The sequence below is a fragment of the Bos indicus genome, chromosome 7, assembly GCF_029378745.1.
Source record: "Bos indicus isolate NIAB-ARS_2022 breed Sahiwal x Tharparkar chromosome 7, NIAB-ARS_B.indTharparkar_mat_pri_1.0, whole genome shotgun sequence".
Classification (NCBI taxonomy): domain Eukaryota; kingdom Metazoa; phylum Chordata; class Mammalia; order Artiodactyla; family Bovidae; genus Bos; species Bos indicus.
Window position 1 is genome coordinate 81,207,214 of NC_091766.1, and position 454,381 is coordinate 81,661,594.

Sequence of the window (454,381 nt, forward strand, 5' to 3'; positions counted from 1 at the left end):
TGACTAATTCAAGCAAATAGTTACTACGTCTGGGCTTTATCGTGTTACAGAGAAAATGTGTTGCTAAAAATATGATGACCCCTGGCACTTTATTGCTACGGTTTAAGCAACTGCGACTAATTACTGATTTTCTGTATCATCTAAGCCAAATCAGGAATTCCACCTAGAGCAGTTACTGCAGAAATATACTGTGTTAGGCCCCAGCTAAGCTTCTGTTGATTTGAAGTTTTTTTCCTACATAAAAAGTACAAAAATACTCACTGAAGGTTACTGAGAAACTGTTTGATTTGACATAAAGATGAAGACACACTTCTTTTCTTAGTACACGTTGTCATTCACAGGATAACTTGCATCACACGCGATTTAATGAAAGCTCTCAAATAAGCGATTTTATTCCTATCCATGATTGCAGACATTTACAAAACCATAACATCTGAGTTCACCTTAAAAAATAACTTATATAAAGCAGTGATATACACAGCACAAAATAGTTCAGGGAGGGGCAGGAGCAACTTTTAATAATTAAAATGTAAACGTGAAAAAAAGGATGGAATAAAAGTCCCTACTCATTCTACTTAAGATGTCATGTGATAGTATTTTACAATGTCCTGTGGGTCAATGCATGTATGTGCATGTGTCCATATAACATACGCACATACAATACATTCTCTTTCCCACACATATACATACACAGATAATCATTTGCAGTTCAGTTGAGGGCAATTCTAATGTGCCGCTCCGTACAGTTGTTCGAATCACGTTTGGACCCGCTTTCTTCACAAAATAGGGGAGAGAGCAGGAAATAAAAAGGTTGGTTTGGTGTGACTGAGATTCCTCGGTTTAACTGTACACTGTGATGAATAATTTTCTTCCGTAGTAGTTCTGTGGAGGGCTGACTCATTGTGGTTTCCATGAGGAGACTTGGTGATGGATCACACACTCATTGTCATGCTAGGGGAGTACTAGGAGAGAAGAATCCATATTTTAACAACACTTCTACAGGCCACTGACATCCCTCTTGGTAAACAATAGTAACTGTGAATTTTAATGCTTTTTATGAACAAGCTTTTAATACACCATAAAAATTTAGCAAGCAGGAAAAGAGTAAATTATATAGAATTGACTGTCCTGAAATGATAACTATTTCCTCTGGAAAGCAACCAGTCCTGTCCTCTCTCTGAGCGTAAGGGGTTGATAATTACCCGGTCCCTTAGCTTTTTTTCTTCTAGCCAGATTCAGGTTTTATGGGCCCTCGGAACAACTAGGGCAAAAATCTAGCCCAAGGTCGAACCACATGAAATAAGTATGAGGGGCAGGCTAGTCTTCGTTTTCTGCTAGCTTGGTTAAGATGGGAGGCTACTCGCCTCTCGGTGCTTGTTTCCTCACCTGTTAATTCTGCTTAATGACAGTATTAGTCTTAAAGGGGTTTTGGGAGGTTTGAATATAAACCCCTTAAAACCATGTATTTATTAGAAACACAGAAATGTGCTCAGTAAATGCTGGATTAATAATTGAACTTCTAGCTGGCCATAAGAAATCCTCACTAGAGCACTGAAAAAATATCAATACTTAAAGAGTCTGATTTATACTTCAGCATATAAACTTCCCTGAAACTCTGACTCCAGTCTCAATCCACAAGCACTTCTGGGCGGAAGTAGGGGCTCTGCTGCCACGTGCTACTTGTCAGTTTGAGGCTGACCACTAGTAGAGGTGAGGCTTTCAGAAATTTGGAAACATAGTCTTATAAATGATAAATAGAGCAGTTATTCTGATAATGATGCCAATACACCCTCATAAAAAGCTTTTTTAAAGCTTTTTATTTTGTACTGGGGTATAGCTGATTAAGTGTTGTGATAGTTTCAGGGGGAGAGTGAGGGGACTCAGCCACACATACACATGTATCCATTCTCCCCCAAACTCCCCTCCTCTCCAGGCTGCCACATAAGTGAGTAGAGTTTCATGTGCTATACTGTAGGTCCCTGTTGGTTATCTACTTTAAGGCCCAGGTATTATTTTTTCTCCAAAACTCCAGATGTGTCTCTAACGAGCAGCCATGTTTAAAAACACCTGGACTCTATGATGATCTTTTACTTTTCTCTAGTTTGTTTCACTTTTTCTATTTCATATGCAGTGCTCCCATTTCATTTAGTTTGTTTTCCAATTTCTCCATCACTTTTTTGTTTGATGTTCTTTCTCAAGCCTTTATCAAGCATAGTAGAAAAGCTTTTGTATATATATATGTAAATAGTATGTATAATATATATTTTAGAAAACATGAATTTTTACCTAACTAAAAAATTTGACATTTGGATTCCATTTGTTTGACTTAGTATGAACAGATGCTAGATTTCTAATTAAAAAAAAAAAGATATGCAACAAGCAACAAAGGTTTACTGTATAGCACAGGGAAAGTAGTCACTATTTTGTAATAACTTATAAGGCAAAATAACCTGAAAAATACATGTGCATGTATACTTGAATCACCTTGCTGGGCACCTGAAACACTATGTCAACTATACTTCAATACAACACATAGATTAAGAAAAAATTAAATACAGCAGTGTGTACATGTCCATCCTAAACTCCCCAACTATCCCTTCCTCCATCTTTCACCCTTGGCTACCGTAAGTTTGTTCTCTAAGTCTGCGAGTCTCTTCCTGTTTTGTAAGTACGTTCATTTGTATCATTTCTTTTTCGATTCCACGTGTAAGGGATGTCATATGGTATTTCTCCTTCTCTGTCTGATTTCATTCAGCATGAAAATCTCTGGGTCCATCTGTGTTGCTGCAAATGGCATTATTTCATTCTTTTTGATGGCCGAGTAATATTCCATTGTCTATAGGTACCACATCTGCTTTTATCCATTCCTCTGGCGATGAACATTTAGGTTGCTAAATGTCTGGGCTACTGTAAACAGTGCTGCAATGTGCCCTCATACTGTTGAGGAATAGACTGTGATGGAAGAGTTCCAGAGTAGCACTGCCCAACAGAACTTACTTCAGTGGTAGCCATGTTCCACAATCTGTGGTGTCCAGCACGAAAGCCACTAGCCACATGTGGCAACTTGAGCACAGGAAATGTGGCTAGGAACTAAAATTTTAACATGATTTAACTCCAACTTAGTTAAATGCAGCTGGTGGCCTGTGTCTTGGACAACACATTCTAGATCATCTGCCATGGGAGAAGCATCTGCTACAAATGGAATGGTCTCTGGATGAAGGGGGTTTCCAGATTAGATGTAAATATGAGCTCTTAAATACTTTATATGTTTTATAAAAAACTGAGGACCAGGGCCTTTTCATACTGTTCATGGGGTTCTCAAGGCAAAAAATACTGAAGTGATTTGCCACTCCCTTCTCCAGTACATCAATCGATGCTTTTGAACTATGGTGTTGGAGAAGACTCTTGAGAGTCCCTTGGACTGCAAGGAGATCCAACCAGTCCATCCTAAAGGAGATCAGTCCTGGGTGTTCATTGGAAGGACTGATGCTGAAGCTGAAACTCCAATACTTTGGCCACCTGATGCGAAGAACTGACTCATCTGAAAAGACCCTGATGCTGGGCAAGATTGAAGGCGGGAGGAGAAGGGGATGACAAAGGATAAGATGGTTGGATGGCATCACCAACTCGATGGACATGAGTTTGGGTAAACTCCCGGAGTTAGTGATGGATAGGGAGGTCTGGCGTGCTGTAGTTCACAAGTCACAAAAAGTCAGACATGACTGAGCGACTGAACTGAACTGAGGACCAAGGTAAAAGGGAATTCCTTTTAATGTGGTACTAATGATTGTGCCTCATGGAAAGAGGCAGATAAAGTGAGAGGGTTTGGTCCATTCTGCAAGGGCTTAACCAGGAACAATGATGATCCTGAGAAGAAGGGCATGAACCTTCTGAAAAGGGAGCAGAGAGAACAGATGATGTGAACTCCAGATGAACTAAGGCAGTGTAGGAATCAGAAATGAGGTATAAGGTATGGACTAGATATGGATGGATTTGTTAATATGGAGAAAGCAGGATTTCCCAGGGAAGAGTGCAGGGCGACAGTGGTTCAGCTGGCAGAAGTCTGGACTGAAAGGCATCAGAGTTTATCTATGGCTTAAACCCAAAACCCCACATTGATCTTGAGTAAAAGTAGACAACTAGGCCTGAAAATGGGTCACCAGAGCCTAAGAGGAGGATTGTTAATTCTTTAAACACAGGTCCAATCAAGAAAAAATCTACTTGTTAATCATTTAATAGCCTCAAATTTCCATTCAGTCTAGAAAAGCTAAATTAGACATGTTACTGACTTTCCATGGTGGAGTACAGTGAGTAGGTTGATAAAAGGGGAGACTGCTAGAAAAGACAAAGGGGATTCAATCTGATAGAAAATGTTTTCCCCTTTAAGCTTGACAGTGGCAGCAAAAAGCAAAGTTAAATAAAGCCCCAAACCCCAAACAATCATAGACAAGGATCTGTGAAGTGGAGCCCACCCTGACCCTGTGCTGGGAGGGGATCTACCCCCAACTCATCAGGAGAAACCATGCAAATCTCCACGACAAGGAATGACAGGTGCTGCCACAAGCTATCCACAGACTTCGACAAGCAATTATATTTTGGTATTTGACATTTAGGAGCAAAACTAAACAAGATAAATGGGTATCAATGTCTTATCAAAAGTATAAAACATTAGAATATGGCAAAACGGGCACAGGAAATTTGTTGTTGTTCAGTCACTAAGTTGTGTCTGACTCTTCATGACCCCCATGGACTATAGCCCACCAGGGTCCTCTGTCCATGGATTTCCCATGCAAGAATATTGGAGTGGGTGCCATTTCCTTTTCCAGGGGATCTTCCCAGATCAGGGATGCTTTCTATGGCTACTGTTATTTACAGTAAGAATCAGTGAATCAGTCATATTGCACACAGAACCTTCTGTGATGATGGATATGTTCTGTTCTGTGCTGTCCAGCACAGCAGCCATTAGCCACACATGGCTACTAAGCCCTTAAGATGTAGCTAGTCTAATTTAGGACCTGAAAATTTAACTGGATTTAATTTTAAACAACACAGCAAGATCATCGATCATTATTTTAAAGACAAAGACTTTAATGGGTATATTGTGCCAATCTAAAAACAGTAAAAGCCTTTAAAGCTTTTCTGAAAGGACTTCAAAGGGTATGTTGGAAAAATTTTCTGGGTAAGTCATAATTAATTCTACAGACCATCTCATTTAATGCACATCCTGAATAATCGGATTTTAAAAATCCCTGAATCCTTTTTTCATAAGGATTATTCCAGTTCATTCATATGTCAAGTGACATTAAGTAATATTGTTAAGAATACATTACAGTATTCATTCTAATTATACACTGTTAAAAGTATGCATATATGCAAACAAATATATGAGCACATTCCCTGCTACCAAGCATGTTTATTGGTTGTTCCTATTTCTTAACACTGGCAATTGTTAAGATTTTAAACCTGTAGTATTTCAAATGTCTCAAGCAAATCTTACAGTAAAATGAGAATCTGTTACAGATTCATTGGGAAGTTAGAGAGAGTTAGGTTTATTCAGGGAGGAAACTGAGTGGAAAAATAGGGTACACCGAGAAAGTCAGGGCCAGATTTAGAAAGGATGGAAGCATCATCTCTAAGCAACACAACTCAGAAAAATTAGCAAGCATCTAATAAAATTTAAAATTTGAAAGTACAAGTAACTGTAAGATGAGGCTCTGAGTATATTTGGAACAGTAAAATAGACTGTGTGTAACTGTCTGTATAAATGATGGGCTATTTGCACTGCTAAGGCTGTAAACCACTTATCTGCTGTTGCCTTTATTGAAACTGCTTCAACTAAGTGAGATTGAGGGAAATCACACAATTTCTAGGAAAATGCACAGAATGTGCAAGCAAAAAGGAATTTTGCTATTATTGCTATTCAAGCAGAAGAGAAACAGCTGACATTTTTTTCCAGAAGTAAAGAAAGAGTAGGTGTTAAATGGGATATCGTACTTGCTGCTGCTGCTGCTGGCACTTAGAGACGTGAAATATTCACGGCGCGCTGTCCTGAGGCCACACGGCAATGCTTCTGTTGTGCCACTGCATCAGTGCGCCATGGCATATTCTAGTGTTTATGCGGGAGGCTGTGACATCAGGTTCTCTTCCGTCAGATGAGAACAGTTTTGGCCTTACAAAGCTGTTGACTGCATCAGTGTTTGGTTTAGCATGTAAAGCGTGAACTAGAGAATGTATTGTACCCACTTCACGTACCATGGACTTCATCGGAAGCACCCATTAACTCTTCAACCAATGCGTGTGCGTTTCTGTTCATACACTTTAAGAACACTTCAGATCTTATGTTTATTTCTAAGCATCTAGATATTTTCTTATTAAATAAGAGATAATGAGATGAACTAAAGTGAAATAAATCTAGTGTGTATGTGGCTATGTAAACAAAAAAATACATGGGGGCATATGTGATTTCTTTGCAATAGCAGAAAATGACCAAAGGCAGTAAGGGTAATAAGAAATGATCTACTGCTTGGTTGATAATTCCTATTTGGCAACATTATTTTAACAGCATGTTTGCTCAGCTGATTATAGTTCAATGCTATGGCAAAGTATTATGCTAAATTAATTCAAGAAATAAGACTGCTTTCTCCTGAGAGGCATGAAGCACTATTTTGAATTGAACCTTTTTGTATTGTTTTCAAAACCAAACATTTTCTAGAGTTTGAACACTAGGGGGCATCTTTGTTTTTTGAAACAAAGACTTGTTTATGATTTCCTCCCCCGCCCCAAAGAGTTTGAATAGTGGCTCTATTTTTTTGGTTCACATTTTTCTACATAAAGTGCGTTGGCACTTCAAGGTTTCTGCCTTTGGGGGGACATTTCCGTCTGTATATGGATTGTATTAAGCAGCATGTGTGAAATAACTGGGACAGTGTCTGTAACAATCAGTTAATAGACGTTTGCTTCTTTCCCAGGCTTCTTCTGTGGTTAAACTTCAAAATAAAGACTGACAAGCCCTCAAAAGGCAGACTGCTCAAAAATTTTGGCTTTACAGACTTTATGTGCATTAAACACTAGAATCTGATTTGCATGTTTAGTCATGGGAAATGTTTTCTTTTTGAATTCATTAAGTAGTTCTGCTTTTCCTTGATGATAGTAAAGCTAACTTAGCAGAGATACCTAGTCTATGTACGGCTTTAAGGCCTTACTCCATTTGTCTACATATGTCTACATACTACTACAATTTGCAATGAATTTCTTTTGTCTTCCTCCTCTCTGCTCTGTTTCTTGATCTTTTAAAGTGCAAACAAAAATGTAATAGAAGAACCCATAACAAGGGCGTCATTCATAGTGGAGACCCCTCACAGCAGGGAGAGGGGGACGGCCGGTGGCCAGTGTGGACCTGCTTCCAGGGCTGCGCTACCTGCTTCCAGGGCTGCACTACACTCTAGGCAGAGGCAGGTTCTCCACCCCATCCAAGTAGTTCTCTTTGGGGGACTTTTCTAGTGGGGACAGGAGAGAGGGGAGGGGAGACAGGCTGGAGCTTTTGGCTTTTGTTTTTTTTTTTTTTGTAACTTTGCATAGCAGCTTGGCATTTTACCTGCTTCCTGGCTTCAAGGGTAGCAAGGCCGGGCCAGGGGAGGGGGAAGCCCCACTCAGCTGCTCTCTGTGCTGTGCACACAGTCCCAAAGGGGTGTGCTGGTTGGTGTGTGCATAGTCCACTTGAGGCCAGAGGGCGAGGCTGGTGTTTACACAAAGTAGATTTTAAACTTCCTTTCTATCTGGTTTTCTGATCACCACGAAAAGCACTCTGATGCCCACTATGAAGCTGGCCCCTCCCTGACGAACAAGCTGTCACCAACAAGGTCTGGGAAGGAAGAGTGGGGAGAGTTCCTCTCGTCTCGGCCCCTAAAGTTAAAGTCACACGGGATCTCTTTAAAGAAGTTTTCTTATCCAATACAAAGCTGATAAATTTCCTCAGTGCTCTTTAAACACATGGTTTCTATCTATTACAGTACTTGTGAATCTGACACGTGGTTTAATTAGTTGTGTGAACACATTTTCCCCATCAGATTGCATTCTTTGAGGTTAGGGATGTGTTATGTTTATTTCAGAATACTTTGTCCTTAACCTAGTGCTCTGCATACTACAGGCTCATCGCATGTCTAATTGAACTGAATTAATTATCATATACCTCACTGAATTATAAAATTTTGTTACTGGGAGAATTAACATAAAATGAAATTAATGTCTCTAATTAGATAAAGAGAATAGTAACTAATTAAAATTAATTTGTCCATAGTCTTGAAGCAAACTACTGAAAGAACCAGGATCTAAAAAAACAAAATCCTATAACCCTAAGCGTTATGACAAACTACATAATTTCTCACATTTTTCTGTTTCCTCATCACTGATGGGCTAATCTTTTGATTTTTTTTAATGCAAAATTTTATGTATACCTTTCTTGTCCCCACTAATCATATATAGCATGCAAATAAAAGCCAAACTAAAAATCAGTGTAATCTTATGTCTAGTTTTAACAGAAGTCAAGTCTAAAATTACAGGAAGTCTTGTCCCAGGTAGAGGTGCTAGGTCAATACCAAGAAGTAAAAGAATCCACAGAACACTCAATCTTGGGTTCCATTTTGGGAAGCAGCTATTCTGGGTAAAAGTTAGGCATGCTACAAGCTACTGCTTCAAATTCTGATCTCTGGTAAAGGTTGAATTAGGGCAAAATGAAGGTGAGATCAGAAGGGTTTCTCTTCTGAGTCTGTTTATGGTTTGGCAGATCCTCCATGATTTTAATAATGGCAGCACGTGTCCTGGAGGCACTGATGCTGTGAACATGAAACCAGCTTGGGTTCTGAAGTTCTTCATTCCAGTTCAGGCATCCTTAGCAGAGAATGTGGATCAGCATCGCTGAGGAAGCTTTTTCACCTGGAAGTATGCTGGGCCCTACTCCTGGAAATCCTGAGTCCCTGGGTCTAGGGAGGCTTCTGGGAAATTGTATTTTTAAAAATTCTATAGGTATTTCTAGTGTGAAAAAAACACAGTTAATTAACTACTGTATAGTGTAATCATTCCTTGAGAAAGATGCCACGTTGCCCTTTTGGTCTCTCCAGTGCCTAGCATATTGCTTTGGCGAGTGCTCAGTAACTGTTACATGAAGGAATGAATTTTATTGCTGCTCTGCTGCTGTCTGGAGAAGGCAATGGCACCCCACTCCAGTGCTCTTGCCTGGAAAATCCCATGGAGGAGTCTGGTGGGCCGCAGTCCATGGGGCTGCTAAGAGTCGGACACGCCTGAGCTACTTCACTTTCACTTTTCATTTTCATGCACTGGAGAAGGAAATGGCAACCCACTCCAGTGTTCTTGCCTGGAGAATCCCAGGGACGGGGGAGCCTGGTGGGCTGCCATCTATGGGGTCGCACAGAGTCGGACAGAAGCTGCTGCTATTTTTATGTAGACATGAAACGCTGCCTTTGTTTAAAACTATAGTCACACAAAAAATGATGTGAGTATCTAGTTCAGGTTAAATGTAAACAACACATTAACACATCGGGCAGGAAAGTCTAGAGTGTGAAGTACAGGCATCTTAGAGATAAGTTTCAGAGCCTCAAAGGGCAGCACTGAGAACAGACTTGGTTTTGCGGTGACCCAGGATGCTTCAGTCACGTGAAGACTGAGGAAAATGATCACACGTGCAACCTGTTTCTAGTAGATTCCTTCATAATGTATGTTTTCTGTAGAAAAACTATTAGAATTTTCATTTTTGTAACCATGTACGTATAATCAGAGTTGAAAGTGCATTTTTTAATGTTTTCAAAGAAATTTCACATTTTCTAACTCTTAAAAGATCAACCTATTGAACTCTAAATAATCATAATAATGGCTTTATGCATTTATTCTAAAGAAGAGCTTCAGAAATAAAATCTGGATATAATAATGTAGTCAAGGGAATACTTACACTCTCACTCTGAAAAGGATTTAAGAAATTTCCCCCCATTTCGCCATCATCCCTTGGAGTGCCCGGCTGATTACTCAGGCTCATATTATTGGGAGAATTCTGTAAACAAGATTTAGAAAACACAGCATTTTTAAGATTTTAATTTCCCTTTTACATTGTACTGTTTCAAACATGGGATCTATAGCATCATCTCTAAGAACAAAGTAGATATAATTCCTACCTCAAACTTCTACCATGTATTCCATTTCATTCTTGGTACCTTGACAGGACCTATATACTTTCCCAAATGAAAATTAAAAGACAGAAACCCCAAATAACTCACCATAACTCTTCATGTTAATCTCAGAATCAATATTTATTCAAAATCCCACCTTCAGTTTATGGAGTTCCTAGGACTCTGGAGATTTTAAGAAACATTTCCAGGAGGCCCATGATGAACACCGTGGGCTACCCACTGATTAGAAAGGATGGGACAATGCCTTCCCCAGGTGATTTTACTAAGCAGACTCAAAGGTCTCTATTTTCATAAACATTTCCCTTTAATTCTACATGCATTTTACATCAGTAACACGATTTTAGCCATTATTTTTATATGAACCATAAGGAAAAAAAGAAAATAGTTAACGATAGTTAAGAAGAGGAATAAATACCCTAGAACTTGAGAATTCAGTATGTACTTGTAGAGGGAAAGGCTCATGTGTGGAGTGATCTAGAATCCTTTCCAACCATTTGAGTAGATGTATTCAAAACTCTTAAGATAAAATGGTTGATAGGAGCTATCCAGTCAAACACTAAATTAGCAGTATGTTGCTTTGTGCTCTATTTAAATTTTCCTGTGTGATTCTAGCCACGTGAGGTCATCTGACACTCCACCTCGATGGGGAATGCAGAGCGGCAGCAGTGCACGGAGCATGCGCACATAGGCCTGCAGCTGTGACAGAGGGACTCTTGCAAAAATAAACTGCGAGGGTGAAAACTCGCACTTGTTATTTCAACTGGAAGCCAGGCTTTGGAGTCTTTTCCTGAGTCACTGCCATTTATATTCTGTTTCTGAATAAGTTTTTAGATTTTTTTTTTTTTTCAAAGAAAATTTCTGAGGATTCTGACTTACGTCATACAAATGAAAATTTCATGAATGAGTTATTCCCAGAAGAATATAGGCTTTTAAAAAATACGGTTATAGTGTAAAGCAGAAACAGGTAGATGAGCTGGTGGAAATACAGCTCGTGTCTTGTCGTGCTCTGCACCTCAGAGGGAGGATCTGAGAACATGGATTCTCTGAAGTCCATAGGAGCTCTGTTAGCCAGTGAACCCCAAGGGCCCAGGAACCACTGCATGGCATAAAGAGGGTTCTATTTTTTTGACAATTGTTTTTCCTATGAAAATGTGAGTTTCCTAAGTATAAAATAACTGAACTTTGAAATGTACAGGGATAACTTGATTTCCTGGAAAAAAAAATTAAGTAAAATTGAGGTGCAATTACTTAAGCTACAATTCACTAAAATAAATTATTAATCAACTGTTTTAAAATTAGGAACGATAATATTGACTTAGTTCAAAAAAGGGAAAATTTATTTTTAAAAATATTGTAGGATTTACCCCAAGTCTAGCAGTCTTTTTGATCCAGACAGACTTGTCATTTCATGGACAAACTGTAATCTTGGGAGTAAAAAATAATCTAATGTACCTCTATAAGGGTATCTGAGCTGTATACTTTGACGTATTCAAAAAAAATAGATGAAATAAGCCCTCTCCATCCTCGTGTAATATTCGGACCCCCAGTCAGAAGCGTGCAAGATACCCTGAGAGGAACAGCATCTCTGACTAAGCTGGGCTGCTCCCAGACTCTGTTGCACTTCTGCCATCTATCAGTCCTTTAAAAATTTTTTCATTTTATATTTAAACATTTTTTTAAATTGTTTATAGTTGATTTACAATGTTGTGTTTCAAGTGTATACCAAAGTGAGTAAGTTATACAAATGCATACACCCATGCTTTTTTTTCCCTAAGATTCTCTTCTCATACAGGCCGTTACACAGTACTGAGTGGAGTGCCCTGTGCTACACGGTAGGTCCATATTAGTTCTTTATTTTATATAGAGTGCTGTGTATATGTCAATCCCAATCTCTCAATTTATCCCTGCCCCCGCTTACCCCCTGGTAGCCATAAGCTTCTTTTCTACATCTGTCACTCTATTTCTGCTTTGTCGATAAGTTCATTTGTACCTTTTTTTAGATTCTACATATAAGTGATAACATTTCTTGATTTAAAACTCTCAAAGTCTGGCTACATTCATATTGATTCCTGATTCGAAGTGTTAATTTAAAAAAATATTTGAAGTTTAAAAGTAACAGTACATTAATATTTAAATACTTATAAAACACTTCACGGTGTTGTTTTCCCTGCAGTCTTTTCACAGCGTGGTGACCCAGCATTAAGCTGTTTTATGAGCAGGGAGTGGTGTACGTAAGAACACTGAGACGGAAGTTAGAAGGACACAGCCTTGTACATAACTGAACTACATATCAGATCTCTGAAACTTGTTCCTATCTAGGTCATTGGGTATATCTGAAAATTGTGAAATGATATAGGACATTAAAAAAAAAATCTGAGGTAAATGCTGTGAAATGTTGTGAAAACAACAGAAGTTGCTAACTGGGGAGTCTTAAGGAAACCATCAACAATGCTGTTGATGGTCCCTGGATGACATGAGGAGGATACAGGGAGAGACATACTCAGTACTGGCATTGTAGGTTAGGGTGGGGGAGCAGGTTACGGTTCCAGACACCAGCCCAGAGCAGGTTATGACGGTCGGTGGCAATGAGCATACGTTGCATGTAACTGCAGCTCTGTTTTTGTGTGCTGCTGCTAAGTCGCTTCAGTCGTGTCCGACTCTGTGCGACCCCATAGACGGCAGCCCACCAGGCTCCCCTGTCCCTGGGATTCTCCAGGCAAGAACACTGGGGTGGGTTGCCATTTCCTTCTCCAATGCATGAAAGTGAAAAGTGAAAGTGAAGTCGCTCAGTCGTGTCCAACTCTTCGCAACCCCATGGACTGCAGCCTACCAGGCTCCTCCATCCATGGGATTTTCCAGGCAAGAACACTGGAGTGGGGTGCCATTGCCTTCTCCGTTTTGTGTACTATCTCAGTAGATTTCATCCACAAGACAAGACTATAGTGCACAAAAATGGTTATGTTGGTCAAACAACTTTTTAAAATAGGAAAATTTAAAAATGTAACACTGATGCTTGACAACCTAGAGGGATGGGATTGGGAGGAAGGTAGGAGAGAGGTTTAAGAGGGAGGGGACATGTGTATGCCTGTGGCTGATTCATGTGAGGTACGGCAGAAATCATTATTGTAAAGTAATTATCCTCTAATTAAAAAGAAAAAGAAAAAAAGAAAAATACAGGTTTAATTGGAGAATTAGGAAGATGCAACTGGAGGCTCAAGAGGATTGTGAACAAAAATAAGCAGTAGTGTTTATTAAAAAATAAGATCGTCTTCCGATTCACAAAGAATGACTAGAAAAAGAATAGGATGAAAAGGAAAGAGCCCAGGAAATAAGAGAAAAGAGAGGAGAGCTTTTTGAGATAGCTGGACATGTGTTGGAAAGGAGAAAGATAGGGAAAATGAAGTTAGTGACACCTTGTATAGCTCAGTGTGAAAGACTGAAAAATTAAGCAGTGGGTGGAAAGAAGTAGGGAAGAAAAAATTGGGAGTGTACGGTACGTTTGATGCTGCTGATTAGAGATAAAGTGACCATTAGTGTAGTGGAGATGGGACAGACAATCGTGGTGCCATCACCCTGACAGCCTGGTTAGAGCCCGCAACCTGGCATGAGCAGTGGGGCAGTCCAGAAATGAGATGCTTGGGAGTCCATTTGAAGATGGATGCAATTAGTCATTTCTAGTACACTGTTGAGTGGCAAGTTTATTACTTGGGCATAATTCTTAGGTCAACTGAAATGTATTTGAACTTCCCTTTGTAAAAGTTTTTCCTTATTGTATTTGTTTGGTCTCCTTAGTTATACTAAGCTTTTTGGGGGCAGAGACTGTATCTTGTTTAACTTTGGATTTTTATAGTCCAGATTAATGCCTTGGCACATTCATGTTTACTGAATGAAGGAATTCCTGCCTAAGTACATGAACCACTTGAGGGCGAAGATTATGTTTGTATTTAAAGAAGTCTTTTGTATTTTCCCACAGTGTACAAGGCAGTATTCAGTACACAAAAGTACACAATGGGCGGTCAGTTAATGCTGCAAGAATAAACAGTACATCATTAGGCAAGAGAATGTTACTAGCAGTAGACACAGTGTGATGGAAAAACTTGTTTCTGGGAATAGGAATGGAAAAGTAAGCATAGACGGCATGGCAACAGATCTGATAGGAAGGTAGATTAGAAGATGGTATTTCATTTGTCACTATGGCCCTTAACAATTTTTAAAGTGCTTTATAATTACAAAGTACTTCCCCATGCAAAATTTTGTTTACATCTATGTAGTATACAAGGTTATGTTAGTGGAAGCTTTAGGAAGATGGCCTTAAGCAAACTGGATATGCCCACCTTTGTGTAAAATAAATTATCTTTAGATATTAGAATATGCTTCTCAAATTTAACTTCAGACATTTTACTGTGACCACAAAGCACAATTCAGCCAACATCAATTGTCAGATACCTAAGATAGCCAATATAATCATGGTCATCTGGTTTGTAAAGGTGCTTCCGAGAAAGAAGTCTCTAATGGAATTATACAATGAATCTTATTTTGAAAACAGTATTTTTGAAGGCTTACCTAATATAATTTCCCAGAGGAAAGATAGTGCCCATTGTATATATTTACCTATTTTTAGAAAAGAAAAAGAGCTTCCCAGTGGTTCCTAAACACAGACATCCAAACTGCATATCAAACTTCTCAGGCCAAGCACCCAAGCGATGCAGATATAATGTCAGGATGCCAGTTAAACTTCTCTCTCTCTTTCTCAATTTGAAGTCTTAATTTGGAAATATCCATAGCTCAACTTCATTTTACTTTTCTTGGCATCAGGAATTTTACTTTATTATACATGAATATAAATTCAAAGTGGAATTAAAAATGAAGGCATCCTTTAATGAATTTCTGTATTTATTGGTATAAAGCAGACTTCTGAGAGAGTCACTCTAGTGGTAGTTAATAATTAGTTCTTATCAGCCATTCTAAATATATATTTGCCCCACAGAGAACTATTTTAAAATTCATCATGACCTAAAAACTATTTAGGTATTCTTCAAAAAATATAAGGCATCTCAGCAAAGGATTAATTTTAGATACTCAGATGATTGACAGGGGAAAAACATGGACATGTGCTATTAGAAGGGGAACTTTCCTACTTCTGTTAAGATAACTTCCCTCTAATTACTTTCTTACTGTATTTTATGCAACTATAATAATGATTAAGAACATCAGCAATGCATGATAAGGGTTTGAATGACAAATGAGATGTAAAAATGTAATACTTAATGCATATAATAATCACTTTTTCAAATTTACCTCTTTTCATGTTGCTCTAGACTCCTTTACATTTTCAAGATTATCTAAACGATGTCAGTTTGCTTTACAAATGTGCAACATCATAATGCGATTAAACTGATTGTTATTCACTGGGTATCAGTTAATCATGTATATCACATCCTGTAAATGAATCTTAGCATGCTTTGAAACCTTAAAAGACTCATTTTACCCTTTCCCACAGATTATGTACATTAATATTTTAAACTTTTACTTAATTGTATCTCGCCTTCTACTTTCAAGCTCTTATTCAAGAACAAAATTCATAATGTTACTCTCATAATCTTAATAAGAGTTCTGTGTGGAATAAAATACAGATTAAAATCACAGAATATACAATACTCACCTTGGAAATACTGTCCATATCTCCTGAGCCTAGAACAAAATAGAGAAAAAAAGCCTTTATTAGGTAAATATTCTATTTATAAATTAAATATTCCTTTAATATAAACAAATGCAATAATCAGGTATACTGTATGTATTTTCCAATGTATGTCTCCTGGATTTTTGAATCTCAAAAAATTACTTTTTTCTATACTATGTGGTGAATAAGTATCATCTGATGGCAAATTCAAAGAAAAATTGTAACTACTTCCCAATCATCTTTTTTTGTATAAAAAAATAACTATTGCTACCATAAATTCCTGAAAGCGAAAGAGCAGACATACATATCCTACTCAATTCAAAATTTTAACATGTGTATACTAATATACATATGTGTATATGTTTATAGATATGTAACTAGATAGCAAGAGAGAGATCTCTTTTCTGAAATGATGGTTCTATAAATCTGATAAAATGTAGAATGGGTACTTGCAACATGACCTGACAATATTCTGAACCACATTTCACTATAATAACCCAAATTGAAGCATTTTTACTATTAAAATTTTGGCAGCAATCAGTAAGTGTGGCAATCCATCAAAAGTGAAAATGTCTTCAAAATATAATGTTGTAGTTTTATTTTAATTCTTAGGAAAAATGGACCATCAATACTAATTTATTTTTGTACCTAAGAAATGGAATCACAACTTAGGTAACAAAAATAATCAAATCCTTGCCACAGTTTTAGCTTTATTTTCAACTATTTACATAATTATCCTGGTATAAAAATATTATATTTTAATAGCACAGCATTCAATAGACAGTCATAAAATGAGAGCCTATTAACATGATTAAGTTATAAACAAGCATAATAAGCTGTTAAATACTAAATGTATATGTAATTATGTAAAATATATAGTAATATTCATGATAGATAACAAGTAAATGTGAAACTATTCTGAAAATTCTATTCCAGTGAGTAATATAACTGAGAATCTTCTATGACCAAATGCTATCTTTTTAGGAATGATATTACAGTGAAAAGACTGGAAGGTTAATTATTTTGCAATCAATTAGAAGGTAAAATTCTAGAATGGTGCTGTCCAGTAGAGTTTTGTGTGATGCTGGAACGTTTCTTTGTGCTGTCTGTCATGACAGCCATCAGCAAATGTGACTACATGCACTTGATATGTAGCAGTGCGACGGAGGAACTGAATTTTGCGTTTAATTTAAAATCAGTCACACATGACTAGTAAACACCGTGATGGGACTGTACAAATTAATATTTCAAAACCTAGAAAAATAAGTATATATCCTTAAAAGTAAAAAAAAAAGTCTATCAAAGTGTAATTTCTTGATTACTGGAGTTACATAGTTTTTCAGAATATAAGAGGATGGTATTTCCTGGCCTAGGGTGAAAGTTAAAGGTGTTCAGTCATGTCCGACTCTTTGCAACCCCATGGACTATACAGTCCATGGGATTCTCCAGGGTAGAATACTGGAGTAGGTAGCTTTTCCCTTCTCCAGGGCATCTTCCCAACCCAGGGATCAAACCCAGGTCTCCCATACTGCACGTGGATTCTTTACCAGCTGAGCCATAAGGGGACCTAGGGTGGGGTTGTGAAATCTGTGTAAACCTGAGTTACTCATGGGCATGGTTTCTCCAACTTAGGTAAAAGATGGTTCTTTTTCAGAGGAAAAAAATTAGCACAAACTCCAACCCCACTGTCAACTTTTAAAATAGTTTATGATATATGATGATGATAAACATACAGATATAAAATAAACATTTTTCCTTTATTTTTGTGTTTGGTCTGCCTACATATACAGTGTGCTGTGTGACCACATCAATTTTTTACCACTTGTTTCTAACTGTTGTGAACTTTTTGCTCACCTTGCAGGTAGCTGGCTTCATTTGGTAAGAAAACATCATTTATGAAGTATGTTTTCAACCATTATTTGCACTACTTGAAATCAGCTTTATTATGAATACAGACAGTATGGGCAGTGTTTTTTCTTAAGAGAATCAGTTTATCCACAATATGATAACCAGTTTTACTTTTTAAAAAGAGACAAACATTAAAAAGGAGAAACAAAATCAAGAAATTCTTGCAGAGCACTGAAGTTCTCTGAGACTATGTCTGTAGACCTTGGGAGATACCAAAGGCCCATTGGGAGGACTTCACAGTCCTCCAGGTGCCCAAAGCTGCAGCGTCTCTTTTTATTATAAGCACTCAGATTTTCATAGGTTAAAGGAAATACCTGTGAATATGAGCTTGGATAGAACAATTCTCACACATCTGAGTTTTCAAATGTTCTCCAGTAATCATAGCAAATATCCTATGGATTGAACTATCAGGTGTAGGTAAAAGCTGAAGCATTTCAAAACGAGCTCCTATACACAGAAGAACTTTGTAAATCATGGTATGTCAAATTAAGGTTTTGTTTTGAATTCATTTCTGAACATCAGATTTAATATCCTTACCTAAAGAGCCATTCATGTGATGTGACTCCATTCCTCCTAATCCACCCATAGGGCCATCTGACCCAGGGCCCATTGGAAACTATTTAAAAAATGGAAAAAATGACTGTGATCATATTGAAAACAGTTGTTTATCTCAATGTCACAATATCTATCTTCAACACTGTAATATACTCCTACAACTTATTTTCATTTACAAGTTATAGAGATTATTTTCCTAGATTTTCCCCCAGCTTTCTAGAATCTCTATCTGCACTGCTATTTCCCTTATTTCATCTTCTCTATGTTCTGGATCTTCAAGCTAATCCTTATCCATATCCAACTTTTCCTTAAGATATCCTTAACCAGAAAGCACATATATTTCAGTGCAAGTGAGAAGAGAAGTACTCTCTCCTATGCTGTTGACAAATTTTGCTATTATAAACCAGAGGTAATTCTTAAGAAGCTGTTAAAAGTATTGGCTTATTAATAAGAACAACTGAACATTATACATTTTTCATAGCAGACAATCTCTCATTGTTCAAATGGACATAATAAATAATGTCATCTTGCAGGTTAAGTACATTTAGTGCCTTGGGGATAGCTGAATACACCTAAGTCGTCTTGGCAATCTCAACCACGTCAGTCTAATGACAATTAGACATTCAAAAGCAGTTATATTTCACATTTTTTTTTACAGTAGTGTTACTTTATTTCCAAGTGAAACCTTACATCTGGAGTCTAGTACAACACAAGATGTGCTGTGGTAGACTAGGTGGTGGAAAAGTCCATGACCCGCTGCTCAGTCTTTGCCTCAACTCCCTGGAATACTTGGGAGGAAGCTCAGACTCCACTTTGAAGATAGGCTATCTATAGTCACTTTATATTTACAGTTAAGATACTGAAAACACTTGTTCTTAAAATTTCTCATGCCCAAATAATTTCTTCCATGTTGTATGGTGGAGAATGTTGAATGCATGTATGTGTGTGGTGTATGTATGTCTATAGATGTGTGCCTATAGATGGGGTGGTGATGGTTACTCATCAAGGAGGCTTTAGGGGAAAAAACTGCCTCAGCAGACATGCTGTGTATCACCGACTCTGTGTGGAAATAACATGGCTTTCCATCACCGAGCTCACCCGTATCATATGCTTATACATCTTCCCAGGGTGATGCCAATTCTGTTGCCTAAAAGTATGGATTGTTATTTTCCAGTAACAACTTGGAATATGTATGCCTCTACTGAGAGGTCAGAGAAATTAACTTTGAACTTCTGTTTTTCAACCTTTTTTTCCCCGCCCCCCAAAGCATAGTTTAGATCTGGGCTGAGAAACTGGTGGCAGTGAAGCTAACAGCCTGTGCTCCTCCTTGGTTTGGTCCCTTTATCTGGCCATCACTGTGCTTTAAGCAACTCTGACTGTAGGTATGGTAATTCAAGCACAGAACACTGCAGTCCGAGCCCTCAACAGGCACTGGCTTTTACTACCCATGGCTCAAATAAATGATATTTGAAAGAATGACATGCTCATCGTCTACTTCTTTTGAATCTCTTATCTTTGAACCACGTGAGAGAACCAGAATGGAACACACTTGGGTGATATCAGTTCAGCTGCCTGCAGAAATGTCTTCAGTACCATATGCTCTTGGTTTCCTCCCTTATTCCTTCCCTTTCAAATATCAAGTTTTAAGATATGAAATTGCGGTATGAAGTGCTTTTCTATATTTGTGCTGCATTTCTAAAATGAACATTGTTCATGATTGTATTCAATGTTTTTAAAATCTCTGTGAAAACACCTTTTAGACATTATTGACAGGAAACTTTTTTTTTTCCCTGAAAAAGAATCTATTTGATTATATAAAGGGAATACTGGTAACTGAAGGCAGTGCTGCTTAATAGAAATAAAATATGTAAAGTTCAAGTGTGAACTACGTAAGTAAATTTGGATTTAGTAGCAGCCATCTTTAAAAAGTAAAAAGAAACAGGTAAAGTTAATTTTAATAGTTTTATTTAGTTATGTAATCAAAATTACCATTTCAAAATAGTCAATACAAAATTTTAATGAGATATTTTTTTTGTATAAGTCCTCAGAATCCAGGGTGTGTTTCATACTTGCAGAACACCTCAGTTTGGACTAGCCACATACCCCACCAGTGGCTTCAAGATTCCCTTTGTTGGCCTCACTGATAGGAAGCTCAGTTATAATATTTCATCCCCAGTTTTTGGTATACTTTGGGGAATTCTTGATACATGTTTTTACTTTTCTTTAATTTGAGCTACCTTTTATTCATATATATATATTAACTGTATTGTTATAAATATATTTTGTTAACATGTAGGTTTCATAGAGCAGTACCATTTTTCTGTAAGCATTTGTAGAAAAATCACAACCATATGCCTTATTAAAAATGCCCAAATTCTTTCTGTATAACTGCTTCAGTTCTATATTTAAACTCCAGATTTCAAAAATTTAAAGAAAAACAAGCATATTCAACTTCCTATTTTAGTTTTGAGTTTATCAGGAAAAAAGCACAACCACCTGAATAAATTAATGATGTGCAAAATGAGGTGATCATAAACGCTTACACACTACCTGTCACCTTCAAATAGTCAATATAAATTATTAGATATTTGAGATAAGGCCACATACCAACATTTTATAATTAAGTTCCACTTTACATTTACATTATACTAATATTAAATCTATTGTTATGTATGTTATATATAATGTTTTTTTCCAACCCAGAACATATATTTTGATATCCAGTAAGGTCCTGGATAATAAAATACAAAGCCAGTATCAAGGAAAAGAAATGTACTTAGAGACTTGAGTCTTCAAATACATTCCAAAAATTTTTAAAAAAGGCATAGTTACATTAGGCCTGTTAGGTCCTGGAGGTACTGCATTCATTAAAGTATACATGTTGTCTCCAGAGTTGGTTGAATCTGAAACAAAATATTATTGAATTAATATCTTTCATTATAATTTATGCCCAAGTCATCACAAAATAATAATCAAAGATGATCTGGACACCTATGTATATTAATAGCTGTACCACTTGAAATAGTCATTATTGATGTTCAGAAACAAGTATCTGTAAGTCATTTTCTGACCCAGAAATTATTCTGAGGTCATAAATTAGGAATATTTACTTAATATATTAGGAATAATCACTTGAATAGTCCAGGTCAAAAGGAATATCACTTTAAAAGTCTAAAAAATTATAGTAAACTTTTCCTTCTTTAAAAACAACATGAAAACCTTTTGACTTCTCTAAGCAATTTACATGAATACCTATAACAAAAATCTCTTAAAATTCAGATTTAGTAAATTTTTAGTTATTATTTATTAAGGTTTCTTAATATACCAATTTAAAAAATTTATTTAGCTAATAATAAAAGCTGGTGGAATATCCTGGCTTACTTCCCAAAGAAAGAGATTAGAACAAGATGATACAATGGGAATTAAAATTCTCTTGCTTGATGTAAAAGCCAGCTTTCATTAGTACAACTTCCAATAAAATTTTTTTCAGTCATTTTATTTTTGATTAATTATAATAAAAATAACTGTAGTGTATATCCATATAAATACATGTAACATATTACATTTCATGTCTATTACTAGTCCTAATTAATTATCTGAGTATAGGTGTTTCTAATGTATAGCCTAAAGTGAAAGGCTTAATATTTTATATTTAGAAACTATTAGTTATAAAATGTTTTTCTATTTTCCCACAATTATATAATTCTCTTAAATAAAACATTGTAGGCCTCTACTTTGAAAAAGTTGTTTTACACTGATTTAAGGCAGAAGATAAAAATCATTTGCTTTCTTATGGCAATAATTGTAGAGTGAGAAATGGGCAATTACTTTTCCTCTTATTTTGTGATTATTACACATTAATTTATTATTTTAGAGTAAGATGCCATTTATCCTTTGTTTATAAACAGTGATCCATAATCCTAAGTATTATTTTTAACATCTAGATTAACAAATCATATTATTAAGAAAGTTGAAATGCCTACCTCTGGCTGACCTCTGTTTATACTAAGTAAGCTTCTAATCTACTTTTGTGGCCTGAAGTATTTTTACATTTTTATGTATACTACACGCTTGTCAACTCAGGCTACTTTTTCCTTCCTGCATATGTGCATCCTTTTCCATCACCTTATTTTTGTTCTTTTTCCTTCAAGTGTCTTCGCTACCCAGTCTCCACTTACTGAGATGACACTCTCTGTCTTCAAGGCCTACTGCCGATGAGACCTCTTCCAAGAAGTTTTTTTTTTTTTTTTTTTTTTCTTCCAAGAAGTTTTAACTTCCCCTGATACTTAAAAGTGTGTGAGTGCATGCTTTGCATTATAGTTAATATTTTGTCTTATTCTTCCCTCCAGCTTCAAACTAGGTTATAAGTTCTCTGAGAGGAGGAAAGGGGCCATGTCTTACTCATATTGTATACTACAGACAATAAATACCTGCTAACTTAGATTCAACTCATGACATAAATGCTATCCCATAAAAACTTATCTTTCAGAAAAGCTGGGTTTGTTTTTTAAACATAGGAAAACTTAATGGCTTTTCACCTTTATTAGTCTTACTAATTCTAGTAATTAACTTGAAAGGAAAATGGGCTGTATATTTTAAAATATGCAGAAAGAAAATTCATTGCTTTTAAGACTAATCAAAAGAATTTCATCTGAAAATGAAAAAACATTGAGGGAATAAGTTTGGTATTTTTTAGAAAATGTCTGATTTATATACCAAAAAACTATAGATACTCTGGCACCTATTTTTTGGAGGCTGAGGCATACTGCCTTCATATTAGAGGACTGACTGATAAAGAATGAGTACATAAAAGAGCATGCAGAAAAGCCAGCAATACTGGTGGCAATTTTTGGCTTGAAAGGAAGAATTGATCAGATTATTTATCGCCTGCAGAGTTTAGTGTCACTCCAAAAATTTTCTTTAAGTACTGCAAGTGAAATATTTGTTAATCATATGCTACCTTCATAAATTAAACCCTAACTTCACCAAAAGGAATGCAAATGTGGGCAAGATGTTCAATTCATATAATTCTATCTTCAATGAATTCTGTTTCACTTCACTGAAGATGTTCTGAGGACAGAGATCTATGAAATATTTGTGATTCATTCCAAAGAGTTAGTGAACCAAAGTAAAATTCTGAACCAATCAAATTTCTGCTTTTTCTAAATTAAGGTTTCAAAACTTAAAAATACTTATTGGTATGATTAATGATACTTAATTTCAAACTTCTATATATCTTAGATTTCAACAAATTCATAAGATATGAATTTGAGTGCAACATAATAAAAATTATTTTCTAATTATAAAATTTTCCCACATATTTCATTACCCAGAAGTTGTGTAATATATTTAAAAATAATATTGTGATCACATTGCATTAAATCATGAACATTTCTCTGTGTCATTAAAAGTTTTTTGACAGTAATCTTAATGGCTAAAGTTTTAGTCCATAAAACATAAAAATTTAAAAATATCACTAAAATTGGATTAGGCATGAAAGTTGTTTCTAGTCTACTGCTGGCTATATCAGGTGAGCATCACTGTACATGATTCTTGGGCTATACCTCAAATGATTTATAGTAGTAGGATTATGGAGTCAAATGGTGTGAACTTGTTCATGGCTCTTGCTACATGCTGCCAGGCACTTCTAAGAGGGGTGTACTATTAATATCACTAGAGGCCTCAAGACACAATACATTCACTAGTTTGTATTTAAGTCTCAAAGGAGAGAGGCATTTAAAATAATCATATTACATGATTCCAGGAATACTGCAGTATTTTAGTTTAAAAGATTAAAAAACTTCCCCCATTACATAGCGGATTAGCTAACTAATAAATACCTATAGACGTGCAGGATAAATGATGCTGATAGCACATCCACATCTATTTTAGACGCTAGAGACAATGAGTCAGATTTGCTGTATTAAACATAGTGGGTCCGTGTATGTCATGTGTTACTTGGGCAGAAATTTTCTCAGGCTGTGAGATTTGGATCTTTTCCACAGTTTCAAGCAAATTTCTAGTCAGATAAAATTATTGGGCAATTCATAGAGATCAACAGTTTTCATTCTGGTTAAATCCGTTACCTACACAACAGAAGTGTTCTAAATGCTTAAAGTAATCGGAAAATAGTTACTGAAGAGCACTATTTCCTTCTGCTTGCTACCTCTACTCAACTTATGAAACCGCCAATAAGATAAAGGATACTACTAACTTTCCCTCATAACAGTTTCTGTACTCTATTATTTTACTCTGAGAAATACCCATGTGGCTCATTCAATTACAGTACCTGCTGGACTAGGCATGATAGGTGTTCCTGGTGGCCCTCCACCTCCAGGAGGACCCTAAATAAGTACACAAAATGTCAGTGAAAATAAGGCATTGCATTTAATAAGATAAGGAAAAACAGAAGTTAGACTTTATCACAATCCAATTTGAAAACAGCAGAGGCAATATATTTTCTCCATAATTTACTTTCTTTGAATGCACAATCATTTCACTGTTATGCAAAATATAATTTAGCTTAAATATACTGAGATTGTTTTGACAAGTTTCTCAAAACAGGGAGCCTATAACACTGATTTATAATTCATGACTTAATCACATCAGGTATAATGAGGTTAAGGAGAAACGATTTAAGAGGGCCTTTACAAATCCATAAAATAGAAATAATTCATGTGTATTTGTATTTATGATTTAGTTTTCTGTAATTTTCTTGTATTTTGTATCATTGGTTTTTATAGGCATTTGAAAACCAAAAGATATTCATATGCTTTAAAAATATATTGATGCTATTTCTTCTTTCAGTCTCAACCACAACATCTCTAATGCACTGCACCTTCAGCCATCGCATCAATTAGAAGAGGTGATGCTGACTAATGTGAGGGCTCCTAAGGCTGTAGGTACAATCAGTTTGAAAGGGATGTTAGGTGACTCTAAAGTTAATTCAGTTATTTCACACAACCAAAATGGATAATTCAGGCAATGAGTTTGAGAATTTTCAGAGGGACATAGTCAAATTAACTTTTAAACAGCGAGGTTTTTGTTTCATTCTGAGTACACAGACATAGTCCACTAATTATTCCAAATAATACATGTATTGCTATTTACTAAACAGCTTAAATTTACTTTTAAATATGTCAAATTTACAATTTCATAAGACTATATATGAAGCGTATTTTTAATTGACTTTAAGAAAAAATAGGTTGTACCCAAACTTTTTAACTTTCATTTTGGTTTCATGGAGAACATGAAAAAAGTTACTTTCTTAGTTTGTACAGCTTAAGGGAATTCTGAGCACTAAGTCCGCAGGTCCAAAACCATCTGTGTTTTCCGCTGTGCTCATAGAACACTGTCTCCATGGAAAGTAAAACTGATCAATTGATACTGATCTTCCAAAGGACTCTCTTTTCCTACTCTGGTTAACCACCGCCTATGAATATCTCCTTGGGAAAGATTTTCGGTTTTACCATTTATTCCTGCTTCTCTGCTAAACAGTATAACAAACTATGTTCTGTGATGGCCTTTAGACACAGCATGGATTCTAATGTGATGATGGTTAAAAGGTCATTTGTAAGTTCAAGAGATCATGTAAAACCCGCTGAATCGACAAATATAAATCATTGGACATTATTAACATGTACAAAATGATAAGTGCTCTCGATTTCTAACAGTGAAAATTAACACCCCTCTCCCAAATTATCAGTCATCATTCTGCTATCGGATTCTCTTTGTGATTGGGAGAAAGTTTACTGTCTTCTTAGACTCTGTGTATGGCAATGGGGTGGTGCGGGGGTGTAGATTATGAAGAACTACAAATTCAAGCATATCACTGTGTAACTGGGGGTGCTTCTTCATGATTGGACAGGGTATTGTACTGGCTTACAGAAACATATGCTGAAGTAAAACACAGTACTCAGGGCAATTTTGGCCAGATTGATAACTGTTTCACTAATGAACATCAACATATGTACTGCGGTTGGCAGACGAAACAACTCAATACAAATCAGATGTTCACTTCTTGGCCAATACACAGGGGCTCTTTTAACATCTGGACAACTATTTCATTGCCCAAATAAAACGTAACATCAATTCTTATGAGCAAACAAACCCAAATGTACTTACTACATAATTCCCAGGAGACGCTGAGGAGTATGGTATCTGGAACATGAACAGGACGAAAAATAGACATATTCTGATTCATGTGGAAGTAAGGAGACTGACCTAAAATGAATCTATTTTCTAACTTTTATCAAGTTTTAAAATTTATCACAAAGGATAATAAAGGATAAAGGCATTTATATATGTCTGAGTGCTAGAAAACTGAATAAAATGCAGACCTATCTTGAATTTATTAAAAAAGGGAAAGGATATTAGTCAAGAAGAATTTAGACAGAATTACAGTTTCAAGTTATATTGCTTTCAGGGCAGTTATACTCACTGCTTGATACTAGTGACATGTATTCTATTATTAGAAAGATATATATTTGTGCAGGTAAAAACCAGAAACCAGAATTTTTCAAATTAGTAGATTTTACAGATGCCATTTCTAATTTATGTGCATCTGGGATACATTATTTTTTTAGAGACAGGTTTCAGGCTACTATATTCATGCAGTATGGGTCAATACTTGACATATAAACCTGTTTCCCCTTTTCCTTTCTAACTAGCTTCTAGAAAACAATATAATGAATGCAAAATATTTTGCTAATTTAAGTCTCCGAGGACTACTAATTTGTGGGGATCAAATATGGGTAACATATTCCCTCATTCCCTTCAAATCAAGCTCTTAACCAAGCTCTTTTCTAGAGATTACAAGGTATTAATATGACATTGCTATGAAAATTTAAGAAATGAAAACTGGAAAACATATATTTAAAAATAACTCCTTAAGTGTGGATATTAATAGAGAAGTTGATCCAAATATTCTTTTTTTCACACAAGCTCACTAGCTTACATCTTTCATCTTCACATCTAGAAGAGATATTTTTGCCTTATTCTGAAAAAAGCCAGTAAATTACTATCGTCTTGGAGTAAGACAGCCAGGGCTAAAATAGGACCTTAAGAATGGTGAAAAGATTATAGTGTCTGTACCTAAATGCTCCCTCTACATCAATACCTTCCTTCTAATTAAACATAAAAATAATATGAAATCATAAAGCAGAAAGACAACAAAGCTATACTTTTTCTAATGATTTTAACATTCAGTTATTTGAAAACTCTCCTCATTGTTTGATGCCCTTGTTTGGCTTTAAGCCCAGACCACAGGCGTCTGAGCCTCTGCTTGGGCCACTTTCTGTGTAACTCAGCACCGCACACGGCCGTTACTGAGTGCTCAGTATTGTTAGTGGTGGTGATTGTGTCTGTGAGTATCAGGATCGCTATGGCACTGTACATTTACTTGACTGGGTGAATGAATACAGCTTTGCTCTCTTGGGTCTTTTGCAGTTCATGATCAATCATCCATCCTCTGCTATTTATTTTAAATACGTGTCCCTGCTGTCTCCAAATCACCAACTTATCTGCCGGCTCCAGTTTTCATCTCCTTATAACTTAAACACCAGGCTCATGTTCTTTCTGTCTCTATTGCCTACTATCATCCTTAAGCAACTTCAAGATATGATCTAACAATTCCAATACTCTTGCCTTGAGAATTCCATTTGTCCATGGGAGACTGGTGGGCTACAGTCCATGGAGTCACAAAAGAGTCAGACATGACTTAGCGATCAAAAAAACCACTCTTTAGATGTTAGGAACACACTCACTGCCTTTACTTTACAGAAATACCCTCCCCGTGCCCCTCCCCCAAGCCCAGTTTTTTTCCATATATGAGCATGACTACATCCTAAAAGTTTTGCACAGAGATCTAAGATCTAAACAACTTTCCTGACTGACATCTTTCTTGTTCTTCATGACACTCACAAACAACACTCTATATTCCAACCAGAATCTTATCCCATCACAATTCCAGCATTTTCTTTCTCTCTCTCATATCTTAAATTCATTATCCTGAAGTCTACTTTGTTAATTCCCAACTCTTTTTTGATCATCCTCTAGCCAACTTTTCTGTTTTATAGTAGAGAGTGCCTGGCAAGGAAAACAAAACAAGGTTGACAAGATCCAACACGTGATCATGTTCTCCAGCTTTAACCTAGTTTTCACGAACAGCTGGAAGCATTTTGGCTCAGCTGTTATGGAAGCTCCGAAGTATTCTAGAGGTGTGCTGTAAACTTGGGGGAAAAACTCCAAATCTGTAGTATGTGCCAATTTATGCTGTGTAAATATTCCTATAAGGCAGATTTCAAGCTACCAATGATTTTAACAATCAGCTGACAAAGTTCCTGAATTTTTAACAATTGACTTTTGTGAACTGGCCCTTTACTGGTGGTTCGACTATCCTGAGTTAGTACTTTGTCCTTTGGTCATACATCAAAGCCATGAAATTATTGCTATGCCTTCATCTTCAACTAAACACTTCATTATTTATAGATTTAAAATTTCGTCCATTCATCTCAGGTAGGGGGAAAAGAAGTCTTTATTTCCAAAGTTAGCCCCTCTTGAACATCTCATTCTCACAAGTACCAACTTCTCCCTCTTCATGGTTTCTTCAAACACCATTAAATATAATAAACATTTAAAACTACTTTAAAAAGTTTGTTACCCCCTCCAGTTCAGTTTATTTCCATTTTTGCCCTGTGAAGCTCTTGTATTCACTGTTTTCTACCTCGTAGTCCTTGCCCTCATTCAGAGAAGAGGAGCATTTGGGCTCTCATCCCTAGCACTTTACGGAATCTGAACTCTCATAAATAACAGCAGTGTCTGTCAGCCTAGTCTGAGAAACCAAATACAGCAATGACAGAAGCAGTACTCTGTGGGTACAGAAGATGTATCTGAGCTGGGAAACTGGGAATAGGAGAGAGAGTGGGGGTCCATTACAAGGACAAAGAGAAGGATCGGCATTTAATAAACAAATGTGAAAGTACTCACAGTTCATTAGGGAAACGGTATGTAGTTTTACAGTTGTTGCAGTGTGGGACTTACAGGCGATTGTGGTAAGTGATGAGGCTACATGGTCAGGCTAAATCTATGCTGTTGGAAACAGCAGGTTTTGAGAGACATGTTCAAATTTACGTATTTTAGTAAGATAACTCTACAGGCATCGTGGAGCATGAATACAAGTTAGGAGAATATTGCAAAAAGTCTAGGCAAGAGATGATAAAAAGAGTTCTAGGCAATGCTGATTAAGATAAATAGGGATAAGAGAATTTGACAGACTTTGCAAATGTACTCTGCAGGGCTTGGGGACAAACTGGGTGAGAAGTTAAGGAAATTCCAAGGTTTCCAACATGCTGACTGGGTGGATGATGGTGCTACTAATTCATATATAGGGAGTTTAGAAAGCAGGGGACAGGTTTGGGGAATGTCTGATATTGTATTCAAAAGCTCTAGTAGACACTGAGTTAAAACCAATCAACAGATATTTAGAAGTAGTGGTTAAGAATTCATTGGAGATCAGGACAAGAGATAAAGTTTCAATTAATTAAATCCCCATTGTGTGCCATGCACAATACTTACTATAGGATTTGATTACGTTTAGTTATCGAAACTAAACGATAGTTTAGTTTCGTTAGTTGAAAACGTTAAACTGAAAAAAAGCCCAAGATTGGAATTAAAGAACATTACCAATTAAAAAAGGGTAGATAATGGTATACTAATGCATATACATGGAATCTAGAAAGATGGTACCAAAGAATGTATTTGCAGGGTAGCAATGGAAAAAGAAACACAGAGAACAGACTTACGGACATGGGGAGAGGGGAGGACAGGGTGAGATGTATGGAGAGAGTAACATGGAAACTTACATTACCATATGTAAAATAGATAGCCAATGGGAATTTGCTGTATGGCTCAGGAAACCCAAACGGGGGCTCTGTATCAACCTAGAGGGTAGGGAGATGGGAGGGAGGTTCAAGAGGGAGGGGATATATGTATACCTATGGCTGATTCATATTGAGGTTTGACAGAAAACAAAACAAAATTCTGTAAAGTATCTTTCAATTAAAAAATAAATTAACTTAAAAAAAAAGGGTAGATAATGTGACTGGAGGAAAACCTGGAGAAAATATTCTATAAAATGTCAAGGCAGACTTTTAAGAAGCAAGAAGTGGGAGCAGGCTGGCTAGGAAATGCCTAAACTGGGCTTACTTTTGAGCCTTACTGGGCTTGTCTTTCAACTTCTCTGTGACACGCCCAAGAATAAATAATATAAAGGAATATGCTAGTGCAAATATGGAAGAAAACATTACTTAAATGAAGAAAAGAAATCAACAGACATTTAAAACAAAACCAAGGTGTAGAATATTTCAAAGTTCAGGTATGATGACAGAAAATAAGTCCTTAGTTTTGCTAAGTGGAAGATCACTAGGAACTGAAACGGTTGAGTTTAACCGATCTTCGTCCATCACCTGCTGTATTTCTGGCATTGCACGGCTGCACAGGAATGAAGAGGAGGAGTATCAAGGAATCCACTGCCCAGGAGAATGGTGGTGACAGAGTCAGTGTGGGAGATGCGGGACTGTGGTTTGACACTGATGAAGGGTTGAGAGAAGTCTTCTCTCGGTTATCCCTTCCAACTCTAGAAGAGAGAAAGACTGAGGGTCTTAAGGTTGTCCCGGGATTTGTTAATTGGCACACTGTTAGGCAAAGTTCCAACCAATGGAAAGGGATAGATGAAGACTCCTTTAAAAAATGAAAGAGCAAGATATGCAGAAACATGAAGAGGTGGGATAAAGAGACCAGACCAAATGGCTAGCATTGAGAAGAACACTACTAAGATGAGAGGAAAGAAATATGATTAAAGGTCTGATAATACTGAAGTGTAGAATTTGAAGAATGTGAGTCTGATGTTTACTTTTTTTTCCCCACCGTAAAGTAAGAGACAAGTTTAGCTGATAGAAAAGGGGCCAAGGATAAGGAATGTAGGAAGGGCATGTGACTAGGGAAAAATAAAAAACTGCTGGTCACACATCAGCGGGTACTCAGCAGAGGTTGAACGTTACAGGTTTGTTATAATGCATTAAGCACAATTACAGAAACACACATTAGGCATTGTAGAAGAATCAAAGGTGTTGCTTTACAAATTCTTGAAATTTAACATTCCAATAACAAAGCTCACAGCCTACGCTCTAAGCCTGCGTTTCCCCCATGTCCTCATTTCACTCTGTGTTACTCCCATCCTCCTCGATGATGATGATGTTGGGTTGCTACATCATGTCCAGCTCTTTGTGAACCCATGGACTGCAGCATGCCAGGTTCCTCTGTCCTCCACTATCTTCCAGAGTCTGCTCAAATTCCTGTCCATTGAGTTGGTGATGCTCTCTAACCATCTCATCCTCTGCTACCCCCTTCTCCTTTTGCCTTCAATCTTTCCCAGGAGCAGGGGCTTTTCTAGTGAGTCAGCTCTTTGCCTCAGGTGACCAGAATACTGAAGCTTCAGCTTCAGCACCAGTCCTTCCAATGAATACTCAGGGTTGATTTCCTTTAGGATTGACTGGTTTGGTCTCCTTGCAGTCCAAAGGACTCTCAAAAGTCTTCTCCAATACCACAATTCAAAAGCATTAATTCTTTAATGCTCAGCCTGTTATATGGTCCAACTCTCACATCTGTACAAGACTATTGGAAAAACTTTTATAGCTTTGATTATATGGACTTTTGTTGGCAAAGTGATGTCTCTGCTTTTAAACATAGTGTCTAGGTTTGTCATAGCTTTTCTTCCAAGGAGCAAGAGTCTTTTAATTTCATGGCTGCAGTCACTGTCTGCAGTGATTTTGGAGCCCAAGAAAATAAAATCTGTCACTGTTTCCACTTTCCCACCTTCTATTTACCATAAAATGATGGGACTGGATGCCATGATCTTAGTTTTTGAAAGTTGAGTTTTAAGCCAGCTTTTTCACTCTCTTCTTTCACCCTCATCAAGAGACTCTTTAGTTCCTCTATGCTTCCTGCAATTAGTGGTATTATCTGCATATCTGGGGTTGTTGGTATTTCTCCTGGCAATCTTGATTCCAGCTTGTGAGTCATACAGCCTGGCAGGATGTACCCTGCATATAAGTTAAATAAGCAGGTGACAATATACAGCTTAGTTGTACTCTTTTCCCAATTTTTAATCAGTCCATAGTTCCATGTACAGTTCTAACTGTTGCTTCTTGATCTGCATACAAGGTTTCTCAGGACACAGGTGTAAGGTGGTCTGGTATTCCCATTTCTCTAAGAATTTTCCACAGTTTGTTGTGATCCACACAGTCAAGGACTTCAGAATAGTCAATGAAGCAGAACTAATGTTTTTCTGGAATTCCCTTGCTCTCTCCATGATCCATTGAATGTTGGCAACTTGATTTCTGGTTCTCTGCCTTTTCTAATGCCAGCGTGCACATATGGAATTTCTTGGTTTATGTACTGTTGAAGCCTAGCTTGAAGGATTTTGAGCATTAACATTAATAGCATGTGAAATGACTGCAATTGTATGGTAGCTTCAATATTCTTTGGCATTGCCCTTCTTCGGGAATGGGATGAAAACTGACCTTTTCCAGTCCTGTGGCCACTGCTGAGTTTTCTAAATTTGCTGACATACTAAGTGCAGCACTTTAACAGCATCATCTTTTAGGATGTGAAATAGCTCAGCTGGAATTCTGTCATCTCCAATAACTTTATTTGCAGTCATGCTTCCTAAGGCCCACTTCACACTACAGGATATCTGGCTCTAGGTGAGTGACCAAACCATCATAATTATCTGGGTCATTAAGACATTTTTTGTATAGTTCTGTACATTCTTGCCACCTCTTCTTAATTTTCTTTTGCTTCTGTCCTTTATCATGCCCATCCTTGTTTGAAATGTTCTCTTGACATCTCCAATTTTTTCCGATCTCTTTCCAAAAGAGCTCTAATCTTTCCCGTTCTATTGTTTCCGTCTATTTCTTTGCACTTGTTCATTGAAGAAGGTCTTCTTATCTATCTTTGCTATTCTTTGGAATCTGCATTCAACTGGGTATATCTTTCCCTGAAAACTAGTCTCAAAGACCTGAAATCACCTTCAACTTCATTTCTTTATCTCTAAATCCAACAATCACCAGTTGTTTTTGATGACATGTGTCACATTTTTATCTCCTCCATCCTTTCTCCACTGCTCTACCTCAGACTCTGGCAGCATTTTGTAAGGCCCGTTACTCTACTCTTTCAATATTGTTTCGCTATGTATCCATTTTATATACTATCATCCTAAAACAAAATTCTGTTCCACACAGATGATAATTCCAGATTTTTCAGCATTCAAAGTCCTGAACACATCATGGTCCATCTTTCTTTTTCCAGCTTTGCTGCCTTCTCTGCCTTCCAAAGCTATGTTCCAGCCACTAAGAATCTAATATTTTTTCCTCACACATTTCCTACAATCCCTCTTCTCTTTACTTTTGTCCAGGCTTTTCTCTACCTCCAGTCACCAGAATTTCCCCAGCACAATTAATCTTTTCCCTCCACCCCTCCCCCATATACTATACAAAATGTCCATTAAGATGAAAATGCAGATGTAGAAGATAAGACCAGAGAGCTAGAAGATCAGAATCATAGAACTACACAAATCTCTTATTTGACAGATAATAAAAATTAAGGCCACATGTTTGTCTGGTTAAGCTAGACAGAAAATTCAAGAGATGTGACGACAATCCAAAAATCCTGAAATATTCTGACTCCTAGTATTTATGATTGGTGCCATGGTAGATGAATAGCAGAATACCTAGAGGTTCTCTTTGGCTTTATTAAAAAATGATTAGCTAAGTAGCTTAACATTTTATTTTAGCTAAGGAGTTTTCATCAACTGTGAAATTCAAAACTACTTTATATGCACTGAAATTCAGTTCACTAGAAACCAGGGAGGGGAACATTCTCTGTGTCACTGTAAAGCTGAAAATGTTCTTTTATTTTTTAGTGCTCTTTTAAAAAAATGAGCATCTATTTTTAATAGGGCAAAGCTCCTACCTGGAGTAAAATATTTGTATTTCTCTTGGGCTTAATCACTCTAGTAGATCCTCATTTTTCCTTACAGGAGTTTTCTCTCTTTCCTGTCAAGTTAGTGAGTTGAGGAATACAGTGCTGTACTGATCATCTGTTGTTTCTGCTCAGCCCCTCTTCTGCCAATTGTTCCCTGCATTTTCTTTGAACCATATCGCCCTTATTTTTCCATGTGGTTCAGGCGGGGATCGGGGTTGAGTGAGTGAGCAGGGCCTGGTGGATAGAGCACTGTACCCCCGGGTCATAGCTGGTTCATGAATAAGCCTATGTATCCAAGCTGAGCAAATCTACTTCAGTTAGTTACTTCCAGTACCTGTGCTTAACTGATGAGAGTTGTGCTCTTTTGTGCTTAACAGGGAGCTGAGGATACAAATCTGGAGCCTCACACAGCCTTCTTGCCAGACTCGTGGAACAAGGGTAAGCGGTGAATAGGGACAGGGTCCTGATGGTGTTATGTGAACCCTGGAGCCAAATGTGTCCCCCAGCAAATTTATATCTGGACTTTTCAGATACATGATCCAGTAGTATTTTCCTTCAGTATGAGCCTAGTTAGGTTGGTACATATAATCAAAAGTATCTCCTGACAAAGCTAATTCAGGTATTTTTGATAAAAGTGCTTGCTACTTTATGATTAGAACCTGTTCTACAGTTCAGCTCAAATGTACAGTTCTTTGTGAAAAACATAAAAAATAAAAAGGTTGGCAGACTTGTAAGTTTCCAAGTAAGAATCGGAGGCCAATACTGTTATACTCAGCATAAGGGAAGTTAAAAGTAAAAATCATATTATCTGAATTAAAAATATAAATTTAAAAAATAATTTTATTTAGTTTTGGCTGCACTGAGTCTTTGCTGCTTAGTGCAAGCTTTCTCTAGTTTTGGTGAGCGGGGCTACTCTTCGTTGCAGAGTAGACTCTGTGTGTGGGGTTTATGGCTGTAGTACATGGGCTCAGTAGTTGTGGCTCACAGGTTCTAGAGTTTCAGGATCAGCAGTTGGTGCAGGGGTTTGGTTGCTCCTCAGTATGTGGAATCTTCCTGGACCAGGGACTGAAGCCATGTCCCCTGAGTTGGCTGGCAGATTCTTATCCACTGTGCCACCGGGTAAGTCCCATAAATTTGTTTTAAAAAATGTTTCTCCTGCTGCCATGTAAAGGGGTGCCAAAAGATTTTTGTTCAAAACATATATGACAAAACTATGTGAAGATACAGATTACACAGATAAATAAATTTATTGTGGATAATGGTAGGCAGACTTCTTACTTTCAGAGAAGTGAATAAACAACATGGAAAGCAGGAAGTCTAGAATGAACTCTGTCGTACTGAATTACAGTTGAAGCACCAGTGTGCACTCATGGTTTTCTGCTTTTAAATTTTATTGGACTTTAGCTGATTTACAGTAGTGTTAGTTTCAAGTGTACCGCAAAGTGACTCAGTTATACACACACACATGTTCATTCTTTTACAGATTCTTTTCTCATATAAGTTATCACAGAATGCTGAGTAGAGTTTTCTTGGTATATGGTAGGTCCTTGTTGATTATCTATCTTGTATACAGTAGCATGTGTATGTTATTCTCAAGCTCTTGATTTATCCATCCCTTCCACATTCTCCCACTTTGGGAATCATAAGTTTGTTTTCAATATCTGGCAATCTGTTTCTATTTTGAAAATAAGTTGATTTGTATCATTTAAAAAATCAGATTCCACATATGGGTGATATCATATGATATTTTTATTTGTCTGATTTAGCATGTTAATCTCTAGATCCATTCATGTTGCCACAAATGTCATTATTTCACTCATTCTTTTTTTTTTTTTTAATGGCTGAGTAATATACCGTTGGAGAAGGCAATGGCACCCCACTCCAGTACTCTTGCCTGGAAAATGCCATGGACGGAGGAGACTGGAAGGCTGCAGTCCATGGGGTCACTGAGGGTCAGACACGACTGAGCGACTTCACTTTCACTTTTCACTTTCATGCATTGGAGAAGGAAACGGCAACCCACTCCACTGTTCTTGCCTGGAGAATCCCAGGGACTGGGGAGCCTGGTAGGCTGCCGTCTGTGGGGTTGCACAGAGTTGGACACGACTGAAGTGACTTAGCAGCAGCAGCAGCAATATACCATTGTGAAAAACTGAAGGCAGGAGAAGGAGGGAACCACAGAGGATGAGAGGGCTGGATGGCATCACCAACTCAATGGACATGAGTTTGGGTAAACTCTGGGAGTTGGTGATGGACAGGGAGGCCTGGCGTGCTGTAGTCCATGGAGTCATAAAAAAGTCAGACATGACTGAGCGACCGAACTGAACATACCATTTATACACAGCACATCGTCTTTATCCATTCATCTTTTGATGGACACTTAGGTTGCTTCCATGTCTTGGCTAATTGTAAACAGAGCTGCAGCGTGTACTCCTGGTTTTAATATGGATAGATAAAGATACAGATGTGTGTGGCTATAGGTATGTGTGTATGTATATATATGTATCTGTATCTGTTGGTTGAGATGGCTAGAAGTTAGGTCACAGCAATGGGTTCTAAATACCACTCTCCACTAAAAGGAACCAAGGACCCGTATATAAATGGCTGTTATCAGGGTTAAGGCTGGGAAAATATGAGCTTCAAAATGCTCAAAGCATAACAGGGATATGTCAAAAGGACAAATGACCCAACTTGAAGGGGTTCTAACTGGACAAATCTGACATGATTTTATTTAAAAAACAAAACCTTTGGACAAAGTAGAATCCACAAGTACATCAGATATATACGAATGATTGGAGAAGAAAGAAAAACTCACCTAGTAAAGAATCAAGTAATAAGTAGAGAAGGAAAGATAGAATTAGAAAATAGCCATTTGGCAACCAACATAGTGAAAAGATAATTCAGGAGAGAATTATCAATGGATACAAAAAGCAGAGGATTAAAGTATGATCTTTATGGCAGTGTTGAAGTATGTCTCACAAGCAGATAATTACAAAGGGAAAAACAATAATTTAACAGTGGAGAAACGTAACAAGCACCACCTTAACTAAGTGACTGAAGTTAATGTAAGTAACACAAATAATAGACAATTACCACCACACACCTCCTGAAATGATGCACTGAGAAAAACCCAAAGTTACTTCTGGGGGTTCCTGACAAATATATATAACCTGAATCTAATTGTGAGGAAACATCCACCAAGACCAAATTATGGGACACTGTACAAAATAACTGGCTTGTGGTCAACAAAACTCCAAGGTTAAAAAAGACAAAGGAACTGTTCCAGGTTAAAGGAGACAAAGGACTTGACAAATGAATGCAACGAGTGAATGGGGATTTTCTTTTGTTACAAAAGACACTGTAGGGACAACTGGTGGAATCAAAATAAGGTATGCAGATCAGAAAACAGATTACATCAATATTAATTTTAAAATGTTGATCCTTATACTGTGAAAGATAGTCTCTTCGTTTTTAGGAAACAAAGTCCTTAAAAGAAAAAAAAGTATATAAAACATATTTGGAAACAGCAAAAGCAAAGCAGCCAACCTTTAGCACGCTACCCTGAGGAGCCCTGGGCATACTGTACTGACACAAAATGAAAACTATTTGTAATTTTAAATACAGACAAAAAGCCCAAAGAACTTGGAATTCAAAATAATAAAGGTAAATTGTCACTACAGTATAATCTATGGTAAGCAGGGGGAAAAAAAATCCCTCTTGAATACTTTTGCTTTGTTTCATGTAAGCCTTATGTTTTTGCTAGAAAGTCATCACTTGCCTATGGTTTTTTCTTCTCATAAACAACCGTATTTCGGAGGAATGCTTTTCCTTTCAGTGCTCAGGATGATGACTCCTTTCTCTTTGTGAAGAGAAAACGATAGGTGTTCTCACAACTTTTCCCTATCCCATCAAATTCTTTGAGGGTAGGAAAACACATATGTGGTATACATTAATCACATTAGCAGGAATTGCTTTCAACTTGATTACGTGCCTACATGTGTGCTAGCCAAACGCCCACTTTGGAGTGGTTGTTGGACAGTGGTTTGATATGCACAGCTCCTTCTCTTAACTCCTAGTGTTTCTCGGGATCTAAAATAACGCAGAGCTGCTGACCTGATATGGTGAGTTCTTCTATCCACACTGCTTGGCTCTGTGAAATCCTGAAGAGTGTCTTTGGTATAGAAAGTCCCCTAAATATGAATGAGTTCTGTTCTGTGAGTACGTGTGTGAGTCCAATTTGTTTTAAGTCCAATAAAGTTAGCCTAGGTACCCAAACTGACATAATTGGCTATATAGTATTGTACTGTAATAGGTTTATAATACTTTTCACACAAATAATACATAAAAAAACAAACACAAAATAAACATTTTTGATCTCACACTGTAGTACCTTGAAAAGTACAGTAGTATGGTACAACAGCTGGCACTTCTTAGCAGTACCACCTACATCACCGCTGCTTTTATGCCAGCTTCTGGACATCCTGGACTTGAAATCAAGATACCGTATGACTGTACTCTACACAGTACTGTAAAGTACACAAGAGCACAGCCGCTTGTGGGGGACGCAAGCAGGTGACAATATACACCAGACACATGAACTAACTTACATGACTGGACACATGAACACATGTTTGTATCTTTGAAAGTTTGCAACTCGAAGGTTCATATGTCAGGGACTCACTGTACTTTAAAAAATCGTAAGAAAGTACAGCTCTTTCCTCATCTCTGCCTCTATCTAATACTCTTTACTCGGACACTTGCTAGGTACAATGTACCGCCTTCAGTATCAGTCCTTCCTTGGTGGCCTTTAGAGGATAGGGTCTCTGGTTAAGAGTACAGGAGGCGCTGGGGAAGGTGGGCAGTGGTGGGTGTGAGCTCACTCCTGCCCTGCAGTGTAGGGATGGCTGGCTAAGTGGGCACTGAGGAAGGAGAGAGGTCTTTTTGCTTTTAGGTAGGAAAGCTTACTAGTGGAGGTGGGTCATCGATTGTGCTTTTTAATCCTGTTTCACCAGATGTGCAGATAATAGAAATATGCTCCAGATTCTGACAACAGGAAGACTGGCAGAGTTTCTACCGTTATTAAAAAATTGTTTTCCTGTACCTTTGGGTATTTTAATGGGAAGTTCAAAGAAAGCATCTGAGCTGCCAGTTAGATGCCATTTTAAAGGGAAGTCTTAAAGTTTGAAAGGCACATAGAGCAAAAAGGAAATAGAAATGTGAAGTATTCAAAAGCATACACACAAATGAAAAGAAAACTGGAGTAAAGATAGTCATATATAACATAACCAGGTAAAAGAGTATAAGATCTGCTGAAATAGTGCACTGAAGACCCAAGCAGAAGCAACATCATCATTCTCTCCACCCCAAGCAATTTTATTTAATTATCAAATGTCATAGCTATTGAATCTAAGAGATAGGCAAGTAATACAGATTAAACATTTTCTCTAAAAATATGACAGTTACTTAATATGAGAAGTAAGTGATTTCTACTTTAGAACAGAAATAGATTCAGGATGATTCTGTCTATACCATCCACCAGGGAAGCCCAAGGATACTGGGGTGGGTAGCCTATCCCTTCTCCAGCAGATCTTGCACACCCAGGAATTGAACTGGAGTCTCCTGCCTTGCAGGTGGATTCTTTACCAGCTGAGCTACATGGGAAGTCCATACCATCCACACTTCACAAATTTACATTTTCTTAAAATTTAAATTAATGTTAAACATTGGATCAGTTTCATGTTTATTCAGAATTAAGGCCACTGCTAGTCAATGTAGGTACCTGCATATAAGCAAAAGGCATCCCTTCTGGGTAAATACTCCACAGACTTCACGACTGGAAACCAGCTATCTTCCGGTCTCCTGCTGACTCTGACTCAGGCATCTTTGTGCAGTGCACATACTACACAGATGTACGGAGGAGAACTCTCTCACATATGAACCCAAGGTTTCAAAAGTCAAGAAAGCTATTTCCTGGGTCAGTAGATTTAAAGTATTATTTTAAAGACTGAAAGCTTAAATTTTAACCTATGCCTACATTTGTGACATTATTAAGAAACAAATATATTTATGCAGTCAAATCACAGCCACAAAATGATAAGGAAAACTCCCATGATGCCAGATACATAGATACCATGGATACAAGCCTAAGGACGGCAGTTTAGTCCATAGGCACAAGGCAAAGCTACACTTGTTTCCTGGAGCAGCGAGACAGCAAGCCTAGTACAACTAGAACAGCAAACAGAATCATAATACCTGGTCATAATTGGGTTTATTTGGCAATTTAGTAATTACTATAGTTATTTTATAGGTGAATTCATTATATGATAGATTTTATGATAAATGTAGGCTACTGCAGTATTCTTTTTGCAATAAATCACACTATTCCTCTATTTTTGAATGTCCGTTAATCTACATAGAATGCATCTTTACCTTACATCTTGAAGTGAAACAAATCACATAACTTCAAGGATTATACATATTTTTCTAAGAACATATAAAAATACTTTTGAATTATTACTTAAAAAAGGTTAATATGACCAATTGTGGGGCTCTCAAAAGGAACAGATTTTTGTTGTTAACTGTTACAAAGCACAAAGAAAGTGAAAAAAAATATATATGTACTCACTGAATTGGCATTTGTCGGGTTTGGCCAAGGTCTACCACCACCTGGGCCCCTACAAGACAATATGATAAATGAAATTTTAATTCATGCTCTGAATGTTTCACAATAAGCAACAACATCATAAAATACTAACATTTATAATTCAGTTACCATGCTGTTCTAGTTCAGCACTGCAATTACTCTTTATATTCTCACAGCTTTTTTAATTACTAAAATCCAAAAGCCTTATCATTCCCCAAACAGCTTTCTTTCCAAATCAAACTACTAGGTTCAGTTATTATAATAACCACTAAAAGTGGTAATCACCTATAGCAGTAAATATATATATACATATATTGAATCATTATAAGAATCTGCTTTTGGAGTAAAAATAACTATGAGATAAATACAAACTATAAATGTGACATCAATATAAGTCCTTTCTGTATCATTCAAAATGAAATTGTAAAATAGTATTATATATAAAATTATTGCTTGTATTAAGCTACAAATAAATGTATATAAAAGTTCCCTCCTCTTCAAAAAATTTGCATAGAATATCACATTACTTTATACATCTATATGTCAATCTATCTTTCAGTGCTGACAATTTAGTTACTATTAAACAAGGGGATCACATTTCTTGTTTTCATAATTGTAGTTCAAGACGGTGGTCAGAGTAAATCTTGGGGGGAAAAAACAGGAGGTAAGCTATGCCAACATATGTCAATACATTGCTTCATGTTAGGGTGGAGAAGCATGCTCCCTATTCTATAGCTTAAAGACATAATGATTTTAAAACAAAATTAATGCCTAGTTAAGTTAAAAAGTTCTCCTGTCCATATGCTTTTAGTATTAACTGCACCTGAATAAATACTGCCTGATGAGAAGGAGACTACTGTTAGCATGTCCTTTGTAATTAGGGTCACTCAAAACTCCTTTCCCTCTAATATCAATGAAAACACTGAGCTTTTTAATTAAAAAAAAAAAAAAAAGTCCCCTGATTCTTACTCTATGGACCTTAAACCTAAAATTCTAAATGTTAGATAGAAATTGTCCAAGTTAGCTGTATTACCCATGTTTGGTTGGAATATTTAGAACTGTTTTGAGTATTATTTTGGGATTCCAAGGAATGCAAACAGCAGGGAAGGGCATGAGAAATTGTGTCCTTAGGCTCCAGCAGGATGCCCAAGTACAATTTTACCCAATTCTGTTGGAGGAATAGAGGGGGAAATAAGATGTTGGAGTCAAAATACTGGTCAAAATATTATGCACAGCCAGAAGGTGAGGGACACATGTATTGTTTCTGGAAATAATTCCTCTCTAAGATGATGATGATGACTTTACAATTAGTTACTGGAGCACTTTAGAAAGGTGATTTTACATAGAGGATTCAATGTCTTAATGGGCAGAAACTGAGGTTAAGCACAGGATATATGTTGATCAAGTGAAATATTTGACTTGCTTGATGTTAAATAAAATACAGTGGAGAAATTAGGAAATACTTATCTTACAACAAGATAACAATATATATATATCCAAATCATGGCCAAAAATTGTTTGCAATGATATGCAGATAATTTCATAATTCTGAAGTATTATGTTTAAACAAGGACTGTGTGAATAAGATATATTAAATATAATTTTTACTTAAAATTTGCTTAATGTTAATATGTTAAACTAAATATTAATTAAACAAATAAATAAAAATTAAATTACGCTAAATTTATTCTAAGAACCATAAAATACCTTTTATGCATTTCAACTGTTTGACAAATACTAATGTCTCAGCTCACCATGTATTTCATAATAAATTGCATTTTACTGTAATGGGTTAAGTATTCATTTGGATAAGCTAAATTTCCCCTATCATTACCACTGTGTTAGAAAACACTTTAAGTTTTGCAAATACTATCAAATAAAGTGAGGGTTATAGTAGTGAGTAGTTCTATTAGAACAACTTCTTAAGTGCAGTAAGTTTTCTCTACTTTTGAGGGCCATCAGTATTATCAAGAGAATAATCTACAAACTATAGGTATTATTTTGAATGTAAATTTCTACATAAGTATAGTTTGAAGTAGAATCAGTTAATCTCATTTAAAAATAAAGAGAAAAATGAAGTTTAAAAGAATGTTGTTTACTTAGGGAGTTTTCAAGGCTGGTCTTCCTTTGTTTTTTGTTTTAACTGATTCTAACTGAACTCTCCTCTCTTTACATTTCCTACTCATAAATACTACCTAGACCTCAAACCTAACGGACTCAGTTGTAGCTTGCTGCAATCTGCTTGTCCCAAATTACAATTCCTCTGCTATTCCCAAATAAACTCATCTTTTTAAGCTTGCAAAAAAAAAAAAGTCTTTAATTTTTGGTAGGGTGTATGGATATGATGAAATGAAGGCAACCATGACTACCAAAGAGAAAAAATATCTTTTCTTCCATAATTCAGTCATTTCATTTCAAGATAATAACTATGTAAACCTTCTAATTCTATAGGGTATGATCTAGAACCTAAAGGGTCTAGATCCTTTGAAATTATTTGTCCTTTTAGTTCCTATAAAATACCAAGGGACACAAAGTTGAATTAGAAATGTTTTAAAATGCTGAATCTTACATTCTTTTTAAATTTGTAAAAATGTACTTTATTTAAAAATACAGTTTTCTTTTAAAAATCTATGATGCATTTGAAAACATTTACATTGTGGTTACAGTTTGTAAATTCTACTTTAAGTTACTGAAATTGATATTGAATTTTAATTCTAAATATATAGTACTAGCTATAGAAACACTAAAAATAGGCTCTTATTTTAATTTTAGATGACACTGCATATGATTTACCCTGAGTTTAGAGCATGGAAATATAAAAATCATACCAAAATAACCATTTTCTTTGGAGATGACCAGTATGTTTTTTAACAACAAAATAATCAAAATTTTGTTCCAAATGGTTTGGTTTCAGTAAGAGAGAAAGCTGCAGTTAGAATATGGTATTTATTTACTTTCATGACCAGGGCTGGGTATTTTTTACTATCATTACATTTTGCTATCAAATAATGAAAAGTGACAAACTAAAGAAACCTCATCCAGCTATGATCCTCTGGTAGATCCCTCCTGATCCCAACACAAATGTCTAGACTATTAAAGACGTAGCCCAACGTGGTGCCTGTCGTTCAGTCGCTAAGGCATGCCCAGCTCTTTTGCCGCCCGCCAGACTGCTCTGTCCTTGGGATTTCCCAGGGAAGAATACTGGAGTGGGTTGTTATTTCCTTCTCCAGGGGATCTTCTTGACCCAGGGACTGAACCCGTGTCTTCTGCACTGGCAGGAGGCTTTTTTACCACTGAGCCACCAGGGAAGCCCTAGCCTAAGTAACACTAACTCTAATGCCCTTTCCTTTAATTTTTAATTTATCCAACATGTAAAATAATGACATGAAGAAAGTCATAATTTCAGTTAGAAATACTTACTTGCCATTACATAGTAAGATTTAATTTGTTTTAATGATAATTATGGAGTGAATTTCAATAAAATTTATTGAGTACAGTGGAGACAATAATACGGTTTATTTATGTCTCTTTAAATTCACTTTTGCTTTATTGGGGCCAAAATCAATAAAACAATGAGTCTCTCTGTTTAGATCGTCCATATTTCAGAACTTTCTCTGTTAGAGGGAAATATTCATCATAAATATTTCCTTAAAGGAATCCTAATTTATAGAAAACTTAAAATTATATAAGACCCCAAATAACAGTCAATAGTAATTAATGGAATGTCAATCTTTAAAGCTTAAGATTTCTTTAAAAGCCGGAAATTATACATATAGTAAAATAATATATAATAAAAATATTTTAAAATATCTGGATATATTAAAATGAGAAACCCAAACACCAACAGAAATAATCATTTGAAATTTTCAGCCATACTTTTAGTCTTCATAGTCTATGGAATTAAATACACCCATAAGTATGTTTAAATGTATGTGAGAAAGAAATGAGACAATTTTAAGCAGCTATCTGATTTCCAGTGGTCACATGAGAATGACTTTTCTTATACTAGCAAAACCAAGTTGATCTAAAGTCGACCACATCACTAATTATCATGATGAGTAATATACCAAATGATATTAGATACATTCTTAATATTTAATGAGAATTCTGGGTTGATCACAGCATTCAAAATGTATACTCCTTAACATCTATACATAGAATTCAAATTATCCTTTAGAAGCTATTTCACTTTAAAGTCAGAATCTTAGGTAAATTTTATATATATCTAAATCCTATTATTGAGAGTTTCAGCTTTTGATATAAGCACAAAATATCACTCCTTTTTGTAGCAATCATTAATAAGGTTAAACCTTTGAGGAATTTAAGAAAAGACTTCATGTCTATCCATTTTTACTTTAAAAGTAAAAAGATGGGATAGGAAAATCTGACCTCCTTTTTCCCCCTTGTTCTGTCAGTTTTAAGCCTGGTTGGTATCCACCTATTAACCTATTTTCTATTTTAGGCAAAACTGCTTTCCATGAAAATGGTTCCAGAAACTTAAACAAATCCCTATGGACATCAAACGAAGCTTACCTCAGTATATTTTCAATGCCATTAAATGATGGCAGAGTCGTGTAGTTTGATAGATAAGTAACCAAAACATGGACTAATGGGGAATATGGAAATAGATGAGACTACCCAAGCCATAAACAGAACTCTTTCATTATTTCTGATAAATTTTCTTTAGGCCACATCATGGAATTGATCTTCTAATGAATTAATGAAGGCCATTAACAAGTTCTGGGTGTATATGGAACTTTGAGGGCAAGTAAGACAATGGAAAAGAAATTAAAACTCCTTAACAAATTGCATTCTATTGATTGATAGAAGTAACTGCTCTCTTTGGTTTTGAAAGGCCTTTACAGTAAAAAACAAAAACAAAAAAAGTCTATTAGTTTACTCCCTAAGTATATCTTGAATTTTCAAAAGAAATTATACTATGGAAAGTTCTTTAATAAAGAAGAAACTACTAGAAACTTCTTCCTGAGTTAACAGTGGTCCCAACAAAGCAAATATACATCTATCTTTAGGAAGGACATCTATAGGTATACATATTTCTAAAAGTTTAAAACTCATAGGAATCATACTGTATCTGTTACAATGAACAATATTCACTTGTCTACTTCTGGAGGGTTAAGTCATGGTCTTGGTGTCATCTCTTCATATTTTTGTATGGACTGCATGAGTACTATGTGCTTATTTACAAGAGATTCATTTTTATGATACATAGAACATGAAAATCAGGCTAAAAGTTGGCATTTGAAATGGAAAAAAAAGGTTGCAAAGGAAGGCAGAAAAACAGAGACTATGTTGTGAAAACGAAGCAAACACCACAGTTCACATTTAGTTCATTTATACTGTCGTTTCATTTTACATTACAAAGAAATTTAGCTTAAATTGTGTTACAAATTGGTGTGACTTTAGAAGACAGAAAACAGAACAGTTTACAGGACAATATAGCATTTTGCTTACATGTTCATTCCAGGCATTCCGGGGCCACCTAAAGCATTCAGTGGGGGTCTCATTGCACCTCCATAGTTCTGTAATGATAACCAAGGGTCAGACTACCACAAAACAAAAAAACAAAACCAAAGAGGAGGGGGGAAAGAAAGAGAGCAGGTTAATGATTTCCCTACATAACTCCTGGTTGGATAAGGCCTGTGCAATTCATTCTCTGAAGGGTCCACTCGTGTACTTTTGCTTCTATTTAGCAGTTACATTGGTTTGTGTCTTTTTAAAACTACGTGAATATGTATGATCATTGGAGCATGTTAAATGATTAAGGTATGTTTACAATTGTAATATTCAATTATCTTAATTTCTTGATATCTGTACAACAGTGAACTTTTTCAAGCAAGACATTTCATAAATCCCAAACTCTGTTTTTAAAGAAAAGACTAAGTCAATATGTTTGAAACTGTCAGAATCAGAACAATTATGTAGTCTGAAAACAAACAGGTGAATCTAATATAAGCAAGTTGAATGTGAACTTCTGTCTGCAAAATAATATATTCCAGAAAAAAATGTACTAGTATACAAATCCACAAAAATATACGAACACTTAAGTATACTTAAAATATGCACGTGTGAATTATGATTCGACAGACTTCTGTCAATATTTGAATGTTATGTGCATTCAAAAAATAAAAACATGTAATGTACATATCAGGTTAGTTTCCATAAGGGCCAAAAGATTAATTTTAATATGATCATATTAATATATTTTAAACTATCAACTAGTATACTTCATGCTTGGCTTTCTGACATTACTATTCCTCCAACTTCTCTGACCATTCTTCAGTTTCCTTTGCTGATTCCTTTTATTTTGCCAACTCTTTAAATATTGCTTTTCTCCGAGTTCTAGCCACAGCATCCTTCTAAATAAATATGCATTTATGGGTAAACTTATCTGCTACCATTAGTTCAACAATTATTTATATGTTAGGAATCTCAAATCCATTTTGTCATGATGTCTCCCCTAAGCCCTTAGACAACTCACATGTTGAACTTCATATTGGTTGTTTCTATCTGGATACCATTTCACACTCAACATACCTAAAAGTCACCTCCATTTTCTCTTCTCACAGCTGCGTTCTTTATACTGCCTTCCTCAGTCAGTTCTGTGGCATCACCTTCTATACAGTAGTCTAGGCTAAGAACCTCTGGGAGCTCCTTGATGTTTCTTCCTTTTATTTCAATTTCCGTATCCAGTCAGTTACCAAGGTCTATTGATTCTACCTGTGAAATAGCTCTTGAAATACTGCTCCCTTCATATCACTCATCTCTGCCATTTACTGACACGACTGTACTCTCTTAGTTGGTCTCTCTGACTAAGCCTCTCCCCCTCCCAATCTATTCTCCATACTGACTCCAGAACTGTGCTTCTTAAACTCAGTCCTCTTTATGTTGCTTAAAAGCCATGATGACCCACACTGTCTATCAAATGAAGTCTTTCCTTCAGCATGGCCCTATGATGTTATTCACAGACCAGCCTTAGCTGCCCTCATTTCCTATCATATTTACTTTCTTCCCTTACCCCCACCTCCACCCTCCAGATGACTGAATTTCCTGTGGTTTAGAAACACGCAGTGGCCTTTTACACTCATGATAACTCATCTGCTATGGCCTTCTGTGTAGTAGGTGCTAAGATGACAAGGAAATATTCAATGAGAGGAGGTCTGTTAACTCCAGGGAGTAAGCCAGTTTGTAAATAAACCTACCTAGTTACATGTTGTTCTCATTATTAAGACATCATATTTAAATGTCTCAAATGAGGTGCTATGGAACAGGAGAATGGTATCTATCCATAGCTGAGAGAGCTATTTCTCTTAACCTCTGGGTCATACATGGGGATGGCAGCAGCAGTATTAGCAAGGAGTCTCTGAGAAGAAAATCCGTCACTGGGAACAAAATCCACATGACAGACTATAACAGAAATTCTTCATAAAATAAACTCCCCTCATTTTTGACCCTAGAAGGTCTATGTTTTGTTTTATTGACGGATACATTTGTTTTGCTCATAGCTCTGGACATAGATAGTGGTTTGAAAATCTGTTTCCCCTGCCCCATTTCCTCTGCTCCCCTTTCTATACGTGTGTTTACTGGTCAGATTCTCCCAATGATCCATTCAACCTTAACTTTCCTATCTACAAAGTGATAACATCAACTCTCTTATAAGCTTATTGGAGGAAAAATGAAATCGTACACAACACCTATTATAGTGCTTGATGTATTAAAGGCAAGATACCTGGTGCTCAAAAACTGCAGTTGCTAACTGCTTACACTGTTAATAAGGGACCAACTTAAATGAGTCTTCTCATTTTCCCTTGGGCCCTCAATCCTAACAAAATTACATGCTTTTGACGTAATGACTCCCTGCCAGAGAATGTATATTTCTTTTTTTGACTTTTTTCCTACTGTTTAATAGTTTTTCTTTATGTATCTGCATCTCATGCTAAACAATAAGTACCTGAAGGTAGAATCTGTTCTACTTATCTGTGTAGATCCAATGCTCATGTATCACAGTTCATAAGTGTTACAGGATGTCCGTAAGAAATTACCCAATACATATTTTGAGAAACTTATAATATTTTAATTTTGCAAATAATCTGAAGCAAACAGAAAACAGGAAGATAAGAAAGAATAACAACAGTCTTTCTAATGGGTAACAAAGGCAGAATGGGAAGAGCTAATTTGGAATCACTGAATTTTAAAGCTGATGGCAGCTATACAATTCCATCTGGTTTAATCTCTCTCCCAATGCAATGGTCCTGACAAAGGACTGTTCAGACTCTGCCTGGAAAATTTACAAAGAGTGTTTCCGTGATTGGGCAGTTAAATTTCTAGAAAGTTATTATACTGAACTAAATTCCACTTCCCATCTTAGATGTGAAAATACAGAATTAGTGTACTTCCTCTTAAAATCTTAGCATTTCTTCACCCTAAGTATTTGACTTGGAAGCCATGATATGTTCCTGTTTGCATATAACTCACTTTTCCTCCAGATTTCTAAAAGAACTAGAACTAGTTGGAGAGTCTTGAAGTTTTCTGTTAATCACATGTATCTGCTGAGCCTAAGAACGCAGACAAGCTAACAATATATTATTACAAGAGCCACACAGAAAAATGACTTCAAATATGATATTAGGGAAGACATTTTTCTAGATTGAATAAGTAATTCTGCTTTTCCATTGAAAGGATACTGATATCAGTCTAAAAATCATGTATTACCACTGAACTTTGATTTAAAATAAATTAAGGGGTGGTAGAAATATACCAGGATTTGGAGCAAAGTTTTATTTCTTCCTCCATGCAGTAGGTTTTAATCATATATTTACTATATTCTAGTGTGCATTTTGCCTTCAGCAGCAGAATATATATATATTTCTTTTAGGAATTCAATTATTTTAATAGATAACTACTGTCCCTCTTCACCACATTGGTATTAAGCTGAAAAACCTGGAAATAATATCTGTGATACAAAGGAGATATGTATTTTGTTTGTGCATAAAACTAGAAACAATATTCCAGAGATGCTTCTATAATTCAGCTATAAAAAAGCAGAAGCATTCTGTTCTTGGGTAGTATCTGTATTATTAAATATCTGTCATGAGAGTCTTTTTTTTCTCTTTTAAGAAACACAGCTAACTTTGTATTACAGATCTCACAGTTTATAATCCATATGTTACATATACCAGGTGTTATAAGTAAATATAAGAATCTCTCAATTCAAATGATTTTTCTTCATGTTTAACCTACTGTATCATTCATATGAATATGATTCCTGTTTTCATTTAAGTACATGATATGTATAAACAATTTCATTTAATCTTTTATAGTTAAATACAGTGTTACATAAGTTGTTGCAGGCATTTCTGGTTTCTGAGGTAAATTCATACCAGAACACTTTACTTCCCCCAAATTATAAAGAAATAGATAGCAAAGATATTAATCTAAATGGAAGAAATAAACTACTCTCTTTAGGTTTGAAAATGCAAAGAAAGAATTCATGCTTTATGATAAACTGAGTAAAACTCTTCAGTAAGAGAAATAGATGGGGAAACAGTGGAAACAGTGTCAGACTTTATTTTTCTGGGCTCCAAAATCACTGCATATGGTGACTGCAGGCATGAAATTAAAAGACGCTTATTCCTTGGAAGAAAAGTTATGACCAACCTAGATAGCATATTGAAAAGCAGAGACATTACTTTGCCAACAAAGGTTCATCTAGTCAAGGCTATGGTTTTTCCAGTGGTCATGTATGGATGTGAGAGTTGGACTGTGAAGAAAGCTGAGTGCTGAAGAATTGATGCTTTTGAACTGTAGTGTTGGAGAAGACTCTTGAGAGTCCCTTGGACTGCAAGGAGATCCAACCAGTCCATTCTGAAGGAGATCAGCCCTGGGATTTCTTTGGAAGGAATGATGCTAAAGCTGAAACTCCAGTACTTTACTTTGGCCACCTCATGCGAAGAGTTGACTCATTGGAAAAGACTCTGATGCTGGGACAGATTGGGGGCAAGAGGAGAAGGGGACGACAGAGGATGAGATGGCTGGATGGCATCACTGACTCGATGGACGTGAGTCTGGGTGAACTCCAGGAGTTGGTGATGGACAGGGAGGCCTGGCATGCTGCGATTCATGGGGTCACAAAGAGTCGGACATGACTGAGCGACTGATCTGATCTGATCTGATCTGAAGACACTACTCACCAGAAGTGTTTTCTTACTTTCTGTTGTAATTTACTTAAAACACAAAACACATAAATTTTTGGCTCGACATTTTAAAATATAAAGACCAGTATGCTTTTTTACTTTTGCATTTTCAAATGAGATCTAAGTATTCATATGTTCAATAGCTTAGGTAAGCATCAGTATATCTTTCAAATACTGAAAAACTTACTCAAATCAGACTCTAATTTTTAAAAGTGTTGAAAATATTGGTCTGGAATGACAAAAACTCAAAGAGCAGCTAGCCAAAAAAAAGTGACCTGAATGAAGAATAACTAAATTATAGACATCAACTTTTGACATATATTCAAAATGTATCTATTATGAAAATCTTTTGAGAAAAAAAATTCTTCAAGTTGTATATAGCTCTAAAACTAGTTGGCATCGTTTATTAAAGACTAAAACGAAGATCATGGCATCTGGTCCCATCACTTCATGGGAAATAGATGGGGACACAGTGGAAACAGTGGCTGACTTTATTTTTCTGGGCTCCAAAATCACTGTAGATGGTGACTGCAGCCATGAAATTAAAAGACAGTTATTCCTTGGAAGAAAAGTTATGCCCAACCTAGACAGCATATTAAAAAGCAGAGACATCACTTTGCCAACAAAGGTCCATCTAGTCAAGGCTATGGTTTTTCCAGTGGTCATGTATGGATGTGAGAGTTGGACTGTGAAGAAGGCTGAGCACTGAAACATTGATGCTTTTGAACTGGGTGTTGGAGAAGACTCTTGGGAGTCCCTTGGACGGCAAGGAGATCCAACCAGTCCATTCTAAAGGAGGTCAGTCCTGGGTGTTCATTGGAAGGACTGAAGTTGAAGCTGAAACTCCAAAGGTTTGGCCACCTGATGTGAAGAGCTGACTCATTTGAAAAGACCCTGATGCTGGGAAAGATTGAGGGCAGGAGGAGAAGGGGATAACAGAGGATGAGATGGCTGGATGGCGTCACTGACTCAATGGACATGAGTTTGGGTAGGCTTTGGGAGTTGGTGATGGACAGGGAGGCCTGGCGTGCTGCGGTTCATGGGGTCGCAAAGAGTCAGACACGACTTATGCAACTGAACTGAAAAGTACAGTCAGTCAGTGAACTATTCTACAGATCTTATAAATTCTAATTGCCATTAACAGATTAATGATGGTTGGTCCCATAAATCACCATCCCTAATATGAGCAGAAATAGCAAAAAAATAATTTAAATATCTAGATTAGAGTTTTATAAGATCTTAAGAAAATATATAGGAAATAAATTATCCTAAATAATTTTTTTTATTTTGACAATCTCATGAATATTTACATAATAGGTACCTCTGAAAAATTTGTGCTTCATGTTCCAATACAATTTATATAGTTGATCCTTGAACAACATGGGGTTGAACTGTGCTAGTCCATTTATAAGTGGACTTTTTTCAGTAAATATATTATTGGAACATTTTTGTGGATTTGCAACAATTTGTAAAAACTTGCAGATGAAACACATAGTCTAGAAAGAGCAAGAAAATTAAGAAAAAGGTATGTCATGAATGCATAAACTATATGTAGACATAAGTCTAGACTCAGGCATAAGCAGAGTGATATTTAATATAAAATGAATGTCTTAGTTTTCTTACTGTTTTATAATTTTGCTTTCAAACACCTACATTACTCCATAGTATATGCTTCTCTCTCTCTCCCCCTTAATTAGAGAAACCATGTTATCAGCCTACCATCACATGTAAGCAGTTTAAAAAATTTTGACAATATTTAAATACTGTATTCTGAATATGCCTGTAATACTATATGCCATGAAAATGTTATAATGATTCATTCATTAGTGTATAGGCTAGGCTATGATGAAGCAAGTGTTGATTATTACACTAGGTTACCATAAAGCTATCATAGTGCTGCTTCTTCATTATCAATGCATGAAGTGTTATACCTGTAAATAAATAGGAATATATTCGCCTTTTCTTTTAATTTTTGACATCTAGTGTTTTAAATATATGTAATATATACAGTGTTTCATATCATTTAAGACAATATATATATTTTTAATCTTAGACAAATCTTGTTAGCAGGTATATACATATTTTAAGACAATATTGACATAGATACTGACAGATAATTCATCTTATAAACTAGATGATGTAAACTTATGGTATTGATAAATATAGTACTGTACTGTAATTGTATTTTCTTATAATTTTCTTAATAACATTTCCTTTTCTCTATATTACTTTATCGTAAGGATACAGTATATAATACATATAATACATTTATAAAATATGTGTTAATTGTTTATGTTATCAGTAAGGTCTCTGGTTAACAGTAGGCTGTTAAGTTTTAGGGAATCAAAAGTTATACATGGGTTTTCAATTGTGCAGTGGTTTGGTGCCCCTAACTCCCACATTTTCAAGGGTCAACTGTGTATTACATGTTGATTAGGAACTCTTAGATATAAGTCACATTTACCTGGGTAAATGTGGTTAGAGTCTTAAAAATCTGTTTTGGGCACACAACAAAATACTTAACATTTTTAAAGTATATACATGAAATAAGCTCCTAAAACCATCATTTATATAGACTGTTCTTGGAGAGAATAAGAAAAGTAAATGATCCTTTTAACCAGTGGTATGATACACTGACCTCTGACCTATGAGGGAGAAATGTACAACTCTGAATTCTGGATTCGCTTCTTTGAAATGTAACATTACAAAATTAAATTCTACCTCAGGCAGTTTTCCCAAGAGAGACAAAGAGAGGTTTTAGCTAAAATAAGTGACAGCCTGGAGCAGCATACTAAAAAAATGTCATCAACAGCTGAATAGGTTCAATCTTGGTGTATCCTCCCGGGAAACTGATAGAGAAGTAGGCTAATAACATCTAGTGTATACTGTTGTATTACACTTTTTCAGCGAGACCCATTTTAATGTTTGTTTCTAAATGGTTTTCTATTGTTTTCATACTCGAAATATGGTACTATATCATGGTCAGTGGCATTAAAGACTTAAAATATATTTTATGCCACTTATTCTGTTTAATTCAATTAGATTTTAAATTATCTTAGTTCTCCTTTATAATAATTACTATAATTATTCATATTTCCTCAATATAAAAACAGTTATCTTTTTTAGTAATAATTACTATAATGGATTTCTACCCAATGTATTTTCTAGAATGTACCAAGGGCAAATGTGGCTTGATGTTACATCTATTTGGACATGTCATAGACAACATATCCTCAAGAGCTTAAAAACTATGTCATATTAAGTCTTTTATATATATATATATATATATATATATATATAATAGAAACCAGCAGATAATACAGTTTATTTGTGTAAGATGAAGGCAGAAACTCAGCCTCTGGCTTCCTGCACTTTTTACCTGTGGTCCTAAGGGCACCATTCCTCTTGGAGGAGTCATTCTCTGCATTGGCCCACCCATATTTGGATGACCTAAAAAGAGAAAAAAGTGTGACAATATTAGCAATGTAATGAGCATGAGTGCTAAATCAGAAGCTACAGCCTCCTTTCTGCCTGGTGCTACACCTTATTTACTAAAGGACTAAATTATTGACATCACCTCTACTTGGCTTCCACAGCCATTCTTCTACCTCTTACCACAGGGCTGTCCCTGCCCCCACTCTCCATTAATGTCTTGAAAGTGAAATCTTCCTCTTCTGTGTTGAATTATAATACATCTGTCATAACATTTGCTCCCCTTCTTTTAGAACAGTGAACAGAGCCATCCATGTTTGTGGTACCTAAACAGGTCAGTGGACGGACCCAATTATTGGGTTTGTTAAACTATCAAGTAAGTCACTTGCTGCTTAGCATCATCTTTCCTCCTGCTTATCTTTTTGGTGGACAGACCCCTCTGTCTGAAAAAGGCAGAGAAAATTACAAGTGACATAGTCACTTTGATTCTCACTTGCTAGAAGTTATATAAAAAGTTTTAGAAGTTAAGCATTAAAACACAGATTTTGGATATTTAATTATTCTGTTCCTTGTGTTATCACTGCACTATCACAAATAATTAAGTTAGCAAAAAATATAATTACTTGGCCACGTTACCAAGTAAAATGCAACTGATATAATTATGAAAGATCTATACAAATAATACCTTCCCTAATAAATACAGGGTTTCCTTTGAGATTCTGCACATCAATTTAACTTTTACTTTAAAGCAGTCACCTTGTTGTCGAGTTGGGTCCATTCCACTGGGAAGTAATGGCTGACTTCCTGGGACACCTCCAAGTGCCTAGCATATTTAGTAAAAATAAAAAGCAGTAAGTATTGTAACTATTTATAAAATAAGAACTTTTACCAATTATAGAATGCATTTGAGTATTTCACAAGATTTTTTTCAAGCTGTATTTTTTTATATTGGATTATATTTTATTTACAATAATGTGTTAGTTTTGGGTGTACAGTATAGTGATTCAGTTATATTGAATATATGTATCTTCCTTTTCAAATTCTTTTCTATTATAGGTTATTACAGAGTATTGAGTACAGTTCCCTGTGCTAGACAGTAGGTCCTTGTTGATTATCTATCTTGTGTATACTGGTCTGTATATATTTATCTCAACCTCCTGATTTATCTCCCCCCAACACCTTTCCCTTTTGGTAACCATACATTTGAAGTCTGGGAATCTGTTTCTCTTTGTAAATAAGTTCATTTGTATCACTGTTTTTAGATTTCACATAAGTGATATAATATGATACTTGTCTTTCTCTTACTTCACTTAGTATGATAATCTCTAGGTCTATCCCTGTTGCTGCAAATGGCATTATTTTTATGGCTGAGTAATATTCCATTGTATATATGTACCACATCTTCTTTATCCATTCCTCTCTCAATGGACATTTAGGTTGCTTCCATGTCTTAGCTACTCTTAAGTAGTACTGCAGTGAACACAGGGGTGCATGATCTTTTCAAATTACAGTTTTCTCCAGTTACATGTCCTTGAGCGGGATTGCAATATTATATGGTAGCTCTATTTTAGACATTTAAGGAACCTGCATACTATTCTCCATAGTGACTGTATGAATTTATATTCCCATCAACAGTGTAGGCGGGTTCCCTTCTCTCCACACCCATTCCAGCATTTATTGTTTGTAGACTTTGATGATGGCCATTCTGACAGATGTGAGGTGATATCTATTTTTGATTTGCATTTCTCTAATAATTGGTAATGTGGAGCATATTTTCATGTGCTTTGTGGCCATCTGTATGTTTTCTTTGGAGAAACATCTATTTAGATCTAATTTTTATTGTTTCTTTATCTTAAGCTGCATGAGCTGTTTGTAGACATTTGGAGATTAATCCCCTATTGGCTGCATCATTTGCAAATATTTTTCCCCATTCTGTAAGTTGTCTTTTTGTTTTGTCTATGGTTTCCTTTGCTGTGCAAATACTTTTAGGTTTAACTAGATCCCATTTATTTTTGTTTTTATTTTCATTACTCTAGGGGGTGGAGCCAAAGAGATATTGTTGTGATTTATGTAAAAGAGTGTTCTGACTTTGTTTTCCTCTAAGAGTTTTATATAGTATCTGGTTTTACATTTAGGTCTTTAATCCTTTTTGAGTTTATTTTTGTGCATGGTGTTAGAGAATGCTCTAATTTCATTCTATGTAGCTGTTCAATTTTCCCAGACCCTCTTATTGAAGACGCTCTTCTCTATCCATTGATCTATTTGTTGTTGTTCAGTTGCTAAGTTGTGTCTGACTCTTTGTGATCCAAAGGACTGCAACACTCCAGGCTTCCCTGTCCTCCACTGGCTCCAGAGTTTGCTCAAATTCATGTCCATTGAGTTGATGATGCCATCTAACCATTTCATTCTCTGCTGCCCCCTTCTCCTTTTGTCTTCAATCCTTCTGAGCACCAGAGTCTTCTCCAATGAGTTGGCTCTTTGTATCAAATGGCCAAAATATTGGAGCTTCAGCTTTAGCATCAGTCCTTCCAGTGAATATTTAGGGTTGGTTTCCATTAATATTGACTGGTTTTACCTCCTTGCAGTCCAAGGGACTCTTAGGAGTCTTCTTCAGCACCACAATTTGAAAGCACCAATTCTTGATAGCTCAGCTAGTAAATAACCTGCCTGTAATGCAGGAGATTCCCAGTTTGAGTCCTGGGTCATGAAGATCTGTTGGAGAAAGGATAGGCTACCCCACTCCAGTATTCCTGGGCTTCCCTGGTGGCTCAGCTGGTAAAGAATCTGCCTGCAGTATGGGAGACCTGGGCTTGATCCATGGGTTGGGAAGATCCCCTGGAGAAGGGAATGGGTACCCACTCCAGTATTCTGGCCTGGAGAATTCCATGGACTGTATAGTCCCATGGGGTCACAAAGAGTCAGACACAATTCAGTGACTTTCACTTCACTTTCTTTACGGTCCAACTCTCACATCCATACATGACTACTGGAAAACCATAGCTTTGACTATTTGGACATTTGTTGGTGAAGTGTTGTGTCTGCTTTTTAATACGCTATCTAGGTTTGTCATAGCTTTCTTTCTAAGGAGCAAGCGTCTTTTAATTTCATGGTTGCAGTCACCATCACCAGTGATTTTGGAGCCCCAAAAAATACAATCTGTTACTGCTTCCATTTCCCCCCTCTTCTATTTGCCATGAAGTTGAGACCAGATGGTATGATCTTAGTTTTTTAACACTGAGTTTTAAGCCAGCTTTTTCACTATCCTCTTTCACCCTCATCAAGAGACTCTTTAGATCCTTGTCACTTTCTACCATTAGAGAGTTATTATCTGCATATCTGAGGTTGTTGATATTTCTCCTGGTAATCTTGATTCCAGCTTGTGAGTCATCCAGCCAACATTTCACGTGATGTACTCTGTATATAAGTAAAATAAGCAGGGTGACAATATACAGGTTGGTCGTACTCTTTTTCCCAATTTGGAACCAGTCAGTTCCATGTTTGGTCCTAACTGTTGTTTCTTGACCTGCACACAGGTTTCTCCGGAGACAGATGGTCTGGTATTTCCATCTTTAAGAATTTTCCATAGTTTGTTGTGACCCACACAGTCAATGGCTTTAGCATAGTCAATGGCTTTAGTATAGTCAATTGAGCAGAAGTAGATGTTTTTTTGGAACTCCTTTGCTTTCTCCATGATCCAAATATATTTCTTTATGTCACTCCTATACTGTTTTGAATACTGTACCTTTATAGTACAGTCTGAAGTCAAGGAGCTGATTCCTTCCTTCAGCTCCATTTTCTTTTTGAAAATTGCTTTGGCTATTTAGGGTCTTTCATTTTTCCATATTTCCAGTCAAAATTTAAGATTTTTTGTTCTAGATCTACAAAAACTGCCATTGATAATTTGATAGGGACTACATTGAATCTGAAGACTTCCTTGGGCAGTATAGTCATTTTGACAGTATTCTTTCAATCCAAAACCATGGTATATTTTTCCATCTGTTTGTGTCATCTTCCATTTGTTTCATTAGCGTCTTAAGTTTTCAGAATACAGTTTGCTTCCTTAGGTAGGCTTATTTCTAGGTGTTTTATTCTTTTTGATGTGATGTAAATGGCATTGCTTCCTAAACTTCTTTTTCTGATCTTTTGTTCTTAGTGTATAGAAATGCAACATTTCTGTGTATTAATTCTGTAGTCTGCACCTTTACCAAATTCGTTGAGCTCTAGTAGTTTTCTGGTAGTATGGCCAGGGTTTTCTATGTACAGTATCACGACCTCTACAGTGGCAGTTTTACTTCTTCTTTTCCAACTTGGATTCTTTTTATTTTCTTCTCTGACTGCAATGGCTAGGACTTCCAAACCTATGTTGAATAAAAGTAGTGACAGTGGACATCCTTGTATTGTTCCTGATCTTAAGACGAAATGCTTTCAGCTTTTCACTGTTGAGTATGATGCTCTGTGTGTGTCTTTCATATATGGCTTTACCCTGTTTAGGTATGTTCCCTCTATGCTGAATTTCAGAAGAGTTTTTTTTTTTTTTTTTTAATTATAAACTGATAATAGATTTTTGTCAGATGCTTTTTCTGCATCTACTGAGATTATCATATGGCTTTAATTCAATTTGTTAATGTGGTTATCACACTGATTGATTTGCAGATATTGGAACAATCCTTGTATCCCCAGGATAAATCCCACTCGATTTTGGTGTATGATCCTTTAATGTATTGTTGGATTTGGTGTGCTAGCCTTTTGTTTAGGATTTTGTGTCTATCAGTGACATTGGCGTGTTACTTTGTTTGTAGTATCCTTGTATTGTTTTGGTACCATGTTTGAGGCTGGCTTCAAAGAATGAGTTTGGGAGTGTTCCGATCTCTGTAATTTTTTGAAACAGTTTCAAAAGGATAGGTGTTAACTCGTCTCTAAATGTTTGATAGGATTCACCTGTGAAGCCATCCAGTCTGGGGTTCTTTGTTGGCTTGGGGTTCTTAAACCAAAGTTTCGATATCAGTGCTCGTGATTGTTCTAGTCATATTTTCTATTTCTTCCTAATTTGGTTTTGCAAGATTGTACCTAAGAATTTGTCCGCTTCTTCTAGGTTGTCCAGTTTATTGGCATAATGTTGTTTGTCTCTTACGATCCTTCATATTTCTGTATTCACTGTAACTTTTTCATTTCTGCTTTTATTGATATGAGCCCTCTCCCTTTTTTTCTTGATGAGTTTGGCTAAAGCTTTACCAATTTTGTTTATCTTCTCACAGAAGCAGCTTTTAGTTTCATTGATATTTTGTACTGTTTCTTGGTCTCTATCTCATTCTTTTCTGCTCTGAGTTTATGATTTCTTTTCTCTGCTAACTTTGGGTTTTGTTTGTCCTTTTTCTAGTTGCTTTAGGTATACAGGTTAGGTCATTTATTTGAAATTTTTCTTGTTTCTTGTAGTAAGATTGTATTGCTATAATTTTCTCTTAGAGCTGCTTTTGCTATATCCCGTAGGTTTTGGACTGTTGTATTTTCATTTTCATTTGTCTCTAGGGAATTTTTTTATTTCCTCTTTGATTTCTTCAGTGATCTACTGATTGTTTAGTAGCACACTGTTCAGCTTCCACGTGTTTTTTTTTATTACAATTTTTGTTTGTAGATTTGTACTCTTATTGCATTGTGGTCAGGAAAGATGATTGATATAATTTTAGTTTTCTTAAACTTATCAAGGCTTGCTTTATGGTCCAGTATGTGATCTATCCTGGAGAATATTCTACACACATTTGAGAAGACTGTGTATTCTGCTGCCTTTGGATGGCATGCTCTATAAATATCAATTAAGTTCATCTGGTCTAATATGTTGTTTAAGACCTGTGCTTCCTTAATGATTTTCTGTTTGGATGATCTGTCTATTGATGTAAGTTGGAGGTTAAAGTCCCCCACTTTTACTGTGTTACTGTCGGTTTCTCTTTTTATGACTGTATTTGCCTTATATATATTGAAGTGCTCCTATGTTGGGTGCATATATGTTTACAATTGTTATTATCTTCTTGGATTGATCCCTTAATCATATGCAGTATCCTTCTTATAACATTTTTTATTTTAAAGTCTATTTTGTCTGATATGAGCATTACTATTCCAGCTTTTTAAAAAAAATTTCCATTTGCATGAGAAATCTTTTTCCACCTCCTCACTTTCAGTCTTTATGTGTCCCTAGACCTAAAGTGGGTCTCTTGTAGACAGCATATGCATGGGTCTTATTTTTGTAGCCATTTAGCCAGTCTGTGTCTTTTGGGTGGAGCATTTAATCCATTTACGGTTAAAGTAATACTGATATATAGGTTCTTATGGTCATTTTGCTAATTGTTTTGGGATTGTTTTTATAGGTCTTTTTTCCTTCTCTTTGTCTTTTGTTCTCTTCTCTGGTAGTTGCATGATTGTCTTTAGTGTTGTGTTTAGATTCCTTTTTCTTTTTTGTGTGTATATTGTAGATTTTTGATTTGTGGTTACCATGAGGATTTGATATAGCAGTTCATGTATACACAGACTGTTTTAAGTTGCTAGTCTCTTAATTTCAAATGCATTTCCAATATCCTGCACTATTACTTTCTTCTTATGATTGCTGGATTTGATATCTTATTTGTGTGGATGATTTCCCACCTTTACTGTATGTCTGCTTTTACCAGTGAACTTTCCCATTTGTAATTTTCTTGTATCTAGTTGTGGCCTTTTCTACCTAGAGAAGGTTCTTTTAGCATTTGTTATAAAGCTGGTTTGGTAGTGCTCTTAACTTTTGGTTGTCTGTAAAGGTTTTGCTTTTTCCATCTAATCTAAGTGAGAGTCTTGCTGGATAGAGTAGTCTTGGTTGATTTCTCCCTTTCATTACTCTAAATATATCATGCCATTCCCTTATGGCCTGCAGAGTTTCTACTGAAAAATCAGCAGATAACCTTAATGGGAGTTCCCCTGTATGTTATGGGTTGCTTTTCCCTTGTTACTTTTCATGTTTTTTCTTTAATTTTTCTCAATTTGTGTTTCAGTGTGTTTCTCCTTGGATTTACCCTGTATGGGATTCTCTACACATCCTGGACTTTGGTGACTGTTTCCCTTTTCATGTTAGGGAAGTTCTCAGCTACTATATCTTCAAATATTTTCTCAGACCCTTTCTCTCTCTATTCTCCTCTGAGACCCCTAAAATATGAATGTGTTGGTGTATTTTTCTGTTGTTGTCCCAGAGGTCTCTTAGACTGTCCTCATTTCCTTTCATTCTTTGTTCTGCAGCAGTTATTTCCAACCTTCTGTCTTCTAGCTCATGTGTATGTTCTTCAACCTCATTTATACTGTTACTGATTCCTTCTAGTGTATTTTTCATTTCACTTTTTCTACTGTTTATCTCTGTTCTTCAAATGTTCTTAGTTCTTTGCTAAAAATTTCTTATATCTTCTCGATTTGTGCCCCATTCTTTTTCTGAGATCCTGGATCGCCTTTCCCATCATTTCTCTGAATTCTCTTTTGGGTTGAGAGCCTATCTTCACTTCCCTTAGTTGTTCTTCTGGGGTTTTACCTTGTTCCTTTATCTGGAACATATCTCTTTGCCACCTCATTTGGTCTAACTTTCTGTGTTTGTGGTCCCACTGGCTGCAGGATTATAGTTCCTCTTGCTTTTGGTTGCCTGCCCTATAGGGCTGGTTTAAAAGGCTTATGCAGGCTTCCTGGAAGGAGGGACTATTGCCTGCCCAGTGGTGGGTGGAACTGGGTCCTATTCCACTGGCGGGCAGAGCTGTGTCAAGGGCTATGTGTAGAGGTCATTAGAGGTGGCTGTTGGCTCAGGATGACTTTAGGCAACCTGTCTGCTGATGGGTGGGACTGTGTTCCCATTCTGTTGGCTGTTTGGCTTGAGGCATTCCAGCTCTGGAGCCTTCTGGCTGTCAGTTGGGGCCAGGTCTTGGCATTAAAAATGGCAACCTTGAGCACAGTTCACACCAATGAGTACCTAGTACCTCCATCAGAGGTGTCCTCATAAGACTTCTATTTTACATTTTGTGAACTTTACAGGTCTGTACACTTGGTATAATTTCTTAGTTTTAAAATGATTCCACTTTGCCCAATTTTGTGGCAAACAAAAGAGCTACTGGAAACAAAATCTAGGCAAAAATTGTCCTATTTATCCCTGAGAAGTTTAATGCCCTTCCCCAAAATCAATTTATTAAGGATACAAAAATAACTAATTTTTCTTCTTAAATGTAAATTATTTCTACAGATTATTTTACTCACTGGGGATTATAATAGAAGCAGAACTAAAATGTCAAGGGGCCAATTGATATTATTTTGAATAATCGTATTTTCCCTAAGAAACTATTTAGAAAAATAACACTCCAATTAAGTTCAAACAATTTGCTGAGTGGAAAGAGAACTAGAACTGAAGAAAGGTGGAGATTAACAAATATGGTTTATTTTACTCAGAGGTGTAATACTGGTTACATGCCGAATTGTAAGTTTCAAATAGTCATCTGAGCAGCACTTAGACCTGGACCAAGCTATAAATGATTTAAATATACTGACCCTATGAAAAATGTATATATACATATATACACATAATCCTGACAAGGATTAAACCTGACATAATCCTGGCAAGAATTTCTATGAATGTTCACTAATTTAACTTAAAAACAAAAATATTTTAATTTGTTTAAAATTTTTAATATTTCAAAGAAAATGTGCTATTAAAGAATTTCTATATCCAGATCAGAACTATTTCCTTAACTGTTATATTGGGATGCAGTAATTTTATAATCCTTTGATTTTGGTTTGTTTACAAGCACACTCAATGTCTACTTATTGATTTCTGATTAAATGATCTATTTCCTGCTTACCTTTCCAGGCTAATTTCTTGCCACTGACACACTGACATTCTAACTTCGTTATTCCAAACCTCTTTCAGTTTTCTTTTTTTTTTTTCAATTCATATACTCAGTACTGAGGATTATATTTAGCCTTCTTCCTCCTTTTATTTGTACCAGTCAACAGTTTCTCCAACACTGAGATGCCTGGCTTTCATTATCTTAATTATCTTTAATATCATTATCTGCCACTTCCATACGACTCCTCCCTGCCTCCCTGAATATCTTAGCGTGCAGGGAAGTGAGGGCTTCTTATGTACTTTTATAGGTCCTTATACCTCACTCTTATATGCTCATGGTTTGTCATCCATCTGCTCTGTATCCCCAATAAATGGTAAGTTCAGAGACTGGAAGCTATCTGTGCCTGTTCAGAGTAATAAATACTTATCAAAGGAAGAAAAGAAATTTTTCACTGGACAATTTTAGGAATCATCAGTGCCAAAGTCATAAGAATGGACTAGATTTCAAGAATTGAGAAGAAAAAAGGTCAAAAACAAAGATAATTTTCTTAAAATATCAATGAGATAAGAAAGGAAAAAACTGAATAGCTAAAAAATTAGCAAGCGGACTGGGACCATTTATTTCAGAGTGCATGAGGGGAGTTTCAAGAAGTGGTCAATACTATCAAAAGTTATAAAGAAGTAAATTAGGAGGGGTGAAAATGTATGATTAAACAACATTATTTTCAATTGTGAGCTTGAAGTTCTTCCTTTTTTAAGTCTTGAAGTGATTCTAGTTTAATACTCTGATTCTAAATTTCTTTCATGTTTATACAATTATTTATTTTGCGTATTATTATACTTGTTAAGAGATTTATTTCTGTTTTGCTAAATTTCTAAATTTCATTGGTAATACCATGTTTTATCACTGGAAATAATTTTCTTCAAAAGTTTATTTTTTTCTTGTTTGTTTTGAAGTATTAGAACAATTGACAAGTCTATCTGCTATTATCACTAATCCTATAGAAATCTTGATCAAGGTCAAGTTGTCTTTCAAAATGACTCTTAACCCACATTTAACTCTTTAGTCACCAGTGTTTGTCTTTTGGTAAGTCAAATCTTTACTTTTTAAAAACATTTTGATCAGTCCCAGGATGACCAGATGATGGTTTTATTCATCAAAAGGGTATGATCACTGGATTCTTTAAACCCATAATATCAGGAAAAATAAATTTATACATTTTGTGGGTTAATATTATATTCTCATATTTGTCAACATGTCAAATGTATTCCATTGAGACTTAACTAGTCACAAATTTTGGGACACATTCTTTGCTTTATAAAAGATCTTCACTTTGACAGAAAATAACACTAATGATGAGGATGCTTAATAACAACAAATAGAAAGTCAACAATAATATACACTTGTGAGCCAATATACCTGTTAACAGAGTTTCAGGAATGGTGAGAAATTCTAATTCTATAGTGTCAATAAATCAGTAACTTATTCTTGGTGCCACTCACTAACAGTCTCTGTACTTCTGGCTGTCTTGGTTTCCTTAGCAGTGTTGAATGAACACTGAATTTTTCAGATTAAACATTTTATCTATGAGAAGGATAAAGACCTCCAGGTTATGGATGCTTAAACACCACCAACCTATTCTGACAGCTGAAACAATTCCAGTGTAATTTCTGTTTTCCCATAGGTATTTATTCTTTGCAACCTTGCAGATTTTTGTAATTTTACTTTTCCTTTCATCATTTTAGACACTATTACCCCTTCCTGCATTTTTGGACATAGTGATATTATACCATGTTCCAAATACTCAGTCCTGTAAATATACAAACAGGATAAGCCATTGTGTATTTAGTCCAGAATCATGAAAACTGCCTCGGAAATAATTAATTGTAACTTCTGGAGAAGCTCTTTATTAAAGGCAAGTCTTCTGCATATTCAAGTGACTAGTCAACACCACTGAAGAAGTTAAGTTTACTTTTTATTTTCTTAGATACAATCTACCAATAAAATAAAGTTTTGATCATTTCAAATAGACTAAATTTAAAAGTTTAACATGTTTTATAGACATCATCCCAATTAATCACCAAAAATAGCATTGCCAATTCTACTGTAATGACTACATAATGAAATTGAAGAACTGTTTTTTGTTGTTTGAAAATGTTGTGCTATTAGTTAACAGCGTAAATGTTGTTTTAGGAAAAGTTTAACAGTTTGCTCAAAGTTCTTTAAAAACAATAGTATAAATGTAAATTATTATAAATTTGAAAGATGTTTGGATTAATAAAGCTTAACTATACATGGGGAGGAGGACAAAAAAGGGCCACTCAAAAGAATACAATTGTTTTAAAATATACTTAGGTAAAGACTGTTCAAAATTATTGACAAAAAAGAACCCATATTGTAACTCTTTATTACCTTTTTTAATTGCCTCTTTTAAAAATCCAAAAGCATTATATATTAGATCTTCAAAAATATTTCAAACAAACAGCCTAGATTTAGAATTCCACATTTCTACCGCCAAAACACTCCTCCTTCCAAAAGTCTTTCATTTTGTCAGTTTCTTTGGATGTGGAACTTAGCCTAGTATCTCCTATGTAGCAGGCATTTCAACAGTGTCAAATGGATGCAATTACAGTAATTCCAAGGTATTTTCATAATTCATATGGAATAATGGAGTCAGAAAATTCTCACATACATAGGGAAATTCACATTTCCCTAATGTAGATTCTTGCTATTTAGTGGCTAAGCCATGTCTGACTTTGCGACCCCATGAACTACACAGCACGCCAGGCTTACACACCTCATAGATCTATGGATATATCTATGGGTGGTATGTCTGAAACATCATGAAAACTGCAGTGAAAGATACATACTTTTTGTCCTTAAAAAGGAAATTTAAAAGGCTCAGGCACCTATAAGCAGATCTGACTGTCAATATACACAGGTTCACCCACAGAGAAAATAAAACTCCCCATATGTTGAAACGCTTGGCATCTGTGTACTTCTTTTTCCTATTTCCTGCCATATTCCCCTGGTCCTATGTACTGACTGCAGATTCGGCCTGAAGGAGAAAACTCCTCCAGCTGCTAACGTGAGGACTTCAGCTCTGTAGCAGTGGGATGATGCAGCATTGCTGCCTGCTTAAAGGCCTCCCCTGGGGATGACTGTGGGTGCTGGCACGCCCTGTTGTATGTTAGGACACTTCAAGGACACTAATTTCAGTAAGAGGAGAGGGAAAGCAGAGCTCCGTTTTATCAAATGTGCTATCAAAGAAAACACAATTTTCTTGTTTCATTTTTTGGTCAGGAAGCAAGCAGAAATTTTTTAAAAAAGAAAAAATTTATTGTGATAACAGGCTTTACTTCAGATCTGGGTAAATGATAAAAACAATTGAAAGTGACAAAACAATTATCTTAACATAAATATTCCAAACAGTTAAGCATTTAATTTACTCTTGTTTTACACACACACACACACACACACACACACTGTCTCTAGTCTAAACTTAAAACTATAACATACCTGCAAGTAAAAACTGTGCTTTATTCTCTTTAGCAAATAAATATTTATGCTATTGATAAACTATTTGAGGACAAAAATTTATGAAATCTCAGAACTCTTATAGGTAAAAATAGTTGGATAATCTACTGTTAACTACTGACCTAACCCTCCTAGAAGAAGCTAGTTATATGCCAGATACGTGACTATAATTGGGCTAAATTGATATGTTACAGCCATATTATTGTAACTGTATAATATAAAAATAAACTTAAGTATGTTCATAGAAAATTTCACTGCCATCCTTTACAGTGTAATCTGCATTTACCAAAATCATACATATTTTGAAGGTTTGGATCAAAGTATATGGTAGACTCCAAGGGTCAGCAAACTTTTTCCTGTAAATATCTAGATAATAAATATTTTAGGGTTGCAGGCCACCTACCATCTCCATGGTGACTCAAATCTCCTATTGCAGTGTCAAAGAAGCCACAGACAATGCATGAATGAATGAATGTGGCAGCATTCCAGTACAATTTTATTCACAAAAAGTCAACCAAACTATGGGCCAACCGCTGATGTAGATTATACATTATTTTGAAGTACCATAAAATGAAATGAAGGATAATTTAGCATTTTTATAAGAAAGAAATATATGTGACATTGTCAAGATCTTTATTGACTCTTTAGAAAAAACAAAAATACCAAAACATCAAACTTCAGTAGCACACATAAAATCTTACCTGGTTAGGTATCCTCAACGGGGGCCTTGGACCTCCAGGGTATCGAGGTGACATAAAAGGCTATTGAAGTAAAACAAATAAATAAACAAAACAAAAAAATGTAAAATACAGATCTGAAAATAAACTGCTTTGAAGAATTTTAGAATTATACAAAACATAAATTTACTTCTGTGGCTAATTTCAGTAGAATAAATGCTTTGGAGAAAAATTACTGTCCTATTTTTTTTAGTTTGTAAAATATCTGGAAAAAACTGCCAAATTTTTTTAAAATGTGAATTATTATTAAGATAATGCTATATAATTGGCAAAAGGTAAGATTAAGAAATTTAGGCAACTGAATTTTAGTAACGACTTCAGGAAGAGGATTACTGGCTACATCATTATACAAGTTGGATTCTGAGTATATTCTTTGGACCAAATTACCCAATTTGGTTTTTGTTTTCCTCTAATAATTTTAAAGTTGCCAAATTTCTTCATCTTTTCTTTTGTTGTTCTGTTTAAAATGGTAAAGGCATTTCTTTCCCAAGGGACATTTGTAGTTAGAAAACCTCCAGCTTTCTTTCATTAAGAGTTTGTTGTAATTCTAAATTGATTATAAATTTTAAAGTTGAAATTTCTTTGCATAAATTTTGAGCCTAGCAGACTATGAGGTGTGTACATTTTTAATAGACAGTTTTTATCAAAGTATAGTTAATTTATAATGTGTTAGTTTCAGATGTAAAGTGATTCAATGATACACATACACATATATGCAAACATATATATATACTTATTTAGATTATTTCTCATTATAGGCTATTATAAGATATTGAATATAGTCCCTGTGCTATACAGCAAGTCCTTGTTGTTTATTTTATGAATAGTAGTGTGTATATGTTATGAGGTGTGTACTTTTATTAACAGAAAAATGTTAAAATACAAGTTGATTAGTTAGATGACTCAGAGGCTGCTAGGATGTGCTGACTCTGACAGTCTCAAAACTATCTGAAAAATATGCTAAAAGTATCATTTTGATGATTGTTCAATGTTGAGTGGAAGAATATTTTTGACAGATTTGAGCACAAATTTTAAAAATTATTCAAAATTCCATTTTTATAAATATTGTTTGATTATATATATTTATATATATATAATTGATTACATGTAATGTAAGCAAATTATCAACTCTGAGGGGCTGAATATTAATTAAAATATTAAGAATGAATTCACTGAAGACTTGTACAACCCAATTCTATAGTAATTCACATAATTCTAAATTCCATTTTAATAATACTTTCTACAAATATTTTTAGAAATTAGACCTGCAGTTCATGGCTACACATATTTTCTAGGGTTATTTTACAAGCAGCATCTGAAAAATAAAATTATAACAAATTTATGTGGTATAGACTTTCTCTTTTGGAGACTCGGACACATCAATGAGAACTTCAGAATTCAGGAATTTGGCTTTTTGCTCACTGTGTTCTCATGTTAACGTAGTCTTAGGAGATCATTTTAAATAGACAGAAACAGTGGGTTATTCAGGTAATAGTGTCAACTTCAGCTGGCAAAACTTAAATGGATTTTCCAGTTTAAACATTTAAAAAACGTTTAGTTTTTACACATTTGATCAAAGTTGACTACCAATTCTGAAGTGCTGCTCTAAGTTGGATTAATTAGTTAACTATACTGTCAACTAGAAGCTCATCTCAATAGTCACACTTCCTCTGCTACTTTCCTGATCACCTAATTTCATTTATGAAACTGTCCTGGATTCATTTAAACAATTTAATAAGTGTGGTGTCACTGATTTTGGAATGGTTGGCTTTCTTTTACAAATGTTTTATGACATAGTCACTAAGCCAAAATACAATATCAATTTAGTGTTTGAGACATGAAGAAATAAAAATAGGTTACTAATAATTCCTGTCTATAATAAAATCACTTCCAAGTGGAATACAAGGTAGAAATTGTTAATGCTGCTAAATCCTGGTAGACATCGAAATGCACCTTGTTTGGGGCAGAGAATTTGAGATTGTATGTTCCTCTGAATGTAAAATAATGTTACAGTATTAATATAAATGGACTATTTAAAAAGAGAAATTTTTCTCTAATCAGTGGCATTGTGAATAAGTGTGTTTTAACAGGACCGTTGTACTCTTCTGTCTGAACATGAGGCCCCATCGAGACACTACTGAGACAGAGGGGCCGTGCATGCGGTTGTGGACCTGAAGGCCCCTCTGGAATAAGATTGGGAGAGAGAGTCTCTTTTAAATTTACTTCCCCTTGAATGCCCTCCTCCAAGAAGTTCACTTTTTTCTTTGGCGGGGGGCGGGGGAGGGGGTAAAAAACAAAATTGAAACCCACTTATAATTTTCAATCTATTGCTATACAGTTAAAGCAGAAAATAACAAAAAGCTAGTTAATTTAGATAACAATCTACTACTTTTCCTTCAAATATAAATGTAAAAAATGGGTAAAGGATTTTTCTTTGGGTAAAGCATTTTAATACTAAATTAGCACTGTAGTCCTTAATATTCAGATTGAGTCTTAAGTTATTCAGTTAAGCACTGAGAACCAATAGTTTAGTATTAGAAACAGAACATTCTACTACATTTGTATTTCACTATTCAGAAGTCAATTTGTTTTCAAATATAATTGAAGGTATTAAAACAAGTTTAAATTAATTTATGGTAAAATGCTAATATAAGAGATTACCTACCGATAGTATGTGCGTATGTGCTAAGTTGCTTCAGTCATGTCTGACTCTTTGCAACCCTATGGACTATAGCCCGCCAGGCTCCATGGGATTCTCCAGGCAAGAATACTGGAGCAGGTAGCCATGCCCTCTACCAAGGGATCTTCCTGACCCAGGGACTGAACTCGCATCTCTTACATCTCCTGCGTTGGCAGGCAGGTTCTTTAACACTAGCACCACCTGGGAAGCTCTACATCTGTTGACAGACCTGTCAGTACTCTCTCTGTTGATAACCTGGAAAGAACAGACTCCTCAAAGGAGCCCTTAGCTATGAGAGTGTGCTTACTTTTTATATTTGGGGAATTCTTTTTCATAGTTGGGACATCAAAACATTTGCCTGAAGATGTCAGGAGGGTGAATCAATATTTTAAATGGAAAAAGCCTTCCCCTGAAAAAACGGGCTAAACAGTTATAATGTGTGCAGAAAAAACATCTGACTGGGAGTCCAACGGGGCCTGGATTCTAGTTTTTGTATGTCCACTAATTAGCAGAGGGACCCTAAATTAAAAACCTTTCAGGGCTTCAGCTTTCTCAATCTAAAATGAGAGTTAGACTAGATGATCTCAAAAGTCTCTTGGGAAATAATAATTTAAAAAGTCCCATGATTCTGTGTTAATTATTTCCAACATTACCCCTAAGTGTAAAGATTAGTGTACTACAGCTATAAATATTTGAAGCGTGTGGATGGGACTGGGGTGGGATATCAGTGTATGTGCCTAAGGCACAAACTATCTTTCTCAAGGAGCTAGAGAAGTTTATTCCCATGCTTTCCAGAGGAAAAGAAAAACCTAGTTGAAGAAAAAGATATACTTCAACAATGATGCTCTTTGTTCAGATCAAAGGTCAATAGAGAGAATAAAAAAGCTATGCTTATTAATTAAAAGGTATGCTAGAGATTTGTTCATTCACCAAATGTTTACTTAACACCCACAAAGCCACTGTTGTCAGTGGCTGGACATATCAGTGAACAAACCAGATAAAGATCATTGCCTTTTGCTTAGGATTTTTCAAAGTTCACAGTCCTAAAATTAACAGGAGAAACAATTTTCTGGAAAAATTATTTTCTACAGTCCAGTAATCTGGAAGAAATAGAAGGTTCTCTTCACCAAATGGCAAATATCAATGAAAACCAAAAAAAAAAACATTATTTCAATCTGGTGCCTTCCCTCAGAAGTCATATTACATCATCCCTACTTGATAGAACATGTAGTGCTATGAATGACTGAAACTCAAGGCTATGCTTTTAAAAAAGCTTTCCAAATTAGGGTTTCCTAAGGTTCTTTATAAGATAAACTGAGTAGCACAGTTAGTACCCTGACATATAGAAAACATTTACAGGCATAAATTCTCATTTCTACATGTTTCAGCGATTTACTTAGAATGAATGGGATAAGCCAAAGTGGAAGCAATAAAAATATATACAAAGCCAGAAAAATCAATAAATCATTTGATGACTAAATGAAAGGAGAAAAAAACTAATAGAAATATAAACCAAGTGTCCAGCTCATTTCCTCCAAGTAGTCTTTTAGAGAAAAGATCACACCATTAGAATCATAGTTTATTTCAGAATGAATGTCATCCCATCTTAAAGAATTATTATTTTCCATTATATCAAGAATTATTCATGAAATATTAAACTTCTGCTTTCCTAAAAGAGATTTTCCTTTATGCTTTTCCATTTCTGCTAGTAGAAAGTCGTAGTCTCCCTCTTATTTGATCTTCATAAGCCATTAGTGCTTTATCTCAATTCTCTAAGATTTAGAAGGAACTGGCTCTTTCTCATCTTTCCTTCTCTGAAAATCCTGGAACCCACTCCACCCTTATGGAATTATTTTACAAATAATTTACCCACCTGAAATTATAGGTGGTGAGAACCATTTTCAGCCCTAACTTCTTTCCATATATATATATATATATATATATATATATATATATGATCAAACTGTACCTCTTAAATGACACACTGCTCAAATGTTAACCTTACTAATATCTTCTAACATTTTAATAGTTTCTAGAAAGCATAAATATGGTTAATAATCAACAGCAGAATATTTCTTGAGATAACTCTGTTCTCTCCTTTCTCTGCCAAGTAAATTTCTACTAACCCTCCAGAGGCTGGTTTAAGTTTCACCCGCTCATTAAGGAGGGTCCATAGGCTCCTTTCCCTCCGTTTTCTGAGCACGCTGTTCACACTGTTCTCATAGAGGACTGAGCACACTGCAGGGGAATATGTGCCTTGATATGACGGGAACCCACTTCAGAAAAAGAGCACAAAACCACATCAGAGCAAGTACCTTAATGTCAAGGTAATCAATCCATGAAATAAAACCAGTATTTCTAAGAATCCTTAAAATTGATGTAGCAGTGTACAAATCACCTAATTTTAAATATTTCAACATGGCTTTTGAAACTCTTGATCTTTAACAAATTGATAATAAAGAAATTTTAAAAATCACTGAAAAAACCAAAAGCTTCTTTAAAATACCATCTTAAGCATTTTCTACATACTACATTTTATTTTAGGACAATTTAGAACAAATCAATGATGAAGAGAATACTACCAAGTTCTTTAGTAAAAACAAATCTAACATTTAGGACACTTCACAACTCTGAAAATTTGTAAGTGAGAGATATGTTATACAATTTAAAATACTGAACTTTTTTGAGGATAAAACTGCGAAATTTGCTTCTATTTTTGAAAATATAGTATTTTTAAATGACAAAGAAATACACAACTACAAAGTTTAAGAAAATATGAACTTAGGAAATCTAAAAAATACATACTTAAAAAATGACTTCACAAAACTAAAGTGAAGTTTTATAAGTTCTGTAATTGTATGATTATAATAACATTTGATTTAAAGAATTTTATTTCAATACACCTTTTTGACACATTTTATAGCAAAAAGTTTTTAGACTTAACTAGGTCAACCTCCTCATTTTATGTAAAAGCAAACCAAAGGTCAAATTTCTTAACTGCCACTTTAGCTTTCTTAGAGCTATATAACATCCCACTACAGTAATACCTTTGTATTGCAGAATAAAGGCAGGTATACATACTGCATTCTCATGACCAACTGACCATAAACAAACTGCCTGACAAGGCACTTCCTCCTAGGCCCTCAGCAACCTTGCAACCATTCATTTAATGTGGAATTCTTTATCTTTGCTCCCATTCAACTTTGAAAAGCTGAAAGGACAATGGCATTTCAAGTAATCAAGTTAATTTGCACATAAAGTAGTAATTAGCATGTGTTCTTGATTCACAGATGAAATTCAACAACAGAAATATAAAATAAATCTGGTAAGCTCTATCTCTCCTTGAACATTTTTGGTAGAGTTTTGATAATATAGGGCTTCCCTGAAAGCTCAGTTGGTAAAGAATCTGCCTGCAATTCAGGAGACCTCGGTTCGATTCCTGGGTCAGGAAGATCCCCTGGAGAAGGGATAGGTTACCCACTCCAGTGTTCTGCCCTGGAGAATTCCACTGGTCACAAAGAGTTCGACAGGACTGAGTGACTTTCACTTTCTTTGATAATATATGTTGTCTTCAGTTCATTTATTTATTTTTAAGTCAAACACAGGAAAAGAAGAGAAGACGGGTTAGGAATGGTGGTACATGGAGATGGTATTAGTAGAAGAGTACTATCATTATAATGAAACTGTTCATTATAATGTGATAACTCATAATGAAGTTTAGGAAGAAGGGAAGGAAGCAGCACATTATAAGAGAGAATTTGCAGACTCACATTCAATAAATACTTGGTTGTTTCCATAGCTGGCTCACTGACTGAGTGAACAACATTGATGAGAGACTGTAAAAACCAGCGAAGGTGCAATAAAGTTTGGTTCTCTTGTATAAAATCTCATCTGGCCAATTTATGTGTCTTGTTAAAAACAAGTAGCATCAATTGATATTGCAAAGGAACAGTATTGGCACAGTATATTTGGTTGTCTAGTGAGAAAATGCTTATATGTATAGAGGGGAAAATTCAGCTTGTTTATGTAGGATAAATCATATCTTTTAGAGGACCTAATAAAAGGTAAGGAACAAAGCGCTGGAGACCTCAAGACCATATCTACAATGACAATATCCACATTAACAACATATAAGATAATTTCTGATTAAGATGACTTCCCTGGTGGCTCAGACAGTAAAAGAGTCTGCCTACAATGCAGGAGACTTGGGTTCAATCCCTGGTTGGGGAGATCCTCTGGAGAAGGAAATGACAAACCACTCCAGTACTCTTGGCTGGAAAATCCCATGGACAGAGGAGCCTGGTAGGCTACAGTCCATGGGGTCGCAAAGAGTCAGACATGACTGAGCGACTTCACTTTCTAAGATGACTAAGAAGGTCTTATTCTCTCTCCTACTGCTTTCAGGCTTCTGTTTCTGGGGTTTCAGGGTTGAAAATAGTGATTCTTAAGCAGTTTTACAGAGTGCCAGTATTTAGTAACCACTTTTTGGTATAGAAGGATGTCAGGCTAATCTATGATTTAGAGGAAAAAAAGGTATGATAACTTACCAATTTTTTTCTCTGAAGCAGAGGCCAGCTATGAGAAATGCCACCAATTTCATATAGTGGGGCATTTCAGTGGGGGTGTTTTGTCTATTAGAGTGCTGCATGTACACATGAGACTCTATTCTTTTTATACTTAAATATATTCAAAGAGCTATAAGCCTCAGGTCTTAGAAATAATGTTTTAGCTTACATATTTTCTTTGCATTAAGAAGAGGCTGGGCACTGTGTAAAAGTATTAAACATTCTCCTTTCTTAACATCATATTGTCTTTAGCACATAACCATTTTTAGTGCAAAAATGTGTAAGAAGAATGGCTATTTGCTAAAAAGTAATTTGCTTTCAGCAATATTTAGGCAAAAACACAAGGTACAAAGTGATAAATAGGAAACTATGGGTTATCTTCAGTAACTATATTAATTACATAAAGATCAAATATCTACCTTACTTGGTCCTGTGCAGATATGACTTGAAACAGATTAATCTTCTGATATTTTTTATGTACTGTTTTAGGCAGACACACACAAATAATATAAAAGTCTGTGACATAAAAATTATTCTAGAATCTTTCAACAGAAAAACTTTTCTTGAAAACAATTTTTTTAAATTGATAAATATGGAAGGTTATAATTATAGTCCTGTAAAGGTAATAAAAATATGTTCACTATGAGATTTTTATCCCAAGCATAAACATTGTCTTAAAAATTAAACATTGCCTTTTTTATTCATTTTGTGTCCATTTTTTTAGTTTAGTTCAATTCTCTTTATATGATTCTCCTATATAGATTTCTATTCTCTATTTTGCTATTTGACATTTCACTGAGAAGTAAATCTTTTTCCTTAATTGTGATGAGTTGAAAGCCTATGCTATCAATAATAAACAATATTGAGAATATTATTTTGAAAAAAAGCATCAGTGTTGTGACTTGTACATTTGTTTCTGCCATCGCACATATAGTAAAACTGTTCACATTTTTATTTTTATAATTCCATGAGATGCTTCATGAGTTTTCTGTGGAGAAGTAATGAAGCATAAATTATACATCAACTGAATTTCTTCAAAGTTACTTTACAATTCATATATCTTAATTTGTTCAGTTCCTTTTCTGTTTTTCATGAAAATCTCCATCAGACATTACTGACACCCCAGTGGATAAGACACTCTTGATAACACATCTTAATTCCAACTAGTATTAAACTAATTTAGCTCACAAAATGACATGCTTGTGCTGGCATATTCTGCTAATAAGCATAAATATGTAGTTTATTTTCCATACATCTTAGATATTCTATCATCAACAACACAACGCACATAAAATAACTGTAAAGTAAGATGTTTTTTGGGCAAGGCTAATCCAGTTCAGCACAGAGTTATAAGCAGGTTGATTCTTTGGCTACAGATTTAGTCTAAGCATCCAAATTGCTCACTTCTATTATGGGCCTTTTCAAAAAGATGAGACAATTTCTCAAGCTTTTATTACCATATATTAGATACTGGTTTTTGGCAATGGACTTGTCGATTGTGAATGACCAAGCTTCCTCCAAGCTGCCTTCTGTTCTAATCAACTAACAGAAGTTTGAATACAATCTATAAAAACGTTAATAAACTGTTTTAGATCAATTTATATTCATAAATACACAAAGACACTTTTTTTTGGTGTCTGTGGGACAAGTAGCTGGAGTCCTATGTAAGCTGAATTTGGCTCTGTGCTGCCTACTATCACTGACTCAAGTCACAAGGACAGATTAACCCGCATTATATAGTTTTAAAAAATCACCATGGGTATGAAAATAAATATGTAAGATTTATAATTCAGGGTAAAGTATTAGGCTGACTCAAAAAAGAAGCCAAAACAATAAGTTTTTAAAATTACTCTTAATTTTTCATTGAAGGATGCAAAAGTATTTCCCTCTTCCCCAGCATTTTCCCTATTTTATATTCATGCTTCCATCTAAACTTGTTCCAGATGACAGTGTTGGAGATAGACACTTTAATTTACCTAAACATACCATTAGGTTAAAAAAAAAAAAAAGTTACATTGTTCTTATCCTTCTGATGCCTTGATATGCTAGGGAAGTTTCTACTGATTAAGCAGCAGTCTTTTCAAATTCACAAGCAGTGATAACATTTGTTATAGAAACCTGCCTATGGGCTTGGTCTCTGATACAAGTGGCAGATTATTACATATATATATATATATTTACTTTCTTTAGAAATGAAATGTCATGCTTCATATTTGCTTGGTTACTTACCTGCAAACATGAAGTCTATTTAAAATTACTTATGTCCAAACTATATAGAATACTCTTTTCTACTGAACAGATTTTTACAGAAATTATTAATGCTCAAAAATGTCTGTTTTGAAACTAGAGCTTACTAATTTGACTAATGCCAAACAGTATGAAAATAAGCAAGATGGGAGAATTCAAATTGAACCAACGGAAGTGACTTCTTCATCTTCAATTTAACAGATGCATTTTGAACCATGTGTCTTAAACAAATACAGAATAAATGTACAGAATAAAACAGAAGACAAATTTGAGCAGAGAAAATATTACTGATGTCAAAGTTATTTGTACTGTCAAATTATTTATAGAATATTAGAAATGACAGAGAACCGGCAGTAGTCACGGTTGAAGGTATCTTTAGTAAGTAATTCTGTTTTACTTTTTTGATAAGCATCCTACTGTGTACAAAGAATATCCGATTACTCTATTCCCTAGCACTGTGTCTTTAAACTCAAGATTATACCTGATAGTTGGGTATAATAGATAGTACCTGGCAACAGCCAATACTCTCTGCTCACAGGTGCCAGCAGAGTTGTTTTCTTTGTCCCTCGGCAGGGATGGACAGTTCATCATAGCCAACACTCATTTGCAGCAGCATTTCTTTGACCTCCCCCTATTCCCCATCCAGTTACCACTTCATCTCTTACTTTCCCTTTAGAGCAGAACTCTTTGAAAGAGTTTGACACCCTCGTTGCCTCCAATTTCTCTCTTCCTGCTACATACTGAATCCACTTTTATGCGACTGTCACCCCCATCACTACATTGAAACTGGCCTTATCATGGTCTCCAGTGACCACCTCATTAGGTCCAACCGTCAGGTGTGAGCCCTCAACTAATTTGAACCATCGGAAGCATTTGACACAGCTGATCATTCCTTATTTCCCTGAAACATTTTTCTTCTTGGCTTCCAGGCTCCCACAGCGCCTGATTTTCTTCCTAACTCATGTGCGCCTCCTTCCCATTTTTCTTCCTGGTTACTCCTCATCTTCTTGCCTTCTTCATATCAGAGCCTTGGGATGCTGCTTGTCTCTCTCTACTCGTTACCCTGGTGATGTCATCCAGGCTCACAGCTTTCAATATTATCCATATGCTAATAACTCCCAAATGTCTCAAGCCCAAGCCTCAGGCATAAAACTCCAGATCTGATACCTTTTGCTCTCTACTTGACATCTCTTGAATATCTAATAGTCACCTTAATCTTAACAAGTTCAAACTTAAGCTTCTGATATTCCTTTCATACCTCCTCTTGCAGTTTTACTTACATGAATAAATAAATGTCAGCTCTGTTCTTCCAGCTGAACAGGTCAAGAACCTTGCAGTCACCCTTCATTTGTCTTTTCCTCTCACAACACATATCTAGACCGTCGCCAAGATCTGTTAGCTCTAACTCCAAAATATATCTAACTTCTCACCATGGTTACCACCTTTGAGCCATAATAACCTCTTGTTAAAATTTTGTAGTGATATTCAAACTGGCCTCTCTGCTTCCACCATTCCCTACAATAGACAAATCTCAGCATAGCAGCCAAGAAGACCCTGCTAAAACCCTCCACTCAGCCAAACCCCAAATGACCTACAAAGTTCTACTTGATGTGGCTTTCTACTGCCTACAATTTTGTGTATCTGTCTTCCCCACTGACAGTCCACTATAGTTACTCAGGCATTTTAGTTGTCCCTGGATAAGGCCAGTCATATGCTGAACTCAGGGACTTTACACTGGCTGCTCCCTCAGTCTACAACACTTCCTTCAGACACCAGCTTCTTGTTCCCTGACTTCCTTCAGGTCTTCACTCAAATAGCATCGTCTTGTTGAGACCTTCTGTGGTCAATCCATCCAGAACTTCCTCTACATTGTCAGTTCTTTTCTGATTCATTTTTCTCTCTAGTCTTTATCACAATCTAACATGTCTTATATTTTTAAACATTTATCTTGTTTGCTGACTGCCTCCCATAGTGGACTCTAAGTTGAGTGTGAGCAAGGGCTTCTATTTAGCTTATTACTGCAGTAACTCTAGCATGGGTAAGGGGGGTGGGGCAGTCAGTATTTGATGCTGAATGTCATCAGCTATCTTAGCCACTTGTTCTCAAATCTTAGCTTGTAAGACTCACTTGTTTAAAAAAGAAAACAACAACAACAACAAAAACCAAAGGATTTCCAGCACCATGGCCCCACCACCAAGAATTCTGATATACTAGGAGGCAGGTGACCCCCAGGACTCTTTGCCAATGTTACACAGAACATGCTTAGAGAAACACTGTTCTTAGTCCTAACCCTTTAGATTTCTTACAGGCTGTCATGATGATCATATTCATGACCACTACTTGTTTTTGTAAGTAAGGTTTGATTGCAACGGTTGTTGTTCAGTCACTAAGTCACGGACGACTCTTTGCTACCCATGGACGGCAGCACACCAGGCTTCCTGTCCTTCACTATAGCCACACTCTTCAGTCTACACAGTGTCTATGACTGCCTTTACACTACAACAGAGTTGAGTAGTGTCACTTGAGAGCCTTCAAATCCTTAAATATTTACTATTTGGCATTTTATAGAAAATGTTTGTTGACTTCTGATATAGACAGAAGACAAATTATTTCAGAACAATATCACCTAGTGATAAGTTGTTTTAGCTTTTTTAGGGTGATTTTTTTTTTTTTTGCCACACAGTTCAGCATGTTAGTTCCCTATCTGGAATGGAATCCGTGCCCCCTACAGTGGAAGCATGGAGTCTTAACCACTGGACTGCCAGGGAAGTCCGATATGCTATTTTTTCAAAAAGCTGAAGGTATTCTAATGTATACTTAGGCCAAATCTATCCCACCTATATAGGGAACTTGCAATATATTTAATATTTGATTTATATTTGATGGGCTTCCCTTGTGGCTCAGCTGGTAAAGACCAACCTGCAATGTGGGAAACCTAGGTTCAATCCCTGGGTTGGGATGATCCCCTGAGAAGGGAAAGGCTACCCACTCTAGTATTCTGGCCTAGAGAATTCCATGGGGTTGCAAAGAGTTGGACATGACTGAGAGACTTTCACTTTATATTTAATAATTCATTTCTTTATCTTTAATTCCCCAAAGAATGCTAACCATTTTTGTTTTTGTTTCTATAACAAACATTAAACAAAACACTAAGATTCTGTTATAAACTGTCTTTAGATATTTGCTATACATTTTTTGTTTCCCAGGGACCTATAATAAAAATGGACATATTCTGGGAATAATTTTCAGTAGTAAGACATTGGTCTAGGATAGCCAGGTTAACTTTTTCATAAATAACTCATTTTGGTAAATAAACAAAAAAGTAAGGTTTCTAACAAGAAAGTATTTCATTCTGTTCTAACTGAAAAACCCAAGTAAAGACTCTGAGCCCCTGGTACTCCCCTCTTTGCCTGTTGTCCATCTAGTCAAAATGTAGGGTCTTTAGTTTGAGACTAAAATTTTTTTTAAACTTAAGTTACTCATGCTGAGAAGTTTTAATTTGTTCTAAGAGTTGAGGCCGGAAAAACTCCTACAACTGTAGGAAAGCATTATCAAAGCCAGCAGCTGTCAGGCACCTTTATTTTTTTAGGCTGCTTTTATCTTCATACTAGAGAAAGATTTGTTCTGTTCTTGGTATTTAGAATCCTTGTTCTTTAAAGATTCAAAATTACATTTCCAAGAAAATGAAACTTCAGCTTTATGTCTTGAACTCTGGTAAATAAATAACCTTCCCCACCTCTACTCTCCATATCCTAGTGTATTTAATTCCGAGAAATACTATACTTAATGACTGAATTTTAGACTATCTATTAAATATACTGATAATGTTAAAAGTTATAGTTCAGTAAGTCAATTCAACTTGTGATATTTAGCAATCATTCAAATTAAGAAATGATACACTTCCTAATCTTTCAGTTTGTTACCTGAGGTCAAAGATGATATCTACAACTTCTGGAGAGAAGGAAAAAAGTTTCTCTTGGTTTAGAGTATTTCCTAAGACTAACTTCTGAAATAGACATAATCAGGAGGGATAAGAGGAAAGGCAAACCATTGGGAGAGAAGACAATCGAAAGATTAATAATAGAAGGGAACTACTTAAGTATATGTGTAAGTAAGGCATAGACACTAACTATATGTTAAATAATAGGGTAAAACAAGTCCTCTGATAATAAAACAGTTGTATTGTGAAAGTCTGAATATGAGGAGCAGGGTAGAGGAGTATACTTAGTTATGAAGGTTCCCTGACAGCTCAGTTGGTAAAGAATCCACCTGCAATGCAGGAGACCCTGGTTTGATTCCTGGGTCGGGAAGATCCTCTGGAGAAGGGATAGACTACCCACTCCAGCATTCTTGGGCTTCCCTTGTGGCTCAGCTGGTAAAGAATCCACCTGCAATGCAGGAGACCTGGGTTTGATCCCTGGGCTGGGAAGAGCCCCTGGAGAAGGAAAAGGTTACCTACTCACTCCAGTATTCTGGCCTGGAGAATTCCAGGGACTGTATAGTCCATGAGGTTGCAAAAAGTTAGACACAACTGAGCAACTTTAACTTTCTATGTCCAGAAATAAGTCAAATAAATATATACCTTCAGAACCATTTAATGTTGTAAAAACATTTCTTCCTGTTTGTTCTTTTAAGTTGCAGTGTTAGATTAAATAACTATTTTCCTCCTTTTTGACTCTTTTTCCTTTAAAATATTAAGAATATCATTATTACCCTGAGTTTTGTATTACCCTGAGTTTTGTTTTTGTCTTTGGTGCTTTATAAATGTCATTTATATCGAGCTTTTTCTAGCCAATAAGAGTACCATCAAGAAAAAGGGAGATTTATTTCTATTTTTTTGTACTTCTTATTATGCTATTACTATGTCAAAGCATTAGGTCAGCTTGCGACTGTGCAGTCTTGATAAAAATAGAACCTTTGGAAAATATACCCAAACAAGTAGAGACACTGGCAAACCACCACTAGATGGCAAAGCCGCTCTGCCTGTAAACAGACTGTGATTTACAAACGTGCTGCAGCACAGGTTCCACCATATCAGAGTTTTGATCAATTTGGATTTTAAAATATGGATGGCCACCACAGTCTGAAACTAAATTACTTGGTATACTTTATCTTAAACAAGTATATATAATCTTATTCATGTCAAACAAAACCTTACATTTACAATCCATCATCAATATATTATTAGTTTTCAACAGTTTTCAGTAAAGACTACAGATCCAGTGACTAAGAAGATAGCAAATGGATCAAGATAAAAATCAAAACACAATATGGTACACGGTAAAAATGAACAAAAGGCGACACAGAATTCAGAATTAGATATTTACAAGTATATCCCACATTAGTTGTACACTCAAAGATACCTACATTAAACCTATTAAAAGGTTACATTGTATTTTCATATAAAAGTTATAGATATACTTAAAGTGATACAAACAAGATGTGGTTTTCTTAAAAGTTTTCTTGTGATAAGGGCAGAAAGGAGGAAAAATAAAGCATTTTTCACTCCCCCAGATTTTCTTTTTTGGTTGAAATCAGAAATGCTTTAGTTAGTATAAGTTATAATAAATATGTTTAAATAACTACAAAAAGTTATAATAATAAGTTTATAAATAAATGAATTTTAATAAGTACAAATAAGTTAAATAAGTTATAATAAATTCACAAGAGAAGATTTCTTATTGCTCAAATCTAGAAAATTATAATACTTCTTAAGGTGACAGAGTTAACAGTCTATTTAAAAAAAACATGAATGAGAACTTGTTTATAAATGCATTTAACTAAACTATTTTATTATACACAAATGTGAAGAAAATCTAATTGGTTCAAGGATTAATGCTGCCTATTTGGTAAAATTTTGCCTGATTTTTAGTATGAATGCTATGAGAATGAATATATAGCAGACTGAAGCTTTTAATCCATGATTCAAATTTCTCAGCATACAATGAAACTTGTGAATAATACTCTAGCACTGGGACAGGAGAGCCATAGCACAGATTTAGTTCAAAGGGCCTGTTACGCGTATTCATGCCATGCCGCAATACTGTATTTTCTTCCACCAAAACTACCAAATGGCCACTTTTACTATCTTCCCTCTGACCCTAGTAACAAGATTCCTCAACTTAAAGTTATTCTGAAGTTATTCACCAGTTCTGTGGTAGGTCACTCTGAGAATTTATAGCATTTCTTATACAAATTACTCCTTTGATAAAAGACTCCAAGTAAATGAACGGGCCTTACTTCAAATGGCTTCATTTTACTAAACTAACACCTTTGTTGGTATGTTCAGCTATACCCCTTGATTTTACTTGAGCTCATACTCAATACAAGCACTTCCATTCCAATAAAAAATGGCGGTTTAAGGGTTTATGAGGGTTTAAGTCTGAACCATGTTGATACCTGTCACTAACAGATGCTAATCTAGAGACTGTCTTCCAGGATGGACTTATTAAATGTATAGGGAATTAACCGTATTTATTTTGGAGTCTAAGTTAACTGTATTCTTGGGCTCCAAAATCACTGTAGATGGTGACTGTAGTCATGAAATTAAAAGATGCTTGCTCCTTGGAAGAAAAGCTATGAACAGCCTAGATAGCATATTAAAAAGCAGAGATATTACAGTGCTGACAAAGGTCCATCTAGTCAAGACTATGGTTTTTCCAGTGGTCATGTATGGATCTGAGAGTTGGACTATAAGGAAAGCTGAGTGCCAAAGAATTGATGCTTTTGAACTGTGGTGTTGGAGAAGACTCTTGAGAGTCCCTTGGACTGCAAAGAGATCTAACCAGTCAATCCTAAAGGCAATCAGTCCTGAATATTCATTGGAAGTACTGATGCTGAAGCTGAAACTCCAATACTTTGGCCACCTGATGCAAAGAACTGACTTATTGGAAAAGACCCTGATGCTGGGAAAGACTGAAGGTGAGAGGAGAAGGGGAAAACAGAGGATGAGATGGTCGGATGGCATCACCAACTCAATAGACATGAGTTTTGAGTAAGCTCCAGGAGTTGGTGATGGACAGGGAAGTCTGGTGTGCTGCAGTCCATGGGGTTGCAAAGAGTCCGACACTACTGAGCAAATGAAGTGAACTGATTCTTCATGCAGTTGTTATGAATTCACAGATTTAGAGTTTGTAATAATTTCATTTGGTAATGTATTTGTCTATAGTTATAATGGAAAAGGGGAACTTCTCAGGTGGCTCAGTGGTAAAGAATTTGCCTGCCAAGCAGAAGACGTGGGTTGGATCCCTCAGTCGGGAAGACCCCTTAGAGAAGGAAATGGCAATCCACTCCAGTATTCTTGCCTGGGAAATCCCATGGACAGAGGAATCTGGTGGACTACAGTCCATGAGGTCACTAAAGTACATCTTATGATATGATCACATATTGAGTGAAGCTCAGAATTGTTGAAGATGGTGAAGCTTTATGCATTAATTCAATGCTTTCCTGGTCTAGCACCATTCCAACTGTCCCCAAATAAGCTTTGCACTTCCTCACTAAGAATGGGAATTCAAAACTGATTTCATTCTCTGCGTAATTCTTGGACGTCACTATCTCTATGGAACTGGATTAAAAACTGATATGTGGACTTGAATTATCATTGTCTTGATGATATGTCTACTTACAGAAGGCAGCTACTCTCCATTAACAGGCATTGTGGCCAGAATCATGCTGAAGGACAGGAAAGTGATATTGATATTTAGGAAAAAGACCCCGAGCCCATTATGATATGTACCAAAGACAACATAGTGCTGCTTTTTAAAAAAGGTTTGATGACTTGAGTTTTCCAGTATTTCAGAGAGGCATTTCTAGGGAGACTGAACATACTTAAGCCTACTGAATAAGGAAAATGAGTATTTAAAGGATTAGCTGGAATGGTCTCCCTGGATAAAAAGGGATGACGTTTATCATGCTTAAGCATCTTTAAAACTTTTTGTACCACCTATCTTTCCTGACTAAAGACATGAAAGTTTTCCAAGGGTCTAAAGTAGGAACCTCAGAATCATCTTTGATTTCTCCAAGTCCAACTTGTTTAATCAACTAACACCTAGTGAGCATAACGATGCGTTGCTTCTTCCTCCCAGTCCTGCTGCCGTTGCTCTTAAATATTAAGAGGTCCATAGAGCCTCTTTCTTGAGCTACTGTCACAGCCATACAGCTGACCCCCTGCGATAGCCTCTCTCACAGGTTCTGTTGCCTTCGCTCTTCTTTTGAGTGTTAGTGTTTTGGGAGCTCAAGTACACATCCCTTTACTCTCTCATTCTGTACTTTCTCCCTGAACAGTCAGCCTACACCTGTGGGTTCAGGTCCTTGATATGATGACAATCCTGCAACTTTTATCTGTAGTCTAGATCACTGTCTTGGCCTTCAAACCTTTATGCTTATTGGTCTATAGGATATCTTTAATTGGAGGTCCCACCTCAAATTTTGTGGTCCCTATCATCAAATCTCATGTGGATTACTGTAACAGCTCCCCTAAATAGTCTCCCTACTTTCAAAACTGTCCCTCTGCAATCCTCACTACATCCTATAACTGGAGTGATTTTTCAAAAAAATGCAAATAGGAATAGGCCTCCGTCCAGCTTAAAACCCTTCAATAGCTTATTACTGCCTTTAAGATCAAGCTCAAACTCTTTAACCTACAAGGCCCCTCAGGGTACCTTTGGAGTCTCATTGCTAGTCATTCTCTCTTTAGCTAATAATTAAGCTCCAGTTTTTGGGAATTATTTGGTCTCTGCTTTCTTGTCTGGGTCTTCATAATTTTTTTTCCCCTCTTCCTGGAATGTTCTTTTCATCTCTCCCTGCTTCCTTTGCCTAATCATCTTTAGATGCCAACTTGGATTTATTTACTGTTTTGGCAATATTTTTCTGACAATGGCTCTCCCAAGACTGAGTTTGGTGGCCTTCTGATTTGCTCTAAAAACACACACTACTCATTTAATATAGCCATTTCTTTCTAAATTTGAATTGCCTTTTCTCTTTCTCATTCACCACAGTGTACATTTTTGAGGGCAGGGATTTTGTATACAATTATATCACAGGTGCTTAACAAAGCGTAAATCTACCCTAGAGTTTGAACTCTGGTCACTGCCCTTCTTAGAGATGTCCAACAGCTCCTACAAGCCTAGTGAATAAAGACGCAAGTTCTTTACACGGCACACGAGGAGGCCCTTCTCAAGATGCTAGAGTTTATCTTCCAATTTCACTTCCAGGAATTCCTGCCTGCCTCCCTCCTCTACTGTCCGTTCATATTTCGCTGAACACCTCTGCATAGGTAATTCTGATGCTTCCATGCTTTTGCTTATATTTTCCCCACTTTCTAGAGTATTGTTCCTCTGATTGTTTTCTTGGAAAACTTTTTCAAAACCACCTTTAGCTCTAGTTCAGGCAGACTTAATAGTTCTCTTCTCTAGGTCAACACAGAACTTCCCACTGTTTCAGCATGTATCTTGCTATATTACAGTTATTTATTGTCAATAATGTCTCACTGGTTAGACAGTGAGCTTTAGGAAGCTACATATAAACACATTCATGTTTAGATGTTGCCACAGTGCCTGACCTCTACTGGGAGCCAAATGTTTATCTAATTGGATTAAAACAAAAATTAATTCTGTTTCAACTACTCTTACCAAGACTTAGGCAGAAGGCAGGTAAGGGAAGACTGGCTCATTCTACAAAATGTGAAAATGAATATGTATAGGTTTATACATCTTTGCTTGACCCTAGGAAGAATTTGGCTTCTTTCCGAACTCATTCTCTTTTTTTTTTTTTAAAGTGCCACTTAGAGAGCTTCTACTAGCTCTTGTAAGTAGGTGAACTCTTCTGATTTGCTCCCTAACTTCAATCTATCCTTAGCATGAGGAAAACACATAAAATGAGCTAGAAATATTTTATGAATAATGATCAACTATGAACATTGGCTCGGAAGGTAAAGAATCTGCCTGCAATGCAGGAGACCCAAGTTTGATCCCTGGCTTGGGAAGATACCCTGGAGAAGGGAATGGCAACCCACTCCAGTATTCTTGCCTGGGAAATCCCATGGACAGATAGGCTATGGTCCACAGGGTTCCAGAGTCAGACACGACTGAGCAACTAACACATACACACACGTGAACTTTAAATGGTAAAGTCAAGGGCAGAAGTTCAGAAAGCCTTGCTTTGAATCCCAGTCCTGTGACTTTCTGACTTTGTACAAACTGCTTATTGTGCCTTGGTTTTTTTATTTGTGCAATAAGAATGATAAGACTTACTTTACACTTAGGTTATTGTGAAGATTAAGAGTTTATACATGTGAAACATTTAGAACAAAAACATGGCATACAGTAAGCAGTTACTAAGTGTTAGGTTTTATTATGTTAAATAGTGATTAATTATATGTTCCTATATTTTAAGGTGCTTCACCACAGAATGTGAGCTCTAAGACTTTGAATATCAATATAAAGTAGCCAGACAAATAAGCATATCCTAAAGGACTTTACATTTCAGAGTTAGTACTTGGTTCTAATTATGACTTTTTTATTCAATTGCTGTACTGTGGAAAGTTACTTATTTTTCTATTTTCACATTTATAAGTACATTGATCTACTCTGTAATGATGGTAAGTATCAACAAATGATTTTCAAGAATCTTGAAAATACAAAACACAAAAGTGACAAAATAGTTTATAAGTACCCAATGTAATTCATTAACAATATTGCCTATTACATTAATTTCCATACTGCCTTCCAATCGTAGCTCTAACTCCTTACTTCTTCCTAATTTTCTCAAAGGGTGTTATAAAATTAACTATGTAGTTAAACTTCAGAATCTATGTTGGTTTGGGTTAGAAAACTGTCAGATTTAAATGTGGATGCCATAAAAGTAATGTAATTTAAAAAATCATTATTATCTTTTGCTAAAATAAATGTGCTTGTTGCAAATTTAAAATACTAACATATGCATTTTAAAATCTGATTTTATGTTATGTAATGATATTGATAAAAATCTGTTTAAAAGCCACAAAAATGATTCTATAACAAAACTACTTTGTTATAGCCTATAATTTTGATAAATGAATAAGTTATGATTTAGCCATAGTGTGAAAGTACAGCCAAATCTTGATTATCTTTGGTCTGTGGAGATATGGATGGCTTACATAGTTAAAATCCATGTATTATTCTAAAACCTCATCCATTAGCCTTTTCTTCCACCAAATCTTCACCACATTAGCTTAATGGGCTAATTTGCACTTAAGCTACCTTTCTTACTTGAACAGTGAAATGGCAAAATAAATACACGAATAAAAATTGGACAACAAATAAAACACTGGAGGGAAGGCTAATCTACACACTAAAACAGATCTCTGAATAATCAAGAGTTGGCTGCACAGTATTATGTTCACTTTAAGGATTACAACAGCCTCGTTCTCCTTTGAACCTTTCAATAAAATTGAACAGGAGTTCCTATGCCTTAACAGTCCTAGTCAGAGTTGCTCTGAGTACCTGAAAGAACCCTGGTGGTACAGGGCCTACTGGCATGCCATCTCCTGGGGGAATGTTTCCTAGCACTGGACTGGGAGCTGCTGCAGCACTCTGCAAAGAATAAAGGAGAAACAAACCTATATCATTACAGAGAAGGCACAAAACCAAAAACTGATGATAACAGACTGCAGGAAGGGAAGCTTTTCATTCCTGGGAACAAATATTGGTAATTTTCCCCACTCCAGAGGTAAAGTAAGATATAGTAGTTACTTTGGTATACGACTAAGTTATTTGGTTTAAACAGATCTCTTTAAAACTTTTTAAAGTTACAAACTATAATAAGATGCTATATTTGAGTGATATATAAAAGGCAATTAATATGATAAAATGATAGAAATTTAAATAAATGCTTTAAGGCAAAGACTTATGAAATGGCAACATCAACCAATAGGTAAATAAGTAACAAGTTTGAAAATGATGGTTGTACCAGATGGAAAAAGGAACTCTGTTTATATTAATTCTCTGTCTATAGGTGGCAACACTCACTTTATTTACTTTCTAATATAAATACTATAATTGGTAGCCAAAATAGATAGCAAAAGTAGTGTGGTGAGGATGAAAAAGTAATTAGGAGACTGAATAAGAGAAAGGAATTAGATTTGCACAGATTAGTCTCATATAAACAGATTATAAAAAAATCAGATTGAAAAATTCAAAGTCTACTTTACTTGCAAATGATTTCATGGAATCCTACACCTTCAAGAAATAGGAATATGAAAAACTTTGGGATAGGCTCTTCATAATTGAGTCAAGGTTTTAGATTTAATTCTTACACAGAGCAGTAATACATACAACTATTTTACAACCATGGATTTCATCCCTCAATCTGTTTAGATACATTACAAATCCTAAGAACAGTCAAGAAGGGATCAGAAATATATTAAAGACAGATCAGTATGAATCCAACAGTTCTGTTATGAAAGTAACTCAAACCCAAGGTCTATATATTTGTTATACTTTTCTCCCATCAGTTTATTCATTCATGCATTAATATTTCATGAGAAGATGTAATATCTCAGTATATTTGCAGCATATATTTCCCAGTATATAAACTGATAAGATACTAAAGTATGTTTATTCTATAGTACTGGAAGTTATTATCAATCAAGGCCAATGCTTTTGGTCTTTCCTGAGGAAACCTAGATTTAAACTTGGTTATCTAACGTGTTGTTTACCTATGAACGCCAAAATTCTAAACTTCTGATAAAACACTTAAGTATTAAAGAAGAAATAGTATTTCTTAGATATTAAGATTAAACACCAATCTATTATCCCATTTTAAACAAAAACATGCAATTTCATTCAAGTGTACATTAATTGAATACATACCATTTGTCACATACTGTTGTAATTTGCATTTTATATCAACACTCATGTTTTTTAAAAAAATTAAAGGCAAATTGCTTTCTCATTTTAACTAGTATAAAATTTTCATATACAATTTTAGAGTAAGAGAAAACCTTACCAAACATTTATCTCCTTTTAGTTAAATATATATGGTTACAGGCAGATCTAGGAAGAAAGATTTGATCTACATCTTTTGACAGTCAATTACTATAATGGGGAAGTTGCTCTTAGTACTAAAAGTTAGACATAGGGTGTCACTATTGTTCTAATTAATTGTAGAACAGAAACCTTTTCTGTAAGAAAAAACTTACTTAAAAGAGACAAGTTTGTAAACCACACTCACCTTTGCTTTTATAGAAATGTACAACACTGAGCCAGTTTACAAGAAAAAAATAGAATTTAGTGAACTGCTGCAACTGCTTAGTGCTGTACAAATATGCTATTTCTCTTGTAATTCTTGTTGCCTAGCAAGTATACTGGGGCTTACGTGGCCCCGTGGTATAAAGAATCTGCGTGCCAATGCAGGAGCTGCAGGAGACACAGGTTCGATCCCTGGGTTGGGAAGATACCCTGAAGGAGGAAATGGCAACCCACTCCAGTATTCTTGCCTGGGAAATCCCATGAACAGAGTAATCTGGTGGGCTACAGTCTACAGTGTTGCAAAGAACTGGACATGACTGAGCACAGCACAGGACATTAAGTATATTAAAAAAGGTTTTGCCTATCAAAAGGGAAAAATATTGGTTTGTATCAAAACTAAAACTTAACAAGTAAAGATGTTAGGTTGTCATTGGCTCCTTTATTTTTTCTCTTTTCTTGGAGGTGAGGGAGAATTACATTGTTAAAAGGTATAAAATATACTAGTTTTTTCTTCAAAGTTCTTCATTGTATTATGTTTTATTAGGGCTTTTCTCAGCTAGTATTTAAAAATGAAACAAATGATATAGAAGATTTAAGCAAGTTAAATCTGAAATACTTTTTGAATTTTAATTTTATGACTTCAAAATTATTTAATAAATTCAATCAAAATATATCTTGCCAGGACTCTCTTATCAAGCTCTACAACATAATAGCTGACACAACAGAAAAAAAAAAATCCTTGTCTTTTTGGAATTAACATTCTAGTGAGGGGGGAAAAACACAATTAGTGCTATGGAGAAAAAGCAAGCAAGAAATAAGAGAGTTCCCAGTTAAGAGAGTAGGAATTACAATTTTAAATAGAATAGTCAGAAATGAATGAATCAGCCAAACAAATGGATCAAATTATGGTGACTGATTTAAATATGCTTCTTACTCTGTCATTGGGATCACCTTCCTACATTTTAAAGATGTCTTACATATTTATATTTTGCACCTATTCCTTTAGTGTCATAAGAACTATTAGAAAATTTTTCTTTCATAATAATCATACTGTGGCCATAACAATAGAGATGTCTTGAAAATAGTTTTGTAGCCACAGTCTAGTATAGAGCATGATGCTTTGGTTTTCTGGTGTAATAGCAACTTCTAGACTTGGCCTAAGGACATAAATTGAAGTGAATGGAATACTAGTAATTATCAAGTTTATTTACCCAGTACAAAGCACTAGTGTAGAGCATTTCAGTCCAAACTTCACTCTGTGGATCACAGTTTTGAGCTGAATTATCCATCCATTCTTCTGGGATTTACTGACAAGGGATAATTGCTCCCTTTGTTGTACTGTGTGGACTCAAGCTTAGAGGACCATTTGGTACACCACGGTAATCAATAACAAATACTAATCTGATAATAAACACTAAAAGGACACATTAAATGTTACTCTAAGCATTGGAAAACAGTGTATTTTTCAAACTACCTAAATTGCTCAATTATATACAGTAGCAATACAAATAATATTAAAACATGCTTTGAAACTGTAAGCCACGGAAGAATCAGGTTTTAGGGATTAAAGCTTTATGTAGAAGGGCGAAATACCGCATTTCTTGGGTTTCATGGCTGGAATTTCTAAGACTTGTTTCAAATTTACTTCCAACTCACGAGACAAATTTATCTCATGACTTGAGGATCCACAAAAATTTTGTTGGTTCTAACTCGTAAAGTATGTATTATTCTGGGGGTGGGGGTTGTGACTGAATTACAAAAGGACAGCAAATAATTTAATTATACTAAGAGCTACTACAAAGCATTAGCTTCACTGGATTTGTGTGAATTCCCATTAGAATACCATGGAAAATCCTTTATATATAATATATCCACAATTATTTAGGGTTGACTTTTTATGTTCTCTCTCCTGTGAAAAAGAAAGACATATAAATAACATGGTTTAAAAATATTTCTTCTAATTAAGTGAATATTTTTGGAGCAAATGTAAAAATATTAATTACCATTAAAACATTTTTCTTTTTGCTGGTTTAATTTATATGATTTTAATATATACTTTCAGGTTTGTATTTTCTAACTGCTCTTAACTTACTTTGCCACATGACTTGAATTTCAATGCTTTTTTGAAAGTGAAAATTTTACTTTTTATTTTAAATATGTTTTCCTAAATCACTATCTTTACTTACTTTTTATAAATACAATATATTAAATTTGATATTTTCAAATGAAATAAATTATGGAACAATTATTTGCTTTCCCAAGGAAAATATTACAATGAACTTTAAAGAGTCACCGCAAAATGAGTCTTCATGTTGCTATATATTTAAGTCTCCTTTCTTGGACTTTGTGTTTTCATATCTTTCTACCTTGCAACAAGGCACAAGCCAACCTATGCTCCTTCCTCATGTTATTTACTTTTCCCTTGTATATGTGTCTAGCACCACTTCCCATTTTCTCTTCAATGCTATTTTAATACTATTTTCATTCTCTAATTCCTGATTTCTGAATGTAAAGAACAGTGAGGTATGCTGTTATTTTATATTTTCCTTTTTTTACAATCTAAAATAAAAGCTAGAAGAGTTCTTATTTTAACCTTAATTATTATCACTAGTAGCCTATGGTAGGAAAAAAAAATGTTGTATATACTCTTGTAAGAAAGTTTCAAAACAACAGGCATAAAATAAAATTTTGCTTAAAATTAAAACTAGGATGCAGTTGATTATAAAATACATGTTAAATAACTAACAGTTTTAGTTACTCAGGATGGTACAGAACCAGCTGCCTAGGAATAAACTGGGAATCAAGACATAAAATCTACATTTGGTAGAAAAGGAAAACGATCTTTAAAGTATACGTAAAATTGTGAAGGTAATAATAGAAACTAAAATAGTGGTGTACTTATTGGAAATTGGAAGAAATGAGTAGGACGAGACCTGGCAGAGGATTATTGGTATTTACTCTTAAGACATTTGTGCTATTTTTAAGGCAGATACAAGTATTGTTTTGAGAAATATTTAAACTGTTGATGCAGTAGATCCCTTATCTATGGGGCATAGATTCCAAGACCACTGGATGCCTGAAACTGCAGATAGTACTGAACCCTGTATATGTTTTTTCCTATACACATATAATTACGCTAAAGTTTAATTTATAAATTAGGCACAGTAAGAGATGAACAACAATAACTAAAAATAATATGATTATAACAATATACTGTGATAAGTTCTATGAATGTGGTCTCTCTCCTTTCCTTCCTCATTTCTGGCAGGGGTTTCTTCATCAACAGATGCAGCTCTTTTGTAATTTTTATATTATTTGATCTAAACCTATTCCTGCATCTGTGTAACCATCCCTTACTGGCAGAAAATGGCTTGTTATCACCTGGTTCAGAGGATCTCTTGCTGAAGTCTTGTTCATGTCTTCCAGCCACAAATGTTATTATGTCTTTTCTACGTTAACTAAGTACTCATCATGCACTGTGGCAGTCTGAGGTGTGAAAACCAGCACAGGTGTCTTTTTTCCTTTGTCACAATTTCATAGAAGACTTGTTCTTACCAAAGATCTTAGCAACCTCAGCATACGATTGCTTTTCTTTCCTTATTAAGTCTAGAACTTTCAACTTTTCACGTAAAGGAAGCCTTTTCCAACTTCTTCTGGTGTATCTGAATTGCCCACATCACTACTGTTGTGCTTTGGACTATTAATAAGCAAAGTAAGGGTCACATGAACACAAGCACTGTGATACCATGAGAGTGGATTTGATAACCCAGACAGCTGCTGACTGAACAATGGGTGGGTTAAGCTGGACAAAAGAATGATTCATGTCCTAGGCAGGACGACGCAGGACAGGGTGAGACTTCATCACGCTACTCAGAATAGTGTGCATTTTAAAGTTATAAATTGCCTATTTCTGAATCTTTAATTTTTTTCAGATCCTGGTTGTCTGTGAATAACAAAAACTGAAGAAATCAAAACCGTGGTTAAGCATGGCTCTGCAGTAGTTTTTCTGTCTTCATAATTTTAATGCAGAGCACAGTTAAATACTTTGGCTATTGGTTGAAGACATGTTCTTTACCATACTAAGAAATATTTCTATGCCCAGTGTTTTTTAAACAATTTTCAAAGGTCAGGAATAATAAGAGACACATTGCCTTTTCATATTTGATTGGTGTTATTTAGTTTTTCTTTTGGGAAGCATGATATAAGTACTATACATTGACAGTTTTCTTAAACCATCATTGTATTTGAGATAAGTCATGCTTGATCATTATGGATGATCCTTTTAATAGGCTAATAATTTTATTAGCTATAATGTTTTATTTAGGATCTTCATATCTATTTTCTAAATGAGACAGGTTTAGAAAATTCCTTGCTAGATTATATTTTCAAATTTAAGCATTAGGATTATTCTGCTTCCTCAAAATGGACTGGATGGCAAACTCTTGCAATGCTCTGAAGAAATTTACATAATATGGTGTTTATCTACTTTGTGAAGTTAAAAAATATGCAGTGATAAAACTGCCTGAATACAAAGGCAATTTTGGAAGTAATTATGGTCCTTATTATTTTTTATATATTTTTTATCTTATTTTCTTCAATTCTGTTCATTTATCTTTTCCCAGAAAACTTCATTTCTTTGGGACTTTTTGTTTTATTCATATACACACTACTTCCACATGTTTTAAAAAGGTCCTCTGTAGCAGCTGTGAGAGCCTGCAAGTAGACCACCACCATCTGTCCTTCATCTTTTCCCATGGTAAGAGAAAAGTAGCCAGGGGCCACAACCCAGCTACGTGATGCTGCTCGGTCTCCGTTGCTCTCACCAAGAATTAAGCTCTTACTAATGTGAGCAAAAGGGGTACACATCATTTTCTGGATGCCTCCTGCTGCTGCTGCTGCTGCTGCTAAGTCGCTTCAGTCATGTCTGATTGTGCGACCCCACAGACGGCAACCCACCAGGCTCCACTGTCCCTGGGATTCTCCAGGCAAGAGTACTGGAGTGGGTTGCCATTGCCTTCTCCTACTTACTTTTAATTGCAGATCCAATTTCTGACATGCCTATAAGACCAATGCCCTGAACAATGGCGGAGGCCCCGCTAGCCTTAGTCTCTGGATGACTCTGGAGCACAGCCTGCCTACCTGGCCTGGCCTGACTTCCTGATCTGCTGGTCCTTAACAGAGGCTGACTTGCTTTCTCCTAAACTGAATGAGTGTTGTCATCATTGTCATCATTATCTTTGTCAGGAATTGTTCTATTAACTCACCTTTTTTTCCTATTTAATATATTTTACTCTTAAAATTTTTTTTCTACTTTCCTTTGCTTAAAAAAGGTTTTATTTTCAAACTTTTTAATAAATTAGTAAATACTTTCTCTTTTTTAAAAAGATAAATAATATGAAACTGTAAATTTGGCTCTGAATTTATCCTTGATTGCATCTGCAAGGTCTGATGGTGGTATTCATGGCTTTTTCCCTAGATCATCCAATAAATACAATTTTAATTTTCCAAAGAGTTACTGGATATAACTGGAAACCAAAATGATACTGATTAGATGATTTAGAAAAAAATGAGAACACTAATATCAAACTTTGTACATGTAACCAAAGATATACTTTAATTTATAAATGGATGGAGGTTTTATTTTCATTTTTAGTTTCTAGTTTCCCAAGTGTGCCAAGGTAAGACATACCATGGGCTTCCCAGTGGTAAAGAACCTGCCTGCTAATGCAAGAGATGCAGGTTCCATCCCTGAGTCAGGAAGATCCCTGGAGGAGGGCATGGCAACCCTCTCCAGTATTCTTGCCTGGAGAATCCCCATGGACAGAGGAGCCTGGTGAGCTGTAGTCCATAGGGTCACACAGAGTCAGACATGACTGAATTGACTTAGCATGCATGCAAGATACACAACTTTTGTATTTAGGAACTTTTGAATAATTTTTATATGGCCTAATCAATGGTTGATTTTCATAATATTCCAGGAATACTTAATAAAATATCCATGTTCTTGGTCTACATTTTTATCCATTTGCCAAATACCTTTATATTGTCCCTAATTTTTGTCCTCTTGCTCTTTCAAATATATATATAATACCCTACAACTACTGCTTGTCCATTTAATTTTTCTTTTTCATGTTTAATAATCACTGCCTTGAATCTATTTGTCCTAAAATTAATATTTCAAGCTCAGCTTTTTGTGTGCTCATATATCAAATCATCTCCCATCCATTTATTTTATTTTTTTTAATTTTATTTTTAAACTTTACATAATTGTATTAGTTTTGCCAAATATCAAAATGAATCCGCCACAGATATACACGTGCTCCCCATCCTGAACGCTCCTCCCTCCGCACACCATCCCTCTGGGTCGTCCCAGTGCACCAGCCCCAAGCATCCAGTATCGTGCATCGAACCTGGACTGGCATCTCGTTTCATACATGATATTTTACATGTTTTAAAACTTTATGCTATATTTTGTTTAACTGTTCCACTTCTCAGCAGAAAAGGCCTCTAATATGCATCTAATGAGATGTCCTTTAAAGCTAGAAAGAAGAAACTTTTCTCCATCTTAAGCTTTAAAGGTACTAATGTTAATGCAAACAATACTGTTTACCTTTCTTTATGAAAAATGAAGGTGGCTTTCTCTTATTCTACATCACCCTCTTCTATTTCTTAACCCTCATTATAAACACCTAGAGTTTTAGGTATAAATTTTTGTCTTAATCACCTCTTCTTTCAGTAATAATTTTTACCTCTACATTCAGTTTTATAATCAGCTTTATACTTTCAACATAAAAAATAACTCCAATTTTGTCTAGTTTTTTCCCTTTCAGCTTAAAATAACATAACTGTGCTCCTCATATGAGTTGCAATTTGCATACATTTCTTAGTTGGCTAGAGGATGTATGAATACCATTTCCCAAATCCTCATATGTGCAAATACCTTTTTAAACTCACATCAAAACTACAGATACCCCTGTACCCCTGTTGTCTGGTATTAATGTTGCTGAGAAGTCTGATGCCATCTGATTTTTGTTCCTTGGGATGTAAACTGTTTTTCTGTTCTAAAGATATGATGGATGTTTTCCTGATATTTATAACTCCCAGTGTTTCAATTCCATAGGTATTGATCTCTAAATTTCTTGTCTAGTGAGATGTGAACCTTTTCAGTGATTGTATCTGGGTTATTTTTTTCTAATTACAAAAGTTGAGGGGAAATTTTTTGCAGTTAATAGATGTAAAGGAAAGATCTGGCAAATCTTGCAAATGTTTTTAGCATCTAAGTATATAGTTATGATATTTTTGATAACTTTGGAAATATGTTTAGAAATCATGCTAGGACAGGATTTTAGCAAGTTAACAGTGGCATGGAAAGGCTTCCCTGATGGCTCAGTGATAAAGAATCTGCCTGCTAATGCAGGAGATGTGGGTTCGATCCCTGGGTCAGGAAGATCCCCTGGAGGAGGAAATGACAATCTACTCCAGTATTCTTGCCTGGGAAATCCCATGGACAGAAAAGCCTGACGGGCAACAGTTCATGGGGTCACAAAAGATTTGGACATGACTTAGCAACTGAACAATAGTGGCATGGAAAGCTGGTCAGTACACTTGTAGAAAGCACTTCACATGCAAACACCATGTGCTGTAAAAAGGAATACGTTTTGATTAAGTGATCTTTCTTTTCAGATACTATCCAGTATAAATTGTGAACTATGAGAAAAACAGTGTGCATTAAACATGTTCACTGTCATACATTTATCGTAAAAAATAGTCAAATTTAATAATAATATAATACTTCTATAAATTGCAGCACAAATAAGTGACAGAACGTTTCAACCATCAAAAATCACAGTTGCAAATGGAATTATTTGGGAAACAGGAGTTTATTTATGATATGAAAAAGGAAGCGTTAATCACTCAGTCATGTCCGATTCTTTGCAACCCATGGACTGTAGCCCACCAGGCTCCTCTGTCCATGGAATTCTCCAGGCAAGAGTACTGGAGTGGGTTGCCTTTTCCTTCTCCAGGGGATCTTCGAGACCCAGAGATCAAACCTGGGTCTCCTGATTCTTTACCATTTGAGCCATCAGGGAAGGTCTTATTTATGATATACTGCTATTAAAAACATTCCAAATACAGAAATGGGTATATGATTATAATTATGAAAATGGTAAACAATTATCTATCAAAGATGGTAGATAAATTAAGTGTTAGAATGTTATAACTGATAAACTGTTCACACACTTTCTGAAATTTCATGTTTCTGTTTGTAATATAAATAAAAATTACAATAGGTTAAAAATACACACTGCCGGTTTTGTCAATAGCTATAAAAACAAGACCAAATGCTATTAATAACTTAAGACAAACCTAATCCCTAATTTTAAGTTTAAATGCAGACATTTCTAATTTAAAAAAGACCTTTTATTTCAATAATATATGAAACACTGTAATTTTCAGACCATGATGAACCAGTTTTTCTGCTTTGGAAAGTTAGATCCTAGAAACAATCTAAAAATCACTTTCATTATTGCCGGGCGTTAGTTTGTCCTGTCTTCACAAATTCATTTTTAGTGTCACACACTTTCTACTCTAGTCCACTCCACTCTCTGAAGAGTCCAGAGAACCAGCATCATTGACTACTGTTTTAGGCTTGTTTTAAAAATATTTTATAGATAGTTTTCACAAAACTTAATTATCCAGGGTATAATACTCAAACCCTTTAGGCTTCCAAAAGAGGGCGAGACTCAGAAATAACATTAAAAACAAAATCAAAAGTAGTTCCTGAGTACTCAGAAACACAGAATGTAAAAGAATTGATGTAAACATTACAGCTAATGTTTGCCATGCAGAAGAAAAAAGGTGCTTTGATTTGGCTGGTAATTTCTACACAATGCTACCTTTTCACACAAAAGGCAAGAAGCATGGGAAATATGACAGGCAATAGAAGGGAAGCAGCTAGTGATGCTAAAATATATTTTAAGTGCAAGAGAAATGCAAAAGGACTCTGATAAACACAGTGATGATTTCATTCCTAAAGAATACTTTAGCAGGCAGACTTTAATTTAGTTAATTTTCAAAACAGCAGAAACCATCATATTTTATAGTTCAGAAATCAGCTTCCTTAAATTCTCTATTCAACTTTAATCAGAAAAGGTAGATTATAAGAAAAATGGCTGAAAAATTGGGAAATTTAGTCGGGTGAGGGGTATTGAGTATTCACTGTATTATTTCTAAACTCTCCCTTGAAATTTTCAAAATAACATGTAGAAAAAATATGAAAACCTGAAATAAGCTAATGAAGTTAGGCTGCAGTAATGTAAAATAATTCAGCTTATACATGTAAGACTGTACTTCCCAAGATGAACTGAGGGAACACTTCTCTACTTGAACTACACCACTACATGAACTATTCTCTACTTCCATATTTTCAATAACTTTATAAGGGGAAAAAAAGAAAAAGAGTGGACATAAAGAATCTGCTTTGAGACAATTTAGTTCCAGGTGATATCTTCGCATCCGTACATGCAACCCAAATATTAGGTACCTACTATGTGCCTGGGGCTGAGCTAAGTTGCACAGATTCATTTTGATCACAAAGAATTTTGAACCTAGTATGATGATACTCCTTGAAATTATGAGTTGTGATGAAAACTCAAATAGCATATAAAATTTTCTGTTTAAAAATGAAACAAAATGGGGACATTTTAGTCAAACGCTTACTAAAATAACCTTAAGCGGTATTTCAAAATACCATAGTTTAAAGGAAAAGCAAGGAAAAAGTGTTAGGTTTTTAACCGTTATTGATTCTGGTCGTTGCCCTACTTTTTCCTTTTTAACTTCAAAGCTGGAAGCCTTTGTCTTTTTTCTACACTATTGATTCAGTAAAAAAAAATCCCTAGGTTTCTACCAGTTTGGGGGTCTAGGTATTTTAACTATTCTTATGGTAAGAGAAACTGGACAATCAAAGTCATCCCTTGGCAAAAAATTGCTTTCCTGGCAACGGCAACCCACTCCAGTACTCTCGCCTGGAAAACCCCATGGACAAAGGAGCCTGGTAGGCTGCAGTTCATGGGGTCGCTAAGAGTCAGACATGACTGAGCGACTTCACTTTCACTTTTCACTTTCATGCATTGCAGAAGGAAGTGGCAACCCACTCCAGTGTTCTTACCTTGAGAATCCAGGGACGGGGGAGCCTGGTGGGCTGCCGTCTATGGGGTCACACAGAGTCGGACACGACTGAAGCGACTTAGCAGCATGGTAGACTAGCCCCCCATAAATACCCATGGGTAATCCTTGGAGCCTGTGAACATTGTGGTTTCTAGAACCTGAAAGCAGTCTCTGGCTGATTCCTACAACCACAAGGAACTAAATTTTACCAACAACCAACAACCTACATAAGTGTGAAAGCTGATTCTTCTCAGAGCCTCCTAATAAGAACCCAGCAGGCCCAGACCTTGATTTCAGCCTTGTGAGACATAAACAGCCCAGTCAACCCTGACTTCTGACCTAGAGAACTGTGAGATAATAAACTTGAAAGGTAATAAATTTGTGGCAATTTGTTAAGTCATAAATAGAAAACTAATAACACCCTTCCTCCAAAATTACTATTTCATTTTGAAAAACATTTTCCATGAGGCACCTAGAATTGAGGGAACTCTCTGGGTTCTTAGAGGTTATTGGATTTGCTCTGTTGCATAGTGCTTATTTGCAAATACTATAATTTTGATTAAATGAATTGTCTTTCCGATCTCCCAAATGAACAAAGTTTAGTTTTGTGGTATTCTTGGTCTCACAATCTTTTAGTGGCTTTGAATCATGTCTCAGGCTTTTCTCTTCCACAGTTAAGAGTCAGGAAGCACAGTGAGAAGAACGGCACAGGAAGCGTCTTTTCTCCGGTTATAATCACCTGCCAGGTCTCTTAACTCCACTTCCTTAGCCACAGAGACACAGCTCCTTGACTATTAACTGAAGGATCCCCTGTCTCATCTAGACTCCAGCCAAGCTAGCTCCACTGACAGGAAAATACAAAGACAACTGAAACCATCATTTAGGATTCACCATCATATCAACTTTGCTAATGGTCCCTGACCCTGTCCACTGATTCAAAGAAACTAGGAACCAGCTTCCATCCTTATACCAGGAAAAAGCCCATTCCTTACTTTGATTTGCTGAGCTTTCAGTGCCAGGTCCCATCTAACTAGCATCTCAATGCCTTAGAGACAATAAGAAAACATTATATTGAGTTTGTTCCTCATATTCGTTCTGAGCATGTTCTGCCACTGGACTTCTATTGCCACGGTTGAGTCATCAGTCTTTGCAGTTGGATTCCCTTGACACCAAGAGTCAGCTTGTTTAGACATGCACTCCTTGCTTCTTCCATCACCCTCCCCCTCTCCATGCACAGCTTTTTCCACCTGCTGAACATTCCCATACTCATTCTCTAGCATCCCAAGGATGACCATTTGCACATACCTCTGTTCCCTGCTATCAGTCTCTAAGATCTCCATGGCAGATCTACTCACCCGTCTTGACTCCCTCTCAATGATCTGCTACATACCCTCTCTCAATTGCTTCCTCTCTCATCTTACAGTAGCTTGTCTTAGAATCCAAGGCACGCTTATTCTGATTCCATGACTGCAGAATATCTATTTAAGAAGTTCTTTTTTTAAAACTTTGTTACAGAACAAATTACAGTCATGGAAGTATAGCTCTGTATCAATAGCAAGAATCACTGTCATCTCTGTGTATTTAATTTTTCCAGGAGGAAAATAACCATTCTATACTCATCTTTTAAGAAGTCATATCCCATAAGAGTCAGTTAAAAAGTTTATGTAAAAGGCACAGCTTCTGAGAAATATCTTTTTCTCTTCTGTAATTTATAGCTTTTGTAGGAAGAAATTTAAAGTCAGTATTTTTGAGTTTTTTCCTTTAACAGCATTATTAGCATGGACCTGAAACCATGTATATCTAATACAACAAATTTTTTAAAGTTCTTAAAATTTATACAGACAAATAGTTCAAATATACTTAAGCAGAAATTTTAATAGGTGTGAAAAAATTTATATTATTTCACTACATCACAATATTTTGGGATGATTTCTATGCAAAGGTTAATTTCTAAGCTTCAACATTTATCTCGTCTCCAAAAGTTATTATGAATAAAAAGAGAACTTGAAAGTAACTTGAACAGAAATATTATTGTTTACTTTTAAAAGATGGTAATTACTGTTTTGTTAAAAGTAGTATAACAGATGGATTATAAAAGTCACAAAATAAAAATAATGATAATAAATGAAAATATTTGTTTCTATGACCTCCAAACTACAAACAGGGGCTAAGTCACTGAACCAGTTTTCTAAATCTTTGTTTACTAACATAAAGTCTAACTTGGCTTAAACTAATTCTGCCACTAGGTCTGGAGGTATTTAATTGCTGCCACAGACAAAACAAAATGTTATCGTGTGTTAATACATATAAATATACAAATTAAGGGATACCTGCAAAGGGAGCTTTTATATCTGTGTAATGTTTTGGTGGAGAGATAATATAAAAAATGCCTTATCAAAGATCTTAAAAATAGCACCTATAAAAATAGACTAAAAATGAGAAATTCAGTAAATAACTGGAACTCTCTATTAGATCAGAGAAAGGTAAAGAAAATCATGCTAAAGATCTGCTTTAAATTAAAGAAAGTAAATCTCATGAGGCAGAGATTAAGATAACATTTTGGCCAAACTTGACCTACCATTCTTTTTCTCTAACCTTCAACTGCAACATAATAGTATTAATAGTAATCACTGATGGTCACTGATATACAATATGTACAGCATTGAGTTATTTAAAATATTTAGAGAAGGATAGTTAAGTATGTGTTCAACACAAAGAACTAGTGTGACTTTTTAACAATAACAAAAAAACAAATGCACAAAATCTTACATTACAAAGTGGTAGTGGGCTCTGGAGTATGCCAACACCCCTTAAACCATCTGTAATTCTTTCTAGGGAACTATCTGCCTTCAGACACATTCTTTTGGATATTCTCAAGATAAGAAATATTTATCCATAAACAGTTAATTTGCTTTTTGGAAGGAGGCAAAATTCATTTGATCCAGTGTTTTGTAAATAATGGTTAATAAGAGTAAAATTTTGATTAAAAAATTTTAATATGACAGTATTTCCACACATAAAGGCTTTGAATTCAATTGCAAAAATTTGAAGTTTTTAAAGTGATGACATGACTGAGATGCTTCAGGTTTACTTATATTTTTAAATCAATTTTTTGTCCTTGTAATTTTCACTTATTAGTGCATCTTCTATCAACAAATATTTTTGCCCACTACATGTTTGATACTACATCACATAGACCTTGGGCTTCCCTTATAGTTCAGTTGGTAAAGAATCTGCCTGCAATGTAGTAGACCTGGGTTCAATTCCTGGGTTGGGAAGATCCCCTGGAGAAGCAAATGGCCACCCACTCCTGCATACTTGCCTGGAGAAACCCATGGATAGAGGAGCCTGGCAGGCTACAGTCCACAGGGTTGCGAGAGTTGGACATGACTTAGCGACTAAACCACGACCACAAGTAGACTTTATTCCTGTTCTCAGGAGCTTATGATTTAGAGGGGTAAACAGTTATATATTTATTTACCAAAGTGATAAATGCTAGAAAAAAAAGGAGATGTACTTTAGAGGATTACAGACTGTCCCCTAGAAGTAAAATTTAAGCAGATAACTGAAGAAAGTGTTGGTGATAAAGGAGCAAAATGAGGCAACAGAGTTAAATTATTACAAACTAAAAGAATTGAAAAGTAAAGGCCCTAGGATGGGCAAGAGAGTGGCAGAGTATAAGAAATGGTAAGGAAGGTCAGTGTGGCTCTCATACCAAAGTGTGGTATGAGAGATGAATTTAACTTTATCATAAGGCAATAAGAAGTTGACAAAAGGTTTTGAGATAGATGCATATGATCATCAGATTGATTGTTTTACATAGGTAACTCTGATAGCTCCCTTGAGAAAATGAAGCAGAGGGAGCAAGAGAAGATTCCTTCTGAAGTAGCACTGTGGTGGGCTGAGGTCTTTGGGCAGCAGTGGAGAAGAAATGTGAATAGATTCAATATATGTTTCAAAATTTAAAAATTGCCAAGACTGATGAAGGCCAACAAAATGGGAGTAAGGAAGAAGGACGTGTCATGGATGACCAGATATCTGGCATAAGCAATGTGAGGATGCAACGAGATGGGTAGCACCTGATGTGCATCAGGTTTGGAGGGCAAAGTGTGACAAGCGGAGGGAGAAGCATCAGCTCAGTTTAGAACATGTAAGACATTCAGTGAGAACGTTTATTTACTAATAACTGGGCTCTTACAGAATATTTCCAGAGAAGAAATTCCATACACCCTACCTACTTTAACAATCTTATTGATACTGAATTTTAAACACACTTCTTTTCATTTAAGTCCTTCTTTTCCATTTTCTTATAGAGAAAACAATTGATCGCTGCCTTAAGTATATACTTATGGCAATATATACCTTCTTTAACAAATGATGAATAAGAGAATTTATGGTTTCTGTAACTCTTGCATAAATTCTCTTGTAGTACCAACCATGTTGCATTGAGATTTTCTCTTTTCAGTTTGAAAATACTTAGCCCTAAAAGATCAAAGGTGTTTTCCTCTTTTTGTTTACACAGCGTTTAGTCATGCCTGGTGTGTGGTCAGTAAAAAACAGCTGAACAGAATCCATGCTATTATGATGGCATGTTTTGTTCTGGCTAAAATAAGTGTTATGTCACTTATAGGATTAATATCTTAAATCTAAACTAGCCCATGTTATTTTATGTCAAGCAAGCATATCAAGTTCCTGGAAGACAAGTTGACAGAAGTCAATGTGGCTGGTACATGCTTTGCTATTTTCTAAATAGGCTTGGACAGTTTTAAAGGACACTAAAGTGAAATAAATTATACAATCTTCATGTTAGCATTCACTGCAGGTGATGAACATGAATCAGTGGTGCCATTACATGGAAATGTCAACTTATTTTTAGTATCATTTCATCTGAATAGTAATTTGACTACTGTAAGATGACCACATAATTCATTTTCAAGATCAAGTTCTAATATATGGTTGCCAATCACATATAACCATTAAGTTAACTCCACTTTAAACACCATTTTGAAAATGGATCCATAAAATAGCCATTTATTTCTTTGTGAAATCACTATTGGTGATTACTTAACTAGATAAAACTAGATATTTTGTCTAAAAATAAAATTTAAGGCAAAAAGCATCAGTAGATAAAGAGGGTCTTAAGAATAAAAGGAATGATTTACAAGCAAATTATATAGATTCTAATGCATCTAGCAGTACATCTTTAAAATATACATAGCAAAAAAATCGGGTAACAAAATTACAAATCCATCATCACAGTGAGAGACTGAGTCTTCTCAGGAACTAATATATTCAAACAAATTAAAATTTAGATTTGACCACCATTAACAAGCTTGATTTAATGGATACTTCTAAGACCCTGAATCCACAAACAGAAAATGTACACTCTTTTCCAAACACTCTTAGAATATTCATAAAAAATGGATCACAAACTAGGCCAACAAAGAGGCACAGAACAGCCAAGAATATATATAATATGGATTATATTCTTTGAACACAAAGCAATAAAATTAATTTAAAAAATTATCCAGAATTATATACTTTTAGAAACTGAAAATACATATTTATAAATACGTAAAACCACAGTGGAAAACTATTTAGATCGGAACTACAAAAGTCCTGCATTTTAAAACTTGGATAGCTACAACAGTAGAGAAAGTTCACAGATTAAATGTACACATTAGCTGATGAGAACGGCTATAGAAACATTAGCTGTTATAGATTTATCATGGTACAGTAATATAGGGAGCCTCCATTTGAAATTTACAAACATATTATGTTTCTATTTTAGACTTGACACTTGCCAGATGTAGTTGAGTGAAGCAGGATGTAAGATTCTATTCTTAAGCTTACTGTGGAAAAGAAAGAACGATTATTTGTTTGTGTAAGGTACTGCATATAATCAAGTATGATACATAAGGGTAAAAACACAACTATGGGGTGAGACCAACTATCCTGTGTGCGTTCTAGCCCCCAAAACTGCACTCAAGTGGAAAGTTAAAAAAAAGATCTCAGAAGGAAACAAACACCATTCAGACTGGGGGAAAAGTTATTATAAACTATAGTGTATTTCACTGCCTTGTTAAAAATATTACACGTTCTTAGTATGAAACCCTGGGTATGAAACCATCTCACGTTCTTTGTGAGAAACCATGGGTATTCATGCCCAAGTTGAGGCATGGCAACCCATCCCACGCACATTAACCCCCCGATGCAGCTCTGATAAGGTGATCCCAGAGAAGTCCCAGTCCTTTCTGCAATACCCAGGAGACCAGTGTCACCAAAGTGAAAGTCACTCAGTCATGTCTGACTCTTTGCAACCCCATGGTCCATGGAATTCTCCAGACCAGAATACTGGAGTGGGTAGCCTTTCCCTTCTCCAGGGGATCTTCCCAACCCAGGGATCACCTCACCAAAGGCACTGGTAATTCAGAAAATAGCTTATTATTAAGTGCTACAGGAACCTACAGTAAGACAAAAACAACCAAACACTGGGATTAACTTCACAGAAGATTATCATGGTTAAGCAGAATCTTGAAGAAGAGTATTCCTTATAGAAAGGAATAAAAATAAATAAAAATCCAGACCAGAATAAAAACAAAAAACTAAGAAAGCAATGAAATACAAAGGAACTATAGAAGACAGGAAATGTCCTTGCTTGGTCATCAGGGGAAGAAACAGTTGTGGATACATGAGATAGAACCAGTTGCTGGGAATTCTGGAAAATACATCAAGAATGCTGGGAACTATACCACGGTGTATTTGATTGAGTTGATGGATATTATATGTCTCGAAGATATGAAGCAACTCAGTAACATGATAATAGTGACATTTTTCTGGCAGTAAAAAGAGGAAAGAAAAATGAATAAAAACTGAAAGCAGACACCAGCATTTTAAAAGATCCAGGTTTTCAGTTTGAAAAAATGGATGGCAGACATGGTGATACAAAGGAATGAACACAGACGAGAAGGCACGAGCGAAACAATGCAGGTTTCAGATAGTACGCTGCTGCTGCTAAGTCACTTCAGTCGTGTCCGACTGTTTGCCACCCCTGCCGGGCTCCTCTGTCCATGGGATTCTCCAGGCAAGAATACTGGAGTGGATTGCCATGCCCTCCTCCAGGGTCCAGACAGTATAGTACTGTGGTTAAAAATAAACAAACAAAAAACCAGAAGAACACGGACCTTGTGTGATACTGGTCAGCTGCTCAAACTCTCAGTGCAATGGTTCCTCCTTCAGAAAGTGTGCATAATAAAAGTACCTATCATGTAAAGTTGTTGGAGAAATAATGAGTGAATTCAAATAAAGCAGTTAGAATAACTGACACAAAGTAAAGGATCATTCAGTTCAGTCGCTCAATCGTGTCCGACTCTTTGCGACCCCATGGACTGCAGCACGCCAGGCCTCCCTGTCCATCACCAACTCCTGGTGTCCGCCCAAACCCACGTCCATCGAGTCGGTGATGCCATCCAGTCATCTCATCCTCTGTCGTCCCCTTCTCCTCCTGCCCCCAATCTTTCCCAGCAACAGGGTCTTTTCCAATGAGTCAGCTCTTCGCATCAGGTAGCCAAAGTACTGGAGTTTCAGCTTCAGCATCAGTCCTTCCAATGAACACCCAGGACTGATCTCCTTTAGGATGGACTTGTTGGCTCTCCTTGCAGTCCAAGGGACTCTCAAGAGTCTTCTCCAACACCACAGTTCAAAAGCATCAATTCTTTGGTGCTCTGCTTTCTTTATAGTCCAACTCTCACATCCATACATGACCACTGGAAAAACCATAGCTTTGACTAGACAGACCTTTGTTAGCAAAGTAATGTCTCTGCCTTTGAATATTCTGTCTAGGTTGGTCATAACTTTCCTTCCAAGGAGTAAGCATCTTTTAATTTCATGGCTGCAATCACCATCTGCAGTGATTTTGGAGCCCAGAAAATAAAGTCAGCCACTGTTTCCACTGTTTCCCCATCTATTTGCCATGAACTGATGGGACCAGATGCTGTGATCTTAGTTTTCTGAATGTTGAGCTTTAAGCCAACTTTTTCACTCTCCACTTTCACTTTCATCAAGAAGCTATTTAGTTCCTCTTCACTTTCTGCCATAAGGGTGGTGTCATCTGCATATCTGAGGTTATTGATATTTCTCCCAGCAATCTTGATTCCAGTTTGTGTTTCTTCCAGTCCCAGCATTTCTCATGATGTACTCTGCATATAAGTTAAATAAACAGGGTGACAATACACAGCCTTGACATACTCCTTTTCCTGTTTGGAACCAGTCTGTTGTTCCATGTCCAGTTCTAACTGTTGCTTCCTGCATACAGTTTTCTCAAGAGGCAGGTCAGGTGGTCTGGTATTCTGATCTCTTTCAGAATTTTCCACAGTTTACTGTGATCCACACAGTCAAAGGCTTTGGCATAGTCAATAAAGCAGAAATAGATGTTTTTCTGGAACTCTCTTGCTTTTTCGATGATCCAGCGGATGTTGGCAATTTCTCTCTGGTTCCTCTGCCTTTTCTAAAACCAGCTTAAACATCTGGAAGTTCACGGTTCACATATTGCTGAAGCCTGGCTTAGAGGATTTTAAGCATTACTTTACTAGCGTGTGAGATGAGTGCAATTGTGTGGTAGTTTGAGCATTCTTTGGCATTGCCTTTCTTTGGGATTGGAATGAAAACTGACCTTTTCCAGTCCTGTGGCCACTGCTGAGTTTTCCAAATTTGCTGGCATATAAGGATCATTAAATATTAGCTATTGTTTCTATTGTTATTTATTTCTAGTTTGAGTTGATATACATGTAGAGGTATTTGAGAGTTCAATGGGAAAACACACAATTGAAACATGGATGAAAGACGAAAGTTAGACAAATATCTTGGATGTTTTCCCATCCTTGTCCCACGGCCACTGTCAAAATCAAGTCCTCCCTTGTGTTTTATGAAAGATTGTTACAACAGCCCCTGTTTTTTTCCTGTTTCTCTCAGGCCCACATTTAAGGCTGCCAATAATTACCTTTTTATAAGCACAGATGCGCTCATATCAAATCTTCATATGAAAACTTTAAAATGAATGAATGAAGGTACCTCATGTCATAGGGGAGAAAGTCTATTACCTGGCATAGTGTAACGTATAACTTACGATCATTTGAATGTTCTTCTCTCATTTGAGTCAGTGAAGTTTTCAGGAGAGGAAGGCTGCCTTATTTAAATCACTAAATCTCCTGTGCCCAAGAGCACAGAAAATGTTAAAAGACATGCTCACTGAAAGCTATGTAAATACATATAGTGGTAATTTTATGGTGTCAGGCAAACATTGGCAAATACAGGCTCTCAAAAAAAGAATTTGGAGGGAATAAACAAGAAAGGTTTAGAAGGCAAAAGAGGTGACCCTTTGGAATATTAAAAATGCTGAATGACACACTGATCAAAAAGTTTTAGGGAAGGAAAAGATGCTGACTTTCAGGTCAATTAAGAAAACTAATTATGAGCTTATATATTAACCACTGCAAATACAAATAAGATATGATCACAGCTCTAAAGGAACAAATGTACTATAAAGTGGGAACTAGACACACTAAAAAGAAAGAGAAATTCATGAAGAGTTCATCTGGGGAGTTTAAAGAACGCTTCTTGTAAATTATTATTCTGGAGCTTACTGTTGAAGTAAATAAGAATTAACAAGGCAAAGAAATATAATTACAGTGAGGTTTAGTGTGAAAGCTATAGCATAAGATGTGAAAACGAAGTTGCTAGGAAATACAGGTAGTAGCTATGGATTTTAAAATCTTAGCTGAGAAAGACACTACAGAAATCATAAGGTAGTTAAAAGGAATAAGACAGTCAAGTGGAGGTTTTACTTAGACAAGGAAAGCATATAAGAAAATGATAAATTGAAAGCAGGACTTCTAAGAGACAAAGAAATGAAATTAAGAGCATAGTTCAGAAAGGGAAGAAGGACCTTTCTCCTGAAACAGAAAGCAAGGACGAGAATATAATCATCTATTGGTAAAGAAAATGGATATTAATCGAAGCGAAAGCAGTATATCATGAAGCTCATTCCAGACGGTCTCGGTCGTCTGTCCAAGAGGACATGAAGTTATCAGCTGTTACTGAGAGAAGCTGAAACTGAGAACGTTTGGAAAGGAGATATTTGAAACAACTGCTATAAAAAGTAAGCTGTGAACTAAAGAGCAAAGAGTGGTACTGCCAGGAATATACATGGCCAAGGTTATGTTGAAAATGCACACCTGAAAAGACAAAGTCTGTTTGATAAGAAGAATGGTTCACTGAGTTTTTCTTAAAACTGCCATTTTGAAATTCTTTATCGGGTGAACTGCAAATCTCCATGTCTGGATTTGCTTATTAGAAGATTACTGGGATCTTCTGGTGATGTCATGATTTTGATTTTTCATGTTCCTTGAAGTTTTCCATTGTTGTTTGCACTTAAAATAGCAGTCACCTTCTCCAATTTTTATTAACTCTCTTTAGAGTAAAAATACCTTGTATCAGTCCTGATACAGATTCCGAGGTATTCTTTGACCTATGGACACAAATGCTCCACGCTTCTTGCTCCCTCCGGTGGTTGAATTCTTAAACTGGTCTTCAGATTCAGTGAACCAGGCCAGATGCTAATAGCCCTCTGTTTTTCTGAAGGTGGCACCTCAGCTCAAGTTTATTATTTCTCCATTGCCCATAGAGCCTGGTCTGCTGTCTGAGTGAGCTCCTTGCTTACCAGAGCTTGCTCTCACAGCAGCCCTGTAAGCCACCCAGAGAGCTAGTGACAGAATGGGGAGAGGTGTGGGTTTGGCAAGCATACACTGGGGATGTCCATTGGTCAATTGAGGGGATCCAAGGGTGAAGTTTTCCCTTTGGCTGGTGGGTGAACGTTCTCATGGAGTCCAGAGCACAGTCAGCAGGTTTATTCTGCTAATGCCCTTTGGGAGCATTATGCTGCTCTCCTATCCTGCTTCCTCCCCTAGCCAGGAAGCTCCCTCTTTAATGCTCTGGATGTTATGAGAGAGGAATGTGTCTCTCTGGCAGTATTCCACACAGCTACCAGCTGTGTAGCATAGCCCTAAACTGCTCCTCCTTGGAGGAGGAATGATGCTGGCAGAGAGGAACTATTCCTCTTACCCACTTCAATGCAGCCAGACTCTTTTTTCTCTCCCATCTCTAATAGGGTTTTAGAAACCTGGACTTTCACAAAGGTTCTCTCATCTCTGTTCTGCAGGTGCTCCAAGACCGCAGCCAAGAGTGTCCAGAATTGGTTCACAGTCTCCTGTAGGTTCCACAGCTGGTACCCAAATTGATTACCTATTACCCCATGTGCTGGTTGGCGAGGTTGCTGGATTCCACAACTCCCACAGAGGTATTTCTGTTAATGTTTAGTCGCTAAGTCGTATCCAACTTTGTGTGACCCCATGGACGTGACAGGCTTCCCTGTCCTTTACCATCTCCCAGAGTTTGCTCAAACTCATGTCCATCAAGTTGATGATGCCACTGAGTTAATGGATGGATGTCAGACTTTTGTTATTGAAGTTGGGGGGACAAAAATGAGGGTTGCTTTATGGTACCATGATGCTAATGTCACTCTGCCTGGGCATCCTTTATCTGGCAATCCTACCCACTTAAGCAAGAAACAAATTTTTACTATAATGCACTGAAATTTACAATCATTCTGTAACCACTTGACTAAAGTATAAAAATATTTCAAGGAGTAGTAATAGAAATAATTAGTAGTAGTAATAATAATAATGATAGTCATAGAAAGAATTAGGTTTGTGAATGAAGTCTGAAAACATAACCACATAGTTTATTCTGATTAGTTGATAAAGAAACAAGTAGCTCTCTCAGGCATAGTATATGAAATAACTGAGGTTCAGGGGATTCATTTATGATACTTGTTGAGTGTGTATTAGTTGTGATGTACTCGGGGAAATATAACAATGAATAAAACACATTTTGTGTTTTCAGGGGCACAGCAGGGCAGCTGGTACAAATGTTAGAATAATTCTTGTATAATGCAAAAAAGCAACATACACCAAGCTAGGAGGGAAAATGGTGTTAATGCAAAATCTTTAATGTGATACCACAAAAAGTGTTTCAGAAGAGACAGGAAGGGAAAAACTGATCTGTAAGAAAACAGAGTATTTTATTTTTTATTTCTTTGTCATGCTATGACATGCTATGGCAAAGAACCTATGCTCCTAGAATCTAAAGTCCATTCCATTCTTGGTAGACAAATGAAATTCACTTACTTTCCTTTTGCCTTTAATAGTTTTTAAAGAGAATGCTTAAGTATAAACCCAGCTAATCTTATCAAAAACGAGCACGATGGCTACCATTTATTGAGCACATACTGGTTGTTAGGCCTTGCATGTACCAAGTGCTTTATATGATCTCATTTAATCACATGATCTCACTTATGCTAGCCATGAATAGCATTATGTTTCCCACTTTACAGATAAGAAGCTATGGCACAAATATGCTATTCAGTTTGGTACAAACTATGTACCAAAATCACTTTAAATTCAGTTCTGATTTCAAAGCTTGTATTCATCATCACTAACCTATCCTGTATAATGATATATTTTTAAATTTATTTATTTTAATTGGAGGCTAATTACTTTACAATATTGTATTGGTTTTGCTATACACTGACATGAATCCGCCACGGGTGTACAGGTGTTCCCCATCCTGAACCCCCTCCCACCTCCCTCCCCATCCCAGCCCTCTGGGTCATCCCAGTGCACCAGCCCTGAGCACCCTGTATCATGCATCAAACCTGGACTGGCAATTCGGTTCACATATGATAATATACACGATTCAATGCCATTCTGCCAAACCATCCCACACTCACCCTCTCCCACAGAGTGCAAAAGACTGTTCTATACATCTGTGTCTCTTTTGCTATCTCGCATACAGAGTTATCATTACCATCTTTCTAAATTCCATATATATGCGTTAGTATACTGTATTGGTGTTTTTCTTTCTGGCTTACTTCACTCTGTATAGTAGGCTCCAGTTTCATCCACCCCATTAGAACTGATTCAAATGCATTCTTTTTAATGGCTGAGTAATATTCCATTGTGTATATGTAACCACAGCTTTCTTATCCATTAGTCTGCTGATGGACATCTAGGTTGCTTCCTGCGATGAACATTGGGGTACACGTGTCTCTTTCAATTCTGGTTTCCTCAGTGTGTATGCCCAGCAGTGGGGTTGCTGGGTCATATGGAAGTTCTATTTCTAGTTTTTTAAGGAATCTCCACACTGTTCTCCATAGTGGCTGTACTAGTTTGCATTCCCACCAACAGTGTAAGGGGTTCCCTTTCCTGAACACCCTCTCTCCAGCATTTATTGCTTGTAGACTTTTGGATAGCAGCCATTCTGGCTGGCATGAAATGGTGCACCATTGTGGTTTTGTTTTGCATTTCTCTTATAATGAGTGATGCTGAGCATCTTTTCATGTGTTTGTTAGCCATCTGTATGTCTTCTTTGGAGAATGTCTGTTTAGTTCTTTGGCCCATTTTGTGATTGGGTCGTTTATTTTTCTGGAATTGAGCTGCAGGAGTTGCTTATATATTTTTGAGATTAATTGTCAGTTGCTTCGTTTGCTATTATTTTCTCCCATTCTGAAGGCTGTCTTTTCCCCTTGCTTATAGTTTCCTTTGTTGTGCAGAAGCTTTTAATTTTAATTAGGTCCCATTTGTTTATTTTTGCTTTTATTTCCAATATTCTGGGAGATGGGTCATAAAGGATCCTGCTGTGATTTATGTCAGAGAGTGTTTTGCCTATGTTTTCCTCTAGGAGTTTTATAGTTCCTGGTCTTAGATCTTAGATCTTTAATCCATTTTGAGTTTATTTTTGTGTATGGTGTTAGAAAGTGTTCTAGTTTCATTCTTTCACAAGTGGTTGACCAGTTTTCCCAGCACCACTTGTTAAAGAGATTATCTTTTCTCCATTGTATATTCTTGCCTCCTTTATCAAAGATAAGGTGTCGAGAGGTGCATGGATTTATCTCTGGGCTATTTTGTTCCCTTGATCTGTATTTCTGTCTTTGTGCCAGTACCATACTGTCTTGATGACTGTGGCTTTGTAGTAGAGCCTGAAGTCAGGCAGGTTGATTCCTCCAGTTCCATTCTTCTTTCTCAAGATTGCTTTGGCTATTGGAGGTTTTTTGTATTTCCATACAAATTGTGAAATTATTTGTTCTAGTTCTGTGAAAAACACCAGTGGTAGCTTGATAGGGATTGCATTGAATCTATAGATTGCTTTGGGTAGTATACTCATTTTCACTATATTGATTCTTCCGATCCATGAGATTATTATATACTTCAACCAATCAAGTCTTTAAGCCAAACTGCTATACAGTTTGAGTTATTATATTGATATAGAAGTCAATTTTTAGGTGAAATTTGAAAATGTCTACTACCACAAGATGTGTGAACACTTTCTCAGCATTTTAAACCTTAACTTTCAAGAGCTTTAGTACTTTTTAGGCTTGTTACATTTATAGTAACAGGTCTTTGAAGTCTAAGGGATAAAACTTTTTATTAGCAGAATTCTTCATATATGTTCCAAGATAAAACTGCTGGTCTTTGTTACAAAGACCTTAATTTTCTTAGAACAAGTGTCATTTACATTTATCCTCTTCACTAAATTTAGTAAAATATTATGACTCCATGGTAACTATTGAACAGGCTACTGAAGAACAGAAAAACCAGCAGATGTATAATTCAATTATTTTTATAAAAAGTGACTTTACAAAAGAAATTTGCCTCCTAACACCATGCCAATGGCAACCCACTCCAGTACTCTTGCCTAGAAACTCCCATAGATGGAGAAGCCTGGTACACTGCAGTCCATGGGGTCACAAAGAGTTGGATACGACTGAGCGACTTCACTTTCACTTTTTACTTTCATGCATTAGAGAAGGAAATGGCAACCCACTCCAGTATTCTTGCCTGGAGGAGCCTGGTGGGCTGCTGTCTATGGGGTCGTACAGCATCGGACACGACTGAAGCGACTTAGCAGCAGCAGCAGCAACACCATGCCAATCTTATAAACATAAAATTTTAAATGTCACAATACATTCTGAAGAGTCTGAATATATACATTTTCTCAAAAATCACTCACAAAGAATTCAATTATTCTTTGAGTAATCAATTATTCAAATTGTGAAATTATTTGTTCTAGTTCTGTGAAAAACACTGGTGGTAGCTTGATAGGGATTGCAATAATCAATTATGATTGATGGGCATTCTCAGCTAGACTAATCATCACTCATATACTTTGGGCTTTTAGTAAGGGGTAAATCTTGACCAAAGAAATAAATAAGGCCTATCAAGAAATATATGTTCAGATAGTACTATACCAGGCTTACAGTTCTTAGAAAATGTTTTAACTATGGATCTAATGTACATTACTTCTGCCCAAATAGTGTTCTTCAATGACATCTGTATGAATTAAAGGGAAATGAGTAAAAACTGTCCTTCCTTTCTCTTCCTCATGTAAGCTCTGAAATGTTTTAAAATGCTTAATGTTAGGAGGTAGTTTTATAAGCTGAGATTTAATACATACTTAAGTAGCATTATATTCATTTTCATCTGAGAAAGACTAACCTAGATGCTTGATAAGCAAGGCATACCATATATTTTTAAAGTTATCAAAATAAACTTCTAACTGCTGAGTCACTATTTGCCTTCAAGGCTTAAAGATCTTAAATTTCCAAATTTTTCAAAATCATCTTTGTCCTTTTAACCTACAACTTTGTTTGTCCTATAACCCATAACTTTTTCATCTTAACTGAACCATTGAAATAAAATAGCATTTGATCTATCTTTCTTTCTCTCTCTCCACTGATCCATCTCTCATTTCCTCTGATACTGTCAGATCATGCTGTCAAACATCTCTGCTCTAAACATATCACTGATATACCCAAATGTTTTCCATGAATCTATTTCTATTTATCTAAATTAATTCTATGTTTTTTAAGCTATAATATGACCCTCCCTGCTCTGAACTGGGTTTCCAGGCCTATTTTCATCCTATTTCCAGGCCTACATACATCCTATATCCCGTTCTTGTTTTGTACATGCATCTGCTCCACCAAGCTAGAGCTGTAGACCCTTTGGAAAGAAGAACAATGCCTACGTCATTATCCTATATACAAATGGGCTTTGACAGTATCTATTGAAAGATCTACTAAAAGAACACATAATTAGAGATTATGATAGTGATTTTACAGAACACTTACTATCAGTATGGCATTTTGATTTTGTAAAGTACCATAAGAAGTCATAATCTTAAGGTCAATAGGATTTGGTATATTCATCCTCTTTTTCTGTGCCTACTTTTCTGAGACAGTGGTCTTCTTGAGAGGACACCAAGTCCCCTTCTTTTTTACATTATACTTCCCCATATCCTTCCTTCCAATCTCTACATGTGCAGATTCACAGCTCAAAGATATGAAAGAATATCTCTGATATATTAACTCCTGCTTGTTGATGTACTAATTGAGCTTCAATGCAAATTAATTTTTAGTCTTTGTTGCTATACTTGAATATTAATTAGTAGTTACCTATGTTTTATACTTCAAATCTACTTTCTAGAATTTGAAAAGCATAACTATACTTTTGATGATATTTTAATCTTTGAAGTCTAACAATTTTTTTTTTAACTTTTTATGTTTGGTCTTGACTCTATATTGCAAATTCCATGGAGACCACAATAATGTCTTACACTTTCATTATCTAATGAAATCTGATTCAGCACCTTAGACTTAATAGCTAGGTGTTAAATAAATAGTGTTATAAAAACAACATATTAAATTATCCCAATTTGTTTTACCAAAGAAGTTTTATTAATGAGAAAATGAAAAGCAACAGTTTAAAGATTTTAAAAGAAGGATAAAAATATCACATTGATCCATTACTTAACCTTTATTCTGAATTTGTACAAATGATTTAAATCTTCAAACTAACCCTTAGTTCTTAGCTGAATGGGACAATTTGATTCTTTATATATATCTCACATGATCAACAAACTCTACTTGACTTAAACATGTATATATAATTTCAGGATATGGCTTTTTATTTATATTTCATGATCATGGATAAGGACTTATTCTGAGTTTCCAAAATACAGGCATCATATTTTACTGTAAGAATAGTAATCATACAAAAAAGAAAGCTCATGTTTTTATAATTAACTAGAAATCAATTTATTTTTACTATAAAAACAGCTAATTAACTAGCCTCTAAGATTTTTCTGTTCTGTATTATCTCATTACATCTTCAAATACATTTGGTTTCAGCAATTAGATAAACAAGACCTTATTTTTCTTAAGTATATGTATATGTTTCATAATAATAAATTTGATGATTCTATATTCAGAAGATATTTAACACATATATAAGCACCAGGTTTTCTAATTAATAGTATTTCAAGTGAAGCATCTTCTGTATCCACTTTTGCAGTTTTATTATACTCATAATTTTAAAACTTTCAGAAATGCAGATGCTTGTTTTATTCTGAGTTAACCTATAAAATTCTGGAATTCTAGAATCAGTCTCTTGAAATGGGAAAGCTTGAACAACAAATGAGACTCTAAGACAATTATGTACTTGTACTCTACTACTTAGTAAAAGTATCCTTTTCCATAAAGGAATATAACAGAATTTCTTCCAGTACAGCACTCAAATCTTACTGGAATTTTTTTGATGGTCACTTGTTAATTACAGGATTCAGTAATTATATTTCAGTACTGAAAACCATATAAAAAATTAAGTTGTCTAGAATTTAAAAATGTATACTCTATTAAATTTAGAATAATAAGAATTTGTATTTATTTTTATGTCATTTTCCTTTTTATATCATGTGTACTCTTAAAAAATGGCTATAAGACTGTTAAAATGTTGATAACTATTAAATATTTCTAAAGTGATTATGCTTTATATGGTAGTTATTAAGTTTCAGGGAACTTCAAAGAACTTGGAGCAGGACATTTTACTGGAGTGGGTTGCCATTTCATTCTCCAGGGGATCTTCTCAACCCAGAGATCAAACCCGTGTCTCCTGCGTTGGCAGGTGGACTTTTTACCACTGAGCCACCTGGATAGCCATATTAAGAAAACAACTAATTAAATATGAGAAGGTATAAGTATATCAACTCACATTTGACTAACCATCTACCACAGATACGTATTTTTAAACAAATATAAACTATAAATATTTGTGATTGCTTTCATCCATTTTCCATTTGCATTCATTTGGGATTAGAAAAAATTGTTTACAGATTTATCTTGTTTCATCTTATTATTTAGTCGCCAAGTTGTGTTCAACTCTTTTGTAACGCCATGGACCAAAGCCCACCAGAATCCTCAGTCCATGGGATTTTCCGGGTAAGAATACTGGAGTGAGTTGCCATTTCCTTCTCCAGGGGATATTCCCGACTCGGGGATTGAGCCAGCATCTCCTGCTTGGCTAGCATGAAACTAATAACTTTAGCTGGGTAAGTCTGTGAATGTGTGAATATCTGTGTTAATTCTTGTATTGAGTGATACATAAGCAAACAACAGTCTATATAAAGTATGTTTAGCCCTCGTCACATGGCTGAATTGGTTTCACAAAGTATATATTTAAAATAAATATCCATATTTAAGAAACGGAATAAACCATAGATTTAATTATAGTCAGAAACTATATGAAGAAACCAGAGATTTTACACACTCAAGACAAGTAAAACAAAATTACAGAAAATAACATAAAGGTGCGCTTGTAGGGAGGAGATGGTAGAATAAGCACTGTTTGGAAGAGTTTAATTTCTTAGTTAATTTATGACTTGAATGCTGATAGACATTTAGTAATTATAAAAAGCTTGCACGTGCAAAGTAGACTCACAATTCATAAATTTTTCATCTCTTTTGCACACCAATATATGTAACATAGCATGCAATACTATCTCTTCCCTTGAAAAGGCAACACTAAAAGTAGGTCACAGCTTCTGACGGAGATACAAACTGCCAGGATGCGGACTTGGAGCACAGCAGGAGTTCATGGAAGACTGGTAATGATGAGACCGCATTACTGCTGATTCTCCGCTCTGCTGAGAAAGTTGGAATTCTCACTCCAGGCCAGTGGTCATCCAGCCCTATCACAATTTCTGTGTGGTCTTGGCTGAGTCACTTAAACTCTCTCATTTGATTAACAGCAATCCTGAATTGACTTTGCTCACAAATGTATTATAAGGTACAATAGAGCCATGACAGAATGTGCACATAATACATATTCCCACACTCACTACCCTTATCTTCCTAAATACCTTTTATATTTTATTTTCTCTAAGACAACTTTTCCTTGGAAGAAAAGTTATGACCAACCTAGACAGCATATTAGAAAGCAGAGACATTACTTTGCCAACAAAGGTCCATTTAGTCAAGGCTATGATTTTTCCAGTACTCATGTATGGATGTGAGAGTTGGACTATAAAGAAAGCTGAGCACCGAAGAATTGATGCTTTTGAACTGTGGTGTTGGAGAAGACTCTTGAGAGTCCCTTGGACTGCAAGGAGATCCAACCAGTCCATCCTAAAGGAGATCAGTCCTGGGTGTTCACTGGAAGGACTGATGTTGTAGCTGAAACTCCAATACTTTGGCCACCTGATGCGAAGGGCTGACTCATTTGAAAAGACTCTGATGCTGGGAAAGTTTGAGGGCAGGAGGAGAAGGGGACGACAGAGGATGAGATGGTTGGATGGCATCACCAACTCAATGGACATGAGTTTGAGTAGGCTCTGAGGTTGGTGATGGACAGGGAGGCCTGGTGTGCTGCAGTCCATGGGGTCACAAAGAGTCAGACACGACTGAGTGACTGAACTGAAGACAACTTTCAGATTTTCATATATCACAAAAGCTGAAAGATTAATTCTAAAAATATGAGAATCTTTCAGAAAGAGGATTTATTTTAGAAATCCTGGTTTTATTTTTTCCTCACTTCATGTAGAAGAAAACTTGAAAGCAATGTCATGAAAATGAACTAGACACTTGATCTTTGACAAATGAAGAGTGGCATGCAACCTAATACTTGTAGCCTTATACTAGTTTGGAAAGACTACTCAACTAGATACCATTCAAAACTCCAAGAATGATTTTGAAACCGTCACTTTAATACCTCAGAGCAGAGTTCTCCAGCCTTTAAAATCCATCACTCTAACAGACCTTTTCACTCCACCTTTTGTCAGCTAAAACTGTTAAGATTTTACCTTTTCTAGCTTTTAATATAAAAATAGTTATATCAAATATGTAGTTTCAATTGCCTAAACCCTCTTTTCACAATAAGATTTTGATACACTGCCACTGAACTTTTCCATTTACTACCCTACTAGCCATATCCTAGATTTGTACAGGATATTCTTCTTATTCATAACATTAATACACAGCATTACCGAAGTTAACTTAGAAAGCTCTGAGATAGCTATTTTCCAGTAGTCGTATAAAAAAGTTTTACAAGTATAACCAGAACAACTTTCCTTTATGTTTCAATTACTCAGAAATTCAGTAACTACATCACCAAAAATATACATAGTGTTTCATTTATTTATATATGAATAAAATATCATCATGGCAGCAGGGAGTAGAAATGAGACAATGACAGGATCTTGTTCTGGCAGAACAATTTAATTTTTATACAAATGAACTAGATGTATAGCTAACTCTTATTTTCCTTTTTTCCTCTTTTCTTGCTATCCCTTCCTCCCTCCATCCTTTCCTCTCTCCCATTCTTCCTTCCTTATTCCTATCCAACACTGGTTTTTGGCTGAGACCACAATTTTGATAAGAAATAAAAATTGCATTACTCAGGAAGGAAGCTAATAAGTTTACCCTCCTCAAATGCCATTAGAGACTTCCTGAAAAAATGAGAAGCACGTTAATTAAAAAAAAAAAAGGGTGCTTACATAAGCAACAAAAACAGATTCTGGTCTACATTATGTTTAAAACCAACCTGAATAATAAATGTCAGATACGGATAAGATCTATTAGAACACCTTGCACATCTATGACCAGTGTAGTCTGCTTCCAACAATTGTGTGGATTTCTTCAGTGCTGTGTTAAATAACAAACAGCAGGACTTCTACCACTTCTCTTTAAGGTAATCCCATAACATACTGCATTTTAGTAACAGCAAATTTCTTTTAAATATCATCCTTACTAAAACCTTCATTCAAAATCATTGCTTTATTCATCGTCATAATAGTAGAATAGATGGGATATAATTTACACACAAATACACAGACATATATGTCTGTGCATGTGTTTAATTATAAATATACTACTGAATATATTTAATTTTATATAATTAGTTTCATATTTGATACACGGGCTTAAATTTTACACTTTATGTAAAAATCCATCTGTAGCCACATATATTCTGGTTCTAAAGCTCATTCACTATTTTTTTTTCGTAACAAGGTTACATAAAAATTCCTCTTACAAGTTACATTTTAATTATAGTTAACCATCAGCCTATTGACTCATTTTAAATGACAAAGAGAACAAACATTGGGGGTTATTTTTTGCTTGGTTTTATGTTTGTTTTACATGACAATTTATCTGCAAGTCAGCAGTTTATAGTCTAAGCTTCAGTCTTGAGATTGCCCTAAACAAGTGATTTGGTCATTACAGAGAGAATAAATACCATTCAGAGTGATACATTAAATAAAAAATATGTGATTTACTTAAGAGATGAGATTTGGTAAAAATTGGTTTCTATTTCAATGACTCCTAGCATAGTGCAGCCCCTGAAGTCAATTTAATGTTTTTCAAAATCCACTGAACTTTATAGTGAGCATCTGGGTAGTGCTACAGTGCAGATGTTGAATGGAATATCACAATAAAATTACTTAACATCTCATCTGGTTAATAACAGTACTTCATTGAAAAAATTACTTTCTGTAATTTCTGACTTAGTTTTGCCCAAATAAAAGCTGTTCACCTTTTTTTTAAAGCACAATTGTGACTGCCTACAAAACAAGCCCTCAAATATATTATAGGTTTTATTCACAGCTAAATAATTTTTCAAATTAAATATAAACCACTAATATAGAGCATTATCTACAGGTCACAAAAATTAAAAACATCTCCATAAACCAAACTTAAAATTCTGAATCTCTGGAAATGAGTGACAAAGTGTAAATGTAATTTATAACTTAGAAACCTCTATTTTCTCTCTTTTTTGTGGGTAGTGCTCATATCAGAGGCTGGTCAAATATAAGGAACTCAGGGACCTGAAAGTGTTTATTAGAGACGTCATCTAAAAATTTCTCCAACTGTTCGGTAACCAAGAAGCATTTTCTTTACCCATCTTCCAGGAGTCTCATCTTTGTCTAACCCTGACACACTCTCTATTCTTCCTAATTAATTCATTTTGGCTTCTATGTCTCATCCTATTCTACCACTAGATGATTTTATTAGTGATACAGTTAACACATGTTCACTGTAGAAAAATCAGAAAACACATGAGAGCCAGTAAGAAAATAAAAATCAACTGTAATCTCACCATTCAGAAACTATAATATTTTTATATAAATTTTTAAAATAAAAATGAGATTAAGGGATAATCTATATAGGTTTGTAAAGTGATATTTCCATTTAGCAATATATCCTAAATAGCTTCCACTTTTCTAATTCCTTTCACATTTTTATTATCTTAATTTCTCTTTTTCTCAAAATTTTTTCCAAGTCCTTACTGCCTTATTATTGTAGACAAAAGGTCAGCAAACTTGTCCTGAAAAGAGCTCAACAGTGAGGCTTTGTAGGTTATATAGTCTCTACTACAACCACTTAACCCTGGTGTGGTAGTGCAAAAGCTGCCACAGACATATACCAAGAATGGATGTGGTTATGTCTCAGCAATGCTCCCAGCAAAATTTTATTTTAAAAACAGGCAGAGGGCTGTAGTTTGCTGACCCCGTATTCTAGACAACTGCTTAAAAAGCAATATTGCATATCACAATCTCTATCACCCATAGCTGAATATTTTAGATTATCTTTACACTCAACCTTTTCTATAAATGCAGATTTATCCCAGCACATACCACCAAGGGGTATGTTCATTTCCTTTAGTAACTGTAAGTGTGAATTCTTCAAAAGTGGTTGAAAATCATCCATGCCAGAACAGTACCAGAAAGACTTCCCAGCTCATTCTGTGTCTTAGAAACCTGTATTTCAGTAGCAAAGTGGAAGGATGCTCTTCCTTCTCCCCTCTAGCCAACCTAAGTCCAAGTTAGTAACTTGGTGACACAGAGAATTTTCATCCCTGTTTCAAATTTATGAAGGAGAGAGAAATTGAGATCAAAGGAGTTGGAACAGCAGGAAAGTTTATATGCATCCACATCCATGCTTTCCTCCTTCCCCAATGTGACAATAAAAGAGGTCTCTCTCCTCCTAAGCTCCCTCAATTCATTTAAATTTGCTATGACCCTTATTCCCTATTGCTTTGTCCAAAAACTCTATTCTCTGTTTCCCTCTTTCTCTTCCTTCCTCCTGTTTTCTCTCCAATCCTCCCTTCTTTACATGTTTCCTCTCATCCGCATTTAATCTAAGATTTGCTTATCTTAGAAGGTCTGGCCTTTCCTAAATCTCAAAACAGTACTTGCCTATGGCCCTACTCCCCCTTTTCACACCCCAGTGTCATGAAAGAATTGTCTACACTTCCCTTTTCTCATTTTTCTCATTTATTCCTCAATCCACTGCAATAGGTTTTTGCTCCCATTTGATTCACAAAAACTGACTAAAGTTGTCAGTGAAACCCTTATTTTTAAATCCATCTGTCATTTTCATTACTTATCTTGCTGGTCAAAAGCATAAACTGCATAGTCAAGTTATCTGAGCTCAAATCTTGATTCTATTAGCCAAGAGTTTTCTTGGGCAAGTTACTTAGCTTCTCTGTACCTCACTTACCTCATCTGGAAAACTGGGATATGTTAATACCTAGTTCAAAGAATTGTGATAAAAGTTAATAAAGCATTGCAAAATTGTTTCCAAGAGAGCTTAGTCCACACTATCCTATATATATATGAAAAGTGAAAGTCACTCAGTCGTGTCCAGCTCTGCAACTCCATGGACTATACAGTCCATGGAATTCTCCAGGCCAGAATACTGGAGTAGCTAGCCTTTCCCTTCTCCAGGGGATCTTCCCAACCCAGGGATTGAAACTCAGGTCTCCCACATTGCAGGCATATTTTTTACCAGCTGAGCTGCTGAGAGGTCTAATAACTAACAACCTCTACATAAATGTTAGTTATTACAGACCTCTCAGCAGCGTTTGACACTATGAACCTCTCTCTCCTTTCTGAAAATGTCTCTTTGCATAACACACTTTATATGCTTTTCTTACCTCTTTGATCCATCCTTCCTAATTTCACTTTCATATTTCTCTCTTTATAAGTTGGTTGCTCTTCCTAAGCTCACCTTTCTACTGACATCTTCTCCCTAGGCAATCTCCTTCATTCCCATGAAATTCAATTACCATTCTGTGTCTTCTAGCCTATTATAAGCCATTAAGACTTTTCTCTCAATCCAGACACTGGTATAAACTGGCTCTAGTACATCACCACTTGGCTATCTCAATCAAGCTACACATGTTTAAAACTCATTCCATCTTTCCAACCCCTACCCCATCTTCCGCATTCAGTAAAGATCCTGTCACTTCCAACTCTTAATAGGTACTAATATCAAATCTGTTCACATCTCTCCTTCCCTCCTGCAAATCTGTTCACATCTCTCCTTCCCTCCTGCAGTCGAAGAAACTATCAACTTTATCTATATTATTTCTATAGACTTTACCTGAGTCTCTACCTTGAGTATTAAGGCCCTCTTCAATACAGTTAAACAATGCAATCAAAATATACTAATCGCAAGTCTCATCAATGCTGAAAAAAGTTTAGTGGTTATGCACTGCCCTTCTGAAACTCTGGCACTCCATAATGTAAACAGATTTTAAAAGTATTTATGGCCTATTTACCTCTTCAGCTTTGTGTCATACAACCCACTCACCATCTACTGCAGTTTTCTACATAGCTGATCACATCATCTGCAAAAAAAGACAATTTTACCTGTTCCTTTCTGTTTTCCCTTTTTTTTTTTTTTTCTTTTTTCTTGCCCAAGTCCACTGGCTAGAACCTTCAGTATGGTGTTGAACTTAAGTAGTAAAAGTAGACAGATACCCTTGCTTTATTGTTGATGGTAGAGGGTAACATTGAGTATTTTACCATGAAATTAAGGAAGTTACTTTTTATTCCCAATTTGCTGTGGGTTATAAAAAAATGAATGTTGGATTTTGTCAAATGCTTTTTCTGTATTTATTAGATGACACATTGCCTTGACTGATTTTCAAGTGTTAGACCAACCTTATATTCCTACAACAAACTCCACTTGCTTACAGTATACATCCTCTTTATATATTGTTGGACTCTGTTTACTTAACTTTTGTCAAGAATCTTTTGCATCTATATTCACATGGGATATCATTCTTTAGTCTTCTGATTTGGAATGCCTTTGTCTCATTTTGGTGGCAGGATAATGCTGGCCTCACTGAATGAGTTAGGAAGTGTTCTCTCTCTCTTTTTCTAGAAGAGTTCATGTACAGTTGGCATGATTTCTTCCTGAAAATGTTTGATAGACGTCTGAATAAATCTGTTAGAATATGGATTTTGTTTTGTGGAAATGTATTCACATTTTAAACTGTGGTGTTGGAGAAGACTCTTGAGAGTCCCTTGAACTGCAAGGAGATCCAACCAGTCCATTCTGAAGGAGATCAGCTCTGGGATTTCTTTGGAAGGAATGATGCTGAAGCTGAAACTCCAGTACTTTGGCCACCTCATGTGAAGAGTTGACTCATTGGAAAAGCCTCTGATGCTGGGAGGGATTGGGGGCAGGAGGAGAAGGGGACGACAGAGGATGAGATGGCTGGATGGCATCACTGACTCGATGGACGTGAGTCTCAGTGAACTCCGGGAGTTGGTGAGGGACAGGGAAGCCTGCTGTGCTGCGATTCATGGGGTCGCAAAGAGTCGGACACGACTGAGCGGACTGATCTGATCTGATCTGATTCACATATAAATTCAGTTTCTTTAATAGCTATTCAGATTATCAATTTCTTCTTGAGTTGGCTTTGGTAACTTGTGTCTTTCAAGGAATTTGTCCATTTTATCTAAGTTTCAGAATTTATTGGTACATGGTTGTTATATTCTTAATACATATAGAATCGGTAACGATGCCATTTCTCTCAGTCTTGATACTGATTTCTGTGTCTTATTTTCTGACAAGTTAGCTACAGATTTATTCATTTCATTCATTTTCTCAAGGAATCAACTTTTGGTTTTACTGGTTTTCTCTATTTTTATTTTGTTAATTTCCACTCTGATGGTTATTATTTGTTTTCTTTCTGTCTTTGGTTTTATTTTCTCTTTTTTTCCCCTCCGTGCTTGAGGTTGAAACCAATGTCACTAATTCAAGGCCTTTCTTCTTTTCTAAATAAACAGATGATTTTTCTGTAAGTACTGGTTTAGTGGAAATCCACAATTCTTTTAGTCGCTTTTCATTTTCATATAGTTAAAAACTTCCAAGCATTTGGGAATTTTCCAAATACTTTCCTGTTTAGTTCAGTTCAGTCACTCAGTCGTGTCCAACTCTTTGCGACCCCATGAATCGCAGCACGCCAGGCCTCCCTGTCCATCACCAACTCCCGGAGTCTACTCAAACTCATGTCCATGGAGTCGGTGATGCCATCCAGCCATCTCATCCTCTGTCGTCCCCTTCTCCTCCTGCCTCCAATCCCTCCCAGCATCAGTCTTTTCCAATAAGTCAACTCTTCACATCAGGTGGCCAAAGTATTGGAGTTTCAGCTTTAGCATCAGTCCTTCCATTGAACACCCAGGGCTGATCTCCCTTAGAATGGACTGGTTGGATCTCCTTGCAGTCCAAGGGACTCTCAAGAGTCTTCTCCAACACCACAGTTCAAAGGCATCAATTCTTCGGCGCTCAGCTTTCTTCACAGTCCAACTCTCACATCCATACATGACTACTGGAAAAACCATAGCCTCGACTAGATGGACCTTTGTTGGCAAAGTAATGTCTCTGCTTTTGAATATGTTATCTAGGTTGGTCATAACTTTCCTTCCAAGGAGTGTCTTTTAATTTCATGGCTGCAGTCACTATCTGCAGTGATTTTGGAGCCCCCAAAAATAAAGTCTGACACTGTTTCCACTGTTTCCCCATCTACTTCCCATGAAGTGATGGGACCAGATAACATGATCTTCGTTTTCTGAATGTTGAGCTTTAAGCCAACTTTTTCACTCTCCTCTTTCACTTTCATCAAGAGGTTCTTTAGCTCCTCTTCACTTTCTGCCATAAGGGTGGTGTCATCTGCATATCTGAGGTTATTGATATTTCTTCTGGCAATCTTGATTCCAGCTTGTGCTTCTTCCAGCCCAGCATTTCTCATGATGTACTCTGCATAGAAGTTAAATAAACAGGGTGACAATATACAGCCTTGATGTACTCCTTTTCCTATTTGGAACCAGTCTGTTGTTCCATGTCCAGTTCTAACTGTTGCTTCCTGACCTGCATACAGGTTTCTCAAGAGGCAGGTCAGGTGGTCTGGTATTCCCATCTCTTTCAGAATTTTCCACAGTTTATTGTGATCCACACAGTCCAAGGCTTTGGCATAGTCACTGAAGCAGAAATAGATGTTTTTCTGGAACTCTCTTGCTTTTTCGATGATCCAGTGGATGTTGGCAATTTGATCTCTGGTTCCTCTGCCTTTTCTAAAACCAGCTTGAACATCTGGAAGTTCATGGTTTCTGTTACTGGTTTCCAAATTAATTTCACTTGGTTAGAAAGCATAGTTTGTATGACTGCTGCTGCTGCTGCTAAGTCACTTCAGTCGTGTCCGACTCTGTGCGACCCCATAGACGGCAGCCCACCAGGCTCCCCCGTCCCTGGGATTCTCCAGGCAAGAACACTGGAGTGGGTTGCCATTTCTTTCTTCAATGCATGAAAGTGAAAAGTGAAAGTGAAGTCGCTCAGTAGTTGTGTCCGACTTTTAGCGATCCCATGGACTGCAGCCTACCAGGCTCCTCTGTCCATGGGATTTTCCAAGGAAGAGTACTGGATTGGGGTGCCATTGCCTTCTCCGAGTTTGTATGACTATAATCCTTTTAAATTTATGAGATTTAAGTTTTAAAAGGATTCTAGCTAAGAATACTGCTTAACTTGGTAACTATTTAACATGCTTTTGAAAAGAATATATTCTGCCGTTGTGGGTAAAGTGTTTAGTAAAGGTCCATTAGGCCAAGTTAGTGTTGTTTCCGTATTTTATATTCTTACTAATTTTCTATCCAATTTTTTTCTATCTATTGATAGAAGGGCATCTCTAATAACAACTTACGGATTTCTTTCTTTTTTAATTTAACTTTTAATTTTTATCTTACATTGCAGTATAGTTGATTTACAAGGTTGTGCTAGTTTCAGCTGTACAGCAAAGTGACTTAGTTTTACCCATACACACGTCTGTTCTTTTTCAGATTTTTCTCCCACATATGTTATTAGGGTACTGAGTAGAGTTTTCCATGCATACGTAGGTCTTTGTTGATTATTTTAAAAACGGTAGAGTGTATATTTTAATCCCCAATTCCTCATTTATCCCACCCGTCTTCACTTGCCCATTAGGTAAACATAAATTTGTTTTCTAAGTCTGTGAGTCTGTTTCTATTCTGTAAATAAGTTCATTTGTATCATTTTTTAGAATCCACATATAAGTGATATCATACGATATTTGTCCTTCTTTGTCTGATTTACTTCATTTACTATGATAATCTCCAGCTCCACCCATAACGCTACAAATGGCATTTCATTCTTTTTTATGGCTAATATTCCGTTGTATGTACATACCACATCTTCTTTATCTGTTCATCTCTTGATGGACATTAAGGTTGCTTCTGTGTCTTGGCTCTTGTAACAGTGCTGCTATGAACACAAGAGTGCATGTATTTTTCAAAGTATGGTTTTCTCCAGATATATGCCCAGGGGTGGGATTGTAGAATCATATGGTAGTTCTATTTTTAGTTTTTAAGGAACTGTCATACTGTTTTCCATAATGGCTGCACCAATTTACATTCCCACCAACACTGTAGGAGTGTTCTCTTTTATCCACACCCTCTCCAACATTTATTGTTTGTAGACTTTGAGGATGGCTGTTTTGAATGGTGTGAAGGTTCCTCTATTTTCTTTTTATAGTTCTATTAGTTCTTACTTCCAGTATCTTGAAGCTTTGTTAATAGGTCCATAAATGTTTAAGATTAAATATCCTTCGGATGAATTAACCCCTTAACTATTTAAAAATGTTTTAAAATAAGAATTGCATACATTTAAGGTATACAACATGGTGATTTGATATACATGATGAAACACATAATGACTACAATCAAGCTAATTAACATAGTTACCTTTCTGTGCATGTATGATGAGAGCATCTATAAAACTGCAAATTTGTACCCTCTGGTCACCATCTTCCCAGCCCTATTAACCACTGTTCTACTTTTTTATTTCATGTATATGACTTTGTTAGATTTTACAAACAAGTGACATCATGCAGTTTTTTCTTTTGCATTATGTGCCTGGCTTCACTTAGCATAATGTCCTCCAAGTTCATCCATGTTGTTGCAAATGGCAGATCTCCTTTTCAAAGGGTAGATAATAATCCATTGTGTGTGTGTGTATCACAAAATTTATTTGACCCCTTTAACAGATGAAATGATGTCTATATCCTTGGTTATATTTCTTTGCTTTGAAATCTTTTTCTAACATTAATATAGCCACTCCAACTTTGTTTAGTGTTCTCCATTCTTTTCATTTTTAATGTATTTGTTTCTTTATACTTAATGTTGGTTTCTTTTAGGCAGCATAGTTGGGTCTGGTTTTTTTCATCCAATCTGGAAATCCCTGCTTTTAAAATGGGATGTTTAGTTTCTATTTAATGTGACTGTTGACATGGTTAAGTTTAAATCTATCATCTTGCTGTCTTCTATTTTTCACATCTACTCTTTACTCCCCTTTCCCTCTGCTTTACCCTCTTTTGGATTAAATGAATGTTTTTTAATGATTTCTTTTTTATCTCATTTGATGAGTTATTACCTATAACTCTGTTTATTTTAGTGACTGCTCTAGGGTTTATAATATTCATATTTATATAGTATGTAGTAGTGTAGAGTGTTAGTTGCTTGGTCATGTCTGACTCTTTGCAGCCCCATGGATTGTAGCCCAACAGGCTCCTCTGTCCATGGAATTTCCCAGGCAAGAATACTGGAGTGGGTTGCCATTATATCCTCCAGCAGGTCTTCCCGACCCAGGGACAGAACCCAGGTCTCCCGCCTTGCAGGTACTCTATACTTATGATACCACTTCATGTGCACGCTGGCACTTTATGTAGAGCATAAGGAACCCTATAAGCAGTGCGCTGCATTTCTCTCCTTCCACCCTTTGCATCACTGTTGTGCACTGTACATGTGCATAGGTTATAAACCACATGCTACATTTTTTCTGAAGTCATTTATCTTCAAGTGAGATATGAATTAAAACATTTTGTGTATTCACATACTTACAATTTCTGATTTTGTTCATTCAGTTGTGTAGATCCGTCTTTCAATTATTTTTTAAATTTTTATTATTATTTTTATTTTACAATATTCTATTGGTTTTGCCATACATCAACATGCATCCACCACGGGTGTACATGTGTTCCCCATCCTGAACCCCCCTCCCACCTCCCTCCCCATACCATCCCTCTGGGTCATCCCAGTGCACCAGCCCCAAGCTTCCTGTATCCTGCATCAAACCTGGACTGGCGATTCATTTCTTATATGATATTATACATGTTTTAAAGCCATTCTCCCAAATCATCCCCCCCTCCCTCTCCCACAGAGTCCAAAAGACTGTTCTATACATCTGTGTCTCTTCTGCTGTCTCGCATACAGAATTGAAAGAGACACGTGTACCCCAATGTTCATCGCAGCACTGTTTATAATAGCCAGGACATGGAAGCAACCTAGATGTCCATCAGCAGAGGAATGGATAAGAAAGCTGTGGTACATATACACAATGGAGTATTACTCAGCCATTAAAAAGAATACAGTTGAATCAGTTCTAATGGGGTGGATGAAACTGGAGCCTATTCTACAGAGTGAAGTAAGCCAGAAAGAAAAACACCAAATACAGTATACTAACACATATATATGGAATTTAGAAAGATGGTAACGACAACCCTGTATGTGAGACAGCAATTATTAATATTTTGTGGTTTTAACATATATAAGTCCCACAATCAGTGACTGAAAAAAAGACTGCTTTTCCTATAAACTTTAACAAAATATATTGAGTAACAGAATTCAGTAGTGTATCAAGTGAGTCTTTTACTATGTGCCATGATTAATTGTATAATACTTCCTATTTAGTTAGAAATGGGAGTCATTTCTGCTGCTACTAGATTCTTACGTTATTTCCAATTTTTTTTAATGTTGTGTTTAAGAGTGTGAATAATTATATTTGGATTTAAACATTATCCCTAGATAAGAGTCAGAGAACCTTTATAGTTCACTGTCCTGCTGTTTAGATCAGAACATAGATGTGAGTGTACACTCTACTGTTAAAGAGTTGCAGAAAAATGTAAAAGACAGCCAGAACTTCGACTTGTAGGGAAAGCAGGCACTATGGCTTAACAGCAGATAATTCTAGCTAGATATGAATAGAAAACTACCAGAGTACATATTTTCCCACCCCTGGTCTTTGATACCCCTTACTCTCTTCACACTCCATCAGACAAGAACAGCATACTTAGATTTTATAGAGATACATTATAACAGACTTGACAATAAAGCTATGTTTTATAAATAAGTTCTGTTCTCATTAGGTATTACAATAGGTAACACTCTTGAAATTAGAAGAATGTGTTTAAGAAATTACAGAACTTTTAAGAACCATTACAAATTGATATACGATTTTTTGTTAAAGACCACTGTCTCACTTCCCAGACTTCAGCACTGTCTTCTGATCAAAAGAATTTCTCCAATTCCCAGAAATCTTTTTCTACAATTAATGTTTTCAGAAATTAGTTTTCTCACATACTTTAATAAAATGAGTGTCTAAAAGTGCTAGAGTAAAACATCACACCAAGTAATATCCCCTGATAAACCTTCCTCAAGAATGTTTCTTTTCTGATTTACATTAGAAACCTCCTATGACACTGGAAAATGAAGACACTGAGAATAGAAAAAGGAAGTAAAATATTGTCAACAGTCTCTTAAAACCTAGAAAAACAATGATGAGTATTATCTATAACAGGTGGCTTTAGGTATCTTTAAAAACCTTGCTTCTTATTCATGGCAGTAAAGGATGGCAATGCAGTATGTGAAAAAACAATAGTCTGTGCTTTTTTACCTGTTAACCCTAAAAAAATAATTCTAGTTAATAACTTCTAGTCCAGGCTTCCCTGGTGACTCAGTGGTAAAGAATCCACCTGCCAATGCAGGAGATGCAGGTTCAATCCGTGGGTCGGGATGATCCCCTGGAGGAGGAAACTGCAACCCACTCCAGTATTCTTGCCTGGGAAATATCATGGACAGAGGAGCCTGGCAGACTACAGTCCACGGGGTCACAAAAGACTGGACACAACTTAGTGACTAAACAACAAACTTCTAGTCCAAAACAGCAGCCTTAGGAAATACATCCACAAACAAATATTGTCAAAAACAGGCAAACTAAATTAGATAAAATTCTATTAATATTAAATATAAGAAAATTTTTAGATTGAGGGGAAAGAACTGCATTTTGTTTCCAATGCCCCTATGTTACTGAGAAGAAATCCTGAGTTGCGGCAGTGCAGAAAGAAAGAAATCAATAAAGCACTACAGAGCAGAATTGCATCTAGACAGCAACTGTGCACTGTAAATGCCTCTCATTCATCATCATCTGCTCAAATTACAGATTCATTTTTAAGGTCTTGAGAATTCACTCAAGCAATGTCACAACTCCTTTTTTTTTTTTAAATCACATGAAATATGAAGGCAGTCTTGAACATGATTAAAATGCTTAGACCTTTTTTACTTATATAACAATGATGACTAAGCAGCGCAAAAAAGTACAATTCTAGCAAGAATGTATTTTCTGTTTTTATTATTTATCTTAGTGGTCCATAGCAAGTGAGATACACAGTCTTTCAAACTGCATTAACAGAGAGGACTCTGAGAAAAATTCACTTTCCTATATGTCATTTTCCATGTAAATGAATATCTTAAGTATATAAGGATATGGCATCTTATGAGAGAGAATTGATTAAATTGGTCTATACACCAAATAAGTGACATTAAAACAACCAAGGAGAAAAGGGAAAAAACAAGTCATTAGAATCATCTAATCATATGATATTATATGTAAGAACACATCATGTCCTAAGGACCTCATGAATTAAAACAAAACATACTTTTTTGGAAAATCTGAGATATCACTGTTTATACATAAACTCCAAAAAGAAACATAAAATAGGTACTAAAACTTAAATTTAGTAGTTTAACAAGGTAGAAAATCAATATATAGGATATGAATGATTATATATATTAAGATTCTAAAAGCAGCACTTATTATACCATAAAAATTATAAAACTATTTTGCTATAAATCAAAACTGTGTGTGCTGAAAAGCTATAATTCACTAATAAAAGAAATTTAAGAAGACTTAGATGGAGGAATGTGCAGCACTCAAGAATGGGAAGGCTCAACATTGTTACTATTTCCCTTCTCCTCAATCTATAAACTCAACAGATTATAGATAGTTCCAATCAATATCCCAAAAGAACTGCTTTGTAGAAATCAAAAGCTGACTTCAAAATTTATATAAAAATGAAAAAAGAACCAGGATAACCAAAAAAGTTTGAAAATGAACAAAACTGGAAGTTTCACACTATCTTACTTCAAGACTTATATAAAGAATAGCAAACAAGATAACAAGGCCATGGAGAAAGAACAGTGGATCCACACATGCTGGTGATTTTGAAAGTGAAGTCACTCAGTCGTGTCTGACTCATTACGACCCCATGGACTGTAGCCTGCCAGGTTCCTCCATCCATGGGATTTTCCAGGCAAGAATACTGGAGTGGGTTGCCATTTCCTTCTCCAGGAGATCTTCCCAACCCAGGGGTTGAACCTGGGTCTCCCGCATTGTAGGCAGATGCTTTACTGTCTGAGCCACCAGGGAAGTCCAAGATGCAAATACAATTCAATGGAGAAAGAAGAGTCTTTTCAACAAATGGGGCAGGAATAATTGGATACTGATACACCAAAAACCAAGAGTCCAATCCAAACTGTGGACCATACATAAAAATAAAAATGGGTCACAATGGGCCACAAAGAAAGTAAAACCCGAAACTAAAACTTCTTAGAGAAAGCATAGGGGAAAAAAAAAATCTGTGGAATCTTGATCTAGACAAGGATTTCTTAATATATCACCAAAGTAAAAATCGATAAATTGGACTTCATTAAAAGTAAGAACTTCTCTGTTCTTTGAAGAACACTATTAAGAAAATTAAAAGACAAGCCACAGCAGGGAGAAAATATATTCAAAGGACATTTCTGATAAAATTTTTGTATCCTGAATATATAAAGAACTCTCAAAACTTAACAACCCAGTTTTAAAAATGAGTAAAAGATTTTGACACCTCACCAAGCACACGAAAAGGTAATCAGTCTCATTATTCAACAGTCACATGCCAAAAAACCCACAGTTCGAAGCCAGTACATACCAATTAGAATGACTAAAAACAGGAACAAAAACCCCCACAAAACCTGAGGATAACAAGTGCTAGAGAAAACACAAAGCAACTAGAACTCTCATGCACTGGTGGGGGGAAAGGAAAACACAGACACTTTGGAAAACAGTTTGGTATTTTCTCATAAAGTCAAACACAGCACCATACAACACAGCAATCCCATTCCTAGGTATGTATCCAAATGAAGAAAGAAAAAAAAAAAACATAATCCTCTGTTTATATTGGCTTAATTCATAGCTGCTTCAAGCTGGAACAACTCAAATGCCTCTCAATTGAAGAATGAATAAACAAGCTGAGGTATATTCATACAATGGAATACTACTCATCAATATGAAGGGTAAATTACTAATCTGTTGTTGTTGCTTAGTTACTCAGTCATGTCTAACTCTTTGCAACCCCACTGACTGTAGCCTACCAGGCACCTCTGTCTGTGAGATTTTCAGGCAAGAATACTGGAGTGGGTTACCATTTCCTACTCCAGGGGATCGAACCTGCATTTCCTGCACTGGCAGGCAGGTTCTTTATTTGCAACAGGGAAGCCCAAACTACTACTAATAACATGCAACATTATGGAATAATCTCAAATGTATTACCTAAGTGACTGAAGCCAGACTCAAAAGGCTACATACTGTGAGTCCATCTTTATGACATTCTAGAAAGACAAAACTATAGGGACAGAAAACAGATCAGTGGTCACCAGTGGCTGGGAATGGGTTAACTACAATGGCTAAGGGGTAATTTCTTAGGTGATGGAATTGCTCTGTATCTCCACTGTAGTGGTGGTGGCATAAATATACATTAATATAAAGAGTGGGCAGGAAGAACACCATAATCAGACAATGAGAAATACTCAGTACTAAGTTTTTTGATCATGACTGTAGGTTGAAAAACATGATCTTCCAAAATTTCAAATAGTCCTGGATACTGTTCAAGATTTTACCACTATAAGGCAATATTCTACCATTTAGTAGGTAAAAATAACATTTAAAATAATAGAAACTTGAGAAACTACCGCATATAACATGCAAAAATAGGGCATGCATGTTCTCTGTTTTCAAGACCATCTCATTTCATGTATTGAACACATACCTACGGAAAGCAAGAACACATAGGAAAAAATATCATCAACGGACAAAAGACGACACACTATGTCATCTTAGGGAAAAACTCATGGGCTTTCAGGACAGACAAACAGGCCTAACTTCAAATTTCTTTTATGCAACTTACTTAAATTAGGAATGTCAATTAAATTACCTTAGTCGATTACACAAGAAGTAACAGAAAAACACCAAGCTCTTTGCTGGCTTCTATATATTCAATGAGTCCCTCCCTTCTTTTCTTTCTTCTTTCTCTTCTTTTCTCAAAACCCAAGTTTTCCCAAAAGTTCTAGATTTGAGAATGTAACTTCTTTTTAAATAAGAACAGTGTTCTTACTAAGAAAACCCACATGAATTAGTCCCAGCTTCCCTCTTATTTATATTGCCACAACCCCAATTGGTGATGCACCGTTGATCTATTATTATCAATGAGTAGTTAGCATCTCAGGGGCAGCCAAATTCTGGCTAATCAGTGATCTGTGAGTCATGCAGGTTTGAAGAGCTCTGCTTATAAAAAGTGATGGTAATTTGTTTAGCTAGTCAGACTGAATAGTATTTTCAGACCTAAGAGAAAACTGGCTCATCAGCAGCAACAGGAAAAGCCAATACACAAAGACAAGTAGTGTGTGAATGATTGTATGCATGCGAAAGAAGGGGTGTGTGTGTGTGTGTGTTTGTGTGTGTGTGTGTAGAGAACATATTTGTCGGTGTGGGGGTGTGTGTGTAAAGAACACATTTGCCAGGAGAGGGCCTGCGTAAAATGGCTGGGTAATGAGAGAGAGAAAGAAGCTAGAACCTAGAGCTGCCTTGGTACCCAACAGCTTTCTAGATTTGGTTCTTTATCCTCTTTATGAGTCCTTATAATAAGACTCCTTTTTCTTAAAATGGTATATTAAACATGTTTCATTGCCTATTCTACCCTAACCACTTTCAGAATTTTTTTTCCTGAGGTTGTCATCCCTAAGGATTATGCACAGCTTATTGGTCCAAAGGAAGTATCTGAGCCAAAGCAGCTTACTCCATCCAGATTCTCTCAAGACCAAGTTACTCATATAGACAGTGACTGATTCTCCAGCAAAAGACAGACAGACTTGTAATCAGCATCTTAGAATATCAAAGTTTCATGTAAAATAAGGCTATGAGAAATCAAGAGAAAACTGGACTAAAGAATGAGCCATTTATAAGCTTTGGTATTCAAAAGCTCCTCCTGTTTCCTGCTCCTTCTAGCGTCAAACATCACCTTACAAGATTCTTACAAGGACAACTATGATGACTGCTGTTTGGTCAACAAGGGGTGTGCAACTATCAACTGTAAACTGTATCCCAATTATAGGAACATTACAATGTAAAAAAAAAAAGTGCATCTTATAAGTGATGAAATAATATTTCAAGTTGGTTGAAATAATATTTCTACTTGGTTCATTGACTGTATTCAAAGGGATGCTCTGGTGCTTGAAAATAGTTCTGCTCTCTTAAGAGTTCCTCCCTCACTCTCTGTCCACACACATATCCCTATCATGAAAATCAATGCTAGAGACATCTTTCCAATTGCTGCCAAAGAAATATACGTAAACTTTTGTGTTCTCTGTCTAGTTAAAATTTCAAAAGCACCTGAAAAGAACCAATTCCTATGATTCTCACAACCTACTTCCAATCAAAGTCGACTGTGCAAAATGATACAATATTATGTACAGTTTTCTTGTGCATCTGCTCCTCTCAATATCCCTTTTGATTCGCAATGCTTGATGATTCTTTACCATATAATAAGAGATGCTTATTACTGTCTTTAGTTTCTTTTAGTTATATACTTCAAAATTAAAAAGTTGAGACTTTTTTTTCCAAACAGTCCAGTAATATGGCACGGTATCTGAAATTAACCAATCTTTAAAAAATCTAGGCAAAGTCATGTTACCAGAAGTAATGTCTGTTAGTTATCATCCTGTGATAGCAATTATTACAAAAATTTCTTACATACATAGAACATCAGTTCAGTTCAGTCGCTCAGTCGTGTCCGACTCTTTGCGACCCCATGAATCGCAGCACGCCAGGCCTCCCTGTCCATCACCAACTCCCGGAGTCTACTCAAACTCATGTCCATCGAGTCGGTGATGCCATCCAGCAATCTCATCCTCTGTCGTCCCCTTCTCCTCCTGCCCCCAATCCCTCCCAGCATCAGAGTCTTTTCCAATGACTCAACTCTTCGCATAAGGTGGCCAAAGTACTGGAGTTTCAGCTTCAGCATCAGTGAAAGCAGTTTAACAAAGGTAGATGGGGGAATGGGAGGATAACTACTTTTAGTTAAAATCTTAAAAAATATTTGCACAGGAGATACATTTACATCCTAGAAGTAATCCTCCATTACTCTACAATGTTACAAAACAAAATAAAATACACAATTAGACTGATGACTTTCTCTCAACATCTGATTGCTCTCCAGTGATGAGAACTTCCACTGCTGGTACAGTCACGCCAAATCTACTTTGTTCCACAGAATTAAATCAGTAGTATCCTAACAAAATATCCACAACTAAAGTCAACCTCTACATATATAAGCAGCAACTAATACAGTAATAATTTAAAAGGCATATCAGACAGCTTTTTGCTGCCAGGGTTTTTTTAAATCCTCTCACAGGTAGAGCAACAGCTGTTACTGAATAGTTCTGGCCACTAGAGAATTTCTTTTAGCACAGTTTGACATCATGGCCTAAATTCAAAGTGACACCAAATTAAAGCTTGTTATGGTAATAATCATGGCAGTGTAAAGCGGTTTAGAAAAACCTGAAGTCTGAAACTTCAGATATAATTTCAATTTTATCACTGTTGAGTCTAAGCTAATTTCAAATATTACTTTAAAATAACACTATAATGACTTAAAAATGTTCAAAACCTTGATAAAAAAAAGGACATCCTATAAACGGGCAATATATTAACAACAAAGTCTTCCATTTAAATGCTACATTACTTGTCCAGCAGAGGAACAAGATAGGGTAAATATCTTTTCAGAGGCTAGATACCTAACTTCAGAGCTTTCATAAGCTTCCAACATTTAAAACATAATACATAGAGTGATGTCAGCAGGGAGGGGGAACAGGAAGGGCCAGTCCTCATCCCCACACAGCAACACTGATTTAACAACCCCACGCAGACCAGAAAACCTTGAGAACCCCAGAAGCCAGCAAAGAAGATGTAGCACCCTAAAAGAGTACAAAATCAAGAACTAACTACAGTGACATGGTAAAGAAGGGCAATCTCACTGTACTTGTGTCTCCTGACTCCCAACTCAGCAGACACAAAAAAATCCCTTTAGTGTGTGATTTCTATTCACACAGGAGACAGCGAGGGGGAATCCTATGTCCCGAGACCCTCAGGGTGCTGCCCCAGAGAAACGCTCCTGTTTCACCTCACCCAGAGCACTAACGTTCCACCACAGTCTGAATGCCTCGGGAAAGCTGAGAACAAGGAGGGATGGTAGGTGGCACTCAGCAGTGGCCGGTGCGGACTGCAGCTGCCGGTGTGGAGGGCAGCGGTGGGTATGGGCCCCAGCAACAGATGTGGACTGCAGCAGCCAGCCAGGATCTCAGTGGCCTGGGGGAGGTCCCCAGCAGCTGGGGTGGCTACTTGGCTCTGTGGGACTGGAAGGAGGCACACAATCCTGAGACTTCCTCTGTGGGAAGGAGGGAAAGGGGAGAGTAGTGGAATATGCACCTAACATCCCAGCGGCATCTCAGGGCACTACCCTGGGGAAAACGTGGCTACCAATAGCTCAGTGGGATCTGGAGAAGGTTTACTGAGAATTCTCCCCCAGGAGGGAGGGAAGGGAATAGAATATGCACATCCATGAAATGATCTGAGACATTCTCAGATCTCTCAGATCTCAGATTCGCAGACATTCTCTGACGGGTGAAAGCCTTTTCTTGGCCAGTGCTAATCCATAAGGACTGGAAGAAGTTTCTCAAAATATATAGACACCAAATGCAAACTTTGCAAGACATGTTCATACAAAAAATCAGGGAAACACGCACTGCCAAAGGAACAGAATCAACACAGTCCAAAGTAATGGAGATCCATGAATGGCCTGACCAAAAAAAACAAAAAATATTTTTTTGGGGCTGTGCCACGTGACACAAAGGGTTTCCTGATCAGGGATCAAACCCATGCCCCCTGCAATGGAAGTGTGGTGTGTCTTAACCACTGGACCACCAGGGAAGTCCCCCAAACAGTCACTCTAAAGAAGTTCAGTGAGATACAAGAAAACACAGATAACTAGATGAAATCAGAAAAATGAAACATGAACAGAATGAGAATATAAACAGAGAGACTGTTTTAAAAACCACAGAAATTCTGAAGCTGAAGTATAGAATAAGTGAACTGAAAAATCCATAAGGCAGAAACTTCCATAGAGACACAAAAAATACACAGAATAGCCACTGGACCAACAGGGAACTTCCTAATCAGCCTTAAAGAGAAGCAGAACCACCTATGTGTGACAAAACAGACGGAGCTGAAGGACGTTACACTAAGTGCAGTCAGTCACAGAAGGCCAAATGCTGCATAATTCCAACTATATGAGAAATCTAAAATAGCCAAGCTTACAGAAGTAGAAAATAGAGTAACAGGTGCCGGGTGATAAAGGGAGAGAAGACAGGAAGTTGTTCTATGAAGTTACTGGCATACAAGATGAGTAAGTTCTAGAGATTGGCTATACACAGAGCCTACAATTATTGATATAGTATTATGCTTTAATTTGTTGAGAGTAAGCAGATATCAAGTCAAGTGTTCTTACCACAAAGGGACACAAACTTTTGAAGGCGATAGATACGTTTAACACCTTGATTTTGGTGAATGGTATTACAGATGTATGCACATGCCAAACTCTTCAAGTTGTATAAAATAAATATGAGTTTTGTATCAATTTTACTCAATGAAGCTGTAGATCTCAAAAAAAAATATGTATATATATATTCATATACCCATAACTCCCCAAATATATATAGAAGAAAGGTTCAGTTCAGTTCAGTTCAGTCGCTCAGTCGTGTCTGACTCTTTGGGACCCATGAATCGCAGCACGCCAGGCCTCCCTGTCCATCACCAACTCCCGGAGGTCACTCAGACTCACATCCATCGAGTCAGTGATGACATCCAGCCATCTCATCCTCTAGGTTCCCTCTAATATTAATACTATAATGGTGTTACAAATATTGTAATCAAACATGGCGGATCAATTAATATTTTATGGCTGACTAGTATCTGAATAGTATCAGAGCTCTTGAAAATTAAATCTTCCAGTTATCTGAAATGAAGCAAATTACAGAATTTTTGATAACTAACTTCACTGAGAGGAAAACAAGTCTTTGAGCAACAGTACTTAGTATGTTTATTTTTTTAATTACCCCAACCTCTAACAAGCAATTAGAGAAATATAAAAAGATCACAGTTACACTGAAATGAATCTACAGAGAAATGCCCTCAGAACACCAACCGCCAAATCAGAGACACTGCATATGGTGGTTCCGGGTTGGCATATTGCTCACTGTTCAGAGGCATCTGGCTGAGAAAGCAGAGAAGCCTGGAACTGAACACTCTTCACAAGTTATGCTACGTCCCTGAAGGGTACCCACAGAAAATATAAGGGTAAATTATTACAGAATAGTTTTGAAAAAATATTACCTTGTCAATCATTAAAGCAGCTCAATGTTAACATTTCCCGAGGAAGATCTCAGACAGAATCTTAAAGTCAGAATTAATCTGAGGTTATTGCCTCTCCACTTCCTCCAAATGAAATCCATCGTATCCCATTGTAACTGATACTGAGTACTTCCATGGACAGATGTGACCATTAGGTACTTCTTTGTGATAAGCCAAACTGTATCTCTTTGAAACTTCTGCCCTTTGTAATTACTGCTATTTTACATGATAGCCCTAAAGGATTTTTGAAGACCTCTAACAACTGTTCTTTTCCCCTCTTCTTCACTACAAATAACTGGAGTCCCTTTAATTCATTATTTTATGACATTATCCTACACAGTGGCCACTCCAAAGTTCCTAGGGCAGAATAGAGAACTCGTCTTGAAGTTTCTTCTGTGGGGGAAAACAGAGTTTCTATATAGCTTTTATATGATACCACTTTTGTCTCCCTAATAGCTGTCCAATTATGCCAAAGATAGTAGTGATAGCACTTACTTCGTTTTTGCCACAAGTCAAACTTTCACCTACTGACTTGTAGGTTTTAACAGATTTGTTTTTAGTTTCTTTGTTGATTTGTTTCTTCCTTTAATGTTTTTAGGGGGATAGCCTTAGCGAGACTTTGGGGGTGGGAGTGCAGGAGGCAAAAACACATATTGCAGAACTCAGCAGTGGCCACAGGGCTGGAAAAGGTCAGTTTTCATTCCAATCCCAAAGAAAGGCAATGCCAAAGAATGCTCAAACTACCGCACAATTGCACTCATCTCACACGCTGGTAAAGTAATGCTCAAAATTCTCCAAGCCAAGCTTCAGCAATACGTGAACTGTGAACTTCCAGATGTTCAAGCTGGTTTTAGAAAAGGCAGAGGAACCAGAGATCAAATTGCCAACATCCACTGGATCATCGAAAAAGCAAGAGAGTTCCAGAAAAAACATCTATTTCTGCTTTATTGACTATGCCAAAGCCTCTGACTGTGTGGATCACAATAAACTGTAGAAAATTCTGAAAGAGATGGGAATACCAGACCACCTGACCTGCCTCTTGAGAAATCTGTATGCAGGTCAGGAAGCAACAGTTAGAACTGGACATGGAACAACAGACTGGTTCCAAATAGGAAAAGGAGTACGTCAAGGCTGTATATTGTCACCCTGCTTATTTAACTTATATGCAGAGTACATCATGAGAAACTCTGGGCTGGAAGAAGCACAAGCTAGAATCAAGATTGCTGGGAGAAATTATCAATAACCTCAGATATGCAGATGACACCACCCTTATGGCAGAAAGTGAAGAGGAACTCAAAAGCCTCTTGACGAAAGTGAAAGAGGAGAGTGAAAATGTTGGCTTAAAGCTCAACATTCAGAAAACGAAGATCATGGCATCTGGTCCTATCACTTCATGGCAAATAGATGGGGAAACAGTGGAAACAGTGTCAGACTTTATCTTTTTAGGCTCCAAAATCACTACAAATGGTGACTACAGCCATGACATTAAAAGACGCTTACTCCTTGGAAGAAAAGTTATGACCAACCTAGAGCATATTGAAAAGCAGAGACATTACTTTGCCAACAAAGGTCCGTCTTGTCAAGGCTATGTATTTTCCAATGGTCGTGTATGGATGTGAGAGTTGGACTGTGAAGAAAGCTGAGCGCCGAAGAATTGATGCTTTTGAACTGTGGTGTTGGAGAAGACTCTTGAGAGTCCCTTAGACTGCAAGGAGATCTAACCAGTCCATTCTAAAGGAGATCAGCCCTGGGTGTTCTTTGGAAGGATTGATGCTAAAGCTGAAACTCCAGTACTTTGGCCACCTCATGCAAAGAGCTGACTCATTGGAAAAGACTCTGATGCTGGGAGGGATTGGGGGCAGGAGGAGAAGGGGACGACAGAGGATGAGATGGCTGGATGGCATCACCGACTCGATGGACGTGAGTTTGAGTGAACTCCGGGAGTTGGTGATGGACAGGGAGGCCTGGAGTGCTGCGATTCATGGAGTTGCAAAGAGTTGGACACGACTGAGCAACTGAACTGAACTGAATAGCATCTAGGCTAGTCACATTCTTCTCAAAAGGTTGTGTGCAGGAAGAAGTAAAAACAAAAACAAACAAATGTGGAACAATTCCTTCTTATACTACTGGAGTATAATATTTAACTTATCAAAACTCTTCACATACATTTTCCCTATTGAGCTGCTTTCTAGTCATAACTCTAAATTAATACTTTATTTTTTTAACTTAAATATAAACTTCGTTATATTTATGGAATTAGCTAGTGTTGGATTATATATTTTGTAAAAATTCAACTATATAAGTTCAATTATGTATATGAAAGACTTAGTTTCTTTTTTAGTTATTAGAATAAAGTTTCTAAGAGGAAATAAAATAAACTAAAATATTTAATATTATTTATCAGGAAGTCCTATAGGCAGGATATTTCCTAATTCTTCCAGCGGTCTTTTCCTATTAGATTTCTAACAATCCAAAAGAGACCTAAATTCTGTTGATACTACAAATGAAAAATGCCTTAGGAAAGAAATGTGAGCTCAGTTTTTAGTTTCAAAGTAGTCATGGCAATCCATCTAATTAAAAATTTTATACTTTTCTTCCCTTTCTAACTCTTCTACTTCAGTGAAATTAATCAGTTAACATTAAATTTTAAAAATTAGTAAATATTTTTAATTTAAAAGATTGAAAGAAAAAGCAAATCATCCATTTAGAAAAATCATCTAGACGTCTCTACACATAGTATCACACCAGATATTTAATGAAAAGGGCATTCTACTCACACCAACTTGATGGCCCAGTACATATGTACTTTACAAAGAATATGAATTCATGGGATTCCAGCAAAATACCGAATAACCAATTAATCTGAAAATAAATCTGGGTAGCTCTAGGAATGTTCTGAGTTTATAGTAACATTTTTAGAGTCTCGGGGACAAGTGTTGGGGAATAAATTTGTTTTAGTTTCTCATGCCAGTGAATTCCTTTGTGGCAACTTTTAAACCACAGGAATTATCCCATTTGGAGGCTATAATTCTCTTATAAGATGTGCTTCCCAATTAAAGACCATATCCAGGAAAACATGTCAGTAAACATTATGGCTCCATGGAGAAATCTTGAGGGGTGATTTAAGTTGTCATTAAGAAGGTAGCTTATTTACATTAGATTTACAAATTTTCAAATAAATTCTGGCAGAAAAGGAAGGGCTTCCTGGTGAAAAGACTATAGCTTTAGGTAAACAATGCTGCTGCTGCTAAGTCGCTTCAGTCGTGTCCAACTCTGTGTGACCCCATAGATGGCAGCCCACCAGGCTCCCCCATCCCTGGGATTCTCCAGGCAAGAACCCTGGAGTGGGTTGCCATTTCCTTCTCCAGTGCATGAAAGTGAAAAGTGAAAGTGAAGTCGCTCAGTTGTGTCTGACTCTTTGCGACCCCAAGGATTGCAGCCTACCAGGCTCCTTTGTCCATGGGATTTTTCAATAAAATCAATGTATTCTGGCACTGAAGAGGACTTTCAGGGATCACATAAGAAAGCCTTCATCTCACATAGAGTGGCTTATCCAAAGTACCGCCGTAACTGGAAATTTGACTTTGGCACTTCTCCTTTTTTAACTTGCCTGATCTCGAGCAAGTCAGAACACCATACTAACAAGACAATACCATCCCCATAGACTATGTCACACAATTGGTTTTCAGGATATGATTTCAACATGTACATTGCTACCATCCCTGTCACATCAACAATTTGGTAGCCCACACTTAGGTCCCCAGGGACAGGAAATGAGGAAAATGGCTGCAGTGACAGTCTCTTTCCCCTACATCCCAACATATCCATGGTACCACAAAAGGTCAATCATCTAATTATTAAAGTTTTGGGGAAAGTACATTGTTGTGTTTCATACACTTCTAAATGATGTACATGCAACTGGTTGTCTGAGTAGTCAAAGAGACTCCTTGGCTCATCATCCCCAGACAGATGGGAACAAATGTACTGGAGGCTGTTATTTAGGTTACCAAAAGATTCTCTTCAAAAGTATTTGAAATGTCCTGATACCACCTTTATGGCAGAAAGTGAAGAGGAACCAAAAAACCTCTTGATGAAAGTGAAAGAGGAGAGTGAAAAAGTTGTCTTAAAGCTCAACATTCAGAAAACGAAGATCATGGCATCCAGCCCCATCACCTCATGGCAAATAGATGGGTAAACAGTGGAAACAGTGGCTGACTTTATTTCTGGGGGCTCCAAAATCACTGCAGTTGGTGACTGCAGCCATGAAATTAAAAGACGTTTACTCCTTGGAAGGAAAGTTATGGCCAACCTAGATAGCATATTCAAAAGCAGAGACATTACTTTGCCAACAAAGGTTCGTCTAGTCAAGGCTATGGTTTTTCCAGTGGTCATGTATGGATGTGAGAGTTGGACTGTGACAAAAGCTGAGCATCGAAGAATTGATGCTTTTGAACTGTGGTGTTGGAGAAGACTCTTGAGAGTCCCTTGGACTGCAAGGAGATCCAACCAGTCCATTCTAAAGGAGATCAGCCCTGGGTGTTCTTTGGAAGGAATGATGCTAAAGCTGAAACTCCAATACTTTGGCCACCTGATGCGAAGAGTTGGCTCATTGGAAAAGACCCTGATGCTGGGAGGGATTGGGGGCAGGAGGAGAAGGGGACGACAGAGGATGAGATGGTTGGATGGCATCACTGGCTCGATGGACATGTGTTTGGGTAAACTCCAGGCGTTGGTGATGGACAGGGAGGCATGGTGTGCTGCGATTCATGGGGTTGCAAAGAGTCAGACACAACTGAGCAACTGAACTGAACATATCATCACTTTTACAAAATCCTATTTAGAATCAAACACCTGTCATGCTTGGATTCTCATCTGGAATGTGAAGGCACACCCCTGAGAGACCAGAGGACCTGGGAGCTAAGGGGCTCTTTCAAACTTGCAACCTCTGAAGATAAAAACATGCTAATGCCACAATCCACAAACATGCACCATGGGATATCTTCAATATTTAAGGGAAACACAGGAGTATTCACAAACGTTGAGTATTGTGTGAACTACTAGCTCACACTAGTGCAGTTTTGATATTAGATGATGTGAAAATTAATGTGAAAAGGAAAATGAATCATGTGGTGTCTGATCTGATTTCAAGATTTGAGAGGTTGTGCAGTGCCCAACAGGTGCTCAGACCCTGAAAGTAACTGTGATTATTTTAAAATGAAAATATCTTTTTTCTATAAATTTATATATATTTTTAAATGGCTATTAAACTCTTAGATCACAGATACTTATTTAGTTAATAAACAGCACTGTTAAGGTTGTTTGTCTGTATTAAGGGGTCCCAGGAAGAATACTAAGGTACTAAGGACTCTATGAACTGAGACAGTTTGAGAATTCTATGCTAATGTAGAAGTGAGATACGCTGAATGACTTAAAGGTTATATAAAACTTAAAATAAAAAGACTAGAATCCCTAGTCATAAACACAGATACACCCAAAATTATAAATCGTAGACTCAGTATTATCATGTATTTATCAGTTGTCAACTTTACTTTATTATATACAGCACTGACTGGATAAGACAGGTTTCTAGAGTTCAACAGCCTCAGGTTCAAAAATTATCATTAACTGTGCATCTTGAATATTTAAAACCTGTTTCCTAATCTGTGGTAAAAGGTACAATATAGTACTTACTTTATAGTATGTACTGTAAAGATTAAATGAAATAAAGCATGAAAACTACAGAGTAGGCCTGCACCCAGGGTGCCTCTTTAAGTACCTGACGTGCCTATCCACAGACTAGGACCCCAGCCAGGGGGGCCCCTCTATGTGCCTCAACTGACAGAGCTACAGGGAAAGACCAGCCAAAGAGGCCTTCCGATTGCCAGCTACAAAAAGCTTGAAAAAAGACTCTGGTAGGGCTATGACTCCTGCCACGGAGGCAGTCCAGTGTCCCTGCACACATGGCACTGCCAGGGTCCCCGCAAGCCAAGCAGCTGCACCACCTTTATGCTCAGCCCTGAGCTGCCACAGGCAAGAAAAAAAAAAAAAAAGCCTTATGTCTGTGCATGTAGGGTCACTTCGGTTCTGTCCTATTCTTTGTTGACCCTGTGGACTGTGGCCTGCCAGGCTTCTCCATCAGGGGGGTTTCTCCAGGCACTGGAGCGTATTGGCCAATACTGGTTGCTACTGGTTGCCATACCCTTTTAGAGCACTTTATTTCCTGCTTCCCTAGCTGCCAACTCCCCTGAGTAGCTGGTGCTGCCAGAACCCCTGAGACCCAAGCAGCTGTACCACCTCCACACCTGGCTGTCACAGGGGCAAACCCAAGTCCTCCAGGGAAGCCTCAGGACCAAACACCAGTGGAGAGCCCATACGCATGGAAATAAAACCACAATTGGAACCCAGGGGCAGTGTGGCTAAGGAAGAAGACCCAAAACCTTCCCATCAGCTGTACAAGATGCAGATTAAATCCACACAATCAACTAGGCAGGCAGACTGCGTGTCTATGGAATATATAAAAGGTCATTGAGAGCTCCCACAAAACAAAAAGTACTAGTTCTGATAGCTGCGGACACTGGAGGCAAGAACACACAGGAGTAGGACCAGATTAGAATCGGAGCTGCCCCCACAGCAGGTCCAGAGAAAGCACCACGTTGCAGGGCATCCTAGGGAGGTGAGGTGGACTGTGACTCCCAGGGAGGGAAAGGACTCTAACAGCAGTGACTCAAAAAAAGCATTTACTTTTCTTATGTTTTGACTTGTTCTATAGATCCTTTTGGATTTTTTTCTTTCTTTTCCTTTTATCCCCACCTCGATTTTATTGCCAGTAGGAAATCTAATTAAGTTTTTGAGCCTTTTTTTTTTTTTTTTTTTGCTTTTTTTCTCAGTTACATTTTTTATTGTTGTTATAAACCTCTGCCTCTACATTGGGCTTTTGCAGTTCTGGGAGTTTTTTTTTTTTTTTTCTTTTCTCCTTTTTTAATTTTATTTTTTTAACCTATTATTATTTTTTCTACATGTATTCGTTTGTTTGCTTTTCCTACTGTCCTTTCCCCCTTGCAGTTAATCTTTAAATATAAATCTTCTTCATCTACCTCTATTTAACTGTGTATATCTGTTCTTTCTTTCTTGTCTTTCTTTCCTTTCCTCTCAACATATTTGTTAGTTTTGTTTTCACTGCTTTATTCCCCACTTGGCACCTTGCTTTAGTTTTGTTTTCTAGTTTGTGCTTAGTTTTGTTCTTAACTGGTAAATAAAATTTTGATTTCCTTTGTTCACTGGGTTAATCTACAGTACTTTGTTTTTGTTGGACTCTTTTGACTTTGGTCATGGGTGTATATGTATATGTGTATATTCCATTATTTTAATTATTATTTGCCTGATTTTGTAACTGCCATTTGTCTTGGGTTCATCTTTGGTTTCTTGTTTTTGGGTATTTGTTTTAATCTCACTTAATGCCATAACTAACCATGTGTGGGATCTTCATTCCTCACCAGAGATCAAGCCCCGAGCATTTGGAGTGGGACCACTGACTCCAAGACCCTAGACTATGAGAGAACTAACCCCAGGGAGTATCAAATAGTGAGAACTCACACAAAGGAAACCACTTGAAAACAAGAGCCGGCATCACCCAACCACCAGTAGCACCCTGTGCAGGATGCCTCATCTAAACAACAAACAAAACAAAAATACAAACCCAATCATCAGCAGACAGGACTACCACCTCACTCAGCCTTGCCCATCAGAGGAAAAACAAACAAAAACTCAGCACAAATCTCACCCCATATGAAGCTTACACAAACCACTGGACCAACCTTAGAAGGGAAGAAACCAAAAGGTAGAAAGAATTCATCCTTGAAGCCTGGGAAAAGGAGACTTCAAACACAGTAAGTTTAAAAAAAAATAATGAAAAGGCAGAGAAATACTACACAAATGAAGAAACATAGAAGTCCAAATAAATGAAGAGGAAATAGGCAAACTACCTGACCGAAAAAGAATTCAGAATAATAATAGTTAAGATGATCAAAACCCTTGAAAACAAAATGGAGAAAATGTAAGAATCAATTAACAAAGACCTAAAAGAATAAAAGAATAAACATGCAGAGATAAACAACACAATTACTAAAATTTAAAAATTTCTAGAAGGAATCAATAGCAGAATATTTGAAGCAGAAGAATGAATCAGTGAGCTGGAAGATAAAATGGTGGAAATACATTCTGAAGAGCAGCATAAAGCAAAAAGAATGAAAGCAAATGAGGACAGTCTCAGAGACGATGGGGACAATATCAAATTCACCAACATTCCAATTATAGGAGTCCCAGAAGAAGAAGAGAAAAAGAAAGGGTATGAAAAAATTTTTGAAGAGATTATAGTTGAAAATTTCCCCAATGTGAAAAAGGAAATAGTCAAGTCCAAGAGGTGCAAAGAGTCCCATACAGGATAAATAGAAAATTAATAAGTAAACACAAGTCTTATATGATACATTAGATGAGATGGATCTCATTGATATCTTCAGGACATTCCATCCAAATTCAGAAGAACACATCTCAAGTGTACATGGAACATTCTCCAGGACAGACCACATCTTGGGTCACAAATCAAACCTCAGTAAACTTAAGAAAATTGAAATCCTATCAAACATCTTCTCCAACCACAATGCTATGAGACTAAATATCAATCACAAGAAAAAAACTGTAAGAAATACAAACACATGGAGATTAAATGACACATTTCTAAATAACCAACAGGTTACTGAAGAAATCAAAAGGTAAATCAAAAAAGTATGAGAAACAAATGACAATGAAAACACGACAACTCAAAACCTACAGGATGCAGCAAAAGCAGTTCTAACAGGGAAATTTATAGCCATACAATCCTATTTCAAGAAACAAGAAAAACATCGATTATACAACCTAACTTTACAGCTATAACAACTGGAAAAAGAAGACCCCAAAATTAATAAAAGGAAAGCAATCATAAAGATCTGAGTAGAAATAAATGAAAACAAAGTGAAAGAAACAATAGTAAAGATTAATAAAACTAAAAGCTGGTTCTTTGAGAAGGTAAACAAAATTGACAAACCTTTGATGAGTCTGCATCAAGAAAAAAAGAAGAATCAAATCAACAAAATTAGAAATGAAAAAGGAGAGGTTACAACAGACAATGCAGAAATACAAAGGATTTTAAGAGACTATTATGAACAACTATATGGCAATAAAATGAATAACCTGGAAGAAATGGACAGATTCTTAGAAAGGTTCAATCTTCCAAACTGAACCAGGAAGAAATAGAAAATATGAACAATCCAATTACAAATACTAAAATTGAAGCTGTGATAAAAAATCTCCCAAAAAACAAAACCCCAGGACCAGACGGCTTCAAAGGAGAATTCTATCAAACATTGAGAGAAGAGCTAACGCCTATCCTTCTAAAATTCTTTCAAAAAATTTCAGAAGAACATTATCAAACTCATTCTACGAGGGAACCATCACCCTGATACCAAAACCAGACAAGTTCAGTTCAGTTCAGTTGCGCAGTAGTGTCTGACTCTCTGTGACCCCATGGATTGCAGCACACCAGGCCTCCCTGTCCATCACCAACCCCTAGAGCCTACTCAAACTCATGTCCATTGCATTGGTGATGCCATCCAACCATTTCATCCTCTTGTCATCCCCCTCTCCTCCAATCTTAAATCTTTCCCAGCATCAGGGTCTTTTCCAATGAGTTGGTTCTTCACATCAGGTGGCCAAAGTATTGGAGCTTCAGCTTCAGCATCAGTCTTTCCAATGAATATTCAGGACTAAAAGAAAGCTACAGGCCAGTATCACTGATGAACATAGATGCAAAAATCCTCAACAAAATTTTAGCAAACAGAATTCAGCAAATATAAAAAAGCTCATACATCATGATCAAGTTGAGCTTATTCCAGGAATGCAAGGGTTCTTCAATATACACAAATCAATCAATGTGATACACCATACTAACAAACTGAAAGATAAAAATCATATGATAATCTCAATAGATGCAGAAAAATCCTTTGACAAAATTCAGCACCCATTTATGATTAAAACTCTTCAAAAGATGAGCACAGAAGAAATCTAACTCAACATAGTAAAGGCCATATATGATAAGCTTACAGCAAACATTATTCTCAATGGTGAAAAACTGAAAGCATTCCCCCTAAGATCAGGAACAAGATAAGGGTGTCCATTTTCACCACTATTCAACATAGTTGTGGAAGTCCTAGCTACAGCAACCAGAGAAGAAAAAGACATAAAAGGAATCCAGATCAGAAAAGAAGTAAAGCTCTCACTGTTTGCAGATGACATGATACTGTACATAGAAAACCCTAAAGATCGTATCAGAAAATTCCTAGAACTAATCAGTGAATTTAGCAAAGTTGCAGGATACAAAATTAATACCCAGAAATCACTTGCATTTCTATATACTAACAATGAAAAATCAGAAAGAGAAATTAAGGAATCAATCCTATTCACCATTGCAACAAAAAGAATTAAATATCTAGGAATAAACTTACCTAAGGAGACAAAAGAACTGTACACAGGAAATTATAAGACACTGATGAAAGAAATCAAAGATGACATAAACAGATGGAGAGATATTTCATATTCCTGGGTAGGAAGAACCAATATTGTGAAAATGACTATACCAAAGGCAATCTACAGATTCAATGTGATCCCTATCAAATTACCAATGTCATTTTTCACAGAACTAGAACAAAAAAGTTAACAATTCATATGGAAACACAAAAGACCCCGAATAGCCAAAGCAGTCTTGAGAAAGAAGAATGGAGCTGGAAGAATCAACCTTCCTGACTTCAGATTATACTACAAAGCTACAGTCATCAAGACAGTATGGTACTGGCACAAAATCAGAAATAGAGACCAATAGAACAAGACAGAAAGCCCAGAAATAGACCCATGCACCTACAGGTACCTTATTTTTGACAAAGGAGGCAAGAATATACAATGGGGCAAAGACAGCCTCTTGAATAAATGGTGCTCGGAAAACTGGACAGCTACATGTAAAAGAATGAAATTAGAACACTTCCTAACACCATTGTTTGTTTGTTTGTGAAGTCACTCAGTCGTGGCCAACTCTTTGTGACGCCGTGGACTGTAGCCTATCAGGCTTCTCCGTCCATGGGATTCTTCAGGCAAGAATACTGGAGTGGGTTACCATTTCCTTCTCCAGGGGATCTTCCTCACCCAGGGATCGAACCTAGGTTTCCCACATTGGAGGCAGATGCTTTAACTTCTGAGCCACTAGGGAAGCCTTTCCTAACACCATACACAAAGATAAACTCAAAATGGATTAAACACCTAAATGTAAGACCAGAAACTATAAAACTCTTAGAGGAAAACATAGGCAGAACACTGGATGACATAAATCAAAGCAAGATCCCCTATGACTCACCTCCTAGAGTAACAGAAATTAAGACAAAAGTAAACAAGTGGGACTTGATTAAACTTAAAAGCTTTTGCACAGCAAAGGAAACTATAAGCAAGCTGAAAAGACAAACCTCAGAAAAGGAAAAAATAACAGCAAATGAAACAACTGACAAAGGATTAATCTCCAAAATATACAAGCAGCTCATACAACTCAATGCCAGAAAAACAAACAACACAATCAAAACTGAGGAAAAGTCCTAAACAGACATTTCTCCAAAGACAACATACAGATGGCCAACAAACACATGAAAAGATGCTCAATACTGCTCATTATTAGAGAAATTCAAATCAAAACTACAATGAGATATCACCTCACATTGGTCAGAATGATCCTCATCAGAAAGTCTACAAACAATGAATGCTGGAGAGGGTGTGGAGAAAAAGGAACACTCTTGCACTGTTGGTGGGAATGTAAATTAATACAGCCGCTATGGAAGACAATATGGAGATTCCTTAAAAAACTAGGGATAAGACCACCATATGACCCAGCAATCCCACTCCTAGGCATATACCCTGAGGAAACCAAAATTGAAATAGACACACGTATTCCATTGTTCATTGCAGCACTATTTACAATAACTAGAACATGGAAGCAACCTAGATGTCCATCGACAGATGAATGGATAAAGAAGTTGTGGTATATAAATGCAGTGGAATATTACACAGCCATAAAAAGGAACACATTTGAATCAGTTCTAATGAGGTGGATGAACCTAGAGCCTATTATACAGAGTGAAGTTAGGCAGAAAGAGAAAGACAAATACCATATTCTAATGCACATATACAGAATCTAGCAAATGGTTGGAGAAGGCGATGGCACCCCACTCCAGTACTCTTGCCTGGAAAATCCCATGGATGGAGGAGCCTGGTAGGCTGCAGTCTATGGGGTCGCTAGAGTCAGACACAACTGAGCGACTTCACTTTCACTTTTCACTTTCACGCACTGGAGAAGGAAATGGCAACCCACTCCAGTGCTCTTGCCTGGAGAATCCCAGGGACAGGGGAGCCTGGTGGGCTGCCGTCTATGGGTTTGCACAGAGTCGGATATGACTGAAGCGACTTAGCAGCAGCAGCAAAATGGTACTGAAGAATTTATTTAAAGGGCAGCAGTGGAGAAACAGACATAGAGAATAGACTAATGGACATAGGGAGAGGGGAGGAGAGGGTGAGATGTATAGAAAGAGTAACATGGAAACTTACATTACCTTATGTAAAATAGATAGCCAATGGGAATTTGCTGAATGGCTCAGGAAACTCAAACGGGCTCTGTATCAACCTGGAAGGGTAGGATGGGGAGGGAGATGGGAGGGAGGTTCATAAGGGAGGGGATATATGTATACCTATGGTTGATTCATGTTGATTTCTGTTGACAGAAAACAACAAAATTCTGTAAAGCAATTATCCTTCAATTAAAAAATTGAAAAAAAAAATCAGACCAAAATGAAACTAAAAAAAGTAACAAAACAGAGAATAAAAATTTTTAAATGATAGATTAAAACTCCCATGTGTCATAAGTATACTAAATGTACACAGAATAAATGTTGTGATTAAAAACAAAAGATTGTCAGATTGGATTTTTTTTTAAATCCAACTACATGTCAATAACAGGTCACAAGCCTTAAATATAAGGATGCAGAAACTTTGAAAGTAAAAAGACAGAAAAAAGATATAGTGGCAGCTATCAGCCAAAAGAAAGCTGATGTAATAGCAGACAAAGTACACTTTGAAGCAAAATATAATCGCTGATTAACATATATACACTCACTACTATATATGAAATAGACAATAAGGACCTAGTGTACAACACAGGCAACTATACTCAATATTTTTTAATCACCTATAAGAGAAAATAATCTAAAATATATATATAACTATACCTCATATGCATATGTATACCTGAATCACTGTGCTGTATACCTGAAACTAACACAACACTGTGTATCAACTATAATTTAAAAAATACAGGAGTCATTATCACAAAAGCTGCTTAACAAAATTAAAAAATAAATAATTGCTGGAGTCTGTGACAGCATTCTAAAGTGATTAGACAGCAATTAGTAACAGGGAAATTTGTTCAAGAATTCTATTTCTTACATTCTTGTCAATTCAATGCATATACTACATAGCCTAACCTCAGATGTGAGATGGTTAAAATGTTCTAGTTGAATTCCCTATATGTAAAACAAGAAGAAACTGACATTTATTTTTAAATCTCTCCAAAGAAATTACAGTACCCATTTTAAGATCACATAGACAATTTGTGGAGAATTTAGTTTGTATTATCATTGAGAGTCTCCAATGCCAAGTCGCATGGACTTTGTCTCCTTAAAGCTTAAAAATTCAAATGCATTATTTACTCTGGACTAATTTTATACTCAAGTGAAATATCTGAGCTTAACTTGCTAAAATATTAACCAGTATATAACACATACGGCACTAACTGTATGTCAGGCACTATTCTAAAGTATCTTATGCCTTTTAACTTGTTCAATCCTCATAACCAGAATTAGAGATAAGTACCATAATTATCACTTTTTTATTAACAGAGAAAGTGAAACACAGAGAGTTCAAGTATCAAGATCACAAAGATAATAAAGAGAGAAGATTGGAACCTAGGCTCCAGAGTCTGTGCTCTTTATCAACCAAGAGAAGCCTCTGGGCTTATGGTTGCCTCTACCACAAGCTAGATGTCTAACCTTGGCAAGACATTTCATATTTCTACATGTTTTTCTTAACACAGAGAAATGGAGAATTTTACCAAATATTACCTAAAATCTATTTTAATTTTTAAAAACCTGATTCTCCACAGCAATTTATATCCTTAACCAGATATAAGTAAGCAAAGCTTTATTATGTATTTATATCCTTCTATCGTGTAAGCATAGAAAACTTGCATGAACACTAGGCCTTTCCAGATAGTTTAATTATAAGTTTCTAATTTCTGAACAACATAACTAATATTACCATAAGAATAAAGAAAGAAAAACTATTAATAAATGCCAGCATATTTTTCTGTAATTTTTTTTTGTACAGTCATTATAAAGGCAATTGTATTTTCCATTAAAAAGGTAATTCTTGTTTCTTGGATTTTTAGTCTCCTCCCCACCCCACCCTGCCCCTGCCAAAAAAATCTTTTTTCTTACAAAACTATAGAAAATTTTCAATTGGCTACATATTCATGTAGCTAAAGATAATATTTGCCAGCCTTTTGAAGCTTCATATGGCATACAAGTAAGTTCTGATCAACATGACTTGAGCATAAGTGACATGCACAACTTTGAGGTCATTCTTTTCAAAGTGAGGGGTGTGCTCTCTTCTTTCCCTTCTTTCCTCTTTTTAGCTGACTGGGTTTGAGTAGAACTGGACCACTCAATGGAAACTGCGTGTTGAAGGTGGCATAGCAACAAGAAAAGAGAAGCCTAATTCTCTGATATTTATGGGCCCGTCATTACAGCCAAGATATTTATGAGTGAAAAATATACTTCTATATTACTGGGGAGCTCTTAACTTCAGTCACTGATCATGAATCCTAACTACTTTAGAACTAGGAAATCAATCACAAACTGATTTGTATATTCACACAGAAAGCTATAATTAGGGAATATGTTCTTATCCCTAGTCTTTAAGATAAATGTTGTCAATAACACAGTAAGAGGAAAAAATAAAACCAATATCATTAAACTCCCTTACAATATAAAGCTATGACATGTTACTATAAAAGACATGTAAATATGCTATGTACATTGATTACAGAAGGCTTATATGACTTCTGCATGTAAATATAAAATATATATTAATACAAATCACAATTATATATGGTACTGCATAAATGTGACCTAGAATTAACAAGTCAGCTATAATCTGACTAAACATTTAATTACTAACTTTGCTTGCTCCCTTGGAACTTAATTCAAGGAAATTTTACTTATTTCTGTATTTTTGTAATGATAGCTTCTCTTGTTTTCTTACAAACAAGCCCAGGGCAGCTTAAACTATATACTACACTCAAATAGTTTCCTAAATGCAATAATTTTATTGATCAGAGAGCTATATCTTGTAAAAATATGCTGAAAGTCTTCACTACTCTTCAGTTTAGTTGGCATTTGATGACAAATTTGATGTGCTATGGGTAATTAATGCAGGATATTAACCAGAGTTCTAACTTAAACTGTAGTATGTCTGAGAATCTGGGTCCACATCGATTCATGTGTTTCTAATCAACACCAGAAGATGGTTTTTTAAATAAGGTTTAATTTTCTCAGAATTAACTGCGAGGAATTAAAGACAACTCTGTGGGTGATGTGTGTACAGAATTACTTGTCACTGACCACCAATCACAAAACTTTAGTCACTAGATTGGAAAAAGAAAATCCGTAAGGCACAGAGCAAAGTCCTAGACCCGGTCTTGTGTAATTCCCTTCTTCAGCCAGGCACTAGGGGTTGACTGGAGGCTAGATGTCTAGATGCACAATGACCTTAGGAACTCCTCACCTCAAACTTTTCCATTTATATGAAGCTGTTTTTTCATATATTACTTCTTTCTGCTTTTGCTTTAGGTTTGGAGGTTCTCTCATCTTTTGTCTGTCTCTGACTCTTGGCATTTGTACAGGAGAAACACTTGTCTCTGCTGAGTAAGGAGAAACATCCGTCTTCTATAGGTGCTATATTAATTAGCAGGGCGTTCAGCTTCCCAGTGTTCGACTATCATGCTGAACTAATTTGAGCTCCTTTCTTGTGTTGCTTAAGGCTGAATATTTTCATTGACTCGCTGGCTTTAAGAAAACTTTTTATTTTTTAAGTTTTTTTATTTTTATATGTTTATGATATCAATTATGATATATTTATATTCCTCCAAGTGAAAAATTTCACAACATTTGAAGATTACTTAAGAAGTTATTAAAAAATAAGAAGTTATAAATTATTTGTGGAGGAAATACAATATAATTTCTTCAAAAGAAGAATAATCTTGTGTTAATATAAACACTATGATACTCACTTTAAGGCTGCTTTGAAATCATACTTAAACAGTGGCCACCATGGACTAGCTTACAGCTAATAAGGACGGAAGAAAATAAACTTAAAACATCCTATATAGTACAAAGAGAATTAGAAAAGCATAAGAACAAAATTACAAGGAAAGCAAAATCATGTCTTTAATGAAACCAACCTAGATAGCATATTCAAAAGCAGAGACATTACTTTGCCAACAAAGGTTCATCTAGTCAAGGCTACGGTTTTTCCTGTGGTCATGTATGGATGTGAAAGTTGGACTGTGAAGAAGGCTGAGCACTAAAGAATTGATGCTTTTGAACTGTGGTGTTGGAGAAGACTCTTGAGAGTCCCTTGGACTGCAAGGAGATCCAACCAGTCCATTCTGAAGGAGATCAGCCCTGGGTGTTCTCTGGAAGGAATGATGCTAAAGCTGAAACTCCAATACTTTGGCCACCTCATGCAAAGAGTTAACTCATTGGAAAAGACTCTGATGCTGGGAGGGATTGGGAGCAGGAGGAGAAGGGGACGACAGAGGATGAGATGGCTGGATGGCATCACTGACTTGATGGACATGAGTTTGATTAAACTCCGGGAGTTGGTGATGGACAGGGAGGCCTGGTGTGCTGCGATTCATGGGTTCGCAAAGAGTCGGACACAGCTGAGCAACTGATCTGATCTGATCTGATCTGATTTATATTTTTCCCACATAAAATTTCCAATTTCCACATAACTTAAGCCAAAAAATTTAATAGTAACCCTATATAAATCATTACATCCTTTTTTCCACCTCTTTTGTTTCATGTTGAGATTAACTTTTTTCAAGATGCAATCTAAATATTTACTTAAAAAATGGTAGAAGAAGTATGTTACAGCAAAAGCAGGGAGTAGCAGCTATCATTATTAGGTGCTTACTATATACCACTGTAAAATGTTAAATGAATTACCTTATTTAATCCTTCTTATGAGTCTTCCCTGGTGGCTCAGATGGTAAAGCGTCTGCCTGCAATGCAGGAGATGTGGGTTCGATCCCTGGGTTGGGAAGATCTGCTGGGGAAGGAAAATGGCAACCCACTCCAGTATTCCTGTCTGGAGAACCCCATGAATGGAGGAACCTGGTAGGCTACAGTCCATGGGGTTGCAAAGAGTAAGACACAGTTGAGCGACTTCACTTTCACTTTCAATCCTTCTTACACCTCTATTCGGAGAAGGCAATGGCACCCTACTCCAGTACTCTTGCCTGGAAAATTCCATGGATGGAGGAGCCTGGTAGGCTGCAGTCCATGGGGTCGCTAAGAGTCGGACACGACTGAGCGACTTCACTTTCACTTTTCACTTTCCTGCATTGGAAAAGGAAATGGCAACCCACTCCAGTGTTCTTGACTGGAGAATCCCAGGGATGGGGGAGCCTGGTGGGCTGCCGTCTATGGGGTCGCACAGAGTTGGACATGACTGAAGTGACTTCAGTTCAGTTCAGTCGCTCAGTCGTGTGCTACTCTTTGTGACCCCATGAATCGCAGCACGCCAGGCCTCCCTGTCCATCACCAACTCCCAGAGTTCACTCAGACTTATGTCCATAGAGTCAGTGATGCCATCCAGCCATCTCATCTTCTGTCGTCCCCTTCTCCTCCTGACCCCAATCCCTCCCAGCATCAGAGTCTTTTCCAATGAGTTAACTCTTCGCATGAGGTGGCCAAAGTACTGGAGTTTCAGCTTTAGCATCATTCCTTCCAAAGAAATCCCAGGGCTGATGTCCTTCAGAATGGACTGGTTGGATCTCCTTGCAGTCCAAGGGACTCTCAAGTGTCTTCTCTAACACCATAGTTCAACAGCATCAATTCTTTGGCGCTCAGCCTTCTTCACAGTCCAACTCTCACATCCATACATGACCACTGGAAAAACCATAGCCTTGACTAGACGAACCTTTGTTGGCAAAGTAATGTCTCTGCTTTTGAATATGCTATCTAGGTTGGCCATAACTTTCCTTCCAAGGAGTAAGCAACTGAAGTGACTTAGCACACCCCTATTAGATACATTTTAGCCCCATTTAACTGGAGAAAAAAATATATAGAGAGAGGAATTAAGTAAACTTGCCCAAGATGAAAGTTTATAAATGGATCAAACAGGACTTAAACCCAGGTTGGTGCACCAGCAGCACACTTCCAAACTTTTCAAAAACATATTAAAAGCATTCATAATTCTGTAATTACTCCCTTAGAGTCAAGTTTTCCTTTAATTAGCAATTACACACATACAGACTAAATAACAGGTCGAAGATACCACATTGGAACTACTTCCAAACAAGAATCGGAGGATGTTTGAGTTACAGAGCCTCAGGAGTTGCATGCGGACATAATTCTACTCGAAGTACTCTCTTCTCATTGTTTTCTATTGGCTACTCCAAATCCCAAAGAATTTTTGAACTTGGAAAGAATCAGAGTAGCATTACAAAGACTACACTGACCTATTACCTTAATTAGAAGATAAATTTTACTTCAAGAGATGTTATACGATTGAATTTAAATTATTTGTAGATTTAAAAAAAATGAATACTATGTAATGAAAACAAAGAAAAGGGACAAAAATAAAGTGTTGAAAGACTGGAAAGCAACGAGAGGGAAAGAAAGATGAGTAGGAAGGAATATAAAAAGGGCAAAGAGAAGAAAACGAATAAAGAGAAGAAAATTTAATAATGAGAAATATTATAAAAAGTAAATTACTAAAATAACAGAAATTTACAAAAGTAAGTTACACAAATAAAACAAATGATAAAAAATAGACTGAGGAATTCCCTTGTGGTCCAGTGGTTAGGACTCTGCTCTCACTGCCAAAAGCCCAGGTTCAATCACTGGTGGGGAAAACTAAGATCCCATAAACCACACAGTGCAGCCAAAAAAGAAAAAACTATTAGCAAAAATGAAAAATGAGAAGTGAGAAAAACCTGTGCCTATGACCATTCTTACCTTGCAAACATCTACTAAGTACAGATCTCTTCGTTACTCTCTTTTCTAGACTACAATTCTTAGGCAGTAGCTCTTCAGATCCAGTGCGCATGCTATTCCATAGGTCAGGAAAATACTAACACACCCTAATCCCTTACTCACAGTCTCTTTCTCTTTTAACATTTTTTTCTTTTTGAGGTGCACAAACTAAAATTCAAGAATCTAAATGTCCTCAGTCACTCAGTCGTGTCCAACTCTGTGACCCCATGGTCTGTAGTCCGCCAGGCTCCTCTGTCCATGGGATTTCTCATGCAAGAACATAGAAGTGTTGATGCATGAGAGAGGGTGCTCGGGGCTGGTACACTGGGATGACCCAGAGGGGTGGGATGGGGAGGGAGGTGGGAGGGGGGTTCAGGATGGGGAACACATGTACACCCGTGGCTGATTCATGTCAATGTATGGCAAAACCACTACAATGTTGTAAAGTAATTAGCCTCCAATTAAAAAAAAAAAGAATATAGGAGTGGGTTGCCATTTCCTCCTCCAGAGAATCTTCCTGACTCAGGGTTTAGAATCCATGTCTCCTGTATTGGCAGGCAGATTCCTAATCACTGAGCCACCTGGGAAGCCCAAGAATCTAAATGGTTATATGAAATACTAAAAAGCATTTTACAATAAACATATTTTATTAATATACTATTAATCAGTTTATACTGCTTTCCTGCAATATGACATTAGAAAGCATACTTCCTTTCAAGGGTTAATATATTACTTATAATAGGCAATGTTAGAAGCTCTTGCCAACCTGCCAATAATATATTTGTCATAATGAAATCAAAATCAAAAGGAATGATGCTTTCCTGTCTGGTCCTTTTCCAGGCTAACACTCATTTACATAAGTAACTCCATTTATCTTAAATCTGGAATTTATTACTTATGAACAAACTTAAGAACAATGCTTTAACCAAAAGTATATATAACTTACACCCAAATTCCACCAGAAGGAAATGTTATTTCACAGAATTAAAAGAATATGAGATGACATTACATTACTCCTAATTCACTTAGAAACATCACTGGTGTTTCTTCTAATGCAGATGAAATTTTGATTATAAATAAAATCTGCCTTTATAAGAATATTCACAAATCCACTGATTCACAACTGGGTAAGTATATTTATAAATTAACTTCTGAGTGGTTTAAAAATCTGTTCATGGACCCTAACTGGAAAGAAACAGACATAAAATGCAACTCCCTTTGGAAAAAACTTCCAATTTATACATGTTCATGAATAGCCATTCGAGAGTGACTATCTTCTAAAGTCATCTATGATTGTGATAATACAAAATCAACATGATAATGACTTACTGTCATTGCAACTTGGTCTGGGTAACACTTCAGCTTTGAAAAATTGAGGGGAAATTTTAATATAACAAAAGATATACTTCATAATGAAAATATAATCTATTTAAAAATTAGCTATGAAACTTGTCAATATCCTGTATTAACAAACAAAATAAAATGAACCCTAGTGATTAAAGGCACTGATACTTGAGAACATTCCAGGAAATACTCTAAAATGTGTCAGAAAAATAATTATTTAAAACTACTTATTACCATAATATCTTAAAAAACAGCTAACTTATACCTTTTCCACGCATGATCTACTCACCCAGTCTGGGCAGGAAGAAAACAATACAAAGGGGCAGTCAAGGAATAACACATGGATTTGGAATGAACTTCTTGCCACCACTTTTTGGCAAGGCATAAGAGCCTAAAGCAGTGACAACAACCTTCTCTGATATTGTCTCTGCCATGTCAGACTCCTCTATGCATGTATCTTAATGAAAAATGGGGTCAGTCAATCAACTTTGGTACAATAAATTTGTTCCCAGTCCTAAAATGTAAAAATAATCTTCTAAAAGACAATGTATCAGAAATGAACTTATTTACAAAACAGACTCAGGGACTTGAAAAATGAACTCATGGTTGCTGGGAGGAAGGTTGAGGGGAAGGGACAGTAAGGGAGTTTGGGATGGACATGTACACACTGCTATATTTGAAATGAATAACAAGCAAGGACCTCCTATATGGCACATGGAACTCTGCTCAATGTTATGTGGCAGCCTGGATGGGATGGGAGTTTGGGGGAGAGTGGATACGTCTCTATATATGGCTGAGTCCCTCGGCTGTCCACCTGAAACTATCACAACACTGTTAATTGGCTATACACCAATACAAAACAAAATTTAAAAAAAAACAATGTATCAGTACAAAGTAAATAAGAGACAGTCTGAACGAAATTAAAAAATACATGTTTATACACATATATGTATATGTTTGCAAAGAAAGCTGAGCGCCAAAGAATTGATGCTTTTGAACTGTGGTGTTGGAAAAGACTCTTGAGAGTCCCTTGGACCGAAAGGAGAACCAACCAGTCCATTCTGAAGGAGATCAGCCCTGGGTGTTCTTTGGAAGGACTGATGCTAAAGCTGAAACTCCAGTACTTTGGCCACCTCATGCGAAGAGTTGACTCATTGGAAAAGACTCTGATGCTGGGAGGGATTGGGGGCAGGAGGAGAAGGGGACGACAGAAGATGAGACGGCTGGATGGCATCACCAACTCGATGGACATGAGTCTGAGGGAACTCCAGGAGTTGGTGATGGACAGGGAGGCCTGGTGCGCTGCGGTTCATTTGGTTGCGAAGAGTTGGACACGACTGAGTGACAGAACTGAACTGATGTATATGTTTTATACTTGAATTAAAGTTTACTTTTCATAAGGATCAGGAAATGAGCCTGGCAGAGGTTCATTAACATACTGCTTATGGTCCATGATCACATGGCATTTAAATAGCAGAACGTGAATAAAAATCTAGATCTATCCATCTGACTCCAAAGACACTGCTTGCTCTCTGTGATTATACTACACTGTCTTCCACTCAAAGTAAGTACAGCAAAATGATTAATCATTCCATATTTATTCAATGTTTGTATAAAATGTTCTGGGCATTGGCTGGGGCACTGAAAGTTTACATCAATATATAGTGCTACCAAATTACACCAATAATTAAAATTTGTTTTTGTTAATAGCCATTGCTATATATGAGGAAATAAAGGGTAAAAAGTACAGATACTGAACGGACCAAGAAAGGATTTATGAAGAAAATCGTATCTAGAGTAGGATCGCAAAGGATGAATTACATTTAACAGGTGAATAAAGAGTTCAACCATTAGAAAACCTCAGGGAGATAGTTCCAAAGTCTCGTGACTGAGAAAGGGCTGCACTGGTTTAAATAGTAATGGATTTGAATGCAGCTTATTCACAGGGGAGTAAAATAGGCATATTGAAAAGCAGAGATATTATTTTGCCAACAAAGGTCCATCTAGTCAAGGCTATGGTTTTTCCAGTGGTCATGTATGGATGTGAGAGTTGGACTGTGAAGAAAGCTGAGTGCTGAAGAATTGATGCTTTTGAACTGTGGTGTTGGAGAAGACTCTTCAGAGTCCCTTGGACTGCAAGAAGATCCAACCAGTCCATCCTAAAGGAGATCAGTCTTGGGTATTTATTGGAAGGACTGATGCTGAAGCTGAAACTCCAGTACTTTGGCCACCTCATGTGAAGAGTTGAGTCATTGGAAAAGACTCTGACGCTGGGAGGGATTGGGGGCAGGAGGAGAAGGGGATGACAGAGGATGAGATGGCTGGATGGCATCACCGACTCGATGGACATGAGTTTGAGTGAACTCTGGGAGTTGGTGATGGATAGGGAGGCCTGGCATGCTGTGATTCATCGGGCTGCAAAGACTCAGACACGACTGAACAACTGAACTGAACTGAACTGAAAATAGGCAGACTTGGCTGAAGCAGAAAATTAATAATGAACATAGAGAATAGAACCACATCATCATGAAACTAAATGCCAGATAAAGACATCTGGATTTCTTCTTGAAAGTACTCAGAAATTATTAAACTTTTTGAGTAGAGGAATACTTGAGAAAATCAGTATTTAGTAACTATGTATTAGTCTGGTAGAAAGAAAGGTAGCCAGAAGCAAAAGGTAATTTACAGGATGTTGGTAAAGAAAGAGAGGGAAGGGTCAAACAAAGTTTCAAATCATGGAAAAACAGAAGAAAAATGGTATCAGAAACAGAAATATGGAAGTTAGAAGGGGATAATAAGTCTCTACTTGCTTTTTCAAAAAGTTTCCTGTTTTTCAGGTTTAGCTGGGGTCAATGGATTTAAGTATTTTAAAAACACTTTATATAAAGTGGGATAACAATGTATAAGTATAAATGTCCAATGGACCAACTGGTGAAGTAAGACTAAAGCTTGAGCGGGATTGGGGAAGTCATGTTAATAAGGATGACGAAAGGAAATATGAGGAAAAAAGAGAAAAACTGACAAAACAGCAGTTCTGAGTTTAAGGTACAAGAAGGGGATTGACAGAGGAAAAAAGAGATTAGAGTATATAGACCTTGTTAAGGACAGTTTAAAGAATGGTTACTTCATTATATTTTTAATTTTTGCTGCCCTGTCATCATCCATTGGAGAAATCGGAGTAGAAAAATACTGGTTTTAAAGGATACAGTTTCTACCATATAGTTTCAAGTAGCTGATAGTAAAAACGGCACCTGGCCTCTCAGTACATGTGCACAAACACACACACCCATTATGTAATTAGATAAAGCCTTTCACAACAGGAAAGGAAGCTGTCAAACAGCCCCCAGATACTACCTGGTGAATAGTTTTGCCAGTTCCCGTCCTAACCAACTGCCAGCAATGGTTTTCAAATTAATTAAAACATATGGTCATTAAATTCACAGAAATGCATTACAAAAAGACATTTTTTTGCACAATAGATGTATTCATAAGAAGTTACCAGTAAATATCATTTCTAAATTTAAGAGATGCTGAATCTTAATTTCTGATCTTAATTTGGCAGTGACTAAATTCAATTTTCAGTTTATTTGTCCTCTAGCCCCTCAGTTAAGAAGCTAATGTTCTATAAATAACATTTAATGAATTAAGAAAGCTTCTTATTTCATAGACCATACAAAAAAGTTTTGTAAAACAAAAAATTAGTACCTCTTGATATGCACTTTGAAAATTTGAAGTGTAGGGAGAGGGTGAGTGGTATAAGGTTGGGCAAAGAGGTTTTTCTATAGAATAAAAACTGTTGTTCTATTAAATTACGGTCTCTACAATACAAGATACTAAAGCAAAACTATAGCAGTGATTTACTACTGTTAATTTTTTTTCATAGAAATCTGCCTAATTGTACAGCAATTAGACAGAATTTACTTCTTTGAGGGACAAAAGAGGTTGCACTAGTAGGCTAAGAAATAGAGTCAGTGATAAATCCTAATTGTGAAGAACCTATGTTAGGTCACACTCTTGGCACTGCTCAGGTGGGCAGTGAAGGCCATCAGCCGTGTTAATTCCAAATCCTACTCAAGCTCCTGAATATTTACTTAGTATCTACTGACTAAGGCTTGCAGGGAAGACAGATGACGACAACTCAACCAAAAGACAGCCAATGCAGAATCAAAATCCATACTGGTTTTCAGTGTTAGTTTCAATTTCAGATTATAAATCTTAATTTTTTGGTTGGGAAAAGAACATCACTGTGTCTAATCTCCCAATTCTATGTTCATATCTCCACATTTTATTGTTGTTTCTGTGTTGTATGTATTAGAATTATTGTGTATCCCCTGGTAGATTGGTCCCGGATGGAAGAGACTGATATTTTACTACAGATATTAAACAATAATATAGGGATCTTAATATCATCTCAGGTCTAATACAATACATAAAGTATACATCTGCTCAATGTCAAGGTATTTATGAGGCAAAACATGTTAACTGAAATAAAACTTATGTGCAGGTGAGTAAAAAAAAATCTCACATGTAGCTGAGAAAAAAAAAACAAACTTCCTGAATAGAAGACAAGGACATCCAATGACACCATATGTTAACACCAAATGCTGATTATACTGTACTCAGCTTCTGATTCCTCCATTATTTTAAGGCATACATGGTTAAAGATAATGAATATAGTTATGCTCATAATGAAGGTCTTAAGACATTTAACATCTCAGATCTAAAAAATGAAAGAAAAAACTATAGATCAGGTAAACAAAATAGTCTGCTTTCTATCCAGAGTAGCAAGCAACCCAGGAGAAAGTTAAGTAAAAGTACAGATTTTATAGGTCAAATATATAGCCCATCAACCTGGTTTAGCAGAAATGTTAATGATCTGGTACCTGATAAGCACCCACTGATTGCAATTCAAATATAACATTTATTGCCTAGGCTGTAAGAAACAGAGAGAAAAGAATTAGTGGTGAGGTATGCTGCAAGTGAGATCAAGAGTACCCACAGGTCAGAAATTTGAAGCTGGAAATAACCATGAGCATATAATCCCTGAAGATATGTAGCAGTACTAAAGAGGCCAGTGGATGGATAGGAGGCTTGAGCTGACACTGGGTTTAAACGTAAAATGAAAGTGTATGACTAGATGAGCCGAAAATTCACTTTTAGCTCTAAAAATCTGTTACTTTATACCATATAATCTTTGCAGAGGCAGTACCATGTTAACAGAAAACTTCAGAGCCAAGAAAAGATATCCAGTAAAAATAAGAGCAACTCTACTAAGTTGAAAAATTCAATTTCAGCCTTTTAAAAACAGTAGAGAGAAAAATGATGACTTCTCCCCATAGAAGATAAAGGAAAATGTTTCTACTGGGAGAGTCTATCACTTATAGCTACTTATTGCCTACAATTGAACATAGTACAATGATTTTTTGAAGCATATAAGTGCAGGAGATAAACTGTAGTTTATATTTTATAAAAATGCTAAGAATAGTCTTGTTCTCATAATGAAGTCTACGTGCCCTGTCTCCTCAATGTTTTCTGTTTGATTGACTCCTTTTAAGAAGGATACATGCAAAATACGCAGGCCAAAATCAGGAGTGCTGTGCTGTGCTGAGTCGTGTTTCACTCTTTGAGATCCCATGGACTGTAGCCTTCCAGGCTCCTCTGTCCATGGGATTTCCAGGCAAGAATACTGGAGTGGGTTACCATTTCCTGCTCCAGGGGATCTTCCTGATCCAGGGATCAGCTTGGAGTGTCTTGCATCTCCTACGCTGACAGGCAGATTTTTTACCACTGAACCATCTGGGAAGCCCAGTACAAAATAGTAATAGGTCATATAATTGTTCCAGAAACAAAATAACTTCATTCAACTTTGTACTAGCTATAAATTCTAAAGAAAACTTAATTCAGAAATTTAGAGCTTACTAGGTTAAAAATATAGAAATGTCTTTATCAGCAGCAATCAAGTTCTTTCTCAGCTAAGGCCTTTGATTTTCCTCAGTTTTTCAAAGGGCTTCTTAAACTGAGTCTCAAAGTAAATAGCTTATCCCTTGGAATTTAAGTTCAGTTAAGTTTTATTTTAATGAAATTGAAAAATTTATGATACCACAGATGAGACTTTTTAATCCATTTTAATTATCAAAAACCTATCTAGTTCAATATGTAATTTCATAAATTCACAAAAAGAAAACATTCTTCTGAAACATCTTATATTTAACCTAGTATATAATGTACTCAATTTTTGTATTAAACTTTTATTATACCGTATGAGTTCCTTTATAATATGCATTTCTCATTCACAGAAGACATATGAAGAATCTACATGAAAAAAATTTTATAATGATTATTGAAATTTGATAGTAAACACATATGATCAGATAGACTACTATCCTCTTCAAACATATATTCTGAAATATAAGTAAGCAACAGAGGAACTATTCAGAAAAGTACATCAAACAAATAACTGGTACTATCACACGTATGTTTCTCTTGCATTTTATAAAGGAGATATTTTTATACATTTCCAATCAGAAATGTGGTTTCCTGTGGGGCTTCTTCTAGCTCAGTCAGTAAAGAATCCACCTGCAATGCAGGAGAACCCAGGTTCAATTCATGGGTCCGGAAGATTCCCCTGGAGAAGGAAATGCAACCCACTCCAGTATTCTTACCTGGAAAATCCCATGGTCAGAGGAGCTTGATGGGCTACAGTCCATGGGGTCGCAAGAGTCACACATGACTTAGCAACTAAGCCACCATCACTGTCCAACTACTTTTAGAATATATTAGATTACTGATGACAGATACAAAAACTACTAATAAAGTACAGCTTCTTGGCTTTCAAAAAGAACATGGAATTTTTTCCCATATTTGCCTAACATAAATTCCTAAGTCATTCTAAAATTCCACCAAAAGTTGTTTTCTAGCTCTTATTGCAAATCCAGCTTCACCAAATGCAGTTCTCCACTGAATTAGTGTTAACACACCAGATGCTAAACATATTTGCTATTCTTCAATTTTTTAATATAATAACTATATCATGGTAGTCTCCATGCTCAAAAACTAGTTTGAAACAGGAGAATTATAGTCAATATAACACTGGTATGTGCTATTTAATAAACAGTACAAATGTTACTATACACATCATAAATCTGGAGAAAAGAGACTAAATCAGCCAATTACTGAGCTATTCATTAATAGCTAGGTGGTACTTTTAGTGATACATGACATATTCAAATATTTGGTTTAAAATTTTTAACGTCCCATCTAGAGGTTTGCCAAGAGTTTTGTTGTATTAGTAGACAATGATTAGTTAGCTGAATTTCTAATAGTTCTTACAGTGTATCTTATATTTGAAAGAATTAACTTTTCACATTAAGACAAATATTTATACATAATTATAACACGCAAGGCAGCTTCAGGTTAGGCAATAGGCTCTCATGAAACATTTTCTACTTCTTATTAGTACAAAGAAAGAACTTTTTATGATATAGCTGTACTACCCTGGACTAGACAACCCTTTAAAATTCTATTTTAACCTTAAAAAATACTGCAAGGGAACAAAGCACAGAAGATTCATTCTTATAAAAGCTGCCTTCCAAATAATTGAGTACTATGCCAGAGGAAAAACACAGGAAACGAAGGCCAAGTAGGGAACCTACTATGATAAGAAGAATCAGAAAAACCCAAACCAGTACATATATGAATGCTAAGAGCCTACACTATAAAGCAGGAGAACTATAACATTTGGCAGCAAGAGAACCTTCTGGTATAAATATTCAGTGAGGCAGCAGGAGACCAGGTAAGAGCAAACTGAGGAAGATACGTAACTTTGCTGTGCAGGAATTCCAGGAAATAAAAATTAGTGTTCTTGCCTGGAGAATCCCAGGGATGGGGGAGCCTGGTGGGCTGCCGTCTATGGGGTCGCACAGAGTCGGAAACAACTGAAGTGACTTAACATAGTATACCTAATGAGACAGTTATAATTTTTAAATGATTGCTATAAATATTTTCACCCAACTTTTTCACATATATCATCATATTTAATCTTCAAAACAACCCTATGAGTTAAGTAGTTTCCAATTAGGAAACAACAAGAGACAAATATATAATACTTGTATCTCATATAAACTACTAAATAAAAGTAAGTCTTCCTAGAAAGTTTTAGAGTCCTCAAAAGCAGAAAATATACGGTCAACAGCACTGATACAAAAAGTGTCTGAGTTTACATTTGCTTCAGAGCAAAAATACACAACTTTCTTTCCCCTTCTCGCCTACCCTATCTTCAGCTTTCCCTTAGTCATGCTACTCTATTTCCCTAGCATATGTTTTGTCTTTTTTTTCCTCCTCTATTTACACTCCTTATCTTCAGTTCAATACCAGTTTCCTCTTAAAAGCCTTCCCCAAGGAATCCATTCTCTATTTCTCTCTTCTCTGCATACCACATGAAAGAAAATCCTAAATCTAGATCTTCTAAATTTCATTTGCAAACCAGTTGTTTGAAAGTTGCAACGAAGTTTTATGTAAGAAAACTTGCTATAAAATTTCTGGGTGTTTCATAAAAGCCTTTTAAATTCACAGCACAAATGCTATTTGTGGAGAAAAGCCAACGGAAAATTGTTTTCATGACATTAAACAGCCTATAACAAAAGCTAGCATTTGCTCAATTAGCAAAATTAAGGTCTGTATTGACCTTGATGGAGCTTTCTGGATGCTTTTTGGAAGGACCTTCAAAGTCTAAAAGCAGTATGCCAAAAAAAAAAAAAGACAACATTGCAGGCTTGAGTTGCTACCCTCAGAGAGGTCTGCATGCAAGGCTGGTCTCTAGATGTCTTCTGGAAACTTTGATTGGGGCGGCTTCTTACCACTCACAAAATGGAAGCTCACTATGCCTAAACTCTTTGTACAAGCAACATGGTCTATACTGAACACTTGTTTTCCTTCTAAGAGAGTGTGCCTGCATGACCAGCCCCCAGTAAAAACCTCAGGCACTGAGTCTCACACAAGCTTTCCTGGTGGAGGTTTTACATTTTTTTTCTTCCAGTTTTATAGAGACATAATTGACATAGAACACTGTCTAAGTTTAAGGTGTACAGCATAATGATTTAACTTATATACATCATGAAATCATCACATAGTAAATATCCAGCATCTCATACAGAAACACAATTAAAGAAATAGAACAGTTTTTCCTGGAATGAGTACTCTTAGGACTTCATTTATAACATAGAGCTGTAGTAATTATATTTATCATGGTGTACATTACATCCCCAGTACTTATTTATCTTTTTAACTGGAAGTTTGTACCTTTTGACCACACTTACATCCAATTCCTCCTTCCCTACCCCTTACCTCTAGTAACCACAAATCTGATCTCTTTTTCTATGAAGTTTTTAACTACAACAATATATTAGTTTCTCTTACACAACATAGTAATTTCATATTTCTATACATTTCAAAATGATCATCTGTCTCATCTCTTTCTTACTTCCCCACCCTTTTCCCCCTCTAGTAACCACCTGTTTATTCTCTGTATCTGTAATTCTATTTTGTTTGTTCATTTGTTTTGGTTTTTAGACTCTACATATAAGTGAAATCATCCAGTATTTGTCTTTCTCTGTCTTACTTATTTCACTTAGCACGATACCCTCTAGTTCCACTGATGTCTCAAATGGCAAGATTTAATTCTTTTTTGTGGCTGAGTACTAGTACACTGTATACATATACCACATCTTTATCCATTCACCTGTGGAGGGACACTTAGATTGCTTCCGTATCTTGGCTATTGTAAATAATGCTGCAATGAATAAGGCAGGGGAGGTGGTGCTAGTGATAAAGAACCTGCCTGCCAATGCAGGAGACTTAAGAGATGTGGGTTCAATCCCTAGGTTGAGAAGATCCCCTGGAGGAGGGCACGACAACCCACTCCAGTATTCTTGCCTGGAGAATCCCATAGACAGAGGAGGCTGGCGGGCTATGGGCCACTGGGTTGCAAAGAGCTGGCCACACTGAAGTGCCTTTGCACATGTGCTGGTGTCTGTTGCTACCTGTGGGTTTTTCTCTAGTTGTGCTGCACCAGGTTCTCCTTGTGGTGGCTTCTCTGTTGCAGAGAAGAGGTTCTAGGGCGCACAAGCTTCAGTAGTTGTGGTGTAAGGGCTCAGTAGCTGCGGCTTGCGGGTTCCAGAGCACAGGCTCAACAACTGTGGGGCAAAGGCTTCGTTGCTCCATGCCAGGCGAGATCTTCCTGCAACAGGGATCAAACCCATATCTCCTGCACTGGCAGGTGGCTTCTTCACCACTGAACCACCAGGGAAGCCTCTATATCCTTTGGAATTGCTCACAGCAGTGAATATGCCTATACACTGGGCTCTGTGAATCCTTCTAGAAAATCACTGAATTTTTAAGTGGTCTTAGTACAGTAACCCAGTACAGGCTGTTACTATGTTTTCATCTCATTTCCACTAAAGGTATGAATATTTCATCCTTAATACAAATAAACTAGTAACAGTATTCTGAGTCTTCTCATTTCTGATTAGGGTTGTTTGAGGTTCTCTATATATAAAGGAATGAGCAAAAGAGGAAGATTAATAATAATGAAATCATGTTTAGAAGAGGAGAAAAGTTCAATAAGATGTCAACATACACATAAGAGGGGAAAAAATACTGCATGAAACAGAATAAACTGAGATGTGACTTGGGAAACGGGTCCAGAGTAAAGTGGGGAAAGGGAGGAAACCTGGAATATAACATTTCTATAAAGAAGGAAGAGGTGGCAGATGGAGATGATGAGTCCAGTCATTATGTCCTTGCTGCCATGTTGGTACAGAATGTCTCCATTGCTAAATGCAGTGAAGACCAACAACTGACATCTGAAGCACATGTGGACGAGTACTTAGTAAAAACTTGTTTATCAAGATCAACTTTCTCATAAAACAGTATGGAGTCACCAAATTTTCAAAAAACAATGGATACATGAGATAGCCTTTTCAGAGAAAATCTTTTCTTTCTTTTTTTTTTTTAAATACTTATTGACAAGATGCCTAAAAACTTTACAACAACATGTTAGGAACAAATACGAAATGGAAGGTCACATATCAAAAAACCAGAACTTTAAAAATATCAAATAGGAGCAAACAAACTGTTACATGAGCAACTAATAAAGCAAAGCAAAACAAAACAAAAAGATCTTTAAAGGTAAAGGGGCATATTTTGAGATAAGAAAATTCTGACCACAAAAGAAAAACAGGGAAGTCCATGAAGCAGAGTACGAGAAGTGAGATAAATCAAAAAACAATTCAAGCCCTTACCAAGAATCTTTAAACCAATAATAAAAAGTTCTTTAAATAAATCAAAAACAGGAAGTCAGATAGATTATAGCTGGTCCACTTAATCTTGGTAAAAATAAATGTACTCATGGGTGAAGAGTATATAGGGAAAGGTAATAATAAAATCACAATTTGTATAGAGTTTTACATTTTTCAGAGATCATTTATACACAACATTTCAGTTGAGTCTTACAACAACTCTGTAAGAGGAACAAAGGTGTTAAAATCCTCTTTTAAAAATGAAAAAAGGATACTCAGCTAAATGACTGATTGATTCTAGATGAATTGACTCTAAAAGAAGACCTGACATGGGACCCATATTTTTCTAATGCTTAAAACTGAGATTTCCTTCCTGTACCAATATATTTCAAAATGTGTCTCTCAGAAGTTGCCTTAGAGGTGTATTGAAACAGTTGAAAAGAACTATCAGGCTCTAGCCAGAAATTTTAAAAGAATTTATCAGAGAGAAAATCAAAGTAGGAACTGCATCCCTTTCAGCCCAAATGTGTAACCCAGGAGCATAAGCAACATAGATGAACAATGTGATTATATATTGAGGGACCTGCTCATGTTTTCCACATAAGATGTAGAAAGCTGGAAACAGCATCATTTCCAACCTTACAATAAAAAAGGCAGTTAATCTACAAAACTATGGATCTCCTTGAACCAATCAGAGAGCTCATCTAAACACAGACAGATACCTCTGAGGAGAAACAATACGGACACCAGATAACCTGCGGCGGAGACCAGAGGGAATGCAAATTGGAAAGGACCTGGCTAGAATCTCTAAATTGCTAAAGGCTGGGTGTGAACTAGCATGAGAATGCAGAGTCCCTGAGATCCAGAAAGTCACAGGAAAGCTCATCCAGTCACAGACTCTTCTCCACATACCTCACAAGGTGCTCACAAGAAAAACTAAGAGAAAGCAGGAGACTAGAGAGACTCCCTCCTGTAGCAGACCTGGAGGAGAGGAAAAGCAGCTATTGTGGGGCTGGGGGAAGGGGGTGAAGCGCAAAGCTCCATTTAGTCCCCTCTGCCCTAAGAAAGGTAACTTCCCTGATGGCTCAGACGGTAAGGCATCTGCCTACAATGCAAGGAGACCTGGGTTCCATCCCTGGGTTGGGAATATCCCCTGGAGGAGGAGATGACAACCCACTCCAGCATTCTTGCCTTGAAAATCCCGCGGACGGAGGAGCCTAGTAGGCTACAGTCCATGGGGTCCCACAGAGTTGGACATGACTGAGCGACTTCACTTTCACTTTTCCCCTAAGAAACAACAAAAACCTATGCCCCTCAGGGCACAGGCAAAAACCCATTAAAGATGAAGGAAAAGAACAGGGGAAAAAACTCTTCACTGTGGAGAAGGGGTAGAAAAAAATTCTGAACCAAGACTACTAGCGATCCTCTACCACTGGGACAGGACAGGACTGCTCACAATGTGACACTCTTGAGACCCAGGGAAATAACCCCTGCCTAACAGGCTGAATCGAGCAACAGAGACTGCCATCCTCTGTCCAACACTACCAGGCTGGTAAGCATCTAGTAACAAGCAACGCGGCCAACTTCTAGAGGAGGTGCCAGATAGTAAAACCCTCTTCAAAGCTCAGAAATAAACAGGGGACTTAAGAGCTAAAGGCAGACTAGATACTGAATAAAACTCCTGAGCAAACCAGCCTCCATCCTGAACACAAAGTAATGCTAGAGAAATGTGAAGTCTGTGGTACACTGACACCAAAGCAAAATCCAAATCCAAATCCAGCTCAGTCCCTGACTAGATTAACCTAACTGCTCTCCCCATACTTGAAAGGACTACAAAAAGAAGAGACCTCTCATTTTGCAACATGAATAAAATTTACCTTAGCCTCTACTGTCCTATGCAAGATGTTTAGCTTTCAACCAAAAAAAAAAAAGATATACAAAAAAAAAGAATAAAAAAGATACACCTTCCATCAACAAAGAGCTAGAAATAAATATTGATATAATGTTATTATCAGGCAGCAAATTTTAAACATTTAAAATTAATGTGTCAGAGGTTCTAGTGGCAAAGACGGGCCACAAGCATGAATGAATGGAAAATTTCAATGGAAAAAAGACAGAAATTAGGTACGACAATCAAATTAAAATGCTAGAAATAAAAACCCTAGTAACAGAGATGAGCGTTGCCTTTGACAAATCCATCAGTAAACTCAACACAGTGAAGAAAGCAGCAGTGAATATGAAGGTAAGTCAATAAAAAGTACTCAAACTGAAACACAAAGAAAAAAGAAATAAAAAAGGGAACAGATGATTTAGGAGCTATGGGACAATATCCATTTAACTTATCTACAAGAAGAGAAAGGGCAAGGACGGAAAAAAATACTTGAAAATACAGTAAATGAGAATTTTTCAAAACTGATAAAAGACAACAAAACATAGATCCAACCTGCCCAGAAAATATCAAGAGGATAAAAATCCTACATAGACACATCACATTTAAATCCCAAGATAACGAGAAAATCTTGAAGGCATCCAGAAAGAAAAAGACATATTACATACAGAGGAACAACGATTGGAATTACAATAAACATCTCATCATAACTTAGCATATACAAGACAATGGGGCAGTAATTTTGACAGAAGCATCAAATGTTATGGAGCACAGACAAGTTATGCCTACTATACGCCCTTTCTAAATTCTTCAACCAAGGACCTGTAACTTTGCTTTACACCATTATTTGGGGGGATGATTTAGTTACACAGACACAGGAAGTAGAATAGAGAGCTACATACATTTCCCTACCTTGACCTTTGTTTCCTCCATATTGATACCTGAGTGGACTTTTTTAAAAAACACAAATCTGATCAATGTTCTTCCCTCTGTAAAGTAAAAATTCCCATCAGCTGCAATGTGCCCTCAGAGAAAATCATAACTTAAGTCTTCAAAATTCTCTCTGATCTGGTCCCTTTCTACCAATCCAGTCTCATTCCTCAGCATTCCCCCTCATACCTTTTGTTCCAGCCATATCAAGCTACAAGAAATCTCTTAAGATTGCATACTTAGTTTTACTTCTGTATTGGTTTATGATTTATCAAAATTTGAGAGGCTCCCTTCTGGGCCAAACCCTACCTTGATTCTTAATAACTAAAATCATTACCCCTGTCCCACCAAAAATGTAAAGAAATCGGGCTCTGCCTTTATTCTTCAGACATATGTGATACTAAGCAGTAACATGCTCTTCTGAGGAAAGTAACAGTCTTAAAAAAAGTTCAGAACCTTACAGCAGGGTTGGCATTTGGGAATGTATAATAAAGAGACTACCTGAAACCTGATACCTGAAATTTAGCCTCTGCCAGTAGGACAATTCTCTGGAGGGAGGGGAAAAATGAAGAACGCCACATCTCTTTCTTTCCCAGGCCTGAAGTTGTAGGCTAATGATGCTAGGCAACCACAGGTCCCCTACATCATTAGGTAAAAGTTCAGTGGTGAGTCCAATCACATCATTTTTACTTTCTTTAGGACTGAAAAGGACAAGCTTCTATTTTTTACCTTATTCTTAAAAAAAAAAAAAAAAAAAAAAAAACTCTAACAAAAACAAGCACATTTTTCTAAACCAAAAGGCCTGCACAGGGACTTTGAAGCTATTACATATTTTGTTATCTAACTTCTGGGAGAAGCCAGAGAGACCCTCACAGCTGTGTGCTTAGAAACAACAGGCAGTGGTCACAGTCTACTGATTCCATAGGGGGAGAGAGGAAGAGAAAGGAGGGGCGGATGGGGGCGGGCAGCGAGGTAGGGAGGAGGGAGAGGGAGAGGGGCAGAGGAGAAGCGGGCAGGGACATGGGGGAAATGAAGTCCGAGAACGCCTGCCTCAGGAGAGGAGTTTTACCAAGGACAAAAGTCTGTGCACATGCTGCTCCCTCTGTCTAGAACAACCTTCCTTCAGTTGAACAACTGAAGAGGGAACAACTCTTCCCTCAACTCATTCCAAAGCTGCCTGTCAAAATGCAGTTCGAAAGCTCTGCTTTTCAACAGTCATCAAACACCTACTGAGGGCCCATTCTACTCTGGCAATCAGAAGAGAGGTCATGGGGATACAGACAGGGTTAGGACCTCAATTTTCCTGCACTCACAGAGAAGCCTAACGAATTCCAACCTCCTCCTCCTCCTCCTGGAAGCCTTCTCTCACTTGTGAAGGCTAAGTTTAAAGCCCACGACCTGAATGTTTCCATAGTGCGTGCATGGCTGCTAAGCCACTTCAGTCGTGTCTGACTCTTTGTGACCCCATGGACCATAGCCCACCAGACTTCTCTGTTCATGGGATTCTCAAGTTAAGAATTCTGGGTTTATTTTTCTGTCAGAGCTCATTTTATTATAATCCTCTGTCAACCAGTCTCTTCTATTAGAAACTCCTTAAGGGCTGGGACTCTTGTTTCATTTCTATCCTTTGAAGACCTAGACTTTTGTCTGGCAGGGTCAATAAATAAAATTTTAATTAAAGAAGGAGTAAAATAAAAGAGTGGTTTGAGATGGTCTAACTGCCTTTTTAAAACTAAAAGATGTAGATTAGATGCTAAAAATAAGATAAATCATCGGTTCAGTTCAGTCGTTGTCGTGTCCGACTCTTTTCGACCCCGTGAATTGCAGCATGCCAGGCCTCCCTGTCCATCACCAACTCCCGGAGTTCACTCAGACTCACGTCCATCGAGTCAGTGATGCCATCCAGCCATCTCATCCTCTGTCGTCCCCTTCTCCTCCTGCCCCCAATCCCTCCCAGCATCAGAGTCTTTTCCAATGAGTCGTCTCTTCACATGAAGTGGCCAAAGTACTGGAGTTTCAGCTTTAGCATCATTCCTTCCAAAGAATCCCAGGGCTGATCTCCTTTAGAATGGACTGGTTGGATCTCCTTGCAGTCCAAGGGACTCTCAAGAGTCTTCTCCAACACCACAGTTCAAAAGCATCAATTCTTCAGTGCTCAGCTTTCTTCACAGTCCAACTCTCACATCCATACATGACGACTGGAAAAACCATAGCCTTGACTAGATGGACCTTTGCTGGCAAAGTAATGACTCTGCTTTTGAATATGCTATCTAGGTTGGTCATAACTTTCCTTCCAAGGAGTAAGCGTCTTTTAATTTCATGGCTGCAGTCACCATCTGCAGTGATTTTGGAGCCCCAAAAAATAAAGTCTGACACTGTTTCCACTGTTTTTCCATCTATTTCCCATGAAGTGGTGGGACTAGATGCCATGATCTTCGTTTTCTGAATGTTGAGTTTTAAGCCAACTTTTTCACTCTCCTCTTTCACCTTCATCAAGAGGCTTTTTAGTTCCTCTTCAAATTATAAATAATAGTAATTTTAGAAATTTCTATCTGTGGGTCACAAATAATGCATATCATACACTAAAGCTCTACAAAGTTAAAGATCCTGCAGATATCTTAATTAAAAAATAAAATTCACACCAATGTTTCATAATACTTGTGGCATTGTTATAAATAATCATAGAAAAAACTGTAAGGAAGAGGTGAGTACATGAGACAGGAAAAAAAGGAGGGAAAAAACAAATAATTTGATAATCAAAAAAATTTAAAGGACAACACTAAATTGCTTACAACTTACTCTGCCTGTATTTCTTACCATAGCAACAAAACGGTACAGTAGAATAGATATTAATGTAGCACAGAAAGGCAATTCTTTCCTTTAGGAATGCTTTCTTTATAACTCTTCATACTCGGTTACCTTTGACTGAATACACTGAACAATAGAGAATAAAAATATCACTATGTAGGGTATACATTTTTTTAAATAAAAAAGCAAAGTCCTTACACTGTTGTCCAATCTATCTATACAACCGACCACATGCAAATGAAGCACTTATATCACTGTTTTAAGCCATCTCTGGATAGTAGTGAAAAACAGTAAGTGCAATTAAAGTAGTCTTTACTGATATAATAGTTATTTCATTAACAGATAAATTCTGAACTTGGAAAAATCAACCTTATATATTTCTAAACTGAGGCCTCTGTTGATAATTTTCATAGATCCAATTTAATAAGATGATCCTATATGTAATATATATTCATTTTTCAAAGGCTATCTGCATTTATAACATGAGCTAATGCTGTAACAAATCCATCTGGCAGGATCAGAAACAGACTGGGGAGGGAGGTGTGGCTAGACAAGAGCAACAGGAGGAATTCTTCCGGTTGGGTTCCTTGACTACTTCCGGTTGGGTTCCTTGACTACGGTGGTGGATACAGGAACCTACAAATGATAAAACTCACACAAAACTAGATACACACACGCTGAGGCAGCTGCTGCTGCTGCTAAGTCATGTCCGACTCTTCAAGACCCCATACACACACACACACACACACAACAAATACAAGTACAAGTAAAACTTGGGAAATCTGAATTAGATTGGTGGATTCTGGTTACAGGTATTCTGCTGAATATCAAACCTAATTATTGTACTAGCATTTTGCAAGATGTTATCATCTGGAGAAACTAAGGGTACATGGAATGTACAATAATACAAATGTATTTGTGTTTCTTAAAAGTGCATGTGAATCTATAATTACCTTAAAAGTTTTAAAAGCTCAATCTGGCACAACCCACCCAATTTTCACAATTCACATTCCAACACAAGACACACTCACTCCCTTCCCCACAATCCTCAGATATCTCTTCATAATTATAGCAATAGTTCAAAATTCAGGAGCTAATCATCTAAATCAGGTCAAGATTCAAATGGTGTTCTTGGGTACTGCATCTTGAGTACAATTCTTCTCAATACAAAGACCAGTGGACTGAAGAGACTAGTTCTTTACCTCCCACACATCCCAAATACCCAGTTTTCCAGGCCAGGATAATCACAACAGACTTCCATTCAAAAAGGTAGGAGAGGAAGTAGAGTCTAGTAGGCGTGTAAATGTCACTGGTCTATAATAATTCGAATATCCAGCAGGGTCCATGTAACCAGTACCTTCATGAGACCCGGGTCCCATTCAGTGGGAGTATTTCTCTGTCTTCTGGGTTCTGCTCTCTTGATTCCACTATGTGAGTCACATTTCCTCTTTCATACAAAAGAAGCCTGTGTTTGTAAAACTTCTCTCAGCTTTCTTCCTGCCTACAGGGACCTAAAAGTCTCTTCATTTTGTGTTGCTTCATTCCAAGTCTGAAAGTGAAAGTGAAGTCGCTCAGTCGAGTCTCTTTGTGACCCCATGGACTGTAGCCTACCAGGCTCCTCCGTCCATGGGATTTTCCAGGCAATAGTACTGGAGTGGATTGCCATTTCCTTCTTCAGGGGATCTTCCTGACCCAGGGATCGAACCCAGGTCTCCCACATTGTAGACAGACACTTTACAGTCTGAGTCACCATTCCAAGTCCAGGCTCATATAAATTTTTAAAAATTTTATAGGCTTCTTTTAAATCAATTTATGAATCCATTCATTCAGGCAAAAGCTGTGACATAGATCGCTTTGAAGTAAGTCTTTCTCAACCTTGGGCTCTCTGTGAGGCTGCTGTAGGACAAAGCCCATGGATTCTTAGAAGCCCTTTTGTTTAACAGACAGGAATTAGGAGGCAAGCCCTCAAAGATACTTGGAGGGGGGGCTTTTTGTGTGTCTGAAAGAGCCCATGAGGACTACCTCAAATCTTTCTGAAATTGTAAAGATATTATAGTTGCACCTTAGTTTCATTTTTGCCTTGAGACTACATTTTCCTAACTTTATTCTGGATGTGATCTTTGTTTTGAGGCCCCTTCTTACTTTGAGAACCTTTTGCAGGCTGGAAAACTGTCCTGAATCCTTTATATTTCCTCCAAATTGTTGAAAACAAGAATTCCTTTTTTAAGCTCATTTTCCTCCATCCATATCTCATGAGATATAGCTAAAAGAAACAGTTGACAATACTTGAGACATTCTGCCTGGAAATCTCCTTTGCCAGATCTATCAGTTCACTAAGTACACTTCCTATTTTCCATGATACCCTGGGTGACAGTTTTGCTTAACTTTCTGCCACTAGATAATAAAGGTCTTATTTCCAGCTTCAAACACCATTGTCATCACTGTCTTTCAAGTCCTCACCAGCCATCACCATGAATCCCTTCCAGGTTTCACCCACTGGCTGCTCCCATGTACTTTTTAGCTTTGTTACAGCAGCATTCTGTATCAGAACATATCAAATTACATTCTGATCATCTACTGCTTTTCCATCCCTGGGTTGAGAAGATCCCCTGGAGAAGGGAATGGCAACCTACTCTAGTATTCTTGCCTGGGAAATCCCATGGACAGAGGAGCCTGTCAAGCTACAGTCCACGGGGTCACAAAGAGATGGACATGACTGAGCGACTAACACTTTCACTTCATTTATCTACTGCTGTATAACAAACCAAACTCAGTAGCCAATAAATAAATAAATAAATAAATAACACTTTTTATTTATTATTAATGCTTGTGTGTTCTGCAATTCAGGACCTTGGGCTGTGAGTAGCAGAAACGGCTGTGTGTTCAGACTCTAAGATACCTGGGCCTCAGCTGTAAAGATCCAAACAACTAAAATTAAACTCTAAATTCTACCGGAAAAAAAACATGGTAAATCAGCTTGCGAAATCTTGCTTATATCTTTAGTAAGCAGGCTAAGCTCAATGAGGTCAAAACATGCTTTCAACCCCAGCTAAAATGGCAACAAAGGCCTTTAAAATTAAATGCTTTGATTATAAGACAAAACTAAATAAACCTTAACTGATTTAAAATTTAAATATTTCATACAGATAGGCACTGATGATCAGATTTTTTAATGACATCATTGACCATGTAAAGTGTTATAAGATACATGTTATTTTCCATGGAAAATGAAAATATTATTTGAGAAATCTCATGGCAATTCCTTCAAGATTTCAATATGATATAAATTTACTTTTAATATTTTGGAAAAGTTTGATTAAAGAGAATTTTTTCCTCCACTTAAAATGAAGTAAGGAGATATCAAGAACTCATGAGACAATAATTTAAATTATTTTTTAATATATCTGAACAATGTTTAACTACATATTTAAATGGAAGAGTTTTTGTTGGCATTAGATCACTTGTCCAATATATAAATTAATCTCTGATTTTCAGAACTTTCCTAAATATTAAGGTCTTATTTCTCATTCTTCCTTTCTGGTTCATTATATAGAGCTGAATCATGGAAAATTTTATTAAGTAGAATTTTATATTTCTTACACTTTATTTTAAAAGTCGATCCTCAGCATGATTCATTGAAAAAAAAAAAAACAACTTTCTTTTTAAATAAAATTTACAGAAATAAACAGTCTAAACTGAATTACTGTTTACCATCCTGAATTTAACTCTGATTCAATTCATTGACTCTCTCCAAAAGAGAGATGGGGAGAGCAGCACCACACAGCAAATTAAGTAACTACCTACTTATATTTACTCAAGGGAAAAAAACACACACACTTTTTTCTCTACAAATATTTATGGACAAGATCTATTATTCACTTTTTTTATTTCTAATTAACTCCCATTATTAGTAAAAATAAGTTTTATAGAAATCACAGTTGAACCAAAAAAATCCCTAGAGTTTTGTTTAATCTAAATTAATCAACCCTAGTTCTCTAAGCATCTCCCTTTATTGCTTGTCTAGACTATGCCAAAGCCTTGAACTGTGTGGATCACAACCAACTGTGGAAAATTCTTCAAGAGATGGGAATACCAGACCACCTGACCTGCCTCCTGAGAAATCTGTATGCAGGTCAGGAAGCAACAGTTAGCACTGGACATGGAACAACAGACTGGTTCCAAATCAGGAAAGGAGTACGTCAAGGCTGCATATTTAACTTATATGCCAAATACATCATGCAAAATGCTGGGCTGGGATGAAGCACAAGCTAGACTGCCGGGAGAAATATCAATAACCTCAGATACACAGATGACACCACCCTTATGGCAGAAAGGGAAGAACTAAAGAGCCTTTTGATGAAAGTGAAAGAGGAGAGTGAAAAAGATGGCTTAAAACTCAACATTCAGAAAATTAAGATAATGGCATCTGGTTCCATCACTTTATGGCAAATAGACAGGAAAACAATGGAAACAGTGACAGACTTTATTTTGGGGGGCTCCAAAAATCTCTGCAGATGGTAATTGCACCCATGAAATGAAAATACCCTTGCGCCTTGGAAGAAAAGCTACGACCAACCTAGACAGCATATTAAAAAGCAGAGACATTACTTTGCTGACAAAGGTCCATCTAGTCAAAGCCATGGTTTTTCCTATATGGAAAGCTATGGATATGAGAGTTGGACCATAAAGAAAGCTGAGCATTGAAGAATTGATGTTTCTGAACTGTGGTGTTGGAGAAGACTCTTGAGAGTCCCTTGGACTGCAAGGAGACAAAACTAGTCAATCCTAAAGGAAATTGGTCCTGAATATTCATTGGAAGGACTGATGCTGAAGCTGAAGCTCCAATACTTTGGCCACCTCACATGAAGAACTGACTCACTGAAAAAGACCCTGCTGCTGGGAAAGACTGAGGACAGGAGGAGAAGGGGACAACAGAGGATGAGATAGATGGATGGCATCACCAACTCGATGGACATGAGTTTGAGCAAGTTCCAGGAGTTGGTGATGGGACAGGGAAGCCTGGTGTGCTGCAGTCCAAGGGGTCGCAAAGAGCCGGACACGACTAAGCGACTGAACTGAACTGAATTGAGTTTTCTGATATGAATAAGGAAAACATGGGGTGCTGTTTGTTCCTGACAGATACTAATACCCAATGAAAATTACATATACATTTAAATTACAGAAAACTGTATATAATTATCATTTCTTAAACTTGCTAAACTAAGGGGAAACAGTCCTTCTGGGTTTTGTACTATTAAAAAAAAACTACTGAGATAATTTTTTTGTTTCCATTCAATCTTGCTATTACTTTAACTCCATGAAAATTGTTTTAAAAAAGAAGAAAGGCAAAATATTTTAGTCACACTGTCTAAGTGAAAAACAAATTGGTTAGAGCACTGATATACAATCTTATATTTTATCTTTTAATGTAGTTGATATACAATATTATGAAAGTTACGGTATACAAGTCAGCCATAAAAAAGAATGAGATTGTGTCATTTGCAACAACACAGATGGACCTGGAGGGTATTACGTTAAGTGAAATAAGTCAGAGAAAGACAAATACTATATGATATCACTTATATGTGGAATTTAAAAAATAAGACAACCTCATATTTTAAATTGATAAAGTGGACAATTTACTAAGGTCACAGTAATTAGGAAAAGTCCTCACTAAAGAGGCAGAATGTGACTTTTATCCTGAATGACAGGAGCACTTGCAAAGGCAGAAGCAAGGATATTATAAGATGAAAGCCTACCTTTTCCCTCTGATGGAAACTGTTAAAGTTGACCACTGTTCAACAGAATTTAAATTTGAGAAAGGAGGCTGAGAGTTTATTCAGATAGTATCTGAAAAACTGATGATCTGAGCAAGTGGGTCCCTGAGCAAGGGAACCAATCATTTTTGTTCTAGAAATGAACATTTCTCAGATAAGACAGAAGAACTCTGTAGATGATCCAACTGGATGCACAACTTGGACATGGGAAAACACAGAAATGGGATACAAGTGACTGACAGGAGCTACAGTAACAAAAAGCAGAAAGCTTCCCTCACAGTAATGCCTGATGTTAAATCTCACTGGCAAGCCTAAACATGCATTAAGAACACAAAAGCTTAGTTACTCTCAAAGGTAGTATTAGCCTGAAAATCCCAGCAAGTAGACAAGATGATGGAAAATTTAGCATTAAAAGGCAGCAGAAGACCCAGGAGGAGAAGCTTTGAGGGTCAGCTAGGAAAGTAGCATCCTTATTTATTCTGCCCTTTCAGAGAGACCTCTTGGAAAGCAAGAGGTGTCCAAGGATACCACGAGTTCTAAAGAACCAGGCAATGGTGCCAGCTCAATCCTTGCTCTGAACTTGAAGGAGGAGCTCTCATTCAGTCAAGAGAGGAGAATGATTCCCAAATAAGAGATTTAAAATACCCCTACCCACTCCACTTTTCCAACAACTCCTTAAATAAAGAAATAAATAATCAGGAATGTGGTCTTGGAGGTAAAACCAGGTAAGTTCCATTTATATTTCAAACAAAATCTTGCTAAGATTCCAAAGTCTCTGCAAACTCCCCGGTGTCTGTTTTGTTACTTCCTGTATGTCTCTGTAGTGAATAAAATCAAAATTCTAGACATAAAAAAAGAGAGCAGGCACTGTGGGAGAAAAAAATTGACAAAGGAAAATGGGAAGAAAAAGTCAAATGTTATACTCAAGGTCTGGAAAAGACAGAGAGTATGCAGGCAGGTGGCCTGTGATGGAACAGGTCTCCAGATTTAACTTACAAGTTTCCAATGTTTCTTCATGGGGATATTGCAGGTTAGAGCAAAGAGGAAGTTAGTCGGGTTATGTGGTTACATGTTGATGAAAAATTCATATGGAAGTTATGCCCATAATTTCTAATACACATTAAATTAAGATATACTATTGTAAGCAATAAAGGAGTTCTTTCTTGATATCTAAAGACATTTCCCCATTCCCTTTATATATTTGAGCTTTTGTCCATAATAAAAAATTATAATTTCAGCTCTGAAATATTTTTCTTCATTTTCTCTTTTCATCTCTCTCTTACGGCTGACAAAGAAACGATGATAATCAGGAAGAGGGATAAGGTGACAAACAGGGTAATTATCAGAGGAAAGAAAGAAGAAATATCAAACGGATCATGTATGAGTAGCGATACAAAGTTTCCATGGAAGTTGGGACACATAGTTTAGAAACAGATGCTAGGAGTTCCCTAGTGGTGCAGTGCATAAGGAGTCCTCCTGCTAATGCAAGAGCCATGGGTTTGATCCCTGATCCTGGATCTCTGATCCAGGATTCCACATGCTGCAGAGCAACTAAGCCCATGGGCCACAACCGCTGAGCCTGTGCCCCCAGAGCCTGTGTGCCGCAACTACTGAAGCCCACACAGCTAGAGAACCTGCTCCCCAACAAGAGAAGCCACCGCAGTGAGAAGTCCACACACGGCAACAAGAGTAGCCTCCACTTGGCACAACTAGAGAAAGCCTGTGCAAAGCAACGAAGATCCAGCACAGCCAAAAAAAAGAGAAGTACTAAAAAAGAAATAGCATGCCTGGAGAAAGCATATTCTTTCATCAGAAACTGAGTGCTAATTAAGTACAAGCCACTAGACCACCAAATTGAATGTAATGGACTTCTACAGTCTTCATGTATGCCTACCTCCCTAAGGTATGAGAATTTTTACTGATCTTTATTTAACAGGCAAGTCAACACAGGTTTACTAAAGCAAAGCTGCAAACAAAGAAGGCAGGCTAATATATTGGGGTTTCCCTACCTATTAGATAATCTAAGTTTAAAAACCTTCTGGAAGAAGCCATAGAGCATTTAAGTCCACCTAGTTCTTCTCCAAACTTGAATCTACTTTCTCCCCTTCACAATACATGACTTCTTTCTAAAATGAAACTGTAGCCTATAAAAATCATCCAGGCATTTGACATAGTAGGAGTCTCGAGTCTTGCTTCAAAAACCATAAACAACTTTTGAATATCTTGGGAACTCAAGATAGTACCTTAATACCAACACATTGTATTAGCTGCTCTAGGATAGAGTTCACATTGGACACATCCAGCAACAGGGAACAGATCTGGTGAATTTACTGGGTTTAAAGTACACACCACTCAAGCCATCTAAGCCTGACTGGCTAGTGTGATAAGTGTTCACCTCTCATCATATCGTATTTTTCCTCTGTCTTAATGCTAGCCTTTCTGTCACCCCCTAAAAGTATTTCTTTCCAAAGTTCTATCACCAGGACTCTATTTTTATTTTACCCTTATTCCCTCGTTAATTTAACTCACATTTATAACTGAACCTTCTTTCTTCCTTCCAAATTTCAGATTTCTGATAACAGTATCACAAGTCTCAGTAAATCAGTCATGTTATTTTTAAATAATTTTACAAATTATTTTTAAAATTTCTTTCTTCCTCAATGCTTACAACTAGACAATCTCAACTTTTTAATTCTTCATTTTCATTCTCAATTTTCCATTTCATTTGCTACCACCCTCATTCAAGGGCTTTTCAGCTGACATCAAGACTATTAGGATAGCCTCCTCACAGTCTTTGCCATTAGCCCTTTCCCCTTTTCTGCTCTTCTTACACATGCCCTCAGATTAACTGTCCTAAAATAGAATTTACTGTTTTCTGAATATGCTTTTAAAAAAATGACTCTTGAGTAGACAGAACAAAACTTTCATCCAGAAAGGTTGAAAGAGTACTCAATTAAAATTTGGAAAACCTGAGTTTTCCCAGCGAAACCTCACTCCATTTTTAAACAATGGTATACCATATCCTTTATGTCTCTAAAGACCCTGATGCTGGAAAAGATTGAAGGCAGAAGAAGGGGATGACAGAGTATGAGATGGTTGGATGGCATCACTAACTTGATGGACATGAGTTTGAGCAAGCTCCAGGAGATGGTGATTGACAGGGAAGCCTGATGTGCTGCAGTCCATGGGGTCACAAAGATTCAGACGTAACTGAAAGATGTCGTCTCTGGGTACGTACCAAGTTTTTTATGTATCGTAAACAGATAAACAGTAAAATAACTAGGTCAGGCCAAATAAGCAGTTTTCAACCTTTTATAAAGTTTTTTATTTAAAAAGGTGATTAAAAGAAGATTCATTTAAAGGTGAAAAGATAAGCTTCAGAATGGGAGAAAACATTTGCAAACAAAGCAACTGACAACAGATTAATCTCCAAAATATACAAACAGCCCATAAAGCTCAATATTAAAACAGCAAACAACCCAATCAAAAAGTAGGCAGAATACCTAAACAGACATTTATACAAAGAAGACATACAGATGGCCAACAAACACACAAAAAGATGTTCAACATTGCAAATTATCATGGGGTTAGTCGCTAAATCATGTCCGACTCTTGAGATCCCCATGGACTGTAGCCCACCAGCCTCCTGTGTCCATAGGATTTTCCAGGCAAGAATACTGGAGTGGGTTTCCATTTCCTTCTCCAAATTATTATAGAAATGCAAATCAAAACTACAATGAAGTATCACCTCATACTAGTCAGAATGGCCATCAACCAAAAATCTCTACAAACCATAAATTCTAGAGAGGGTGTGGAGAAAAGGGAATCCTCTTATATGCTGGTGGGAAAGTAAATTGATATAGCCACTGTGGAGAACAGTATGCAGGTTCCTTAAAAACCTGAAAAAGATCTACCGTATGACCCAGCAATCCCACTACTGGGCACATACCAAGAAGAAACCATAATTCAAAAGGACATATGTACCTCAACGTTCACTGTGGTACTACTGACGATAGCCAGGAAGACATACATGCTCAGTCAGGTTCAACTCTGCAACCCTACTGACTGTAGCCTGCTAGGCTCCTCCATCCATGGGATTCTCCAGACAAGAATACTGGAGTGGGTTGCCATGTTCTCCTCCAGGGAATCTTCCCAACCCAGGGATCAAAACCGTGTCTCCTGCATTACAGGCGGTTTCTTTACCACTGAGCCACTGGGGAAGCCCAAGACATGGAAGCAACCTAAATGCCCATCAACAGAGGAATGGATAAAGAACAAATGGTACATATATTCAATGGAACATTACTTGGCCATAAAAAAAGGAGCAAAACATTTGCAGAGATGTGGATGGACCTAGAGACTGTCATACAGAGTAAGTCAGAAAGAGAAAAACAAATATTGCACATTAACATATATTTAGAATCTAGAAAAATGGTATAGATCTTATTTGCAAAGTAGAAATAGAGACAAAAACATAGAGAACAAACATGTACACGAAGAGGGGAAAGGAGATAGATGGAGTAGGAAGAATCAGGAGACTGGGACTGACACATATACACTATTGATACCACGCAGAAAATAGAAAAGTGATGAGAAAACACCGAACAGAACAGGAAACTCTACTCAGTGCTCTGTAGTGACCTGAATGGGAAGGATATTAAAAAAAAAAGTGATACATGTATACACAGAGCTGATTCACTTTGCTATACAGCAGGAACACAACATTGTAAATCAACTATATACCAATAAAAATAAAAGAAGATTCATTTATAGCATAAGTAACTAGTTAAACCGGAGTTCCGTTTAGTAAGAAAGAGAAAATATAAGAAACTAGGAATAGGTGAAAACTGAGCTCCTCTGGTTAACACAGAGGAAGCCAAGGACCTTCTGGCAGGATTCTCTCACTCTTGCTCCTAGGCACCTGCAATGGTCCTTCCACTGCACCCCGAAGGCCAGGGAACTCAGCATGAAACCACTGCAAAAGATGACTGAGAGTTTTAAAATGCTACCATCTGTTAGCGAAGCATTGATCTTGAGTTTGATTTTTCTACTCTGGTCAAACAGGTCTTCTTACCATTCCTTAAACATCCCTAGCATTATTTCAACATCAGCCAGTTTTTCAAAAATCTCCAAAATAAATTTATGAGTTTCAAATCTCTAATAGAAAGTTTGATATGCATGCTACTTTTGAAAGAGTATCATATTTCTGTCATTTATGTTATGATGCTATTGGCAACATAATCACAGGCAGTGCAACATCTGCCTCAAAAACAGTTAATTAAGGCCTTTCCATCTTCATTTTTCCATATTCACCAGAAATTAGACTTTAATAAAATCAGTGGGAGGAAAAGGGCCTAAGATGAATCCATGAAACAACATACTTTGATGAAACAATACATTATTTTTCACAGTGAAACAAACTACGAAGTCAGATCTGCTCTGCTGTTTTACCTCTTTTCCATATTAACTTCTTCACTTATCTTTTTTTGAAATTTATGTCTATATGGTGGTTTAGTCGCTAAGTCATCTCTGACTCTTGTGACCCTATGAACTATAGCCTGCCAGGCTCCTCTGTCCATAGGATGTCCCAGGCAAGAATACTGGAGTGAGCTGTCATTTCCTTCTCTATAGGATCTCCCCGACCCAGGAATCAAACCTGGGTCTCTTGCATTGCAGGCAGATTCTTTACCAACTGAGCCACCAGCACCCTGTATCTCTCTATATAACGCAGTAAATAATTCTAAGAGATTAGGTAAAGTAGAATTCTTCCCCAATGCGTTTATAGTTTCCCTGATTGTCTTCTGTTATGCATATTTACCACTGAATGACTGAAGTAACATATTGCCCTACAGGAAATCTCAGGATCAAAAGTAACAGGGAGAATATCTGATAGCTCTTAGCAGTACTTAGATACCCCCCAGAAGCCATCCTATGCCCAAGGACGAGTTGAGAACACATACACACCTCACAGGTAAAGTGGTGAATATGATTCTTCAAATCAACACAGCTTGCACAAAAACAGAACAAAATAATCAACTTATGTTGTGCTATAAAGAATATAAGCTGGTTTATACCACTTGTATTTGGCAAGAGATATTAAACTTAATCCTACAGGAAATGAAAACAAGAGCAGAAACAGTATGGCCAATAAGAATAAGGCAAAAATTTGCAGCAACATGGATGGACCTAGAGAGTGTGATACTGAGTGAATTAAGTCAGACACAGAAGGAAAAATATCATATGACACCCTTTACATATGGGATCTAAAAAGAAATGATACAAATGAACTTACAAAACAGAAAGAGGCTCACAGACTTAAGAGAACGGACTTATGGTTGCCAGGGGGAGGATGCGGGGGGTGTAGGAACAGTTATGGAGTTTGGGATGGATATGCACACACGGCTATATTTAAAATGGATAGCCAACAATGACCTACTATATAGCACGTAGAACTCTGTTCAATGTTATGTGGCAACCTGGATGGGAGGGGAGTTTGGAGAAAATGGATACATCTATATGTATGGATGTGTCCCTTCACTGTTCACCGGAAACCATTACAACATTGTTTGTTAATCAACTATACTCCAACACAATATAAACAGTTTTAAATGTTTAAAAAGAATACAGCAAATAATGAATCTCATTACAGTGGTCCTTTGGTATCTGTGGGGAAGTGGTTCCAAGATCCCGACAGATACCAAATCAGCCCATGATCAAGTCCCTGACATAAAACAAATAAATTAAAAAAAAAAAAAAAAAAGGCACAGTACAGTTAGCCTTCCGTCTCTGCTGATGTGGAAGCTGTGTGTCCCTACCCGTTGAGCTGAACAGCTACTAGTATTGACTGACAAGTATATTTTGGCTTGATCTTTGTTTTAGGACAATTAAGGAATCATCTATTCATACTAGAGAACTACAAATATAATCCCTGTTTTGACAGTTTTTATCATCTTAATGGATTTAAAATATAACTTTATTTGTTCCTAGTCTATCAAGAACTCTAGTTTACATGTACTGTCTAGGAGAATTATGGTCCAAAGTGAGACTATTCATCCATCTGAGCATTTACTAATTATTTCTACTATATGCCAAAATTGAATATATATCAAAAGTTATGTGTATTTATTCTCCATATTCTATTTCTCTCCATATTCTTACATATCTATAAATTTTGATGAGTCTAGCAATATAATGCTATCTCTACATATATTTTAAAATGTGGTACTTCAAACTTCTTGAGAGAAGGTCTCTTTTGCCATGAGTGTGGGAACTATATGTGTTTTGTTCACCACTACATTCCCTAGAGCCATGCCTCCCAAGATTATAAAGCCTCTGCTACCTGCTCTGATTCACTTATTTCTTTACAACCTGCCATTTTATCTCAATTTGTTTCAAAATATAAAGTGGCTCTTCCTGTCTGTGTCTGGGCGGCGCGTGCGATAGAGACGCCTCGGCCGTGTCTTCAGGATGACGGAGTAAAAAAAAAAAAAAAAAAAATAAAGTGAGTAAAAGTAGCACTAAATGACCTCCTTGCAACTACGTATTCAGTTATATTAAAATAAGAAGTGATAAATACTTATTAGATAATATTTTAGTCATTCATTTATATAAACATAAAACATGATTTGAACATCTCCTGTCAGGCACCCTGCTGGACAGAAAGAATGAAAAAGATAAATAAGACAAAGTCTATTCCCTGAGGAAGTTTACAAATTATTAGAGTAAACATCCTATTACGAAAATCTAATATATAGGGACATTCAGGAGATGCACAGAGGATATTATAGGATCATGGCAAAGAATGCATCTAACTCTCTACAGTAGTTTCTACACAAGTATTTTCCTAAATAATATGTAATTATCTGTAAAAAAAAAAAAAAAGAAAACTTTCTAACATACAAAATATTCTTCTCCTATTATTTTATGTACATAGTAGGTGTTTTTATACCATTAAAAAAAACTACCCCATCTCTACAAACCTGTAACATAATTTTTTTCAGATGTTACAAACACTCTCTTAGGTAAGAATACAAAAACCAGCCACATTTTATCAACAATTATAACTCAAGCCTATCACTTTACCTAAACAGTTGAATGATTTGAAATATTTCCAGTTTACCAATTAACAGACTACTTCAATCTGTGGATATTTATTGAACATCTATTATTTGACAGACCCAGGGAAAGAATGGGTCTAATTTTCTGTGCTCTCAGAGTTCATTGTAATAATGCAATGTCATTACCATCACATTACTAAAGCAATAATATATTTTGGCTCTATCTTTGCTTTAGGACAATTAAGGAATTTTCTATCCATACCAAAGAACTAAAATTATAATCACTGTGTATGTTTTTAGTTAAAAGTTTAGTGGCATACATTGACATTTTTGCTAAATATTTTGGAAATAAATGAAAGCAGAAATAAATTATTAAACAAAACAATTCTATGTTAGGCTGTATCAGGAATAAAAATTCAGTAAACATTAATTAGCTCCACATGAAAGCATTGCCTGAAATTTCAGAGTGAAATAAAAACATACTAATGGGGAGAAAAGGAAATCTAGTCCAATAAACTTTATAAGAGAGCAGGTACTACTTATAATCATTGAAATGATGGTTTCCTTTTCAATGATAATATTGTATGTGCATAATAATAATTTTATATTTAGATAAACCTGGTTTTCACTTAGGTTAAAAACAACAGGCTAACAGGCCAAGCAAGATATCTCCAAAATAATCATCCTAAAATCTCTCTTTTCTTACAAAATAAGTTCTTAATTACTAAATTTTCCTCCAACATTTCTGATCTTATTCTGTACTCCCCTCTAGAAAAATCAACAGGTGACACACTTCATAGAATCTGTCACAGAAGAGAAAAAACAAACACAGGTTTATGTGGAAACCATCCCTACATTTTCTCCATCAGTTCTCAAGGATGAACTATAGCAATGCCTGGAAACACATTAGAAATGACGGTGCTCATTCTTTTTCTAAAGTTAATTATTATAACTGATCTAAAATCTTGTTACTTTAAAATAAAAAGTATAAGAAGCCATACAAAATAAATTTGTGGCACTATGTAATTTTATAAAGCAAACATATGGTTATTATAAAGTAACCACCGCCATCTCAGAAGCCCAGGCCACAAGCCCCATTTCTATCAGAACCCCTGTCTACCTCTCATTGTCCTGACAAATACAGTAATCATTTTCTTGTGTTTTTTACAGCTTTGTCATCCAAAAGTACATTCCTACACACTATTAACTGCTGATTTCTAAAGGTATACTTATTTTACAGTTGGTACTCCATACAGATTGTAAATAATGTTATCTTAAAATATAAATGCAAGAAGATAAAAATTTTACTCATTTAAATGCTTCCTCTCTTTTTTTTATTTTTCTCACAGTAAGTATGAACAGGGTGAATTTTTTAAAATAAAGAGATATTAATTAACACTGCATCTATAATTATTTTGCAAATAAAATGATACAACGACAAAAATCCATATTCTTAAACAGGCAATGGTTAGAAGACAAATCAAAAAAAGTTAAAAACCAAAAGTCAAAAAAATTTTCTGGGATAATTATTATCAAAAAAGTTATTAGAATTATAGAATGGCTCAAAATAACATCTATTCACTTTACCTATCTCTCTTTTAGTATGTGTATTTACCAAAAAAAAAAAGTTCTTAATGGGAAGTACTACATATGCTTATGACTATAACATGGTGACATGAAAACATATGACCACTTCAAATTTACTGGGTTTTTTTTTCTAATTTTAGAAGATTAGAACTCACTGTAAGGTGAAATTTGATCTACTTTACAGTAACTTTCTTGAATATAAAATTAACTATAGATACTTGGAAAATACAGAAATATATAGATAAAAATTAAAACCACACATAATCCCAATGTCAAAAGATAACCACTTTTAACATTTTAACTTATTTTTTAATTAAAAGGATTATTCATAATTTACATTATGCCTCCACTATATCTTTTTAAAAAGTAATTTATTCTTTCATTATCCATTCAATCTCATAGATAAGTGAAGACTATAAAATAACAGGACTTTTAAAACATATCAGAATTTACACATATCCATTCATCTTCTGATGGGCATCTAGGTTGCTTCCATGTCCTGGCTATTGAATGGATAAGAAAGCTCTGGTACATATACACAATGGAGTATTACTCAGCCATTAAAAAGAATACATTTGAATCAGTTCGAATGAGATGGATAAAACTGGAACCTATTATACAGAGTGAAGTAAGCCAGAAAGAAAAACACCAATACAGTATACTAACACATATATATGGAATTTAGAAAGATGGTAACAATAACCCTGTGTACGAGACAGCAAAAGAGACACCGATGTATAGATCAGTCTTATTGACTCTGTGGGAGAGGGAGAGGGTGGGGAGATTTGGGAGAATAGCATTGAAACATGTATAATATCATGTATGAAAAAAAAAATAAATCTGAAAATCTGTTAAAAAAAAAAAGAATTTACACATACAAGTATTTTTTTATTCTAAAAACGCAGCTAATAAATAAAATATTTTTAAGAATGTTTCTTTGAGAACTACCTTGAGTTCAGTGGGTATATATATTAATCATTATTCTAAAATGGTTCCCAATGGACTCTAATATAACAATATAACATGACAGAATTTTACCAAAATCTGTTTGTTCTTGTTCCTGTTTTTTCCCTGAGTCTTTCAAACTTCATCTACACCTTAAACATGAATCATGTTGATAATTCAGAAATTGTCTACTATTAAGAATTTAGGAAATCGCAGCCACAAAAATTACCATAAAAGTGTGCTACAGGAAACAAACATTTCTAAAAATCCAATTGCAATATAAAATTACACAAGCCAAACTCTACCTTTACAGCAACCTCCATTTAAAAAAATTGAGATGTATTACCATTAATTAGAGATGTATTTCTATTAAAGTAAATTGACTTGAAAGTGAAAGTGAAAGTGAAGTCGTGTCCGACTCTGCAACTCCATGGACTGTAGCCTACCAGGATCCTCCCTCCATGGGATTCTCCAGGCAAGAGTACTGGAATGGGTTGCCATTTCTTTCTCCAGGGGATCTTCCTGACCCAGGGATCAAACCCAGGTCTCCCACATTCCAGGCAGACGCTTTAACCTCTGAGCCACCAAAGGTATAATAAAAATTCCATCTAAGAAATCAAGTCTCTTAAAACTAATGTTTAAGATAAAATTATGAAACACCTGATAAAACGTGTGCTAACCGATAACAAATTGCAAAATCCAAATGCTGAATTTTTTCTAAACTACATTTTCTTGGGACCAAATTAAATGAGGAAGAGTTATTCTTCCTATAAAATCTACTCTAATTTCACTCCTACCTCTGGTCATTGCTTGTTTTCAAAAACCTTGAAATATTTAAGTGGGCTTCTAAAGTTAACAAGTGTGAGTACTCTCTGAAATATTGAAAAAATGCCTTATGAATGCAGAATGATTATGATGATAATGGCTAAGGCAATGACAACGGTGATTCATCTAATGCTTCCAAGAAGGAGATACTAATTAGTTCAGTGCTCCTTTTAAGGTCTCCACGGTGAATAGACGGTTGCAGCTTTCTATACGATGGGATTTTGAAAAAATGCTTATATAATTGATTTCTTAAGATGTAGATCCATAAATACTATATGTCATTTACAGCAGAACACTGGTACTCTCTAACACCATCTAGTTGTCAAAATTATGCCATTAAGGGCAGGCCAAATCTAGGCATGTCTTTCTTGATGTAAGAGACAGATGAGATGAGTATCTTACTCTAGCCAGAATCTTCACACTCTTCATGGTTGAGTCTCTGTTTTCCTTTACAGCCATTACCCCAAGGGTGAAAAAGGAGAATCAGATTGTTCAAATAAATGCCATGTCCTGGGCCCTGTCTTACCTGCCTTTTCTGCGCTTTTTCTTTATATGCAGCACCATCCCTTTTACTCACCTTGTCCCCAAGAGCTAGTGTTTAGCACACAGCAAGCTTTATGAGTACAATCAATATCCGATGAAGTAATCACAGGCAGTCTCACTTTAATCAGTTTAGTACACGTTTAAAGTATTACACAGTCCCTGTCAGATGCCCAAGATTCTCACTGAAGTTTGCATACCCTTCCTTGTGCTATGTTTGGGGTTATAATTCTGGCTATTTCCACTCTCCAGTGTAGGACTGAAGTACTTCCTTTGGAAGAAGAAGTTCCTTTTCCTTTTTGAGGCCTGGTTCTGGTTTTAAAGGGTATTTACACAGAATGATGCCACTCTTTCACCAACTAAACATGCATCCCTCTGATAAATTTTTAGGTACTTAAAATCGATATTTCCTCAGGCTCCAGGCCTAATTCCACTTCCTCTAAACTAAGGAAACTGGTTTTCCTCCATCCCAAACTCAGTCTGCGTGTCTTATGGTCAGTTCTGCAAACAGTGTTTTCCTAGCCCCTTTAAAGCACCGTCTCACTGAAACTTCCCAGGTGATCCAGAGGCTAAGATTCCGAGCTCCCACTGCAGCAGCCCCAGGTTTGATCCCTGGTCATGAAACTAGATCCCACATGCCACAACTAAGATTTAGCATGACGTAACTAAGGGATCCCACATACCACAATGAAGACTGAGGGTCCTGTAGTTCTGAAACTGAGACCCAGTGCAGTGCAGCCAAACAAATAAATTTTAAAAACAAAACAGTCTTGCCATTATTAAATGCCACTTTTCCCTGAAGAAGACCTACTCCCCCTGCCTTCCACCTTTCTTTTACAATTCTGCTTCCTTGTGCCATCAATTCTCTAAGATCACATTTATAATTCTTCTTTAAAAACACTCAATATACATCCATCACCTTGTCACAGATAGTCCACGGCCCTGAAGAACTTAACAAAAAGTTCATATTTTCATTTTTTGTCCAGACATTTTTGCTCTCTTATCTTGTATTTCCTTTAATTCACATTAAATTTACTTATGGAACTGAATTCAGTGAGTGGATATTTAGCCTTATAATAATGTAACTCAAAGTTGTAAAAAGAATAATGTAATACTTCTATATATTTTTTAATGGAAATGCAGAAGAAGAACTTTTATAACATTCTTATGATGACTTTTTTGTGGAATAATTACTACTTAATTTTTATATATAGGCAATTACACAAATCAAGCACACTTAAAGGTAAGAAACACCTCTAATAGCCTGAAGTTAGGACTACTCTCTTGCCCTAAGCTTCTTCAACAAGACTCACACATCCATTTGTGTTTCACTTTTAAAGTGATAAGCCTATTTCCCAAGAAAAAAACACTAATTCCTTAAGTACCAAAGGAAAAAAATGGAAGGTCCAATATATTTTTCAAGAACAGTGGTTAAAAACAAAACTGACAATATAGCTTGGTAAAACTGTATAGAAACTTACGTAATCATGGAAGGCTTTTGCTTCACTTGAATGTTCACATGTTTCCCGTCTTTCTGGAGCTGCACAGTAGAGATCCCAAAATACACTAAAAAAGTAATTATAGAAACATTAAGAAAATCATATAATGTCAAATGAGAGAGCAAAATTCCAGAAACAGAAGGCAAATATTCCTTACACAATATGTGTTTTCTTCTTTAGGACAAACATTTATTTGAAAGATTTAAATTCAGAGAAGTCTCTTCTTGTAGTAATAGGTATAACCTAGCCATCACTCAGAAATGCTAAGATTTTTCTGAAATGACAATAAAAAAATTAAAACTGTCATTCTTGTCTTAAGAATGACTTAAACATTTGATTGAAATAATTATAACACTTTTCACAACTTTCCCATGAAAAATAAAAGATTTTTTTAATACCAATTTAATCATTAAGGAATAAAATAACTATTTTTATAAGTGAAATTCACTTTTTCAAGATAATTTTATTATCTAACCCCAGGCCAATACCCTAACCATTAGGTCACACCTGCCAAACAAATATATTTTCTTAAAATATCCTCTGGTTTTCGTTTGTAATTACCAAGACAGGTTGGTCATTTTGAAAATTTAAAAAATCACAATTTCTTTTTTTCTTCCTATTCAAGAGCAATAAAAGCAAAACAGAACTGGTTGGGAAAAATAATTATACTGCTTACAAAACACATAGGCCCATGTTTCATAAAATTAACAATGAACATGAACAAGGGATTAAAATCAAGAAAGCAAATGTCTGAAAGTCCTAATGATAAACAAAAGCAGTTTTACTGATCAACAAATATTTTTTTACTGTACATTTCCCTCTCTAGAGAACTGCAAAGTATGCTCAGCCAAATGGTTAACGGCCTAACTTTAGGAACAGGACATATCTGAGATAGAAGCTGGCCCTGCCGCCTACTAGCTCAATTTGTTTAAACAAGAAACAATTTTCTCCTCTATAAAATGGGGCTGTTGAGAAAATTAAATTGTATAAAATAAGCACAGGGTCTTACAGTCAATATATTATTAATAATATAACACTATAATTAGCTTGCACAAAAATTTAAAATGCATACATATTGTTAAGGCAGGTCATTGGGCTGAGGGCACAGTTAACAATGGCACAATAAAGCTTGGTAAATCAAACTGGTCTCTTTGTTTTGACCTTTGAAGTCGCATTTTATCTGGATCTCTCTCCTGAGCTAGGATAGAACATTCTCTAGGCATTATAACAATTAATTCCGTAAAATAAGATTACTCTTAGAGGCAAAATATATGAAAGATTAAGTACTGACATTTATTTCCTTTTAAATTTCTACAATAAGCAAGAAATACAAAGCAAACAATAAAGACCAAATTAATTCAAATAATTTCAATTCCTAAACTAGAGTGCAAGCAGTTTAAAATTGTGCTTGGCTTTCCTATATTCCTTTTGGGATAAAAAGTATAATAATTATACACAACAAGGATACAGCTTAAAGTTTTCCACCTGGAACAGGTGTGTTATGAATTATCATGTATTGCAATTATACTTATTTTCATGTTCTTAAGGAACGTCAAAGTTCTTAAAACTAAAATTTTATAATGGCTGTCTTTAAATTGTATTTAATCACAGAATATTATATGCAATATTATGACAATGTTTCTCTTTATGGATTTAGTAAGTGGTCAAAAATTTATAAGTGCCATAATAAGGATAATAAAACAAATTACTAAAGTAGCATAACTTTATATATAGTGTTTCTAATAATCCTACATTATTAAATATATAAAAAATGTATTAAAAATATACATTATTTTCTTGAATAAAGGTAAAGAAATATATCCTTTTAAAGACATTTACCCAAAGAAGAAATACACAGTTCTACAATAATAGAGACAAGGTGAAGTCTTAACCACTGGCCTGCTAGGGAAGTTCCTAAATTATTTTTAAAACAGCATACAGGTGTTAAAAATATACTAGAAAAGACTCATAGAGTTAATATGGTCAAAAAAAGTTTTCTTATTAAGGAAGTAAAATTTGTGTCAATTTCCTTTCCAATCCTTTGTATTTAGTGGAAAATTCCAAGTTGTTGTTGTTTTTACAGTGTCTTCCCACCAAATCTTCCTTGTATTCCACATTCCTTCCCTACTCTCCAACACATTTCACTTTTTCCATACAGTCTGACCACTTCTGTTGTTTACTTTCTTCCCTTCTTATTGTGATTATACTCCTCTTTCTATCCTAGTTGTTGCCTATATTGTCTTATATTGATGTTTAGTTTAACGAATTCAAATTAATAATTAGTTATGCAATGCCTATTATAGGCAAGACATACAAGATGAGTAAGAAGTAGTCTGCCACTTACAAATATATATCATTCTAGTAAGCAGGCTAATTCCAACACACACAATTATTTTCACATGTATATTTGGTTATTCTTAGCTACACCTGATGTCATTATTAGATTCTAAGATCGTCAGAGTGCTAGCATGCTGCAAAATTTGACTTTTCCACTGCCAGGAGACAGAAACTGGATTCTTATGATGACCTTAGTTATTGGTTCATTTTTTCCTGCAATGTTATATATATTTAATTACAGGATATAAATACATGAGCCCAAAGTTATTCTAAAAGGTTTTTATATATAAAATTAAATTTAAAAGTTTCTTCCATTAAAAGTTGAAATAGGAAGTTTTAAAAAGTGTGTATTTTTAAATTATACAAATAAAAAGGGACATTAATTTCAGGGGAAAGAAGTTCCTCAGCATTTGTATCCCTGAAATCCATGGAAGAGAGCTGGGAACTTTTATTAAAGCATATTAACAGGAAACATGTTTTCAAGATGGATTTGATCACAGTGAATGTAATGAGCACGGGAGAGAGGCATAAAAATTACAACAGTACTGGGCATGATACAAACTGAAAGAAGAAAAGAAATCACAAGGGACATCATATTAGGAACAAGAAAAACATTTCCAGAAAGTAAAATCACACACTTTCCCCTAAGCCATACTAAAGGGAGAAATTTCTCTCCTCTCCAAGGCCTCTGCACCTCATTTCTCCCGTAATTTATTCTGCATTTTTGTTCATATTTATTCTCTTTCAGCATCTTCAATCTCCCTTACTCTTTTTACCTCCATCTACATACATGCTGAAATCTATGCTAAAAATAAAAATACAAAAATGCTAGGTCCTGTTCTATGTTGTTAATCCTGAAACTACTATACACATCACCACATACTTCAACTATTCTTCATAACCCTGGAGCTGGAAAAATGGAACATAACAGTCCCCTAAATTTCATGTTCACTATTCCACTGAAACTGTTCTCCCCAAGAAGATCTAAGAAAACCTTAGTTCCCAGTTCAGGAAAACTTTTTTTTTTTTTAACTTATACCTGCTGCAGAATTTACTCTCTCCTTTGAACACCTTTTCTAGTTTCCATATATTATTCTTTCCTGATTCCCCTCCTTCCTCTCTAGGTATTTTCTTTTGAGGCTCCTCTTTATCTGTTTACACTTAAACGTTGACCTTCCTCAGAGTCCCAACCCCAGGCCCTGTTCTTACTTGTTACACTGTATATTACTATAATTGTGGATACACGTCATTATACATTTGCTTAAGGCCACAGAATGTACAACACCAGAAATGAACTGTAATGTAAATTATGGACTTGGAGTGATTATAGTGTGTTAATGTAGGTTCATCAGTTATAACAAGGGTACCACTCTGGTGGGGAATGTTGATTATGGGAAGGCTATACATTGTGGAAGCAGGAGTTACATGGAAAATCTCTACCTTCTCCTCAATTTTGTTATGAACTGACTGAAAACTACTCTAAAAAATGAAGTATCAATTGGGAAAAAAAAAAAAAAAAACCAAAGAGCTCTTTGAAACAACGGGAAAAAAAGTCAGGACCCTGCTGGACTTAAGGCCCATAGTCATGGTTAGCTACACACAATGATCAGAAAAGCTTAGGATCTGGGCAATGTCCTGAAAGAGGGGATCCCTAGCTTTCCATCAGTTCTCAGAGGACCCCATGACTTAAAAATCATTAAGAATCACCCATTTATATAAAGCAGGCACCTCAAAAGGTACATGTAGTAGTTTTAGGGAAGAACATTAAAAACACTGAAAACAATGTACCTTTTGCATGTGCTAGACTTAAATGAAAATAAATATGGCCTAAAATATTTATGTGCCCTTTATTTACAATTTCTTTGATATCTACAACTAAGTAAAAATTACTTAAAATACCAAAACCACAGAGAAAGAGCTCCCCTGAATCTAAGAGCCACAGAAAAAGGAAGAGCAATAGCAGATCTAAGAGCTGCACCTACTGATAAAAACGACCAAAAAAACTGAAGTCTGACAGAAGCAAAAAGCCAAAGTATTCAGTGAATTGTTATCAACCATCTACAGTACAAGGATAGGTTAGATTCATGAGGAAGGGAGTAAAAGAGAGATGGGTGCAAGAAACGGAATTAATTCTATAATGAAAAACTTAAAATCTTCATTTTGTTAGCCCACTAATCCAATATGGACAGACCTCTAACGTGGTTTCTTGTGTCACTTTATAGACATAATAGGAAACATATAAAATATAAGGGTGTCGATAAGTGGGGAACCTCAATTACATTCAGCAGTTAAGCATTTATAGTCTAGATCTAGATACCATAAAAACAGCTTATGTAAAATGAAAAACTGACTTTTAAAACATTATGTTACAAGACATCAGTCTTAAGCCCCAGGAAAAAGCACAATAGTGCTTAACTGCAATGAACCGTTATTCCAAATACAGGAAAATCTCTGAACCAAAGGCCCGCACCTGTTCCTGCCATCCGTATTGGAGACTAACAAGGGAAACCCACAATCATAACTGACCAAGTGCGGTTCCATTCACCACGGGACTTCTAGTAAAGCACGTTTTCAGGAGAGAGATTACAAAGATGATGGCATTAAGTAACAGACCAGGAAACCACATCCACGGCACTGGAAGAGAACTTTTATTTTTGTTTTTTCCTTTTAAGTATGATGCTGAGAGATGAGTGTATTAACATACTGAACAGGAAATGCTCCTAAATGAAGAAACTTTAAAAAAAAAGAAAAACCTTAGCTTGTCCATTTGAGTACCTAGACTAATGCTGCTGCAGAAAAGTCACAAACCTGGGTGTATTGGTGCTGCAATAAAATTTGCAAGTTCTGATATCAACTAGCCTTTAATACTGACTGATCATTTCTGTGTACATTCCTAGGCAGTTCTATCTCTGAATCTATCTAGAACTATTTCAAACTTTTTTAGACTATTCTGAAAATTCACCACCACCACCACCACCACCTTCAGAATCTTCAGGCTTAGATGAAGTCACAAGGGTGGGGCCCTCATGATGCAATTAGTGCCCCTACAAACACAGCCATCAGAGAGCTAGCCAGTCAGTCAGCATGTGCTTGCTCTGTCTCTCTCATTCTGATATGTGCGTGCTCTCTCTCTCTCTATCCATGTGAGGACACAGTAAGAAGGCAGCTATCTACAAGCCAGGAAGAGAGTTCTCATTAGAAACACACCATGCCTGGCAGATTGAACTCGGGACTTCTGGCCTCCAGAACTGTGAGAAAAGTAATTTCTACTGTTTAAGCCACCCAGTCTATGGTATTTTCTTATGGTAACGAGAGTTGACTAATACAAACTCATACTTAGAGCTGGAGAGTCCACATTGTTCACAATTACATCTTGACTTAATAGCAGTATCTTTAAGTTAACTACTTAATGCTGGTTTTGAGCTTGTTTTTTTTTTGTTGTTGTTTTGTTTTGTTTTTTTATAAGTGCTACCTTTCAGAAAATAACTGCAGAAAATGAAAAAGTATAAATGAGAAGCATAAAACCATAAACAGGTATGTGCAAGCCTAGTGAAATGCATCATCAATCTAATGAAAATGGAATAAAAGATACTTACCACCACCAAGAATGTAAGAATCCTGGTGGCTCCCCCAACGTGATGTTCTTTTCCCATCTTATCTAAAATGAATAAAATAGATATTAAACACTCCTAATAATACTTTCCCTACACATATGACAAAGCAATATTTTCCCTTTTAAAATATTAAGATAATATATAGGATTTTAATCATTTTCATGTTATTCTTTATCCAAGCTTTACAAATACTCATTCTATATTATAATTTGCTGACTGAATAATCTGAGAGAAGATGCCACCATTATTTTCCTGAATTTGCTTCCCACTGTGCCAGAATTTCAGAAGGTATTTCAGGATCTTAAGGCACATGAAAATCACAATTATTAACACCAATATGGAAATCAGCTATCACCACTAACCCAGACACTTGCAAGAACTTGGGCTTAATATGTACAGACTCCAAATTAAACTTGAAGGATTGAATTTTTGAATAAGTTTCTGATTTGAGAGGATGGAACTAAGAAGGCATATGTAAGAATTTTAAAAGATGGTGATATTGACTTTCCAATTATTTGTATTTCAGATGAGTTGAAGTTCACTATAAAAAAAATTTAAAACAAGGTCAATATTCTCAAAATTAAAAGTTCTGATTAAATGCTTTTTACAAATTAAATTTAAAAATTGCAAAGCTGAGTGTGTATTTATTCAGTGCCTTTTCTAAGCACTGGATAGCATTAAGAAGAAAAGATGAAAATCTTTGCATTCGAGGAGATTACATTTTAGTAGGAAGGATTGCTGTTGTTCAGTTGCTAAGTCGTGTCTGACTCTTTGCGACCCCATGGACTAGCCTGCCAAGCACCTCTGCCCATGGGATTTCCCAGGCAAGAATACTGGAGTGGGTGGTTACTTCCTTCTCCACAGGATCTTTCTGACCCAAGGACTGAACCCACATCTCCTGCATTGCAGGTGGATTCTTCACCATTAAGGAGAAGCTCAGTAGGGAAAACGGACCATAACAAACAAACGCCCCTGCCCCACACTCCGCCCCAGAAAAGACTGCATTTATACTAGAAGGTGACAAATGCTATGGAGGAAAATAAAGCAGTGAAGGAGGATAAAGAGAACAGACAAACTGTAAGAAGTTATAATGTTAGCTAAGGTGATCCAGCTTCAAGAACAACCCACCCTTATATTTAAGTATAGGTTTTAGTTTTTTAAATAACTAAAAAATAATTTAACAATACTCCAATCAGTAAAATGTGCCCATTGGCCCTTACCACTACGAGGAAGCAAACAACTATAAACACTGATTCAAAGAATTCTTTCCATCACCTACTATGGAAGAAGTTATCCCAACAGGATAAAAAAACAAAAATATTTTAAAATAAAAACTCACAACGTGATTCTAAATGTTAAAACACACACACACAAAAAAACCCTCTTTAAGGAAGAGATGTTAAAACTTAAGCATAATTAAAATCGCTGAAACTGACAGCATTTTTACAGTGCTTATGCACACAAAGTATAAATCAATGAAAACTCTGATGTAAAAAAGTTATTTGCTCTCAAATACCAGAGAAATTCTCTGAAGATTAGAAAATTATGCATGTGATAGCCATTTTAAGAGATAAAGTGAAACTCTAAGAGTTAATCAACTTAAATTTATAAAGCATAAACATAAACAATGAACCAGAACATGTTATATAAATGGAAGCCAGACCCTAACTTGAATTCTCCAAAGTAGTAACATTCAAAATTTTTTAAAAATCTATGCTACCTTTTATCTGAAAATTTCAGGTGATTAGTATTTTATCTTTTTTGGTTCATGAAAAATAAGAAATGGTACTTAATGTGTCTTATGAGAAATAAAGCTCTGACATCCTGCTGAAGTTATAATTTAGTCAAAAACCTGTGTCTCATCTTTTCTCTCAATCTTTTCTCTTACCATCTTTTCCCAAGTCCATGTCTTCTTGAAAGGGCATAATGATGCACCTCACAGATGTGCCCCAGACATACCAATATTCCTAATCCCTGGAATCATCCTAAGCATATAAACAGGAAGTTTTTCAAAGTACAGTCTTTACGTTTCATCTCAGCTCATCTTGACTTTACTTAACACAACTGTGAAATACTTAAAAGGAGAATGTGAGATGACTTTATGAAGAGTCAAAGTGGCATGACTAGGTCTGAATGACAGACTGTGCTAGAGGTTATTAGACTCACGGTCTAACAAGAGTCCTGCTCCACCACATCACCAACTAAGCAGTCACTTTCTTGTACTTTCACAACTTCCACAGCCAGTCATCAGATGTTTCAGGAGATAAGGTACTCTAGGAAAACACCTATATGATTTATATTTGATATGGTCTTCTGTAAGAGGAAGTCTGAAGATAATGTATTTGTATTTTAAACAGTATGACATCTTATTACTCCTAAGAGAAACAAAATGTTTCATAAACATCATCTCTTTCATCCTCAAAATATTATTTTCTATATCATGAGTGAAGTTCACCTTTCTCACTTTATTATTATTTTTTTTATATTTCCTATCTCCTTTATTAAATGATGCCTTTTCCCCTCGAAGCAAGCCCATTAAAACTGTAAAGCATTTCCATTTAAGAGGAAGCTTATGGCTAACAATCTTTTGCAAATTACTCAATCAGAGAATTCCAGGGTGTTTCTCCAGGAAAATATTTTCTTCCCTGTCCACGTTAGAGTGATGCTCTGCTACAGGTGTTGCTGAGGTTACAGAAACTTGGACAGAATTTAGAATGTAAACAAGCCATGTCAGCACATGAATGTGAAAGAAGTAAAATGTCATGTAAAAAAATGGGAGGGAAAAAAGAAAAACCATTGTGCTCCACACAGTTTAGAAAGGGTACTCAGTTCCATTTATGGTGCTAAAGAGCCCCAATTCCTAGTTCCAAATTCCATGTTTAAAATCTGAAACCTCAGCTTCTAAGCTAGGAAAATTATACCCAGCAGAAATAACAAATCTCAGGAGCTTGCAAAGCTCCAAAGTAACCTTGGTTACTGTTATTTTTTATTGATATTTAAGATACCAGAAGTATAATCTAAAGGGCCTCCTTTCTTACTTCCATCATGTTGCAATAACAAAACACTGAGACAATGACCAAAACCTAGAAAGATATGTGACATTTCTTTCTAAACTATTCAAACACATCAAAGCCAGAAGCCTTAGTTGTTTTAATATGGAGAAATGCAAAAGCACTAAAAAGTCAAAACTATAGTATTCCAACTAGTGCCACTACCAATGAAAAAATTACAAGAAGTAGGCTACTCTGACCATAATGAGTTATTTGGTGAAATACTGAACTTGAAAGGGGACATTACATTTGAAATTATCCTTTTATGTGGAGAATTCTGACCCTGAAAGACCTGGGAGCTTCCTTAAAGTTATGTTCTGACTAAATATTATATGCTTGATTTAAAGAAAAAAAATTAATGTAATTTAACTTGCATCTAATCTCTTTTCACTGTCATTCATTAATCAACTCTGAAACAATATTAGAGGTAAAGGTTTACTATAAATGTTTTAACAGTCTTTGCCTCTGCTTTTTAACTTGGCCTTCCCAATACTTTCAGTCTACTACTGCAAGTCTTAGCTTTGATTACCTTCTATATCATGAGTGAAGTTCACCTTTCTCACTTTAAATTGCAAGTCTGTGGAAGAAACAGCTAAAACTTTGGTCAAACATATTTAAGTTAACACAAAAGTCATCCTTTCACAGTTATTCAGGGAACAACAACCAATGTGCAAGCTATTTACGAAGAGGAGATGGTTCTACACAGGAATATGTTTCCATAGTGAATGGTAGTCTTTTGCCTCCAAACTAATTACTATTCTGGTTACATGCGTGCTTAGTCGTGTCCAACTCTTTGTGACCCCATGGGCTGTAACCCGCCAGGCTCCTCTGTCTATGGGATTTTCCAGGCAAGAATAGTGGTTGGGTTGCCATTTTCTCCTCCAGGGGATCTTCCCAACCCAGGCATCGAACCCATGTCTCCTGCATTGGCAGGTGTATCCTTTACTGCTGAGCCACCTGGGAAGCCCCAAATACTACTCCAGATAATACTCATTTAGAGAAAGCATGAGATGGTATTCAGGAAAACAGAACCTGATCTAGAGAAAACTTTGTCACATTTACTGCGGCATTGTTACAAACAATGAAAATTAGAAACGACATGAAAAATATTCACAAACAGTGAATGCAAAATAAAATTTACTACTTAAACACCCAGAACAGTGTGTAATCATTAAAGAGAATAAGATAAATCTATATGGAAAAAGGGCTATCATAGACTGGTTTTTCAAATGAGATTAAGAAAGGCTACAGAATAATACATACAGTATAAAACCTTTTCTGTTTAAACATATGTGTGAATATGTATGTATGAACTTGGTTGTATGTATATTAAAAAAATGACACCAAACTTACAACTATTATCTCTGGAAAAAGGTAAAGGACTTCCATTTTGAAGTCATATTCATATGTTTAATTTTTTTAGCAAACATAATGATGGATGAGGTTGAGGGATAGCCAGAAAACACCTCTAAATGTCAAAAGTCGCTTTACAAACAATTCTTCTGCTGTCTATGAAGAGGCATTTTCTGTTGTACTGAGTTTCATGGGCTTCAGGCTTGTTTAGGTGCTTAAATGGTATCTATGCAAATAATTTCTCTCTATTTTTTCTTCTTGTATTATTGCAGCCTCTGCATGTTTTCCCTAGTCCTTAGGCTTTTGCTCTTTAAATCACTCACCTCCCTTCCTTCCATCATCAGTCCAGCTAAAAGCTGTATTCTCCTGTAACCTTGTAAATTGGAAGGCCAATGCCTACCACCATACTTTACATCTAAGGGCCTGGTCTGTGATTAGGCAGTGTTGCTGTAATATGATCTACTGTTTTCAGCATTTCTATATAAATGCAGAGCCAAACACTGAATCATGAATGAACGGTATACTGGCAAGAATAAGATATGCCATATGATTTATAAATGAAAATTATAAATTTCAATGAACCTACTCTCTGATACAGCAATTCTTATAGGAATTTATTAATATGGTCACATGTGCAAAGTTACATATAAAACAATTTTCAATGAAACATCATTTGTAATTGAAAAAGACTGGACACAATATAAATGTCCATTAGTAAGGGGACTAGTAAACTATACTATGGCACAGGTCATAGAATGAAAAATGCTACAAGCACAAAAAGAGAATATTTATAAAGTTTAGCAAACTGACAGAAAACAATTAAAGTCAAGTAAAACAAAAATCAAAGCACAGTGTGTATAATAAAGAATCTGTGATACACACACACACACTTATTATTTCAGCATTATTTGCTCTGGCAAGGTATGTAGTCATTTACATACCTCTCAGCCCCACACCCACCCTCCTATATCCTCCATTCTACACTCAGTACTTGGATTCTGAAAATTACATTTCCTAGGCTCCTAGCCAGCTAGTTTCCCTTAAGTTCTATCAGGAGATACTAGTAGGACATCAAAGGGCAGGAGGAAGAAGAGAAGCTGCCTGCCCCTGGCTCCAACAGAAAAGTGGCTGCTTGTTGCAGAATCGGCAACAAAGTAGAGGTGGGGCAATTCTGGATGCTGGTAGCACCTTTTTGGGGGGGTTCTAGCTTTGTCAGTCGGAGAAGGCAATGGCACCCCACTCCAGTACTCTTGCCTGGAAAATCCCATGGATGGAGGAGCCTGGTGGGCTGCGGTCCATGGGGTCGCACAGAGTCGGACACGACTGAAGCGACTTAGCAGCAGCAACAGCAGCTTTGTCAGTGTGGGACCACTTCAGAGGATCTAGATCTACTTCAACAGCATCGCCAACAGCACAGCAATACATCCAAAGCTCATGAAATCCAAACTTTACAGAGTATTCCTAAGTCCTTTCATACTTTTTGAAAACCAATATTACAAAAATTAATATCATAAAATAATAAACCTAGTTCCTATATTAAGAAAAGAATCTAAATACCTATGTATAGGCTTCCCTGGTGGCTCACATGGTAAAGAATCTGCCTGTAATGCAGGAGACCTGGGGTCAATCCCTGGGTTGGGGAGATGTTTGTTCCTAGAAAAATTCCTGAGACTTCTAAGTTAAATACAATCTACTGTTTATACTAATTTTCTAACACCGTCCATGTATAGAAGTATAGGTGCAGCTATACACTAAATGTAATAAAAGTTAAAACTTTTACATTCTAATTTTAAAAATTAAAGCAAACAGATGTACAACAGGAAGAAAAATCTGACTGCACTCTGAAGGAGATGTAATTCAAAACTGTGCTATTCAATGTGGTACTCATTAATCACATGTGGCTCTTTACATAGAATTAATTGAATGTTCTTCGATTTCTCTAGCCACTTTTTAAGGGCTCCGTTGTCACATGTGACTAGTGGAGAACTTACTAAACAGCAGAGATTAGAGATCATTTCCATAATCACAGAAAATTTTAGTGAATAGTGCTGTTCTGCTTTAGAAGGAATGCAGAAGTCTTTATAAAGGAAATTTTTTTCTTGGGAAATTGGGAAAACTCCTTGATGGATCCTTCATATTTCTGGCCCAGAAAGGCAGAGGCTCTTAGAAATGGTTTGAAAGTAAAGAACAGATAGCTAATATTCTACATAATAAAACAACAAGGATTTAGGAGGTTGCTAATAGTCTCCAGGAAGGAGTAGTCTGGGGGTCTGGGAGTATTCAGAAAAGGAGCAATTGGGAAAGTTGTGAGGACTCAACAAGACAAAAGGCAGAAGGAGTCTTCAGGACAACAGCTGGTGAGAAATTCTCTATGGCAAGAAGACCAAAGAACTTAAGGATAGTTGTGTCTAATCTCCGAGCCAATTTTGTTGCTTGTACTGTACTTAATCAACACTTAATAGTCTTCAGTTTTCCCCTAACTTTCAGTAAGAATCCTTCATGTCCAAGACCAATGCGTTCGTGGGGCTTTAGGCTATGAGGGCAACAGGAAAGCTGAGGCAAAGAAAAGGCATCAGCCGTAAGGAAGAGAGCAGCGCTGCAATGCTGAGTGACAGCAGGAAATTACAGCAAGGGAAACATAACAACCTCCCCGCTTCTTGTAAGCCCCAGAGATATGAAAGAGGACCTGAGACAATCTGTCACATTAGGGTTTGAGTTGGAGTCATTTTGGCAGAAAAGGTAACCCTAGGAAGTAGGAGGGTTATGGGCTATCCAGGTGACAGACACTTGGAGCTATATGGCACACAGGCGATATATTTATATTATTGTTGTTCAGTCGCTAAGTTGTCTCTGATTCTTTGCAACCCCACAGACTGCAACACACCAGGCTCCCCTGTCCTTCAGTATCTCCTGGAGTTTGCTCAGATTCATGCCCACCGAGTTGGTGACGCTATCTAACCATCTCATCCTCTTTTACAGTTTTATTTTTAAAGAAATAAACTACACAAGATAGAAAAGAATTTTCAAAATAGCACTTTTGAGTACTTACCACATGCCAGGTCTTTCGAGTTATTTCATATGTACTAACTCATGTAAACCTCAGCACAACGTTAAAGTACTACTATGATTATCTTTTTTTCATAATTGAGAAAATGGAATAAGTAAATACGATTTAGAACACAATTCATATCCAGCAGTGTGGCCCCACAGTCACTGCTCTGACCCATTATACTATGTTGTTTCCAAGTCAAAGTTCAAGAAACATGCAAGGAAATCACTACTATTATTTCCTCTCTTCACATAGATGAAAAAATAAACAGAACAGAATTTTTGAGTCTATGGAGTTCAATAATTTAGCATTCCTAACAAAATCTGAAGAAGCCACCCATTAGATGTCTTTAAGCTTCTATTTCTGGCTACCTTACTGGCTGCTGCTAAGTCGCTTCAGTCATGTCCGACTCTGTGCGACCCCATGGACTGCAGCCGACCAGGCTTCTCAGTCCATGGGATTCTCCATGCAAGAACACTGGAGTGGGCTGCCATTTCCTTCTCCAATGCATGAAAGTGGAAAGTGAAAGTGAAGTCGCTCAGTCATGTCTGACTCTTAGCGACCCCATGGACTGCAGCCTACCAGGCTCCTCCATCCATGGGATTTTCCAGGCAACAGTACTGGAGTGGGGTGCCATTGCCTTCTCCCACCTTACTGGCTAATTTATGGCAAATAAGGGTTAATAATAAAGTATAAACAAGGTAAAATTATTAAGAAGAGAAAATCTGGATCTCTGCAACACTCTTTTTTATTTGCCTCATTCTGAGGCACAAATGCCATGTAAAATTTCAGGAATAAACAGGAATTATCTTATCTAAAATGGAACAATATAATCCAGCAAAAAGATAGTTTTTAATGAGTCCAAAGTAACATTTAGGATTTAGCCATGGTTTGGAATCTATGATGAATCAGAGATAACAGTGAGCTTGTCAATACAACCTGGCTAGACAAATGTTTTAATTTTTATTGTTAGTCCAATGATATCACTTTTAACTAGGAAAAAAAATTGCTGGACTAATGAGTGTCCTACTATTTTGACTGATAACCAAAGCTACCAAAAGCAATCCAATTTCTGACAGGCTAAGCTAAGGGCACTATCAGAAAGGCAAGCCCAAGTGAGAACTTAGATGCTGAGATTCACATCTTACTTGCTCAGATGATGCCTGGAGTTCCAACCTGACCTTCTCACAACTTAGTCCAGATGGCAAACCCACACAAAATGAAAGAGGTGGCCCAGCACAAAAAACCCTGCTGACAAGGGCTCACTAATGTCACAGTCATCCATATCCTCACTCATCCTGAGGAAGAAAGCCGAAACTGGAAGAAGCATTCTACTTCACCTAGAACCAGAGTAAGAACATTGAATAATTGGTGCCACATTGAGTAACTGGTGCCACTTCAGTCATTTCCTTTTTATCACAAATATCCAATTCAAATAAGTCTCATTTTTTAAGTTCCCTGTTTAACAGTACTGAATTAGGTAAAAATCTAGTATAGCGTAAGAATTAGGTAAGATGGTCCTTTACTACACAATTGACTCAAGAAGTCATTCTACAACATGCTGATAGTGCTAAGTTGCTTCAGTCGTGTCTGACTCTGCAACCCCAAGGAGCCTGCCAGGCTCCTCTGTCCATGAGATTCTCCAGGCAAGAACACTGGAGTGGTTGCCATGCCCTCCTCCAGAGGATCTTCCCAGCCAGGAATCGAACCCGAATCTCCTACATCTCTTGCATTGGCAGCTGGGTTCTTTACCACTAGCGCCACGTGGGAAGTCCCATTCTACAACAAGCAGTCCTAAATCTTCCAGACGATCCAAGTGAAAGTAGAGAGAAAGCCATGCTAAATAGGATATAAAGCTGTAAAAGATTACACTGTCCATAGTTTAAGAGGATGGGTACAACCATTCACACAGACACTACAGTACAAACCTCTTTTACTTAAAAGAATAAAAGTTCCCTTTTGCCGAGATGATAAGTCCAAGCTTCCTGGCAGAATATGTAAAGGCTTTCATGTTAAGAATGCACAATCAGCACGGAGAGGTGGAGCCCTGAGAAAGCTTTCCTAGAAAAAGCTACCTCTGAGCTAATCAAGGAGAGAAGGGGAGGAGATTTTAGGCAGTGAATACACTGACTAAAGCTCAGATGAGAGACGCCTTCTGGTATGTACAGACAGACACAAGCAGCTGGTATGATGGAAACTTAAAGCATGAAGGAGGACAATATAGCAAGCTATTAAAATTTCACCAACTGAAATTACAGTCAACGGTCCCTATCTGCAGGTTCCACATCCACAGATTCAAACAACCATGGGTAGAAAATACTTGGAAAAAAATGTTCCAGAAAGTTTCAAAAAGTTGAAGTTGCTCCCAATGGGCAACTATTTACATATCATTTACATTGTATTTACAACTATTACACAGCATTTGCACTGTATTAGGTATTATAAATAACCTACAGATGATTTAAAATACACGCAAAAATGAGTGTAGGTTATAGGCAAACACTGTTTTACATAAGGGACTTGATCAACTGTGGATTTTGGCATCCCCGGGGGAGGGGAGCCGGGTCCTGGAATCGATCCCCAGTGGATATGGAGGGATGACTGTATCTAGAACTCTAGGGTGTACTCAGCAGTGGCCTATTACAAATCTACCTCCAAACTTTCATTTTAAAATCAAGATAATTTTAACTATACAAATATATATATGTGTGTGTGTGTGTGTTTGTGTATATTTGTTTTAAAAAACCCTACAAATATTTTTTATTGCAGGATAAAAATTCCTTTTTGAATACTTTAACATTCACACTCCCACAAACAACTACTTTGGAATGTATATTCTTTCAGACCTTTTACTTTACTTCACGTTCATAAATATGTACCCACAAAAATATATACTATTGCCTTATGTTCAATGGTTTTCATGTAACTCTCCTGGGGATCACATACACCCATCTCCAGAGTCCAGTAATACTGTATATCTTCCTGGTGACAGGAGTTTCTTTTCAGCTTAACTGATTCCTCTTGTGAAATCAAACCAGACTGATAATGGAGAAATCCTCAGTTTTGTATTCCAAATGCAAGCGGAGACAATAAAATCATGGTAAATACTTGTTTAAAAATGTGCAAATCTCTTCTGAAATTATACTTTTATTTTTACCAAATAGCACTAGAAAACGTCGTATTTCCATTTTCCATTGAGTTCAGAAGCATATCTGTAAGTACACTATCTAGTTACCTGCTTAATCTACATAACTTATTTGAATCCAAATATCTGAATGTCCTTAAATAAGTTAGCAACACTTTTTTTGTTTGATGAAATGATTATGAATGTTGGCAAGAAAAAACAGATTCAGAAAGTTGAGCCAATTCAAAACAATTCTTTATCTAGGAAAAGTGATCAGTAACTCCTTTCATCAAGTTTTCAACTGCATTAAAACAAAAGTTTAAAATCTCCATAACTGACTTTAGTTTCTTTTAAATATAAGTTGGCAGTGATTAAGAATATAATTATTAAAAGTATCCTGTTTGCAATCTCTGTTGCTTCCTTTGGAACATCAAAGTGATTGTGACTCAGAAAGGTTATAGACCAAAGTCTTCTAATTTACAATTTAATCAGGAATAGATATGTTAAACTTGTTTTGATTTAAATATACTTTGAAATCACATTTTTATTACACTGCATAAATTCCTTCTATGGTAAAACAATTGACTTAAGTTCTGAGCATACCTCTCAATTTTCTTACTTGCAAATAGGCCCCAATGGTTCACATATACTAATTAATTAATTTAATTAGATTGGGGGGATATGTGTGTTTATTTACTTGTGTGCTTGTTGGGGGACAGTGAATCTCAAGAAGGCTGTACCTCAGGCAGGGACTTTGGTCAAAGGGTTGCCTGTCATGTCCCTGATCTTGTAGAGGCAAACTCATGAGATCACTAGAGACAACATAATTTTGATCAGCACTGTCCCACAGAAATATAATCACAGGCCACAAATGAGAGCCACGGATATAATTTAAAATTTTCTAGTAACTACTTTTAAAAAGAAAAATAACACTAGTAATTTTATTTTACCTAATATATCCAAAATATTATCCTGTCAATGTGATCAAATTTTTAAAATTATTCATATTTTGTATTCTTTTTTTCACATCAAGTCTTCAAAATCCAGTGTGTAACTTCATATTTATAGCACTTCTCAATTCGATCAGTCATATTTCAAGTGCTCACAAAGCCATAGTTAGGCAGTGGCTACCATACTGGACAGCACAGAAACAGAGGAAAAAACGGGGGCTTTGGAATTAACATGGACCTAAGATTTGAATCATAAGGGATCTGATTTAGGTCATACCTGAATGATCTAGTGGTTTTCCCTACTTTCTTCAATTTAAGTCTGAATTTGGCAATAAGGAGTTCATGATCTGAGCCACAGTCAGCTCCCGGTCTTGGATCATGGAAAAAGCAAGAAAGTTCCAGAAAAACATCTATTTCTGCTTTATTGACTATGCCAAGGCCTTTGACTGTGTGGATCACAATAAACTGTGGAAAATTCTTCAAGAGATGGGCATACCAGACCACCTGACCTGCCTCTTGAGAAATTTGTATGCAGGTCAGGAAGCAACAGTTAGAACTGGACATGGAACAACAGACTGGTTCCAAATAGGAAAATGTATACGTCAAGGCTGTATATTGTCACCTTATTTATTTAACTTATATGCAGAGTACATCATGATAAACACTGGGCTGGAAGAAGCACAAGCTGGAATCAAGATTGCCGGGGAGAAATATCAATAACCTCAGACATGCAGATGACACCACCCTCACGGCAGAAAGTGAAGAGGAACTAAAAAGCCTCTTGATGAGAGTGAAAGAGGAGAGTGAAAAAGTTGGCTTAAAGCTCAACATTTAGAAAATGAAGACCATGGCATCTAGTCCCATCACTTCATGGGAAATAGATGGGGAAACAGTGGAAACAGTGTCAGACTTTATTTTTCTGGGCTCCAAAATCACTGCAGATGGTGACTGCAGCCATGAAATTAAAAGACGCTTACTCGTTGGAAGAAAAGTTATGACCAACCTAGATAGCATATTCAAAAGCAGAGACATTACTTTGCCAACAAAGGTCTGTCTGGTCAAGGCTATGGTTTTTCCTGTGGTCATGTATGGATGTGAGAGTTGGACTGTGAAGAAAGCTGAGCACTGAAGAATTGATGCTTTTGAACTGTGGTGTTGGAGAAGACTCTTGAGAGTCCCTTGGATTGCAAGGAGATCCAACCAGTCCATTCTGAAGGAGATCAGCCCTGGGATTTCTTTGGAAGGAATGATGCTAAAGCTGAAACTCCAGCACTTTGGCCACCTCACATGAAGAACTGACTCACTGGAAAAGACTCTGATGCTGGGAAGGATTGGGGGCAGGAAGAGAAGGGGACGACAGAGGATGAGATGGCTGGATGGCATCACTGACTCGATGGACGTGAGTTTGAGTGAACTCCGGGAGATGGTGATGGACAGGGAGGCCTGGCGTGCTGCGATTCATGGGGTCACAGAGAGTTGGACACAACTGAGCGAATGAACTGAACTGAAGTGAAGGTTTGAATCCTAGTTCAATAACTTACTAAGCTGTGTGAGCACAAACTAGTTATATGAACTCCCTGAGTCCTGTAGTTCTTATCAGTAAATCAGAAATAATGCCAGATGCCTTGCAAATTTCTTAGAACTATAGATAATATGCTCACACATAATATAACTCAGTAAAGTCCTCCTCTTCCTCATTATTATATAAATTGAAGAAGAAAAGGTAACACTGTATGAAAGCTAAAATTTAAGGTTTAAAAATTGTGAAGGAGAAAAATAGAAACAAAAACTTGAAGCAAGATTATCAAAATCTTTTCTAACTTAAGTTCCGTCATCAACCCACTATTATCTATACAAAATAAAAACAAAAACCATATTTTCCAAAACTGTGAATAATGCCAAAATAAAATATTTCTAAAACTAGAGATATGATGGTGTTTGCCTTTTAAAGCAAATATGCTTTCTTGATTATTGTTGCTGAGATTACTATTAGTTTCTATTTCTCAGGGGGGAGAAATGGCTAGAAAGTTGAGTAGAAAGTTATTTGCACGGAAATGGCATTTTGAGATACTGCAAATGCTTCCAATAATCTACAAAGACTACATTATGCATTTGGATAACTGAACATTCACAATTTTCAGATAACTGTTACATTTTATTTTTCATTCACTTATACAGGATATCAAAATACAATACAGAAAATATACATAACATACCTCTGATAAAAATGTTTGGGCCGATTTCTGAGCTCCTACATGGAGCAGATACTCATATACGTAGAGTGCTAACCTGGGAAAAGAAAAAAATATTTATTGAGAAGAGGTATATTTAAAATTCACTCTTTAAACAATGCATACACCTTTTCATTACAAAAGTATTTTTCACACTAACAGTGACAGAAAATCAACTCTTCCAACATCTTTTCAATGGGAGTTTATACATGTATGTTCAGAAAGAACTTTAATTAAAATAGGACACAAAAAAATAAGGCACATTGTATCTTTTGGCAAGAAACACCTAAATAAAGATTATTTTTGTCTTGTATCATCTAATTTTTCATACTCTAAGTTCTCTTTTGTACTTAATATGAATTATAAATTTAAAACCAAACAATAATTCCCATAAGCTATATTAAGGTATAATTATTAGTTTAATAAATAATTGGACTTTTAAAACAACACTATATCCTTCCATCTTTCTAGTGAATGTTATTATAAACTTCAGCTGTTTACACATCCATATGCCAAAATGGATGTTGAACATCCACTGTAATATTTGTTCAGCACTTTCTCCTCCTTAGATGTTATTGTTAAACCAACAATATTTTAGTTTATAAGAAACTCAAATTAACTGCAAATCACAGCATTAAGTAAACTTTAAAGATACTAGATTATACTAGGCATTTGGGGACTTACAATTCAAAGGTTAACACAAAAGTACATATAAATTCATCACTCAAATACAGAATATTAAGTATGCACTATCCACTTATAGTACTCTCATTAACTAGTGGATTCAGAATTTTAAGCTAGACCATGTGGCTCAATTTTAGTTAAGCTGTTAACAAAATATTATTCATAAACCCAAATTAGTCTGCGGCAGTATTTTTAATGATCTCTTGGACCAATGCCCAGATAGCTCACAACACTTCAGTTTCTGCCACACTGTATTTACCAATATTGAGCCAGGTTTACAGTAAACAAAACAATGTAACAATAACCACAATTCTGTGCAGCCACACCATTTATCTTGCCAAATGAATTTATGATTGTTAAAGACTGATGGCATTTGCAAAAATGAGTATTTTCTTCATGGTTATGAAAACATAACATGTACTTGTAATGAAAAGGGAAAGCCTGTATATAATCATTGCTCTGTCCATTTAATTATTTCTCCATTCCCAAACTGTCAGACCCTTAAGATGAGAATCATTCTGTAGTTACTAAGCACCACGAATAGATACATGTTAAAGTTACTCATAGATGAAAAGCATGTTGTTGACAGTGAGTATAGGAATATAATTTAGAAATATCTATTCTCTTCAAGTTGAATGCCATCTTCTAGGTCGGTGCTTCTCAACTCATCTTCTGCCCTAACACAGCTGAGGCACATGTCACATCCCTGTGTGATGCTCCGTGGGGAAGGTTCATTCCCAACATACATTATATGGGATACGGGAACTGAAATGTTCCTGGAGTTTCAAACAAACAAACCCCAGTGGTGATTCTTATCACACGTTCTTCACACACACATATTCCACATACCCTGTCCCTCTAGTAACTGCGTTCAACCCTATCACATGATGCCCTGACCATGATGGCAGGTTTCATCTTGAAAGAGAAAATATCTGTGAATTTCGCCTGGAGAGACCAAAGCCTCAAAATTGCCTGCCAGTGGCATCATGGCCTTCCTGCTATTGCCCTAGAGCCTCATGTTATTCCTGCGGGTTGTAAAATCTTGGGCCTAGAGCCAAACCAGTGGTGAAGGCTAGAAAAGAAAGCCAGGTCCAAGTCAAGGGCCCAGTGGTAAGGATGTTCCACCAAGGTGGAGAAGCTGAAAGTTGAGAGGCGCTGAGTGAAGCGGGGGCATGGTGGTGGATCCAGGGGTGGCGATGGGGCAAGAGAACTGACCGCAGAACAGCCAAGGCCAGGGCTCGGCTTAGCTGTGTCCTTGCAATACAAACCGTTCCTTAAAGTTGAGCAAGCCACTTCCTTGGAATCTCTTCTTTGTAATATTAAAGAAGATAATATATTTCTTATATGTTTCTCCCAGTTAATTAGGTAACAAAAAGTGTATCTCTTTATGAATAGAATTTAAAGCAACATCTCCCCTCTTTGAATGACTCCAGGACAGTGATTCTAAAAGATGTATTGGTGGGGGCAGAGAATCAATGAGAGGAAGGGATTTCAAACTATAAAGCTAAAGATTCTGAAGCATCTTCCTAGGTGTGTGCCTGTCCTCCTATCCTTCAAATCTCAGCTGTAGCAGCACATCATATTTTTACCAACAGAGTGATAAAACAGGACAGGGCTGAGAAAATCTACCTACAACGCCGCCTAAAGTATCCTAACGTTCTATCACCTCCCTGGAACAAAATGAATGCTTCCCAGGCAGTCAGGACCTGTGCTCTGGAAAGAGTGGCAGGGACCATCACACAGGTGAACAATTAATCAACTCCACTGCCATGGTGACTGTGGAATACATCACTAGCAAATCTCCGAATTTTAACTACCATCTCTGTATATGCTTGCTAAGTCGCTTACGTCATGGTGTCCAAGTCTGCAACCCCATGGACTATAGCCTGCCAGGCTCCTCTGTCCATGGGGATTCTCCAGGCAGGAATCCTGGAGTGGGCTGCCATGCCCTCCTCCAGGGTATCTTCCCAACCCAGGGATCAAACCTGCGTGTCTCGTACCTCCTGCACTGGCAGGTGGTTCTTTTTTTTTTTTTTTTAATTTTATTTTATTTTTAAACTTTACAATATTGTATTAGTTTTGCCAAATATCGAAATGAATCCGCCACAGGTATACCCGCGTTCCCCATCCTGAACCCTCCTCCCTCCTCCCTCCCCTACCCTCCCTCTGGGTCGTCCCAGTGCACCACCCCAAGCATCCAGTACCGTGCATCGAACCTGGACTGGCGACTCATTTCATACATGATATTATACATGTTTCAATGCTATTCTCCCAAATCTCCCCACCCTCTCCCTCTCCCACAGAGTCCATAAGACTGATCTATACATCGGTGTCTCTTTTGCAGTCTCGTACACAGGGTTATTGTTACCATCTTTCTAAATTCTATATATATGCGTTAGTATACTGTATTGGTGTTTTTCTTTCTGGCTTACTTCACTCTGTATAATAGGTTCCAGTTTCATCCATCTCATTAGAACTGATTCAAATGTATTCTTTTTAATGGCTGAGTAATACTCCATTGTGTATATGTACCCCTAGCGCCACCAGGGAAGCCCGCTTCTGTGCACAGGATTTTCCAAACCCATCTCTTTAGTCCAATCCTCTCTACCAAGCTACAAACCAGCTTCTCCAAATCAGTTTGAAATTTCTAGCAAGGCAGTTCTCTCTTAACTTGACCACGTCCAGTGTTAAATTCACCTTCTCCACCTGTTTACAGTACCCATGCTCACTTTCAAGGAAACATAATTTCTGAGTCTCAGTTTCCTCATTTGCAAAATGGGAAGGATACTTTTCTTGCAGTGCTGTTGAAAGGATTGGAGAGCACAGCAAATAGTAACAATGATTGCAACAGTTTCAGCTAATTATGTCACATATTACATTGCCAAGCTAATTATGTCGCAGCTAATTCTGTCACGTATTACCAAGTCACCGATGCCACAGTCGCGCCCACAGTTGCCATTCCTTTCACTCCTCCCCTGCTCCTGAAGGACCACGAAGCACCACAGTGACAGAACGGATACTGTTGATCTCCATTAGCTTCCTACAGAGGCATTAGGGTCACCAGAAATAAGAGCCTTCAGATGGTTCTGAGGGAAAAGCCCTGGAATAAATTAATTTTATATGAAGACAAATGTTTCCAGGGGAGTGGGGAGTGATACCTGTCCATCCGTGCATGTGAATCACAGCTTGGTCCCTTACCCAGTGACATGAGATCACCAAACACTTTATTCAGATTCAATTTCTATTGAACGAAAATCTAAAGGTAAATACTGAATGTACAAATATTTTAAATGCGTACACTGTCATATTAACATGTTCCTTTTCCTTTTTAGGATCTTTAAGAAATTTATCTACTTTTGAAAAAGCACAGAGTGGCTATTTAATCTAGTGGCTCATGAAATGGAAGTGAAAGTTGTTAGTCACTCAGTCATGTCTGACCCTCTGTGATTCCATGGGCTGTAGCCCTTCAGGCTCCTCTGTCCATGGAATTCTCTAGGCAAGAATACTGGAGTGGGTTGTCATTCTCTATTCCAGGGGATCTTCCCAACCCAGGGATCGAACCCAAGTCTCCCACTTTGCAGCCAGACTCTTTACTGCTTGAGCCACCAGGGAAACCCCAGTGTCTTATAATGTAATTCAATTACATAGAAAAAAAAAAAAAAATCATGCAGCTAATCTGCTTCCAGAAAGCAGACACGCTTTTTTTTTTAAACACTGATTAACAAAAAAGTATATCAAAGGTTCATGGACCATATATCTTTTTCATTTCATTCTAAATTTCAAATAGATATCAATGACTGAGTTAACAAAATCATGTGACCAGCAACTCTAGAGAGAGACCCAAATCTGAAATAACTCAAGACCTGCTTTACTCCCTGGTTACTGCAGGCACTACACTTTTAAATTAAGAGCAAAGACAGAGGTTACAAACGGAGGAACACTGAAAACAGCTAAAGCCTGAGCCCACTTGGCACTGCCCTCAAAACACCAATTACATACCAGCTACAAATGTGATGCACATTCAGTTCACCGTCTGCAAGTTACACACATACACACTCACGGGGCCACAGGAGCAGGGCAGAAAAGGCACTGACAAAACTTCACAATTCAAATTCTATCAATCTCCAATTCTGATGGAGTGAAATCTATTTCAACTAGGCTTCATGGATTCAAAATCTCTAGTAAGTTGGGGTGGACCAGGTTTACAGTTTAATTTTTTAAACTGTTTACAAAAGGAAAGGGGGTAATTCCAATCACATTTTATTTGGTACGTAATTCTAACAAACGTAGATTTTTTTATGAGTCACAAAATATATAATTAGAAGCAAATTAAAGATATATAAAAATGAAAAAATACAAAAAGATGTTAAAACTCTGATGATCCCTCCAAAAGAACCAAATAAAACTAAAAAGCAATAATGGACTGAGAAAAATGGATATATGACCCAGAGGACAACAAAAAGCTAACATGCTTAATACATTCTGCTCATATACTATGACCTGCCAGAACATGAAAATCTTAGTTTTTAAATAATGAGCAAGGATGGACGTTAAAGGCCAAGTAAGAAGAATGGCTACCGATGGCCAGCAAATAATCCTAAGGAAAAATATTCAACCTCCCAGCCATAAATAATATTTTAAAATTTCACCAATGAATGTAGAAAAGACTCTACAAACATTAAAGCATTCAGTGCCTAAACGGTAAAATATGGAAGTGTAAGTCTACAAGTGAAAAACAGAGGATGCAGAATAGCTTACATGGTACACTCCCATTATTCAATTTCTATGCAGAGTACATCCTGAGAAACGCTGGGCTGGAAGAAGCACAAGCTGGAATCAAGATTGCCAGGAGAAATATTAATAACCTCAGATATGCAGATGACACCACCCTTATGGCAGAAAATGAAGAGGAACTCAAAAGCCTCTTGATGAAAGTGAAAGTGGAGAGTGAAAAAGTTGGCTTAAAGCTCAACATTCAGAAAATGAAGATCATGGCATCTGGTCCCACCACTTCATGGGAAATAGATGGAAAAACAGTGGAAACAGTGTCAGACTTTATTTTGGGGGGCTCCAAAATCACTGCAGATGGTGACTGCAGCCATGAAATTAAAAGACGCTTACTCCTTGGAAGGAAAGTTATGACCAACTTAGATAGCATATTCAAAAGCAGAGACATTACTTTGCCAGCAAAGGTCCATCTAGTCAAAGCTATAGTTTTTCCAGTGGTCATGTATGGATGTGAGAGTTGGACTGTGAAGAAAGCTGAGCGCCAAAGAATTGATGCTTTTGAACTGTGATGTTGGAGAAGATTCGAAAGTCCCTTGGACTGCAAGAAGATCCAACCAGTCCATTCTGAAGGACATCAGCCCTGGGATTTCTTTGGAAGGAATGATGCTAAAGCTGAAACTCCAGGACTTTGGCCACCTCATGCAAAGAGTTGACTCATTGGAAAAGACTCTGATGCTGGGAGGGATTGGGGGCAGGAAGAGAAGGGGATGACAGAGGATGAGATGGCTGGATGGCATCACTGACTCGATGGACGTGAGTCTGAGTGAACTCCGGGAGTTGGTGATGGACAGGGAGGCCTGGCATGCTGCGATTCATGGGGTCGCAAAGAGTTGGACATGACTGAGTGACTGAACTGAAGTGAACTGAAGTATACTACACATACACATGTATATTCTGCCAGAGACAGTTCATATACATACAGGCACAGGAGCAACAAGTGTCACCCTCCAAGCTTCCCCCTCTGGTGAAAACATACGTAACCAAACAATATCTTTTATTGTAGGATTTTTTTATCACTAGGGAGTGGGAGCCTAGGATAAGAGGCAGACTTTTTTTTAACTGCATAAACATTCTTCTGTTTGCTTATTTACCCAGTACTTCTATTACCTGTTTTAAAAGAAAAAAAAGGAGTAAATGGGAAAAAATTAAAATAATAAACCTTTTGTAACCTCTGACCTAGTAATTTTTATTCTAAAAAACTGTTTTAAAGAATTAATCAGAAATCCAAACAATTTATAATGAAGTTTATGGCAAAAGTGTAGCAGTGAAACACTGGTAACCTAAATATCTGATGAGAGAAATAATTAGATTGTAACATATGCAGGTAATGGGAAAACACATTTTTGAAGATGTTTAATGAAATGAAAAAATGTTCATAATTCATTGTTAAAAGTGCGAGAATGTATATACACAAATATACCATACTACATGTAGAAAAAGAGACGGAAATTTGAGTTATAGCTACTGGTAAAAACATTAATAACTGTAAGAAGAAACAAATGATGAGCAACTAATATGGATGTGGTGGAAACAATAAATAAAACATAAAACCAGTATGGTCTAATTAGACTAGGAGCAAACACCCCCATGCCTCCTTCATAAGGCCTGAGGACAACTCTCGTAATAGCACTGTCTTTATTACATACATATCATTATTAATCATAATTAATAATCATAATGTTAGCTTTGGGTCTCCAGTAAAAGATCATACTTTGTGCCATTCATGCTGCATAAAGACCCAAGATATGTGGCCAGATAAAAATATTAAACCGCTGATGTTTTCTGCAAACATTTTTTCCCCAGTTTGTTGTCTGATTTAATTTTGGTCAGGTTTTCTGGGGCTTCCCTGATAATTCAGTTGGTAAAAAGAATCCACCTGCAATGCAGGCGACCCCGGCTCCGTTCCTGGGTAGGGAAGATCCGCTGGAGAAGGGATAGGCTACCCACTCCAGTATTCTTGGGCTTCCCTTGTGGGTCAGCTGGGAGAGACTGCACCTGCAATGAGGGAGACCTAGTTCGATCGCTGGGTTGGGAAGATCCAGTATTCTGGCCTAGAGAATTCATACAGTCCATGTGGTCGAAAAGAATCGCAAAATGTATACAACTGAGCGACTTTCACTTTCTGGGGCGGGGGAGGGAATGGGGTGGAGAGCAGAGAGGGGTGACACATTTAGATACTTTTGATTAAACTTTATATGTAGAAATAACTATTAATAATATGAAAATAAAAATTCTAAACTTCATAGAAAATGGGCAGAAGCAATAAGAAACATCACAACTAATTTTGAAACATGGAAAACATTAAACCTTACTGGGAATCAAACAAATACATATTAAAGCAACAATGGGATTTAAATTCTTAATTAAATAATATGTAAAAAAAATGGATATTCAAATACTACTGATGGCAATAAACTGGTACAGTTTTCAAAACCAATTTGGCAGTAAGTATAAATCAACAACTTGCTAAAAAAGTTCACACACTTTGATCCAACAATATAATACCATTACTTGAGAGTCTAGCCTAAAGAAATTTTCCCAAATGTAGAAAAACTTAATACACAAAACTTTTTAACCAAAGAACATGTAGAACAATAAAAAATAAAAAAATAAATAGGAAAGTGGCTGCATCTGTAGTAAAATATTTTGCATTAGTTAATTTCATGTTTGAAAATATAATTCAGAATTTATGTATATTCATTGAAAAAGCACCAAAGAGACTTCTGCTTAATTCTTGAACTTTAAAATGTGAAAAAAATGTCATAACCATACCCTCAAATAAAATTATTTCAAATTTACCTTATGAAAATTGCCAAATCTAACAAAGAAACAAAAGTTTACTATTCATGTGAATAAACTCTATTACATGGTTGCCACCATGTATCATGTAAAAGATCTAAGACAATGAAGCATTTAACTAATAGCACATCTACAACAGATACTGTCATTTAAGAGTTTAATTACAGCAAATTCTCAACCACACTTATAATAAGGACTTTACAGTCTGGAAAAGGGGTAAAGAATTCACTCTATAATCCAGCTACCTAATTTGAGATTAAATCTCTTGCTCTGAAGGAAACAGTAGAAAATAAGGAACTTTGACTAACGTATAAAAAGGGTTTTTAAGACTACTGTTAATCTACAAAAAGGTTTTCCAAGCTACATATAAATGAAAGGTGAATAGTCCCTGTAGTACAGAGCTAATGCCTCACTCACTACATGCACATATATGTATGTATGTCAATGTCTATGTATGATAGATCTCTAGAGAAAAAATCATTATTTCACAAAAGTCAGTAAATAAAAATGGCCTAATGTGTTTGAGCTGAACTTACAGAATAGTTAAGACGGATATGACTGTTTTATTCATAGATTTTTTAAAATCTGGTGAGCAGGATTCATCACAAGTTTTCTTTACATTATACATGCTAGTTATAATAATGATTTAATGTTTATAAAATGTTTGGGGAATGTGCGCCACTCTTGGATAATATTTAATCATGCCCCCACAATATTCCTGTGAGGCAGAGTCATGAACTATGTATAAACATCATTAGGTAAGAGCTCATACAATGAAAAGTCCAACGGCCAATAAACACATATGTCTGTCAGCCCGGCCACAATATCCTATATTTACTTTTCACAGGCAGGTCTACTATCTGCTACCTGTCTTTTGCATGCGATTCTTTTAATATTCCAAAAAGATGTAACGCTGAAGGTGAAAGCAAGAGAAAGTGTGTGTGTGTGTGTGTGTGTGTGTGTGTGTGCACTCAGTCATGTCCAACTCTTTGCAACCTCATGGACTGCAGTCCACCAGGCTCTTCGGTCCATGGAATTTTCCAGGCAAGAAATACTGGGGTGAGTTGTCATTTCCTTCCCAGGTGATCTTTCCAATCCAGGGATGAACTGTGTCTCCTGTATCTCCCGCACTGGCAGGCAGAGTCTCTATCACTTGTGCCACCTGGGAAGCCCTCCAGAGAAAGCAGCCATTTAATACGAGGACACAGATATCCATCCCAAACTTCAGTGATGGAAACTGACTTTGTTAGTATTTCACCATCTTATGTTTAGCAAGGAGAAAAAAGATATAAGTAAACATAAAGCCTTCAGAGTAACGAATCCCCATTTGTACTCTTAAAATTCTTTTGGTTAATTCACCTGTATGCCCAAAGGTAGAGGGAAGACATGGAAAGAGAATAACTTCAAAAAACAGCTGTTCCTAATTTCTATTGAAATTAAACTACTATAACACATTTTGTTTCATTTATCTCTGTATCTCCAGCACATAAAGAAGTGCCCAATAAATAATTTTTAATGAAGGAATGACTCTCTTAGACCAGGCATAAGGCATTAACAGAATCTTCTGGCTTCCTCCAATCTTCTGGTTTCCTCTAATCAAGCAATACAAGGGGAAGCATAAGGAATCTCCTTAGCTATTTCAGCTTCAATTAATACTATAGTTTAACAACATGAATGTTATCCAAACAATTTCTTCACACTGATTCCTAATCCCTATATTCAAAGGATACTTTTTTTTAAAGAAACAAATTAAACATCAAGTTGTGAGGGGTAGATTTTTTTTTAATTTTATTTTTAAACTTTACAATATTGTATTAGTTTTGCCCAACATCAAAATGAATCCACCACAGGTATACCTGTGTTCCCCATCCTGAACCCTCCTCCCTCCTCCCTCCCCATACCCTCCCTCTGGGCCGTCCCAGTACACCAGCCCCAAGCATCCAGCATCGTGCATCGAACCTGGACTGGCGACTCGTCTCATACATGATATTACACATGTTTCTTGTTTTGTTATTTTTAATGAAACAAATCCTCAAAAGACAACAACCTCCCTATTTCCTTAAAGGAAATAAATCAAGGTCAGAAAATAAACAATAAAATGACTGTAGAGGGTTAGAAGAGGGCTATTTTATACAGAACGGTCTAGCTGTTATATTTAGCACTGGTGAGCAGTATGTGTTGCAAACTGGACATCCAAAACCCAGTCCCCATCTTTTGTCATTAACCATGTCAAATCCGCATGTCATTAACCAGAGAAGCCTCAGACAGAGAATTTAGAACACAATTAAGTTCTCCTGTGCACGTATGCTAGGTCACTTTAGTCATGTCCGACTCTTTGTGACCCCACTGACTAGCTCACCAGGCTTCTCTGTCCATGAGATTCTCCGGGCAAGAATACTGGAGTAGATGGCCATGCCCTCCTCCAGTGAATCTTCCCGACCTGAGGATCAAACCCACATCTCTTATGTCTTTTAGTGGGTTCTTTACCACTAGCACCACCTGGGAAGCCCAAGTTCTCCTAATGGACTATAAAAAGTCTTGGTGGATCTAGATTCCTGCTGCTGCTGCTAAGTCGCTTCAGTCATGTCCAACTCTGTGCGACCCCATAGACGGCAGCCCATCAGGCTCCCCCCAATCCCTGGGATTCTCCAAGCAAGAACACTGGAGTGGGTTGCCATTGCCTTCTCCAATTCATGAAAGTGAAAAGTAAAAGTGAAGTCGCTCAGTTGTGTCTGACTCTTCGTGACCCCATGAACTGCAGCCCACCAGGCTCCTCCAACCATGGGATTTTCCAGGCAAGAGTACTGGAGTGGGGTGCCATCGCCTTCTCTGCTAGATTCCTACCCACTGCTGTATTTAAAATGAATAACCAACAAGGACTCACTGTATAGCGCAGTGGACTTTGCTCAATATTATGTAACAACTAATTGGGAAAAGAATTTGAAAAATAGTAGACAATGTATACATGTAACTGAATCACTTTTTATATACCTGATCTGAAATGTTTGTTAGTTTCAACTGCACTCCAATATAAGTTTCTTTTTTAAAAAAAGTCATTTTGGATCTAGAAAACAGAATTCTCTTATTCCTGATGCACTGTATAATTCCAGTGTTGACTAATGACACATATCAGGATCCAAATGTGTCTCCTAAGTGATAAAATGCCAAGAGTTAGCTGGATCACAGCTAGCTAACAAGTAGCAAGGAGCATTTGGCAGCCTCTGAGAGACTGCTCATGGGATTTTAAGTAGTTTAGCAATGAAACTAGATCAGCCTGATCAAATTTTCAACAGAGCTTACAACCTGGTGCTAAGGAGGTGTGAAAAATTAGAAATCTGTTTCTAACACTGTCTTTGTAAAGTTCTTCATCGTCAACAGTGAAGTGAAAAAACAGGTTTACCGTGTCAAAAACAGTGTCTATGCAACCACACAAAATATTAATATCCAGCCTTTGTTTTAAATACACTTAAAAAGTCTATTTTTTTATATTCTCAATATCAGTTTGAGGGAAACAGATACCTCATATACATAAAGATACTGAAGATACTAAACCTTCTCTCTATTGATCTGTACTTCCCAAATTTTCTATAATCAAGAAAAAATGATTTTAAAACTCAGTCATAAGCTCATGATTCCTTCTTCAAGTTTATTTTAAATTATTATCTATGTGTAACATTTTCCTCAAGTACAAATGAACAATAATAGTTTATTCTAATCATGTTAATAGCCAAGAAAATACCTTCTTTCTAAATAAATTACATATCCCAAGAAATTAAGATGAGTGGAAAACATTTAAAAGCAGTCTAATGTTATTCCTCTTACTACTAAGCACTGAAAATAACCTACTCAGAATTTCTTCCTGGCTTTACCATTTTTTTTCTTTTTTATCTCATGCAAAAGCTTACTGTAAAACTAAAAATAAATCGTCGTTGTTGTTCAGTCCCTAAGTTGTGTCCGACTCTTTGTGACCCCATGGACTGTGGCACACCAGGCTTCCCTGTCCTTCACTATCTCCTGGAGTTTGCTCAAACTCATGTCCATTGAGTTGGTGATGCCATCCAACCATCTCTTCCTCTGTGGCCTCCTTCTCTTCCTGCCCTCAATCTTTCCCAGCATCAGGGTCTTTTCCAATGAGCCGGCTCTTCAAATCAGGTGGCCAAAGTATTGGAGCTTATTGGAAAATAAGTTGCATCATTTAAATCTCTCTCTCCTACTTATTTACAAAACAAAAATAGACTCACAGACTTTAGAAACAAACTTGTGGTTACCAAAAGGGAAACTGGCAGGTGGGGATGAATTAGAAGCTTGGTACTAAAATATACACACTGCTACTGCTACTGCTGCTAAGTTGCTTCAGTTGTGTCCGACTCTGTGTGACCCCATAGACGGCAGCCCACCAGGCTCCTCTGTCCCTGGGAATCTCCAGGCAAGAACACTGGAGTGGGTTGCCATTTCCTTCTCCAATGCATGAAAGTGAAAAGTGAAAGGGAAGTCGCTCAGTCGTGTCCGACTCTTAGCGACCCCATGGACTGCAGCCTACCAGGCTCCTCCGTCCATGGGATTTTCCAGGCGTGAGTACTGGAGTAGGGTGCCGTTGCCTTCTCTGAAATATACACACTACTATATATAAAAATAATCAACAAGGACCTACTGTATAACACAGGAAACTCTACTTGATATTATATAATAATTTATATGGGAAAAACATCTGAAAAAGAATGGATATGTGAATATGTATCATATAACTGAATCACTTTACCATCACTTGAAACTCACACAACATTGTAAATCAACTGCACTCCAATATAAAATAAAAACTAAATTTAAAATATCTCTCCTTATTTCTGTTTTTTAAGCAGTGCACATAGCAGAAGCTATATGTATAGGTAGCACTTTCTTATCATTAAAGATCATTTCCCTGGTGTCCCACAGGTCACATGCCAGATGGTTGCAACCCACATCACAGAACCAGGTCTAAGATCTGTAGTTCAGTATCTACCTTCTTTTCTGAAGCTGTTCAAACTTGGGATCACAGATATGAACATAACATTCTGATCCGGTATTAGTAACTTGGATCCACCACAGGTCTGGGGAACTGTAAATCCTTCAATATCTTTCTATTCCCTGCTTCATGCAAATAGTCTCCTCACGAAAAGACTGAGGCTCCCTGATGTGGACTGAAGTCACTACAGCTTACTTCTTCTCACGTTTCCATGTGATGAGGACTTCTAAGGGGACCTTCCCTTTCACTTTAGGGAGTCCATGAATAGAAATGAGGAGAACTTAATGTGACATTCTTATTTTTTAAAAGTCTTCCTGTTAATTTCCTTTTCCAATCTTCGCACGTACTCTTTTGGCATTTAGATCTATTCTGCTTTGTATCTGCTTTTCTTTAGCACTCACTTTACATTCCCTATTATTTCTTGCACCTTTTTATGTTTCACCTTGTTCTAATTTCCTTAACCCCAGTCAAATCCATACAGTCATCAGTTCAGTTCAGTTCAGTTCAGTCCAGTTGCTCAGTCGTGTCCGACTCTTTGCAACCCCATGAATCGCAGTATGCCATGCCTCCCTGTCCATCACCAACTCCCAGAGTTTACTCAGACTCACGTCCATCGAGTCAGTGATGCCATCCAGCCATCTCATCCTCTGTCGTCCTCTTCTCCTCCTGCCCCCAATCCCTCCCAGCATCAGGGTCTTTTCCAATGAGTCAACTCTTCGAATGAGGTGGCCAAAGTACTGGAGTTTCAGCTTTAACATCAGGCCTTCCAATGAACACCCAGGACTGATCTCCTTTAGAATGGACTGGCTGGATCCCCTTGCAGTCCAAGGGACTCTCAAGAGTCTTCTCCAACATCACAGTTCAAAAGCATCAATTCCGGCGCTCAGCTTTCTTCACAGTCGAAGCCATAATATATTTGGTGATGTCTTTAGTTGGACCTACCTTGTTATTGCCATATTTCAAGTATCTGCATTAATATGCACCATTCATTGAGGCTAGTGTTTATAATTCATTTTCCACTTTCCCTAGAGGAATTCTGGAAAATTTTTTCTCTTAACAAATTCCAGCAATGTCTCTGATCTGTACTTCTTAGGGCACATGCAGAACTGGAAAGAAATGCTTCAGAAGAACACACCCATAGACACAGGACCCAGAACACCATAGAAGGAAATGGGCAGGTATTCAAAGGAAAACCCAACTCAGGAAAGATACTGGATAATTTTTTCTCTCTGATTTTCAGAAGGTATATATGTATGATAATTGATTTTTAATCATTAGTTGGAGCTATTTTTTTAAAGTTCCATATAAAATAATTAAGACCACACGGTTTTTCCCTACGACTTAACTCATTTCCTAGCATTAGTCTGAAATACTTAGACATTTACAGCATTTAATCTTTCATGCTAGTTATTTATCTCTTTATTAGACAACTCTTAAGCAAACATCTATCTTGTGCAAAGTACTGAGAACCAAGGAAATAATAATTTAGGACCCACCACAACAGAATGTGTAGCAATATGGTCAAAGAATGAATCTTTACACTAAGAAAAATTTTTTACAAGTTAGTGGCATAAAGATAAGGCAATGGCACCCCACTCCAGTACTCTTGCCTGGAAAATCCCATGGACGGAGGAGCCTGGTAGGCTGCAGTCCATGGGGTCGCTGAGGGTCGGACACGACTGAGCGACTTCACTTTCATTTTTCCCTTTCATGCATTGGAGAAGGAAATGGCAACCCACTCCAGTGTTCTTGCCTGGAGAATCCCAGGGAGGGGGAGCCTGGTGGGCTGCCGTCTATGGGGTCGCACAGAGTTGGACACGACTGAAGCGACTTAGCAGCAGCATAAAGATAATTCTAAATATCTAATATTAGAAACAAAAATTATTTTGAAACATGAGAAATTTAATAAACACTTAATACTCATCACCATCAACAGTTAGTAAGCTCCTACCATTAGTCTAGCTCTTAAACCAAAGGGAAAAAAAACAGAAGAAGATATAAACTTTGTCTTCAAGGAATTTTCAGGCTTGTTAATGGGAAGAAACATATAATTAAAACCAGGTCAGTAAATACAGAGTGGCATGTGGCTGGCACACAGGCAGCAAGACATCAAGAATCCAGACGAGGAAGGGACCACTGTAAGAGACTCTTGACAAAAGGGCTTGAGCTGACACAGGAAACAGCACTTAAGCTAGGTATTAAGGGAAATGGGATAAGCAGGAAGAAAAGAGGATGTTTAACCAGAGGATAATAGCCTGAAAGAATTACCTAAATTACATACATCACTGTGGCCAAAATAAAATTCTCTATGTACCTTAAAGCAATAAAAATGGTTTCACAAAATATTATTGAGATTTCTACTGTCACTATGCAATATAAAGATTTTACTCTATTATATAAAACATGATGGAGTAATAATAGGAACTTATATTTATAGTATTTTACAGCTTATAAAATGTGTTCACCTATGAAAGTAAATATTTAATTACTTACTAGCAGTTTATAGTAGTTATTTTATTAAGAATTCCTCCGCAGAGTTATCTTTAATTTTTTTTCGACTTTTTAAAAAACAAGCTTTTCTATGTACATTTGTAATTCAGAAAAATATTCATCTAAAAGGGATTCCTTATGGTATTTCCTGTGGATGGATGTGCTGCAGTCCATGGGGTCACAAAGAATTGAACACGACTGAGCGAGTGACTGAACTGATGGCATTTCCTAATTAAAATTTAGGTTTCAATTTCAGAATACAAAAGCTTATTTTTTACCCCAAAATGTAAGCAGAGGCCCACATTTTTAAGTATCAGAAAGGGATATATATCAAAGATATATATTTTTTCCTACATATCTATACATTTAAATAAAGATATTCTGATTCTCCAGTTACATTTGTATCTAAAATAAATGTTTAAAATGTATCTCTACATAAGAAGCTAAAATAATCAATAGATAAAAGAGAAAGACAGGGGGAGATAATAGGATTAAATACAGGAACCTCTACTAAATTAATCTCCAGATATTCAATTTCCAGTCAATTGCACAAAGAAGCATTTAGCATCCATGGATGCCTAAATCAATGAAAAGAGTAAGCTAAGAGACTGTGACTTCCTTAAGTAAATATACAAATAATCAAACTAACTCCCTGATATTAGATAAACAATCGCTGCATAATCATCAAATTTGAAAATAAAACTGAGGTAACTAACGTATTTAGATTCCACATTAGTATCTGAAAAGAACAGGTACTCTGAAACACTGCACTAAATCTGATAAGATTAAGTTAACAAAAATAAATGTACAACTCTGCACTTGAATCAAAAATCTTGTATTGACAAAAATCTTGTAGGACTGACAAATATAACAATAGCCCAAATTAAAAGACAGGTTTTAGCTGACTGCAAGTTTAATATGAATTAATAGTGCACTTGACTGCCCTGCCAAAAGAGCTAATTTTATCTTAAATGCATTAATGGAGTATAGAACTAGAAAAGGAAAGATAATAAGTCCTAGAAAGACAAGGGGGGGCGGGGGGGAAGACAAGTTGTGAGCCATGACTGGAAGTATCAGTGATACATAACCTGAAGAAAGGGAAAGCGCAAACCCTTAATAGGCTGTCAGCTATCAGAGGGATTGGTCTTATTTCACATGGCTAAAGAGGGTGGAACTAAAACCAATGGGTTAAAGTGATAAGAAGGCAAACTGCAACTCGATATCCCAAAGACCTTTTCTGTAAGCATTAGAGCTATCCAAAAATCTTATAGGCTGGGAAAAGAATCATTTTGGGGTTGGAAAACATGAGAGTCCAATCTCTGAAAAAGTAAAGGCACAGTATGGGTTGAAGCTGGGGATACTGCACGGGCTTTATTCACTAAACAGAAGCTTGGATCAGAGGAACTTTAAAATATCACTCAATGCAAGATTATCTAATCCTAGTATCACTAAAATACGGCCCAGAGCAACTGAGGGGCTTCCATATCAACCGAACTATATGGTAAAAGGGTTGAAATTAGGATATATGACTCAAAGCTTAGTCTGCTATATTTAGAAAAATACTGCAAAACCACCTAAGTCAATACCTTTCATGAAGAAATTATACTCCACAGGAAATATCACTCTGTGACCAAGTAAAAGATGGAAAAGAAGCAAGTTTACCTGTCCAAGTTGACCTAAGCAACTGCTCGTACAACCACCTCTCCCACATGCTGCTCCTCTGCTCAAACATGAAGCAGATTAACTGTTTCTCCATAGCCTAGGTCTGCTTGGTTCCTACAGATCATATGGCTCTATGTCCCAAGGTTTCCAAACCAAAAATGGAAGATAAAAGCATGCTATCTATCTATACTTACGGGGAAAACCTAACCATACGAGTTCAAGATTAGTCAACTGACTCCATGTAAGTTGGTTTGACGGGTAAAATCAGAGCATGCAGAGTTCTAATCAATAAGTGGAAAGAGGCATATCACAATAAAATTCTTATCTAAAAGAACATGTGATTTCCAAACATATTCACTCTTTCCAAATTCTCCCAGATGTCAGCAGAGAATTGCTACATTCTACATTAGTTTAATCCTTTTAACCTAATCTACCCTATAATTAGAAACCATATATTTTATTCCAAAACAGTTGAAGAAGATAAATTACACTAATGTTGACAATTACAAAGCCAGTTAAATAGAAAATATTTTATAATAGGTTCATGGTACTAAACAAGATTACTATGTCATTTCAGTATTTCCTTGACATACCAAAATATAATTTATAGAATGGAAGCAAAATATTTTAGCAAAGGTCTGCCTTCCGTACGTGACAGCCCTAAATATCTGCAAAATTAAATGTTTAAAAGCAGAAACGTTTATAGATCTAAACAGTGTCAGGTGCACAGTCTATTTATCTGTTTTTAATAGTTCCCTTAGAATTAACCACGTAATGTCCAGGAGAAACACCACAGAAGCTCCAAAAGAACAGAGAAACCAAATTTACAGAGCTTTAAGTAAGCTTTTATTCACCTCCCTCAAACATGCACACACGTGTGCGCACACACACATTTAACCTCTTCTAGAGCAGAGACTTTTTTTTTTTTAATTTATTTTAACTGGAGGCTAATTACTTTACAATATTGTATTGGTTTTGCCATACATCAACATGAATCCGCCACAGGTGTACATGTGTTCCCCATCCTGAACCCCCATCCCACCTCCCTCCCCATACCATCCCTCTGGGTCATCCCAGTGCACCAGCCCCAAGCATCCTCTGTCCTGTATCAAACCTGGACTGGCGATTCGTTTCTTATATGATATTATACATGTTTCAATGCCATTCTCCCAAATCATCCCACCCTCTCCCTCTCCCAGAGAGTCCAAAAGACTGTTCTTAGAGCAGAGACTCTTAAGTTGCTTGGGGGTCTCTCCTCTGAGCAGTGAGAAACCCAATTTTTAGCTTGACATATTGATACTAACCAGGGTTCTTGGCCTTTCCCAATCAACAGAAATTGACTAGAAGCCAGATAAATTCAGGCAAGGCTTTACTGGGGCCCCTGCTGCAGCAGGAGGGAGCGTGAACAAGTAACTGGTTCCCTTGCACACGTGCTCCCTGAGTGGGGATGAGCTTGTCCTTTTTATGGGGTGAGGGTAGGGGTGTGTCCAGGCATTGGGTTGAGGGGTGACTCGGGTGTTTTGCCCACCCCTCTGGTGATGGTGAGGGCAGGGGGCACGCTCAGCATCATGTTTTTGCTCCTGGTTCTTCAGAGGTGACAGATGAGTTTTTTGGTCTTTTGTATCTTTTGGTCCAAAATTCGACCCAACTATTTATGCATGTGGTTGTTTTTAGTTAAATAGTTCTTTGTATTTTGCTGTTTTAGGAGAGGTTTGTCCAGGTGCAAGTGTTGGAGCACTCGCAGCAAAGGGTTGCAGGCCCCAGTCTGTCTCAGTATTATGCCTCAGCTAAAAAGTGTATATTAGTCGCTCAGCCGTGTCCAACTCTTGGAGACCTCATGGACTGTAGCCCGCCAGGTTCCTCTGTCTATGGAATTCTCCAGGCCAGAATACTGGAGTGGGTTGCCATTCCCTTCTCCAGGGGATCTTCCTGACCCAGGGATCAAACCCAGGTCTCCTGCGTTACAGGCGGATTCTTTGCCATCTGAGCCACCAGGGAAGCCCCAGATAAAAGGTAATATTTCCCTATTTCCCTTGAATTTGGGTGTATTCACCTGCCTCAAGTTTGGCCAAGGAGACGGAGATTTAAGTTGGAAGACTTACACAAAGCAGTATTGTTCTATATTCCCGTATCCTACATTCAGCCTATAAGGCTGGTATGACTGCTGGAGTTCCAGCCTCCCTCTTGGACCATGAGACCACTGTAAGAATGTCAGATACAATGAACTGAATGTTTGTGTCCTCCCAAAATTGATTTTGGTTAAAACTCTAATTTGATTTGTTAAAACTCTAATTCCAGTGTGATGGTATTGAGAGGTGGAGACTGTGAGAAGTAATTAGGTCATGAGAGTAGTCTTCATAATGGGATTAGTACCTGACAAGCAGAGACTAGGGAGCTAGCTAACTTTCTACCATGGAAGGACACACAAGAAGTCTACAACAAGGAAAACCACCTCCCTCCAAACACACCATGATGGCACTTTGATCCTGGGACTTCCAGCCTCTAGAACTGAGAAATTTCTGTTCTTCATAAGACACTCTGACTATGGTACTTTATTATAGCAGCCCAAGCTTATTAAAACACTAGAATAAAAAGACAGAAGAGGTATAGACCCATGACAGCTTCGTGGAACTGCCATTTCAGTCATGGATTCTCAACCTTCTGACTTCTTTTACTTAAGAGGAAATAAATCTTAATCTTCTTTAGGGTTTCCAATTATATGCAGCCTAACCATTCCTAAGTACACGTGCTGATTTCTCCACCCTTCCCACTGTATGATTTCCACACAACTCTACCTGAACTGCTCTTGCTATGCTATCAAATGTGGTCACCAGTTAATCCTTGTCTTAGTTTATTCTGTTAGTATATTTGATAACTCTCATGATAACTCCCTCAGACTTAAAACATCAAATCACTATTCATTCTCTTCCATATCTTATCTTCTCCCTCCTATCCCTAAAATGTTGGCACTCCCCAAGGTTACTTCATGTCCTATTCTCAATTCTACACATTTTCCTGAGACCTACTATGCCAGTCAACAGAAAACAGTCCATGTTGACACCACCAAACCTCTATCTCTAATTCAGAGTTGCTAAAAGTTCCAGGTCAATTAATTCAAATGTATTCTGGGCACAACCACCTGAATATCCCTCAGGCAACTTAAATGCCACATTCCTCTCTGTTCCTCCTCTAGTTAATAACACATGTCCATTTAGTTGTCCAAACCAAAAACCTGGTAGTCATCCTCAATTCCTTACTCTTGCCTGACACGAATTCAGCCACTAAGTATTCTAGAGCCTAGAGTCTATGGCTCATATCTATTTTCTCCGGCAATGTCCTCACTGTCACTTTCCCAGATTACTGTAATAGTATTTGAACTAGTCTTCCTTTCTCTTATCCTCGCTTCTCTCCATTATGAAATCAAAAGATCATTAAAAAAAAAAAAATCAATCTCTTAAAGTTGCTTCCTGGTCATCAGTAGACCCTCATACCAATAGGATAAGGACCAGATACCTAAACGTGGCAAACGCACCCTGCACAGATTTGGCAATGGCTTCATCATACAGTAAAAAGCTGAACAAATGCAAAATCAACTAACCTTACATCTGTAAGAGAGGTGAGGTCACTGAGCAAACCACTGCCCTCAACACTGGAGAGGCAGATAGGCAGATACAGAGAAATATAACCAACCACAGAGGAAACCCCTGCAAAAGCAATCTCCCCAGAAACCAGTGCCTGAGTAGGAAAACCTGAACTGTAATTGGCAAAGTGCTAGAGACTCTGTATATACAAGTTTGAGAGAGAAAAACTTCAGGGGAAACCAGTCATGGAGGGCCTCCATACAATCATGAATTTTATCTCCAGGAGCCCACTTGGTTCTTACAGTGAATGCCAGAGAAAAATCTCCTCATGCTGTTAGCTAGGGGTTGAGGGAAACAACCATTCTGAAATGCACTTCAGTTCAGTTCAGTCATTCAGTCACATCCAAGTCTTTGAGACTCCACGGACTGCAGCACGCCAGGCTTCCCTGTCCATCACCAACTCCCAGAGCTTGCTCAAACTCAAGCCATCGAGTTGGTAATGCCATCCAACCATCTTATGCTCAATCGTCACCTTCTCCTCCTGACTTCAATCTTCCCCAGCATCATAGTCTTTCCCAGTGAGTCAGTTCTTTGCATCAGGTGGCCAAAGTATTGGAGCTTCAGCTTCAACAGCAATCCTTCCAATGAATATTCAGGACTGATTTCCTTTAGGATTGACTGATTTGATCTCCCTGCAGTCCAAGGAACTCTCAAGAGTCTACTCCAACACCGCAGTACAAAAGCATCGATTCTTTGGTGCTCAGCTTTCCTCATGGTTCAGCTCTCACATCCACATGAAATGCACTAGAGCATTCTACTCTTAAAAAGGACTGCCCTCAAGAGAAACCAGTTTACAGCCCAAACTGTTGGGGTTCCATCAAAGCCTAACCTACTTGGAGTAAGTAACATACACAACTCCAGCATCCTCTAGGCATCCTGTCCCACCTAAGAAGGTAAAAAATAAGAAAGAAACAAAACAAAAAACTGAGAAGCACTGGTGAAATTCACAGCCCAGGAACACAGGGTCACTAAAGACTGAGACCCAATCCTAGGATTGTGGAATACACACCACACCTCTCCACTGTATTACTAAACGCCTTCGTTACTACAGTTCCTTTTACCCAGCACATCATGTCCACCTTTCAACAAAAAGGTACAAGGTACACAAAAGGACAAAAACATAGTGCAAAAGGATTGAACAAACACTGGAACCAGAGTTTGATACGGCAAGAGTTTGGGAATTATCAGACCAGGAACCTTTTAAATGATGATGAATATGCTGAGGACTTTAATGTAAAAATTAGGCAACATGAAAAACATATGGTTAATGTAAGCTAGCTAGATTATTACTACTAGAAACTTCTCCCTTAACATGACTGTAACAGTGCTTTCTTCTTTTAATGGATTTAAGTTCTTATTTATGCTAAATGATATAATATTTATTTTTGAAAAGATCACAAAAATTAGGTAACTTAAAGACGATTTTAATAAAGACTCTCAAATGCATAAGAATAGTGGTTTTAACATTATCCTCAACGGTGAAAAAGTGAAAGCATTTCCCCTAAAGACGGGAACAAGACAAGGATGCCCACTCTTACCACCACTATTCAACACAGTTTTGGAAGTTTTAGCCACAGCAATCAGAGAAGAAAAAGAAATAAAAGGAATCCAGATTGGAAAAGAAGTAAAACTCTCACGATTTGCAGATGACATGATCCTCCACACAGAAAACCCTAAAGACTCCACCAAAAAATTACTAGAGCTAATCAATGAATATAGTAAAGTTGAAAGATATAAAATTAATACACAGAAATCCCTTGCATTCCTATACACTAACAATGAGAAAACAGAGAAATAAAGGAAACAATTCAATTCACCATTGCAACAAAAAGAATAAAATAGTTTGGAATAAATCTACCTAAAAAAAACAAAGCAAAGTCACTCAGTCGTGTCCGACTCTTTGCAACCCCATGGACTGTAGCCCACCAGGCTCCTCCGTCCATTGGATTCTCCAGGCAAGAATACTGGAGTGGGTTGCCATTTCCTTCTCCAGGGGATCTTCCTGACCCAGGGATAGAACCCAGGTCTCCTGTATTGCAGGCAGATGCTTTAACCTCTGAGCCATCAGGGAAGCCTTAAAGAAACAAAAGACCTATATATAGAAAACTATAAAACACTGATGAAAGAAATCAAAGATGAGACAAATAGATGGAGAAATATACCATGTTCATGGATTGGAAGAATCAATATAGTGAAAATGAGTATACTACCCAAAGCAATCTATAGATTCAATGCAATCCCTATCAAGCTACCAATGGTATTTTTCAGAGAACTAGAACAAATAATTTCACAATTTGTATGGAAATACAAAAAACCTGGAATAGCCAAAGCAATCTTGAGAAAGAAGAATGGAACTGGAAGAATCGACCTGCCTGACTTCAGGCTATACTACAAAGCTACAGTCATCAACACAGTATGGTACTGGCGCAAAAACAGAAACATAGATCAATCGAACAAAATAGATAGCCCAGAGATAAATCCACGCACCTATGGACACCTTATATTCGACAAAGGAGGCAAGAATATACAATGGAGAAAAGATAATCTCTTTAACAAGTGGTGCTGGGAAAACTGGTCAACCACTTGTAAAAGAATGAAACTAGAACACTTTCTAACACCATACACAAAATTAAACTCAAAATGGATTAAAGATCTAAATGTAAGACCAGAAACTATACAACTCCTAGAGGAAAACATAGGCAAAACACTCTCTGATGTAAATCACAGCAGGATCCTCCATGACCCACCTCCCAGAGTAATGGAAATAAAAGCAAAAATAAACAAATGGGACCTAATTAAACTTAAGAGCTTTTGTACAACGAAGGAAACTATAAGCAAGGTGAAAAGACAGCCTTCAGGATGAGAGAAAATAATAACAAATGAAGCAACTGACAAAGAATTAATCTCAAAAATATACAAGCAACTCCTGCAGCTCAATTCCAGAAAAATAAGCGACCTAATAAAAAAAATGGGTCAAAGAACTAAACAGACATTTCTCCAAAGAAGACATACAGATGGCTAACACACACATGAAAAAATGCTCAACCTCACTCATTATAAGAGAAATGCAAATCAAAACCACAATGAGGTACCATCTCACGCCAGTCAGAATGGCTGCTATCCAAAAGTCTACAAACAATAAATGCTGGAGAGGGTGTGGAGAAAAGGGAACCCTCTTACACTGTTGGAGGGAATGTAAACCAGTACAGCCACTATGGAGAACAGTGTGGAGATTCCTTAAAAAACTAGAAATAGAACTGCCTAATGACCCAGCAATCCCACTACTGGGCATACACCCTGAGGAAACCAGAATTGAAAGAGACACATGTACCCCAATGTTCATCGTAGCACTGTTTACAATAGCCAGGACATGGAAGCAACCTAGATGTCTATCGGCAGACAAATGGATAAGAAGGCTGTGGTACATACACACAATGGAATATTACTCAGCTATTAAAAAGAATGCGTTTGAATCAGTTCTAATGAGGTGGATGAAACTGGAGCCTATTATACAGAGCGAAGTAAGTCAGAAAGAAAAACACCAATACAGTATATTAATGCATATATATGGAATTTAGAAAGATGGTAACGATGACCCTATATGCAAGACAGCAAAAGAGACACAGATGTAAAGAACAGACTTTTGGACTCTGTGGGAGAAGGCGAGGGCAGGATGATTTGAGATAACAGCATTGAAACATGTATATTATCATATGTGAAACAGATCGTCAGTCCAGGTTTGATGCATGAGGCAGGGTGCTCAGGGCTGCTGCACTGGGAGGACCCTGAGAAATGGAATGGGGAGGGAGGTGGGAGGGAGGTTCAGGATGGGGAACACATGTACACCCATGACTGATTCATGTAAATGTATGGCAAAAACCACCAAAATATTGTAATTAGCCTCCAATTAAAATAAATGAATAATTTTTTTTAATGGTTTTAAACTGATCCATGTGATCTATGGCCATCTAAATATTTCATAATGAAGGACGTCCCTGGTGGTCCAGTGGTTAAGAGTCCACACTTCCCAACCTAGATTTCCATAGACAGATGAATGGATAAAGAAACTGTGGTACATGTACACAATGAAGTATTACTCAGCTATAAAAATGCACCAGTTCTAATAAGGTGGATGATCCTAGAGCCTATTATCAAGAGTGAACTAAGTCAGAAAGAGAAAGACAGTATCATATATTAATGCATATACATGCAATCTAGAAAGATAGTACTGATGATGCTATTTGCAGGGTAGCAAAGGAGATGCAGATATAAGGAACAAACTTAGGGTCACAGTGAGGGAGGGAGAGGATGGGATGACTTAAGAGAGTAGTATTGAAACATATACATTACCATATGTAAAACAGCCAGCCAGTGGGACTTTGCTGTATGATGCAGGGAAACCAAAGCCAGTGTTCTGTGACAGCCTAGAGGGGTGGGATGGGGAGGGAGGTGGAGGGAGGTTTAAGAGGGAAGGGACATATGTATACCTATGGATGATTAAAAATAAAATAAAAAATTTTTTAAACTACTAAAAGTTTTAACTAATAAACAGGGGGAAGATGATTGCAAAAAGAAAAAAAAAAAAGAACCCACGCTTCCACTGCATGGGGTACAGGTTCCGATCTCTGGGTGGGGAGCTAAGATTCCTCACACCATTTAGCAAAGCCAAAATAAATAAATAAATAAAAATATTTTTTAAAAACTGGCTTAAAAGTAAATATTTCTTAATGATATTATAGAAAAAAGGAAGTGTCAATAAAAAGAAACAGCACACAGGCAGAACCTGACTTGCAAATATTAATTCTGTAAATCTGCCACATCTGAGAAATTCAAGTCCTTGGGCAGGCTGCCCGCCAAGATTCCAGTTCCCTTTTGAGCAGCTATTGTTAAATATTCCCCTCCAGTATCCTGTTCTACTCATCCAACTTGAATTACCCCACTCCCCTTTAACACCATCTTCAATCCATCCCATTATTACTCCATCTACCCTGAACTCCCGTACTTCCTCTTCTAGGTGCAAAAGCTTCTCTACCTCCTGAATGATCTTTCATACATCTGTCCCCCTGCATAACTACTTCACCCATCCCCCTAACTGCCCAAAGCCCATACCTCCTTCCTGTCACAGCTGCAGGGCACACTCATTCTCCTATTGCCATCATCACTACCACAGTTGGTGAAGAAATCTCTGACTGCCAGTGGGTGGGGAAAAAAAAAGAAATACCCCTGCTGTTTAAGGCATATGGAAATTGGGGTGGGGGAGGAAAGAACATTCTTCAGTTATTAAAATTGCTGGAAAGCAAAATATAGTCTCCGAATTTTAAAGTTACAGCTGGAATCTATATCCCCAAAGATGAGACCATAATATTGTTAGTTCTGGAATTCAGCTATATTATGGGTACCATTTGGGAATATAATTACAATTTATAATATTTCCTCTTTGGGGATATGTTCCCTTTTATCAAACAAGCCAATATACAAACCACCTTTTGAAAGACAACCTACCTAAACACTGGTGACAGCACGTAAGTGATTCTTTCATATTATCCTAGAGTAAGAAATTAAAAGTATGGAGAGATAAAACTAAGCTGCTGAAGAGCAGGAGCCTTGACTGTCTTGTTCAGCATTTTATCTTGTACCCAGCATCTGGCACACTTTAATCTCTCAACAACTATCTGGGGGGGGGGGGGGGAAATGGTGGGAGGAGACTGAGGACAGGAAGAAACCCAACATCCACAAGAGTACTGTTCCAAGATGAACTTGTGTCCATGATTAGTTAAGGAAGAGTACAGCGCATTTCAGAGACGGAGAAGAAAGGAGTCTTCTTTAATCTTTCAGGTTACCTGAGATGAGTGGGGATTCCATTTTTGAGTAATCTTTTATTCATACCCAAAACCTTATCTATCCAGAACAGGCTATCAAAAATTAGGTCTGTACAGTTGAAAAATGAGACATTAAGTCATCTTTCACTGGTAACACTGCAAGTTAACATTTGATTTTGACTGGCCAGAAAAATTAAATGGAGGACTGAGAACATTTTTCTACATAAAGCTAAGAAGCAGAAGAAAAAGACTAGTCACAGTAGAAAACTCTCTCAGACTGAATTATCCAGATTGGCTAGGTTTGGTTCCACTTCTTCTTTCATTCATTCAAATAGTTATACTCTTAGGTATGTTTTTATTACAACAGTCTGTGACAGCTTTTATTGGAATTTACAACCTGGCATTTATTTACATAGAATGCTTCATTAATATCACTTGCCTGATCTTCTGTTTTAATTAGATTAATATGATTTGAAATGAAACAATTGCTTCAGGAACTAAAGCACAAAAAGGTAAATTTAATAATAACAACTATGATCACTAGCTTTAACATTTTTAATTATTACTGTTTCTTTAACTATTTAGTAGAAATTTTTGAAGAATAAAGTGAAGCAAGACCTGAGGTTCCAGTTCTAGTGTCTAATGTTCTGGAGATGACTAAAATAGCTTAAGGAAGAAAGTCAGTTCTTAAAATAGGCAAGGCAAAACACTGAATTAAAATATTACATTCCATTAAGTATAAATCCCTTAAATCCACTAATAATTACTCACATACCCAAAAGATACAGTAAGATGATAAATGTGTCAAATGAACAAACACTGACATTATAAAAATAAAGCCAAAATTATCTGCCCCTCAAGTAAAATTTTCTAAAAAAATTTATCTAAGATCTCATCTATACATCCTTTTGAAATATAAGTTCTTTACAGGTGTTTTATATCCTAATTAATTTTTATATTCAATTTCTTTCTCAAGACACTATCTCCTGAAAGGCTAAAAATGATATTGGGAGATTTATGTGACTATTTAAAATAGACTAAAGTAAGTCATACAATGACAAATACCATATGATATCACTTATATGAAGCATCTAACAAAGGCTACAAATGAACTTATCTACAAAACTGAAAAGTTGCAGATGTAGGAAATAAACTTGTGGCTACCAGGGGGAAACCAGGGTGTATAAATTGTAAGACAGGGTTTAACATACACATAGTACTATATATAAAACAGATAACTAATAATGACCTAGTGTGTAGCACAGGGAATTCTACTCAGTACTCTGTAATGGTCTATATGGGAAAAGAATCTTAAAAAGAGTGGATACATGTATTTGTATAACAAGTTCACTTTGATGTATATCTGAAACTAACCCAACACTGCAAATCAATTATACACCAATAAAATATTTTTAAAAATAAAATAGTCAACCATGACTAACACAGAATATGAATGAACTACAAAGAAAATATACAGGAAGTAAAATATTTTAAATATAAAATACCAACCTAAAAAGCAGATCATCAAAATTAATTTTAAAAGTTTTTAGTATATTAAACTTAATTATTCCACTTCATATGTAAAACAGGTGGCCTAATATACTATATGATGCCATCTACACTACAGGTATTTAATAAACACCTTTGTCTAGATGTTTCACCTATTTCCACAATTCTTAATTTATACTAGTTTATTTTTTATAAATGGCACAAAATAGCTCAAAATAAAAAGGTAAGACAGTGTACAACAAAAATTACCCTATAAACAAATAACTCATTTTCAGCAGTAAGGAAGGATTGATGGATAGCAAGAGGAGTGGAAAGAGAAAAGGCATTTATTTAATCTGTGCATGCTTTCGCCAAGTTCAGATAAAATAACAAACACCAATCTCCACTGTGCAACTTGAAAAAAAAAAAAGGAATTAGTCAACGGTTGACAGTAGAGTCCAACAAATTTGACAATTTTAGTCTGTCAGGAAGAAGTTTAAGGAACAAAGCAAAAGTGAAAGCCCCTCAGTGTGTCTGACTGTTTGCAACCCCATGGACTATACAGTCCATGGAATTCTCCAGGCCAGAATACTGGAATGGGTAGCCTTTCCCTTCTCCAGGGGATCTTCCCAACGTCTCCCGCATTGCAGGCTGAGCCACAAGGGAAGCCCAAGAATACTGGAGTGGGTAGCCTATCCCTTCTCCAGCAGATCTTCCTGACCCAGGAATCAAACCGGGGTCTTCTGCACTGCAGGCAGATTATTTACCAATTGAGCTATGAGGGAAGCCCCTAATAAAGCAAAAGAACTGCATAATTTAAGCTAACTGAGCAAAAGAATTCTGATTTAACAAGTACTCTGAATGATATGCCAAGTACATCATGAGAAGCGCTGGGCTGGAAGACGCACAAGCTGGAATCAAGATTGCCGGGAAAAATATCAGTAACCTCAGATATGCAGATGACACCACCCTTATGGCAGAAAGTGAAGAGGAACTAAAATGCCTCTTGATGAAAGTGAAAGAGGAGAGTGAAAAAGTTGGATTAAAGCTCAACATTCAGAAAACGAAGATCACGGCATCTGGTCCCATCACTTCATGGGAAATAGATGGAAAAACAGTGGAAACAGTGTCAGACTTTATTTTTGGGGGCTCCAAAATCACTGCAGATGGTGACTGCAGCCATGAAATTAAAAGATGCTTACTCCTTGGAAGGAAAAGTTATGACCAACCTAGATAGCATATTCAAAAGCAGAGACATTACTTTGCCAACAAAGGTCCATCTAGTCAAGGCTATGGTTTTTCCAGTCGTCATGTATGGATGTGAGAGTTGGACTGTGAAGAAAGCTGAGTGCTGAAGAATTGATGCTTTTGAACTGTGGTGTTGGAGAAGACTCTTGAGAGTCCCTTGGACTGCAAGGAGATCCAACCAGTCCATCCTAAAGGAGATCAGTCCTGTGTGTTCTTCGGAAGAACTTATGCTAAAGCTGAAACTCCAATACTTTGGCCACCTCATGCAAAGAGTTGACTCATTGGAAAAGACTCTGATGCTGGGAGGGATTGGGGGCAGGAGGAGAAGGGGACGACAGAGGATGAGATGGCTGGATGGCATCACTGACTCGATGGACGTTGAGTCTGAGTGAACTCTGGGAGTTGGTGATGGACAGAGAGGCCTGGCGTGCTGCGATTCATGGGGTCACAAAGAGCTGGACACGACTGAGCGACTGAACTGAACTGAACTGAACGACACTGGTATTCACTAGTTTAACTAAACTAACATAACTTTTTGTTAGTTACAAAGTCCTTATTCATCACACATTGTAAAGTATTAGTTTGAGACTGAGAAAGATTCAAGATCAAAACAGGAAAAATACGCAACAGTCTAAATCAATAACTGTTAGGTGTAATGTAAGGTAGAGTGCTGATCATAATTACTGAATGCTCAGTGCATCTACTCTGGGTGGCCATTCTTCAGTTCCCACATTATGAAGAAAAAAAAAAAATCCACTGAAAAAATCATTAAGAACTTCCAGGCAGCTCTCTGGTGCCACTAGTTTTGCCTAAGATGGCAGCAGGACAGGGAGTTAAAATTATTATCTTAGCATCACAGCCTTTGCTGCTGCTAAGTCACTTCAGTCGTGTCCGACTCTGTGCGACCCCATAGACGGTAGCCCACCAGGCTCCCCTGTCCCTGGGATTCTCCAGGCAAGAACACTGGAGTGGGTTGCCATTTCCTTCTCCAATACATGAAAGTGAAAAGTGAAAGTGAAGTCGCTCAGTCGTGTCCGACTCTTAGCGACCCCATGGACTGCAGCCCACCAGGCTCCTCCGTCCATGGGATTTTCCAGGCAGGGGTACTGGAGTGGGGTGCCATTGCCTTCTCCGATCACAGCCTTTACCCTCCCTCAATAATCCTGATCTCTGCAATAACTGCCATCGCCCTGCCTATGCCTAACTCACAGGAATGAAAAGCAGTGGGGGAAAAGTGGAGATGAAGGAAACAGATTAAGTCCTTGGTCTTAGCAAGCATCTTTCTATTTCACTGGGTTACTTCTAAGCAAGATACAAAAAAGGAGGCCAAAAATTATTAATACAATGGATGCATAAAAAAATGAAAATATGTAAATGAGTAAAAATAAGGATGAGTTTTAAAAGACGAGAAATAAGTGGACTTTTCCCCTATTGTTATTCTTCAATATTATACCGAATCCTAACTAAAGGATTTAAAAACAAGTTTTAAAAAATGAATCACAGACTATCATAAGAGGAGAACTACAACAAAACAAACATAAATCTCTCAGAGATCCTATCTTGCCTGCAAAATTGAACTGCCCAATAAATTACCATTTGGGGTGGTTGTGACAGTTAGAGATCAGCTATGTAAAGTGTCTAGCACATTATGGTTAAAACAGTAGCTATTATTATTATGGTAAACACTCAGAATATATTGATAAATAGATGAACTTGACCACATTATGAAAGTGCTATAATTCCTTTCCCTTCAAGCAGGACTTTAACAGCCAGAAATGTAATCCTCCAAGTTGTGCAAGACTTCAAGATTTCTAAAGCAAAACAGAAGAATAATATGGTCATAAATTCAATTGGCCTGATTATCTCCAATCCAGCAGCAACTTCAGCTGAGGCCCTGTAAAGGCACAGACTATCATGAGTATAAAAGAAAGGAGAAAGCAGTCCTAAATGAAACCCTGTTACAGTACCTGGGGTAGCTAGGTTCAGGATTCCAGGATTCCTAATGCTCATATCCTGGGTCTCCCAGCTCTTGAGTCTACCCATCCTCCACCTCCTAACTCCAACTGTGAAGCCAGAAAAAGCCAGAGGGATAATGTGCTTAGTCGCTCAGTCGTGTCTGACTCTTTGTGATCCCATGGACTGTAGCCCGCCAGGCTCCTCTGTCCATGGGGATTCTCTAGCAAGAATACTGGAGTGGGTTGCCATGCTCTCCTCCAGGGGATCTTCTCAACCCAGGGACTGAACTCAGGTCTTCCACACTGCAGGAAGATTTTTTACCATCTGAGCCACGGAGGACAATATTTCACAGAGAAATCAAAGAAGGAGGACTCTACAGAAATACTGAATACTACCTGCTGCTGCTGCTGCTAAGTCACTTCAGTCGTGTCCGACTCTGTGCGACCCCATAGACGGCAGCCCACCAGGCTCCCCCGTCCCTGGGATTCTCCAGGCAAGAACACTGGAGTGGGTTGCCATTTCCTTCTCCAATGCATGAAAGTGAAAAGTGAAAGTGAAGTTGCTCAGTCATGTCCGACTCTTTGTGACCCCATGGACTGTAGCCTACCAGGCTCTGAGGAGCCTCTCAGTCCATGGAATTTTCCAGGCAAGAGTACTGCAGTGGGTTGCCATTTCCTTCTCCAGGGGATCTTTCCAACCCAGGGATCGAACCCAGGTCTCCCGCACTGCAGGCAGAGGCTTTACCATCTGAGCCACCAGGGAAGCCTTTAAATGCAGAGTACATGATGTGAAATGCAGGACTGGATGAAGCACAAGCTGGAATCAAGATTGCTGGGAGAAATATCAATAACCTCAGATATGCAGATGACACCACCCTTATAGTAGAAAGTGAAGAGGAACTAAAAAGCCCTGTGATAAAAGTGAAAGAGGACAGTGAAAAAGGTGGCTGAAAACTCAACATTCAAAAAACATTCAAAAAGATCACGGCATTCGGTCCCATGACTTCATGGCAAAGAGATGGGGAAAAATGGAAACTGTAACAGGTTTTATTTTCTTGGATTTCAAAATCACTGTGGATAGTGACTTTAGTCGTGAAATTAAAAGATGCTTGCTCCTTGGAAGAAAAGCTATGACAAACCTAGACAGTGTATTAAAAATCAGAGACATCATTTAGCCACCAAAGTTCCTTATAGTCAAAGCTATGGTTTTTCCAGTAGTCATATACAGATGTACAAGGTGGCTATAAAGAAGGCTGAGCACTGAAGAATGGATGTTTATGAATTGTGGTGCTGGAGAAGATTCTGGAGAGTCCCTTAGACTGCAAGGATATCAAACCAGTCAACCCTAAAAGAAATCAATTCTGAATATTCATTGGAAGGACTGATGTTGAAGCTGATGTTCCAACACTTTGGCCACCTGATACAAAGAGCTGACTCATTAGCAAAGACCCTGATGCTGGGAACGATTGAGGGCAGGAAGAGAAGTGAGTGGTAGAGGATGAGATGGTTGGATGGCATCACTGACTCAATGGACATGAGTTTAAGCAAACTCTGGGAGAGGGTGAAAGACAAGGAAGCCTCGTGTGCTGCAGTCCATAGGGTTGCAAAGAGTCCAATATGATGTAGCAACTGAACAGCAACAACATAGGAAGGTAGATCAGAACCAGTTTTTGCCTCTTTCCATTCAGTTTAGTTCAGTCGCTCAGTCGTGTCCGACTCTTTGCAACCCCATGAATCGCAGCACGCCAGGCCTCTCTGTCCATCACCAACTCCCGGAGTTCACTCAGACTCATGTCCATCAAGTCAGTGATGCCATCCAGCCATCTCATCCTCTGTCGTCCCCTTCTCCTCCTGCCCCCAATCCCTCCCAGCATCAGAGTCTTTTCCAATGAGTCAACTCTTTGCATGAGGTGGCCAAAGTACTGGAGTTTCAGCTTTAGCATCATTCCTTCCAAAGAAATCCCAGGGCTGATCTCCTTCAGAATGGACTGGTTGGATCTCTTCTTTCCATTATGTCCCCTTAAACAGCTACATAATATCTTCACAGCCTTTAGCCTGCTAAGAGATCTGTGACCCACTCCAAGCTGCCATTAAAATCTCAACTGAACTACTGGACAGTGTAAGAAATGTGACTTCTCATGCTATGTCTAAACCTTAACATTCTCCAGCTCCAGTAACTAGGAATAAGAACAGATATTTACACACAGTCTCCACTGTTTACTACAAAAGACAAACTGGTCATTTTAATGAGGGATCTTTGTCTTTCACCCTCCTTTATCCCCCCACGTATCTTATTCCGTATTCTTCGTGTGGTGGCTACTTTATTAAAATGGTTCAATATTTAATTAAGGATTAAATGGTAAAGCAGTTTGCCCATTAAATTATAAGAACCTTCGGTGTTTACATAGCTTTTTAAAAATTAATTAAATAACTTAATAGAAGTTTCAAAATTAGATTTAAAAGTGAGCTTTGAGAACACAAATTATTTTGAAGATATTAAGCCATGACAAAACACGTGCTCAGTCATGACTTCAGAAGACATATGCAGTGCTTTCAGCCCAGGAGGACTCCCCAAGCACTAGCATCCCCCACCACTATCTGCATTGTCCGTCAGATGGACACACAAAATTCAGCATTCATTTAGTGATTCTGTGGGACTAGAGAAGCAGATTAGGTTATCTGAAGAGGCCCAGAGGGAAATGCAACACATATTTCCCAGGGAAAAAGTCAAAATAAATTACTTTAAAACTCTGTTATTTAAATTCAATTCTTCTCTCACTTAATTATTAAGCATTGAGTCTAAGTCTTCATGTTTATTTTCCTAGTAATAGAAAACACTGGATTTATTAATGCTTATTAATGCTTTCTCTTCAAAAAGGAGTTTAATAAAGTCAGCTTACTTCAGATTACCTTTCAGCTTATTTTAAACACTTTTTTTAAAATTTACAGATCCGGAATTGAGTGCTAAGGTTTCCCTTGTACCCACAGGCAAATTCTACATTTTGTTTCCTTATTTATTCTATTTTCATGTATAATAAATGTACTGAGATAGAGCTGAAAATATCTACTACCTAAAATATCAGAATAAATGCCAAATGGAGCTTTCCTGTTGCTTTAGTTTCTTCGACACGCGAGCAGAAACCTGGAAGCTGAGATGCTGAGTGAATACCTAAGCCAGGCAAAAAGCCAGGCAATCTGAGCCCTGTTAAACGGTCCCATGACCACTGTGGTCACAGAGCAGCACTGGGACTCGGGCTACCTAAGCACTGCGGTGGGGGGCTGGTGACTCCCCTTAGTCACCTGGTGCTCTTCTGTTCTCCTTTCTCGGTCCTCGCACTGTGGTACATAATTAATGATGGCATGATTACAATTTGTGAAGGGTGTGGCAGGTTTTCACTATCCTACTCACGAACTTCTATAAAAACTGTAAGCTTACATATACTTTCTCAGTTACTTACCAGTCTTAAGAAATACCATCACCAGCTCCCATTTCCCTGCCATATTACCATCTGTTTAGTTCTGTCACTTACATTATATTATAAACCTACTGTTTTCCAAATTTTGCATAAACACATAAACAGACACACACAATTTTGGAAATGTTGGACTAAACTTGAGTAAGGTTCTTTATTGCTGGACCACTTAGAACCTTTAATGTGCTAATCTCAATTTCTTGACACAAACCTAATATGCCACATTTCCAAATCTATTTGGCTATAGAGACCTTTTCTTAGAGAACATTTTCAATGATACACACCTTGAAAAACTCTCATCCAAATTACTCAAAACAAAATATTTTATATGTAGATATAAATTATCTATTATATATAAAGCAAATATGTATATGTAGCAACAAATATGTATATATCTATAATGAAAATATGTATATTCATACAAATATGTATATAGAACAAATTTAAATATATCAATTTATCCACTCATCCATTTACACATGCATTCTAACAGGCATCCAACAGATAACACAGAGTATATAAAAATGTAAACATTCTTGTGCTTGGTGCTCTGGGAGATAAAGAAATTTGGAAATATGTTTAACACACTTTCTATTATTTTCTTATTAATCTCCACATAAAACAATGGTACTTTTAAAACAGAGTTAATATGTTAAAATTCTTGGAAGAATCTATTAACAGAAAACATAACAATAACTGATGTGCCTTAAGAAATTATAAGTGGCAAACTAAAAAAAATTTACTTCACAAAAGTGCTTTAAAATACTAAATGTCACAAGTATAATTTAAATTAATTTATGTTACACAATTTTCCAGAAACAACTAAAGTTAAAATAATCAACTGATTTTCTAAGCAAAAATTTTTAATGTGCTTACATATCTACTTTAGATTTTAAAAGCCATAAACACACTAAGACAATTAAATGTATCTTAATTAGATTCAACTAATCAACTGGCAAAGGTCCATCGAGTCAAAGCTATGGTTTTTCCAGTAGTCATGTATGGATGTGAGAAGACCATAAAGAAAGCTGAACGCAGAAGAACTGATGCTCTTGAACTGTGGTGTTGGAGAAGACTCTTGAGAGTCCCCTGGGCTTCAAGGAAATCAAACCAGTCAATCCTAAAATAAATCAGTCCTGAATTTTCATTGGAAGGACTGATGCTGAAGCTGAAGCTCCAATACTTTGGCCACCTGATGTGAAGGACTGACTCATTGGAAAAGACCTTGATGCTGGGAAAGACTGAAGGTGGGAGGAGAAGGGGATGACAGAGGATGAGATGGTTGGATGGCATCACCGACTCAATGGACATGGGTTTGAGTAAACTCCAGGAGTTGGTGATGGACAGGGAGGCCTGGCATGCTGCAGTCCATGGGGTCACAAAGAGTCGGACACGACTGAGCCACTGAACTGAACTGAATCAACCACTGTGCAATACCAATTACTTAGAATTTTTGCCCTGAACTTTAGAATTCTTCTAAACCAAGCCTTCTTTCAGTTCTCTCATTTTATTCCTGACTTTTATACTGAAAAACTACCAGGAAAATCTTTAAATTATTTGACCATAAATACTTTTTATCAAGTAAAACTTAAGGAACAAAGATGCAGATGTAGAGGACAGATTTCTGGACACAGCAGGGGAAGGAGAGGGTGTGACGAATTGAGAATATAGCACTGAGACATATATATTACCATGTGTAAACCAGATAGCTAGTGAGAAGCTGCTGTATGACACCAGCAGCCAGGTGTTCTGTGATGACCTAGCCGGGTGGGATAGACTTGGGGTGGGTGGGAGGTGCAAGAGGGAGGGGACACATATGCTTATGGCTGAGTCACACTGTTGTATGCAGAAACAATCACAATATTTTAAAGCAATTATTCTCCAATTAAAAATAATTTTTTTAAAAAGTGGTAGGACATTCCAATCTGGACATGTAGGTGACCAAATACACCCATGATTAGTATGTGCTGTACTTTATAAGCAACCTTCCTTAATTTAAACAAAGATTACTTATGGCTCTGGTCTCTACAGCTTTGCTGGGTACTCCTCTGCCCTTTCCCTTTCACAGATCACTGCCTTGTCATGGCGAAGGGGCAGATGTCAAGAAGAGATGGAAAGAATACACAGAACTGTACAAAAAAGACCTTAATGAACCAGATAACCACGATGGTGTGGTCAGTTGCCCAAAGCCAGACATTCTGGAGGGTGAAGTCAAGTGGGCCTTAGGAAGCACTGCTGTCAATAAAGCTAGTGGATGCAATGGAATTCCAGTAAAGTTATTTAAAACTTTAAAAGATGATGCTATCAAAGTGCTTCAGTCAACATGTCAACAAATCTAGAAGACCCAGCAGTGGACACAGGACTGGAAAAGGTCAATCTTTATCCCAATTCCCAAGAAGGGCAGTACTAAAGAATGTTCAAACCACTGGACAATTGCATTCATCTATGATACTAGTAAGATCATGCTTTAAAATCTTGCATGCTAGGCTTCCCCATTACGTGAACCAAGAAACTCTAGACATCCAAGTTGGGTTTAGAAATGGCAGAGGAACCAGAGATCAAATTGCCAACATTCACTGCATCATAGAGAAAGCAACGGAATTCCAGAAAAACATCAACCTCTGTTTCATCAACTATGCTAAAGCCTTTTGACTGTGTGGATCATAACAAGTGTGGAAAACTCTTAAAGAGATGGGAATACCAGACCATCTTACCTGTCTCCTGAGAAACCTGTATGTGGGTCAAGAAGCAACAGTTAGAACCCTGTATGGAACAACTGAATGGTTCAGGATTGAGAAAGGACTGGGTATTTAATGTTTCGATGTTTAATTAACTTATACTCTGAGCACATCACAAGAAATTCCAGGCTGGATACGTTACAAGCTAGAATCAAGATTGGTGGGAGGAACATCAACAACCTGAGATATGCAGATGATACCACTCTAATGCCAGAAAGCAAAGAGAAACTAAAGAACCTATTGATGAGGTTGAAGATGGAGAGTGAAAAAGCCAGCTTAAATTAAATATTTAAAAAAAGTAAAAGATCATGGCATCCAGCCCTACCAGTTCAGTTCAGGCACTCAGTTGTGTCCAACTCTTTGCAACCCCATGAACTGTAGCACACCAGGTCTCCTTGTCCATCACCAACTCCTGGAGCTTACTCAAACTCATGTCCATTGAGTCGGTGATGCCATCCAACCATCTCATCCTCTATCGTTCACCTTCTCCCCACTGCCTTCAATCTTTCCCAGCATCAGGGTCTTTTCCAATAGGTCAGTTCTTTGCATCAGGTGGCCAAAGTATTGGAGTTTCAGCTTCAGCATCAGTCCTTCCAATGAATATTCAGGACTGATTTATTTTAGGATTGACTAATTGCGTCTCCTTGCAGTCCAAGGGACTCTCAAGAGTCTTCTCCAGCACCACAGTTCAAAAGCATCAATTCTTCGGCGCTCGGCTTTCTTTATAGTCCAACTCTCACATCCATACATGACTACTGGAAAAACCATAGCTTTGACTAGATGGACCTTTGCCATCAAAGTAATGTCTCTGCTTTTTAATATGCTGTCTAGGTTGGTCATAGCTTTTCTTCCAAGGAGTCTTTTAATTCCATTGCTGCAGTTATCATCTGCAGTAATTTTGGAGCCCAAAAAAATAGTCTCTCACTGTTTCCATTGTTTCGCTGTCTATTTACCATGGAGTGACGTGACCAGATGCCATGATCTTCGTTTTCTGAATGTTGAGTTTAAGCCAACTTTTTCACTGTCCTCTTTCACTTTCATCAAGAGGCTCTTTAGTTCTTCTTCACTTTCTGCCATAAGGGTGGTATCATCTGCATATCTGAGGTTATTACATTTCTTCTGGCAATCTTGATTCCAGCTTGTGCTTCATCCAGCCCAGCATCTCACATGGTGTATTCTGCATATAAGTTAAATAAGCAGGGTGACAATATACAGCCTTGACGTACTCCTTTCTCTATTTGGAACTGGTCTGTTGTTCCATGTCCAGTTCTAACTGCTGATCTTGACCTGCATACAGATTTCTCAGGAGACAGGTAAGGTGGTCTGGTATTTCTATCTCTTTCAGAATTTTCCACAGTTTATTGTGATACACACAGTCAAAGGCTTTGGCATAGTCAATAAAGCAGAAGTAGATGCTTTTCTGGAACTCTCTTGCTTTTTCGATGATCCAATGGGATGTTGGCAATTTGATCTCTGGTTCCTCTGCCTTTTTCTAAATCCAGCTTGAACGTGTGAAAGTTCACAGTTCATGTACTGTTGAAGCCTGGCTTCGAGAATTTTGAGCATTACTTCACTAGCGTGTGAGATGAGTGCAACTGTAGTTTGAGCATTCTTTGGCATTGCCTTTCTTTGGGATTGGAATGAAAACTGACCTTTTCCAGGCCTGTGGCCAATGCTGAGTTTTCCAAATTTGCTGGTATACTGAGTGCAGCACTTACACAGCATCGTCTTTTTGGATTTGTAATAGAAGGGGAAAAGGTGGAAGTAGTGACAGATTTCCTCTTTTTAGGCTCTAAAATCACTGCAGACGGTGGACGCAGCCATGAAATTAGAAGATGATTGCTTCTCGGCAGGAAAGCTATGACTAACCTAAACATCATAGTCACGTACGGTTGTGAGAGCTGGACCGTTAAGAAGGCAGAGCACCGGAGAACTGATGTCTTCGAAATGTGGTTCTGGAGAAGACTCTTGAGAGTCCCTTGAACAACAAGGAGATCAAACCAGTAAATCTACCCTGAAAATTCATTGGAAGGACTGATGCTGAAGCTCCAATATTTTGGTCACCTCATGTCAACACTCAATTCATTGGAAAAGATCCTGATGCTGGGAAAGATTGAAGGCAGAAGGAGAAAAGGGCGTCAGAAGATAAGATGGCTGGATGGCATCACTGATGCAATGGACATGAACCTGGGCGAACTCTGGACGATGGTGAGGGACAGGAAGGCCTGGCGTGCTGTGTCCATGGAGATAAGAAGAGTTGGACCTGACTGGGCAACTAAACAACAGCAATAACCTCTGTGCTTTTCCTTTCATCTATACACTTTCACTTTTCACTTTCAGGCATTGGAGAAGGAAATGGCAACCTACTCCAGTGTTCTTGCCTGGAGAATCCCAGGGACGGGGGAGCCTGGTGGGCTGCCGTCTATGGGGTTGCACAGAGTCACAACTGAAGCGACTTAGCAGCAGCAGCATGCAAAGTCAACACAGCTTCCTGAAATTAGTTCAACCCCTAATCCTGTGCAGTTATTTTCGATGTTTCCACCCTACAGTTATCTATCTTACCCATCTCAGAACTCATAGTACTTATGATCCATTATCACTCATAACATCTATTACATTTTTGGCTTATATTATTACTTTATGCTGCCATTTAGCCTTTCATGTATCATAGTTTTCTAGCTATACTGTAACCTCTCTGAAAGACAAGGAACATTTCTTACCCTTCTTTACATCCTGTAGTAAACCTTAAATATAGTAAGTATACAAATTACTTCACAGAATAATAAAGTTTCTCATCTGAATGTGCAGATCTCTCATTTTGCAAATATGAAAGGAAGTTGAGAAAGGTGAAGTAACTTGCCCAAGGTTATTCAGTCAGCTGGGAACTGAATCAGGGCAAGAACTCAAGTGTGTGGATCTAATCTAGCATTTTTGGGTTTAGCCTAAGTTAAAAGAAAGAAACTGTGCTAACAGACACTTGTTTACTTTCCAGCTTTAATAAGCACAAAAAGCCAACCTGTATGTAACCAAAAACTTTGCAATGCCTCAAAATTAAAATTGTCTTCACTATTAATCACTGGCAATCCTAAGAGTGATGATGATGATACCTGCAAGATGAAGGCAATCCAGTAAAATGTCTAGTGGCCCAGAACAGTATTACTTCTTCCCTTTAAAGCATGATACAGTGGTGGTGGGGGTGAGGGTGTTATCAAGCTAAACAGGTCAGTTACCAGGTTTAGTTAATTGGGATTTTATCTAAATAACACTAACGAGCTACTTGTCTCCCTCTATATCTTACTGTTCAAGAAGTCTTCTCACCATTTATTTATGGAATAATCTTAAAAAAAAAAAAAAAAAAAAACCAACTAGCTGCTTGATAGTCTGATTAACCTGATTTCCTTCAGAGACTCTTCTATCACCTGCCTAAGTCCTCCAGGGAAGGAGGGCCATATAGATGCACAAGAGAACAGCTGGAGCATGAAGTGACAGATAGATTTACTTTAGAGATTTGCCCCAAGAGAAGTGCTTGGTTCTCAGTTAACTTTGTGTATTCTAACATAAGAAAATTCCAGGGAAATAAAATTATATATAGGGGTATTTCCGCAAACTACTCATTAGATAACTTTATAGCTCTAAGAACCAGAATAGGGAGAGTTCTGTCAAAAGTGCCTTCCACTGGCATTAAATTAATTTCATCTGAGAGTTAACAGCGCAGTGAAGATCAAATGAGTTGCTATTAAGCTTAAGCTACTGGAATAAAAAAAAAAAAAAAAAAAGAGTCCTGACCTCCAGTCAGGCTTCTTTTACTAAAAGGTTTAAGTGTTACTGGTTAAACAGGCCCCACCCAAAAAAGATTTGTTAGAATACTAGCCCCCAGTACCTCAGTGTGACCTTATTTGGAAACATGGGTGTTATAGACGAAATTTGTTAGGATGAGGTCATATTGGAATAGGGTGGGCCTCCAATCCAATATGACTGGTGTCCTCATAAAAAGAAGAAATTTGGAGAAAGACCTGCTTAGAGGGAAGATGATGTAAAGAACCACAGGGAGAGGATGGAAAGAGGTCTGGCCAGGCTACTCCCTCATAGCCCCCGGAAGAAACTAATCCTGCCAACAGTACGATTTTGGACTTTTAGCCTCTTGAACTGTGAGACCAGAAATTTCTGTTGTTTAAGCCATTCATTGTATGACTGTTTGTTTCAGCAGCCTTATCAAACCAATACAAAGGTGTGTGTAAGGTAAATGTAAAATAGCAATAAGCTAGAAATTTAAAAGTCCTAAATCCTAGGTTTCAAAATGGTAATTTCTGGCATAAATCTCTGCTTCAGTTTCCTTACCTAAACCTCTTTTAGGCTGTTGTGAAGATAAGGCTTAATAACATGTATGATAGTTCTTAAAAAGTACAAAGTATTAAATAGAAAATGTTATGACCCAACATTTAAAATTCACTTAAGGAAAAAAGCAAAGGTACAAAAAAGGTATATATGATCCCTACATTTTTTCCTCAGAAACAAAATTAAAGTATTAGTCACTCAGTCATGTCTGACTCATGGCAATCCCATGGACTTTAGCCCTCTAGGCTCCTCTGTCCACGGGATTTCCAGGGCAAGAGTACTGGAGTGGGTAGCCTTCCCACCTCCAGGGGATTTTCTGGACCCAGGGATCAAACCTGGGCCTTCAGCATTGCAAGTAGAATCTTTACAGTCTGAGCCAGCAGGGAAGCACAGAAGAGAGACTAATGACTTCAGATGTTAATCAAAAATGAAATCAAATACACAGTGCAAATTAAAGCATATCATGGTCAATATTTCCTTATCTGTTAATTTCTACAATAGCAATCCCCACTAAAAAACAAATAAACAAAAACCACCCAGAAACATTCATAACTATATAATGATTAATTTTTCTGATCTTGTTCCATGTCTGCTATATTCCAGGAACTGGATACCAGAGCTCAGAGACATGAGTACTAATTTTGAGGCGCTCCCTCTACAGCAAAGGAAATAGAAGTGATTAAACAGAGATTCATATAAACTATGACAATTATGCACATAGCACAAGAGAGCAGATACAATTATTTGTATGTATATTGAATACAATAGGGTTTAATTTTCTGGAATTAACAATGCTTTACGTAACACATATAGCAACACTTTAATGAGTTAATTGACAAGTCATTCAATGTTTTTTCTTAACTGTGAATCATTGCTTAATGTTAGAGAACTTCATCCCTCACATTTTTTAGAGCAGCCTTAAAAACCGGTTGTTTGCTGTTTTTTTCTTACTTGTATTTTATCGTTCTCTTTTGCTGGGGAAGAGAATTATATTTGAAGCTAGGTAACTGGATATTTATTTTCAGAAGAGAACACCAGAAAATTAATGTTCTAGTCCATACTGAAAATTCTACTAAAATACCTTTCATATCAACTTTGTATATGTGGCCTGTGTTTCCCAATTAAAGCTGTCTTCGATGGCTAAAGATTTCCCAGGTCCTTAGGAGTCAGCTGAGTACCAGTGATCCAAGCATGGTCTTTTAACTAAGTACAAAAGAACAGTATTCTGGGTTGATCTTTACCCCTAGGTGGAGGATAACTGGGAGAGGCAGGGACTAAAAGTCAATTTAAAGACAATTAAATCTACTAGAAAAACACTTTTACTGTAAATTGCTTTTGTTTTTTTAAGGGGGAAAAAAAGTAAGACAACGAATTCATTCTGAATCAAAGTTAAAGGTTGACTATGAATAGTCTGATCTAAGAGCCAAACTACACAAGAGTGTAAAAGTAAGCATGAAATCGTGAAATGGCTCAAAAAGTCTTTATCACCCTCTTTGTTTACTTATGTCAATAAGAACTTGAAAGCTATATTTGCAAAGGCTAAAACACAAAGCAGATAATCTCTCGATGGATAACTGAGTTGACACTACTAGGATCTGGGAGTTGCAAAGGCAGCACAAGCAATGGCCCGCATTTTCTGGAAGTTTAAAATTCAATGAGCAAAGAACAAGTAAATTAAATAAATGGAAACAGAAGCAAATACATAATCAACTATACAAATACGTCTCTGAATTTTTTCTCCTGATCTCTTTTACAACTTTCTTTTCCAAGTTTTACCCCCTTCCTCTTTCCTGCTTTCTCTTCTACAGTGCAGTTAAGCAAATAACCTCTCCAAAACAGTTTCCTTCATTTTTTCCACCACTGTGTGCACAGTTCCCAGTAATCCCTTAATAATACCTGAATTACAACTCACAATTATTAACAGATCTTAACCTAGCTCATGATATACAAAATACAGACATATGAAAATGTGAAAAAGGAAAAGAGAAACCCTAGAAACTTGACATATTTATGTCCAATTTGATCCCCAAGAACTTAAGGAATTAAATCATAAACAGAAAAAGGAAAAATAGAGACTTCTAAATGATATGTGGTTTCTAAGAATTTAAGATAGATTTTTCACCTTTCTGAAAATTTAAAAATATGTCCATTTTAGTTTCTTTATATACCATTATTCTTTTAGAAAGAAAAAAAAACAGTAAGATGAAAATAAACATTAAAAACTCACCATAGCCAGATGTGTAACACTTAGAGAATTATTCTTTTGTATATGTTAGGAGTAAGTCTCTCTGGGAGGCAGAGGTTCTCTTTAATTCAGTATTTTAATTTAAAAAATTAAAAATTCATCAGAAGAAAAGCAGACACAAATTCTTACCAATACTTTTTGTTTGTGCTTTTAATTTTACACTGTCAAATACTCAACTGAACAGGCAGCTCTTACACAGTACTCTCAAATTTAGCTAATTTACTCTTTATTAAATTAGAAGAGGAAAAAAAAAATCATGAGAATGAACTCTGGCACAATAATTCCAACTCTACTACAATAATTCAGTAATGATTTGTTGGAAAAAAAAAAAAAAGCCTCCCTTTTGATCCTAACTGCCACGAGTAGAAAAAGTTGTATGATACAATGGTAACTAGCAGCCCAACTATAATGGGATGTAAAAGGTAAATTAAATAATGGAGACGAATGAATGAAGATTGTCTAGTAGATACCCTGGGAGAAAAATGTAGCTTCTTCACAAACACAGTGCTTCCTGATGTTTGACTGTAATTTCAGTGTTTCACATCACACATCACTTTTCCTTCCTAAATGAATCCCAAACAAGAAACTTTGTGATCAAGACTAGCACTGGCTAGTGTTACGCTCAAATAGAACTGAAAAGACGACAATAAGCTTTTAAATGACATGATAAATACCTACCTAATTATGAAATTTAGTCAAAATTTTCTGTGAAATTCCTGTGAAATTTCTGTGAAATTCTGTGAATTTCTAGAAATTGGTCATTTTCTAGAAGCCAAAGTATATTATGAGAGGTTAACAGATGGAAACAGAACTGAAGACTTGAATTAGAAAATAACCTCTCATGCTTAATAAGACCAAAAGGAAACTAAAAAGCACATTTCCATAGAAACAAAACAGTGTTTCAAATATAATATGAATACATAAGTGCTAAGGAAATTCCAGGCATCACTCTCACAGAGTGAGTTGGAAGAGTGACACATGAATTCTAAAAACAAATAAGTGAGCCATGTTTGAATAGAAGAAAGAAGGAAATATATTCAGGGAAGAAAGAACATTACAGTCATGAAAACAAGAATAGAAATCTGTTAATCAGGTAAAAAAATTAAATCTGATTAGGATTTGTTTATATAAATAAATAATAATTTTTAATATCTTTAACAAATTTCAATAAATCCTAAAGAAAAAAGGCAAGGAGATATATTTTTGAATGTACACTTGAATATGACTACATCTAATGCTCTTATAAAAATAAAAATAAAAGCTTTTTATTCTTTCTTTCAGACATAAACTGAAATAGTTAAGAGGGTGCAAAACCCTAGACAGAGAAAGTTTAATTCTACAAAGTTAATTGTTTATTCACAACTTGATGCAGGAAGGGAATTAAATAATTAGGTGCTTATCTTTAAGAACATCTTTCTTCCAGCTCCTACTTAAACAAAGGAAATAAAAAGCCAGTCTGTTTTTAAACAACTAAACTCAGCCAACTGACTGATTCTGCCTAATAAATTCTCAATGAAATATCTGTTCCAAATACTCTAAAATATGGATAATTCCCCTTTGAGATAATTACTCTGTGAAATCCGAAAAGGAGACAGTTTCCTGTAGCTCAGCACTTTACCAGAAATTCACCATATGTTTAAATAAAAGTATAATGACGCAGGAGGTAGTCTTTGGAAAGTATGAATCAATGAAAGTTCAATAAAGAAGGATCATCAGAAATATATCCATTTGTATAATGAGGGAAAAAGTAAAGCCTTTGAAGTGAAGTGAAGTGAAAGTCGCTCAGTCATGTCTGACTCTTTGGCAACCCCATGGACTGTAGCCTGCCAGGCTCCTCTGTCTATGGAATTCTCCAGGCAAGAATACTTGAGTGGGTAGCTGTTTCCTTCTCCAAGGGATCTTCCCAACCTGGGGACAGAATCCAGGTCTCCCACACCGCAGGTGGATTCTTTACCATCTGAGCCACCAGGGAAGCCAAAGCTTTTGAGGATATACCAGAAAAATCTAAGTAACAACTTATCTTCAGATAAATCATTAAAAGGAAAATATTTTTATATCTATAGCCTCTTTGTGATAGGCTATAGATATGTAGATATATAGATATTTGTGATGATGCCTAAACAGATACATGAATTATAGCAAACAAATAAATTGATCATTCTGCCTGATAGAAAATTTAAATCTTTATCTCAAACAAAAGAGATAACAATCACAACAGCATAATAGTTAAGTGTGTGGGTTCTGAAGTCAGATTATCTAAATTCATATTCTTACTCCTCCACTTCTTAGGTTAGTTGTGATGGACTATGGCAAAATTACATAACCTTTCTATACCTCAATTTCTTCATCTATAAAAGGGAGGTATAAGAGTACCTTTTCCAAAAAGTTGGTGTGAGGTGTAAATGCGTTCAGTGGAGAACTTAGACAGTCCTTGGCACTTAGTATGCAACTGTAAGCTATTTAAGCTATTTTTATCATCACTGTTGATATCACAGACATGACATATTGTAGCTATCATTAATCACTAGCTCTTCATGCAAAATACCAAATTATGGCCTCAATAAGTCATATGAGAGTTTAGCTGAAACAGAACTTGTGAATAGACAGAGGGATATTCACCAGATTTTCTAAAAAGCAGGGGGTGGGAGGAGACAGTACTGTCAATTAAAAAATTAAGATTTATGGTTTAAGGTGGTAGACTGAACTTATATTGACAAGCACACTCTCCCACCAAAATGAGAGTAAAGGGTTTTGGGGGTTTGCTTTTTTGTTTTAAGGCTTAAATGTACAAGGACAAAGCATTTAGGAGATGAGGTAACAATAACAAAATTATAGTAAATGTCTTTTCAGAACCTAGAAATGTGAATACTTAACAGACAAAAATGGAAAGTAAAAACAACTCAATAAGCATGACAGAACCCCTAAAAGACAAAGAAGGATTATAAACAGGAGGACTGGTTAAATATCTGCCTGAAGAGCTGTTATATTCCTAATTCCTCACTCCATCTCTCCAAAACTTCAGATAGCTTAATGCTCCTACCCCACCATTGAAGAACACTAAAGGTTTGTTCTCCGGAGGAGATCTTTTTAAAAATGGCCTTATCATTACTGAATGACATAAGGCAAGTTTAGAACAGACACGTAACACTAAAAGAAAGAGAGGACTAAACAAAGATTATGTGCTGTTTCCTAAAACCAGCTTCCAAAACACTAGACAGGTTTATACCTTCCAGCCAGGTAATAAAGAGTCTTTTCAGGGCAATCAAGGCAGCCTAAAATAAACCATTTAAAAATATGGACATCAGAGATTCCCCAGCTGAACAGCGCAGCCAATTTTCCCTGAAAAGTAGATTACAAAACTGATATTTGTAAATTTACAAGCCTCACCCAGAGACACAGAACTACTGGTCAACTTCTTAGAACTCTTATCCCTGGGTCAGGAAGATCTCCTGGAGAAGAAAATGGCAACCCACTCGAATATTCTTGCCTGGAAAATCCCATGGACACAGGAGCCTGGTACGCTACCGTCCATGGGGTCACAAAGAGTTGGACATGAATGACTGACTTCTTTCTTTAACTGAACAGATGAGCCAAAGGCCACCACACATTTAAGGACTCCTGAGGCAAGAAACGCAGAGATCAAAGCAAGCAAATAAAAAATCATAACTTGGAAGGAACAGATAACAAAGAGAAGAAAATTTCCTAAAACTGTCATTAATAATCTTCAAAGAAACAAAAGAAAACAAGCATCCATGAAACAAGGACAAGATGATACTAAAAAAGAGAAAGAGGTCCTGTAAGATGAAAAAAATTTTTAATCTATAGATGATTCAAGATAAAACTTTATGGAAGATAAAACTGAAGAAATCTCCCAATAAAATAAAACCAAAGAGAAAGATGTGAAAAACGACTGAAGAAAAAAGCTAAAATAACTGGAGACCAATCCAAGTTCCTACAACATCTGAACAAAATAGGTATTCTAACGAGAGAATTAAGGGAAAGAAATTAAGAACTCAATAAAACTTCCTCAGAACTGGGTCTGATTTTCTATATCAAAAGAAGCCACCAAATACTTAGGATGCTGCTGGAGAATGTGCTCCGCCAAAGGAGGACCCAACAAAGTACAATATCGGGTAACAGGGGATCCAATACAATAAAGAAGCACAAGGAATCTCTAGGGTGATGGACATGATGGGAAAGGAAGAGTCTAGGATAACAAACTATGAAAAAGACCAGAAGAATACCCAGTATACATGAGAACAAGTCAAAAGAGACTGAGAGATGCATCTTTAAGAAAATAAAATTAATAAAATAAGAGGATATTTATACAATAGGGTAGAATCTGAGGATACATTAAGGATAAGTATACAGACAATTATGCTACCTTTAAACAAATAAGTGTATTCCAGGAATAAAACTATGTGTAAGAAAGAAAAAATAATCATAGGATACTACTACATGGCAGAGCTATGAAGAGCATCTATATCATTATAATAATGTAAACATAAAATATTCTTCTAACCAAAATTAGAATAACTGTCCTGGGAGGATGAGAAGGAAAGAAATGTATATATAGATGTGGCAAGAAGACAAGCAAGAGAACAAAATTTTCACCTTCAACTGTGGGAAGTCAAACAGCATCTAAAAAAATCAAGTAACAGCAATGTAAGTTTATTGTTTAGAGACAGAACAATATGTAGCAAAAGAATCAGTTAAAAATTGTTGAAGGTAGTTATCCCTAAGAGAATATGCGAAAAGCGTGATGGTAGACAATGTAGTCTGCCATTACAAGCCTCATAGAACTATTTGGCACTCATTAAACACTGTTTATAAAACACTGATAAAATTAGATCAAAATAAAAAATAATTTTCCTAATCATAATTTTAATACATGTTCATACAATATGAAAACTGCAGAGACTAAGAAGAAAGTAGTCTTGCCATCCAAATAAAACTATTATTAACATACTGCTGCACTGCCTTTGGGTTCCCAAATCACTGCAGACAGCGGTAACAGCCATGAAATTAAGACACTTGTTCCTCGGAAGGAAAGCTATGATTCACCTAGACAGCATGTTAAAAAGCAGAGACATCACCTTTCTGACAAAGGTCCATAGAGTCAAAGCTATCATCTTTCCAGTAGTCATCTATGGATGTGAGAGTTGGACCATAAATAAGGCTGAGTGCTAAAGAACTGATACTTTTAAATTGTGGTGCTGGAGAAGACTCCTGAGAGTCCCCTGGACTGCAAGGAGATCAAACCAGTCAATCCTAAAAGAAACCAACCCTGAATATTCATCGGAAGGACTGATGCTGAAGCTGAAGCTCCAATACTTTGGCCACCTGATGCGAAGAGCTGACTCATTAGAAAAGACCCTGATGCTGGGAAAGATTGAAGCAGAAAGAAAAGAGGACAAAGGGGATGAGATGTTAGATAGCATCACCAACTCAATGGGCATGAATCTGAGCAAACTTCAGGAAATAGTGAAAGACAGGGAAGCCTGACGTGCAGTAGTCCATGGAGTGGCACAGTCAGACATGACTTCACGACTGAACAACAACTGCCTCTGAATATTGTGCTACATAAATATTCACACACTTCACACTTACGTGAAGTGTGTGTGTGTGCTCAGTCGTGTCTGACTCTGTGACCTCATGAACTGTAGCCTGCCAGGCTCTCTGTTTATGGGATTCTACAAGAAAGAATACTGGCGTGGTTTACCATTTCCTTCTCCACATTTATGTAAGTAGACTGTTTTAAAATTGTGGGTTCATGCCAGATGTGCAAATGTACATAATTTTTAAAATTATATCATTAACATTTTTATGTCCTTAAATACTCCTTTAAAACACTATACTATTCCACTTTATCCTCCAGCATCACATATTTAACCATTTTCCTATTTACTCTTCAGCAAACAAATGGTTAACAAAGGTCTTCTTTCTCAAACTTCCATCACTTGAACTGTGGTCTCTTTCCTGACTTCCTTCCTCTCTCTAGACCCTTGGGTCTCTCCTCTTCCCAGTCTCCCCCGTAAACATTAGTGTCCTGCAGGATTTCATCCTCCATTTCCTCTCCTCACTCTGGATAACTCCCTAACAACACAATACCAAGATAAATGACAATCACAGTTTCCTTAATTCAACCTTTAAAATAACTTGAATGTATCTATTTCCATCGATCTCCACTACTACAATCCAGTCTAAACCATCATTACCCACCAGCCTAGAGTCCTAGTTGATCTCCCAGACTCTATTTCTCCTCCCTTTCACAGCATTCTCTAACATAACAATCAGAATCTTAAAAACACAAATCTAATCTCACAGCACCCTCCTTGAAAGTTTTCAATAGCTTACTGTTGCAGAATAAACTCCAAAGTGCTTTCCTGCCTACGAGGTCCTGAATAATCAGGCCCCTGCCAATTTCTCCAGCTTCATTTCATACTACTCTCCCTCTGCTTCACTATGGTCTGACCACACTAGTCTTTCTGTTCTTTGAATTTACCAATAAGTCTCTTGCCTGGAGGGCTTGGCACATGCTGTTTCCTCTGCCTGAAACAATTCTCTCCACATCTCCACAGCTCCTACCTTGGCTGACCCCCACTGATTCTGAACAAGACCTTAAAGCTGCTCATTTTATTCTATGTAAACAATGTCTCCTCCAGCTGGGCAACGCAGGAGCTCTGAAATCTAAGGCAGCACTTTAATAAAATAATTTGTATTTTTTCTGTTAAAAGTCTGTGTCCCATGAAAATGTAAACTACATAGGAGCAACTTCTGTGCAATGCTGGTTCTTCAGGGCCTACCATTGTGCTTTATAAACAGTAGACAGCCACTGAGAAACCTGTAGGCAGGTCAAGAAGCAACAGTTAGAACTAGACCATGGAGCAACAAACTGGTTCAAAACTGGGAAAGAAGTATGTCAAGGCTGTATATTGTCACCCCACTTATTTAACTTATATGCAGAGTATACCATGCGACATGCTGGGCTGGATGAATCACAAGCTGGAATCAAGATTGCCAGGAGAAATGTAAATAACCTCAGATATGCAAATGATACCACTCTAACGACAGAAAGTGAAGAGAAACTAAAGAGCCTTTTGATGAAGGTGAAAGAAGACAGTGTAAAAGCTGGCTTAAAAGTCAACATTCAAAAAACTAAGATCATGACATCTGGTCCCATCACTTCATGGCAAACAGATGGGGTAAAAATGGAAACAATAACAGACTTTATTTTCTCGGGCTCCAAAATTACTGCAGATGGTGACTGCAGCCATGAAATTAAAAGATGCTTCGTCCTTGGAAGAAAAGCTATAACAAACATAGATAGCATCACCTTGCTGACAAAGGTACATACAGTCAAAGCTATTTTTCCAGTAGTCATGTACAGATGTGAGAGTTGAACCATAAAGAAGGGTGAGCACCCAAGAACTGATGCTTTCCAACTGTGGGGCTAGAGAAAAGTCTTGAGAATCCCTTGGACAGCAAGGAGACCAAACCAGTCAATCCTAAAGGAAATCAACCCTGACTATTCATTGGAAGGCCTGATGCTGAAGCTGAAGCTGAAGCTCCAATACTTTGGCCACCTGATGTGAAGAGCAGACACACTGAAAAGACCCTGATGCCGGGAAAGACTGAAGGCAGGAGGAGAAGGGGATGACAGCAGATGAGACTGTTGGATGGCATCACTGACTCAACGGAACTGAGTTTGAGCAAACTCTGGGAGATGGTGAAGGGACAGGGAAGCCTGGCATGCTGCAGTCCATGGGATCTCAGAGTCAGATACGACAGTGAGTGTACAATAAGCCATTTGTTGAATGAATAAGTGATGCCCAAAGGTATATTCTGTTGTTCTAAATTCTAAATCCATATAATCAACCAAAATCTCCACCTAGATGCCCTATAGGCGCCTCAAACTCAACACACTCAGGCCTGAACTCGTCCGTCAGATAGGATCTCCCCAACAACCTTTTCCTCATGCTTATTTTCCCATCAGCGGTGCCCTGTTAATTCTGCTCAAGTCTTTCTTGAATCAGGGCCCTCTTCTCTACCTATTTTATCAAAGGCTTTCAAGCTCAGAACCTTACCAAATCTTACCTCAATTACCACACTAGCTTAATAAGGAATCTCCATACCTTCACATCAATCTCACCTGTCTTCCAACCTCATTGTCAACATAATGATTTTTTTTAACTAAAAAAAACACTTGATATTATCGCTCCCATGCTTAAGCTTTTTCAATGCTCTTTTCCCCACATGTGCAATATTACTATATTACTGGCAAGTCCCTGAATGTAGTAATCTCTGTTAATCTTGTGCTTTTGACTTTTCTAATCCCTCTGCCTGTATGATCATCCTTTCTTACCCATTTTGCTATTTTTTTTAAGACTTGACTTAAAGATATGCTTTTCCTGACCACCTCATCCGAGGCAGAGCTGGGTACCCTTCTTCTTGTTTCCACAGCGTCCTGGGCATCACAGCATTTACTGCCCTATAACAGAATTTACCTGTGTGCCCCTCCATTCTATCCTCAGTGCACAAAAGATTAAAGCTGTTTAATCTTTGAACTTCCTGAGTCTATTAAACAGTAAGCCCCTCCCCCCAAAAAATTTGCAGCATGACTGTCTAACATGATTGGTAATACAAAGTTTGGTATAAATTTTTCTAACTTTTGCATAATTAAATAAATATATGGTTTGACTCTCAGTAGAATAATTTTCCATTTTAAAATATCTTCAGTTAATTATCCTTTAAATACAATATTCATGGCTCTTGTACTTATTGACTCAATACAACCTATGGGAGACATTTCTCAATGGATCTCTCACAGTCCTATATGTCTTGCTGGGAATACCAGAAATGCAAGATCCTGACCACTCTGCACCATAGTCATTTCTCAGGAGTATGTCTGCAGTGAGCAACCTTGAGGGATGAGGTAATATCACCCTCCAGGATAAAGAGCAATCTTGGCTACTATGAAAGTAGCAGAGTCCCCATCCATGTTCCTCAGCAGCAACTCACCACATATACAGCACCCAAGTGTACCACACTGTATCACCTCCAGGGACCTGGGGGCAAGGAGTCTTTTCTATCAGCAGTCATGAAACAGTAATAAGCCACTTATAAGCAAAGTGAAATCAAATCCCAGACCTACCAACCCACGTCACAGCAGTTCACCAACCTCTGGGACCAAATGGTTTAGACACGACATTTAAACCATGGAATGACACTGCCATTTCTTCTTTACCACCCATGGCATCACTGACTCAATGGACTTTGAGCAAACTCCGGGAGATAGTGAAGGACAGGGAAGCCTGGCATGCTGCAGTCCATGGGGTCACAAAGAGTCGAACATGACTTAGTGGCTGAACACCAACTTATTTAAAACAAGTATAATACATGAAAATCTACATTCCCCACAGAACTCAACTTATTATACATGTCAATATTTTCTGCCTGCTTATTTATATTATTCTACTGGTTCAACTATTTTGTCCCCAACAAAACTTCATGATTCTATTTAACTTTTCATTTCTCTTTTTTATTCTTATCCTTAAATGGAAGTATTTTCCAGTATATTAGCTCTCCAATAATAAAATCTAAAACCCACACTCAAATATTCACAAAACCTATCCAATCACTGGAGCATATGTTGTTGTGGTCTCTCCACATTAAAAAAGTCATCAACACACAGCTAAAGCATCCTGGTGCCTCTTTTGAGTCGTAAATGAGTCACAGAGAACTCTATATTGAATTCCAATCTTACAGGCCCCTGAGAACTCTTTTGTACCACCCTGTGCAAGTTAAGTAGGCTTTTCCATTATTTTAAAGTTTTTCTTTTTGATAACACTTTTCACACCTTCCCAGGCATTAATCAAATAACGAAGAAATTATACTTCTGAAAAAGGCAGGGAAAGGAGACAAGGAAAGCTCATAGTGACATATTATCAACAGGGAAATATTTTTTAGGAATTTACGTAAAAATAGTAGATGGGGGAAGAACTACCAGGGTTTTTCATTGTGGCAATAATTTAAGTAATGTACAGAGATAGAGGTCAGAGGACTAACTGGACAGAGTAGATCTAAAGTGGCAGACTAGCAAAGAAAATCCTACACAAAAACGGAGAAAAATAAAAGACAGCAGTGATTTAAAAAAAAAAAAGAAAGAAAAGAAAACAGACATGGATTAGCTTTGAAAGCAGGTAAAGTAGGCTAGCTCTCACCAGGTCATCCAGTAACTACCACTCAGCCTCACGCCATCAGCAGAGCTCAGGCTCTGCTAGGAAACCCAAGTGGAAATAGTCTCTACATTCAGAGGAAAGCAACTGAGACTTCAGAAATCAGGAAGTCGGTGGAAGCTGAAGGTTGCACAGCTTCATCGAACTGAGGCTCTACATTAGTTAAATTTATTAACACAACTGTGGAAAGAAAGAATATAAATTTTGCACTTCATGTATTCCCAGGAGTGCTGCACATGAAAAGAGAATCTGTCAATATTCAATGAGACTGAATCCTTAGGGGAACCTACCTAAAAAATGCACTAATCAGTGATTAGGGTCTTCCCTAATACACAGTCACAAGTAATTGCATCGCAAATAAGACTGTAGCTTCATTAACATACAAAAGCACTTTGGGCCACAGAAACTCTTAAGGTAAACTTCTAAGGCCATTTCTAATCTGGAAATTGCTATTACCCCTTAAATAAATCTCTCAGTTAAAATACAATTGATATTTAGTGAACACTAAATCTGTGATTTTTCTCTATTTTTCCTCCACTTACATTTCTAATAAAAAACATGAAAGGTAGTTTTGCCAGAATCACGTAATTCATCTTTTCTTCAGTAAACATTTGTTATGTTTACTCCTACAGAGTTTCCACTGAAGCATCCATGTTTATCAATTAGGACCCAGATGAGGTCACCACAGGTTTCCAAACAGAGTATGATGATAACTTCCTGCTACAGAAGCCCACGGACTGCCTTCAGGTCTGGAGCAGCAGCAGTCTGGAAGATCTGGCCCTATGCCTTCTGCAGCGGTGAGAGCTGCTGGTGGCTGCCCTCTGGGGTTACCCAGCTCCCTTCTCCAGGACTTACAGCCACCATGCTCCTCCTCTCTCGCCCATTACATCCCCCAACTCCCCCAAGAAAAGCTAAGGCCCATCCCAAAGGACAGATTACCACCCTCATCCAACCGAGCTCATTACTTCTCAAAAGACATGCCCTCCGTGGTCTTCTCCATGTCCACGATGAAGGGAAACGGAGAGGAAGGGTGAAGAACAGACTCCTCGCACTAACAGAGGGGACACCACGGGCACCCAGGATCTTTCTACTCATCCTGATCATGAAATTGAACTGAGGCTCGACCAGAGCAGCTAAGGGGACTCCAGAAGAGAGCTGGGCCCATGTTCTAAAAGGTACGCAGGACTGGTTTTCATCAGGTTTCGTAAGATGACGGGAATGGATACAACTGCCTTTCAAAGAAGAGTTTATTACTCTCAGTTCCTCAGGAGGGCAAGTGGGCAGGCGGGCAGGCGGGCAGACTGCACCACACAGGGCTACAGGGGAAACACCAGATGGGGCAGGAGGCAGAAGGAACAAGGGGAAGACATGGCCACAAGCCTTTACTGTGGTTTTCCCAGGAAAGTCGAGGTAGGGCAGGGTAAATCACTCAGGATTGGCAAGTCTGAATCATTTCAGCAGCTTCTAGGCCACAGGGGCTACTACTGCTTGGCTGCAACTTGGCCCTTGGGTGCTATTAGGGCCAAGGCATGGCAGGTTAGCCTGAAAGAGCTCAATAAAGGTGGTGAGTAAGGGCTCTCGGTTGGTGGGTTTGTAAATGCAAGGCACACTCCCAGAGGACTGCTATCTTGAGGAATTCTAGCTATCTCTAGGAATCAGCTAGTGCTGGGAGGGGCAATCTGACCCCAGTCAGCAAGGTTCCAAGATATCAAGGAATCATAAAACACAGAAAATAAAAAATATGATTAATACAGCCAGATTGTATTTCTGGGCTCAGAGTTCATCTAGGCTGCACCTGTTTCACAATCTCTGGTTGCATGGCATGTTCTTAGCTAAAGAGTTTTCCTAAACTAAGAGCCCTCCTTGAAGCACTATCAAGCCCATCTCCACCTTGTATCACCACAACCATGTGTTGGTGGAAAATATATCAGAGCAATCACTTCAAATGGTCTTCCCTTAGTCTCATGTTGATTATTTGAAACCTGTATCACAACCCGGAGAAGGCAATGGCACCCCACTCCAGTACTCTTGCCTAGAAAACGCCATGGACCGAGGAGCCTGGTGGGCTGCAGTCCACGGGGTCACAAAGAGTCGGACACTACTTAGTGACTTCACTTTCACTTTTCACTTTCATGCATTGGAGAAGGAAATGGCAACCCACTCCAGTGTGCTTGCCTGGAGAATCCCAGGGACGGGGGAGCCTGGTGGGCTGCTATTTCTGGGGTTGCACAGAGTCAGACACGACTGAAGTGACTTAGCAGCAGCAGCAGTATCACAACCCATCCAAATGATGGCATGGCCTTTGTTACAACTTCTGAAGAAGGCACACTACTGCTGTCAGAATCATTCAGAACAGTAAGCTTCAGATGCTATAAAAGCATACACGCTAAGCTTTACAAGCTCAACTGTTAGCTACTGTTCAGATGTTTGCATAAAATTTCAACAAAAAGAACACAAAAATATGCCTCAGGATTTCAAAGACATCACTAGTGTTTATCATCGTCTAGAAAAAAGGCAAGAAAGCTAACTAGATAAATATCAAGGCATCTCCCCCTCTCCTCTGTTGCTAAGCTTCTGAACAAAATTTTTGCTCTACTTTACAATGCCATCAGTAATGCACTCTTCGAATTCACAATTTGGCTATAACCATAGTTCACTCCAGTAGATGTTTAACCACAGGAAAAACTTCAATCTCTACACTCGTTTTTTTTTTTTTAAATGCATTTCACTGTTGAACTATTTGTTATACATGCTGCTTGATTATTTCATGCAAAAGTAAAACTAGATCTGTGTAAAACACACACAAATAACATCTGTAACCAGGGATTTTCTTTTTGCTATATTGTTTTCACAGTCACAGGCATGCCTGCTAATTAACCTAATCATTGCAAAACAAAATATTGGGTAGAACAGTGGTTTTAAAACAAAACTAAGTGGGAAAAAGTAGCCCAGATACACAGACAGGTTCAGTTCCACATTCTCTAGTATATTTATCAACCACCCAGCTTAATACCATTTTTAGAAAATAGTCACAATTGTAGAAGACCTAAAATCTGTGAGCTACTAGTCTGGATGGACACCACAAAAAATATTAAGACTACTACTTGATGGGATGGTTGGTCATAGAAACAAAATAAGTCAGCTATTTAATCCTTCTAGATCAGACTTAAGAATCATAAGATCTAAAAATATTTCCAAATATTTTTCTTAACTTCTGGAGAATTCTCCCAACCCAGACAACAAGCAAACAGTGGGATGGATTATATTACAGTGTCTAAAGTCAGCAAGTACTAATGTCTAGAATATTCAAGGAATCCTTGCTGAGTAGAGGAAATGGGCAAATGATATAAATAGCAAATTGACATTTATTCATTCAGCACATATTTATGAGTACCTACGTTTTTAAGTGCTAGGGTTATAGGTGTGTACAGCACAGATAAACACACCTGCCTTCAAGGCACTTGAGCAGGAGAAATAAACAAATAAATGAATAATAAAGTTAACATACTATGTCTTGTGATAAACACTAGGAAGAAAGATAAAACATAACAAAGACACAGGGTGATGGAGTGTACTCTTTTTGATAAGATGGTCAAGGGTTTGATATTTAAGCAGAGATCTGAATGAAGTGGGTGAGCCAAGCAAGCAAGCAAGAGTTTTCTAGGCAGAAGAAACAGCAAGAACAGTACATGAAAAGATAACCAACCTCACTAATAATCAGAGAAAGGAAAATTTAAGTAATGCTATACCACTTTACTGGAGAAGGAACTGGCAACCCACTCCAGTGTTCTTGCCTGGAGAATCCCAGGGACGGGGGAGCCTGGTGGGCTGCCGTCTACGGGGTCGCACAGAGTCGGACACGACTGAAGTGACTTAGCAGCAGCAGCAGCATACCACTTTACAAATATCAGACCCACAAAAATATAATGTGAGAGAACACCAAGTGTCAGCGGGAGTGGAGGGAGAGGGAGCCCTCGTGCACTGTGGGCTAGACTGCAGAGGGAAGCCGTTCTGGAAAGCTAGCGGGCAGTACCTAGTGAGATGAAGAGTGTGTACACTCCAAGATCCAGAGACCTTGCCCTGGAACATCACAGCTCTCCCAGAAGCCCTTAGGAAGACATGGATGAACCTAGAGGTCATCAAACTGGGTGAAGTCAGACACAGAAAGAGAAATATGGTATGATATAGCTTAATGTAGAGTCTAAAAAAAATGATTAAATGAACTTATTTACAAGACAGAAACAGATTCACAGACTGAAAAACTGAACTTATGGTTGGGGGAAGGAGAGAGGGGAAGACAGGGAGTTTGGGACTGACATGTACATTACACACTGCTATATCTAAAATGGGCAACTGACAAGGACCTCTGCTCAATATTATGCAACAACCAAAATGTGAAAAGAATTTGAAAAGGAATAGATAAATGTATAACTGAGTCACTCTGCTGTATACCCAAAACTAACACAACAGTGTTAATCAACTATACTCCAATATAGCATAAAAAGTAAAAAAAAAAAAAAAAAGTATTCCACTTTAATTATTTTAAAAATTGTGCAAAGAAGGTATGCTCAAAATGTGTTTAAATACATTAAAAATCAAATTTTAAAAAAAGACATGTATGAAAATGGAAATCAGAGTTGCATAAAAGCTATGATTAGAGTGTTGAGTGAAAAGATCTAAAACTACCACCACTGTAGCAGAGTACCATTTATATAAATGAAAAACGTACATGTGCATAAAACACCAATATATTTTTTAAAGATACACACATATTCAAAACACTCAAAAGCAGGTCTGGCTCAGTCTCTGTGAGATCTCTGGGTCCTCATGCACATAGGGTTTTTTTCAGCCATCCGAGTGTCTCTGGCTGGTATGGGGTTTGATTCTAAATACGATTTCACCCCTCCAACCATCTTGTTGGGGCTTCTCCTTTGCCCATGGGGTAACTTTTCTTGGTGGGATCAAATACTCTCCAGTCAATGGTTGTTCAGCAGCAAGCTGCAATTTTGGAGTTCTTGCAGGAGAGGATGAGAGAAAAGTCATCTTTTCTCTGAAATGATGAGTCTGAAATCAGTACTTGGGTTCAATCTCAAAAATGACAGAATGATCTCTGTTCATGTCCAAGGCACCCATTCAATATCACAGTAATCCAAGTCTATGCCCTAATCACTAATGCCAAAGAAGCTGAAGTTGAACGGTTCTATGATGACCTACAAGACCATTTAGAACTAACACCAAAAAAAAAAGCTGTCCTTTTCATCATAGGGGACTGGAAAGTAAAAGTAGGAAGTCAAGAGATACCTAGAGTAACAGGTAAGTTTGGCCTTGGAGTACAAAATGAAGCAGGGCAAAGGCTAACAAGAGTTTTGCCAAGAGAACGCACTAGTCATAACAAACACCCTTTTCCAACAACACAACAGATGATTCTACAAGTGGACATCACCAGATGGTCGATACCAAAGTCAGATTCATTGTATACTTTGCAGCCGAAGATGGAGAAGCTCTATATAGTCAGCAAAAACAAGACTGGGAGCTGACTGTGGCTCAGATCATGAACTCCTTATTGCCAAATTCAGACTTGAAGAAAGTAGAGAGAACCACTAGACCATTCAGGCATGACCTAAATCAGAGCCCTTAAAATTATACAGTGGAAGTGACAAATAGATTCAAAGGATTAGATGTGATAGACAGAGTGCCTGAAGAACTATGGATGGAGGTTCATGACATGTACAGGAGGCAGTGATCGAGACTATCCCCAAGAAAAAGAAATACAAACAGGCAAAATGGTTTTCTGAGGAGGCCTTACAAATAGCTGAGGAAAGAAGAGAAGTGAAAGGCAAAGGAGAAAAGGAAAGATACCCGTCTGAATGTAGCGTTCCAAAGAATAGCAAGGAGAGATAAGAAAGCCTTCCTTAGTGATCAATGCAAAGAAATAGAGGAAAACAATAGATTGGGAAAGACTAGAGATCTCTTCAAGAAAATTAGAGATACCAAGGGAACATTTCATGCAAAGATGGGCACAATAAAGGACAGAAATGGTATGGACCTAACAGAACAGAAGATATTAAGAAGAGGTGGCAAGAATACACAGAAGAACTGTACAAAAAACATCTTCATGATCCAGATAACTACAATGGTGTGATCACTCACCTAGAGCCAGACATCCTGGAATGTGAAGTCAAGTGGGCCTTAGGAAGCATCACTACGAACAAAGCTAGTGGAGGTGATGGAATTCCAGTTGAGCTATTTCAAATCCTAAAAGATGATGCTGTAAAGTGCTGCATTCAATATGCCAGCAAATTTGGAAAACTCAGCAGTGGCCACAGGACTAGAAAAGGTCAGTTTTAATTCCTTTCCCAAAGAAAGGCAATGCCAAAGAATGTTCAAACTACTGCACAACTGCACTCAACTCACAGGCTAGCAAAGTAATGATCAAAATGCTCCAAGTAAGGCTTCACCAGGATATGAACCAAGAACCTCCAGATGTTCAAGTTGGATTTAGAAAAGGCAGAGGAACCAGAGATCAAATTGCCAACATCCGTTGGATCACAGAAAAAGCAAGAAAATTCCAGAAAAACATCTAATTCTGCTTTATTGACTACACCAAAGCCTTTGACTGTGTGGATCACAACAAACTGTGGAAAATTCTTAAAGAGATGGGAATACCAAACCACCTTACCTGTCTCCTGAGAAATCTGTATGCAGGTCAAGAAGTAACAGTTAGAACTGGACATGAAACAACAGACTGGTTCCAAATAGGAAAATGTATACGTCAAGGCTGTATATTGTTACCTTGCTTATTTAACTTCTATGCAGAGTACATCATGAGAAACGCTGGGCTGGAAGAAGCACAAGCTGGAATCAAGATTGCTGGGAGAAATATCAATAACCTCAGATATGCAAATGACACCACCCTTATGGCATAAAGTGTTGAAGAACTAAAGAACCTCTCGATGAAGTGAAAGAGGAGTGAAAAGGTTGGCTTAAAGCTCAACATTCAGAAAACTAAGATCATGGCATCTGGTCCCATCACTTCATGGCAAAGAGATGGGGAAACAGTGGCTGACTTTATTTTTCGGGGCTCCAAAATCACTGTAGATGGTGACTGCAGCCATGAAATTGAAAGACACTTACTCCTTGGAAGGAAAGTTATGACCAACGTAGATAGCATATTAAAAAGCAGAGACATTACTTTGCCAACAAAGGTCCGTCTAGTCAAGGCTATGGTTTTTCCAGTAGTCATGTATAGATGTGAGAGTTGGACTATAAGGAAAGCTGAGCACTGAATAATTGATGCTTTTGAACTGTGGTATTGGGGAAGACTCTTGAGAGTCCTTTGGACTGCAAGGAGATCCAAGGAGTCCATCCTAAAGGAGACCAGTCCTGGGTGTTCATTGGAAGGACTGATGTTGAAGCTGAAACTCCAATATTTTGGCCACCTGATGCGAAGAGCTGACTCATTTGAAAGACCCTGATGTTGGGAAAGATTGAGGGCAGGAGGAGATGGGGACGATAGAGGATGAGATGGTTGGATGGCATCACCAACTCAATGGACATGAGTTTGGGTAAACTCCGGGAATTGGTGATGGACAGGGAGGCCTAGCATGCTGCGGTTCATGGGGTCGCAAAGAGTCAGACACGACTGAGCGACTGAACTGAACTGAAAATCACTGCAGATGGTGACTACAGCCATGAAATTAAAAGACGCTTGCTCTTTGGAAGAAAAGCTATGACCACCCTAGACAGCATATTAAAAAGCAGACAGATTACTTTGCCGACAAAAGTCTATCCAGTCTAAGCTATGGTTTTTCCAGTAGTCATGTATGGATGTGAGAGTTGGACCATAAGCCAAGTGCTAAAGAACTGATGCTTTTGAACTGTGATGTTGGAAAAGACTCTTGAGCGTCACTTGGACTGCAAGGAAATCAAACTAGTCAATCCTGAGGGAAATCAGTCCTGAATATTCGTTGGAAGGACTGATGCTGAAGCTATAGCTCCAATACTCAATGGAAAAGACCCTGATGCTGGGAAAGATTGAAAGCAGGAGAAGAAGGGGCCAACAGAGGATGAGATGGCTGGATGGCATCACCGACTTGATGGACATGAGCTTGAGCAAGCTCTGGGAGTTGGTGATGGACAGGGAAGCCTGGCGTGCTGCAGTCCACGGTGCTGCAGAGTTGGACACGACTGAGTGACTGGACTGAACTGACTGAACATAGTCAAAAACATTAGCATGGATGTCTTTGGAGGGAAACAATGAGAATCAAAATTGGGACTATATGAGAGTTGTTCCAAATAAAATAAAACAAGAGAGGAGGGGCATTCTTGCCAAAGCTGACAGTGTGCCGTTATCTGAAGAGTTCGATTCAATTTTTTTCACCTGAGGTCAAGAAAGGAAACATGAAGCAAACACAAAGTTCTCTAGAATCAGAGGACCTGACTTGGGGAAGGGGTATTCCCGTCCACACCTTGGACCCACTGAGTCAGACTCCAGAATTCAACAAAAGGTACTACTGTTCAATTTCCATTTCACAGACGAGAAACTGAAGGAAAGAAGTGAAATAACATTCCAAGCTCATAACCCAGCAAGCAGAAGAGGTGGAATTCAAGCCCAGGGCCAGAAATGCCACACCTACTCACTGCGCTACCAATGCTGCACTATTCTTACATAAAAACTGCACACTGCTACCAAATTCAACTTCCCGAAGTCCTACTTCATGCCACAGTGCCACTGTTCTTGGCCACCACAGAAAAGAATTAACTTCTTTATAGACTATATACTGCCCCCAATTACCTTCATCCACTCTGTCAATAATATCCTTTTTTTTTTTGTAATTCTAAATCCTCTCTTCCAGTCACACTAGTCCGTATTTCTTTCAAGATACAGAGAACACCTCTAAGCACTTTGTCCAAACTAAAATACCTCTCCTTTCCTTGACAGTACTTACTCATTTCCCGTATGTCCTACAGGGTCCAGTATTCTGAACACTTGCGCAGCACTAACTGAATGAAGTTCCACAGATATTCCAAGAAGTCTCCCTCATGACGTCAGCACACACCTTTTCCTTCTTTAATGTCTTTTGCACTTACTCTCTGAGCCACTCAATTAGCCCCTATTATAGTAACACCTCATATATCCAGCATCATTGGGAAGGGTATGTGTTCATCAGAAGTGCATTTTCCAGACAACTTAAGCATTCATTTAGCAAGCAGCAAAACAGAGTGAAATTAATTGGGGAATCAGCAGAGTCTTGCTGACTTTAGCCACAGAAAGACTTAGACTCAAATCTCACTACTAACTAGCTATGAGCAGGTGACAACTGTCTGTTTCATCATCTATAAAGGGGGGACATACTACTATCTTCACAACACTGCTGTGGGTATTAAAGAAATCACATGCAAAATCTGGTACTGCTACTGCTGCCAAGTCACTTCAGTTGTGTCCAACTCTGTGCAACCCCATAGGCGGCAGCCCACCAGGCTCCCCCGTCCCTGGGATTCTCCAGGCAAGAACACTGGAGTGGGTTTCCATTTCCTTCTCCAATGCATGAAAGTGAAAAGTGAAAGTGAAGTCTCTCAGTCGTGTCCTACTCTTAGCGACACCATGGACTGCAGCCTACCAGGCTCCTCAGTCCATGGGATTTTCCAGGCAAGAGTACTGGAGTGGGGTGCCATCGCCTTCTCCATAAAATCTGGTACAACATCCCTTAAATCATGGCTGTGTAACTCCAACTAATAGTATACACCAAGACAAAATCATTCTTAATGGAAATATTCGCCAAATGTATATATTTTGAGACTCTTCTCAGAGAACAGTGAATGTAAATTAATTGACTCTTAATAACTCATTATGTATTCAACATTTACTCATTCAATTCAGTAAAGCTGCAGGATACCAAATCAATATACAAAAATCACTTCTGTCTACTAATAATGAACAGCAACATTTTTACATCTCATTTCTAATAGCATCAAAAGAATAAAATATTTAGGAATAAATTTAACGAAGTAAAAGATCTATAAATTGAAAGATAGTGATGAAAAAAAAATTGAAAACAGAATAAATGGAAAGACATTCCATGCTCATGGATCAGAAACACTAAGACTGTTAAAATGTCCACGCGACGATACCCACTTTTTTCTCATTCTTTTGTGGAGTAAACATGGACTAGTTTGGCCTAGAGTCTGCATCCCAAAAGAAAAGCAGCAGCAATGATACAGAGCAATGATTTTCTAAATTTTGCCAAAAGGAGTAGCAATTAAAAAAAAATAAAACATTTCTTGTTACTCCACTACCTAGAACCATAAATACTGGAACTACTCTAATGGGGCCTCATTTAATATGATGTTACCTCCTTCAGTTCTTTCTGAAAGTGTTAGAAAACATGGATATACAATTAAGAAGATACACACAAAGAAAGTTGAGCACCAAAGAATTGGTGCTTTCTAACTGTGGTGCTGGGGAAGACCCTTGAGAGTCCACTGGACTGCAAGGAGATCAAACCAGTCAATCAACCCTAAATATTCATTGGAAGGACTGATGCTGAAGCTCCAATATTTTGGCCACCTGGTGTGAAGAGCTGACTCATTGGAAAAGACCCTGATCGGGGAAAGACTGAGGGCAAGAGGAGAAGGGGGCAACAGAAGATGAGACGGTTGGATGGAATCAACTCAGTGGACACGAATTTGAGCAAACTCCAGGAGACAGTAAAGGACAGAGGAGTGTGGCATGCTGCAGTCCACGGGGTCACAAAGAGTCAGACATGACTTAGCGACTGAACACCACCACCACTATTAAGAACATTGGCCTAGAAGTCAAAGGATTCCAGTCCTTGTTCTGAGGGTGACTTTGTAACAAAGTCACCTATACAAGTTACTTAATGTCTTCAACCTCTCCTTTATTAAAACAAAGATAAACCTGATGTACTTACCACACACAACAGTGTGAATCAAAAGCACTAATATTGAGGGGAATATTGTTACCTACTAGATTGTAAACTAACACTACATCTTTTACTGCTTTTGTAATAAATTCAGATTGCTTGTCTGATGTCCAAGTCATATTGAAATATTAAGGGCCCCACAATGGCACCCCACTCCAGTACTCTTGCCTAGAAAATCCCATGGATGGAGGAACCTGGTAGGCTGCAGTCCATGGGGTCGCTAAGAGTTGGGCATGACTGAGCGACTTCACTTTCACTTTTCACTTTTAGGCATTGGAGAAGGAGATGGCAACCCACTCCAGTGTTCTTGCCTGGAGAATCCCAGGGACGGGGGAGCCTGGTGGGCTGCCGTCTATGGGGTCGCACAGAGTCAGACACGACTGAAGCGACTTAGCAGCAGCAGCAGCAAGAATGGATTAACTTTTGCAAATGACCAAGCCAATTTACAACTGGTAACTGTGGCATCAAATAGAATAAACACATTTATTGAATCCCTACTACATTTGAGGCCTTACGCAATGCAACAACCAATTGCAAACAATAACTAAATTCGGTGCTTAATGGAAAATGAAGTTTATCTTTTAATTACTTATTGGGTTTAAAAAGTCAATGAGTTAAAAGTAAATAACATACTCGGAGATTTCTAAATGGTTTCAACACGTTAAACTTATTTACTTTTTACAAATCACTGAATTAGGTTATATTTGTTCTTATGTGTGTATATCTACATATACATCTATCAGTTCAGTTCAGTTCAGTCGCTCAGTTGTGTCTGACTCTTTGCGACCCCATGAATGGTAGCACACCAGGCCTCCCTGTCCATCACCAACTCCCGGAATTCACTGAGACTCACGTCCATCGAGTCAGTGATTCCATCCAGCCATCTCATCCTCTGTCGTCCCCTTCTCCTCCTGCTCCCAATTCCTCCCAGCATCAGAGTCTTCTAGAGAGACATATTTATACATACAGTAAGATAGATAGACCTGAATTTATCTAAGATAGATGGTTTCCTTTGGGCTGGAAGTTGCAGAAATGGGGAATGCAAGTAGACAGGCACCCATGAATGAGTGAAAGAATAAATGATTGTGAATTAAACAATAGAGAGGCCTGACATGAACCAAAGACGATACTATGCCATGAACTGGGGAGTATTATTTACTCAATCCTCTATAAAGGGAAGTCGCTCAGTTGTGTCTGACTCTTTGCGATCCCATGGACTGTAGCCCACCAGGCTCCTCCATCCATGGGATTCTCCAGGCAAGAGTACTGGAGTGGGTTGCCATTTCCTTCTCCATATTCACTGTCAAATCCTCTATATTTACTGTCAAAACAAATAGTTACATATATTGATGGAGGAAAAAACTAAATCTCGTAATTTAAAGTACTTAATTCTAAACAATTGGCTCATATTATTAATCTTTTTAACCTAAAAGACAAACTAAAAAGTAACAATTTAACAAAATATATTTCCACAGACATGTGAGAGACACAGTAAAAACACCATCTTTTTCCAGTAGTTGGTCGTTTTTTTAATTGAGATGTTGTTGGTTTTCTTTTTTTTCTGTCCATGCTGTGCAGCTTGCAGGATCTTAGCTCCTGATCAGGGATTAATTGTGGGCCCTCAGCAGTAAAAAGTCCAGAGTCCTAACCACTGGACCATGAGGGAATTTCCAGAGACGTTGTGTTTTTAAAAATAAACATTATTTTTGAAAGAATTTTTAAATAAATTATTTGACATTGTATTTTCAAAAGAAATTTTACATAGTCAAAAACATCTGTAACTAAAAATCTGCAGGCTTGAGTTTTCTATTGAAAAGCAGACTGCTCATATAGAGTGATGCACTGAAATACACTTATCCTATGGTACTAATTCTGATTTATATCTTATTACTTAACTTTACATCATTGACTAGATTTTTTAAAGAAATATAACCTTCTGCTAATTAAAAAAAAACTAGACTTTTTATATAGCTCGATCCAAATCTAAGTAGAAACTGAGGTTCCTCCTAAGTGGTAACATTTCAGCAGATTCATTTTAGATAAGAAATGAACCAAAATGATGAACATCTTACCTGTCATCATCACTAAAAAATCTATTTAATAAGCAAATTCCCCCCAAAATCACTTCTAATAGTATTGTTATTGTAGTAAAAACCACATAACATAAAATTTGCTATCTTAACCTGTTTTAACTGTGAAAGTCAACAGGGCCAAGGGTGTTCACACTGCTGTGCAACGGATCTCCAGAAATTTTCACCTGGCAAAACTGAAACTCTACACTCATGTGGAAATAAATGTTCAATGGAAAACAACAGGTTCAAATATGGATTCTATAAACACTAAAATGTATGACGTTAGGTTTCTAACTATTTTTGTCTCAGATTCTTTGTCTACAAAAGAAGATAATGTCCACCGTGTTAGTATTGCAAGATAATGAATGAAACCACTAATTTAATATCCTGTGTTGCTTAGGTTGTTCCTTAGCTGGTTCAAATATGTTAATAGTTGATTAAGAAACAATATATAAACCCTTTACCTTTTTTAGATGACCAGGGATTTAAAGACTAACAACTAATATTTTCATGGAGCAGAATTATTGCTCTCAAGAAGTAATCAGAAATCCATGTGACTGCCAAGCCAAATGTATCTTTGGCAATATCCTATGGAAAAGTATCTTAGCTTATGCCAACTAAGGGAGAAAGATTTCCTGGCTGCCTAAATAAGCTTCAGGCAAAAGTGCTTATCCATTTCAAGTGTTCCAGTAACCATTCCAGTAAGGAACCTTAAAAAATAGAAAGTCAATTACTTTATCCAAACAGAGTTCAATTAATATGATTTTTTTTCAACTTCAGATTTCAACACATCTACAGGAGACATGTCACCCAAGTTAAAAGGAATCCCTTTCCTTTTCGGTAAGAACAATGAACCATTTATTTGTAGATTATTTGGGAGAGCTAATTCCCAAAACTTTGCTTCTCTTCTCCCTGTTGGCTCTGTATAACTTGAGAAAGTGCTAAGATAAAACCCAAACTGGAACTTTCTTTTATTATAAAATTAATTTACATGGAGAAATGAAAAGTTCTATCTTCATTTCAATTATGTCAGGAAAACAAAAGCTTTTGCCTTTTTAACACTGCTGTGTGTTGGAGCATCAGATTTTAAGGCCTTAAAACTGGATTCAAAAGATGATATTTAATGTCTTACCTCAAATCAAGGTTGTCTGTGATATCATTCACTTCTGTAAATTAGAAAATCTTTATAGTAATACTTAAAATGTTATATCAAAAGTAGAAGAACCTACTCAATCAGAAACATAACATAAATGGATTTCAGAAATTAAATATGCAAAAATTAATGGTGTATGATGTTAAACCATCAGGTTCTTCAACTGTTTCCTTAAATCTTTTTTCTTAGTTTCTAAATACGAAAACTATCATTCTCTTTTTTCCAAAATAATGTGGTAATCCATGATCCATAGTATGGATAAATGCTTTATTTTTTTTTAAATACAATGTGATATATAAAAATCAGAAATTTATTATTCCTGAAAAAAAGAAGATTAAATAAAATGTCAGGTCACTTTAAAAGTATAAACATTAAAATCTGAAGTTTATTTGTTTAAGTAAATATTAACATTTATTTGAAGAAAGATATAAAATAATAGATAATTAAAATTTAAAACATACTTTTTATAAATAAAAATCATAAGGGAAAAAGATAAAAATATGGCTCTTGGTAATCTATATCAAGGCCGGGGAGCTTTTTTATTTTTTCATCTTCAAGGAATACCTTTATTGTTTTATACCCCTGCCCCAGTTTAGCATTGATTAATGCTATAACATAAGTCCATTAGCAGGGTTGGAGTTACCTTTTTTTTTTTACTTATTTTATTTATTTTAATTGGAGGCTAATTACTTTACAATATTGTGGTGGTTTTGCCATACATTTACATGAATCAGCCATGGGTGTACATGTGTTCCCCATCCTGACTCTCCCTCCCACCTCCCTCCCCATCCCATCCCTCAGGGTCATCCCAGTGCACCAGCCCTGAGCACCCTGTCTCATGCATCGAACCTGGACTGGCGATCTGTTTAACATATGATAATATACATGTTTCAATGCTATCCTCTCAAATCATCCCACCCTCACCTTCTCCCAGAGTCCAAAAGACTGTTCTACAAATCTGTGTCTCTTTGTCTCGCATATAGGGTCATCGTTACCATCTTTCTAAATTCCATATATATGTGTTAGTATACTGTATTGGTATTTTTCTTTAAACATATATTAAAAACCACTGGTCTTTATGGAAGAAAATAATAATAATTTACAGCCTAGACTGCAACACATGCAATAAGAGTAATGCCAATGCACTCTGCAAATTTACTCTAAACATCTTGCAAATAACATTTTAAATGTTTTAAATAAAGTAGTTTTGCTTTCACATGTTCAACTTTCTATCAAAATTCTACCAAGACTAAATAGAACCTCTTACTTAATTTTTTAAACTAAGTTCTGAATGACAATCTACCAGAAGAAATGACTATTTGCTTGTTTTTCCTGTTTTGTTGCTTTTTATAAGAACTTCCCTTTTTACAGATACAGTAAATTACATATGCAAATAAATAAGTACAACAAGCAGTCTGAATGCGGCTTTTATCTGTGATATATAACTTTTTGTAGCTTGGTTACTTTGAGTGGTTCACATAGAGGAAAGAAATCTTGACTACAGGTGAAACTGAGTTTTGTATAGATTCACCTATCGCTACAATAAAGTATCTTATGCTCTTTCTAACAAACATTTAAAAAAAAAAAAAACAGCCAGACATCCACCATCATTCGCCCTCCCCACTTCACTATTTCAGTAGCCTGATCCATTGCTGGCTAAGTGGTACCTTAACATTTTAAACAATTAGAAAAACAGCACACTCAAGAAACATTCAAATTCTACCTTTATACATTTTAAATGAATAATTCTCTCATCATTGGAAGGAAAGAGATCTGAGAAAGCAATTCTAAATTTAAAATTCTCCAACTAGGATAATTTCAAAAGATTTAAATATCTGAAATATTTTAATTGATTGTTAAACTGTAGACGTCATCAGACAAAATAAATATGCCCAGAATCCCCCAATAATCAAGGTCTTATTAAACTTCTTTTAATGTCAATCGGCAAGATCAAATACTATCAGTCATCAATAGAAAAAAATATGAAGGCCCCAATAATCTCAGGATTCCACTGAATGAAAAATATAACTTGGAAGTCAGCCAGAGAAGAGAACTAGTCATGTGGTAATAAACAGAAGAAATAGAGAGAGTGCCCATGACTTTCAAGCATCAGAAAAATGAGTCTCCCTTAGTCACATTAAATTACGATTGTAGGAATTCTCATCACACATCAACAGCTGGAAGAGAAGGATCAGAGACAGCCATTACAGCCACACGGGTGGAAGCTCATTAGACTTCAAACTGAAGTATCTGCACTGATAAGTGATATGTAACACGTAATGTGAATTTATTATAATCTACCTAAATTGGATTACTCAAAAGTAAACAGGCTCAAGCACTGTCCTTCAGTACCCCAACTTTGCTGACAGATCATATCTATTAGGCAATGTAAGAAATTATTAACCTAGATTTTACTGATTCCTTTTTTCTTTCTATATAACTCACCTTGATCTGACCAAACATCACACACTAGACAGCATTTGCCTATAGCAATATAATTTAGGAAACTGAAAGATCTCCCGTAAGCCTGGCTATTTTTGTCTACATAGAGTCCTGAATACTAAATAGTACTTGTTTCAGCTAGCTGAATTTCTACGCATTTAAAACTTGTTCTCTGCCCTGTAAAGGAAGTCCAAAAAATTATAAACATCATCAGTCTTGCAATTATCTGGAAGAAAAAAAAAAAGCAAATGCATTAGCTAACGAGACTATGGGAAATGTGCATGTTGTATCATAAATACCTATTCATCCAAAGTAAATGGACAAAAGGATGACATTTTCTGATTAGAATAGAGAATTAAATTCATTTTAATTAAAGCTACTTAAACGAATTGGTAGGTGATGTGGAAAAGTAACACCAACCTGTATCTGATTCTCCGCCTTTTACAATTTTTTAAATATATGGATAAAAAGGTCATTGTTTAATTTGTTGTATTACTTACATATTAACAGTAAGAAAAAATGTGGTAAAACAGAAAACATAGCAAGATATCTCTAAGTAAGACTTTATATTTTAAAGGGCTGGTAAACCAATTATAAGGTATTTTTCATCTTGGTTTCCGGTTGCAGTCTGACAAAAATATCTCCTTCCCGCTACTTTAAATGACAGCAGGCTACTATCAATACAACACAGATACAATTCCTAAAGTTCCTAGCCTTGCCAGGAGAACAAGCCGAACAGATGAGAAGTACAACCACAACCTCAACAAATTTCCAGTACACACCATACAAACAACCAGCCAGCAGAGGAAATGGACTTAGAAAGGGTCGCATGAATCTATTAAACAGAAAGATTTATCTATATTTAAGAAGTATTTATAAGGAAAACATTTAAAGGTGGTATGCTATACTCTTAAGCCAGTACCATCACTGCCTCTCCAATCAGTAACTGGTTATCTTACAACTGGTATCAAGACCATTGCCCTCACTGGAAGATTTTTCAAATAAATGCCACTTCCTTCAAGTTCCCAAGAGAAAAATCAAACTGACTTATACGTGCTCCTCACTGTTGACCTTAAATGAATATAAGCATACTAAATTAACAATCAAATGAAAGTATTTAAGAATTTTGCTTACAACAGCAATTTGTAAACTTTAATTCATTTCATGTGGATCTGCAATTATATTATATATATACTGACAAACCTTAATTTGTTGTATATAACTATATAACAAAAAATAACAAACATGTTAAATACATTTCAAAGCACAAATGAAACAGTTACAAGATTTATGTAAAAGGCAAATATGCTATTAATGATGTTACAGAGAACTAATTCTTACATTCTAAATTTTAAAAATTCAAATATACTCTTAAATAACTAAATAATTGATAAGAAGTTACTATTCTACAAATGGTAATTAACAACCTATTTTGTAAACTTCTCTACTGACAAGGCAAAGATGTTACAAATTTTATCATGAAATAGTAATATACATAAACAGAACACCAGTAACAAACTGTACTTTATATCATTTTTATATATCCATTTGTTTTCCTCTGCACTTAAGCTTATCCTGCTACAAATAATAAAACATATTTACCAATCCATTTGTGCTTTTGTATTACATCTGGGTAAAACTGAATGGACTTTTTTTTTTAAAAAAACATCTCAGATGACCTGTTTCCTATTTTCAAGATGGTAGAAAGTAAATTCTAACCAAGGCAGTTTCCGGCTTGAACCCCAAGTAGCCTCAGGATGAATTCAGAACTTAGCACGGCTTTCAGAATCTATACAACTCTCTAAATTCAACATTCAGTTTACAGGCGATATGGAGAACAGGAAAATACCCAAAAGAAACAACCAAACAAAGTGAATTTGAGTCATTCTATAGGACAAGAGACTGGACTTTTCAACATTTCAATTTTATGGGGAATATAGGAGGAAGATAATGTTCCAGAATCAAGATTAAAAGATTTTTAGGAAATAAAATTAGTAAAAAGAAAGAAAAAAACTAGGCTTTTTTTTTCATCTCTGTAGCCTCCACAACACGACTTAAGCGACTTAGCAGCAGCAGCAGCAGCAGCCACCTCCACAACCTTTTCAAAAATCACCCCTCCCCCCAAACACACAACTAAAGTGCTACTGAACTTTCTGTTTCTAGAAAGGATGAGAGCCCCTCTCACTTCTACACTTCTCCAAAGCACAACCTGCTCCCCATGCCAAAAGCCCTGCTAACTTCTCCGGCAGGGCGTATCTTACCCCCTGGTGTATCCCCATCGTCTAGCACACACCTGGCACAAAGCAGAACTTCGAATAAGTGAATTCCATAAATGAACACAGTAAATAATTGTAAAAGCTTTATTTTAACCTTCTGTTTTTGAAGAAGGAATTTACTGAGGACTGGAAAATGATAAATGCCCACAAACGAGGCTTCCCAGGTGGCGCCAGTGGTAAAGAACCCACTTGTCCATGCAGTTAGATGCCAGCAACACAGGTTCGATCCCTGAGTGGAGAAGAGCCCCTGGAGAAGGAAACAGCAACCCATTCCAGTATTCTTGCCTGGAGAATCCCATCGACAGAGAAGCCTGGCGGGCTAGGTCCATAGGGTCACAAAGAGTCGGACACGACTAAAGCAATGTCGTACACGCACACATGCACCCTCTTATTTAAAAGGGTACGTTTTAGTCAAGTAACTTTGATGCTTTTCTTATTAATATTAAAAATTTATATGTATGTATGTAGAGAAAAATCAGGAATGTTATATGATTATTTTTATTTTCTTCATTTTGCTTATCTGCATTTTTAACTTTGAATATTACTTAAATACTAAAAAGTATTTTAAAGAGTACTATTGGGCACTACAGGGGTTTTTACTCAAGTATTCTCGTTTGTCCCTTTTACCAATTTTAAAAGTAGAAAGGAAATGTCACTAAGTCATGTCCAGCTCTTTGCGACCCCTGTGAACTACAGCCTGCCAGGCTCCTCTGTCCATGGGATTTCCCAGGCCAAAATAATGGAGTAGGTTGTCATTTCCTTCTCTAGGGGATCTTCCCCACTCATGGATAGAACCTGCACCTCTTGCTGGGCAGACAGATTCTTTACCACTGAGCCACTTGGGAATCCAGAAAGGAAATGCAGAGATACTCTACAGGGAGGAGTTAAAATATGCTAACCAGAGATTTTAAAAAATACTTTCTCATCAAACTTTTGCTTTAAGGCTAACAGTGAACTGACTGGTAGCCTTACAGGCAGCTATTAAATTCTTAAACTATTCCACAGTCATTTCCCAAGCATCACTTGAAAATGTCCCTTTCATTCCAATCTCCTAAGATTTAAAAAGTCTGTTAAAAATCAGTTGACAAAACCTAGCAATGTCGGAGAAGGCAATGGCACCCCACTCCAGTACTCTTGCCTGGAAAATCCCATGGACGGAGGAGCCAGTCCACGGGGTCGCTAAGAGTCGGACACGACTGAGCGACTTCACTTTCACTTTTCACTTTCATGCACTGGAGAAGGAAATGGCAACCCACTCAAGTGTTCTTGCCTGGAGAATCCCAGGGACGGGGGAGCCTGGTGGGCTGCCGCCTATGGGGTCGCAGAGTCGGATGGAAATGAGCGACCTCCACTCCAATGAAGCTGCTCCTCCCAAGGTCACAGCAGATCTTTTATTCTAAATAGTCAAACTGTCTAACCTCCTCATTCTTCTCTATCCTCTATCACAGTACCCTACGTTTCTGTTCTCAAAAGTTCTCTTCCTTGACTTCTGTGATGCCAGTTCCTTAGGAGTTTCCCCTCATAACCCTCTACTGCTCTTTCAGTTTCAATCTCAAAACTTGTTCTTCAACCTGTCCTTTAAATTGTCCCTAAAGTTCCAGCTTTGATCTCGTCACACTTTCTCCTTGGACATTTCCATGAAAAATTACTTCATTCCCACCCAACTTACGGCTTCCACACACAAAAATGGGCCATATGTAAGGGGTGAAAGAGGCAGAATGAATCTACGCTGTTAAAAGTCGGGGAGGGGGTAGGTTGGGGCAGGAGGGTATAACGCGTCGAACTTTCAGAGTGCTGGTAATGTTCTTTATCTTGATATGGGCGCTTGGTTAACACTGCTGTGTTTAGTAAAAATTCATCATGCTATATACACTTACGATGCACTCGCTTTTCTGTATGACTGTCTTACTTTGATAAAGACAGAAAGTTTAGATTCCAGGTCTGCCCTGTGTGACTTAGCTAATTCACGTATCATATTAAAGCCTTAGTTTCTGCATCATTAAAACGGAGATGACGAGGTGAGAACACCTACTTCACAGTACTGTAGAGAATGAAATAAAATATAAATAAGCTGCCTGGCCCACCGCTTGAAACACGGGTAGCTTATGCTTACAAATGTTCCTGCTCTTTCCCCATACTTTCTCAATTCCGTATCTCTAGCCTAGACATCTGTCCCCTCGACACCCAACCAGCTCAAGAACTACATATCCAAATTCCCCCTAAAGCGCTCCATTTCTAGGTCTGAAAAGCATCTCAAATTGAACATATCATCTTCCTTCTTAATAAATCTATCTCCTCTTCCTCCTGTAGTCCCCTGAAGTCTGACTGAAATTTCTACACACAATTACAACCTTCTTAAAAACCCTAATTTTTCACATTTAAGCTACCAAGTCCTATGTATTCTACATTTTAAGACATCCATTGAACTGCCAGTAGTGTAGAAAATGGTGTATTATTACAGCAGCTAATTTATTACAATAGCTTCCCAATATCGTCTCCCCCTTTATCCCAGCCTCCATACCACTTCCAGAATAATTATTCTAAAATGCACCTCAGATGATGTAACTTTTCTGCTTTAAAATCACTTATCTCAGGGCTTCTCTAGTGGCTCAGGGTTAAAGAATCTGCCTGCCGAGGCAGGAAACACAGGTTTGATCCTTGGTCTGGGAAGATCCCACTTGCTGCGGAACAACTGAGTGTGTCCGCCACAACTCCCGAAGCACCTAGTGCCCACGCTCCGCAACGAGAGAAGCCACCGTAATGAGGAGCCTGCGAACCACAATGGGAGAGGAGCCCCTGCTCGCTGCATCTAGACAAAGTCCACGTAGCAATGAAGACCCGGCACAGCCAACAGCAAATAAGTAAAAAAAAAAAAAAAAATGTATATATATATATATATAATTGTTCATTTCCCTGATCAAGTTGTCATTCAATTTTGTTCTTGAAGTACTTCCTGTTGGATACAGAGAACACACTAGTGGCTGCCAGTGGGGAGGGCGTGGGAAGGGCATATAGGGGCTGGGGAGTGGGAGGTACAGACTCCTGGGTGTAAGGCTACAAGGATGTATTGTACAACACAGGGAATATAGCCAATGCTTCATAATAACTTAAAATGAAAAGTAACCTTTCGAATTACATAAAAAATAAAATTAAGCAAATGAAACGGTTTCTGTTTAGAGTATTCCTCAACAGCACATCCAGGTGGCTCCGTGGTAAAGAATCTGCCTGCCAATGCAGGAAACATGGGTCCCTGGTCTGGGAAGATCCCACGTGCTGTGAAGCAACTAAGCCCATATTCCACAACTGCAATTTGCTTGCAGTTCACCATATTCTGTAATGCCTCCATGTTTCTGTATGTATTTCTCTCTCTCTCCCTAAAATACTCTTTTATTTGTCCCCTCTCCCAATTATAGGAATCTGTTACACATTTTCTCTCTCTTAGTCACTAAGGAATAAGCTAATGCTTATTTCTCATTTAATAAATATCCTCTTGGAAATATCTCCTGGGTGTGCCACAACTTCTGGCCGGATGCAATGTACTTTTGCAGAACTTCCACAGACATTCTGCATACCCATGACAGTGTGTGTTACCCAGAGTGGTGACCACTGGTAGCAAGCCTCCCCTGACAGTGAGTCCTAGTGGGCAGAGACTGCTGTTATTCAGATCTGACAGAAGAGGGCTCAACAGAGACTGACCTATGGGAGACAGTGAGCATTTAAGTAAATAAAGGAATCAGAGATAGCAGAAAGCAGAAGGAATATTATCCCTATCTCATAAAATGTATATAAATTTATAGTATCATAAAGTACTTAAAGAGGTTCTAAAAACTAATTTTAAGTGCTATTTTGACCAAACCCAATTTTTTAAAGAGCTCTATTTTGTCAGGGCATTGTATACGAAGAACTGAAAGACTTACTTCAAATCTATAAAAATTTAGAACTTGAACACAGGGCCCTGCTGTGACCGGGAACTCTACTGAGTTCATCGCCTCAGCTCCCTTACCCAATGGTTCCAAGTTGAGCTCTACAGAGAGGAGGCACTGACCAATCAGAGGGCAGGAGAAGAAAGAAGCGCCCCTCCCCGCCAGGCCCTCAGCCTCTGTTGACAGTGGGTTTGACCCTGGCTGTGGTCCCCATCATAAAACCGCAGATCCAGGAGGGGAGCCCTTCGACAATGACCACAATGTTCACCAGATTCTGGTAACCGCTCTCTCTCTTTTCCCCTCAGACCGAAGAGGGGAAAAGCTTCTCTTGTTCCTAACCCCTGGGTGTTAATCCATCCCTAGTGAGTTTTAATCGTGCACATACCTTCAATAAACTGTCTTCACATGTTCTTTTAAGGGAGCTATCCTACTGGGGATCTAATACAAATACAGAAATATTACTAACTAACAGCATGTTAGCCAGTGATTGCTATATCATGGACTCACTTGTTAATGATTCCCCATCTTACAGAAAAGCATCAGCATCATTTTTTGGCATTAACTAACTTCATTATGAAAATCATTTTACAATATATACATATACATATATCCAATAATCACAATATACATTTTAAACTTATCCATACTGTATGTCAATAACATCTCAAAAACTGGAAAACAAAACAAAAAACTCAAATTTTATATTAACTATTTCTCAATCCAAAACCAAAAGAAAAAAACTGCCTGTGCCTCACCCTGGATATAGCTTGGTACTGCCAGCTTAATATGGTCACAGTAGATTCTTCTGTGGGTGCAAAAACAGTGTATTAGTTTCCTATGGCTAGCTTCCCTCATAGCTCAGTCCGTAAAGAATCTACCTGCAATGCAGGAGACCTGGATTCGATTCCTGGGTCGGGAAGATCCCCTGGAGAAGAAAAAGGCAATCCACTCCAGTATTCCTGCCTGGAGAATCCCATGGACAGAGGAGTCTGGCAGGCTACAGTCCATGGGGTCACAAGAGTCGGACATGACTTAGTGACTAAGAGAGAATGTGTAACAGATTCCTATAAATTTAATGGCTTGAAACAACACAAATTTATTATCTTCTATACTGGAGATCAGAAGTACTAAAATTAAGGTGCTGGCAGGGCTCTGTTTCTTTTCAAGGGTCTAGAATCCACTTTCTGCCTTGTCTAGCTTGTTAAGGATGACTGCGTTCCTTGGCCCGCTGGTCTTACCCTTTCCCTTCAAAACCTGCAGCGTTCCCAATCCCCTTCTCTTCTGTCACCACATGGCCTTGCCTGACTCTGAACCTCTAGTCTCTCTCTTACAAGGACTCACGTGATTACACTGAGCTCATGCAGATCATCTAGGGAGGAAGTAACCCATCTCAAGATCCTTCATCCAAGATTTTCAACTTAGTCATATCTGCAAAGTTCATTTCCTAGGTAACACAGTCACATGTTCTAAGGGTTAGGATGTGGCCATCTTTGAGTTGCCATTATTTAGCCTATCATAGTAAAAATCCAAGGTGCTGGTTGGGAAAAAAACACAAAGACAAGAAATGGAAACATCATTTAAAGTTTTAGTTAAAAACTTGCCTATACTGTAATCTTTTTGGCTCTGAATCCAATTTACTGACTGAGTAACAATCTGAATTAAAAATAAATTAGTAAGTCATTTCCCAAGATGAACTTCTACCTGAAAACTATTCCCAGTATACACACACACACGTATGTTGTGTAAATGTATGCATTTTATGGTAAAACAAAAAATCCTCACTGAAGTTTTTGTCATTACAATATTTCTAAATGAAAGAATAATAGTATCAGTCCCTCAGTTTAATTTGAGGGGAATTTGAAATACCTTTAATAGCTTCCTAATAACAGCTATTGCTTAAATGTACTGATAGAGTGTAATAATCACATAATTTTAATCCCATTTTAATGACACTGTGAAAAAGTGAAACAACGGAATTGTTTCTATTTTCTCCAATAGTCAGTACTATAGAAATGACTATGTAATAGACTCAATATTTTTGTACTATTGCTCCTAGACCACATGGAACCTTCCAGATGCCCTAGTCCAAAAACAAACAAAAAAAAACCCAACAGGCCATATGCTGGGTAGAAGAGAGAATGAAAGGAAACTCATAATTAAAGGAGAAAGCATTTTTTCTACACATTGCATATTCTTCTATTTATTTCTGTCTCTAAAATTTACCATGTAAAGTAATTCATTCCAGATTACTTTGCCTCTAGATACAGAAAGAACGGAGAAACAGCTCTACCTGAAATTATAATCTGAACTCTTAATTGGCATCGTCCTCTCTGAGAAGCATTGTATCCAAGTTGTTAAATCTCAGATACCAGCTAACAAATTTGGAGCTACGTGTGGAGGGACCACTTTGGGTAGCTATGATTCTGCCCACCTTTTTAGCACCTGTAAAATGTTTTCTTTAACCTTCTTCCTTAACCTCTTCCTTCTTCAATGCATCCAACCCCAAGTAAAAACGGATATGTGTAAAGAGAACTATCCAAGCAATCCCCTCCCCCTCACTACCCTCGTGATTTCCATTATTTTTTTTCCCATATGAGGCAATAAAACACACTGAAGCAAGATGTTTAAAATCGGCAGTGGACTCAGAAACCTGGGTCTGAATTCATACTATACAATTTACTACCTGGCCTTGGACAAAGCATATAACCTCAGTGAGACTCAGTTCCCCCCTATGTAAAATGGGGCTTTATATCAACTTTATGAAGCTAATGAATGGATTAAGCGAGTAAATGAAAAAGCCAGATACAAAATGACAAACATTGCATAATTATACTTTGGCTCAGTTGGTAAGGAATCTGCCTGCAATTTGGGAGACCTGGGTTCGATCCCTGGATTGCGAAGATCCCTTGGAGGAAGGCATGGCAACCCAATCCAGTATCCTTGCCTGGAGAACCCCATGGACAGAGGAGCCTGGGGCGCTACAGTCCATGGCCTCACAGAGTCGGACATGACTGAGTGACTTACACACACACAAAGTATTCTTGCCTGGGAAATCCCACGACTGAGTGACTTTCACACATACATACACAAGCATTCTTGCCTGGGAAGTCCCACAGACAGAGGAGCCTGGCGAGCTACTATAGTCCATGGGGTTGCAAGAGTCTGACACGACCTGGGGACTAAACCGCCAGAGTCGAACACAACTTAGTGACTAAAGCACCACCAAAGTATCTAGAAGAGTCAAATTCACTGTGACAGAAGGGCGACTGCCAGGGGCTGGGGGAAAAGAGAAATGGGGAGTTACTATTTAAAGAATACAATGTTTCAGTTTGGGAAGATGAAAAAGTTCTAGAGAGGGTTGGTGATGATCCTGCACAACAATGTGAATGGACTTAATAACCAGTATATACATACACATACGTATATTGTGTAAATGTATTTTATGGCAAAAAAAAACCTCACTGAAATTTTTTCATTGTGTGAAAGTCACTCAGTTGTGTCTGACTCTTTGCAACCCCATGGACTGTGGTCCTCCCAGGCTCCTCTGTCCATGGAATTCTCCAGGCCAGAGTACTGGAGTGGGTTGCCATCCTTCTCCAGAGGACCTTCCCAACCCAGGGATGGAACCCAGGTCTCCCACACTGCAGTCGGATTCTTTACCATCTGAGCCACCAGGGAAGCCTGGTGTTTTTTTATTCATTACAACATGTTTAAAAGAAAGAATAATATTATCAGTCCCTCACTTCAATTCCAGGGGAAAAAATGCTTATTAAAAAAACCTTTAATAGCTTTCTAATACATAGCTATTGCTTAAATGCACTGATAAGAGTATAATCATCACATAACTTTAATCCAATTATAAATGACAAATAGCACATAACATTGTGAAAAAAATGAAATGTACACCTAAAAATGGTTAAAGTGGTAAATGTTATATATATATATATTTTATATATATACTTACAACCATAAACACAAAAACAAGAAAAGAATATTCTATCAATAATCCATATCAAAAAAAGCTCTCTCCCTTATTGGAGAGAGGCACAGAAGGAAAAAAAAAACACTACCTCAGCTCTCCAAATAGAACCTAACTGGCAAAAGAATAGAGTTCATCAACCTAAATTAGCATAAATCTTCACAGACTAGAAATCCAAACTACCTCCAAATCCCAACCAATCAATTTATATATCAAAAGCATATAAAGTTCAAATAAATAACAGATTTTACTTACGGTGTAGCTGTTAAATCAAATCTATACTTAAGCTTTCTTAAAATATATATGAATCTCTTATTTTAAAAGAGGCAGCTGTAGTATAAAGAAACAAACACTGACCTAGGAACCAAAAAAATCTAAATATGACTAAACTCTGCCATGTATTACCTATATTACTGCAGTTGGGTAAGTCAATTTCCATGTATAAAGCTCTACAGTCAATGGGAATTATCACCTACCTCATAGAATTATTGAGAGATTTAAATAAAGCACATTAAAATGCCTTGAAACTCTAAAGCATAATTCCATTTATACTATTAATTTGTTGAAACACAAAAAGACTATTCTATCAAAAATTCATATTAAAAATGTACATGTATTTCACACTGATACAACTAGGTAATCTCCTGTAGTCCTGAAAGCCACAGAAGACACTAAATGCCTATATTAGAGAAAACTCTTCTTTAGGAACTACATACTAATCCTCATTCTAAATATTAGAAATATTGGGGAGAAAATGAGCTAAATATAGTGATATCCTGTTGTGATATATTTATAACCAGTTACATCCTTGATCCATTAATTCTACAAATATCTATTTGGAATATTCTGGAATATCCTACAAATATTCCACTCCAACCACTGTGTTAAGCAGTAAGACTACAGTGGTGAAGACAATACCCATGGTTCTTTCTCATCAGGGACGTTCCAACCTAACCAGATGAGACATTAAACAAAACATCACACAAATGATCCATGAATTTGTGACAACATGAAAAATGAAAAGTAGAGGTTGCTACGATGCACAGTAAGGGGGTCTTATCCAATATAGGAAATTTATGAGAAATAATTATCCAGTTGTACCATCTTTCTCAAACCAACAGGCCTTAAGTGTTCAATAAATCTTAACTATTTCTTACATCAATAATACAAAAGCCAGGTGTTCCACTCCCTTCATTAGGAACAACTATATTCCTGGGGTTTAGAAGATAAGAGATAGGCAACCTTTTTATTTAGGAAGACATACAAACTAAACTCACCACCCAATTGCTCATTAACAGCTAAAACCACTCTAGGAAGCACAGCTTCTCATCCCAATTTTGACTCATATTTTATGTATCAATTATGCTGATGCTGAGAGGTTACCTCAGCATCTACTACCATTGGGTAGTTTAGCCTGTTTAAAATGCTCTAACCCCAAATCTCCTCATGACTGACTCTTTCAATATTACTCAGGTCTCTGCTTATTCAGGTCTCCCCTGAACCACCCAATCTAACGCAGCCTTCCTGTCATTCTCTATATTACAATTACACTACTTTATTACCTTTTTAGCACTTCTATCTGAAATTGCCTACTGTATATATTGGGTTAGCCAAAAGATTCATTCAGATTATTCCATAAGATGTCCCAATATTTACTTGTTTATTATTATATGCTTCTCTTTCAAACTTGAAAGTAAGTTCCATAAGGCAAGGACCCATTTCATTCTCTCCGTATCTTCAAGATACATCTTCCTTGCCAAAGACCTCCAGTTGTGCTTAGGTAGTTCAGATACAAGTGAGGAATGTTCCCAGCCTGGAGGATGACCAATTTAAGTCAGTTATGGTTATCCCATTACCGTTCCCAGTAACTGGTTTAGCGGAGGGAACTTAACAGTTTCCTTCAATAAGGCATAAGAAGACATCTGCTAAGTACCTCAAGAAGAAGCTTTTCTCTCTGATTAATGAGACATAAAGGAAAAACCTTGCCCCTTCTCCTGCCTTTATACTTGGTTGTATGAGGAAGTGACTCCGGGAACCTGATGCAGGGACGATGCATTCATGGGAGGGAAAAAATGAAGATGGAAGAGAAGCTGATCTCCTGGTGTTCTTGAGTCTCTATATCAACGCAGAAACTACCTCTTCTAGACATCCTGTTATATAAGAACTATTCTTAAGCCCTGACCAATTAAGCCATTTTCTATGTCTTGTTTTGATACCCACCACCAAAAGCTTCCCTGGTGGCTCAGAGGTTAAAGTGTCTGCCTCCAATGCGGGAGACCTGGGTTCAATCCCTGGGTCGGGAAGATCCCCTGGAGAAGGAAATGGCACCCCACTCCAGTATTCTTGCCTGGAGAATCCCATGGACGGAGGAGCATGGTGGGCTACAGTCCACAGGGTCGCAGAGAGTCAGACACGACTGAGCAACTTCACTTTCACTTTCTTTCCTTACGAAAAGCACAATAATCTCTTAAGTCTCTTGTTTCTCCTGTAATATTAACAGAAAGCAGTACCTACAGTCTAGCAGATTCTTGAGATTAAATGAGACAATGCAATTAAAGTGCACAGCCACTAAGTCATGTCCAACTCTTTGTGATCCCATGGACTGAAGCTTGCCAGGCTCTTCTGTCCATGAAATTCTCCAGGCAATTTCCTTCTCCAGGGGATCTTCCCCATCCAGGGGTCAAAGATTCTCTACCGCTGTACCACCTGGAAAGTCCCAAGTAAAGTGGCAAATATAAACAAATACTCAAATGATAGCATCTGCTGTTACTGTTGCTATTAAACATTTAACTTTCTACGACAAAACTCCACAAACTCTTTATGTAGTATTTGGGATTTTGTTATTTTACAGAAAAAAAAAAATCATTTTAATCCTGTTTAAATAAAATCATTTTTAACAGGATTACTCATTCACTTTCTTTACTTTTTTATATTAGTAAAGAAGATTTTTTTTCCCTCAAGTTTGAAGTAGGTAAAAGGAAGAATCAAGGCAAATATCAGATCACTAAAGAAAAATAATCATATTAATTTCAGGTGAGACTCTGGTTTTGGCATCAATTCCTCCCTTAACTTACACAGAGCTAAATAAAAATTTTCATCTACTATCCTTATCTTCACAAATATTTTGTTAGTATTTTAAGATGGCTTGTGTTGTGTTAGTTGCTCAGTTGTGTCCAACTCTATGCAACCCCACTGACTATAGCTTGCCAGGCCCCTCTGTCCATGAAATTCTCCAGGTAAGAATATAGGAGTGGGTAGCCATTCCCGCCTACAGGGGATCTTCCTGACCCAGGAATTGAACCCAGGTCTCCTGCATCGTAGGCAGATTCTTTACCATGTGAGCCACCAGGGAAGTAGATTACACTAACTACAAATTTATAATATGTTAGTAACTAAATCTGTATTAAAAATACAATTACAAAAAATTCTTTTTTAAAAGAAGTGTTATACATCAGTGTCTACAATTTTTTTCTGTGCTCAACTACTTGTTTGATATGCCATGAAGCAAAATTAACACAGATCAAAAATAAGAGATTTCCAGGTCATTGGTTTAAGCTCACTCCCATTGAATTGTAATCTAAAATGTTATGATGGCTCATTACTATTGGAAAGCAGTATGGGTCTTACATGAAACAGAATAATCAAAATTCTTAAAGTATAATATGAAGGTGGTTTTGTCACTACTAAAGAAGTGGCACCAACTGAAGTGTCTCTTTTAAAGAGGAACAAAGAACAAATACTAATTCCTTCACTGCCCAGAAATGCCCAGGCTCTTGTGAGCTCAGATAAATTTCTGGTTCTATCAATATTACAAAAACATTATTAGCACCACTTCTCAAAAATCTTTACTAACCCACTCTGACAAAAATTACCAGTTACCCATTATGACCAATAAAAATTTGAGCAACTTGTACAGCTATTAGAAGTTACCTGGAAAAACACTATTCTTCCCTGGTTGGAACATTTTTCTACCTGTTTTTCAACATCTCACACAGTGACTCAGATACATAGTTCAGGGAAAGAACAGCCTCCACTATTTCTGTACTACTGAAAACAGGTAGGATATAAATCTTGGCAGACCACCTTTTGGATCACTCTTTAGCGTATACACAGGGTTTTGGTAGTATAGTCAAATAACTCACAGTTCAAGTCATGTTAAGTTGTATACATGTGTTACATTAATAGATGTTACATATGTAAAACATATGTAAAATCTGACAAGCAAATTTTAAAATCCAAATATAACCACTTACTTTTAATTCCAAACTCTTTTCAGATTTCAAAATATATCTTATTCTATTGCTCCAGTGCTATTTTAAAGCCCTCCTTTGATAAGCAGTAAGTTATTAATAAAGTAATATTTTAGCATGTTTACAGAGGCTTACTAACCAACAATACATCACTAGTACACAAATATTTTCTATCCTTCCCATACCAATGTCAAAGCAATAAAGTACACACAATAGTAGGGAATAGTCCCACATATTACAGAATAAAATTATCTTCAATACATATTTTAAATTAAACATTCTAAGTAGTTTCCTGTCTTTTAAGTCTAGTACATTAAGCCTCAATCCTATGTCCCAACATTAATGTAATGGTTGTGATCTCTATGGAAGAGAAAACATTCTAAATTTCCCAGATTTTACTTCTAATTCTAAACTGTTAGGGTGGAGTGTTAATAAACAGCAACCTCGGTATTCCAGCCCTTGTTTACAGTGTATGTTTCAATTTTAAAACAAAATAATTCTATTTTCTAGTAGTAACTGAAAATGTAAGATGCATTTAGTTCACTACTGCAAAGTAAAACTTAATTTTTTTCACTCTAAATTGGTTTTATATGGCAAATTGGCCATAGGGTGTGGAAATAAACCTATTTTTTTTTTTCTTTCACAGCTCTGAAAAAATACATCTCAACATTATTACTATTTCTAAGAGTAATAAACCTCTAAATAAACAATACTAAAAGTTAACTCTCAACATCTTACACTTTTTTCTTTAGATTTGTTCCTTCAAAAAAAAATCATTTTTTGGATACTTCTAAAATAATGGAAAGGAGATCAATCAAAAAGTAAGGCTCCCAGAGCTGACATATTAGATACAAGTTATTTTGGAGGAAACATCCTGGGGATTGAGAAGGGAAGAGTCAACTGAATATCATATAGAAAATTTAATCCCCGTAAAGGTATTCCTTCATTGGTTTTAGAAATCTTGAATTGTGTTAAATGAATTAACTGCTTCTCAATTAAATTTCTGACGAGATCTGTATTACTTCACTTGCCTTATTTCCTTTAGGAAAAAAAGGAAGGAAGGAAGAAGAAAAGTTTACCATTTTTAGGGGGGGAAATTTAATTAAAAAGAGGTCATGCTGATGCTAGTATCTACAAACTCTCTTATACGGAGTATTTATTGTTTTTTCCAAATTTCCAAAATTCATTTGACTAAATTCTATTTCATGCATAATCATGGCAGTCTATGTGAAATCATATTTAAATGATCATTAGATTTTAACCACTTAAAAATGAGTCTATGTTGTTTTCATAGTTTAAAAACCAAAGTTACTTCTCAGAGCCCAGGGTCAAATGTACAGACTTCTATAGTTTCTGACAAGTTTAACTTAATGTCACTATTTAGTATCTTTGTTCAATGTTGTTTTGTAACACATTGATCTTTCTGTGCTATTACATAATTTTAAAGATGAAATTAGTTTAACAAAAAGTAGTATCACACTCATCTATTTGCAGGTGCTAGGTACTCTTTCTGTGGCAGTGGTGGCATACAGAGTGGTCTAAAATTCAGCAACATTTCATATAGAACTTGTTCACTACAGTGTCTAATTTTAAAACTTAAATGATCACACAAAAGTTCCAGAAGGAAAAAGTCTCAAGAAGCAAGAATTTTTCATTATTTTAGGCTTTCAACTTTCCCTCCTAAAGTTTGTCTTCCCCATACCATATACATGTCTGCAATCTGTGAAAATGAAGGGTATCAGCATAAGGTGCATCAATGGTCAAGACTACATATCTGATCAAATATTTAAAGTCTGTTATATCTGATTATGTAAAGCTGTTCCCTAAATCTGTAGCAATCTACCCGAAATCAAGAAGGCAAACTAGGATGGTGAAAAAAATGTATCTTTCATCTTCAACTACAGATTTTAAGCAGAGATATCTTTGTTAGAAACCCAGCTAGTAGTGTATCTCTGGGCAAAGTTACTCAACTAGTCAAGAGTTTTCTTATTTCTTTAATGGAGAAAAAATTTAAAAAGTATCTTGCAGAATTGTTGGGAGAATTAGAAAAAATAAAGTGCAGAACACAGTGACTTACACACAGAATAACAATTTAAATAATGATTACTCTTTTGTTATCAGTTATTTTTTAAATATCCCTAAGCTAGAGAATATGGAATTCAAACTTCCAAAGTCCTTATTCTGGAGGTCACTGAAAAAAATTTTTTTCACATTGAAAAAATGCCCTTGAGTCTAACATCTTCATTATTCAACAGTATTTAGTTGGTGCTTTTGACATTTGAAGACACTATTCAATGTCAAGGACACCTCAGAGAAGAAATCCCAAGTATTATCCCTTGCCCTCAAGAAACTTACATTTTAGAGGAAGGCAGATATGAAACAACCAATTGCATAGTTACTTAATTGCAACTGAGACTACAGTACAATGTTACAAAGAAAGCCTGCTAAAGGGGGAAATGACCTAACAGGATCAGAATTTATATTTCTACACAAACATCCCTCCTCCCTCCAAGGGTTTTCAATCACCCTGTCTATAATTAAACCTAATCCAAACTTCTGTATAGACTTGACCCGTCTGGCTTTTAAAACAATGAAATCAGTAATTAACCTGACTTCAGTCATTTTTATGTTCAGAAATGTATAGTGAAAGTATAGAACCTGCATAAAATCTACAAATTAATTTCAAGTATCCCATACAGTGACTTAATGAAAGAGAAAGCAAAGATATAATATAGATAAGGGCCTGTCTGCTCTCCTCTATGAACTCAAAAGAAAATGTATTTCTTGATGGATTATAAAACAAGTATTTTTATTTTATGTACATGCCATTATTTTTAATGATGACTCATTTTTCAGAATGTTTTTATTGTAAAATGTTTACATATTCATTACTGAAAAACATTATTTCTGTGATTTTTAAGGTCAGTACAGTTCTAATTTGCTATATAAAAGAACATTCTTCACTCAAGCACTTTTTGAGGTCTACCTCCTTAAAAAAAATTTTTTTTTAGGTGATATCCATTTTAAAGACAACTTCAAGATACCTATCTTCAAAAGTCAGTAGGTTATTGTGGAACAGTGCCCTTAAAGTCCCAAGTACACATAAAGGGCAAAAAATGAGTAATCAGATCAACTCTTCTAGCAAAATGAAACTTATTGCATCAAACAGAATCTACCTCAATGTTTGTCTTAGATTCAAACAACATTCGCCTAGAAATTAACGCAACAACAGTTAACTCAGAATGGTCATTGTCAATTCTCCAAAAGTGGCCTCTTTACCTATATGTAGTCCATAAGGCAAAGCAATCCAGGATTCCTGCTGCCAATTATAATGAAGGGAAGAAATTTATTTAAATCAAATAGCACCATCTAGCAGAACTCTCACCACCTGGCTTACAAGTGTAGATGTTACTTGGTGTTCAGTTTGGTAGACTTGACAGCAAAATGGCAATTATTTATTTTCGTGACATAACCACAGAATTAGAGCTAGAAAGGACTTAAGACACACCAGGTTCAACTTCCTCATTATTATGCTAGATGCTTTTAAAATTTTTTTACAAAGTTATCATAATATAGATTAAATTCAGCCATTCCTGGAAGTTCAAATAAAACCCAAAATTTGGATTCTCAAATTCAACCACCCTGAAAATAAGTAAAATATACCTCAATACACATTTCAATTCCTTCACTCCCAAAACTATGAAATCCAAATACTCTGTAATCATTAAAACATCTTCCCTAAATGTTTCTATTTTCTCAGATATATTGCCACTAAATGATAAATGCACACAAATTACGCTATCTCAAAACTTCAATTTCAGTAACTTGCTATTTCTTAACCAACCTATAATGCTAAATCTTTTACATACTCCTAGTCACAGCAACAAGATCCTGAATACAGCTCAGAAAATACCTTGGGGGTGAGGGGGGCGGGGAGTATCTTTTTTTGGTTTGTTTTGATATGCCAAGGCCTGCCGCCCCTAAATCCTATAGGAATTGCGTTTATTGCTACCAACACGAAGATTAGGAAATGTTCCCAACCGTAGGGCACAAGAAACTTTCAGAAGACTATTAACTGCCTAAAACTAGGAGGGAAACCCGGTAGTTTCTGCACATTCGGTTTTTATTTACGCAGCTATTTCCTTGTGCAAGGTGACTAAAGTAGCTTTTGAGAGATGCTCTCAGACTTTTCCCCAGTCTGAAGTCCTCGGAAGGGCAGAGCGCGTCCAATGACAGGGATACGCCTCATCCTAAGAATGGAGGTGGTTAATGGGAATCACCATAAGAGCTGCTGCACAGAAAAGAGGGGTTCTTCCTCAGTGGTCACAGTCACTATGCGCTCTCATTTTTAGTAACAACCAAATCACCGTTACAAGCACATAAGAATAGAAGCAAACAACCCTGCTTCGCAGCGTGCCGTGACGGTGGCATCCCAGGCCGGGAGGGGCTCTTTTCTCACCAGCCTCCCCTGGGCTCCCACCGGAGTTAACACCTGTATCTCTTCGCCACACCGACCGAACAACTAACTCCTCCCCGTCTCCACGCTTCGATCCTTCCTGCAAGTCCGGGTTCGGACCACTGCCCCCTCCCCACCGCAGACAGCCCTCCTGGCGCCAGCGGCCGCGGCCCCCACCGCTACTCCTCTGCTCCCCGCGACCCCCGCTCGCCGCCCGGACCGCCACGGCCCTCCACGTTTGGGAGGCTGGAAGTCTCCAAAAAAAAAAAAAGTTCTCCAGCCGTCGCCGCCGCCGAGTTGGGTAGACTGCGAGCGGCAGAAACGCCAGCCTACCCCAGCAGCTCCCGCTTCTCGCCAGCACACTTTTCCTCCCCGGGAACTCGGTCCTTTGACTCCCAAACTTCAGCGGCGCCCCTGGCGCCCCCTGCCCCGGGCTCCGCGGGGCGAACGGGGCTGCGAATGCGGCGTCCCTCCTCCGGACCAGGAAAGCCCCGACGCCCACCCAGCCCACGCCCCGCACACGCCCTCCGCGCCCCGCGCGCGTCTCCGCGCCCAGCGGGGCCCCGCTCGGCCGCTCCACGCCCGGCTTCCGCCCGCCGCGCGCCCGGCCCCGCTGCCTTCGCCTCGCCAGGCGCAACCGGCCCCGGCGCCCGAGCCCCCCGCCGCGGCGCCCCTCGAGCTGCCCGCCCCGACCCCGGCCGCCCCCACCGAACACCCACATTCCCTCCGCGTGCCCTCCTCCACGCAGCTGACCCCTCTCGCCCAACCTCTACCCCCGGAGGCTCTCCGCTCCCCGCAGCCCCGGACCCCAGCTCCAAAGTTACTTTGCGAGGAGGTGAACCCGCGGGTTATTTCCCTCAATCACCCAAACAAGTTTCCATCCCCGCCACCAGCACCGCCGCCGCCCCCCGACACACTCGCTCCCTCCCGCCCGCCAGACCCCACGGCCGCCAGCCCCGCGCGAGCCCCTCCTGGGAGACAGCCGCTCCCCGCACCGCACGCCCCCCACCTCGCGCACCCCTCCCCCTGCCAGCCCACCCCCCGGCTCTCCCCCGGCAGAGAGTGTCTGTGTGTCTGGGTGTCTCCGAGAGAGTGTGCGAGTGCGTGCGTGTGTGTGTGTGCGCGCGTGAGAAGGCGGAGGAGGGTGAGAAGCGGAGACACTTACTTCTCCCGGGCCTGGCTGTCGGACGGGACGGCGCTGCTGTTACTCTTGCCTTTGCCGTACATGCTTGTGCCGAGAGCAGCTCCCACTGTCACGCACCTGTCAACCCATCACAGCCTCCCCGGGAACAGCCCCGTCCCCATGGCGACCCACGCAGCCACCCCCACTATTGGCCGCCCCACGCCAAAGCTCCGCCCCCTTCGCCCAGGCAACGCACGAGACTGACAGGCCTCCCCCCCCACCTCCGGCCTGCCGAAGCGCGCGGCGGCGGCTACAGCCTAAGCGGCAGTCTCCTCCCTCCTTCCCTCCCTCCCGGGTTCCCTCCCTCCTTCCCTCTCCGCTCTCCTCCCTCCTCCCGCTCCTCTCCCCCCCTCCCCCCTCCGAACCCCGGCGCAAGGGGGGAATTAGAAACTGCTCTAGAAGGATTTTAAACAACTGGCTGTTCCCTCCGCCGCCGCCCCTCCCCCCGCACCGCCCGCGCTCGGCTCCTCACTGGAGAGAAGGCGCCGGGAGGAGGGGAAAGTGCGGCCTGGAGTCTCTGGCAGGAGCCGGCGGAGCCGGAGCGGCCCAGACTTCAGGGCGCCCGCCGAGTACGCAGGCAAATCTACGGCCCCAGCCGCCCTGGGGAGCCTCCCCCACCAGCCCCTTTCTCCCGCTCCTCTCCTGTCTGTGACCCCGCGCCGGTACCCAGGATTGATCTCTGCGGTCCTCGGCCCTACTCCCTGCGGTGTCGCCCCCGCCCAGCTCCCAGAGGGCCGGCTGGCGGGGGACACGCGCACTGTTCCCTCGACCTTCTGGCTGAGCGACCGGGAGCGACTCGCCTTCCCTCCGGGGAGGGACTATGCCTCCGGCCCTTGGCGCCGCTGGGGTGGCGTCGCCTGGCTCCTGGGGCCGCGCCCTGCAGCCCGGGGGAGCACTCGGGCTCGGGCCTGGCTCCTCTCTTTAGAGGTGAGCCTGCCTCCCAAAGGTGGCCCAGTGACTCCTGGGGCCTCAATGGCCCCCACCTTGTCCTCCTAAGATCAGGGCCCCGCGACATGCCAGACCTACTGCAGAAAAGGGCCCCGGGTATCCCCACCTGGCCTGCCTCTCCAGCCTTGGGCGTTGATGCCAACTCATCCTGACCTTTGGAGTGGAAAAGACCGTAGAAGGCTTTTAAAAACATCCCTGTCTTTGTCCATCAGGATAGGCCCCAGCTGTGCTCCAAGGTGTACAAAGCTTTTGCCAGAGCTGAACGGCTGCCTGAGAATATTCATGGATCCCAGGCCCCAATCCCATTTCAGTAAAGGCAAAAAAGTTTCTGAAAACACACACAACCTGGCTCCCAACTGAACTCCATCCTTTATCTTGTGGAGATCCTTGGATGTAAAATGAGACAGAGTGCAAGTACGGTTAAAAAGAAGAGATGGGCATCAAATAGGGAGTGACAGGAGAAGTGGGATGCAGTTGGGGGTCAGATAGGGGAAAACATCAAGAAAGGATAAAAAGACATGGAACAGCTATGGGAGGGGAGAGGAAATAACATTCAAATGGAGAAAGAGACCTTTCTTTTCCTCACATGCAGCTTTAAACTTTTAGTAGTAGGATCATAAAAATGTATATGGAGATTCTGAGATAGATGGAATGGAAAGAAATGGGCTTGTGTGGGCATTGACAGCAAGTGATAGGAATATAACATCAACAGAAGGTTAAGGAAGGGCAGTTAGTAAAAATGAAAGAATCAGAAAAGGTGCTGGCAACCAAACATAAATCAAACACTGGGAAAAATGAAGAGAAGGGACCTGCTATGTTAAGGAAAATGAAAACAAAAATGGAAAAGGTAAAGTGTAAAAAGAAAAATAAGAATAACAAACAAGATTAAATGAAGTAGCCATAGAATATAGCAAAAGATGACAATTACAGTAGAGGATTGACTAATACAAAAGGATACAAGAAAAATAAAATGTTTTTATTAAAAGGACAAAAATTCAGCCAATAGAAGTGAAGATAAAGTCAAAAAAGTCACACTGGCTTAAGTTGATTTTTGAGAGCTAATCTACCTTTTCTTATTCAAAATTCTCCTCTCTGTTTACAATAACCTGCAGTGGTGGGGACAGGACATTCTTGGGCTCTGAGGTACTTGGAAGTGTTGCAGGAAGGGGGACCCCTTCCAGGGCCCAAAACTGGGCTCTTGTCTAACACTCGGAAATGAATTGTCCGAGGAGACACATGTGCTGACAAAGCAAGAGATTTTATTGGGAAAGGGCACCCGGGTGGAGAGCAGCAGAACCCAGGAGAACACCTCTGCCACGTGGCTAACAGTCTCTGGTTTTATGGTGATGGGATTAGTTTCCGGGTTGTCTTTAGCCAATCATTCTGACTTGGAGTCCTTCCTGGTGGTGCACACCTTGTTCAGCCAAGATTGGATGCCAGAGAGAGAGAAGGATTCTGGGAGGTGGTCGGACATGTGTCCCCTTTTGACCTTTCCTGAACTCTTCCAGTTGGTGGTGGCTTATTAGTTCCGTGTTCCTTACCAGGACCTCCTGTCGTAAAACAACTCATGCAAATGGTTACTATGGTGCCTGGCCAGGGTGGGCCGTTTCAATCAGTGTGCTTCCCCCTAACAGAAGGAGTAATAACCTCCCTCTTTTAACAAACTTTTGTTTGAAATGACCAAATGTCTATCAGGCTGTCACTGTTTACAAACTCTACCTTCAAGTTTGCTGCTATGTAAATTGCTGTTCAATTTAATCTACTTCCATTAGCTTTAACTCAGAAAATTATTAGCATCCCCAGGCTCCATCACCCATGGAACATTCCCTAGTAGATACTGGTTAGAGAATGCTGTCAAGGAGGAAACTGGCAGCTGCTGCCCACACCTGCAATAAGGTAAGGTTTCCGTTTAAAACCAAGAGTGGGCTTTGTACTATTACCCAAGTTCTATATTATCTTTGCACTAGTCTTGGGATCCTCTCTAATTCTCAGTCACGACACATTAGAATTGCCTTAGAACTTTTTTCTTGTTGTTGTTCATTTGTTTTTAAATACCAGATCTGGAACCCCAGCCCAGACTAACTAAATCAGAAACTTTGGGGATGGACCCAGGCATCTGTATATTTTTGTAAGCCCCAGGGCTGTTGAATGCTGCTTTCAGTACCCATTTACAGACAGCCAATGGGCACCATCTTTCAGAGAAAGATTTTTAGGCTGTGGCTCTACAAAGCAGATGACCCTCCCCATGTAAGACACTAAGACATCTTTACAGTGGACTTTACTTTTTATCCATTGAGCTAATAGATTTGTTAATAGGATGAAAATATATGACTACATGTGTTCTTATAGTGCAAGACTACAAATAGCCATGGTTTAATTTGCTTTTTCCTAAAGAGAAAAGAAAATGAAGAAAGAAAATAAGAAGGGCTGTTTGCTGTTTATTGCTGTAAGTTACTTATTTGATTGGTCTTTACCCAGATTTGTTACGTGGACGAGTCTTTTGAATAATGGCATGTTTTCTGATATTTAAAAAATAAATAAATTATAGATCTGCACAGTGAGGCATGGGATTCAAAGCAATTTGGTCTTAGTATCTGGAAATAATAAAATGCCAAAAGGTCTTAGTTCAGAACTTGCCAAGTTAATGTCAGAGTTACCTTTACAAGAATGTTATCATGCAACAAATACACAAAGTGAAAACATGATTGTTACTCTATCTCATAATAGTTTATAGCTTAAGTAATAGCTTAAGTAATCAAATCAATTATCTTTAAAATATCTAAGCAGCTACCTGAACCATCATCTCTGTTTTATTTTTCTCTTAATGTTTACACATGTAAATAAAATTTTTCTTTGCCCTTGTTCAAATTATTTTGAGTACAAAGAGTGTTCTTTGCATCAGCAACTGTATCTCACGGGGCCAATATTCTAATTAATGAGATTTGAAACACATATTCAGAGCCAAATTTGAGATCCCAGACACAGAATCGAAGACCCATGTTTTGTTTGTTTTCATTTTTTTACAAGGGTGAAGAATTAGAACACTTAAAGATTCCTACTGTAAAGAATCTCCATTTTTTTTTAGAAGTTTGAAGGTTTTTTACCTCGTATATAAGGCTGATTAATTTGGGTGGGGGGAGGGGGCGGCTAGATTTAGAGTAGGGGAATGCTGATCAGCTGAGCCATCAGAATGGAGCATTTGCATTTGAGGTTAATTTAAAAAAAAAAAACAAAACTTTATTCTGTCAGATATAGAACACCAGAGTTATTCAATCATTAGGTCTTTTTTCCCTCCCATTTTGTTTGGGCACATATGCACAATTTTCTCTTTCTGGAACCTGCATCTTATTCTTGGAAGTCTTTATCATTTTAAAACAGGCAGTTTATTGTACCACCCTATTGAAGCTCTAGATTGACTATACATTTCTTAGATTCTAATTTTTCTCTAAAACATTGAGGTTAATAATGTCTGTATTCTTACAGTGCATGGAACTTTAGAAAAGATTTCCCTTTGCTATTAATACACAGAACAAAGAGACTATCACTTTATGTTTAAATGGAAGCTAATCATGAATTTAATTATTTCCATCACATAAAATACTTGGGGTGTTAAAAAAGAAAAACATTTAGTGTAGAAAATATTTATTTAGAAAATTTAAACTATTTATACATAAAGATGGATTTTCTTGTTGAGGGGATAATTTTTCTGAAGGACAAAACTGTTCTATTGTTTGTTTTATAGAACTCATTCGTTTATGAAAATAACATCTCCCTACTTACATTTATATCACTTTTCATATGAAGTCACTTAGCAGAATATATGCCAGTTAATTAGATTTTCCTGACCAGCTTTCTAAACCTGGTAAACTGAGTCCAAAGAAAAATTCATTAGCATTATCTGTTCCATAGAGAAAACAATACTAGTTCCAAGATGAGAACTCTGTGTTCCTGGCTGACAGTCCCGTTCCCAGACCACGAAGCCGCACCTCTTTCTCTCAGAAGTGACTATTCCACAGAGGAATGTGAGCAAGCTCTGAGATGTTTGTCACTCAGACTACTGTTTGAAACTTCACTCCTAAGCAGAAGAGACCAGCATGCTCATATTCAAAAACTGTTCACATGCCATGTACCAAAGTAATGGAATGAATGGAGTCATTACAACTATAATATACTATGCAATATGGTCTCTCATACCAGAATAATAAGTAAAATGGGGACTCATATTAACATCATTTGACACACTGCTGTTGGTTTAACATTAGCTAATCTGAGGCAAGACTGTTTTCTTAACCTATTGCCCTAGATTTTTAAAATCCCAATTTAGATATAAACACTTACCAATGACTTAGGAGAGACAGTGTGCAAAGCTACCACTTCTAAATAGTTCCTTCTCTAGAGTGCCTCGTTTTTCTAACACTGTCAAGAATTTGCAGTTTAGGAACTTGGAATAATTCTGATTCAAAGGATTGTGCATAAGCTAAAGACGAATAAAAATTAAAAAAAAAAAAAAAAACCAGGGCTACCATGTATGGCAATTTCTTACACTTTAGCACATTTTGCAAAACAAATTCCAAGTGTTGCAGTGTTCACTGGCTGGATTTTTGTCATTAAATGTTGAAAGTTATATAATGGGAAGTGTGCCAAAGAGTGTTCCTTATTCAAAAGTATTACTATATTTTTTTAGTGCATTCCTAAATCTTCACAATGATTTTTCACCTACTAAGGTTATGCCAATGTGATGTCTTTGCACTCTTGGAGTTGACAAAAGCCCCAGTCTCAAGAGGGAAGCTGTACAACATTTCAGGCAGTGTCATTTCCTTCTGTTGGGAGTGGAAACATAGGAGGAAAAAAATAGCACTACATTTGCTTTTCATAATTTTCCAACATAACTGGATCTCCTCGACCAAGTGTGGCAAAAAAAAAAAAAAGGAAGATGACAAATATATCACTATGGTATTTTATTTACCTTGAAACGGTATAAGTGTTAAAAATCTGCTTAAGATAAATGCTGAATTTTGTCATTGCCAAGTCAGTCATAAGGAATAAACAATCTTATCAGGGTCATGTATACTTCCCAGAGATGTAGAGGACACTTTAATATTTTATTTTGGGGGTATTCAAAAAGTGTTTGAAAGCAGTTGGACTCCATCCTATATATTGCAGTAAGTTCCTGAAGATTTATACGTACTCTGTGATAGTAACTGCTATCTGCCAGCATCATCATTACATTATACCTGTACAAACCAAATTCCTCAACAGATAAATAATGTTATAATCCCATTAGCATCTTTCAAAACTCCTCAGGCCTTTTTCTTTGGACCTAAATATCTGATGCAGAAGAGAGAAGGGTCCCCACCACATGGTGCTGAGCTATTGACTACTACGAGGCAACACCCATTAGCCTCACCCAACTTCTCAGACCCATGCTGTCTGTGGTCTGGAGGGCCAGTGTTAGGAAATTTAAGGAAGAAGACATTTTTGTCTTGCAGTCTGTTACTGCTCCTCTGAGTGTGCCTCCTACCCTGTAACACTCATGGGATTTTAGTTCTTTGAGGAGAAACTTTATAAGGGTCCACAAGCCTATGGACACTACTTAGGGCTATATTGCTTTGTTAAGGAGAGTTTTGACCAACCTCTGGAATGTTTTTCTTTAATACAATATTTGGTGCAGAGGTGCCCAGAAATTAGAGGCTTCACAAGCACCGTGTCCGTTTGCCTGGCTCTTCAGCCTGGTCCCGTTTCTAAGAGGAAGGCAGACGAAGAGGTCACTCTGGTGATGGATGTGGGTAGTCTATGGAGAAGGGTGGTCATGGAAGAACCCAGCTCTGGGCACTTCCTGCCACTCCTCTGGAAGAGTTACCCGTGTACTGAGACGTTCTTGTGCTGCTTCATTTGTTTTTGCCTTGGCACTGTGTCCTTTTAGGAGCTGTCAGTTCTACTCTATGGTTTGGGTGTTTTATTTTAAAGGAGCATTTATCATTTGTGGAATGAGGAGACACATCCATGTCTCAGGAATTTTCTGAAAACCTGGAGAGTTCACTAAAGGGCTGTGAGAGGGGTTGCGGGGAACAGGGCTATATTTCATCACTTCAGCTTCCTGTCAGTGCGGGTTCTTCAAAAGGCTCTCCCATGTAAACTCCCACCTTCCCATTCCTTCTTTTCCCCGTTCTTCCTCTCTTCCCTCTTCCCTCTCTTCACCCTTTAACCCCTGACAAAAGCACAAAATGTGAGAGAGATTGGCAAGTTTCATGGGAACACATTAGATTGAAACACATGGAACTGCTATATTTGCAAGTCAGACATGGTTGATTTGGCAATGTCATATGGTTCACCACGCAAGAATTTCAGTTCTTGCGGACCACACTACAGACTTCTTATGTATTAACAACACTAATATTTATCAAGCTCTTGCCAGGTACTATCTAAGTGCTTTACATAGAATATCTCATGCAATGCTCTACCTCAAAGCATTTACTCTTTCATGCACCATGATTCTAGAAGGGCAAGCCTCTCTATGAATTCAGGTTGGATTAAATATAGGCGGGGCCACTCGAGCAGGGCTTACAGGACCTTGCTTCAGCATGGTAAGCAGCACTGAATTCTGTTCTTAACAGCTAACCCCCTGATTAGGTAAAATCAAAAACACCAAGCCACACCCTGCTTTATTACAGCCTTGTCTTTTATCAAATACATCATTTCCTCCCATTTTGACTGTTGCAAAGTAAATCCCTTGGCTCACTATAGGTTATTAAAAGGAAAAACGATGTGGCATGAATCTATTTTTTTATGTTTAAAAGAGATGAGTATTCTTACTCTGACTAAATTGGTCAGTTCATGTCTAATTTCCAATCTTCACTTTGTTCATTCCTCTGAGAAATATCAACCACACTTCCCAGAACTAGGTGGCTGTGTGATCTATGAAAGATGAAATTCAAAACCAAGGTCTTCATTTTAACTCACATTCTGCTTAGGAAAAGGGAAACCTGAATCACTGGATTCCACTGACATCCATTCACTCATCACTGTATGTAAGTGCCCTACCTCTGGAAATGGTCAAAAACTTATCCCCGCATCTAAATCAGCCCATTGCAATTCCCTTTGGGTTTGGTTTTTTTTTTTCCCCCTGTGTGGTTTTCCTTTCCTGGTGAATTGTTGTAGTTCACTGTTACTTTTCCTTCTTCCCTTGTTTTTTGGCTTCACTTCCTCCTCCTATTGTTGTCGCTGTCTTTTCCTCTCATCACTTTTCCTGTTGCCTTTCCAGTTGGGTGGGGCCCTCATCCAACTCACTCACTCTCTGGCTCTAGAGTCTCTTCGTTTCAGGACAGAATAATCTTGTGCCAAATAGTCTCAATCTCTGGGGCATCACAAGAAAGATCCTAGAGGCTAAATATCCCCAAAGTTTTCTTTTATTGATCTTATATTAAAATGTAATCCAAGGATGCCTAATTAGGTAAGAAAAAATACTCATCCTCTTGGCCTCCTAGCCCCAGACCATTCTCAACTATGACAGCACCAACATCCATCAAATCCAACAATGAAATCAACCTTGGTTACTTAGCATAATAGAAATAAACTTGTAATATTCTATTAGTGAAGGATCAATGTCTCCTGTCTTGAAAATAAACATCAGAGCTTGGTCTCAACATTTATGTAGCAGCAGGAGACCATTATTTTGTGGCAGTATTCGATTACATTGACATCAAGACAGATTTATTAAATTAATAAATAGTACATGATTTTCAGCCTTTAATTTCCAATCCTCACTACCACCCCTCCTCCTTCTCAAGCTCAAGGTGATCTTCTGAAACCTTTCATCCATATTTTGGATTCCCCCATTATCTATGGTTTTTATTTCTTTTTTGCTATTTGTCAGTTTGTACTCAAGTTAATTTTTTAAAATATCCATTTTTTCAGATGGAGTATTTTAAATGGTTATTAAGAACAATGTTAATAATGAGAATCACTGAATTGCTAATTGTTAAAATATTTCATTGACATAGTATATGAAGAAGTATTTCAGATATGCTTTTCAAAGTTCTGAATGAGGCTAATAGCAAAAGCCCAGGATCCTGCTGCCTCTTCCTCTAACTTCCAACCTCAGGGCCTCTGTCCTGGCTGTTTCCTCTGCCTTGAATGCTCTTCCCTCTGATCTTTGTGTGGCTGGCTCTTCATTACTCAGGTCTGCAGGAATGTCAGAGAGGTTTACGGAGATTCCTTTTTAAAGAGCTTGCTCCTCCATCCTGTCACTCTTCATCCCGTAGCTCTGTTTGGGTTTCTTCAGTGTCACATGTCACTATCTGAAAGGTTTGTGGTATGAATAACCCTGTTGGCTTGCATACTCCATGAGGACAGCTGTCTTACTGTGCTTATACTAGACTCTGCTATGTTCCAAGACTTGCAACAGTAGCAGGTCCCCAGTGGCACTCAATGAACAAATACAGCTGAACCTGAACAATAGGTGGGTTAGGGGTACTGGCCCTCCAGGCAGTCAAAAATTTGCATATAACCTCCATATACTTGGTTCCTCCATACACTTGGCTCCTCCATATCTGTGGATCCACATCCATGAATTCAATCAGCCTTGAATTATGTAGTACTGTATGAGGAGACCCACACAGTTCATATCCATGTTGTTCAAGGGTCAACTGGAGTCATCGAATGACAGACCCACTGCATAAATGGATAAATAAAATGATCAAACATGAATGAACATATATCTTCAGTTCAGTTCAGCACTCAGTCGTGTTTGACTGTGTGACCCCATGGACTGCAACATGCCAGGCCTCCCTGTCCATCACCAACTCCCAGAGCTTAATCAAACTCACTTCCATCGATCTGGTGATGCCATCCAACCATCTCACCTTCTGTTGTCGCCTTTTCCTCCTGCCCTCAATCTTTCCCAGCATCAGGGTCTTTTCCAATGAGTCAGTTCTTCACATCAGGTGCCCAAAGTATTGGAGCTTCTGCTTTAGCATCAGTCCTTCCAATTAATATTCAGGATTGATTTCCTTTAGGATGGACTGGTTGGATCTCCCTGCAGTCCAAGGGACTCTCAAGAGTCTTCTCCAACACCACAGTTCAAAAGCATCAATTCTTCAGCGCTCAGCCTTCTTTATAGTCCAACTCTCACATTCATACATGACTACTGGAAAAACCATAACTTTGACTAGACAGACCTTTTTTGGTAAAAAAAAAAAAAAAAAGTCTCTGCTTTTTAATATGACAGGTTGGTTATAGCTTTTCTTCCAGGGAGCAAGCGTCTTTTAATTTCATGGCTGCAGTCACCATCTGCAGTGATTTTGGAGCCCAAGAAAAGAAAGTCTGCCACTGTTTCCATTGTTTCTTCATCTATTCGCCATGATGAAGTGATGGGACCGGATGCCATGATCTTTGTTTTTTGAATGTTGAGTTTTAAGCCAGCTTTTTCACTCTCTTTCAGTTTCATCAAGAGGCTCTTTAGTTCCTTATATCTTAATTTGCAACAAATTATATCTTGGACATTTGCAACAAATAATCTTTCCAGGCCTCTACCCAACCCCTACAGCCTGGAGGCGGGGGGCTCCTTATATTCTTAGGAACAATAGTGATTGAACAAAAAGCATCAGCATGTCTTTAGATTTTATGCTTCAGCTTTTATTCCAATTTATTATTCCAGCATCTAAGCCAATTTAGCAGAATTTTGGTGAGCAGGACATGAGAGAGAGAAATATTTCCTCCTCTTTTCTATACCATGTATCTAACTTGCTTGGAGTTCCAAGTGGCTTAATGTTGCTGACAATAAGGAAACAAGGAGCACAAGTCAGCAGATTAAGTTTTCAGTAATAAGTTTTCATCACGTCACTCTCCTGCTCAAAAACTCAATTCTTTTTATAGGATAACTTTCTCGCCCCCTCAGATTTATCCAATCTGATCAGTCAATACCTGTAGCCTTCTGTGCATTGTAGTTATATATACATGTCTGTCTTCCCTACCAGAGTATATACTCCTTGAAAATAGACTTTGAATTCACAGACATTTACAGTAGACCTACATGTTGAGCTTGAGCGACTGAACTGAACTGACTTTTGAAGACATTTTGCTACTCTCGAACTCTACAATTCCTACCTCAGTTTGTGCTTTGCCTTTAGGAAGTGATAACTAATGTTTCTGGAATTAAATTTTAGTCCCAGTAGCTGAATTCTGACCACCTGAGTTTGAATTCCCTGCTCCATCAATTGCTCGCTGTGTCATCTTAGGCAACTCACTTAACCACTCTATGCCTTCATTTTATCAACAGCAAACCGAGATGATGTTTCTAACCCTATGTTAGAGTTATTATGAGGACTGAATGAGCAAACGCACAGGGGTCTGCATAGAGCTTGGTGCTTAGTGAAATGTTTATGAATGTTTTATTCCTCAGTAGAGCTTGTCTATGCCCTACATTGTCTGAAACCACACACAAAACGACCTGGCACCTCTGTCAGCACTCCATCGCTTTACATGCTGTTCCCTTTGTCTTGAATGGCCTTACTTACTCTGGTTCCTAATTCCTTTGAAAGCCATTCTCTGCGCTTGTAATCTGTATCATGTATAAGAAAAAGCTACCTTTTACTAGAACTTGACTTTTCCTATCGTCTCCCCAGTGAGATACATGCACCAGGATAATGCTGTGATTCTTCAGCAGAGCCTAAGACAGTCCTGCACTCACAGCAGGTACCCTCTGACTCTTACCTGAAGGCAGTGACTGCAGAATGTAACGCCCAATTCAACAGCCTCTTCATGGGTGGCAGTTGGTCACTCCAATGACATCATCCCTAATTTCATAGATTCAAAGGTGAAAACAGGGATTTTGATGTCATCAAGTCAACTCTGCAAAGTGGGAATCCCCACAGTATACCTTAATTCCACTGAGGAAAGTCTTTCTTATTTTTAACTATTGATACAATGTACTTTCCCTCATTGAATCAGCAATAACAATGGGAAAAAAATTACCTCCTCCTCATAATAAGCCTACATATACTTCAAGAGAGTCATCAAATAATCCTCTTCTCCCAAATAATCAAAATATTTATTTGCATAGCTGCTATCACAGTCTAGGCAATCAAAGCCACTCTCCTATGAAGAAGTCAAGCCCAGTATAGGACTGATCATCCTTCAACCAGTCTGGTGGAGTTCTCTGGAGCGAATATTATCCATCAGAGTGTCCAGACTACCTTCCTGGCTTCAGTAGAACCAAATCCACACCACTCCAGTCGACTGAACTGAACTGATCACAGTCTAGGCAAGCAAAGCCACTCTCCTGTGAAGAAGTCAAGCCCAGTGTAGGCCTGATCATGCTTCAGCCAGTCTGGTGGAGTTCTCCGGAGCAAATATTATCCATCAGAGTGTCCAGACTGCCTGCCTGGCTTCAGCAGAACCAAATCCACACCACTCCATTTGCATGCTTAGATCTCTTACCCTTAGAAGTGCTATATTCAGAAATATAGAAATACCAAAATGGTGTTCAGAAAATAATTTAAAACTGAGTTTAAAATCAGTTATAAATAATAAAATAGCAGTGGGAATTAGAAGAAAAGCAGGAAGAAAAGAAATTGATTGTTCTTTTCCTTTCCACATGTATGGTGAAAATCACAGAAATAATACAACACACAATTAAGCAGCTTCACAGAACTAGAAGGAATAGTAGAAAGTAATGTAGAGCATTTTGGAACATAGGAGAAAACTGTGTTTTCCTTTCTCCATCCAGTCAGCTACAGTCTCATCTGAGGGACCTCTTCCAAAACATTTAAATTTGCTTCAATCACTGATAATTGGATAGTACTCATAACAGATATACTATCATGTGGAAATCATGCAATGAGGTACACTATGGAATCAGAGAAATTCAAAACTCAGTAGAATGACTAGAGAAAGAATGGCTCATCGTAGCTCAAAATATCAGTCTTTTTCAATATGGCAGAGCAAGGCACAGAAAATAGTGAAGATCTTTAACTGTCATTTCCGTAACTTAGTACTATATACCGAGTTCATAAATCCTCATCCCTCAGAATTTATCACTATGGCTAAAACTCATTGATTAAGATTCCATAAATTTGTAATGTTACAGTAATACAGTATGTCATTATGGCTAAGAAAACATTTGATGATTTTTTTTTTCTCTGAAAAGAAAGGGCCTATAATATTCTCCAGGCATACCTTCAAATTTTGGGACCAGCTATTATTTCCATAAGGTCACGGGTGGTCATGATCCACTACCGTGCACCAATCAATTCAGTTCAGTCGCTCAGTCGTGTCCGACTCTTTGCGACCCATGAATCGCAGCACGCCAGGCCTCCCTGTCCATCACCAACTCCCGGAGTTCACTCAGACTCACATCCATCGAGTCAGTGATGCCATCCACCATCTCATCCTCTGTCGTCCCCTTCTCCTCTTGCCCCCAATCCCTCCCAGCATCAGAGTCTTTTCCAATGAGTCAACTCTTCGCATGAGGTGGCCAAAGTACCGGAGTTTCAGCTTTAGCATCATTCCTTCCAAAGAAATCCCAGGGCTGATCTCCTTCAGAATGGACTGGTTGGATCTCCTTGCAGTCCAAGGGACTCTCAAGAGTCTTCTCTAACATGGCAGTTCAAAAGCATCAATTCTTTGGCGCTCAGCTTTCTTCACAGTCCAACTCTCGCATCCATACATGACCATTAGAAAAACCAATACTGACTTGTAATTTTTAAACAAATTCACTTAATACCATTTTTTCCCTCATACTATGCAAATTAGAATGGCATTAAAACATGTATAATATCATATAAGAAACGAATCACCAGTCCAGGTTTGATGCAGGATACAGGAAGCTTGGGGCTGGTGCACTGGGATGACCCAGAGGGATGGTATGGGGAGGGACGTGGGAGGGGGGTTCAGGATGGGGAACACGTGTACACCCGTGGTGGATTCATGTTGATGTGTGGCACAACCAATACAATATTTTAAAGTAAAAAATAAAATAATAATTAAAAAAAATAAAATAGCATTTACTTAAAAAGATTATTTTTCACGGATTTGGATTGGATGTCTGCTCCTTTTTTCACATAGGTTTAGTACAGTCTTATGGTAACCCTTTTCCCCAATCCAACTAATGGAGTTCTACGTTCCTACCTAGATGCCTTGCATGTACCAAAGAACTTCTTTTTACCCCTCAAAATCAGATTAGTGCAATAATATAGATGTGAGAAGAGAGTGGAAAAAGAGGGAGAAGTTAGCTCAAAAATGGGTAAATGATAATATCCAAAGTAAATATAAACTTACATGTACCCCTAAAATATCTGAAGAGTAATCATGTCACCACAGTTTCCCACAAACGCTTTGGTTTTTGAATGTATTTATCACAAGCTATATTATTACCTACATAAAATAATGCACTTTAAAATATATCTTATGAATGGATAAAGAAGATGTAGCATATATATACAATGGACTATTACTCAGCCATAAAAAGTGTGAAATCATCCCATCCATTTGCCACAACATAGACAGACCTAGATATGATCATACTAAGGGAAGTAAGCCATAAAGAGAAAGACAAAGACTATACGAAGCCACTTATATGTGGAATCTAAAATATGACACAAGTGAACACATTTATGAAGCAGAAACAGACTCACAGACATGGAGAACAGACTCGTGGTTGCCAAGGAGGAGGGCGTGGGGGAGGAAAGGACTGGGACTGGGGATCGGCAGATGTAAACTATTACATATAGAGTGGATAACTACAAGTTCCTACTGTAGAGCACAGGAAACTATACTCAATATCCTGTGATTAAACCACAGTGGAAAAGAATACAAAAATGAACACATATATGTATAACCAAACCACTTTGCTATACAGAAATTAAAACGACACTGTAAGTCAACTATATTTCAATAAAAAATTTTTTTAAGTAATCATCTTAATAACTTTTAAAAATGTCAACAAATCAAGTTAAACACTTTGATGCTTTGATTTTCAGAGTGTATGTATCTAATGAACAATTACATTAGGTATCTTTATTTGTATCATTATTGCAGAGAAGACTGTGGTTTTAGGCACTGCATCCACCACAGCTGCCACAGGAAGACCCACGCAGCCCTAAGTCCTTCATCTCAGTGAACGCTTAGCTCTGGACACCACACGCTGGAACTTCTGCGTGCCTCCTCCAAAGCCAGAGCCTCCACTGCCACTTTTTCCAGAAAATGGATTCTGTGAGGTGCCTACTCCCTCTCTCACTGTTCTCTTCCCAAAGCACCTCTCCTCCAGCAAGTGGGACTGGTTGAGCCTGAGTCCCCGATTTGGGCTCTTGCTACAAGAGAAGCTGGGAAAGTGCAGCTGGGGCTTATCAAATGGGGAGGTAGGACTCAGACTGCGGGGAATTCCTCAAACATAGAAAGGGTGTTCAAAAGGTGGTAAGTGGCCACAAAAGCCTCAGCATGAAAGGCAACAAAAATATAGAGCTCAAGTGCCTGGGAGTGCCTGGGAAGTTTCCCCAGTCGAGGAACTGGGTGACATACTGGTCTTCCCAGGGGGAGCTGGAGAGGAGACACTTCTTGCTGACTTCATTCCTGGTGCTCCAGACTGTTCCAGATGGCAGGAAGTCCCTGCTCAGGCCTCTGGCTGGGCCTTTCTCCAAGAGCTGACCCTCAACTCCTGCACAGGGGCAAGCTGCCAGACCAGCAGGGAGGCTCACCTACTCAGGCACAGCCCGTTCTCCGGAACAATTTGGAAATTTAACTGACACACAGTGGGGAAAAGAACAGGTTTTCAAGGCTTGTTATTATGCATATGCTAATTATTAGACAGAGGGGAACAGTATAATTGAGTTATGAAACAACTAAATACAAATAAGGGTACCTGACAGAAAGCTTCTTTACATGATGTTTTTTTACACAAGACTAAACAATGTGTTCTTTGTAGAGCTTAAAAAAAAACAGGGTTCATTTCATTCTGTAAACTACAGTCTCTTGTAACTAGACTAGTGCTTGTGTTTGCTGACATCTTGATTTATAAAAACCTGAGCAAGTCCAATTTCAGTAATTCTTTTTCTTCAAGTAATACCAGAGAAAGGGGAAAAGATGGATGTCTGCCCTACCCCCTCCTAAAATTGGCATATGCAAAAGTTTTAGAATTCTCTTTGTTCACCTCTGGGTCAGATTTCATGAAAAAGTCATTGAAATTCCTCTTGCTCCCCATTCTTCCAGGCATGTATGGAAGCTTGTGTTCTTAATGAGCACCCAGAAGCTTCCTTCTACAGAATGTTATCTTTGAAAGATGAAATCACCTGTTTCCCTCAACTCTTCTGTATCTTGTTTCTGTTTTATTAACACCCCCTTTCTCAACGGCAACAAACAACATGTGCTAATTAAACCACTGTTGAAAAAGTCAGTCTAATGCCTGAAATTGGTGCCATGTGCTAAGAGTCAAAGTGGAACCTACAGCAGAGAAATAAGGGGTACCAGGTTCTGTTCTTTTTTTTAACACTGAATTACTTTGGGTAAAATCAAGAGTAAGTGTGCCTATGAAATGGCAAAAAAGTGGTTCACCATGTATTCAGATTACTGAATTTGTGTGACATGTTTAAATAAGATAGGTAACAAATAAAGATAATAATATATAAATGAAACAATTTGGAAAAAGTCTTGTGTAAACCATACTTATTCATAAGATGTTACTCTCTTCACATCATATGATAAAAGTAACAAAAGAAAGAAATATTCAAACTACAGTTTCCGGTGAGAGAAAGCAACCAAATTATCTAAAGAAAATGTCTCTAAATTAGATATTAATATGTGATAACCACAGAGAAATCCCCCTTCTTTAAGTAGCCACTAAATTCAAATACATACATGACTATAAGGCAGTGCCCTTCCTTACCCATACTTATCTGTATAATTCACTGTCCTGGAATCATCCATGACTTCTACCATTAAAATAATAAACAATGGAGATTGCTTTAAAAACACACTTGTCTATTTAGTTCTTTGGCCCATTTTTTGATTGGGTCATTTATTTTTCTGGAAGTGAGCTGCAGGAGTTGCTTATATATTTTTGAGATTAGTTGTTTGTCAGTTGCTTCAATTGCTATTATTTTCTCCCATTCTAAGGGCTGTCTTTTCACCTTGCTTATAGTTTCTTTTGTTGTGCAGAAGCTTTTAATTTTAATTAGATCCCATTTGTTTATTTTTGCTTTTATTTCCAATATTCTGGGAGATGGGTCATAGAGGATCCTGCTGTGATGTATGTCGGAGAGTGTTTTGCCTATGTTCTCCTCTAGGAGTTTTATAGTTTCTGGTCTTATGTTTAGATCTTTAATCCTTCTCCAAAGAAGACATACAGATGGCTAACAAACACATGAAAAGATGCTCAACATCACTCATTATCAGAGAAATGCAAATCAAACCACTATGAGGTACCATTTCACGCCAGTCAGAATGGCTGCTATCCAAAAGTCTACAAGCAATAAATGCTGGAGAGGGTGTGGAGAAAAGGGAACCCTCTTACACTGTTGGTGGGAATGCAAACTAGTACAGCCACTATGGAGAACAGTGTGGAGACTCCTTAAAAAACTGGAAATAGAACTGCCATACGACCCAGCAATCCCACTGCTGGGCATATACACCGAGGAAACCAGAATTGAAAGAGACATGTGTACCCCAATGTTCATCGCAGCACTGTTTATAATAGCCAGGACATGGAAGCAACCTAGATGTCCATCAGCAGATGAATGGATAAGAAAGCTGTGGTACATATACACAATGGAGTATTACTCAGCCATTAAAAAGAATACATTTGAATTAGTTCTAATGAGGTGGATGAAACTGGAGCCGATTATACAGAGTGAAGTAAGCCAGAAAGAAAAACACCAGTACAGTATATATATGGAATTTATACGCATATATATGGAATTTAGAAAGATGGTAACGATAACCCTGTATGTGAGACAGCAAAAAAGACACAGATGTATAGAACAGTCTTTTGGAATCTGTGGGAGAGGGAGGGGGGAATGATTTGGGAGAATGGCATTGACACATGTATAATATCATATAAGAAACGAATCACCAGGCCAGGTTTGATGCAGGATACAGGATGCTTGGGGCTGGTGCATTGGGATGACCCAGAGGGATGGTACAGGGAGGGAGGTGGGTGGGGGGTTCAGGATTGGGAACACGTGTATACCTGTGGCGGATTCATGTTGATGTATGGCAAAACCAATACAATATTGTAAAGTAATTAGCCTGTAATTAAAATAAATAAATTTTAAAAAATTAATAAAAATACACTTGTCAGTATGACACATCCACTTCTGGTAAATGTTCCATTTTGAAACAAATAAACCAAGGAATTAAATTCAACTGCTTACCCAAGCTCAACATACCAGAATCTACCAGATAAGTGATACTTTTTAGCAGGTTACCTACAGTCCCCCTCTTCTAAGTCAGTTCCTAAACCAAAGAGTTGAATATTGTACAAGGATAAATATTCAGAATGCTGTGTCATAGCTTGATAGATTACTACTATCCTGGAGCTGAAAAGGCTCAGAAACATTCCCGGTGCTGTTGCCCATGGTGCACTGGCATGTTCCCATATGTCCCTCACATGAGACGGACAATGGAGAAGTATGGTGACTGATATTTTCTGTTGATCTGGTGTCTGGTGTCACAGATGACATTTTAGGCTTTGTGAACCAGAGTTATGGGCTTCCCTCATAGCTCAGTTGGTAAAGAATCTGCCTGCAATGCAGGAGACCTCAGTTCCATTCCTGGGTCAGGAAGATGCCCTGGAGAAGGATAGGCTACCAACTCCATATTCTTGAGCTTCCCTTGTGGCTCAGCTGGTAAAGAATCTGCTTCCAGTATGAGAGACCTGAGTTTGATCCCTGGGTTGGGAAGATCCTCTGGAGAAGAGAAAGGCTACCCTCTTCAATATTCTGGCCTGGAGAATTCCATGGGGGTTGCAAAGCATCAGACACAACTGAGTGACTTTCCCTTTCCCTTTCAATCGGAGTTATTATCTCAGCTTTTGACAATGGAAATATTAACTGTCAGCTAATAACTGGATCCAAACTTGGTTGAAAATATGAGGATGGAATTTGCCCCCATTGGCACTGTTTCCAAATCAAACAGACCCCAATGGAAGCTCAGATGTGATAATGACCTATCTTATCCAGTTTACTAAATGTCCAGCTTCCACTCTGCTCTCTTGATTGCATCTTTGTCTTGGCCACTACACTGTTCTCCCACCAGAGAGAAGATCTAGAAAGAGAAAACTAAAATTGTAATTTGTGAGTTATTCTTTATTACCAGTGTTGGGTAAAATAATTTGGATTGAAATGTTTTGCAAAAAAAATAAGTAAATAAGGTTTGAAGGTTATCTATGGGTTTGAATCCTTGTTCCTATTATAAAACCAAGTTAATTAAGAAATAATATGGTATTTTTACATACAGTTATGAAGAAAAGCCTTATTGTTTCTAAAGTGATTTCATGTCATCATCTCATTAGAAACTCCTGAAATTCCTGTGAAATATTTTAAGCAGGTGCTATTTTTGTTTTAATATTACCATTAAGTGTTAGTTGCTCTGTTATGTCTAACTCTGTAGACTTCCAGGCTCCTCTGTCCATGGGATTCTCCAGGCAAGGATACCAGAGTGGGTTGTCATGCCCTCTTCCAGGGGATTTTCCCAATCCAGGGATCGAACCCTGGTCTCCTGCACTACAGGTGGATTCTTTATCATCTGAGGCACCAGGGAAGACATATAACCAATGAAGCACTCCATTTTGTAGAAACTGAGGATGAAATGTTGAGGGCTGCTCAGGAATCTCCCACTAACAGCGGTAAAATTGAGACTAGATACCAGCTTTTCTGACTTATAATCCAAGGTGCTTTCTATGTGGTCATCAGCTCTGTTTTCTGGGTAATCACCTAGTTCTTAGCTGGAAGGACCTTACATACAGTTTTCCACTTCATTAACTGCTGCTGCTGCTGCTGCTAAGTCACTTCAGTCGTGTCCGACTCTGTGCGACCCCATAGATGGCAGCCCACCAGGCTCCCCCGTCCCTGGGATTCTCCAGGCAAGAACACTAGAGTGGGTTGCCATTTCCTTCTCTAATGCATGAAAGTGAAAAAATAAAGTAAAGTCGCTCAGTCGTGTCCAACTCCTCGCGACCCCATGGACTGCAGCCTACCAGGCTCCTCCATCCATGGGATTTTCCGGGCAACAGTACTGGAGTAGGGTGCCATTGCCTTCTCCGACTTCATTAACTACTGGGTTCCAAAAATGTAGTTGTAGAACCTAGAATGCACTGTCCTAGCAGAAAAACAATGCCTTTATCTCTGTGTCAACTCACAAGAACCTATGCCTGAGCCACAAAAGCTAAATATATTACTTTTAGACAAAATACTTTTCACAGAAGAATATTCTCTCAAGAAAGTTTCAAGAATAAATTCCAAGGTCAAATAAGTTTGGGAAACCCTGCATATCATATCATATCCCACTCAGAGAGTTCATAATGTACATTTGCATATTAAAGGCTTTAAGAAGTTCTGCAGGAAAGAAAACTGCTTAAAATTGTTCCATTGAGAATTCATCAACCTTCTTTGACTTTGAAACCCTTTTATTGAGTAACAGATATTAACACCCAAAACTAGAGCTCCCCAAAACACATTCTGAAAATTACTGCTGTAGGAAAAGATGTTGAGTTGCCATGTGCAGTGTTAAGAGCACCTCTACTGCTCTGAGATTGGGTGTTACCCTGAAAGTAAGACAGATACTGGTGATGATTCCTGTGAAATCAGTCTGGGCTTAAAATCAGCGATGGATGTTGGGACACAGAGCAGAGTCAGACATTGAAGGATAAGGAACAGAACCAAGGATGGGAATGATCCCTGAGAACACTGAGACGAGACCAGGATGATGGGGCTGGGGCCACGAGAATATAATAAGACAGCAGCTAACTTGGGGATTTTTCCTGCCTGCCTCTCTGTTATTCCTCAAATTCTGCTACTGTAGACACTCCCGTAGCCAAACAAACCAAGAGTAGGAAGCAGGGATAGAGCTGAGAAAAAGGGGTAGACCCAAGCATTAGAGACTCTCCTTATCTATTGATTAGTAACCTTAATTCTCTTTGGCCATGTTGATTAACACACTCACAGGTGGGGTGAGAACACTTTTGGGGGCTATTATTCTGCTCACCACAGCATCCTAGCGGTCAGGCTCTTCCATGATTTTATTCCCCCACCACTTCCCTTCGTTCCAGGCACCTCTGACCCTCATTGTTGTGTATAATGAAATTTTACTGAAGATTTGTGGATCATAAAGGGTGATCATAGTACAGTATAGTATAGAAAAGTACTTAAAATCAAATACAAAATTTCTTTGCTTCTAAAGTTTTGGCTAACAGGAAATTTCTTTTTAGCCACTTCCCCCTCTGGTCTGCTCATTCTCCCCATCTCCAGGTATCTTTCTTTCCCCTTATTCTCTGTTTTCCAAGTGCTTGGCCTCTCAAAACCTCTTCCTCCCAATTCTCACTAGAAATGGAAAATTCCCCTTACTTTATTATTTAAAGCAAATCAGCTTGTTTTGTCTCAGTCTTCTCCATCTGGGATGTGTCCTGGGCCTTCCCTTTCATTACCAAAAAGATCCATCAGCGTCTTCAGAGGCAAATTCTGAGTCCAATGTTCATTTTATTTCTTTTTAATAGTAGTCATTTTCTTCTCCCTGCATGCTTTCAGAGAAGGCATTAATGCCAATTTTAGAAAGAACATTCCCTTTCCAATACAGGTGGGTGACCTTCTACAATGCAAGGACTAATTGGACAGTGGTTTACAAACAGCTGAAACCAACTGGCACCCTGGGATGGTGAAACCGACCTGACTCTGGGGCTCAGAAGACCTGGCTACCGATTCTTGTTGTGCTTTAAATGGCCTGGTGACTTTGGGCAAAGCCACCGTCTCTCTGAGTCACCATTTTGTCACGTGTAAAACAGAAACATTGAATTAGATTTTCTCTGGGTTCCAAAATTCCAAAATACTTGGCACTTTTTTGGTGTAGACAGAGCATATGGCTCTTGGAGAAATCAACTCTAAATGATCTGGTAATGTTCAGCCAGTAGGTCACTCCTCAAAATTTAGAGGATTTTGATAAAATGATGAAGCTGGAATTGTATATTAAAAACATTCTTTCTAGTGCCTCAGGGGTCGCTGATCACAGTGTAAATACCTCATTGAATTAGTGGAGTTTATGTTTGTAGCCTGGGAGGTTTATTTGACATAATAAGCAGTTAGAAGCAAACCAGTGTCACAGGAACTTTGGGGACTCTCAGAAACTCTGCTACTGGCCTAGCTGGCTTACTCTCCTGGGATTACATTCAATTTGGGGACCCTGGGCTTTTTCTTTTCTCTTTGAAAGGGCTGTTGGGATGGTAGCCAACCTGCAGAAGCCACAGGGTGGACTAAAAAGAAAAATATGACAAGACCAGTGTCTTTTGAGAAAGATTAATCTAGCAGTTAGGTATGGGATGAAATTAAACAGTGGGCACTAGGCGGCAGGAAAACTAATTAGGAGACAGTTGTAAAAGTACAGGCGTAATAAAAATGTAACAGGATACTGGATGGGACCTTTCCTGTTGTCTCAGAGTTTCCGCCAAAGCACCCTGGCCAAGGACAATGGGCAGTGGGAGGCCACACATTGTAAAGACAGTTGCTAAACTCATCCAGCCTAGACTTGCTAACTGGTTCTTTGAGTGTCCATTCAATTATGCTCCTCTCCTACATAAGAGAAGTTAGTGAATCATTATGAGAAGAATCTGGGGTAGAAGCGGAAAGGCCTACGATTCATCTCTCTTCTCAAATTGCATATTTGTTGGAGTTTGGGGAAAAGAGAGGCTGACGCCTGCTTCTTACCTAGAGGTGGACAGGGGCAGAGAGAATAGCCCTGGGATAGCCTCGCTTCTAAAATGTGATGGGAAAGGGGGGTAAATTTCCCATAAGCTAAATAGCATGGGAGGTAGCTGGGGTCCATGGCAGCATACTGAGCCCAAGCATCACTTTCTTGGGAGACCAGAGAAGTGTTTGACATTCTTGACAGCAGAGGACTGGAGGGATGAGAACCCAGAAACACCCGTGAAACTTTCCTTAAAGTAAAGGGCCAACTTTGGACAGTTACTGTGACCGAGGCCATTGAGAGAACTGTCATGAGAGAATCAAGGAAGAAGTACAAGGAGGAGCAGCTACCATCCCTTCTGGTTGCCTCCAGCCCTTCCACCCCCACCAGTATGAAGGAGCCATAAATGGGTGACAGAAGCAAAGAGAGCCAAGGAACAGACTCTGTGCTGCCCTCTCCACGGATCTGGGCCCCCTGGCAGGCCTGAGCTGGGAGAAGGGAAGAAGCTTTGAACTTCTTCCCTGCAAAAGGCAGTTTTGCTTTAGATTGGACTAGTTTTTTTACATTTTGAAAATGAGACTGTCGTATAATATCCTAAAGTAACAGGGAAGTACACAGAATCTGTCCAAAGTATAACCCAGGGGCAGGAAAGGGAGATAAGACAGAACATGTTTAAAGGCAATGAAATTTAAAAATAAAGCTATTTCCTGTTTGTACCTCATATAGCCCAGATCCTATAATTCACTGGTATGACAATAATAATGAACAACCATGACCATAGCAGCAACAATAATAACAACTATTTGTTAAGTATTGGCCACAACGTGCCTGTGTTAGATACTAAAAATACATTATTTCATTGAATCCTTACAACAGATCTCAAAAGGTAGACACCCTCAAATTTAGCCCCATTTAACAGATGTTAAAGGTGAAACTGAGAGGTTAAGTAATATGCTGCAAAATGCAGTTAATAAGTAGCTGACTTTAGACTACACAGCTAATTTAAGGCTAGAATAGGGTGACAGTTATAGAAGATGAAAGAATTAAGCAAGGAATGAATAAAATAATCTGTGTTTATTATTCTAATCCAAGAATTGATGACATAATTGATAAAAAGCCATGATAAAATTTTTGTCCATTGATAGTACTCCAGTTATCATACAGCCCACAGATATTCAGCATTTGTCGTTAAGGATAAAATTAGTAAATGTATACTTTAAATAACTTGTTTTTGGTGGGTTCCATTTTATTGTTTGGTTTTGTTTTTTAAAGAAGTGTCATCTGGTCATTTTGAAATTAGTTCTCTGGAATACAACCAATATATTAATTAGTCATTTATACCATGGAGATGTTTTACTAGCTTAGGATATTTGATGGAAATAATCTAGTGCATGTTCATTGGTTTAGTGATGATGTAGCCACTGAAACAGTCACCAAAATTCAATAATGACTTTGATACTCTGCACTCCTTGAAGCAGGGATCTTGTCTTACTCCAAACCTCATATTCATGAGATAAGTATCCGGCACATTGTAGATAATCCTTAATGGAGAATCTTTTTATTGAGCACCTACTAGGTTTCAGGCACTGAAGTGAGCACTACACGTGTGAGACAGAGCAAACCTCTTCATAGTGTATGTTCACAACCCCAGCTACAACCCTGCTGCTCTCTAAAGAGAATGCTGGCTTTTGCCCACAGCTTGTAGTCTCTGCACTCTGAGAGGAATCAAAGACTTTTGCCTGATTCCAGGACATTTGTGATACTGAATTAACAGACTGGGAGCCAGAGAAACAGAACTAAGGAGGTGGGAGGAAGAGGGAGAGAAAGAAAGGATAGTCCTATGAAGGCTAGACTTTGGGGAGGAGAGTGGGGAATTTGTTTTAGGGAATGCCATTGTAGATGACAAATAGGACCTCCTTCATTGCGCTCTGAGAAACCCAAGTGAAGGATGTCATTTGCTTCTAACTGCTCCTAGCTGCTATTTCTTCTCCAAGATAGGAACATGGGGGGTCAGATCACATGTGTATTATTTCTAGTCCTTAAAACACCCTGCCCATGGAGATATTAATATCTTTAGTTTCCAGGCAAAGAAAGAGCCTTGAAGCAGATAAACCATTCTCTCAGGCGGTATAACTAAGGCTAGGATTTGAATCCAGCTCTGGTGGGCCTGAAGCCCGCTCTCTTTTCAGAATGCCACAATACGTTCCCATCACCATCTGTCGAGCTGTGCTGAATCAAAGGGCTTCCTTTGTGAGGGACCTCTATTTATTCTAGTATCACATATAAATGGGAAAGGCTTATTTCTGATATTTGAATCAGAGGAGAAAAGCTTAACTCCTAGCCTGGAAACCAGGCCTGCTTGCTGTACTAAGCTTACCTGTGGGTTTGATGGTTCATTTTGAAGTCCAATCACTTTGCACTCAGGAAATGGCACTGTTTACCCCAAAGATTCAGCTAAAATTGCTCTGTGGCCATTCCTGTTTCTGGAAATCAATTTTATGACTAAGTGGCTGCCTGATGCAAAAAGTGAGGAGTAAAAGGTTACTTCAAACAGCCAACCAAGTTACCCTAGACCTTTCAATGACCAGGTAGTAAACAAAATTATTTACCTTTGTTTTGGCAGATACGTTTTAAATGGCTTGAAGCAATAAGCTAATCATCTGTTGCCATAGAAACCATTATAAAATTTCTTATAAATATCTCAGAACTAGGACTACCTACCCTTATAGAAATGGATAGTAAATGCAATGGACCTGCAAGGAAATAAATGACTGCTTGACAGAAAATAATACAGCCCATTAAAAGAAATCTCTTTATGATCCAAGTTCTAATGGACAAGCTGAGCGTATGAACAAGTAGGGAAAAAAAGATCTGAAAGTACTATGAGGTGGGTTTGGAATAGTTTGCAGATACCACTTTCCAAAGCTGAATAAATTTCTCACTTGTTGAGGAGACATTCCAATGAGGGGTTAACAGTAGACTGATTTCTTCTATATTCAGGGAGTCCATGCCATGGAGTCATTATAGACCAGACAGGCATTGTATAAAAATGACTTGACAAAAAGAAATAGTCAGTCTGCTATGCCAAATTCAAAGCATTCTTCTTCAAGGTGAATCATATTCCCTTCCAAAATGTCAAGTAGATTTAGTCATTTTAATCTTTTTATTGGATTAAAACTTGATACCTTTATAATAGCTAAAGGAAATGACTGGAATATAAGGCTCCACCTCTAATAAATTGTGATAAATTGTGTAATCTTGGGCAAGTTGCTTGGCCTCTCTAAGCCTTCTCCATCTCTAAATTGAAGGTGGTGCTTTATTAATAGCAGAATTAACTAAAATGATCCACACAAAGGACTCAACACTGTCTTCAGCACTTTCGCGAGCAGCCAGTAATAAATGTTAGAAATGACTGTTTGTCATAAGGAATAATAAAAGTAATAAACTGATAATAAGTTTTCTGAAGTCATCGACACATACTGTTGGTTTTTACATTCTGCCTTTCCCTTGAACCCATGGACAGTACCTGATCTTAAATAATTGAAAAGTGTGCTGAGGAATAAAGAAAACATAGATCTTAAAAGCAGAATCAATGCAATCTCTGCATAGCTCTGACCACTCTGGGACTGGTGGATCCAGAAGTTTTCATGTACCATGGGTGTCCTTCTTGAAGTATTTCCTCCTGATGCTTGAAAAGACAGTCTGTTTTCATAAGACCTTGGGTGTGATTTCCAGTGGGAAAAAGGCTGAAGAAATTTGGCTTCCTTTCTAAGTGTCTTTGCGCTTTTCCCAATTGCACAGAACCTCCAAGCTTCTCCAGATTACCTCGTTTCAATGACATCCAATCTTTCAACGGGAATGTAATAATTCCACAGAGAACTTAGCATTTCTGACAGCCTACCTCCCACTGTCCTCAGTGCTTCATAAATTATGCTGCTTCTGAGTGTGAGCCGGGCAGCACCATTTTCCCGGCCCCTTGTGATTCATGGTTTCTCTTAACTATGTCAGTGCCTCATCAGCGGAGCTGCTCCTTTTGGACAGAAAGTGATGTGATCTGCTTCCTGGAGGGCAGCTTGCTAATTATGCACTCATTTTACATACAGATGATTTTTTTTTTTGTACAATTTCAAGGTAACTAATAACTATTAACTTTAGGAATTACTTCCAAACTCAGAAAACATTACCATTTAATTAACAATCTGCTCTCTGTAATACACTGTGACCTGAGAAGGCACTCTAATGATAATATGCTGCTATCATTAAATGAACTAACAAACCAGAAGAATGGTGCTGTTCAGGTCAGATATGGAGAGACTGTAATTAAAAGAAAGTGAAACTAAAAACAAGTATCAGACCAAAAGATCAACACAGCATGGATGGCCACCGGTCCAGCGTCCCTGTTTCGCACCACCTAACAGCTCCCTCCTGACCTGCGGCTCCTCAGAATGTCCAAATGTGGGTCCCCGTCGAGCACAGGACTGAGCCAATTTGTCTGACAGTTTAATAAGGGTGGGTCAAAGGAAACAGGAAGAAAAGTTCCTGAAAATGACTTGCTTCTAGAGCACCTTCTCACGTATCTCCTATCTTTACGTGTAAGAATGAAAATCCAATCTTATCTTTCCCTAGCCTCTAGGAACTCACGGGCGTCTTCCAGCCACACTGGTTCTTCCTGACTTAGAAAACTTAGCTCATGGGGATGTGATCAAAGTCGATATGTGGAGGCCTTCCTAGCATTTCCCTTAACCCCCTCCTACCCCCTCAAACCCCCATCTACTCAGAAAGGGTTCTGCCATTGTGAGGGTGCTTCTTTGAGCTTAGGGAATGCAGAATTAGGAGAAAGGGGATGGGAGGAGAAGAAAAAAAATGTGCATGGGATATGGCTAGGAAAAATGATCTAGAGGTTTAGAGAAGGAAATTCTGACAAAACTATAGGATGAAGCCACTGTGTTAGTTGCTCAGCTGTTATGCGACTCTCTTCTACCCCATAGACTATAGCCTGCCAGGCTCCTCTGTCCATGGAATTCTCCAGGCAAGAACACTGGATTGAGTTGCCATGCCCTCCTCCAGGGGATGAAGCCAACAGGAAAGCAAAAGGAGATTTAAAACAAATACTTTGTAGATTATGTATTGACAGCACAGTGTTTGAGACAGCCAAATATTTAAACTATTTTGAGATGACCTTCTAGCTGGTGGGCCATGTTTCTTGGGTAACGTGGTGACCCTGATTGAATTTCCTGAATTTCAGCCTCGTAGAATTTCTTTGAGGATGTAATGCAGCTTTAATGAATGTTAATACAGGTAAACACATGCTACTACTCAATTCAGTTCAGTCACTCAGTTGTGTCCAACTCTGTGACCCCGTGGACTGCAGGATGCCAGGCCTCTCTGTCCATCACCAACTCCTGGAGTTTACTCAAACTCACATCCATTGAGTCGGTGATGCCACCCAATCATCTGATCCTCTGTCGTTCCCTTCTCCTCCAGCCTTCAATCTTTCCCAGCATCAGGGTCTTTTCAAACAAGGCAGCTCTTCGCATCAGGTGGCCAAAGTATTGGAGTTTCAGCTTCAACATCAGTCCTTCCAATGACTGTTCTGGACTGATCTCCTTTAGGACGGACTGGTTGGATCTCCTTGCAGTCCAAGGGACTCTCAAGAGTCTTCTCCAACACCATAGTTCAAAAGCATCAATTCTTCTGCACTCAGCTTTCTTTTTAGTCCAACTCTCACATCCATACATGACCACTGGAAAAACCATTGCCTTGACTAGACAGACCTTTGTTGGCAAAGTAATGTTTCTGCTTTTTAATATGCTGTCCAGAATGGTCATAACTTTCCTTCCAAGGAGTAAGCGTCTTTTAATTTCAAGGCTGCAGTCAACATTTGCAGTGATTTTGGAGCCCCCCAAAATAAAGCTGCCACTGTTTCCACTGTTTCCCCATCTATTTGCCATGAAGAGATGGGACTGGATGCCATGATCTTAATTTTCTTAATGTTGAGCTTTAAGCCAACTTTTTCACTCTCCTCTTTCACTTTCATCAAGAGGATCTTTAGTTCTTCTTCACTTACTGCCGTAAGGGTGGTGTCATTAACTTATATGCAGAGTACATCATGAGAAACGCTGGACTGGAAGAAACACAAGCTGGAATCAAGATTGCCGGGAGAAATATCAATAACCTCAGATATGCAGATGACACCACCCTTATGACAGAAAGTGAAGAACAACTAAAGAGCCTCTTGATGAAAGTGAAAGAGGAGAGTGAAAAAGTTGGCTTAAAGCTCAACATTCAGTAAACTAAGATCACGGCCTCTGGTCCCATCACTTCATGGCAAATAGACGGGGAAACAGTGGAAACAGTGGCTGACTTTATTTTTCTGGGCTCCAAAATCACTGCAGATGGTGATTTCAGCCATGAAATTAAAAGATGTTTACTCCTTGGAAGGAAAGTTATGACCAACCTTAACAGAATATTAAAAAGCAGAGACATTACTTTGTCAACACACATCTGTCTAGTCAAGGCTATGGTTTTTCCAGTGGTCATGTATGGATGTGAGAGTTGGACTAAAAAGAAAGCTGAGTGCAGAAGACTTGATGCTTTTGAACTATGGTGTTGGAGAAGACTCTTGAGAGTCCCTTGGGCTGCAAGGAGATCCAACCAGTCCATCCTAAAGGAGATCAGTCCTGGGTGTTCATTGGTAGGACTGATGTTGAAGCTGAAACTCCAATATTTTGGCCACCTGATGCAAAGAGCTACCTTGTTTGAAAAGACTCTGATGCTGGGAAAGATTGAGGGCAGAAGGAGAAGGGGATGACAGAGGATGAGATGGTTGGATGGCATCACCAACTCAATAGACATGGGTTTGGGTGGACTCCGGGAGCTGATGATGGACAGGGAGGCCTGGTGTGCTGCAGTTCATGGGGTCGCAAAGAGTTGGACACGACTGAGCAACTGAACTGAACTGAACATCTGCATATCTGAGGTTATTGATATTTCTCCCAGCAATCTTGATTCCAGCTTGTGCTTCTTCTAACCAAGCATTTCTCATGATGTACTCTGCATATAAGTTAAATAAGCAGGGTGACAATATACAGCCTTGACGTACTCCTTTTCCTATTTGGAATCAGTCTGTTGTTCCATGTCCAGTTCTAACTGTTGCTTCCTGACCTGCATACAAATTTCTGAAAGAGATGGGAATACCAGACCACCTGATCTGCCTCTTGAGAAATTTGTTCACATATTGCTGAAGCCTGGCTTGGAGAATTTTGAGCATTACTTTACTAGCATGTGAGATGAGTGCAATTGTGTGGTAGTTTGAGCACTCTTTGGCATTGCCTTTCTTTGGGATTGGAATGAAAACTGACCTCTTCCAGTCCTGTGGCCACTGCCGAGTTTTCCAAATTTGCTGGCATATTGAGTGCAGCACTTTCACAGCATCATCTTTTAGGATATGAAATAGCTCAACTGGAATTCCATCATCTCCACTAGGTTTGTCCGTATTGATGCTTCCTAAGGCCCGCTTGACTTCACATTTCAGGATGTCTGGCTCTAGGTGAGTGATCACACCATCATGATTATCTCAGTTGTGAAGATCATTTTTGTACAGTTCTTCTGTGTATTCTTGCCACCTCTTCTTAATATCTTCTGCTTTTATTAGGTCATACCACTTCTGTCCTTTATTGAGCCCATCTTTACATGAAATGTTCCCTTGGTATCTCTAATTTTCTTGAAGAGATCCCTAGTCTTTCCCATTCTATTGTTTTCCTCTATTTCTTTGCACTGATCACTGAGCAAGGCTTTCTTATCTCTCCTTGCTATTCTTTCAAATTCTGCTTTCAAATGGGTCTATCTTTCCTTTTCTCCTTTGCTTTTGGCTTCTCTTCTTTTCACAACCATTTGTAAGGCCTCCTCAGACAGCCACTTTGCTTTTTTGCATTTCTTCTTCTTGGTCTTGATCTTGATCCCTGTTCTTGGTCTTGATGGTCTTGATCCCTGTCTCCTATACAATGTCATGAACCTCCATCCATAGTTCTTCAGGCACTCTATCAGATTTAGTCCCTTAAATCTATTTCTCACTTTCACTGGATGACCTTTTATAAAGTCAACAGTCAGACAGCCTCAGCTCTCAAACGGGTGAATAGAACTGAAGACTAAAACTAGTTTCCATCCAAGCCAGAAGCAGTAGAGCCCACCTGACTGCTGAAGTTCACAGAAAAGAACTTCAGAGTCAACACTGGTATAGACTTCCTGAAGGACCCCAGCCTCGTGATAAGGCTACTCCATCCTATTGCACCAGCTCCATCTTGCGTCTCTCTCCTTTAATTTTTTAAGAGATCCAAAGCTTATATAGGGAATAAATACGTGGAGACTATGCTCCCTTACCTGGAGAAGGCAATGGCACCCCACTCCAGTACTCTTGCCTGGAAAATCCCATGGATGGAGGAGCCTGGTAGGCTGCAGTCCATGGGGTCGCTAAGAGTCAGACACGACTGAGCGACTTCACTTTCATTTTCATGCATTGGAGAAGGAAATGGCAACCCACTCCAGTGTTCTTGCCTGGAGAATCCCAGGGACGGGGGAGCCTGGTGGGCTGCCGTCTATGGGGTCACACAGAGTCAGACAAAACTGAAGTGACCTAGGAGCATGCTCCCTTAAAGAAATAGGTTTAGAAAAAGGTACAAGTCAGAGGGCTAAAAACCATTATGCGTAAGTAGGGTTTTCCTCTTTGGGCCTGAATTGATAACCTGTCGTTTGAATATTAGCTCTATGGGGGAAATGTGTTCTGATTTCCAAACAATGAACGTGCATAGGGATTTTAGAAAGACAGTTCAATGGAAGGTTCCCTTTTAATGGTTCTTGAGTTACACTGGTGTTAGTTAATTTTTAAATGACAGAGTCCCCAGTTATATTTTAAAAATATGTATATGTAGGTATGCATATAAACAAGATATTGAATATTCACCAAGATGCTAATAATAATTATCTATAGATGGTAATATTATAATTGATACTTTCTTCTCTACATATTTTCCAAAATGTGAAAACTATGAGGATTTTTCACTTTTTAATAGAGCAAATAGGATTGAAAAATGAAATTTAATATAAGATTCAAAAACTTTGCAAATATTTAGGTATAATTTTCATAATAAAAGAATTACAAGATTTCTATGCTGAAAAAATATACAGTATTGCTGAGAGATTTGAAGAAAAAAAACAAAACACCTAAATAGAGATAAACATGACCATGGGCTGATATACTCAATATTGTCAAAAAGTCAATTCTCTCCAAAGTGTTCTATAAAGTCATCACTAGCTAAATCAAAATCTTGAGAGGTGTTTTGGTAGAAACTGATTCCAATAATACATGTGGAAAAACAAAGCAGCTAGAATAGCAAAAGCAATTTTGGGGGAAAAAATAAAGAGCAAAGTTGGAAGACTTAATCCTAATCTACCTGATTTCAAAATATAAAGCAATAATCAAAATGAAATAGTATTCTATATATAGGTCTTTAGTTTCTTTAGGTAGATATATTCCTAAGTATTTTATTCTTTTCATTGCAATGGTGAATGGAGTTGTTCCCTTAATTTCTCTATTTTCTCATTATTAGTGTATAGGAATGCAAGGGATTTCTGTGTGTTGATTTTATGTCCTGCAACTTTACTATATTCATTGATTAGTTCCAGTAATTTTCTGGTGGAGTCTTTAGGGTTTTCTATGCAGAGGATCATGTCATCCGCAAACAGTGAGAGTTTTACTTCTTCTTTTCCAGTTTGGATTCCTTTTATTTCTTTTTCTGCTCTGATTGCTGTGGCCAAAATTTCCAGAACTATGTTGAATAGTAATGGTGAAAGTGGGCACCCTTGTCTTATTCCTGACTTTAGAGGAAATGCTTTCAATTTTTCACCATTGAGGATAATGTTTGCTGTGGGTTTGTCATATATAGCTTTTATTATGTTGAGGTATGTTCCTTCTATTCCTGCTTTCTGGAGAGTTTTTATCATAGATGGATGTTGAATTTTGTCAAAGGCTTTCTCTGCATCGATTGAGATAGGTACCATTTCACGCCAGTCAGAATGGCTGCTATCCAAAAGTCTACAAGAAATAAATGCTGGAGAGGGTGTGGAGAAAAGGAAACCCTCTTACACTGTTGGTGGGAATGCAAACTAGTACAGCCACTATGGAGAACAGTGTGGAGATTCCTTAAAAAACTGGAAATAGAACTGCCTTATGATCCAGCAATCCCACTGCTGGGCATACACACTGAGGAAACCAGAAGGGAAAGAGACACGTGTACCCCAATGTTCATCGCAGCACTGTTTATAATAGCCAGGACATGGAAGCAACCTAGATGTCCATCAGCAGATGAATGGATAAGAAAGCTGTGGTACATATACACAATGGAGTATTAATCAGCCATTAAAAAGAATACATTTGAATCAGTTCTAATGAGTTGGATGAAACTGGAGCCTATTATACAGAGTGAAGTAAGCCAGAAAGAAAAACACCAATACAGTATACTAATGCATATATATGGAATTTAGAAAGATGGTAACAATAACCCTGTATACGAGACAGCAAAAGAGACACTGATGTATAGAACAGTCTTTTGGACTCTGTGGGAGAGGGAGAGGGTGGGATGATTTGGGAGAATGGCATTGAAACATGTATAATATCATAGATGAAACGAGTCGCCAGTCCAGGTTCGATGCACGATACTGGATGCTTGGGGCTGGTGCACTGGGATGACCCAGAGGGATGGTATGGGGAGGGAAGAGGGAGGAGGGTTCAGGATGGGGATCACATGTATACCTGTGGCGGATTCATTTTGATATATGGCAAAACCAATACAATATTGTAAAGTTAAAAAATAAAATAAAAAAAAAGAAATAGTATTGACAAAAGGACAGGCAGATAAATCAATGAAACAAAATAGAGAAGTCTGGAAATAGACTCTCATTTGTAGGGTAAAAAGACTTTCAACAAAGGTGACAGAGAAATTCAGCAGAGTTGGAAGGATGGTTTTATTCAGTAATCGGTTCTGTGAGAACTGGATAACTGTCTGTGCAAAAAAAGTGTAAACACAAAACATTAGCTTAAGATGTATCCATAGACTTAAATACAAAAGCTAAAACTATAAAGCATTTAAGAGGAACTAGGAGAAATTTTTTATGATGAAGAGTAGGCAATGATTTTTTTGACCAAAGTCCTAATCATAAATGAGAATATTGATAAATTGGACTTTTATCAAAGTCAAAACACTCTGCTCATTAAAAGACATTGTTAAGAAAATAAGTAAGTAGTCTGCAGAGTGGGAGAAAATATTCATAACACATAGATTAGGCAAAACACTTACATCCAAAATATATAAAGTACGTCTATAACTTAATGATTAAAAGACAAGCATACTTTAAAAATGGGCAAAAGACTTGGAAATGCCATGAAGGATGATATATAAATAGCCAATAAGTACATTAAAATATGTTTAATTCATTAATCATCAGGGAAATGCCAATTAAATCACTGATATGCCACCATGCATCCACTAAAATGACTTAAAAATCTAAAAGATTGATAACATCCAATATTGGCAAGGGTGTGGAGTAGCGAGAATTCTCATAATTACTGGTGAATATAGTATAGTATATGGAGAGCTTCCCTGGTGGCTCAGCGGTTAAAGCGTCTGCCTGCAATGTGGGAGACCTGGGTTCGATCCCTGGGTCGGGAAGATCCCCTGGAGAAGGAAATGGAAACCCACTCCAGTATTCTTGCCTGGAGAATCCCGTGCATGGAGGAGCCTGGTGGGCTGCAGTCCATGGGGTCACAAAGAGTCGGACACGACTGAGCGACTTCACTTTCGATAGTATATGGAATGGGACAATCTCTCTGAAAATTTGCATTGCTTCTTATAAAATTAAATGCATATTTACTCTATGATCCAGCAGTCCTATTCATAAGCATTTATCCAAGAGAAAAATTTTAAAATGTGTTCAGAAAAGACTTGTGCCATATTCATAGCAGCTTTATTCATCATAGCCTAAAATCTGGAAACAACTCAGTTAGGAGGCTCTTCCTTGTCAGACCCCTACCTACATGTTTATTGTCATCTTATATGAATCATCTTGCCCCTCCCCTCCCACCCTTTCACTTATGCTCTCAGAACACAACACTCCCTCCCCTGTTCATCCCTCTAAAATGGACAGGCAAGCCTGGTGTGCTGCAGTCCATGGGGTCACAAAGAGTTGGCTGTGACTTAGCAGCTAAACAGCAACAGCAATCTGCCCAGAATCCCCTCTTCCTCTACTCCTGTTCTCCTAGGATCAGCCTGTATTCTCTGAGTTGCCTTCCTTCACTCCTCTGTAATCTTGCTTGCTTTCTCTTAGGGACCTGGAATGATCGTGCTGCATTATAATTTTTTGTGCGTGTTCATCTCCCCTACTAGTTCATAAACGTCTATCTTCATGTATCTCTTGCACCTAGCATTGCACCTCGCATACAGTACATATTAAAAGAACATTTAAGTATATGATAGAATCTAACTTATGCTGCATTAAATACTGAAATATACACTTGTCATTTACCTTTCTTTCCAAATGCAAGTAAGTTTCATAATAAGGATTGCCAGTTGAATACTTTCTCTGGTATGACCCTCTATATTGAGCAGTGCCTGTAGGAACATTAGTCAGTGTTTGTACTGTGCCAGTTACTACAAGTTCTCACTGAATTTTACCTGTTGCTCTTAGCCCTTTCAATTCTTTGATGATTTATACAGTAGTGGAGGATTCTTAAGTAGATGATCCTCTGAAAAGAGTGCTTTTTACTTTTTAATAGTGGCCTTGGCATGTAGGTGCTTAATCACTTATAACCTACATATATCCAGAGGAAATATTACCTTTTAATAGTAGATACTTTCCTAGAGATGGTTTCTTTGTTGTAGAGGGCTGTGCAATGTATTGCATGATATTTAGTAACATTCATAGCTTCTACTCACTGGAAGCCAGGACCGCCAAATTACAGCTACCAAAATTGTCTCCAGGCATTGCCAAATATTCCTTGAGACATACCCTCACCTCTAGTTGAGAGCTACTGCCCTTTAGTTTAAGAGAAGTGTCCCTGGAATTAGGCAGACCTTGATTGCCATTTAAGCTCTATTGCTGAGGGATCCAGGTTAGGCTATTACCACTCTAAATTTCTTAATCTATAAAATGTGAATTGTAGGTAAAATGATGAAAGAATTTTAATGGACCAAATGATTACTGGGTGTCTTTAATTGAAAACAAGTCATATGCATCTGACATATCCTTCTCAGTTATCTGATTCTCTGGAATCTCTCACTTTTTGTTGTCTTTGAGCTACTGTAAACTATGACTTGGGCTTCCCTCATAGCTCAGTTGGTAAAGAATCCACCTGCAATGCAGGAGACCCTGGTTTTATTCCTGGAGTGGGAAGATCTCCTGGAGAAGGACTAGGCTACCCACCCCAGTATTCTTGGGCTTCCCTTGTGGCTCAGCTGGTAAAGAATCTGCCCGCTATTCGGGAGAACTGGGTTTGATCCCTGGGTTGGCAAGATCCCCTGGAGAAGGGAAAAACTACCCACTCCAGTATTCTGGCCTGGAGAATTCCATGGACTGTATAGTCCATGGGGTCACAGAGAGTCAGACATGACAGAGCGACTTTCACTTTCAAAGTATGACTTGTAGAAAATTAATAAAAATGTAATTCTTGATGATAAAAGCCCAAAGTGTATCTGGCAGTGTGATCAGTTACAATACTTACCTGTGGCTATTAGCCCATTTTTCCTGTTTTTGCATTTGTTTTAAAATGTATTTCCACATGCATTATTTGACCACATTACGTGTGGTGGGCTTCTCAGGTAGTGCAGTAGTAAAAAACTGGCCTGCCAATGCAGGAGACGTGGGCTCCATCCCTGGGTCCGGAAGATCCCTTGGAGGAGGAAACAGCAACCCACTCCATTGTTCTTGCCTGGGAAATCCCATGGACAGAGGAGCCTGGCAGGCTACAGACCATGGGGTCACAGAGGCAGACACTACTGAGTGACTGAGCATACACATACACACACACACACGTGTGTGTGGTTTTGTGAATTTTCTTTGAATCCACTGTAACATCTTAGTTTTTTACTAAGATTATTTTTTTAAGTAACAAATTAAATGAAACCTTCGACTTGTGTTAAAAGAAAAAAGGGGTGATTGCTTTTCCTGTGATTCACTCATTCTTTAGGAGATGAAAACATGAGACACTTGCCTAAAAACCTTTGAGAGGAGAGGTTTTCAAAATGCAAACTACTCAAGACAAATCACTCCTTTCTTGATTCTTTACAATGCCTATAATTTTTGTATGCATTAATCAAGGGGAATAAAGTGAGTGCTTTGGAAGAAATGACATAGTCTACAATGCTACTTAGATTCTCTAAATTCCTTGTTTTTGTTGCAGACATCTACTAGTTCAAATGTCAATCCATGCTATGTAACACCTAACCCAGTTGGTGACAATAGCTGGAAAATTACCCCAGATTCCCACTGGAACACATTTGCCTCATTATTTGCAGAGCCACAATGTATCTCATAGGTTGATAGATGTCATATTTCCCGTGGAAGTTATTAGTTATGAAAACCAGTTTTGGTGGGTTTCCCTGGTGGCTCAGATAAAGAACCTTCCTGCAATGCAGGAGACCTGGGTTCAATTCCTGGGTCTGGAAGACCCCCCGGAGGAGGGAATGGCAACCCAAGCCAGTATTCTCGCCTGGAGAATCCCATGGACAGAGGACCCTGGCAGGCTACAGTCCATGGGGTCACAAAGAGTCAGACACAACTGAGCGACTAACACACACACACACCGCCCCCATAGTGTTTCATTTTAGCCTACTTATTGAAGTGAAGTGTCCCTCTTGCTAAAAGGGCTTCAGAAGTGTGGAAAATTTACTGGAACTCCAAAACCACTATCCTGAGATCTAAGAGAAATTGACTGGTTCTCTCTAGCTTTCTGCCCCTAATTTGTATGTGACCTTGGGGAAGCTCTAGGATCTTCCTGAATCTCCCATGCCTTGTCTCTGATTTGATTAGAAAGCCTTAGGTTATTTTTAGCTTCAAGATTCTATGACATCATGGTTCCTTCTCTATGAGTATTCTCTTGAGAACAAAGTAGAATCAATATTTTTCAGGGGAACACAAGTACAGGAAAAAGATGTTGCGTTGCCAAGTTCTCCCCCTCCCAGGTTATGACACCTTCTGTTACTTTTGACTGGGCTCTACCTTCCTTCTTTGGTCCAGAACAGGGCTGCCATCTGGGAACTGACACTCGGGCTCCAGGTCCTCCCCAGAAACAGCCCTAGCAAGTCATTTTACCCTCAGCTTCTCATTCTACATGGGTGAGTCTCTTTGAGAACATCTTAACGAAATATTCCCTCATCGCTGTGGACAAAGGAATTTTTATTGTTGGGGTATCCCATTATTCTCAAGCTCAGGGATTCCTCCTTTATTGTTTCCCTTCCCTCTGATTCCTTTTCCACCTTCAGCTCCTCTTTCATGGCTGCATCTTTCTTCTTACAGTGTTGCGGGATAGGTCAGCAGCTGCAGGAGAACTTGATTAGTGCCTTGCCTCTGAGCAGATGCATTTCCCTGACAGCATCGATCCTGGGTGCTTTCGCTTTGCAGGCAGCTCCACAGAGGAGGAGCTTGGACTGCAAAGGAGGTGGCCTGTTGTCTGTTCAAGGTGAGTTTGGGGCAGGCAACTAATTCGTTTCTCTTTGCTCAGCTGTGAATTTTGCTTAAATAGGACCTGCTTGAAAATTTTTATTTAAAATCCACTGCCTGACTGAGACCTTGTGATGGCAAGATTCAAAAGACAATTTTTATTGCTAAGTTATTAGTCCTTTGAAAGAAGGAAAATTTGATGTTTAATATTTAAACAGTTTCTATTTTGCTGAATTTTTTGATATCTGAACGTGAACTGGGTAACTATTTAAGGCCCATTTCTAGAGACTTTTCCAGATATTGAAAGCCCTACAGGAATTTAATTGTAATGCTCTTGCATGAAAAGTTGCCATTCATTTCTTGCCATGGTGGCCATTGCCAGAAGATATGTTCATTAGGGATGAAATAAAGAAATATTTAATATTTTGATGCATTTCAATTTGTCCACAGTACTAGTCTCTTTTTGAGGATAGGAATCTTGAAATCCTTTCATCTTGAAAATGTTATCACGCCTCTAGATTTTTGGAGAAAAATAATTGTATTTAGCACAGGGAAATTATCTGTGGGCAAACAGGATAACTCCAAGCATTTTTATTTCAATTTTTTCCCTTGATTTTTGGTTTGAGGCTCAGGAGTCATTGAAAAAAACTGGCACAAATGTGCCTGGGTGTAGATCTGGCTAAGGGCTCATTTTTTCCATGCATTTTAAGGACATCCCCACCTTTAGGGAACCTGTGCCTCCCTTAGCCAAAATTCCAGCTTCACAAAACCCTTAGCCAAAATTCCAACTCCACAAAAGCATCACATGACATTTCAAAGGCATATTCTATTACTTGTATAACATTGAACTACAGTTATTGAATAACCCAAAATAATCTATTCAACTTATTCTTTTCATGGTATCTGTAATTCCTACAAGTTTGTACCATATGAATATAAGAAAATGTATTCACAAGCTTCCAGGGGAGTACAGTACTGACCGTTAGGTACATCATCAAAATGTGGTATTATGAGAGGAAGCTAAAAACGGCTGTGGTTTCAAATTAGCAAATTCATCCATGAGTGCTAATTGTGAATTAAACTGTGGATATAAAATTACCACCACAGCAACCTTCTTCCAAAACTTGTGTCCATTTCCACGGACAAAGAGACAGCCTATATATGGTAGAAAGGCCAAGGGGCTTTGGTGTCTAGTCTTGGGTCCTCCGTTTCCTTTGTCAGATGACCGTCACCAAATCATTCAGTCAGTTGGCCACAGATTCCTTAAGTGTAAGGTGGAGATAGATAGTTCCAGATCAAAGGAGACTATATGAAAACATTCCCCAAACTATAAAGTCATATTCACATACTTTTCATTTATGATTGGAGATGTGTTAGTAATACTTGCTTCACTCAGAGCCATTTTCTCTAGAAACTGCCCAGTTGCCCATATGCTAACCCTTCCTAAGGAGGTAGACATAGCAATCACATTTGTGCCTCCCTTCCCGGTGACTCTGGTGGACACCTGATCAAGGACACAAATGGTGGTGAGGAATCAGACCTCTCAAAATTAAAGAGACTCAAGAGTGTCCTTAGATGGCAATCTGGGATCATTAGAAACTGGGATCTATGGTGACCGTTTTCAGCCATGAGCATGCCGATGCATAGGCAGAGAATGCTGGAGAATGAAGTAGATACACAGAAAGAAGCAAAAACAGAAAATTGCATGCTCACAGGGGTGACAAAGGAAGTACCTGATCTCATTCTTAATCCAGCATATGGGCTGAACATTGATTTTTTTCCCCCTAGGATGACCAGAAGATGGCCCATTTTAACGTCACAAAAGATTCCCCTTGAGTGGCTTTCTCTGCCTGGCATCAAGTAGAACTTTAGCTAAGACATTAATACTGCAATTGAAAGGTCATTACCAAGAACACCAAAAATTCGAAGATTTTACTGTACTAAAAGCAAAAGTTTCCAACTGTCCTTTGTAGCTACCAAGATGAAACTCTTTCCAGATATGTTTCTCCAGCTATAAAATGCAGACTGCAACATGGAAGATTCAAGAACAGGTTCAATTTGCAGCACATAAATTTACTAACTAGATTTGAAAATGTAATTCAACAATATGAGGTGTAATCCTCCAAATGAATTCTCTCCCTTTTAGTCCTCCCTAAATGAAACTTCAGAATTCACAGACAGCACCACAGGATAATAAAAATAGCATAAATTTTAAAGGTAGTCTCAGATGGAAGTTCTGGCTCCTCTAAATCTGAGATCTATAAATTTGGTTAAGTTATTTAACTTCTCTTAGCCTCAGTTTCCTCATCTATACATTAAGAATAACAATATTTCTCTTTCAGTCTGTTGTAAGGAATAAATGAGGTAATTTATGGGAAGAGTATCAGTTACTCAACAAATGTTCATCTCCTCCTTCCCCTCACTTATCATGTAAGTCCTATTTTTTTTAATAACAAACCACATAATGTAACTCCAGATTAATAATCAGAGTGTGGAAACTAGAAGGAAAATAAGCTCTTTTTGATTTCTTGGTCCAGTCAGCTAGAAAGTTTCTTACATTATTTTTAAAAAGAAAAAACACGTAGGGCTTAAAATCAGACTTCAAGCAGAAGGGATTTTAATTCAGATATGCATATTTTGGTCAACAAATTAGCTTTTCCGTGTAGTAACATGTGATGCTAATACATGTCCAAGACAGCGTGTGCGTGTGTCTACGTGTACTAGCAGGACCCAGCCAACAGAGTGGTTTAGTTCATCGCATAAACCCAAGATTGACTTGTTAAGCATATCCACTCATTTGCATGAAGAAAGCTAGATAGCTTCACCTACTGGGCACACTGCTTCAATATTCAGTAATAAAATCTATTAAGCCCATAGGTCATTATTTAGCTTAGGAGAGGAATATTCTTGACAAGGAAGCCCTGTGAGAAATGTAGTACATGATATCATAGGAAATAATTTCTAGGGGATGGTGATGAGTCTAACCAAATCATTTCAGATCACTCCAGCCCTGTCAGTCCATGTAACATAGTAGAAAACCATATGCATTCATAAAAGTGTCCGATTCTGCATGTAATAGATACAGCAAATAATATCCTAGAAACCAGACTTCAGTGACTATGATCAGTTGACAGTCCAAGGTTTAAATGGCATGTTTTCAAAGAAGGGGCACAAAAAGAGAGCAAGAGGACCTTGCGCTATAGTTTCATATGTGAATAATTACTCCTTAAGTAACCTGACAAGAAAACATTCAAGAATCACATATACTTTTCTAAAGGTACTGTCTCTAGCCTCTCTCCATCCATCTATGTCTAGCCTTGGTGCCAGGCCCAAACAGCCTGAAAGTGGATAGAAAATATAGAAAAATATTTATATTATAAAAGAAAAGCTTTATTAAATGTGAGTTACAATATCAGCTATATCCTAATATTCTAATTATATTCTTATGCTAATATTCTTTCAGAGTTGTAGAAAACCATACTTTCATAAAGAATAAGAACAAAGCACTTCTATTTATATTATTATTCTTACGCTGTGTTCATTATATGCTAATTCAACATCCAAAGGAGAGGTTATCAACAATGACAAATCCAGTTTAAACAGGTTATTTAAATTGGGAAATTTGATAGCACACCAAAACTAATAAATCATAATCCACTAGTCCATAGTTTTTTTTACCAGTCTCTGACTATTTAAAGTCAATTTAGAAAAGTTTTCAAGCAACTACTCTAAACCTAACTCCCTTTTCCATTTGCTATCTGATTAGTGTCTAAATAAGTTTACGATATAAGAGCATCATGACTCTCTAAAAGAGCACTCCCCCTCCAACCCCCACCCCCAAACCCCTCACTAATTTAGGTTAAAAACAAAGTAATGGCAGCAAAAGTGTCTTTAAGTTTTGCAATAATCCTTCCAGTACTTTTGCATCCCAAAAGGCTCCAGATGTGACCAGCCACTGCAAAATGGTAAGTTGTTTATCAGCATTCTACGCTGGGAACTGGCACCTGTAATTTTACTCTTATTTTGCATCAGCATTATTAAAACACCTAAAAAATGACCAAGTGAAGGTTTTGTGTAATCACACAGACACCTTCAGGGTGAGACGCCCTGTTGGCTGTCTGCGTCCGGAAGGTGTGCCGGCTGCAGGCAGCAGCTTCCTTCTCTGTCGTCTGGATAGCTGCTCTGAGCCTCCTTGGATAGGGAGTTTGTGCTTGTAGCTGGAGCTGGAAAATAATGGTGAAATGTGGTTCTGGCAGCCTTGAAAGAATCGATTGTTGATCACTTTTGATAATGCAAATACTCACAATCCTTCTCTTTCATTCATTTTTTTCTTTTTCTTTCTTTCCCCTTACTTGCTGTTAATAGTCCTTTGTAGCTAAAAAAGAGGCCCCTTATCCACCTCAATACGGGGTGAAGATTTAAGAAATAAACATAGGTGAATCATGTGATGACAGTTAACCACTTTGTTGAGCCAGAGATCCCACTTCACCCTTACCTCCTCTTTTTAACCTCCGGGCTCTGTTACATCTTGCCTACAGTTTTCCTAGCTGCCTGCTTCAGCCTGCTCCCATCTTACCAGGGGTTTAGAAACATGACAAACTACCTTTTGCTTGCTGGCACTTTCACAATGCAGATTCTTGGAACTTCCTTCTGTTTAAGTGCTGATTCCTAACCCTGTATGGCAACAGACTGCAATTTGGTACTGCTGTGCGGTCAACCCAGACTTGAAGTTTGCTTTCCTAAAAAGTTTATTTTTTTGAGCCTATGAAATGATTTCCCACTCAGATGCTTGAAAATGGATCATTTTAAAAAGTCTTCTTTGGCAAGATCTTCCCATACATGTTAAAGGGAGAGAAAACAAGTGGGGAAACTGAGGAGCAGAGGGTTTAAGGGACTCACCTGGGATTGCAGAGTGAGTCATCACCAAGCCAAGTTGGGACTCAATGTTCCTGACAGCTGATGGTCAGCATGATATATTTGATTATAGTACTTCTGGAATTAAAGCTCCACAAAATTCTCCTTTCTTGGGCTTTGACTAGTTTTGTTTCAGCTTCTTATTCATTGTTGTACTGATACATTAAAATAACCCCAAGACCAAGGACAGTCATGCAGGAACATCTAATTGTTATTCCCTGAGGCAAAGAGTGGTAAGAGTAGCCAGCAAAAAACCTTGTGCTATCATTATTTCAGAGTTAGTTGTTAAAGTATCTGTAGCATCAGTGATGGTCAAAATGTTTGTATCTATTCAAATAACTTACTGTAAAACAAATCTTACATCCAGTGGTTCACCCATTGATTGGTGTTAGGAAAGTCTCTTATCAACTATAGAGGACTGTGAAATGTGTAGGTGTGTGGGAGGACAAGGAGATGAGGAGTAGTTACATACTGCTCTAACGGATATAAGACCTCATGCATGACCTTTCAGGTGAGGGTGACCATGGTGCCCCAATGAGGGCTAAATCAGGACCCAATAATGTTTATAACTTACGGAGTCCATCATTAAGCATGCCTTACCTTAACAGAGTTTGGGGGTTTGACCCCAGTCATCTGCATGTGACTTCATCTTGAAAAGCTATTTTTCAAAATTGGGAAAACTTCCATCATCAGAGGTCTCAAGGTAAGTTCTTTAATGGATAATACAGTATTTTCTAGTGATGTTAGTTATTTTAAAGGAATAAAGTGAGACTTTTAAGAGCTGGAGCCAAAAGATCCTTCTGACTTGGGGACAGATGCCAAGACCCTACCTTCTCCATCATAAGCCCTCAGTGGAGGAGAGTCCCTTGAGAGCAAAGAGAGGTCTAAAGAGGACCAGGATCTCCCCTTGAATCAATCAGAAGCCCTTGGAGAAGTCCTAGAACCACCTGTCTCTAATTAATCTCCTCTCCTATATTCCCTCAGCACATACACACTCATAATTATATTTATGCTTGTAATTGTATTATATTACAGTTCAGATCTCCTTACAATAAATATTACCATAATGAATACTTCACTATTATAAAAAATTCTCAGCCTGAGCCAGCAACTTACTTATTCAAGCATATTCACTACCATAAAATTCTAGTGAAATAAAAGAATTTGGATGTTATGTCAATTCAGTTATAATGGAATTTGACCTTGTAAGTATAACTTTGTCATATGAAGTACTTGGGCTCTTCTACTGGATCACAAGGTCCTTAACAAGATAGTCCCCAACACAAAGTTCCATACATAGTAGATGCTTAAGAAACACTAGAACGCGTGCACAATTTACAATAGAATGTGAAAGCCATTGTTGGTTATGTAGTGGATTAGACTGATTTCCCTGGTCTACAGCGATGGCGCTACTAGAATGGTTGAAGTGAAATTGTTTCATCATTTGAAAATTGAAGAAAATTTGAAGATCATTTTTCATCACCACTTTTATCACTGTTTGAAGGAATTGAGTGTGAAACTGTAGCCGGTCATATGAAGTCTTTTAGCCTCTTTTTTCATCCTTGATGAATTCAAAAAGTAATCAATGTCATCCAGTAACAGAAGGGCTAGTTGTGTCATCATAATGCTGTTTACAGTGGCATTAACTGGCTGGTAATCATCTGACCTGGATATTTATATTTCCCTAAATTTGTGATCGTACTATTGACATACATCCTTTATCACTAGTGGAAAACAATTCTACTTGAATATGGGTGGTCTATAGTATTATTTTTATATGCAAACCACAGCATATTTTGTCTATTCTTTCAAATATCTACATTTGAAAAAGGTAGTGCCATAGTGCCTACGCTGAAAATAAAAAATTTTAAATGTGAAAAGATTAATAAGAGAAGCAAAAAACAGTTTCTACCAAATGTGAGTGGGATCACTAAAACAAGGGAGCAACATGAGTACCTATACTTCTATCTGACGAGAAAAGACAATATTAGAAGACAATATTAGAAGGCAATGGAATCGGGGAGAGCTTGAGTCTTACACTCTGGAAGGATATTTTTCTGGGTATATGCTGTGCATACTCATGAAGAAAAGAATTAAACATGTAGGCTCTATGTATTTCATAATCATTTCTTTCATCACTGGAAGTGGAAGAAACATCTAAATAAAAAGGAATATGCTTGTAATTCATATTCATGAACTACGTTAATATGCAAAATAAAGTGACCTGAAGAGCAGAACACAGCAAACAGAATTCTGGACTTTTTTTTTTTTGCACCAGCAACTTATTTAAAGGTAAATAGCTATTAAGGAAAATTTTCATTTCTCCATCAGGTATATGTATTTGGAAAAGTAAGAATCACTAGGTCTAGGATGATAGTTGTACAACCTTGAGAATATACTGATAACCATGAAATTGTGTACTTGAAATGATTCATTTTATGGAATGTGAACTATATCTAAAGGAGAGGGAATCACCAAGTCTATTAGGTCTTCTGGGTTCCACTGTGCCTGGGCAGGAATATTCACTATTTCCCAGATTGCCAGGGAGGGAGGTCTGGCTGATCCTGAGAGAAGCCTTGTGTTGTAAAAATCAATCAGCCCATAAACCAACAAACAAGGGGATAAACTTGTCATTCGTCTGAGTTCAAATGTGTATTATATTCAGACTCTTGGCATTGTGCCTAAAAACCAACCCGTTTCCTGAGCTGTATAGGCAGATATCACTGTTAAGTCTGTGGCATAAGTTCAAGCCAACAGTGAACTGACTGAGGCCGCCAGGATTCCAGCGAATGACATCCTACTAAAAAACCGCCTAGTTCTGAACGTGAAATAGAGCCAAGTGAGCATCTGATTCTGATAGACACATTTTATAGATGGCAGTTGGAGCCAGTAAACCTTAGCTGCTAATCATCATGACCAGAATCACTAGTCATTCTTTTAATCAGACATTTATTCAGAAAGGTTTCATATATTCATATAATACTACATATGAAACAGGAAATATCTGTGAACAAACTCTGCCAGAGAAGAGAAACCTATTGTATTAGTTTAATGTGTGTAGCATTAGAGAAAGTAGATTTCACTACAAATAAAGCTGCTCTTGTCAAATGCTTGACAGGTACCTACAGAGGTTAACTAGTCAAATCCTCAGGAACACTGCAAGGTAGGTCTAATGATCCCCATTTTACAGAGGAGTAAACAGAAGCTCCTGGAAGTTTAATTTCTATAAGCATAAACAGCTAGTAAATGATAGGGCTAGAATGCAAAATAAGAGCCTCTTTTCACCACACACTCTATACTCCTGGCACTACGAGAAGTTATCTTCCCAACAACTGAAAGCAATTCATGTTGGGAGAAGTATTCAGTCCTGCTTAATTAATAATGGCCCACAGGTTGATGAGAATCGAAAATAATTCAATAGGATGGAATCATAAATCTAGGAAAGATAAATAATTTGGGGCCATACCCCACATGTTTTGATAAAGACGATGGGATCTTGAGAGGATGGAAGACTCTGGAGGTTAGCATTAAAATTAAAATCTTGAATTGCTGAAGGAATTATTGGATTATCAAATACAAGTTAATGCTTTCTGTACTAGTCTTCATTTACACATGTTTATAGTCTAGCCTTTTGTCAAGTTGGTATCCAATATTCAGCCCAAAAGGAGGAGCTAAGATACCCCAAGATCTCTAAGAAGAGGGATTATGGGAACAAGAAATAAAACATAACCTCAGACAGTTCAAATCCCAGCTGTCCTACTTAATAACTATATGGCTTTAGGCAAGTTGCATGGCTTTTCCGAACCTCTGCTTCCTGATTAGTGAAATGGGGATGGTGGTACCATTAGTATATAGTTCATAGAACTATTTTGAGTATTAAATCACTAAATGCAAAAATCACATTTAGCACATAGCATTATATAGTTTTTATTTCTAACAGTTTTTTGTTGACAAGTTAAAATCTGACATCTATCAAAACTATTTTCTTTTTCTACACGCTCAAATCTCTTACTAGATTCAAACTTTTTTGTTATATTGCTGTCATTAGAGAAGAGACGCTATTGTCTTTCAAAAAAAGAAATTATTATGCAAACTCATTCAACATTTTTGTAGGATTTGGGGATTTTGTAGATTAGTTAGGAAATAACACTAAAATTTGATTACAACTACTAACATTATTATTGTAGTTGGTGATTTTCCTCAAAGTTGAAAATTTTATAATAATTTATTTAAGGACATTATCATCTGGGCTCTAATATTCCTCCAGATTCATATCCCTGATAAAAAAAGAAAGCCACCAGGAGCTTCAGATAAATAATAAATGGGACTACGACCTTAAAGATATTTGAGCAATACTGTCTTCAAAGTTCTCAAGAATTAAAGGATGTGCATTGGAATAAAACCAATATGTTTAGGAGGTGGGGTATTTGCATTGCTGAAGTATCTCCTCACTCCCCAGACCACCTGTTCTAGAGCCCACATCAGCCATGGGAGTTACAGACCCTCACAGTACTTTGTACACAATTCAAACAGCAGTTATCACACCTATGCTTTGGTTTGGCTTATATTTCATCCAATGGGGTTTTTCCCTAAAGAATTGAAATCAAAATATGCAGCCTGCCTGCTCAAACTCTCTCCCACTAACTTCAGGCAAAAGGACCAAACAAACTCCTCAGTGTGGCATGACAAGTTGTATGTGATCAGCCACGCTTCATTCTCCAGCTTCACCTTTTTCCTCTGTTCCCCTCCTCGCTCTTCCTACTGTAGATGCAACCACACTGCCCTGTCCCAGCCTGGGGCGGACTGTGTTCTTTCTCCCCTCTGGGTCTTGGACCCATTGTTTCTTTACTGGAAAGCTGTCTCTACCCTCCGCTTCCTCCCTAGCACTTTCCCAGCAAAGTTTCCTTGGACTTTCCTTTCTCAAGAAGGGGTGGGGTAACTCTTGAAAATATCCCCCTAACAACCAACACATCCCTTAATATCACACTTGGCACTTTTGAGTTGAAATGTGTGTTTTCTTGTCCTTCTTTCCCAGTAGACAGTGAGCTCTTTGAGGGTACGTACTGGGTCTTGCTCATTGCTGTAGCTCCAGCTTCTGGCCCATTGCCTGGCGGATAAAAAGACTCTTAGTAATTATCTATTGAAGAGATGAATCTGAATCTGTATGAAGAAACTCAACAAATATTACCTTTAAAATAATAGAAGGTAGGTAACAAATGAAGAAAACACTATCTTTTTGCCTGCTGGTGTGAGAATTCCTTTGTAGGAAGAGGCTTGCTCTGCTGTGAACACTCTGATAAGCCTGCTGTGGTATAAGAGGAAGGCTTGTGCTGGGGTCCAGGCTTTGTGCCTAATAAAGGAAAGGGGAGCAGGCAGGTGCAAGACCAAGGGCTTCTTGGAGGAAGGGGTCAAAGAAGATTCCAACAGTCTGCCCACCTACAAAGGGACTGTGAAGGAAAATGCACAAATGGGGGCTTTATTAAGTTGTTTCCTCTGTGGTGTGTGATTAAAAACTCTTTCCTCCATCTACACTACTAAATCTTCATTAGGTCTACTTTGATAATGTTTTTGGGTAAAAAGTTTTGTGATTTGGGAAGCTCAAAGACGACAAGGGGAACACCTATTACACAAGTTTTTTAAAGTATACATCTTCCTGCATCTTTCTTCGCACTTTTAAACAAGTTGGGCTCCTAAGAGCCTATGATGTGAAGGTATCAGTAACTGAATTATCTGTAGATCTGTCTTTCTTTCTTGAGAGAGAGGATTCCGCAAAAATTAGCCTACTCACTTGGTTAATCTTGAGATAAACCAATCCCAGCCTATCACATAAGCATACATAACTCAAGGTTACTTTGAAAGAGTTTATTTTCCTGCGTGTGACTAGGCAAGTTTGGAGAAAGTGGAGGTCTGTTGAAATGGCTATGCATAAAGCAGTTTTAAGAGACTGAGGGAGGAGGGGTGGGATTTGGAAGGCTGAGTATTACATTACAGTAATACACTGTAGTGGGGGGAAGGGCAGAAAATAAAAGAAGGTCGACTGTGGTGTGGGTCTAAGTGGCATGCCAGAGAGACTTGGGCAGAGATGCACTGCTGAATAAAAAGAGGGTTTATGAGAGTGTATCATGTGCAGGGTAAAAGCTTCCTTGATCTTCCTTCTAAAAACTTGAGTAAATTTTACAAGACTGACTACTGTTTTGGTTTTAAATAGATTATAGCCCCGGTGGCTCAGATGGTAAAGAATCTGCCTGCAATACAGTAGACCTGGGTTTCATCCCTGGGTCAGGAAGATCCCCTGGAGAAGGGAATGGCAACCCACTCCAGTATTCTTGCTTGGAAAATCCCATGGACAGAGGAACTAGGGGTCGGGCTGTAGTCCATGGGGTCACAAAGAGACCAACATGACTGAGCAACTTTCAGTTTAGCTCACACCATCAGTATTTATAAGTGACTTGAGGGTGACTGTCAGGACTACACAGAAAGCTTTGTTAGTGGACAACTGTAACAATTTACACAATTCTTTTTGCTTCTCAGATGCCTTACTGCTCAAAATCTCCGACTTTTCAATGATCCCTAAGGCTTTTTTTTTTTTTGCAAGAACTTTGATCATCATCACCCAGACTTTGCACTGGGGCAGTTTCAGAATCAGTACTGTTCTTCCTCCCCATCTAATGCAGCACAGCTGGGGGGCAGCTAGCACAGATTTGATATTGGGGTCCCTTTAGGCAGAAGAGTTGTGTGGTCTAGGATGCTACTCTTGAAGAGGAAAATGATGTTGAATACTATGGCCTGACCTGGAGTCTATTGGTCATGTTCCTGTCATATTTTCCCTAGCTTTCTCATACTCCAAATCCCTGTGGAAGAAAGAAAGTAGATACTAACATGTTAGACATTTACAAGTCAGCTATCAGGATAAACACTTCATATGAGTTAACCTCAGGCCCACATATTTCCAAAAGTATCCATCAAGGAGATAAGGAACTTTATCTGATTATGGGCCATTTAGAGCATTGCCTGATTCTACAGCATTCCAGCCATAAAGATTTGTAGGCAGATTATTTGAGGCATGAAGACTGATTTTGTTTAGCGTATTTAAACAGCCATATTAATTTAGAGACATCCTGGAGGACCCAGTTCAAGTTTGCACCAGGCCCAGAGATTCACAGGATGGGTTGCTTTTTTTTTTTTTTTTTTAATTAAGACTTTCTAATTGACAGTTACAGACTCTGTATCTTAAGAGTCATCTTGAAACCCACCCACAGGATTTTAATCTATTCACCATGGTATCCTTCTCCTCTGGCAAAGGAAATGGCGACCCACTCCAGTATTCTTGCCTGGAAAATCCCATGAACAATAGAGCCTGGCAGGCTATAGTCCATGGGGTCACAAGAGTTGGACACAACTTAAGAGAGTAAACCACCACCAGCAAGGTATCTAGGGAGCAGAAAGGGTTTCACAGAACAGCACCTCTCCCTGCTTTATTTGGAACCCTGTGGTTTAGGATGGGGGAAGGATAATCTAGAGTTTTTTTGTCTTCTTGAGTCAGAACAAATGAGTGAGGGTGATACTGACTGCAAAGAATTGTCTAGATCCAAAGCCAAATGAGTTCAAATTCAAAACATCCCCAAACCCTAAGTTAGTAAACAGATCGCAGGAGGTAAGGCCATACTCTGGCCCTCTGTGGCTGCTAATTGTATTGGTGCCACTTAGGGACGAGGTGATACTCCCACTTATATAATATCATGTATATGACTTCAGTGATGAATGCTGTTTAGAAGCAACTGAGATTTAGATACAAGGCATATCTAGGAATGTTGGAAAATCTTTTACCTTTCAAGGAATGAAAAGATTATACAAGGGTTAAAAGGCTTATTATAACTGGGAAAATAGCATTAAAATATCGGTCAGTGTTAGAATCAGGTGGACTTTACTAAGGACAAAACTAAAAGTATAAATAGCTTTGTAGTTCATTACCATTTGGGGCTCGTAGTGTTCAAAATAGTTTTAATTCTTAAAGAGAAGGAACATTATGAATCCAAGATAAAAATAAGATATGATCTATTAAAATAGTGGTTTAATGAAAGCTTATTTGCCTTTGCTTTAAAATCTTAAAGCACATAGTAGCCTTACCTTGAATAAACATTGTTATTAACCTTCAGCTGTAAAGTGACTTTCAATAATCAGAAGAGGTATAATATCAGAGAACATTTTCTAATACAAATAACAATGCTTATAGAGACTACATATAAGGTGAGACTTCTTCACTGAAACTGGCCAGAGGAAACTGCAAATTAAGAATTTACCAAAATAGAGTGGTTTAGATGCTAATTCATGTCTGACTCTTGCGACCCCATAAACTGTAGCCTGCCAGTCTCCTCTGTCCATGGGATTTTCCAGGCAAGAATATTAGAGTGGATTGCCATTTCCTTCTCCAGGGGATCTTACCGACCCAGGAATCAAACCCACGTCTCCTGCATTGCAGGCAGATTCTTTACCGACTAGCTATGAGGGAAGCCCAAAAATAGAGTAGGAACCCATTTTATTAGAAGTAAAGCAGAAGGGTTCAGCCACCCAAAGGTCACACACCAGTGATTTAATTGGAAAGATTTTTCCTTATAAAAAAGATTAGTTCCAATTAATGGAAAATTCAAATTATGTTTATCAATATAAACACTAACAAAATGCTATCATTCCATAGCATATTACTTGCACAGTACCTATCCTATAAGACATTTTGTAAGAGACAAAGGTTCATTCATTTTACTAATTCTCAGTTTTATAGATGAAGAAGCTGAAGCATAAAGCATTTAGAAGACAAGCCACAGAAAGTTTCCAGAAAAACTGAAAAAAAAATTCCTTTTGTTCATGGTACTCCCCCATGGGAAGAAAATTAAAAACAAGCCCTAAGTAGCACAAAAATGAAAAAGGGAAAGTTTTATAAGAGTCTATAGCAGCAATCCAGAAGAGAGGTGAACTTGAAAGTGAGAAATGAATATTTACAAATCGTGAAGACTTCAATTCCCTCCTCTCTGGCCCTTCTAATAAGGTAGGAACCAAGGTACTGCCTTTGTATCAAGGAAAAGCTCCCTGATACAAAGCTCTTAGGTTTGTACCTCCTGACAACCTCTTTTGTAGCACTTGTCAGACATGTAACGTCCTTGAGCGGGCACAGTTCATGCCATTGTTGATACCACCAGCCACAATATGACCTGGAAAAATGGGGCATCTCTGTGGAGATGTATCCTCAAGTCATAGGGCCAGCACAACCCCTGACCTGCTGCCCTGGGACTAAGATCTCAATTAGTAAAAGCCCGCAACCCAGCAGGTAGGGGCAAAACCTGTCTGACCTACCAGCAGAGAAATACACCTACTGAGATTCTCTATGAGAATCCAGAAGCCATGGTTGTGATTGCCCCAGGCTGCTATGTATGCGTGCGTGTGCGTGTGCGTGTGCGTGTGCGTGTGTGTTTGAGAGAGAGAGAGAGAACAGAAAATGAAAACCCAAGGGATCTTTGTTGTTGCTGCCTGCCTGCCCTCCAGAGGACCTTCTGTAGTTAGTTACCCAACAGAGCCTAGGGCATGAGTCACCAAAAGATATAGGGAGGAAGTAGGGGCCAGGTCGTGGAGGGCACACGCTGCTCTCCATACTGAAGGGCTCAGATTTCATCCAGAGGGCATTTGGAAACCAATGAAGATTTTTAGCACAGAAATGCACTTGAGAACGATCTCTCCTGCCCGCTGTTACACAGAGTGAAGTGAGCAAGTTCTGCCTTGTTCATCACTGTGTCACAGTATCTAGGGCAAAATAACTCTGTGGATGCTCAATACATTATCTGTTGACTGGATGAGTGAATGAATGAATGAATAATTTTAGTGGGGAGAAGCAAGAAGGGCCTGGCAAAGAACTTACTTTGTTGAAGGTTGCCAACAGTGTCTTAATCATAAGACAAATGAGATTTCTTAATGTACAAGGGGGAGGGGGCACACTGTCTGCTTTGTAGGATTGATGATGCCTTTTGGACGCTTTTATTATGGTAGAGGAAGCAGAAACAAAGACAATTAAGTAAACTATTAAAAATTGTGGTTGATATCATGAGAGAAACCAAGGGCTAAGATAGAAAAGACCAAAGGGGACCTACTTTAAAGGATATGATTGAAGAAAATCTCCCTATGAATGTGGTCTCTAAGCTGAGCCCAAGGGAAGAGACAGAACAAACTACGGGGAAAATCAAGGAAAGAGCTTTACAGGAAGGGAAATAGTTTATGTAATGGCTCAGAGGCAGGAAGGAATTGGTTTTGTTCCCAGAATGGCAAGAAGTGACTAGAGCTGAGAGCCTGAAAGAGGAAATAACTGAGGCAGAGGCCGGGTCCCCCAGGGCTGGGTGATCAGGAGCTGACAGCTTCATCCCGCCAACCCCCTTCCCTGGTCCAGCAGGAGGAATGAAAGGAATCAAAGAGAGCTCGTGGAGCAGACAAACGACTGGAAGAATGAGGGGAATGTCAGACCAGTTTTATTCTAGGTCTCCCCCAAAGCGATCATCACATTCTAGAAACACTCCAAAAGGAAAGGAGAGCTTGTATTAAAGATAAAAGACTTCAACTCCATCAAAGGAGATGTTTGGGAAGCCAGATTCCTGGGCAACCAGTCTTTCTCTGAAGGAAAATTATCACTTACCTGCCTCTTGAAAAGAGAGGCTTTGGGTTTTTTGTTTTTCCTTCAATATTTTAAGTAACCCCAAAGTAAAACCGATGAGGGGAAAGATGTGAAAGAAACAAGGAGGAGATAAAGCAGACTGGGCGGGTAGTGGGGCGCTGGCAAGTCAGCAGAGGGAGAATGGCCCTCTTTGGCCCTGCCTCAGAGTGCTCATCCTCCTCCTCCTGATGGACTCCGGCCTGGCCAGGGGGAGGATTCAAATAGAGCAGACCCAGAGGGAAGAGGATTGTTTGCCTTCTTTCCTCCCTGAACATGGTGCATGACTATGGTGTGGTTTTCTCCTGAACAAGCTACACCTGCATAGGAAGTTGCCCTTACAGTGGGGGAAATGGCCTTTTCTTTTATTCTCTTCGATAATTCTCAAAGTTCTTCAGATTTTTGCCTGCAGCCCCGTGGTTCCACAAGTTGTCTAGGAAGAAACATTTTGTAGTTGAAAGCAGATGGGATCCCAGTAGTAGGGGGAGAAAGTGTGTATCCCACATGAACTGGGAAAGTCTGAGAGATGAAGACTGGTTGTATCTTGGGTACCCCTGATTGATGATGGGTGAAGCTTCTCCTTCCTGGGGCTTCCTCCTGCTCAGCATAATAAGTGTGGGGTAAACCCCAGATCCACCATTTACACCACATCAGTTAAGTTCAGTTGCTCAGTTGTGTCCGACTCTTCACAACCCCAGGGACTGCAGCACGCCAGGCTTCCCTGTCCTTTACCAACTCCTGGAACTTGCTCAAACTCATGTCCATCGAGTCAGTGATGCCATCCAACCATCTCTTTACACTACCTGATCTTGAGCAAATTACTTAGGCGGGTCAAAAAATAAGTTTTCTATAGCTCTGTATTTTTTAAGATTGACAACCATTAATGGGTCATGAAATCAATTTATAGGTCCAACAAATATGTTTTTAAAACAGTAATAGAACAGAGTATAAGTATTTTCCATGAAGCTTGTTTTATATGTGTGTGATGTGTATGTGATGGGGGTGTATGCGTATGTACATGTGGGGAGTGGAGTATACACTCCTGTGTTTACTGGTTGCAATGTTAGATGCATTGCTTATTGTATGTGGTGATCAAAGAAGTTTGAAAAATCCTGACAACTTCTTTTCTAACTCCTATTCCCACTCAGAAGTAGGAAAAAAGGTGGAAACTGTACATTCAACACTACTCAGCATTTTTCAGTTTCCAGTTTGAAGAGGTTTCATGTCCATTCTCCCCTCCCCTTCTACTTCCTTCTTCTCTCACTCACGTTCCACTGCGCTTCCTTAGGCTGTGAGTCTCCATCTCAAGAGTGCATGGTTTCGATGGAGTCAGAGCTTCAGAGAGAGACAAACTGCCCAACAATAAACCCCGAACTTACCAAGATGGGGAAAGACAGCAGAAAGTGCTTTTAATATAACATTCCCCACTACATGTAGGATTAATTCAAGGCTCAGTTCCTTTATCTATTAAGTGTGGTGAAGATCAGATAGGTTTACCATTTAAATGCCTATCACACTTTAGGTACTGGATAAACATGAAGGTCTTCCCTCTTCGGGCGCTTATTTGCTGAGAGGGTTTCTCTAAGCCAGCCCTAGTCCTCTGGGAACTTAGGCTGCGATATGGATGCTATGGTGCATAGAGACAGCAAAACGAAAACAAATCAATACATCAATGGAGCGGAAGGTATTTATATCCTACTCAGGTCAAGTGCATTTTATGGCCCATGGCCAAAGGTCTAAGATACCTCAACTGATGAATCCCCCAGGAAACTAGTTCCAGCATGCCTAGCTTTAAAGATAAACAAATACTGACTACAACTGCATGGACACAGACAACCCTAAGCAAACACGAGAGTGGTGAAATGTCTGGATCTGAGCCCTCTGTCTGCCTGCCCTCCTCCCTCATTCAGAGCCTGGTCTCCTCACTGAACATGTGGTTGCCCATATGCTCCCTTCACAACCCGATCCTCAACCACCCTCAGAAGATTCTGATAGCATGTAACATAATTGACACTCCAACCTATTCTCACTGAAATGTTTCTGTGGAAATATATACACAAACACACACTAACACATATTTTTCCCCTAAAGAAATTTCCAATAGAATCAAGGGACCTGAAGGAACCTTAATTTAGCCCCTGAGTGTGGCACAGCAGGTAAGGAACAGAGAGGGGAACAGGGCCTATAGTCTGGCCTGCCCATAGAGAATGCCATCCTCAGCTAAAGACCCTCTGACCTGGCCCTGAAGCAAATGAGGTAGAGAAAGATGCCTCCACCTTCCATGGATGGAAGCTTACTCACTTGTTCAGTCACTATGTCTGACTCTGTGACCCCAAAGACTGCAGCATACTTGGCTCCTCTGTCTTTCACCGTCCCCTGGAGTTTGCTCCATTGAGTCAGTGATGCCATTTAACCACTTCATCCTCTGCTGCACTCTCATCCTCCTGACCTCAATCTTTCCCAGCATCAGGGTCTTTTCCAATGAGTCAGCTATTCTCATCAGGTGGCCAAAGTACATCAGCTTCAGCATCAGGCCTTCCAATGAGTACTCAGAATTGATTACTTTAGGATTGACTGGTTGGATCTCCTTGCAGTCCAATGGACTCTCAACAGGCTTCACCAGCATCACAGTTCAAAAACATCAATTCTTCAGTGCTCAGCTTTCTTTATGATCCAAGTCTCACATCCATACATGACTACTGGAAAAACCATAGCTTTCACTATATGGACCTTTGTCAGAAAAGTGATGTCTTTGCTTCTTAATATGCTCTTGACTGCAGCCATAAAATTAAAAGATGCTTGCTCCTTGGAAGAAAAGCTATGACCAACCTAGACTGTGTATTAAAAAGCAAAGACATCACTTTACTGATAAAGGCCCATATAGTGTCAAAGCTACGGTTTTTCTGGTAGTTACGTACAGATGTGAGAGTTGGACCATACAGAAGGCTGAGCACTGAAGAATTGATGCTTTCAAATTATGGTGATGGCGAAGACTCTCGAGGGTCCTTTGGACAGCAAGGGGATCAAAACAGTCAATCCTAAAGGAAATCAACCCTGAATATTCACTGGAAGGACAGATGCTGAAGCTGAAGCTTCAATACTTTGGCCACCTGATGTGAAGAGCTGACTTATTGAAAAAAAAACTCTGATGCTCGGAAAGATTGAGGGCAGTAGGAGAAGGGGACAGCAGAAGACAAGATGGTTGGATGGCATAGTTGACTCAATGGATATGAGTTTGCACAAACTCTGGGAGATAGTGAAGGACAAAGAAGCCTGGTGTGCTGCAGTCCATGGGGTCACAAAGAGACACGACTGAGCAACTGAACAGCTTTGTCACAGCTTTTCTTCCAAGGAACAAGCATGTTTTAATTTCATGGCTGCAGTCACCATCTGCAGTGATTTTCTACTACTCACCTAATAGAAACTAAAAGGCCTCAAACACCCCCCACCCCAGGTCTGCCCCCAGCTTTACTGCTATGATGATCATGATCCTCCAGAGGAAAAACAGAACCAAAGAAGGAGGGTGGGAGGGAGAGGGTGAATTGAGATTTACTTTAAATAGTTGGTTCACAGGATTACGAAAGCTGGCAAATCCAAAATCTGTAGAGTGGTTCGGCAAGCTAGAGATCCAGAAAATAGCTGATGCTAGAGTTGAAGGCTGTCTGTTGGCAGAATTCCCTCTTGTTCAGGGAGGTTAGTCTTTTGTTCCATTAAGTGAAGTGAAGTTGCTCAGTTGTGTCCGACTCTTTGCAACCCTGTGGACTGTGTCCATGGGACTTTCCAGGCAAGAGTACTGGAGTGGGTTGCCATTTCCTTCTCCAGGGGATTTTCCCAACCCAGGGATCGAAGCCGGGTCTCCTGCATTGTAGGCAGATGCTTAACCATCTGAGCCACCAGCCTTCAACTAATTTGATGAAGCCCACCCACATTATGGAGGGCCACCTGCTTTACTCAATGTCCAGCAATTTAAATGTAAATTTCAGGAGGATTTCCCTGGCAATTCAGTGGTTAAGACTCCAGGCTTCCACTGCAGGGGGTATGGGTATGGGTTTCCCCCCTGCTTGGGAAACTAAGATCTCACCTGCTGCACAGCATGGCCAAAAACAAAAATGTAAATTTCACCCAGCAATTTACACCCTCACAGAAATATCCAGAAAAATGTCTGACCCAGCCACCTGGTGATCTAGCCAAGTTTACAGGTAAAATTAACCATGACAACTGCTAAGGCCAGAGTGAGGCTTCCTCAACACACCAACTTTAATCCAACTGTTTTTCAACTCAGGCACTCTTTAAAAATTCCCAGACTCAAAATGCTTTATTCTAGCACACTTTAAGTTTTTCAAGAGTTTAAAGATTGCTCATGGTTATAATTCCTTCTCCCTATTTGACACACAGAAACATTGTAAAGTATTAGAGGGCAAGATGCTTTCATATATACATACAGTTCTCAGATTTTTTGTTTCAGGATCTTTTTATACTCTTAAAAATTAAGAATGTAAAAGAGGTTTTGTTTATGTTGGTAATATCTTTAGATACTATGCTTTAGAGAAACATATGCATCATATTAGAAATAAAGATGAGATAGTTAAATATATATTTATGAGTTTCATTCAAAATAATAAGGCAAACAAATGTTAGCATAATATATTTTTCATTAAAAAGTAGTTGTTTTTCAAAATAAAATAATTGGTGAGAAATGTATCATTCATTTACATCTCTGCATTTCTCTTTAATGCCTGGCTTAATAGAATATGGTAGGATTCTCATACCTGTCTGCATTTAACCTGTGCTATGCTGTTTTAATTAAAATATATGAAGAAAACCTAGGCTTATATGAATATGTAACTGAAAAAGGGAAGACTTGCCCGGGACTACTCAGACCACACTTTGAGAATCACTTGTTTCAGAGAACTACCCTTGCTGTGAGTCACAGGTCACAGGTCACAGGTCCTGCTCTGCCAGTAACCAGCTGTGCAACCTGAAGCAAGTCACTAAACCATTCTGAACTGAAGCTTCTTTATGTAAACAAGGAAACGAATTAACATATTGTTGAACACCTATTATGTGCCAGGCACAATTCATTTAAATGAATCTTCACAACTTACCATGTAAGCAGTGGTGTGGTGGTAAATGCTTAACTATGCGGGAGGAATCAGTCCAAGATGCTCACATGGATGTGACTTACATTGTCTAATGGGACACTGAGCCCCGTTTTCCAGTTTAATCTACTGCCTGTATAGACCAATGTACACCCTGATTACTTCTTTCTCAGAAGGATGGTGAGGAAGGGGAAGAGATGCAGTGGAAGGGAAGAACCAAAATTAAGTTTGAGTAATGATGTAGGGTGTGCCAGAAGTGAAAGGGAGGGGCTCCAGCTAGACAAGCTGCGAAGGTCAGGGGGTTAGGGTTAGCTTACTGGCCTAGAGGAGCCTTGGTTTGTAGTATTTGCCAATTTTCATGTATAAATATGTCCACCATGGCCAACTTTATGCTACCAACCTGACATTTGAAAAAGGAGTTGCAAAAAGCTGGGCACAATTGGTTTTCAAAAGCCAGTCCAATGAGAGCCTATGCTTCTTATAGTAAAAATGAGAACCTGAGGTTGAAGGGATTAAAGGAATGGACTGAGAACACGCAAGCGTCCCTGGTACATGAAACAGAGTGAACCTCAGGTTATAGTAAGTACGGACTCAGACACATAATAATCTTTTAAAAATGCATATGCATATAAATTAACTATGTAAATGACAGAAAAAGGTCCAGACGCCTATACAACAAATTATACATACTGATTTATTTGGGGGAAAGAAATGAAACAGGCATGAAGATGATAAGGAATTTTTATTTTTCTACTCTTTATATTTCTGTATTGTTTTAGGGTTTTTGTTTTTTTAATGTAAGTGAGCCTGTAATTATGTGTTCCTTGTAGAACCTAAAATAAAACATTTTTCAAAGAGACTTAGGGATATGATTAGATATTTAATTATATAGAGTTAACAAAAATGATTCAAAATATTCAATAGGGGACTTCAGTGGGGACTGGTAAGCATCAGAGAAAGAGAAAGAAATTCAGAGACAGAAAAAGACTATATTTTGATGTAGTGCCTCCTCCATCAGGTGCCTTAGCAATTCTCTTTTCAAATAATTTCTGTCTGGTGGTTAAACTTGAAGTATTGAACATAAAATGTCTTATATTCTCTGGCGAATTGGAAAGGCCAGTAGCTTTTTTGAGTAGACTAATATTAAAATAAACCTTGAATCCCATATAGAAGCCGGATCTTAGTTTGTCAATACTTAGTGAGCCACTCAGCTCAATTGGTTAAACATGGGGTCAGCGAAAGCGAGCTTCACGTTGTCAACCTTTTAGTCTTCAAGGCGGGTGGGGGTGGGGGTGTTGTATGCATGAATATATGCACATGTTGGTGAGAGTACTTTTTGGTGAGTTGAGCTAAGAAAGAAAGAATAGAAAGGGACCCAACCAAGATCATTTTCCCACATGTTCCACAAAGTAATAATTTCTTAACCTGACAAATTCCTTTAAGGACAAGAGTCATCAATATCATAACACAAACTAATTTAGTTAGGCAAATGTCTTCTTTTTTTTTCTTTACAACAAAAACTTAAGGAGTCAAAAAATTAGAGAAAAGGAAAGAAGTTTTTTGTAGTATGGGGCACTAAATTTGGGTAGAGAGAAAGGCCCCCACAGCGGTTTGGTGGAAAAGGCAGCCTTGATGTGAATCTGGGCTTTGTAATTGGCTAGTATTGCTTCCTAGGGCAACTTTCTTAACTTCTTCAATGCCAAATTTCCTCTACCATAAAATAGAGATTGTATAAAAAGCAAGATCATTGTAAGACATCTATGTGTGTGTGTGTGTGTGTGTGTATACATATATATATGAACATGGGACCTGGGATAGAGCCTGGTACATAGAGATTATGCAATAAATGGCAGCTACAATTTGGACAGAAAGAAGGGATAGTCAAAAAGTCTGGCAGGAAACTCTCTGAATTAATACATTTAAATAAGCTTCAACTCTATAAAAAACAAACATTTTTATTTAAGCACCTACTGGTTAGACTGTCATTCAGACATCAAAAGTTGGAACCAGCCACTTTCTGAAAATGGGGTACCTGGACATACCAGAAGCTGCAAGGTACAGAAAGGGCTGTAGAAAGAAGCTGAAGGAAAATACTATTCTGGGGTGACAGAAGAAACTACAATGCCTGTTTCTCAACTGTATGCCTAGGGACAAGAGGATACAGGAGAGTGTGGGTGATGGCTCACTACCATTCTCCTGTAACTCAGAAAACAACTCCAGTGGCCAGCCTGGGAGGGTTGGTCCCCAGGGCCAGCTTTCTGGAACAAGAACATGGTGTTAATGTCTACCTGCTTCACTCATAAATAGCAACGATGGTACCGATAACAAATTAGATGAGGGAAGCCAGTTCCCTTCAGGAACTCTCAATTCAAACAGAGGGCATTTATGCTGAGAAGAATGGAAGATATGAAAGGCAGAGGCCAACAGACAACAGGGACAGAGATTAGCTCCTGTCATCAGTCACGACCGACACTGGGCATTTCTGAGGTTGTTGATGGTTAAGGAAAGAACCTTAGAGGAGAAAATGAATCTCTTAGAAGATGTGAGGTTGCTTAATCTGGAAGACAGAAGAGAAGTTTGAAGAAGACGACTGGAGTGATGGGAGAGAAAGATTACTCGGGGAGAATTTTGAACTGACTGAATCAGAGAGGAAAGAAGATGAGTTTGCAGTAGTTGAAAGTACCATGACATCGGGGAAGGTGGTGTGGTGATGATGGCAACGACAATGATTTCAGAGAGTATAAGAGTGCAACACAAAACTACCCTCAGAGATACCAAATTACTTTCATATTCATCTTTTCATTTTTCCCCCATAATGCCCTGGGGGTACATAGAGACATACAAGTCAGAATTCATCCAAAAAGCTGTCAAGATCAGAATTTGGGGAGAAGGGATGTAAAAGTACCAAGTTTTTACATACAGATTTCTCCTCTTTGTGAAAGTACAGCATTCCTAAGAAACCTTTCCTAAGCTGGAATGACGTGAAGCAAAGAAGCAATTACCTTTTTAAATAAAAGTGAAAATTCTCTTTTGGTTCATGAAAACAGGTACTAAACTAGGTCTTTCATGAAAGAGAAGTGATGTAAATCAAACTTTCAAAACAAAAACAAGGGAAGACTGTCTTTCAGATTCATCACAACTTTAAATGTGCTCTTCAGTCTGAGGAACCAAAGATTTTGCTATTAAATTTATTTACTTTAATTTTTGGCTGCACAGCATATGGGATCTTAGTTTCCCAGCCAGGGAGTGAACCTGCACCCTTTGCCTTGTAAGTGCAGTCTTAACCACTGGACTGCCAGGGAAGTTCCAAAAGATTCTGCTCTCAAAAAGAAGAGTTAACTATATGGATTGGTGTCCCTTAACAAACGTGTCCCTTAACATCAGTCAGGTAGAAGCGCCACATTCCAGGCATCAATGGTGAAAATTCAACCCACTCAACAATGTTTATCAAACTAGGTAAACTATCTCTGTACACTGGCCATGTTCCCCTTCTGCTAAACATTATTGTAAAATACTTGAAAATCTAAATGAAAATAGTTGCTGCAAAAGCAGACTAAAGGATTAAAAAAAAGATGGCAAGGACAACTGCTATCAAAAGCACGGTAGAGCCAGCAAATAATACATTTAACTCCACATGAATTCTCTGAATGAATTTAACACAATTTCTCCCATTCTAACTCAAAAATTAATTTCTGTATATTGTCCTTGAGATTTGGATTGGGAATGAAAAGGAGAAAACCATTGAAAGTGTGAAGATTTTATGTGAATTAATCAACCAAGGGCTCAGACACTGGGGAGTGAAGATTAAACTTTATAGTTTAGAAACCCAAGGACAATACTCTTCTCATGAGTGTACCTCACATCAAAAAAAATCTCTACTGATATCTATGTCTCATTTACAACATTCAAGTGAAGAGGTAATTTTTATGACATCCCAATGAGAAGATGCAAAGAGGTTAAACATTTTATAGAAAAGTCAAGGGAGAGTCAAAATTAGAACAAAATGTCCCTGGCTCTGGCACTGTCTTGCATTCCAGATGAAAAGATAATTTCGTCCCTCTGTCCATTCACATTAAAGCCTAAGCAGATAAGACAGTTCAGCCTCAAAGAATCAGAGTAAGAAAGTTGTCCATGGGGTACTGGTATTCAGAAAGAAGCTGCTATATTATTTCAGAAGTAATAGTGGTTTCCCACCCATTGACCACCTCTGTCCACTGCTGACAGCCTGTTAAAACCGTCAGTTACTGCTTGAAAGAATTCAGTTTGCAAGATAAGATACAGATACAAGGCTTGTATATAGATTCCTCCTTGGTTTTCCCCAGGTCTATTCAGAAGTACTCTATGGGACTAAGGTATGGGTGAGCCTACACGCCTCACTGTGTGGCAAAGAGCTTACTTTTAAAAGTTGCCGATTCCAGATATCATAGACTATTTAGCCTTTTCTAGGAAAAAATCTGAAAAGAAATATGTGAGCAAATGAACCTATAGGATCTGCCAGCTTTCATCTCCCTCAAGCACCAGTAAACTTACAAGAGTCCAGAATACCATATGCTAAAACAAGGAGTTAGGTTCTATATCCCACAGAGTGAGCAACCTTTTCATTTCTGTCATATGCAATCAAGTTGGCGGACTTGACGTAAAAGGTATGCCAGGGTAATTCATTCTGTGCTAACTTTAAGGCCCTTGAGAACATGGTGAGTTTGTTTTTTTTTTTTTTCCTGTACACTGCTCTAAGATTCCCATACAGCTTGATCTGTAGTAGATATTCTTTCTATGTATTCAATCAACAATTATTAGACACCTCAATGCTTAACCAGTTAGAAAAAAAAAAATGTATAAGATGTTGTCTATACCAAAGACTTCAGTATACCAAAGACTTTGTCTATACCAAAGCTCAGTGGAACTGAGCTTACAAGAAATAGCTAAAAACATGTGCAAAGCATAATGTTATACAAGGAAACTAGGCATCTAAGGATTAAGAAAGGGTCAGCATGACTTTAGAACTTGAAACCTTAAGAAGAGTAGCTTCCTCTGCTTTTTGGAGCTTTCCAAATAATCTATTCCTTCGTTCTTCCCATAGGTGGTGGTGATTGTTGTTTAGTCATTAAGTAGTGGCCAACCCTTTTGCGACCCTACGAACTGTAGCCTACTAAGCTCCTCTGTCCACAGGATTCCCCAGGCAAGGATACTGGAGTGGGTTGCCATTTCCTTCTCTCCTGCATTGGCAGGCAGATTCTTTACCACTGACCAGGTAAGCCCCTTTCCATAGGTAGAAAACCCTAGATAAAACAGAATGTGTATATACTTAAAAATATTGAGAAATTTCCACTTCTGGGAAGATGGAGCAGACATACTTTCCCTTATTCCTCCCACTAAATACAGGGAAAAAAAAAAACAAAAACGGGGCATTATATATGTAAAATAAACATAAGAAGACTCTGGAAGGTAGAGAGAAAAGGCAAACTTAACAGGGCCCTCAGGGATCTCAGAAGTGATGCAGTGGTTAATGCCCTGGGTTGCCATTTGGCTCATCTATCTCACACTTAGAACTGAAGAGGTCAGCAACCAGAAATGCCAAATGAGTACAGATGAAGAAAACACACACACGTCTGCATTCTCTAGAAAAAGGGCAAGGAGAGGGGCCACCAGGAAAGAAAGAAAACTTGTAGACAATAACTTCTCTATTCTAGTGAAACCCCAAAGAACGGGGGCTCCGGTGACACTCGCACCAGCAAAAGCCAAGTGGAACCCTAGAGTTTTACCCTCAGGAGGCTGAAATAAGTAAAACACTTTCAGGTGGGATGAGAGAAGGCAAACAAGGAGCCAGGACTATTGTCAGGGCAGATGCTCCCCTGTGTACTCACTGCTGCGTGTGAAGCTACAATTATCTCAAAAAGTTTAATAAAAAATTAAAGGAATTGAGTCATTTTTGATACGAGGTGTCTCTATTGGGAAAGAAAATTTCATTCACAGGTTGATCCAAGATAGTAATCTAAACCTTGCCATCTCTTCTTAATATCTTCTGCTTCTGCTAGGTCCATACCATTTCTATCCTTTATTGAGCCCATCTTTGCATGAAATGTTCCCTTGGTATCTCTAATTTTCTGGACGAGATCTCTAGTTTTTCCCATTCTATTGTTTTCCTCAATTTTTTTGCATTGTTCACTTAAAAAGGCTTTCTTATCTCTCCTTGCTATTTGGTGGAACTCTGCATTCAGATGGGTATATCTTTCCTTTTCTAATCTAAAAGTCAGGAGTCTGTAGCAGTCTCCCATGGCTGCTCTAACAAGTCACCATAAACTTGGGAACTCAAAGCAATAGAAATTTATCCCCTCACAGTTCTGAATGCCAGGTCTGAAATCAGGATCACTGGGATCACAGCTTCTGCTGGCATTCCTTGACTTGTGGTCACATCATTCTAACCTTCTAGTCTCTCTCTGCTTCATCTTCATGTTAGCCTCCTCCTCCATGTGTATGTTAACTCTCGCTCTGCCCCTCTCTCATGAAGATACTCTGAGTGAATATAAAGTACATGAAAAGGTATTCAATGTCACTAATGATCAGAAAAATGCAAATCAAAACTATATTGAGGTATCACTTCACACCAGTCAGAATAGCCATCATCCAAAAAATCCACAAATAATAAGTGCTACAGAAAGGGTCTGGAGAGAAGGGAACTCTCCTACACAGCTGATGGGAATGTAAATTGGTGCAGCCATGATGGAAAACAGTATGGAGGGTCCTTAAAAAACTAAAAAAATAGAGTTACCATATGATCCTGCAATCTCACAAGAAAATTCTAATTTGAAAATATACATGCACTCCAAAGTTCATACCAGCACCATTTACAATAGCCAAGGCATGGAAACAATGTCAATGTTCATCAGATGAATGGATAAAGAAAATGTGGTATACATGTTGTTGTACAGCAGAAACTAATAGAATCTGTGAAGCAATTATACGCCAATTAAAAAATAAATAAATAATGTTATATATACGTACAATGGAATACCACTCAGCCATAAAAAAAGAATGAAATAATAACATTTTCAGCAACATGGATGAACCCAGAGTTTATCGTAGTAAGTAAAATAAATCAGAGAGAGAAAGATGGGTATCATATGATAACACTTATAAGCGAAACCTAAAATATGATATGAATGAACTTATTTATAAAACAGAAACAGATTCTCATTCATAGAAAAAAAATTTATGGTTACCAAAGGGGAAAGAGGGAGGAGGGATAAATTAGGAGTTTGGGATTAGCATATATAAACTACTGTACATAAAATAAATGAACAATAAAGTCCTACAGTATAGCACAGGGAACTATATTCAGTATCTTGTAATAAACTATAATGGATAAGAATATATATATGTATATTTATACCTGAATGACTTTGCTGTATATAAAGTGACACAACAGAAAGTAAAGCAGCATTGTACACTAACTATAGTTCAATAAAAAATAAATAAAATAAACTGTTAAAAAAAAGATATTTAATGTGATAGCATTTAGGACCAACCTACTAATCTTAAATAATCCCTCCTTACATTCCTTAATTTACTGGTTACTATAAGATCTTTTTTCCAAATAAGGTTACATTTATAGATCTGAGATCTAAGACTTGATATTGTACTATCAGAATATCTTATTATCCAAATAAAATATTGTTGTGCCTACCACAGTATGCTAAGCAATCCATTGTGTGAATATGGTGTAATATATTTAACAAATCTACAATTTTATAAAATAGTGTGTTTTGATTTTCTTTACTATAAAGATAACAAAGGTAATTTTGCATTAACAAATATTTTTTGAGCATCTACTGTATATCAACTTTTCTTCCAGGCACTGGGGATAAAGCAGTGAACAAAATAGACAAAAATCCCTCCCTCATGAAGTTTATAATCTAGTAGGAGAGGAGGAACATGGGCAATGAATGACTGAGGAAAAGGTGTAGAATTTTAGGTGATGGTAAGTACCATGGAGAAAAATACTCAAATTGCCAAAATCTGCTGGATCATCAAAAAAGCAAGAGTTCCAGAAAAACATCTACCTTTGTTTTATTGACTACACCAAAGCCTTTGTGTTGATCACAATGAACTGTGGAAAATTCTTAAAGAGATGGGGAATACCAGACCACCTGACCTGCCTCCTGAGAAATCTGAATGCAGGTCAAGAAGCAACAGTTAGAACTGGACATGGAACAACAGACTGGTTCCAAATCAGAAAAGGAGTATGTCAAGGCTGTATATTGTCACCCTGCTTATTTAACTTCTATGCAGAGTACATCATGTGAAATGCCAGGCTGGATGAAGCACAAGCTGGAATCAAGATTGTCAGTAGAAATATCAATAACCTCAGATACTCAGATGACACCACCCTTATGGCAGGAAGTGAAGAACTAAAGAGCCTCTTGATGAAAGTGAAAGAGGAGAGTGAAAAAGTTGGCTTAAAACTCAACATTCAGAAAACTAAGATCATGGCATCCGGTCTCATCACTTTATGGCAAATAGATGGGGAAACAATGGAAACAGTGAGAAACTATTTTGGGGGGGGCTCCAAAATCACTGCAGATGGTGACTGCAGCCATGAAATTAAAAGACACTTGCTCCTTGGAAGAAAAGCTATGACCAACCTAGACAGCATATTAAAAAGCAGAGACATTACTTTACCAACAAAAGTCCATCTAGTCAAAGCTATGAAAAGGCAATGGCAACCCACTCAAGTACTCTTGCCTGAAAAATCCCATGGACGGAGGAACCTGGTAGGCTGCAGTCCATGGGGTCATGAAGTGTCGGACATGACTAAGCGACTTCACTTTCACTTTTCACTTTCATGCATTGGAGAAGGAAATGGCAACCCACTCCAGTGTTCTTGCCTGGAGCATCCCAGGGATGACAGAGCCTGGTGGGCTGCCATCTATGGGGTTGTACGGAGTCGGACACGACTGAAGCGACTTAGCAGCAGCAGCAACAGCAGTCAAAGCTATGGTTTTTCCGGTAGTCATGTATGGATGTGAGAGTTGGACTATAAAGAAAGCTGAGTGCCAAGAATTGATGCTTTTGAACTGTGGTGTTGGAGAAGACTCTTGAGAGTCTCTTGGACAGCAAGGAGATCCAACCAGTCCATCCTAAAGGAAATCAGTTCTGAATATTCATTGGAAGGACTGATGCTGAAGCTGAAACTCCAATACTTTGGCCACCTGATGTGAAGAACTGACTCATTGGAAAAGACCTTGATGCTGAGAAAGATTGAAGGCGGGAGGAGAAGGGGACGACAGAGGATGAGATGGTTGGATGGCATCACTGACGTGATGGACATGAGTTTGGGTGGACTCCAGGAGTTGGTGATGGACAGGGAAGCCTGGTGTGATGCAGTCCATGGAGTCTCAAAGAGCTGGACACAACTGAGCAAGTGAACTGAACTGAAGAGGATAGGAAGTATTAAGAAGCTGCACATTGCAATTTTAAATAGGATGCCCAGGGAAGATCTCATTGAGAAGATGACATCTCAGCAAAGACTTGGATGGGATGGGAGTTCAAGCCTTATTTATCTATCTTGAATTGCAATGTGGCCAGAGCAACCACAAGGGCAAGACCTGAGGAACAGCAAGAAATCAGGGTGGCTGGAGTAGATGGAGAGGGGAGGTTAGTAGGGGCTGGGATGTGTCGCAGACTCCTTCTCTACTTAGTTTTAGATAAGTTTAAAACAAGCATTTATATCTGCTTTATTGACTATGCCAAAGCCTTTACTGTGTGGATCACAATAAACTGTGGAAAATTCTGAAAGAGATGGGAATACCAGACCACCTGACCTGCCTCTTGAGAAACCTATATGCAGGTCAGGAAGCAACAGTTAGAACTGGACATGGAACAACAGACTGGTTCCAAATAGGAAAAGGAGTACATCGAGGCTGTATATTGTCACCGTGCTTATTTAACTTATATGCAGAGTACATCACGAGAAACGCTGGGCTGGAAGAAGCACAAACTGGAATCAAGATTGCTGGGAGAAATATCAATAACCTCAGATATGCAGATGCCATCACGCTTATGGCGGAAAGTGAGGAGGAACTAAAAAGCCTCTTGATGAAAGTGAAAGAGGAGAGTGAAAAAGTTGGCTTAAAGCTCAACATTCAGAAAACGAAGATCATGGCATCTGGTCCCATCCACTTCATGGGAAATAGATGGGGAAACAGTGGAAACTGTCAGGCTTTGTTTTTTGGGGCTCCTAAATCACTGCAGATGGTGACTGCATCCATGAAATTAAAAGACCTGACCAACCTAGACAGCATATTCAAAAGCAGAGACATTACTTTGCCAAAAAGGTCTGTCTAGTCAAGGCTATGGTTTTTCCAGTGGTCATGTATAGATGTGAGAGTTGGACTGTGAAGAAAGCTGAGCGCTGAAGAATTGATGCTTTTGAACTGTGGTGTTGGAGAAGACTCTTGAGAGTCCCTTGGACTGCAAGAAGATCCAACCAGTCCATTCTGGAGATCAGTCCTGGGTGTTCATTGGAAGGACTGATGTTGAAGCTGAAACTCCAATACTTGGGCCACCTCATGAGAAGAGTTGACTCATTGGAAAAGACCCTGATGCTGCAAGGGATTGGGGACAGGAGGAGAAGGGGACAACAGAGGATGAGATGGCTGGATGGCATCACTGACTTGAAGGACATGAGTTTGGGTAAACTCCGGGAGTTGGTGATGGACAGGGAGGCCTGGTGTGCTGCGATTCATGAAGTCACAAAGAGTCGGACATGACTGAGCGACTGAACTGAGCTGAACTTAATTTTATTCATTGATGAATGTTCCCATTCTTTACCTCCCTGATAATTTCAGCCTCCCTGGGTCCTGTGCCCTAAGGGAACACACATTCTTGATCTTCTCTGTCCAAAGGGTGAGTGGAAAGCTGCCTGGGGCTGGAGCAGGAAGATAACTTTTGGGCAGAGTATTTGAGGTTCACAGCTCCAAAATACAGGCGCAAAAAGTGAGGGGAGAGGATGAAAAGGGATCTAATATATAATTCTGGGAGCTCATCCTTTCCAAGCTGTTTGACACAAACAAGTAAAGGGTGTGTTATTTTGAAAAGACTTTGAACTATGAATTCACTTTGCACCACATGAACTCTGTATTTTGACACCATTCACGGGACACAGCCCTTTTCTCAGGATAAATAAATTCCTACAAGAAAAATTTCTGGGCCAAACGGAACACTTTAAATTTTGATACACAGTATCAGGTCCCCTCTCACTAAACGGGGTATGTCATTTTAGCCAACTGTCCCAATAACAACTTGTTCCCTACAAGTTCACCGCATTTGAATATTAGCACTCTTAATTTTGGGGATTTTAGGAAAAATATGGGAAGAATGATTTTCAACAATATTTTAAAATTTTGCATTTTGGGAATGTGAGGGCAAAGGCTTTTTCTATGTTTATTGGCTAAAAGGTCTTTATCTGTGTTTATTTCCTTGTGACTGAATTGTCTATTCATGTCCTTTGCTCTATTTTCTATTGGAATATGCATCTTTTCTTATTGAATTTGTTAGAACCATTTGTATCGGCGGGGGGTGGGGGGGGGTATTTTGCTTCAAACTGTAAAACGCTGTAAGTAGGTTTCCCAGCGTATTGTCAGGGGTTCTTGGATGCATGCAACAGAAAGTTGATTGGCTCATTCCAGCAGAAAATGAATATTTTGAAAGGATATTTACTATACCACAGAATCATTTGAAAAGCTAGGAAACTGGTCAGTGAAAATAGAGCAGCACTAAGGGAGACTGGGCAGAGAAACGCCCAAAGTAAACTCAGGAATGACTGGTGAGGACTCTGCCTTCCTGACACGAGATGCTGAAAGATACTCTGGCACCCTTGCCCCCACTGTCCCCGATTCAGACTGTCTTGTTGCTGTGCCCCTGTCACAGCCTGTTCCTAGTTGCCAGGGAGCTGAGAGAGTGAATATGGGGCATTTCCATCTCCTGAGGTGGAAAAAAGGTCCTTACCTGGAGTCACACAGTAGAGAATTCCATGAACAAGGAAGTCAGAGGCTAGGCAGAGACACAGAGATAGAAAGGGAGAGGCCCTATCACCAGCTTGCTGTTTTAACTTTTAACTTGTTCATTAAAGCTCTTAGCTTTATAGAAAATTTAATTTTCAGGGTGAAAATAATCTGAAAATATCTTCCTTTATGACTTCTGATCTTAACAACTCTGCTCTGACCTTCACCCTGTCCGACTTTCTACACTCTCCCAGTTGAACCAACCAGGGCTGCAGTTTTCCTTTCAAGGACTTCTTGTGCATGTAGCCAGGGCTTTGTAGACTATCCTTTGAGTCCGTAGGCAGCTCTGATCCTCCCAGGAGGAGTCCCAGGTCCTCCTCCAGTATCAGAGGCGTCCTTGACCCTGAGACACGTGTGGTCCTGCTCTGGAGGCTAATTATCTTAAGTGGTGGCCCTGTCACCTCCTAGGTTGGGAATGCACCGCCTCTCAAATGTTTAACATTCTGTCTTTCAGACAGGGGAATTTTTCTGACCTGTTCATCAAATATGGCTAAGGAGTCTCCTAACTCTCCTACTGCTTTATATGTATTTTATTACTTAGTTTCATTTGGCCTGGAAAAACATCAGGGACACTTGACAATTTTGATGTCTTGGGATGTCATTTTCATACACAAAGTCTAAGTTCCTCTCTCCTACTCCAAGGAAGATGGTGTAGTGTGAGGACACAATGAAGACTTTTAACTGGTCTTTGAAGGGCTTAGTCATCGCCTGTCTTCTTGTCTATACTGTTAGAAGCCTGTCTATGCACGTTGGACAGACCAGTAATGCCTAGTCTAGAAGAACTTCTGGAGGATTCTCTGTTCACTCAGGGTACTCTGAGAAAGCTCTCATGCTGGCTTCCTATAAACACCCCTTCCAGACTCAGCAGTGGAAGGAGAGGGAAGAATTAGCAGGTATGAAAATGACAGCCAGGGCCCTCCTTGCAGAGAGAAGCCCCAGCAAGTCACCCTCAGGAGTGGAGCTTGGACCACTGTAGTAGAAACCATGCCTGGAGTCACTAGAGCCTGGATGTGGGCTGTCCAGTGTAGGTGAGCAAGGGGCTTGGAGATCAAAGTCCCCATGGGGGATGGAAGGAATCTGGCCAAAAAGGTAGTATCTGGAACGGTCTAAGACAGGCAGTAGGCAGCATCCTGAGCAGGGACAAGGGAGGCCAAAATTGAGTGGAAGCAACTGGCCTAGGACTCAGGGACAGGGCTGCAGCTCCTGCGGACTCAATGGTGAAGACCTAAGACCCCAGGCAGCTCATCACCACAGCACTCAGGCAGACAGAACAAGTTGGAGTCTTGATTTTTATAATGGGAGAACAAGCTGGGGCCTGAGACGGAGGATTACGAGAAGCTTATGAGGGGGAAGTGGCTAAGTGCCTGGCCTATACAGCCAGCCAGTCTGCGCTCAAATCTCCATTCTGTCACTTAATGCCTGTGTAACTTTGGTCAAGTTACCTAGCCTCTCTGCACCACAATTTCCTCATCTACAAAATGAGGGAAATAACAATGCCTACCTCATAGGGGTTTTGTGAGAAGCAGGTGGAAAAAGTAAAATGCTTAGAACAGGACTAGCACAGAGTAGGTGTTAAAAATATTAGTTGTTATTGTTCATATTATCTTTACTAGGACTGGCACAAATAAAGCCAAAGAAGCAACAGGGTGGCCCTGACGTGGAATCACCAATGTTTTTCTTATTCTTGTTTCCTATGAATAAGAACAAGATTTGTCACAGACCTGGGATGAGGCTAAGCTTACAGAAGGGGTCAAGAGGTGGAAAAGAGCTGCAGAGAAAAGGAGGCTGGCAAATTCTTACAAGTGCAGTTGGCAGTGTGGCATTTTCTTCTTTGGTGAACTCTGCACACAGTCACTGTGCCCCCTGACCCAGACAGCATCTCTGGGGTCCCTGCAAGGCCCTCTGCCATCTTGGGGACTCTGTCATAAGCTGGCTCATCTAAACCCTCATGGTGTGCAGTGGCCACAGGAGGCAGCACGCACCTCTGGCCTCACACAGGCCCTTTTTTTGGGGTGAACCTGGAGTTGGAGGCATTAAAGTACAGATTCTGTTTCACAAGTCATGCCCTTGTGGATCCTTCCCATATACAGGCTGACAAAACAGGGCCTTAAAAAAGAGTTACTGGGGGAGGGGGTTGGGGAAGGAGTGGAAAGGGAGGTTGGGGTTAGCAGCTGCAAGCTATTATATACAGGATGGATAAACAACAACGTCCCACAATATGGCACAGGGAACTATATTCAGTACCCTATGAGTAAACCATAACGGAAAAAGAACATATATATATGTGGGTATATATATGTATATAACTGAATCAATTTGCTATGCAGCAGAAATTAACAAAACATTGTCAATCACTTATACTTCAATTGTTTTTTTAAAAAAGTTATTTATAATACACTTGACCCTTGAACAATATGGGTTTGAAATGCATAGGTCTGCTTACAGGCAGATTTTTTAAATAGTAAATATTACAGTACTGCCTGATCTGTGGTTCATCAAGTCTGTGGATCAGGAGGAACCATGTCCTAGGAGGGCTGTCTGTAATTTCCAGCCCTTGCATGCATGGTTCAAGGGTCGACTGTAATAATAATGGCCACCACGGCTGGAGTGTTCGGCATGTGCAAAGGCGCAGTGTTTGGACCTCAGGGCCACATGTCCCTCAGCTCATTTAGGCCTCATTACAACGCTGTGAGGTAAGTCCTAGGATAGTTTTGCAGACGAGGAAATGGGCTCAGAGGGTCAGGTAACTTGCTAAGGCCAAGCAGGCAGCAAACGCTAGAGCCAGAGTTCCAGCTGAAGCAGCTCCATATTCGAGCCTGAGCTTCTAATGAGAAGAAACAAAGAACGCTTTGCGGTTGCTCTCCGAAAGGAAATACTGCACTTTTGACAGGAGTGAAATATGTGCTGTTTGCTCCCTTCCTTGGTGAGCTGACACCGACTTGAAACATTTGCTCCCTGCAGCAGCGTCTGTTTTGGTTCTCCAAGTTCAAGGGTTCACTCTGTGGAGACTCTCTGCGAGAGGCCAAAGTTCCTTATAGCTTCTGGGATCACAAAACCCTTTTCAACAAAATCCCTCAGGCCCAGCCCCCTAAAAACTATGTAATAAATTCACCATCAAAACAATCTCACTTGGTCCCTCTGAGACCATTATGCTACAAACAAAGGTAATGCGATATGCCAATAAATATTTCTCCTGTGAAGTCATTAGGGCTTTTTCTCTCATACACTAAACTGTAGTCTTCAAATTTAATATCATTTCATAGTTCCCCTAAATCATTCACGGATATATGTAAAACATTCAAGTGCTCCACATCCTGTCATTTGAATAAGAATGATTATTAAAGTTTAGGCTGAGTCTAAACTGCAAAAGCATTTTACTGTTTTTATTATTAAAAATGCCGTAATGAAATATTTTTAAATGTTATAGCAATTATCTTTTCATTGCACAAAACTGCACTGTCAACTATGCCACATTAAAATGTTAAATCACTATTTTAATATCAAATTACGGAAAGAGAAAGAGAAACTGCTAAAATTCATCTTCCTGTATGCTGTCTTCCCCTGCAGAATTCTAGCACACGTGGATTCTCATGACTGAGAGATACTGCGTCATATAAAGGAAACATCAGGGATTCTGGAGGCCCCAGAGTTGAAATAATGAGGGGTCTAGGAAATGTGTGATTCTTCAGCATTTTAAGACATTGGGACATTAGAAACGGGATTAACACACACACGCACTACTGTATATAAAATAGATAACCAACAAGGACCTACCGCATAGCACAAAGAAAGTGAAAGGCACTCAGTTGTGTTGGATTCTTTACAGTCCATGGAATTCTCCAGGCCAGAATACTGGAGTGGGTAGCTGTTCCCTTCTTCAGGGGATCTTCCAACCCAGGGATCAAACCCAGGTCTTCCACATTGCAGGCAAATTGTTTATCAGCTGAGCCACCAGGGAAGTTCAGGGAAATTTACGCAATATTCTGTAATAACCTATATGGGAAAAGAATCTGAAAAAGAACAGATATATGTGTACGTACAACTGAATCACTTTGCTGTACATTTGCAACTAACACACCATGATAAATCAACTATACTACAGTAATTTTAAAATAAATAATTAAATACCTCCCCCAAATCAATAAAACATTGGGATAATTGGCTATTTTTCTGGGTTCCCAAACCCAAGCCTGCACAACATCACTAGAAAGCGAGCAGAACCAGAACAGCTGGGCTTGCAAAAATGAGATGATTCACAGAAGCCATTCTGTAGGTTGTCTGCTTTGGGCATCAATGCTGTGGTCTCCCCAAGTCCAGCCAGGCCAGGGCTTTGGGCTCTCACCACTGGAGGTAACAGCAGAACATCAGAGCAGCTCTTGCTGCCCTGGGACGAGTGATAATGAGGAAGAGGCACAGAGATGAGAGATACTGCACTTGGGCTCTTGCCTGCATGGTTCTCACAATGTTATCTATAAAACCGAGCTACCTGTCTGGATCACACGGAGTATAACCATTACGCAGAGGACTTTGACCTGGGACTTTGTCTCTTTAGGTGATTAAAAAACAAGAGTATGTTTTTTAATAGATTTCGTGAGGAGCTGGTTGTGTGTGACTCTGGTTGCTTACAGGAAACTATTAGATGATGTCCACACTGGGTCAGTAACTCACTTTTAAGCCCTTGACATTACTTGGTCTTTTTTCTATGCAGTTTTAAAAACTGGTCTTGTTAACCTCAAAACTCATAATCATCTGAATACTGCCAATAGGTTATGTTATGAACAAACTGCCCCTTAATAGGGAGTCAGAAACTAGTTATCTTATGGGTACTTAGTAAATACTTGACTAATTGATTCATACTGGTATTATTTAACTTAGTCCATCAAATCAGCCTTGAGGGATACTACAAATTCAAAGCTTATAACCTAAAAAAATTTAAAAAAAAATTTAAGATTGAAGTAATGAAGAAGTAACTCCTTCTACATCTTCTTCCTGCTCCATATTTACATCTTTGTTTAGTTTCTTTGTTTCGTATCTTAGCTTTGACTCCTTGGAAAACAGACAAAGATGAAGACACGTGTATAATAATTTTATGAGGATGTGCTTTGGAAAGCGAAGCTTGTAAAAACGGGTGAGAAAAGCAGGACTGGGCAGAAGGAGAAGTTGAACTGCTGGTGCAGGTGGAACATGATTTCAACCAATCCTTCTGGGAATCTGAAGGTGGATGAATCCTCACAGAGGCCCCATACTAAGGCTAGGAAGCCAGGACTTCGTATGACCTCATCAACAAGTCACTTGATGTGGGCTATCCCTTGAGAAAGATACATAACTTGGAGCAAGAAAGTACCTTTTGCCTACGGGCAAATCCTGGAGAGGGAGTCGGCTGTGAATCAATAGCAGGTAAGGAGAAGGAGAACGGGACAACAGAGGATGAGATGGTTGGATGGCATCACCGATTTAAAGGACATAAGCAAACTCTGGGTGATGGTGAAGGACAGGGAGGCTTGGTGTACTGCTGTCCATGGGGTTGCAAAGAGTCAGACATGACTTGAGACTGAACAACAAAAACTACAACACTCTAACAGCTGTGGGCTAAGTGCCTTGGTCCTGTCCATGGAATTTGGGTAGCACACCACAGTGCCCACTATACTGGGTTACACTACCATGGTAACATTACCATGTAACTTCACCAGTGGGAAGTAAATTCAGCCTCCTCTTAACAAGTTAAATTTTCCTTCTGACTTTCCTCTCTTTGTTATCAGCCTCACCATTTTTCCTTACCCAAGGTAGCAGAAAAGAAATCTGAAGATTTCTAAAAATTGCCTTGGGCGATTTTTAACAGTCTGTCACATTTAATTTCCAGCATATTTATCCTTTTAAACAATTTTAAATAATTCACTACAAAGTGAAATCTGGCATAAGTCCTATCTGTCTTTTACTCCCTGAATTACAGAAGAAGCCAACACAACAGATTTCTAGGCAGTTTCCAGGGCTTGGGTTGGGGACTGGTGGTATAACTAAGGAATGAGGAAGGGGGCTGTCTCTTCTTCCTAATTCAGAGAAGAAAGCTTGAGTCATTGGTCAGGCAAATAAATACTCCAATATTCTCTGGGAGTCCTCCTCTGTTTATAAGAATGCAAATGAATAACCTTGACAAAGAATGTTATTTCATGTAAAAAAATGTTTCCACATGAGCTGTTTTCAGAGATTGAGATTTTAAAAAATCTAAGAAGTGGTTGTGGGTACAACCTCACCTTCCACTAATATAACTACACTGTCAAAGACCTAGCTGCCACTCCAAACACTGTCCTCCAAGTACTTGCAGAGAAACACAGGGGATATTAAATTATCATGTAATTAAATTAAATTATCACTTTGCAATCCCACCAATAAGGCTGAGACGGCACTTCTGTTATGAAACCTTGCTTGCAAATCTTTTTACTCTGAGATGAAAACTCCTTCCTGGCAGAAGCAGTTTCAGCCCAAAGGTGAAGTTGTGGATTACATGATTATATACAGAAGATTCTAAGGACAAAAAATAAAATTTGCTTTTTCTTAAGATTTATGATTTTTGGTTTTTGAATGATTTAACTTGTCCAAAACAAGGATCTATATGTTACCTATTGATGGTTTCACATTCTAAATAGAAAGCTTTTTTTTCAAATCTTCAGAACAATTTTGTTGAGTAGTAAAGTGGAATATTTTAATGTTAAGAACTTTTGGATATGCAAAGAAAATATCTACTCCTGAATAACGGACCAGAAACCAGTGCTGACGGTTTGAAGCAAGAACTGTGGGAGGCATGAGCATTGGTCATCTCCACACCTCCCGTATGCACAGCCCTTACAAGATACTACAATGACGAGCACAGTGTAGGAAAAACACAATCTCAGATTTCTAATAATATAAAAAGGAAAACAGGGCAGGAAAACCCTTGGGGCTCAGTTTTCCTCTTTAAGCCCATGAGGTTTCTTAAGCAAGGTTTCCCATTGGGTGTGTGGGAAAGATGAGGTTCCTCTAAGAACCACCTTAAAGCCTCTAGAGGGGTCCACAGGAGCTGTGCAGCTGACACTAGGTGCCCCAGGACCGTTCAGGGGTGTGTGCTTGTGCCTATACAGGTGACTGAAGATTCTCAGTGCAGGGATGCCTTGTAATGAACAAGCCATAGAGAAGGACCCTACAGAATGGCTTCATCTATCCTCCTTATCCTTCAGACTCTCTTGGCGTCTATCTGGGAGGCTGATGCAAGTGGCAATGGATGGATGCACGGCGGCATAGTGCATGGCGGCCCCATGAAGGGCACACTCAGAGACAGGGGATGATAAGCCAACATCCCCAGACCCAACCGTTTTCCCTCAGGGATGTTTTGGAGAGGTCATCTAAACAAGGCTCTACTGAAATTCTTAAACTTTAACCTGCTTCAGAATCACCCAAAAAGTTTGTTAAAACAGATTCCTGGGCCCCGTACCCAGAGTCTCTGATTCAGCACATCTTGGGTAAAGTCTGAAAAATGTGCATTTCCAACAGATATTCGGTGATGCTGATGCTGCTTGTCTAGGCATCCTACTGTAAGAGCTCATAGTGTAAAGAAAAGTCTCTACTGTCCTATTCTGGGGACGTCTAATTCATTGCTGGACCTGGTGGTGGGGATGACTGCCAAGCAGAGGCGAGTGAATGTCTTAGGTGATGATTCTAATCCCTGAAATGAGCCACAGATCTGAGGTGGGAGCAGAAAGTGTGGAAGAAGTCTGTACGAGAACCTTGGGAAATCAGACAAAAAGCCCATTTGCTTTTCTGCTCCTTTGTGGAGGATAAAGCAAAGTTGTATCACTATACTTCTTGTCATTGATACAAGGGTTCTGTCTGCACGGAGAGGCGTTCCTGTCCCCTTGGGGAACTGCCCTACCCACTCTCCAAGCGTATATTTCTGGTGGGCTTAAAATCAGAGCATTATACCCCAGGGCCACAGGGATGCGTGACCTTCCCTTGCAAATATTCCTTTGGAACATGACGAGAGCCTAGCCAGTCAGAATTCTTCCTTGGGAATTCGTTAAGTTTACTACTGAAGAAAGTAATTCATTCATTTTTGGTCACAAAGCTGTAAGAATGTGTCCGAGAGCTGCTGTCAGCCATGCCCACCACCATGTAGAACATGCAAGAGAATGAAGAAGACAAAAGCCAAAAAGAAGGAGGAGAGAACCATGGCAGCAACAAGCCTCTGCCTCTAGACACTAAGGACTCAGAGCTATGTGGGTTCTGCAACAATTTCTTCAGTTCTGCGGTCTCTATCAGTATCTTTCTAACTTCCATGCTTCTCTCATTTCTCCACTCACCCCTGCTTGCTTGCTTCAAGTAATTTTAGTTGTGTTTCTGTCACTTGCAAAGAATCCTGACTAATATAATCAAACCACCACAGACAGAGGTAGAAGAAAGAAGCCTTGGAAGGGCATTGGTCGTGGGATGCTCACATGTGCTGTCAGGCTCTTGTAGCTACAAGAAACAGCCTCACTCAGATCTCCCTGAGTACAAGGACACATATGTGCAGATGGGAAGTGGAAAGCCACCAGAACAAGGAGACAGGCCAGGGCCAGCTACTCTCTAGGGGTTTCTCTCTTGGACTCCCCTCCATGTCAACTCTGCTTCTCAGAGTGTCTGTTCCATTCTCCACTTGCTCCTCTCTGATCAATACTCTCCCACTTTTCAGTGTAAATCCCAGGAGACCAGCTGCTGACATGGCTGTTCCTACTGGGCTGAGCCCCTTATTCGAGGCCGCTGGTGGGTGAGGCACCATCTCTGGTCCCATCAGGGTGTCCTCTGAACAACGATAACCAAACCTGGGGAATTCAGGACGAAGCAGACATCCGTTGTGCCCCGTTGTAGGAGAAGTGTTTCAGAACACCAAGAATGAGGAGTCATGATATGAAAAATCAAACACTAAATCAACATTTGCATGATATATGTACACATATAGCTGGTTCACTTCGTTGTACAGCAGAAACTAATGCAACATTGCAAAGCAATTATACTTCAATTAAAAAAAAACTTAAAAAACGAATTGTACCAGGAAACCAAAAGTATACCAGAGAGGTGGGTATGACACGGAGCAAGGACTCGATGAGGTGATCTGCGCCAGAGCCAGGTGCATTAGGTCCCAGAAAAAGCAGTGAGCCCAGGGTGAGCGCTTTCCAGATCAGAAGTGTGAGGCCTCTCACAGCCCCAGCAAAGCCACGGCCTCTGCTTGGCTTGCATCCCACTACCGACTGGGGGAAACTAGGGATGGTCCCACATTGCCCACTATATCCATCATCTCTCAGAGACCGCTCACACACTGCGAGCGCACTCAGACCGAGGATGGGGTTCTCGTAAGGGACTGTGGGCTAGTCTCTTAGCTTCCGAAGCCTCCGTTTCCTCATCTAAAGATGACATTATCTGCTTTCATAGGATTACTGTGAACAGCAAATTAGACAATGCCTGTGAAACACTTAGCCCAGCTCCAGGCACAAAGCGTTCATTGAGCACCAGCTATCATTGCTACATCATCATCATCATTATCCTCATTTTCATTAGGATACTTTGAAGGTGAGTGAGTGCAATGTGACTCCCGGGATACATCTGTGAACAAAGCTCATCTCTTGACCTGTTTGCTGATCCTAGTCATTTCTCTAACAAACATTCCCCACTTCCAGATGAAATTAAAATCAGAATATATTTTAATTGGACAGCTATGTGTGAAAAGTGAACACTATACTATTTAGAAGGTCTTTATTTTTAAAAAAGAAAGAGAGGACGGAAGAGAGCAAGCAAGCAGGGAGGAAAAGAAGAAGGGGAGAAAATTGCTTGTCAAAGTCCTCCTTCACTTGTAAGATTTTATACTTCATTATAAAGAGACGCCAACTGCTACCTGAGGTTTCAATGCAGCACCAACTACCAAAAAAAAAAAAAAAAAAATCCAGAAGAGTTACCTCAAATCATTTCACTCTGTAATACAGAATATCCGGGTGTATTTACCTAGTGTAAAATCATTCATTTGGTCTGACATGCCCCTAGGATTACTAACAGTTTACTTGAAAAAGATATGAAAAGGTTGGGAGGGTGTGGTTTAAATATAATCTGCAATTTTAAAATTTAACTTTACATATTGCCATGCTGTTCCATTATATATGCAGGAAAGGGAAGAGCAGTATTCTTCAGGCTTGAAAAAAATTAATCCATGTTTCTTGGCATGAAAAACCAATGTTATCTTTAAAATATACATGTATAATGTGAGACATATTATCTAATAAAAATCATGCAATCTAGCTTGTTCACTTTGTAACACATAATAACAGGGAGTTGATCAAAGAAAACTACTTCCATTTTTATTACTACATTGTTCCTATTTTTATGAACAAAATTTAAAATGCATGATAAAAATCCAATATACAGTAATTGAAACATACAGTCTGACCTCACATTGCTCTGATAAATCTGTTCATTTCTGGCCATTTTCAGTGTTGCTATAGTGAACAGTGTTGACAAGTGGATGAAAAAAAGCTTACAAATGGAATTCTGATCATAGATAAGACTGAACATAAACTATCTCCCCACATTTCTGCATGTTGGGAGGCCCGGTGTGTGCCACAGATGGCCATCTCCCAATAATACATAAAACATTTCTTGCTGGAGCTCAGCTCACATTGTTGAATTCACAGGTCATTTGAACAGAACAATAATTCAATTCACTTAATAATGACCTCACTGGGAACAAACAGACACGGGATGATGCTGTTAGAAGAACAAAATCGTACTAGAGTTTTAAAAATGAAATTCTTAAAAAGCCGCCATGCTCTCTTGTCAAAATAGCACTTAAATGTATTCAGTGTTTGGCGGCCAGGCAGGCTCACTGGGTTAATTTTAGTCTCTGGAATTTTGCTGCAGCGACTCTGTGCCATGTTTTGTCTATGTTCAGGCTGGTAGCTTTCCTGGGAAGGTCAGTGGTGACCACTGAACCCCCTATTGGCTTATTGGCTGAGCTCATTGATGAAGAAGCCTTGAGTACATCATTTTTTTCCTTCTCAAATGGCTGAGATGGCAGTCAATGAAGAATGACTGCAGAAAGTTTCAGAAGGGCACGTGGGAATCGTTTAACCAAACCAATAAAATCAGCTATTTATGTAAGTAACAGTTATTATAACCTTAACCATCCAGGCCATATTTCTCTGAAATAATTTTTAGGTTTAGGGCTGATTTTATTTCTAGTTTATAAGATGTAAAATCCTGGATTCCTGGCATTGGAAGAAATGAATGGACTCAGGAGAAATCAGAATCTAGAGTGACCTCTTTCTAGCAGCTAGTTGCTTGCTAACAAGATAGTATGTATTGATTCCACTAGTATTCACAAGATCAGGTCTTTCCTCCTCGTCTCTATATTATAAAACCAAGACCGAGTGCTACAGAAGTCAGGCCCTTTACTGTCACAGTTTTAACTATTAATACCATGCTCTCCTTTGTTATTCACACATATTATAAAAGCACACAACAAACAGTGAGGGCTTTAACTATGTTTTGCTTGATACATTTTATTAAAATGATTTTTAACTTTTAAGATCCAAATTACAAACTTGCAGAATTAGAGGGATTTTTTTTTAAAAGCAGCTAATGAGGATACAGTTTATTCAAATTATTACTATTTTAGTGGACAGAGGAGCCTGGCAGGCTACAGTCCATGGGGTCACAAGAGTTGGACACAACTTAGCAACTAAACCACCACCACCGATATTGGAGAACAGGGAGAAAATTTTGTAAGACTTCCATCAACAATCGTCTCATTGTTTAGTTTAGTTTTATAGTTTAATTATTTTATTCTTTATCCCCCACCCCACACCATCTATCCGAGCAGACTGGAAAAAACTAAATCTACTTTCCTACAGAGTAGGGCCTTTATGCTTGGGAAACATTTTTTATAGGAACTAACCCATTAGCTTATTTCTGTACCTACTTCATCAATATCAGCTGGGAATACCCTGTAATCATGGCAATTTATTAACCTGGCTGTAAAAGCAGGAGAAAGAACACTCATGCTATTTTTCCATGAAAATGGTGGCTAGAGGAAGGTGTGTTTCAGGGGTATCGTAGTGTGGGGTGGAGGGCAGGAAAGAAGAGTTAAAGAAACAGAGTACATTTCCAACGACACATGCATAAGCTTCTAAAGCTTAAAGAGGCATCTATAATCCAAACAAGACATCTCTTTTCCTTCCTCATCTCCCCCTCCCTCCATTTACTGACACTTCTCCCAGAAGACACAGTTCTTGCCTCTAAAAGAACTTACTGTGTGAAGGAAAGAAAACACAGACAGTAAATAAATAAGTGGCAGCTGGTAATTTAGGGAACACGTTGGTATTGTAGGCGTTCAGAGAAATAGCCATCAGGAAAGGCTTCTTGAAGGAACTGCTAGGCGTGTGTGTGGATCCTGCTCCCGTGACATGTATTAATTATAGGTTGTCTGTCAATCCCCAGTGAGACAGAAGGGACTTTCCCTTCCTTTCCCACCCCAGAGGGCTCCTTTCTCCTACTATCTCCTGAGAGGCAGGAAGTCCTTCTGTGGCCACGTCCACCATCTCAGTAGCAAAGCTCAGCTCCTCAGCTTACCTGGAGGTAACAGGCAACAACTCAGCTCCCCGGCTTACCTGAGGGCCAGCAGGGCTTTCAGGGACCGAGTAGGATGCTGAAGCATCTCTGTATCTTCCTCTCAAGGGAAAGGGAGGAGGATGGAGCACAGGAAGCTACCCTCCTCTCTGGGCTTAGGCACTCCGAAAGGGGGAGCAGTAGGGAGGAAAAGCCCAGAGCATGCTGCTAATAGTCACAATAGTAACATGTGCCCAGCATTTACTGTGCATGGAAGGTGCAACTGACATGGGTCATTAACCCAAGTGATCCTCACGACAGCCCCGTGAGGAAGTCCTATTAATATCCCCATTTTACAGATGAGGTACAGAAAAGCTAAAGAACTTTCCTAAGATCACACAGCTACTCAACTGGCATCGTTTGGACTGGAGCCCAGTCTCAGCTAGACTCCAGCACCTCTGCTCCTAACGTGGCTTGCAACTCAGGCTGCACTTGGAGAGCTGTTAAACGGTACTGATACCTGGGCCTGCATCCCAGAAATATGGATTTAATTGATCTGTAGTGGGGCCCAGGGCAGGAGGACTCTTGAAATTTCCCCAGGTGATGCTAATGTGAGGCCAGGATTGCCAGCCACGCTATTCCTCCTCCCGCCCTCCTGCTTTCTCATTATCTCTGCACCTCTCCCCTCCTCCCTGTTACTCAGAAGGTTCTGTCTTGATCCCTTTATCTTCCCACACAAAACAGCCCTTGAGATGGTTTGAAAATGTGTCCATGAATTCTCTGACATTCCTTCCTTCAAAAGGTAGAACCTGAACCTCGTCCCCTTAAGTGCAGGCCAAATGTAGAGACTGGCTTCTAATGAATGGAATTTGGTGGAAATGATAGTCAGTGGCTTCCACGACCAGGTCCTAAAAGTCCTAAAAGATACTGCAACTTCTTTTTTGTCCCTGCTTGTGAATCATAGAGTGCTCACTCTGGGGAAAACTAGCTGCTACACCACAAGAACACTCAAACAGCCCCATGGAGTGGACCTAATGGCAAGAAACTGTGGATTCCTGCCAATGGGCAACAAAAAACTAGGCCTTCTGAAGCAAATAACCCTTCAGTGAGTGAAACTGGGAGTGAATCTTCCAACCCCAGTGAACCCTCAAAATGACTGCAGCCCCAGTTGACAACTTGAATGCCAACTCATGAGAGACCCTGTGCTGGAACCATCATGCTAAATTGCTTCCAGATTCCTGACTCTCAGAAGCTGTGAGATAATAAATGCTCGTTGCTTTGTGCTGATAAATTGTGGGGTGGTTTGTTATGTAGCAAGAGATAACTAATACAGGCATCTCCCTCCGCACTCCACGCCAGACCCTCCCAACCTTGACTTGGAGCAGGGGAAGTTGCCAGGGCTGCAACAGAAGTGTCTGACATCCCAAGGTGGAATTCTGAATGTCTTTACCATAGAAACGTAGCTCTATGCATATTTATATATGTACATATATGTATGTAAATACATAGGAAAAGTCTGGAAGAGACAAGCCATACTATTAACAGTGTTAGAGGCAGAGAAAAGGGAGAAGTGGGGTTGGAGAAGAAAGCCAAGGGGAATTTTCCTTCCTTCCTTGTCGGCTGCTGTGTTATTTGGATATTGCACACCAAGAATGTGTCTATGCATCACCTGGGTAATTAAACATATTTTTCCTACATAAAAGCAGGGGAAGTTTTTTTTTAAAAAAAAAAAAAAGGAAGAAGAAGTGCAATCATACCTGAGGATGGGTTCTGTTGGCAGTCGAGTTATTAAGAAAATAGTTCTTCAAGAACATTATGGTTAGGTAGTATTGATCTTCGCAGCCTGTTCTGACTGCCTTAGCACCAGGTAGAACACTGGATCGTAGGCACTGTGGTGATGAAGAATTAAGAATAGCTGGGCTTAGAGCCTTGATGCTCATGTGTTTTCGATTCCTGACTCTGACACTTACCAGCTTGGCAAGTCATGCAACTGTTCTGGACCCATTCTTTCCTATCTGTAAAGTTGGGAGAATAATGTAGAAATTTTAAAAAGCTAAATATATAAGGGGCCTGAAACAGTAAATGATCCAAAGGCAGCACTCATTGAATGGTAGCTATCATCCTATGGAAAAAATATTTTTCTAGTTTCAAACACATAATGGGGATTATGACATGAAAATAAACTGAAAAGCGAAAGTGTTAGTTGCTCAATTGTGTCCGACTCTATCCTATCCTGTACACAGACATTAGAGGTTTGCACATGGGGAGCCAACCTATAGACCTCAGAAGTGAAAACAGTGTTTTGTTTGACCCACATAGTGTTGCTGAAAACAGTGAGTTTTTTGCCTGCATTTAATTTTGGAAGATGGATTTCAAGGGCTTCCCAGGTGGTCTAATGGTTAAGGCCTTCCACTACATGGGGCAGAGGTTCAATCTCTGGTCGGGGAACTAAGACATGCCAGTGGTATGGCAAAAATATATGTATAAATAAATGAATAAATAAACGTGGTGTTGGTGGTTTAGTCGCTAAGTTATGACCGACTTGTGATCCTGTGGACTGTAGCCCACTAGGCTCCTCTGTCTATGGGATTCTCCAGGCAAGAATACTGGAATGGGTCGCCATTTCCTTCTCCAGGGCATCTTCCTGACCCAAGGATCAAACCCGAGTCTCCTGCATTGCAGGTGGATTCTTTACTGCTGAGCCACCAGGAAAACCCACATAAATACATACATGTATATTTCAGGCTGCTCTTAAAAAACTGATACATCTGCCTATCTCGGGCCAGTTGGCTGGCACTGAGTCATGGGTTTCTCTTTAGTCAGGATAAGTGTTCTCCAGAAGGTCACAATTCCTGCGTGGACTGGCCTGTGTTACTCATTGGGGGTAACCCCCACCCCGCCCCTACAGGCTCTGAGTGTGCACCACTGAAACTTGGGATGTTTACTTCAATGCAACAAGAGTGTTATTGGGGTAGGATGATCACATGCTTCTATAATTATAAAAACTGTCTCAGCGTGCCTGCAATGTAGAGATCCCAGAAATGAAGGCCATCTCTCTCTGTTTACTTTTTAATGAACTGAAGAAAAGGAATGTAGAGCTCTCTAAAATGTTTCTATGAGGAGATGAAGAGCTGCTATTTATAATCTACTATGCTTCTGCAATGAGCTGATATTTATTATGAGAAGGACCTCAGTCTCTCACACACCATAGAGCTGCATGGCATCATAGCCCATCTGTTTATGTCATCTTTTCCGTTTGACCAAGTAGGCTGGGATTCTTTCCCTCTGCGCATGCTCAGATCCTACAAACGGAAGAAAAAGCTGAACCACGACCCTTGCCTTTGATATATGGAGATGCTTATCAATTTTGGCGATATTGAGTTCCTTTTTAATATCATGGAGTCACTTGTGAATCAATACCTGTCCCATACTTGCTTAATAAATGTTTCTGTCTGACCGTTATTAAAAACAAACAATAAAATCAGTCCTATTTCCTTAACTCTGCTTGAAGATCTCTCCATGGCAAAATTATTCCATAATTAACAAAAGTAAAATGTGAATTTGTGGTAAAAAGAATCCTTCATTTGCTAGTTAATTTTCTTAGCCTAAATCATTTCCCCCCAACATTTTATTAAGAAAACTTTCAGAGATTCCCTTGTGGCTCAGCAGTAAAGAATCTGCCTGCCAATGCAGGAGACACGGGTTCGATCCCTGGTCTGGGAAGATCCCCTATGCTGCGGAGCAACCAAGTCCATCCGCCACAACTACTTAGCCCTCGCTCTAGAGGCCATGCTCTGCACACAACAAGAAAAGCCTCCACCAGGCGAAGCTCACACACCGCAACTAGAGAGCAGCCTCCACTCACTACAAGAGAAAAGCCTGCACCTGTCAGAGCCAAAAATAAATAAATAAATTCATAAAAAACAAAAGAGAGAAGGCTGTTTAAAAAAAAAAAGAAAACTTTCAAATACAGAAAAATTGGAAGAATGGCAGTCAATACCTATATATTTACCATCTAGATTCTGCAGTTTACATTTGCTATACTTATCACATGAATCTATCAATTCATGTTCATTTCTTGCTGCACTGGGTCTTCCTTGCTTTTGCATGGGCTTTCTCTAGTTGCAGTGAGTGGAGGCTACTCTAGTTGTGGTGTGTGGGCTTCTCATTATGGTGGCTTCTCTTGCTGTAGAGCACACACTCTAGGTGTGTGGGTTTCAGCAGCTGTGGCACACAGGCTCAGGATTTGTGGCACATGAGCCCAGTTGCTCTGTGGCATGTGGAATCTACCTGGACTGAGGATCAAACCCATGTCCTGGGCGTTGACGGGCAGATTCTTATCCCTGGGTCACCAGGGAAATCCTCATCTTCATTTCTTGCTACCTTGATACATTTCAAAATAACTTACAAACATCAGTACATTTTACCCCTAAACACTTCAGCATGCATATCATTAGAGTTCAGTATTTGTTTATGGGTTTTAAAAACATGTTTTTAGTGTAGTAACATATCCATAACACTTATCATTTGAATCATATGTAAGTATACAGTCTGGAGGCATGCAGTATGCTCACCTTAGCATGTAAATCATCACCACATCCGTCTCCAGAAGTTTTCATTTTCCCCAACTGTAACTGTCTACCCATTAGACACTAAAGCCCCACTCTCCCCTCCCACCAGCCCCTGCAACCACCATTCTACTTTCTATCTCTGTGAATTTAACTATTGAAGGTACCCATGTAAGTGGAATCATATACTATTTGTCTTTCTGTGACTGGCTTATTTCACTTAGTATAATGTTTTTGAAGTTCACCCATATGGTAGCATGCATCAGAATGTAATTCCTGCTGTTGCTACTGCTACTGCTAAGTCACTTCAGTTGTGTCCGACTCTGTGCTTTCTCTAGTTGCACAGAGAAATCCCGTGGACGGAGGAGCCTGGTGGGCTGCAGTCCATGGGGTCGCTAGAGTCGGACAGGACTGAGCGACTTCACTTTCACTTTTCACTTTCATGCACTGGAGAAGGAAATGGCAACCCACTCCAGTGTTCTTGCCTGGAGAATCCCAGGGACGGGGGAGCCTGGTGGGCTGCCGTCTATGGGGTCACACAGAGTCGGACACGACTGAAGTGACTTAGCAGCAGTGGCAGCAGCAACAAATGCATACTCTAGTGGATTTTTTTGCTTCTTTTTTAGGCCCTCCAAATATGTAAGAAATTTTCACTTAGAACACTGCCACTTTCTTGGCCAAAATCCTAATGGAAAGTGTATGAGCTTGGATGACGTCAAGGTGTCTAGTTTCAGGATCTACTGACCTTTTACCTGTTCACAGATTTTAAAGGAACTCACAGTCCTGAAAACAGGAATTTGCAAAAAATTATCTCCATCTTCTACTACTGACTATAAACACTTTACCCTTTGTGAGCAGTAAGTATAATAGTTTCAAAAAGGGATTTTTTAAAAAACAGATGAATGCATGGCATGCTCATTTTTTTAGCTTCTGCCCATCACCAGGGGGTGAGATGATCCCCCCCTGCATCTCTCATGCAGATTTTCCAGAGTCTACAGTGAGGCTCTTTCTAAAAATTCTAAGCAGGCAGTAAGCAAAGTTTATCTTGCACATCAAGAATTTACATTATTGAAAATGAAAACAACAACGGCCATAGCCTGTTTTTGCAATCTGATTGGCAAAAAGTGATAGTAGTCTCTTTGTGAAGGCTGCGGAGAAACAGGCCTTCTCTGATACTGTAGATGGCATTAAATGGTAGGACAATTTGCTAAAGTCTGTTAATATTTTTAATATACCTTTTGCCAACTCCAGGAATTTCACTTCTAGGAATTTTTCTTACAGAAATGCTTATATAAGTGCACCAAGATATACGTGTACACTGTTGTTCATTGCCACACGGCTTATAGTAGCAAAAAATTGGAAAGAACCCAAATATCAGTCAGTAGGTAACTGCTAAAAATAAATCCTAATATACCCACATTTAACTGGTGTAACTTGCTTTACCAGTTTGGACACAAATAAGGTTACATCGTTTTTATTTTTTTCAAATTATATTAGACCCAAATATCTATGTGCCAGATTAGTGCCAGAGGAAGTCCACTGCCTGTCTTCTTTCTTAAGGCCTGTTCCCTCCTGTGAATTATCCAGCCACCCTGGGGCTTTACTTCTTGCAAAGTGGCCAGTCCTGCTTCTAAATGCCTCATGGAGAGAGAACTAGGGAATCTGATTAGTCTATTAGAAGCCTTATTTTCAGCGTCTGTTGCTTCTGTTTGCCATAACATGGCTGATGAAAGCTGTAAAAGTAATAAATAGGGTTGAGCATTGTAAAATGAAGAATAAAAAAAAGATTTGATTGAAACTTTGTTTTGAAAAATTTCAAGATTATCTTATCTTTAAATATGATTTATCTTTGAAGATATACATATCACAACTCTAATTGCAACAATGCTCTAATTTTTAGAATAAACAAAGGATGACTCAAGTGTTGATTTAGTGAAGGGAACAATTTTTCTAGCAAAATTATGTGATAGCAAATTTTGACACCCTTCACTTCACACTGACTTTTATAGCAGAATCATACAAAGGTCATTTTGAAAAAAGATGTGAGGGCTTCATCAATTTTCCCGAGAGCCTATCTTAATCCTTTGATATTCAAATAATTTTCCTTTTGAAGAATTTATCCTCTTATCATCCTTGTTGTTTTTCTCATCTTTAATTGTTAACTGGCCCAACATTGCCGGATACTCATTTGGTTATGGAACAGTTCTCCAGAATCACTTTCAATGACTTCATAAAATCCTGCATCTTTTGCAAGATTAGCAATTTTACATAGCAACTGAAATGCATTTTATTTACATTGTCTTGTTGGATGCTTACAACATCTACAATCAGCAAAATTGACTGGCTGAGTGGGAATAAATGCTGGTATTAAATTGGGAGGGCTCTTTGAGTGGGGACTGATTTAGTAAGTGGCCAGTTCATTAGTGGATATATTCCTGTTACGACCAATTTCTGCTTTCCTACACAACTTATCCACTATAGGGATCAGATAATGGTAATGAATAGTTGGATCACAAGAAACTTGTATTATGCAGCTCTAAGTAAGAATGAAGTGTGTGTTGACATGGAGGAATGTTCACAATGCATTGTTAAATGAAAAAAGCAAGCTCCAAAAGTCAATGAACTGTGTAACTGTTTCTATGAAATAACAATAAATGTTAGTATATGTGTCAAAAACAACTAAATAAAACAACCTGGAAGAATATAGTCCGAAATATTAGCAATTATTTTCCAGTAGGTATGTGGAGAATGGAGAAAGCCATCTAGGGAGCCTTATTTTTAATGAGTACTTATTACACTTCCAAAACAAAAATTAAAGATATTTTAAACTAGTATAGTTGAGATAGGGCCAGAATAAAAAAAAGAAAAAGGAACGAGAAATGGGCTATTATTTCATTAGTTTCCAAACTGTGTTTTCCTAGCAACAGCTTCTATAGGCCTGTTTTGAAAGTGCATAATAGGATTCTTCAATACGAACTTGTTTTGTTATAAACACCCCAGAACTCTTTCTCAAAATAACCAAACAGCAAACATTGGCTGAGAATCTGTTATTTTCAAGGTACTGTGTTACATTTAGTGTCCAGAGGGATACAAGAACCTATGAGACTGCTGGAACCTGTCCTCAGAAAGCTCTCAGTCTAGTTGAACGGTGAGAAGCTGCTCAGTCAATGAGGCTGGCAACAGCACTTGGTCATCAGTGACTGTGGTCTGAGCAACAGCATGCAGCTATATGACGGGACAACTGAGAAACTGGCGCTCTGACTTCTGAGTCTTTGCTTCTACTTTGGTTTCAATGGGTCAGATACTAGATGAGAGTGTAAAATATTACACTGACTCTAAGGTATTAACTTTTAGAGAATAATGCAACCCTTCACTTCCATGGGAAGGGAAATTCACAGATTGATCCAAAGGTTATTTAGAGCTCCATCAAAATCTTGTGAGAGCTTCTGATGGGGATACTAATGAAGTGAGATGGTAAACAATGGATATTGTGTTTCCATCTTCTGCCCTATTTTATGAAGGAGGAACTTAAGACTGACTCAGGGTTACACTGCTGCTAAGACAGAATCAGGATTTGAACCCAGCACTATGACAGTTGAGCTGGCACTCTTAATTTTTCTGACCCGCTCCTTCCTCATTGCAGGCTAATCATCACCTGGAAGGAAGAAATGTTCAGCATGGTGCTAATTGATGTGTATATTTACTGTGAAGTACTACCCCAGGAGAAAAGAGGCAACCGGCTGCATGAATGGAATTTGGAGAAAGGTAATACCTCCTGGCAAACAACAGCAAGATCCATGAAATCACTGTAGTCTTCCTGGATAAGAGTTTGCCAAGATTTCTGTAGACTCGGTCTTCCTTTCCACTCCTGGAAATAACCCCTTTAGGGCAGAGTGGAAGCACAAAACACAGTAACACGTTCTCTTCTGCCTGTATTCTACCTAAACAGTGGATAATTAGAAGTGCTTTGGGTTCTGCATTCAGCTGCAACAATAAACACTTTAAATAGTTGCCATTAAGATACCTGAATTACAGCCTCACTTTGTATGGCATCTTCACTATCTAGAATGAAAGTGTTTTCTATGTTATATAACATAACCTAGAGTGATTAGTGTAGTATGCCATGATGCTGCTGCTGCTAAGTCACTTCAGTCGTGTCCGACTCTGTGCGACCCCATAGGCGGCAGCCCACCAGGCTCCCCCGTCCCTGGGATTCTCCAGGCAAGAACACTGGAGTGGGTTGCCATTTCCTTCTCCAACGCATGAGAGTGAAAAGTGAAAGTGAAGTCGCTCAGTCGTGTTTGACTCTAGCGACCCCGTGGACTGCAGCCTACCAGGCTCCTCCATCCATGGGATTTTCCAGGCAAGAGTCCTGGAGTGGGGTGCCATTGCCTTCTCCCATGCCATGCTAGCTACCACTTAATTTTACCAACTCATTCTGTAGAACACTTTGAAACACAAGGCAAGTACAACTTAACTGTCCTTAGATTTTGAAAATGAAGTGTTAGTTGCTCAGGTGTGTCCAACTCTTTGCGACCCCATGAACCTCACCAGGCTCCTCCGTCCATGGGATTTTCCAGGCAAGAATATGGGAGTGGGTAGCCATTCCCTTCTCCACAGGATCTTCCAAACCAAGGGATTAAACCCAGGTCTCCTTTACTGTCTGAGCCACCAGGGAAGCCCCTTATCATTAGAGTTTAGGTTGGATTTATGACCCATTCTGGAAGAGTTAAAGAACCTTTAAATAGTGTATATTTTTAAAAGAAAAAAAAAACAACCTTTTAGGCAAAGTATATTATGTATTAGCTTGCAAAATTGTATCATAGAAGAACCAAATATAAGGAAAAAAGGTTTCAGTTCACTACTGTAGTCATTATGAAATTCAAGACAAATTATTTAGGTCACTTTTCTTGTTGCAGAGTGAAAACAAACTGCTTCTTACACCCACTCTTGGGACAGTACATGAAATGCAAAAATACCCCTTTTATGGAAAATGCCCGGGAGTCATCGCCTTGAAAAATTTCTAAAAAATGTTCTTGACATCCTGAACAACAGGAAAATAACTTGTGGATAATGAGCAACACATTCTTTCTCTCCTTCTTTGCCTTCTTTATCTCTGAGAATGTAAGGACTTGGCATTAAACATTGCAATGACTTATCGACAACCTCAAAGTTCTATGAAAAAAATAAGTTGCAGATTTGCTGAGAGAAGCATCAGAATCCGAAACATGACTGTCTCAGAGCAAATCACTTTACTAGTGAGTGGGCCCAGCTATCCACCTGGTAATCACAGCTTAAGCAAGGCCTTATGGTTCTCTTTATTTGTTACATCTGCAATAAATACTGCCAAAAGATAATAGCTTTGTTTCTTTGTGAAAAATGTCTCTGAAAAGAAAGTCAACTGCTAGTGTAGTGCTGAAAAGTGAGGGCATTTATTAATTGGCATGATTAGATTTAGATAATTCCATGATTTTATTTATATTTATATTATGTTAAAAATTAGATGCATGACATTGAAGGCTTTTTGCTGCTGCTGCTGCTGCTGCTAAGTCACTTCAGTTATGTCCAACTCTGTGCGACCCAATAGATGGCAGCCCACCAGGCTCCCCCGTCCCTGGGATTCTCCAGGCAAGAACACTGGAGTGGGTTGGAAGGCCTCTTGGTGTACTTTTATTTTTTAAAATTTAAGTGTAGTATAGTTGATTTACAATGTTCAGGTATACAGCAAAGTGTTTCAGTTTTTTATATGTGTGTGTGTGTGTGTGTGTGTGTGTATAAGGCTTCCCTGGTGACTCAGACAGTAAAGCGTCTGCCTGCAATGTGCAAGACCGGGGTTCGATCCCTGGGTCGGGAAGATCCCCTGGAGAAGGAAATGGCAACCCACTCCAGTATTCTTGCCTAGAGAATCCCATTGAGGGAGGAGCCTAGTGCAGGCTATAGTCCATGGGTTGCAAAGAGTCAGACACGACTGAGCGACTTTACTTTCTTTCATATATACTGTGCTTAGTATACATATATGTAAAATCAGTCGTGTCTGGCTCTTTGAGAGCCCATGGACTGTAGCGCTCCAGGGTCCTCTGTCCATGGGGATTCTCCGGGCAAGAATACTGGAGTGGGTTGCCATGCCCTCCTCCAGGGGATCTTCCCAATCCAGGGATCAAAACCAGGCCTCCCACATTGCAGGCAGATTTTTTATCATCTGATCACCAGGGAAGCCCATATATACACATATATATTAATTCTTTTTAGATTTTTTTCCCTCATATAGGTTATCACATAATATTAAGTAGAGTTCCCTGTGCTATACAGTAAATCCTTGTTGATAATCTATCATAGATATAGTAGTATGTGCACATTCAACCCAAACTCCTGATTTAGCCCTCCCCACCACACTTCCCCTATGGTAACCATAAGTTTGTTTTCAATATCTGTAAGCCTGTTTTGTAAATAAGTTCATTTGTATCATTTTAAAAATTAGATTTCACATGTAAGTGATATCATATGATATTTGTATTTCTTTGTCTGACTTACTTCACTTAGTGTGATAATCTCTAGGTCCATCAACGTTGCTGTTGATACACTTCTAATTTGAAGACTCCCTGTGTATTTCTCCTCAGACTGGCATGTTACTTCTTTGAACAGGTAGGGAAAGACAACTTCTGGTTTCACCTGTTGGTTAAGGAAAAAAAGGAAGAAAATATTATATTGCTATGATCTTTTGGAGGCAAACACCTTTGGAAAACAAAAGTACTGTGTAACTTCTGGGCTCTGAGATGGCTGTGTGTCGGGGGCGGGGGGGCGGGGGGGTTGCCGTTTCCTTCTGAGATGGCTATTTGGCAACAAAAGCTTTCTTTCCCCTAAATTGTGCTTTAAAAAAATAAGTCTCTATGGTTGACCTTGTTGTTCACTATTTGCAGCTGAGAAAGGGCTCCTTGTTTTCAGCTGAGAGTCCCATATATTAATCGCAATAATCCCAGAATTTTACAAACCACATTATTAAGGTGGCTCCCAGCCAGGTTTCATCGGGCTATTCACAGGGGAAGAGCTGATGCCACCTTTGGTACACAGTCCCCATACCCTTTTCCAGGGAATGTTATCAGGCATGTTAAGTTCTAACTTGGGCACCAAGACTCGAATCACTTATTATTCTATCCATGCCCCTTACTGGTAGTCAGTGAAACTCAGACGAGAATACCCTATCCAGGATTTGATTGTGGTGATACATGGCAAGATGTCAAGCATTTCCAGAGGTCTTAGATGTCTGGCCTATTGCCATCGGAGAGATAGTCTCTGCTTTTACAAAAAAATATTCTCATAACTGGTTCTAGCTGCAATTCTTAGTAGTTCTCTTGGGAAGGTGGTAGCATCATACAGTTAGGCCTGTAGATTCTGAAGAATCTTTGCTGCCTCAGAAGAACTCAAGGAAATTTAATTTCCAGACCTGGAAGTGATCCATTTTTTAGAATCACTTGTTTAGCCTTGTTGCCTTGAGTCAAAATAAAGTGAGTGACTCTTTATGAAGCATGAACAATGCCGGAAACAAATCGTTAAAATGTTAATTTAATTTGGTTGGTTGAAGTTAGCATCCAGACAGTTTGGTTCACCTAAAAGTGTCTGGGATTTATGATATTATTTTTGATCCGGAATAATTTTGGTCACATGAATGAGAGTTCTAAGGTGGTGTAGTTATGAAGAGTCATCACCTTTGCTGTAGGTTGGAGACCAAAGTAGGAAACATGCCTTCTTCAGAGTTGTTGATTTTGTACTTTTGGCAAACAATAAATTCACTTTTACGAGGAAGGTAAAAGTTAAAATCTATTTGGCTGATAAGTCTGATTTTGTGTCCTTGGGTTGGGTTTTTTTAATCTGTTGTTTACTTCCTTGCCAACTTCTCTGAACTGAAATGCTCACTCTCAAGTAATACAGACCTTATTTCACTAGTCACCAGCAGGTCCACAGAAGAAATTAAAACTTTTCAGACCCAGATAGCACAAGAGTATTCTTTTTCTATTTGCCGAGATAAAATTCCAACTTTTGGATTGAGATCATACTGTAAAATGTAAGTAACATTTTAATGAGCTCTGTAGAGGAAGAGTGTGTTAGGCTGGTCGCCCACCACCGAAGGGCTGGATTTAGTGTTCCTTGGGTCATAATGAAACTAGTTTGGTGGTCTTTGCCTCCCCAGTAGACATTTTCCCACATTAGAAAACCAGCACAGGAGTTCCTGCAATTCCCTACAAAGGACAATTGCAGTTCTGCCCAAAACCAGAACTGGAATGTGGATGGGATAACTGGAGGAGAAGTTAGAAGAGAATCCATACAGAGACTTTTAATCCTAAATTAAACTCTAGCCTAGATTTAGAATGAAAGGGAAAGGGGAAAATAATTGCATGTGTATTTTTATTTCTGTCTATATTCTGTAATCTCAAATACTATGTAAAGACATCTTGTTTCCATTTCCTTTGCTGTTCCTGTTCTTGACTCTGTGAGAATACATTTTCAGAAACATTGACTAAAAGCATGTGTTAACCTCTCTGAACTAGCAACCAGCTCCTGGGGCTATAGGACTGAATACCATCTCAACAAGATTCCATGTGAACTGTACTGGTTCTTACTTAATCTCTCCCTGATTCCAAATTCATCTTCTCTAAGTGTGAAACTGCACTGGGCTCCTCTGTCCATGGAATTCTCCAGGCAAGAATACTGGAGTGGGTAGCCATTCCCTTCTCCAGGGGATCTTCCTGACTCAGCGATTGAACCTGGGTCTCCTGCATTGCAGGCAGATTCTTTACATCTGAGGCACTGGGGAAACCCATCTTCTCTAACCAACTATTTTATATAACTCACTTGATCCATAACCCAGGCACAGCCCCTGTTCCTACAGGAAGTCCTCGGTCAAAATAAGTGCACATCTTCATCTCTTCTTTTTTGCACCTGTCTATATGGAACAGAAGGCAATGGCACCCCACTCCACTACTCTTGCCTGGAGAATCCCATGGATGAAGGAGCCTGGTAGGCTGCAGTCCAGGGGGTTGCTAGGAGTCGGACATGACCGAGTGACTTCACTTTCACTTTTCACTTTCATGCACTGGAGAAGGAAATGGCAACCCACTCCAGTGTTCTTGCCTGGAGAATCCCAGGGACGGGGGAGCCTGGTGGGCTGCCATCTCTGGGGTCGCACAGAGTTGGACACGACTGAAGCGATCTCCCCTGGTGGCTCAGCAATAAAGAATCTGCCTGCCAGTTTGGGAGACCCGGGTTCGATCCCTAGGTCAGGAAGATCCCCTGGAGCAGGAACCCACTCCAGTATTCTTGCCTGGGAAATCCCACAGACCGAGGAATCTGGCAGGCTATGGGGTCACAAGAATCGGAAACGGCTTGAGCAACTAAAACAACAGCACGTGGAACAGTTAAGGCCTGATCATGTACATCTGAATTTCCTATTACTATTCTATTTGACTGAAATATACGTGAACATTTAAAAGGGAGAGAGAAAATAACTCTTCAAATATAAGGAGCTACATTCTTGACCTTGATACCCTTCAACAAACAGTATTCTTTAGGTCCTTTTTTCCTTTGGAAAGAGACACTAGCTCTAAATCCCTTAATAATTCTACTTGATTTAAATCTGACTTTAATCCTGCATGATAAATTAAGATTGTGTATCTTTTCACCTTTGCTTTTTGGAGTAATTTGTCTAACCCAACACCTGCATAAATAGATCAGCTCCTCTAAGTGATACGAAGGCACGGGGAAGAGTATCATTAGCTCCAAGACAGCTACCTTACCAGGGGGCACCCTGACCCCGTGCGTGCTTGAGGGCTTCAGGAGTGGTTGCATTTAGAGACCCACCCACTGAAGGAAGGACGTCTGATTCCTCTGATTGTGTGTAGAGTTCCCTGGACAGCTGCTACAGGTCTCCTCTTACAGTAGTCCCAATCCGCCAAAGTCCCCCCACAAAAAATTCTACTTAAAAAGGGCTTCCCAGGTGGTGCTAGTGGTAAAGAACCCACCCCCCAATGCAGGAGACATAAGAGATGCATGTTCTATCCCTGGGTCAGGAAGATCCCCTGGAAGAGAGCATGGCAACCCCCTCCAGTATTCTTGCCTGGAGAATCCCAGGGACAGAGGAGCCTGGTGGGCCTCAGTCCATAGTGTCGCCACAGAGTTGGACACGACTGAAGCGACTTAGCACGCGTGCAGAGGAAGAAAGCATTGTCCCTGGGAGGATGCCAGGTAGCCAGCCAGGAGGAGGAACCCTGAGGTCTGCCCCAACACAGTAATTCCCTGTAGCAGGATAATGTGCCTTTCCTGGAGCTGGGCCGACTTTGCCCTGAGGTTACATTTCCACACAAAGAAGCCTTTAAGGGTGCTGGTGCAGACCTCCACAATGAAGGTTTATGTCTGTCAATCTTAGAAAAAAAGGAGGCCGTAATAAAACTACAGGAGCCAGCAGTAGGGAATTACAACTTCAGGATTAGTGGAGGTCTGCCTATAGCCCTGCTAGATGCTGAGCACTGGTCTAAGGACGGAGAACAATAAAGCTAAAGGAATTTAAGGCAACTGACTGCTGGATTGCATGAGTAGGACTCAGAGAAGCGGGCACTTGCTGAGGATGGTGCCTGATGCTTGGCCACTGCCATCATGTCACCACAACTGGGCGACCCAGAGTTGGAGAGAAGGGAAAATGACCAGCACACTGCAAAGAGACACAGAGGGAGAAAAAAGCAGTGGCCTCTGGGAACTAGGCAGCGAGAGAGGTGGGGGAGTCACTGAGTGCATGACTGGCTGGGGTGGCGTCTGGGGCGTAAGGTGGGGGAGACATGGGACAGCAAGTGGGGAATGGAGCTGAGAATAGAGAGGGCATCATTGCCACCTGTCCAGCATCTCCGCAGCCCTCATTTTGGCAGTGTGGCCCTGATTCCTGCACAGAAGGCTGGTTGGACCCAGCTTGAGAGCTTCCTAAAATATCCTTGGGTCTGATGCAATATCACTTTGTGATGGCACTGCATTGCGATGTGGTGACAGGCTAACCTGGTGGTGGAGTAGGAAGGCCTTTTATGTCTTCATATGACCGTGTCTGAGAGAGACCAAGTGAGCAGAGTGTTCCCAAAGGGCAATGGGGCACTTGGAAGACTGGTTAAGTTCTCTGATGAGGAAGGAATCGAGTTCCCAATCCCCCACTCCCACTACAGAGAACGACCACGTTTGGAGAGTTCAGTCAGGACATGGAGACTCAGGCAGACCCGCAGGGCACCCTAAACTGCACAGGGAGCAGAGGAAGGGTTGTGCTAAAATCAACCTTCACCCTGAAGAAAGCAGGAAAAAACAAGATAGCTTGTCCCAGAGCATGCCCTCTGGGCAAAGGAGTTGGGTTGGGGAACTGGAGAAGAGACGGGCCTAATCTGGAGAAAGCCACCAAGAACTACCAAGAGCTGGCAGCAAGGTCCAGGTTGGCCTAGGTCTCCAAATAAAAACAATTTGCCTAGCTCTAGGCCAGTCCTTGTTCTGCATCATGATATGAAATTTGAAATGTGAATTAAACCTTGCAAAGGAATGTAACTCTTTCCTCCCTCCCCCAGGCCATTCTATCTTTCTTAGAGAGGGTGAGGTGGGTCAGAGGAGGAAGGTTTAACATTTTTGCCCCTTTACCAAAACATGGAAAGTGTCCACCACCTCTCCCGCCATCCCTGCGCCGCCCGCACCCTGCCACCCCCCAGACAGTGCTAAGAGTGTTCAAAACTAAAAGCTGCAGCATCTTTTCAGCAAGTAATCAGCACAAGTTGAAAAGCACATGCTGTTGCATTTCTGATCAGATTGTATGTTAAGCAGGAAAATATCCCCCCCACTCTCCCCCACTTTTTTTTTTTTTTTGGCTAAATGCTTGTCTGTTTAAAGAAGCCACCAGGCAGTGCCTCTCACTTTGTCTTGGCAGGGCACAACCATCAGACGAAGTGGGAGGAAGAAACATTAACTTCAACAGCTGTTTCTTGACCCCGGCTGTCAGTCTTCCCAAGAATAAATTTTGGAGAGTCCTATTTGAAACAAAGAGGGAGTTTTGGGGGAGAGAAAAGTTGGTTGGTTCCAGGGCGGCCGCCCAAAGGAGCAGGGACCAAGATGCTGGCAGTTACCACGCAGCCTGCCAGCCTCTGCCGGGTGCAGGGGTGGAGCAAAGTAACTCGAAAGCTCCCCTCTCGGCGCCCTGTGCCTGCAGCTTCCCCCCCTAACGCGCGCCCAGATCCAGCGCCGGTGGTAAGAGCCGTAGCTCGACTACAGTAATTCCCCAGCTCGGGCGGCTTGAAACTGCTCGGGCTGAATAGCATTTGCTGTTCCGTCCGGCGGCCGCCTCCCGCCGCCGCTGCCGCGCTCCCTGCAAAGCAGCTCTCATTATCCCGGAAGTTGTGCTGACACTGTCTCGCTGCCACCAGAAGTTTGTCAACATCAAACTTCTCCTGTGTGGGGTACGTTCACCTTCCACGAGTATTTAATCGAGCCAACAAGCAAACAAACAAACCCAAATAAACCTGCCCGTGATGTCATGGTCTTTTTTTTTTTTTTTTTTTTTGCTTTTGCTTTCCTGGAAGGCTGGGGCTGGTAGGAATTTGCTGGTGGGCGCTCAAAGCGCCGATAGGTTTCAGGGGGGCTGGCGATCAGGGACGCCCCCCGACCCCCGGGTGAGGAGTAGGGAAGGGACTGCGGAGGGCGTGCGGGAGATTGGGGCTGGGAGGCGGGGGCCGGGGCCGGGGCCGGTGGATGGGTCCTGCAACCTCTTGGCTGCGGTGGGTTTGGAGGATGCCCTGTCATGGGGCGAAGGTTGTTGCTTGGCGGCCCCGACCCCGCAGCAAGGGTTACCTGGACCAGGTGGCCAGGCATGTACCGCGGGGGTTTTCTTCACTCCCATTGCGCTCTGTACGCCTGCAGGACGTTTCTGCAGACAGCCCTTGGGGTCTTTGGGAATAAAGGGCATTAGGGTCATAAAATGTATTTTTGAGGCTTCAACTGCAACATCAAAGAAATCCTTGCGATTTGAGGGCAGCACCTTTTCAGCTACCTTGATAAAACCGTTTGGTCTAAACTTAACTCCTTTCCCTAAGCCAGGTCTCCAGCTTTAGTTTGAGTTGCTCCCGGGTTTGGGTGTTTGTGGTTTCCAGTTGCTCCCCCGCTGAGACACTCCTGGCTCTGTCGCTGGGTGGAGGGGGGAGAGGAGGAAGAGGAGGATTGTGATTAACCCTTTCCGTCCCGTGCTTTTATCCAGGTACAGTCAATCCTACTCAGACTGGAGAGGACAAGGCCTGACTTGCCGAGTTTTGACCCTAGGCACTGATGAATTAGTTCCCCTTGAGGGCCATGGGTTTGGGGGGAGGAGCTGGAACCTCGGACACTATTAACTTTATGTGTAGTTTGGGAGGCCACACTCCCAAACTATAAAGATATAAAGACAGGGGAGATCCCAGGGAGGGTGCTGCTGTATGTCAAGGCAAGTCAGGTATGGGCAACTGAGAAGGTTCAATATCCCTAAAGCAAGAGGCAGCCCAAAGCCTGCCCTCTTGAGTTGGAAATCTGTCCACTTGTGGATGCAGCAAAATTTTCTGTATTCTTCAATAAGTCAGAGTGGATAAATACCTCTATAAAGAATGTTACCCATTGTCCAGTATGGTATTGCAGAGACACTGATTTAATCCATTTAGGGAGGCAGGTACTGGATTTACTCTTGCTGGTAGTCTATTATTAACCATGTTTTTAGAAAAATTATATCTACTGTCACCTATGTTTGATAACAAGAAGCAAGACGATCTCTCCTATTTTTCAGACTACCCTAAACAGGAAAATTGTGCTAGTCCCTAAGGGCTAGCTTACCTTAAACACAAAACAAAAACAAAAAGCTAAAAATAAAACCTAAAGAACTGAGGTGTTTCTCTGGCACTGGAAGTTACTTTTGACAAACATAAATCAAACTGATTCAAATACATTTCTAGAGCAGCCAGTCCTAAAAAATATTAAAAAATAAAAGCCACACACAAAGAAGTGTGTTTTCTTAAAAGTTTAGCTATTCACTACAGTGAATTTTCCCTGTTGGCCATGCCTCAAAAGTCTCCCTGAACTATTCAGACTTACTTTCTTTGGGTGGTACTTTAATTTTTATTTATTTATTTTCTTATAATCCACAAAGTACTACTCAACATTGTTGTACCTCAGTGTGGACATGAATCAAGAAGGACGTGTGGAAGATTCCATTTCCAGCTCCACGTGCATGAATTTTTTGCCCTGGTTGTTAATCTGTCATGGTGTAAAAAGCCTGATTTACAAAGGCTGAAGGACTTTTTTGCAGAGCAAGGTTTTGTATGGTTTCTATGGCTGGGCTTATATACAAATAAAACTATTTTGCATTTCTGTCCACAATTTCCTAGTTGCACAAGGATAATTTCAGAGTTTTCAGCTTCTAGTCCCTGAATGGGAGCGGCAAGCATGAGGAAACAATTTCTTTTTACAGTGATGTGAGCTCAATGCTCTTCTGGATTTAGTTACTTCATAAGGTAAATATCACTAAATGTGCGCTGAGATCTTTGGGGATCTAAGGTGGTGGACGGGTGAAAACAGTCTACTGTGAAATGCTAAAGAATGTCAAACAACAGAATTCGTTTACAGAGCTAATTGGGTCAACTATGGTACTCTTTAAAGTGGAAATTAATTCGAACATTTGAAAAAAAAGTATTCTCAGTTTTCTTTTGGTTACATTTAGGTTATTTTAGTCACTATGATTTTTAGAATTTTACCCCAGGAATTCAATTAAAACAGACCCTTCCAGAAAATGTACACCATCCAATGAATAACATCCTCTAGTGAAAATGTAGGTTTTAAACTTCATGCTAATTACATTTTTAAATAATGAAGTTCTTGTAATTATTTTTATTTAAAGGCATAATATCTGATAGAAATTGCCAAAGCTAACCAAACTGCTTTTAAAATTAATGAATATTAATGAAGTTCATGAATAGCACAATACTGCCCCTGCCTGCCTCAGGAAAACAAATGTATTGACTTCATTCTCCTAAAATAACAACCCTCAGTTATTGATGGTTAAAATAATTTTTATTGCTAAAAAGATTGTACATAATGCAATTTTCACAATTCATAAGACTTGGCCCTGTTTACTGGACTTCACTGGATTGCTTTCCAAAAGCTAAGCATATTCTATCTTTTTACCTATCCGAATGTTATTTTTTTATTAATTTACCACCTCAAGACATTTTGTTTTCATTTTGTAAGTTCCCCTCCTCTGTCATTTAAGTGGCTGTCATGAATGACTCAGGATTTTCAAGCCTTCATTTACATTGGCTACATAGATAATGGCATCATTAGTTAGCACCTCCATTCATCTAAATTTGTCTAAGCATAGTGGAAGCTGCCCATGACATTTTCCAATGAAAGAGACAAATGGATGTCAATCAAGTGACCCCACCCATTTCAACCTTATTTTGTATGGTGTGTACATGTTTGTTTATATTTCTACCATAAAAATAGGCTATTTTTTGATCTGGACATCTGCCTGTTAAGGTAGGTTTCCCAGGCAGATCACTGTTGGCATTAGACTAAATTTGGAAAATTTAACACCAAATGAATGACAAAAGAAGAGAAACAGGATATAAAATTAATTATGGCAGAATCCATTCCCTAAAGATAAATAATTTTTGATGCTCTAAATTTCAAGATTCCACAGTTTTACTTCAAATGAATTTATAATGAGAAAGGCAAAATCATTTCAAGTAAGCCAGCAAATTTGGGTCAAAATGAAAGCAGTTCTGAGAGAGAAAGAGAGATGTTCCTGCTTTCCATAGGGCTCGTAATTTTCTGTCTATTAACAAAAATGTATATGTATTTATTTTCTATTAATATATGTGTGTATATAAAAATACAGACACAATAGTATACTCTAGTGTCCTCCCTATTTCCCTTTGTTTTTAATAACCAGTCCAATCTCTAGTGCTGTTTGGAAGGTGAATGCTCATTAGAACCTGATGCCAGTTTTAATCTGAGATTACTTTGCACTTGAAATCAATTGCTGTTTTATAATCTGTGACATGTTTTTACATGTTTAGAAGTGCTGCTGCTGCTGTAAAAAATTCTGTGTTGATATTATAATGAGTTTATGTGTTTAGCCAAAAAGTACAGTATGCTAAGATTAGACAGTAAAGATTCTAAAATCCTAAATGGGCTAGTAAACCGTTGGTAATAATTATAGTTTTATGGGTAAAAAATATTTCTAACAGCTTAATACTGCATTAAAGTGCATTTTTCCCTAAAGTTGTTATGGAATTTCTTTGTCCATAAGGAATATTTTTTAAAAGTTTACCATGTAAACTTATTTGATTTGGAAATGCATTTGAGTGAAGCTAATCTTTACACCCAGGACCACAGACTGCAATTTCACTTACCATTATCCATGGCAGGATGTTTAATTTTACTCCTGTGACCTAAAGAATTTTTAGTGACTTTTTAAAAGTGGAATGTGGGAAGTAGCTCCAGCTCATTGTGAACGTGGGAATTTGATAAATAATGCTCTAAATGACCATCTACTCTACTACTACCATCTACTCTGTGACTTGTAGTATAATGAGTAGATGTGGAAAAGCAGCTATCACCTAGACTGTAGGTTTAAAGTTTAGAATGTTTTTTTGGCTGTGGCTATAGTCAGAGTCATCATGGCAATTACATTTGTCATGTAATTGGCAACATGCTTTTTGATCCTTTAGTCCTTTCCCCCCCCAAATTTGCAGAAGGTATAAATGCATATTCTGCAAACTAAACTTGCTTTCTAAAAACCAGACTGGGCTTCTCTTTCTGTTTACATTTGGAAACCAAGAATCCTGAATTAGAAAAATACCTGGCTTTCTTGCTTAAGATTTTGGAAATAACATTTAAAAAATATATATAGGTGTATATGGAAAGAAAAGTGCCTTCTTTTTGGAGGAAAGAAGCAGCCTTGGTTTTGTTTATAAACAGTTCAAACCCAGTTCAAAACTACTATTGGGAATTAGATATGGAAAGGTTCAAGCTGTTCTGACTTAAATTTTTAGATACGTAACATATGTGATGACCACCCACCTAGTGGCTGAATAGTATGTTTACTTTCCTACAGTTTTCTGAACCCATTCAACTTTGGAGATTTAAATATGGCATAAATCTCTGTGCTCAGGAACCTGATGTGGGAATCCCTGCGTAGCAGGATCCTCCAGCCTCGACTCTGGTTCTTGTCAGTTTTTTTCTCTAAGTCACTGCTTCCTTCTCCACCCCACACACTTGACTCTTCTCTTCCTCTAAGCCATCCCCCCTGTAGTGTGCCTCACGGGGCCTGGATGGAGTGCCCAGAAGGCAGTTGTTTAATGGCTGTACAACATCCTGGGAGTACAGTTTGACAGACTTAGCCTTGCACACAAGCTCTTTAAGGCTAAAATTAGCCAAGTTTTTTTTCTTTCCTCCCTTCTTCCAAAAGGTTGTATTTAATCAAAGAATCTTACATCTGGGAGAAGTTCTAGAAGAGGCCGATAAGCTAAGGTTACATTCAGGTTCTGGTTCCTGAAGAATCCACAGCCTAGGACCCAAAGTCCCTTTAAAGTGTTTCATGATCATTAGAGGGCTCCGAAGGAATCCCTGAATGACTTTAAAAGTCCTGGTGCCCTCCCTTCTCATCTAACCAGGGCTTGCAACCACACTGGGCCCATTGCCTCAACAAGGGCATAAAGAAGTTTGGAAAGCTTGGGTAGGCTTGGAAAAATGACAAGGATGGATGTTTCTCATCCCACTGTTTCAAGGAGAAGATTGGAGGACAGGCGGCTGAAGGGACAGATACTCGGTGCAGACACTTGACAACTCCTGGGCAGTGGGCCAACCACCAGGCCGAGTACTGGGCGCAGCTCCAGAGCCCGGGCCCATGCCCAGGGCACTCAGTGGTTTAAAGCTGGCACGAAAAGAACACTCCTGCCGGCAGGAAACTGAGTTGAACAGATTGGGAAAGAGCAAAAACGGGCTGCCCAGGAGGCTGTCTCCTGGCCTGGAGTTGCCAGTTGTCAGTGGCAACCTAGAGTAGAGCAGATTTCGGGTTTCCTCCTGCCTAGGGGGCTGGGAGTGATGGGGTTGGATACAGGGTGAGTGCAGTGTGTAGAATTCAGCACAGGACGGCACAGAGGCACACAGGCCCCTGGGGAGAAACTCTTCATCAACTTAGGCCTCCCAGGCCAGCTTTGTCTGGGTTTTGTAGTGTCCTCTGAGAGTGAGTTCTGATGCGTTATAATTTCTGTAAAATGTTAGAACTTCCTTGCCCCAGATTTATCTCAAGAAGAATTTTTGAAAGGGTAAGGCAAAGAGCAAAATTTTCTTAGCCTCTTATTTAGTGCTTACCCTGTTTATAAGAAAAGGAAAATCAAAGAGTATGATCAATCCTCCTCCTGTTGCATAATTAACTCCTATTTTTATATGTTAAACCCCTGCAGCTATTTCTTAAGGGCTAAACGTTGGTAAGTCCCACTTGCCTATACCTGAAGGAAGGCAAAATAATTCTGAGTTTTATTAAACAATTCTGGACCCTGGAGAATGCAGGCATTGTGTTAGAGCCAAGAAAACAAGAAAGAGAGTGAAGCTTTGGGTTTGCAGAAATCCAAGTGGGCTTCAGGTTAATAGCAGGGAGTTGCAGCTTGTGGCTCATATAATTAGCAGAAATAGAAAACAAAAACAGAGACTTTTTTCTAAGTAAGACGCGACACTAAAACTCAGTAGACACCTCAAGGAGTGTATTGAGGAATCTGACGTTTCAATAAAAATTTCACAAGTGATTTATATATATGTCGAATTTTGAGAGCTATAGCTATGTAGCTTAAGAATAATGCCATCCTTCCATGATCCTAAAGCATGAAGGTAAATATAAGACCTCATTTGAAGTCATTTCTCTATTGTTTTTGAAAGCACTGTAATCGTTTTGCAGCACATTTTTCCTTTCTAGTTGCTTTCATCTAGGGCAAATTTTTTATTGGTTAATATGTGGTGGAGGAAGATTACTGAGAGGTTCTAATCTGACCATTAATAATCATAACAGTAAAAAAAAAAGTATGCTACCCACTTTTCTAAAGTGCTTAAATATAGTAGCCCCACTTTACAGATGGGGAAATTTGACTGTAGAGAGGTCAGACAAATTTCCCAAGGTCAAGATGAGTGGCAGAGTCAGGTTTCAAACCATAATCTTGTGGTATCATAGTCCTGACTTCTGATCACTCTGTCCTGGGAAACCACTTTATCTCTATAAAATGTAGGGTTTTTGTGTGTGTGTGTGGCTACCATAGGGGCGAAACCTACTTTAAAAAGGTGTGAGGGTTATATATAAACATAAATAAAGTTCCTGACACATAATAGTCACCCAATAAATGGTTGCTCCTACCATTACCAAGGAGTAAACCAAATAGAGGAAAATCCACATGGAGATACCAGTAATTGACTGGATCTTCTGAATCAGCTTCATGGTGACATTTTATTAGGCCTGCACACCTACTTCATCCTTATTTTGTATAAGAAAGTCATTTCCTGGTCATTACCCAGTGCTCTGATTGGAGACCAGAATACCCAGGCAGTGAATAAGCCACAGGGCTAGAAATATCTTGCTGGTTTATCTAGTGCCAGTCTAACAAAATATAAAATTCATCTCTAAACACTCAAAATGACTGGCTGAATATTTCTTGACTAATGTATACAACATCTAAGGAAAATTTCTTAAAGCAGCTATGATGCCACGTGGCATCTCCAGAGCTTTGAAATCCATTTTCAGAAATTGATTTGGTTACCTCATTGCTTTATTAAGGCCATAAAGTCTGTCTACCTCGCCTGGTTCATCTCCCCAGACAGACTTTCTAACACTTTCCAAAATGCCTTCCCACCGCCTGTTCTCTGTGCTGGAATCTATCTTTTTTTCTCTCTCTTCCTGGATTGCTCCGATTCATTCTTCTAGGCTATGTCTTGAATGCTACCTTCTGTGTGAAGTCCCTCCAGCCCACTTCCCCAGAGAGAATTACTCTCTGTACTCCCGCAAAACCTGGTTACCACTCAGAGCACCGTCACAATGTTTCATTGAAGTGATTTGTCTTGTGGACCCTTCCAAGCCAGGGACCATGGTTTACACATCTGTGTGTATGTCATTACAACTATTGCAGTTGATGTCACAGTTTAAGTTCTATGTAACTGCTTGTTAAGTGAGTAAAAAGTTTTAAGTTATATGATTCAGGGTTTTTATTATTATTATTATTATTAAAGGAAATTGATTGGACAAAGTTCCCTGACTGGTTTTCAGTGGGCTGTCATAGGAGTTCTTGGTCATTCGTTGTGATGGAAGAAATGAACTTGAAGAAATGGACCTGACTTCATGAATGTACATACTCTCTGCTTTCATCTGTAGTGGTGAAAGTCATGCTTAAGAACCTGACCTGGAATGGGTTAAAGAGAACAAACACCAGCAGGAATGGTGGCCATGATTGCATTGTTAGGGGAAGAACCACAGATCGGTGGCTTTAGTTTAACATCCTAGCTAAGAGTGGAATGAAAGATGACCTTGGAACATTTTAAGTTCAATAGAATCGGTTACTCAATTTTCAGTTGTCCCTTTATTCTGAGCTGTGCCATATTTCCCCCTCTCTTACTCTCAAGCTTTGTATAAAATTCTACTCTTCACAGCAGTCTTGGGCTAGTGGTGAATGAAGAATTAAGGGAGAGAATGAGTTGAATTAAAGCCCTTTCTTACCAGAACCTTGTCAAGGAAAATGGTGTCCTGAATGGTAGAATGAGTGAAGATTCTGGGCCTGAATCCTGTTACTATGACCTTCCTAATCAGCAGCACCCAGCACAAGAGACTCTCTGTGTCTCTTGCTCCAGCCATACAAGTCTCATTCTTGATATGGTACTAACAAAGATTGCATATGCTTTTCCCTCTACCTAGGAAGCTTTTCCATTCTCCTTTTGTCAAATGAACTATTTCTCATCCTCAGCTCAATTATCATTTACACAGGGAAATTTTCCCTGATTAGGTCAGTCTCCTCCTGATTGTTGCTTCTTAGTAGCATGTATCATAGTTATGGGTTTACATTTATTTGTATGATAATTTAATTTATGTCAGCTTCCCCTGTGGTCAGAAGCTCCATGAGAGCTGTTTTTTGCACCATTATAATCCCAATTCCTCAAATAGTGCCAGATGCAAGGTGGGTCTCATTAAATACTTGTTTAGTGATGTGAGAAAAAAACTATTTTCCCCCAAAGATATTAGAGGTCGATGACCCCTGAAATGGAAGACAGTGGATAACTTGAGTTCCACATCCATTCACTGAGTCCCTCCTGTGTTCCTGACGCTGTTTGAATCTTAACAACACCCGATGAATGGGACACTGAGCGTTGCTTTCATGGCTTCTTTAAAGCTTCTCTTGACTATGTATAAGCCAATTACAGTGATGATGACAATGATATTAATGTGAAAGTAATAGTGAATATGTGTAGTAGATTGAGCATCCACTGTATACCAGATATACTGCAGCATAGTTGCCTTCTGTTCATCAATTCACCTGATTTTTACATAACATATAAGGTAGGCATTTATTGTCTCTAGTTTGTAGCTGAAGAAACAAAAGCATCAAAAAAGTTAAGTTTCTGGCTCAAGATGACTCATCGAAAGCTCAAACTCAGAAATTCCTTGGTGGCCCAGTGGTTAGGACTCCATGCCTTCACTGCTGTGGTTCTGGGTTCTGTCCCTGGTTGGGGAACTAAGATTCCACAAGCTATGTGCTCAGATGCTTGGTCGTCTGGGACTCTTTGCAACCCCATGGACCGTAGCCCGCCAGTCCCCTCTGTCCATAGGATTCTCCTGGCAAGAATACTGGAACGGATTGCCATGTCCTCCCAATTCAGGGATTGAACCCAAGTCTTTTATGTCTCCTGCATTGGCAGGCAGATTGTTTACCACTAGTACCACCCGGGAAGCCCCAAGCTGTATGGTGTGACCAAATAAATAAATAAAGCTTGAACTCAACCAGAAACTCTGGTCTAGATAACTTGTTAGACTGTATTTTTGGATATTAGAGATAGGAATGAAAGTCAATCAGAAATGAATCTGAAATCCCCCTAAAACATCAAACTTCAATATTCTGCTCTCTGAGTACAATCTGTCCTTCCAAGTCTCATTCCCAACCCCAATCAACCTCACAGAGACCCTCAGGGCCTCAACTTCTCTCTCTGCCTATTCACTGATCTCCCTTTAGCCCAGCTTCTATCTTAGCTTTCACAGAGGCTTCCCCTCTTAACCTTCTACTTTTACTGTATCCATCAATGAAGACTCAATTCCATGATCATCTCCTCTACTCATTCACAATTTGATCCTTAGATCTCTCATATAGAGTTGTTGTGAAGATTAACCGAGTCAGTGCATGCAGTCTTTAAAACAATTCTTCACATATACATAGTATTATTGCTTTTGTTTATCCCTGGTCAAGCACTTTTGGATAAACTCTTGTCTGTACTGACATAGACCACTTCAATTGGATCCTTAATGTTTCTGTCAATCTTCTTATTTAGCAAAGTTAAGCTCTCATATATTCTTTAAGGAATATTGTAAACCTCTATTCTTCACAAGTCTTTTATTCAACTACTAATACACTTGCCTTCAGCAAATGACCTTGGCAGTGAACATATTTTGTTACCTGCTTAGTTAGCATCCATTCCCCTTTCATTCTGGTAATCACCACCACCCTCCTCATTCACCATCATGTCTGTGGTTTGGGTGGATGACTGTATCCTTTTGGCCATAGTGATTGGTTCAGGAGTAGGTATTGGACCCAATGTGAGCCAATCAAAAACTTTCCTAAGACATTAGAAACATGACTGTAAAAGGTATCTTTAGACCATACATAAATGGACCTCTTATCACTTCACTTCTCAAGCTCTCTATCTAGGTTCCAAGATGAGACAGCTCTCTCCCAGCCCCTCTAAAACCACTCTTGCTTATCTCTCTTCTATCCCCTGCTTTTCTCATGCTACATTCTCCTTGTGTACTCTAACTGCTGCTGCTGCTAAGTCGCGTCAGTCATGTCCAACTCTGTGCGAGCCCATAGACGGCAGCCCGCCAGGCTCCTCTGTCCCGGGATTCTGCAGGCAAGAACACTGGAGTGGGTTGCCATTTCCTTCTCTAATGCATGAAAGTGAAAAGTGAAAGGGAAGTCGCTTCAGTCATGTCCGACTCTGTGTGACCCCATAGACAGCAGCCCACCAGGCTCCCACGTCCCTGGGATTCTCCAGGCAAGAACACTGGAGTGGGCTGCCATTTCCTTCTCCGGTGTACTCTAACTACTCCATAGTTTTCATTTTTACTGTATGCCAGTGACTCTTGAATCTATGTTTACTCAATCCAGTGTTCTATCTGGAACTTCAAATGTTTGCTGTGTATTTATACCTTGACGTTCCAAGGGCATCTCAAATTCAACTTAATAAAAACAGAACTTATTATCTTACTTCCAAATCTGCTTTCCCTGCTATATTCTCTGTCTCTGTTTATAGCACTGCAATCTCCCAGAGGTACAAGCCCATGTTTGTCTTCTGACCTTCACCTCACCTGATCCGACCCAACACTGTGTTGGTCTCCTAAAACATTTACTGAATAGATTCCCCACTTTTAGCAGATGCTGATGGCCACCTGCCTGACAAACATTCTCCCTGCCTTCTTCCCTGCTAACAGAATTCCAGTTTTGCTCAGGTATCCACGTGATGCTGTAAAGATATGTGCTTGAGGCAACTGGCTTCAGATTCTGTCCCAGATCCAAAGGATGAGTCTTGATTTGTCTATTCTAAACCAATCATGATAATTCTTGTCAAAGAATAACTGAGAAGTAGTTATCTGCACAGAAATATTTGACTCATATATGAGAGAAACAGTCATTAGATTGTTGTCAACGAACAAAGGCAAAACAACAGGAATTATGGGAGGAGGGGAGGATAAACCCCCAGACATTCTGTACACATTACATCTTGTTTTATATTTTGGATGAACTGATTAACCAGCATTTTGTTCATTCTGCTGCCACTTTTTGCAAAATCCTTTTACCGTTTCCACCTTCTACTAGCTTAGCAGGTATCACGTTCTCTAGAAAATCTCCATGGTCAGCTCCTAATCCCTGTTACACACCAAGTGTATTAGAATCCCTTCTTTTGTTTAGGATGGACGCATACACACGCACACAGGGTGATGCGTGCTGGCTGCTAGATTACTCTTTCTCTAGTTAGATAGGGAAACTCTACAGTTTAGGGGGGAAATATGTGCTGTATGCTAAATATAGATCTACTTGGGTAAGGCAGGATTTTGAAGAGGAAAGAAAAAGCCACGTTCATTGCCTCTGATTAGTTATGACTAAGGACCCTTGCATGCATGCGAGTTAAATCATTTCAGTAGTGTCCGACTCTGTATGACCCTATGGACGGTAGCCTGCCAGGTTCCTCTATCCATGGAATTCTCCAGGCACGAATACTGAAGTGGGTTGTCACACCTTCCTCCAGGGGATCTTCCCAACCCAGGGATTGAACCCATGTCTCTTATGTCTCCTGCATTGGCAGGTGGGTGCTTTACCACTAGCGCCACCTGGGAAGCCCTTTTCAGTTCAGTTTAGTCGCTCCGTCATGTCCAACTGTTTGCGACCCCATGAACCGCAGCACGCCAGGCCTCCCTGTCCATCACCAACTCCCAGAGTTTACTCAAACTCATGTCCATTGAGTTGGTGATGGCATCCAACCATCTCATCTTCTTTTGTCCCCTTCTCCTGCCCTCAATCTTTCTGAGCATCAGGGTCTTTTCAAATGAATCAGCTCTTTGCATCAGGTGGCCAAAGTTTTGGAGTTTCAGCTTCAACATCAGTCCTTCCAATGAGCACCCAGGACTGATCTCCTTTAGGATGGACTGATTGGATCTCCTTGCAGTCCAATGGACTCTGAAGAGTCTTCTCCAACACCACAGTTCAAAAGCATCAATTCTTCTGTGCTTAGCTTTCTTCACAGTCCAACTCTCACATCCATAGATGACTACTGGAAAAACCATAGCCTTGACTAGACGGACCTTTGTTGGCAAAGTAATGTCTCTGCTTTTTGGTGTTCTGCAATTCTGGAACATGGATTATCTGATGTACATCATTTCTGAAATGGGTGGTTACTAAAGTTGAACTCCTAAATAACTGTAGACAGACAGAATCCCTTAGGAAACACATAAAACTTGACTGTCATTTATTTAGCATTTTATTTAAGTTATAAAGTGTTTCATAATAGCCTTGTTAATAGATGCTTGGCCAGGGCAAGAAATAATTTACTGGACAAGGTATAACAGTTCCCATTTTATTCACTTCCTATGTTATATTTTGTATGAAGGAAAACAACTCACAAAACTTTCAACTTTCCCTGCTAACTTTTTATTTTGAAAAATTTTAAACATGATGAAAACTCGTTGTACCTTTCACCTAGAATCACCAACCGTTAACATTTTATTATACACACTGTCTCTCCTTCCCTTCTTCCTCTCCCCAACAGGAAAACACCACACTTTTTATGACTGAAGAGTCTGAAAATAAGTTGGAAACACCACACTACCCTTTCATCCTTCAGCATGCATCTGCTACGGACAGTTTCTCTTACACAGCCACAATATCATTGTCATACTCAAGAAATTTAGCATTAATACAATGACATCATCTAATACAAAGTGTACATTCAAATTTCTCTAATTGTCCCCAATCTGATTTAGCTTTTTTTCTCACCTGGATCTTATTGAGACTCTTGCATTACATTTGGTTGTTATGTCTTAGTCTTCTTTTCTCTAAAACAGTCCCTCGACTTCTTAAAAATCTTTCACGACATTGATATTTCTGAAGACTCCAGACCCATCATTTTGTAAAATGTCCCGTAATGTATTAGATTATTACCTTTTGGTTGGATTCAGGTTAAGCATTTTGGGTAGAATACTGCATAAGATGAGGCTTCCTTCTTAGTGCAGAGCAGGAGAAAGTATTTTCATTATTGGTGATGTGCCGTTTGATCACTTTTATCTCTCTTTTTTTTTGGTACACTTCTCAAGTGAATAATTTTTTATAAGAACCTCACAGAGATGAGACCAATGTCTCCATTTATTGGGTATTTAGTAAAGTGAAATGGTGAATAAGGTAATTATTTTAAAAAATACTTTAAAGTGGTCAGGTTTCAATTATCTGGATATTTTCATTAAAACATTTTTAGCATCTTAGGAAACAGAATTATCTGCAGAGTTGTTTCAAATCTGCAGTTCTCTTTGTTCACACAGATCTGGCCACCTAATGGCATCTATTATCTCCAATTCACAGATCAGCACAAAATTCAAATGGCTTAAAAGAAGCACAGTATAGTGGAAAATAGAGATTCATCTAGAGTCCAGAGTAGTCAAACTTGTCTCATCCCCTTAGCAAATCACATGCTTTTCCTGGGCCTCAGTTTTCTCTCTTGTGGAATGAAGAAAGAGGACTTTAAGATCTTTAAAATTCTCCCATTTTAACAGTTCATTCGTATCTTTAGTTCACTATCAAATATACCCTGAATCATTGCGACTCCTAACTTTAAATGCTTATGATTTGTGCAAGATCAAATTAATGTTATTGTTTTTTCTTGGTGGAAATAACAGAATTTTAGTAATAAGAAGGAGTTGTGGAAATTATCCCTTCAACCTACCACATGATGTGGGAAACCCATCCTATTGGGCCATCTGGACGGCACTTTAGGTTATGTGGGAGTGATCCTGGGAAGCAACCTGTTCATGTGTGGGCTCTCTTAAGTTCTGCCTCAGCCGTTTTAGGTCCTACGTGATGATTGGCGATGTCCTCACTATCTTAGTTTGTTCAGGCTGTTGTAACAAAATACCACAGACTGGGGAGCTTATAAACAATAGAAATTTACTTCTCACAGTTCTGGAGGCTGAGATGTTCAAGATCAGATGCCAACATGGGCATGGCCCGATAAGAGCTCTCTTTCTGGCTCTTAAGTATGAGCCTTCACTGTATTCTCACATGAGGGAAGGGAAAGGATCTCTCTCAATTTTCTTTTATGAGGACATTAATCTCATTCAAATCGAAGAATTGATGCTTTTGAACTGTGGTGTTGGAGAAGACTCTTGAGAGTCCATTGGACTGCAAGGAGATCAAACCAGTCCATCCGCAAGGAGATCAGTCCTGAATATTCATTGGAAGGACAGATGCTGAAGCTGAAGCTCCAATACTCTGGCTGCCTGATGCAAAGAACTGACTCATTGGAAAAGACCCTGATGCTGGGAAAGATTGAAGGCAGGAGGAGAAGGGGATGATAGAGGATGAGATGGTTGGATGGCATCACTAAATCAATGGACATGAGTTTGAGCAAGCTCCAGGAGATGGTGAAGGACAGGGAGGCCTGGCGTCCTGTAGTCCATGGGGTCGCAAAGAGTCGGACCTGACTGAGCAACTGAAATTAATCTCGTTCAAAACCCAAGGCTCTGCATTTATGACCTAATCACCTCCCAAAGGCCCACCTCCTAATACTATCACATAAGGATTAGGATTTCAACATATACTTTTTTTTTTTCACTTTAAAAGGTAGACTTTAATTTTTTAGAGAAGTTTTAGGTTCACAGCAAAAGTGGACAGAAAGTACAGGGTCCCATATGGCTCCTGCCCCCTCACATACATGCCCCCTTATCAACATCCCACAACAGAGTGATATACTTGTTACAGTCAATGAACCTATGCTAACACATAATAATCACCCAAAGTTCATAGTTTACATTAGTTTCACTCTTAATGTTGTACATTCTATGGTCAACACATGAATTTGAGGGCCAGACAGAGATATTCAGCTTGTAAGCCTTCACCTTCTCTTGACTTCAGGCATCCTTTCCTTTACTCTCCTTCAATAATGCACCTGTGTGTCTGTACCTGGAACTCATAGCTCAGCTCTTCTCTGCCTCTGAGATCTAGACTTTCAGTTTTCTTGCCTTAGACCATCCCTTCCTCCCTTCTCATTGCTCTTGAACAACACCTGGATATAAAATCTCTGGACACGTTTCTTCCTCCCCATTGAGTCCACCAGTCCCTTACAACTATATTTATCTTCTGCCCAGCCTGGGCAGTCACTTCAGTATTGCCCCTACAACTTCCTCAGCACTCATGCTATGCTATGCTAAGTCACTTCAGTCGTGTCCGACTCTGTGTGACCCCATAGATGGCAGCCCACCAGGCTTCCCCGTCCCTGGGATTCTCCAGGCAAGAACACTGGAGTGGGTTGCCATTTCCTTCTCCAATGCATGAAGGTGAAAAGTGAAAGTGAAGTCGCTCAGTCGTGTCCGACTCTTCGGGACCCCATGGACTGCAGCCTACCAGGCTCCTCCGTCCATGGGATTTTCCAGACAAGAGTACTGGAGTGGGGTGCCATCGCCTTTATACCTGAATATTTATCTATATGCCAAACACTGCACAATACACTTGCATAATATAAAACAGCTGTGCAAGGAAACAAAAAATCAACTTGTGAAGAATATTGTAGGGTAAGTGTAGAGTTTCTAGAATAAAAATATATATTTAACGATATTGTAACCTAACCAAGCAAATACCACTGACCAAATCACATATTATTCATATAGAGTAATAATGGCAACTTTTCTGCGTGGAAATGAGACACCTGCCAATGAAATTGAAAATATTACATATGTAATCTTAAGGACCTTAAAATATAGAGGGTTGCAGACATGTGAGGTAACAAATGTTTCCTCTGATGCGGACTGATGTGCTATGGTTTAAATTGGAGATGGAGTACAATGATTGCAGATCAAGAAATGTGACCCTGAGGGTTTGAATGTGTTTTTATTATATTTTTCAAGAGTAAATAAGTACATCATATTTCAAAACAACATGCTTTTAATGCTAATGTAAACCATGGGTGCCTTTCTTCATATTTTATTCCCAATAGATTTCTTTGCAAAGTCTTTATGTGAATAGTTACATTAGAAATCAGAATAAAATATTGGCACAAGAAGGACTCTTAGAGATCATTCAGTCTATTAGTGAGGGAATTGAGGCCCAAAGGGGCAAAATCACTTTTCCAACATTGTATAACTCTGGTGATCCAGCCAGATCTAGAGCCTGGTTTTGAGGTCAAGTTATTTTCCCAGTGATTTTCAAGCCTGTCTGTCTAGGGGCTTGAGGGGTCTCTGGAGGCATGTTAGCACTCCCTTGGAAGGGAGCATTGATTGTTTCTCATCTTCTTAAGCTAGTATCCACTACTTTTGAGTGTCTTACATTTTGTGGTTCTGCTTAAAAATTTGAACTAGGGAAAAGGATTCCAGTGTTAAAACATACATATTTTTAAAAATTGGTAACCAGGCCTTATTCATTCACATGGTAACTGAATTTTCCCCTGTAGCTAATTAAATGCTAATAATAATTAAATAGTCAATATTAGTATTATGTTCTGGATTATATGCATTTCATATGTTTTATTTAAATTGGTTCTTTACATAAATGCAACAAACATGTTTCCATAGACAAAGATGCAGATCAAATTGAATAAAATCCTCTCTTTTGCTGTCTTTGAAATCAGCAGCCTTCTCCTTGATTTTGCCAGTATGCAACCTGGCTATGTCAGAAAGAAGAGAAATAAAATAGACACTGTAAGATGAAATTTAAAAAAACAAGCAATTTTAGGTTTCTACAAACTACCCACACTCACCTAGTGGGAGTCTGACATGTTGCTATGTATACATGGCTAGAAACCTATCAGATTCATATTTCTATGTAAAGAAATTTATTTTCACAGCTCTATTCCTTCTCAAGAATGTCTTCCCAAGGAATTATAAATATTGATTGAGATCAGATTAATAACAGCATACATTTTCCTAAGTGTTTTGCATATTACAATTAATAATGAGTCCCCAGCATTCCGGTGACTGTAGCCATGTTTCCCTGGGTCATGGAATGGCCTATATTTCAGTTTCTCTGAGTGTTCTGGATTTCTAGTTAACCAGTATTTTAGTACCTGAAAATTTTCAGTGATCATTTCATCCTTCCTTAATCCTAAAATGTATTTGACTACCAAAATGAACTTGAATAGACTATTAAAAAAATAAAATCCAATTTCTTGAAGTGGTTGTTTTCCCCACTAGAACAAACTCAGCTTGCGCAGTGATAATTCACAAATGTTTAGGATTCCAGTTATGAGCTTCTTTCCTTTATTAGAGCAATTAAGATCCATGAGAATGGAAGTTTGTTTCAAAAATACCAGGAGCACAGATTTCCCTTAACATTTTTTTAACTTTCACAGAAAATCAAGATTTTATGAGCTATAATTTTCACTTTTTTGACAATCTAATAGGTGTATGACTTTCTTCGATATAGCTGTTTCCTTCACTACCTGTGGTGATGTGGTTGCGATATTAAAAAACCAAAGGCGTGCACTGAACTCTGGCTATAATGTTTCTAAACTAATCCAGCATGAGGAGAGAAGTGATTAGAAAGGTGACGGTTCCCAGTGGAAGATGGATAAGCTATTTCTAGAAACTACCATTACTACTGAAAAAACTAATTGCTTTCCTCTCGTTTTTAGATATTTCTACCAGTTCAGGAAGGACAAAGTGTGAGGAAACTTCACCTTGTTGCAACTTACCATGTTTCTTTCCTAAACTGTCGAGAGCAGAGAGCACTGGATCTCCAAAGCAAGGTTTTGAGATGATAGACTAACGTGCTTAAGAGAGAAACTATGAAAGTGTTTCTCTGTCTATGAATGAGTAGATCAATAACTCACTATTGATTTGATAAATATTATGGGGTGCCCACTATGTGGCAGGCAATGGGCTTCTAACGAGATGTAAGTAGTAATAATCAGTAAGAAAAATTACTATGGTAGTCCCAAGTGAAGGAATGCCTCAAATATCAACCTAGTGCCCTTTTAGGGCTTTGCAAAATTTGTTTTAAGTCAATTCATGCCTAGAGAATTCTGTGGACAGAGGCTACAGCCCATGGAGTAGCAAAGAGTTGGACACAACTGAGTGACTTACACTTTCACTTTCAGTTCAGTTCAGTTGCTCAGTCGTGTCCCACTCTTTGCGACCCTGTGAATCGCAGCACACCAGGCCTCCCTGTCCATCACCAACTCCTGGAGTAAACTCCAGTTTGGTAAACCAAACTCACGTCCTTCAAGTCAGTGATGCCATCCAGCCATCTCATCCTCTGTCGTCCCCTTCTCCTCCTGCCCCCAATCCCTCCCAGCATCAGAGTCTTTTCCAATGAGTCAACTCTTTGCATGAGGTGGCCAAAGTATTGGAGTTTCAGCTTTAGCATCATTCCTTCCAAAGAAATCCCAGGGCTGATCTCCTTCAGAATGGACTGGGTGGATCTCCTTGCAGTCCAAGGGACTCTCAAGAGTCTTCTCCAACACCACAGTTCAAAAGCATCACTTTCAAAAAAAAAAAAAAAACAAAAGCATCACTTTCATTTTCTATCAAACCTTACATTAGGCTAGCAGTATCTTATGGGTATGGCAGATATATTACCTATTTTTAAGTTCTGCAAAGCTCAGTATAATATGCTAATAATACATCATGAGATCTGGGAATATTTGGGCTGATGACTGAAAGCAAAAGCCTCTGAGCTATCCTAGTGACTGTATTCCGTAGTGTGGTATTGTGGAAAGAACACAGGCTTTGATCTAAATCCAGGTTCTTCCAGTTATTAATTGAATTAGCAGGAGCAAGTCACTTAAGAACCAACTCCCACCTGCTAACTCAGATGAGGGCTGTGCAATTTGCCCTCTGTTCATGTTACATCTCGCTGATAGTTGTCTTTACATAAATCCCTGTTTTGATAAAGCTGGATCTAAGTGGTGACAAATTGCTTTTTTATAAATACTATCTCTTCAATTCCCACTGGTTCTAGCCAGAGACACACCACCTCATGATTCCACTGAGTATCTTCTGAGAAGGACAGCCTAGAAAGGCGATGACAATGTGCAATGTGTATTAGTTCAGACTTTGAATCCCTACTAAATTTTAAAAAGTGATCCGTCTTAAGGCTTATTGGTTTTGGCACTTTAAAAAAGCTTGATTTTTCCTCCCTTACAATTTTAATAAATTATAACGGCATTTTTGTCATACCAGACATCAGATAAAATGAACACATTGGCAAAAAAAAAAAAAAAATCCAAAAGAATAAATTAATACAATTACAACTTCGCTCTCCTCCCATTCAGTTTACTCCATGTTTCAGTCTGGTTTCAGATATTAGTAAGTAATGGAATAATACACAGGAAATGAATAGCCCCTCCCCTGCCCTGTAAATCAGAAAAGTCATTTACAGGAGCTGAGTGAATGCAGAGAGAGGTATGTGGTAAGGGAATTGAACCTTAATGGGCCCTCAAGAGTTATAACATCTATCTCTCTGCCAGTCTGTCTGTCTCTCTCCCCTCACCTTGCCATCTTTCTCAGTATTGCACCCCACCCCATTCTCTTTTCTTTTTTTCAGTCTCTTCCTCTCTGTTTCCCAGTTTATAGATCTCAGGGGGCTTCCCTGGTGGCTCAGGGTAAAGAATCCACCTGCAATACAGGAAACGAAAGAGACTTGGGTTTGATCCCTGGGTCAGGAAGCCCCTCAAGAAGGGAATGGCAACCCACTCCAGTATTCTTGCCTGGAGAATCCCATGGATAGAGGAGCCTGGTGGGCTGCAGTTGACTTAGCAATTGAGCACACACCCAAGCCTGGGGACCTATTGTCTTACTGAGAGGTGGTCTCTGTGTTTTAAACATTTGAGTGAAAAATTTCTCCCAAGTGCCTAAGATACTCCTTAGGGTGAATTTTCCCTTTTTTTGACAGTGGATGCTTGGTTACTGGTCCTTCCTGGTGGCTCCTGTTTTTGATCTGTGTCAAATTCTGCAAGATATTAATTGTATGATTCAACTGTATATTGTCATGAAAGAAGTCAGAATCATGAGAATAATCAAAATTTGAAAATAAAAACATCATCAGAACATTGTTTGGAATTTATCTCCTCAATTCAGTTCAGTTCAGTTGCTCAGTCATGTCCGACTCTTTGCGACCCCATGAATCGCAGCACGCCAGACCTCCCTGTCCATCACCAACTCCCAGAGTTCACTCAGACTCACGTCCATAGAGTTAGTGATGCCATCCAGCAATCTCATCCTCTGTCATCCCCTTCTCCTCCTGCCCCAATCCCTCCCAGCATCAGGGTCTTTTCCAATGAATCAACTCTTCGCATGAGGTGGCCAAAGTATTGGAGTTTCAGCTTTAGCATCATTCCTTCCAAAGAAATCCCAGGGCTGATCTCCTTCAGAATGGACTGGGTGGATCTCCTTGCAGTCCAAGGGACTCTCAAGAGTCTTCTCCAACACCACAGTTCAAAAGCATCAATTCTTTGGCGCTCAGCCTTCTTCACAGTCCAACTCTCACATCCATACATGACCACAGGAAAAACCATAGCCTTGATTAGATGGATCTTTGTTGGCAAAGTAATGTCTCTGCTTTTCAATATGCTATCTAGGTTGGTCATAACTTTTCTTCCAAGGAGTAAGCGTCTTTTAATTTCATGGCTGCAGTCACCACCTGCAGTGATTTTGGAGCCCAGAAAAATAAAGTCTGACACTGTTTCCACTGTTTCCCCATCTATTTCTCATGAAGTGATGGGACCGGATGCCATGATCTTAGTTTTCTGAATGTTGAGCTTTAAGCCAACTTTTTCACTGTCTTCTTTCACTTTCATCAAGAGGCTTTTTAGTTCCTCTTCACTTTTTGCCATAAGGGTGGTGTCATCTGCATATCTGAGGTTATTGATATTTCTCCGGGCAATCTTGATTCCAGCTTGTGCTTCTTCCAGTCCAGCGTTTCTCATGATGTACTCTGCATAGAAGTTAAGTAAGCAGGGTGACAATATACAGCCTTGACGTAGTCCTTGTCCTATTTGGAACCAGTCTGTTGTTCCATGTATCTCCTAGTTATATTCAAATATGGCCACTGTGGTAAACTAAGAGTTTTCAAAATTCAAGCAAGAAAATGGATAGCTCTGTCAGATTCTGAAGCAAGAGGTATAAGGAGTTACCATTCTTTTTTAATCTACTTTCTAATATTTCTTTTCTTTATTCCAACTTCAGGCTAGGAATGAACTCTATCACTTCTCAGTATACCAGCAGATCATCTAAACCATCTTCTAAACCTTGACTGTACATTTGGAATCATCTGGGAACCCTCAAAAAAATTTTGATTCTGAGGTGTCTCCCAGAAATTATTATATCATTGGTCTTCAATAAGCCCTGAGTATCAAGATTTTTAAAGAAGTCCCAGGTGTTATAATACCAAACCAAAGTTGAGAACCGTTGATGGTTTTGGAAGAAGTTGTGAAACAATGATGGAAAACATGTCTGGTGGCCAGATCACTTTGTGAAATGCTGTGCAAGTTACGGTATAGTTTTGGCTGCTTTGACAGAAATCCGAAATAAGAGTGGCTTAAACACTACAAAAGTTATTTCTTTCTTATATCACAGACTGAGGTAGTAGACATGTCTGCTTTGAGAAGTTATTAGAGACCCAAAGTTTCTTTATCTTACTGCATTGCCCTCAATCACATGGTTCAGAACAACCCACAACTATGTCCACATTCTAGTTAGCAAAATGGCATACTCTTTCTTTTAAGGAAATTACCTTTCTTTTTAAGGAAATAAGTGCTTATGTCGCTTCTACTCCCATCCAACAAACCAGAACTTAGTCATAAGGCCACAGCTTGTTGCAAGGAAAGCAAGGAAATGTGAGCAGCTATGTAGCTGACAAAATGTGGACTTCTATTATTTTGAGGACAAGGGAGGAAATATTGGAGGAAAACTGGCATTCTTTGCCACAAACATTTTATTGTCTTTCCAAGGTAAAGTCTTAGAGGTCCTGACATAGTTGGATTCGGCAGGAGGGAAGGAATGAGAGAAGAGGAGAGAACTCTGTGGATAGACAGAGCGAGTTCAGTGTTCAAAATATTGGAGTAGGGGTCATCTAGGAGTTGGCTTGGGTGAGTCTAGTAGTGATAGATGAGATTTCCAAAATAAAGGAAGTGCTGGGACAATAGGACTACATGAAGTCACTTGAAGCCACTACACAGAAGGCTGTTGTTACTTGATACCTCACTGTAAATGCTGTTGCTTCTCGCATCCTATGTATTTAATAATAAAAATAAAATGGAGCTATTTATCAGGTCATATTCTGATCCCTGGAAGGGCTTGTAAAGAAATACAGCACAGGATTGCAAAAACTTAGTGCTGAATGAGGAATTTACACTTTTCTTTCAAGCACAGGCCACTGCTGGTGGGCATAGAACACTGGGTATGTTGATCACTAACGTGATTTATTGCTGTCCCTGTGTATTCAGCTACATTCTGTGACCTTTCTTCCACAGTGTCCTCTGCCTTGATAAAATCGCTCTATTCTATGTCAAGTCTTTTTAATTCTTTTTCTGAATCAAGTAAGAAACAATTTCCAGTGCATTCAGCTCTAACTTTTTTTTGCTCATTGTTTATTCCCTTAAGACTGAATAATACCTTTAGAAGTTGAAGAATTGTAAGCTGCTGCTTTGTATACAGTGTCTTTTTTGTCCAGATTTTAAGTCTGGCCTCAGACGAACCTCTTATTTTTATCTTTTTTACACATGAGTTTTGAGTGTTCAATGTTAATCACTTGGGTTTGCAATTAACCATTTGTATTCCTTAAATGGTGATACCATTCCCTGGTGGCTCAGCTAGTAAAGAGTCTTCCTGCAATTCGGGAAACCTGGGTTAGATCCCTAGGTTGTGAAGATCTCCTGGAGAAGGGAAAGGCTACCTACTCCAGTATTCTGGCCTGGAGAATTCCATGGACAGAGAGGAACCTTGCAGGCTGAAGTCCATGGGGCAAAGATTTGGACATGACTGAGCCACTTTCATTTCAGCCCCCAAATATGTGACATCATCTCATTGGGCAATTGAGGGATAACTGTACATACAAGAAAGAATGGTAATTAATCAGTTAAGCATGAAAGTAGTATTTCAACAAAAAGGGGAAGGGATGCCTTAGGAAAGGACCTAAAACTTTAGCCCATGGTTGTCCATGCATCTACCCATCCAACCATCCATCCATCATTCCATTAAAAATTCTTGCAAAATGTCAGTCTATATAGAACTCACTAGGGTTCAAAGATTATTATAAAATGTTTCCAGTCTTTGAAGAGTTTGTATGTCATAACTTGAGCAGACCCAGTTTTGAGGAAGGAAAAGAAGTTTGTCAGGAAGAAAGAAAGGAAGGGAGATTATACACCAACTGTGTCCTAGCTACTGTGCCAAGCTTTACATACATCATCTCATTAATTATCAGGACTAAGGAAGATAAAGACGCTTACTCCTTGGAAGGAAAGTTATGACCAACCTAGATAGCATATTCAAAAGCAGAGACATTACTTTGCCAACAAAGGTTTGTCTAGTCAAGGCTATGGTTTTTCCAGTAGTCATGTATGGATGTGAGAGTTGGACTGTTAAGAAAGCTGAGCGCCAAAGAATTGATACTTTTGAACTGTGGTGTTGGAGAAGACTCTTGAGAGTCCCTTGGACTGCAAGGAGATCCAACCAGTCCATTCTAAAGGAGATCAGTGCTGGGTGTTCATTGGAAGGAATGATGCTAAAGCTGAAACTCCAATACTTTGGCCACCTCATGCGAAGAGTTGACTCATTGGAAAAGACTCTGATGCTGGGAGGGGTTGGGGGCAGGAGGAGAAGGGGACGACAGAGGATGAGATGGCTGGATGGCATCACCAACTTGATGGATGTGAGCTTGAGTGAACTCTGGGAGTTGGTGATGGACAGGGAGGCCCTGTGTGCTGCAATTCATGGGGTCGCAAAGAGTCAAACACGACTGAGCGACTGAACTGACTGAACTGAGGGGTTAAATGCAAAGAGGAGAGACTGGAGAGAGAGACTGGGACTCCACATGTCAAGCTAAGGCATTTGAATTGTATTCTGTAGGTAATGGGAAGCTAGTGAAAGTTTATAATCACAGGAGTAACATGATCAGATTTATGTTTTAAAAAGATGACTGGAAAAATAAGCAAAGGGGGAAAAAGACTAAATACACTCACTTTCACCAAGCAAATATTTATTGAGTACTGTCATATTACAGGCATCTTCTAGGGGCTGAATTAATTGAGATATTAATAAATAATAAAGATTCTTGCCCCCAAACAGCTTTAAGGAGGGGGCAGGCTATAAACAAATATATGTATGTAATCAGATCAGATCAGTTGCTCAGTCGTGTCCGACTCTTTGCGACCCCATGAATCGAAGCACACCAGGCCTCCCTGTCCATCACCAACTCTCGGAGTTCACTCAGACTCACGTCCATCGAGTCAGTGATGCCATCCAGCAATCTCATCCTCTGTCGTCCCCTTCTCCTCCTGCCCCAATCTCTCCCAGCATCAGGGTCTTTTCCAATGAGTCAACTCTTTGCATGAGGTGACCAAAGTACTGGAGTTTCAGCTTTAGCATCAGTCCTTCCAATGAACACCCAGGGCTGATCTCCTTCAGAATGGACTGGGTGGATCTCCTTGCAGTCCAAGGGACTCTCAAGAGTCTTCTCCAACACCACAGTTCAAAAGCATCAATTCTTCGGCACTCAGCCTTCTTCACAGTCCAACTCTCACATCCATACATGACCACAGGAAAAACCATAGCCTTGATTAGATGGATCTTTGTTGGCAAAGTAATGTGTCTGCTTTTCAATATGCTATCTAGATTGGTCATAACTTTTCTTCCAAGGAGTAAGTGTCTTTTAATTTCATGGCTGCAGTCACCATCTGGAGTGATTTTGGAGCCCAGAAAAATAAAGTCTGACACTGTTTCCACTGTTTCCCCATCTATTTCCCATGAAGTGATGGGACCGGATGCCATGATCTTCGTTTTCTGAATGTTGAGCTTTAAGCCAACTTTTTCACTCTCCTCTTTCACTTTCATCAAGAGGCTTTTTAGTTCCTCTTCACTTTTTGCCATAAGGGTTGTGTCATCTGCATGTCTGAGGTTATTGATATTTCTCCAGGCAATCTTGATTCCAGCTTGTGTTTCTTCCAGTCCAGCGTTTCTCATGATGTACTCTGCATATAAGTTAAATAAACAGGGTGATAATATGCAGCCTTGACGTACTCCTTTTCCTATTTGGAACCAGTCTGTTGTTCCATGTCCAGTTCTAACTATTGCTTCCTGACCTGAATATAGGTTTCTCAAGAGGCAGATCAGGTGGTCTGGTATTCCCATCTCTTTCAGAATTTTCCACAGTTTATTGTGATGCACACAGTCAAAGGCTTTGGCATAGTCAATAAAGCAGAAATAGATGTTTTTCTGGAACTCTCTTGCTTTTTCCATGATCCATCAGATGTTGGCAATTTGATCTCTGGTTCCTCTGCCTTTTCTAAAACCAGCTTGAACATCAGGAAGTTCACGGTTCATGTATTGCTGAAGCCTGGCTTGGAGAATTTTGAGCATTACTTTACTAGTGTGTGAGATGAGTGCAATTCTGTGGTAGTTTGAGCATTCTTTGCCATTGCCTTTCTTTGGGATTGGAAAGAAAACTGACCTTTTCCAGTCATGTGGCCACTGCTGAGTTTTCCAAATTTGCTGGCATATTGAGTGCAGCACTTTCACAGCATCATCTTTCAGGATTTGGAATAGCTCAACTGGAATTCTATCACCTCCCACTTGACTTCACATTCCAGGATGTCTGGCTCTAGGTCAGTGATTACACCATCGTGATTATCTGGGTCGTGAAGATCTTTTTTGTACAGTTCTTCTGTATTATGATCATGTATATAATCACTGAGTGGTAAAAGTTCTGTGGAGAAAATAAAAGCAGGTAAGGAAAATAGATACGTTCTTTGCAATTGGTTGACCATTTCACTCCATATATATTGTGACTCCCATTGGGAAGGAAGGGGACATTTGAGCAAAGATCTGAAGGAGGGGAGAGTAAGACATGTGGATATCTGTAGGAAGATAATTTTAGGCAGAAGGAATAGTGCAAAGCCCTTTGTATTACATGAGAGCTCTGAAAACCCTAAGATGACAAAAGAATGGGATTTAAGACTTTGTTTCCCATATTTACGTGAAGGAGGCATTGCCCTAAAGAAATACTGATCACCTGTTACATTTCATTCAGAACTGCTAGTCACTTGTCTTAAAGTATGCAACAGGATCTTCTTTTATAGATCATTGTTGTTGTTGTTTAGTCCCTAAGACTTGTCTGACTCTTTGCCACCCCATGGACTGTAACCTGCCAGGCAAGAATACTGGAGTCAGTTGCTATTTCCTCCTCCAGGGGATCTTCCTGACCCAGGGATCAAGCCTCTGCCTCCTGCAGGATTTTTTACCACTGAGCCACTGGGGAAGCCCAAGCCCTTCAGCAAATAAGCAAGATGAGTGAAATTGAGAATGTATCTGGGTGATCATGGTCTAGCTGAGTGCATTGCACACCCAGAGATAAAAATGAAGCCAGAATCTGGAATGAGATCATTAGTGTATACCATCCTGAAACTTTAGTCAGACCACACACATATATTTAATGCACTGAACATGCCTTGAAATGCCTCTCAGCCCCTAGGGAAAAAAGCACTAGAAAAACTCAAGGGGATGGTGGGGAGGATGCTGCATGATCCATAATGTTGTCAATGTCACAATTCATCCTGAACAGCAGAATAAAGTTAATAGAGAAAGTTCTTTAGTGCTTGTTCAGCTGCCTGCCACCCAACTCTGTGGCAGAAAAACAAGGAGGAAATAGATATGTCATTATAGAATGTATCAAAAATAAATTATAGAAATGTCTTCTATATAAGGAGTAGTTCCCTGTATTTATTTGAAGTATCAATCTTTAGGATTGTGTGTTTGACCACTCAATGCCAAAAAAGAAGTAGACAATCTTAAGTCATTTTTTACAACTATTGGCATTTTAATAATTAATTAACATAATTGTATGAGTCAAAAAATATTGAAGACAAGAATTGAAAAGTGTCAAGAAAAAAGAAGAGAAGCAGTGTATTTTCTAGAGTTCAATAAATAAAAAATTGCCTTGGGATAAACACTGAATCTATTTATAGCATACATAAAGGAATATCTCTGGAAGTCAGCTCTTCTATCTGAATTTTAAGTGTTATTTTTCAGCTGAGAGAATTTCATGGTTTGTAGAAGAATATTTTCATCTCAAATCTATGTACCTTTACTTCCTAAAAATTTTTCCTAAACTCTTCCAGCATTTCGCTACTTGGTTATGAAATCAAGAACTTGGACAATTCATCTAAAATCTATCAAATATTTATTTAAACGTTAAATACTTTCTGTGTTTAAGGTGCTGACTGGGCAACATACAGCAGGAAATGTAAACTGAGGAAAATCTAGTGCCTCCTCCCAAAGACCATTGGAGGCAAAGTAAAAAATGATAGTAGATGACACAGAATATGTTCAGTAACCAAAAGGTTCAAAGGAGAGAGAGAAGACCATGGGTTAGATAAATCAAGGAAGGCTTCAAGGAAAAGCAGTATATGACCTAGACCCTTGAAGCCTTGATGGATGGATAAAATTTCCATAGGTAGAGATGACACTTATGAGCCTAATGGGGAAAATGGTTCAGGGAAAGACAGGACGTGAGAGGAGCATTTCCTGTTTTGCTGGGGCAGGCTGTATGTACGTGGGAGTAGCTGGAATAAAGCTGGAAGGTGAGCAGCAGTCATGGAGTCTCTGGACTTGGATGTCAGCCTGCAGGCTGGACTCCATTCAGTCAACAGTGGGGCTCCATGGAAGTGGGTGGACGTGACATGATGTGATATGACACTGCTCTGTTCACGCTCTGATGCCCAGGCTTTTGTACTCAGTCACAGTCGCCTGCTGAAAGAGCGAGGCTAGTTCTCCAGCCCAGGGGGAGAGATTGGTACTATACTACAGATTCACTTAGAGAGCAGAGTGTGGTAGGGGCATTTAGGTACGTTCCTCTCACTCCCCCAGGGATGATCTAGATGCTGAATGTGGCCTCTGTCTTGGCTATTTAAGTCATTTGAGCTCCTGAATATTTTCAGAAGTGAGGGAAAAAGTCATCATCAGCCACAAGTATTTTTTGTGTTAATTTAAAATAAACTAAATAAAAATTTTAAAAATACATTTTAAGTTCACCTACTAGATGAACAGAAATAGTTTTGCCCTGCTCTAGATTGGTGGTAAAACAGCAGTCCTAGCCAGAGGCTAAATAAAAGCTTGAACTTGGAATAGGAAAGGACTAAAGCTAAGGATGGTGCACCCAGTCCGTAGGCTATGGAATCCTTGCCTTTGCAACATTGCACCATTATATAATAATCTCTTAGATATTTCGTTTTTTACGTTCTTATTTAGGAGAAGCAAAGATAGTGTTAGGAATTTAGCAAGATATAAAAGAAGTGATTGCCATTCTAGAAACACAGAAATTCAAGAGACTTTGCTGCTGCTGCTGCTAAGTCGTTTCAATCGTGTCCAACTCTGTGCGACCCCAGAGACAGCAGCCCACCAGGGTCCCCCGTCCCTGGGATTCTCCAGGCAAGAACACTGGAGTGGGTTGCCATCTCCTTCTCCAATGCATGAAAGTGAAAAGTGAAATTGAAGTCGCTCAGTCGTGTCCAACTCTTAGCAACCCCATGGACTGCAGCCCACCAGGGTCCTCCGTCCATGGGATTTTCCAGGCAACAGTACTGGAGTGGGGTGCCATTGCCTTAACCTTTCACTAATGTGCACCATAAAAGAGCTTACTCCTTGGAAGGAAAGTTATGACCAACCTAGATAGCATATTCAAAAGCAGAGACATTACTTTGCCAACAAAGGTTCGTCTAGTCAAGGCTATGGTTTTTCCAGTGGTCATGTATGGATGTGAGAGTTGGACTGTGAAGAAAGCTGAGCGCCAAAGAATTGATGCTTTTGAACTGTGGTGTTGGAGAAGACTCTTGAGAGTCCCTTGGACTGCAAGGAGATCCAACCAGTCCATTCTGAAGGAGATCAGTCCTGAGTGTTCTTTGGAAGGAATGATGCTAAAGCTGAAAGTCCAGTACTTTGGCGACCTTATGCGAAGAGTTGACTCATTGGAAAAGACTCTGATGCTGGGAGGGGTTGGGGGCAGGAGGAGAAGGGGATGACAGAAAATGAGATGGCTGAATGGCATCACTGACTCGATGGACATGAGTTTGATTAAACTCCCGGAGTTGGTGATGGACAGGAGGCCTTGGCATGCTGCGATTCATGGGGTCGGACAGAACTGAGTGACTGAGCTGAACTGACTGAATGTGCACCATGTAACATGATATATAGGTAGCATATAAAGTTCCAGAGTGTTTTCCACTGGGTTATGTTCAGCATACATAAACCCTTTTTAAACATCATCTTACCAGGGGACTGTTTGCCCTGTTTGTCTATTCTGGGCACCAGAAGCTAGGCTGCAGGGGTTAGTTGGGTTTATAGTCCACGTACAGACTTTTAACAGTACCTAATGTAGTTCTTTAACTGGATTTTTTTTTTTTAAAGACACAGAAAACTTAATTAAGAATGACTTGAATGCCTGTGGGTTGAGAACTTTATAGTATACAACTCTTATCTGATCAGAGCAACACTGTGTCAGTTAATCCAAAAATTTGGTTCAAGTCCCAAATCCTAAAAAATACAATGACAAAATATGCTTAGGCAATATTTTGATGTAGAGTCAGGGTCTTTTTCCCCCCACTAAGTGTAGATCTGTATTTTAAAGACTTTCTTGCATAAATCACATCCATAATGCAATTATTTCTAGTTTCAGTTTATTAAAGTAAAGCAGATATTTCTGAGGCAGTCTGAGTCTAGAACTTGTTGGAACTTTTAGGATTCCTACTGTGGTCTTTTAAACATTTTTTTCGCTGACCTTTATTTTAACTATATATAGGTACATATATATATATAGTGATTTGGGATTATTAAGACTTTCCAAAGCATTCAACTTAATTTTCAGGATAACAATTACTCTCTTTTTTTGTTATCCTAGTTTGTTGATTTTCATAATATTTAATTAAACTATGCTTAATTTAATTAAAGAAAATACTACAATCACAATTCTAATTAACCCAAACAGGCTTGGGAAAAAAATACAATGAACTCTTGGTTAGTAAACCACAGCAGAAGTGGGAACCGGATATATTGAAGAGTAGTTACTGCCCTCATGTGCTCAGCCTGTTGTGCAAATCAGAAAATTGAGTCCATAGAGGGAATGGAGAGCATCTGTGAATCTGGCAAGTTAGTTAAGTGGAAGTGGTTGAAAGTTTCTACTGTATAAAGTTAGCTAAGCAGTTAGTTTATGTGTATTTAACCACCCAAAATACACTATGTGATTCTAAATAAACATTACTAAAGAAATGGTTAAACACATACAGACATACACATACCAAAAGCAAAGGTATTTTTCTCAGGTGTGGAGAAAGGAAATGTTGGTTCTGGCCTTGTTGTGAGCTTCCATTTATATGCTGTTGATATTCTTGAGTGTTCTACCCTGAATGTCCATCTGGGCTGTAATTTCTACATATCAGGGCATTTATATTAATTATAGAATTTTTAAACTCCTAAAAATGCAGATAGTGCTTATTTTATAGGCTTTTCTAAGAATTAGTAAAATAATGCATATGGAGTGTTAATCACAGAGCTAATGAGATTTACCTCTTTATGCCATCTTCTTGTTTGAATGTAATTGCCCGAAATCCAGACTTTAAGTAGAGTCTTCTTCAAAAACATATCTACCAACTTGCTGCTGCTAGTCACTTCAGTCGTATCCGACTCTGTGTGACCCCATAGACGGCAGCCCACCAGGCTCCCCTGTCCCTGGGAGTTTCCAGGCAAGAACACTGGAGTGGGTTGCCATTTCCTTCTCCAATGCATGAAAGTGAAAAGTGAAAGTAAAGTCACTCAGTCGTGTCCAACCCTCAGCGACCCCATGGACTGCAGCCCACCAGGCTCCTCCGTCCATGGGATTTTCCAGATAAGAGTACCGGAGTGGGATGCCATTGCCTTCCAACTTGAAGGGGTTCCTATTGGCCAAATTTGAAATAATTCAAGCATCAGAATGAATAATGACAAGAATTGACAAAACACGTTAAATGTTTAAAATATCTATGAATTCATATGCGTAGGAAATAAATTTAAGACAGGGGGAAAAGGGAAGGCTCTTCTCTAGCAAAAAAAAAAAAGCCAATTAATAAATGTAGAAAAAATAATAAATTATCATTTTTAAATCACCATAGCAATTATAATTATTTAGTCAAAAATTATCATGGGTGCTAAAATAATTGGGTGAAAGAAAATTGGGGAATGGGATGTTCAGACAATTTCACCTGATAGATTCTCGTTTACTACAAAAGGAAAATATACCCTTAGCAATGGGGAAATACGGTGAAATACGGTCTGTCTTCACCAATAGACCACGTGGAGCACCACCAGTGAGGTATTAGCTGGCATCAGGAGGTAGATCCCTATTTACTGCACACAGAGTCATCTGTGTAGTAGTCCTGCTTCAATTCTCCAAGTCCCAGTTTAGCCTGAATCTAATTATAAGAAGGCAATCAGACCAATCCAAATTGAGAAGCAGTCTGTAAAACAACAATATCATCAACAACAAAATATGTAAATCAATGAAGCAAAACAGAGAAAGGCCGGGAAATGATTTAAGTTAAAAGAGACTAAAGGGACAATTGAAGAAATTTGAACATGGCCTGTATAGTATATAATGTTATATATCAATATCAAATTTCCAGTTTCATGGTTATGTAAGAGAACATCCTTATTCTCAGGGGTAAAGTGTCAACGAAACAATAATAATAACAATGTTTATATTTATGTGTGGATATATAAAAGCATATTATGAAACAGAGAGAGAAATAAAATGTGACAAAATAATTAGGGAATCTCTATAAAGGTTATATGGATCTTCACTGTAGTTGAAAACTTTCTGTAGGTTTGTAATTTTTCAAAATAAAAGCTGAGAGAAATAAATGTATATCTACAATGTAGGTACTGTCCCTCCTAATTTGCTATTACACAGATTTGTGCAATGTTGGATCATCCAGTGCAAATTGCACAATTGTCCTGTCTGTCATCCAGTTATAGGCTTGCGTTATGACACGCAGTCTCTCCCATAGCCACCACTTGTAGATCATATGCTTCCCTAGTGGCTCAAGTGGTTAAAAAAAAAAAAAAAAAAGTCTGCCTGTAATGCAGGAGACCCGAGTTCAATCTCTGGCTTGGAAAGATCCCCTGGAGAAGGAAATGGCAACCTGCTCCAGTATTCTTGCCTGGGAAATCCCAAGTAAGACAGAGCAGCAGAGGAGCCTAATGGGCCAGAGTCCATGGGAGTCTCAAAGAGTCAGACACAACTTAGCGACCAAACCACCACTACAGCAGAACAAGAACCAAAGACTTCCTTCTTGTGCAGTAAAGATATTAGTGAAACTTGATAGTGGAGGAAGACATATGAGCAAACCTCCTGACAGGGCCTGAGGGGCTCCTGCTAGAATTCCCACTAGCTGCATGGAATATTAAGCTACTCACCAAATGCCCGATGCAATACTTAGACCTGAAGTACAATTCAGGAGATGGCTGAAGCGACTTAGCACACACACACACATCACTGAGACTGTTAGGAAAAATAAACAGGCCAAAAAGTTGACATGAGAATTACCAGAGAAAATAAGGTAGATGGCAGTCATATGACACAAGTCTTTACTGACCCAGTTAAAACTTAAAAGTTCAACAGAAGTTTTCTGACCAAAAAGGTCAAAAGGCCAAATGGAAGAAGAGCTTGCTCTGGTGAATTTTCCCAAGGGAGATTCCACAGAGCAAAAGCAATAGGGTGGTCCCTGAAACTCAAGCACAACAGAATCACAAGGTGTAACTGTGACCAGGACAAAGATATCACCACTGGAAACTTTGGTCTCTTTAAGAAAAGTTACATAGGTTATCAATAACCTCAGATATGCGGATGACACCACTTTTATGATAGAAAGCAAAGAGGAACTAAAGAGCCTCTTGATGAGGGTAAAATAAAAGAGTGAAGAAGTTGGCTTAAAACTCAACATTCAAAAAATTAAGATCATGGCATCTGGTCCCATCACTTCATGGCAAATAGATGGGAAAACAATTGAAACAGTGAGAGACTTTATTTTCTTGGACTCCAAAATTACTGCAGATGGTGACTGCAGCTATGAAATTAAAAGACATTTGCTCCTTGGAAGAAAAGCTATGACAACCTAGACAGCACACTGAAAAGCAGAGACATTACCTTGCCAACAAAGGTTTGTCTAGTCAAAACTATGGTTTTTCCAGTAGTCATATATGGATGTGAGAGTTGGACCTTAAAGAAATCTGAGTGCTGAAATATTGATGCTTTTGAACCGTGGTGTTGGCGAAGAGTCTTGAGAGTCTGTTGGACTGCAAGGAGATCCAACCAGTCAATCCTAAAGCAAACCAGTCCTGAATATTCTTTGGAAGGTCTAGTGCTGAAGTTGAAGCTCTAATACTTTGGCCACCTGAGGCAAAGAACTGACTCACTGGAATAGATTCTGAAGCTGGGAAAGATTGAAGGTAGGAGGAGAAGGGGAAGGGGACAACAGAGGATGAGATAGTTGGATGGCATCACTAACTCAATGAACATGAGTTTGAGCAAGCTCTGGGAGTTGGTGATGGACAGGGAAGCCTGGTGTGCTGCAGTCCATGGGGTCACAAAGAGTCGGACATGACTGAGTGACTGAACTGACCTGAAGAAAGGTGTAGACGTTTTCTATGTGCATCTCACAAAACAGTCCTGTCACCAATATCCACATATAAGAAAGAGAGCCTTTATATTAAGGGAAACTCTAAGATACAGTCCAAACAACAAGATCAGAAAGTATACATGGACAACAAGGTTGTTGCATATAACAACAGAGAGCTAAGGGTGACTTTCCACCAATAGGGTTAATTAGGACGCTTTCATCTCTTCAGCAGATTGGCCAAGTTCGTGTGTAGTTAATTCTCTTCTTCTTCAAACTAAGAACTTCCTTTGGTGGTAGTAAAAAACAGAAGATGCAGATAACAAATCTTATTTAAGAGAATGATCCCTACCTATGTTGGCTGTGTCCTATAGTCTTAGGATCAAAGAAATAAAAACTGTGATTGCTGCCTCTGTCATGAGAGAATGGTCATATTTGTTTGAGCCAGATGTTAGTAGTCTAGAATGGGAAGGCATTTTGAACAACAGCAACAAAAGCATTAGGATAAATGTGAATACCAAAGAGCCAAAGCAGACGGGCCATGGGAATTACTGAACGTATAAACTGTTGCTTCACCTACAAGGATTTTCTGACCCTAGAATCAGGCCCTATCAGAATCACAAACATTCTAAAGAACATAAAACATCAAAAAATATATGAGGGCTTTAAATATGATAATACATGTGGGATAATAATGTCTGAACCTTTCAAGTTCTTGCTATGTGCCAGGCAGGCAGAGTTCTAAGTATTTTATCTCATTTGGTCTAATTCTATGAATTAGGTGCCACTATTCCCATATTACTTATGGGAAAATGAAAGCACAAGGCAGTTAAATAGACTACCCAAGGCAGAGCCAGGGTTTGAGATCAGGCAAACTGGCCCACATGCTCTTATCTACTGTTCTTTGCTGAGATGTTATTAAACCATTAAAATAATCTTTATACCATTTAACAGCATGGTAAAGTGTTTTAAAAAATTAAAAACAGCAAATATGTATGCACAGTATGTTCTCAATTTTAAAAATACAATGATTAAAGGAGAGAGAAAGACTGAGGGAGAAAAAGCAAACATGAGCAAGCCCAAGAGAAGATAGGAAGACACTATGCAAGATATCAGTGATAATTGCTCAGATGGTTTGTCAATAATTTTATCTTCTTCTTCCTATTTTTATGAAATTTAAAAATTTTCTATGGTGAAAATATAGCATTCTTTAATTTAAAAAATTGTATATAAAAGAAATATTCATAGAAGCACACCTACTCATCAACTCACTCTTTATCCATATACATGCCACTTTCATTTACTTAATAATCCTTTCAATTAAATCACTATTTTAGCATCCTAAATAATATCTATGAAATAATACTTTGCTATTGTACGGGTTTTTTACTCCACTGAATTCTGCTTCATTGACTATGCTAAAGGCTTTGACTGTGTAGATCACAACAAACTGTGGAAACTTCTTAATGAGATGGGAATACCAGACCACCTTATCTGCCTCCTGAGAAATCTGTATGCAGGTCAAGAAGCAATAGTTAGAGCTGGACATGGAACAACAGACTGGTTCCAAACTGGTAAAGGAGTATGTTAAGGTTGTATATTGTCACCTCACCCTGATTATTTAACTTATATGCAGAGTACATCATACAAAATGCTGGGCTGGATGAAGCACAAGCTGGAATCAAGATTGCCCGGAGAAATATCAATAACCTCAGATATGCAGATGATACCACCCTTATGGCAGAAAGCAAAGAGAAACTAAAGAGCCTCTTGATGAAGGTGAAAGAGAAGAGTGAAAAAGCTGGCTTAAAACTCAACAATCAGAAAACTAAGATCATGGCATCTGGTCCCATCACTTCATGGCAAATATATGGGGAAACATTGGAAACAGTGAGAGATTTTATTTTCTTGGGCTCTAAAATCACTGCAGATGGTGACTGTAGCCCTGAAATTAAAAGACGCTTGCTCTTTGGAAGAAAAGCTATGACAAACCTAGACAGCATATTTAAAAGCAGAGACATTACTTTGCTGACAAAGGTCTGTCTAGTCAAAGCTGTGGTTTTTCCTGTAGTCACGTATGGATGTGAGAGCTGGACAATAAAAAGGCTGAGCACTGAAGAATTGATGCCTTTGAACTGTGGAGCTGGAGAAGATTCTTGACAGTCTGTTGGACTGCAGGGAGATCAAATTAGTCAACCCTAAAGGAAATTAACCCTGAATATTCATTGGAAGGACTGATGCTGAAGCTGAAGCTCCAATACTTTGACCATCTAATGTGAAGGGCCGACCCAATGGAAAAGACCCTGATGCTGGGAAAGATTGAAGGCAGGAGGAGAAGGGGATGGCAGAGGATGAGATGGTTGCATGGCATCACTAACTCGATGGACATGAGTTTGAGCAAACTCTGGGAGATGGTGAAGGACAGGAAAGCCTGGTGTGCTGCAGTCCATGGGGTCGCAAAGAGTCTGGCATGACTGAGTGACTGAACAGCAATAATAAATGTATTTTTTAAATGTAAATGAATATAAATACATAACTCCTGTAATCTCTTTGCCAACTACATTATGATTAGCCACTTTGGGACAGACTATAGTCCTCTAATAAGGGCTTCAGAATCACTTAGTTGCACAAGACAAAGAAGCAGTTTCCTAGTTTCCTGAAGTGCAATTGTAGGTAAGGGGCCTGGGAAACGCCTTTAAATACACTCTCTGGGATATTTTCCTCAGCCTATAGTTAAGGAGTTCCTTACAGGTTTCCTAAGAGGGTGTCATGATCATAAATATGGTATTGACTCTGAGGTAATTAAAGAATTTAGTAAGATATCCAGGATGCAACCCAGAACTGTACCAAGCAGCCCCAGGGGATAGCTTGTGGAGAGCATTAGAGATAACCTGGGTGATGGTGGAAGGGAAAGCTCATTATTGCAAACTAAATGAAATCCTCAGTTTCTTTTGTTACCAAGAACGACACCCTGGAGAGTGACTTTGCTGTCTTGTTTGAGTGACAATTCTTACTGCTGATAAATCTTATCATAAACTATATTAAGGTAGCAGTATGTGACAGTTTGGGTTGAGGTTGAAGAAGACCTATAAAAGTAGAGACAGAAGATTTGCCTCCAAATTCGAAGTCCGGAAAGAACTTGGTGCAGCAGAGGGAGCAAGAGAAGCTCATGTGAAAGAGCCAGTTAAGAGCTGGATACGGTGGGCAAAACAGAAGTTGGCCAACCAGTGGGAATCGGAAACATGAGCTCATCTAAAGAACTGAATGAAGGAAGTTTTCAGTTTAATATCCATGTTGAAGATGACTAGTCTCCAACTGAAGTGCTTTGATGAGCCCTCTACAGGGTGGAAAAGAAGACTCAGGACCTGGAAAAGAAAGTTGCTTGAACTTTCCTGAGGTTATTAATATTTCTCCTGGCAATCTTGCTGGGAGAAATATCAATAACCTCTAATATGCAGATGCCACCACCCTTATGGCAGAAAGTGAAGAAGAACTAAAGAACCTCTTGATGAAGAAAAAGTTGGCTTAAAGCTCAACATTCAGAAAACTAAGATCATGGCATCTGGTCCCATCACTTCATGGCAAATAGATGGGGAAACAGTGGAAACAGTGGCTGACTTTACTTTTGGGGCTCCAAAATCACTGCAGATGGTGACTGCAGCCATGAAATAAAAAGATGCTTACTTCTTGGAAGACAAGTTATGACCAACCTAGACAACATATTAAAAAGCAGAGATATTACTTTGCCAACAAAGGTCCATCTAGTCAAGGCTATGGTTTTTCCAGTAGTCATCTGTGGATGTGAAAGTTGGACTATAAAGAAAGCTGAGTGCAGAAGAATTGATGCTTTCGAACTGAGGTGTTGGAGAAGACTCTTGAGAGTCCCTTGGACTGCAGGAGATCCAACCAGTCCATCCTAAAGGAAATCAGTCCTGAATATTCATTGGAAGGACTGATGTTGAAGCTGAAACTCCAATACTTTGGCCACCTGATGCAAAGAGCTGACTCATTTGAAAAGACCTGATGCTGGAAAAGATTGAAGGCAGGAGGAGAAGGGGACGACGGAGGATGAGATGGTTGGATGTCATTCCCAACTCAATGGACATGAGTTTGAGCAAACTCTGGGAGTTGGTGATGGACAGGGAGGCCTGGTGTGCTGCAGTCCATGGGGTCACAAAGAGTCAGACACAACTGAGCTACTGAACTGAACTGAAATTTCCTAGTGGTGGTCCAGGGGTTAAGAATCCATCTGCTAAGGCAAGGGACGCGGGTTTGATCCCTGACCCAGGAAGCTTCCACGTGCCATGGGGGTGAGCCCGTGAATCTAGAGCACAACAAGAGAAGCCAGCATGAGAAGTCTGTGCACCGCAACGAAGAGAAGCACTTGCTCGCCACAGCTAGAGAAAGCCTGAGCACAGCAAAGAAGATCCAGCACAGCCAAAAATAATTAAATAGAGAAGTAGAGAGATCAATAAAAAAAAAAAAAAGAAAAGAAAAGAGAGCTGCTCTGCATAAGCAAGAGACAGAACCAGAAATAACCTGGGTACCCTCAGGATAGTCTGAGAAGGGCCCCTGTGGCAGCTGTCAGCAGGAGGAGACACCTGGGGTTTGGGAAGAGGCGTGTAAAAGGGGTGTCTCTGTTTAGATGCTGTCATTGTATGCAGTGACCCTTCTCCATAAGTTACCAACAGAACCATATATATCATGAGGTGTGTGGGTGACCAGACTCCTAGAAGCTAGGGAGGGAGGAGCTAACAGTTGCTGTGTGTTATATATATTTTTGCTATGTGTTACATTATTGTATTGTTTTACAATTAACGGAGAATGTGCAGGTGTACAAGAACAGAGGGGCCAGGATATAGTCCATGGGAACCTTAAGAATGTCAAATGCGACTTAGCAACTGAACAACAGCAACAGACCAAAATAGAGACTGGAGATGGCCTCATTTGAATACGTAACAGAGGTCTGTGGGCTGATAAGGCCTGGGTGAATCTAGCTAGAGTTGGGCTAGGAGAGAAGTATCTGTAAAGAGGCATTCCTGGGGGGATTTCACACAGGGACAAAGTGGAATGTTCACTGGGTTACTGTTAGGGGCACTGGGGCTAGGGAGTTTGTAGTTAGTATTACAAAGATCCAGAAAAAGAAACTTTGCCCTTAAGAGGAACAAATATATGGTAACATAAGTTTCCATGTTACAAATAGATAGCCAACTTGGGAATTTGCTGTATGGCTCAGGAAACTCAAACAGGGGCTCTGTACAAATCCTTCAACCCAGAGGGGTGGGGTGGGGAGGGAGATGGGAGGGAGTTTCAAAAGGGAGGGGATATATGTATATCTATGGCATGATGCTGTGAAAGTGCTGCACTCAATATGCCAGCAAATTTGGAAAACTCAACAGTGGCCACAGGACTGGAAAAGGTCAGTTTTCATTCCAATCCCAAAGAAAGTCAATGCCAAAGAATGCTCAAACTACCGCACAATTGCACTCATCTCACATGCTAGTAAAGTAATGCTCAAAATTCTCCAAGCCAGGCTTCAGCAATACATGAACCGTGAACTTTCTGATGTTCAAGCTGGTTTTAGAAAAGGCAGAGATCAAATTGCCAACATTCGCTGGATCATCGAAAAAGCAAGAGAGTTCCAGAAAAGCATCTATTTCTGCTTTATTGACTATGCCAAAGCCTTTGACTGTGTGGATCACAAGAAACTGTGGAAAATTCTGAAAGAGATGGGAATACCAGACCACCTGATCTGCCTCTTGAGAAACCTATATGCAGGTCAGAAAGCAACAGTTAGAACTGGACATGGAACAACAGACTGGTTCCAAATAGGAAAAGGAGTACATCAAGGCTGTATGTTGTCACACTGGTTATTTAACTTATATGCAGAGTACATCATGAGAAACACTGGATTGGAAGAAACACAAGCTGGAATCAAGATTGCTGGGAGAAATATCAATAACCTCAGATATGCAGATGACACCATCCTTATGGTAGAAAGTGAAGAGGAACTCAAAAGCCTCTTGATGAAAGTGAAAGTAGAGAGTGAAAAAGTTGGCTTAAAGCTCAACATTCAGAAAACGAAGATCATGGCATCTGGTCCCATCACTTCATAGGAAATAGATGGGGAAACAGTGGAAACAGTGTCAGACTTTATTTTTTTTTGGGCTCCAGAATCACTGCAGATGGTGACTACAGCCATGAAATTAAAAGACGCTTACTCCTTGGAAGGAAAGTTATGACCAACCTAGATAGCATATTCAAAAGCAGAGACATTACTTTGCCAACAAAGATCTATCTAGTCAAGGCTATGGTTTTTCCTGTGGTCATGTATGGATGTGAGAGTTGGACTGTGAAGAAGGCTGAGTGCCGAAGAATTGATGCTTTTGAACTGTGGTGTTGGAGAAGACTCTTGAGAGTCCCTTGGACTGCAAGGAGATCCACCCAGTCCATTCTGAAGGAGATCAGCCCTGGGTGTTCTTTGGAAGGAATGATGCTAAAGCTGAAACTCCAGTACTTTGGCCACCTCATGCGAAGAGTTGACTCATTGGAAAAGACTCTGATGCTGGGAGGGACTGGGGGCAGGAGGAGAAGGGGACGACAGAGGATGAGATGGCTGGATGGCATCACTGACTCGATGGACGTGAGTCTGAGTGAACTCTGGGAGTTGGTGATGGACCGGGAGGCCTGGCATGCTGCGATTCATAGGGTCGCAAAGAGTCGGACACGACTGAGCGACTGAACTGAACTGAACCGATGGCTGATTCACGTTGAGGTTTGAGAGAAAACAGCAAAATACTGTAAAGCAATGATCTTTCAATAAAAAATAAATTAATTAGAAATAAAATGAAATAAAATAAATATCAGTGTCAATGCAAAAAAAAAAAAAAAAAAAACGGACAAATATTTAAGCGACTGGGAGGAATATTCTCTGGTAACATGAGAGGCGGATAAGAGCACAAAACCAATGTAAATGAAATCATGCTGTAATTTGAAAAGGGTTTGATAAAGATGGCAAAGGGAAAATGTGGAAAGAGGACCTGGAACCCTGGCCTGTGACCGAGAAGCTGTTCTCCTTCTGTTGGAAGTGCATCCTGGGGCACTCAGGACCCACTGACCTGATCACCTTCAACCTAGCAGCCCTTGGCTTATTGGCTTAACTATTGGATTGACCAAAAAGTTCAGGTTTTTCCATGTTACAGAAAAATTTGAACGAATTTTTTGGCCAATCCAGTATTTCCTATACATTCTCTGAGTCTGTTATTCCTCCTCTGAGATTCTGACATGTGTAATTGCTATTTATTTCTAATCTCTTTCCTATTATATACACATCATTTTGAAACCTCATTCCATTCTTAATATTGGTGGTTCTCAAGAATTTCCTGGTCCTCTTGAATTTCCTTTCCCTGAATGCTCACATTAAACCTTGCACACTGTGTCTGACCACTCCCCTGTGCTCTCTCTGCACCCCTCTCCAAAAGAAAATTCAGGGTAGCTAATCAGCAAGGTGATTAGAAAAGGACTGGAAGGGAAGCTAGTATTCTGTGGAACAGGTGGCTCCAAGTGTGGGTTAAAGCATGGTTGGGACCATATATATTCTGTCACATAATACTCTGCAAATTGACTTTTCCCTTTTGGATTTAAATGATGTAAGTGTCAACAAAGATATGAGATAGTATTGTTTGCCATGATTCAATGAACGTACATCCATCTTTCCTTGTTCCACCGAGGGAAATAAATGCACCAGGTTGGTAATGAAGGTCGGCTGTCCAGGATGTGAAGTCAGCTAGGCTGAGGGAGCATCAAAAGGGTTTTCACTTCATTTTGTGCTCCTACTATTTCATTCTAAGACCAAATTACCTTACATGGTGACAAAAGCTGCTCTGGGCTAGCCTCATCATCTGGACCTAACATTCAGGTTTCAGAAATAGTTTCCTCTAGGTCACAGAACTATGTTGCCAAACCAGCCACAGACTATAAAATAAACTCTGGGCATGTGCATGAAAAGCTGCATCACAACATTGTGATGATGAGCAGTCTATGCTTTCATACATCCTGTGGACCTTGGAGCTAAGGAGGCACTGAGCGCTGAATTGGCCACTACTAGTAGCTAAGCTGTTTGAGGAAAGAGGGCCCTGGGCTTGCAAAGAAACTGCCAGCAGTAAAGAAAAGCGAGACACTGGGCAGCGTGGAGTTGGTGGTGTAGTTGTAGTTCAGTTGCTAAGTCGTATCTGACTCTTCGTGACCCCATGGACTACGGCAGGCCAGGCTCCCCTATCCTTCACTATCTCTCGGAGTTTGCTCAAATTCATGTCCATTGACTTGGTGATGCATCCAACCATCTCATCCGCTCTCACCCCCTTTTCTCCTGCCCTCAATCTTTCTCAGCATCAGGGTCTTTTCCAGTGAGTTGGCTCTTAACATCGGGTGGCCAACTTGGTGGTGTAGAGAAGTTCCAGTTGGCCCTGAGACACATTGCTGAGAGTCTGACCAATACTGCAGGGAAATAAACTGACTCACTTTCAGAGCACCTGAGCACTCACAGCCAGAGGTCACTCTCTAGAACCACTGCTACCATCAGCTGAAATCTACACTTACCAAGACTCAGGTTATTTGTTCCTCAGACTACTTCATGCTAGTTAAACATGTCATTATTATTAATAATTAAATTAAATATTACATAAAAAATGAAATGTGAACACAAAAACAGAAGTTGTTCCTGTGAAAACTTGGTTGAAAATTTTGAAAAGATTCAACAAAAGTAAGTTATTAGGCAATGGTTAAGGTGGAAAAACAATTATAAAAATTAAATGCATCCTGCACT

General features: G+C 38.3%; 1 protein-coding gene and 1 long non-coding RNA gene across 7 annotated transcripts; one reads left to right on the top strand and one right to left on the bottom strand.

The window, feature by feature from the left end:
• Nucleotides 1–362: 362 nt before the first annotated feature.
• SSBP2 (single stranded DNA binding protein 2) lies at nt 363–311,336 on the bottom strand. Of its 6 annotated transcripts, none has more exons than XM_070793993.1 (17): nt 311,281–311,336; nt 218,930–219,002; nt 205,170–205,231; nt 199,219–199,303; nt 88,747–88,836; nt 67,739–67,798; nt 55,423–55,489; nt 54,614–54,684; nt 46,496–46,587; nt 41,006–41,054; nt 26,464–26,499; nt 24,629–24,683; nt 21,172–21,242; nt 18,322–18,400; nt 15,859–15,887; nt 9,962–10,060; nt 363–962 (listed from the first exon to the last, which is right to left on the bottom strand). In XM_070793993.1, the coding sequence occupies exons 1-17, from the start codon at nt 311,319–311,321 to the stop codon at nt 933–935; spliced, it is 1,089 nt and encodes a 362-aa protein (XP_070650094.1). In that variant the 5' UTR covers nt 311,322–311,336; the 3' UTR covers nt 363–932. The 6 variants fall into 6 exon arrangements, with proteins under 6 accessions (XP_070650094.1, XP_019820943.2, XP_070650093.1 ...); XM_019965384.2 differs by lacking the exon at nt 311,281–311,336 and adding an exon at nt 310,209–310,363 and having other exon boundaries at nt 46,496–46,563; XM_070793992.1 differs by lacking the exon at nt 311,281–311,336 and adding an exon at nt 310,209–310,363.
• A 36,873-nt stretch (nt 311,337–348,209) lies between these two features.
• LOC139183927 (uncharacterized) lies at nt 348,210–350,956 on the top strand. The gene is made up of 3 exons (XR_011567419.1): nt 348,210–348,283; nt 348,618–348,780; nt 350,550–350,956. It is a non-coding gene; the product is annotated as an uncharacterized lncRNA (long non-coding RNA).
• Nucleotides 350,957–454,381: the final 103,425 nt, after the last annotated feature.

What these genes read in the sequence shown, in the direction of transcription:
- SSBP2 (XM_070793992.1), bottom strand. Translation starts at nt 310,270, where the DNA reads ATGTACGGCAAAGGCAAGAGTAACAGCAGCGCCGTCCCGTCCGACAGC. An exon ending in CAAAAGCCTTCCATGATTAC is followed by an intron (nt 88,837 to 199,218) that starts GTAAGTTTCTAT and finishes TATTCTTTGCAG; the next exon opens with AGTGCTGCAGCAGCTCCCAG. An exon ending in TATCATGCCTAGTCCAGCAG is followed by an intron (nt 21,243 to 24,628) that starts GTACTGTAATTG and finishes ATTTTGTTTCAG; the next exon opens with ATTCAACCAACTCTGGAGAC.